We start from the raw sequence: 546977 nt of genomic DNA, 5'->3' as shown, positions 1-546977 counted from the left end.
AGAAAAGCCTGCTGATCCCCTCCAGGGAAAGGGGGAGGAATGAAGTGAAAATATATCCTTGACAGCAGAAATCTCTCCCAATCAATCAGCCAGATTTGCCACTACCTGCTGCAGAAATTCCTCCTTTTTTCATTATGTTTTAAAATAATTAATTCTATTTATCAGAGTAAAATGAGAGGAAACAGTCAGTGAGAACACCTTTGGGCAATTCCATGGGGAAGGAGAGATATGGGAGTGAGAAAGTGCAGTTGTTCCTTCAGAAGCGAGCCTTTGAACAGCACATTAGCAGGGATTAGGGAAAGCTCTGGAGGGGATTAAGGGTTTCACTAAAAGGCTCCTTCTCACCAGTCTTCAAAGCACCTTTTTCTCCGGAGTCTGGGAAGGCCGGATCTGCATCCCCCATGGGTACCAAAGAGCAGACCCAGCTGCATTCACCTCCCAGCTCTCTCGCAGTGATCCCGGCCTCGCTGTGTCCCGACCCTCCCAACTCTCCTTTGCAGTACAGCAAAGCCCCTGGAGCAGTGTGGAATGGGCAGCTCTGCCAGACTGCTGGGGCCGGGAGGTGGCATCAGATGGACACAAGAGGCTGCAGGCTGCCCCGTGTCTCTATTTTAGCATCTTGGCTGGTGGGCTGGCAGCAGGGGAGGAATGATCCCAAAGTGGCACAAGAGCAGATGCTACGATGTGAAGAGACAAGAGAAATGTGTTTTCCCACTTAAACAAGCAAGAGACACCAAGGACTGGACGACCTGTGAGAGTTTTGTGGCCTTGCAGGAGTTAAAGGGAACTTGTGAAAATAATGGACAGTCTTTTTATATGGACAGATACTGATGACTCAAGGGGAAATGGTTTTAAACCAGAGGAGGGAAGACTTATGCTGGATATTGGGAAGAAATTCTTCCCTGTGAGGGTGGTAAAGCCCTGGCCCAGATAAGCTGTGGCTACCCTGGATATGTTAAAGGCCAGGTTGGACAAGGCTTGCAGCAACCTGGGATAGTGGAAAGTATCCCTGTCCATGGCAGAGGGTTGGAATGAGGTGAACTATGAGGTCACTTCCCACCCAAATCATTCTGGGATACTCAAATTCCTGTGGACTCTCCTCAGTGGTTCACAGCCATCTGCACACACTGCAGCAAGGTTCTTCCACCATGCAGGGATTTATTTCCAGCCAGCTTTGGAGACACCAAACTGCTCCGTTCTTCCAAGTCCCTGTTCCTACACAGATCCTCTCACACACACAGATCCCTTGCACTGTGGTGACTGACACCACCATGTCACACCTTGCTGACACACTGAGGGGGTGGAAGGACAATTTCTGCCTGGCCAGAAAGAGTGGTGGGACTAATTTTGCTCCTCAGAGGTTCAAACTCACCATGGGAGTATATCCCCACTCCCTGTGACCCTGTGCACCACCTCTGCACCCTCCCTTCCCTGCTTGCACCATCCATCCTCCCACAAGCACATTCCTTACAAGAGCTGGCTTGTGCAGGGATGCAGACTTTAGCGCTGTCAAGGGACACTGAAGAGATTCCCGAGCCTCACAGGTCTTTTTAGGAGCCCATTCTGAGCTGCAAAGGGGCCAATCAGTAACATTTAGGAAGAGCTCTGACCCTGCCAGGGCCAATCAGGACCTCCAGTCCCATCCTTACACAGCTCTGTGCAAGCTTCACACACTGGAGGAGAGGTTGCACAAAGCAGTCCCCATGTTTGTGCACAGCCTCCAGAAGAGGTTAAAGCTGCTTTCTAAATCCTCCTCCAAGGGACTGCAGTCTCATTAGGATGCACACACAGCGGCAGGAGTGTTTCCAGCCCCATGTTTTCCCCAGCAGCACCACCTACACTCTCAGCAACACGAACACCCATCGATCCCCACTTCCAGCTATGGAGCCAGCTGGGTGCAGCTGGTTTTACAGGTATGCAGCAAACCTCCTGTTCCCTCTCTGCCCAATCCTCCCACACCGAAAGAAACTTAAAACCATCACATAACACTGACTCCCAGCTCTCAACAGTTCCAACAGCTGCTAATTGACAATTCTAATTCAAAGGAAGCTTCCACACCGACACTTTAGGACCAACATTCCTGAAGTGTCAAAGGTTTCCTGGCCATGAAGGCAGGCAGCCCAGCCAGGTGGGGAGGGAGCCCAACACCCCCAAGCCTGCCTTGAGCACCGGGAACAGGATAAGACAGATTAATCCCAAGTAACTGGGAACTGGCCCAGCTGAGCCAAGGCAGGCAAGGATGAGACAGGGATGCAGGGAGACAGATGGTTGTGCGCATTTATTCTCCTTTGATAAAAATGGTGTATGCAAATTACACAGCCATGGAGGCTCCTGGGAAATACCACTCTGCTGGTCCTGGGGAGTCTCCTGGACAGTCAGAACATTCAAACACACCAGAATGGAAGGGGGGGTGGAGGATGGATCTGAACTGGGAAGAACACGAACTTCAACATTTTCCAGTGAAGCAAAAAGACCGTTAGCTTATTTTTCCATTTCCTTTTTAGTTTTCACACTTCTAGAAATGAGCCCAGTGAGCATAGAAGTCAATGCCCCTGGACGCCTCTGACCAGGAACCACATGACTTGGGCAGAAACACACCTTCTGAACACCTTCCTCTGCACAGCACCATCAACTCAAGCTTAAGAACTGCACACCTGGTCGCTGCACACCCCTGGGCTCCGTTACACCACCCCCAGAGTGTAAAGAGGCCACACTTCAAATGCAGGTTTTGCACCCATTAACCCTCTACCAGGAGACTGGAGGCACCTGTGAGGGACACGAGCTTGGTTCATCCCAGGAAACATTAAGACAAATGACATCAGAAATTCTCAGATAATTTCAATTTTTCTTTTGATCCATTCCCAATAAGATGCTGAGAGAAATAACCAATCCCCAAACTTGGCTCAATTTTTTAAATATTTGCCTGAAAGGAGGGCTAGGGGAGGAATCATGTACAGTTAAAATCAAGCTACTCAAAACACAATCATTCAGGTAAGTAACTAGAAGTATCGCCTCTACCATCTAGAGAGAGAGAGATAAGAGTGTCTGAGACAGGGCATATTTAGGAAAAAATACACATCTGAAGTCTCTGTGGCCACGATGAGAACTGGAATCCACATACAAGCCAGTTAAAGAGCATTTCAACATGAAATCTTAACTTAGTAGGAAGGTCAGGGGTTAAGCTGTATCTTTTTGTTTTAAATACATGGACAGCTGTCAGATATGAAAATGATGGCGGGCTTTCCGGAAAGATCCCCTGTGCATGTGTATGGATGCATGTGCTGACGTCTGTGGGGCAGCAGGACAGAGTTTAGGAAGGCTGGGAGCCCAGCAGTCTCTCGATAGCTGCGTTGATGTCCCCACCGGTGGCGATGAGCGCCTGGAGATTGGCCTCACGGTTGATGAAGCCCATGGCATTCAGCTGCTCCAGTTGCTGTTGGAATCGCACTTCGGGACTCTGCGCCTGTGAGGGAAAGGACAGAGAACCTGGAGACAGAGAGCACAGGCAGCATTCCAGCACGGGCAGTGCCAGCAGCCTTGGCTGTGCAGGAACTCCGAGCTCAGCTTCAGGCTCGTGTGGGGACAGTCTCCATGTCCCCTTGGGCTGTGACACAGCAGCCACACCAGAGTCCTGGTTTGGTACTGACAGTGGCAGCAGTGCAAGGAGAAGGATCCCCAGCACACTGAGCTTAAACCTCTCAAAGGATTCAACACCCCAAAGAGTCAGCCAGACCCCAACACCAAACCTGGCCTAGAGTAGCACAGCCACAAGAGACTGCTGGGGGACCACATCCCCTGAGTGGGGTGAGGTGGGGAAACCCCTGGAGACCTCCCTGCCCATGCCAGCACCCACTGGGTGTTACGTACTTGAGAGCTTCCTCCGGCCAGCAGCTGAATCATCTGCTGCATGAGCTGCTGTTGAGGGTTACCACCCCCAGCTGGAGAGGCACTGGCCGGCGTCGAAGCAGAGGGAACGGGGTTCTCCGGGATTGTGCTTCCTCCTGTGGAGGACGGGGGCATCCGGGGCATGCCGAAGGAGCCGAGGCTGCAGAGAAAGGCAGGGCGTGCTCAGGGTGACACTGGCACTCTGGGAACCCCACCAGAGTGGGCCAGCAGGGCAACCAGCACGTGAAACCAGGCTGGCCCTCACTGAAGGCCCTGCTACAGGGCAGCTGTGAAAATTGAACAGGCTGCATCCATGTTCTGGTCACACATGGCACTGGGAGTGAGCAGAGCTAACAGAAGCCTGCAGAGAACTGCTGTGATGGAGCATGACTCCCGGTTACAGTGAGCAGAGAGCTCAGGGCTGCCAGTAGATCAGCCTGCCCCAGCACACCCACCCAGCCTTGTGTTTGTCCATCTCATACTGTTCTCCAGAGATAAAATTCTTGAGTTCAGTCCACACCAAATGCAGCAAACAAAGGATGGGGGAAGGAACAAGTGCATTCCAAACATCTTCTCCAAAAAGAAAGGGTCAAGGACTTCCAGTGAAGCACAAGCAAGCATCAAGTGCTAATTAGCTCACTCAGAGAGGCCAGCAGGCACACACACCCACACAAGTCCCAGTGACAGAGCACCCTAAGCAGATCTCCCAGATGAATCCACAGGCAGATGAATTCTGCCTGCTGGTACTGGGCATGGCAGTTCTGCCTGCACGGCCCCACTCTGAAGTGTCTGTACCTTGGCACTAGTCCGGGGGCCTCCGTCTGCAGCGTCTGGAGTCCCTGCTGGATCTGGAGCAGGGCCTGCATGGCGCGGGGGTTGGTGAGGATGGACAGGGAGTCCGGGTTCTGCATCTGGGGACCAAGGCAGAGAGACACCACGGTACCAACCAGTGAGAGCTCAGGCAGCCAGAGCTCCACCACTGTCACACCTGAGCCAGCGCCAAGCTGCGCCTCTTGCCTGTGGCCAATGCTGGCCTTCGTGTCTGGATCCTCCTCCAAGGCTCCAGACTGCAGGGCTCACCTGCAGGAATACTCACAGAGCTCACAACAGGTTTCCTGAATGAACTGGGTGAATCAGATTAGAACTGGGGACACATGCCTTTGGGCTCTGATTTACCTGAGAACCAGCTGCTTTAGCACAATTAGCTGTGTATTTTTTGTAAACTCAACACAGCGAGAGATGGTCTACACAGGGGTGCCAAGCAGCTTAACAGGCCTAATCTGGAGTCCACCTTTCAGTAATTCAGATGAGTTAATCCAGACTACCTTGTCTAACCAAGTTCTTCCTCTGTGTCTCCCCTGTGCAACCCCTTTCCTTCCTCAGCCCAGCCCCCCGAGCCCACATGCTTCCTAGTGCACTCAGTCAAGCAGCTGAGATCCTGACTGTCCCACAGTGCGGGGAGAAGCTCTGGAGCCAGGGGCTGAGGGCAGCACAGGGCCAGCCAGAGGCCTTTACCTGCTGCAAGAAGACAGGGAGCTGAAGGCGGAGCTGTTCTTGAAGCTGTGGATTCCCAGCAAAGAGGGGGACATTTACCATGATCTAGCAAGAGACAGCACATGTAGGTAGGATCAGAGGGTTGCTGCCACTTGCTGTTAAACCCTATGCAACTAAGCCATGAAGAACAGGTCAGTCATGGGGCCCCTGACTCCCTCCCTGGGCTTTCAACATCCTCCCCTGCTAAGGGGTATCGAAACAGGACAGCTCAATTCCTGACAACAGTGTTGAACAGGGGCCACTTGGCCACGGGCAAAGAAGCACATTCCCATGTCCCTCTGGGAGCCACCTCTTGTGTTAGGGGCTCTGCAAACACACAGGGCTCAGAGCTGGGGCTGCCTTCAGGCTGTCGAGAAATACAACTAAACTGTGTATTCACTCTGCTCCAGTGTCTGCAAGAGGAACCAGTCCGACCCCAGCAGCAGGCTGACCTCACACTGAGCTCATGGCCTGCCTGGCAACAGCTGACAACTGTAACACTTTTACCTGCGCTGCAAAGTCCGGGTTCTGGGCAAGAGTTTGCATCATGCTCCGCATGTATGGGGCAGAGATCATATTCTGCATCAGCTGAGGGTTTTCGGAAATCTGCTGCAGGAGTCCTTGCATCTCTGGGCTGTTGAACATGCCTGCGAGGGGAAAGGAAGACAAAGGAAGATCCCTGATGAGCCTGAGCACCACTGCATTGCCTGAAACACAATGGGATAGGTGACAGCATTGGCTGAACTCCACCCCCTGGCCAGCAGTGAACACGTGGATTCTCTCTTGAGAGCTTCAGGGACAGCAGAGTTCCCAAAGGAGCCATCCAACAAGTGTATCACAATAATTCATCTATCTCCAAGTAGGCTAGACCCATTCCTCTGGATAGCAGCAGCAGAGGACAGGGCCCAAATTCCAGAGGAACTGGCCCTCCAAGGAAGCTTGGGTGACCTGCTCAGCCAGCAGCACCCTCTGGTTCTTCCGTTACGTACCAGCGCCGATGCTGGCAGCATTCAGCCCAAAGGGGTTGGATACAGTCGGGGTGCCCTGGGTGGTTGCCGAGCCTGTGCTCCCTTCACTGCTGGGTGCCTGACTCTGGGAAGCAGGGGGTGTGGGACTCCAGGGGTTTGGCAGTGGCTCTCTGTTCTCTGTCCGCAAAGGCTGAGAGCTCGAGCTGTCAGAATTCCCCGTCAAGGAAGAGAAAGGATTGTTGCCAAACTAGGGAGAAAAAAAGGAAGAAACAGATGGAATCAGTTAGTCCCAGCAGACCAACCCCAGCACTGAGCGAGCCAGGGAACAGCCGATCATATTCAGCCAAGTCCAGAATTTGCTAAACACGTGCCATGATCTGCCTCCTGAGAAATCTGCAATCCACAACACACCTCACTGAGAAAAGACCAGGCTCAGGAGCGGCCACAGCCCCAGATTCAGCTCCCAAATGCAGGGCTTCAAAATGTCCCTGTAAAGCCACCCCCCAGACATAGCAGTAGGTAATGCTGGACTGGAATATGCCTGCAGAGCCCTCTGCAGCCAGACCTGTGCTCTCTTCTCCTGCACTACCAGCCAACTGGATCTGAGCCAGCTCCGTTCCGAAGGCATCGAGCTCCAGCTAATCCAGTGAGCAGAGGGCTGTGTTAACAGTGACAGGGCCTGCCTATGGTCAGGGCTGGCATCCAGCCTGCTGGGGGACTGGAGGAGCCAGAGCAGGCCTCTCCAACACCTCAACCCCTGTCATGAGAGGCACTGCACCATGTTCTCTGGCCAGTGCCTGCACTGGAGCGGAGGAATGAAGAGCTACACTCTAGGATAACTGTCCCATCAGCACAGGGGACAGGTCAAGACCCTTTTCCCACACTACACCCCACTCACAGGAACGCAGCCAATACCTGCTCCCTGGCAGCACTAAACATGGGCTCCTGGATGTCCGTGTACATCCGGCGCAGGGCATTGTATCCTCCTGGAATGCTCTCGAGGTTACTCAAAGCACGGTCCTGATTCCGCATCATCTCCTGCATCATGGCAGGGTTACGAGCCAATTCCATCGTCTGGGAGAAGGAGGAAAAAGTGGAAAGCTCAGGCCCACATGCACCATTGAAGGGCCAGAGTGGATCAAGAGCCTGGTCAGCAGCAAAGCCTTGAAAGAGTTAAATTTTAGCTCCCAGGAGAGATAGGATAATTAAACCCTATTCACAGGCAGAGAGCAGAGAGATCATTTATCCAAGCAAAGAGAGCCCAGGGATCCAGGCTCCTCCCCAGCCTTGCTCAGCTCTCCTCCTTCTCAGCCTTGGTTCAGCTCAATGAAACTGTTCTGTTCCTAAGCAGTATCAGGATATCCAAACATCCAACACCTATATGCTCCCACACAGACTGGATGGACTACATACAACAAGCAGGAAGGTGGGTTCTTCCACCCTCTCCAGACTTTTGATGGCTCTCCCCTGCACAAAGAATATCCAGGTCTCATTTGAGGAACCTCTTAAGTACAGATTATTCATAATTTAGTCCTGCAGCTCTGGAATTTCATGTATGGTTGACACAGCTGAAAGCAGAATAACTGAGAAGCAGATGGAAACTAGGCCCATTCAGCACTATCCTCTTGACAAGCCTTCCCAGGAAACAGCAGAGTCCTGTAAATGGCTGTTAACACCCAGATTCTCGCTGATCCCTAAGGATTCCCTCTGATGAACCTCTGGTCTTCCAGACAGCCAGCCCTCTTGGACTCAGATCCTCTCTGTTCTGGGAAAAATGAGAGCCCTCTGGGATCCCAGCCTCCACTAGTGCTCCCCACTGACGCAGGTAGTGAAACACTCACTGTACAGCTCTGGAGTCTCTATGTAATCCATCAAGAGAACTAGAGAGAAACAAAGAGCTTTTATGGTAGCTTCACTTCTCCAGCACTGTTTTTACTCCCATTCCTGAATCACAACACAGTAGCCTTGTGGTCAGCATATTAGGAAAATTCCAGCATCCCTTTTTTCCCCAATACACCATGGATTCAATAGCTCTGAAAGGGAGGTAAGAGTTGCAAGGATGTGGGTTGAGTAATCAGTATTCACATAACTCAAGACCATGATCTGTTTGTTGGGAGCTCACAACAGGAACAAAGAGATTTCCAAAACCACTGCTCTGGCATCCCCACTCCTCCTCTGCAGCACAGACACTGATGTTGGTCCACAAAGACTCTTCTCAACACTTTTTACTGAGCCCTGGTGTGACTCACCTGCCTCATGAGCTCAGGGTTATTGAGCATGTGGCTTATCTCTGGATTTCGCTCCATGAGCTGCTGCATCTGGGGATTGGCCATGATCATCTGCCTCATGAGGTCAGGGTTAGACATCATGTTCTGCACCAAGGGATTCTCCATGATCTGGGAAAGCATCTCTGGGTTGGACATCAGCTGCCGCTGCATCTGCTGCTGGAGCTCCATGAAGTTGGCAGAGCCCATCCCAAGGTTGCCCAGCCCAGTGATGCCACCGAAGCCAGCTGGAGAGGGAACAACACATGGGAAGAAAGGTGTGAGTCGGTAACTGTCAGCAACTGCAAAAAAGGACAGGCCCATTAGCTGAACTGCATCCCCACAAATCCAGGGGCATCCTGTATTTCTATGGCAGCCAGATCTGAGTAAGGACATCCCTACACACACACACACACCACTGAGTGGCATTTCCTTGAGCAGGGACACAGAGGTGTGCCATGGGAGTGATTCACGCAAAGCCCACGACAAGCAGAGACAACAACAGGGGTCAAGAACCCCAACTCTTTGGTCTAATCCCAGAAAATCCTTCCTTCTCACAGCCCCCACTTACACAGGATGGACGCAGCACTGTTGGGGCTTCCGTCTCCAGGACCTCCCAGGGTCCCCGACCCGCTGCTCCGTCTGCTGCCACTCCCTGCGTCCGGACCAGCACTGCTGGATGTAGAGGGCTGAGATGGGGCAGCAGGAGAAGAAGGGGTTGCAGTCGGGGCAGAAGCAGCACTGGGGGCAGAAGCAGCAGATGTTGAATCCTGGACCCTGCAAAGTATAAAAAGTATTAAACTCCTGGTACCAAGGAAGTGCATGGGGAGTCCTCTGCAGGGACACAGGATGCACACCCCATGATAACTGGGCTCCCAGCACACCAGTCATCCCCACAGCAGCCAGCCCCAGCTTCCATCCCATCTCTGCCTGCACTGATCCACAGCTGTGCTCCCAGATGTCTTCTGTCTGCTGGAATCTGCCTCCCATCCTGATGCACTGCAGCCCCTGACATGCTGTCTTGGCCCACGCAGAGCGGCTGGACGGGTCTTACCCTGAGTTGTATCCAGCTCTTCCTTGAAAGCCACTGAACTATTTACTGCAGCCATATCCTTGAGCAATGAGTGTGCTCCAAACAGGAAAATCCTTCTGCTGCTCCCACAGAAACCACAGGAGGTTACAGCAGGGCTAGTGCATGGGGTAAACAACAATGTTCACTTCTGAATATTCCTATTAGTGCTTCTGGGGCAAAAAGAAGCATCAGCATTACTGTACAAAGAGGGAAACTGAGGCATGAGGCAGCCCACACCTGTCTCACAAAGCCACAGAACATTTCATTGGCTCCAAATTCCCAGCTCTGCCACTGGCTGCACCTTGATGCAAGGTTCCTGCTCCAACACAAGTTGTCTGGAGCTTCTTTTAACACACCCACACAGGCACTGTGCTGTAAGCCACCATGCAGCAGGCAGTGGACATCATCTTTGCTGAATACACCATTCCAGGTTAATACCTTGTTACCACAGTTACTCCTCAAGCGTTACAGGAATTTCAAAGAGAACATTTGAAGATTTTCTGAAGCCTCTGCAGTCATAACAGTGAGTCTTGGACTAGTGTTGAAGAGCTTTCATTAAATTAGACCACAAAATTCACTTTACTCACCTCAATAATGCTATTATACCTCTGACAATACGAACAATTTCATGATTATTTTTTTTCCCAAACCAAGAATTATTCCTTTCCTTTATCTCCCTTTCCTTTTTCACTCTTCTAGAACTTGAAAAATCAACCTTGAAGGTCCCTGTCCACTGTCCAGACTAACCTGACTGCTGCTGAAAACCAGTGGCCTGACAGAGGCAAAGATTGGGGAAACAAAGCAAATGGGAAGCTGAACAAGAAAGGAAGAAGGAAGCTAGAGAAAGGCACTTGGCTTCTCTCAGCCTCTTGTCACAGGAAGAGGCTGTAATGTCTTCAGTAAGCACTTATCTAGGACTATTAGCAGGAGCAAAATGAGCAGCCCAGTACAGCTCTAATTCATCCTTTGGAAATGGTTCACCAATACCACATTTATAGTGGAAACAGCATCAGGCTCTCAGGCTACCTGGAGAGGCAAAATCCAAGGAGAGGCTGCAAACTTGGCAGTATACTTCCTTGTGTTTATAAAAAACAGGTGGAAAAAAAAACAAAACAGGGGAAAAAAAAAATCTTGATTAATGCAGCTCTCCCAGGGGACAGCAGAACTGCACAGAGACATAGCCCTGGAGCTCCCCAGGAGCTGAAACACACTGTGGCTGGAGCCTGAGGCACGGCTGTGAAGATCAATGAAATGTGGCTGCAACTAAAGCAAAGAAGCTATTCCCAAAATCCTCCCATGCCCACCACCCCTCTGGGAAGTACTGGGAAGAGCTAAACCTGCAGGACCCTGAGGTCAGCCCTGTGTCCTGTTCTCAGCCTGAGGCCTGTGGTGCACATGAGCCACATCCCCACTGGAAACTGCCCCAGGTGCACCCATAGCACCACATGAGCAAACCCCCACACTGCCCCATGTCTGTTGCACAGCCCGAGCCTCTGCACACTCCTGACGTGGAGCATCCCCTGTCTGCACCAGCCTGTGCAGCTGTGCCTCCAGGGGCCACACAGGTGCCCCACAGGGCTCCGCATGCCGTGTGTCGCTTGTGGCGCCTCAGAGAGCCTGAGCACAGGCTCCGAGCTGAGTATGTAGCAGGTGACAGAAAACCCAGGTACTGGCTTCTACAGCAACAATTCACTGGGAAAGTAATTTCTTTTGTCAGAAACTTTTTCTACAACTTTTGCTGGTTTGCTAGAACCAGTATCCATTTCTGATGGGCTCTTCCAAGACACACACACAAGTAATGTTAAAGGACCAGCCCCTCCAGGTATCTGCCATACACCATCACAGCCGTGTTATCCATGACACCAAGTGACAAACCCCATTGCTGTGTGGCACAGCTGGGGCAGGGAAAGCTCACCAGGATCATCACAATCAGTTATTCCCATTTGACCCCAGCCCCCCCAAGACCAAACTCTTACTTCTGCGGAGTCTTAATGACCAAGTGAACAGTGAGCCCATCTTTGATCCCATGCTGATTCAATGTGTCTCCATCCTTCAGGATCTTCCCAGCAAAGATCAGAACCAGCTGATCCTGTTTGGCTTTAAACCGTCTAGAAATCTCTTCTTTGAACTGAAAAACAAACAGAGCATTTTTCAGATAAAGGACTGGTACCAGTAACATAAAGCTCCAGGGATCACATCTACTCTGGGAACACCACAAGAAACTGACAAGCCCTCAGAGCCCATGAAGGTACCACAAAGTCACCAGCTGCTGATAATGTCTGAGGTATTAATGAAAACCAAAACAAAGCAAAGACAAGCTCTGAAATCACAAACTATGCAGTAAATCTCAGAAAAAGCAGAGCCGTTCCCTCAGAATAGCTGAAGGCTTCCAAAGCCAGACCAGTTGTGCTTCAGACCTAACCCAAACACACCATTTATCCTGAATGACTGGTTTCGTCTGCTCATGTGAGATTTTTTCCTAAGGAAAGCCGAACTCTGATTTAATACAGGACAGAGCTCTATGGAAAAGGGAATAATCCCTTATCAGCCAATGGAAATAAACTAGGTCTTCTCCAATTCCTATTTCTGCAACTGAATTCCCTGTGAGCGTGCCACAGAGCATGGGCACCTCTTCTTTACTGTGTGCTGTGCTGAGATTTACACCTGCAAGCAAGACTCTCACTGCTGGCCCTGCCAGGGCTTTCCCAGATTGATTCGGAGGAAATAAAGCCTTGCACTTGGAAAACACAAACTGTAGGGGACTCAGAGGGGAAGGCCAGGATGGAGAGTGAAACACATGCCAGAGCTCTCAGCATTCGCACCAGAACTCTAAAAACAAGGGTGGGCACACCACAGCCCTGGTCCCAGATCACCATGTCTGTGTCTCTCCCCACACAGCCCTATGCCCTGCCCTCACAAAGCCCTCACTCTACACTCCCTGTACCAATGGGCTCTCCGGACAGAAAGGATCAGGAGGGCCACACGTGCACAGCCCCTGCCCACGCCATGGGCTGCTGCCCAGAGATCCCTGCCAGGCCCTTCACACGCCAACCAAAGCACGCAGCCAGCCCAGCGCAGAGCCCATGACACCTTGTCCCAGTGGGCATCGCCACTTCCTCAATGCCAGGGCCAGCCCTAGACCCAGCCCCTGCCAATCCCAGCCTCTGCTAACCTCAGCTCTTACCAATCCCAGCCTGCTCTCGCTCCCTAGCAGGTGCAGAGCCCCCCGCCAGCGCACCCGCGAAAGAGCCGATGTTTCCTTTCCTCCACCTCATCCAACGTTGGTCCCAAACACCTGCCCGGCTCGTCTCCCCTCACCCGGGGAATCTGCCTCCAGAGAAGTCCAGACCTACGCCAGGACCCCCAGCTGCACCCCCGGCAGCCCCCCACGCACTCATACGGCTCTGCCCACAATCCCAACACCTCTCCCACACCTCCGCTCGCGGAACACTCTCCCACGCAGCCCAGCCCACGGGCCAAGCCCCCAGACCCCACCCCGGTCCTTCATACCCCTCCCACTGCCACCACCCCCAAAGCCGCTCTCCGAGTCCCTCAACTATTGTGGTTTCGACACCCACGACCCCTCCCACAGATGAGCCCCCCAGATCACCTCCCGCCCTCGGGACTGTTTCTCCTCCAAAGCCTTCCAGCACCTGCCCTCCTTCAGATCTCCCCGCTCCCTCCCACCGTGGCTCCGGTAAGGCCCAAAGGTCCGGGGTGCCCCGAAAGGCCAGGGTTGACCCCGAAGCCAGTCCCAGCCCTGATCCGGGTCTCCAGGAGGCCCCCTGGACCCTCTGAGTGCCCCCCCAGCCCAGAGCCCCCTTCCCCCGCTCCTCAAGCCCGCCCGAAATTCTTCCCCGCCCCAAACTCAGGCCCCTTCCCAAAAACCCTTCACCCCACTCCTCGATCCCTCAGCCCCCCAGACCAGCCGCCCCCGCCCCTCAACACCCGCGACAGCCCCCCCCCAGGCCTCTCCGCCCCCCCGACCTGTCCCCGCCCCCACCTCGCGCACGGAGGCGCCGTCCGCGATGACGATCTCCTCCTTGTCCTTGGGGGTCTTCACGGTGACGCGGATGAGCGCCCCGCCGGGCCCCGCCTGGCCGTCCCCGCCGGGCCCGGGGCCGGGGCCGCCGCCGCCCCCGCCACTCGGCTCCGCCATCTTCACCGCCCGCCGCCAGCCCGGGCCACCGCCACCACAGAGAGCCGGGAGCGGCGCCACAGCAGCTCCTCGGCCCACGACAGCTCCCCCCGGCGGCCCGGAGGGACAGCGGCAGCGCGGGGGCGAGGGGGGACAGAGCGGGGCGGGGGAGGCACAACGGGAGCGGAAAGAGGGGGCCAGAGGCAGGGGAGGGCAGAGCGGGGAGGGGATGCTGCCCGAAGGGCCCCACCGGTGCCCCCAACGACCTCCCCTTTAACCGGCCACATCCCCGATCGCCTCGGTCACCGAGGACCCACGCCTGCCCCGTGCTCCCTTTTGCTGCCGAGGCCCCTGTCGAGTCCCGGCGCCCCCGGACGCCCTCCCACGGGGACACCGGCAGGGCTCGGGCGGGACTACAACCCCCGGGATGCTCCGGGCCCGGCGCGGCCCCGTGACGGCGGCGCGCGCCCCAGCCCCACCCCCGGCGCGCGGTCCCGGCGGCGGCCATGCTGCGGCCCAAGGCCCTGACGCAGGTGCTCAGCCAGGCCAACACCGGCGGCGTCCAGAGCACGCTGTGAGTGCGGGGGGCCGGGCGGGGGGCGGCTTTCCCCGAGCGGGCCCTGATGCGAGGTGACGCCGCTGCGGGGACGTGCTTTCCCTGCCCAGGGATGTTTCCCTTGTACCTATCCCGGTAGATGCTGCCTATCGTTCCCCTGCCCTTGCTTACAGCCCTTGCTTCTGCCCCAGACCCCGTCCCTGCTCCTGCCTATGCCCCTGCACCTTCCTCGGGCATGCTTCCTTCGTCCCTGCCCCAGCGATGCTGCCTGCCCCTGTCCCTGCATCGGGGGATGCTCCTTGCTCCTGTCCTGAGAATGCTGCCCCAGCCCAAAGACGCTGCCTGCCTTTCCCCTGCCCCCAGCCCCTGCTTCTGCCCCTGCCTGGAGAAGCTTCTTGCTCCTGTCCTGATCCTGCCCAGGGATGCTCCCTGTCCCTGCCTGGGGAAGACTAGGCCCCTTCCAGAGGCAGGCATGGGATTGAGACCTCACCCCCTGCATGGTGCTGGGCTATAGATGGTGATGGGGCCGTGCACAGTGTGTGGGGCCGAGGCCTCGCACCGTTCCTGATGTCTGGTGCTGGGATGCCTCCTGCACAGTGCAAGGGTGATGCACAGAGCTAGGGCTGTGCACAGTGTTTGTCTCACAGGTTCATGCCCAGCCTGTGGCAGGCCCCACTGCTTCAACAGACAGAGCCACCACAGCCCTGCACTGCCCTGCTTGGGCCTGGGGCCACTGCAGAGCCTTCTGGCTGTGAAGCCCCCCCACCCCCTGCCAGACCCCTGCAGAGTGGGGGTGTCTTGGGAGTGGGTGGGGGGTTTGCTGTACCCCTGGTACTGAAAGGGGGTCTGGTGTTAGAGGCATTAGTTTGTCCTACCGTGTCCTTTCCAGGCTGCTGAACAACGAGGGATCCTTGCTTGCCTACTCGGGTTATGGTGACACTGATGCCAGGGTCACCGCAGCCATTGCCAGCAACATCTGGGTGGCCTATGACAAGAATGGGCACCAGGCATTCAATGAGGACAACCTCAAATTTATCCTCATGGACTGTATGGTACGTGGGGCTGGGGCCTGCCCCGCCCTCCCTGGGGGCCTGGCTGTGGTGCCAGGACCATGCTGGGGGTCCAGGCCAAGCTGGGGTGCAACAGGTGCTGTTTCTCCCTGGGCAGGAGGGGCGAGTGGCTATCACACGGGTGGCAAACCTGCTGCTCTGCATGTACGCCAAGGAGACGGTCGGATTTGGGATGCTGAAAGCCAAGGTAACGCTGATGGGGAGGTGGCTGGAGGGTCAGCAGGGCTGCAGACTTAGAGTTGCAAAACCCACCTGGGTGTGGCTGATGCCATTCTCTGCTTGCAGGCACAGGCGCTGGTCCAGTACCTGGAGGAGCCGCTCACACAGGTGGCTGCATCGTGAGGGGGCAGTGGAGGGCTCTGAGGTGCCACTGGGCTCTGACACCGTCACTGGCATGACCTGGGCGTGAGTGGCCCCATGAGCATCCCGGAGCTCTAGGGTGGTCTTAAAAAAAAAGAATGGCAGGAATACAAAAGCTGGGGTAATAAAAGTGTTTGATGCTTGTGTCCATCGTGTCTCTTGTCGGGGAGCTGAGGGGTAACAAAACCTGGCTGCCTGGGCAGTGTTTGGGAATTGCCCTGGGGAAAGACAAGAATTTGCAACGGGCTGTTATCAAAGAAGAAAGGTTACAACAGCCGAGCCCCTGCACAACCCTGCTGGTCACACTGGATAGCTGGAGGTGGTGGGGGCTCCTTCCCGTCCCAATTTCCCTGGCTTTCACACGATGGCAGCAGAGGCGAGGGAACATTCACAGCGGCGGGAGCCGGGCTGAGCGAGGGTTCTGCTCCTGGCACAGCTGCCCTCGCTGCCATCCTGCTCTGCCCATGCTGCCCCGGTCTGCTTTGCTGCCATCGCAGCCCTTTGTCCCCGCCCGTGCCACCTTCACCGCGCACGCTGCCCGTGTCGCCCCCGCTGTCCTGTGCACGCTCCCCCCGCCTGCCCACGCTGCCCTCGCACCCCTCCCTGCCCGTGTTGCCCACACAGTTCTCGCTGCCTCAGCTTGCCCCGCACTCAGGATCAGGCCCTGGCTCCTCCTCCAGCCCCGTGACGGTCCCAGAGGTGACACTACCTGCCCAACCTGTGCTGCGACACCCAGTCCCACCCCTTGAGTCAAGCGGCCGCGCTGTCGCCAGCTTGGCTTCTGTCGCTGCTGCTGTCCCAGACCCTCCGCGCTCCCCTGGACCCCCTTGGCTCCCGCTCGCTCCTCGACAGAAAGGAACCTCTGCTCGCTCCGTGTCCTCCCTCGGCGCCTCCGGGAGCCCGGCCCGCCGCCTGCTCGAGGCTCGGCAGCGGGAAGGAGGAAACCCAAGGCGGCCCTGCGAGGGCAGGCGGCAGCCGGGCGACATGGGCAGCGCCGAGGAGGACTATAACTTCGTCTTCAAGGGTGAGTCCTGCGCTCGGTGCGACCCCCTCCTTCCCCAAAAGGGGTGGAGCAGAAAGGCAGGAACTGCGGGGAGGGAACAAGGGTGCCCCTTCCCTAGAGTGGCTGTGTCCCGACCTGGGACGGTGCTGACTCCCCCCGCGGCTGGGATGGGCACCAGGGTCAGGGTCAGCACTAGGAGGCTCAGGGGACAAGGGAGCAGGCACCGACCACTGACAGAAGTGAGGCCAGGGCTGGTGAGCAGCGCCAAGGTCCACAGAGAGCCGGGGAGATCCACACTCACCCCAAGGCTGCAGGTGTGCTGTGCCAGGCAAATTGCTGTTGTGGGATGGGGGGGTGTGTGAAATCTGGGGCTAACTGTGTGAGACAAAAATGCCATGAAAGCCTGTAACCCCCGAGAGCAGTGGGCATTGAAGAGTCATTTGCTGCAGGTCATTTGCTGCAGTGACCTGAGCAGTGGCATGTGCAAAGAACACGGGGGTCAAACCTGAGCTGGAGAAATGTGGGCACAGGCTCACACAACCCATGCTGAGCTCCTTGGGCCCACCTGGTCTCTGCCAGGTGCTATTGGCTGGGCTCTGCTGGAGCTTAGTGCTCCCTCTGGGCAAGTGGAGACCGACAGGCTCTGGTGTGCCACCCATCCTGAGTGCCCACTGCAGCAGGGTGGCTCAGGGCTCACCAACATCCTTGCCCTGCTCCTGCTGCCCAGAGCCCAGTAGCCATGACCCCACTGAGCAGCTCTGGGGCCACACCAGCACTAGGGAGCACAGCTAGGCTCCCACAGGGACCCCTGTTTGCTGAAGGAGCAACCCCACCAGGGGTTAAACCCGCACATCTGCCCAGCCTCTGCGACTGGACAGCAAGCAATGCCCATGCAACCAGTGCTGGTAGCTGAGGCAGTTCAGTGGGATTTCTGCTTCCTTCCACAGTCGTCCTGATTGGGGAGTCTGGGGTGGGAAAAACAAACCTGCTCTCTCGTTTTACCCGCAACGAGTTCAACCATGACAGCCGCACCACCATCGGCGTGGAGTTCTCCACGCGCACAATCCTGGTGGGAGACGCCGTGGTGAAGGCTCAGATCTGGGACACTGCTGGACTGGAACGCTACCGTGCCATCACCTCAGCGTAAGGATGGGGGGCCTGAAATCCGTGCTTCTCCTGGGATTTGGGTTCAGCCCCATGGCTGAGGATGCTGGGGGTGGATCTGGAGCATGGAATGATGATGGGGTTCTGTAATAGGTATTACCGGGGGGCTGTGGGTGCCCTGGTCGTGTTTGATATCACCAAGCACCAGACATACGATGTGGTGGACCGCTGGCTGAAGGAGCTGTACGACCATGCCGAGGCCAGCATCATTGTCATGCTGGTGGGAAACAAGACCGACCTTGCACAGGCTCGAGAGGTGCCCATGGAAGAGGCGAAAATGTTTGCAGGTACAGGCTGGCACCCCACCACAGGGCTGGGGGCTTGAGAACCTCCCCAACAGCTTGGAGCTGCACCAGTGCAGGCATCTGAACATCAATAAAGGTGCTCCAGATTGGAGCCATGTCCTCACTGGGGTCTGCATCATCTCAGGGGGCTCCTCTCCTTGCAGACAACAACGGGCTGCTGTTTGTTGAGACCTCGGCGCTGGACTCCACCAATGTTGAGGAAGCATTTGAGACCATCCTGAAGGGTACAGGCACTGGTGCCGTGATGCAGCAGAGTCCCAGGGCATTGTGGGGTCCCTTTCCCAGGGATGCAGGGCTGGACAGATGATGTGCAGCACTTCTCTCCCTGCTCCACTTGAGCTATTTGGGGTTAGCTTCCTTTGGGAACTTTGGGGTTAGTAACCGTTTGGGGTTAGCTTCATGAGGTCTTTTGGTGTTGTCTTTCTGGCTGCTTTGGTTTTCAGCCTTTGGTGCTGGGTGTTTCACTTCCCATACCTGAAGCTTTGTTCTCATGTCCCCTGGGCATCCCTGAAGCCCCAGGAGCTGCTTCTCCCCCATAATCTCCAGTCTCCTTCCTGTTGTCCTGGGCTCATGAGTTGGTGTCTCCAGCATCCTGCCAAACCGGCTGTGGGGACCTGGGGGGCCAGGGATGGAGTCCAAGAGCAGCTCTCCAGGAATGGCAGCCAGCAGCATCCGGGCAGTGAGCTGTGCCATGCCGTGCTGAGCCATGCCAAGCCATGCGGTGCTATTCCATGCCATGCTGTGCCATGCAGTGCTGTGCTGAGCCAGCCTGGCCCAGTGAGCTGCCAGCCCCAGAACAGGGTGAAGCACTAATCCCAGGTTGGGCAAGAGGAAATTGCCCAAGCACAGGGTGTTCCCCAAGTGCTGCAGGGATGCAACTTGTGGAAGCTGTTCCCTTGTCACCCCTCAAGTCACCCCTCTGCTGCGTAGAGGGGAAAGAGAGCCACCGGTGTGCCGAGCTGTGGGCGCGCAGTGGGGGCTGCAGGCTTGAAGCTGTCCCTGCATCCCCAGGGGGCCTTGGCTGACACACTTTTTCTTTGGCAGAAATCTTCTACAAAGTGCAGAAGCAGAAGCAGAGGAGCAGCCAAAGCAACACGGTGTCACTTGCCAGTGAGAACCCTGCAAGCATGGCCCCAGCACAGGCGGAAAGGCGCCCGTGCTGTGTGGCCCTCTGAGCCACTGGGCAACCCGGGAACTCTCCACAGGCGCCCGTGCTGTGTGGCCCTCTGAGCCACTGGGCAACCCGGGACCCCCACAGCCCCAGGACACACCAGTGGCCACCAACACAGGCTAGTGTCACCCTGTCTGCAGTGCCACTCCTGTCCTGGTGCAGTGGGGACCAGCAGCCTGGGCAGGGGCCAAATTCTGCCATAAACAGTGAGAAGTGCCAGTTCCATGAGCTCTTCTCTCTCTGTTTCATTTTTGCTGAGCCCTGATTAGCATCGCCACTGTCACGCATTGTTTCAGCCCTTCTGGACCTCCGGGGAAGGGGACCAGGACACCCCCAAGGCACCTCTGGGGAAGAAGCCAGGAGGTTCTGGGAAGATGATGCCAGCTACTGGAGCTTCTCTGATTGCCTCTGGCCCTGGGCTTGCTCCTGTAGGGCCACCCTGTGCTGTGCACTGAGGATGTGGCTGACCAACAGGTGTCTGTCCCACCAGGGACTGCTCTGGAGTCGAGCCAAGCCCTGGGGTGTGAAGTGGCAGCACTCAGCCCTTGAGCCTGTCTCATCCCTAGACATCTGTCCCATCCCTAGACACGGGGCACGTGTGGCAGCAGGACCAAACAAAGGTGCCTGCTTGGCACCCCTCTGCATGGTAGGACAGGGCTCAGCACAGGGCCCAGTGCCATGGGGCCGGGAGCAGCTCCGTGTCCAGCACGGGCGTGACACAATCATTAAAGGACTTGTGAAATGCAGATTTACTCAGCTGGAATTCCTGCGTGTTTGTGGTCGACGCCCCGGGTCCCCACCTTCATAATGTGCTGAAGATCATGGCCTCCAAAGCAGCCCAGCTGGATGCCACGGCTCCCCTGTGCCATCTCCTACCCCGATGCCCCCCTTGCACTCCCTCCTGCCCTGAAGCCATGCTCTCCCTGTGCTCCCTCCCCACGCAGCCTTTCCCAGTTTAGGTCCCCTGTTTGAACTTTATCAGTTCAAACGATGACGCAGCCTCTGCCAGTTATCCGAAACCCCTCGGAAACCGTGTCATTCCTGCTGGATCCTCCGTGTCTTCGCTCATTTTCCCTTTGCACCACGCCAGCCGTGCCAGCCCAGCTCCACATCACACCCACGGTTCTGCGTGGAGCCCGTGGTCATCGCTGTCCCCACCAGGAGCGCTCACAGGTGGTGGCTGTCCCTGCCCCCTTACCTGGCCCAGGTGAGCACACCTGGGTGCTGACGGGCAGCCCCGGCCGCCAATGGGTGCGGAGCAGGAGAGGCTGTGGCCACCAATGGGTGGCGGGGGACAGCCCCTGCCAGGGCTGGATAAGGTCCGGAAATCCCAGTTAGCCCAGTGGGAGCGGGCTTGCGGTGCTGGGCGAGATGCGGGGCAAGGACGATGAGTACGATTATCTCTTCAAAGGTGGGTCTGTGTCCGGGCTCAGCCCGCTGCCCTCCGGGCTGGCTCCCCGCAGCACCCTCGGCTGGGACTGGGACTGGGAGCTGGGGCTCGTACTGGGATGTAACTCCCAATTCTCGGCAGCGGCGCTTCTTGTGGTGCGGTGCTGGGAAGGAGGGCGGATACTGGTGAGGCTGGGGCTGAAGTGCTGCCGTGGTCGGGGGGTTTGCTAGAGGCGCTCTGATGGTTTGTTACTTACTTGCTGCTCATTACAGCAGCCCCTCACTGCTGCGGGAGGAGGCTGCAGCCCCGGCCCGAGTGCGCAGAGCCCTGGAGGGGTGGCTGTGGCCACGGCAGCTGCTGCTGGTGGGGAAGGCTGGGCCGTGGGACTCTGTGGGTGCCGTGCCGGCCCCTGAGCACCCCTGGGCGCTCTGCTCTGCGGCACTGGGTGAGGGGAGCACGTCTGGGAGCTGAGCAATCGAGCCTAGCAGAGAAAGCCGTGCTGCTCCCCAGCTGCAGTAGAGGATCCAGAGATCCAGGCTTGTCCTTCCTGGTGCTGGTCGTGCTCTGACCTCACTGCTGTGCACGGGGAGGGTGGGGGACAGGGACTGGCTCTAGGAGACACAACGTTGGTGTTTCAGCCTGTGGAAGCCCAGCATCCCCATGAAGTACCCCCATCCCTGTGCATGCCAGGCTTCCCTGCGGTCTCCTGTGGCCAAAACAGGTGCTGAGGGAGCAAAGGGACATCTTGGCAATGCCACAGCCTCCTGAGCCATAAAATCCAGGGTGTGAGCTCACCAGTGGGTGGCTGTGAGTCAGCCTACCCACACAGGCCTGCCTGCAAGGCCCCAAGTAATTCTAGCCACCGACACAACGTAATTCCAGCCAGCAGCGTCCCGGTAGCCCCTGGCTCCTTGCACACCTCCCCTGGCTGCTGCCCAGGAAAATCCTCCTCCCTGGAGCTAGTCTGGGACCTGGTGTGAGGGAAACTCTGAATGTGGGTTGTGCTTTGAGTACGATGCCCAGGCAAGAGCTCTCCCAGCTGCATGGCTTTGGATCCCTGGAAGTGTTCTAGGCCAAGTTGGATGGGGCTTGGAGCAACCTGGTCTAGTGAACCAAGAGGTGGAACAACATGGGCTTTACGGTCTCATCCACCCAAACCTTTCTGTGATGCTGTGGAGGAGCTGCCATTCCCTCATTCGCTGCCTGTCCTGACACAGCGATTGCCAGCAGTGTTCCGGTGCCTTCCAGCTTCCCTCAGGGATCCCAGAGAGCTGTCCCACTTCCTGATGGGCTTCCTGGTGCCAGGCTGTTTGCTGGCTGCCCTGCACTGAGGGTTTTGTCAAGGGGGTGGCTGCACTCTTGGAGGCTTTGCACAGGCAGGGGAGCCGTGTGTACAAGCTGGAGCTGGTGGGGAGGGGTTATCCAGGACACGGAGCAGCATCCTTGCAGGAAGGCAGCTGCGGAGCCTTGACTGAGTGTGGCTGTGCTTTGCTGAGGCTCCTGCAGTGTGTGCCATCCCAGTGGCCCTCTGCTAGTGCTGCTGTTCCTGTGTTCTCCCCACCGTGGTCACTGGATGGCTGTGACCTGAGCCCTGCTGTTGTCCAGCCCTGGGGAGATGCGTCCCACCAGCGGGTGAAGTGTTTGAGTACACCTGGGGAATGAACAGCATCAGCAGTGAGGGAATTAAAACTAACTTAAAAAATAAAACCAAAAACCTGTTGAGTCATTAACTCAACAAACTTGACTGGGGAGGTGTGTGATAAAGCACCCCAGAGCCTGTTTCACCAGGTTTTACAGGAACCAGCCAGATCTGGGACAGGCAGAAAATGCATTTAACCCACACCCAGGGACTTCCTGGACCAGCAGCAGAGGAGGATGCTTCCTTTCAAACCGTGTCTTTAAGCCTTCCAGTGTGCCCTCACAGTTGGAAGGCACACAGGGTTGGCAAGAGGAGCCCCAGCTGTGTCTGGCCTCTGGCCTGGCTCTCCCTGCACAGGTCCTGACCCTGGTTTTCTGCCCATTTTGGGCACATCAGTGCTTATGGTGCCTTCTCATCCCCAGGGACAGAAACTTCTGGCAACTTCCCAGCAATGGCAGAAATTTTCTCAGGGGGTATTTATAGGCAGCAGTGATACTGCTGGGAGGGGTGGAGGCAGCTGGTCCTGCTCTGCTTCACCCCTCACCTGCCAGTTCCTCCTGGATAAGATGAAGGTGGGGTCTGGATGGGGGGGCAGATGAGGAGATTCCCATCCCTGCCTGGCTGTGGGATGGGTGCCTTTCCTGGGTGGCTGGGAGAGCTGACACTGTGTTTGTGCCCCCCAGTTGTGCTCATCGGGGACTCAGGGGTGGGAAAGAGCAACCTGCTCTCGCGCTTCACCCGCAATGAGTTCAACCTGGAGAGCAAGAGTACCATCGGGGTGGAGTTTGCCACGAGGAGCATCCAGGTGGACAACAAGACAGTGAAGGCTCAGATCTGGGACACGGCCGGGCAGGAGCGATACCGGGCCATCACCTCAGCGTGAGTTTTCTCGGTCCCAACCTGTGGCCCTTGCCTGGGACCCTGCTGTGACGCTGTCCCCTCACTGTCCCTCAGGTACTACCGGGGGGCAGTGGGAGCTCTGCTTGTCTATGACATTGCCAAGTACTTGACATATGAGAATGCAGAGCGCTGGCTCAAGGAGCTGCAGGACCACGCTGACGCCAACATTGTCATCATGCTGGTGGGCAACAAGAGCGACCTGCGGCACCTGCGGGCAGTGCCCACCGATGAGGCCAGGAGCTTCGCAGGTATCTTCTCCCATCCTGTCCGGTCCCATCCCATCTGGCTGGGGCTCATGGCACCCACCTGAGCTCACACTGTTCTTGCAGAGAAGAATGGGCTGTCCTTCCTTGAGACATCTGCTCTGGATTCCACCAATGTGGAGACAGCTTTCCACAACATCCTCTCAGGTAAGGGGCAGCCAGGAAAGGGCGGGACAGGAATAGAGATGGCTTTGGACATTGTGTCCTTTCAGGACACCCCTGGGGGCCTGGCTGTACTGGGTGGGATCTGGGTTGGAATCCTGCTCCTTTGGCTGTGGAGAGGTGGGCAGTTGCACCCCTGGAGCTGTGTGTTTGTGGGAATGCTTACCTAAAGAATTTTTTCACTTCCTCTTTCTCTGCTGGCAGAGATCTACCGCATCGTGTCCCAGAGACAGATCACAGGGCAGCCGGAGTCAGAGTTTGGTCCCTCTACCACCATCGAGCCCATCCAGGTGCTGCCCACGCATCAGGAGGGCCGGCAAACGCCCTGCTGCCAGAATATCTGAGCCCCTGGGCTGCCCCCACCTTGACCCCCCACCACCCAACACACTGTGGCATCGTGTGTCTCACCCTCTACCTGTGCCCACCGCAGCTCCCTGAGCAGTGCAGGCTGGTGGCTGCTTTTGTGTGCACCATCATCCTGCCCATACGCTGCCCCACCTGTGTTTGTGTAGGACCAACAAAAACGGGAGGAGGCAAAGCACTGGGGTGTCTTCCCCTCACTCCCCAAGGCTGGGGGCATGCCATCCTCTGTGTCCCTGCTCCCTTTAGCCCTGCAGGCACAGTGGCTGGGTGGCACTGAGCAAGCCCAAACATGGTGAGTCCCGGTTTGGTGATGCCCTGTGTGTGGCCCCGTGGGATGGGTGTGGAGGGGGACACCGGGTGCATCCTTCTCCTGCCTGGTGAAACCAGAAGTGATGCGGCCAGTTGTGCCCAGCCCTGTCCCAGCAGCACCAAGAGCTGGGAGTGCCTCTGGGTGCTGCTGGAGCCATCCAGGGTTGTGGGGGTGACGCTGTTTTTGTGTTGTGACCCCCACCCTTGGCATGACCCCAGCAAAGGGAAGAGCTGTGACTCTTCCATGGAAAGAGATGGGAGCAGGGGCTGGGGGCCGTGGCCTTTGGGAAGCCCCGAGGAGGGGACAGGGATTTTGGGGCTGAGGGTGAGGGCAGGGATGAGGTGCTGAGGGTAGGCACATGGTCCCTCTGCACAGCTGCCTGTGTGGGAGCCAGTGTCAGCACTGGGGACCCCTCAGCTCCAGCTGCAAGGACCCCCTGGCTTGGCTTGGCCCTTCCCTGCTCGAGTGTTTGGCCCCTGTGGCTGGTGGCTGAATGGCCCAGCCTGGGGACACGGCACCACTGGATGGAGTGTCTGATACATCAGTGGGATGACAGTGGCCTTGTGCCCTGCCTGGGGGACAGTGGCCACCCCCAGGGTGTGCATCACCCAGGATGCTGGGACAGACTGTGCTGAGCCCTGTGCAGCTGGCAGGGGTGTTTGGCAGGTGTCAGTTAAGAAGGGTGCAGGTGGGAAAGCCTGCCCCATTGCCCCAGTACTGGGACTGTGGCTCCTGTCACTGTGTGGGGTTTTGGGGGATCTCTCTTTCTCTCCACAGCTGCCCCCAGTCTCTGCATCTCACTTGGCTGTGCCAGTAGGATCTGGGCCAGGGTTCCCCCTTGGGGCATGATTTGTTGATGGAACAGAAATTGAGGCAAAATCCCCAAATAAAGCTGCTGTTGAAGCCTTTTCTCTCTCTGCCAGGTCTTTCCTTGAGGCAAGAGCAGTGCCAGCCCCACATGGGGCAGCTGGGAAGCACAGGCAATGAAGGGTGAGGAGGAGGAGGGTTGGGAGGAAGGTAGGACTGGGCAAGGGGGTGGTGTCTTGCTGGGAGACCAGAGGGGAGAGCTTGAAATTCAGGATTAGAAAAACAGGTAGGATCCTGCTGCCAGCACAGGGGCAGTGAGGGGGGGTGCACCATGTGGGTGCCCCTTCTTATCCAGCCGCTGTGCAGCCACCCCAGCCCTGGCAGCACCTTAACCTTGGCTCCAGCTCCCTGGCACTGTCCCCCTACGCCACAGCACAGCCCCCTCCAGAGGCAGCCTCATCCCTGAGCCAGCCAGACACATCCTCTGTCATACCCTGGGGCTGACTACACTGGGGGCTGTCCCACTGTGCTTTACCCCATGCCCACCTCAGCTGGCAAAGCCCTGGCAGCATGCAGAGCAGCTGGAGCTGCCAAGCACCCCCTCCTCCCACACCATCTGCCCACGGCAGAACACGGTGCCAGGAGTGATGTCAGCCCCACCGGCTGGAGAGGTGGGGAATGGATGCTGCTCCACAAAGGGACAGGGCTGAGCCAAGTGTCCCTTGGGCCTCACTGCCACTGGACATGCCACCAGCCAGACACTGGCATGGACACAGGTGATGATGAGTTCATTTATACTCATGGAGACACTTTTGGGCTGGGCAACTCAGTTTTGTTCCAGGCTTTCCAGTTTTCAGGTGTTTTCTGCTGCAATGAAGAAGTGGGAAGGGTGAAATGTGGCACAGGGTGGCTCACAGCTGTGGGACCTGCTAGCACCAGCATTGGGAGAAGCAGCTGCCTCAGGAGGCTCATCATCTCACAAGTGCTTTAATGAACCCCAGGAATTGTTGCCAAAAGCATGGGACTGGTGGGAGATGCAGGAGGGGTGGCAGAGGGAGGTCCAGCCCCACTGCCCTGGAACTCAGCCCAGCAGGGCCTTGTTCCCGACCACAGCTCCTGGCCCTTCCTCAAGTGCGAACAGACACAAACCAAGAACAGATACCAAGTTTCTTAAGTAATAATACTTTAATAAAATTAAGTTCTTAATGTAATTTAGCACATTTAATACATTAACCCTTTCCCTTCTTTGTTTTCTACAAGTTGTGCAACATCATTATTTTAATTTTATTTTATTTTAATTTTTTTCCTTCTCCCATTATACTATATGCCTCAAAACTCAGACAACAAGCCTAACTCTACTTCTATGTTCGGTTATATCTCTCTCTTAGGCCTTTAATTTTGCGTAACGCCAGAGAGATGAAAATACCTGGATGGAACATGTGATCGGTTTCTAATAGTAACAATTCCAACTACAGGTTTCCTATGATGTTAAAGAAAAGAGGAAAAAACAAAAAACAAACAAACAAAAAAAAAACAACCACAAAGTAATAGGGAATGGACTTTGACTGGAAGGGCCACACAGATGGCATGGCCAGCAGTGGCCAGCTGGCTCAGCACAAGGTGGGAGCACTGTGGAGCAGGACTGCAGCAGCGCCCAGGCCCAAGGGAAAGCGGATACACACGATCCCATACGTTAAGTCTGAAGCAAGGATGAGAGGAAGCCAAGGTGATGCTGTGCAAGCAAAGCCATGAAGGGCTGGGGAGGGCTGTGCTACCCTGGGTGAGTATCGGTGAGATCAGCTGCTGCTGCTGCTGCGGGGACCCTGTGGCTTGGGTTTTGTTTTAGCACATCTTATGTGGGAAATCCCACTGGAGCTGCTCTGCCAGAGTCTCAAAGGCAGCAAGCTGGAGCCTGGATCTCTTTGATACCAGGGCAGAGCCAGAGGAAGTCCTCTGCAGCCCCACAGGCTCCCAGCTTTGCAGTCGGATGCCTGGGGGCTGCTCTGGGCATCCCTGGGGATTTCTGTGGCTTGCCTGGGGCTGGGATCAGAGTTGGTTCTGCAGCAGCTGCCAAACCTGCCAGTCTGGGATCCACCAGCCCTCGTGCCCATTGCCTTTCATGTTTGCTTAACACTGCTTTCTAACTCAGGAGCAAATCCCATACTGCAAAACAGGATCCAGCCCCCGGTCTTTTATTTTTCCCTTTTTTTTTTTTTTTTTATGATTATCTTGAATAGAATTCATAAAAAAAAAAAAAAGAAAAAAGGAATGCTGATGGTTTCACAGATAAGCAAAACAGTCTGTGACCACGTCTTGTGTCCCAGCTCCCAGGAGACAAGAGCAGATCTCAATGGCCACACAACACTGCTACATCTCACTGCTCTGTGTCTCTGCAAGTTGTTTCAAAAGCATCATCGTAAGCCCAGAAAGCACATCCTGCTGTCAGCAACCCAGTGCCACCATTGGAGGGGGACTTCATTTTCAGACAGTAGTGGAACTACTCCAGATTTTACATTAGTGTCACTTTACAGGGGGTGACTTTCAATTTGCTCCATTTGCAGCCCTGGATGATGCTGGAGCAGATCCAGTGGGGATGCCTCAGAGTAACCCACTGGAACAGGGGAGTCCTAAGGGAGGGAGGCAGGAGCTGCCCAACCTCTGCTGTCTCCTGCTGGCACAGCACAGGCAAACCAAAGTCTGCCTAGCACAATTCCAGCTGAATTTTTCACTGGGTCAACTGACAGCAGAACATGACTTCAAGTTTCTACAGGATGTGAAAATCCACACTAAAAGACAGAGATTGCTCCCTAACATCCTAGAAAGGGTTTTGGAAGAACCAGCCCATGCTGGCTCTGCTGCCACTAAGGACACCTTGCTGGGATTCGGCAGAGGTGGGATGGGACCCACTGTCCGTACACAAGTGACGATAAAGTGCATCCACTTTCCAGTCCAGGGCACCACTGTACAATGTCCATCACTGATGCTTCTTCAAGTATCAAATAAAAAAAATGAGGTAAAACAAAACTGAAAGAGCTAACAGGCTGCCTCGCCGCCCCGGCAGGGAAGGACCAGGCGCACGAATCCCCCGGGAAGCGCAGGAGACATTGTGCCCTGCTTCCCGAAATGCCCCAGCGTGCCAGGAGGGTCCCGGGGAGGGATCTCAGATTCACAGTGCTATTTATACACAGAAACCGAATGAGAACTGTCTTCATTCCTGTCCTGAACTATTGCATGGCTTTGCTGAGTGATGAATGCTGGTAAAGGCTACCCCAGCCCCCTGAAGCAGGCACCTTCAGGGAGCAAGGGGCGGCCACCGCGTTTCTCGAAGGCATCTGTGTGGATGCTCCCAAGCTGCAGGAGATCCGTGGGTTTGCTACAGCTGAGCCACAACACAGAGGAGAGGAGCAAAGGCTAAACCCAGAGGGAACCAACTTCCAAGGGTGTTTTCCTTGCAGCACTCGGCTTTGCTAATGACAATGTTGCCTCTTGGATGTTTCTTTCTGAGTTCTCTCCTTTAAGCAGAGATTTTGGTGCAGTGAAAAGCATCAGCAGTACTCCAGAGAGAAGTGCTGGCCTGTCTCTGGAATGAATGAAGCAGATGGCAGGGGCACAGGCCACGTCCTGCCCCAGTGCCCTGCAGTGCTCAGAGCGGGTCTGCCATCACAGCACCCCCGTGTGCTGCTGGCTCCAGGAGCCCTTGCTCCCGCTCTCGGCACTGCAGGGACTCAGGGTCCATCCAGAGCAAAACACGCTGTGCTGGCTAGGAACAGCCTTCAGCCTCCTCTGTGCTCCTGCAGCCAAAACCAGGCACGTGCCACGAGTGTCGGCCCCATCAGCAGGACAGCTTTGGGGCAGCTGTTGGGAAGCAAAGCTGTGGGATCAGGATGTCATGGCCCATCACAGCTGTGAAAAGGCCCTCTCAGGCCAGCAAGGACTTTTCCAAACATCTCATCCACAGCTCCAATGCTCAAAGCTGATGTTTGGAGGTCAAGCAAAGAAACACCCAACAAACCAAAACTCCTGGAAGATGCCACATGCTAAGCAAGCGAGCTCATCCCGAGGTGCATGGCGTCTCCTGGTGCAACGCAGCCGGGGTGAGAGAGAACCAAGAAAAAGAAAGAAAACAAACAAAGAGGGAACAAACCAACCTTAATGCCCTGACACTGCCCAGTGCAAGGGCAGAGCCTCTGCCTGGCACCTCGCTGCCTTCGAGCTCTGTCTGTCACCTTACAGAGGGGAGATCTCCCAATCTTCCTGTCCTTCTCCTTCCCACCTGGGATGGTCCCACCTGCCCATCCTGGGATCTTCCCACACCTTTGGTGCTTGGAGAAGTTCAAAAACCAAGAACAGCCCAAGGAAAGTAACAGCAACTTTGAACATTTTTCTGCAATTTCCTGCTCCAAGCCCAATGCTTGAAGTCAGAATAAGGCAAAAATTAATGGCCTAAAACTTCCTTATTTTGTTCCATGACTAGCCAAATCTGTCTATTTTTTATTAAAAAAGCAACATAAACCCACAAACGTATCTTTTTAAAAAAATACATATTATTAGATCCCTTTTTTTTTTTTGTCTTTTTTTTCCCCTCTATAAAAATAACTTCAGGACTTTGATTGACAGAAGGTACCAGTTGGTGGTCGTTATTTTGTTAGGCTTTCAGTCATTTATTTGTTTGCTTCAGAAAAATAGTACCAAAAAAGATGGAATTCCTGGGGAAGTTAACAATGATCATGTTCACAAGTTTATTTTACATTCTGCTCTGTCTGGGATCACTTGGATCTACTATAGATTAAACAATATGGATAGCATCTACTATTTGAACTAGTTAATTTTTTTTTTTAATCTTTACTCTAGGATTATATGAAATAAATTTGAGTGTTTATTATTATTAACATTTTTTAATACCCATCAACGCAAACCTTTTTTTTTCTTCTCATTTTTGGTTAAAAACAAACAAACAAACAGAAAAAAAAATCTTATTTTAAAATGCTTCTTTGAAAGGCAACAGAGCAGAAGCATCACCCCATCTTTGGGAGGGGGAGCTGGATTCGGGGTGTGACGGGGACAGGCTTCCCCCACTCCCCAGCCCACACAGAGGTCGTGGCTGCTCATCCCATCCCTAAAGCAGCCCCTGGGACAAGATCCTGTGAAACACTTCAGGCTGTGCTGGAGCCAAGCACATGCTGAAGTACTTTCCTGGATTCAAGGAAGCTCAGAACCCAGCCGGGAGCACTCCCACTGTCCCTGCAATTGGTGTCTTGCAGGAGATGTGCCCACACTGGCTTTGGGAGCAGTCAGGGTGACCTGTTCCCTTCTAGGATGGGCTGGAGCTGGCTGGGAGCTCTGTGTAAGCTCAGCCCCGCTTGGTCGAAGCACCACGACAAGCCCACGACTCGAGTCTGGCACGAGCTCCAGAGGAATGACCATGGATGTTCTCAAGATCGTACCTGGCCTGAACACTGGGACCAAACCCTCCTGTCCCTGCAACCTGCCCAGCACAGGAAGAGACGGAGCCAAAGCCTAACAGGAGACAGCAGCCAGTGACCACCCAGCAGCTCTCCAGAGCCCCTCATGAGCGTGTCCAGCCAGGTGTCTGCACCAGCAGTGGCTGTCAGTCCTGCCCAGCAAGGAAAGGACCATAAATCCTCACCCTACACTGGACTCTCTGCAACCAGACCAAGGACAACACTCCTGTGGCTCCCCAGGATGCGATCAGGCTGGCAGTGCTGGCAACGAGGAGGAGGAGGGCAGGGAAGGGAGTAGTGCCAGCTCTGCCTTCCGAGCACCCAGCTTTCCACAAGGCCCAGTCCCAGGGAACCCTGGCAGGAGCAAACTCTGCTCCCCAGTGGAACTTGGGGTGCTGAGGGTGCCCAGGAGGGGCTGTGCCACAGCAGGGCCAGGCCTTGCCAGGGCCAGCATGGGGCGATGCTGCCCAAAGACTGCTCCAGAGCCAGCCCCAAGCCAAAGCCCACCCAAACCTCGAGCCTTTCCAAGGGGATTCCCATATGAGGCAGGCACAGGATGGGGGCACAGGCTTGGCTTTATAGTGGTTTTTTCTTTTCTACTTCTCTGCTTTTAATTACCTTCTTACTCTTTTTTTTTTTCCTTTTTTTTTGTTGTTGTTGGTTTTTTTGTTTTGTTTTTGTTTTTGTTTAAATACATCCAACTGTGTTAATTTCTTATTTGTGGAAAGGGCTATCTGCACCATAACTATCACCTTTACATACACACACGCACACACGAAAAAGGAAACATATATTAAAAACACTTTTTAAGCAATACTCTGGATACAAATGTATTTTTTAGCCTACATATATTCTAAACCTTCTAAACTTTTAAGGATCACTTTATCATAAAATAAAATATCCTTTTTTCTTATAATAAATTACCTAATAAAAAGTATTTTTATTAGCCCAGTTCCTTGCTACATTTACATGTAATAAATGCATTTATTAAAATAGAATATTAAATTATAAAGAAATGTTCTAATTTTAAAATCTTAATCTTTTTTTCCCTCCTCTCTCTCTCTTTAAAAAACACCAGGAAATGCATCAAAATAAACCCTTCAAACACCAAACAAAACAGGTTGGAGTATTTTGATTTCAGAGGTTAACAATATTAACAGTCTGAGCCTTTGTATGTATGAAGATTATTATTTTTTTAAGAAAGAAAGAAAAGAGAAAAAAATAATAGATATCCCTCCAGCTGAAAAATACTTTTGCAAATGGGAGCTAGGACAAGATATTTTTATAGTATCTCCTCATTAACTATAAATCCAATTTTGGTTCTTTTTTCCTTCTTTTGTTATGCATTATAATACATACTATTCTCTATATAATTTATGTCGATGAGAATGACATCACAGCATGATATTACTTTATCCCTCCGTTTCCCTTTGTTAGGTTTTGTCACCCGCTCCCCCGCACCGTCCCTTGGCCAGGAGTCGCTGTCCCCGCTGCGGCAGCTCGCGAACACCGCCCCAAGGTGCAGTTTTGGGGGACGCGGTCACCGGGGAGCCCTCGCTGCCACAGCCCTGACACGGCTCGGAGCTCACATCTGCAAGGAAAGGTCACAGGATGAGCCCAAGCCTCCTGTCCTTGTTCACAGCCAGTGCCAAAGTTTGGCAAAGCCAAGCGTAGAAATGGCAGCGCTGAACTGGCCAGGCACTACACACAGCCCCTCAGTCCTGGTGTACTCTACACACAGCCCCTCAGTCCTGGTGTGTGCTACACACAGCTCTCCTCTGTCCTGGTGTACACTACACACAGCCCCTCAGTCCTGGTGTACACTACACACAGCCCCTCAGTCCTGGTGTACACTACACACAGCTCTCCTCTGTCCTGGTGTACACTACACACAGCCCCTCAGTCCTGGTGTACACTACACACAGCTCTCCTCTGTCCTGGTGTGCACTACACACAGCTCTCCTCTGTCCTGGTGTGTGCTACACACAGCCCCTCAGTCCTGGTGTACACTACACACAGCTCTCCTCTGTCCTGGTGTACACTACACACAGCTCTCCTCAGTCCTGGTGTACACTACACACAGCTCTCCTCAGTCCTGGTGTACACTACACACAGCTCTCCTCTGTCCTGGTGTACACTACACACAGCTCTCCTCTGTCCTGGTGTGCACTACACACAGCTCTCCTCTGTCCTGGTGTACACTACACACAGCTCTCCTCTGTCCTGGTGTGCACTACACACAGCTCTCCTCTGTCCTGGTGTGCACTACACACAGCTCTCCTCTGTCCTGGTGTACTCTATACACAGCCCCTCTGTCCTGGTGTACACTACACACAGCTCTCCTCAGTCCTGGTGTACTCTACACACAGCTCTCCTCTGTCCTGGTGTGCACTACACACAGCCCCTCTGTCCTGGTGTGCACTACACACAGCTCTCCTCTGTCCTGGTGTACACTACACACAGCTCTCCTCAGTCCTGGTGTACACTACACACAGCTCTCCTCAGTCCTGGTGTGCACTACACACAGCTCTCCTCAGTCCTGGTGTACACTACACACAGCTCTCCTCTGTCCTGGTGTACACTACACACAGCTCTCCTCAGTCCTGGTGTGCACTACACACAGCCCCTCTGTCCTGGTGTGCACTACACACAGCTCTCCTCTGTCCTGGTGTGCACTACACACAGCTCTCCTCAGTCCTGGTGTACACTACACACAGCCCCTCAGTCCTGGTGTACTCTACACACAGCTCTCCTCAGTCCTGGTGTGCACTACACACAGCCCCTCTGTCCTGGTGTACACTACACACAGCTCTCCTCAGTCCTGGTGTACACTACACACAGCCCCTCTGTCCTGGTGTACACTACACACAGCTCTCCTCAGTCCTGGTGTACACTACACACAGCTCTCCTCTGTCCTGGTGTGCACTACACACAGCCCCTCTGTCCTGGTGTACACTACACACAGCTCTCCTCAGTCCTGGTGTACACTACACACAGCTCTCCTCATTCCTGGTGTACACTACACACAGCTCTCCTCTGTCCTGGTGTGCACTACACACAGCTCTCCTCTGTCCTGGTGTACACTACACACAGCTCTCCTCTGTCCTGGTGTACACTACACACAGCTCTCCTCTGTCCTGGTGTGCCCGGAGCCGGGCACATCCTGCCAGCAGCTCCGCACCTTCCAGCAGAGCTCTGCTCTCGCTGCTCCCAGACCCGGGTTTTGGGCACCTGCCCTTGGTGCCACTGCTTGTGCCCTCGTGTCGCTGCCTCGCCAAGGACCACCACCACCACCGGCATTCACACGGCACGGCACGGCACGGTACGGCACGGGTCACCTCGGTCCCCACCCTGCTCCACCGGCCCCAGGGGCTGATGCAAACCCCCGGGAACTCCCCACTCCCCAGCCGGGCCGAGGGGAAAGCAGCGGCGCCCGTGTCCTGTCATCACTCCCGGGAACCCACCCCGCTTCGGCGGGACGTGCTTTTGTAGGATGGAGGTCTCACGGACCAGGCTTCCCACAAGGCTCTTGTGGCTCCTAATCCAAAGGGAGGAAGACCCGGCTTGGTGTGACGGGTCCCAGTTCCACCTGCTTCCCTCCAGGTGCAAGTGGGGTGTCCCCATCACTTCAGTACCACGAGGGGTTTATCCCAAAAGCCCAGGAAGGACCGTGGGGACAGCTGAAGCCAGCGAGGTTCAGTCCAGCTGGTTCACACTGCAAGAAGGGGTCACAAGGGCATCCTCGTGGTGGGAGGGAAGGGGAGAAGTGCAAGGACCCGACTCGGTGGGTGCTGTAGAAATGGGATGGGTGCAGGAGGAGGGGGCTGTCTTTAGTTATCGTTATTGCTGGTGAATTAGACCAACAAGCCATTTTTAGTCACCTATCAAGGAAGATACAAGTCAGAGCAAATAGTTAAGGTCATGGGCATTTTTCTTGTTTTTTGTTTTTATTTTTTTTTTAAAGATTTTTATATATATACATATATTTAAAAAGAGAGAAAAAAAAAATTACGCAAATTTGTTGTTTAAGCCCCGCAACCGGGCTCCCCATGGATGCCAACAGGCAGGGCCCGGGCTGCCCCTCTCTGGGTGCCCCATGGGGCCAGGGAGAGGCCTGAGCCCCCCGAGTTCCCTGCAGCCCCCGCTCGAGGCAGAGGTAGCTCTCGGTGCATTTACAGCGCCTGTTTTTTTCTTCCGAAGTTGCTACATCAAAATATGGAGTCGGTGGGGGGTACAGCGGGAAGCAGGGGGCAGGGAAAAATCAAAATAAAACAGGGGCCGAAATACTTCTATTCATTTTAAACTAGAACTGCTACATCAAGCTTTTTTTAATATATATGTATATGTATATATATATGTGTATATATATATATATATATATAAAGGTTATTGGAACTGAAGATTTTATTAAAGGCCAACTTGGAGACTTGAGTAGGAACCTCATCTGCAGAGAGGGGCAAACCCCCCAGGACAGCCCCACTCTGGTTCCCAACAGCAAGCATTGGACGTTTGTTTGGGTCATGATTCTTTTTTTTTCCCTTCTTTTTTTTTTAAAAAAAAGAAAGGGGTTTTGTTTTTTTCTCTAACATTTTTCAGCATGCAGGAGGCTTTTACATCGTTTTTGCTTGTTAAAGTGAGGGAGGAGGTACAAGGAGCAGAGGTGAGCCCCCTGTACCTTCCCCATTCCCCACACCCTACAGTCAGTGCTAGAACAGGTCCCCCCCCCCAGGTCCCCAACACAGGGGTCTCCTTCCCCCCTCCCCACTCCCACCCACCTCTTCACAACCTGGCATCAAATAAAGACATTGATCAAGAACTTGCTCACATTACCACGAACAGACTCCACTCAGCCAAGAACGACTACTCACTCACTAACACAGCGGCGCGGGGCTGCGGCCACCACCGCGTCCAGCTCAGCCCCTCCAGCACCAACACAAACATTTCTGAATGCCCCTCTCAAGGATGGTTGATCCCCCCACCCGCCCCCCGCCCCCCAGCTCGTGCTCCAACCACTCTCTCTACATCAGCGGGAGAATTTTGCGCAGTGAACGGATAAAATACAACCCTGGGGTGGGGAGGGCAGGACAGGATGGAGAAGGTGGCACTGGGGAGGGGACAAGTTCCCAGTGAATAGGAATACCCCCCTCTCTCCTCCTTTCCCTTAAGTGGGACCAAACTGAGGCCAGCTTTTGAATGAGAACTGGGTCAGTTTTAGGAAGGATGTGGCCAAGGCTGGCCAGGGCTCCAAAGCGTTTGCCAAGGCCACGCTGTCACGGGGAGGGACGGCTGTGCCCCAGGACAACGCCGGGACATGGGGGCTCTGGGAGTTCATCCACAGCACCCCAGCCCTCCATCACCCTCCAGCCCCCACACCGGTGGGTCCAAAACCACGGCTCCTTCCCCCAGGAAGTGCTCGCATCCCAAGCCGGTGCTGGTGTGAACGGCTGTGCCACAGGGCCGGGACAGCCACACGGCCAGGAGTCTCTTAGAGCTTTGGGGAGGAGGGGAGTACCAATTCTGCCTGACAGTGTCCCGTTAGCATGGCATTGTTACTTTTGTCCACTTCTTCCAAAATATCAGCATCTACTACAGCCTGGGAACATTGTCCACCCCTCCAATCTACCTCTTGCCCCTACGGAATATATTACTGTTGGTGCAAAACAGTGGAGGTATCCCGTCATCCCACTGTCATTTCAAACCCTCCAACTGCTATCTGAAGATCAAAAGTGGATATTTATCAGCACAGCACCAGCACCACCTGCCCCAGCACAGTGAGCTCAGCCCCTTCAGGGACTGTGGCCACTGACCATGGCTGGCCTGAGCCCACTGTGCCAGGGCACAGACAGCAGCTGGGAGCAAGTGGCAGCAAACTGAGCAGAAGAGAGGATGTTCCCAGGAACATTATTACGATGAAAATAAAGTCTCCTGTAACTGAAGGGAATAAAAAAAATCTCAGGCGATTTTTTTGTTTGGTTTTTTGTTGTTTTTTTTGCTGTTAGAACTATCTCTGCCAAGTTGTGAAACTTGTTGGTTCAGTTCTAAATCAGGGTCCAGGATCTGTGAGCAGAAGTTGAGGGGTAGGAAATGGGGAATCAGTGGCAGTGGGAGAAAAATTATATATATGGGTTTATATACACACATATATATATATATAGGTGCTTGATTAATTAAGTGCCTATATATATATATACACACATATATTTATAGCTGGGTGTACTGGTATTCAATAGGTCAATCCAACACATTTTTACCATCACAGCATTTTGGCATCCACAGACCAGCTGAACAAACCTGATGGAGTGAAGGTGCTGGCCTGCACCTTACATGCATTGGCATGGGAGCCAGATCTGAAGCCCATCCTCTCCCACTTCCAAATGGTTTTAAAGTATCTCATTTAACAAAACCAGGAGTCTTGAAATGATTAAAGGATGTTCAACAAGGCAATTTTTTTTCTGTTTTGTTTCGTTCTGAAAAAAATATAATATATAAAAGTGGCCAACCTCAGGAAGATCCAGGAAAAGGACAGCTGAAGAGGTTTTGGTCCATAAAGAAATACTTTTTCTTCTTTTTTGTTTTTTTTCCCCCCACTTGGTTTGGGTAACAAAAGTTTTGGTCCAGTTTAAAAATGACGACAACAAAATTATCTCTATAAACTCGGGGTTTTTTTGCTCTCTGTTGGGATGCATGTTGGTTTCATATGGGCTCATTGCCTGTATTGCATGATCGTCTCTCTTAGGTTTTGGTGCAATAGGTATATTTTTTTAAGAAAAGAAAAGCACAATGTTCTCTGTGTGTGTGTGTGTGTGTGTGTGTGTGCGTGTAGCTGCAGCTGGCATCACTTGGAGAAAAGAATGAAGAGTGACCTACAGAAACGTGGAAGTCGATGCACTCCCCCCATAGATGGGAACTCGGGACTGCTTTGGAAATACCCTGTTAGTGACTCCTGATTGGACTGATGAACAAATCCCTGCTTGGATAAGGAAAAAAGAACAAAGTTCCAGACTCCACGGTGGCTCAGAATAACAAAATAAATGCTCGTCGCCTGATGTGATCCCAATAGGTTCTTCTAAACCTTCTTCAGTTTCACTGGCGTCGTTTTTATTTCTTCACCTTCTCTTTTTGATTTTCTTTTTTTTTGTTTTTTGTTTGTTTTTTTTTTTAGAAAAAAAGGAAAACAATAAAAGTTCTTTAGCTGTGATTTTTTTGTTTAAATCTTTGAGGTAATACAGTTGTGCCCTCGTTCTAACAGGTTCCCAGAGGTTGATGGTTTCTTTTTCGTTCTTCTAAATCCCTGTCATCCGTTTTCCTTTCTTTCTGTTGTTTCTTTCTGAGCTCTCAGTTGGGCCGACAACCCTGGGGGGAGGAGAGTGGGGGCTTCAGGCCAAGACAAAGGTTGAAGGTGGCTGGAGAAAGGCTGGCAGGGCCCTCCCTGCATCCCTGCTCCCTCCCCAGTCGATCCAGGTGGCCTGGCTTGGTCATTGCCAAGAAGTCCCAATCTCACCACCAAAAAAAACTGAACTAAACCGCTTTGCTTGTGAGATCCGAGTGTGCGTTCTGAGTACTTGGTTTACAAAAGACATTGCAGGCTGGAGCATTGTTCGCCCTTCAAAATTTCTGGCTTTGCTATTCATTTTAATTTTATTATTCACTTATTTTTTTTTTAAAAAATAACATACATTGCTTGTAAAATAATTTCTTTTTTTGTCTTCTTCTTCTTCTTCTTTAAATTAATTTATTCTTTCATTAATTTTTTTGTTCTTCAGATGTCATTATTATTATTATTATTATTATTATTATTATCATTATTATTATCATCATCATTTTTCTCTCGTGGATTCCCCCCCCACTGTCCCTTCCTACCCCAACCCCCCCAACGCCCTGCTCTGTCTCTTTAGGAAAATATTCTAATGGCCTGAGTGGCTGCCGCGTGGCAAACGGGGCACTCGGGATCAGTCCTCTCGCAGATCCTCACGGCACACTCCATGCAGAAGAGGTTGTGGCCACACGGCACCAGCGCGGCCGTGACCTCGCTCTCAAAGCACACCATGCACTCGCGGCTGCTGGCGACGGAGGTCCGGGCGGCGGCGGGCGTTCCCAGCTTGGAAAAGCCCTGGAGTGGCTCCCCCTGCGACCGCCTGGGCAGCCCAGAGAGGCTGGGCTCCGGGATGGAGGAGGATGGGGAGCGGTGGGAGTTGGGATGGATGGTGCCGGTGCTGCTGGAGCGCTGCTGCTTGGAGAAGAGCACTGAGACAGGGTTGGTGTTCTCCTGCCCAGCCCACATCGGGGCCCCTGACTCTGGCACCCCGTAGTACAGATCCTGCTTGTTCACACCGTAGTTGGGGAAGAGGTAACCGTAATTGAAGTCGTTTTGGTCGTTCAGCCGGGGGGTCTCATAGACAGGGTCAACAGAGCAGTCGCCGATGCAGCCCAGGCTGTTTTGCCGGAAGGTGGAGAGGGGCTTGCAGCCCGGCGCCGGCGTGTGGACCCGCCAAGCCTCTGAGTAGCGGTTCTCCATGCCGGAGTCAGGGCTGCTGGAGAGGAAGTCATTCTCGTTGTTGTACTCCAGAATCTTGCCTGTCCTCACTGCAATGTGTGTCTCGATCTCCTCCCGGGCACGCTCCACATTGCCCGGCGCACCGGTGATCTCGAAGACGGGGTCCCGGTCTCGGCTTGGCGTGATGATGTAGGTGTTGGTCTGCTGCTGGATCCGCTTGATGGTGGCTCCCTTGGGGCCCACCACCAGCCCCACCACACGGTAGGGCACACGCACCCGGATGGTGACCTGCCCCGGCAGGGTGGGCGCGCTGCCGAAGGTGGTGCCCGCCTTGTTGCGGGAGGCCCTGATCATGGAGAAGTGCTCGGCTGCTGAGATGATCTCCCGCCGGGCCATGGCCACGTCCTCCCGCCGCCCCGTCACCATGAAGACCGGCTCTTCACCCCGCACCGGGGTCTTGATGTAGGTGTTGGTCTTAGCCCGCAGGGCTTTGATCTTGCAGCCTTGGGAAGAGAGAGAAGAAGGCACGGCAGTTAACGAGGCTGTCCCACCGCTCCCCGCTCTGCAGGACATTGGGCTGAGGGCCATAATCTCCTGTGCCACCTGGAGCCACCGCGCACAACACGGAACAAGGGAAGGGCCCAATCCCCCAAACCCTGAGGGAGGTCTGCCCACACCACTCCCAGAGACTGCCTCCCTCAGGAGAGCCATGCTCCCTCATCCCCCAAAATAGGGGTCACCCTTTTGTGTGCTGCACCCCACTACACCACCTCCCCGACTGCCTCACCTCAGCAGTCATCCCCAAAATCTCCCTTCCACACACCCCAACACCAGAGCAATGGGGGATGCACTCCCAGGTGTCAGCGATCTCTGCGACGAGGCCCGTCCCCAGAGCCCCAGGGTGACACCCCCAGAGACAATGGTCATCATCTTCGGGCTCTGGGGACAGGGCTTATGCATGGGGCAGCTTGGAGGTCACAGGAGAACAGGGTCCCACAGCCTGGATGGCCGATGTGGAACCCCTTGGCCGCCCTGTGCCAGCTCCCAAGGGCAGTCGCCTGCCACAACTCCAGAGAGCCAGAGGATTTTGGTACTACTGAGGAGGTTTTGGGGTGAATGCGGTGAACTTCAGGGGGACAAGTTTGGAGGGGAGTTTCAAAGACACAGCAGTGTGGGCGTCCCCACTGCAGATATGGCAGGACTGCTAACACCAGCAGAGCTGGATGGCCAGGGGTAGCAGGAGGCTGGGATTTGCTTTGGGGCTGGAACAGCAAGAAATGGGGCAGGTGTGAGCACCACAGTAGGCTGTGCAAAGACTCCTGCTGCAGGTGCTCAGACCCTCTGCCAAAACACTGGCCAAATGGTGCTTTTGTGTACCAGCATCCATGTCCCAGAGCACATTGAGCCTATTCCCCAACTCCTAGAACCCACCAAGCCCACTCCCTAGCTCCTCACATCTCAGAAAACAGCCTTCTGCTTTCCCAAAAAGGGCAAAAGACTTTCCAGTGTGTTTTGGCTTCCAAGTGATCTTTTGGAGGGTGTCTTGATCCAGCTGTTTGGCTTAAGGTGACACCTTCAATGACACCAGGATGCCATCAAGCAACTAAGTGTTTTTACAGATGTGCCACAGTTCTCTAAACTACTCCTGGACCCCTCTTTGCTGCTGTCCTGCCCCTCAGACCCCTCTCTGGGAAAGCTTCACTTGGCACCCCAAGGCATTTCTGAAGCCTGGCACCGAGCTCCCGTGCAGGCTGGGGGTTCCTCAGCAGGAGGTATGCTCTGAACTCAGATCTCAAATAAAAGTTAAAACCTGTGATTCTCCAGTGCAGATGAAGTAAGGTGAGCACTTTGCTGCGGCTTCCTGAGGATTTGGGTGTCTGATTTGGGTGGCAGGCAGAAACAGATGATGAGGACACAGCATTGGGACCTCTGTGAGATCCCCCAGCATCTCCTAGTCCACTTTCCCTCCCCAGAAAAGACCTTCTCATATACTTCCTCTGTCTACCTGGCACCAGCAGGTTTTCCTCCACACACTCCACTGACATCACACTTCAACACATGAGGACCTGCAAACGATGCCTCTGCAACCACAAAATGCAGATTCCTCAGCTCCTGGGCTGGAACATTATTATTTATACAGACCCTAATAAATAACAGCATTTCCCAGGCTGGGAGCTCAGGGCTGCCACTCATCCACAGCTCCTCTCACGAGACACAGGCTGGTGACATCAGGGCGTTCCCTGGAATGCAGCGATCCCACCACCCCGTATCGCTGGTAAGAATTGAAGCCCGCACCTGTGGCGAGGGAAACAGCCTCGTGCTGCCACAGCTGACAGGAACGACTTCCTGGGCTGGCAGGCGCCGCAGCAGCCGCTGCATCCAGCAGTGCCCAGCGTGGAGCACGCTCAGCCCAGCCAGCTGCACTCGGCACAGCACCGGGCACAGCACCGGGCACAGCACCGGGCACGGCACCGGGCACAGCACCGGGCACAGCACTGGGTACAGCACTGGGCACAACACCGGGCACAGCACCGGGCACAGCACCGGGCACAACACTGGGCACAGCACCGGGCACAACACCGGGCACAGCACCGGGCACAGCACTGGGTACAGCACTGGGCACAACACCGGGCACAGCACCGGGCACAGCACCGGGCACAACACTGGGCACAGCACCGGGCACAACACCGGGCACAGCACCGGGCACAGCACCGGGTACAGCACCGGGCACAGCACCGGGCACAGCACCGGGTACAGCACCGGGCACAGCACTGGGCACAGCACTGGGCACAACACCGGGCACAGCACCGGGCACAACACCGGGCACAGCACCGGGCACAGCACCGGGTACAGCACCGGGCACAACACCGGGCACAGCACTGGGTACAGCACCGGGCACAGCACCGGGCACAGCACCGGGTACAGCACCGGGCACAGCACCGGGCACGGCACCGGGCACGGCACCGGGCACGGCACCGGGAATGGCCCTGGCCAGGCGGGCACACACGGCCCCCGGCACAGCCGAGAGCCCACCGCCCCTCAGGGGGTCCTGGCAGCAGCGTGGGACACGTGCCGGTAAATCAGAACTTCACTGTCGACTCGCGGTGTGACTTTTAACTCCTCAGAGTTACTTCAGCTCCCGGAGCCTCATTTCCCATTTCTGGAGCAGGAATAGCTGTCTCCTGCCTTGCGCTCCCGCAAAATTTCCTCTTAACGCTCCACATCGCAGCGCTGCTGCACTAAACCCAGCTCTGAAACAGGAATTCCATGTTCCAGGGGAATGGAAATGCCAGATGTGGCACAAAGAAGGATCTGGGAAAATCCCTAAATCCAAACCAAATGCACCCCCTGCCAAATCCAGTGCGGCTCATGGGTTATTCCCCAGATTTTGCACCATGAGGTACATTTGTGATGTTTTGTTGAGTAAAGTTTCCAAAGAGATCATGTGGACCAATGGTCACCCAGTGGTGTGCTATTTGTTCCCAGGAAACTCAAAGGACAGAACCTCATGGAGCCAGGCACAACTCAACTGTAGGATAAACCCACACAGGCAAAATCCATAATAAAGGTTCATCCCCAGGAGAGCTGGATAAAACCGTGGGAGGTCACCTATACCCTCTGGCACCCCTGGGCAGGGTGGGCTGTCCCTGGACCACCACTGGCAGACATTTCCCTGCCCCACTCCTGTGCCGCTCACTCCAAAGAGGGAGATTCCATCTTAGGAAGATTAACCGAGATGCCTCCATTTCCCCAGGGATATCACCAGAGCATCACATGGAAAGACAGGGGTGTTCACAGCAAGCATCAAGCTGAAAATGCCTCCCCGTGCATCACCCCGGGCTGCAGGAGCTCCGTCGGATTCCGCAGTGACCCGAGCTCTGCCTCTGGAGCACAAGGCTCGCTCTCCTGCGCGGAAAGGACCTCAGGCAGGCGTGTGGCACGGCTGGGATTGGGCTCCGCGCTGCTCTGAGCTGTGGGACAATGACGGCGTGTGGGGGAGAGGGATCTGAGCCCGGCACAACAGGAAACAAGCACGGAGCCGACAGGGAGGGTCAGGCAGGCAGAGCGGTGACAAAGAACGGGGGCTCCGTGCTGGGGACAGATGGAGGGGAACAGTGACAAGGAATACACACGAAGGACGGCAAATGTAGGCACGTTACACGAGCTGGAGGAGTGGGAGGGAGTTAGGGATGGAGCAAAGGTGATGGAAATTGAGAGAAAAGCACACCCTGATCCCTCGAAGGGAGGAGGAGAATGAGGTGTGTGGAGGCAAAGCCAAGACACCCCAAAACGGCAAAAGAAAGATGGGCAAGGAGAGAGCACGGCGAGAGAGAGGGGAAGGAGAATCTGGAACGGACAAAAGGACGCGTGGTGCAATCGGTGGTGTGAGAAGGGGGGGAGGAGGGAGGGTCTCTGTGCGGGCCTGCAGACAGGAAAGCCAGCTTTGTGGAGACAGACAGATGGGGATCCTGTGCTTAAAAAAAGGAGAAAATCACCTCCTAGGAAATTAGACCAACTCCAGCAGCCCAGTGGGCTCAGTGGCCCCAATCTCCAGAAGCTCTAAACTGGCACAGACAATGGCCAAACCATCAGCAGCCCAAACCCAGAGAATTCCACAACTTCTAGGGGTGCTGCCCTGGTTTACATCAGCTAAAACCAGGCTGGGCTTAAACACGATTTACTCACTTAGTGCCAAGGCTCCGGGCCCATCTCAGCCCCATCCCTGACTTTGCTTTGCACACTAAAAAGGGGCTGAGCCTCCTTTGAGATCACCCTGCTTCTCATGGAGGACAGCTGAATCAGGATGTGGCCTGTGACATCCCAGCCGGATGGGCAGCACACCCCGATGTGCTCATTCCAAATAAAATTTGTCCTGCATGGGGTGTTTTTTTGACACTTTCTCTTCATGCATAACTGAAACTTGAAAACACCATGCAACAAAGCATTTTACTCAGGGGATTACTCAAAGAGGAGGGAAATGGAAGGGAGGGAATTGCCTAGCATGTGGTGTCAAAATGAAGCTAAGGGAAGAAAAGGACCCGTGAAAGCTGTACTAATACATAACTTGGTGTATGTTCTCCTCGTTATGGCAGTGCACAGACATCAGTGTGTCAATCCCTGGCAGACCCCTGCCACTTAGATTTTTATATTAAACAGAGAATTAAGCCCTTTCTCACTGTGTTTCCACAGCCTACCTTCTATTATCCTGGTTTTTGTCAATAATGCAGATTCCAAAGCATTTCATGAAGGAGGCTGTAAGCCCAGTTCCTCCTCTCACCCTTTTTTCTCTTGAATTTCACTGATTACCAATTGACTCAAAGTAAACGTGTTAGCAAATTACCTGAGTACATCACAAACATTCCCAGGACCAAACCCTGGAGGAGCAGAGAACCTCTGGTGCCCAGACCAGTCAGCTAACTGGAATTAATCCACAGAGCAGCCATCTCTGGCTGAAAACATATAAATAAATTGAGACTAGACATTGCCAAGATGGGTGGCAGGGGTCAGAGGGAGATCTGGATGCACAGCCACCTTCTCGTCTCTGCCTACCCCTGCATCAGTGCAACGAATCCATCAGAATTAACAGAAAAGGCTCTAGGAGCTTGGTTCACCTCTCCAGCAAAGGCAGCTGGCTCACAAAGGACACGAGGGTGCTGGATGCATCTGATCTAACTGTTGTTTCCTTGGCATGAACCCATCCCAAATGTTCTCACACTGAGCAGCCCCAAACCAACATGTTTCCACAGGACCCCAGCAGGGTTTACACCAAGGCTCCCAGCAGGCAGAGGATGGATCAGTGCATGGAATGGATGTGGCCAGCACACCACCACGGTAACAATGCCATCAGGACGGTGCCATGGCACACGCAGTCGTGCCTGTGGAGCAGATCCCTCAAGGAATTTCACTTTGGTGTAAATTCAGAGTTAGATCTGATAATGACCTTCTCCTCCATGCTGCCACAAGGCCAGATCCTGCACAGGTATATTCTGCTACTGATGCAGTCTAGAGACTCCCACCTGGCACCAACTGGCATCTCCAGCCCAGAAGAATGACCCTGACCCTGGAAGCAACAGCAGAGCTGTACCAGCCACAGCAAAGAGCTCCAGAGCCAACCCCGAGGTGGATCTTTTTGTTTCATTGACCATGTTGTGGTTTTATTTTGGAAAACACACCCCACAAATCACTCCAGGTTGTTTTCATCAGATACAAAATAACCTCTACAGACAAAAGATTTTTAGCCCTCTTCTCATTTATCCCAAGGCACCGTTACACTGCACAGATACAAATTACACCTGTAAATACCCCACGCAGTCCGTTCTGGCTGTGCTAGTGGGGTGCAAGAGGGTCTAAGGACAAATTAGGACTTGGTCTTTTTTTCTATTGTAGTCATAAAATTGAAGAGGATCATAAAATTAACAATTATCAGCTACCTCGGGTAAGGTGGGGCATTCTTTTCCCCGTTAACATGAAAGCCTTGTTGAAAGACAAGCACACAAAGAACCTCACAAATAAACCCTCCTGACGGCCTGTGGGGTAAGGTTTTGCTGCATTGGAAACCTGATGAAAGTGGTGTCAAAAAACACAAATGCACACAAAAGGACCACAACCAACCAAATCTCTTTGCACCGAGAGGGTTTATTGTCCTGATGATGCAAGTTGTGTTTACCAGAAGGGGAGAAACACCACCCAACATACCATGTCAGGAAAATCGGCAACTGCCTCGTTCCAGCGCAGCGATTTTACGCTTTTCCACATTGTGATGAAAGTTGTTTATGAAAAAAAAGAAAGAAAAGGGGGGGAAAAAGCCCACCGAAACACCCACCAGAAAGAGCCCCAGCGCCACAGACAATCAGCGCCTTGTGCAAGGGAGGAAAGTTGGGAAGGGGAAGCCCCCAGCCCCGGCTTGGCTGCATGGCGTGCGGTGGGTGTGCCCGCACGGCGCGATCCTGCCGCGGCCGGCCAGCCGCGCTGGGGCCGAGCCGGAGCCGGGCAGCGCCGGGGGAAGCGGGGCATGGCGAGGGGGACGCGGGGAGGGGGCTGCCAGACAAAGGCGGGGGCCCCCACCCAATGACAGCACGCTTTCCCACTGCCCTAGATTCCGGGAGGCTGCGCTGCGGTTCACTCGGTCAGCGCGGCATCCAGCCGCCCGATCCCAGGCGCGGGGGAGCGTGTGCGCCTCCCGAGAAAATTCCCTTTGTCTCTCTCCCAGACCCATTTTCTCCTCCCACCTCCAGCTCAAACGGCACAAAGTCGATCCCGTTCCGCACTTTTCCCTTGTGTAAATTCAGACCGATTCTCATTAACACTTTAGAACAACCCGACGCCGGCTGCAGTATCTCTCTCCCTTTAAGGCCCATCCCGAGCTGCCAGAGCAGCGTACCGAGGTTGTCTTCAGACCCCACCAGATCGGGTGGCTCTCGCTCCAAGGTTTCAGTGAAGCAAAGAGACAAGATCTGCCCCCCTTGCTGCTCCTCGGCTGCTGTACATACATCCACCTCCACTGGGTGGGTGGGGGAGCTGCCATCATCAGACTTCCTCAATGGAAAAGGCTTCCTTGGACTATTTTTAAATACTGAAAGCACTGGAGCATGTTTGGAGCTACACAAAGAGCCCGATCACCTGGGTTTAGTGGGGCCCCTTGTTATTTGACTGCACCTTGCCAAGAAAGGGCAATTTATGTTAAGATCCTCTCTCACAATCTCCATTCCTGGTGACAACAGGCTGGGAGATGCTGCATCAAAGGGTGCCCGTGAGTCCAGGTGACAATGGATGCTATTGCTGTGATGAGACCAAGAACCTTTAGAAGGACCAAAAATCCTCAGAGCCCCAAAACCCTTTCCCTTATGGAGGGAAAGTCTCATCTGGGAGTGGATGCAGCACGAAGCCAAACCAACCACACACCTTCTCCTGACACCTGCACACACCAGACACACAAGGAACCAGCACCATGTCTCCCTAACCACAACATCTGGCCTTAAATGTGCCCTGCAGCCTCTTCCCTGACTCCACTGACAGCAGCCCAGTTTGTCTGTGGGAGCAGGCAGAAAAGTTGGATACAAATCTTGGTTTGGTTGATCCACACCCACCTCGGGTCGCTTCTAGGGAAGAATCCAGACACTGCAGTGACTGAGGATTTCTGCCCCTTTCTAATTTCACAGTCTGCACAACCAAAATATGATGCCCTTCAGACGCTCTCCACTCCTCCCAGCACCTCTCCCATCTCAGTCCACATCCCTCGAAGTCCCATCATCTCCTCAAAAACCTACTGCAAACCCCTCCAGTGCTTTGTCTTTCCAGGTTCATCAGCATGGCCGTGAGAGAGCCAGCACAGTCATGGACAGGCTATTGCAGCAGGACACCCACAATGCGAGCTGGCAGGAGGAATACAAGAGCCACCAAGCACCCTGATGTGCCACACAGGCCTGGACTGGCTCCAGAACCAGGGAGCACTGTCTGTGCCATGGCACATGCCAGGAGGTTTGGTCACCCGGCTCAGCACAGCTGGAGCTCACACACATGCCAGGGGAAGGGGGGATGATCTGCAGGAGCCCTGACTCAGGCAGAGACTCGCCCCTCACCCTCACAGCAACAGGAGGACAGGCATGGAGGTCATGGCTCCAGCTCCAGCCAGGGAAGGGGTGCCACTACCAACCATGGCCAGGGGTCATAGCACCAGTCAAAGGGATTCTTGTGACTTCATCCCCTCATTCTTCCTTTTCCAGTTTCCTGTCCTCCAGTTTGCAAAGCAGCCCTTAGCACATCCCGCCAGCCGCCCAGCTCTTTGCCATGGATCCTGGGGCACCAGGTGCTGGAGCCTGTCTGGCCAGTTCCCACCAATCCCCCTTTCCACAGCCCAGCACCTCATCCCAGCCAGTCCCCCATCCCAGCTGGCTCGTGGCCGCGCTGCTGGAGATGCGCTGCTCAAATTCAGCGCACAAACCAGCCCCAGCACAAACCCGAGCAGGGTTTCCAGCAGGCGATTGGCTCCACGAGGGCACGTTCACAGCTCCTGGGGAAAGCAGGAGCTGCCAAGCCCAGGTTGAGCTCCTGCAGCATCTCTTGCTTGGAGTGGAGCCACCCCCTCTGCCACAATTACACCTCTTCACAAACCACCCTTACAGACATTCCAATAAAAATACATCGGGCTTGAGCCTTATTTACACTTAAGTGCCTTTTCACTCCTTTGGCAAAGTGAGAGGCTGCCTGATGGCAGGTGGAATTCCCATGGCCAAGTGTGTGCACTAGTGTCCCTATGCCCAGATGCAGGCCTCTCATATCCACGCCTGCCTGTGAGGAACAATTTCATAGATGGTTGATATTATAAAATCATCTGAAGGGACAGTGTGTTTCTTCAGAAAATAGTAAACTGAAGAAAAAGCTAAACCCTGTTACCAAGTAAAGCAGTGAAATAATTTTTATTTCATTAATATTTTTTTCCCCCTCTCTTTTTCAGGATGTTCATCACTCTGTTCACAGGAACCCATAAAATAATTGCTTTCCTAGAAAACCATCTGCCACAGGAGCAGTACTACCAAGGGGTGACAATCTGCAGTTTCTGGGATTCCTGGTCAGACATCCATGAGAGTCCAGGATTTGATCCCCCTGGGAGCCCCACACCCAGATCCAGACCCTCTTAACCAAGCCTTCTACACAAAAACAAGGCACAGGAGACAGTGAAGACATTCCTACAGGCCTTTAGAAACAAGTGTGGGCCATGATCTCTGCTGGAGTGAAGAGCTGTAGCTACAGGGACTGTGCTGAAGGAATCCCCAGTCCGGGATCCATCCTGCCCACCTCCCCCATGGGGCACAGGCCACACCATCTGCCCCACCAGCCAAAGGAGCACAGCCATAGCCTCATCCCCACAGCTCCAGCACTGACATTTCAGTTTCCCAGATGAGGGAAAATCCTCACACGCACAAAAAATGGTGGAAAAAATCCAGATCTCCACGTTCCTCTCCATCGCTCTGGACACAACAGGCACGTGCTGCGCTCTGAACACATCAGAACACACCCCCTTCTCAGGAGTCTGGGGCAGCAGTGAGATCCTGGAAGGAAACAGCCCTGGCACATTTCCCCTCGGTTCCGCCTGCCGAATCTCCTGTCCCAACTTTATTAAACAAAGGGGGCCTGATTCTCTAGAGCCTCACACCCACCAGTGCAGAGTTGGTGCTGAGCCCGACCGTGTCTGCCCGCGCTCCACTCCCGGCAACATAAAGGCAGCACAGGGAGGATCGGGATCAAGGCCAGTGGGATCTCCTGGGCCAGACCTTCACCCCTTTCCTGCCCGTCTCCCCGGGTCCCCAGTCAGGGGCTCCCATCCCAGTGTGGACGCCAGAGCACGAGCTGTTCCCTCGGCTGCTACGCCCCAAGTTTTGGGGAGGTCAGCACTCCCCGGACTCCTGCCCACTCTCCATCCCGGCGTGGGAACCGGACCCTTGCTCTACGGGTGGGAACAAGCGGAGCCTCCGCAGGCCCCATTGTTCCAACTGCATGCCCTAGCGTCAGAGATGCCCAGCAAGGAGCCATTTGTGTCACTCTCCCCGTGGCTTCCCCTCGCCCACCTCAGCCCTTCTCGGGGCACTGGGGGTCATCACCTCCCGGGTCCCACCACAAACCCCCTGCTCAGGGGCCTTCGATCCCAGCCCACAGGGGAGCATCTGCCCATGGAGCCGCAGGCTCTGCCCATCGCACTTCCAGAGAGTCAAGTTACTTGTTCAGAGAAAGAAAGAAAGAAAGAAAAAAAAGCCCAACACTTAGCCGCACTATTATTATTTTTTTTCCTCTGTAGCGATACAAAACTTCTCTCGGCAGCGCCGTGCCCCGGTTCCTGCAGTGCCCACGGGCGGCGCGGGGCCCCGCACCGCACACCCGGGAGTGGTGGGGGTGGGCGAGGGGTGACTTAAGAGTGGGTGTGGTATGGATATATATATATTTATATATATATATATATTTATATATATATTTATATATATATATATATGTAATTTTTTTTAAAGCCCTCCTCCATTCCACCTCGCTCAGAACGGAGCCGTGAGGAGAACAAAAGCATCACTGTGGCGGCGCGCGGGCAGCGGCTGCGGGGGGCCCACGCGGGACGGCGGGTCCCGCTCCAGGGTCCCCCCGCTCCAGGGTCCCCCCGCTCCGGGGTCCCCCCGCTCCGGGGTCCCCCCGCTCCGGGGTTCCCCCGCTAAGGGGTCGCTCCGCTCCGGGGTTCCCCCGCTAAGGGGTCGCTCCGCTCCAGGGGCGGCGGGAGGAGCTCCGCTCCCAGCCGCTCACCGGCCGCTCGGACCGAGCCCGGCACCACCACACCCCCTTCGCCCGGCCAACAAAGGGGGACTCCGAGGCGCGGGGCCGGGCTCAGCCTGCACCCCCCGCCCTTCCCCCGCCCTATTCCCAGTTTTTTTTATTCTTAAGGAGAGCGCGGTCGAGATCGGCTCCTTGGCAGAACCGGGTAGCGGCGCGCGGGGCTCTCCGGTGCCGGCAGCCGGACAAGCCCCCGCAGCATTCCCACAGAGCCCCCATCCCACCCTTCCCAAAAACCCCCCGTGCCGGGAGCGCAGCCGCCCGCCCACAGCTCGGCAGCCCTGGGCTTTGTCCCCGGCGGGGCCGAGCGGCCCCGGCCCCGAACAATGGGCGGGAGGGAGCGGCGGGGGCGGTGGCGGGGCCCCCCGGCGGCGGGGGAGTGTCCCGAGGCCAGCGACCGGCGACACCGGGGGGGATCGGGGGTACCGGGGGCCCGGCGCTCACCTTGCCGTCCCACGATCTCGGCCACGTGCTCGGAGCTGGGCACCGGGACGCACTCGGTGGTGTTGGAGCTGCTCTTGAGCCGCAGCTCGGCCTCCTTGTAGAGCGCGCACAACTTGGGCTCCGCCGCCCCGGCGCTGGGCGCCGCCGAGCCCTTCGGGGCCGCCGGGGGCGGCGGCGGCGGCGGCGGCGGCGGCTGCTGCGGCGGTGGCGGCGGCGGCGGGGGCTGCTGCGGCGGCGGCGGCGGCGGGTTATTGTTGTTGTTGTTGCTGTCCTCCACCAGCACCACGGCCGAGGAGGAGGAGGAGGAGGAAGGCTCGCCTAGCCCCAGCAGGCAGAGCTGGTCCAGGGCGAGCTGCAGCGCCCGGTCATCCTCAAGCAGCGCTCTGTCTTTGCCGCTCCCACCGAAACAGCCTAAATCGCCGAAACCCCCGTTCCTTTCCATTATCCCTGGGACTACCAGGCTAGGCATGGCTAACAAAGGCTTGGGAGGGGGCTGGGGGCTGGGGGGGGGGGGGCGAGAGGAGGGGAGGGGGGGGGACACAAAGAGCTCGGGAGGGAGAAGGGAAAAAAAAAGGCAGAGGGAGAGAACGAGAGAGAGAAAAGGACCCTCCGCCCCCCGCCCCCCCCCTGGCCAAGCCCCTTTCCCGTGTAACCCGAGCCCCGCGCCCGCCGCCTTCACCGCGGTCCCCCCGCCGACGCCCCCGCCCCCGGCCGCCGCCGCCGGGAGGTGCGGGGGGTGCGGGGGGCGCGGAGCGGAGCGCGGCCCCGCGGGGGGAAACTCTTTTGTTTGAAGGCGGCTGGGCGCTGCGGGAGCGGCCCGGCCCGCGGGCTGATGGGGGATGTAGTCCGTCCACGGCACACCCCCGCCCGCGGCGGCGGGGACCGGGGCTGCGGGACCGGGGCGGCGGCACCGGGGCGGCGAGGGCCGGAGGTCGCGGGGCCAGGCGATGTGGGGAAGGGGACCCGCTGTGACATGGGGAGGGGGATGTGGGCACCCACGGGCACACGGGTGGATGTGGGTTGTGGGGAAACCGGCTGTGACACGGTGAGGGGGCTACAGGGGACCTACCGTGACACGAGTGGAGAGGATGCACCGGCACCCACGGTGACACGGGTGGAGTGTGATGTGGGGACACGGAGAGGGGGTTGCTGTGGGGAGACACATTGTGCATTGGGTGGAGGGGCTGTAGGGGCACGCTGCCTTACGGGTGGAGGGGCTGGAGGGGGAGCACGCGGTGTCACCGGTGGAGGGGCTGCAGAGGGACATGCCATGGCATGGGGGTGGGGGTACGTGCTGTGACACGGGTTAGGGAGGTGCGAGGGGACCAGCCATGCAATGAACAGGTGGATGGGACAGCGTGGGAAGCCGCTGTGACACAGCTGGGAAATGATGCAGGGGATCAGCCATGCCATGGGTGGAAGGGACCGTGGTGGGACCCACTATGCAATGGGTGGAGCAGGATAACCTGTGCCAATGTGGAGGGGGCTCCTTGGGGACCCACCCTGCAATGTGGAGGGACTTGCATGGGGACCCACTGGGACACAGGTGTAGGGGCTGCATGGGGACCCACTCTGTGTTCCATGAGTGACTCACTGTGCACACCCCTGGCATAGAGGGGTCACAGGAAATAGGGGTCTGTGAGGGGACCCACTGGGTGCACCCAGCATGGAGAGGTCATGAGTGGAAGGGGTCTATGTGGGGACCCACCATGTGCCCCCCACTGTGGAGGGGTCATGGGTGAAGGAGGGTTTGTGTGGGGACCTGTTGCTGCCCACTCATGAGGGGTGCTGCAGAGGTGTCCAGGGTTGGGATCTACACAGAGGCCCTCAGGGACAACAGGGATCCCTGGGAGGAGTGGTGGCTCAGCAGGGACACCTCAGCCTGGAACTGCTTGAGTACAGTCTAGCAGGGCACCAGGGTCAGCCAGGTGAATGGTGGGACAATGGGGCAGGAACCCCCCTCCCATGTACAAGGAGCTCACTGCTTTGTCCTTGTGAAAGAGGATATAGCCTTCCAAAAGGGTTGCCCACAAACATGAGGACTTCAGTCTCGTGATGGGAAGATGCCCGACACAGCCACAAGCATTTGAGGGACAATACTGCATGGCCACGAGGCCTGGGGTTTATGGAAAACAAGAAGGGGGAGCACCCCAGCCCCCCAAGGCTTGGTGAGGCTGCAAGGGCTCAGCTTCCCACCCTTGGCTCCGTGCCCCAGCAAAGCCCCCTTCTGCAGACTGGGAATGCTGGGCGGGAGGCGTGGGACAGCCCTGCTCCCTGGGCTGGCCTTTCTCATTGAAATGAGGAGGATTCAGCATGGAGGGAAGCATTGACAATCGCTCCCCAGCTCCCAGCCAGCCGGGCTGGGCGGTGAGCGTGCGAGCGCGCCGTTCTCCCTTCGCCCCTTTCTTCCCTTTGAATCAAACCAGATGTCTCCCATGAAATGAGATTGCTGGAGCTCACACTGGAGAGGGACAATGCGGAGGGATGCGAGGCTCCCGCGGAGCCACATCGCGCTGCAGCTCTGGCGAAGGCAACGGCTGCGGCGAGGGCTGGGGGTGGTGGCACTGGTGCCTTGTCACCGGGGCTGGACCTTTCTACCCCCCGCTGTATCCTGTATGATTTACTCTCTCTGTCTCTGGGATCCTTACTGGAAGGTTTTTCTTTCACCCCCCACTCTCCCCTTTCTGGGTCTACCAGCAGAAGATCTCAGCTGCGGCTAAACTCGGCAGATGGGGCACCCAGCACAAGGAGATGGCTCATCCACTGACTCAGCCGGTAAGGTGCTGCTGGAGCTTTCCCTGTGAGTTTGCCCAGGCACTTTGGGAAGGGGAATTTTTGCTTTCAGTTTGGCTTTGGCATCCAGGTTTCCTGATGTGTAGTACAAACTCGGAGACGCTGGGGCACGAGCCAGAGGGGCTGCTGCTGGCAGGTCCCCTCTGCAGCAGGACATGGCGTGGAGTGGCTGAGGGTTAGAGCTTGATTGTGCACAAAAAAGAGGGAAAAAAGTAAAGCTAGGGGCAGGAGAACCCCCCACTTCTGTGTTTCATGCAGCTCATTTTGGTCATGGTTGTAGAACAATGTCCTGAATTAAGCTTTTCTTTTTTCACCTTTGTGTGATGATGGGACTCCTGAGAGTGGCAGTTTGGGATGTTTTCCTTTGTGGCAGTTTGGGATATTCCTTCTTCTAAGAGGTGTTGTCTGTGTGTATTGGGATGTGATGGATGGTGGCTCCATACACATCACAAGGCAAGTTTTAACACAGGCACTCTGCTGGGTGTGCCCCATTAAATGGCCAAAAATGTGCATTTGATGCACATGGATGATCACACATACACTGCTGGCTCCCTTGCACACACCTGCTGGCTGAGGCTCACTCCACGCTTACAACCAGGTGAAACTCTTGTGTGTGTGTCTGTGTGGGCACGTGTTACAGGTGCAAGCACATAGAATTATGTACACTGAAATGTGTCCATAAACCACACAAGTTTGTGTACGAGGTGTTTGTGTGCACACACGTCTCCGTGCAGGGGTGTTCCCAGTGTGGGCGAGGATTGTGTGCGTGCCCACGTGCTGGAACACATGTGGTGGTGGTGGGAACTATTGTGTTCTGCCCTGTAAATTATGGACTTTTCACTTGTCCATGCGTGAGGCTGGTAGCACTGCCTGCTCTGGAGGCAGCACGTCATTTTAGGGACATGGTTTTGCTTCCACCTCCATTTTAAGTTCTGCCATGGAGGTCTCCGGAGAAGAAAGTGCCCCTGGAAATAAGAAAGTGAAAGGAAAAAAGGGAAAAACTGTGGAGCTCCAGCTATGAGCATTCCAGCTGCATGAGCCAGGCCCAGAAATCACCAAACTGACTAAAAAGTTTGTGTGACTCCAAAAAATTGAGTTTCTTTTCATTTGTCTTCTCCTGGGGCTGTCAGATTTCACTCTGGTTACATCACCTTGCTTTTCTGCACAGCCACAAGGTCTAGAAACTTACTTTAAAAAAACAAAAATTCATACTTGCGCAGATTCACATGACTCACAGAGCTGGGAATTTAAGGCAACCAGAAACACTTGTAGAAAAATCACAGGAATTGGCAACACGGGCAGTGACTAATCCTGATGGGTCCCTGATAGCAGCATCTCTCAGTTCATACAATATTTTGGGGGCGTAGCTGGGCTACAACCAAGACTTTGATCCTCTTCCCAGTGATAGCAGCTGCTTGGGAATGATCTTACCTCCCGTCTGGCATCACTGCCTCTGGGGAAGCTGGATTTCAGGAGTAATTCAGGTTAAAGTTAGCTCTGCCAGGTGGCTTGAACCAGCTCGATGAGCTGGAGTAGGTCACAGGGGCTCGTGTCGCGCGGCTGTTGGGGGCTGGATCGTTCCCAGCTCCCTGGATAGAAGGGTAAAAGGTTATTTTTGGGGGGCAGGTAGTGCTGGATTCTGAGTGAGGATTTCACTATGGGTGTAGTCCCTGCACAGCTACATCCACTCAGCGAACACCCCTGCCAAGGTTTTGGCAGAAACACAGTGTTTCTAGTTTAAAAGCAGGTATTTCTGAATGTTTTTAAATCCACATCCCCGAATTACTGTCGGGGTGGAAAAAAAGTATTAATTAAGGCCAGGGACAGCGGCGGAGTTCTCCGAATGGAGAGGTCGGGATCAGGCAGCAGCATCACGTGCCCCTTCCCAAGGCAGGAGGCTGCAGAACGATCAAAGGAAAAGGAGAAACTGCAAACTGCAGCTGCTGCTGGTGCCAGAGCTGTCGGGGAGGGGTGGCCAGGCACCACGGCTGGTGACAGAAAGTTCTGTGGGAGGCAGGAATAAAGCTGACATTCACTGAGGAGGTGCCAGCAGCCTGTCCTTAGGCAAAACAGCAACTTAGAGTCACCATCAAGAGCTAACGCAGAGAGAAACTTTCTGGATGAATTTGTGTCATCAATGTGAAGCTGAATTTGGCACTTCCCAGTGCTGCATCCCTCTGCCCACCGACATGATCCAAGTCTGGGGGAAAGGTGGCAGCTGCTAGGAAAGGTTTAATGCTTTGGAAGCGTCCCACGACCCATAGACTGAGGTGATGAGTTGATGGTGGGGAGGACGGGGAGCAAACACCTGCTTGGAACCAGGACACCTTTTTTAGGATTTTCTTCATTTTCATCTTGCACAGAATCATAGAATATCCCGAGTTAGAAGGCTCAAGCTGGGATACCATCGCCATGAGTGCTTTGAGACATCATAGCCCTGTCCCTGGACAGCTCATTTCAAGAACTGCTTGGCTGTATGTGAAACAGAAGTATCCCAAATGCTGGAAAGCTGTAAGGGCTCCCTTCCACTCTGAGCCCACAGCCGTACGTGCTGGCTGTTCCCTGAAGCACACGGTTCAGGGGGACTGCGCTCCGTGGTGGATCCACCTGGGATGTCCCTCCATCCCCGCCACTCTCCATACAATTCACCTGCCTGCCTGTTAATGTTAAACCTCTTTGCTTTGTCAATGGGACTTGCAGCAAGAGGAGTCTCACTCTCCATGGAAGGATCCTAAAGTGCTTTTCAAACATTTGTTAATTAAGCTGCTCTATGAGATAAGTAAATTAGCGCAAAGCCTGATCCAAAGCTCCTTGAAGTCCATTGGTTTTGGTGAGCCCAGGTCCATGGGATCAGGCCCAGGAGATCAGATTTTAAAACCCCTCAATTTTGTTAAGAGCTCAGCATATTGGCTGCAGATGGGTGCTAAGCTACAGGGACAATCTGGTGCTGGGATCGCGGGTGCCGCACCCTTGGCAGACTTGGCTACGTTCATAACATGGAGGGTTTGGACTTCTAGTCACAAGGGGTTCTTTTTTAAAAACTGCACTAAGGTTGCTGGAGAAACTTTTGCTGGAATCTGGGTAATTTTAGGTCTGGGATCAAAAGGGGGTGTTCAATTTCAAGGTCACACTCTCCCCTTATTCCTGCTGCTTAAACATGTAGTTCATTTTCCAAGCAACACCTTTTCCTCCCGTTGGAATCCCATCTTCTGCAAGCAGATAATTCCCGATTTCAACTTCTAGAACATCAGAATTACCACGTGTTTCCTTGGGTAGGTCCTCTTCTGAATTTTGTCCAGGGGCATGTCGGGGTTTTGGCACTTGTGTCTGAATCTCCATCAGCCCAGAAATGCCGGCGCAGCCGCAGATCAGCTCCGTGAGCATCGCACCCATCTCCACCATGGTGCCAGTGGGGCCAATTTCCTGCGTGTGCTCCCACTGCCTGCCTGGTGCATCCATAATCAGTCAGATGCTTCCTGGACCTGTCAAGCCCGAGGCCCATGTGTTGGCCAGATGGTTCCATGTGTGCCCAGCAAATCCAACACATCCAGGATGTTGGATTCGCTGCACGTTCATTCTCAAGCTGTGCAGCGCATGTGCACATATTTCTGTCCAGGAAATCTTGATGGGAAATATGGAAGCTTCATCCGAGGGACTTACCTGTCTCTTGTTATCCTGACCAACGAGCCCTGTCTGTAAGGGTCCACCTGAGAGATGGAGATGGGCCGAGGACAAAGGGAAACGGTTTCAAACCAAAAAAGAGGGGAGATTTACATTAGATATTAGGAGGAAATTCTTCCCTGTGAGGGAGGTGAAGCACCGGGACAAGTTGTCCAGAGAAGCTGTGTATGCTCCATCCCTGGAAGTGTCCAAGGCCAGGTTGGGTGGGGCTTGAAGCAACCTGGGATAGTGGAAGGTGTCCCTATCCATGGCAGGGGGATGGAACTTGATGAGCTTTAAGGTCCTGGCCAACACTAATTATCCCATGATTCTATGATTCTACTATTTCCAGTTTCAAAACAAGAATGTGAGTCATGGAGTCAAACCAACTTGCAGTAGGTGCAACAGAAGTGGCACTGGCATTTCTATGAGCTACACATGAGCTCCCTCAGCACAGTCACATCTTCCCACTTGGAGGCTCAGTGCACCTACTTTTAATGCTCTTTCTAGTTATGAATTATTTTAAATGAAAACAGGGCAGGTTTATAGGAGGGGTGATGCCAAATGAAATCCCATTCTTTCAGGAACATGGATGTGGGTGATGTTGGCTATTTTTAGCCAAAGAAGGCCAACAAAGAGTTTTGAAGCATGGATTTGGTGCTGGAGAAGAGTGGCACTGATTATTCACACTCACAACATATACAGTTAAATACATATAAAAGAGATTTTTTACCTTTTATCTGGTGTTTTCTTGCTGTTTATAAATCTCAGGTGGAGTTGGCATGCACGATCCTTAAGTCTTTTGTGTCTTTCTAAGCAATTTAGTTGAAGTCATGCAGTCGGTCCAGGGTGTAGTCCAGAGAGACAGCACCCTGTTTTTCTCCTCTGGACAAGTGCTATCACTCCAATTTCGTGCAGAGGCACCCTGCCTGCACCTCAATGCCTCATTTTTCCCCATCATATTCCACAACAGTTCTTGCACATTTTGACAGAGATGAGGAAAGTCATTACGTTGCAGGTGATGCCTCCTTTCCAGGGAGGCTCTAATCATCCTGTCGTGCTCCAGAGCTCTTCCTGTCGGTGCTAATTTTAGTCTGATGCTGGAAGTTGCTGCCGGGTGCTCGGGATGGGATGGAGCCTGAGCCATGCAGGTGTGTTGCAATCCTAATGCTGCTCTGGCATCCTGGACATCAGACCTTGTTGGGAGAAGTCTAAGGAACACATCTCAGCACTTTTTTAGCTGTTTTGCACTTGCTTATGCCAGTCCAGGGATGGCTGATGCCTCTCCAGAGGCACAACAGAGACAGTGGGGACCTGCTTTTCCAAATAGTTAAGTCTCCTGCAGGCACCTAAAACAGGGCCAGGTTTTCCCTGGCGTTCACCTCCCGGCTCTGCCTGTCTGGGCAGGCTCCTGCGGGAAGAATGAGCGATTCTGAGAGAGCAGGTCCTTGATCTGTCGTGCAGAGAAGACCTTGTCAGCACAGGGACTTTGGGCACAACAAGCGGGTGACACTGTCAGGTCTTTGCATTTATTTTCTCTCTGCAATTCCAGATCCTTTTGGAAGCATCTCACAGCTTGGAAAGAGGGTGTTTTATCATGGCTCTGGGCTCAGCCTTGCACTGCTCTGCTCTGGACACTGCTTTTGGTGGTGTAGGTTGATGAGTGGGACACAAGGACCTGATGTGTGAGAGACAGAGCAGAGGGAACCAGAGAAGCTGTGGCTGCCCCATCCCCTTGGCTGCAACTAAGTTCCAAGTTAAAGCTCATCCAGTCCCAGACCCTGCCATGGGCAGGGACATCTTCCACTATCCCAGGTTGCTCCAAGCCCCATCTAACCTGGCCTTGAACACCCCCAGGGGTGGGGCATACACAGCTTCTGTGGGCACCCTGTGCCAGGGCCTCACCACCCTCACAGGGAAAAATTTCCTCCCAATATCCCATTTAACCCTGCCCTGTTGCAGTGGGAAGCCATTCCCCCTTTTCCTGTCTTTTCAGACCCTTGTCCAAAGTCCCTCTCCAGCTCCGTTGGAGCCCCTTTAGGCACTGGAAGCAGCTCTAAGGTCTCCCCAGAGCCTTCTCTTCTCCAGGCTGAATTTGAGCACATTAAAAGTTTCTTAGAGTTCTCTTCACCTCTGCCTCCCAGGGGTTAACAGTCCTGGAAGTACTCTGATTTCTGTGTTTAAAAACTGGGAGGAACAAGGTCTTTGTCTAGCCTGCTGTAGACTCAACCCACCTCAGTTTTGCCCGGGCACCACAGCGTGCTGCTGCACCAAGCACACAGCAAGGCAGAATCAGGCCCTGAGCCAATTTACCCCTTCTTCTTATCAGTCTAGACATCCTCATTATCCAGATAAAAGTCTGATCCCTCACTGAATCCCACTAAGCTCCTGCCTGTACGGTACTGAAGGCAGAGGGCACTCGCCCTCGCCCAGGATGCCCCTGTGGGTGGGAGATGCCGCCCCCAGCTCCAGTTCCTGCGCTGGGAGCAGGTCGCGGGGTGAGTGTATATTATTCCAAGTGCTTTACCAATTACAAGTCATTACTAATGCTTTTATTACCATTATTTAATAGATCGTGTTAATTATTATTATTAATTTGCTTTAAAAGCAGTGTTTCCATAGCAACAGGGAGACGTGTGCTGCTTTTCAGGCACGTCAAGTGGACGCGTTCCCATCTTTTCCTCAATGGGCTGGCAACCCACCGCAGGGCTGGGTGATGGAGGGGGCTGTGCTTTGGTCCCTGAGGGGATGGTACCAGCAGGGCCATGCAGGAAAGATGAGAGCACCATCTCTGTCACTGGGGAGTCTCTTGTGCCATTAAAAAGTTCCTTCGGGATGCAGACTTTGTGCCCAAATGCTGCAGATGCCCCAAGAGAGCAGAGCAGGTGCGGTAATGTTTGTACCTCTGCGTGACCCAGGAGTGAAGGCACGACTGTTAATTCCCACACTGCTGATTCCCTGGACTCCACTGCTCCCTCAGAATATGCCTTGTCTCCTTTTATGTTTTCCAGCCAGCTGCAGAAGGACCAGGACTTGGAAGCCTGGTAGGAAGGCTGAAGTCCAGCAGACCTGGATGGTTTTGCATCTCCTGCAGGATGCCAAATCCCAAAGAGGTCTGCAGTGGCCTGGGGACTGCTGCTGGCATGCAGGGAAGCTCTGGGCCTCGGCAGGTGCCTCAGTACTTCCAGGGATGAGGGACCAACAGGGATGCTCAGGTGCCACTTTCCAGTCTCAGGCTGTCGACAGGCTCTGGTACAGGTATCCCTGTGGTGAGAGGGAAATGCAGGGATTGGTGCCAGCTCCTCTGGGGTGTGTTGAAGGCTTTGCCAAGGCTGGGAAGGTAAGGCATGCGTGCTGCTTTGTGGATTTACACACTAAAAAGGTTTAAACACCGAACCCATGTTTAAAGTTGGCCTCTGACCCATCATATCCCTCTGATGCTGTGTGCAGCTGACCTTCACCCCACACTGCCACAGTCACTCCTCCCAGGAGGGATGTGCCTCATACACAGCTTCTGGGGGGGCTAAGGGGCTGGGGGTGGCATTTGCTGGGGACCTCGTACCCCGTCGTGGTGGAGGTACCTGCAGGTTGGGCTGTGTTCTTGCGAGAGAAGTTTACAGCAGAGGACATGCAAGAGGCCAAGGTCAGGCTCAGCCAGAGGTGGTCTGTCAGGGCATGTTCTGAGCCCCAGCACTGCTCAGGGAGAGCCCGTACCCAGCAGTCACTCCAAAACAAGCTGCAACACTAATTGCTGGCAGCCGGAACACAGGGGCCAGCCTAGAGAGCCCATGGGGACCACAGCTCCATCTGCCCAAGCTAAAGGAGTCCCCGGAGGGCTGGAGCCAGACATGCTGTCACCTTATCCCTGCTGGTCCAGGTGGCCCCAAGGGCTGCATCAGGAGCAGACACACATCTCCACACCGGCTGGGTGCCCTGCCTCTGCCTCCTGCCGGCAGGTCATCACCAATTCGTTTGCCCACTGCTTTCTGTGTTGTCAGAGCAGTGGAAACCCATCGTCCTCATGAAAGTTCCAGCCAAAGTCTCGATCCAGCAGCTCCTCAACGGGGGTTCGGGAGCTGCGGCCTTAAGGAACACCAGCAGTGACACCCGGGCAAGCAGCAGCACTTAAGGCACTTGCTGTAAAGCTAAAAGCACTTGCTGCACAGCAGCCCATCCCACGTCATTCCAGTTCACCCTGCTGTCCTGGGACGGTGGGTTCTGTGGGGCTGCGAGAGGGGATTACCCTGCTCAGCCCTGCATGTCCCCGGCGAGAGCAGCTCCCGGCAGCGTTTCGGCTTCTTGGGGTCAAAACTGGGGGTGGCAGGTGTCTGGAACAAAGCCTCAGGTGGCTGTCGCCCCCCGTGCCAGCTGTGGCGTTCCCAGGGCTCGGGGGGTTCTGGCTGCCCTGCCGTGGGTAGGTGCGGTGCAGGTATGTCCCGATGGGACCCACCGGGAGCGCGGAGGCACCGCGGTCCTGTGGGGACACCCGTGCAGCCGGCTCCGAGCTGCACAAAAGCTGCCGAACGCGGCCGCGCCTCCCCCTGCTCCTCGAGAAGTGGAGAAACACAAAAGAGAGAGGCAGGAGGGCTGGGAGCGGTGGGAGAGAGGGAGGGAGGGAGAATCCCCCATGCCCGGAGCTAATCCCAGCTCCTCTAGGAGAGGGATCTCGAATAACAGCCGTCCGTGGTCGAGGCCAGATGGATTTGATTTAATAACAAAGCAGGGGGGCTTGGGATCATTTCGGAGCCTTCCAAAGGGCCGGATCCTCGGCAAGCAGCAAAGGGCTTTCCAAGCGGTGTAAATCCCAACGTGAGCTGCAGACTGCTTGAGTGCTTCCCAAAATGCCGGGATTGCCTCGGCTATGGGAACATCTTCTGCTTCCCGGGAGCTCCCTGAGCCCCGGCCACCCGTGGGACACAGAACAGCACCAAATGCAAGGGGCTCTGGGCTTTTCACGGGGACACAGCCAGGAGGGAAAGGGGATCGGGAGGCAATTCCTGAGGCTTCCACAGCTGTGGTGCCTCACCACTTAGCACTTTAGGGAGCACAGGGTTGTCCTGCTTTTGCAAATCCAGGAGACTCCCACTGCACCCCACAGTGGCTGAAACTTCTCTCTCCTTAGTTTCAGCATCTCGGAGGCAGGGAGGCAGCTCAGGACAGTGTCGCCCTGGCCCTGTGCCATGCCAAAGGAGCAGGCTGTGGGTTAGGAGAGGGGGCAGCACCCAGGGCAGCCATGCAGGTTTCACCCTGCTCCTGCCTCTAATTCCACTTTGGGTTTGCCTTGGAGAGGGTGGATGAGCAGGGAGCTGTTTCCTGCACGTGGCAAGAATTCAGCATTTGGGCAAAGGCCCCCCCCCACTGCTGTCTGAGGCCCCTCCCACCCTCCCAGGACACATGGGGCCTGCTCCTGATCCCGTTGTCAGGAGATGCAGTGGGCACCTTGGGCCATGCCCGGCCTGTTCCTTTCCTTGGAGCATCCACAGAGCCAGTACCAGCAGGCGGATGCTAGGGACTGACTGGCTGAAGCAACATCAAAATCCCCCTATTCATTCCTGTCCCCCGTGGTCCTCTGGGATGCTTAAAAGGCGACGGTCCTGTGGCAGGCAGGTCTCGGTGCAGCAGAGCAGCACCTCGCTGCCGGGCCGTCCCCACTACCCTGCTTGCCACGTCTGCCAGTTGGTGCTTGGGCCAGCAGCCTCCCTGGAGATCTTGTTTCTGGAAACCGGAGCGGCCTTGGCGCTGCCCCGCCAGCTCCCCAAGCACTGGGAGGTGCTGCCGTCAGCGCAACACCTGCAGCTCAGCTCCCGTCCGGATCGCCTGGCGCTCTGCCGTGGGAGCAATGAGATCCCGGCGCCAGTGATGTGCCGGCAACAGCAAGAGGGGTTTGCTGCTCGGGAGAGGATGACAGGGCTGTGCAGCTGGGCTGGAAGGACACAGGGAGGCAGGAAGAACTGCGGGTCCATCCCAGAAGTAGGGAGCCAGGAGCCTGGCTGTGTGTCTGGCACGTTGTGTGCAGAGAGGCTGGGAATGCAGGAGCTATCATCCCACGTCTCCAATGGAGTGTCTTGCTCCAGCTGTGTCCTGCTCACCGTGCTCATCTCCATTCCTGTCCCACCCGCTCTTCAGCGTCACCACGGTGGCTATTCCCTGCAGCTGGTTTCTGATTCCCGTTTGTGCCCGGCACTGCTGCTGGCAGCATATCCCGTCTCCTGGCTCCCTCTTCGGGACTATCTGCTGTCGGGGAACCTTTTCCCCCTCTCTTTGCTGTTGGCAAAAAGCCTGGAGGGAGAGCCGGGTCAGCGTGGGGTGGCTGAGGGAGGCATAGACTGTGCTGCCCCTGCTAACCCACTGCTGGGTCAGGACACGGCTGTTCCTCCCCATGCCAGAGTCGGGGGATGTTCCCCCTACGCTGGGTGTTCAGTGCCTCGGGGACAAGCGCTGCCGGCAGTGCAGACCCCGGCGAGCGATGGCTTCTCTCCTCAACCCCTTGGGAAGACGCCAGCCTGGTATGGGAGCTCGGGACCATTTACTCGCAGCTCTGCTTCCCTAATGAGAAGCAGTCTCTCAGCTTGGCCCCGTGCCTGTAAAAATGAATCTGTGCTCGTGCTTTCGGTGCCACGCGCTCTGCGGCCAGAGCAGGGGGTCTGTGGAGAGGGGTGACACGGGACAGCGAGGGGTGGCATCCCCCGAGCGCTCCTGGGCTGCTGGCAGCCCGAGGGCTCTGGATGGCAGCCCGAGGGCTCTGGATGGCAGCCGGACGATCCCCGCTCCGCTCCGGGTCTCCAGGCTGGGACGTCGCAGAGCCGAGTGACACCTCTGTCCCGAATACCATTCAGCAGCCACAGGGTGAGGCTGGCAGTGGGTTAGGGCAGCCCCCCGAGCCCACCCGCCGGGACGCGGGGCGAGGAGCCGCCGTGGCCAGCGCTGTCCCGGGGCTGGGCTCCCCGCTCTGTACTGCGGGCGTCTGACACGAGATGGAGCTGCCGATCCCTCCTATGCCCTGCTGGGGACTCGGGCTGTGCTCAGCTGAGCCTCGGCCCCCGGCCGGCCGCATCACCCAGCTGCAGGGCACGGGAGCGACCTTGGCATCACCTCCGGGGGCTGGAGGCTCCCCTTGGCCGCGCCTCGGGGCGGGCAGGCGGGGACAGGGCCTGGGGGTGCGAGTTCCGCGGGTGAGAGGGTTTGGTGCTGTGTCTGCTGATGCAGAGTCCCATGGGGACTGTGCTTGGGCTGGCCTCTCACTGCCCAGGGGAAGGGAACCAGGATGGGTCCAACCCCGTGCCACAGTAAAACCACACAGCCGGTCAGACCTTAGGGGTTACAGAATCACAGAGTTGGGACTGGAAGAGACTTTAAAGCCTATCTTCCACCATGCTGCCATGGGCAGGGACACCTTCCATGATCCCAGGTTACTCCAAGCCCCGTCCAACCAGGCCTTGAACAATTCCAGGGATAGGCCATCCACAGTTTCTCTGGGCAGCCTGTGCCAGGGCCTCACCACCCTCCTCCCTTTATCCTTTGACAGAGCAGAGGGTTGTGCAGAGCCTGCAGTGTGGATGATGCTGTATAATCATTAATAATACATGGCTTTATTTGCATTATGGTAATTTCCTCATATGCATGAGCATCCTCATATGAGAGCAGGGCTTGGCTTTGCAAGGGGCCATGTATGGAAATCCTGCCAGAGAGGATATATCATGAGACCTGTTGCTCACCAACACAAGTGAGCTCTTCAGGGACATCAAGATGGGAGGCAGGCTGGACTGCAGTGACCGTGCACCAGTGGAGTTCACAGCCCTGAGAGATGTGAGACAGGCAAAGATTCAAGTTAGGATTGGACCCTGAATTTTAGGAAAGCAAACTGCAAGCTGTTCAAGAGGACAATGGGATCCCTAAGAAACTGTCCTTAGGGACAAAGAGGCAGAACAGAGTTAGCAGATCTTTAAGGACTCTTTCCATAGACTGCAGGAACTCTCAATCCACACGAGTAAGAAATCAGGAAAGGAAGACGAGACTGGCATGGCTGAGTGGAGACCTGCCAGTCAGCTGGAAGGGCAAGAAGGAAATGGACAGAACAGTGAGAACAGGAATCATGGAAAGAGGACAAATGGCAACAGCTTTAAACTTTAAAAGAGTAGGTTTAGATTAGATATTAGGAAGAACGTCTTCCTCATGAGGGTTTGTGAGGCACCAGCACAGGCTGCCCAGAGTGGCTGTGGCTGCTCCATCCCTGGAAGTGTTCAAGGTTGAACAGGGCTTGGAGCAACCTGGTCCAGTGGAAGGAGTCACTGCCCACCGCAGAGGGGTAGAAGGAGATGGGCTTTAAGGTTCCTTCTACCCCAATCAGTCTGTGGTTCTGAGATTCTATATGCTTGAAGAGACCACCTCTATGCAGACAAACCCCCAGGTGTTAAGACAGTAATGGAAGAATGGAAAAATGTGCTGAACCCAGCCTGACAAATGGAGAAACCAAGGCGTGGACCTCTGCATCGTTGTCAGATGAGCTTTGAAGACCCCATACCTCACTGGAGGGTGGAGGGGCTGTTCTAGCACTTGGGCTGAGCACTGCAGACCAGGCAGATCTGAGCAGCCGGTGCGTAGGGACAGGCTTTGCACAGAGAAGGGCAGAAGGTAGAAATGGAGGCAGTGGAAAGAGGAGCTCACCTTCAGCATGGAACAGGAGTGCTGAAGTTTGGTGCTCTCTGTCTTTGTCGTTGGATCCAAGGGTGTTTTCTGATTGTTCATGAGTCATTCCCAGTGGGATGTGTCCTCCATCCCCCCTTGTGTGGTGGTTCCTGGGGCTGGGGTGTGTCACATCACCCTCTGCTTCTGCTGCCACTGGCCCCCACAGCCTCCATCCTACTGCTCTCTGCAGCAATTGGAGTCTCCAGCAAGCACAGTCCACTTTCCTGGAGGAAAGTGCTCCATCCTGCCCAGTCCAACCCCACCCTGTGGTCTCAGCTCTGCCCTCAGACCACAGCAGGGATCCCCCAGCTTCCCCATCCCAAACCCTATTGAAAGAGTGGCTGAACCACAGGGCTCATAGATCCCAACCAGCAGCCGTGGGGCCCTTGGCAACAGGCAAACAAACAGCTGGCTTTGTCACCAGCGTGATTCATGGTGAGGCTGGGAGTGCCTGTTTGGCCACTTGGCCTCTCCTGCCTGGGACAAACCAGGATGAAGCACTTTTTAATCATATTTTTCCTTTGATGTGAATCTGCATTTGTTCATCTCCAGCCTCTACGGCCTTTTACGTCCAAACCCCATTAAGAAAACTCGCACTGCTCATCCGCCCTCGGGCCCAGGGATGCTGCAGGAGCAGTTCCAACAGGCAGCACAGGTGAGCCTCAGCCATGGAGCTGCTCTGGCTTTGTCCCGTGCTGCCAGCCCCAGATTCCCCCTGCAAACAACAACTCAGGGTCTCCCTGGGGACATTTTGGCTCTTCCTTGGAGCCAGCATCCAGAGCTTTCCCCACAGGGCAGATTTGTTCACCCTGCTTTGGGAAAAGACTTCTACTTCCCAGCTTGGATGAGAGCAGTCTCAGGGCTGTTCTACCTGTGCAGGGGTGATAGTGAGTCCCACACCCCTCTCTGCACCGTGCTCTGACTCCAGCTTTGTACAATGTCCTGCTCTAATTTCTACAAATGAACCCATTTTCATTTTCTCCTTTAATCTGAGGGACTCTCCCAGCACTTAGGTTTTGTACTATTTTGAGTGCAATTTTTTTTTTTTTCATATTTCTTTTTGGATTTCTAAATGTGGTGAAGCCAACCAGCTGCATCATGCTGCCCTCCACCCCAGTGGCACCACTGAGGGGGCCAGGAGGGAGGAGTGTAGTGAATAACAGGGAAACAGCCCTGTTGCAGAAAGCACTGTGGGTGGAAATGAATGGAAGTGGCTGTGGACACACCTGTCAGGACTGGCAGAGTTTGTCCCGTGCAGCTTTTTCTGCTGATGGAATACGGGCAGCGATGGTTCATCTCTGGGAAATACAGAGTGTGGAGAGGCAGAAAGGTGCTCAGCAGCCCCCACAGCCCATGCCCTGGGCTGGTGTCCATCAGTGCCTGGCAGTGCAGGTTCCCTCCCCAGAGGCTGCAGCCCCAGCACTGAGATCTGACTGCTCTGAGCAGCTCTTCTGCTGCAGAGGAGCCAGGGGATGCTCAACATGCTGAGTGCATAGGGAGCATGAGCCTTGGGGGAGGGAGAGAATTCCCCAAGGGAACGGCTGGAGCTGAGCCAGGGGAGGGTCAGGCTGGATACCAGGAAAAGGTTCTTTCACCCAAGGGGGCTCAGGCATTGCCCAAGCTCACCAGGGAATGGTCAGAACATTTGGACAGTGCTTCCAAGCACAGGATGGAATTGTTGGGGTGTCTGTGCAGGGCCATGATCCTTGTGGGTCCCTTCCAATTCAGGATATTCCATAATTCTACAGTTTTTCCCATGGAATCCCACTCTCTAAGCTTGTTAATATTGCTTGGAGTTGCCTCCACGGTAGCAAAGGTGGCAAATTTGGAAGGAAAGAATGGAAGAATGGAGATTTCTATGTCCCTGTCATTCTGAGCTGAAATAAGCTAAAACCATATTTTATATGAGAAAATGTCTGGGATGTTTCTGGCAGGATGTGCTGACACTGAGGTGTTCACTGCTGTCAGACCCAGCGTGGCCAAAGGACAAACAGGGATAAGATGCTGAGTTTGGAGGAGCAGTGAGTTTATAAAACATCTGTGGCATAAGAAAACCTCAAGATTCTAATAGCTGGATTTGCTGGGGCTTGATTTCCCTCTGCCAGTGTGGAATGGTCCATCTGCTCTGCTCCCAGCTGGTCACGGATGTGTGGACACGGCCCCTTCCCTCAGGAGCTGCCAAGGACAGAGGAAGTGGCACTACCTGAGGAGCTGGCACAGCATGGAGGACTGCTGGGGAGATGGGATGCTGTTTGGAAACATGGAGTGTGTCTGCTCTGTCCCCTCTGCACCAAGGATCCCAGGAGGGATGAGGCCTCTCCCCCTTTCTGCCTTTTAAAGGCAGTGGAAAGAGATGTGAATATCTGCACAGCCAAGGGGGGACTCCAGGTGTTTGTCCCAGCTCACGTGCCTTGTCCCTGTCCCCATCCCTTTCCCAGGGCAGCAGGAATGAGGGAGCCAGGCCTGGGGGCTGCTCTCTGCTGCAGCCCCCAGTCGAAGGTGAGCTTTAATCCCTGCAGCTGGAGCAGAGGGGCAGAGCTGGACATTGTGCACATGGGCAAAGTGAGAGGAGGAAGAAGAGGAAGATGTCACTCTAGAGGTGGGAATAGTTCATCCTAAAGCTGTTCCTAGAGATTATTTTTCTTGTGGGATCCTTAATGCCCCAAGCAGTGGAGACCCTTGGGCATGAGGGTGTTTTACTGCAGGAGCAGCAGCAGCCCCAGGCTGCAGTTTCTTACATCAGAAAACGCCCATCCCAGGGCTTCCCCGGGGTAGAGTGAAGGTGCTGGGAACACTGCCAACCCAGAGACTTGGGCCCTCAGGCCAGATTTGGGGCTGGGCTGGCATTCTGGAGGATGCTGGGCAAGTTCGGCAGGACTGTGGTGAACCCTGGAGGCAGGATGGATTTTATCCACCTTCAGTGTGGCACTGGGGAGGGCTAAGCCCTGCCAATGGTCTGGATCCTCTCCAGCTCTATTCTGCACGAACATCCCCTTGGCACCTCCACTGCCCTGCAAGGAAACTGGTGAGCTGCTGCCCCACTGGCAGCCGGGGATTCCTCTGAGCTGGGATGAGGGCAGGCAGATCCACATCCTGTCCATGGTGCTGGCTGCCAGACCTGCTGGGGCTCAGCAGCTCCGGTGTTCTGCATGCCAGGCTGAGTTGGCACAGACAGTGGGAGGAAAACCTCCACTGCCCTGCAAACCACATCCCTGTCCTGGCATCCCTGGCCGTGTCACAAGCTGGAGAGGCAATGCCACAGGACTGGCTGGGGGGATCCAGAGGGGTTCCCAGCCTCTGCATTGACCAGCTCAGCTGGGAGTGTCCCAAGGGACATCCCATCCCTGGCAATCTCCCACGGGACATCCCTGCTTTGGACCTTTTCTGGCACAAACGGTGAGAGAGGGCAGGAATCGCCACAGGCAGCTCTGCTGGTTTATTTGTGATACCCCCAGTCCCTGCCCTGCCTTGAGGCACCATGTGCCCACGGAGAGCACCAGCTGCAGATCCCCAGCTCTCTCCATGGCTGAGATGCAGTGTGGGAGGCAAAGACTAATTTCCAGCTATGCTGAGATTCCTCTAATTTGGCCCAGGTGCTTGGGCAAAGCATAAAGGGATTTTTTAACTCCTTTGAGTTGCCCCTCAGGATTGATGGGGGTGAGCCAAGGTCCCACCAGTCACTGTGGGTTTGGGGGCTGTTCCGAGGTGGCATTTAACGGGGCACATCCCAGGCTGGTGTCTGTGTGTGTGAGCCCCCATCCCTCTGCCCCACTCTGGCCTGGTCTCGTGCCAGCCCATTGTCTTTTGGCTTTTCCTGCAGGCGCCAAGCTCACTGCATTGGGAAAACTGGTCATGAGAATGTGAGTGTGACCCTGCAGCACTGGGAGCTATGGGGAGCAGGAAACTGGCTTGTTTGGGATCTTATATTCAGAAACACTTCTTTCAGTAAAATGGGGTATTTTGGGCAGATGTTTGTGTGGTCTACTAACTTAATGGAAAATAGGCTGATCCTGCTCAATGGAAGGATCAGCAAAGCTGGAAAAGGGGTAGGAGGACTCAGCATCTCATTGCTGATCCCACACATACTTAACCCATGAACTGAATAACAGCAACCGGCACCAGAACAGCTTTTCCTTTAAAGCCCTCCCCTTGGAAGGGCTCCTGGGAAGCCATGAGATGCATTTCTCATTGGGTGGCCACTTGCCACTTGGCAGTTTGACTGCAGCACCCGTGCTCAGGGTTTGCAAGGGTCTGGGAGAGCTTGGAGCAAGCTGCACACCTCTGAGAACATTCCCCTCTGTGTGGGTGGGCTTCCATCTCTGCTACTGCACCCACAGGTCCCTGCACCCTGCTATCCCCTAAAGAGAGATTCAGACACTGGATTATGGCGATGGTTTTTCTCCTGGAAGTGAGGCATGGGAATGTGAGGGGACATGGGCATCTCCACAGCCACTGCTGTGAGCAGACATCTGCCCCAGCACATGCAGACAGAGCTGTTCCCATCTCAGGATCTCTAGCAGAGCAGAGGTGAGTTGTTCCAGTGTCCCTCACATGTCAGGGACACTGTGAGCCTGAGCCTGCACCTACAGAGCCTCATATTCCCATTTGGCCTGGCTGTCCATCTGCTCTGCTTGGCTGCTGCTTGTGGGGCGGTTTGCTGGTGCTGGTGGCTCTCAGATTGTCCTGTATGGAGGGGCAGGATCCATGCCAGAGAGGCTTGGTGGCTGCTCTCCTTCCCACTGTTGGGTATCAGAGCAGAACCACCAGCGCTGCTCTGGCTGCTGCACACTGCCAGTCGCAGCTCCTCAATAAATACAACTGGTAAATCTATTAATTTTACAGCTCTAATTGACATATTGCTGTAATTACCTTTTATAACAAGGCAATTAAACCCTATTAAAGATTATTAGCTAATTGAAACTCCTCTGTGCACACACCCCCAACCCCATTATGTGCACAGATTGTTGGATGGGGGAACTGGCAGCCAACTGCAACTGGGTCTTGAGGTCAGCATGATGCACGGCATGATGTGGTGGGTCAGGATGCTGGATGGGGAGATCATGGAATCACAGGCTCATTTGGAGTGAAAGGGACCTTAAAGCTCATTTAATTCCACCCCCTGCCATGGGCAGGGACACCTTCCACTATCCTGGGTTGTTCCAAGCCCTCTCCAACCTGGCTTTGGACAATTCCATGGGGCAGCCACAGCTTCTCTGGGCAGCCTGTGCTGAGGCCTCACCCCACTCAGAGAGAAAAATTTCTTTCCAATATCTCCTCTAAACCTTCTCTTTTTCAGTTTAAAGCCATTCATCCTTCTCCATGTCCCATTCCTGCCTGTACCACCATCTGTCTCTTCATACTTGGGCATGTCACTTAGCCAGGGCTATAAGGGATCGGGACAGCTGTGTGCATCCAGCACAGCAATTTTCAGCTTTCTGCAATTGGATGGGAAAAAAGAACTGAGGCTGGGATCCTCTCCTCCTGGTAGTGAGGTGGATGGGGGTGTAGGGCGAAGGATGGGCCCTTGGTCAGAAGAATAAGTTTAAAGGGGAAAAGCCCCACTTGGAGATGGGGTGTGTCTGCCCTGGAAAGGAGAAATGGCCCTGTGCGGGGAGCAGGATTGAGGGGAGTACATTGGCTGGGGAGAGAACCTGGAAGGTGTCTGGGACACAGGGGTGGCTCAGCCCTGGGTTGCTCTGCACCTGCAAAAGCGGGTGCCAAAACATGTGCAATCTAGGAAGTGAACCCCAGGGTTCCTGCAAAGAGCCTAAAAGACCTGAAAAACTATCAAAAAAACAGCTCACAGGGGTCCCCCCAGGGACACTGCCTGACCCTGTGGCTCATCCCCTTCCTGCACCTCTCCACATGGAGCAGCCAGGGAGTGGGGGTCCCTGGAGCTGCAGCTCCTCTTGTTGCTTCCAAGCCCAGCTTCATCACTGCCCACATGTCGCTTGGATCATGAAATTGTATCAATTACAGGCCCCAAAACTGGGATTTTTCTGGAGGCTAAAGAGCTGGAAGTGCATTGAAATTCCAGGGATGTGGCTGCTTTCTGTCTTCTGAGTCACGCAAGCAAGATCCAGCCTCTGCTGAGCCTCTCCTGAAGCCCCAGCCTCCCGCCTGTGCCTTGTCTCACCTGTCCATCACTCTCTGCCAGCGTTTTGCACCCAGTTTTGCACCCCGAGTTCCCTCAGTGCCCACAGAACCTGGAGAAATCCATGCTGGGGGGTCGAGGCACAGCACCGTGCCTGTGCCAGAGCTGTGGAGTGCAGCCAGTCCTCCTGGCTCATCTGGTTTGAGTTAAGCCCTCCCATCTTGCACAAGTGCCAAGCGCCTCTTTGCCAGCCCCAGCTCAGTGCTGCGCTAGCCGTGGGTTCCCCATCCCCGTGTTGGCTTGGGATGCTCCTGGCCCTGGGGGCTGGTGGAGAAGAGGAGCAGCACGGGGCTGTCCTTGTCCAGGAGAAGGAGGTTTGCAGAGGAGCAGTGTGGGGATAGCATTGTCCACCCCATCCCGGGGGAGCTGTGTGTGGAGCAACTACCGCAAAGAAACTGAAGTCTGACCCTCCCTGAGGGCTTTTCACTGCAGGCTGCCAACAGCCCCCGTGTCACATGCGGGCTCCAGAGCAAGCAGGCTCCCCCTGTCTCGTCCTGCTCGCCCAGCCCGAGGGAGCCCCCAGGTTTGATCCCGCAGGCAGCGAAGCGTGGGACGCTGAGCCGGGGTCCCGTTCACAGCAGGAACTTTGCGGGAAGCATCAGGAGCCAAGAGGTGCCAGGAGCGCCATACCAGCGACAGGCTGTGCCAGTGACCCTTAGCTGTGATTTCCAGTTGTTGCCCAAGCTGGTCCCTCCCTGCCTTAACCCTCGATACTGTTTCCCACATTCCCATTAAGGCAAGGAAGCTTTAGCTTTAGCCAGCTTTCACCCTGGAAATGCTGCGGCCCGTGCTCCCGCGGATGCCCTGGACCCTGCCAGGCACCTCCTGCTGGGGGAGCACCCTCGGGCGGAGCGGCTTTTCGCTTTCCCTCCCGCCCGAGGGTTGCTGTTTGAAACTAAACAAGACGGAGGCGCGCCCGACCCGCCCTCTGCCGCCGGCCTTCGGGGGCCCGTGGCCACCAGCCCTGGCTGCTCCTCGCCACCAGCCCTGGCTGCTCTGCCTGCCTGGCTGTGGGACCCGCGGGGGCTCCCAGGGCTGCGGTGCCGCCCCAGCAGGGAAGGGGCGCATGGGAGGAGGAAGGAAAGGTGTGGGGAAGGAAAGACAGCCCGGGACATGCAAGGAGGCAGGGAAGGAGGAATTTGTGCAAATTAACAAAGGGGGTGAAGGAGCGCAGACCCCACTGGAGACGCAGCGGGACCAGCGCTGGGTGGGTGGTGGCACAGTAATCCCCTGCCTACAGCACTCACGGAGGGGTTCTCCGGGCAGAGGGGGTTACCCTGCGAGCCAGGGTGGGGAAGGGGGTGTAGCATGGCCGGTGGTGGGGTGGGAGGTGGGAGGAAGGGGGAATCCCAGCTCCTCAGCGTGACAGTGCCAGGAGTGCTGTGCCCGGCTGACACCCTCCTCAACCCCCTCCCTTTTCTCCCGCTTTCCCCTCCCGTCTTTGACGTGGAGCTGAGGCAGATTCCCGGCAACGAACTGTTGCTTTTTGAAAGTTTGACCCTAGGTTGTTGCCGGGGCTCCTTCTCTCCCCCGCTACCGTGCACCGGCAGCCGGGGCTGAGCGGCTGCCAGAGGGTTAATCATTGACGGAGAGGGCGCACACGCGTGTGTCGTGTGTGTGCTGTGCGTGTTTGTTGCTCCGTTGCTGTGTGAGTCATCCTCAGCCTGCCTGGGTTTCTGCTGCGCTGCCTGAGAAGCGAATTGAGCTTGGATTGCAGCACGGACAGGAGGAGCCGGGCGGCCGTGGCTCGGGAGGCCGCTCCGGTTGGCTGTGCCCTTGACCGTGGAGCCCTCTGTTCGCAGGGAATGGTTGGGGTTGTGCTTTAGGGTGCTCCGGCTCTCGCCAGGGTCCCCAGCTGCGAGGTGCAGCTGCCTTCCAGCTTTCCTTGCCGCAGAGCCCAACTTTCCAAGCAGGAGCTCACAAGGAGGAAGCAGGACGCCCGCCCACCCCTCATTTCCAGGGTGTAAAAGTGTTGCTTTTCCATTCCCATTGTCATTTTATTCCCATTTCTCACACACGGGAGGGTTGGCTTCACGGCACAACGCAGGGAGGGGATGAAGTCCAAGGAGGGCACACCCTCTCTGTGGCAGCGCTGGGAGTGTCTGGAAGCATTTGGCAGATCTGGAAATCACGAGCTGCCCGAGTGTCCGCAGCGCTTCGAGGGAGAAAGACCACCCTGCTCCCTCCGGGAGAACTGGGAATCAGCGCTGCTGGAAAGGTGCTCGAGTGGGACTGCAGAGGGTTGGAAGTGGGGGGCAAGAGAACAGGAATTGTGCAAGGAATTGGGACGGGGGTTCAGCTGGTGCTCAGAAACTGGGGAGTTACAAACTGGTGCAGCGGGCACCGAGGAGAGCTGGGAAATGGGGACAACCAGTGCTGAGAGAACTGGGCAAAACCAGTGCAGGGAAGTGAGTGGGTGGGGGCATTTTTTGGTGCTCCTGAGCTCTTTGTGTGGGATACCTCAGGATTCAGGGGAACCCAGACGAGGGTGTTTTGGGTGAGCTGGGACTGTATTTGGGTCTCTGGACCCCACAGTTTCAGGTACCGCAGGGTCCCGTGCAGCCTGTGTCTCCTGCACTCAGGGTGTGCCAGGACCCCCCACACCCTGGGGCCGGCTGCTGAGATGCTGCCTGCCCTGTCCTGTGGGACAGCAATGTCCTGGAGGGGCTCAGCCCAAGGCTGCTAGGGGTGCCTGGCTGCACCCCCTCACTGCAGCCCCTCTCAGGATGCCCTTTTCCCTGGCCGAGTCCCTGCAGTCTGCAGTCCAGCCTCTGTAGGGGGAAGAGCCCTAGAAAAGGGTGTGGAAGAGGGTTACCCCGGACTGTGTCTCCAGAGACCCCCTCCCAAGGCCCCTTTACCCAGAGATATTTTCCCAGCCTTTCCTAAGGAAGGGCTGGCACTGATGCGAGTTGTCTCCACCCAGGTTTTGGATAACTCCACCCGCCGCCGCCTCGCAGCTCCTCCTCCCAGTGAACAGCCCAGCTGGGATATAAGCAAGTCACTCAGAGCCCGGGAGCTGCCGCGACAGCTGGGCGGGTGGCGTGGGACTGTCGCGTTGTGACCTGAGCCGTGCCCTTCGCCTCGACGCCGGACCCCATGGCGACGCCTTCGCAGAAAAGGAGCACCCGCAGCGGGGCTTCGGGGACCCCCTTGTCCCCCACACGCATCACCCGCCTGCAGGAGAAGGAGGACCTGCAGGAGCTCAATGACCGCTTGGCCGTCTACATCGACAAGGTGCGCTCGCTGGAGCTGGAGAACGCCGGCCTGCGGCTCCGCATCACCGAGTCCGAGGAGGTGGTGAGCCGCGAGGTCTCGGGCATCAAGGCTGCCTACGAGTCGGAGCTGGCGGATGCCCGCAAGACCTTGGATTCGGTGGCCAAGGAGAGAGCTCGGCTGCAGCTGGAGCTCAGTAAAGTCCGGGAGGAGCACAAGGAGCTGAAGGCCCGGTGAGTGCCCTGGGGATGGGGGGGACTGCAGCGGGACGGGTGCTGGCGTCATGCTTGGCAGGGAGCCGGGAGGGAGGAAGGAGGGACCTGGAGGAGGCAGGGAGAGAGAGGAAAAATCCGTGGCCTGGCCGGGGCTGGAGTGCCTGTGGTAGGGACCGAAAGAAGAGAGAAGCTCTCTCGTCATTCTTGCTCTCCTTCCAAGCGCCATCTTTGGCCGGGATGCCCTTGGAGCGGGGATTTGGGAGCAGAGCTGGGGACGCTTGGGGCTGGGGCTGAGCAGACATGCCCTGGGCCCCCGGCAGGGTCCGTGCTATGCGGGCCGCAAGCGCCGGGCTGGCGGCCCCTCTGCCTTCGTCATGCTGGAGCTATTCCTAAACACGCTCCGGCACAGCCCGGGAAGCCGTGCCAGCCAGCTGGCTCTGTCCTGCCTACGGATTTCGCCTGCTCGTCCTATTTTCCTTTGCTGTCTTTGGCACCGGTTAAAGAACCTGCTCCAGGTTTTGTTTGCTTTAACCCTCCCTGTGCCAAGCTGCTCCCACGCTGTGGGGTCCCTCGGCTGTCCCAGCTGTCACTGGATGATGTGCTCCCAGTCCGCGCTGAGCCGCTTCCCATCCGGGTTCGTTTATTTTCCTCGCTGCCGTCAGAAATGCCCCCCCTCGTGGACCCCTCCCTGCTGCCCCAGGGTACCTCTGCCCTCCTCAGGGCTGTCACCGGTTACCGGCACAGGTCCCCTGAGGACACAGGGCTCCTTGTCCACTGTCACTACTGGCCAAGCAGGGGCTGGCACTGGGCTTTCCCCGGGCTCTGCCAGCCCGTGCGGTGTCGGGACGTGTCCCTGTAGCGCCCAGTTCCCCGAATCCTGCTCCAGGGAAGGAGCGAGCGGATCCCTTTCCGTCATCAGCTTTGGCTCACAGCCGGATCCGGGCTGGGCAGTGGCGGGACAGCCCCCTCTTACTCCATTTGATCTTTTGCCTCTTATTCTGGACGCCTCGTTTTGAGCCTGTACCAAAAGAGGCTAAAATTAACTTCCTTAGTAGATGCCATAAATATTCCACCTGGGAGGGAGGGACTGTGCTGCCTGTTACTGCCGTCTCTGAGAGCCATGCCGAGTTATATTTAGCTTTCTATTTCCCGTGCGCTGCTGCAGCTTCGTCCTCGGATAAGGTGGTTTGCTGCTCGCCAGATCCCTGCTCTCGGATCCCAGGGATCCGAGTGCTGGTGAGAGGAGGAGCTGAGCTGTTTAAAGCCTTTTTCTGCCTTATGCAAACCCAGAACTATCTTGGCCACGATCTTTCGAGGGCTGGAAAAAATGCCAGGCCCGCAGCCGTGGCTGGAGGGGAGCTGGGCGCTGGCTGCGCTGTGGAGCCGGCCGTGGGGAAAACGGATGTGGAATTTTTTCCTGCAACGGGCTTCGCTCCGGGAGCTTCTGTGCTTATTCCCGAGCGCTGCCAAATCCCCTGAGAAAATAGTGTGGCTCGCGGGGGTTCCCATAGAGCAGCTTGTGCTTGAGAGATGGGTTTCGGTGGCTTTTGGAGAGCAGTTGGTGCGCGGGGCTCTGGGGGGTAGGGGTGTTTTCCGTGTTGAGTCATTTCTGAGTCACCGTCGGTGAGATGGAAGAGCGGAGATGCGGGGGAAGCCGATGCTGTTCATTCCTGCCTCTGGTTTGTCCCTTCTTCCTAGGGCGCGGCATGAGAGCTGCTCTCCAACTCCCAAAACCCTCGCAAGGAGGCTGCAGCTTATCTTGTGTCCCTGGGGACCTGCTCGATGTGACGGGGCTGCTCAGAGAGCAGCACAATCGTCTGCCGTGCTGCGATGCTGCTCCTTGGGCTCAGCTTGTCTGGGGTGTCCCGAATCTTTGGGGCATGAGGGATTGGGGCAGCCACGAGCCCAACCCTGCGGAGGGCTCACAACTGTGGGGGGGATCGGGAGGGCTCTGTTCAGATATTGTTCTGCTCCCCGCCATCCATTTGGGCAGGGATGTGCCTGTTCTGCCCGCTGTCCCTGCCCACCCTAAGCCCTTGGGTCAGCGCCTGATCTGGGGCCACTTCACTGTCCTTGGCACAGTGAGACTTTGGCTAATGAGTAACTGGCAGCCCTCTGCCCCCCTCGCTGTGCCCGTCAGCCCTGGGGAAGCGCCGGGTATCTCCTGCAGGGCAGGCGCCCGGGCCCGCCTTATCAGCACCCACAGCATCACCGCTGCCCGAGGCAGGGGTTGTCTCCCCAGCACAGAGGGAGGGTGGGGGGCCGGGATGCCAGGGCATGACGTGTCTGGACGTAACACGGTCCCGGCTGCTCTGTCTGGGTGGGGAGAGAGGTGCTGACAGGAGGGGGAGAAGGTGTGCAAACAGGAGACCAGTCTAACCAGTACCAATGCATGAGTGCAAGAGCTGCATGGGTAGAGGAGGGTCTGAGAAGAGCTGGGCTGCCCGCCCTCTGCCTCCTGGCACCCCTCTGTTCCTGGCCAACCGCTCTTCTCTTGGGGAAGTTCCCAGTGGGATCTTCCCCCTGCCTGTTTGGCTGCTCCCCGTGGTGATCCAGGAGGGGTTTCCCAAAGTGCCCACCTGGCTCTTTGCACAGGGACCCTCAGCCCTGTGCAGCCTGATACTGGTTGTGCCCTAGGATAAGGGACCCCTCTGGGCAATCCTGCCTGTCCTGGTGCCACACGTGTCCCCAACTCTGGATGGCCTCTGCCTATGCTGTAGCCACACTTCAGGCAAAGCAGAGGGTGCAATGGGGGTGGCTGGTTACTGAGGGGTGTTGGCAGCAGCAGCGTCATCCCTTCCCAGGCCATGGGTAGAGATAGGACTAGTCTGAAATGCCCCTGTCCCTGGTGTCCTCAAGCTTCTGTCCCGCTCCTTGGAGGACACCTGGATTCCAGCATGGCACCAGAGGATGGAGAGATGCTCTGTGCTTGCTCCTGCTCACTGCCTCCTCTCCTTAAGATGGTTTCTGACTCTCAGGGTGAACAGAGCCATGGCCCTTGCCTTGCTCCGTCAGAGTTCATCCCATCCCACAAGTGGGGGACGTTTGTCAGTGCAAGCAGGGGTGTAGAATATGTATAATATAGGAGAGGCCCCCTGAGGAATTCACTCCATAGGCGAGGAATGGCCATGTGGTGGCCACAGTGACCAACTCCCTTCTCCAAGGCAGGAACCAGCCCTTGTTAGTGCTGTGGCTGATGAGCAATGCCTTCCTGAATTGCAGCCCCTAACCTGATTAGGCCAGTGCCCTGGCAGTGCCTCTTCCTCCCAGGGCCCAGATCTCATCCCTGGTCCTAATGAGGACAAATCTCCTGTTCCCCAAACATTGTTGTGGAGGGAGGAAGCTCATCCAAGGGCAGAGCAAGGGAGGCAGCAGTGGGGTGCCAGGAGGTGAACTTCACAGCCCTTCCCCAGCCCAAGGGGGTTTTGTCCCATGCTTTGTTCAGCAAGGACCCTCTGGGCAGGAACAGGTAAACAAAACCTGTTTAGTTGAAAAAAAGGGAGGAAAAAGAATTAAGGCTCAGTGCTGCCGGGGGGGACCACGTGCTTCCTTCAGCGGCGATGAGCTTGTGCTGGAACATTTTGCGTGGGGTGAAACCTCAGGCTCCTGGGTTTCTCCCCCGTCTGCCTCACGGAATCCCTGCCAGGGAGGGAATGCTTTGGCTGGGAGGAGGCTTTGCCCTTTCGGAGCAAACAAAGAGCAACTTGTGCAGCTGGGGATATTCTGGGGGAGTTGTCAACGCAGAGCTGGGCTGATCCAGACCTCCGTGGCTCTCTGGGACCCTCTTAAACATGCCACTCTGGATCTCCAGCCCTGTGGACACATTGGTTGTCCCTTGACATCTGCAGCCAGCAGCTCAGGATGGCTGGGCATGCTGGCCCTCCTGCTACACTGCAGGGCTGGAGGGCTCTGTGGCAAAACGTTTCTTCAAGGAGAAGGTTTTCATTAGCTGTTCCCAGTGGAGAGGAATTCTCACCTCTGCAAACATCCAGCCCCTCTTTCTCCAAGAAAAATTGTGGCAGAAAAATGTTCTCCAGCACTTTTGGTTTGTGACCTCACTCCCGTGCCGTGTGTTTCCCAGTGTCTTCCAGCCATGGCTCATCCTCTCACTTTTCTGAGGGATGAAGGGAGTGAGTGGAAATCCTGTTGCCTTACATATATTTAGGATGATAGGATCCACTCTGGCAAATGAAGGACTTTATCCTTGGAGCTGGGGATTAAAGAGAAACAATTGCAAAGAGAATCAGGGCTGCATTTTGCTGTAGGGAGGGATCCATCCCTGACAGCCCGTCCCAGCCTGCCCTGGTCCTACATGCTGCCACAAGTGTTTTTCAGCCTTGCATGTGTCACTTCACTTGTCTAAATCCCATCAACACTCAAACTCTGGAGCCCAGAGGACAGGGAGTTGTTCCCAGTGTGGTGCTCAAGGATGCAGACAGAGAGAGTGGCCCAGCCAGGGTGGGACATGTGGGGCAGCTGCCAGCTCCATATTCTACTGAATCTGTGCCCTTTGGGAGGTGTAGTTTCCTTTTGTACTTTTGCTGGCAACCAGGAAAGGAGGAAGTCACCAGAGTTCTCCCTCTGGTCCTGGGGTTGTCATGGAGGATTCCCCAGGAAGAGGGGAAGTCAGCCCAGTGGGTTCAGTATGAGCTGGGAATCACCTTCCACTGTCCCACCACTGGCTGCATTACCTGTTTTGCCATCCTGCTCTTTGTGAGGTTGTTTGCTGAGCCTGTTCCTTTGTGACCAGCTCAGCATGTTCCCAAACAGCTGAGGCCAGTGCCATGTAAAACCTGCCTCTGTGGACAGCTGCCATCAGACAGCACGGTGTCAGGGCTGGGTGCCCACCTGCCTCTGCTCCCTTCCCCTCCCTGCCAAGGGTTGAATATCCCCAGTGTGAAGCTGAACAGCTGTGGGGGCTGGCATAGTCCCCCAGCCCCACCTGGTGCAGTGGCAGCTGCAACCCTGACTGCAGAGACATCTGGGTGACAGCCAGGCTCTTGGCCACCCAGGAGAAGCCCTCTCCTTCCAGGGATGGGGCAGCCACAGCTTCTCTAAGCAAGTGATGCCAGGGCCTCACCGTCCTCACAGGGAAGTGTTTCTTCCTAATACCTTGTCTAAATCTGCCCTTTCACTTTTAAAGCCATTCTGCTTTTCCCAGTCACTCCACGTCCTTGGTAAGAGTATAATTAAATATAGGCATTTTTCCTTGTTCCTGTGTATGAGGGGTGGCGCAGCATGCCCATAAACCATGGTGTGATCCAGGGCTGTGGGTGTTGGTTAATGAAGTGCATTGAACTCAGCCCACAGAGATACCACAAAACCCAGCTGGGGCTGGGACACCTCTGTTCTTGGTGAGGCTGAGTCAACATTTCACGTTCTCTGCCATAAACCAATTACCTTTTCCCAATGAAGGTGAAGGTGCCTTTGGCTTGGGGTTTCCCCCAAGCTACAGCCAATGCTCTAGTTCTGCTTTCCATGGTTAGTAGAGCTAGGAATTGCAACAGCAGCAGGGACAAAGTTCCCCAGCACACAGGGTGCAAGGTGGGTGCTGCCCTGCCCTGCCTGTGCTGTACTTTCCTTAATTACGGGGTTGCACATTGCAGGCGTTGGCGCCGTGTCTCTGTGGAGAGGTGGCGGAGCCGGGGTAGAAACAAACGTGGGCTCTCCTGAAGCTGTTGAATTTTTGTGTCGGGGCTGTGAGTGGCTCAGAAGCACCTCTGTAGGAGCAAGGTTCTGATAGCAGAGGTCTCTCCTCCCTCTTGCACAAAAGCCAGCTCCAGCCACTTGCTCTGGCTGCTGCTTTCCCCGCACATGTCCTCCTGCCATCCTGGCCGGGCAGAGCCTGGTGTCTCTACGCTGCAGTGCTCAACTGGAGCTAAGAACTTTGCTGGGGTTTTTATTTATTAACAGCTTAAGGACGGACACAGTTTCTCCTTAAAACCCCATCTGAGTCACGTGAGCCCGAACATCCAAGCTCTTGGTGTGGATGTGTAATGCAGGCTTCAGAAGGGGTGGGAGCCCAAAGGAAACTCGGCCCCATGGGCACTGAGTGGGCCAGCTGCCCCACTGCAGCTCGCAGTCCCCAGTGGAAGGAGCCTCGTGCCCCCCTCTCTGTGCAGTGCAGTGGGTGTGCCATGGCTGTGGAAGGGCTCTGGATCAGCCCTGGCAGAGCAGGGAGATGAGTCACGCTCAGCCATGTGTCTCTGGGCTGCAGCAGGGTGCGGCACCGTGGGGCTGTGCTTTGGGGGCCCCCGCCAGCCCGGCAGTCACGCTCTGTCCCTTCCTTCCTGGCCCGATGGCAGCGAGCAGCAGCCGTGGGGTGCAGGGATGCTCCCCCGTGGGCCATGGGGCTGCACTGGGAGAAACCGGGGAAGTTTTCCAAGTTGAGCCTCCATAACTCGGGCTTTAGCGGGGAAGGGGAGCACTGAGGAGAGCAGCCTCACCCCTGGGCATCGCGCTTTGCTGCTTGAGTGGCTGCCAGGCCCCCCTTTCAGGGCAGAGATGCTGTTTTGTGCAACCCAGCCTCAGCTCTGCAGCTGCACAAAGCCAGCGGACTGGGGTTTGCTGGTGGTGAGTGTGTTGTGGGCATGTGAGGCTGAGCAGGAGGGAGGTGGTGGGGAGGCTGGAGCGTCTCATGGTGGTCCTGTTCACAGGCAGTTCTGTGCAAGCAGCAATTGGGGCTAAATTGTGCTTTCTAGGGATGCCACATCTGCAGTCCTCGCTCTGGGGAAGTGCTTATTTCCTGCCCACGTGCCAGGCAAGTCTGAGCTCCATCCCGGCACAGCGCAGACTGGCAGGGAAAGTGGGCAGAGCTGTGTGTGCTGGCAGCTCTGCACATAGCACAGCAAAACACAGGCATTCACCTTGGTGACTGCTCATCCCTGTGCTGAGCTGCACTTTCCCCGTGGCATCCTATCCATCCCCATCCCCACAGCCACCCCAACAGCAGCTGGAGCTCCCGATGCCGGCAGTGACTCAACATCGGCAGCCCCAGCGCTGCCACCGCCACACACAAACAGACCTTGTGGCAATGTAAACACCTTGTCTGTCTTTATCTGCTGGAGCTGGGACAGCAAACCCTTTTGTTCCCAGGAATATATGTGCCTTCTGAATCCAACAAACCCCTGCTTTGTTTCTTAAGCAAATGTTGTTGGCCGGAAGCTTTGCATACCCAATTTATGAAAAACAGGGTGAGCTACTGCTGCCTCTGAAGAGAAGGAGGAGGTGTTGAACTCGTCCCCTATTTTGCCTCTCTTGGCTCTTTTCTGCCTTGTCCTGCCTTGCGCAGGGACCTGGTTTCCATTGTGGATCAGGATGCAGCAGGTACAGAGTGACCTCCTCGTCCCTTCCCATCACCCCTGTAGGCTCAGGAACTGCGTGAGTGAGCAGAGGAAAGGGGAGTTACAGCCACATCTGCCCAGTGGCAGCAGTTTCCTTGCTCCTGGGGCTGGCATTGCATTCCTGCTCCACATCCTGGCTGTGTCGCCAGCTCCCAGCAAAACACGACCTTACGGCCATTGTCCCACAGCGCTCTTGGTCCTGAAGACATGACTAACAGAAGTGACTCAACTCTCTGTTTTTATCTCCCTTTGTAAGGCTCCTGCCATGCCCAATCTCTCAGGGAAACACCGGGAATCTCTGCTTTGTCTTCATCCTTTGGGATAGTGCTTTATGGGCCTAGCATTTCTCACTCATCCGGAGAAGGATGTATTGAAGTGGAATGGGGTTTCCATGGAGGGACAACACTCAGAGCTGTTCTGTGCAGAAAAAAAAACAAACCCCACAACTTTCCCATTAAGTTTTAGCCCAATTATTCAAAAACTGGCTTTGGCTGTGTTGGAGCAAGATAAGATAGTCAAGACTGGGTGAAAATCCTTAAACTCCATCCAGACCAAAGCTTAGTTGTTACTTTGTCATTACTTAACATATAATTTAACTATATTAATGATACAAAACTGACCTGTTAAAACGTTGAGCGTCCAGAGTGGTGCCATGAAGACTTGGAATTTCCTTCTTCCCTCTTCCCAAAGGCTTTGGCTTCAGTCAGCAGTAGACAATGCAAACTGTTAGCAAATTCTGGATTGGGAAAACAAGCTGACAACGCCCTCAAGCACATGGTGGGATTTTTGGGGCTGTCATGTGCAGGAGTTGAAATCGATGATCCTTGTGGGTCCCTTCCAACTCAGGATATTCCATGATCTCAAAGCTTTTCTCTCATGTCTTTCCTACTGAAATCTTGCTCTCAGAAGATGGAAATGAGCAATGTGGAAGGTGCTCTATTTCCATATTTGAGTTGTGTCTAAAAAAAATTCTTTCCAGCTCAATTCCAAGCATTTTTTAGCAAGCTTCTTTTTCTTGATAAAGGGTATTATTGCTTTAATCTATATTTAGGATGGTTCAATTCCAGGCCATCAAGTGTCTTCTAGATAACCCAATTCAAGATTTCATGGGAAGCTAGGAAAAGGCAGGCTGGCGTTTTGGGATCGATGGGTTTGGGTTGTGTCCAGCCTGGGCTGTGAGTGGGGTTGACCAGTGTTTGATTGTGGTGTTCTGAGCAGTTGAGATGTTCAGGTTTATAAAGAGATAGAATCACGTAATAGTTCAGGTTGGAAAAACCCTCCAAGACCATCAAGTTCCCCCAGCCCTGCCAAGGCCACCACTAAACTGTGTCCCCAAATGCCACATCTACATATCTGTTAAATCTCTCCAAGAAGGGGGCAACTCCACCACTGCCCTGGGCAGCCTGTTCAAGTGTTTGGTGACTTTTTTTCAGTGGAAAATGCAGTTTTTTCAAGCAAGGAACTGGCCTCCCTCTGGAAACCCTGGTCTTAGTCCATCCCCTCAGAATCTGCACAGACACTGGCAAGGTTTTCCCAGTGCCATGCAGATTCCCAAGCTCTTCAGGACCAGCTCTGGTAACAGACCTGGGATTGGGGGGCTAGGTTTGCAAAATCAAGTTTCAGCTGGTAGCCCTTTGCATGTCACCCCAGCCTGAAGGCTTGTTCCAGGTAAGCCAGGGTTTGGTGGTAGACATTCCCCAGAGGGAATTCCTGCCCTGATTTTGCTGGGCTCTGTGTGCTTCCAGCACTGGGGACTCCAGTGGCTAATCCTCCTTGCACTGTGCATCATCTTTGCTTCTGTCTCCTGGGGCTTGCTGCACCCTGGCAGAGCTTTTCCAGGCAGCTGGGAAGAGGAGTTCCGTGGGTAGCAGGGGTTCCTACAGGCAGCAGATGGAGTCCCACAGGTGGCAGGAGGTCTCCCAGGCACTGGCAGACCTGCTGGGGTGTTGTGATGCATACTCCAGACCTGTCCATGCAGGGCAAGTCCTGCCCTTTGTCTGTGCAGGCACACAGATTTATGCCCGATACAAACCTCCCCCAAAAACACAATGTGGGCTGTGGAAAACCAAGTCCTTCCCATCCCCCTGATGACTCCCACATGGCAAAAGGGCGAAACCCCCTTTTCCAGCTCTGAAACCCCTCTGGTAATGCCATCCACCCTCCAAAACCACCGACTGTCCTGTTACTATGGGGGACTCAGCCCAAACAGCAGTTGGTGACTCGGGATTTCCATTCCGAGCTGCTGGTGGAGGCTGGGGTGAGTCACTAGCTGGCGTGACAGCCTGGACAGGGAGTGAGCAACACTGGGGCTCCCCAGCCTGCACTGAGCTGCAACATTGTTCATTCTAGAAAATTAATGCACTATCTATGCTCAGAAATGTGCTTTTTTAAATGAGCTCTTCAGCTCGTGGCTGTTGGTTGTGGTGCTGCTGAAGCTGAAGTGCGAGAGGGGAGGCTGAGTGGTGACAGGTCTTTGCTCTGGTGCAGCCAGGAGGAGAAGAGCTCCTTCAGACCTTCAGAGGGGATGTGTGGCTGGTTCCTAGCAGTATCAGTACGGTCAGGTTCCGTCACACTCGAGTTTGTGTGCACCCACAGCTCCCAGCAATGTTCCTGGTGATGGGAGCTGTGGAGGGACAGGAACATCTTGGATTTGGGCAATCCTAGACAGGGCAGTCTGTTTGCCTCCCCACCGTGAAAGGATTTTTCCTGGTTCCCAGCGAACCAGCAGTTTTGGTTCATTTTAAGAGTGCAAGGAAAGGCCAGATCCTAATTCCAGGAGGGGAAGCCCAGCTCTTGGGAGATGCCAGTGAGCTGTTGTTGCTCCACTGGGGCCAGGTGGAGGGGCTGGACAAGCCCCTCAGCCCCATGGATGGGCATGTGGCCATGAGTGTATCAGGGGCTGATATCAGGCACTGAACCTGGCATCATGAAGGGTCTTTGGCACCACTGATGCCAGAGGTGGAAGCTGTTTCCATGCAGCTGTGAACAGCTGGCATCCCCAGCTGCCTCTGGCAGGGCTCTGGTGCCCAGCAGGATGCCGGCTCCATGTAGACGTTGTCCTCGCTATACATCAGGCTGGCTATTTCCAGCTCCCCTGCTAGGAGACAGGCCTGTGTTTATCCTGGTGATTTGGCACAGGCACTGCGGCACAGATGAGTCAGAAGCTGGGAGAAGCTGCTTTGCCACATTCCCATTGCCCCACTGCAGAGGTTTTCCAGGTCCGCCTTTCCTCCTGCTGTCCCTGCCGCTTGTCCTGTGGGGCCCTGGTCCCTGGGATGGGGGAACAATCCTTGATGGAGAAACAATCCTTGGGGCTGGAAAACAATCCCTGCAATGGGGTGATGATCCCTGGGATGGGGGAGCGATCCCGGGGGTACGTGTGGTGATCCTGGGACGGATCCCTGGCACTGGAGGCAGCGCCATGGAGAGCAGCCTGCCCAAGGTGGGGCAAAATGGGTTCCCTGAGTCCTCCCAGCAATCAGAGACTTCCATGGGCACACACTGCCGCTCCTGCCTCGGGTTCCAAGCTGCAAGCATGAGAGCAACAGCCTTTTCTGGGATAGTGTTCTCAGTCTGCATAGCCAGGAGCAGGCAGCTGTGGCCCCTGGCAGCCAGGTGAGACCTGCAGTCCTGGGGAATTTGCAGATGTCCTAAAGATTTATGGATGGGGCAGGAGCCAGCTAGTTCCCTGAGCTGGCACCTTTTCCAGGGTGGGGCAGCTGCAATTTGGAGGCAGGGAAGGAGGGAAATGCCTGCGCCTCTATGAGCTCCATCCCACTCATTGGTCCTCTTCCAGTGTATGAAGCCCAGGGTTGCCCAGGCTTCAGGAACACTTGTGGGGATTAATAGTGGAGAGGGAAACCAGAGTGTTTCCTAAAAATGCATTGGGTGGGCTCTGGCACCTCTGAGAGTGTTGGCATCTTTCCAGCAGCCTGGTGGGCTCATGCCTGGAGCTGTTCCAACAAGCTCTGGTGACTCTGGCTAGGATTTTGGGGCAGAGTGGAGGGGGAGCAGTAGCAGATGCTGCTCTGTGGGGCTCTCCCTGAGCCCTCTCTGAATCCATCACATCGACTTCGCAGCCTCGTGCCTGTCTGTGCTGAGCACAGCCAGAGCAGATCCAACTTTCCATTAACATTTGGATTTCCTGGCAGCTCAGCTGCAATTTTCAATCTTTTTTTTTTTCTTCTTCTTCCTGCTTTTAAAAGCTAAAAATAAAATATCTTGAGGCCCCCTTTCCCTCCATCTTTTCTCTTGAGACATTTGTTTCTTGAGTATTTGATGCCTCTGTTGTTTTTTCTCCTCTTGGATTGTTTTTACCCATGGCTCTCGCAGCACAGGGAATCAAATCCTGTGGGATTTGGAGGCACCCGGACCTCCAGAATGAGTCTCTGCTTCCCTTTTCATTAGGGAATTTGTGATCTTGTCAGATCTAGCAGGAAGAATGGAGAGGCCAGTGAAACCCTCTGGGGAGGAGGAGGAAGGTCTGTCTTCATCCTCCTCTCCAGGGAAGTGGGAGTGACACAGCTGCCATGGAAGTTTTTATTTTTAGCCCAGTGCCAGCTGGAGCCTGTGAGGCTTCCCAGGAATAAAAGCAGGACCTGAGGGCAGGAGAAGGGAGAACTCAAACCTTGGCTGGGCTGGAGCAGGATCAACAGTGCTGGCAGGAAGGGCTTACAGGGCTGGGGCTCCCCAAGGCCAGAGAGGACTCACCTGTGTGCTGATCCCTTATCCAGAGGCTGCTGCCATGTTCGGGGTCAGGGTGTGTTTGGAAGGAATATGGGGGGAGATGCTCAAGTCCCAGAGAGCCAAATTCTGCCAACCACTGGACCCCCAGAGCAAGGGGACAGGAGAGGATTTGTCTCATCCCTCTCCCTCTGGCAGAAGTACTCCCAGCTCAGCCCCATGGCTGGTGAGCTCCAGGCTTCTGGCTCTGCTCCTCACAGTGGAATCCAGAGCTGAGCACAGAAGGCTTCTAAGGAAAAGAGATTTGTCCTTGAGTCATCTGGGATTTACTATGGGGCTTTCCAGGCACTGATGCCCAGAACCCTGGATACTTCTGGTCCCTGGAGAGGGCGAATCTGCTGCAGACACAAGTGTAATCATCATCACTTTCCCCTCCGTTTGTCACTTATCAATGGCACTGCTGTCCCTTGAAAGAGTCGTATCCCGAAGAGCTGGTGTCTTCCAGCTGTACCCAAACCTCCACAGCCAGCACAGCAAGCAATGAGCAGCAACAGAACACCAGGGATGAGCTCTTCCTGAAGTCACATGGCAGCTCACTCCACCAGGAATGACAGGACTGGACCCTGCTGGCGGTGCTGGGGTGGCCACGCTGGCTGCAGGGATGAGGCAGGGCCAGATGGGAAAACTCGGCCTCAAATGCTGGCTGCAGTGAGCCTTGGAGCCTCAGATCCGCTCCCAGTTGGCATTCTTGTCCTGTGAGTCACTGGCACAAAAGGAGTGGGTTGAACAGGAAGGACCCAGCACAGAGCTCCAGCAGCAGCTCCAGCAAGCGAGACTGTGGTTGCCTGAAGAGGAGGACCAGCAGAACTTCTTAGTCAGTTATTCCACTGTGGGCTAAATTCCAAATTCTCTAGGCTGCTTAAATGCTATCTAGACATAAAAGAAGCTGTTTTATGGAATTTATGGACTATGAAATCATACTCTTTGCATATCGTTGAGACCCTCTTACCTGAGAGCCCCAAACATTAAAATGTGAAAATCCAACCACAGAAATATTCTAGAATTTGTTACAGATCCAAGGTGTCATACTGAGCCCTTTACACCAAAATAAAGTGTTCTGGGCTGGGAAAGGAGCTTTCAGTAATTGAAAAAAAGGCAGAAGATAGATCTTCACTCACTTCCAAGAAAAAGTCTGCGAGCTGCTCCTGGATTCCCAGAGGCTCTTGGGCTCTGCTTTTCCTGACAGTAGCACTTTAAGTGATTCTGAATTTTGTTACTGTACTTGCAGGAATTGTTATTTTTTTAAACTGTCCTTAAGGAGGAATTCCTGCTCTTTTAACATGTAATATCCTGGGATTTGAAGTGAGGGTTGAGCCTGGGATTTTGAAACCTTTGCTTTAGTCTGCAGAATAACAGAATAACTTCTCCATGCTGGCTTGGGTCAGGAAACATAAAGAAATGCAGGAAAATCTGCTGCTGGCCAGTCCAGGAGCTTCTGACATCCCGCATCTTCGAGTCTGGGTGCACCATCCCTGCTGGTCCTGGCTCCCATTCCCGGTTGTGTGGATCCTGCCCTGGGATGGGCCGAGTGCCGGCGGTGCTGCAGGCGCTCCCGGCTGTTGGTGACCCCTTGGCTCAGGAACGCGCCGCGCTGCCGGCGTGCAGCCGCTGCTCGCCCACGGCCGAGGGGCTCCCCCCGTTCCTCGGGCACATTCCACCCCCGCCAGTCCCACACCTCATTTTGAGGGAGGTGGGGTGACAATCCCACCCTGGGCTTAGCGGCTGCTGGGGGCCCGTTGGGTCTTTTTATAGGACCTACCGAAATAGCTCCAGTCCGTGTTTTGGTGGCGCAGCCAGATCAGATTCCCTGGTCACACGGAGGGTCTGTAAGGAAAGGCTTTGACCTACTATCAGAGGGCTGGAAAAGGGAGGGGGAAGTGGGGGCCAGGATGGTGCAGGGGTGTGTGGATGGTGATGCCAGAGGTCAGGCTGGGGGGCTGAGGCATCGCAGCTCTGCATCCGCTGGGCAGCAGCTGAGCTCATGGCGAGGCACAGCCGTGGCAGTGCAGCCCCCGCTCGTCGCCTGGTGCTCCCTGTCCATTCCAGGAGAGGCATCAACCCCTTGGCGCTGGCAGGGTGCCACAGATTCCTCTGCCTGGCCACCTCAGGTGGGCAGCACTGGCTGTGGGGCAGTTTCAGCTCCTCCACCATCCAGCCCCATGTCACACGATGCCACACCACGCTACAGCACATCTGACTGTATCATGCCGTGGTGGGGTCTGCCACACCTCACAGTGCATCCATGCCATGCTGCACCACTTTGTGCCACTGCACAACACACTGCAGTGTCCCACCGTGCTGTCCTGTGTCCCACAGTGCCTCAGCCCCATCAGCACTGGTCTGTTGTGATGCAGCCATGCCGTGGGTGTGCATATTGCACATGGATGAGACTCTTCCTGCTCTGCCAGTCATTCCCAGCTCTTCCTGCTTTCCAGTATCCAAACTAGGGCTGGGTGTTGGGTGGCTGGGACATGCTGGTCCCCTTGGTGGGTGGTGGTTAGGGACAGTGGTGCAGCCTTTTTGGGAGTGATCAGAGGGGGGCAGGCGTGACACTCTGTGCTTGGGGCACAGTGCACAGGCTTTTCTGAGAACAGCCTTGTGGAGAAGAACTTGGATGTTTAGGTGGATGAGAAGCTGGACAAGACCTTAAAGTCCCTTCCAGTACTTAGAGGGATGCCAAAATTTTGAGAGAGACTTATTACAAGGATCTGGAGTGACAGGACAAGGGGTAATGTCTTCCCCCTGCCAGAGGGCAGGGTTAGATGGGATATTGGGAAGAAATTCTCCCTTGTGAGGCCCTGCCACAGGGTGCCCAGAGAAGCTGTGGCTGCCCCTGGATCCCTGGAAGTGTCCAAGGCCAGTTTGGATGGGACTTGGGGCAACCTGGGATAGTGGAAGATGTCCCTGCCCATTGCAGGGGGTGGAACTAGATGTGCTTTAAGGTCCCTTTGAACCAAAACAATTCCATCATTTCCTGATGGCTGTAATTATTATTGCTGTGCCACTCACCTGTGCCACCCTTTGCCCTACAGGAATGCCAAGAAGGAAGGGGACCTGCTGACTGCCCAGGCACGCCTTAAGGATGTGGAGGCTTTGCTTAATTCCAAAGAGGCTGCACTCTCCACCGCCCTGGGTGAGAAGAGGAATCTGGAAACTGAAGTGCGGGACCTGAGGGGACAGGTGGCCAAGGTGAGCAGTGGCAGCTCTGTCTCCAGCTGACCCAGGGATCCCTTTTTACCCCCCTGCCTGGGGGCTGCCAGGTCCCTGCTATGCCAGGGGCTGTGGGGCTGATGCAGTTGGGTGGTGAGACCCCAGCCATGCCAGGTGCAGTGCCCAGAGCCCACTGTGATGGTGTTTCTCAATTCCCTGCCAGCTGGAAAGTGCCTTGAACGAAGCCAAGAAGCAGCTGCAGGATGAGATGCTGCGCCGTGTGGATGCTGAGAACCGTCTGCAGACCCTGAAGGAAGAGCTGGAATTCCAGAAGAACATTTACAGCGAGGTGAGCTGTGATGTGCCGCGATGGGGCTGGGATCACTTGCTGTAACCCCCACTGTTCTGTCCCCTCCCTGAGGTGACACAGTGTCCCCTGACCTGTCCTCAGGAGCTGCGGGAGACCAAGCGGCGCCACGAAACCCGGCTGGTGGAGATCGACAATGGGCGGCAGCGGGAGTTCGAGAGCAAACTCTCTGAGGCCCTGCAGGAGCTGCGGAGCCAGCATGAAGCCCAGATCAGGCTCTACAAGGAGGAACTGGAGAAAACCTACGGGGCAAAGGTGAGTAGCCTCCTCATGCCACTCTCCTTTCCCTCCAGCCCCACAGAGCATGGGTGGGCTGTGGGTGCTGAGCTGCTGATCCCCCTGTCCTGTCCCCCAGCTGGAGAATGCCAAGCAGTCGGCTGAAAGGAACAGCAACATGGTGGGTGCTGCCCATGAGGAGCTGCAGCAGACCCGGATCCGCATTGACAACCTCTCCTCAGAAGTCAGCCAACTGCAGAAGCAGGTGAGTTGAGACCAGAGGGTTCCTTGGGATGTCTGCCCTGGGGATGGATGGTCCCCTTCTGGACATGGTCCCGGGTGGAGTGGCCCACCCTCACCTTCCCTTCCCACAGCTGGCTGCCAAGGAAGCGAAGCTGCACGATCTGGAGGATATTCTGGCCAGGGAACGCGAGACCAACCGGCGCCTGCTTTCCGACAAGGAGCGGGAGATGGCTGAGATGCGGGCACGCATGCAGCAGCAGCTGGATGAGTACCAGGAGCTGCTGGACATCAAGCTGGCTCTGGATATGGAGATCAATGCCTACCGCAAGCTGCTGGAGGGCGAGGAGGAGCGGTGAGCGCGGGGTGCTGTGCCCAGCTTTGGGCTACGTGGGTCCCAGCCCTTGTGTCCTCACTGGCTTCATCTCCTCTTCTCCCCCTGCCAGGCTGAGGCTGTCCCCCAGCCCTTCATCCCACAAAGGTGCATCCCGAAGCCACCTGTCCACCCCGGGCTCCTCCAAGAAGCGGAAGCTGGAGGACAGTGAGAGCCGGACCAGCTTCTCCCACCATGCCCGGACCAGTGGCCGGGTTGGCGTGGAGGAGGTGGACTTGGAGGGCAAATTCGTCCGTCTCAGGAACAAGTCCAACGAGGTTAGACATCTTTTGGGGAGATCTGTAGAGTCCCTGGGGTGAGGTTCAGCCCTGCTTCACCCTATGGGCAGGATGTGAATGGGACAAGTTGGAGAGGAACCAGGGTTCTGAGGGTCGCTGCTCTTTCTCACAGGACCAGGCGATGGGGAACTGGCAGATCAAGCGGCAAAATGGGGACGATCCCCCCATTACCTACCGCTTCCCCCCGAAGTTCACCCTGAAGGCTGGCCAGGTGGTCACGGTGAGTCACTGCCTGCTGGAGGATCAAGGCAAGATCCCAAACCTTGCCAGGCCTCTGGTTACATGGAGTGGTTGGTGTGTGGTGGCTTTTTGTGGTGATAGACCCCTGTCCCCAGGCTGTGGAGTCTGCAGACCTGAGAAGTCACTTTTCTCCTGCTTTTCTCCCTAGATCTGGGCCTCAGGAGCTGGAGCAACCCACAGCCCCCCCAGTAATGTGGTGTGGAAAGCCCAGAGCAGCTGGGGCTCTGGGGACAGCCTGCGCACTGCCCTCATCAACTCCAACGGGGAGGTGAGAGCCGATGGCAGCTCTGGCACGGGGGGTGGCAGCTCTGGCACGGGGGTGGCAGCTCTGGCACGGGGGTGGCAGCTCTGGCACGGGGGTGGCAGCTCTGGCACGGGGGGTGGCAGCTCTGGCACGGGGGTGGCAGCTCTGGCACGGGGGGTGGCAGGCACTGAACCTCCCAACTCACCTCCTGTCCCCTGCAGGAGGTGGCCATGCGGAAACTGGTCCGCACCGTGATCATCAATGACGATGAGGATGAGGATGAAGATGAAATGAGCATCCACCACCGCCATCACCATGTGAGTAGGGTGCTGGGGATGCTGCTGGTTCCAAGGGCTCCAAGGGAGTGCAGCTTCAGTCAGGGTGGGAGGGAGCTCAGCATCACACAGGGTCAGGCATACAGGAGAAGGCAGTGAGGAGACTACTGTGAAAACAACTGCATGAGAGAAGCCAACAGACCTCTGTCATCTGGAGGAAATTGCTGCTCAGTAAACAAAAGCTTTGAAGACTTTGCTGGAAGTTGTCTCCAACCCTAAGGATGACATGCCATGAAAAGGGCCAGAAGGGTCAGAGGGAGGCTGAGCTGGTACCCTCCATTGCTTGGAGGATAAGATGGTGGGAAGTTGATGGACAACTCTTCTTGTCAGCAGCTGCTCTGTCCTCTGTGCTTCATGAGGGTGCTGGAACAAATCCAGAGGTGGCTTTGTCCTTCCTCTCAGCCCATCTTTCCCCATACAGAGCTGAAATATGCACCAGAGCAGGCAGTGGGCAGAGAGCAGGCAGCCTGCCAGGACCAGAGCTGCAGCCACTTCACCCAAAGAAACATCGCTGGCTGCAGCCCAGCATCCTCCACCAGCCCATCCTGCAGGGTGTGTGTGTCCTGCACACAAGATGCCCACAGGAATCACGTGCAGAGAGGTGCCATCGTGGCCAAGCCGTGTCTTAACGATGGTGAAAGATCTGGATGCCGCTTCCAGAGCTCTGCAGGAGTAAAATGGGGCATCCATCACCCACTTCCCTTTGAGTTCTCCAGATCTGAAGAGCTGTGCCAAGACTGATACCAGCATGTTGAGCTAGTGGATTGTCTCTACTCTGCCCTTGTGAGACCCACCTGAAGTGCAGGGTCCAGTTCTTGGGCCCCAAGAACAAGAAGGACACAGAATTGCTGGAGCAAGTCCAGAAATAGCCATGAGGATGCTCTGAGGGCTGGAGTCTCTCTGCTCTGGAGACAGGCTGTATGAGTTGGGGGCAGTCTGGAGAAAAGAAGACTTCAGAGAGACCTTAGAATTCTTTCCAGGGTCTAAAGGGGCTCCAAGACAGCTGGAGAGGGACTTTGGATAAGGGCCTGGAGTGACAGGACAAGGGAGAATGGCTTCCCACTGACAGTTAGAGGGCAGAGTTAGATGGGATATTGGGAAGGAAATTGTTCCCTATGAGGGAGGTGAGCCACTGGCACAGGTTAGCCAGCAAAGCTGTGGCTGCCCCATCCCTGGAAGTGTTCAAGGCCAGATTGGACAGGGCTTAGAGCAACCTTGTTTAGCAGATGTCCTACCCATGGTAGGAAGCTGGAATGAGATGAGCTTTCAAGTCCGTTCCAACCCAAACCATTCCATGATTCTGTGATTCATTTTTATATTGACAGAGGAGCCAAGCTCCTGCAGCCAGTGCTGCCCATTCATCTGGAGGCTGAATCTTTTCCAAGAGCAAATTTCCCATCGGAAAGCTGCCAGAGGATGTTTTCAGGAGTTCAGGTGTCTCCCATGTGCTGAGAGCTCAGGGTGCAAAGTCAGGGCAGCAAGGCAGGTCACCCACTGGCAGTGTGCTGGCCCCAGTCACTTGGGATTAGAAACACAATAATAAGGATTCTATTTTATTATTTTTAAACCACGTGATGGAGAGGACAGGTGAGTCAGCCTCTCTTCAAGGTCTAATGTGAAGAGCTCTCCAGAATCACACCGGTGCTGCCACCATCCTCAGGGCAAGGGCTCAGGGCAGAGGAGGCTCTGGCAGGAGCTTGAGGTCATTTTCTCTGTCCTTCTCAATGTCTAGGGCTGCAGTGGCTCTGGGGACCCTGGTGAATACAACCTGCGCTCCCGCACGGTCGTGTGCGGCACGTGTGGTCAGCCGGCCGACAAGTCGGGCACCCAGAACGCCGGCATCAACACCATGTCCTCGGGCTCGTCCACCTCCAGCGTGACCGTCACCCGCAGCTACCGCAGCATGGGTGACTCTGGCATCGGCCTCGGGGACAGCCTGGTGTCCAGGAACTACCTCCTGGGGAGCTCCAGCCCCCGCAGGCAGGTCAGTTCCCAAACCCTGGCTCCAGTCCCTGGCGCTGGAGCACCGGCTGTCCCGGTGATGCTGGGGCTCCACCCGGTCCTGGCATCGTCCTTCCCAACAGGACAATGCTGCGGGGGTTCTGTCCCCTCCCACCTCTCCTTCCACCTGCTCTTCCTCTTCCTTTTTGGGCTCTCACAAGCCTCTTCATAAGGGATGGGAGATTCTGAGATGGATTGGAAAGGGATGTGGCCAGTGCAGCTTCCCATGCTATTCCATCTTGCACTTGGCCCCCTTGGCACCCCAGAGCATTCCACATGCTCCACATCATTCATTCCAAGTGTTCGTGCTGGTAACGTGAATATTTCAGCACTTTAATATATACTGTATGTATATATATATATGTATATATATTAGATTATAACATATCCTGTATTGATACTCTTAGTCAATATTATAATCTTCATATATCACCTGCCACTGATCTCAAATTTTGGAGCTATGAACATCCCAGCTTGGGAGGATTTATTTATCACACCCCAAGGGCCAGGATGGATGAGAGTGTGGGGGCACTGTGGGCATCCAAAGGATCCCAGTAGACACTTTGCAGTCAGAGCAGATGGATGGTGACACTGGGGTCTTCTTAACTCTCTTCTTTTTCTTTCTCCCTCCCAGGCTCAGGCTGTGCAGAACTGCAGCATCATGTAATTCCATGGCGCATTCCTGTGGCTCCTGCCCGTCTCCAGCTAGGTTTTGGTTTTTTTTCCCAAAGCAACAAATTTTTTCCCTCAAAAAAACAAGATATCAAAAACCAAGGTTTTTTTTTTTTGTTTGTTTGTTTTCTAATATCAAAAACCAAGGGTTTTTTTTTGTTTGTTTGTTTTCTATAGCAGGAATTTTATATATATATATATATTAAAAGTGCTAAAAGATGCTTTGATTTTTTTTTTGTAAAGAAAAGATCTATTTCTATATAAAAAAAACCAAACCAAAAAATAGCTTTTCAGCTTCAGATATTTTTTAGAACTTCAGCCAAAGACCGCAAAGAACTGTGTTTACAGAGCAGCCACGCAGGAGAAGTTCATAGTTGAAATGCTCCTTAGATTGTGCCTTTTTTGCCAAAGCTTTTTATATAGGACAGGGAGAAGCGCAGCCATACCCACTGGAGCTGTGTGCCACAGGGGCTGCTGTCCTGTCTCAAGCGGAACACAGTGCCTTTACAACCCTTTTTCTTGGGATCTGAAGCCAAAATTCCCTTTTTTTTCTCTTTTTTTGAATTGTGATTCCTGGCGGTGCTGGCGCGGGGGCTCCTGGCAGCTCACGGGTGATGCCCAAGTCTCTCTGTGGCCATTGCCCCCTCCCCAGCCCCCTGCCCGCCTGCACTCCTGGCACTCTGTGTACTGTAGTCCCCATATTCCCCATCCCAGGCACCTCTTGCCTTTTGGGTTCCCTTTTTCTTAATCAGCCGAGTTGTGCCTTAGCTGAGGTGGGGACCGGGCTGGGAACCCCACTGGATCTCTCCCGCCTGGCATCGAGTGGAGATGGAGTAGGGGAAGTGAAAACACACAGAGCTGCGTTCTGGGACCAGATGGATTTGACAGCTGGGGTGATGGACCTTGGTCCCACAAGCTCAGCCCCAGTGGGGCTCCCCCAGGCCCTTTTTTCTGGGGCCACTGCATCCAGCAGGGTTCACCCCAGCTTTTCTCGGCTGTGGTTATTCAGGCTCATCTCTGGTGGCTGGAGCTCAGGAGCTGTTTCAGGGATTAAGTGAAAGATGTTTGGTCCAGGCCAGAGCTCGTTTGCCAGGAAAGCACCTAGGAAGGTTTTTTGTTCGAGTGAGACAGATTTTGGGATCTGGTAGGTGCAGCTTCCCCCTTGGCAAGAACCACTGACAGATATCTTGGCTTTTGCCTTTATTGAGGAACACCCGCAGCCCCCCCTGCCGACCTCAAGTGCAGCGGGGTAGGGCTGGAGAAGGTGCCAGGACAAGCCCCCCACTCCAGTGGGTTTTGGGAGGTCGTGTATGTATCCACGCTTGCAAAGCTTCTGTATTACTGCCTCTATTTTCTTCCAGAGTCAAAATACAGCTGAACCCTTCCCATGCTGTGTGCTGTCGTCATTGCTGTTCAGGGGGATTTGGGGGTGCTGTGCTGCACCCCAGCAGCAAAGGGACCCTCCCAGGGATCTCTTTCCACCCCACAGCTGGGGCTGGGGTTCAGCACCCACCATGGATGGGGGGAAGTGGGGTGGCCCCTCACACCCTGGCTCACCTGAGGGTGGGTTGCTAAGAACTGGGCCAGCTGGGCAAGGAGCCCCCCATAGAGGGGCTGGACAGGGGATGGAATTTGAAGTAAGGACTCAGAGATTCGTTTTGGGGACCAGATGTTCCCCAGGATGGGATGGACTGGGGGGGTGCAGAACCTGAGTGAACCCCTGAGTGAAGGTTTGCTCCTACCACAGGGATGACCCCCAGACTCTGCCAAGGGGACCCCCTGTGCCCCCAGGCCGTGCCAGGCACTGGAGTGAGGCAGGAGGGGACGCTGGGGAGAAGGAGAGCCGTAAAGCCGATGCATAATCGGCTTTACCAGGCACAGCGCTGCGGAGCCGCGATGTGAGGGGACGCAGGCGGGCGCCCGGGGCGCAGGCACAGCCAGGTAGGTTCCCGGGATGCCTGGTCTGGGGGTACCCCCTGCCCCAGTGCTTGGATGCCTGGGTTCCCCCATGCTGTGTGGGGCCACATCACCCCGGGTTTGGGTGCAGCAGGGCTGAGGCTCAGCAGGGCGGGGGGTGCCAGGGGGTCAAGGGCATCGCTGCCACCTCCCAGCTCCACGTGAGCCTGTGGATACCCAGCAAGGTGCCATCTTCCCTCCCAGGGGAGGGAGGCAGGGAGGTGTCAGGCAGGTGCTCACAGCATGAGAGGGGACACACTGGCCCCCTCGCTGTCCCCTGTTTGCCTCCCATTTCTGCCAGCTCAAGGATACCCATGCCACAACGCTGGGGCAGCCACCCACACAATGCTGCAGCCTGTCCCTTCTCATGGGGATCCAACCCTACTCCAGGCCTGGCACTGCCATCCCACAGAAGTCGAGGTTGTGCCTGAAATAGCGGGTTCCGAAATGATGGGGGGAAGTCACCCATGGTGCTGGCGTCTCGTGCTGCTGCCTGGACATGTTCTTGGGAGGAGGTGGGGCAAGAGACACGGGAACTGTCATGGGGAGCTGCCATGGAGAAATGCAACAGGGAAATAATGCCCTGGATTCTACCAATGTCCCCCACAAAGCCTCAGTGTCCTGGCACTCCTGGGCTGGGTCGCACCGGGGAAAGGCTGAGCTGGAGACCCGTGGGGTCTCTGCACAGCCCCCAGGGACATTGCAGAGCCTTGTAAGGACAATACAGACAAGAATGGGGTCCTTACAGAGCCCATACACTCCCCACTGGGACCCTTCACACCCCAGTGTGGACCTTGCATAACCCCGTGGGGACCTTTCCCATCCCTGTGGAGCCATGGGGACTTTGCACAGCCCAGAGGGGAGCTACAGCCCACAGGGACCTCACACACCCCTAAGGGGACTTGGCAGAAGAGCCTGTGAAAAAGCTCCAGCCCCTCTCCAGCCAAAGCACTGACTCAAGGTCAGGTTTCTCCCACTCCTTCTGCTGTCCCCCGGATCTGAGCCCTGCTTCAGGTCTGACAGGAAGGAGATGGGATCCCAGAGCAGGGGCCATACAGCCTGCAGTCTGGCCTTCCTCACTTGTGTGCTGAATGTTGGGGTCTTTTCAGGGGTGCCCTGGGTGGGCAGGAATTTGGGCACATGTTGAGGACCACCAGTTTTTTGGGGGAAAGTCTAGCACAGGAAGCCTTGGAACAATGACTGACTCCAGTGTCTGGCAAGCCACCAGGGTTTACCAGCCAGGGCATGGCTGAGTGGGTGCTGGGGGCCCCACCAGCCCCTCCGGGCCTCTGCGTGCCCAGGGAGATTAAGGTCAAGCCACCCCGCTAATCCCAAGGGGGGGGTTAAGATGTGAGCTCATGGCCACTGTTACCCCCATAGCTGAACCCCAAGGTGCTGCAGGTTATAGGAGCCCCACAGGGCACTCTGGGGGTGTCCAGGCAGGGCTGAGGGGCCACAGCTCAGCCTTGGGGTGGAAGGAGTCTCCACAGCAGGCTCCAGCTAAGCTTCCAGTGCTGGTGGGCACTAGGCACAAGCTCCTTACAGATCCCGGCGAAAGGCTCCAGCCTCCTGAAGCCTGTGGGAACTGCAGAGGCACTTGGCTCTGCTCTCCAGCCCTGGCAGAGCAAGTCCCCCAGGCAATGGGCCTGCTGCAGGCTTGTGGGGGCGCTGATACTGCACCCCAGCTGGTGCAGAGGCTGGAACCTTGCCAGTGCCTGGGCTGAGGGTGTGCAAGACTGAGGTCATACGGGGAAGGTGGCTGCAGAGGGGGAAGTGGTGGCTGGGGATCCTGTTTTGGGGCTCATGGCACTGTGCTCTCACACAGCTGGGAAGGCAAAGGGGGAAAGTTCCACAGGAGGAGCGGGGTCTGCAAGCACCAGCAGGGCCAGGCTTTCTGGCAAGGGAAATTTCAAGGGGGGAAATGTCATAAACCAAAATTTGCAGATGCTGTGTGGGGAGAACATGTGCAGCCTGGTGCCACAGCTGCACCCCAGGCCTCCTCCTGGAACCCCCCAAATCCACGTAGCGTGGGAAGCCAGAGCCAGCAGCACTCACCTGGGATGGGTCAGGTGGGAGGGCTGAGACAGGAATGGGGATGCAGGGTTGGGGTGTGGGGATGAGATGCAGGGATAGGGTCTGGATCTGGACGTGTTGACATGGGGGTGCAGGGACTTGTTGCCAAAAGCTGAGAACAAAACTGGGGCGAAGGGCCCCGGTGTAGTCATGGGAACACAGGAATGTGTCAGGACAGGAGTTGGATGTATCACGTGTGGGGGTAGAGGGGCGTCCCTGCACCTCCTGGGGCTGGGGGTGTCGGTGGGGTGTGTGGGGTAGGGGAGGTACTGCCCACTCGTGCGTCCACCCTCCATGCGCGGGGCCGTGTCCCGGTGCGGGGCGTCTCGGGGTCCGCAGCCCCGTGTCCATCCGTCAGGGTCTGTCGGTGCGGGGGGGCCGCGGACAGCGAGGTTCAGCCGTAGCCATGGCGACGTGAGCCGGATGCGGGGCCGGGGGATGCTGCTCCCGCCCGCTCGCCGCAGGTCGGTACCGCCGCACCGCGACCCGAGGGGGGCCTGGGAGGGGCGGGGGAGGCTCCTCGTGGGCGGGAGGTCGAGCAGGAAGGGGGAAGTCGCCATAGTGGGGTTGGGCTTGGGGGACCCCCAGCGCTGATACTGCCAGACAGCAACAAAGAGGCTGAGGTCCCGGCCCTGGGGAGACCCTCCCCGCCGGCACCCCCCTGGCAGCCCCCCCGCACTCCCTGCGTTCACATTCCTCCCAACCCCCCCTTTCCCCTGTCTCCTGGGCACCCCTCCACATCTCCTCCACCCCTCAACACCCCCTGCACATCCTTCTCTCTCTTACCTGCAACCCCCCAGCTCTCCCCACCTTTGTATGGAACACCCCCATTGACACAATCGTCTCCCATTTCCTCTTGTGTACACCCCCCAAATTCCTCCCCTTCATCCTCCCATGTCCTTATCCACACCCCCCCCCCCCCACCCTTGCCTTCCATCTCACACACACACACCCTGCTCCGGACCCAGGGGGATTGAAGGAGCTTCCTCCAGGCTGAGCTGTCCCAGCCCTTCTTGGGTGGGATCCTCCCAGCATCCCAGGAGCATTCCCGCACCCCCCACACCACAGGGATGCTCCTGGGACTGGATCCTGGGCAGGGGATTGCAGTCCAGCTGCAGAGAAGGACCAAACTCTGCTATGGGAAATTGAGGCACGAGGAATGTCTGAGCAGCTGGAGATCGATGCCACCAGCTTCACACCTGCTCTGCATCCATCACAACTCACCTTGCTGAGTGCAAGGGCTGGGCCTGGCTCCATCCCGTGGCAGGTGATGTGCTCTTTGCAGGGAGTGTGGGTGTTCACCGACAGCACAATATTCACTGGCTTAGAGGGAATCCTCCAGGTGAAGATCCAAGCAGGAGCAAGACCCATGAAGTCACAGCTGTGGTCAACCTGAAAGTACCAGGGGAAACTAAACGACCCCAGTGTTGAGAGACTCCTGGTGGCACTTGCTCCCCTGTGCCAAATCCTATATAGGGAGGCTGTAAATTACATCCCCCACCATGCCTCCAGACCACTGTGACCAGGGGACCCAAATAAGAGGAGAGACAGGGCTGAGAAGGGATTCCAGCTTCCCACACTGCTGGAGCAGCCTCAAGGCTGCTGTCGCCTAACATCCTGTATCAGCCCTGGCTCATGCTGGGGAACACTCTGGCGCTTTTCCCCAGCCCCACCACAGCCCCAGTCAAGCCTTCAGCCTCGCCAAGGAGCCTCTGCTCCCATTCCCATCCCTCCTCCCCCTCCGCAGCCTCTGTGGCTCTGGCCCAGGGCAGAACAATGTGGCCGGTCCAAGGCTCTGTGCGGCCCCGTCCCTCAGCCAGCCCTTCGCCAAGTGGGAAATCCGGGGCAGAGTAACCTACTTTCTGTGCTCACAAGGAGCTTCTGTCCCAGCCAAGCAAGGTGGTGAGGACAGAGCTGCCCTCCCAGGGCTCCATGTCCTGGTGGGCTGCTGTGGGCACGGGAGAGGCAGGTAAGGAAGCTCCAACAGGGCAGGATGCTCCCCAGCCTTGTCCAGAGGGATATTGGGGTACTTCAGGTATGGCTGTGATGTTGAGGAATTCCAGGGCTTTGGCTTTGGGGGATTTGTTGCCTACAGCCATCCCAGAGCTGCCTGGGGTTAAGGATGGAATCTCCAGGGAGGCAGGCTCCTGGAACATTTGCGGGAGCTTTGCGTGATGCTCTGCCCCGTGGGGCTGTTTGTGGGGAGCAGCGCTTAGCCCTGGGGGGCTGGTTTTCTGGGTGTTGCTTGTCCCCATGGGGCTGGTTTTGGGGCTGATGCTCAGGCCCACTGTTGGTCCGCACAATCCACAGGAAAAAAGCCATCGTTTTCCTCACCCTAAAGATTTCCCCAGCGAACAAACTCAGGCATCTGAGCACATCTTTCATCCACGTCACCCCCCGGGCACTCAGCCGGAGGAGCAGAGCTCCCTGGTTCCTTTCCCAGCTGCCTCCACCAGGCTTCGCTGCTGTCCCTGCGGGGGTGCGAGGCAGGGAAGGCGGGCGCAGGCGCCCACTGCCCCAACCTGCCGAGGCTCGTCCTCTTCCAGCAGGACTTTCAGGTTCCCGCAGTCCCGGCGGAGCCACGCAGGGCTGGGTTGGGCTGGGCCGGGCTGCAGCGAGCCCAGCACGAGCCGGGCTGGGAGCTTCAGCTGGATCCAGGGCATGGGCCCACGGGAGCCCGGTGGCCACAGCCCCCAGGGCTCAGGCCCCTGCCTGGTGCCCGTGCTGCAGGGGTGGAGGTGAGCGGCTCTGTCCTCGCCCGCCACAGAGGTAATGCCGCTCGCTGGGTACATGGTGGCCATCAGCAAAGGGGTCCTGGGGACCGCGAGGTTCTTGAGCCGTAGCTCTTTCCCCAGTGCTTCTGGCATGAGCTGCAGAAAGAACTGCAAGAAGGGGGTTCCTGTGTGTGTGTTCCACCCCGTTTTGCGGACGCTCTGATAACTGATGGAGCCAGGCAGAGGAATCCCTGATGGGAATGGGCTCTGAGGCTCCGGGAGCAAAGGCATCTGGACACGCCTGTGCCGGGGCCCCCATGCAGGAGCCGCGGAGGGTGAGGGGATATCTCTGACAGTGGCATAGATTTTGGTGCAGGAGCCCCGCTGGTTGAGGGGACATCTCTGACTGCCGGTGTAGCAGTGGGAAGTTCGTGCCCAAACTGGGGGACCACGTGCGGCTGGAGGCGCTGAGGGCACCCCCATCCCCCGCCTCTCTGTCGGGTGCTCCTTCCCCGTCTTGTTTCCGCCGGGTGAAGCGACACGCAGCCCAGCAGCGTGTGCCCTCACCCTTGCCCTCCCCGCAGGGATGGTGGTGGGATCCTCGTGGGGCGCGTCTCCGCCGCCCCCCGCCATGCCCGCCGCCCTTCGCCTGCTCTGTGGGGTGGTGGTGCCGGCTGCCATGCTCTGCGCAGAGCCCCTGCCCCGCGTCACCTTCCCCAGCGGTGAGTACGGCACCGGGAAGAGCTGGGACAGCTGGGGAGGGGGACACACAGCGTGGGAGAGTGTCCATCCGCAGGACTGAGCATCCAGCACCAGGAACCTTGGGCTGCCCCCCATCATAGCCCCCCCTGCCCCATCACTGACCCTCATGTGGGGCTGGAGACAGTGCCAGTGGCCGCAGGTGATGCAGTGGGGGATGAGAGTAGATGGGGCTGCTTGGTACCCAATGGGCCAGATCTAACAGCGATTTTGTCCCCCACCTGGCACCCAGGGTCTGCTCAGGGTCGCCCTGCGGGGAGGAAAGGCTGCTTCTGGAAGGGACAGGGCATGGCAATGTCCAGCTGAAGGGCAGGCAGGTGGCAAAGCAGGAGTTTGGGGGGCTGCGATGTAGTAATTGGGCTGCAAGAGGGTCTGTGCCCCATGGCAGGGTCGTGCCATTCCAGCCCTGACTGCAGTGTCACTTCCCTTTCCCCATGAAGCCATGCCCAGAATTGCAAAAGTCCCCCAGTTTCAGTGCCTGGTAGGGATTAACGAGAATCTGCAGTCCCTGGCTGTGCCCGAGGGCACCCTGGCGGCTGATGACCCCCGTAGTCTGGCACCTTGGGGGCTTGTAATCCCTCCAGGGTGGCACCCTGGGGCAGTGCATCCCCCAAACAGAGCACTGCCCTTGGCCATGGCCCCAAAGCATCACAGACACAGCTTGGGGGAAAATGCACCCCATTTCTGGGGTTCTGCAGCTCGGGGATGTTCAGGTCTTGCAGTAGGACCTGGAGGGGACAGGGGGAGGTGGGGACCTGGAGGGTGAAGGGGTGATGGTGGTGTGGGAGCTGAAAAGGAAGAAGTGCACCACATTTCCTGTGTGAGATGTAACGTGAGCTGCAATGGCAACTGCTGCCACATCCGCACACACAGATGGTGGTGGTGGTGTGTGTGTGACCCCTTGGGTCCTGTCACCTCCTTTGCTCCTGCCAGGGGACCCCCGGCGGACCCTCACCCACTTCAGCCAGGATAACGTCTCCCATTACAACATCTTCCTCCTGGATGAGAGCAAGGACGAGCTGTATGTGGGGGCACGCGACTGGGTGCTGGCCCTCACTGTTGGCACCCCTGGCAGCATCCGTGCCAAAGCCTCGGTGAGCAGCCACCACTTTTGGAGAGGTGGGAGGGGGAGGCGCCTCCGCCTGTTTCAGTTTCCCGGCGGGGCTGCGCTCAACAGCCCAGGAACATCTTCATTCCCTTTGCAGATAATGTGGGGACCCACAGCCAAGAAAACCTCCGAATGTGCTTTTAAGAAGAAGAGCCAAGAGGTGAGATGGCCCTGTGGAAGCTCAGGGGTCCCACAAGGCTACTGGGGTGCTCAGCACCCAACTCTGCGATTTCTCCCTCAGACTGAGTGCTTCAACTTCATCCGAGTCCTGGTGGCCCTCAACCAGACCCACCTCTACGTCTGTGGCACCTACGCCTTCAGCCCTGCATGCACCTACATTGTGAGTGTCCTCCCCAGGAGAGGGTGCAGGGGGTCTCTGGGCAGGCTGCAGTGTTGCTGTGAGGACCCACAAAATATGGTCCCAGAAGTGAATTGCATCATGAGGTGTCCCCAGGATGGAGGTGCTGTGTGTCCTCCTCGAGGGACATCTTTGTGTCCCATCTGCTAAAGGAGCCCTTGGTGATTCTCACTCAGCTGCCAGCAACTCGTCCGCTGGCAGGGAAGCCCCAGTTTTGGGTCCCCTCAGGTGACTCTCTGTCCCTGCTTCAGTTTCCTCTGTGCTGAGTACGTGGTGGGGACTGCCACTCCCCAAAATGAAAATGAGGGAAGGTGACAGGAGCCGGGTACCCCCAGCATCCTCTGTCATCACCCCTTGTCATCATCCCTGCACCCACCTTGGAGACACAGGCCACCCCAAGTCTGCAAGGTATTCCACAGTCATTCCCTACAGATTTGGAGTTGTTTTCACTCCTTTGTCTGATTTTTCTCCCCTTTTCCACAGCACCTGGAAAACTTCACACTGGTGTCCAGTGGCAGAGGACAACCCTTCCTGGATGGGAAGGGCCAGTGCCCCTTTGATCCCCAGCACACCTACACAGCCCTGCTGGTGGGTGAGTATGGGGCCAGTGGCCTCACAGATGGGCACCCATCCCTGGGACGGAGTGGAGGGTGAGGGTGGGGGGTCCTCACTGTGACTCACCCCCCACTCTGTCCCTGGGCAGATGGAGAGCTCTATGCTGGCACCATGAACAACTTCCAGGGCAACGAGCCCATCATCACCCGCTCACTGGGCACCCGCACCCTGCTCAAGACAGATGCCTTCCTCCGCTGGCTCTCAGGTGAGCAGAGGGACGGTCCTGGGGAGGATTCCTGGCAAGGTGCCTGCAGCCCCCCCAGCTCCAGCTCCTCACCCACCTGCCCTGGCTGTGCCTGTAGCCGATGCCGCCTTCGTGGCCTCCTTCAGCATACCTGGGGACGACAAGGTCTACTTCTTCTTCGAGGAGACAGCGGACGAGTTCGACTTCTTTGAGCGGCTCCTGGTGCCGCGGGTGGCCCGCGTCTGCAAGGTGTGTGCAGGGCTGACAGCAGGGAATGATGGTGGGCTGCAGTGGGTGTACAGTAATGGGGGATGAGGACAATGTGGGACAATGACAGGAGATGATAATAGGGAATATAGTTATACTGTGATAGGCAATGATGATGGGGACAATGACATGGGATGATGACACTGTGGGGATGACAGCGATGTCAGGATGTCCCCTGACAATGACAGAGGACAAAGGGAGTAACCGGGTCTTGTCACCTTGGTAATGAGCACCCTCTGGCTCCCACAGAGCGATGTAGGGGGGGACAAGGTTCTGCAGAAGAAATGGACAACTTTCCTGAAGGCACAGCTGGTGTGCTCCCAGGCTGGCCACTTCCCCTTCAACGTCATCCACCACGCCTTTGCCCTGCCCCACCACAACGGCCGCTCTGACTTCTACGCCGTCTTCACATCACAGTGGTGAGTGCCCAGGGGTGTGGAGGAAATCCGGGGGCCTGTGCCCTGCCTCTGCCCACCTGGCTGTCCCTCCCTGTAGGCAGGCAGGCAGGGCGGGCAGCGCCGCCGTCTGTGCCTACAGCCAGGAGGATCTGGAGAAAGTCTTCGAGGGCAAGTACAAGGAGCTGAACAAGGAGAGCTCTCGCTGGACCGTCTACAGTGGCCCTGACATGAGTCCCCGGCCTGGCAGCGTGAGTCCTGCCCACTTTGGGGGACTGGACTTTCCAGGGGACAATGTTGGTCCCCAAAAGATGGGGTCTGTCTATCCCAGTTTGCCCTGTGAGCTCACACTGCAAGTGGGATGAGAAAGGAGAAGGGTCCCTCTGCACCCCACTGATGCTGGCACAGGGCAGTGCAGTGATGCAGCACATCCTCCCCTCCCTGTGCCTCAGTTTCCCACACCAGCACAGACCCCTCTCTCCCTCCACAGTGCTCCATGGGTCCCTCCTCCGACAAAGCCCTCACCTTCATGAAGGACCATTTCCTAATGGATGGAAAGGTGTCACCCATCCAGGGGCAGCCTCTCCTGGTGAGTTCGAATGTCATCTACACGCGCATCGCAGTAGATGAGACTCGTGGCGTCTTGGGGACCATGTATCGTGTCATGTTCCTGGCCACAGGTGGGTTTATATGGGGGTGTACATGGGGTCACCCCTCCAACCCTTCCCTTGGCTCCAAAGCCCTGGTGATGTCCCCTGTGCCCCACAGCCGAAGGTCTCCTGCACAAGGCAGTGGAGCTGCCTGAGGGACCCCACATTGTGGAGAGCATCCAGCTCTTTGCAGTGCCAGAGCCAGTGAAGAACCTGCTGCTGGCCCCAGGGAAGGTAGGGCAGATGTGATCACCCAGACCACCCAACAGCCATCCAACACTGCCACTGGAGGCTCAGGGCAGAGGCTCAGCCCTGCACCTCTCCCTCCCCAGGGCTTCCTCTATGTGGGCTACTCCAGAGGCGTCCTGCAGATCCCACTGGCCAACTGCAGCCTGCACCGGAGCTGTGCCGAGTGCGTGCTGGCACGGGATCCTTACTGTGCCTGGCACAGCCCCAGGGGTTCCTGCCGGCCCTCCCGCTTGGCCACCGAGGACACGTGAGCAGCGGGACCAGAATGGGAAGGGGGTGTGGAGGTCGTTGGGATGCTGACCCCGTTCTCCCGGCCACAGGAGTGCATGGCTGCAGGACGTTGAGAGAGGGAACCCGGTCACCACGTGCCACCGTGGGAGGAGTGCAGCCGTGCCCCGATCCTGGGGGCCCCTAGAGGATGCTGCCATACAGGGTTGAGTATGGGAACACAGTGGGACGGGGCACATGGGGTTGGACAGGGCACATGGGGTGCACCACGTCACCCTGTTCTCTGCACCCACAGGGCTCAGCCCCCAGCTGAACACCGTGGTCCATCTGCTGTGCCCTCGCCACTCTGCACTGGCCACCTACAGCTGGCAGCAGCCCAGCAGTGCCTGGGGGCACACGGTGCTGCTGCCTGACCACACGCTGGTGGTCATCATGCAGCAGGGAATGGCCGGCACCTACAAGTGCCAGGCCACAGAGAACGGCTACACCTGGACCGTGGCTCACTACCAGCTCAGGGACTCTGGCAGGGGGGCACTGGGGGATGGGCTGGATGAGGAGTTGGCCTGGGGGTCCTCGGGCCCTGGCAGTCCCCGGTCATACTGGCCACAGTTTGTCACGGTGACAGTGCTGCTGGCGCTGACACTGACTGTGGCTGCCTGCCTGGCCCTCCTCGCCTACCGTGACCAGCTCAAAGCTCGAAGCAAGGTGCGGGGCTGCAGCACACCCCACAGCCCCCCATCCCGCCACCGGGAGAAGGTGCCCCTCAATGGGGGCCCCAGAGAGCCCCCAGCACCTGGAGCTGCCACCGAGGAGGAGGAGGAGGAGGATGTCGGCTCCCATGCTTGCTGCCTCCAGCTTGATGGGGACATCGATGTTGACAATAACCGACTCCATGTGCCAGCAGGGGACACGGCGTGACACTGCCAGCGGGTCAGGGAGACCCTGGGGAGGGGTGTGAATGTGAAAGGGTTTTTGTTTTATTTAATACACCTGTTTTAACCTAAGGTTCACATTCTGGGGCAGCGGGTGGAACGGGCCCTGGGAGCAGCGGGGATGGGATGGGGCAAGGGAGTGGGATGGGGAGAGAGTGGAGGGCGAAAGAAGGTCATGGGGACAGGCAAATGATATGTCACAGAGGAGAAATGTGGCTGTAGGGTAAGGATGTAGGGTGAGGATGGCTGGAAATGGTAGATGCTGACACTGGTATTAAAGTCATGAAAAAATCCCAGGTTTCATGAAAGCCTCAACATGGGGCAAGCTGTGCTCAATGAGCTCCACAAGCCAACTCCAGGGGCACTCACCCTGCACTGTCACCGCCCCTCAACGCTGCATGACCCCGACCCTTGGGTCCCCGGGGTGGCAGAGCCCCCCACTTCTCCCTAGCTGTCCCCCCACCCCCCATCCGATTTCCGATGTCTTTGATCTGCCTTTTGAAAGTCAAACCAGCTGTAAATTTTCCTGCTCTTTGCTTTTTTATTAAAAAAAGGAAAACTCAATGCCTCACGTTGCTGGGTCCATGGAGTAGCCCCGGGGGGCTTTTGGGCAATGTGCATGGGGGCGTGCAAGGCCGGGGCCAGGGAAACACGTGTGCGCACGCGTGGGTGTGCAGGGACACTCGTTCCAGCGTGCACCACGTGCAGCGAGGGGCAGGGAGAGTGGAGAGTGGGGGACACACGCGCCCATCACTCCTTTCCCCTGAGTGCATCCGTGCTGTTTTCCGCTCCTCGCCGCGCCCCGGCCGCTCCAGCACGCAGCACACGGGCCCCGCAGGCGGCCGCTGACGGCTGCTGGCCCTTTAAGAGCCGTAATTCGGCGCGGTTCCTTTAAGGCGTCCGCCCCTTCCCTGCCGTCCTGTTTACTGCGGGCCGGAAGCGCGTGACCACTTCCGGTGCAGCCTCTGCCCGTTCCCAAGATGGCGGCAGCGCTCGGGTGCTGACGCCGCCGGTCACTTCCGGCCGGGGAGCGGCCATGGGGAGGTGCGGCCGGGCCGGCCGGGGGGTCGTCGGGGGTCCCTCCCGCCGGCGTGAGGTGAGGGGGTGCCGGGGCCGGGGCCGGGCCTGCGGCGGGCCGGGGAGAGGCCTGGCCTGGGCCAGCAGCGGCGCGGCAGGGCCTAACGGTGTTGGCCCGGCCCGGCCCGGCGCCGGTGCGGGCGGCGGAGACTGAGCGGGGGCCTGGGCAGGTGTGGAGGCTGCGCTGCTGGACGGGAGGGCAGCAGGTGGGGGAGAGGGGGCGGCTGGCGAGGGGTGCACGTAAGCCGGGATGGAGGAGGGGGTTGGTTTGAGACCTACTTGGCCTTGAAAGACCCCGGGAGAAGGGGCCGGAGGGTCCCGGGGCAGACTGGGAAGGGCTCGGCGAGGCCTCCCGGGACAGACAGGGCTTGAACGGCTGCCGGGAAAGGAGCTGGAGGATCCAGGGATCCTCAGCAGGGCAGAGGCCGAAGTTCCCTCCGGAGTGAACGGCGAAGTGGCCAGAGCCCCCCGGGGCTGCAGGGGTGAAGCTGGCTTGGGGACAGTGGGGACACCTCCGCGACACGGAGCCGCGGTGCTGGGGACGCGTCTGGCCCGGCAGTGACCTTGAGCGGATCCCGGATCGAGCTCTGCCGCTGTTCACGGCCTCAGAGCACGGCCGAGCTTTTGCGGTGCAGGGATCAGAGTTGGTGGCTTCGCTCAGGAGGTAGGAGGGTGTGGGGGCTCAGCCCGCGGGGCTGAGGGCGCTGGGGAGAGAAGTGCTGTCCTCAGAGTGCCGCTGCCACATCGGTTCCAGAGCGACAGCTGCTCCGGAGAGCTGCGGGTTGTCTGCGGGGCTGGGGTAATGGCCAGGACTCCCTCGCGGGTCTGTATCCGCTCCCCCCGGGGTGAATTTAAGGAATGAACAGTCGATTAGCTTAGCTCGGTGAATTACGTATGGTGCTAATAACACCAAGGTCAAGGTTCGATCCCCCAATGGGCCGTTCACTCAAGAGTTGGACTCGATGGCCCTTCTGGGTCCTGTCCAACTGAGACTATTCTGTGATTCTTTGCTGAAGGAGGTGCCAGGCATCAGCGCTGACTGGACGGTTCCCAGGCGGGTGCTGAGGCATTAGCATGCTGGGCAGGACACATCCCTGGCCAGTGCACACAAAGGCCCTGTCTGTGTTTGCCAGAGAATCATCTTTAGTTCCAGCTGCAGCAAAGAGCAGTTTGGGGATCAGACTGACATGGTGGCATTAAAAAGACAAACTGGGGGGTATTTATACTAAGTTGAGTTCTGTATATAGGGAACTGAGGCTGTGCCCAGACGAGAGAGCAAGAGCAGGGACACCCTGCTTGGTATCCCCTGCTTGGGTTTCCAGGCAGGAGTTCAAGAAATGCTGTTTTGTGCATGGTGGGAAGGAACCACCGAGGGATGGTTTTGGCACGGAAGCTGCTCACAGATCTGTGAGCTGTGGTGTTCTTGTACCTTGTTTTGAAGGGCAGGTCAATTCTTAGGAGATGTAGCCATTACTTTTGTATCAGTCTCTCTAAAATTACTTGGAAGATAATCAAAGAGTTGCTTAATGAGTGTGATGGGATCTTTGCCCTGATCAAGGCCTTGGTCTAAATTTCTGGAAGATTAAATGCTCTGAGCAGAACTCTTTATGTTGACAAAGTAAGAACTGTGGCCATGCTGGTCATCCCTGGAGCTGCCAGGATCCCTTCCTTCTTCCACACAGGAGGGACTTTGAGGCACTCAAAGTCCATGGGGTTAAAGTGACTTTGTCTAACTCAGATCCCGAATGAGAGGAGTTATTGGTGAGAGTCCAGAGGAAGTACAGCTGTTTCCTCAAGAAGTTGTGGCTGAAATTCTAAACCCAAAGCCCTAGTGCACATAAAACTAAAGCTCGAGAATACTTCATTACTATTATTATTAGTAGTAGTATTAGTATTATTTTGTTTTTCATATTGCAGTAATGAGAATGGTTTTTGCAGGCAGCCCTTTCATTTATGGGGAGCTCAATTCCATCCCTGGATGGCAGAGGAATTTGGAGTATGGACTAAACCCTCAGGCTTCGTGAGGGAATCATATTGGCTGGACTCTATTTTTTTTTTTTTTAATGAAATATTAAGCTAGTGGGACTTCTAACAAGAACCAAATCATGTTTTCATAGGTGCTGTGTGTACATAATTCCTGTGCAGGAAGCTTTGTGTGTCAAATCATGTCAATATTAGCAAACCCAGTAAGGCTGTAATTGTAACTAAAGCAATCCAAGCTTTGTTTAGCCAAGCTGTGGTGTTTGTTGTGCCTTAACTGCCAAGGCAACTGCCTGGAAGGGCGAAGTGTCACTCTTTACAATGGTAAAGATGTTGGACCCAGGTGCCCTTGGGTGTTTTTAACTCCTCTGCCCGTCTGCAGGAGCTGTGGTAGCCTGTAATGCTGTTTGCTCCTGTTCAGCAAATATTTTGTTGGCCAACGGGCAATGAAATGTTCATGTAATGGGACACCTGCCCCTGATCTGCCACAGTTTCAAAACTGTAATTTCTTCTCTGTGCCAGAGGTAAACAACTTCCAGTTGTTTTGTTACTGTGTTTCTAACAGAACGTCTCTGGCCTGTGTGAGTTCATGAATTCTGAAGTGTTGAGACATTTCCCCAGGAATCACAGACTGGTTTGGGTGGGAAGGGGTCTTAAAGCCCGTACCATCCCACCCCCTGCAGTGGGCAGGGACACCTTCCACTATCCCAGGTTGTTCCAAGCCCTGTCCAGTCTGGCCTTGGACGCTGCCAGGGATGGAGCAGCCACAGCTTCTCTGGGCAGCCTGTGCCAGGGCCTTACCATGTTGACAGGGAACAATTTCTTCCCAATATCTCATCAGGTCAGCCATTCTGCCTGTCTCATCACTCCAGGCCCTTGTCCCAAGTCCCCCTCCCTTGGAGCTCCTTTTAGGCACTGATGTTGTGGCTTGGAAATATAAAGTGCCCCCAAATCGGTGTGTGGTCGTGACTGCCCATCCCTTTGAGTTCTCACTTGGAGAATCTGTTTTCCAAACTCAGGTTTTGGCTGCCTTGTTCCTGTACCTGCTTCTTGCTCTAGCTCTTCTCTTCAGCAGTTCAGCTCGTGCCTGGCCACACGCTTCCAGTACCCATTTGCCAGCACCTGGAATACAAGTTATGATCCAGCTGTAGTCAAGCCTTCAAGCCTTTCCCAAAAGTTCAGCCACCCAAAGAGCCCAGGGTTTTTATTAATTTGATGCAGAAATTAAGTCCTTACAGGCAGTAAAGTGGTCCATGTTGTGTTGGGCGATTCTCTGAGCTGCCCTTCTCTTGTTGCCTGGCCCTGTGCATAGGTTCCCTTAAGCCAAGCTTGGTTAATCATACAGCAAGTTAATTTACTAATTACAGCAGCTGAAAGTACCAGGAGCCTGGTTGTGGAGAAGCAGTTGGTGCCTGCTGGGACATGGTGATGAGCAATGGGGCTGGGGGAGGCTAAACCAGCCCCTCCCTCCTCATCCTCCCCATTCCTGGTGCTCTGAGCACAGCCAGCAGTGGAAGTGGGGTTATCAGACCAGAAGCAGCAATGGAGTGTTGGAAGGGAGGGTGAACTTTGCTCATGTAGCTGACAAGCAGCTCAACAGAGACATCCTGGGCTGTGATTTAACCCTTTCTTTTCAGGGTCTTGGTCATCAATGTGGAGACTCTCCCTGGCTGTTTTGCCTTGTTTTCCCATTGTTGTTCCTCTTTTCACCTTCTCATCACCCTCCATCTTTAGGAAGATAGGAATGGAAGTGCCCAAAGAAATGTGTCTAATTCATGCAGGGAATCTAGGAACACAAAAGGACTTGTCACTTTCTCCTTTGTACAGATCCGGGAACTGAAAAGTGATGTCTTGACAGCTGGGAGCATCACAGACCTGGAATGACTGGGGAGAAGCTGCTTTGGTTGGCCATCCCTGACCTTGCGTGTCCATTAAAAGGTGTGTGTGCTGCGGGAGTGGTGCTCATCTGCTGGCTCTCAGCCTGCTTCCCAAAGTGTGGGAGCTTTCCTTTCCCACAGAGCAGTCTGGGCTGTGGTGAGAGCTGCCACGTGTGCCAGCTGCTGCTGGAGCTCAGAAAACAGCCATGGTGACATCAGGTGTCACCATCAGCCACATGGTAGGGCCCTGCCTCTGGAGGTCACAGTCCCTCTGCTCAGCTGGCACAATGTTGTGCAAGGGCTGAGTCTCAGCAAAGTCTGAGGTGATGTGGGTGGTTGTAGCGAACGGGGCTTTGTCCTCTACCCAAGGGGTCTCTCATTTCAGGTGCCAGCACTTGCAGTCTAGTTGGTCAAGGCTGGAAGGCTGGGTCTGGATCTGCCCCGTACCTTTGAGTTCTGGACCTCTCCTGCCTGACCCCAAGGAGCCATGGAGGACAAACGCAACATCCCCATCATTGAGTGGGAGCACCTGGACAAAAGGAAATTCTATGTGTTTGGGATTTGCATGACTATGATGATCCGGGTGAGCGTTTACCCCTTCACGCTCATCCGGACGCGGTTGCAGGTCCAGAAGGGCAAGAGCCTGTACAATGGGACTTTCGATGCCTTTGTGAAAATCCTGCGGACAGAAGGGGCGGCTGGGCTCTACCGTGGCTTTTTGGTCAACACCTTCACCCTGATCTCGGGACAGTGCTACGTGACAACATATGAGCTCACTCGGAAGTACGTGTCACGGTACAACAACAACAACGCTGTGAAGTCCCTGGTGGCTGGCGGCTCAGCCTCCCTGGTGGCCCAGAGCATCACGGTGCCCATCGATGTCATCTCCCAGCACCTCATGATGCAGAGGAAGGGGGAAAGCATGGGCAGGTTCAAGGTGCAAAACCAAGATGGCAAGCGTCTGCTGGTCTTTGGCCAAACCAAGGACATCATTGTACAGATTTTCAAGGCTGACGGTTTTAGAGGCTTCTACAGGGGTTATGTGGCCTCACTGCTCACTTATATTCCCAACAGTGCGGTCTGGTGGCCCTTCTACCACTTCTATGCTGGTAAGTGAAAGGAGGCTTGAAATGTATCTTATCCCAGGAGACCCAGAAGCCCCTTGGATCAACTCTTGACACTGGATTCAGCATGATTTGCTTGCTTTCTGGGGGTGGGAGCAGAATCTGTCCTAAGGAGCTGTATCTGGTTGGAATTCTGCAGGTGTTGGGTGGAAATTTAACAGGGCAGCAGTGTTTCAATGCAGAACAAGGGGTCCAAGTGCTTTAGGACTGCAAACTGGATGGTTCTAGGCAAGTGTGGCTTTATGCATTTACTTTAACTTTCTCTTCCACTAATCCCAAATAATGCCTTCTCCACGGGAGTGAGGAAGGCTCTTGTGTTGGACAGAGTTTTGGAACCACTGTGTAAGTGTAGTTCATCTTTCAGTTCATGTGGACTCAGGAATCTCATATATGGCAAAGGGACTTTGACAGCCTCAAATCTCATGGCAAAACCAAACAGGCAGAGGCAAGGGCCAAATCTTCCCTGGGTTTCTGTCAGGTGTTACTTCAGTTTTGTCAACTTTAAAATTGGCACTGAGTCTTGTGATTAAAAACTGCACTCAGTAGAATGTTCTTTCTAGCTCATGTTCTCGTACTCCTTAGGCTGTTTCCAAAGGCTAAAGGTATTGGCCAGCTACGGTTTATTTCCACCTCTGATGGTCCTTTAGATTTCTGCTGTGCAGCTTTGCACATGGCTTTTAGGCATCTAGTTACCTAACTTCTGCCAAAAGGTGGTAGTAATGAGCAGTTTGGGTTTTGCTGCACTGGGCCTAAAGTACATCTTGGAGGTCACCTGTCCTTCAAAATCCAGATGTCTCAAAGGTTCTGTTTGCTTTCCAGTGTTCTAGTAGCTAGAGAAAGCATTGGTTCTGCATCTGGGCTGCATTTAAATGGCAGTGGCAGCTTGGCATGTTGGTCTGTATTTTGTAGGAGTGTTCCCATCAGTCTCCATGTCAACAGTTTATAAGACCAAAACCCACTGTACTAACTGTAAGTTTTTCATGCCAAAAGGGCTCAAAGGAGGGCATGTAAGAACAAGGCAGTTGATACGGAGAGATCAGAGCTCTCAGCTTCCAGGTGTTTGTTCTTTCCCTGTCTTCTCCATGGAAATCAAGATGATGGGAAACATAAGCCCCAGCTGTCAATGAATGTCTCTGCTTTGGCTGCATTTCCCAATCCCTGGAGCAGCAGCAGGGGGTCACTGAACCCTCCTCGGGTTCAAAGGACACTGCTGACCCTGATTCCAGTCAATGTTTGAGGTCTCGAACAGAGCCACTTCCTTCCCTCCCACCAGACAGGCTTCCACATTGTCCAAAAAAAAATGGGGCTTTTGAACAGTCTTCTCTTCAACTGCAACCAATAAGAGTGTGGGAGATTCAAATCCTATTGGCTAGGCAGCAGAAGCAGAGTGAGGAAATCTGGCACTACATGGTGGTTTTTTCCTTAGGGATCCACAGTGGGATACCAGGGTATCTCCTGGGCAGCGTGCCCTGTAGTGACAGCTTTCTGTGCAAATCTCTGCAGACACCTTCCAATAAAATCTTCTCTTAAGGCTTCCACCACCTTTTAAAGAGGGTGGGTATTTTCATGGCCTGTTTGGAAGACATGGGAGCTCGTTGTGTCCAGTTTGCCCCACAGGCCTGAGAGCAAGTGTGGCGGCTGATGGGAGGCTGTGGGACAAAGCATGGGGAGTATCCTGGAGCCACCAGTGTGATGAGTCTTGCTCCTTGTGCTGTGCCAGTTTTCTGATTGGTGTAGGAACCACCACTTGCAGATTCTGTGGGAGGAGCTGGCAGGCTGTAAATCGGGGATTCCGCCCACTGCAAATCAGTTGGAGTTAGGGGGTGGAGTTAAGGAAATTATAAGCGGCCGCTGAAAGTCTGAAGCTTTCCTCTTTCTCCTTTTCCCAGAACAGCTTTCGAGTTTGACTCCTAAAGACTGTCCCCACCTCCTTCTGCAAGCAATATCAGGGCCACTTGCGGCTGCAACAGCTTCCACACTCACCAACCCCATGGATGTGGTGAGGGCGCGGGTCCAGGTAAGAGCTCAGTGTGCTTGGCACAGTGCAGGGTGGGGTTCAGCCTCGGTTCTCTGATCTCTGTGGTTTCAGGTGAGCTGCTTCCCTGCTCTCCCTGGGCCTTTCATCCTGGATAATAGCTGCTTAATTAGCCCTCAGCACTAACAAGAGGAGCCCAAGGGAGCAAGGCTGGCAGTGCTGGCCTGGCCTGCTCAGGCAGGCTTTCTTTCCAGAAAGGGAGAGGTGCTTCCTGCTGCTTCCTTGGAACTTTGTGCTTTTTTTGCTCCCCTCCTCAGGGAGTTTTGGAGACCAGATCAAGGCTGTTGGACTGGCTGATCTGTTGTCTCCAGAGTGTTCAGTTGCAGCAGAGACCCAGAGCACCTCAGTATGGAGTCTGGCAGCTCAGTCAATGTTTGTTCTGGTATTGCAGGTGGAAGGCAAGAGCTCCATCATTCTCACCTTCAAACAGCTTATTGCAGAAGAAGGTCCCTGGGGGCTGACTAAAGGCCTCTCTGCCCGAATCATTTCGGCCACTCCTTCCACCATTGTCATCGTGGTGGGGTACGAAACGCTGAAGAAGCTGAGCCTGCGCCCAGAGCTGGTGGACTCAAGGCACTGGTAGAGGCTGCTGGTGGAGGAGAACCTTCCTATGAATCCTCTGAGTCTGGACTGTTGCAGGGGAGAGCCTGGGATGCGACACAGCTGCTGTGCCTTTGTCTTTGGCTGGTTTCACAGCACAAGGCAGATGCAAAAGCAACTGTACTTCACCTCTTTAGATTTGTGTGTCATACAATGGTCTGCTGCTGGTTTTGCTTAAACTGTGACCTTTGGCAGTGCTGTTTGCCTGGGACAGTCCATTCCAGGTGTGTGACCGCATCCTGGCAAGTTATTAATTTTTTTTTTTTTTTAATTAAAGACTTACTGGCTTAAGCAAAAAGCCAGTTTATTCTCTTTAAATTATTTTCATCTTTGCCAAACTTCCAAGGAGAGGAATCTCACAGCCTGCAGCAGGACCCTCTGGTGGGATGTCTCTAGTGGCAGTTGTGCTGTGGGGAAGCTGGAAGCAGAAAATAGACAAGTGACTTTCCAATTACCTGCATTTATTTCTAGAAGATGTGAGACAAGAATAACCTGGGACCCCTTCAGACCTGATTTACTGTGTTTTGAATAGATCTACATACTTGTTTTGTATATTCCTGGAAAATGTTCCCTGTCTCTCATCCTCCAAACAGCAAGCTGGCTGATAGCAAGTCAGGAGCTGGGCTGGCTGTTTGGAATTAGCTGACGGCGGTTTTGACACCTAGCCTGTGTTTTTAATCTATTGTAATTTATTTTTTTTTTTTTATTTTAGGGAAGCTTATTCTGATTTCTGGGGAACTGAATGGTTGTCCTGTGGCCTTGTTCAGTATGTCAATCCTGCATGTTCAAAGTGGCTGCTGCCACTTCCCACCTTAGTTAGTTTTAGCCCAGAAATGCCATTTGAAAGTGTCTGATTGTGGTGCTGCTGGCAGCTGGATGATAACTGAATGGGGTTTGAGCTACAATTAGATAGGAGGTGGGGAAGGAAAAACCTTGTGCTGGCCTTTGATCCGGTTCAAACCTGACAGGCATGTTCATATTGAATAAGAAGTGATGGTTCGCTTCATGAGCTTAAATTCTGCTCATCCAGTTTGGGAAGGGCAAGAATAATGTTTTGCACAATTGCTGGATCAGAAGCCTGAGCTATGGTCTGTATTTTACCAGGTGAAAACTTCAGGGGGATGAAACAAGAGGCTGCTTTTTGGGGAGGGGCAGGGAAGGGATTGTTTGACTGTACTCTGCTGTTCTTGGTGGTTGAGATTTGCCTTTCATGCTGCCAGCCCACACATGGTGCTTGTCTCTGTTAGCCACATCTGGGGGGGTTCAGGATGCACCTCCAGAAAACAGAGTGCACCACTGCCATTCCCCATCTGCCAAAACCAGGAATTTTGGTTGAGGTGTTGATCCTGCTGACCTGTGGCTGTTGCTGGGCTGTCTATTCCCGAGGGGACTCACCAAGTGTGTCTCTGCCCTTCATCCCAGTATTGTCCCTGCCCAGCAGGCACTGGACATACCACAGACATATCTGCTGGAGATGGAGAGTGCTGAAGCTGCTGCTGAGGTGGGAGAGGCTTCTCTGCTAAGGGCAGAGCTTGATTCTATGGTGCAGTGCTGTGATGGGGCTGTGGGTGAATCATCAAAGCCCTCTTCATCCCAGTTTTGTTTCTTGCAGTGCTCAGAAAGGCAGTGGATGCTGGAGCCTCTGGTGGAGTTGTAGCAGCACCTTCCGCACCTGCTCTGGTCACCTGTTCATTGTTTAAAAGTTGACACCAGTCAGCTCTTGCTCTAATAACAGATTCTGCTCTGAGAAGCAGAACAGCAGCACCCCAAATTGCAAGGCAGCAGTAACACTAATATTAACAGGAACAATAACAATCGACCTCTGCCAAGTGCAGCAGGGCCAGTCCCTGGGCATGGAGGGGCGGCAGCACCAGTGTGGGGAGACACTGTCAAACTTAATGTTCCTCTCGTAACCAGCAACATTCTTGACAACTAATAAACTAGAGAGACCTTCAGTTTGGTGCCTGCTTTTAAAAGCACAAGACTGTCCACGCCAGGGGAGGCTTCTGCTTTTTGTCATGTCACAGAAAGGGATTCACCCTTTGCTTTTGGACTAGGAGAGAGATGTGAGCTGCCTGAGAACGCAGTGACGAGAGGCTGCTCAGTGGCTGAAGGAGCCAGGGAAAGCCGGCTGGAGCACGTGGAAGCAGCTATGAGCCAGAGCCGCCCAGAGGACGCGGGCTGGCTTCTGCTTGGCTGCTACATGGGAAATGTCTCTTTTTTTGTTCTCTAACCGAGCTGAACTTTGCTTCTTCTTTCCTCGTTAAATTCGTCAGGCTTTATTATTTTATTTCAGTAGACGATCGAGAGCCCCAGTCGCTGGGGGGCAGGGGGGGCATTTCTACGGGGACTGGGGAGAGGAGGATGGTTTTGTCACGCTGCTTCGCTCCAGGGCCGGGCGCAGCCCCGCGCCGGGAGGCGGCAGATTCTTCTCGCGGCGGTTGTTGTGGGTTGTTTTGGGTTGGAAGCGGGAGCGGTCGGGTCGGGGGGGCCCCGCCGAGCGGCACCGGCCCCGCCCGGGCCGCGCTCTCTCGCTTCCCGCGCTCTCTCGCTTCCCGCGCTCTCTCGCTTCCCGCGCTCTCTCGCTTCCCGCGCTCTCTCGCTTCCCGCGCTCTCTCGCTTCCCGCGCTCTCTCGCTTCCCGCGCTCTCTCGCTTCCCGCGCTCTCTCGCTTCCCGCGCTCTCTCGCTTCCCGCGCTCTCTCGCTTCCCGCGCTCTCTCGCTTCCCGCGCTCTCTCGCTTCCCGCGCTCTCTCGCTTCCCGCGCTCTCTCGCTTCCCGCGCTGGCGGCCGGTGGGGGCGGGGCCTGGCGCCCCGGCCAATGGGCAGCGGCGGCCGCGCGCGCGCGCTGCGCCATGGCGGCGGGCGGCGATGGCGGCGCGGAGCTGGCGGAGCGCGGGGCAGCCGAAGGCGGAGACGGCCCGGCCCCGGCGGCGGTCCCGGGTCGTGCCCAGGTGTTCGCGACCGTGGTGGACACATTCCTGGAGAAGCTGGTGGCCGCCGGGAGGTGAGGCGGAAGCGGGGTCGCGCGGAGCGGGGAGGGACCCCTGACCCCGGTCCCAACCCTGCCGTGACCCTAGGCCCACACGGATCACCAGGAATTGCTCTGGGCCTGGTCCTGACCCCGGCTCCATCGTTAACTAACCCTGACTTCAACCCCACCGTGACCCCAGTCCTGATCCTGCCCTCCTTCCCCCCAATCGGTTTTGCAGCTACCAGAGGTTTGTCAACTGCTACCGCTGCTTCTACAAGCTGCAGCCCCAGCTGACCAGGAGCATTTACGATCAGTTCATCTCCCAGCTACAGGCGTCCATAAAGGTGAACGGGGGAGTGACACGGGTGCCTGGGGGGCTGTGGAGGGGCTTGGAGTGTCGAAAAGGGGTTTCAGAGCCCTGTGAAAAAGTGCTGAACAGGTTGATATTAAGGGCAGCAAATACTTTTCCTAAATGGTAAAAGCAGAAAGCTGAGGCTGCTGTCCAGAGCTCTGTCTTCCCCAGAAAAAGCTGTAGGATCATTCAGGTTGGAAAATACCACTAGGACTGTCGAGTCCAAGCATTTCCCCAGCACTGCCAAGACCACCAATACACCACGTCCCTAAGTGCCACATCCACACATCTGTTAAATACCCCCAGGGATGGTGATTCCCAGGCTGTAGGCCCTTCATCCAGTACAAAGCTGGAAGGACTCTGGATAAGGGATGGAGGGATAGGACAAGGGGAAATGACTTCCCACTGCCAGAGGGCAGGGTTAGGTGGAATATTGGGAAGAAATTCTTCCCCAAGAGGGTGGGGAGGCCCTGGCACAGGTTGTCCAGAGAAGCTGTGGCTGCCCCATCCCTGAAGGAGTTTAAGGCCTGGTTGAACAGGGCTTGGAGCAACCTGGGATAGTGGAAGGTGGAATGAGATGTGCTCTAAGGTCCCTTTGAACCCAAACAATTCCCCGATTCTATGACCGGTGAAGGCTCACAAGCAGAGTGGTGCCTGTGTTTATTCACTTTGTGTCCTTCCTTCACAGGAAGAGGTCCAGGAGGTGAAAAATGAAGGGAATCTGGAGGGACTCTTTAGTTCACTGGATAAGATCGTGGAGGAGGCAAAGGACCGGGAAGAGCCTGCATGGTATGGATGGCCAGGGGTGGGGGTCATATTCCTACAAGGGCAGCAGGTGGTTTCTGGGTGATTTTTGGGTACCCTGTTGACCTCATGCTGCAAGGGAGGGTCTAAAGGCTGCTCTGTCTTTACCACTGTATCTTTACACCAGGCCTGAAACACACAAAAATCAGTTTAATCTGTGCTTCTCTGGGAGTTCCCTCCAGTGGGGCTCCACACTGGGTCCCTGCTCTGGCTGTCCTCGATTCCCTGTGCCAGAGGAAACTATGGGAGCTGATCCCACCTGTTCAGCATCCAGCTGGGCTGTGTGGGACTAATCGCTGCACTCTGGCTGCCTCACGTGCTCCTGTGTGCCCAGGCGGCCCAGCGGGATCCCGGAGGAGGACATCCGCAGCACCATGGTGCCCTACCTCCTGAAGCACCGCTCCCACCTGTGCAGAGTTCTCAGGGAGAAGGAGGAAGAGAACAGGAAGGTGGCTGAGTCTGTGTTAATGGGGAGGAACAGGATTGCAGAGTTGCAGCAGCTGATCCAGGCTCGCCAACAGGCCTGGCAGGTAAAAAAAACTGCCAACATCCTCATAGCACCTGCTGGAGAGGGGCTCAGTGGGGCCTGGAATGACTTTCAGACCTTCCACTTCTCCAAGACCTCTCCAGCAGCCAAGTTCTGCTGAAACTTTAGTTGTGGACATTTTCTCTGGAGGTTTCAGGTGCTTTTCCTTGTGCGGTGGGTGGGATGTGGGGTGGTTCTGAGGGAGATGAGGGGGTTCTGCACACGCATGGGACAGCAGTGTATGACACACTCAGCCTACATTCTGCCCTGAGTGTGGCAGGGTGGGAGAAGCATCATGCTGAGGTCTGTGGGTCGTGTTCCTTCCAGGCAATCAGTAAGGAGCAACAAGAACTCATCATGACATTCCAGGAGCCCCAGTGAGGCTGCATGATGTCCCACAGGCTCTGCTGAGACAGTTCATCATCCCAAAGCACTGATGGGACAAGGTGCACGCAAAACCCAAACTGAGAATCGCCCCATCAGGCCACTGGAGACTGCAGAGTGACTTAAATGGCTGCTGGATTGGCACGGTTTGATCAGATTTGGTGCAGAAAAAATACCATTGGGCTTTCTGGAAATGGATGGCAATTCCCTATTTCCTACTCATTTAGACAGAGAAGAGTGTCACAAAGTGTGTCTGTGCTCTCATCTGCTCCACTCAGTGCTGTGGTACTGAACCAGGCCTGGTTCCAGTTTCCAAAGCTACATTTGGGGTTTTGTAGCTGTTTTAGTTTTGTGTTAGACAAAATTTAGTGCCTTGAGCCCCAGACCAGGAGCCCACAAGCCCCTCAGCAGTCACAGGGTGGGTCACAGGCAATGCTCCTGCTGGTGCTTGCAGGTTCATTCAGTCTCCGTGTGTTCAAACCACTGCCCATTGCAGATGTGGCAGCAGCTGCTGCACCCAGCTTGTTACCATTCATTCTGTTCTTCAAATTATTTTCTATCCCTGGTCCTCTCCCAGCAGCCTGAGGTATCTTGGGGGTCTGTGAAGAGGTTGGAACAGCCCTGCCTGCACTTTGTGAGTTTTTGTGGCACAGGGGTTTAATGTTTTTCTCTGGAACTTTCTAGAACCAGACTGGTTTTCCCTACCCAGAGTTGTCTGTTACTGCCTCAGCGGAGGTTTGTGGGCTGGGGAAGCAAGGGCTCCCAGGATCTCCCGGGCAGGGCCCCAGGAATGACGTGTGCCTCCAGCATGAACAGGTTGTTCCTTGGGGCGAGGCAGGGAATGAGGAGAGTCCCCCCTGCACCTGATGAGGACGGAGAGGTTCTGAGTCCAGCAGCCACTGAGGTCAGGTCTCCAAGGAGAGGCCATGCCCTGTGACAAACGGGGGAGCAGCAGTGGCCGCTTGCACCACATCCCAACCTCTGTTTACAATTAAAGGCTGCGTCAGAATGGCTGCAACAGTTTCCCCTCTGCTGTGTTGGAATCTCTATGAATTTGGGCTGTTGTTCCCAGCTTGGCTCCTGCTGCGTTCTTGGCCCACATACTCTGTACTTTATGGGTTTGTCTTACAAAGGCTCTGGTTCAGCAGTTCTGTCCGCCCTCTGCTCCAAAGCCTCCAGTTCCGCTTTTCGAGACAGGGCTGGGATTTATAGGATCAGAAAGTGGTCAGGATCTGAAAGAAGAATGTTATTCAGGGGCTCTGACTGCCCTGGCCACGCAGCATCTGCCCATGGCATGTGGCAGGGAGGAGCTGTGTGGAGACCAAGGGATAGGCACCTGCTCACCCTCCTCCAGGGACACAGTGTGACTGCCACGAAAGCAGCATGTACTGGTCCCCCAAAAAGGGGCCGGCAAGTTCCCACTGGCCCTGCACACGGAGGAAAACCCCACAGGTTTTGGCAGGAAAGTCTCCCCATGTTGCAGAAGACAATTCTGGGATCCAGCGGTGGGAGCCGGGACAGGGCAATGTGTGATGGGGGAGTGCAGTGAGGAGACCCCATCACCCGTGCCAGTGGGGCCTATGTGCTGCCAGGCTGGCAGGGCTGGGCCCACCGACAAATCTCCCCTGGCCTGGGGCCATTTCCCCCCCTCCCTTTGTGGGCTCTGGCTGGGCATAGGGGGACCAAGTTCATCCCAAACCACAATTGCCACCTCTGCCGGCGGATGTGCTGGAAATAACCTTGGTGGGGCCATGCCCCCCCTTGCCAAGGCCACAAGACCCTATAAAGACAGCCAGGGCTTCACTCAGCACAGCACAGGAAGGCACCATGAAGTCCCTCATCCTGCTCACCCTCTTGGCCCTGCTCACTCTTGGCCTCTGCCGCAGAGGTATGGGGGGTTCCAGGGCTTACGGGGACAGTGGGGGTGATTCTGTGTCCTGGGAAGGGCTTGGAGGAAGAGAAGGGACTGAGAAAAAGGTGGAAAGATTTGCTGAGCCTTGGGGTGGGGGGCACAGGGATGCAACAGGGAGATAGGGAGCAAGATATCCTTCAGCAGATTGGGGGTTTCAGTGAGGGATCCGAGCTCCAAAAGAAGTGGGGTGAGAGCAGAGCCCACCTGGGGCCTCTGTGAGCCCACCTGGGTATCCCTTTGTGTCACTTGCAGCTGCTGATGGCTCTGCCAGCATCAATGACTCACCCAGCTCCAAAGGTGAGTGACCACGGCTGCTCAGCCCCACTACCCTGGGGAGAGGGGGACATGGCCCCCCCCCGACCCACCACACTGTCCCTGCAGCCTTTGTCTCCAGGCGTGCCAGCGCTGAGGTGGTGCAGAGACAGAAGCGGAATTATGCCTATGACAGGTAGGGATTGGTCCTGGCTCAGGGATCACGGCCCCCAGATGAGGGGAGGCTTGCTGGATCAACTCCTCTCCAGGAGCCTCCAGCTCCCATGGGACCCCCCAACAGCCCCTGGGTTCCCCATTTGTCCCCAGTGGTGTCTATGGAGCCCCACGGGACCCACTGGAGGCCAAGCGTGAGGTGTGTGAGCTCAACCCTGATTGTGATGAGCTGGCCGACCAGATTGGAATCCAGGAGGCCTATCGGCGCTACTATGGCCTGGTGTAGCCCCAGCCACCACCTTGTGTTGTGGGGTGGGGGCTGAGCTCCTATAAACCCACCTCAGCCCCACCCCCATCTTCATCCTCTCACCCTTTCTGTCAGCCCTGGAAAGAAATAAATGCAAACGGTGGAGCCTGTTCCTTCCCAAGCTTTGGGGCATGGGTGGGTGGGAGGCTGCAGTGGATGTGCCCCATGGCACCCCACCCCACACAGCTGAGGACTCCTGATTTCCCTCCCTGTGTCCCCCCAGGCTCCGAGGAGGAGCGGTGCTATCGCCCCCAAATCCTGCTTCCAGCAGTGAGGAGCCCAGAGCTGCACCATCATCATCATTCCAGTTTAATTTAAAGCTGTTTCTCCCAAGCATGAGGTTTTGGGGAACAGCAGAGCTGCTCCATGCACCCCAGGACCCTGTGGACTGCCCAGGAATTTCATCACAAACCACCTTAATTACTTACTAACCTTGACACACACATGCACACTTACACTGCAGGGTCCCTGCATAGGATGACGTATTGTCCCTGCCCCAAATTCATGGAATCGCTACTGGTTTGCATTGGAAGAACTAAGGCACAGACTGGGTGCAGAGGGTGTTGGGAGAGGGACACTGCAAGACACCCCATAGCAGGGCCCAGCACAAAGAGGATGCTGCGTTCTCGCAGGCTCTGCAGCCCAGCCCCTCACACACAGTGTAAAGGGTCCCTCCAGTGCCCACCCCAGTGGGGACACCTGGGGTGCAGCTGGAGCCACTGGGGCTCTGGGGCAAGGCCACAGTCAGAGCACTGATGATGGGAGTGTTGCCCACAAGGGCCAGCCTGGCAGTGCCAAAGGTGCTTGGGATCCTGGTGGGGCTTAGGTGGCCCCACAGCCAAACCTGCAGACATCAGAGGATGTCCTCCAGCTGCGAGGAAGTGCCCAGCACAGAACAGATGTGGAAAAGCTGGCAGCTGTGTCCTGCCAGGCTGAGAGGCCATCACTCATGGCTGCTGGGGCTCCTTGTACAGCTCCTGCTGCAAGGGGCTGCTCTGGGGGTGGGGGCAGAAGCTGCAGCAGTGGGGAACACTGGGGGTTGCTGCTCACTGATGCAGTCAGCAGCACAAGGCACTCAGGTGGGATGTGAAGAGGAAGCTGGTGAGCAGTGCAAAGAGGAGTTGGATGGTACCTGACCTCAGCTTCATTCCAGGCACAGTCACACCAGTGGCAGGGGCGGATGGTGAGAAGCAGCAGGGAACCCTCTGGAAGCACCCTGGGTCCTGACTTGCCCTGGGCCACCCTGACTCACTGGGTAGAAGAGCAGAAATTCAGGGCATGAATAGTGATTTATTTTCTCTCCCTACCTCCCAGCTACCCTTGGCACCAGGGCATGGTGGGACCCTTGCACAGCCCAATCACCAGTCTTGCAGGCCCCAGCCCACCCTCTCCCAGAGCCTTAAATGGACATTGGAAAGTCACTATTTTTAAAATTTACACTTTCCCTATCTCCCGCTTCTCCACCCCCTTACTCCTGTTAAAAGTGAGCTGCAAAGGCCCCGATGAGCTACTCCAGGTCCTCATGCAGGGTCAGGGTGCTCCTGTGACAGCAGCATGCAGAGTTCTAGCAAGAGGATGAAGTCATCCCAAATGGCAGAGGCAGCAAGGGAAATGCAACTCCCATCACAGGGATAAGGAAGGACCCACCTGCACTTCTTTACTGAAAGGTTTGGTCAAAAGCATATGCTTGAGGGTGGATTTACAGATGGAAAATGCACTCAGCCCCAGGGCTGCACTGGAAAGGTGGGATGGGCTGGGAACGACTACAGGACACAAAGTACAAACATCTGATATTTTATTAAGCCAGTTGCTGTGTTCAGACCATGGTCAGACATATGCTGGGAGCCCCAGCCCCTCCTTGCCCAGCTGGGCCCCACGTCCCCTCATCCCTCAATGAGAGCGATCCTCCCTGGCTCTGCAAGCCTGTGTGCCACACGAGGGCTGAGGAGAGGTGATTGTCCCTCGCCTCAAACCTCCCCTCACTGCAAGTGGCAAGGCTGGCAACACGGCCCCGGTGCCAGCCTGCTTTGTCCCCAGCCTGGCCAGTGCTGCTGCACACCAAGAAGGAAAAGAGCCCTAAATTTGAGATGTGAGACAAATACTGAGGCATTGCAGGTGGCCTCAAGCCAAACAAGGATGGGAGCAGAGGAGCCACTTGGAACAGCCCATGAAACCATGGAGCAGAAGCCCAACAAGCACCAGTGACTGTCTACCATGGTTTTAGGGACAGCCCAGCCAGCCTCAGCCACCACAGACCTGTGTTCTCCCAGCATGGGGTCATCCCAAAAACCCCCAACAGCTCAACAGGGTGGTAATGAAGAGAAAAACCAAACCCAAGAAACACACCAGAACACATAAGAACTCTTGTTTTCAGCCCACAAGATGGTTTTTGTTTGCTTTCCTTCCCAGCACAGTGGGCACTACTTGCAGCGGACTGGCTTGCAGCTGCTCTGGGGCGAGCCTGGAGTTTGTGCGGGATCAGAGCTCCACGGAAGGGCTGTGGCCAGAGCCTGCACAGTCTCCATCCTGCCTGATGCTCTCCTGATGAGGCAGCTCACAGTTCTGGCATGGACCAGGATGCACAGGGTGGGGGGCTCTCAGGGAGCCCCTGCTGCAGCACCAAGGCAGCCACAGGCCGCACAGAGCCTCCCACAGACCATCCCGTTCCACACCGAGACCCACTTTGTATCAGCAACCACCATGCCAGGGGAGAAATGCAGTGGCCCTTGGACAGAGCAGATCTGTTCAAGGAGGAAACTCCAGCTCATCCTGAGTGCTGGGATGGGGGCAGAGAAGTGCCTTCCTTTACCCCAATCCTGAGGATGACACATTTGAGTCCCCTCAGAAGGCCACACTTGCTGGAGGACACTACATGCCATCTCCCCAAGGCTGCTCTGCAGCCACACTACTCCCACACTGCAGATCCTGCCAGTTTTTCAGCTCCAGGTATCTCTGACTGGGCATGCAAATCTAAAAACCATCCACCAGGTCCTCAAGCAGAGCTGCGTGCTCTGGAGAGGAAGAGGGTAGCATAGGGACCCTTTTCAGGTGTCCTTTTTAAAGGTCACAATCCCTCCCCATCCAGCCCAGAATGGAAAATGCCAGGGGGGCAGACAGGATTCCCCACTGCATGGTGAGGGGTTCTTTCTCTCCTCCAGGTATGCAAAACCTTGGAATATTAAACCAATTCCTCAGGGTTCCAGAGCAGAGACTAAGTGATAGCTGTGAGCAGCCCCTGCTGTCATCATATGGCCCCACATGGGCTCACAGCAGCTCCACTCATTGCCTCTGGTTACAGAAATTTAAACTGGATCCTGTGCCCACACAAAGCCTCAGTGACTCAGAACACAGCTCCTCCTCACCCTGCCCAACTTCACAGCACTTGGCCCCCAGCTCCCTGCACAGCTGTGTGAGCTGCAAGAACTGAAAACGCTTGCCACCAACTGAAACACTTGCCATCAGTGAGACAGGAATTCCCTCTGGGCTGCTGCTTTACCTGTACTGCTCTTCTCTCCCCTCAAGATCCAGCCAGGATCTAAGGAATGATCTACCCAGAGTGAAGCTGAAGACTGCCCCCAGCTCCTCACTGCTTTGACCACTGCCCAGCAATGCTTCTCTTCACCAACCCCAAGTGCAGCTGCAAGGGTGACTCTGAGGCTCTTGGGACACACACATTGGGCTCAGCCCGCAGTGACCTCCAGACTCCTCTGCTGTGCTTGACAGCCAGGACAAGGCAGGGGTTTCTTCAGCAGCAGGAAAAAGCAGAGCACACAAACTCTGTGCCCTGCCACCAGACAAGGAGAGTTTCACCTCAAGAACAGTCCCACAAGATGATTCCCTTCTCTTTTTCCACCCCATTGAACAGAAATAATGAGCTACACAAACAAATGGCTTCAAATAAAACCACTGGAGGAAAGTGACTGGGAGCTTTACAGCCCATCTCAGATCTCCAAGAATCTGCAAGGTGTGCTGAAGTCTCTGACCTGCTGTCCTGAATATGACCTTTTCTTGGCTTAGCCAAGCAAAGCACTGTGAGTTTCAGGAGAAGCTGTAAGAGAAGATCCTGCAGGGAAACTTCTGTCCCTCACAACCAGCCTATCAGCCTCCAGGGATGGACCAGCTGTACCATGGAGGTTGGCATTTCCTTCTGCTGTGCTGTAAAGGAGCTGGAACTGGAATAGAAATGAATCCTCTGGTACTTGTGGTGGTATTTTTAGTTTATACCTGAAAACAAGGAACATCCTGCCCCTGCAATAGAACACACCATGGTCTGAGCCTGCACAGTGTGGAGTACATGACTCAGCTTCTCATGTTACTCTCTGGCTGTAGCGGCTTCTGGCTGGCCCATGTGACAACACAGACAGATAGAAGACTCCAGTGGTTTGTACTTGCATAGCTGCTGCTGGTTCATGTGGATGGAGACGTCTGTTCCACGGGCACACAGAGACAAGAGGGAGCATGAAGAGACTGCCCAGTCCCTCTGCTGCTGCTCTGCGAGCAACCTGCAGCTTCATATCCAAACAGCAGCCAAGTGACAGCGTGTCAGACACAGGTTGCATGAGATGCTCAGGATGGAGGTCTGCAGGATCCTTCACAGGTCACCTGGGGAACCAGCTATTCCAGCATCCGTCCAGGCAGCATCAGCCCTCCTGTTTGGGATGCGAAAAGCACGGAACAGTCCGTGAGCTCGGTGCTCCTGGGCAGCAGCGGTCATGGCACTGCCTCTGCCAGCCCAGAAGGACACGAGAAAAGGGGACACAAACACTCCAGCTCTGTCACCATCTCTAGCACAGCATTGCAGCAGTGGTGCATTGAACCAGCAGAAGATAATGGCTTTGAGATTCTCCTTCCTCCTCCATAGCCTACTGAAAGATTTAGTGGGGAAAAAAAGAAAATATGAAAAAGAGGCTTTGGGTCCTTTGGAGACATCTGCTCCATCCCAGTGTTGCAGTGCTCAAGCCAGGCATTTGAGCCTTAATGGTGTATAAATCCCACCCGGCTCTTCTCTCTCTTTTTGCAGTTCTGCCAGATTCCTCCTTTTCTCCAAGGTCTAATGCAAAGTGGGAGAAACTGGGGATGGAGTTACAGAGTCCTGTGGCCTCCCTGGAGCAGCGCAGTTGAACTCACGTTGCTCATGAAGCATGCAGCTCCCAGGGAGAGTAGAGTGCAACATGGGGCTGCTCCCTCCTCACAGGCCAACATCCCTTTGCATTGAGCCCACTCCATGGGGGCCTGGGAAAGGAAATAAATATGCTTGTTCTAAGACAAAAAAAATTATATTAAGAGCTTTCCCCCCCCTTTTAAATACAGTGTTTCCTTTTCTTTCTGACGTTGGAAGAGTATCCAAAACCCCAAAGGAACTCCTCTTTTTTCTTTTTTTTTTTTTAATATTATTCATATATATAAAAACTAAAAGTTAAAAGGAAAAAACCTTGAAAATAATTAATTCAAAAGCGGGGAGGGGGGGTGGGGGTGGAAATACTATCCATTTTCCTGTCCCCAGATTGCTGAACAAGAGCAAACACTCTTTGGATCTTCTTTCCCAAGGCGGAGGGTTCTGTTTCTGCCACACTGGTTTGATTTTGCTGAAGTTAAGTCTATGCTTTGAACCACCAGCCTGCTTCTGCTGGCCAAGCAAGCTTTGGGAGGAAGGAGGGGGATGAAGGACTGCCCGTCTCTCGCCCATCTCTGCCGACTGGGAGAAGGGCAGAGCTCTGCCCCGGCCATACCGAGGAGCCTCTCTCAGAGCAGTTGGCGCCATCAGAGCTGCACAGCCGTCTGGTCAGGATGCAGGTGGAGGGTGTCAGTGTGCGTGCCCACATTAGATTTTTTTTTAATTCGTTTGGGTAGGTATTTTTGTTGCTGTTGCTGCTGCTGCTTCTTCGTGTCTTAAGTGTCACCCAGATTGTTGTTTCCTTCGTTCAGACGCTGCACGTTGCGAGAGGGGGAGAGAAAGGTTCACCAACCCGATGCCTTTCTGACCATCAGCCCATCTCTTTCCACTGCTTGTAGAACTCCAGAACATTTTTTATCTCTATGTTGGCATTCGTGGCTGCCTGGATGGCAGACTGCAAGCAGACACAGATAAAACAGGTGGTTAATTTTTAACTTGCCCCATCAAGACAGCTGCCATTTCCAGCCTGGTGACTCTTTGGCAGCCTGGCGCAGCTGGAAGGCCAAATCCTCCCAATTCTCGTTGTTCTGGTCCAAGAGGACTGCACAAACACAAAATTAAGTTCTCTCACCTGTCCCAAAATACTCTATGTGACAAAATCAAGAAGTCTTGAGGGAATAAGGAATTCATATATAAACATATACTCAACATATAAAGTAACTTTGAGGAAACCAGGCCAGTTATTAAAGAAACATCTCTTGCCAGTCATTATTATATCCTTGCTAGGAAGCAGAATGGCTCAACTTGGCCAGACTAGAGCTACTGACCTGCATGGGCACCGAGAATGAGCTCGGGTCCTCCAGCTGAAAGCCTGTGATGATGGTGACCATTCCTGTGGTGTCATCCTCTCCACTGCCCTGGGACACTGTCAGTTGTTTGCAGCTGTCCAGTATTTTATAGAGATTCCTGACAGAAAAGAGAAACAGGGGAAGGTCAGCAGGAAGACCACATCTGCTCAGGACAGTAAGTGGGAAGCAGGGCTGCTTTCCTGTTCCCATTAAGGACTCTTCTGAGACCGTTTTGAGCATAGAGTGCTTTGTGTAACATGCACAGGTGGCTGTCCTTATCTCCAAGGAATTTCATCATTACTCACATAGAACAAGCTCTGCAACGGGTCCCAGTGCTAACACCTCTCCCCAAAGCCACCTGCCTGCTTCAAACCAGGCTCAGATACCTTCAGATGCTGAAAACTTACCAGGCATCTAAATCTTGTCTCTTCAATTTATGCCTCTCAAAGCTCTTCCCAACATCTTTCTGGCAACGTATGTACCTATGGAGAAAGCAGTCTGAGCTCATATGGAGACTGTCACAGGCTAAAGTCAGTGCTCCACAGCAGCTCCTCTGGGTGCTACAGGCCTTCCACCAACCCAAATTTAACACCCAAAGGTCCATGCAAGGAATCCTCTGTGAACCCCTTCAATCACATCCCTGCCTCACCACCATTCCCACATGCTGCTCAGGGTACTGCATGTATTAAGCCCTGCAGTGTGTCCTCTCAGTTGTGTTTCTGCAGAGCACTCATGCACAATCCAGCTCTTCCAGCACTCCCTGTGCAGTGGCAAAGGTCACTGCTCCAGTTTATACAGCAACAGGGATGCAACTCCACCATTGCTCAAAAGCAGCTGCACTTCACAGCTGAGCAGCAATTACCAGCACATTTGAAGAATCAGCTCCTTCACCACCTTTCCCTTCCTCAAGTCTGGCTTTTCCTTGGCCCACTCCTCGTTCTGCTCCAAGGGATCTGCAGCCTGCTCCCACCCAAAGCCCACCCATTCCAAAACCAAGGGAAAATCCCACCCCTCTCCTGCTCTCACCTGTTTCCCTTTTTAAATTCTGCCTCCAGATACCGAATGCTGTCCCTAGCACCGGCATTCTCCTTTTTCAGGAAGTCTAGGCCATCGATAACTAACAGAAAAAAAAAAACAAAAAACCAAAACCATCTTGTTTACAGTTCTACCTCTGCAAACTAATCCAGAGGAGTCAAGTACTCCCCATTCTACAGAACACTGTCCAATACATAGCTGCCATAGGCGAGGCAGAGGCAGAACAGGACCTCTCTCCTCTCAGCTCTTCTGACACACTCTGTCAAAATCCCAAGCATGGGCCACACATAGAACAGGCTCCAAAAGCAACACATCAAAGGGGTGTTGCAACTGGTTCCAGATGAAGTCAAGGATAAGAGCAGGAAGAGGGAAAGCCACCACCCAGGCCCCTGGGGCCTGCTCCTAGCATGGAAGGGACAGGGGCAGGCAGCCACTGCCAGTTACCTGCTGTGGAGTCCCCATACCTGTTCGAGGGATGATGATTATGAACCTCCCACTAGTGGCCAACTGCTTTACAAGAGCCAGGTGCTGGCAGAGGGCCTGGGTGTCCGGAACAAGGTAAGGAGACATGGCTGACTGCGCCTTGGGCTGCTGGAGACTTCCCTCCAGCTGAGACACTTCCAGCTGAAAACACACATGCAAAGACACTCACTTCACATTTATGCTGAAACAGACCATCAAACAGGGCAAGACTTGCCCTGCAAAGCTCCACCAGGCCTTTCCAACCTCCAAGCACACAGAACAGGGGGGTGGATGCAGCCGAGGGTCAGCAAGAGGAGACAGTCCCACTCTGCACTGCCCAGTGCAGCCCCAGTTGAGTACTGTGAACAGTTTGGGGCACCTTGATAAAAGGGGCATCAAAATACTAGAGTCCAGAGTAGGATGACCAGGATGGTGAAAGGCCTCAGGTGGTTGAGGTCACTCAGTTTGCTCAGCTTGGGGCAGAGAAAGCTGAGGGTGACCACCTCATCACAGCCTACACCTTCCTCGAGGGGGTCAGTGCTGAGGTGCTGACCGAGGTGCTGACTTCCTCTCTCCAATGACTAGCAATAGGACATGAGGAAACGGTACATTCCATTTTTAGCTTCATTGCTGCATCAGGGCAGGTTCAGGCTGAACATCAGGAAAAAGTTCTTCCCCCAGTGGGTTGCTGGTACCTCCCCAGGAAAGTGGTTCTTACACCAACCCTGCCAGAGCTCAAAGAGTGCCTGAACAACACTTTCAGGCATTCAGTTTAAAGTAGCCCTGGGAGGAGCAAGGACCTGGACTCCATGATCCTTATGGGATCCCTTCCAACTTGAGATATTCTACAGTTCGATCTATGCAGAATGGACTTACTGCCTTTGTGTGGGACAGGAGCAGAGACTCCTTCCCTTCCCCTTCCCCTTCCCCTTCCCCTTCCCCTTCCCCTTCCCCTTCCCCTTCCCCCTCCCCTTCCCCTTCCCTTGACTTTCCAGCCATTACCCTGCTGGTTTTCAGGCTGGAACTGCCATCTCATACCTGCAGTCGAAGCTGAGCCATGTCTCTCATGAGCCTGTTCCGACGAGCTTCTTCTGCAGCCTAGTTGCAAAACAAAACTTCTGTATCAGCTAGCAGGAAACACACCAGCTGACACTAGCATACACTTCCAGAAACACTTCCAGAGTGAAAAGGGGACACTGGAATAGCTTTAAAGAACAGAACTTTCATCTCCTCCCAGAGGTCTGTGATTACAGTTACAACCTAATAGTAACCTACAGGAAACTCAGCCAAGTACAAGAGAATTCATTCACCTCCACCAACTCACCATGTGAAACTGGGCCTGGGCCTGGTGCAGCAAGTTGTCTTGCTCTGACTGTGCTATGCTGATGAAGATCCCAAGCTCTGAGTTGAACTGCAGGATGCCACTTTGCAAGTGGGTAATGAAGTGGCCAAAGCTCCGGATGCAGCAGATCCGCACAACAGACTGTGAAGAAGCAGAAGGCACCACAATCATGCTGCTGGTGGCTGCGGCCTGAGGCAGCGCTGACCTGCAGCTCACACTTTTGAAAAAGGCAGGAACTGATATTAAATGCCCAGTTCTGATGGATGTTTCTGACCTCTTCTAAAGTCAAGAGACTCCAGGAGGGGGCTGCAGGAAAGGCTACAGCTGGCCAGAAGGTTCAGGAGTGCCAGCAATCTGGGCTTCCTCAACCCAAGAACATCTTAGGAAACATCAGCAGCATCCTGCCACACCTGCTCTATAAACCTCTGCTCAGGCCTTCAGCTAGGAAAAGGAACCACATAACACAACAATTTGGGTCTGATTTTTTTCATGATTTACCCCAACTCACCTCCTCAACTGCTGAGAAAATGGGCCGGTCCTGCTCAAAGTTAAATCTCTTGTGTGCATTTTTCAGAGGGGGGAGATTGCGCAGGGCCACATCTTCAGGGAGCAGCAGGTTGGCCTTCAGGTCTGGGAGCTCAGCATCACTCAGGATATCTTTGACTTCATCACACAGGGCCAGCCCTGGAGAGGAAGCACAAGGAGAGCAAAACGACTGATGAGGGTGTTAAGAGAACTGCTTTAAGGCACGTGATCTGTAACAGTCATGGGCAGAGGTGTTAATGACATGTTCTGTGAGCACCTGCTTAAGGAGGAACCACAGGACCACCCACAATATAAAGAGCAACTCCCCCAAACAATCTGCCAAGGGACTCTGGGAAATCCCCTGCTTGGAGGGATAGCTTTCCCACCTATTCCAGCTGATGAGCAACCCTGTTTAAACTCTGCTTCTCATGAACCATTGGGAACTTCAGGCTCAGCCCTGAAGAGGCAGAGGTTGGAGCAGCTGGAGCTCTGAAACTATTTTCCAGGATTACCATGGCAAAATCACGGTCTTACTCCTGCTACTGGCAGTGACTTTCACTCCTGTTGGCCACACATGGATGACACTGGTGTCAGTGTTTCAGTATGCTGCCAGCCATATTAATACATTAATATAGCATTTTTGCATGTGATTTTTGGAGTTGTCCTGTCAGGCCCAGGAGTTCAACTCAATCCTGGAGCCAGGGGGAAGGGTCTCTTCTGACTCAGGATGTTCTATATGATTCTAAAGACTATGGGACAGTATTTAACTGGAATGGTGTTTAAACAAAACAACATATGCATGTATTACTTTCTATTGTGCTTATAAAAGCTGCTACTAGGAAATCTCCCTCCCCGGGCTCTCACACACCCTGGGAATCACTGATGACTAAGCCTGGTGAAACATGACATTGCCACTTCTTTCTCCAGTACCTGATTCCTGCAGGTCTGCAGCAGAAGGCAGAAGATTCAGGAGCACAGACAGCCTGTTCCACAGGCTCTGAGAGCTCTGCAGGAACAGAACACAAAAGGCCATAGAAAATGTCAAGACAGACATATACAACTAGGGAGCTTAGGCCTTCTAGCATCTCACAACCCTCATAATGCTTTATGAAGAGTAAACCTCACCATCCTTCTTAGGTCCAGATTATCTTAATGCAGCTGGTGGGGGACATAACATCACCCTCTGCCCAGGACTGGAGCCATGGCTGCAACCCACCCAGGGTTAGATACAACCTTGTAGAGAGCCCCAACACCATCCCCACCTGAGCACACATAATGATGAGGTCTGTGTTTGTCCTCAGCCAGTCCAGGAACACCTTGACAGTAAGCAGCAGCCCTTCATTGGTCACGATCTCCAACTTCTCCTGAAGGGATCGCTCATTTCTGCAGGATTTGTTACTTGAAATGCTTTCTTCAGAGTCAGACACATCATCTGGAAAACAAAGGCAAGCACAAGATGGCAGCATGTTAAACCCCAAGATGCCAAACTCTGCTGATATCAGAACAGCACTGGGCTGGTTATAGTGGAGTTGAAATACTCGGTGCCTTCACATATCTTTACAAAAACAGTCCCTGTCCCCTGTGCTGTTACTAGAGTGTATCAGCCCTGCATTTCCTTCCTTCTTGGGATAAGAGGGTTAAAGTCTCCCTATGAAGGTTTGACCAATGCCTAAACTCTGCAGCAGCCTGCAAGAGGCTTGCTGACACAGTGCACATGCCAGCACAAGGACCAGAGCAGTTCCTGCAGGGAACAGAGCCGTGAGGACAGCATGCTCCCAGCTTGAGCCAGGCATGAGAAGGAAGTGGCAAGGGCAGTCCAATGAGTCAGAGAATTTTAAATATTGAACATATTCTTTGCGCTCCTCTAATTCTCCAGACATGAGGATCTCAAAGCCATTGCCAGTGGAATCACATGTGACGTTAGTGACCTGAGGTTAAGGTGGGAATCAACCACGCATTTTGCTACAGCCCTAATTTATTTCAAGTGCTACCATTACTTCCTATTAGCACAGCTATGGGCATTCCATAAACCCTTGGAATCACAAGAAAGGAGGTGATTTATTCAGAACACACCACTGACAAGTGTTACACCATGAAACAGCAGTTTGGATACAGCACAGATGAGGAGAGTTCAAAGCTAAAAAACACACAGTGAACTCATATCATCTCTCATTTTCTACACCTGTAAAGGTATTGTGGCCACACATTCCTGGAGCTGCAACAGCAAGATATCTACTGAGGGAAAGAGTTAAACAGACCAAAGACCATTTGTTTCTTCCCTTACACCCCATCTCTTTCATGTGGCCATGGAGCAGTGCCAGGAGCCAGTCAACACTAACATGATCTAATACTGTGCCTTCAAATGCTGGCCCAAGCAAAGTCTGAATCTTGCCAGTGCTGTAGGCCAGCTGGATTTGGCAGCAGGATGTAGAATGCTTCCTTGTTCCAGGGAAGCTGGGAGGAATGAAAAACAAGACTGAACAGGTCCATGTAGTTTTTTGTTAAATATAAACAATTCCCTATACTTTATCAGATCTCTCTTTCCAGCTGTTTTTGCCCAGAGCATCACTCATTTGTATTATCTGAGTGGTAATGGAGACATGGCAGCTCCACCATGCTGTGCATCCCCCAGGGGTTCAGCATGGAACAATCAGTGAGGCACATTCGGGGGGTCACAGAGAGGCCCTCAACAGCTCTCACATGCACTTGGGTCACATCTTCCACACAAACTTCTACATCAGCTTTGGGCTGAAGATCTGTCATCTCATGAAGAACTTCTTGTCCTCTATCTGCCCTGTCTGTCACCAGAAGCAATAATAAGTATCTGATTAGATATTTCACAAAGGGAAAAGGGAAGATGCAATATTTAATACCTGCTGGAATTATCCTCTGGAGCCAAAATGGCTTCACTATAGTAAATCGTGCCTGAAAAATTCATTTGCCTTCTACAGTGGGGTTACAGCAGTGGAGGATAAGGGAAGAGCAACTAACCTCATCTACCTGGGTTTGACACTGTCCTGCACAATATCCTTGTCTCTTAACCGGAGAGACATGGATTTGATGGATAGACCTCTTAGTGGACAATGACTTGGGCTGGATAGACATAGTTAAAGAGCTGCAGCCAACAGCTCAATGTCCAAGTGGACAGCAGTGATGAGGGGCATCCTCAGGGGTTGGGACCAGCACTTTGTAGCATCTTTGCTGGTGTCACAAACAGTAAGATCAAGTGCACCCTCAGCCAGTTTGCTGATAACACTGAGCTGTGTGGTGGGGTCACACGCTGGAGGGCAGTGATGGCACTGGAGGAACCTGGACAGGCAGGAAAGGTGTGTCTGTGCCAACCCCAGAAGGAATAGCAAGGGCAAGGAGAAAAGTTGCACCTGTATTGGGGCAACCCCAAGCACAAACACAGGCTGGAGGAGCAGGATGGAGAGCAGCTCTGAGAAGAATTTGGGGGGATGGGTTGACAAGCTCACCATGCTGTGGCAATGTGTACTGGGGGACCTGAAACCAAACACTGTTCTGGGCACATCCCCAACAGTGTGGGCAGCATGTGAAGGGGGGGATTCTGCCCTGAGAGCTGAGACCCCCCCTACAGAGATGCCTACAGCTCTGGGGTCCCCAGCACAGAAGGGATGTGGAGCTGCTGGAGTGAGTCCAGAGAAGGCCATGGAAATAATCCAGGCGCTGCAGCCCCTTTACTCAGGCTTGGGAGAGCTGAGGGTGTTCAGCCTAGAGAAGTAAAGGCTCCAGGGAGATCTCAGAGCTCCTTCCACTGCCTAAAGGGGTTCCAAGAGAGCTGGTGAGGGACTTTGACAAGGTCCTGGATGGGACAAGGGGGAATGGCTTTAAACTGAAGGAAGGTAAATTTAGATGTGGTATCAGGTAGAAATGGTTCCCTGTGAGGGTTGTGAAGCTCTGGCACAGGTTGCCAAGAGAAGCTGTGGCTGCTCGATCCCTGAAGAGTTCAAGGACAGGTTGGATGCAGTTTGGAGCAATTTAGCAAAAGAAGGATGAAATGACGTGGGCTTTAAAGTCAGTTCCAAACAAACCAGCCTGTGATTAGCACAGCTGCTCAGAATTCAGTCTGCAGAACAGTAGTTGTTCTGGTAACCCTGGCTGGCCACAGGTGTTTCCTTCGCTCAGAGCACATATTCCTGCATTATGGGCAGTAAAAGTAAAGCTCCTCTGTCAGGAAATGTCCAAACCAAGGCCTGCCCACTACTTGGACAACCTGGTCATCCAAACCTAGCCAAAGGAGAGCTTGCACCATGGCAAATGGAGAATTTAGTGGAGACTGCTGTAGTTTGCAGGTTTCTACACATAACTGCAATAACAAGGCCCTTACCTTGCTCTGCCAAGCTGGGCTTCTCCAGATCTCCATTGACACATGGCTTGCCCTCTACCCCGTCCTTCAAGGCAGGTGGTTCACTGTGGGGTTTCAGGAGGATGTTGCTGAACGTGGGAGCCAAGCGAAAGCAGCGTTTGGTCTGGAACAGCTGGGTGGACATGGCCTGGAGATTACTGGCTATGCTTGCATCAGTGCTCAGGGAAGCTGGCCCATTGACTGCTGGATCCACAGCCTCAGTTTTAGAGATGCTTGGGTTCTTGGAGTCCCCCAGCCCACTGCCATCCACACAATTTTTTAAGGCCTCTTTGGGCCCACTTTTGCCTTGGCTGCTTCCCTCCTCACCCGGTTCATCCTCCATGTCCTCCAAGTCAGACCGAGATTCTTGGCTGTTCATGTCAGAATCTGTCTCCACATCAAAAGCAGCTTCTGCTTCCTCATCACTCTTCTCTGAACCACTCTCTGAGCCATCACTGCCCTTGATGGAGCTCTGGCTGGAGTCAGAGTCAAAGCCCTCACTCAGGTCGCTCTCATCCACCTTCTGGGGGTGGCGGCGGCGGCGCAGACAGGAGAGACGAGAGTATTTTTTGCTTTTCTTGCAGTCATTCTTCCGCTGTTCCTCACTGGGCTGATGATTGGCCAACTCAGCTTCAGCTTCCTTCTCAATTGAGTTCACAGGTTCCCGTGGCTCCTGGTCATCTGCATTTACAGGAAGAATATAAGTTAAAGTCACCGTGTATTCTACAGGCTGCTGCTCGCCAGCCCTGGACCCAGGGAACCAGGGCTGCAAACTTCAGCCATCACTTCCATCAGTGTCTTCCATCGCAGAAGAAGCAATCCCATAAGAAAGATTCACTTTCTAAAAGCACCTGGGGAAGCTGGGATTCTTGCTGACCAAGCTGGGACAGTCTCTTACCAGATAGCCTCAGTGCTCAAGGCTGCAAAACCAGCACAGAACACAGCTGAATTCTAACTCTCTGCCCCAACTTTCTACAGTCAAAGAGCCAAGTGACCCACCAAGCAGGGCAGGGACATGTGCTCTGTAACTACACTGACCTGACCCAATCCCTGTCTCGACCAACATGCATGGAGCCTTTCTAGCAGCCCTGGATCACCGTGACAGCTTCAAAACCTGCAGAGGAGGGGCCATTCATTGTTGCTTTTACCAGAAACTCCCTCACCCTGCCTTCAGCGAGCTACTGCAAATGGACTGTTTGTGGGGGGAAAGGTTTAGCAGTTTTATTCACTGCTTAATAAAAATTCCCCAGAAATCCAAGAGCCACCCTTGCCTGAGAAGAATTGAGGTATGCTTAGAGGGCTTGTCTCCTTCAGCCCCACTTAGTCTCCTTCTGCCTCCCTCAGCCCATGTGTTTTACTCCAGATCATCTCCTCAGTGGAGGAGGAAAGCAGCCAGTAAACAACAGCAAACAGAGACAGAGAATAAAGTCTCAGATTGGGATAAACAGATGATGAATGAGCTGACAAGACATACAGAAAGCAAACTCCTTATAAGGAAAGCAACATTTCCATCCTGCAGTGATTCAGGTACTCAGAAAAAGCATCCAAGTGGAAACAAGTCAGTACATGAACCATCTTCGGGGATTCCAGACCAAAAGTAAAAGATCAATGCACCTGTGCACTACAAAACCCATGCCCAGGGAGAAAGGGGAAAGACAGCCCTGTATGCAGGCAACCTGGGAGACCCAGGTGCTGCCATCTCTGTTCTCTTACCTGTGCCATCACTCTGAAAGGCTGGGACAGGATTTTCCCCTTCTTCTAGCTCAGCCTGGAGGCGAATATTGACGTGATTTATCAGATGAGAGAAGAGGGCCAGTGTGAAGGCAATGGCTGCACTGTACTGCTTGGAACCTGCAACCAGACAGCACCATGAGATGGAGGAGGTGAGCACTACACCACAACATGAACACCAGTTCAGAGAGCATCTCCAGCCTAACACCTACTGCATGTTCACCATGAAATTTCCAAACAAAGCACTGGTTACCTGCCCTCTTGAGGCTGTGAACACTCATAAGGCAGATGATCACCATGCGAAAGATCAGGAGATCAGGAAGGAAGGAGTAGCCATTCTCATACTCTTCTTCATCTTCAGTAGTTGAGCTCAGGTTAGGAGGAGAGGGCAGGTAGAACAAGCATAGGTTGAAATCCTCCAGCACAGACTGGCAGAGAGATGTCAGCTCAGAATCCAAAGAGCTTAAAAAGAGTGAAAAAATAAATAAGAATTATTAACTCAAGACTCATGCTCCTAGCATGTCTGCCCAGAAACTGAACCATAACTGGCAGTAGGCTGTCCTTTAGCACTAGGCAGGATGAAGCGCCAAGGAATAGACTGCAGGTAACAAGAGCTATGGGAAGTAAGTGACATTAATCAGATTATGTTTTCCTCTTTAAAGCTGCTAAACTAAAGACAAACAATACATTGAGATGGATCACCAAAAACCAGATGAAATTTTCCCCAGGGAACTCAGCAGTGGCCATTAAGATACACAAGACACTTAAATGCTAAAGGGAGCAAAAGTTCTAGATGCACTGCTTAGTGCAAAGTATTACACTGCCACACACATGGGACTCAGTTTTTCCTCCTCCCATGTCTCTCCTGCAGCCCAGAATATTCCAAAATCCTCCACAGCTATTCAGTCCTTCACAGGAAGCATCCATGAGATCAATACAATGGGCTGTGGGAGACTCCTAGTTACAAAACAGACCTGCCTGTGAAACTTTCACCAAAGCCTTTTTAGGGGAAAGTGTGCTTGGGAAATTGAAGTAATTCCCAAATTTCCTAAGTGCTAAATACATGTTGAGTGGATATTAGAGGAGCCTTGTAGTTCCACCTCAGTATAAGGCAGTACTGGAAAGCCAATCCCATACTGGGATGCATGAGGTTGAGGATATGTTCTCCCTCTCCATTTAGCAGTCACAAGGTGGCATCTGGAGCACTGTATCTGGTCTTCGGGTTCACAGGACAAAAAAAGCACCAAACAAAAACACACTAACAAACTGGATTTAACTCAGCAGAGGAACAGAAAACATCATGTATGAGAAGAGGCAAAGAGAATCAAGTTTGTTCAGCGTGAAACACTGATGGCATGTGGGGGTGTCTTCTGTTTCCAGATGCCAAACAGGTGATTACAGAGGACCAAATAAGACTCTTCTTAGTAGTGCACAGCAAAAAGAAGAGAAATTATGGGTACATGCTATAGAAAAGAAAAATGAGAGTAGATGCAAGGAAAAAAAACATTCTATGGTGAAGGTGATCAAACACTGGAAAGGAGACAAAAAAGGTATAGGATTTCTGTCCCTGGATCCAGTCAAAACTCAGTGTGATGAGGCTCTGAGGCTCTCATCCAATTTCACATATGCATCTACTTTCACAGTAAACACTACTTTGGGGAAGTACTGGACCCCAAGAAGGTCTCTTCCAACCTAGACCATTCCATGACAAATTTAACTGCAGCTTGCATCTAAGCCCTTTAAAACACCTATTCTGTTTCAAGCAGTAGGTGTATTTAAAATCACCTGAAAAACTCCCAGCAGAGACAGAAAAAATCCAGTAAAAAAATCTAAAAGCCCAAATCACACAGCTATACAGAGCTTCCCATTTATTCTAACCCAAACAGGTTTTGGTGTTTCTTTGAAGGTGTTTGGTTACAGACTTCCAAGTGCAGTGAACAGCCCCACATGTGTGGACAACAAATTTTTGCTGTCCCATCAGCCTGAATACAGGGCTTACCAGGAAAAAGCATCTGATGACTGCACAGGGTAAGCAAACAGCAAAGGCACAAAGACAGCACAGAGACAGCTGCAAGGCTCAGGAGCTCAACACGCACTCACAGGCTGGCTTGATTTAGACAAGTCACAAAGTATTTAGCCCTTCGTATTTCAGCCTCCCCTGGAAACACAATCTTCATGCTCCATGCACATAGTCCAGTCTTGGGGCTTTTGGCAGAAAGCCTTAGCACAAGCACTGTCATCCTACAGAAAACCATCCCTTCCAACTCCGAGTGCCTGCTACTGTGAGTTATCAATAGAAGATATAATCTACCATAACCTTACCTGCTCTTTGGCTGCAAAAGACTCTGCAGGTACATGAAGCTCACCAGCAACCTCTTAATGTCTTTTCCTCTAAAAAGATGGAGGAGAAAACACTGTAAAGCAGGTGCCCCATCACAGAGATGGGCTGGGCTGACAGACTTCTATTAACAGGTAAATCAGGTCTCAACTGAAAAGCCCATTCTGATGAAATTGGAAAGAAGACAGTTTATACACTGCCAACTTTCACTAATGTGCCCCAACCCTCATTAACAGTGCCTGACTCCAGGGAAGAGTGAGAAAATCTCTCAATGCAAACTCTACGCTTGGCCAGCATTTAGCTTTTCTCCTGAAATTAGGACCCAAGAGAGCAAGAATGGGGTCTAGAGTGGGGCTCTCAAAATTCTGGGAACAGTCACCATGCTGAATGGCCCATCTACCAGCTCCATTTCCACAAAGACACTACTCTCAAATCAGAGCATACACTAGTGGCACTGCAAACTCTCAGCCTGCATCTCTCCTTTTCTTTCCCTTCTTACCGTTTCTTGCTTGGAGACAACTTCCTGGTTTCACATTTCTTCAGCTGATGATACATCTTGGCTGCTTTGTCATATAGCCGCTTCAGGTTCCCATAGGCACCTTCGAAAGACACCTCAGACTGGATGCTAAAGCACCAAAACAGGACACACTGAAAGTTACTTCTCCACAAGGCCACTCACATTTTATGGCTTTAACTCACTAGCAAGCTATTCAGGCACCAAGGTATGAGGATGGTATCCAGTGCTGCTGTCCAAACATGCTGGGCAACTAAACTCCCACCAATGGCTGCACACTGCACTTCAGTTGCCTCACAGCTTCCACCTGCCCGGCTTACACAAACCAGCACCTTCAAGCCAGGAATTCCACCCAGCTCACACCACAGGGTGCCTCCCTCAGCACCTCCAACCCATTTCCAGCCTGGCTCTGCAGCTCACACAAGGACTTGGGCAAAGCCCTCCAGGTGCAGCTCTGCACAGGTGATTAGTAACCAGTACAATGGTTTGGTTTGACGGAGGCTTGCTCTCATTACTACCAGTCCAACACAAGGGCAAACCGAACTCATCTCCTTCCCTTGCCCTGAAATTAATTTGCTAAAAGCAAATTTGCTAAAAGCAGTGCCAAGTTCAAAGTAAGGAGAAGAAGATTTGGCACCCACAGCAGCAGGGCGTGGTTTCCGATGCCCAGGACATCCGTATCTGCAGGAACTCACCAGCGTAAGTAGCAGTAGGTCGCTTCCACATTGTAGTATTTGCTCCCTGCCAATGTCCCCAGTTGGTTGAAGGGCATTCCTGTCAGGAAGGGCAATGGAATTCACTCAGAATTCTACAATGGTCCTGGCTAGAAAGTAGATCCTTTCCCTTTCACTACATTTCCACAAAGGAGGGAAGCCAGGAGACACAAAGAGTAGTAAAGCTGCAGTACAAAGGCCTGGACTACTCAATCCTTCCACCATCCAGGGTTTGTTTTCCATTTTACAGAGCTTTTAGATCCTCCCCACCTTGTGCCAGTTATCTGTGTAAGAAAGAAGAACAAACAATGCCTCCTCCTTTGTATTAGAAGTGGTGTGGACTTGACTCCATACTCCCTGATGGAGACATCATCTTATCAGCATCTGAGAGCTGTATTCCAGCTCCTGTGGTGCATAAACTTTTGCCACTTTTATTTGGGAATAGCCTCTCAAACAGTTCAGTGAGAACTCTGCAAAGACAGTGTATCGAGAACATTGGGCTGGAACCACGCTAAGGTATGACAGGCCCTCTCCTCCAGCAGTGATATGTTCCCAGAAGGCACTTCCAAAGGAGAAAGCAGCACATGAGATTTTTTTCATGGGTAAAAGGGGAAGGTGACTGATAATGCCCTGCTCCTGGCAATGGAGAGCTGATCTGCCCTTAGCCCACAGGTACATCACCACAGCAAGGGAAGTCTGAGCCTCTCAGATGAGTATGGTGAGGTCACTGGCAAAGAGCACCTGGCTTTAACTCCTCTGTTTGGCTTGCCAGCAAGAGAAGTTCTCAAAGGAAGCAACTTTAACCAGAGGATAAAACCAGTCCTCTCTCAGCTGCAGAATATAAATCTAACCAGTGTAGTACTACATTGTCTTTATGTTGCAGCAACATGATTTTAACAACTATAAACTCATGGTAAGTCACTCACCAATTTGTGGTGCAACAGAAAGGGCCTGATAGTAAAATCGCTCAGCCAGCAGCTCCGTGTCCACACCTGCCAGCTCATTCTGATAGCGAGCTGAAAGGAAACCACACACCATGCATCAGAAACCCAAAGGCAGCGTCTGTTGCAGAGTTTTAATAGTTTCCCTATTAAAAATACCGCAAAACTTGAAATACTTGGCCAAGTCAACAAATCCACCAAAGAACTGCTCTTGGCAAACACTGCAACACACAGGGTTTGCCAGGGCTGTCTGAAACACTTTTCTTTCACCTGCTCACACCACACATGACAACTCCTGCCCTTTCCAGCCAAGGGCAGACAGAGTCTGCCACACTTGCAACATCACATGAACAAAAGGAAAATGTTCTGCTCTATGTGTTAAGTGCTGATTCATCTGTCCTTGAAGTAACTCAGTTGTGTTCCATTTTCCTGTACCTCAGACTATATTCTAGTACAGCAGGGTGTGAAATCTAAATCAAGTCAGCTGATTTAATAAAATGCCTGACTGTGGCCAGACTGAACTTCATTTATTTTCTCTCTTTTTTTTTGGTTTTTTTTGACAAATGTAGGCATTTTGGATACCTTAGGTGACAGCACTGTGAAAAGCTGAGCACATTTCTCTCCCACCACTCAGGTAAGTCATTCCTACTACCCCCACAAGACATTTATTTGGAATGCCATTCTTTGGCTGATTCATATGCAACACTAATGGCAAACAGCTTTCACCAGCTTGGAGGATGCAGTGTCAGACACATGTACCTGCGCCACACTTCAAAAAGCTGCTTTCCACACAGCCACGTTTTCTCCCTGCCTTTTACTCCCACATGTTTACAATCAAGAAGCTGACACACTTAGCACACACCCCTTCAGGAGGTCGTGACTGTGGGAGAGTCATGCCTGCTATAAAAAGGATGCCACACAGCCAGGCACAATGACAAAAACCTGAGGCTTTGCAGTGGCAAAGCTCTGGACTAATGCACAATATTGCCTAAATCTGATTTTCAGTCCCGCTGGTGCTGATGGAAGTCGCTTTGTAAATCACAACAAAGCAGTATGAACCGAACTCTCTTTGATCCCTCATACTGTCGAAACAATGTAAATAAGAGCAAAGGCCTCCACCCTCAGAGCTATGGCTACAGCTACTTATCAGTAACAAACTCCTCAATCTACCTGACCAAATAAAAAGCTCCTGCAGCTTGTCGCAGTTCAGCCACAAGGATTTCAGCTTAAACCAGTCTGTGACAAAGGTGTCAGAGGGAAAAAGAATCTGCAAGTAACTTTGGCTAGTGCACAACAGCAACAGTACAGGCTGCTGTACAGTACTCACACAGTACAGGCAGCATCTTTTCCCATTTTAAAGGCTACCCTGAGATGCAATGCTGTCCTTACCTAGATCTCCCAGATAAACCAGACATCGGTGACAGGCCATCTGTGCCCACTCCATCTCCTTCTCTGACGCAGACACAGGTTTCTTGCAGCCTATGAGCAAACACAGAATCACTCAGACCACTGTGTGGAGGCTGCTGGTAAGACACTCAAGCCACCCTTGCCTCTGCCCAAGACACCCAAATCAAATCCCCCACAGTCAGACCTCACTGCCAGCTGCGCCATCTTGTAGAGCAGCACTGGGTCACTCTTGTCAAAATGTAGAAAATAAATGCAGAAAAATACTTCCAGACTCTGCTGTTCACCCACTCCCCTGGATTCCCTTGTGATGGGGGCAGTGTGTGTCACCACACCACCAACAATCACTGAAATAAATGACTGTCATCATGTCTCTAAGGTCTCCTACAGAGACCTGGCTTCATCTGCCCTCATGTGAGAGAACAAAGGTCAATTATTGTATATATGATCGTGTGATCACACTAACACAGCACTGAACACAAGTAATAAGGCTGATTTCATTAGCATGGCTAATGAGGCCTTTATGGGAGCAGGCACACATTCCTAGAAGTCAGAAAAAACTCTGAGCACTGGCACTGGCAAGCAACACACAGTGGGGACAGAGCCTCTCCAACACTGTAGATGGAAACAAACTCATTGTCTCAGGACCAAGATGTAGACTTAGGACTGATCAGCCAAAAAGGGAAGAAGTTAAACAAGCAAAAACTAGGACAGAAATCTGTGCTGTAGGCAGGGCAGCAGGACTTAGGGAGAACTGTCTCTGGACAACATTGCCTTTGCAGTGGGTTCAGAACAGCAACCAAGCTGGTGACAGGTCTAGAAGGCACAGCCTGGGACAGGAGAGGCCACAGGCTTCAGGTCTGTCTAAGTTGGAGGAGGCTGGAGAATACCTCATTGCTCTCTGTAGCTTCCTGAGGAGCGGAAGGTACCAGTCTCTTCTTGGCATACAGTGATAGGACACATGGACATGGTTCAATTTAGATGATGAATGATGCATCAAAAGAGGTTTAGACAGGACATGAGGAAGCCACTCCTTACCAGAGGGTGGTCAAACCCTGGAATGGGTTTCTAGAGAGCTGGTCAATGCCCCAGGCCTGTCAGTTTTTAAGAGGCATTTGGACAATGTCCTTGACAACATGTTTTAACTCCTGGTCAGCCCTGAGATGCTCAAGCAGTTGGATTAGATAATTGTAGATCCTTTCTGACCAAAACAGTCTTATCCATTCTATACTAAACTTAAAACAATTCAGGCAGTAGAAAGTGTCAAGAGCAACAGAGGAAGGCTGTAGCCAGCTGATCTGAACTAACTGAAGTCATCAAACGTGACTCAGTTCCTGGGAAGACCACATCCCACCTCCTCCTCAGCCAGCAGGGCCACAGTTCAGCCAGAGACCAGGAGGCAAAGGCATACTCCCTCCAGGGAGCGTTCGCTGCTGCTGGGCCACCAGCATCATGGACTCAGGCTGGCTTCAGTCTTCCTACTGCCAAAGACTCACACCTTCTGGAGGAGAAAGTTCCCTCAAGCAGGAATCCCAAAGAAGATTTTGAAGACCAACCCAGTCTGCACTCTGCTTCCCTCCTGGCTGAGGCTAAAAGGGTGGACATGAAATCTAGAGGCTGCAGTGACCAGTGAGTAGCTGTTCCCACTTACCAATAGGCATTGTACAAGCCACATTGTACCAATAAACAGCCTTAAATCCTCTTGCTCCCATTCATATAACCATCAATCTGTGTCCACCCCCATCTTATATGAGATCCTTTCAGATCCATCTTTCTGGATAGGCAGAAGTTACATCTCTACTCTCCAGTTACATGCTCACCTGCAGCATCCTTTTAAATGAAAAGCCTTTCATATGCAATCACCCCTCAGGGTATAAACCCACCTGGAATGTACATGTTGATAATTCTGCAATACTGAGATACATTTCCAAAAGCAACAGTTGCCAAGAACATCTGCCTTTTAAAGCCAACGTTTTGAAACCAACAGTGATACCATAATTTCTCAGAACTAAGAGTAGGATCCCAGCAAGTAAAACCTTCTTTTGCTAAAGGCACACTAACTTCCCTTAGCCAGGTGTGGTTGTCCCGTCCCCTGCCAGCTTTAAGCACACCAGTTAAACCCTTGCTAATACAGCTCACAAAACAGAGGCTCCATTTCTCACCTGGACACCCCCGACAACACAAACATGTTGGCCACTGAGTACAACCCTAGGCAAATGAGTACAGACAAGACAATCTAGGATGTGAATGCACAGGCAGTCTGTTTCAGGCACTGTAAATACTCTTATTTTCCTCCCCTAACAGGTACAGTACCTCAGATTTCCCTGCACCTAAGGCATGCAGAAGTCACACAGGCCAGCTAACATGAACTACAGAGCCTTCCTGTGCTCTCAGTCCAGGATTCAAAATCCGTTTTAAATCATGCAGTGAAGAGAGCACAGATAGAAGAGGCACCAAAAACAGTGTCTTACATCTAGTGAAAAGGATGTACAGACAGAAATCTGTTGGTTTCAAGAACCTATTCCCCGTCTGCTTTAACTAAGCTTTTAAAAACATTCTATACAGCCAGCAGTGCTCTTCCATCACCAAACACTTTTACTAAAGAATTTTCTCACATTGTTTTCTTCCTATTAAAAACTCTTCTTTCTTCCCTAATTTAGCATTATTAAAAAATAAAAAATAATATAAAAAAAATCAGGAAAAAAAAATTCCCTTGAATGCTGAAACAAAGACAGACTAGTACAAGGGGAAGTCACCTGTGGGGGATTCAGCCTTGCCCGTGAACCAAACACCTTGTGCACAAACCTATGAGTGGGTCCGTTACGTGTGTCCAGTCGATGCAACACTGCAACTCCAGCTGATAGTGAGACTGGATGTAGAGCAGAAGGTGCTGGTAAAATCCTATGCCAGCCACCAGGTGAGTGCGGTATGCGCACTCCAGGGTGCTGCGGCTGTGGATGTGCTGGGAGAAGGAAAAGGAGCACGTTAATGCAGCATGGGACACAGTTTAGGCTGGGTACCCAAGCTGTACTGAGTGTGAAGCGAGACCGTGGTAGCTCTGCTGTTAGTTTTGCACAGCTCTGTTCCTCCTCCTGCTCAACAGTGTTCCTTCTAGTGGTATTTCCTAAGAGTCAACATCAAGGAGAAATACTTGCAAAAAACAAATAAATAAAATCAAAGTATATGGTTAGAGCACCTTAAATGCACCCAGACCCCTGGAAAGCCAGGAGAGCTCATGGCATCAGAGAGCACTGAGGACCTTCAAGTGATCAGCTCTTATAAAAACAATCAGCATTGATAAAGCCTCTTAAAGCAATCACTCTACCTGGAGAGATCTGTCTTATGAAGAGGGGAACACAAAAAATAAGCAAATTTTGTTGAAATGCCTTCTGCAATGGCAGGTCTCTCAACAGCATCTTTAGTACTTACCTGCCCACTGCCAGACAAAGGCACAGGGTAGCTGCATAGGAATTTGAGAATGCCCAGCTTCCCACCCTGGGCTCAGACCACAGCTTCTCCAAGCAAATGAAGCTTTAAACTTTGCCTCATCCACTGCACAGCTAGAGGCCTTCTCATACCAGAACCATAGATACCTGCCTTTTTATTTGTTTTAATGAGCTGGATAACTTCATAGTAAACCTTTCTCCAGAGCAGTTCTTCTGCTTTTCTTCCATAATCCACTGGATGCAGGAACATCAGCTTCACACACAGCTCCCGCAGCCTGGAACAGAGAGCAAAGCATTCTCTGTGAGCTGCTGCAGCCTCCAACACAGCTGCCACTAAAGCACAGAGGAGGAAAATCTGAATTCATTACAATGGCTGAGCCAGGCCATCTGGTGATGGCACAGCCTGGATCACACCCATGAAAGACCACCAGGAAAAGCCACACACTTAAACCAGTGCCCTCTGGGCTCAGCTGGCCATCAGTGACTTCCTGAAGTGCAGTAATGACAAGAATTGGCTTCACAGCTTAAAAAACTAGTTAAGAATAATAATCCTTGCTCAGCAATCCCAAAACCTGATAAGAGATTTACACACTTGTAAGAAATTTCTGCCCCACAATTTTCCCTACAAGGAAGGAACTGGCCAACACAAAGACAATTTATTTGTATCAGTGACATCCAGGAAAGCCTCCAGAAATTGACTGTGCTGCTCAAATACAGGCCTCAAATTCAGCCTCTGCTTCCAAAACCTGGAAGGATCCCAGGTCAACAGGTGCACTACAAACCAAATAAACATTAAAACTGCAGATTCAAAAGCTCCACGTGTTGCTTCACATGGATTTTCCCCAGCCAAACAAACCAAAGCACAAACATGCTGCCCAACTTACTTGTTCCTCAAGCTGATGTTCTCTGGCTTGAACACGTCCTGATAAGCTGCCTTATTGCCAAGGATGAGATCCAGCCGGTGCACAGCCTCAACCACTGCCCTGCATGAGAACACAGAACCAAGAGTTTCAGGATAGCAGGTCACCTTGGACCACTGAAGATCAGAGGTGTCTGCAAAGAATCACACTGGCCTATTTAGTTCCACTGTCAGCACACTGCCCTGTACCACTACACCAGTCACTGATCTCCTTTTTGCACTCTATTTGAAGAAGGTTATGGAATGCAGAAAAAAGCAGAGTCACACACATTATAGGCATTTTTATGCAGAACAGTGGTTTAATCATCACTTACCACTGCCTGTCTGATCAAATATGTCTATTATTTCTACAGTCACAAAATCAGAAATGTCTCTGGACACACTGGCAACCTCAGCAATTAAACCTGCTATACCTACACTCAGATTAATTTAAATGTCTTAAATGCTGTTATTTAAAAAATGGATTGAATTCTAACAGCTACTGTTTTGATGGAGTAAGTTTTAATGCTGTAAGAATCAAACCTCCACCAATTCCGGTTTCCTTACCAACCTGCCTACGAAAGAAGGCAACACAAGTCTCTCATTTGCCAAAACTTCCCATCTTTACGACAGAGATTCACTGGTTAAACTCCTGAAGTTCCCTCAGTGACGGATAACAGATATTCAAACCCAGACTGAAAGAGGAAATTTTTTCCAAGGTTTCCTCCCCTGAAAGCCACCCAAAAGACAGAGCAAGTGACCTCCAAACCTCTGAGCTATGCAAAAAAGTACTTGGTGAATCATTGCCCAAGACCCTCCTCCTGGAGGAAGGATCCCAACACTGTGTGTAAATTTCAAGCACTCAAAAGTGTGTAGCTGTGAACAAATCACACCACAATTCTGAACGCTGCAGTGAAACCAACCCAGGGACTTTCAGCATCATTAGTGCTGAACCTCATCAATAGCTCAGGGACAGCTCGATAAAGCACAATAACCATCAACCATAACGCTGATACCATGGGATCACAGTTTAGAGCTGGGACTGTGACACTCATGCATCTGTGACTCAAAGGTGCCTGCCACTTAGTGTGACAGTCATGAGTTCTCAGAGACCACAGTCACCACACAACAGGCTGCTTGGAGGGCACTTCATGCAACCCCACTTCAGGCTGAAACAGAGAACTGACAGGAGACTGTTAAGGTGGGAACTTGTCAATGCCAAGTGACTTCAGAGAACTATCAGCTACAGAGATGGAAATCTACGGCCACTGCAGGTACTATAAATCCCATGCTAAAATCACAATGCTTTCTCCCAGATAAAGAAGAGCTGTCCCTGCAGGAGGGGGGTGGTTCTTTTTCTGCTGTAAAAATGCTCTAGAGCAATCACATGCCTTATTCAAATATACATATATATACATATTATACATAATATATATATTATATAATAATATATAATATACATATTATATACAAATTCAAACAGAAAACAACCCCTCCTTTGCCAGGATGACAATCCCTCATCTGGCCACGGGCCGTTCTCTTGCTGGCTGCAGCAGAATGTGAGGTTCCACTTGACAGATGAGCTGAGCACCAGGAAAACAAAGCAGAAGAGGTCTTGAACCATGACAAGGATGGTTTCAATGAAACATGTTCTGGTTTGCAGGCAGAAGCACAGTCATCCTGCACGTCCTCTCCAGCACTGTCCCGCACTCCTTAGGTAGGCACAGCACTCTGCTGCTCCAGCACAGCCTGCAGCTGACATGGTTAAGATCACTGCAGGTGTCTCAGCATGGCAGCAGACACAGAGCTCCACAGCCCGAGGTGCTCCAGGTAGGACCATGCAGCCCATACCTCCAGCACATCAAGCCACTGAGTCTCACTTCTGACCTCGCACCAAGAAAAGCAATCCCCTGAATCTCCAAAGTGCAGGAACATGCTTGCACCAAGCACATTATGGAAACAAAGAAATAACCACCACCCAAACCTGCAGTTACTGGTGGGGATTCCTGGGGACAGATCCTGCCAGTGGCCCAAGCAGGAGGCAAAGCCCTGCCCTGCTGTAGAGGAGGGCAGTGAGGTCCCACGAGGTGAAAGAACACAGCCACTGTCACCAAGACAAAGAGAAATGGACTCCCATGTAAAATTAATCTCTTGTCTCCATCACTTTGCTCATGTTTGAGACCCAGAGCTTCTGCTGAAACTCCTGTGGATCTGTTGCACTGACAGGGAACCTGAGCCAGAAACAAACAATTTCTGGACTGTCCTCACAAAACAAGTCATGAGCGGAGCAGAGGGAGCCTGAGATCACCAAGGGCAGCAGGAGCGCCCCAGTCCTGTTCTCTGATGCCATTTCCAATGTATGGTGTGGAAATGTAGGACCAGAGTCCCAAGGAGTGCTTAACTGGAAAGATCTGCAGCTGGAGCTGTCCTGACCTCCACATAACAGCAAAGTGCCCCGGCTCACATTCCTGCTCATCACATCCTCTTCTCCAGCACTTCTCATGTAATCCCTGCCTACTGCCAAAGCCAGGGACACACTCTCCTAACCCACTATACCTGGACGACCCCACATCTCACCCTTATCCCATTGTATCCCAACAACCCCTTTCCGCTCAGCCTCCATCATCATTCCTGAATCCCACAGAACTCCTATTTCCATCTCCCATGTCCTTACTCATCACCATGGGTGTCCCCTTACCCCTGACCCTCTTCTTACTCTCACACCTATCTCCTTCCTCCGTCTCTCCATTCTCCCATCTTGCTTGGATCTCCCACAGCTCCTTCCCCCACCATCCCTTGGTCTGATTTATCTGCCCTGGAGCCACCAGATTCCTTTTCCCCAATGCTACCCCTCTATGTGTCGCTTATCCCCTCTGGATTTCATACAACTCCCTTTTCCACATTCCCTTTTCCCGCTCTTCCCTAAACCTCTTCCTTGTCCTCTCCCTTTGCACTGCATCCTTTCCCTGGATTCCTCCACAACTTCTTCCCTTCAATCTTCCCAAAATTCCATCATCTCCTTTCCCCATCTTCTATGAACATCCCTCCGACCCCCTTTGCCCTCGTTCCCCCAGTCTCCCCTGGATTCAAGAGGGGACCCCCCCCCCCACCCCGTTAATCCTTATTACCTCGATTCCGCCATCTCCTTCCCCAGTCCCCCGAATCCTTCCCTGACAGCTCCCCCATCTCCTTTCCCTCTATCTTCCCTATACCCCGGCAACCCCTTCACCCTGGTCCTCTCCAATCTCGCCCAACCTCCCTCGCCCCAATCCCCTTCCCTCCCAACACCCCCAGTCCCCGCCGGACCCTGCCCAGCCCCATTCTCCCTCTTCTCTCCTCGGGCACCCCCTGTTACCCTCCCTCCGCAGACTTTTCCCCGTGGCCCTGAGTAACCTCCCGGCCCCCTCCGCGCTGGCCCTCCCCAGCCTCATCTGGAGCCGCCCCGGCCCCTTGCCGACACCGGCTCCCTCCGGTGTTCCCTAGCCCCCTCCCCTTCTCGGCCACTCCGTCCCCTCTGCTCACCGGTACAGCCGCTTGGTGTGCAGCACCTTGGCCTCCGGCTCGCCGCTCTCGCCGGCGGCCCCGCCACTCTGGCTCATGGCGCCCGTGGCGGGCCCGGCCGGCCCCGCGGCCCCTCAGCACCGCCCGCGCCGCCGCCGCCGCCGCCCCCGGGCCCGCTCGGCCGCCATGGCTGGCCCCTGTCCCTCGCTGCTCTCGCGAGATTTCCCGCGGCTGCGCCGCGCCGGGCGGGTAGAGCGACGGCGGGGGCGACCTCGCCTCGCGAGAGCCAAGCCGCGCGACAGGCCCGCAGTTAGTGCTGGCAACATGGCGGCGGCGGCGGCGTCCATCGGCCGGAGCCGAGTCCCAGTGCGGGCCCGGCGGGAGCGGCCGACCCGGCGGCCCGGAGTCCTTCTGCCTGGATCGAGGGCTCGACCAGAGTCCCGCCGTGGCTGTGGAAGCGGGGGGAACGGCGCAGAAATCCCTCCTCGCTCTGAGATCCCGCCGTGCCGGGGGTCCCGATGGACCGGCCAGACATCCTGGCCGGTCCTGTGGGGCCCCGGCTCCCCCAGTGGTGTCTTCAAGCTGAATTATTTTCTTCAGGCTGAATTTTCTCACCTTTTGTAAACATAACTATGCCGTCACATAACTTCTGTAATAAAAGTTGCTCAAATAAAAAGATTTATTTCAAAAGGTTATGCGACATAAATATTCATTAGGTGGGCGGGGAATATGTATTAGACGGATTTATGTACATTTTACTGAAAAAAACATGTAATTTCATGTTACCCTTGGTGCGCTTGATTTGTGGAAATCTCCACCTCGCACCCTCGCCGAACAAACAAGGACTAACTTGTCTGTCTCCTGTCTAAACTGAGTGTGTGTTTAGAGAGCTCTTTAAGTCAGCACACCCAGAAGGACTCGGACAGGGACCCCGAGAGTCCCTGCCTGCCCTGGGACGCAGCTCCGGGGCTCGCCGTGTCCCCCCCGCCAGCCCTGCCCACCAAGGGACCCCGCGGGCCCACGGCCCGGGCTGGGAGGGGCGCAGGGTCCGCCCCTCTGCCCGCCCCACCTGAGCTGGTTCGGCAGGTTTGAGGCGGAGAGGCGGCCGGGAGGGCGCCGGAATCCCGCAGGGTGCCGGCAGAGCTGTCCCGTGGCCCCCATGTTCCCCCGCCTGTGCCCGAGTGAGTGCTGCAGCGAGGGGAGCTGGTGCCGCGGGGGAAGCGGGGCTGCGGGCTGGTAGCGGGACTGGGGTCCGGGAGCCGGGCGTTGGAGGTGCGGGAGGCCTGGGAAGCTCTTTCAGCCCTACTTCCGTGTGTGTATCTCGGAGGAAGCCCTCAGCGGCTCCGTGCCTCAGTTTCCCCACACCTGTGACCAGGCTAAGGCTCCCTGTGAGAGTGCAGAGATGAATGTGGTGAGAAGAGTGAAGGAGCGATGTTCATTGCAGGAGACAGGCGAAACACCCAGAATGGGCCAAGAGACAGGGTTCCCCTAAAGGGTAACAACGCGGGAGCTCTGCCTGTACCTCCTGCTCCCCATGGAAGGGCACTCAGCAGCCCCTTTTGCCAAGTGACAAGAGGCAGCAAACCTGGCCCATGCCAGCTGTAGCCAGGGCTCCCAGAAGCAGCTAGGTCACCTCTCCCCAGGGCTTGGCTGGTCTTGGCCCAGGAGAAAGCTGTAGAGGAGCCAGTTGTATCATCCAGGCTATGCCCAGCCAGAACCCCCACGATGTTTGTTCAGTGGGGGGAAGCAGTTCCCAGGCTGCCCCATTTTGCAGCCAGACCTGTACCTCCAGAGTTCACCCTGCCCAGGACAGTATCTGACCCTGTCGCCAGGGGCCACAGCACAGGGACACTAGTCACTGCTTTCCTCTCTTAGTGCAAGGACAGGTGGGTGGTGAGGGCTCCAGGGGTGCCAGTTTGCTCCCACTGTATCACTGGGGCTGTGCTCATGACCCCAGACCTCTAATTTCTTATGTAAATTTATCTGTCTTCTTTCTCCTGGTCCAGGGTGAAAGCAGAAAGGACAGAAAGTGCACCACAAGTGCAGGCAGGAGTGTTACCAGCCCCTAGCCGCATCCCCAGCAGTGTGGAACTGGATGCTCTCATGGCTGCTGCAGACCCTGTCCTGCCCCCTGAGGAGGTGGCTCTGCTGGAGCTGGGGAAGATGGCCCTGGACAAGGTGCCACCAGCCCCAGACAAACACCTGGAGAACCCTGATGCCACCCTGCCATGGGACCGGTGTCAGCACAGTGCCCAGGGCCAGCCAGAGTTTGTGGAGGTGAAGAGGCGCTCGAGTCCTGAGGGGGGCCATGAAGACCCAAAGGAAGCTGTTCCTACCTGCCCCACAGTTGAGGCCGAAGATGAGGAAGTCCCCCAGGTGCCTGTGATGGCAGCCCATATCTTTGTGCCCATCGACCCGCAGTGCATCGAGCGGAGCCCCTTCAAGCAGAAACAGCAACCCACCCCATGGCCTCAGGAGGAGGGCAGGGGAGACCATGTTCCCCCCAGTGACAGACCCAGCACTCTCCACCACAAGCAGGTCTTCCTCCCCCTCAGCCCCTCACGCTACCGGGATCCACTTAGCTTTGAGGGGCGCATGGCCAAGCCCCCAGCTGAGGGGCTGCAGTGCCCATACGCCAGGGATTGTGGCACTGATAATCTCAAGGCCGTGGCATCAGTGGCAGGGGCCCTGCTCCTCTGCCCTTGCCTCATCTATGGAGCCTACATCTTCTTGCCCTTCGACGCCCCACTGCTGCCCACCGTCAGTGCCCGTCTGGTCTACACATTGCGTTGTGCCGCCTTTGCCACCTTCCCCATCGTGCTGGGTGAGCCATGGGCTTGGGGTATGAGCATTTTGCTCCTTCTCTGGGCTGCACTAGCCCTGGGGCTGCAAGAGCAGAGCTTGCTCTGGCTCTGTTGCTCCCACCAGGAGCAGCAGATGGTGTTTTTCTCTCCTCCTGGTGCTCCCCAAACCCCACCGTGGCTCCTCTGGGCACCCACTTGGTCCCTCTCTCTGTCCCTCAGGAATGATCGTCAGCGGCATCTCCCGCCTCTGCTCCTCCGCCCTGGAGCCCTTTGGAGAGCTCCACCGGGAGGTGGAGATCCACCGCACTTACGTCTCTCAGTCCGTCCACCTCTTCATCCTCTACTTCTTCAACATGGCTGTGCTGGCCACCTACCTCCAACAGGAGCTCCTCAAGCTCATCCCACTGCTCACAGGGCTCTTCGCCATCTCCCGGTAAGTGGCTCCTTCACCCCAGGGTGCTGTTGGGCTCTGTCAGTGCCAGCAAACACCATCCCATGGAGTTTGCTGCCACTCTGGCAGCACTTCACCAGAGCCAGGAAGGGCTCCTCTTCCTACACCAGCCATACCTGGGAAATCCTCGCTGCTCAGAACCACTGAGTGCCAGCCCCATAGCATCACCCTTGGCTGAGCCCGCACCCTCTGCCTTCTCCAGGTTGATTTTCTGGATGTCCTACACCATTGGCCGCTCCTTCCGTGCCTTTGGCTTCAGCATGACCTTCCTGCCACTCCTGGCCATGCTGCTCTGGAACCTGTATGGCATGTTTGTCCTGGAGCCCGAGAACCTCCTGTCTGTGGCAGCACCAACACCCGAGGGCCACTCCAAGGAGAGCCGAGCCAAACTCAGGCACTGGGGGTGAGGGAGGCCAGGAGATGGGGCAGCTGGATCTGAAGAGCTTGGAGCCCTGCTTAATGCCCTGCCTCAAGAGTCTTGACAGCACAGAGATGCTGGCAGATCCAGCTGGGCTCCTGCTCCCTGCCTGGACACAGTGAGGTTTTGCTGGGCCCACAGAACCAGGCTGCAAACCCTCTGCACCAGGAGACTCCTGCTGGAAGGTGAACAAGGTCCAGAGCAAGACACAGCAAGCCCTGTTCCCTAGGAATGGGGTGGGATTTGTTTCCCCTCCTGCTGGAGCCAACTTTGCTCAATAAAGCCCTTACCAAGCAGCTCTGTGGCTGGTTTGCAGAGGGTGAGTTAAATTCTCCACAGAATGACTCAGAGCTTCGCCTACAGGATGCAATCATCCAGCCTCAAAATTATCTTTCCAAGAGGGGAAAAGATGTTTCCCCCAGACTGTCCCTCTCCCAACCCTGCATCCCGCTCCCGGGTCCCTACATAGCCAGTCTCACCCTGTTTGTCCCTTGTCTTCCTCCTGGTGGAGGTTCAGCACCCAGTTCACAAACCAGTTGGATGGACAGGAGGGAGAAAGCCCTCCTGGGGAGGGATGCAGGGAGAAGCCGGGTTGGGTGATACAGCACCAGGTTTGCCACTGCCCGGGGCTAATGATGGCCAATCCTCCCCAGGATGGGTGCTGAGCCCCTCATTCTGCAGGTATGAACAGACCCCTGGGAGTCGCATGTCTGATGGCCTCAGTTCTCAATCATAACCCAAAGCAGTTAAAAATCCACCCAATCTAGGAAAAGCCACTCCAGCTTCAGATCTGCCAGGTGTCCCATCCTGCCATGCTGTATCAAAAGAACAGCCCACCCAAACCAGAGAATGGGAGCCAAGGACTTGAGGGACTGGAATGAAGGTGTCTTGGGAAAGTGTCTGCCAAGGTGTGTCAGGGAAGGTGTCTTGGTTTGAAAGACAGGTGTCTGCCAGGGAAGGCAGGAACCTCCCCTGGAATGGAAAACGTGACCTCTCCAAATAATTATAACTCTGAAATGAAAGGGCTTTCAGGTAAAGATATGGGAAAAGGAGTAGCACTTCTTTACTAGCGTGTGTGTATGTATAACAATGCAAACAAACAACAACAACGGCAGCAGCAGCAAGGAAAACCCGAAATCCCGACGGAATCTTCCCGCCCTTGAAGCGCTTCCCGTTCCGGGCGGTTCCGGGCGGTTCCGGGCGCGGCCGGCAGGGGGCGCTGTGGCGCGGTCTCGGACTCCTCCGTGTGGTAATGGCGGCCGGGCCGGGCTGGGGGCTCACGGGCCGCGTGAGCCTGATGGAAAAGGGGTGAAATCTTTCCCAAAATCTTTCCCAGATGAAAGCTGATAGATTCGGATTGTACAGAAATCTTCCAGCATTTTTAATGTGGGGCTGAAAAGTTCTGGGGTGTTACAGGAGGCCCTGGTCACACTGGGCATCCTGACCCCCTTCATCCCAGCCAGGCGCCAATTTCACGCCACTTTCCGTTGTTGCCTCCCTCCAAACCGGGAAAACCACAGCTGCCCTAATGCTTCCTGCGTTGTTCTGGGCTGACTTGGTGGCCGAGTGGGCAGCTCAGGCAACACAGGGAGCCGTCAGACCCCCTGTGCCACTGACCTCTCTCCCAGTGCCCCCCCAGCATTCCTGAGGAGAAGTCCCCGGTCTGTGCAGGGAACCAGGGCATGGAGGTTTTTAGGTCAGTTCATCACCAAGATTTTCTTCTGCTGCTCTGGGAGAGGAGTCCTTCCCCTGTGAGATTGTGGGGTCCCTCCCACGGGAGACAGTTCTCCAGGAACTTCTCTGGCATGAGTCCACTCTCACAAGCAGCAGCCATACCATACCTGCTGCAGTGTGAATTCCTCCCATGGGCAGACAGTCCTCCCAAAACCACTGTGAGCTGGGTCTTTCCACGGGGTGCAGTCCTCCACGGACAGGCTGCTCCAGCCTGGAAGCAAGGGACTTCTCTCCTCCAGGTCTTCCACTGGATCACTGCCTCCTACGAGCATCCACCTGCTCTGGCATGGGCACCTCTGCCACGGGCTGCGGGTGGATCTCTGCATTCCCCATGGATCCCCACAGGCTGTGCACGGATCTCTGCATCCCCTGTGGATCCCCGTGGGCTGCAGGGGCAGAGCTGCTTCACCATGGTCTTCACCATGGCCCTCAGAGGAATCTCAGCTTCATTTTCAGAAGCTGTGAAAACAGGCCTCAGAAAAGAAAAAGTAGAGAACTTAGAGCTGACTGCAGCTGCAAAGCCTGAAAATAAGGAAGATACAATAATACAATATGCAGGACATGAAACAATAGTTGAGTTTTTAGGCTTGGCTAAGATAGACTTTAAGACTGCAGAAAAATATGCTTACCAAGATAGTAGAAGGTTTTAAGCTTAATAACAGAGTATTGTGTATTGTTAATAGACAGCAAACAAGCATTGTTTGAAGGTGTACATGTGTTTCTAGTGATTGGATGGAACAATTGTCTGTAAGCTCAGCCATATGCTATTGGCTGAAAAACTTATAAAATGTTCTGTAACAAAGAAATCTTTCGCTGCTTGTGGGGACATGAGCTTGTGCTATCTCCTGTGTCTGTAGCTGAGACTGGTGCCCAAAATAAAAGTATGTGATGTGTCACCCAGCAGTCCTGTCCCATTTGTGAGAATCTCCAACAGAGTACCTCCTCCCCCTCCTTCTCCACTCACCTTGGTGTTGCCATATTGCTTTCCCTCAAATGTTCTCTCCTCCTCCTTCTCTCTAAGAGAAAAAAATCTGTGACTTTGTTTTTACTTCTTAAATATGTCACCACAGATGCGTTACCAACCTCTTTCATTGGTCCAGTTTGGCCAGCCGCATTGTCCATCTTCAGAGCCATCAGCCATTGGCTCTGCCAGACATGGTGGAAGCTTCCAGCAGCTTCTCCTAGAAGCCCCCTCTGTGGACCCCCTCCTGCCAAAAACCAGGTTGGCAAAACCAATACAAGGATATTGGGGAAAAATTTTTCCTTGTGAGACTGGTGAGGCCCTGGCACAGATGGCCCAGAGCAGTTGTGACTACCCCATCCCTGGGAGTGTTCAAGGGCAGGTTGGATGGGGCAGCCTATGACAGGGCTGGACCCCTTCCTGTGAAGAAATTTTCTCTAATATCCAATATAAACCTTCCCTGGCACAACCTGAGACCATTTCCTCTTGTCCTGTCCCTTGTTCCCTGGGAGTAGAGAGAGCCTACCCCCTCCTGGCTGCACCCTCCTGTCAGGGAGTTGTGGAGAGTGAAAAAGTCCCCTTGAGCCTCCTTTTCTCCAGGCTGAGCCCACTCCAGCTCCCTCAATTGCTCCTGGTGCTCCAGCCCCTTCCCCAGCTCTGTTCTTTTCTCTGGATGCACTCCAGCCCCTCAAGGTCTTTCTTGTCATGAGGGGGCCCATAACTGACCCTGGGGTTTGCAACTCCTCAGCAGTGCCCAGCACAGGGGACGGGCACTGCCCTGATCCCACCACCACACCATGGCTGGTACAGGCCAGGTGTCCTTGGCCTCTTCCCCCCTGGGCACCCACTGTGGGTGCTTATGCGGGCTTATGTGCAGCTGCTGTCAACCATCACTCCCAGGTTGTTTTCCAGCTCTCCAGCCACTTTTCCCCAAGCATGGAGCACTGCAGCAGGTTATGGTGACCCAAAGACCCTGGCACTTGGCCTTGTTGACTGTTACACCACTGGCTTTGGCCCATGGATCCAGATCCCTCTGCAGAGCCTTCCTGCCCTCCAGCAGGTGAACAATTCCACCCAACTCAGTGTCATCTCCAAACTGACTGAGGAACTCATCACAACAGTCCTGCTTTGCACTCCTGCCCTGGGAAGTGCTACTTACCCTATGCCTGGTCATAGGTTGGGCACATACACCATCCCCACGCTCATCCCCCACAAGCCTGCACAGTAAAGCTCTGCAGCCAGCAGCCATGTGGAGGGATCAGTTTTTATTTCAAAAGACAGTAACACAATTTTTCAATTTAGTATCAAAACACTGGATAGGGTTTTTGTCTCCAGATTGGCCCCAAAAACTGCTACAACCAAGCAGCATGCTCAAACCACAAGCTACACACTGCAAGTGTGACATTGCCACACTCACACCTCACAACCACAACACATCAGCAATGCACAGCAAGATGGCTCGTACTCAATTAAGACAGTAAGAGCAGTCCTGGGCAGGAGGGAAGGCTTGGCTCCATCCCTCCAGGTAGGCAAAACCACTTCTCCAAGAACACAAGGCTGTTGTACTTAAGCAGTTAAGTGTAACCCAGTGATGAGCAGTGAAGCTTGGTGCATCAGCACTTAGTGAAGGCAAAGTCAGCCTCAGGGTAGCAATGGGTTACAGGGACAGTGGCTTCTCTAAGCCCTTCAGGTGTGGAGGGGAAGGGACACAATCCCTGTGAGGGTTCAATTGTTCAGATGACTGGCTTGGCTTAAAAAAAAAAAAAAAAAAAAAAAGATGCTTTCACCCAAGTTGTTCCTTCCCAACACAGAGTTACCTTAAAGCTGAAAAACTGAACTGTGCTTTTAGCAAACAGCTCCTGGAAAGGAAGTTTTCCCAACAGGCTTTCATCCCTAGCTTGGATACTCTAACTCACAGCCAGAACCATCATATCCGTTTCTTGCCCTGCCAAAGCAGGGTGGCCCAGAGCCAATTAACAGAAGGTTAATACCAAATTTTAAAGCCAAGAGCTCTGAAGTGTAGCTCACCAGCTCACACGTTATTTGGAATGTTTATAATGGCTGCTACAAAAAAAGGTAGTTACAAAATGTGTACATCTCAAACATGCTCTCCAAACATTATTGCATTGCTTATTTCCCTTAATGATGCTGTTTGAAGCTCTGCCCAACCTGGTGGCCTTTAACCCAGGAGCAAAGGAGATTTGTGTTTGGTCAAATTGGCAACAGAAAGTAAACTCTGGTCTCAGGGTTAGAGGGCAGCAGCAGCTGAGCAGGCATTGCATGGCAGAGGCAGTGGCAGGGATCCATTACATCTCGTTCAGGTCTAGCAGGGTCTGGTCCAGCATTCTTTGCGTGCAGAGATGCTCCTCTTTGGTGGATTTCAGTTTATCTGGCAGGAAGCAAGAGTTGAGAATTACAAATCAGCATGAAACAATGGAGAATCCTTTGCCAAAAAAAGCTTGTGCCAGCCCCTTCCCCACACACTGCCGCAGTGATCCTTGGACCGGAGTGCCTGGCTGGGTGCAGCTGGAAGCTCTGAGGTTACCTGGCTTGTGTGTAGCCCTCACCTCTCACACTGCCAGTGCTCCCAGTCAGTATGGCCATGGTGCACCTTTAGCCAGAGCTCTAGGCAGTGTTTCACATGCAGGTGTCTCTGACTGCAGCCAGCTCTTCCCAGGGCTTCCACACCTCCACGGCTGACACACGTGGCCCAGCAAGGCACCCAAGAGCAACACACACTTGGAAACCACCCCCTGGAACTACAGCTGGCTGTGCCCCCCGTCCCCTCAGCACAGGGCAGGGATGCCAAGCCCAGCAGCAGGGAGCAGACCACCAGCCTGGAGGGCAGCAGGGCAGGAGCTGGGCCAGTGATAGGCAGAGAGTGAGGAGTGAGGGAGCTGTACCCTGCCCGACACTACAGGCAGCTACGCAGTCAATTCTCACATGTTCCTTAAGCCAGGAGGAGAGCAGATCAGCAGCTAGTGCTCTAAGTAGGCTTCACTCCAAAGGTGAGCCCACCCATATCACTGGAGACATCCACACGCTGGGACACTGGACAGACAGGCTGTAGAAAAACGTCCTTTAGGTACAGGCAGACTCCCAAAGCCACTCCCAACCTCCCCAGGGCCAGAAACTCTGCACAGAGAACAGCCTTCCTCGAGCATGAGCAACAGCAGCATTTAAATATCCCCTGCAGGAACTCAGGACACAGCTTCAGGCTGTGTATTTCGGCATTTGCTGTCAAGATGTCTGTGAGCTTTCCCAACCCATTTCAGGGCTCTGCAGCTGCACTGGGGTCAGGCCTGGGAAATTACTTCTGCCCCCAAACCTTCTCAATTAGGACTCCCCTAGATAGGAATACAGGTGTGCAGTGTCTCACAGACCACAAGGTCAGTCATTTATTGGTAGAAGCCATCATTCCATGCACCAGGAAATCCTACAGTCATTCAGCTAATAGTAAATTAAGTTGTAGCACTTGACAGGCAGCTTCAAGCAGACATAAGTCTAACTTCACCCCACCCTTCATTTAGGGGGTGCAGCTATACTGGTTCCATGGAGGAGCCAGGCAGGACCCCCTGGACAAGCAACCAAGACTGCTCAAAAACCAGCCAAGTCTGAGGGGTGACTTCACCAAGAACAGAGGTTACCTTTATATATTAAAAAAATGCTTAAATAAATTACAGGTTATATCCAAGTGCCTCATTAAAAAGCAGCAATTGCATAAAATTCGCAAGTCTGCCAGTCTTAATGATCAGATTTCACTGTGGTCCACAGCACTGGTGGTCGCAATAAGCTTGTTTAATGGGATTAGTGGGCCCCTTCTCAGTCACACAGATCATGCAGCGTTAACTTCAGCTCATTAGAGAGCAGGCGGTTTTTCTCAAGCTGGCTGTACAGGCACTCTGCAGCAGTGACAGGATAAGGGAAACAAGAGGAAGAGAGAAAAAGAGAGAAAGGGAAGGTTAGTAGAGCACCAAGATGAGCACATCAAAAATGCTGTCTCCATAACATGTGCTTCTGAGGACAGCCTGGGTTATTCCCAAAGGTTTGTCTTTCTCTAACTTGTGCTTCAGTTCAGGAAGATCACAGAGGAAACCAAGTGTGGGCAGAAGTGAAAGTGCTGTCAAAGATGTGCAAAGGCAAAGAAAGGAAGAGGAGACACCAGAAGAGGAGCCTGCAGGCAGGGCTGGGCTGGACCCCAGAAAGGACAGAGATCTGGGATGTGCTTTAAACCTGTGGAGCACATTGCAGAAACGAGTCCTGCCACAGCTGCACCAGAAATAGCTTCCAGAGGGAGCCACACCACACTGCAGTGGGATTTACAGGGTTTGAACAGCAGGACAGGCACACCAGAAGAACTGAGAATGACAACATCTCAATGCAGGCCTGGAGGATCTTCCTCTGAGAACACACCTGGTGCCACACTCACAACCCAGACAGGACTGAAAGCAGCAACTGCTTCAGGTACAGGACAGAGGGACTTTTGGAGCACAGGGTCCTCTTTTTACATCTGCCCCAGAACAACTCCATGAGCAGAGCACAAGCTGCCACTGCCTCTGCAGCCGTGGCCTCTCCAGTCCCTGTCCTTATAGCCCCATAGAGGTCTAGCTGCCACATGCATCCTCAAGGCTTATGCCAAGCACTCATGGTCATCAGCATGTTTGGTCCCTTTCCAGGATCTGTCAGGGCTCAGTGGCCCATGTCCTGCCACACAGCCTGTCAGCCACAACCAGCCACCACAGAGATTCAGCATCTCTCCCTGCTCATTTGCATGGGCAGAGTCCTCCCAGCCTGACAGCTCCAATTCCTGCACTTAGGAGAATTCAGGCAGTGAAAAAACCTTATGCATCATCTTCCAGCCTGGCAGAACCTACCAGCACCACCTGCAGCGACACACAGTGTGATGCCTCTGCTGGAGGAGTGAGCCTAAAGCACAGCCTTGGTTTGGGCTTCCCCTCTAATGCTTCTACTATGAGGTCCTAGGATTCTCAGGCACCCTCTGAAGGGGAGCTACACCATTCCTCATTGCTTTCAATCTCAGAATATTTTGCTCTTCAACAAGACCTAGCTGGGTAAAATTCCAGAAAGTCAAGTGGTTTACATGGAGCAACCAAAGCATGTTGCCCTCCCCAGAGTCTCAGGTCAGTCCCTCCAATGTAACACCTGCACACAGAGGGGGAAGCTCAACTTCAGCTTCACCCTCAGCTTCTCTCAGTCCTCAGGACCTGATCTCACTGCATCTCACTCTGCAGGAGAGGGCAGTAATGCTGATTGTTGTCCCTTCTTTAAAGCCACTAAGGGACTGAGGCACAGGCAGACAAGCCAATGATTTTTGTCCTACCACAATCTGGAAGTTGTGGGTACGTGGCATCCTGGCCCATGCCTTGCACAACAGCTACTACTGCTGTGAGGGACTGGCTCCATGCTGGCTCTGAGCAACCCCAATGCCAGTCCCCAGATCTAAGTGATTCAGGCTGGTCCTGAGTGGCAGAGGATGAGAGTGAACTGTGCTCACAGGACTTGGTGCAACAGCTCACAGCTTTCAAGCAAACATTCCTGTTTGTGTACAGGGACCCGATGATTCACCCACACAAGGTAGCAGACTGGAGTGTTTAGCATGACTGAACTTCCCAGACTTCAGGAACAGCTTCTCCATATAGAGCACCTGCCCAGATCTGCAGCAGCCATGTTTGGCCTGCTCCCTTCTACGCCCAACCCCAGGGCAGCCTCACCAGCTATCCCTGCCACTCAGGGAGCCCCAGGACATGGGGAGCCCCAGGATCTCGCTCTCCTGGTCAGTTAACCTATGTTTGCAGCACTCCCACATCACAGCACAGCTCACACTAACCAGCCTGCACAAGCCCAGCAATCCAGTCAGACCAGATGCCTCCAAAACCTCCCAGGGTAAACACTGCATCACCCACCCACATACCCATCCACCACCCAGAGTGGATTCCTTCCGGATGAGTGGGAAAAGGGCCTGCCACAGCCCAGCCTTAGATAACAATCCCAGGAACATCACTGTGCAGAGAAGAGCCACCAGCTCCCCACAGCAAGTCAGGATGCAACTAGACCTCCCTGTGAGGAGAGAGGCACTTCCCAAGGGCAGGCTACCACCTCCCACCCACTAACTATCACAGAAGGGGTGAAGTTGAAAAGGTTATCTGTGGGTCCAACCTCTCTGCTTAAGCAGAGTCATCCCAGAGCACATCACACAGGATTATATCCAGATCATTCTGGAATATCTCTTGTGAGAGAGACTTCACACCATTTCTGGGCAATCTGCTCAATGCTCAGTTACCAACACAGGAAAGAAAATCTTCCCCATGTTCAGGTGGAACTTCCTGAGCATCAGTTTCTGTGTGTTGCCTGTTCTACTACTGGGCACTACCAAGCAGAACCTGGTCCATCCTCTGACACCCTCCCTTCAGATATTGACAGACAATGATGGTGTCCCTGTTGTCATAAGAGCTGACAATGGAACACTAGCCTGGAAGCCTTCATATTTACAGAAGCCTTGCCTGTCCCACAGGATCCAGATCCTCAACTCCAGCTGCAGTTGGGTTACTGAAGACTTCTGGGTTCTTGCTTTGTGCTTACAGGGCACAGCTATTGCCCCACATCCCCGGAGAGTCAGACCACACTTTGAAATTCCTTGAATGCTCCCTCCCTTCCCCATCCAGACTGGTCACCAAAGACAGGGTGGGACAGGCTGGGGCATGTGGGTGTGCCTAGATTATCCTGACTGCCAGTGCTGTCATGTGGAGACCAGAAGGGCACAAACCTGAGAAAGCCACGGGAAGCGTCCCATGTCATCAGAATGCTGCTCACGAAGGGCTCTTCGGGCACTGTGGCAGACGAACCAATCCAGAAAGGAAAAAGTATTTGACTAACCACCATGAGGCAGCACATACCATTTTGAGAGGATGACCAGTGTTTATCATACCAGATCAACTAGCAACAGCGCCAGTGGTGACACACGCCAGGCATTCACAGCCCACTGCCAGTGGCAGTGCTCAGTGGGAAGCTCCATGACACGCTCCTAGAAGGATCCTGCAGCCCTCAGCCCCTGCATGGGGAGGGCTCTGCAAAAGATTCCCTGGCTCAAATGCTCACAGCCCTGCTGCAGTGCCTTCTCATTCCTGAAGCAGGAGGCCACACATCCCTCCCCCTGGCACAGGCAGCACCTCACACCCAACCAGTTCTGCCCCAGTGGAGACCAGCCAGAGCACACACAATATTTATTGACTTCCATACCCTGGCTAACGACTATCAGGTGTGTGACCTCCCACTGCAAGCTAGCATTTGGCAACCAGTGCTGGTGAACACTCCAAAGCAGGCAGGAATGAGGAGTGTCTTCAGTCAGGCACAGCTCCAGGGCCTCCTGATGCAACCCCCAGCCTCCCATTTGACCCCACTGGCCCTGTCTGCAGAGTTGCCATCACATCTGGGAGCCAGTACCACACCTCAAAGGAAAATCCAGCATGCTAGTGAGGTCTGTGTTCCACCAAGGGTGACACCAGTTTGAAGGCAATGCTGAAACAGTTATTCTAAAGCAGCAAGTGGTCACTAGAAACCCATTTCTCAAAAGCAATGGCCATTTATGCAAGAATTGTTTTCCTTAAAAAAGGTGACATCATGCTTGAGCAAAAGGCAAGAGAAATACAAAAAGAGCTTTATGGCTCCACACAAGATATGCAGATGAGAACAACATCCTCCCAACTCCCCCGACACGGAAAGGGCAGCCCCTCAGAGCAGGCTGTGTCTGGCACATCAGGTCACACAGAGGGAGCTTTGTTTGGGAGCAAGTGCAGCAGAACTGGGGGGCTGCTGCTGCTGCTTCCGTGTCTTTAGAGCACCAATTCCCAGGGATGCCCTGTGCACAGTAACTGGAAAAAGGTACTGGAATTCAGAGTCAGATGAAGAGAGCATGAATGACGGGTGCAGATGCAGAACAAGCCACCAAGCAGAGAGACAAATCCAAAGCGGAGTTTGGAATCACAAGACTTATCTGTGTGAGACAGAAGGAGACACTAATTTTAAGAGAAGCTTCAGTGTTTGTGCACAGCAAGCTGCTTAGGGAACTTTGGGACACTCGTGTTAAGGCTCTTCTTTGTGGGGTGAGGACCTGGCCTCTCCTGGGTTAGCGCAAGGACCAGGTGGAGAAGTTGTTAGCAGCACCCACTGCAGATCTGAACACCAAAGCTGAGGAGCGAAGTTGCAGAAACACACAAGTTCAGCTACTTCCACAGATCAGTTCATGATCTGGCCCATCTCAAGCCTATTGTGGCAATTCCTAAGGAATCCACCTAAGCACTATCCACAGCCTCTTCCAGAAGGAATCCTGAGACCATGGCCCAGTGGCTCCAGCAGGTAACAAAGCCACATTTCCTGAGAAAGCCTTTCCCAGTAAGAATGGGAATTGCACTCAAATTTAAGTCAGAACCCTTTCAGGCCAGCACAGCACTTGGTTACACATGCAGATCACAAGGACCTAGAGTTAGAGGAAGGCATGCTGGGGCAACTTGGGCAGATCTGTAGAAGTAACCTGGGTGGCACAGTGCCGTCAATTCTCCAACTACAGAAACCACAGCAAACCAAGCAAGCACTGGCAGTCCAGCCTGCTGAAGCGAGAGGCGAACTCCAGCCAGCTCATATTTACATGGAAGTCATGTCATTCAGGGCGTGGTCCAGTTCCTCACTAATTGCTTTGTACTTCAGTTTCTGGGCATAGAGCTCATCTAGAAGACGTTTAGGAGGAGAACAAAAGGAAAACAATGAGGGAAGGCAAAGGAGTTCTTCCAACACTCTGGGGCAGGAAAAGCAGGAGTGGATTCACGAACAGAAGAAAATGAAGTTAGATGTGGAGCCATCACAACTCCATGTTCATCCCCATCAATGAACAGAAGGGTTCCAGCAGCATGAGGACTGACTGACCCACAAGTGCCTTTCAGGATTACAATCCAGCTCCAACGGCCAAGCACACAAATCACATCACCTTGTAAAAACAAGCTGTCCAGCTAGGTCAGCAGGAACCAGTGTCAGGAGGAGCAGCAGGGAAAGGCAACTCCATCCACTTAGGGAGAAGCTTGTTACACCTAAGGAGAGCACTGATAATTGAGGTGTTTTGCTCTCACCCATGTCTCAATGCAAAGACTGGCTTGGGAGAAGTCAGTCATGTAATAGAGCTGGGCATCAGAGGAAATTCCAATCCTGTAAGGATGCAGTGAGGAGGGGGAGCAGACTGGCCACACCAGTGTTCTCCATCAGATAATGGAGCAGACAGGCAGCTCTCCGCCTCCAGGGAGGGGTGGGCCTGGAACTGTGCTGTCACATCCCTGAGCCCTGCAGAGCTGGCACAGGCTGCTCCAGCTCTCGCTGCCTGGGCTATAGTACAGTTAACAGCCTCACAGAGCCTAGGGAACTTTGTCAGTTGTCATAAACTAGGTCACTCCAGCAGCAAGGCTGTAGACCAGAGCCAATTCTCAATCAACAGGTTTCAAGGGGAGCATGCAGGGATTTGGAGGACCTTTTGCAGTTCCAAATAAAAGCTTGTCCTGGATCATGAGGTGGCTCAGATTGCTGCTTGGCTGCAGCTCTGGAAGAGCTCAGCTGACACCATTGCTATTTCTAGATAATAAGAGTGACTCCAGACTGTAGGATGGTGCTTTGTATCTCCAAGACCTGGCACTGAAAGACCAGAAAGGTCCACCTGCGGTCAAAGTAGGAGACCTGTAAGGGCTTTGGTTTACCAGCACCACTGCTCCAGCCACAGCAATCCACAGAAGAATCTGGCCACAGTCCCAGATTTAAGGGAGGCAGCTGAAACCTTCTCCCTCTGTGGCTTGGGGCCAGGTTCTGCGGTGGCTGCCTCAGGAGTGTTCCTGAAGAACTGTGTGAAGGAATGGGAGGAGGAAAGGAACACACCCTTGGCACAGGCTGACTACCCCATGGACTGAACTGCTGGCGATTTAACCTTGATTCAGGACTCACACTGGGGAGTCTGAGTGTTCACGGGGGCTGTTTCAAGACTCACTGACTCCTGTGGTTGACTTGCAAGACACCATTTGCAATAGCCAGCACATGCATGACGTTCTGCACGCACAGATGTTATTGTGACCAATTCTTACAAGTTCAGGTGTTTCTTTCCTATGCCACTCCTAAATTAATTCGATTAAGCTGGAGCACGGGGATTTAGTTACATTCCTAAGGACATCACTACCATAATACACCAATTATCTAGATAAGGCCAGGTGTCTGGATCAAGAGTTTGAGACCTGCTGCAGAACAGCCAGGGAACAGCTTTCAGAGCAGAGGCACAGGACAGGGCTCTTGCCAAGCCTCACCTTGGAGGTAAATTGGGTTATGCTCCAAGTAATGAGGAGCACAGCAGCCTCTCTGCTCTCCAGCTACCTGAGAGATAGCCCTCCTTAACTTCTCACTAAACACACATTCTTTGGTTTCCTGTCCCCGGAATGTACCTTCCAGATCATCAATGGTCTTCTCCAGCTTGGCTACAGAGCGTTCAGCAAATTCAGCACGGGTCTCCGCCTGCCAGACAGAAATAAGCCAGTTAGTGCAACAGCTCTACAGCAAAGGGCATCGGTCTGAGGACATGGAGTCTCCCACCCTTCACATCTCTTCCCAGTCAAGCTGAGGCCAGCTCACCCAGCTGGGCCATCCTGACATAGTCACTCACCTCTTTGAGTTTATCAGTCAGAATCTTGATCTCTTCTTCATATTTATCCTCTTTTTGAGAGTACTGTGGAAAAGCAGTCAGCAGTCAGCAGCCCCAGATACCTCCCTCTCCAGAGAGCCCACAACTAGAGAGGCTGACGTAAACTCATCACTGCAGCACACATGCCAACAGAACCTTCCAACTGGGAGTTGTTCACATCCTTACCCAAGTCCAACAGGACTGGATCAGGCAGCAAGCCTCACATAACACATGGAACACAAACTTGGATGCAGAAAAATTCTCATCTTAACATTTCAGCAGCTTAAACATCCTGGCTGATTAAGTCTGTCCCAAGGCAGGGAAAGGCAGCTGGGCTTCCCACACCCCAGCTTCCATAGCCCTCCAATGACTTATGTTAGCCCTCCCAGCAGAGTAAGCACAGCACTCCTGGCTTGCTTAAGACTGCAGCTGAATCATTTCCACCCCAGTGGGTGCTCTGCTGTTTACACACCCATCTAGCACAACAGCAATGTTTCTGGCCCTGGGACAGGTAGCCCTACCTTCTCAGCCTGAGCCTCAAGAGACTTGAGATTGTTGGTGACATTCTTCAGCTCCTCCTCCAGCTCGGAACATTTACTGTGGGGTTTTGTAAGGAAAGGGGAGAGAAAAAAAGGGAAAGAAGAAGTGGGAGGGAAAGACAGGAAACAAGAAGTGAATCCACGTGCAGGGAAGACCAGGAAGTTTTTTAGGAGACTGTCTGAAATGAGACTGGATAGGACCCTGCTTTGAGTCCTATCAAAGGCACCTGTGCAGAAAGCAAGTTCTCATTTGCTTCCAAACTCATGCTTGAAGTATTCTGCCAGCACATGCACGGGGCACAGAGCTGAGCAGTGAGATGTGGACACAGGTTTCTGCCAGACTTGGGAGTCTCCAAGGAGAAGCTTCACGTTTAGTGTGCTGTATGGAGGGAAGTTGTCCTGATGGACAGAAGGACAGCCACCACCACTCAGACAGGGATATTTATGGGCAGAGAAGACAGTATGTTCCATGAGAGAGAGAAAGAGACACAGTTAAGCTGAGGGGAGGAGCATAGTGAGGAGACCACATGAGTTCTGGTTTAATGGTTCAAGAAGGGAAAAGTTAGTACCTTTTCTTCGGCAACAGACAGACACTTCAAGTTCTGGTCCATCACTCTGATCTGCTCCTGCAGCTCCCGGCAATGACTGTTAGTGACGGTCACACAAGGGCACAAGCCAGGTGGGGGCAAGGTCAAAAGGAGCACCAAAACCACACCACCACAGAGCAAAAAAGGGGGTGGGGGGAAACACAAAAAAGTCATGGTCACAACATGCACGTCTGGGCGGGAAGCACAGTGCTGCTGCTGCTGTTGTGTACACACCAACTGTGTTAGACAAGGCCCAGAGCAGGGAAAGGCCCTGACCAGCTCCTCAAGGATCAGCTAAAGCATCCAGACATATGAAAGGATGGGGCACCAGGATTTGTGTCTCTGCTCTGAGCAGAGGAAGCCAAGATTTCTGCTCAGCAGTGCAGAAGCCAGTAGTGGTTACTGCAAGTACTTGGAGAGGCCCAGAGACCAGCCTCAGCCACAGCTCTGCCCTTGGCCACCCCATATGTCACTTCAGCCACTGGCTCAGGAAGCCTCTGCCACTTCAGGACAAGCACTGTGCTCTGTAGCAATATGAACGATCTTGTGACTGCACACACAAAGCAGTGCTGGTGAATACTGAGGAGAGAAAGACTCTCCAGCATCCATGACTAGGGAGTGCCTCCATGCAAACGGGCAGAGCATATCCACCCAAGGCAAATGGCTTCACAAACTCAATGTCCTAGGTGGAGTTAATCCTGTTTCAAGGAGGGAAGTGCTTTCATCCGTTTCCTTCATGGACCTAAACCCACCCTGTGCTTCAGGCCTTGTGTAACAAATTTAGCAATGCAGTGTTAGTTTCCATGCAGAGGCAGACCTGCCAGGTACATGCAAGCGGACTACTCACGACTCTGCAAGCTCAGCTCTCTCTTCAGTACGCTCCAGATCTCCTTCAATGATCACCAGTTTCCGAGCAACCTGGAAAGGAGAATCAGAGTAAAGAGGAAGGATAGCCTTGTGCTTGTAGGGTCTGCATAGCAGTGAATGGAAGGAATGCCTGCAGGAGCCACTGGAGCTTTTGGCCAAGCAGAGGCAAGTCTGCTGAGAGCCAGGCTCTGCCCCTAGGTTTGCTATCAGCAGGAAGAGGACTCAACTCTACTGGCCCAGGTCAATCATACTACAGCAAGAGTCTCACCTCCTCATACTTTCTGTCTGCCTCCTCTGCAATGTGCTTGGCTTCCTTGAGCTGGATCTCCTGCAGTTCCATCTTCTCCTCATCTTTCAGAGCTCTGTTTTCAATGACTTTCATGCCTCTGCCCAAAAGCAAGCACAGGGAGGGAAGATGTTTAAAACAATCTTGGACAAGCCAGCAGTGCAGTGAGTTTCAGAGCATTAACAGCACTGCCTGGAAGCACAGGCTTGATAAGCCATGACTCCTCTGAAAGAAGAAGGTGACACAGGAAGGCAGAGGCTGCTGGGCTGAATACAGCAACCTCAATTGCTTGGAATTAACTGCTCCTTGGACCATTCCTCCATCAGATCACCGGGTTCCGAGACCAAGGGAAGTGCAATGCTGCTGAGAACAAACCCAGCTGTCTTAGGGAATCAGCACAACCATGTCAAGCACTTTCTATTTCAAATGCAGGAAGAGCCAAGTCTGTCTCTATGCCAGGCCATCAGCTGGGTCAGGCTGCTCACGGTGTGTGCCTGAGGAAACACATTAGACAGCTGGAAGTGGACCCCTCCCCTTTGAATCACAGGCCAGGTCAGGGGACATCTGCCACGATGGAGCATGCTGGCAGAGGCAGATGGAAGACAGGCTGCCCCACCAGCAGCCACCTTTACAAGGCAATGGTGTCCATGAACCCATCTATTTCTCCTCCTTTGGAGTCGGAGATGCATGGTGGCACATGGCACTTCCTTGATCCCAAGCCTCAGGTTCCAGGACACTCAAGGCCATCAGCAGCCTCAGGTTCATCAGCATTGTTTTAGCTGCTCTGCATAAGCAGGCACTGACTCCCACATCCAGCCTTGATGTGGGATCTCCTCCCCCACTCTAAGAAGCCCAAAAAGTTGATGGCACCGGACACTCAGTGTTTGACAGAGTGCAAGCAGGAGTCCTTGCTCACCTTTCGCTCTCATCTGCTGCCTTCTCTGCCTCTTCCAGCTTCTGCAGAGCTGTGGCAAGGCGCTCCTGAGCTCGGTCCAACTCCTCCTCTACCAGCTGGATACGGCGATTCAAAGATGCCACTTCTGCCTCAGCCTGCAGGGAGCAGAGGAGGGTACTCAGCCTGTGCAGGTTTAGCAGCTTGGGTAGGGCAGGTGAGATCTGCCTTGGGGTCAGCAGCAGCACACAGGAGCCCAAAGCAAACCCAGGATGCTTTAGCACTTCTCGCACTTATCTTGGCAACACATCCTGCATGCTTTTTCCGCACAGCAGCCTTCCTGCAGGTTGATCACTGTCAGCCTGTGCTGCTCTGACAGTTTAAGCCATAAACACTGAGGAGACGACTTACACCAAGGGCTGCCTCTGCAGCTGCCAGGATCCTGCCAGGCCATTCATCACAGCCCTGTTTATCCACAATGCCAGAGCATGGTGACAGCTGCCACTTAGCAGAGAGTCAGTTTACTGGTGTGATCTGGACATAAGTGTTGCTTGAGGCAAACCCTCTCATCAGCAAGGTGAGAAGGATTAACATGTTCAAGGATGTGCCAAGTTGTATTGGGTGCTGGCAGGCTGGGCTGATCACAGGTGCTGCCCAGCCTCAGGGCTTGTTGCTGCAGTGCCCACAGCCCCAGCGGAGAGCCTGCAGTACTTGAGGCTTCCTTCCTCCCAACGACTCACTAACAATTCAGAGAAGGTGCAAAACCCCTCTCCAGTTTTGAGACAGGTCTAGGAGGCTGTTCCCCAGCAATAGCTGCCTTGGTTCAGTCATACACATTGGGAGCTGATGAAACTGCTGACAGCCTGCAGACATTTGCCAGAAATGTGACTGAGGTTTTAAGGAGCTGGCATATATCAGAGGCCATCCCACCCCACAAACACTGCAATCCATGTCCTAGTCAGCCTTCAAAGAGGCTACAAGCCAGCCCCCACGGCATTGCACTGGCAATAGAGATGGTGGGGAACACAGACCATGCAGCTTTGTGCTCAGTTCATCACTTGTGTGGCAGAGCTACTTGCTTGTTCTCGGTAAGGCAATACAGCACTGCCATCACTCTGTAGCTTGCTCCAGTGTTGAGTCAGAACACAGCAAGGGTAGATATAGAGGACAGGAATTGCCCTTCGGTGCTGCTGAAAACAAAGCACCTCAAGGCCAAGGATGAAAATCCCTTCAGTGGCACTCCTCTTCTGGATCAGACCCAGACTAAACAGTCAACTTGAGACTTGCTGCAATCTTTTTGGGACCCTGGGGGAATGACCTGTTTGGCCACGAGGCCTCTGCTTACAGCCGTATTTATTAACTGCAGCCAAAGCCCAGGGCAACCCAGATGCTTTCGGGACTCTGACACCCCACCAGGGCACCCTTGGAGAGTCCAGAATCCTGCTCCCCAAAAGGACTACAAAGGCAGGCAGGAGTGCAGCCATTCCAGGGCAGCACTGTGATCTTCTGCAAAGACCTGGGCACAGGCACATGCCAAACAAACACAAAGTACCTCAGCTGCACATAACAAAGCATCCTTCCAAGAAGAACTGCTCCTCACTAGGCCTGAAGAGGGAGGAGCAGAATGATGAAAGGCGCCAGTGTTAGACTGGGGCCCAACACCAATTGCGTCCAGCTCCCAGAGGGGCTGTCTGAGCTCTCCCCCCTCACTGGCACTGAGGCACCCCTGGCAGTTCCAAGACCAGGCTGGGAGAGCACAGAGGAACTCCCATGCAGGTACAGCTGGCTCTGGAGAAGCCCACATCCCTTTGGTGCCCAGAGCCAACACACACCCCACTGAAAGGGGAAGTGGTCTGCCTGAAGAGGAACGGAACAATACCTTAAACAGAACAGGAAGGAGACTGACTGACACGCATCTTTTCCCTGTTAAAGGGGCTACCAGATGTTGAGGTGGAGGACCTCCTCCTTCCTTCTCCCAGGCAATGAAGACACATCAGTACAGCGGGCCTCCACTTCCTGACCCTCTGAACTTGAACCCTTACTTGGTGCAGGCAAGTTCAACCCACCCAAAAACCACCCTTATTTTTGAGGAAGTGCTTCTCCCCTGCTGCAGAAGAGCCCTGACACCTCCTGTTCTGTTGCTTCTCCCTAGATACAGATGAAACTGTCAGGCTTTCCCAGAACATGGGATGACACTTCCAGGTGACTCTTTCAGGCACCCCTGCTACAAGTGGCACATTTCTGTTATTCCATGTTTCCTTCATGAAGGCAGCCCTGAACCAGGTAACACCTGGAGTCCAGAAAATCAAGTGAGAAGCTCATCCAGGCCTTTGGGACTCCCCATTGCTGCCCCAAGAGATTCATGAGGATACCCCATGACCCATGGCCAGGCAAGCCCTGGGCACCACACTGGGAGCCCTGGTTCTCTCCCCTGAAGGAAGTTCAGGGAGCTGCTCTTGAGTGCGTTCATAACAGCTGGGAAAAACACGCCTGTACCCGTGACAATGCTGCTATTGCAAGGAGAATTCCATATGTGGCTGCAAAGAAAGAGCCAGCTGAGGCATGGGAGTGGCAGGAGCTTCTGCCATGGGCCTGGGCAGCAGAGCCCAATCCATCCCCGGCAGTGCCACAGCGTTGTCACGGGCACAGGCTCGAGCACTCAGAGGGCAGGGCTCAGCTTCACACTTCGAATGCAACGAAATCACTGCAAATTCAACGATAGTCATGCTTAGATTCGAGCAAGGACCTCCCGTGTCACCCCTGTACCTGTACCCAAAACGCCACCAGCCTTGCCTGTGTCCCAGGCCCAAGGGAGCCGGCCACCTCGAGGTCCTGCCCGTGTCACCTCATCCCTGTCCCAGCCTTTCCGGTGTTCCCAGCCCGGTGGCGAGCGCGAGCGCTGCCAGCTCAGATCCTGCTCCTTCCTCCCTTTCAGCCAGTCCCACCCCAGCCCTTCTCTTTCCTCGGGACTGCCGGTCCCAAGGGCGGCGGAGAGCCCCGCTCGCCGGGATCCGGGCAGAATGCGGTGTCTGAGAGCGCTTCAGAGGGCTCCTGCGCTGGCCACATCCCGAGGGAGCCCGCTCATTCCTTCCATCTTACCCGCGCAGCTCCGGGCTCGGGGCCGCACAAGATGGCCGGGGCCTCCCCCGCCCCCCGGCCGGGTCCCTCCCTGCTGCTGTCCGTCCCGGGACACCGGTAACAGCGGAACAACGACAGGCCGATCCTCCCGGCCTCCGTGTCTGCTCAGCACCACGGGCGGGTCCCAGGGACCCAGAGAGAGCCACGGACATAGAGCGAGAGCCCCGGTCCCAGCTGACGCTTCGGCCCGGGTCAGCATCCCGCGAGCACTCCCGCGGCTCGGAATGACCCCCGGCCCCGGGCGCGCCGCCCGTCCGGCTCCGTCCCCGCCGCACGGTCCCGGCGGTACCTGTTCGCGGTTGCGGCGCTCGGCTTCCACCTCCCGCTGCAGCCGCTCCGCCCGCTCCTCCGCATCGTCCGCCTGCTGCTGCAGCACCTGGATCTTGCGCTTCACCGCCTCGATAGTGGTGGCCCCGGCCATGCTCGGTCTCTCCGCTCCAGCCCCGCCACCCCCAGACACCGGGACCGCGCCCGGAACGGCCGGTCGGAAGTGACGTCACTTCCGACCCACCCCGCGGGCGCGTTACCGGGGAGATGAGGAGCGGTCGTCGCGCTCGGGGCGTGGCGGGGCCACCGAGACCGGGACCAGCGGGAATGGGGGCACCGCGTGGGGGACATGTGTCGGGACCTGGCGGGAACGGGGCACCGGCACCGGGCGGGGGACTCACACCATGACAGGCCCCAGTGGGAACGGGACACCGGCACCGGGGGGAGGACCGGGGTCTGCCCCGCGAGCACCTGGGTTCACCGGAACCCGCCCCATATGGGCGTGGAGGCACCGGGACTGGCCTCATGTGTGGCAGGGCCCGGAGAATCCACCCGGCCCCAAACGAGCCGCCCCGCTCCGTGGCCGGACGCCCCTCAGCCCAGCGGGCTGCATTTGGGCACGGCCCCCCCGAGAGTTGGGCACTGCCACCCCTGGAGAACCCCCAGACTTTGCCGGGGCCATGAGCCCACGGCCCTGGAGCAGATCCTGCTCCTTCCTTCCACCCAGGGGTAGGGCTGTGGCCACCAGGCTCCCAGTCCACTTCCATGTGTGAAGTCCCAGTGGGGAAACGGCCTGAGCCGAGGCTAAAATCCTCCTGTCTCAGGGCAGGCAACGCTGCGAAGATCAGCATTCTTCAGAGCTGGGAGCTGTGTTCCTCAGTGTCATGAGGGTCATGGAGCCGCCCAAGAGCTCAATAAACACATCACTGAGCCCTGTCACTGAGTCCTGTTAAATGCTCTCATTCCCCACAAAGCCTATTCGGCAGTGCTTCAAGCATGTGGATAGAAGGGAAAGTCTCCAGGCTGCTGGCCTGAAACCCTCAGCAGCCAGGCAGATAGATGCTTCAGGAGCATTTGCCTGGGATGGCACGTATGGTATAGCATTTTTCCAGGGATGAGGTGGGAATCAAAAGGGTTCTGTTGGGCTGGAAGCAACTGGGAGGCAGCTCTGCCCTTTCAATGCTCCAGGGTGCAAAATCCCTCCACTTCCCAGAGCCAGGGGCAAACTGGGGGACCCCCATGGGCCACCCTGGGAGGCAGCAGCCAGGAAAAGGGGCTCCAGCTGCACAGAGAGGGATCCACAAAGAAGAAAGTGGGGATGTGGTGACAGCAGGGAAAATGCCAACAAGGAGCAGAGGGAGGCAAGAAGGGTGTGAGGGAGGAAACGGGCTCCCAAGAGCTCTGCAGTGCTGCAACACAAGCCGATTCCAGTGCAGGGCTGGTAACAGGGATCTGCAAGCAAAGCTGCAGGGTGACATGTCCCAGGGCTCTGAAGGTCCCAGTGAGAGGGGCCCAGGTGCTGTGCAGGGCTCAGGTGCTTCCCCACGAGCACAGCGGGAGAGGACGGCTCCTGCCTTCTCTGCATCACAGCTGGGCTGCATCACTCTGACACTGGACCCTGAGATATCCCAGCCCCACGAGGACTGCCAGGTCCTGACAGGTGATGAGCGGGGCCTCATGCCTCGTGATGGCAGGAGAGCAGCCACTGGGTGAAACCCTGCACCGCTCGCACCATTGTTTTCCTGGAAACAGCGGACAACAATAGCTGGGCTGTGCAATGCTCACCCTGGCCGTGAGCCCCCGCCCTCAGGGGGATGAGGGCTCCCCCCTCCTCCTCTCTCGGAGCTCGGCTCCTCCACCCCCAGCCGTGACTCAGAGCTTCCTGGGGACACGTGGACCCCATATCCCGCACTTGATGGGCTGCTCGCTGCCTGGCTCTGCCCCCCGGATACGTCCTTCACAAGGCCATTCTCTGCTCCTGGACACCTACACAGCTTTATCGGGAGCACACTGAGCCGGGCAGGGACTTAACTGTGTCCCCAAGGCATAAGGAAGGCTGCAGCCCCCCCAGGAAGGGGGGCAAGGCAGTGCTCAGCTTCCACCCTGCACCCCATACGCACATCCGCCGCCTTCTTCTCTGCCAGCTCCAGCTTCTCCTGGGCGTCTTTCAGGGCCTCAGAGTACTTGTCCAGTTCATCCTCTGTCCCCTTTAGCTTCTTCTGCATAGCAGCTAGCTCATCCTCCAGCTGGAAGGACAGTGTCGTCACCACAGGTGGACATCACTCTTAACCCCCACACCCCAAGAGAGTCCTGCCTGCCTCATCCCAGGCTCAGCTCTGCCCCATGGCATCCCTCCCACCCCATCTTTGGGACCAGCTCTGCCCCACAGTGCCCATCTGTTTCCCACATCCCACCAGCTGGCAGGGACTGAGCCTCGGCTAGCCCTCGGGGTGCCCTTGAGCTGTGGCATAATGGCAGCTGTCACACTCTCAATACCCCAGGCAGAGTCTCTTTCGGGTCTGGGCTCAGCGTCACCCAGCAGAGGCAGAAGCCACCCCCCAACATCCCTGGGCTGGGGGCTGTGGCTGTCTGCCCTACCTGCTTGCTCCGTTCCTCCGCCTGCTTCTGCTCAGCCTCTGCCTGCTCTGCCCGGTCCAGGGCATTCTCCTTGTCCAGCTTCAGCATCTGCATCTTCTTCTTGATGGCCTCCATCCTTGGTGGGACACAGGCAGTGGTGGGCAGTGGGATGCAGGACAGATAACGGGTGGGTAGGGCAGCTGTGTTGCCTGTGCCCCACTGACCGTTTATCAGCTCTGCCCAGCACAGGGGCTTTGCCTTTCTTGGGCTGACCCGCCTCCCCACCTTCCCAAAAAGTCTGTGCTCAGGACCCATTATGTGTCCCGGGGGCTCTGGGTGGTCACAGCCTTATTTGGGCTCCCGAGGACAGCTGGGGTGTTATAAAAAGCAGCAGTGGGTCTGCAAGAGGGGGTCCTGCATTGTCCCAGGTACCCCCTCCCCCCATGCAACCGGACACCCTGGCTGGTGCCCGGAGCACTTCCTCAGGATGCTGAACTGGGTCTGTTTAGCGCTGGCATGAAGTCCTCGCTCCCCATTTGCCTTCCTGGAGGGACTTAGGATGTTTTGGTGGCCCTGGGCTGACACTTACCCCTGCCTGGGGGTGGCATGGAAAAGGGCAAGATCATCCTGGTGCTATTTCGGGAGCAAGGGCTTGGCCAAGAGTGTTTGGCTCTGCAGGGAGTAGCAGGGGAAACTGCACCCAGCACCAGGGGCAGAGTCCCCCAGGAGCCCGCTGAGCCTCAAGGCCAGCTCCAGCCATGCTGGTGCTTTGTGCTGAGGTAGAGGATGCTGTTGGCAGCTGGAGGAGCAGATTCCCCAGGCACAGGGAGGAATTCTCAGGGCAAGTGGTGGCACTTTGTCCACAGCCGAGAGGTTTCTAACCTCCTCTTTCTGGCCCAGAGATCCCAATGGTCCCATAAATCAAGTTACGATCTCCCATGGAAGACCCTACCCCTACTGCTCCTACCCAGGGACAGATGTAGAGGGCTAAAGGGGCCAGAACCTGGGGGCCTGGGGGACAGAGACAGAAACCTGGTGGTAGCTCTGGGCACCCTGGGCAGGGCACTGGGGGGGACAGCCCCACCAAGGGCCCTGAGCAGTGGCTGCACCTCCATAAATAACGCCCCCCTCCCCATGCCAGGGCAGTGGAGGCAGTGCTGGGCACAGGGCCACGGGCCTTTGTATTGTCATCATCCCTGGCGTGAGCAGGGGGACAGGTGGCGAGCGTTGACCCTGCTACCATCCCAAACCTCCACCAACCCCCGGACAGCCTCTGGGCTCCCCCTCTCAAGTCCCATGGAGATGGGCAGACAGGTTTTATTGCAGCAGTGAGGACTAGCAGACGGTGCAGGACAGGGTGCAGAGGGCCCCCCTGTCTGAGGCAGGGCACAGGCAGCATCTGGCCAAGTCAGTGCTGGGCGTCCCTGGCGCTGTAAGAATATGTTTGATATTTAGTTGGTTTTCCAATAAAACAACCTAATATCAAACATATCAGACAGAGACAGGGGCAGATGGAGGTGGGAGGACCTGGAGCACAGCTGCCTGTAAGAGAAAGAAAAGAATACGCTGAGAGCTGGGGCAGGAGTGGTATCCAGGTATAATCCCCAAGGCACTGCAGAGGCAGCACCCAGCCATACCTCAATGCCTGGAGCCTGCTGGGCAACTGTGCCGGTACTGGGGTGCTCGGGATGCAGTGCTGGAGCAGGAGGCGTCCTGTGGCTGGGATGAAGCTGGAGCAGGGCAGTGCAGGCTTGGTCTCCTGGCATGGCACATCGGGGCATGCCATGACATGCACTGGCATGGAGTAGCATGCTATGGCAGGTAGCACTGGGGCCAAAGGGAACCCACATCCATCACCATCTTACCTGGGCTGGCTTGGGGGCCTCTTCTGCGCTCTGGCTTGGAGATCGTCTGGCTGCCGTTTATAACCGCACTCGACTGCACCAAGCAGAGGGACGTGGCCAGCAACAGCCCTGGCCCTGCACACGTGGCCTCGTTCCCATTAATTACCACCCATTGACGTCCCCCTGCCCCCTCCACGGACCCCCGCACCCTTGTTGCCCAGCACTGCCGGTCGATGCGGTCGATGGCCCTGCACTGCTTGCTCCTGCCCCTGGTCACACTCCCTGTCATTAGCGGGGCTGTCAATACTGGGGGGGCCAGCCCTGGCCTGCGGGCCCTGTGCCACCAAGGGGCTACACATGACCCTGCCCAAGGACGAGCCCCATTGACACAGGGGAGTTGTGCCTCACATCCCCTTGCTTTGGAGGAGCTGCTGGAACTCACAGGAGTTTCTCTTCCAAGGAGCAGCTGGAGGGGCTGCCTGTCACCCTGCTGCATCCATATTGAGGATGTGGCCCCACTCATGCTGGGTGACAGAGGCAGGACCCCAACCCACACTGAAGTAGCTGTTGGGGCCAGGGTGGTGGTGTCCAGCAACAAGGGCACATGGGATACCATGGAGTGCTGGAAGCACAGCCTCCCCACACCACAGCAGTGTTTTGCTGCAGTGGGAAGTACCAGCCTTGTGAATGGCACCGGGGGCTTTGTGGGGGGCTCAGGCTTTGGGGCACCAATGGGACAGGACATGGGGCAGCCAAAATCCTGAGTGCCACGGGAAGGACTGGGACACAGCCTGGCCTTGGGGGTCAGGGGCTTCAGCCTCCTGAGGTGGCCCACGATGAGGTGGGAGTGGGGACAGCAGGGACACACGTAGCAGCAGCAGTGCCAGAGCCAGGGCCGTGTATGTGGCAGTGGGTGATGTGATGCAGCCCGACAGCTGAGCTAATGAAGGGCCGGGGGCGGGGGGTGCTGGCCGAGCAGCCCCCAGCCCTGTCAATAAGCAGAGCCAGAGCAGGCACTGATGGGCCCTGGGGCTGGGAGACACCAAGGTCGGACACAGGCAGAAGGGATGGGAGGTGGGGAACAGGGCCCTCCCAGCTGGGGAGCAGACAGGGATCCTGGGGTGCCTGAATGGCAAGCGGGGACAGGGAGAATTGCACCCAGCCCAGCCAGGCTCCTCTCCCTGCTGCTGCAGGGCTGTGCCACATGGCCAGGAGCACTGTGGCACACAGCAGGTCCTGTGCTAGGACAGGAATCCAGTGTGCAGCACCCACTCACCTCTGGTGAGGCATACTGGCCCTGCTGCCACCTCCTGGCGCAACCATGGGTGAGATGAAGAGTGCAGGATCCAGAGCACCCAGGGTTGCAGGCAACATATCTGGATCCCAGCCACAGGAATTGTACTGAGCTGTGTCTTCCCCCCACTGCTGCCCTGGACTGTCCCATGCTTCATATGCAGCAAAGACAGCCTGTCTTGCTCAACATGTTTTATTCTTAGTCACGAGTTGGGCGATTCCAGGCCAGAGCCACACACTGGGCTGAGCACTCAGAGCCGCTCCACATAGAAGGCTTTCCCCTGCTGGCGCAGCTCCTGCTGGTGCTGTAGGTGCTCATCCAGGACAAGATGGGACAGGGCATCTCGGCGGATCTGACAGGTACAGAGGTTGTGCTGAACTCCCATATCCCCTGGCTCATCAGTGCTGGGAAACATTGTTCTCCAGGATGTAGTGGAGCAGGACAAGGGTGGCACTCACCCCTGTCAGCAGAGGGCTGGGGAACCCAAGCTGAACCCAACCAATGCCCAGCCTCACCACTGCCTGCTCCCTTCCTGCAAGGTGCAGCTCCAACTCCACACACTTCTTCAGCCGCGACTCCATGATCCACTGCAGCACCTCAAGGGACGATACCCAGCACTTTGGGTGCTCCCTGGCCTCCTGCCCACAGCTTTTGAGGCACAGGGTGGGCAGGTCAGGGATGCAGAGATGTTCCCCTCAGCCTGCCCTGTGCTAGACTCCTCATCGCCCACAGATCCCCAGGGGATCAAAGCCCCCAGGGTGCTTTGCCAGCTCTACCTCTCCAAGAGCCTTGCACCAGCATTCCCATTTGCCTGGACCTGCAAACAAAGAGCAATGTTTGTGTGGCCTGGGGTTTAACCTGCACCAGGGCACACTAAAGCCCACTGTCCCTGCCTGCTCCCAGGACAGCTTCCATCTTCCCAACCCCTGCCCTGTCTGACCTCCTCCTGCTGCAGTGAGGAGCTCTGGCTGTTTGGTACTGCCATGGCCAGTGCCACAGAGACCCTGCAACGGCTCCCCTGCAACAGCCACGGAGTTAATGGAATACCTTGGCATCCTGGTTACAGTAACAGCCTCCCAGTTACTGTAATGGTGGCATTCTGGTTACCATAACTGCATGCCAGTTCGTGTCATGGTATTGCAGTTACCATAGCAGTAATGGCAGCACCCTGGCTACCATTAATGGCATCTCAGTTATTTTGTAGCAGCTTCAGCAGGGGATGAAGCCTGGGATCAGGTAGGGATGGGGCCCTGTAGTCAGAGGCCAGTGGCACACATCCTACTTGAGCTAAACTGCCATTTTATTAAACAGTAATTAAAAAGTGCCAAGGTCTGTACTCTCTACTCTGTGTCGCCCATGCCACAGTGATGGATGAGCTGCCAGTGCTGTCCTCAGCCTGACAGAATGCAGACTCAAGGTGCGGGCCACGAGCTTTCAGCCTCAGGAGCTCGGCAGATGCTGGCATGTGAGGCGCTGGTGAAAGTGGGAGCAAACACCCCCTTGGCAGAACAGATGGGACATTTAACAGTTTTGTCCACTCAAGACGTCCCCAAATGCCCAGTTGCAGGAGAATGAGTAGAAACCTCAGCCCAGAGCGGTAGCTTAGCCACGGTGCTAAGAACAGGCACCAAACTATTTCTACCTCATCCAGGTGCGCAGGCAGGCTGGCCACAAAGGGCTGACAGCAGGAACAATGATGTCATGGGGAAAAGTGTTCACCCTTTGGAAAAAAACAGACAAGTGGCTCCAGTGCCCAAGACCTACACGGACAGGATGGACAAACATCAGTTCCCACTAGCTGTTGCAGGGATGGGTGGACAGAGGAGAGTGCTGGCTGGGATCCATCTCTTTATAAATAAGCTCAAGCTCATGAGTTTATTCACAGGGTCCAAGACAGTGCAGGACTCAGAGATTGGAGTGTCATAAGCCTGTGGCAGAGAAGGCCATGGGGCTGATCCCCATAGGCTCAGCAGCTCCAGAATGGGCTCCTGGTGAGGGCCAAACTCCAGCAGCTGGAATGGAGCCCCCACCAAGCGATGACCTCCCACGTGGTATGAGAGGGAGATCTGAAAGTGCAGCTGGTTCCTCTCAGTGCTACCTGCACTGCAGCCCAGACCTGCCCAGCATACCCACTGCACCAGGCCCCTGCACGCTCACAGGGTGCTCTCCAGCGTGTTGTAGTTGTCCTTGAAACTCTTCAGCTCCAGGAAGTGTTTGGCACGTTTGCTCTTCTGGCTGGAAGGAAGGTAGGTGACCTGGATGGTGGTGGGATTGGAGACTTCAGGGGACAGGGTGAGGTCTTTCACTGCTGACTGGTGCTGCCGCTGGCTGCTGCCACCCCGGGTCTTGGTCCTGCGGGCAGAGAAGAGGCACCATCACTGCTGCTGTCACCCCAGAGGAGCCGCTCAGCCTGTGTATCTGTCTGTCCAACATGAAACAAATCTGCTTTCATGGTGATAGCACTCACTGATGTCTTGACATCTAAGGCCACTGGTTCTGTGCAAGTCCCTGACTCAAAGTGGCTGGGGACAAGCAGGAATGTCAACTGTGACTATGGAACAAACCCAGACCTGCAGTAACAGATGAACTGCAAGGAAGGAGTGAACCCAGAGGGACAGAGGGGCACAGACAGCCCCTGTCTCAGATGATGGCTATGTCCCAAAACCCATCTCTGTTCATACCTTCCCAAGGGCTGCTGGGGCCCAGGAACATACCACTGCATCTGGGCAGCAGCACTTACATGTTTGCCAGTTCGTTCAGAGCTTCTTCATACTTCAGATATTCCATTTTCCCAAAGACCTGGATACAAACAGAAAAGACCATGGAACATCCAGCTGAAGTTATGGTGTGGTCTCAGTCCCAGCAGCAGGGCAGAGCACAGAAGTGCCCTGCAGGGTGGGCAGTGCCCCACCAGCACTCACCCCAGTGCCATAGCGGGCACTCTCATAGCCATCCAGCAAGGTGTCAATCAAGGCTTTGCGGATGCCTTTGAAGGACGTGCTGGAATTCCGCAGTTCCAGCAAATAGGCACAGAAGTTCTTCCCGATTAAAGACTTTGGGTACCGGCCCTCTGCTTGAAATGGGATTTCTGGAAAAAGGCACAACAGCTGAAGCGCAGGTAAAAATGTTTGTGCTCATCCCTATGGTCAGGAATCAGTGGCTGGATAAATTTCCATCCGTGCCCACTGCCTCCATTTGCCAACTACCCCAGCCTACCCTCAGGCCACCAGTGGGAGAAGTGATTGAGTGACTGCTACTCCCCAGTGAGCACTTGGAGCTTCCCCATGAGGCTGCTGGCACCCTCATTCAGGGTCTCTCTGCATCCTTATGCTCCCACTCTTACTCTGGGTTCCCTTACCTGATGTCCTGATTGCATCTAGTGCCTTCATCCTGTACAGGTAGTTGTAGCAGCCTGGTAAAGAGAAAGCACAAACTGAGATCTCTGCAAACTTTGGAGGGAAGTGGGAAAGGGAAAACAAGAGAAGAGATGCCATCTCATGTGACAGGACACCAACATGAGCAGTCAAAGGTGTGACTTGGCTCCAGGGGAATAAGCGCAAAATGGTACTGTACCTGGTGTCTCCAGCTGCAGGAGCCGGCCGTCATCCTCGGCCAGCAGCTGTGGCTCATACTTGATGTCCTGCACCCTTGACAGTCGAATGTCAATCTCTTCCTTTAAATCCTGTACAGCAGGAAAAAAACATTTACAGACCACTCACTTTGTAGGACCAAAAGGATAAGAACAGGTCCTAGATAAACCGTACCCTCCCCACTGCCTATCACCACTCTGAGGCAGCAGCTCTGATGCTGGAGCAGCTCCTGCCTGTCCCTTCCGGCATGAATGGGCTGGTGGGTGTAGGGAATGGAGAATACCCACCTTGGGTGCGTGCTGTCCCACAGGCACGTGGGGGCCACGGCGGGATTTCATGGCAAAGCGCATGATCTGGCGTTTCACGAAGATGAACAGCAGCACGAAGACCTGTGGAGCCACAGCGGGGTGGGGGTCAAGCATGTGCCGGACGGGAGGTCTCACAGCCAGCCTGTGCCCAGCCCTTCAACCCCTGCGAGCAGAGGTCCCTGTTCTGCCCACTAGGAGCCCCACGGACACTCAGGTCAGCTCCACACCTTCCCAATCTCTACAGAGGCTGCCACTCACGTCTTCTCCCCGACCCCACGAGTCTCCAGCCCAGCCCCATGAGGGCCTCGAACCCGACACCGAGGGGTTCCCCAGACAGTCTGGGACATGTCTCTCGGGAACTCTATCGACTCCTCGGGCCCGGACGCACGGGAGCTCCATAGACGCGCCAGGATCAGCCTCGCGGGGGCTCCACGGACTCGCGTGGTCCGGCTCCGCGGACACTCCAGGCCGCACAGACATGCCAGGCCACCCCACCCTGTCGCGCCGGCCCTCACCAGACTGCCGTAAGCCATGACCAGCACCACGTTGACCCCCGAAAGCCAGTTACTGCCGGCCCCCGCCATGCCCGGCCCGGCCCGGGGCCGCACAACATGGCGGCCACAAAGCCGCCCTTCGCCCACACCACGTGACCAGAATAGCTCAAATCACGTGATCCGTACGGGGCCGCCGCAGCGCCCCGCGTACGTCACGTGTCCGGCGCGGGCAGCCCCGCCCCGCCCGGTCACGTGCTGGGGGCGGGGTCGGGGGGGGTGTCAGGGCGGGCGGACCCGGGTAAAGTTGGGGCGGCGGCGCCGGCGGCTCCGGTCCCGCGCGGCCCCCGACCCCGCCCCCCCCGGCTCCTGCCGCCGCCCCCTACCTGCCCGGCCTCGCCGCCTCCCGCTCACCCGGCCCCGCCTCGTCCGGCGCCCCGGGGGCGGCCCTGAGCCCTGCCGCCGCCGCCGCTGGGCCCCGCGCGGCCTAGTGGGCCGGGCCGTAGCCGGGGGCTGGCGTGGCGCGCGGCCGCCGCAGGTGAGGGGGGCGGGCGGGCCGGGTGCGGGCGGGGGGGGTGAAATGGCGGCCGCGGCCATGAGGGCGGAAGCGGCCCGAACTCGCCCGCCTCTCCGTTGCAGGCCCGGCCTGGCGCTGCCGTGGGGGTTCCCGCCCGGCCCCGCCAGCGCCCTCCAGTTCAGTCCGGTCCGTCGCTTCATTGTGTGCCGTGGACTGAGCTGTGGGGTCGGGCAGCTCCGACCCTGCCGCTCTCTCGGGGCCCGCCCGTCCCCGCCGCTGCCGGCGGTAACAATGGGAGCCGTGCTCCCGCCCTACCAGGCTCCTTGCGGGCCGCCAGGCCCGCCGCTGCCACTGCTCCTCGGCGGCGCCCCGGGGCCCTGGCAGGGGTGGTTTCGCTGCTCACCTGAAATTCCCTGGCAACAGCGATTCGGGGGTCCTGGAGGAGCCCCGGCCCGCGAGTGCCGCCCTTCTTCATGTCCCTCCATCCCGGTCTGGGGGCTCTGCTTGCGCCCTCCGGCCCGGAGTCTTCCCAGCAAAGCGCTGCCCGTCGATACCAAGTCGGGATCTCTGATGGCATATCCGGGAGCATCTCCCTAAAAGCTCGTGCTTTGCATACACCGAATGACTCGGTTTATGGCCACCATGTCTTTGCTCTGGGGAAAAACTTGCATTGATAGCCCTTTTTGGGTCCTCATTCTGCCCCACGTTGTGGGAAAAGTTTTGCCTTCTCTGTCCCTTTCCTTTGGGGCTTTGGAGTTTTTTTGCACATGTTAATTAAGCTTTGTTGGAATGGGATGAAAATACCTTTTTTCTGTATTAACACATCAGGGAAACTGAAACTGGGATGTGCCAGGGTGAGTGGCTGCCAGCAGGTCTGACGCAGCCAAGGGACCTACAGATACTGGTTCTGAAACTGTAACTTATCTGACGTTTCTAATAAAATGAACAGTTTGTTACATTTTTGTATCCCCTCATTTTCTGGAGACTCCGCACTTCATTTGTGTAGTTGAGACTCTCCTCTTTAGGCCTGGTGGGAAGGCAGTGGTGTGGTCTGAGAAGGAAAGGGGGTAACAGCAAATCTCTCATTTGATGCAGTGTCTTTGACCATAGGGTGTTGTAACCTGTAACTGTGAAACTTCTTGTTTTCCCTAAGCCCTGTCTGAGTGCGGCACTGTTGGCCTCAGATGTTAGTGCTGCTCCCTTTAATCCTAGTGCTCCAATGTGGACTGGTCACCACGTGCTTTGGCTGGAGCTGCTCTTTCACCTCCTGGTGCAATGTGTGCAGGTTTGCTCTCTGAAGAGAAGAGGTGAAATACTTTTGATGAGAACAGCTTTGACCTGGGAAACTTGCATGCAGCTGTGGGGCCAGCGCAGGCATTGGGGTAACCACGTTCTGCGGTTCAATGCTGCCAGTGAGCTGATCTCAAGTTCATTGACAACACTGAGGAATAAGTTACCAGTAGCCAAGTCCTCTTTCCTCAAGGCTGCTGTGGGGTCTGCATGGGGACACCCCCTCACCTGACAGTCTCAGCAGAGTCAGGGCCTGGCTGAGGTTTTTATCGTAGATATTTTTCTTACGGGATTTTTGCACATTAAAGGACAAATACTTGCGTTACTGGTGGCAGCGATGCAGCTGGGCAGGGCGGAGCTGCTGGACAATGCCTGGGTGCTGCACAAGGTTTGGGCTCAGTCTGCTGGAGCTGTGGCCCAGGGATGTTGTAGGTTGGGTTCCTGTGGATGCGTGGAATCACTTCCCTCTGGGCCTGTGGTTCTGCTGTCAGGTTGGTTTAATGCAACAAATTGTGCGTGAAACTTGTAACTGGAAGAAAGCAAAAATAAATGTATAACGTGAGAATGGAGCCTGCACAGAGGGGATGGCTGTGGGTAGAAGGCTTTTTCTGCTCTGCCTTAGCAGAAGTGCAGGCTTGGTGCTCTTCCCCCATACCTCAGGGGCTCCTGGTAACTGTACAGGGAGCTTGGATTGTTTCCTGATCAGGGGTCTTGGCATTGTAGAGCTGTAAAACTGTGGTATTAAGTTGCCATGAGGCATGGGTGGCTGTGAAGGGGGGAGTTCGAAGGTTTTGTGGGGAGCTGCAGGAGCAATTGCACAGAAGCTTGCCTACAGAGAAAAGCCAGGCACTGGTAGGAGCAGGTGTGGGGAATGTGGGTCTAGTGCAGAGGCAATGTTAGGGCCTCTCTGCTCTCAGGAGGGATTTCTCACCCAGTTGAGTACTTGGAAACTTCAACAGGAGATTCCCCAGTTTTTCCCGTGCTATTTGCTAACGCTGCTTCTGAGCTTCTCTACTTGGCACACCGTGTTTCTCTCTGTGCTGCCCTGCTCATGTATAGCAGTGTTTTGGATCGGATCCTGCAGGTCTGATTGTCTTGCTAAGCTTTTCTCCCTGCTTCTGTGTTTTGTCTGTGGCTCCTTCCCATGTCCCATGTCTGCCTGGGGCACAGCAGCAGGTCCTGCTGCTTTGTGGGAAGGCTTTGCAGTCTTAGTAATGAAATACAAAAATGTGAATTCTGTGATTATTGAAATTTCAGGGGCTCAGAAGCTGTAAGTCCTGACAAGTGCTGTGGGATGTTTCTCACATCCTTTGTGTCTGGAAGGCACTAGAGAGGGTAAAACCTCAGTGCTAATCCCTTCCAACACCCCCTGCCCTGAGGCCCAGTGTGAGGTTAGAAAACACTGCTTGCTTTGGACACTCAAACTCTTCTTGGGATTTTTTGTCTCAAGCAGTGTTATCTAACAGTGTTACTGGCTGTTATTCCTTGTAGACATCTTGTTCACTTTTTTGGTATGTTTTTAATCAAGAATACTAAGAAAAACTTGGTATTTCCAGTTTAAGGGAATAATTTAAGTAAGCAGAAATAGGCACTTCTGCAAGGGCAGGTTTTTGTTAGAACAAAAATTCCACAGACCTGTAGCACCACTTATTGCTGGAGCATTTTTGCTTCCCTTGCCCTGCTTTAAAGGCAGGAAAGGAGAAGGGGAAGTAGCTGATGTGTCGGAGGTTCTGAGATGCTCTGTCCTTCAAGTGAAGTTTCTATGAAGCTTCTTTCTAGCTGTCCTGCTCCATTTGAAGGCCATGGCCTCAGCTTGGGCTCATGGCAGATTTGTGCCCACTCATGTGTTTCAGCAAGAAGTTGTTAAACTTCGCCTCAAGTCCAGGTGATGGCTTCAAGCTGAAGGAGGGTCAGTCTAGATTTCCTGAGAAGGAGGTTTTTAACAGTCAGGGTGGTGAGGCTCTGGCACAGCTTGCCCAGAGAAGCTGCGGCTTCCCCACCTCTGGAAGTGTTCAAGGCCAGAGCTCCCTGGGCCCATGGCAGAGGAGTGAACTGGATGAGCTTCAAGGTCCCCTCCAACCTAAACCAGTCTGTGAGTCTATGATTTTCCTTTGACTTTATGGTGCCTGATTCCTCCCATCTGGATGCAGGTGATATTCCATTTGGAGCAGTTTTCCATGGTATCCAGAGAGAAACCTCAAGAAGTACAAGTGGCCATTTTGTGTTGGGAGCATGTTGGTGATGGCAGCCTGGCCTGCTGTGGTTTTAGGGAAGTGGTGAGGAGGGTGGTGATCTACAGCAGCCATTATGGTTGTGTTGACCTTGTGATTGTTCAGTTTTGGTGCTGCCTTTTGTTTTTCGTATCTAACAGTCCGTTCTCTCTTCTCCCCTGACCCACCACAGAGTTCAACCTTGTAAATACTGTTATTTGTATATACTGTAAATGATGACATCGGTGGGCACTAACCGAGCCCGGGGGAACTGGGAGCAGACACAGACACAGAGCCAGACGCAGCACAAGCAGCGACCGCAGGTAAGGGCAGTGTCCATAGAAACCGGGTAGCTTATAGGTGGAGACCTGGCACTCCTGTCTGGTCTGGTGCTAACGGCTGGGCTCGCCTAACAAACTCCCCATGTGCCACAAGGTGCTGCTGCCAGAGCCAGGTTAATTGGGCAGCTGCTGACCTTGGGGTTTCCATCTTTGTGTCTCCAAGTGAGAGCTGCTGCTGAGATTTGGTTTTACTTCCGTTTGTCTATTCCTCACACACTTTAATGAATGCAAGTGGCTGAGAAGGCACCTGCAGTGGGTCTTGGCGATCTGGTGGTGATGAGGTCTGCCCCAAAACAGATGTGGTTTGGGTGGCTGCTGCTCATCTGGTGCCATGAGGCCATTCAACAGTGTATCCCTTTCTTCAATACTCTTCTTCTTGCTCCTTTTTCATCTCACTTTCTCCCTGGAGTTTTCTTTCTCTGACCCTTGCCTTATGCCTTCTCTTTGCTATACTGATTCCTTTCCAGAGTTTACAGAGAACTTGGGGTAGCAGAAAGGCCCTTTGGAGGATGGTTCGGAAATGCACCACTCTGACAATGCACTCTGTCTCTCTCTGATTTCTTTAGGCTACTGCGGAACAGATTCGACTTGCACAGATGATTTCGGACCACAATGATGCTGACTTTGAGGAGAAGGTGAAACAAGTGAGTGTATAAAATGAAGGTGAACTCTGACAGGAAGGCGAGATCAGTATTTGGAGTACTGTGAAATCTATGGGGTTGGAGGGACGCACCTGGCTGCTCCTTGAATTTCCTTAGACTGGCTTCATAAAGTTGTATCATAGCATGGTTTGCATCAGTAGGGATGTTAAAGGGTATTCAGTTCCCTGTGCTATGGTGATATATTCCACTATCCCAAGTTTTTCCAAGCTTTGTCCAACCTGGCCTTGAACACTTCCAGGTATGGGGCAGTCACAGCTTCTCTAGGCAATCTGTACCAGGGCCTCATTACCCTTGCAGCCAAGAATTCCTTCTCAGTAGCCTAAATAACCCTGCCCTCTGGCAATGGAAAACCATTATCCTGTCCTGTGCCTCCAGGCCCTTGTCCAAAGACCCTTTCCACCTCTCTTGGAGCCTCTTCAGGCACTGGAAGGGACTCTGAGGTCCCCCTGGAACTTTTACTTCTGCAAGCTCAACACCCCCAGTTCTCCCAGTCTGTCTTCAGAGCAGAGGGGCTTCAGCCTTCAAAGGCTCCTCTGGACTTGCTCCAGCAGCTCCTTGTCCTTCCTGTGCTGGGGCCCCAGAACTGGAGGCAGCACTGCAGGGGGGGTCTCAGCAGGGCAGAATTCCCCCTTCAAATGCTGTCCACACTGCTGTGGATGAGTCTAGGACAGGATTGGCTTTCTGGGCTCCCAGTGCACTTGGCCCGGTCATGTTAACTCACACCCCCAAGTCCTTCTCCTCAGGGCCATTCTCCCCCAGCCTCTGTTTGTGTTTGACATTGCCTTGTTGCAGGTTCAGCAAGTCTTGTCTTGCTGAACTTTTAGTTTGTTTCTGCAGGTAACAGTGTTATCCTGAGAAAAGGAGGTTGTAGTGAAAGGAGGGTCATGATGAGACAATGGTAACTCAAAAATTCATACTCTGTCACCTCTTGTTGAGGAATACAGTTAAGCTGAGAAGGCTGGGGAGATTCCCTAGCCCTTCAGTTTTTCGTTTCAGCCCTTCAATTTTGAAGGGTTTCTGGTTTAGGCTTCAACTCACTTGTCTTCTGAGAGACCCATAGAGATTTTGGTGCCATGTTGGTTTGGAACATGCTGACCATGGTGTTGTCTTCTCTACAGCTGATTGACATCACAGGCAAGAACCAGGACGAGTGTGTGATTGCTCTGCATGACTGCAATGGAGATGTCAACAGAGCCATCAATGTGCTGCTGGAGGGCAATCCAGACACGGTAGGGTTAGGTCCTGTAAATCTGGTGAGGCCTAGTTGAGTGTAACTGCATATTTGGAGGCGAGGCATCCAGTAATGTTAAGAGAAGGAGAGCCACTATTTCTGACTAGTTCTACAAGAGCATGCACAGTGTGACTGTGACCTGGATGCTGAATGCTGCTCTCTGTGGGCTTGCATAGGCCATGAGAATGGCCCTAGGCTTGAAGGAATAGAGGAGAAAATGCCATAAGTAATTTCCTTCCTATTACTTTTGAATCTAAGCAGTTCAACAATAGGTCAGTGGCATCTGTATGTGCTTTCACACCAGTGAGTGTGAAGGAATTTACTTTTCCCCATCAGGGCTGAGTGACCTGCATTGAAAAGCGGGTGTGTGTCAGCTGGGGTTCCTTTCTGTCAGAGCAACGTGGTTTTTGTGTCTCTGGCCCTAAATGACTTCTTTAGTCATTTCTTAGTGATGCACTGACTGGTTTCTGTGCTGCCTATGCCATGGTTTTGAGGGCCTTTTTGCTGTTTGTTGTTGTGGAGTTGGGCTTGGTTGCTGTTTGTCATGCAGGTGCTTGTCTCAGGCAAGCTGAGGTCAGCCCCAAGAACAAGAGTGCTTGCTTAGGAGGAGCCTTCTGCCTGCATGCAGGGTGTCATTTCTTTTGTGATAAAGACAGCAGAGATGCAACTACTGTTACAGCCCAAGAAAAAGCCTGTGAATGTGAGATCCTTCCAAACCACTGCTGAAATCACATATCTTCCTGGTACCCTGGTTTGGTTGGAGCCAACTCAACTCTGAGTTGAGAGTCTAAATATCATTTTAGAATATTATGCTTTAGCTCATTTTTTTTGCCTGTGATAAACTCTGGGGGTATGTGGATGAGCTGGACACCTCAGACTATATTTTGTGTATTGTAGCTGCTCCCCAGTGTCTGGTTCTCTGCTTGCTTTGGATTCAGACAAGTTCTGTACAACACACGTATGCGTTCCTCCTTGTCTTTAGAAAGCCCTTTCCATTGACAACTGAATGAAATAGCTTTTGGAAAATCCTTTTAGAAATAGGAATGATAGGGATGTGCATTGCTGGGGCATAGCTCTACCACAACTGTGTTCTCTTCCCCATCTCTTGCAATCAGTGACTTCTAGTCAGAGAACAACCCCTATCACAGCAGTTTAATTGCCTAGAGAAACACATTGCTCATGAGAGTAGCATCCAGGACAGTGTGCAGCACACGGTGCTCTGTAGCAGCACCTCCTTTATTGGATGTGCAGCACAAGGCCCTGCAGGGTAGGGCCATGGAGAGGCAGGCAAGGGAGCTGGTGGAGGAGGTGCTCGGCTGCCACTGATCCAACCTGGTGGCATTGTGGTCGCAGCATCACTGAACACAGGCAGCCCTGGCTCTGCCATTGGTCAAGTACCTTGGAGCTGCTTCTGGCCTGGATCCAGTTTGTGCAGCAGTCCCAGAAAGGGAATTTTCTTACAAGAAACAGACCTGTTAATTGCTTGGGTGCTCTGGTGCTGAAGACAGCTTATCTGGTGAGCTAGTTACTGGTAATGCACTGTATTTCAAACAGAAAAGGAGCAGGTACTATCTTAGCATTAGATTAGATTTGGTTAAAAAAAACATTTGCTTGAAACATGTTTACCTGGAATACAGTAATTTTAAAGTTTATTTCTGAGCCAGATACCTATGGAGAAAGACTTTGGAAGCCTTGGGTTTGATGGCAGTTTGTGCCACTATGTTGTTAGGTTTTTTGAATGGCGTGCTGCTGTTCAAACCCAGCTGTCTGCCAATTATGTTTTTAGGTGATTGTCAATGACTTAAGACTATGTTCAATTGTTCTAATAGTGTGCAGCATCAGTTTAAGAGTATGAAACCACTGCAACTTTAAGAAAATACATGGGTGCAGGCCCGTGGTAGTGAGCTGGAGGCAGACTTAATGTTTTGCAATTGAACTTGCCTGTTGGTTAAATTCTGTGATGATTCTCTCCATCTGAGATGATATTTAGGGGAGAGGTTTTGTTAATAACTTTGCATCTGCAGAAAGAACTTACCCCAAATGTTGACTGCAGATCACTATGAAGCATTTATCTGGGTTATTCTGATAGCTCCGGGTGACCTGTGTGAAATGACAGGCTTTTTTTCCCCCTAAGCAAGATCCATGCTTAGAATTGTAGAAGTATCTATCATGCCCCCTCTATTGAAGAATTTTAGTAGATCTTTGCAGAAATAGAATAACTCATCTCCTGTTACCTCAGACTGCATGCCAGTCAGCTGTAAGAAGGCTTGGCTTGAACAAAGATGATATGCTGTATGTACACTGATAGGCTCCCTTAAAAAATGGATCCAGAAATTATTTTTGCAGAGATCCCTGCTATGTCCTCTGTAGCATGTTTAAATCTTTGTGGATTTGCACCTTTCATTGATCTAACTGTGATTAATTTCTTTCTCCTCTCCAAACCTTCAGCATTCCTGGGAAATGGTTGGGAAGAAGAAAGGTGTCTCAGGACAGAAGGAGAGTGGACAGACAGAACCCAGTGAAGAAAGCAAAGAAAACCGGGATCGGGAGCGGGATTTCAGCAGACGACGTGGCGGGCTGCCGAGGCGAGGGCGAGGTGCCACCCGTGGAAGAGAGTGTATGGACCTGCCCTTTAATAACCCCAAAACCCTCACACTGAAGTACTCTGTGCTGTGTAGCAGCTGTCAGTAAAGCCTTTTGGGCAGACACATCTGTGAGGAAAACCACCCGTGTGTGTGGATCTGTTTAATGCTCCCCTGTCTGAAAAAATAATAATAATAATAGTATCTTTGTGTGATGCCTTCACTTACCATTGCTTATATCAAAAGTTCAGGGAGCATGTGGTGATGGGATCCCCTACACAGCTGCTGCATTTTGGGGTTTGAGATCTGGTCTGGTATCTCCACTAAAGCAGGATGTGTCTTGAAATTGTCATTGCATTGTTCTGTCTTTCAGTTCGGGGCCAGGAGAATGGACTAGATGGTGGTAAGAGTGGAGGATCTTCTGGAAGAGGCACGGAAAGAGGGAGGCGGGGACGTGGCCGAGGTCGAGGTACACATGGGATGTGAAGTCACCAGGGGGTGGGAGGAGAAGAATTACAGCAATGTATCTATCTCTCATGAGGTTCCAAAACCTCTTTTATGGGAGGAGTTGCCAAACTGAAAATATGCGCTTGATTTTTTTGTTCCCATGCTTACTTTTAGTGCCTATATGTTGCTTCCCATCTTAAAGATGATAGAAACAGCAACTAGTTCTTGCATCACATCCATGGAGTTAAAAAAAAAAAGTGCTTTATTACTGAGGTGGGAGGTTAAAAAACCCAAGGTTTACTATTTTAGCAGGCAGGCCAATGGCTTGTTAGCAACAGAACCTCCATCTTGCAAATGTATCTGAACACCACCACTGGCTTGGACTTTAAGTACTTGGGGCAGAAATGAGTTTTACCCCAAAATCTGCTGCTTAGGAATTGTTGCTGAGGTCACATACTGCAGAAGTCAGAACCTGGGGTCCTGGGGTACTTATGGTTTGTGCCAGCTGGAAACCTCATTTGAGCCTGGAATGATGCATTGCTAATCATGCTGCCAGCCAGCTGAGGTCACTCTCATACATCAAAAGATGTTGCTGGCAATCCCATCAGCCTGCGAAGATCCTCTCCACTTTCATATTCTGGGCATCAGAACTCTGTGTGTTGTTCAAGTGTTTCTTTTCCTGGTGATGTAGAGCCAAGGGACAACAGTGCACGTGTGTGTATTTACAGGTGGCTCTGGACGGCGAGGGGGAAGGTTTTCTGCCCAAGGCATGGGGTGAGTTTCATTGACACCAACCACAGCAAAAATAAAAGATGGTGCATGAATGGTACTGTTTGTGTCAGTAATTTCTGTTCCCATTTTCCTTTTTACTTTTTTTTTTGTTAATAAGGCCCAAACTGTATCATGGTAACTTAAATTTGGGATGGCTGGTGTAGCTGAAGCATCTCTCTGCTGAGAGAACTGCCTTGTGATGTGTTATGATCTGAATAAAATCAATTGCTTTCAAAATGCTTTGGCAGAGTGAACATTTCCATCCTCATATTTTTTACAGAACTTTCAACCCAGCTGACTATGCCGAGCCAGCCAGCACGGATGAGAACTACGGGAATAGCAACAACAACACATGGAACAACACTGGGAGCTTTGAGCCAGATGATGGCACAAGTAAGTGCCTTAACATGCATGTGTGCTGGTTTGTATTGAGAGCATTTTGCATCCATCCAGTTGCAATGAGGACATTCTAGGCAGGTGTAAGGCTCAGGGATGGAGGAACAAGGGATGTTGGTTCAGAGATAGATTTCAGTGACCCTGATACTTTGCACCCTTTGCACATTAGAAACTGCAAGCTGGATGATTGCTCTGGGGTGAGCTTGTGGGTGCTGTTGCCCGACAGAGGCACAGGAACACTCACCTCTATTTGTTTTACTGTAGAAACCATGCTACTGCTTGGAAGGGTGTTTTTTATAAATTGTAGTGTGATAAGCAGATCCAGGATCTCCTAGTGTTTGGTTTATCCTCCAGAGAATTACTCTGAGTCAGTTGTATTGTGCTTCATTTTGATACTGGGAGCCTTCTTTCTTTCATGGTCATCTGGCTCAAACCATGGTGGGATAGGACTTCCTTGCAGAAAGGAGCTGAAAGCAATTTTGTTTCCTTGGCTCTTTGAAGCAAAGGTGCTTGCTGGGTGATTCTGAACACCCAGCTGCCTCTGCACATTCTCCTGCACTGGAAAACTGGTGCTCTGGGTTTTGTTTCACATACGCACAATATTGAGACACAGGTGAACTCAGATTTTGCAGTGTGAGAATGGGACAGGCACAGTCCTTGACTGTAAGTAGCCTTTGGTGGTGGGGGGGGCAGGGCTCGTTGGTGGTTTTGTTGTCTTTTTTATGGAGCAGTCTTGCACCACTGCAAAGTCAAACTGTTTTTCTACAATTACTGAGTATTTAAGTAAATACTATGTCTTGGGTATAGGAAGCATCCACACCTGTGTTAACAGTGCTTTAGGTCACTTCCGTGCTTCTTGGTTTTGCTGAAAAACTGATAGGTTTGGAAAGAGAGAATTCAAGTCCCATTAACTGGCATACCTTTTACTGCATACTGTTGTGGCGGGGAGAGGGGTGGGAGTGGTTTGTTTGTGTTTCCATGGGTTTTGTTTGGGTTTTGTTCAGTTTTTTCCTTCAGAAGATGGCTGTTGTGGAAGGAGGGTGTTTCTGTGAAACACCAGCAGACAGAGTGATCATCTTCTTGGCAGCTGAGAAGGGGTTTTAAATACCAGAGGGAATGGTGTGAAATTGTGTTTGGGGCGGTTGGTGTCCTTGTCTCCGCAGAAAATGGATGGCAGTGGACAAGCTCTGTGTGCTAGAAGTTTGTCTGTCTAGTGGCAACAGGCTTCTGTGTGAATGGTTTTCTTTTTCCTGTATTGGTGTTTTGTGGAATGAAGTGGGTTAGAGTGGGGTTAGGGGGAGCTGAAGATTTTTCTGACGAACCACTCAGATATGCTCTAGTACTACAACACAGCTGTAAAGTTTATTGTGCAACACCATTGGTCACCTGTGTTGTGTGTGGTTTTTTTGTTTCCAATTTAGTAGCCACAGGCATCTCTTTAATAGTATCCACAGGTACGATGTGACTGGTGTATATGGGGGCAATGAAACTCACCTACACTTCTTTAAGTCAAAATTTCACCCGTTGTCTTTCTTTTCTTTTTTTTTGTTTCAGGACTTGATTTCATTGGGGGTGAGGGGTCAAATTATCCCCGAAAATTTGACACTGCTCCTGGTACGATACATCCAGGTGCACTAACTGCCCCGGATACCTTTACTTTATAGCTTTTTTTTAAAAAAAAAATCTGAAATATCTGTGGATATGTCATTCTACTCTCTTAATTTGTTCATTTTAATTAGTATTTGACATTTGTTCTGACTGTGCTTTTACTAACACTGACACCTTGAATGTAAATTGGGAGAGGGTAACACCAATTCCTGTGGATTATGCAAATTTTAACTTCAGCCATTGCTTTTCAATGCCCAGAGCAGCTCTGTGTCCACAGCGCTGGTGACAGAGTATCCCACCCCAGGGCAGGAAGTGTGAGGCAGCTCAGTCAGATTCCCTTTGTCTCATATCCTGAAAGCTGTGACTTGCTGTTGTCCCTGTGCCATTCCACTGGCCTCCTTGCTGTTCCTGCTTAGGGTCACAACGCTGCTGCAAGGGCAGTTGGTCTGGCTGAGCTCTCTCTGTGCTTTGCCTCTACTTATGGCTGCTTCTGGGTGAGCAGTGCCCAATGGCTGCTCTGGCATGCTCAGGCTGCCTGGCTGCTTTTCACCACCCTGCAGTTGAAGATGATGGTGGATTTTGAGATGACAGTGATGCTTGATGGCAAAGCTGCTCTGTGCCTGGCCGCTTTATTTCCTGCTCTTATACCGTTATCTTTGTGAGGCCAAGAGATGCACGTGAGATGATGCAGTTTGCCTTACCTCTACAGAATTCTATTGGTGTCTGTAGTAAGGCAGACATCCTGTTTGACTGTCTCATCTATCTAACCTGTGGTTTTGAAGTTGAGGCTAAGGGACCTTCCAGAAGACTTTGCCACTTGACTCTTGAGAGTCAGGGCAGGAGGAGAAGTGTTGAGGCCAAGGAGTCTCTCATGCAAGGGCCCAGAAGCAGGCAGACATACTTGGAGTGCTTCTGCTGTGTTGGAGCATTTCTTCATTCTCACCTTAGGGTTAATCCTTAACTTCCACAGGCAGCACAAGGCCATCTGCTCCAGCACTGCCATTGTGATTTTGCTGCCCTTTGGCTTTGTTTGGATTAACATTCCTTCGAGGTGCAGTGGGAGCCTTTGGGTCTGTTGCCTTTCTAGTGCCGGGTGGCAAGATTGGATCCAGTCTTTGAGAGGCAGCTGACTTCCTGCTGGGCTGTAGGAAGAGCAAGCTGGGTGTTTATCTCCCAGTTTAAAATGAGGAGAGAGTGTATTTGGGGAGGGATTTGAAAAACTTGGAGACACAATGGGATTTTTTTTTTCCTTCACCACATTTGTATTTGCCATGTTGTTGGCTTCATTTTATTTTTTTTCCTTGTTTTCTTGGTTTGTGGAGCTTAAAGACCAGCAGCTTTTTGAAGGCCTTTCTGAAAGCAGAGAGGAAGGCTTGCTGTTCAGGCCACCCTTCTAAATGGTTAGGTATTGCCTCTGTTGCACCTCTCCCCTTCAGAAGAGCTTGATGGAGAGTGATACAGTTGGTTTCTTTAAAAAAACTTCCCATGATGTGCTAGTTGGGAGCTTTCTGGAGTATTCCTGGTGAATACCCGATGATACGTCACAGGTCTTTGATTCTCCATCTGCCCCTTTGTGTGTGTGGAGCTCGAGCTATGCTGAATCAGTGTCCGGTATTTGTGGAGTAGACTTTCTGGGAAAGCCCTGTAAGTGGCTGTTCTTCATCTGCAGGGTTTCCTTCTGCTTTTAGTGCTGCTTTTATTTTATTCTTATTATCCCCAAACAAATAAGACTTAAGAGCCCCATGCTATGTTCCGGCATGCACAAACTCTTTGGGGGCAACTCTCCTGTCTTCCTGCTCTCTGGGCCAGCTGCAGGTACATCCAGCTCCCATTTCACTTCTTGTGTAAGGCTTGGGCTAAAATGATCGTTCTGATCCATGAAAATTTGGAAATCAGCCTTCCTGCTACTGCTGTGAGGGCACCAAAAATCTGAGGATTTTTAAGGGAATTTAGGTTTCTAAGCTTCGGATGTGTTTTGCATTGTATGTGTTGATGGTTCTGGCTGTAGAGGAAGGGGTAGTGTGCCTTAAGACTCCTGGCACTCTGGCAAGTGTTGCTGTATTAATATCTGTATTTCATACTTGAATAAAGTAAATCCTCGGAGGCTTCTTGAATTAGCTCAACTCATCAAGCGAGACAAAAAAGCAATGAAAAATAATAATTCACTGATACTTATTTCATACACTAAATCCCCCAAGTCTAGACAAGTGGTTGTTTAAATACACAAGTGAAGTGTATATGGGAAGATCTGTGTCCTGCAGAAGAGCTCAGAATGTTCTCCTTCCCCACGTGCTTTGTTTTATGCAGCAAAGGGCTGATGCCAACTTGTTCCATCCAGTGAGTGTCTTCAGGATTAACCCTGCTGGTGCTCTCAGATTTTCTTGATCTGGTTTGTATAGACTGAAAACAAGCTGCACAAAATGGGACTGGCTTTATACTCTGAGGCTTTTGGGAATGTGAAAGCTTCACTCTCTTCCCGAACCAAATTTTAGTTGTTAAATTGAGTCTGAAACTGCTACATAATATTCAGAGAGGTTAAACTGTAATGGAAGTGAGGATTGGAACAAGTTGAAAATGCAGCTATACAAAACTCTTACTTTCTGGTAAGTTTTTGCTCGCTTAAATTGCGCTGTGTTGGATTGCAGCTGAGGTTTCCTGCTTTTCTCCCTGATACTTCAAGCTGCATGCTTTGAAACTATCTCTGAAACCAGTCACAGAAAATGCAGGAATTGCTTGGTCCCATAAATTTTCTTTTCTGAATCCCATTTGCCTGAGCACAGGAGGTTCTGGAGCACTGGGATTTCAAGACTTTTTTTCTTTTCTGGGGTGGAAGATGAATCGTGGGAATGGCTCAGTTATCCTTAAGTTTTATAGAAACTTGAGGTTTACTTGGATGGTGAGATCCTGTGCCAGAACTGGCAGGAAGCCTATGAGGGAGGTGCTCTGTCTGAGCTGCTGGAGTAACACTGACTGCTTGCGGGTGCACAAACCTACAGCTCCTGTAGTACAACAGGAAGCCAGGGAAATGGCACAAGGAGGCTGGGGATGATGCTGGGGCTTCCTTGCAGAGCTCAGCTCCCATTTTGGGTGTTGGGAGGGTGTGCATTGCCCTATCTGCCAGCCTGGCAGTGCCTCTTTTTCATCCCAGCCTGTATCAGCAAGGCAGAGACAATCCCATCACAGTACCTTGACCGTAAAGCGTGGGTTGAGGTTGACTGCTTTAATTTGTCTGATTGGCAAATAGAAATCCTCGTGGCTGCCTGCAAAGCTCCCCAGTGCTCCCCCAGCTGTTGGAGATGGAGCTTTGATGCATGCATAACTTCTGTACCTTTTGTTGTCCTTATGTAGGTGCATGGAGGGCAGCGACGGAAGAATGGGGCACGGAGGACTGGAATGAAGATGTAGGTATTTTCTGAACCCATCTCCTCTGTGCATCTGCCAGCTGGCTGCTATCCTGTCTGTACACACAGAGCTGCCAGGGGAGCTCAAAGCCTATCCTCCCTAAACTGTGGACAGAACCCCAGGCAGGCTCCCAGCTCCGGGACCTATCATGAATAAGTAATTGTTGCATCTTCTACAGGGTATGTATTATAGAGCTTGTCATAGGGCCCCAAGACAGGAAGAGATCTCCTGGGCCATTGAGGCTGGTCCTCTCATTTCCTGTAACTGCAAGATGGAATTCTTCCAAAAACTGCCCTGACTCCACAGAAGACTCTCCACTCCTCTGGTGGAGTGACAGTTGGGGAAGGTTTGCTTTTGATCACACCAGCAGCAGTTTCATGGTTTCATGCGCATAATGTGCCTCTGCTCGTCCTTGTGATTTGGATGGAAAAGAAGCTCTTGACTTTACCTTCTGATGTGCTCTTTGGTTTGTCTCACTATCTTTTGTTCTCTACCTGATGTCTCCTTCAGGAGAGAATGAACGTTGTTAGCACCTTCTGTTAATACCTATCTATAAGTTTCTTCTGAAATGGGCTTCAGTCCCTCTCCAAATCAAGGAAGGACTTCTGTTCTTGCAGATGGGAGCAAGGTTCAGTATTTTAGTATGATTGTTGGTTTTGCGTGCTCATTTTGGCTTAGCCAACAGAATGGGCAAGCACACGAAGTATTATTTGTTTTCAGGCACCAGCTGAGGGAAACATTACTGGTGTGTTTGGAGATATGCACAGCTTTTCTTTGTTCAGTCAGGTGTCTGTTAGAAAGGAGCTTCTGAGAGCCTTTCTTACCTTCAGTGTGTATGAGATGCTGCCAGGAGTTCTGGATTTACTTTTTAAACTCTGGCAGTTCAGTTTGTAGTAGCTCCTCAGTCTGGAATAGAAGCTGTTCGTGTTCAGATATGTTTCAGGCTATATCACAGGTCATCACTAACCCTCCACCAGTTGTTGAGCAACGTTATTTTCCCTTCTGTAGTTGAGGTAGATCTGTTGGTCAGATCATCCAAGTGATGAACTCAGATCATTGGAAGTTTAGCTATGGATACAGAGTTTCTCTTTGGTTTCGCTACCAGTGCTTGCACCTACCTGTGCAGAGGCTTTTGCCGGTCTGTGCTGCATGCCATTGGTTCACAGAAACAGCCCAAGGTCCTAGAGCAGCCCTAGAGGATTTGTGGACTATGGGAAATTTGTAGAAGGATTTGAGAGGTTTTCTTTTTCCACTGGCAAGTGATTTGTGTGCTTGCCTGAGAAGAAACAAATAAAATAGAAGCTGATTCTGATGGGAGCCAAATGCTAGAGAAGTTTCAGTCTAAGCACTTGAATTTCTCAAGTTTTTCTGTGACTCTTTGTCTCAAACATTCATGTGCTTTGCATCACAGGGACTGTTATGAGATGCTGTTTTCACTTTTGGATTATTTTTTCCTTTTTAATCTTTCAGCTGTCAGAGACAAAGATCTTCACAGCCTCCAATGTGTCTTCAGTGCCTCTGCCTGCTGAGAATGTGACAATCACAGCTGGACAAAGGTGAGAGCCCATGGTGATGATCTTTACCTGGAGCAATTTGCCATCTTCAACTAAACCTAACTAGCTACCTAAAATGCAGCAGCTCTGGATGAGATGAGGTGCATTTAAATGGAAGAATTGACTTAGGAGTTTTTTGGTCCTAATCCTAGATTAGAATTTTCTAGGCTTTCATAGGATTTGTTGCTGGTTCTTCAGGTTTGGGGGCATTTTGCTGTGTTAAATTAATGTGAAGCATGATTTAAAATCAAAGGCCATGCAGGGTCTTGCTTGGTCAGTTTGTCTTTTTGAGGTTGCTACTGGCAGTTGTGAGTTAACATTCTGCAGATTCCTTCAATTTGTAAAGTAAAAGCTGTGAGGCTGGAGGGGGAATACTGTTCTAATGGTAGTGGGAGCTTCTGGTAACCTCAGTGTGTCTTTGTCTACCCAGAATTGATCTTGCAGTCCTGCTAGGAAAGACACCCTCTTCTATGGAGAGTGAGTCAACAAACCTGGAGTCATCCCAGACTCCTTCCCTGGCCCAGCCACTTGTGTTCAGCAATTCTAAGCAGAGTGCTCTATCCCAGCCTGCCTCTGGAAACTCCTTCTCTCACCACAGCATGGTAAGGAAATGCTGGTCTCTGCCAATGGGTGTTTGGCTGAGGTTGCTTATCCCATTTTTCTGTCTCTTTGGATAATAATAGGAAGTACAGTCCTGATGCTTGCTGCTTGGGGTTGGTATAGCCAAATAATTTGCTAGTCAGCTTTAAAAGCAGTGGCGTGAAGTTCATAGCTCAGTTTGAAATAATTACGATAATTCCTCCCCTACTGCCCTTGTCAGATTTGCAACACATGCTTCATTCCTGCTTAAAGGAAAAGCTCTTTTGGTCCAGGGCTTGCAATTCCAACAGTCTGAGAAACAGAACTGGTTGGGAACTGGTGTGGGATGGAATGCTGACATCCATTCACAGGAGAAGGAAGGAGACACTGAGTCAGAGTCAGGGATATGCATAGACCTAGGTAGATGCTGCTTTGTGTAACTTCAGAAGAAAGAAAAATTGTTTACTTAATAGTGAGATAGTTGAGGAAAGATTTTCAAAACCACATTAACTATAAAGCCAAGATCTCCTGGTGTTTCTCTTTCAGTGCAACTCAGTGCATGAGAATAATTTAGTACATTTTTTAAGATCCTGTCTGTTAACTTCCTTTGTAACCCCCTGTGACACTGTACCATGGCATGGGTTGGGCAAGAGATGAGTGTACCTGTGTTCACACACAATGGAGTCTGGGAAAGAAAGGCCCTTCCTGCCAGCAGTTTGAGTGCGTTTGGAGCTCAAGAGTGTTGAGCTGAGGCACACAGTGAGAAGCAGCAGTGCATTTGAGCTTATGTTCAGAGATGTACCTGTCCTCTGAGCCCAATTCCAAGCCATGGGAGACGTTGACTTTACCTCCTTGCTGAAATTGCAGGTGAGCATGCTGGGGAAAGGGTTTGGAGATGTCGGGGAGGCCAAAGGCAGCAGTACTACAGGGTCGCAGTTCCTGGAGCAGTTCAAGACAGCCCAGGCACTGGCTCAGCTGGCAGCTCAGCACACCCAGCCTGCTGGGAGCACCACTGCTGCTTCCTGGGACATGGGATCCACCACACAGACGTCATCTCTGGTGCAGTATGGTAAGGAAAAGCAGCGCGGCTCCCCAGGGGGAGGGAACATGTTCCCCCAGAACTGCAGAGACACACTGTGAGCAGCAGTGGGAGGGATTCAGCAGAGGATCTGTTCTCAAGTTCACAACCAATTTAGCTGAGCTGGAAGAATTAAGAGAGCTGTGGGTGAAACTGAAATGTAATAGTGTGTGTGTGTCTCTCCCTGTTCCTTTTATACTTGGAACAGTTGAATCTGTCATTCCAGACAGTTTCAAGGCCAGGGATCTGGCATTCCTGAGCCTCTCAGAGTGTGCAGAACTACTTCCCAATGTAAAGCCAGAAAAAGATCTCAAAGGGCACCTCTGGAGAATAGCTCCCAAATACTAAGTCTTGTCAGCCTCCTCTTCCTGATGAACTCTTATTATCTTTTAAGGGAATTTTAAGGGGATTTGCTCTTGGGAGGTGCCAAGAAGTAACTCTGTCTCTGGGCATGAGGGAATAAACAGGGATTGAGATGCTCTTTTCAGATGAGAAGCTGAGTTTTGCTGTGGTTGAGTGCTAGTGTAATTTCTTTCAGCTTGTGCTTGTTATAGGGAAATGGCTCTGGTTCAGATCTAAACTGAAGAAAAATTGAGCCCTGTCTAATGACAGTGAGTGTTGGCAGCTTCTGATCTTCTCAGACAAGAAGCCTTAGAGGAGAGTCACAGAGAATAGGAGTCGATTTTGAATAAACTGTGGAAAGACTTAGAGGAGGAAGGTGGTGCAAAGACCTGAGGGTAGGCAGCCCCAAGCAATGATGGTGGAGATACCTAGTCCCTGCGGGGGAAGGAGGCGGCAAGGGAATGCAGTAATATTAACAGAGAGGGGAAGAAGTGGCCTGCATGACTCTGACATGCAGTGTCACCACACGAGGGACTCTGGAGTCCAGCTTTTCTTGGAGAATTAAGAACTTTTGCCATGCAAGCTGGCTTTGTCCTATAGGGATGGTGGAAGCAACTGAGGGAAGGACTTAGAGACGCTTGGCATTGATGGTCGTGAGAGTCTGAAGCTGGGAGCATAGATGCTTAAGTTCTTTGCTCTCTAACAGGCTTCAGGATGAAATACAGAGGAAAAGGATTTATTTTTCTTGATAAGTGTCAGTATTTGATTTATTTTTATGGAAACAAACCCTGCTAACTCACCTCTGTCTTGTCCCATAGATCTCAAGAACCCAACAGACTCTTCCGTGCATAGTCCCTTCACCAAACGTCAGGGCTTCACATCAACTTCAACCATGATAGAAGTGTTCATGCAGGAGAAACAGCCTGTGGTGACTGCCTCCACAACCACGCCAGCACCCCCGTCCTCACCACTGCCCAGCAAAACCAATCCGGTTCCCCAGATGTCCCCAGGGTCCTCAGACAACCAGTCCTCCAGTCCCCAGCCAGCACAGCAGAAGCTCAAGCAGCAAAAGAAAAAGGCATCGTTAACATCAAAGGTGCAGCCCAGTGGTGGGGAAGGAGGCATTGAGTAGTGCTAGAGCTGCAGAAACAGCCATTTGGGCTGCTGAGGGAAGGTTTGGGATTTGCCTTCCTACTGCTGAGTGTTTGTAGTGATGATGGAATTGTCTGCCTGCCTGGGTTGAACAGTGTAATTCAGGGGCTGCAAGCCTGTAACTGCCATTGTGTGCTGGGAAACATGGGTATTGAAGTCATTCTCTGGGCTAATCACCAGGAATCGTTGACCTGTTCTGTTGTTCCTCCCTTGCAGATTCCTGCACTTGCAGTGGAAATGCCTGGCTCGTCTGATATCTCAGGGCTAAACCTGCAGTTTGGAGCATTGCAGTTTGGTTCAGAGCCTGTTCTTGCTGAGTATGAATCAACGCCCACAACCAGTGCTGCTGTTAGCCAGTCTCAGAGCAGCCTCTACACCAGCTCGGCCAGGTGAGGACCAGGAATCTATCAATCCAAACAGGCAGCTTTGGAAGTTCGTTGGTCCTGTGGACTTGAGTTGTCATGCATACTAGTAGACCCTTTCTGACTGCTTTGGTCACAAAGGGGGGATAGCGTATGCAACAGCAAAGCACAAGTTGCCAGCAGACTCTTTGGGCAGATCTGTGGCTCTTTGGCCTGTGGTACTTGCACAGAAAGTAGTTTTCCTGCTGCCCTTAAACTGTGTTGTTGAAAACACAGGAGGGGAATCCCCAGCACAGCTGCTCTGTGTTTCTGGTGAAGAGATTCTGAGTGCTTTCTCCTTTGTTTTTGCCTGTCAGTCTGGGACACAGTGGGGTGTCCTAGTGTGTATCTACGGTGATGGTGCATTTGTCTTCTGTTGGGCTGACCCTTAGTAACTGGCCAGTCCCTTGGGTACTGGGACCCGAGTGGTGGCAGCTCATGAAATGTTGCCTAAGGCACAGCAGTGTGTGAGGCAAGGCTGCAGCTGGATATCTATGGCTGGGCTAGCCCTACTCTCTGGGCATGTTTCATTGTTCAGCTGCTTCATGTGGTGCCTTTATACTGATGCTTGGTGCTTTTATCTTGAATATTTGAAGTGAAGAGCCCAGTCTGGGTCAGCAGCTTACAGCAGGGCTGTTTTGGAGGAAAATGGAGGAACACTTTTTTATTTCCTTTTGTAGCGAATCTTCATCCACAATATCGTCCAATCAAAGCCAGGAGTCTGGTTACCAGAGTGGCACAATACAGACAGCAACATTTACCTCCCAGAACAGTGCTCAGGGACCACTGTATGAACAGAGATCCACCCAGACGAGGCGATACCCAAATTCTATCTCCTCCTCGCCCCAGAAAGATCTGACCCAGGCTAAGGTAAGAGAACAGCTTTGCTCACCCGTTGTGCTGAGTGAGCCTCATGTGTGAAGTGTCTCAGGGGAAGCTGAATGGCTTATCAAATGGTTCTGTGATCCTCCAGCCTCACTGTGTGGCTTGTGGGCTCTAATGAGAGCTCTCTTCTGGCTGCTGTGTTTTGTGCCTGGGCCTGGGCCACTGAGGTTAACAGCAGTTAAGTTGATTGCAGGGGCATGTGTTATGTCATGTACAGTTACCCTGCTAGAAAGGGGCATGCAGACAAAAATTTTGTTTTGTGTTAATGATTTTGTTCTTGTATGCTGCACACCAGTTTAGTCACATCAGGTTTGGTTAATGAACTTGGATTGAGAATGTTGAGGCAGTCTAATCACCAGCAGCAGAGAAACTTCTTGCACTTGTTTCTCTAATATACAGTTGGGGGCCATGCTGGCATGGGGCTAGACCTTGGGACTGACCCAAACACAGTCTGGTGTCACATGTTAGCAGGACCTTTTCATAACTGTGGAAGGGAGTGTGTGAGAGAGGTGACACTAGCTCTGCCTCTGGAAATGCACAGCTATAATGCCCAGTTCTCCTTTTTTCTCTTCTTCCTCAGAATGGTTTCAGTTCTGTACAACCCACGCCATTACAAACTACACAAGCTGTTGAAGGTAAGAGTCTTGCCAGTACAGCAGGTGTCCTGCATCTCTCGTGCTCATGTTCTCTCCTTTGAATGAGAAGCTTTATCTGTGCTGATAGCAAGTCCTTTCCCTGCTGGACTAATTGCTGCCATTCAGATTATTTGCTTGCCTCAAAACATTCAGCTTTCTGCTGATGGATCTTTGAGATCCTTGAAGGGTCACCTATGACAATAATTTACTTCATGTGTGGAAGGTACTTCATCTGTAGGTCTTGAAGCTCTTTACAGAGCCAATGGTAATGTTGGGGTAAAGTGAGACGTAGAAGACAATCATAAGTGTATAACTGTTCAGCAGCACTGAGGGAAGCCCCAGATCTCCTGGCTCCTGTAGATGAGCACATGCTGATCCTTGCCTTTGTGTTACCCTCTGGAAGTTGCCAGTAGCTGCCCTTAACCCAAAGCTTTTGTTCTTAGGTGCTACAGGCCCTGCAGTGAAATCTGACTCCCCCTCTGCTCCCAGTATTGCACCTCTCAACGATGGGGTTTCTGCGTCGTCCTTGCTGACAACAGCCAGCCAACACTCAACAGCTCTGAGCAGCCTGAGCCACAGCGAGGAGCTTCCCAGTACAACCACTGCCCAGCTCAGCAGGTAAGAAAAGGGAGGGGGGTGGATTTCTGAGGAAGCAGAACTAGAAGCAGGAATCTATAGCAGCCATCAGAGTCTATTTCATGTAATGAGGAAGACTAAGATGACTCATCCCATTTGAGCAGATGGGAAATGGGATGGTGCTACCAGTGTTGACTCTCTCACCTTGATCTGACAACGTTTTATTTCTCCTCTGTCAGTGCATTACCCACCCAGCAGAACAGTCTGTCCTCATCCACATCCTCTGGGCGAACATCAACTTCAACTCTTCTGGTGAGTCTGGGTATGCTCTTGCACTGTGTACCCCATTTCTGCTCAGCTTGGCAGGCTCTGCTGGGATGCCTGACCTTGGGGCTGCGAGGCGTGACAGGAGCAGCCAGGCTGCTGGCTGTCCTGCTGGAGTTCAGATGCTGTGTGGAGAAAGACGACAGGGAGTTATGTCAGAACACCATGCACCTGTGGTTCTAGGCTGTTGACACCCTGCCTGTTTCTGACTGAGCAGCGCCCTCTTTTGAGCCTGTAATAGATAGCCCTTGAAGGTGCTGCAGAATTACAGCCACATGTCAGAGCAAACTGGTAGCTGATGCAGTGGAACCAACTATTTCTACTGCTGCAGCTCTTGCAGTACAGTTCCTGGGTATCTGCTTCTGCGTCAGAATAAATCATCCTGCTGCAAATGTGGTGTCAATTCTTGCTCTGCTTGTCAGACAGCTGTGTTGGTATGTAACCATGAGAGAGGTTTGTAAGCATTAGGGATTGGCTGCTGTCAGGACTTTGGACTTAAGCCAGGCTTACTGCAGAAACATCCAGATGCAGACAGAGGTGCATAGTGTTCTGCATAGAGAATGTCCTGTGGTACCTGTGCACTTGGTTTTATCTGCCTGATCCCCTGACTCTCCTCCCTTCCTTCCCTAGCACACAAGTGTGGAGAGTGAAGCAAGTCTCCATTCTTCTGCTAGTACTTTCTCCACCTCCTCCAGCACGGTGTCAGCTGCCCCACCAGTTGTCAGCGTTTCATCCAGCCTCAGCAGTGTCAGCAGCCTGGGCCTGAGCCTCAGCAGCAACTCCACAGTGACAGCCTCAACTCGCAGCTCTGTTGCAACCACATCAGGTACTTTCCTGGGTACTGCTGTACCAGTGAAGGGTATGAGAGCTAAGAGAGTGAGCTTCTGCTGTTTGCTTTACTGTGGAACTTCTCCTTTCTCTTCCTTTTTCAGGAAAAGCCCCTCCCAATCTCCCTCCTGGAGTCCCACCGTTGTTGCCTAATCCATACATCATGGCTCCAGGGTTGCTACATGCCTATCCGGTGAGTGGAACTTTGCAGTGGTGTCATGCAACCAGGTACCTCCCAGCTCCCTCTGCAGCAGGAAGGGGATGTAGTGGGGAAGCTAAAAACTGTGACATAACCCAGCAGGGCTGCCTTGGACAGGCAGAGTTTGGACCTACTGTTTTTTCCATGATTTCTACGTGCCTGTGGAGGTAAATGTGTGTTGTGATCACCTCAGAGCAGAATCTACATGCCCATTCTCTGCAGCCTGTCCAGCCTCTGAAGAGCCCAGAGCACAGAGTGTGGAAGCATAGAGCTGTGTTAGAAACATGATGTGACAAAGGGCAAAGAGTCAGGGCAAGGGTAGCAATGGCCACAGAGTCTAGGGGTGTGTGTCACACCCTGTCCTAAAGGTGAGGACAGATTTCAGTTTTGGGATGATTTCCGGAGAAAAACTGTTGAGTTGCTTTATGGTCTGGATCACTTTCCTTTGAGCAACTCACAGAAACTTCTGGCAGCATCAACCTGTGTAGAGGCTGTGGCTGCCTGCACGTGGTGGCTCATGTGGCTGCTGACTGGTTACTTCTGGCTTTCTCTCAAGTCTGTCTAAATGTTTAATCTAAAATTGGGTGTCCTTATGTAGTCCATGTCCCTAATGTCATCTCTGGCTCTTCTTCTAGCCACAGGTGTATGGATATGACGACTTGCAAATGCTCCAGACGAGATTCCCATTGGTGAGTACTGCAGAATGACAAGGACACACCACTTCCACTGGTGCTGCTTGGATAGAGACAGCTCAGCTGTGGGCAGTCCTGAAGAGCTGTCAAAATGGGGTGCTGAGTGGATGCACCTCTCTGTAGCAGCATTGAGGAGTTAATCAATTGCTACTTGGCATGTGGGAAGTTGGCAGCATGAGTTACTCATACAGCAGTATTCCATGTGGAGACAGGGAGCATGAGTTACAACAGTAGGGCTGTTACAGAGATTCACCTCTGATCCGTGACACAGCCAGTGACTAAATACCTGATGAGAATGGCTTTTATTTAGCGATAGGATATGTCCATTTTCTTTTAAAGCAGAGGGGAAAGTCCAGGCAGGTTAAGAACTGCATACCAGTAGACCTTATCTGGTTCTTCTAATAGCCAGATGAGGGGGATGGTACATGCTACAAAAACCTGGGGCTGCTGTAGATCATGATCAGCCTGGATGTGGCTGGTTGAACTGCAGTACTCAGACATATTTTGCACTACAGTACATAAATTCCTCTCTCCTGAAAGATACTGCTTTGCACTTTGGACAGAGCTGATAAAATGTCTTTTCCTTTCGTTTTTACTCATCAGGATTACTACAGCATCCCATTCCCTACACCCACCACACCACTGACTGGAAGAGATGGCAGCTTGAGCAGCAATCCATACTCTGGTAGGGAAAAAGACTGCTCTGATTCCCATCCCATCAGGGTTTGTGCTGCTTCTACTGGTGTCCCATATCTTTGTCTACTGGAGCTACATCTGCACCTGCACTGTGCCTCCTGCACTGCTTTTGGTTTGGAGCATGCTTCTCACAGCTAAATTCTTGCCTTCCCTTTGAGTATCTGGTTGTGTCAAGGTCTGATACTGGGAAGAGGTGGACAAAGTAGGAGTTAATGGGGCAGTTGGAAAGGGAGTAAGGAAGGGCAGAAAGATTCTGCAAGGCCTACAATGGGGGGACTGCTTTCCAGGTGGTTGTGAGGCAGGTGGTAAGCAGTGCTTCTCAAGCACTGTGAGTAAAAACAGAAAGAAACACAAAATACGGAGAAATTACTTTTTTTTTCCGATGGGTCAATCTCATGGAGAAAGCAAGTGAGAAATTTGGGACATGTCAAACTGAACCCAAGCACCCAGTGGGTGTATGACCTCTCACTGACCTTGGTAAGTGCATGAATGCACTAACAATCCTCACGGGGAAGTGACTGTGCTGAGCTTTCACATGCTTTTTAGGAATTGTTGCACTTGGAAAATCACTCTTCTCCCAGCACCACTTCTCCTCAGCTTTGACAGGAGGTGGTTTGTGTGGAAGTGCTTTTGCCCAGCTGAGGCTGAAATGCCAAGCTCAGAGCATGGCACTATGCGAGCTCTGAGTAGGAGGGTGTTTGCGTGGAAGAGCCAAGCCAGGTGCTCATCAAGATCAGCACAGGGAGCTTTCCCCAGCACTGCAGCCAAGCCCTGTACAGCCCAGGCAAGCATCTGGATTGTGTTCAGTCCTGCTGGTGGTGCATAGAGAAAGATGAGGATCAGCTCTAGCATCAGGCTCTGCTAGCAGGTTTATCCAGTGCCAGATTGTGGGCTTAGCTACTGTGGCTTCCCTTTGCCTCTGTAGTCCTGTTAGGGCCAAGGAGCAATTAACAGCCTCCCCTTATCAGTGTGCAAAGGTCTGAGGGGCACATTCTTTGGCACTGGCAGGAGGTGGGGGTGGAGAGGTGATTAAAGTCACTGTTTATTGAAAGAATGGATCACCTTTGGGCTTGAGTTGGAATGGGCCAGGATCTGTTCTTCACTCTTGCCTCCTGTATTTCAGGTGACTTAACAAAATTTGGCCGTGGTGATGCTTCTTCCCCTGCTCCTGCAACAACTCTGGCACAGCCCCAGCAGAGCCAGACCCAAACTCACCACACCACGCAGCAGACGTTCCTGAACCCGGCGCTGCCTCCTGGCTACAGTTACACCAGTCTGCCATACTACACAGGGGTACCAGGGCTCCCCAGCACCTTCCAGTATGGGCCCGCCGTGTTCCCTGTAAGTTTCCCAGAGGCAAGGTGTGGGATTTGGACAGAAGGGTGGCACAGAAAAGCCTCTTCTCACTCTGTTCCTCTCTGTTCTCTAGGTTGCTCCTACCTCTTCCAAGCAGCATGGTGTGAATGTCAGCGTCAATGCATCAGCAACCCCTTTCCAGCAGCCCAGTGGCTATGGCTCTCATGGGTACAGCACTGGTAAGAGACCCACAAGAGCATTTTCCACAGCAGCAGGGCTTGCTCCTAATCTTACTGGCTGTGATAGGGACTACTGTTTTACAGCAGTAATAGAGAAAAATGCCAGGGTGCTGCTCCCAAGTAGTTTGATTATCCTTAGAAAAGGCCCAGGACTGTTCTGGGTTTGGGGGTTATAGATCACTTCACACTCTCCTCTGTGCCCTGCAGTCAGCTGTGTTGGCCCTTGGACCACTATCAGGAGCTAAAGATGCTGAATTGTTTGGTTTGTTGGTTTTTTAACTGCTTATATGTGATTAACAGAATTTTTCTGGATTTGAACTTGTTTCCCACCAGCGTTTGGCAGGCACTTTCTAGGGAAGTCCTTAATTCAAAGATGCAGGAAGGTCATGAACCTGCCATCTGTCTTGGTACTTGGTTGGTGTCTGGCTGACTTATGCAGGGCTTTCCGTCTTCTTTTAAGCTCTTCCAGTCTTCAAATTCCTTTTGTCACTGTTTTCACTGCATTAGAGCCCTTAAAGATAGTGTTTTCTCTTTGTGAAGATATTTCAGCTTTGTACCAGGTGACCTGGTGCTGAGTCCTTCAAACAGCTTTGGTTTCAGCACTTTTTCCAGGCATTAAATGATGGCTGAGGTGTCCTCTGGGCCACCATCTTTTATGGACAGCCAGTATCCCATGGGCCTTGTGTTGTCGATCACTGTACCAGCCATCCCAGCCCACAGCTGACTTGCTTTTCATGCAATTGCCTGTTTTACACTTGAGGAGCTTTAGGGCTGTTCTTACTGCTGTGCCACATGCTGTGAGTTTGTTGCCCTGTCTGTCCATTGCGTTCCCCAGCTCTCCTCAGACCTGCTATTTTCCACGTGTTTCTCTGGGTGGCAGCCAGCCCTTCAGCTGGTTTCTGGAAGCATTTTGAAACAGTGTGTGTCCAGAGCAAAATAACTTATATGGATGCTTTGTATGTAGTCATGCCAGGGCCTTGCTGCCCAGGCCAGTCTGTCTGCAGATCTCTGACCACTGGAGCTCACCACCAGGTGCTGCTGGTGTTAGCAGCAAGCAGCTACTGTTGACCTACTGGCTGCTGCCTAACACCCACCTCTCCATTCTCCCCAGGTGTATCTGTGACATCCAGTAATACAGGTGTGCCAGACATCTCGGGCTCTGTGTACTCCAAAACTCAGGTTAGTGTCTGTGAGTTCTTCCTGTATTGCTGGGGAGGAGAAGCCAAGCTCTGAGACAGCCTCCCTGGGCAATGAATTCTCCTCCCCTTAGATCAGTTGGCCAGGGAGAAGGGAAATGCGTGACCTTTCCCAGCTTACAGGAATTCCAAGCCCAGAAAGAGCCATAGGAAGAGACTCTTATCTGTTCCCTGTACCACATGCTGACTCTGGGCCTGTGATGTGTAGAGATGGGGAGGGGCAAACTGCCAGCTTGTGCCCCAGCCCTTATTTTGCTGTTGGTATCTCCTTCTTAGCAATCCTTTGAGAAGCAGGGATTTCACACTGGAACCCCAGCAGCCTCCTTCAACCTGCCTTCAGCACTGGGCAGCGGCGGCCCCATCAACCCTGCAACAGCAGCGGCATACCCCCCCACCCCTTTCATGCACATCCTGACCCCGCATCAGCAGCCTCACTCGCAGATCCTCCACCACCACCTGCAGCAGGATGGGCAGGTAAGCAATACCCCTGGCACCTCAGCCCCTTGCTGGGGTATCTCCTAGGGCTCTTGCTCCCCTTTTACTTCCCTGGTCCCTCTCTCCCTCCCTGCCTCCCTCCCTCATGCTCTGCAGCAGACACACGCAGTGACATGCACATGCTCACACCTGCACATACACACAGGGCTGGTAAGAGGATAAGGTGAGAAGGAAGGCCTGGGGTGCGCTCTGCCAGGGTGGGTACTCAGCACAACCCCCCTGCTGCCGGGCTGCACCTGGATATATCCAGGTAGTCCCTGACACAGACGCATCTGGGGCACCCCAACCTCCCCCATCCTCAGAGGGGCAGCTCCACAGGCCAGCTTCCAAAGGGGTTACTTGCCATAGCCACAACCCTGCAGGAGCTTTCAGGTCTAACGGTGGATTTCTATTGTCATAGTTTGTCCCTTTATTTTACATATCCTGGTACTGCAACAGCTTCCATATTTGCAGATGATACTGTGCTACCAACGCCAGCAGGAAGATCAGGTAATGAACTCTCTGAAAATGCATTGCACTTGCCCTGGGCTCTGCTCCCGCCCCTAAGGCTCCCCAGGATCACATAGCCCCTTCCTTCTCCCCCATGGCCCTGCAAGGTGAGAAGAGAGGCCCTCAGTCAGTATGTGCATAGACACACACATGCACACCTGCGCGCAGACACAACCCACACTGACCCTTCCCCGTCTCCCCTCTCCCTGCTGCCCATGGCCCTGTGTGCTGCTGGCCTGGAGCAAGGTGTGGAGCTGAGGGAGGGTGCTGGGGCATAGGTGGCGCAGCTGCGAGGTGCTGGAGGCAGCCTCAGTACCAGGGAACTCAACTGGGCTGAGGCAGATCGGCAGCTGCCGAGGAGCTGTCTCCCAGAGTACCTGGCCAGGGCCGTCTTCTGGGACCAAGGCATGCCAATGTTGCCCTGTGGAGTAGGCTGGGGGTGGTTCCCCTCTACTCACCACCCACTTCTTCTTCTCCCGTTTCCCACAGAGCGGCTCCGGGCAGCGCAGCCAAGGCAGCTCCATCCCCCAGAAATCCCAGGCCAACAAGTCTGCCTACAACAGCTACAGCTGGGGTGCCAACTGAGGCTGGGCCCTCTCGCCACCACTTGCTTCCAGAAGAGAATCCCAGTGACCCCGATGATAAGGAAGGATCCCAGGGAGGAGAGAGCCCTGTGGCGGGGAGCACCCGGGCCCCAGCCCTGGCAGGGCCCCGCAGGGCAGGCCGCAGGCACCTCTGCGTTGTCTGTCTTCAGCCACTTTCCTGTTGTATGTAATATAGAATTTGTATTTTTTTCTTTTCTTTTTCCTTTTTTTTTTTTTTTTTCCTCTCTCTCCGCATTCAGATCTGAACCGTTTGCCGTAGGGGCCTTTTTTGGTTTTTACTCCTTTCTATCCCCTCTCCCATCCAGCTGCCCCAGAATCTCTCAGATCCAAAGGAGTGGAAGCTGCGAGTCGCCTACAGCAAACCCCCTTATTATTAGGATTAAGACCAGTAATTGATATGAGCAGCATTGTAAGATTAATTAGTTGAAGTGGTTTTTTTGTACCGTGTTCTAAATTTAATGGATAAATGTGTCTTGTATATAAAAACAAAAACCCCATGCTGTCCTCTAGTTCTCTCATTTCTCCCCCACCCCACCAAGGGGTCCCCCCTGGTATTTTATGTTCTCCATCTGCGTCCCTCCATCCTCATGGGCCCAGAGTGCAGGTCCTGCCCTGCTTGCACGCTGTAAGTATCTTCTGCTTTTGGGTTGGGGATTTTTTATTTTGGTTTTGTTTTTTCCTTTTTTGTTTTGTTTTGTGGGGTTTGGTTTGGTTTTTTGGGGTTTTTTTTTGTTTGTTTTTTTTCTATGCAGTCCAGATCTTGTATTTTTCAGTTCCACCTGATCCCTTCAGCTGCAGCCCCGAGCGGGGATTTACTGAAGAGAATAAAGATCACAAAGTGATGTGTGTATTTTTTCCACCTTCTCAGCCTTGTTCCCTATTTTTGGTGTAGGGGGTGGGCAGTCCTGGGCAGTGGGGGCAGTGCTTCCCCCACCCTTCCCCAACTTCTTGCTGGTGTTTTTATCCCCTCCTTTTGTGGATTTTTCTTTTTCCCAGCTGCAGCACTGGGCAGCAGGATGCCAGCACAGGGATAATCCTACCCCTCCCTTCTCTGAGACCCTCACCTTTCATTTCTGCCTCCTACTGTGCTCTGCCTTATGTCCTTACTGCTCTGGTGCTACTGGTCCTCCTTTTGGAGGTTGAGGGGTGCTCTCCCCAGCCTCCTCCTCCCCACAAGGTCATTGGGACAGTCACGGGAGGGTGGTCGCAGGTGCAGGGGGGGGCACTGAGACCACTGCTGCGGAGGAAGCAGTGGCTGTCCCTGGAGCCACTGAGCTGCCCTTGGCCCTGTGCTCCCTCTCAGCCTCCTCGCTGCAAGGTAAGGGGCTGGTGCTCTGGGGGCAAAGTTGGAGCCCTCCTGTGCCGTGTGGGCCTGGTGGGGGAGCGGCAGGGCTGAGATGGGCTCACGGAGCTCAGCTGGGGGCACAGAGGAGGGCTCGATGGAGCCCTCGCCCGCCGGTTCCAGCAGCACTTGCCCCCACGGGAGGCCCCGACACGCACTCCCCGGGGCAGCTCGTGCGGCCGGGCCTGGGCTGAGCAGACGGGAGGACTCCGGCCCACGGCGGTCTCGCAGGGCCCCGGCACGGGACGGGCCCCGCTGCCGCGGCGCCTCGCGACACCCGGCGGCGCTCTACGGCTGCGGCGCTTTACGGCCGCGCGGCCCGGTCGCAGCGGCAGGACGGAGGAGCGGGACGCGGAGGGACCCGGAGCGGGATGAGCTTCTTCGACGTGTTTCGCGGCTTTTTCGGGTTCCCGGGACGGTGCAGGTAGCCGTGACCCGGGCCCTGCCTACACAAACCCTGCCCCTCTCAACCCCCAGTTGTCCCACCGGCCCCGGCCCTCCCCGCTTGCTCCGGGCTGTCCGGGTGTCTCACTGTCGCGGTCCCGCAGACCCCGGGACCCGCTGTTCGGCGGCGCGGTGTGGGACGAGGAGGAGGAGGATGGCGGCCCGTCCATGTCGCAGCCCCCCCAGGACTTCGGCTTCGGATTCAGCCCTGGTTCGTCCCGCGGCGGCTTCGAGGAGCTATTCCGGGACATGGGCGAGCTCCTAGGGGTCCTGGGGGGCTTCTGGCCCGAGCCCCAGCAGCCTTTCGGTGGGTACGGGAAGGGCTGAGCGTGACTCTTGGGGCCGCTCAGAGCCCCTCGGCCTGACCAACGCCCTTCTGCTGCCCAGAGCCCGCCGTGCCCGGCCCCGGTGAAGGCAGCGCAAGGCGACCACTGCGGGACTCGATGCTGAAGCAGCCGGACAGTCCCCCTTCCCGCGCAGCCCCGGGGAGCTCCGGGGATGCCGGCGATCTGGCCCAGCCATGGAGACCCTTCTTAGGGGTGAGTGAGGGGTCTGGAGTCTGCCTCCTGTAGGCTCAACAACGGTAGCCAGCTCTGCTGTTGCAGTGTTGCCCCAGTGTCGTGTTTTGCCTTCCGTCACTGGCATCAGTGGTACATGGCTTTGTCTTGCAGCTGGGAGATGCTCACCAGGCTCCTCCTGGCCTCAAGGAAGACCAAGGTGGGTGCCGGGGACAAGGGCTTGAGGGCCTCTGCCCTCACTGCTCCACCTGCCTGTGTTGCCACAGCCTCTGGGGCTTGTCCCCATGCTGTGGCCACCATCTTACATCTCCCCACAGACCTGGACTCACAGGTCTCCTCCGTGGGGCTGGGGACCATCCTGAGACCAAATGAGCCCAAGTCCCACTCTTACTTCCAGAGCGTCTCTGTTACCAAAGTGACTCTTCCTGATGGGGTAAGTGTCCCTCCCTGCAGGTGCAGCAGGGCTGTAGGAGACCTGAGATGCAGTCCCTGTGCTTGGGGAGTCTCTCAGGGCTCGGCACTCTGCACAGGCAGTAGAGGAGCACCGCACTGTGCAGGACAGCCAGGGCCGCTGGGAGACAACAGTCACCCGCCGGAGGGGGGACCAGGCCTTCATCACCACCACCAAGGAGGATGGGCAGAAGAAGGACTACCGGGAGGAGGTGGTCAACATGGATGACCGTGAGTGAGGTTCTGGGGAGGATGCAAGGAGTGGACAGGGGCCCCACTGACAGAGTTCTCCCTACCCTCCCAGGGGAGCTGGCGCAGTTCGCTGTCACGTGGCCGCAGCAAGATGAGCTTCATGCTGCCAACCTGAGCGACCCCTCATCTGCGCTGGGCAGCTTCTTCCGACGCTGGTTCTCGAGCTGGTAGCTGTGGCCAGTCCTGACTGAGCAGCCCGTATGTCTGACAGCTGCAGGCTCGGGGGACCCTGGGCTTGCTAGGCCTGTCAGAGCAGGCAGTGGGTAGCAGCCTCTTCTCACCACCTGTTTTTGTTGTAGATGGGTCAGATCTTGCTGGGAAGATCTTGCTGGGAAGTGGTGCCTGGGCTGGAGGCTGCCCACCTTCTGCAGTGCTGCAGAGCCACAGGGACCCCTGTAGGGGCCAGGTGTATGTGTGTACAGAGCAATAAAGTCTATTTATGCTAAATGGTGACCTTCCGTGCTCCTTCAGACTGGAATCTCCCGCATTTGGAGGCAGATTGCCCCTGTCCACCAGGATGACTCTAAGGGGCTCCCTCTAGGGGTGCTGGTGGTTGCCAGGCTCCTGTGCCTGCACTGCTCCCTTGTTACCTCCCTCTCCCATTTCCCTGCCCAATGCTGTGCTAATGCCTCACCTGGGCCACTCTTGAGGGCCTGGCCCAGCCCAGAGGCCTTTCCAGGACCTCTTTATTAGTGTTGACTGCATCTGTGGCTTGGGCAGGGATGTGGCAGGGCCAAAGGGGGTTCCTGGCCGGGAAATACCTGTGCCTGCTCATCTTGGGAGGGAGGTCTTGGATCCCCACAGCCAACTGAGCATCAGACTGCTCCCACCCAGCCAGGCCCTACTGGGGTGCAGCATTGTCACAAGGTGATCCTGGCCCCACACAGGACTCTGGTCCCCACCAGACATTTCCCTTGGTGCAGCCATGATTGGTTTAAAGTCTGCGCATTATCATCCACCTGGCTCTGGGGCTCGTAAAACCTGCTTATGAATGTGAGTGAGACATCTACTCCACTCAGTGCTGCCACTGCAGCCAGTCCTGTCATTGCTGCCCCTGCCTGGTCAGCACTATGGGCACCACGTCTTTCTTGACAAGGGCCCGGGGTCTGCTCCGCATCCGAAATCAGCTGGTGCGGGAATGCCTGGCTGAGCTGCTGGCCACCTTCGTGATGATGGTAAGCAGGGCCTGCAGGTGGGCTGGGGCTGTGGCTGGGGGGAGAGGGTCATGTGGGTGGGACAGGGCTGATGGTGGGGTGGTCCACGTACCAGGTCTTCCAGGGTTCTGCTGTGTTGCAATCCTCTCTCGGAGACCCCTCTGTCCCACCCCCTGTGGTGAGAGCCCCGCTGGTCTCAGGACAGGGGCGGCGGAGGGGGTCCTGGAGTGGATACAACACGGACTCAAAGTATCTAGACACAGGAGGCTCAAATTTGCTGGAATAATCCCGGGTTTATTGTCTGTCGTCCATCCGGGGCAAGAAAGAGACCGAAATGTCCTGGGTCTTATCTCTTATACCAGGGGGCGGGGGTGATCGGGGGATACAGGGAAGTCACAACCAATGGGAAGGGGGAAGGGAAAAAGGTTCTCAGGTAGGAACTCACATTACACAAACCGGAGGTGAGTTTTACTCTTGGGAGATACCAGGATTTTCAGATGCACTACAACACTGCTGCGCTGCTGCTTGCCCCTTGGTATTGGAGGGATTTGGGGCTGTGCCACACTCAAATGTGTAACTCAGCACTGCCTGTTCTCCCACTTGGACCCTGTTCTCACAGCATGGTCCTCCCTGTGATATATGGCTCTGGTGCAATCAGGGTGTGGTGCTGGGCAGTGTGTGCCTCAGTACCTCCTGCCTCAGCGCAGGCAAAGGTTGGGGTTCTGGTGCTATTCTCAGCATTTGGGCTGCATCCCACAATGGCAAGTGGTGTCCCTGGGCCTGTGATGTGGCACCTCTTCCCCAAGACCTCCCCACAGAAAGCAGTTTACTTAATTGCTTGTTATTTGGTTATTTTGCCATCAAAACTACAAGTGAGGGCAGTAAACCACCTCCCTGTCAGTCCCTGTCAGATGTCCAAATATTGGGGAACAAAACCCAGGGGTGTCAGCACCAGTGTAGCCTTCGCCTTGCTGCCCTGCAGCATCAGCAGTGGGAGGGTCTCAGCACAAGGACACCAGGGCTGAGGTGGGGCTACATCCCTCTTCTCCAGACAATCACACTGAGCAGCGCTGCACAGAAGACTACCTTCTTTGAGACGAAGGGGAACCTCCTCACCAGCTACCTGGGAAGTGCCCTGGGTGTCATGGCAGGCATCTACGTAGCAGGGGGAATCTCTGGTGAGACAGAAGAAGGGGTCCCAGCTCTTGCTATCCCTGGCTCTGAGTCCCCCAGGACCCACCAGACCCAGCCCTTCTCACTACTCTATTGCAGGGGCCCACATGAACCCAGCATTCTCCTTAGCCATGTGCCTGATCGAGCAGTTTCCCTGGTGGAAGTTTCCCATCTTTGTGGTTGTGCAGACCTTGGGATCTTTCATATCTGCTGGAGCTGTTTATATCCTCTACTATGGTATGGGGGAGCAGCACTGGGCAAGGTAACTGGGCAAGGTGATGCTGGGGTGGCCAGGCTTATGACATGCTCTGCTCCCAGATGCCATCTGGCACTACAGCAATGGGACCCTTACTGCCTTTGGCCCCCGAGAAACTGCCTCCATCTTTGTCACCTACCCAGCTGACTATGTCTCCGTCGCCAATGGCTTCTTGGACCAGGTGGGTGCCACTGTCAGATCCCCCAGCCCTCTCAGTCCCCACAGTGCTGAGCTGCTGCGCTGTCCTTGCAGGTGATTGGCACAGGGGTGCTGATATTGGTTGTCATGGGCCTCATGGACACCCGCAACAAGGCTGTCCCCAAGGGCCTTGAACCAGTGGTTGTGGCTCTCTTGGTGCTCTCCATTGAGTGCTCCATGGGGGCCAACTGTGGCTGCCCCCTGAACCCTGCGCGGGACATCGGGCCCCGGCTTTTCATCTGTCTGGCAGGTTGGGGCCTGGAGGTCTTCAGGTGGGTAGAGGGAAGGGGGTGAGGTGGGGATGGCAGGGGTGATCCCCAGCCCACCCTGTCCCATCCTCAGCAGGGGCAATGGATGGTGGTGGGTGCCACTGGTAGCACCGCTGCTGGGGGCCGCCGTGGGCACATCCCTGTACCAGCTCTTTGTGGCTTTCCACTACCCGGAGGAGGATAGCGAAGTCCTGGCAGAGCAGGGCTCCATCGTTCTAGTCAACACCACCATCGAGCCAGACATTGGGATGTCACCCAAGGAGAAGGACACTGAGGAGACAGTGCCTGCCGGGTATCCTCCTCCACCGTGCGTGTGAGAAATGAAGCTCACTCCTCTATTTAAGACTTTAATGAAAGATAATGAGAGACAACTATTATAGCAAAAGCTACAGTGCTGGGTGCTGGCAATGCCAGAGACACACCCACTTTGTCAGCCATCAGTCCTTTATACTATTACAGTTGCACTACTTTCTCAAATGACTTTGCAGGTTTTTGGAGTCCCTTTATCACAACCCCACCTCACATTGCTACAGCATTTCACATGGCCACAGTTACAATGTCTGAGAGTCTGTCACATTCATCATATAGGCAGTTTAGGATGGTCTTCTGGTGGTCTTCTGATGCCACTTTAGACTTGATATTTTCCTTTTATGGTATTCTGTTCTCTGCCTGTGCTATCTTGGATATACATTTTGCAATAGCAGCTATATCTTGTGATATGCCTTTCACAAGCATGCTTGCTTCTTATAATAGCCTCGCTTTATGCATTTCCCCTCCCCATTTTTTTTTTTTGCACAGAAGTGATTGTTAGAAACCTAGGCACAAAGAATTTCAGGCTTTCTGTGCTAACAGGCATTGACCTGCAAGAGAACACTATGTTTGACCTGAAGCTGTAAAAAATGCTTCCAAAATTGAGTAATGGAACCGAGATTGTTAATGTGTAGTTTGAATAGAAATGTGCTATATCACATGGTGGAAAATATAGAGTTTAAGGTTTTAGGATATAGTAATATGTATGTAGCAAAATTGAAGTTTTAAAGCATAGGCTTGCCTTGCTTTTTCACCTTCTTCATCATGGGTTTGGGTGATGATATGTGACTGGGTGGAAAAGTCTTCAGTGTGAAACACAGGTGTTTGGTTATTAGGTTAAAAGTAAATATAAATTAGTTGGCATTTTATAATTGGGTAGTTTACACTTAAAAGGCCTGGTAGAGAGAAATCTAAGGCTCCATTTTTAGTTTGTTAGCTTAGTGTGCTGAAGAACTCACAGTCTGTGAGAATGTAACATAGATAAGAAACTAAATAAACATCTCTGAGTCCGAACAAGAATACTATCTCTTGCTTATTAATCCCAACCCTGAGGAAAAGAATCACGAGACATTTTACAGGCAATTACAAATTTTACTATTCCTGAAGAGCAGTTGAAACTTACAACAATTGTTTGCAAGCAATTACAATTTTTAATAAAAGTGAATAAATCGTAGCAAAAGCCAACTGTTACATAGCTGTTTATAACTAACCTCCCTTTGCTTTTTCTTACTATATTTGGCTTGAGTTATAATTTTCAGCTTTTATGTCCTTTGTATACTTGTATCTTTCATAAATCATGAGTGCTTCTTCTAGATTTTTAATATTATTCTTCTTTAGCATCATAGCCTTTTTGGGGTTAGTGGGCATTGTTACAACCTGCATACTTTGAACTACATGAGTAATTAGGCAAATAAGACACGGAAGAAAAATTAAACTTGTTATATCACAAAGCATTATGAATATTTTTTTTTTCCACCAGGATGTCCCAAAGAAGCCTTCCCACCATCCTTTATCAATTATAGATTCCCACTGTTTGATTGGTACATGAGCTATTTTCCAAATGTCTTTTGCTATATCCAAAACTGTATCCCAGTTATCATTAATTTGCAGGCAACAATCAGATAAGTTAAATTTTCCACAATTTTCCTCCCTCTTCTGCCAACAAATAGTCTAAAGCAAATCAATTTTATATACTGTAGCTCTGGTTTGTCTTTGTTTACTGATTATTAATTCCAGGCCTTGGGCTGTTTATTCACTATAATCTCTACAACTGCTTGGAGTCTTATAATAAAGTTTAATATATAAATTGGGGTTTGATATCCCTAGCTTCCATCATGGGCCCTGGTGGCTGGTCCATATGTTTGTATTATTCATTCAGGAAGCCATTCATCTTTACCCCAGTAAAGATGGGGTGTCCTCCCAGTCTCTTCAGTTAGTTTTGTTCCCTTTTGTTTCTTTTTAAAGCATCATAGCTAGGTACTCCTAGGTTATTTCCATCCCAGCTTGGTAAAAGGAAAAATCCTGGCTGTATAATTCCTAGAGTGCAACCTCCTTTCCACTGGGGAGGGAGTTTTGGATAAGCCCTTTTCCCACATATCCAGAATAGGCCATCTGGTGCTTTCCAATAATCATGGCTTTGATGATTTATGTTTTTCCAGAATTTTGATAATTCAGAAATCCCTGAATAGGGATTCTTCTTAGTATCATTGCACAAGAAAAGTTCAATTTCTTTATTATATCTACAGTTCTTTTTTCTCTCTTGAGCTCAACACTGTGTGAGTCCTTCAGGGATCTACTACACAGAAGTTCCATTAAAAATTTTGTATCTTTTACAGGAAGTTTGTCCTACTCTTTTTAGGAATCTTTTCCCGATATGTCAGAGGCATTCATCTCCTACTACTTTGGAACTCAAAATCCACCCTTCGGGCCTGCTTTCTTCTTTTATGTTAGCTCAGTTCCATTTGAGAAGTTCAAGCATGCCTAGGCTATTACCTTTCCATGGCCATTCCTCTGTCATCAGAGCTCCCCCACACACCCAACAATTGGTAACATTTAGTCCTTTACTGATTCTCTCCCATAAATTTACAAACATGTTTTTCCTAACCTCAAGATTCCTATATAATTTTTCAATTGTTGTTTGAGTCCTTGGTTCCCAAAAAAGCCCCCTAGTAACTCTATAGTAAAGTCTCAGACTTTTTCCTCATATTTTTTCCTAAGAGAAGTAAATCATCAACATATGGGTTAAGTTTTACCTCTGGCACACTAGGGAAATGTTGCAGTACCTCTTCCAAGGCTTGTCTAAATAACTTAGAGGATTTGATAAATCTTTGGGATAATTCGGTGAAAACAAATATGTCTTTACTTTCTTCTGTTAGGGGACAAGCCCAAAAGGCATCTTTGAGGTCTATTATACTAAACTACTGATGCAATAGAGGGATTTTATTTATTTTAATAGAGGGATTAGGTACTACTGGGTATCAATGTATATTTATTTTATTTACTTCTGTCAGCTCTTGGACAAACCAGTAGGTTCCATCCAATTTCTTTGCTGGTAATATAGGTGTATTGTGAAGAGACATGCATGGTTCTGAAGTCCCATCCTTAAGTAATTCTTGAATTACCGTATACAATCCTTTTCTCTCCTTTAAAGAAAGTGGGTATTGTTGTACTTGAACTGGGCAGTCTTTGTCAGCTATTTTTACAACTAAGAGCAGTTGAAACTTACAAGTGTTTGTAAGCAATTACAATTTTTATTAAAAGCGAATAAATTGTAGCGAATTCCAACTGTTACATAGCTGTTTATAGAAATGCACCAGCAGCACAGTCTCCCCCACAATCCCTGGCACACCACTGGAAGTCCTGAGGGCACAGGGTGTCTTGTCTATGGACATGGGGGTGCAAGGATGTGGTGGAGGCCGTGGCCCCCAGCCCCAGGCCTGCCTGCAGGGGGACCCCAGCCTGGGAGACATGTGCTGCTAGCGTGGGGATTACTCCACTGGGATGTGGGGCTGTCCCCGGGATCCCCGGCACTGCCCCATGGCAACCCGTGGGGCTTTCTCTGGCCCCCGGGACCCGCTGGAGCCGCCCCGCCGGCCAGGACGCCCCCGGGGCTGCGGTCTGGGCCGCCCCCCGCGGCCGCGCTCCGTCGCTTCCCCGCGCCCCCACCTCACTTCCGCCGCCGACCGGCGCCGCCGCGGCCATGGGGAGCTGAGGCGGCGGCAGAGGCAGCGGCCCCGGCCCGGCCCGCCCGCCCGCCCGCTCCCCATGGGCTGCGGGACATGGAGTGGTGCGCGGCCCGCCGAGCCCCGGGTAAGCGGGGCCGCGGTGGGCCCGGGAGAGGCCCGGGGGAGGCCCGGGCGGGTCCCGGTCGGGCCCCAGCGCGGCCGTTGCCCCAGTAACGCGGCGGGGCGGGGCCGGGCCGGGCCGGCAGCGGCATCTGGGGCCGGGTACGGGGCCGGGGCCGTGCCCCGGGACATGTCTGAGAAGTGACCCCCGTCCCCGTGACCGCCGTGACCCCCCCGGGCGGGTGGATGCGGGGTGGGCACGGCGGTGGGGAAATGGGGGCTGGGGGATGCAGAGATGGGGGTGCAGGGCTGGAAGGGTCTGGTGACATCGGGGTGCTGAGCTGGGGGAGCAGATAAGCCAGACGGGATGAAGAATCTGAGGCTCTGGGAGTACAGGTAAGTAGAGCTGAGGGTCTGGCATTGCAGGCTTGGGGGAATCTGGAGATGCAGAATTTGGGGGTGGAGGTACAGTTAAGCAAGGCTGGGGTTCCAGGTGTGCAGGGGTACAGGTGGCATGGGGCCACATGACACAGGTGGGGAGACTCCCTGTTCTCTGCATTGTGGGATTCTGGGACTAGCTTGGCTCTCAGGATGGAGAGGAGATTGGGGTGTCAGGGTTCAGGGTCTTGGAGCTGCCCGACTGCAGATGTAGAGAGTGTCGGGGTGCATCGGGGTCACAGAGCGCTGTGTTGCAGAGGAAGAACGTCGAGTGCGAGCCAATGCACGGGAGTACAACGAGAAGTTCCAGTACGCAGTGAGTAAGGGGGAGCTGAACCCCTTCCCGGGGGTCCTTGGGCAGGTTTGAGGGGCTGGGGTCTGAATCACCCACACCTCAATTGGGGGGTGGGGGGAGGTATTATGACTACAAAATAGAGGTTTGTCCCTGAGAAAATGGTGCTGATAACGTTAATGCCAATATAGTTGTGGGGCTGGCCGGGCACAGTCCACTCTATGTGGAGGATTCAGCCCCCCCATCCCTGGCCGAGGCCCAGAACCCTCTGGCTCTGCCCAGATCCCAGCCTGGTCCCACATTCCAATGTGGATCATGGGTCAGCTTCTGAAGTTGCCAGGGGAGGGCAGTGCTCACCTTGACCTCCCCCCATGTTGGAGGTTGCTCCTGGCTGCTCCAGAGCTAGCTGCAGAGAGGGGAGAAGGGGTTTGTGTTGGGGTCACCCTTGCAGGGGCCAGGTGCTGCTACTGGAAGAGGCTGGTCTCATGGCACCAGCTGGTGACTGAGACTGAGGAATTGGCTTCCCAGGGAAGCTGCCAGAGGTAGCACAGGAGCAGGAGCTTAATCCCCCCAAAAGAGCATGATGAGCTGCAGCCCCTGCCCTCCAGAGTGATCTGATCTTGGGGGGGTTATGGGGCCTTGGCAGCCTGTAGACCCCCTTCTTGCCCTATCCGTCCCCAGAGCAACTGCATTAAGACCTCCAAGTACAACATTGTCACCTTCCTGCCTGTCAGCCTCTTTGAGCAGTTCCAGGAAGTGGCCAACACTTATTTCCTCTTCCTCCTCATCCTGCAGGTGAGTGCAGTCCTTCCCTGCCTGGCCATACAGGAGGGCTCCAAGTAGTCCCATAGTTTGGAAGCAGGGAGATTTGGCATCCTTGAGCAGGGGCAGCATCGGCCTGGAGCTGGCTGGTTCTCCAGCCAATGTAATTCTTGCTCCCTGTCCCCAGCTGATTCCTCAGATCTCTTCGCTCTCCTGGTTTACCACCATTGTGCCTTTGGTTCTTGTCTTAACCATCACAGCTGTCAAAGATGCCACTGATGACTATGTGAGTGGTTCCCCCTGCACCCCTCTGTCGACTGGGCAGGGGATTGGGACGCTGTTCCAGGGTGCGGTGTCCAGGGCCATGGCATTTGACATGGTGGGGGAACTCAGGACCCCATCCCCAAGAGGATGACACTGCTGTCTCTTTCTCCTGCTCCCAGTTCCGCCATAAAAGTGACAACCAGGTGAACAACCGGCAGTCTCAGGTCCTGATCAGTGGAGTGTGAGTGTCATGGGCACAGAGCAGTGGAGAGGGAGCCAGGGACTCTGTGGGATGTGGCACAGGGCAGTGGGCAGGTCAGGGCTCCTGCCTGACAGTTTGCCATCTCTCTACAGCCTTCAGCAGGAGCAATGGATGAATGTCCGTGTTGGAGACATCATCAAGTTGGAGAACAACCAGTTTGTGGCGGTGAGCGCAGCCCTGAGACAAATATGGTTCCAGCAGGGTGGGTGGCACACAAGGACCATGGAAGGGTGTCGTGCCACTCCTGCTTTGCTTTTGTTCTCCTCCATCACTTCCCAGGGTGGGAACATTAGTGGCTTCCAACCTGGAAGTTGCATTTAGGTTGTAGAGTTGAAGGCATGGTGGAGCCATGTTTTGAACTCTGAGGATATGGGCACTTGGAGCAATGGTGTCTAGGCTTGGTTGCAAAGGACACATGGGGTTAGGGGTGGCCTTTTCAGATGCTCCAGGGAATTCCAAGGACATCCAAGGGCCAGGAGCTTCCCTAGGGAAGGCATCGGGGAGCTCCAGTGTTGGCACAACATTTCACAAGTCTCTCCCAGCAGGCTGACCTCCTCCTCCTCTCCAGCAGTGAACCCCATGGGTTATGCTACATAGAGACTGCAGAGCTGGATGGGTAGGTGCCCCCACTTGCCTTGGGGGGCCAGGAAAGGCAGGAGATGGGAGTGAGAGTGGGCTGCAGACAGGGCAGAGCTGCTGGGCAGCACCTGTGAAGGCCCTCCCTGCCAGGCTGTCTCTAACCTTCATGTGGTGCCTTCCTGCCTGCAGAGAGACCAACATGAAGGTGCGTCAGGCCATCCCCGTCACCGCAGAGCTGGGGGACACCAGCCAGCTGGCTTGCTTTGATGGTGAGTGCCTGTGACCAGCCCTCTTGCCATGGGGCAGCCCCCACGTTCCTTCCTCCATCACCCTGGGTAGACAAGGACCAGCCATGTGGCACTGTCATTCTGCGGCTCGAAGCGGATCTCTGGGGAGCCAGGGATGGTGCTGGGAGCACTGGGATGGAGCTGGCCATATGGAGAAGGCAAGTCCCAGCTGAGCCATACTGTGCACCCAGGTGAGGTGATCTGTGAACCCCCCAACAACAAGCTGGACAAGTTTGGTGGGACACTGTACTGGAAGGAGAACAAGTACCCCCTGAGCAACCAGAACATGCTGCTGCGGGGCTGCGTCCTCCGCAACACTGAGTGGTGCTTTGGCCTCGTCATCTTTGCAGGTGGGCTGAAGCAGCAGCTGCTACTGTGCTGCACAGAGGGGAGGGAAAGACACCCCCTGATGCGTTCCTGCTTCCCAGGACCTGACACAAAACTGATGCAGAACAGTGGCCGGACCAAATTTAAGCGGACAAGCATTGACCGGCTGATGAACACGCTGGTGCTCTGGGTATGCAGAAGGGAGAGCCTGAGAGCCCTGGCTCTTCCCCAGTCAGAGCTCTGATGTACTGTCCTGTCCCCAGATCTTTGGGTTCCTGGTGTGCATGGGAGTGATCCTGGCCATTGGCAATGCCATCTGGGAGCACGAGGTGGGCGTCTGCTTCCAGATCTACTTGCCCTGGGACGAGGGGGTACACAGTGCCTTCTTCTCTGGCTTCCTCTCCTTCTGGTCCTACATCATCATCCTCAACACTGTGGTGCCCATCTCGCTCTATGTGAGGTAGGGCAGGGGGCAGAGGGGCAGGGAAGGGGGTGTATGAGAAATTAGGGGTGCCCTCTGGGGAGGGGAGACAGGGATGGAGATCCACAGGCAGAATGATGTGTTTCGTGGGTGGGTGTGGGCTACTCTCGGTGACAGGCTGTGTCTGCCTTCAGGGACACCCCAAGGCCTGAGGACCCCACAGGTCACTCAGGGCCCCCCAGCTGTGTCTGTCTGGCTGCTCATCTCTCCCTGCCCTGGCTGCACGCTGACTATTTTGCTCTGCCCTCCTACAACTCCCAGGCTCCTGCACTGTCCCCTTCTCTCTCTCTTTTAATTTCTCTCTCTTTTCGTTCCCCAGCATGGGTTCTGTCACCCTTAGCCCCGAGGTAAGAATGTGTCACCCCCACCCCTCCCACTAGCTCATTGCTGTCTGCCCTGGGGGCTGGGGAGGGTTTCAGGGTTCATAGGTGTGTGAGATGCCTGGGGAGCCCCATGGGCTGCCCCTTGGGTGCTTTGTCTTGGTCCCCAGCCCTGGCTTAGCGGCTGTCAGCAGGATTGGGTTGCAGGCCAGCCCCCCGGGAAGGGTGTGGGAGCTAGCAAGCAGTGGGGGGCACCCAGCGTGCTGTAGTGCCCAGGGCTCTGAGGGTTGGGGGTGGGCATGGCTCAGGAGAGTGTGCTGCCCTGCCCCAGTGACACCCAGCCATCCTCCCTGCAGCGTTGAGGTGATCCGGCTTGGGCACAGCTACTTCATCAACTGGGACAAGAAGATGTACTGTGCCAAGCGCCGGACGCCAGCTGAAGCCCGCACCACCACCCTCAACGAGGAGCTGGGGCAGGTGGAGTACATATTCTCTGACAAGACTGGCACCCTCACCCAGAATATCATGGTCTTCAGCAAGTGCTCTGTGAATGGGCACAGCTATGGTGAGCGCCAGCTGCCAGAGCCAGGCTGGGGCTGCCCACAGAGTGGGTGTGCGCTGGCTCCCCACCTCTGTTTGGGGCAGTCAAGGGACAAGGGGGGGCTTAGCTGTTGTGGGGCAGCAGCAGCTGCCATGGTGTTGAGTCTCTGTCATTATGGTTAACTCCATACCCTGTTTTGCAGGTGATGTGCAGGACATGCTGGGCCACAAGGCAGAGCTGGGAGAGGTAAGGGTGCTGTCACTTTGGTGCCTGCCCACGCTAAGTGCCACAGTGGGGTAACCCCAACTTTGCCCCTGCCAGAGGCCGGAACCCGTAGACTTCTCCTTCAATCCCCTGGCGGACCCACGGTTCCAGTTCTGGGATCCCAGCCTACTGGAAGCTGTCAAGCTGGGAGACCTCCACGTGCATGAGTTCTTCCGTCTACTCTCGCTTTGTCACACTGTCATGTCTGAGGAAAAGAGTGAAGGTAGGTGTGGGGCAGGATCTATCCCTGTGGGTCACAAGACACTGTCACTGACCCCCATGCTGTCCACAGGGGAGTTGTTGTACAAGGCACAGTCCCCAGATGAGGGAGCGCTGGTCACAGCTGCCAGAAACTTTGGCTTTGTGTTCCGGTCGCGCACGCCCAAGACCATCACAGTGCATGAGCTGGGTCAAGCCATCACCTATCAGCTGCTGGCCATCCTGGACTTCAACAACATCCGCAAGCGCATGTCCGTCATCGGTAAAGTCCTGGGCATGGCACAGGGGCTGTGGGGCTAGGAAGGCCTTGTGGGGCTGCAGCGTGGGGCTCCTTGTGGTGTGTTGGGGGACCAGTCCACTGCTGATGGGGATGTGACTGTGGAGGCATTGTCAGGTTGATAGCTGGGGGTCAGAGTGTGACCTGCTTCTTCACCCCTGAGCCAGGCATCTTGTCCCCTCCTCCCCGCAGTCCGGAGCCCTGAGGGCAGGATCCGGCTGTACTGCAAAGGTGCTGACACCATCCTGCTGGAGCGGCTGCATCGCATCAACCAGGACCTGACCAGCACTACCACTGACCACCTCAATGTGCGTGGGACAGGGTCCTGCAGGCAGGGTGGGGAGGAAAGAATGGCTGCCCAGGAGCCTGAGCTGGCCTTGTGCCCTGCCCTAGGAACACCACTGGGGTCTGGGGGACACCATCAGGGTCTGCCAGCACACCCAGCTCTGACCACTTGCAGGAGTATGCTGGCGAGGGCCTGCGGACACTGGTGCTGGCCTACAAAGACCTGGAGGAGAGCTATTACAAGGACTGGTCCGAGCGGCTGCACCGAGCTGGCAGTGCCTCTGAGGCCCGTGAGGATCACCTGGCTCGGCTCTACGATGAGGTGGAGCATGATATGATGGTAGGTGGGCTGGAGGCTGAGGCTGGTGGTGGCTGGGGGCAGCCCCTGCTGACCTCCCGCCTGTTTGCGTCCCCAAGCTGCTTGGAGCCACAGCCATTGAGGACAAACTGCAGCAGGGGGTCCCTGAAACCATTGCCATCCTGACACTGGCCAACATCAAGATCTGGGTGCTGACAGGGGACAAGCAGGGTGAGGCATGGCTGAGGTGCTGGCTGGAGATGAGGATGTTTGTGGGCTGGATTCCACCTGCCTGGGATCCCTACTGCTCTCTCCTACTGGCTCAGCCCAGAGACCAGCTCTGGTTTCCTGTCCTCAGAAACAGCTGTGAATATTGGCTACTCCTGCAAGATGCTGACAGATGACATGGCAGAGGTGTTTGTGGTCACAGGCCACACTGTGCTGGAGGTGCGAGAGGAGCTCAGGTGAGTGTTGGGGGGCAGAGGACACAGAACAGTGCCAGTATGGGGCACAGCTATGACTGGGGGAGCTAGAGATATGGAAGGGCCCTGAGATGGAACCCCGTGCTCCCTCTCTCCTCAGGAAGGCCCGGGAGAAGATGATGGATGCATCACGTTCTGTGTGCAATGGCTTCTACCAGGAGAAGCTCTCCTCCAAGCTTACCTCTGTGTTGGAAGCTATTGCGGGCGAATACGCCCTGGTCATCAACGGTCACAGCCTGGTAGGGCCCTGGGAGTGCCAGGTAGGACAAGGCCCCGTGCCTGGCTGTGTACTGTGACCCCAGCTGTCCCTTACTCTCCTTGCAGGCCCATGCACTGGAGGCAGACATGGAGGTGGAATTCCTGGAGACAGCGTGTGCCTGCAAGGCTGTTATCTGTTGCCGTGTCACACCCCTGCAGAAAGCCCAGGTGGTGGAGCTGGTGAAGAAGTACAAGAAGGCTGTCACTTTGGCCATTGGGGATGGGGCCAACGATGTCAGCATGATCAAGAGTAAGGCCTGAGATCTGGGGGACCACAGGAGAGACAGGTCACCCCCCTGGCACCATTCTGGGGCCCATGGGAGCCTCTGTGCTCACCCTCTGTGCCCCACAGGAGCGAAGTGCTTGTGCTGGGGGTGCTGCTCTCATCCCCTGTGCTTCTGGGAGCCCTCTCTTTACCCATCTCTCCTTCCTTCCACAGCTGCCCACATTGGGGTGGGCATCAGTGGGCAGGAAGGCATCCAGGCCGTGCTGGCCTCCGACTACTCCTTCTCCCAGTTCAAGTTCCTACAGCGCCTGCTCCTGGTGCATGGGCGCTGGTCCTACCTGCGCATGTGCAAGTTTCTTTGCTACTTCTTCTACAAGAATTTTGCCTTCACCATGGTCCACTTCTGGTTTGGCTTCTTCTGTGGCTTCTCAGCACAGGTAGGTTGGTGGCTTTTCTCACTGAGAGCTGGGGAGGGTTTTCCTGCTTGACGCTGAAGCATGTTCTGGTCCATGGACTCCCTGTGGGGACTCATCCTGAGCCTGGAGGCACAGCCTGGCATCCAGCGTGCAGTGTGTTAGGGGCTTGTGGTCAGGGAGGGCAGTCCTGGGGGCCTGGAGACAGCTATCTTGTCCCTGCAGCTGTGGGTACAGAGACTTGGGAGCTGGCTGGGGCACAGGGCGGGCAGGACTTGTGCCCCGCTGAGTGCTCTATTCCATACAGACAGTGTATGACCAGTACTTCATCACTCTGTACAACATTGTCTACACATCGCTGCCTGTGCTCGCTATGGGTGTCTTTGACCAGGTATGGCGGGGGTATTGAGAGGTCCCTGGGTGTGTAAGGAGTCTGTACCACTTCCCTTCATGCCCATCCTGTGGGAAGAAAGGCTGCCTGGGTGCCTGAGTTGGGCTCTCCTTGTAATTCTGTGGGCTGTGGTGGAGGCTGCTCTTGCCCATGGCTATCGGGAGGTGTCCATGCCCCCAGGATGTGCCAGAGCAGCGGAGCATGGAGTATCCCAAACTCTATGAGCCTGGGCAGCTGAACCTGCTCTTCAACAAGCGGGAGTTCTTCATCTGCATTGCCCAGGGCATCTACACCTCCATCCTCATGTTCTTCATCCCCTACGGAGTCTTTGCTGATGCCACCCGTGATGATGGTGCCCAGCTGGCTGACTACCAGTCCTTTGCCGTCACTGTCGCCACCTCCCTTGTGATTGTTGTCAGTGTGCAGGTAGGGACGTGGCTACTCAGCCCCAGACCCTTGGGGCACCTAAGGCATCCCCTGAGCCCTGTCTCCTCTTGCATCCCCCCACTAGATCGGGTTAGACACAGGATTCTGGACAGCTATCAACCACTTCTTCATCTGGGGCAGCCTGGCCGCCTACTTCACCATCCTGTTCACCATGCACAGTGACAGCCTCTTCCGAATGTTCCCCAACCAGTTCCGCTTTGTGGGTGAGTCCCTGTGGTGCCCTATGTGCCCCACCCCAGCAGAGTCCTGCCTCGGCCTAGCCCTCAGTGGATTCATTCTCTCCCCCCAGGTAATGCACAGAACACACTGGCCCAGCCCACGGTCTGGCTGACCATCGCCCTCACCACCGTAGTTTGCATCATGCCCGTTGTGGCCTTTCGCTTTCTTAAGCTGGACCTGAAACCAGAACTCTCGGATACGGTGAGAGTGCATGGCTGTAGGAGCAGTCATGGGGTCCTAGCCCTGAGGAGAGGTGGTTCCACAGGTCCCTGACCCTGGCCCTGTGTCTCCAGGTGCGCTACACTCAGCTGGTACGGAAGAAGCAGAAGACACAGCACCGGTGCATGCGGCATGCAGGGCGTGTGGGCTCACGCCGCTCTGGCTACGCCTTCTCACATCAGGAGGGTTTCGGGGAGCTCATCATGTCTGGCAAGAACATGCGGCTCAGCTCCTTGGCACTCTCCAGCTTTGCCCCCCGCCCCAATACCAGCTGGATTGAGACCCTCCGGAAGAAGAAGGGCTGCGAGGGCAGCAGTGCTGGCAGCCCCAGTGGCGCAGCTGACAAGACTCTCAAGGTCTGAGGCTGGAGGGGATCACGTCCCCTCCAGTGCAGCTGGGGGCTCCTGGCCCTGGGCATGGCAAAACCCCTTGTCAGCAGGGTCCCATAATAGGAGCAGAGGTGATGTGGGGGCTGAGGTTTGGAGGAATCTGGACTGTCGCCTTCTAGCCAAAAAATATAGTCTTTCCCTTCCTGGTACGGACGGACGGACGGACGGACGGATGGATGGATGTTATCACCATCAGCCCGCCTCCCTCCACCCCTCACCCCTGTTTGCTCCTCCATCAGTATTCAATTCCACTGAGTACAAATGCCCCATCATACATGAATGTATCATGCCAGAGGTGCAGGGCTCTGGGAGGACTCTGGCCTCTCCGTGCCCTACACCCATGTGTCTTTTTTTTAATATAAACAAAAAAAGTCAAAAAAGACCCCCCCACCCCAAAAAAATAGCAACCAAAACAAAACCAAAACAAAACAAAAAGTGAGGAAAACCCCACTGAGTTTACAGAGCGACTCATTTCTTGGCTGGGTACAGGGAGAAGGGGGGAGGAAGGTCACCCTCCTTGTCCCCCCTGCCGCAGAGTTCGCTGGGACTGTGGGTGCTGGGTGGGAAAGGGGAAGTGTTCTGTGCCACAGGGAGGCTGGGTGTTGGCGGCTGCCGTGATTCACTCCCACGCCTGGTCTTGCGCAACCCTCGGCCTCTGCTTCCTCCTTCATCCTCCTCCTCTCAAGCTTTTGCGGGACTGAGTGATCTTGGGGTGTGGGTGGGCAATGGGGGACCCCCGGGGAGTCTCTGGGGCTGTTGGGGCCCTAGGGACGCGATACCAAAGAGGAGCTTGTTCAGACGGGTGTTGGCGAGGCCTGGAGAGGATTTGGGGGTTTTTTGGGGTTATTTCGGTGGGGGGGACGCGGATTGGGATGAATAATTTAAGACGCGTTTCTGTCTGGCAAAATAGTATAATTTTATGGTTCCTGAGGAAAAAAAAAACAAAACACACAAACCAGATTTTTTTTTCTTTTTCTTTTTTTTTTTTTTTGTTTTGGTTTAAAAAAAGAAAATAATGTTCTGAGCAGATTCCGCCGTGTCCTGTATCCGGGGGAGACGGGGGGAGGGTACGAAAGAGGGCCCGGGGAGTAGGGCGGTGTCGGTTCGGCCGGCCCCCGGGCGCACGTGCCGCCCCGCCGCTCCGCCCGCTTTCACAACCGCTGATGTTTGTCTTACCGGGACGGGGCGCATGGCGCGGCCGCCGGGGCCGCTTCTCCTTCTCTTCTTCCTCCTCTGCCTTCTCCTCTACCTCGCCGCCGCCGGGCGGCCCTGCGTCCCCGCCGGTGAGTGCGACCGGCACCGGGCAGGGTGGGAGACGGGGGGTAGCCCTGAGTCTCTCCCCGTACCCGGGCCTCGTGGATCTGGGCACGGGGAGGGGACAAATGCGGTTCCCTGCCTGCCCCGAAGGAGCTCAGCGGGGCCCGGGGAGACGGGCAGATGGTGGTACGGGGCACCCCTGGGAGTACTGGGGTTGGGGTGCTGTGTCCGGGGTGCTGGCTGGGTATTGGGTGCTGTGTCCGGGGTGCTGGCTGGGCGCTGGGTGCGTTCCCAGCAGCAGGAGCCAAAGGGAACAGCAGGTTCACACTGGCTGTTGACCTTTGGAGGGAGCTGGGAGCGCTGCCCAAGCCTGACCCGGGCCACCAGCCAGAGCGGTTGCTTAACCCCTCTGGCACTGGACCCCCACCCAGAGACTCCTGGGACTACCAGTCCCAGTCTGCCACCTTCCCTGCGCTGTGCTCCCCACCACCAAACCCCTCAATACGCAGCCTGCCGAGTGCTGTGGTGCCCACCCCTACTGCAGTGCCAGGGGTCTGGTATTCCACTATGTGAAGAATCACTGCTGCTCTCCTGCTCAGTGCCCTGATCCCCAGCAGTCACTGGACATGGAAGTCCATGCATGATGGGGTGCCTTCCGTCTCCGGAGACACCCACTGGGCCTGGAGTCTCATCTTCATCTATTGGTCCCCTCTTGTCCCTCCAGGACTGTCGCAGGACACGATACTGGGCCGCCTGGGAGCCAATATCACGTTGACCTGCCAGGATGAGGTGCCTGCAAATGCCACGGTGTTGTGGCAGGTGGAAGAGCAGGGTCCAGCAGGGGCCTGGGGACGGCAGCTGGCGGAGGGTAACACGCTGCTCCTGCGGCAGCTGCGCTACAAGGATTCTGGGCACTACAGCTGCTCTGTAGGGAGCCACATGCTGCGCTCCCTGCGGCTGCTGGTGGCAGGTGGGTCCACGCTAGGGTGGGAATGTCCTTGGCAGCATTGCCTGTGATGGCCTCTGTACCCCAGCACCTCCCTGCTTTGCAGAGCCCCCTGAAACTCCCCAGGTCTCCTGCTACCGCCGGAGCCATGACAAGGATGTCCTGTGTGAGTGGCCACAGCAGAAGAAACCATCACCAGGGACACGGGCAATGCTCTGGGTGAAGCGGAGGTGAGTGCTGTCACTGCATCCACCATGGGCTGGGCCCTGTTGGAGTCAGAACATGTCCCTCTCCATGGTCCCTTTCCCTGGTGCAATCCAGGACCCCATGGCTCGGGATGCTTGCCTCCCTGCAGACCCTTTCCCCAGTAGCTACTGTTAGCTGGGAGTCCACAGCACAGGATGTGTTTCTTCCCCATGGCCCCATTCCCCAATGCTGCCTGGGACCTCATGGCACAGAATGAATCCCTCCCCAGACACTTTTCCTGACACTGCTGGGGACCCCACAGCATAGGACATGTCCCCCACAGCTGCCCTGTGCCTAGAGCATTCTGCAGTCCCCCCTGAGCTATGACCTCACAGGTTTGTGGCTGAGAATGCCACAGAGCAGCAGTGCCGCTACTTCTCCAAGGCACGGAAGTTCGTTTGCCAGGTGATGGTGCCACCAGGCACTGATGAGACCAAACACCTTGTGGTGTCCACGTGCGTCAGCAACAGTGCTGGTGGCTCAGCTGGCAGAGACAAGATCATCACCCTCAGCAGTGTCCGTGAGTGCTGCCCCCGTTGCTGGGAGCTGGGGTGGCTGAGGAAGCAGTGTGAGGCTCTAAGCCCCCCCTTTCCCAGCAGTGAAGCCAGACCCCCCAGTCAATGTGACGGTGGAGGCACTGGAGAAGGCGCCGCAGCGGCTGCAGGTGAACTGGTCCTACCCCTCATCCTGGGACCCCCGTTTCTACTGGCTCCACTTCCAGGTCCGCTACCGCCCTGAGCCTGCCCCAACCTTCGTGGAGGTGAGACCCTGCTTGCTGGCATGTTTTCTCTGGTCAGACTGTCCCCGGCCAGACTGTCCCCAGCCATGTGTCCCCTCCAGGTGGATCAGGTGACAACAACTTGGCTTGACATTCGTGACGCATGGCGTGGGATGAGGCATGTGGTGCAGGTGAGGGCAAAGGATGAGTTCGGCCATGGCACATGGAGCGAGTGGAGCCAGGAGGCTGTGGGTACCCCCTGGACAGGTAGGAGAAAAACATGGGGCCCTGAGGCTGGGGGCTCAGCATGGGATCTCCCAGTCTCATACTCCCCCCTCACTGTGCAGACCCTTTGGACCTCACCTCTGAAACGGAGCCTTTCAGCTCACAGGTAACAATGGTCTCAGCCCTGGGAAGCATCACACACTCCTGAATGGGTCTTCTGTCCCCATGTGGGACAAGGGGACACCAGGGCATGAGGGCTAACCTGTCCCATTGCCCCCCGCCCCTTTTGCAGGTCCCCATGGAAGATGGCACCTATGGGGTGACACTGCCCCCCATGCTCTTCGGGGAGGATGATACTAATGGTGCTGGTGGTGAGGAAGGGTTTCTGGACTGGGGGTGGGTGGCAGCGACACCCAGGTCCCTTATCCTCACAGTGAGCCCATCCATTCTCTCTGTCAGGGTCTGTTATGGAATCCAGCGTCCATCCTGTGGCATCCCCCTATGCCTTCCTGGTCACTGGGGGGAGTCTGCTCCTTGGCATTGCCCTGTTTGTTGGCATCGTGGTGAGGTGAGTGCAAAGGGGGCTGGTCCAGGGGGCTCTGCCTGCCTCCCCCCCTGAACTGGAGCCATTCTTCTCCCCTGCAGGTACAGGCAGATGTGGTGGACAAGTGGGCAGGAGATGACCAAAGCAGAGAGCGAGGGGCAGCACATGCTGGTCCCTCTAGGCCTTCCTCCGCCCACACTCAGTGATACCCCTCTGCTCTCACAGCCTGCCCCCTCAGCCCCTGGAATGCTCCACATGACTCACAAAGATTATTCCTCCTCAGGGCAGTAGCCAGGGACTGAATATGCTGGTGGATGCCTGGGAGTTGGATGGAGGGGTCCCAGGGCTGCCATGTGGCTCTGGGAGCAGTTCCCCCCCACTATCCAGTGGCTCTGTGGCTGGGATGAGCCTCTGAGGAGGAGAATCAGTGCCACCCCCCATGGAGAAGCATCTGGGAAGGGCTCCAAATTGGGTCCTGGATGGCACCTTCAGCACCATAGCCAAGCTGGCATGGGCCAGGAGTGACAGCCCGGGAAGCATGGCTGCACCAGAGCATGGGAGCTGGCCCAGGACTGGGTTTGGGGGTCCTGCAGGGAAGGGCCTGGTCTCTACAGTGCCATGGGGGCTGGGGAGGGAGGGCCTGGCTGGATCAGCTCCATACCTCTGCTTCAACCCCCTCGGTGCTCCTTTTTAAAGCACATGTTGGGGCTCAATGTGGCTCAAATAAATGCTTTAGATTTATATTGGAATGGCTGCTAGGAGCAGGGTAACAGAGGGGCCACTGCAGCCCACCCATTGCCTGGGAGTGGCTCCAGTGAGATTGCACCCCTAATTCCTTCACCCCTCCCTTGCTGTGCCCCATAACTATGCCCCCCCATGCTGTGCTCTCTGTTTCACTGGTGCCTCCCAGGCTGTACCCCATGTGCTGTGCACACCTTCATAACACAAACCCCCTGCCCAGCACCCCCAGGCCATGCCTCCTCTGTCACGCATTGCCCACCCCATGCTGGTTGTGCAACACCCTGGGGAGCTGCAGCTGCACCCAGGCAGGAAACCACAGGACGAGGACAGAAGGTGCTCAGGCACCCTGGGGACAGTGCTCCCCTTCCATTCCACTGGTCCCCCGCTATAAAAAGCGTGGCAGGATGCAGATGTGCTGTTGGGGGAGCCCCAGTACCCCTGGGCCCCAAAACTGTGGTGACTTCTGCCAGCACAAGGCCCATCCCAGGCTCCCTCTCAGCCAACAAGTTTATTTTACTATATCATTACACATCCCGGTCTCACTGCGTGCCCCCACCTCGGGCACGTGGGCAGCCCTGTGACAAGTTGGTTCTGGGACAGGGTGGTCAGGATTTGTCCCAGCAAAAGGGGGACAGCCCTGCTGGAGTCCAGAAGTGGGGTCCCTTCAAGGACTGGAGACCTGACAAAGGGGTTCTCACTGGACCCTTCCTGTGGTACATGCCCATCGCTGTAGCTGCACCCTCATGCCCCAGGGGTGGGGGTTGCAGACCGCTCGGGGACGGCATCAGCAGATGCTAATGCAGCTTGCAGTGGACGGGGTGCAGCAGGGCCATGTGCTCAGCCCCCTTGAAGGGCAGCTTCTCAGTGGAGTAGTAGTGCACAACTTCAGGGATGCTGGCGAAGACACCGCTGGCCTGGCTGAGTGTGTACTTGTTGTCCTTGGTCTGGGCCACGATGATGTGGACGCAGCCCTGGCTGGTCCTGGGCGACCAGCAGGCATCAGTGTTGCCGCCAGCCCCCCGGCGCCCGCCTGCCCCGCGGCTGTATCCACCCCTGTTTGTTCCCATCCCGCTCTGATTGTTTCGGCTCCAGGGGCTGCACTTCCTCAGGAAGGAAACGCCACTGGCGCTCCCGACAATGTGCCGGGGAGGGGGACACACCGTAACACCCCCTCCGCCCCAGCTCCACACCAGTATGCCTGGATCCCCCCGTGCATCGTGGGGTGCCATCCCTGGGGATCCGAGCGCTTCCTCCCCACCAGGGCTTTGATGTGAACAACCAGGGGAACTCCTGCTGCAGCATCGCCCCAGGGCGGGGATTCGCGCCATCTCCCCAGGGTGGGAACCCCCGAGCCCGGCACCCCTCTATTCTGCGGCCACCCCGACACTCACTTGAGCGCGATGGAGTACTTGCCGCTGCCGGTCTCGCTGGTGCGAACCAGGTAGCCGGCCTCCCGGCATGTCTGCAGCCGGCTCTCTGCCTCGGCCCGCGTGATGGCCCCGTGGTACCAGCTGTGGGGGGACACAGGGAGGGGACGCTAAGCCGTGGAAAAACATTGAGTATTTCATCCCTCCTCGCCCCATTTCCTACGCGTGGATCAGCCTCGCAACTCACGGCTGTTTCTCCAGTGCCAGGGCAGGGTCCACCCGCTCCCCCTCACTGTGCTCAGTGCCCGCCGGCTTCAGCATCTTGGGGGTCCAGCTCTTCTGCCGTAGATGCTGTCGCAGTGTCTCCTCCTTAGGACGCTCCGAGCCCTCAAACTGGACTGGGAGGGACAAGATGTGAGCCCGCAAAGCCCCACCTTCACTTTCAATCCCCATCCCTAGCTCCATCCCTTTCCCCAGCCCCAGCAACTTCCCCATTGCCAGTCCTAGCCTAACCCCTTCTCCAACCATGTGCCTGTCCGCATCTGGTCCAACACCCCCCCATGCAAAGGGACATCTTCAGTTGTTCAGAGCCCCATCCAATTTGACCTGGCAGCCATCATCTCTCCAGTGCCTTGCCACCCTCAGCCCAAGAAAATTCTTGTATCTAAAGTGCCCCTTTATAGTTAAAAACCATTGCATCTCGTCATCTTGTGACAAGCCCTGCTAGAAAGTCTGTCCCCATCCTTGTCCCTGTTGCCATCCCCACTCCCATCCCATGCCTATCCCTTCCCCCCCATCCATATTTCCATCCTGTCCCTGTCCCCTACCTGACAATGCTTTGACAATCTGCTCCTTCTTCCACTCCCAGGGTTGCTCATATTCCCCCGCCGGGCGCTCGTCATTCTCAGGCAGGCGCCCATCACCAGCCCTCACCCTGCGCTCTGGGGTCCCCCCGCCCACCCCCTCCCCAGGCTCATAAGGGGTGTCATAGAGCTGTGGCCCCTTCCCTGCCACCTCCTTGCCCCCCAGCCGCTTGGCAAGATCCAATTTGGCACCCCCCTCCCCAGGCTCTCCAGGACCGTCCAGCAGCAGAATGGCTTTGACCAGGGGGTCCTTGGAGCCACGCCGGCGGATTTCTGTGGGGAAGAGGGATGATGGGTCAGGGATGAGTCCGTGTGTCCCCTGAGACCCCCCACTCCCACTACCAGCCCTCAGTGAGGGATGTGCGCTGGGGACCCCATGCCAGCAACGCCCCATTGGGAGCCAGTTTGGGAGGAGCTGGAGCAGGAAAGGGCCCATCCTCATGGCGCCTGGTCTGCTGTCCAGACCTGGGGCTGCTGGCGCCACAGGCACAGACCCACGCCAGTGGGGCCAGCTGGGCTCCATGGCAGCAGGATGCTACACCCCAAGCTAGAGCTCAGCTGTGCGGGAGGCCACCCCAGGGGCTTGCCTCTCCCAGCCCCCTGCTTCTCTCCACGGCGCCAGTCTTTGCCTAACAGCCTGGGCTGCCCCGCACGGAAAAAAAACATCAGCAGCAAATCTTTTATTTCCAGCTTCCGGCCCAGTCAGTTCCTGTTGTTGTGGCCAGCTGGACAGTCGCCACGCCAGCCGGGGTGTCGCTGGCTGCGGGGCACGGCCACTGGGAACTCTTGGGGGGTGGTACCCTGGGATGACTGGGGGCATTGAGGGCTTTGCACTGGCCACATGTGCCCGTTGGATGATGGCAGCAGGTCATGGCAATGGTTGAGGGACCGGCCAGCCACAGGTCAGTGTCCGGCCTTGCTCCCACTCCTTATCTGGCCCTGCGCAGCCGCAGGAAGCGGCAAGCAGCTTTCCTGTTCCTAGAGCCTCCTGCACCGGGTGGCTCCAAGGGCAGCCACAGACTCCTGGCTGGGGAGTGATGCCAGCTGTAGTGTTGTTGCATGGCTCTCAACATGGGACATACCTGTGATCATCTGCTGGGCATCGTAGGGCTCCATGTACCCGTCATTCTCCCCTAGGCGCTCCGCATCCCGCTGCCCTTTGGTCCGTTTGGCATCATAAGGGTCTGCGTAATCCTCCAGGATGATGACCTGAGCAAAGAATAGTCATTGCTAGCTTCAGGGGGCTGCAGGGATTCCACCAGGGGTGTCAGAGATGTCACCAGCACAGAGCAAGGCAGGAAAGAGATACACTGGGGTCCCCAGGGAAGGATGGTGGTTTATTTGGGGTAAATGGAGCTGTGCCACAACCCCAGAGGATGCACCCAGTGGCACCTTTAGGTGGAGGCAGTCCAGACCATTCCTATGCACCTCAGTGATGGTGAGGGAGCCTGGGGGGAGCTCTGGGACCCTTTTGGGTGACAGCAACCCCCCCCGACTGGCTCTCAGTCCTCCCAAGAACTGGGAAAGACTGCAGGGGTGAAAAACCTGCTTCCCAGAAAAGCTTTACATCAGCCTTTGTTTAACCAGCAGCTGAGCTGTGGGGTCAGGCTGGCATGGGACATGTGGACCATGATGAGGATGCCTGACAAACCCCCCCACCCCCACACGGGTGATGAAGGGCAGTTGGGATGAAGGCAGCTTTGAAGGAATTTAAAGGCAGTGGAGCTGGGCAGGATAAAAGGACTAAGTCAGCCAAGCTAATGAGTTGGAGACCAAAGCAGTTAAAGCTGCCAGTGCTTCGTGCTCCCCACATCTCCCCCTCTTGCCCATGGCTCCCAGTCCCTGCCTTACCGTCTCTGTCTTGGGAGGCTTCCCCTTGTCCTGCTCGGGGGCAGGCAGGCCGGCAGGCAGGGGTCCAGGGTGCCCCTTCCCATTCTTCTCGGAAGCCTCCACCTTGATAAGGCGGTTGATGTAGGTTTTGGAGGGTCCCTCCGGTGTGCCTCCCTCCACCCGGGAATTCTTCCGCATCTTCCCAGTGGCGGCCTGGAGTAGACCCTGCAAGTTGTCCCGTGACAGCCGGCTTCCCCCTTCCTTGCCACCCCCAGCAGCCCGGTAGCCCCCCAGCTCGGCAGTTGAATTCTTGCGGCTCTTCCCAAGGCTACCGCTTCCCGGCCGAGCCCTCTCTGAAACCGTCTTCAGGTTGGATGGGAACTCCTTGAACCACTTGGCCGCCATGGAGCTGGGGAGACGCGGGTGCCGCAGCCCCCCCGGGGCTCCTCGACACCCCACGGCTGCCCCGCCGGCTCAGGGTCGGCTCAGCCGGGGGGCCCTGGGCAGCCCGGCTGCCCCCAGCCCTGGAAACGGGATCCTCTGCGGACTGGGGCCAGCCCGGGAGCGGGGATGTGGGCCGGGGGACCGGGGCCTTCTTGGGGGGCTCCAGGCGTCCTTCGCCCCGGCGGGGACAGCTGGTGGGTCCCCAGGGGTGCCGGTTCCTGGGGCCCGGGGAGGGAACCGCGTGCCCTCGGAGGTCCCTTGCCCCGGGGGAGGGTCTCGGAGAGGGTCGGGGTATCTCCTCCAGCAATGGGTTGAGTCGGGGGTTCTCGCCGGCTATCGGAGGAGTCCGGCCGGGGCAGTCCCGAGGAAGTTCCAGGGGTCCTCTGCTCCTGGGGACGGGGTCCGGGGTGGTCTCTCCGAGCTCCGGAGGGCCCGGCCGGGAACGGGCAGCCGGGGGGTCCCGTCGCGGCTCCTCGGCGGGGCCCGTCTCTGGGGGCAGAGGGGTTTCGGCTAGGGGTCAGGCCGGCCCGGGGGGCCCCATGCGGACGCGACGGGATGGGCCGGGGCCGGGCCGGGCCGGGGCCGGAGGGGGCGGCAGGGCCGGCGCTCCCCGCCCAGATCCGGAGAGGGCGGCCCCGGGGAACGGCGCGGCACCAGCCGGGCAGGCGGTCGCGGCCCCGGCGGGCGCGTGGGAAGACGTGGGAGCTCCAGCTGGGGTCCCGTCCTGGTGCGGATGAGAGACGTCGTGACTCTGCCTGGCTGATGGGACCACCGTGCACATGAATCCCGCGGATGGACTGTACGAGTCCCCGGGCAGAGACTCCAAGGACATCACAGACCTACGTGCGTGGGCCCCCTCCATAGACACTGGGCATGGACCCCAAGGACTGAGCCTGGGCAGGGACTCTATGCTTCCCTATGGATGGAGACTGCGCAGCCCTGCTAGCCTCCTGTGCACAGACACCTTTACAAGGACCTCGTGCATAGCACCCTGTGCACAGCCTGACAGGACAGAAGCACTGTGGGCAGCCAGTGCACTCTCTGCTGCCACAGCCGTGGTTCACACCACAACAGCCAAGTTTTATGTCTGGCCCTGCTGTCACATTGCTGGAAAAGCAGAGCCCAGTGGTTTGGCTGCCTGTCAGGCTGCAGTGCTGGGGGCCCCTTACAACAACTCCCCTTTGCAACTGCACAGAAAGAGGAGAGGGTTTTGTGGCAAAATTACTCCCAGCACTCAGGTGCTGGTCCCTTTTCTTTCCTTCAGAAGGCAGACTTCAGTCCCCTCAATTTTTATGGGGCCTCAATAGGACAGACATGCAGGCAGCACTGTCTCAGTCACATTGTGTTGTAGTGGCGTTCGAGCAAATGTGCCACATGTCCCCTTTGGACAGTCTTCCCGTCCTTGTTCTCTGCCAGCTCCCACAGTGGGCTTTGGGAGTGCCTTTGGCAGTGGTGACAGATGGCACTGCACATCTGCTTCCCTGAGAAGACAGGCTTCCCTGAGCTAGCCTGCTGCCAATGAAGGCCTAGCCCAGCTCAGAGTGGGATGGGTCTTCTTTGGGCAGGTGTGAACAGACAGGACTGGCAGATGGCCTGCTAGACACCTGCTCCTGCTTTTCTTTCAGCCTCGACGGTTGTCAGGTTAGCATTCAAGTGACAGATTCTGCTCATCCCAGCCTGTAGAGCTGCCATGACTTTGGAGTGTGTGCCATGAACTCTGCCAACCTAGTGTCCCCAGTCCCAACACAACCCCATTGCTGGGTTCAGCAGAGCAGCCTCTACTTCACCAAAGAGAATGCTCCACAAGTGTTTCAAACCTTCATTAAACTGATTAAACCTGCTACCTAGACATTCCTGAGCTAAAGGTGGGAGCTGAGTACAGCTGCCTCTGTCCCCCCTCAGCCCCAGGTACCAGGAACAAGGGTTGGAGAGGACCCAGAACCCCGAGAGGTGCTGGTCTGGGCCAGAGGACACAGGGCAGAGCTGCTCAGCTTCATCAACCCTCTGGTCCTTCAGCAAAGCACTTAAAAATAGCCTCCAAGCTGAGGCCAAAGCCACTCCTGCAGTCATCAGTAATCCCTCTCCTAACAGCATCTTTTTATTCTAAGGCTCTGAGCAGGACAGGGAAGCAGCTGCTGAAGTAGATAATGGAGTTCTGAGGCTCTTTGATTTTCTAATGACTTTTATTCAAACACAGTGAATTAATATGCATGGTTCCATCTTTGACACTAGTGCGTCAGTTCTGTCCTCCAGACGAGGACAATGGCCCAAGTTAGAAGAGCTCCAACAGCTAAATCTCCTTCCAGCAGACTCAAAACGAGGCCATGGGGATTCAAGACAACAGGCCACAACTGCAGCAACCCCATCCATGAAGGGCTGGAGTACAAAGGTGAGCAGGAAAGTAGCTTAAGGAAAGTAAAATAAAACCCCATAGAACGGGGTGTTCACTGCTGGAACAGGTCCTGGTCAGGAATGGGAGCAGTGGTAGGACAGAGCAGTGCCCACGCTCCACTCCCTGCAGCAGCTTGCAGCCACAGCACAGCAGGGATGGGGACAAGGGGCTCAGCCTCCATGCATGGCTAGTGGGGAGAAACAGGACAAAGCTTAGGCCTCAGCTCATCTTACTGCTTGGCAAACAGACAGGGAGAAGTGTGGGGTGGGAGCTGGCAGTGCTGGCACACACCCACAAAACCTTCCTCCACTGCAGGGGAGAGGACAACCTCACAGATTTTCCCCTGTGCTTTGAGTTGTAAGTCTGCAGTTTATAGAGAAAAGCTGGGCTTGCCCAGGGAAGATGGAGCAGAAACACTGCTCTCTTACTGTCAAAAAAGAAAAGGGCTTTTCTTCTTCCAAGGTAGTTGCGCCAAGTCTTCCCGCAGGGCTTGGGCACACCACAGCTCCAATGACCGCCCCACCCTGCGACCAGGGCTGCAGCAGGGTTTGCAGGGCACAAACCACCCAGCAGGAGCTTGGAAAAGAAATAGTTAGACCAGCATTCTCAAATTAACAAACTGTAATTTTTCTCCAAAGATACATTTTTCCATACACATCCATCATACACCGTAACAAAAAAAAGCAGTGTACATGAAATAAGAAAATAAATTAAATCCATAGCATAGGTAAGGAGGATGCTCTAGACTGGAGTAAAATCAAAAGTTTCCAGCAATACAAGAGGCTCAAGAGTTTGTTTTAACAAGAATGCCTGCTAGCATGGGCCCAGCAAGTGTTCTGGGTCAGTCCAACTCCTTAAACAGTTATTTAGAGTTTTGAACAGCCAGTATTGTCCTGCAACAGGCAGAGCTATTACATCCTGGGAGAAAGCCAAGAGGCATCACTAAGATCCAAGCAGAGCATCCAGAAGATATTCAGATTGGTCCTGCAGCATCCACACTAGCCATCCTCCTTGGGTGGTGTATACCAGCCTGAAACAAGGAGAGATCTGTGAGGGAGGAAACTGCATGGGCAACGAGAGTCTGCACCCAGAAAAGCTGCTGAAAGCAGCCAAGTTCCACTTCCAAAGGGCCAGATATCCCCAATTACTGGGATGCTTTCCCTCTGGCTTACTTCCCAACACCACACCGGCAAACACAGAATCATTTAGGTTGGAAAAGGCCTCTCAGATCATCAAGTCCATGCAATCACTGAGATGCTGCCTCTAGTTACAGCCACCAGAGCCCAGCACTAGGCAGCAGAGAGGGCAGCAGTACTCTGCAGGCACTCTGCGTTACAGCAGCTGCCACTGCTGCTGTCACCTCCACACTCGAGGAAGAAGAGAACTTGAATGGATTGTCTGGGGAGCCCAAACAAACGAAGGAAAATACAGGCCCTCTCCCTCAGCCCTTACCATTCTTCTCATGGATCTGAACCAGGGACTTGTAGGACTGCTGTGCTCTTGTCAGGCTGTACTGGTTCTGCAAGGAAAGCAAGGAGACCATCAGTCCAGCAGGAACCCTGGGGAAACCATCCATCACACCTTCCCTGTATGGCCAGAGCTGGCTGTGCCCCCATCTGCCACCCCACTTCCACCCCCCATTATCCTACACTGTCCAGGCCCTACCTTGTTGGCTCCAAATTGTACTCGCGCTTTCCCTTTCACCAGCGTTGCACTGATCTGCATGATCACTGACTCGATGGAGTAGGCACTACTCCAGCCCTGAGGGATGAAACACATGGTGAGGCCAGACTCACCCCAGAGACTGTGCTCCCAGTGCAACCAAAGGGCCTTCCCCAGCTCTGTCAGGCAGTGGTATGGCTGGAACTGTCAGGAATACAGAGTGTGGTAGGCAGAACAGCTCCCCCACTTCCCACAGGGGCCAGCACCCACCCACCTGTTTCGTAAGCAGCTCCATGCAGATGGCACCGCCACCCAAAACATACCTAGGAAGGAATCAGACAAAGTTATTGCACAGATAGATGTGATCATACCCACCCACTGCTCCAGAGGTGAAACATCTTCTCTGATGTAAAAAGTATGCTAAAAACTCCACCATCGGTGTCCGCTTCCCAATGGCAAATCCATGCCAAGGAAGTCACAGGATTGCACAGCACCAGATAAACCCAGTGAGAACTGCTGCAGAAAGCAGCACTGCAGAGCAGAGAGCGACAGATAGTTACTCACCCCCCTGACAGCACCGGGGATACAACCCTTACAAATGGTGGATCAAAAGGAAAGTTATCCTGGAATGAGAAGGGAAGCAGAGCCACTGAGAAAGGTGTTCTCTGATGCCTCGCCGAGTCAGGCATCTCTCTAGGAGGGCGAGCCTTACTTTAAAAGAGAAGTTGAGGAGGATGAAATCTGTTCCTTCTTTCTCTTTGAGGATTTGGAGATCGTTGTGCAAAGCGCTGTCCTCATCAACCCTGTGACAGGAAAACCCCGGAAGATCAGTCAGGGCCATGCACCTCATGTCAGCTGTGCTCACTGCCACCACACTCCAGAGCTGCCATACCTGCACAGCTGGGCAGTCACATGGGCCCTCAGGCTCTCGCTGAGGGCAGCGACAGCATGGGCTGCCAGCATTCTGCTTCCGGTTTGCAGAGGAGACCATCACACCCCTTTTCCATGCTGCCAGCTTAAAAATAAAGGCTGCCTGGCCCAAGGAAAAGGCAGCACTGGTGTCTGGAGGGTGTGCAAGCTCGGGGTTTGCCTGCTGCACCTCTCACCGGACTCTAGGAACAGCAGAGACTTGCAGAGTCCTCCGATTACCTCATCTTGTCTGGAGATATCATCTCCTCTTTGTTGCGGAGACAGCAAGCCAGCTGCCTGAGAGAGGCTAACTCAAGGTCTGCTTGGTGCTCCCCTGCCATGCTAATGTCCTCTCTGCTCACAGGGACTTTCTGGTCCCATCACCAAAACCCACCACAAATGCATGATCCCAAGCTGGGGCTACCTACTTCAGGAGTTTGACGTTCCAATCGTACAGGCTGTCATTCACTAGTTCAACTGCATAGTATCCTGCAAGGAGAACAGAGGAGGGGGGGGGGGTCATGGTAAGGGAACACTGGGAGGGGGTTGAGCCATCACCCAGATTTCCAATCCCCTGGGTCCTGCAGCACAACTTTACTTGGGCACTGTCCCTCCAAGATAAGCAGTGCTTATCCACAACAGTCATGAAGACAGCAGTTTCTTTCTCTGAGTCCCTGGGCTAAGGAAAGGAGTAGGAACACCATTCCCCTCAAGTCAGGTAATTCTCTGACACATAGCATGCTCTTCACTTCCACCCAGCAGTGGCAGGGAACAGAGAGGGTAAGGTGGTTTTGTTCACTCTTGACAGAGCCACAGCCATCAAATGCTGGAGATCCTCCCCCTCAGCTTAGCGGCACAGCTCCAAGGCCCACTGCATACCCCACAGAACAAGAAATAATCTTCCTCCATGGAGCTCCTGGCAGCACTCACCGCCCTTGAAACTTGGTGATCGGTAAATATCCCTGAGCTCCTTCATTAGCCGGTCAGTGGCCTGAACAGACCCAGACACTGCACCCTGCAAGGAACAGGGAGGGGGAAAGTTGTATTGTTATGCTGCACCCAACCATGGCTATTGCTCTATGAGGTCAACACCTGAGCTACAACTCAGAACAGCCTCCATACCAGACCATATCCTGCATATCACCTTTCAATCTGTCCCTTGCCTCAAATAGTCACCTCCAGGCAGCACAGCTGCAGCAGAAACACCTCTGCATCCTCTCCACTGACTTAAGAATCTCAGCCCAGGGGTACAAAAGCACAACCCACCTCCACAGCCTCAGGTGATCACAGCTCCTGGGGCAGAAGGGAGCCCCAGATCTTGCTGCAGGAGGACTGTCCCATAAGGCACCAATACCCTGGGGGCACTCCCTGAGCTGCAGAGGCAGTTCACAGACTTCTCTGCTTCAGCCCCATCAGCCCTAGAGAACTGGTACTGCTGTACCTTTGGCTGGGGACAGCCCCTCTGATTCAGGGCTGGAGGGCTGGCAAGGGCCTCCATCACTCCTGCCCTTGAGTCCCTCTGCTTCCCCAGCCCACCTGCCCACTGGGCGACACGTACATTTAAGTAATCTTGCCTCTGGTTCTTTTTTATTTTCTCTAAAATGGCCAGGTTTTCTTTCCCAATGCCTTCATCCTCTGTCTTTCTCCCATCTGCCGGCTCCTCCTCTTTCATCTCATAGTGGTCCAAGTCCTCAGTGTCCTGGAAAGGGAAGAGGAAAGCTCAAAGAGATGTGCCTTTGCTCCTCCCTGCTCTGAGCTGCCCTGACCCAGGAAGAATTCCTGGTGCAACCCTTTCATCCCAGGAAGCCCCAGCTCCTGATCTGAGGTACAAGTGGAGTGGAAGACACAAGGTCTGGGCATTCAATTAGGCTCATGTGAGCTCTTTGTTAGCTGGATTCTCCCCTGCCACGTCCCATGCCTGTTTATAATGAACCATTAATCTCTCACTCCTCAACATGCCCCATGGATTTTGGCACACCTGTGGCTTCAGCAGTTTGTGCCACGCTGCTGGATGGCTGGAACAAAGCACAGCCCCTTGACACAGTGCTGCCAGGCCACCTGGGCCTCTTCGCTAGCCAAACCCCAACAGGGACACAGGTCACCGGCACCTCAAGAACAGACCGTTGCACCCAAATCCAGCTGCATGGGATGTTATTCCCTCAACAAGAGCAGGTATTTCACAGCATGTCTCTCTGTAGATCATCTCAGCACACTCCAAGTGTAGTACCTGACCCCAGAAGAGCCTTTGCCCCTCACTATTTCCCACAGTAACATGTGGCAATGCAAGACCCTGATGGGAAAAAACAGTTGCAGCTGTCTGGGCCTACTACAGAAATCTCTCCCCATGCACACAAGGTTCAGCTGACTGGAAATGGTTGTGGGTATGCACAGCTCCAGTTCCAGCTCCACAAATCCTCTGAACAAGCGTTTACTACAGCCTCTCTGTGCTGGTCATGGCTATTGAGCAGCAGTTGTGGAAGCGCTTTGACATTTTTAGATTCACACAGGAAAAAAGATGCTCCTAGAAAATCCTTCGAGTAGATTAACCTGCATAATGAATCTCTGTGCCAGGGCACAGTTCTGCTGCTCCACTCCTCCACACAGCTGAACAAATCCCACCGCTCAGCACAAAACCTTTGCTCTACATGAGAGTGTTGTCCCTCCAAAACACATGGTGTTAGCAAAAAGCACATGGGGGAATGCTCAGCTCCTGGGGATTTATTTTCCAGCCCACAGGAATAGAGGCCTTGCACACACTGATTTGCTATGAAGCAGCAGATTTGCAGATTCACAAGGTTGTGCTGGTGCCAGTTTAACCCTCACCCTTTTCCCTGTGGACCCTGGCAATGCTCAGCCTTAATTTAGCAAGCAATTAACTTCGCTAAAACTCCCCAGCTGTTGGGTTGCTGCTGCTCAGTGACCTGCCCCCAGGCTCCGTGGCACACTGCTGACTCAGTGCCCGTGCTGCTCTCGTGTGTGAGGCATTGCTAAACGTCACCATGGAGATTCAAGATTATTCCACCCACTTCCACAGATCTCTAAACTGCAAACCAAACAACCAGAGCCTGTGGGTTCTGCAGCAAGGTGCCCTCAGACTGCAGTGAAGTGTGGCTGTCTCCACCACTCCTGGCAATTAGCTCACTTGCACACTCAGTCACCTGACCTCATCCTCTCTGTGGGAGTCGGGTGCAACAGTGACTTCCCCCCCAGCAACAGCAACCCAGAAATCCATCTCTTTTGCAGAAATTTCAGGCTTTAGAGAACAGCATATATTGTCCAAGCAGCTCTGCTCATAGCTCATCCACATGACTTTGGAGGCCATGGCTATGCTGCTCAGCCTCTATGCTCTCCTGGGGTTTGTGAATATGTGGCACTCAGCTGTGCCTCAGAATCCTTGGCATCAAAATGTATCCAGTCTTTGACCCAAACTTCCCTGTCTGGAGGCCACAAGCTTCTCCCAGGCAAGACCCCTGTACCCTTGCACCTTTCAGCACCTTCTCTCCTGTGCTCAGCTCTCTGGCATATTTTCTCACACACTGAGGTGGCACTTACCTCTGGCATCTCTTCATCTTCCTCTTCAGAGGACACCTCTTCCTGGGTGCTCTGTGGAAAGAGAAAGATTGGGATGGAGATTGTGTGGTCAGCATCCTGGGAAAATGCTCTCCTGCCTTCCCAGATGGTTAGGTGAGGTCAAACAGGGATATAAAAGCAGAATCAAATTAAAAGCAAAGAGTAGCTGAAAGCCTTTATAGAAAACAGCACCGAGGCTCAACGGAGCAGGCTGGCATCACCCAGGACAGGAATCCAACCACTCACCGTGTTCCTCCTCTGGTAACCTCTAGAAGCCTCCAGAGCAAATATAGAGAACTTGTTTTCTGAGCTTTGTGAGCCTTCTCCTGAGCTGCTCACCTGTTCTGCTGGCAGAGGCTGGTCCAGCATTTCAACATCTGGATGTTGGGGGAGGTTGTAGAGTTTGCACAGGTCAGAGATTATTCGCTTCAGATGCTGCAAAAGCTGTCCGGAGAACAGAAGGTCAGTGAAGTGTGGGGACCTCCATGCTGAGCTGAGCCTTGGCACTGTAGCCAGGAAGCAGAGGCCCCAGCGCTGCTCCTTCCTGCTCCAAGCAGCAGTAGACACGGGTGCAAAATCCCACCCAACCATCAAACAACGTCAGAGAGGCTCATCCCAAATATATGGAACATTTATGAGACCAGAGGCAATCCCCACTTCAGGCAGCTGAGGACATGCAAGCAGGGAGTTACCCTGCCAAAGCTGCCAGCCCTCCCCTCTCTCAGGCAGTGGAGCAAATCTCACCAACGTATTTCCTTTCCTGACTTCCACCAGCCTCTCCAGGATAGCTGCCAGGTTGGGATCGTCTGACTCCACAGACCATATTGGGGGAACAGCTGGATAAGACTCCTGGAGAGGGGGAGAAGGTGGTGTTGGTGGGATGGAGGCTGTTGCAGTGCACAGAGCAGCAAGCCAACACATGGTAGGGGCTGAAGCCCTGTGTCTTCTGCAAACAGATCCCTCTGAACCACAGAGATCAGGCCACAAGTGACTGATCCACCCTCCAGCATAAACCTGGGGCTAAGTGCAATACAAACCCCTACTCAGACCATGCTGGGCTGGCCGTGTTGTGTCCCCTGGGCCCAGGGTTGAACATGGAGGGAGGATAGTGGTATTCTGGCCACCCCTCTGGCCATGGGGCCATTGGGGGTGGGAGGCCATAGAGACAGGACACTGAGGGTGTCCCACATTGCCCATGGGCTGCTGCAGTTCCAGCAGTTGCAAAAGAATCTGGCAGCACCCATGCAGGGCAGAAGCCAAGCAGGCCTCTGGCAGCACTCCCAACATGCCCCTCCAGAAAGTCCTGGTTATTAGTCCCATTCAGAATCTGCATCAGGGGCTATCCAAGCTAACCCTCCTTGCCTGGGAAACCCTCCAAAACAAAACCGGAGGAAGCCGGGAAAACGAGGGCAGTCTCGTACATGGGGCAGTCAGAGGGGCTCCATGACTGGGGATGAGCAGCTGGAGAGGACTGGGGGTTCCAAACAGCATGGGAAATAGCCAGTTCTCGTACACACTCGACGGCGGGAGTGCTGCCGGTCTCTGTCCCCTGGTTTTTCTCTGCATGAGTCCCTGCTCCGAGGAGCTCGTGGTGGCTCGTATGGCGCTCCCGCAGCCCCCACGGAAGAAGGGGACGGGGGCAGCTATCCCCCGCACCCCAGAGCCGGCGCCAGGGACGTTGGGGCCCAGGCCCAGCTCACCCTGAGCCCCAACGGCGGCGGCCCCGTACGCGCGAAGGAGGAGCCACTCGGTCCCAGGACCGCCTTCGGTGCCCCCGCAGAGCCTGGGCCCGCCGCACCCCCTGGGCCTCACCGTGATGTTGCAGTGAATACGGACGGGTCCCGGCGGCGGCCCCCGGGAGGCGGGGGCGCCGGCGCGGGCCCCGGCCCCTGGGACGAACTCGCAGCTGATCTCGTCCGGACAGGCGCTGCCGATGCGGAACCTCTCGTGGCCGCGGTGAAAGATGGACTCGAGCAGCCGCAGCTCCCGCCTCAGGAGCCGCCCGGCGGGGGCCGCCGCCACCTCGGCCCCGCTCCGCCCGGGTCCCCCCGCCGCCGCCTGCGCCCTCGCCGCCTCCTCCGGCCCCGCCCGCTGCATCTTCCCATGGAGGGACCCGCTCCGCCGCCGCCGCCGCCGCCGCAGCCCCGGAGCCCGCCCAAGATGGCGGCGGGACGGCCCCGCTCCCGGAAGTGCCGTCGCCGGAATGGGCGGGGCCGCGCTGCCGGAAGCGTCTCGCGATATGCCGGAAGTGACGCTCCGTAAGCTCCCGGGAAGCAGGGCGGGGCCAGCGGCGGGGGCGGCGGGGGAGCCCCGCCCCTGCCGGGAGGGGTCACGGGGGTTCACCGGGCACGGCTGGAACCTGGCGGGAACGGGGCTCCCTAAGACCCGGCAGTGCCGGCTCTGAGACCCCCCTACTGGTGTACGGCGGAGCCGCGGGGGCTCCGGTCGTGGGTTCCACCCTCGAACTCTCCCACGGTTCAGCCTTCCCGCTCTGATCCCCGCCCAGGGCTCCGTCGCCCCGCTGGCACCGTGCAGGGACCCCGCTGGAGCAGCGAACTGGGGGAGCTCAGATCCCTCCGCCGTGTCCCCGGACCGGGGCGGAGGCGGGGGCGGCCCCGGGGCCGCTGGCGGCGGCGGTGACGGCGACGGAGCACGGGGCGGCCCCGGCGCAACGCCCGGCCCCGCCTCCCGCCCGGGGCCGCCCCGCCCGGGCCGCCGCCGGCTCCAGAACTTCGGACAGCGCCCGGCCAGAACCGCGGACAGCGCCGGGTACCGGTGGCGGCACCGGGCCGCCCCCATGGCGCTGCTCCGCGTCCTCTGCCTTCTCGCTGCCCTCAGACGTAAGTGTCGGGGGCTGTGGGGGATGACACCGGCACAGGCGGGGAGGGGACCGGACCGGACCGGGCCCGGGGGCTGCGCCTGTTGCACGAGATAGATCCGGCGTGGAGCCGGTACCGGCCCCTATGCGGTGCCACTGCCACTGGCGCTTCCGGTGCTCCTCGACCACCCCCGGGGCTGTGCGGCCGCCGTGGGCTCCGGCTCTCCGAGGCGGTGCCAGGGGTGGGCAGGGACCGACAGGAACAGGGGAGGGGGTGTCATGAATGGGTAGGGAATCGCGGGGACAGGCAAGGGAGGGCAGAGAGGAACCCCCCGTCCTGTCCAGCTGCTTGTCCCCAGTCATGGAGCCCCTCAGACTGCCCATTCTCCCCCCGGCCCTCCCTGCTCCGTGCCCGGCTATGACAGCCACACCCCATCACCACGCACCCCATCATTTCTGCTCTTGGGCTGTCAGGCACAGAGCCCCAGGCCATGTACAGGCTCTGTCCTGGGGGGGTCCCCAGACGCTCATGGGAGGCACTGCCCTCCTCCATGGGACTCAGACTCTGCCATGCCCCAGGGAGCCTGGGCACGGACACAGAGGAGCGACTGGTTGAGTATCTGCTGGACCCTGCACGCTATAACAAGCTGATCCGGCCAGCGACCAATGGCTCTGAGCTGGTGACCGTGCAGCTGATGGTGTCGCTGGCGCAGCTCATCAGCGTGGTGAGTTGGCCAGGACTCTACTCCCCAACCTACCACCAAGCAGGCAAGGGGGCCTCAGCACCCTGAGTGACTGCTCCTTCTCTCTCTGCAGCATGAGCGGGAGCAGATCATGACCACGAATGTCTGGCTGACCCAGGTGGGCACCCTGGACTCTGACGTGGCCCTGAGACCCCTATGTCCACCCTGCCTCAGGATGCCCCAGCCCCTGCCTTGAGACCCATCCTTACCATAGGGACTCCCCATACACCCTGTGTGGGACCCTAATGTGTACCCTGCCCCGACGCAGCCCCCCATAAAGCCTGTGTCAACCCCTGTGTCACCCCTGTCCTGACCCACCCCCTTGCCCCAGGCCCCCGTCCTATGGCTGGGCTGATCCCACCTATCCTCAGGAGTGGGAGGACTATCGCCTCACATGGAAGCCTGAGGACTTTGACAACATGAAGAAGGTCCGCCTGCCCTCCAAGCACATCTGGCTGCCTGATGTGGTGCTCTACAACAAGTAGGTCATTTTTGGGGGGGGCTCTGTGTTCCCCAATCCCACCTAGGGCAGGGGACCATGTTGTACTGCTGGGGCTGACAACACTAGGACTGACAGCACCTCTCTTCACTCCAGCGCCGATGGGATGTATGAGGTCTCCTTTTACTCCAACGCGGTGATCTCCTATGATGGCAGCATCTTCTGGCTTCCACCTGCCATCTACAAAAGTGCATGCAAGATTGAGGTGAAGCACTTCCCCTTCGACCAGCAGAACTGCACCATGAAGTTCCGTTCCTGGACCTACGACCGCACTGAGATTGATCTGGTGCTGAAGAGTGAGGTGGCCAGCCTGGATGACTTCACACCCAGTGGCGAGTGGGACATCGTGGCGCTGCCAGGGCGGCGCAACGAGAACCCTGATGACTCCACCTATGTGGACATCACATATGACTTCATCATTCGGCGTAAGCCGCTCTTCTACACCATCAACCTCATCATCCCCTGCATCCTCATTACCTCCCTGGCCATCCTTGTATTTTACCTCCCGTCTGACTGTGGTGAGAAGATGACGCTCTGCATCTCTGTCCTGCTCGCCCTCACTGTCTTTCTCCTGCTCATCTCTAAAATCGTGCCACCCACCTCACTGGATGTACCACTGGTGGGCAAGTATCTTATGTTCACCATGGTGCTGGTGACCTTCTCCATCGTCACCAGCGTCTGTGTCCTCAATGTGCACCACCGCTCGCCCACCACGCACACCATGCCACCCTGGGTCCGCACCCTCTTCCTCCACAAGCTCCCAGCACTGCTCTTCATGAAGCAGCCGCGGCAGAACTGCGCACGCCAGCGTCTACGCCAGCGCCGGCAGACCCAGGAACGTGCTGCCGCCACCACTCTTTTTGTTCAGGCTGGTGCCCACACCTGCACCTGCTATGCCAACCCTGGTGCTGCCAAGGCTGAGGGGCTCAACGGCTATCGGGAGCAGCAGGGGCAGGCACCGGCCCCTGCAGCTGGCTGCAGCTGCGGGCTGGAGGAAGCGGTGGATGGTGTGCGCTTCATTGCTGACCACATGCGCAGTGAGGATGATGATCAGAGCGTAAGTTGGGGTGGGCGGTGTGCATCTGGGAGTGAGTAGTGCTCAGGGGAGGCCAGAGCTGGGGGGTGCAGAGCATGTCATGGCTCATGGCTACACCACAGGGTGTGATGTGCACAAGCACCAAGGGGTTCCCTGCCTAGCCCCATGCCCAGTGAGGTCCTGCAGCTCCTGCCTGGGTAGGGGGTCCAGCACGGATCCCACAGCCCGAGGCTGAAGCAGTGGCTCTGGAAACTCAGGAGGCTCCCAGGAGGCTTGGCCCTGCACAGCATTGTCAGGCTGCAGATTTTGTAGAGCCCCTCAGCTCTACTCACTGGGGAAACATTTCCTGGACTCAGCAGTGCAGGTGACAGCAGGAGGAGTGAGCCCCATGGGGCCCAGAGCAGGCTGGCAGGCAGCCCCAGGAGCTGCAGTGCTGAGGGAGCAGATTCAAAGCACTGAGGATACGCCAAATTCCCAACTGGGGCAGTGTCAGGCAATACCTAAGGCCCCAGCCTGACCCAGCATTTTTCCTGGCCCCATGCAGGTGAGCGAGGACTGGAAGTACGTGGCCATGGTCATCGACCGCCTCTTCTTGTGGATCTTCGTCTTTGTCTGTGTCTTTGGCACCATTGGCATGTTCCTGCAGCCCCTCTTCCAGAACTACACCACCAACTCCCTACTGCAGCTTGGCCAGGGCACTCCCACCTCCAAATAGCATGGGGAATGGCCAGTCCAAGGGCCAGAGAGCTGGATACTGGGCTCAAGCAGCCCCTGCAAACCAATAAATACTCACAACAGGACCAGATTGGTTCCATATGGTGTCATTTCATCCTACACTGTGCTCTGCAGGCCTGAAAGAGCAGGATGCAGCCAGGGCTGGGGGGACTCCAGCTGCCTGTGACCAAGGTAAGAGGCTAGAAGGCATCAGCTCTGCAAGAGGAAAATCCCAGCTGCTGAGGGAAAGAACATAGGATCATGAAACCTGATCCATGGGGATATGTCCAGCTCCTTCCTCCTCTGCTCCTGGGAGCACCAGTCACTCACTGCATCTCCTCTCAGGCCATGTGGGGCCAGAATCCTAGCCTCAGTGGGCAGCCCCTGGCTCCAGCCTGGTGATGCCAACCCCTGTGCCAGTTCTGGAGCTCCCAGGAGATGAAAGAGCAGGAGCAGAGGCATGAGGAGGCTAGGGCTGCTCAGCTCTGGCTGCGAGGCGAACACATGGACCAAGCAGGAGGAAGCTATTTTTAGGTCGTACCTGCAGGCAGGGCCAGGGCAGCAAGTGCCAGGGGCTGCTCCAGCTCCATTGTCTTCTTTTCCACTCCAGGCTCTGTGCTGGAGCAAAGAGCAGGCTCAAGATGAGTTGCACAAGGAAAAGGAAAACACAATTAATTGACCCAAGCTAGGAGCTGCTGGCAACTGGGCCCCACCATGGGTCACTGGGCTGACAGACATGGCTGGCAGCACTTCCTGCATTCCCTTGGCCAGCAGGAATTGGCCTCATTGGGGAAAACTGAAATGGAGCGTTTGCTATAAATACCACTAATCCCCAGGGCTGGGGGGGAGTGGTGTTGGCGGGGCCTGGCAACACACAGGGCCAGGGGAAGCTGCATGCTAGAAATTAATTTAAATCCCAGCATTTCACCCAGCCAGAGAAATCCCAGCTGCTGAGATTTCAGGGGCTGCTGCTCCTGGAGCTCCTGCTCTCAGGAGTGCACCCCAATACCTAAACGTTAAGAGCTTTTCTCCTAAAGCAGCCCCATGCAAGGGGCTTGTCCCAGTTCATCCCAGTGTCTCCTCTGCTGTTGGTCCAACCTTGAGTGAGTGCAGGATGGGGGGGGGCTCTGTTGTACCCAGTAGAGAGTGGAGATCTGTGAGTATTGGGAGGGTGTAGGGAGCACAACAGGAGCCCTCACAGCCTCAGGCACAGCTCCCTGAGTAGTCGCAGAGATGCCCCCCAGCCCTGCTCTTGGCTAGCTGCCAAGGCTGTTCCTACCCCTCACAGTTCTATGTGGCAGTGGATGTCCATGGGCAGGGTGAACCTGTAACAGCTGTACTTTCAGCACGTGGTAACCCTGCTTGGCCCCAGCCTGACTGCCTCTGGCTCCTGGCCTTAGGACTAAGCCTCACTTTGGGCTGTGCTTCCATGCTAAGAGGTCTTTGGTCTCTGTCTCATATTAGACAGGGAGCTCTAATCCCAGGCAAAGCCAGCACTTGCCTTGTACAGGGAAAGGGGCTGCTCCAACACCACCCAATGAACTTGCTGTTGGATAGCAACAGCATTGCTACTTCTCACCTTCCACTAGCATCTCTGGAATGTGTTTCAGCTCAAACACAAACAGAGACAGGCCAGGGCCAGCAGCCACCACTGGTGTCCTAAGACCGGAGAAAAGACACCCCATCTTAGAGTTGACAGTGAGGGAAGGAGCTGGTTGCCCCAGCACCTCAGAGTCAGTCCAAGCCCTCATGGGGTTAGCTCTGCCCAGTGAGCCCTGTGCTTGAGGCAAGAGGCTCAATTCCAAACTCTACCTGTCTCCATTATTTAGCAAATACTAATTCATCTCTCCCTCTCCAAACCCCACCAAGGGCCCCTCTTCAGCAGGAATTAATACACCCATGGCAAACAATACAGAAACTTTCTTTTTTTGTTATTAATGCAGAATGTTATGCTGGTCCTATGGCTGCAGAGGTCAGTCCCATGTATCAGCTTGGCTGGACTGCCAGTCATCTTCCAACAGAGACACAGAAAACCAGTCAAACAGCCTGATTTTTTGTTTTTAATCTTGAAGGAGAAAATTTACCTCAAAACCTGCCGGAGGGATTTGGAGTACATGGTCCAAAGGTTTCACGCTCATAGGCCTGAAAATTCCTCTGGTTTCTCATGCCTTCTTTAAAAAACAAAAATCGGGGACAAAACTATAAAAAAGCAAATGGGGACTGAGCCTGCCCTCGCTTAAAAAAAAGGGGAATCATTTACATGCACATTTTAAAAACACACGGTCTGAGTGACAGGGACAAGGCAGCTGGGCCTATGAGGAAACTGCTGCACAGTCCCTGATTCCACTCCAAAAATATGGTGAAAGAAGGATGAGCACAGCCATGCATATGCCTGTGCACATTCACCCTTCACGCCTTGCAGTGTTTCCTTACACATCAAGGACAGAGAAATTTTCTTCCTCCTGGGGTTTGCGGATCCAGCTGCCATAGCCCAGCTCCTCCAGTGAGCTGAAGAAGCACTGCTTGGCTGCCTGGTATGCTGTGGCTGCCTCCTTGGCATCTGAGTACACAGAGAAGCTCAGCAAGTCTTTGCAGTTGCTCTTTGCACATAGCTGCCGGAACAGGATGAACATTTTCCTCTTGGACACACGAGACACCTCTAGCTTCAGACTGAGAAGGAAGACAATGGCAGCAGTGAGGGACGGGACACTGAGAAGAGCCAAGAGAAGCAGAGGACTCAGGTAAAATCTCATGATGGAGGAACTCTGGGCTTGGCAGGGCTCTGTGTAGGGTCCAGGCTGGGGAACATTTTGTTTTCCTTCAGGAGTGCTTGTTTATGTCTACTTGAAATTCCTCTGTCCAACCCTCCCCATGTGCAGGATGCTGTAAGAGTGCAGAGTATACTCTCCACCTCAGAACTGTCCCCTTCCCCCAGACAGTTTTAGGAAAAAGCAGTGTCAGGAAAGGCTCTTCTTACCCATCTACTTTCCCTTTGGTGCCATCCAAGACTTCAACTTCGCTTTCATCAGCAAGACACCAATTCACCGATGACTCCTTCGTCTTGCCTGTCTGCCTTGCAGAGTCATACACGCTGACTCGCCCAACCTGCACAAGAGGGTTCCTTAACCTGGTCCTGCTCCCTCTCATCCCTCACAGTTTTAGATCATCCCAAACTTTCCAGAGCCACAAGGATAAGGTTCTTACTGAGTTGAAAGCTAGAGAGGCAACTTTAGTGTCCTTTTTTTTTCCAAACTTAAGACACAGCCAGTAACCCCTGAACTGTGGGGTGACACAAAGAGGGCAAGTTCTTGGACTTGTCCTGTGTAGGGCCAGGAGTTAGACCTGATGAGACATTGTGGGTCCCTTCCAACACAGAATATCCTTTGATTGTATGATTCTGTGTTTCTGGTTACTAATTCTTGCCCCTGGTTGGAGGGCTGCTGTACAATGACCCTCCCTGCAGACACCCCCAATTTCACAGGCAAAGGAATGGGGGACAGAAAGATTAAGAGGTGCTACAGCTGCAGTACCTCAGGATGGTTAATGTGATACGGAGCCTGCAGCTTTCCCTTCAGTGTGTTCCCATCCCTCTCCATGCGGCAGCAGATGGCACGGGTCAAGTGACCCTGACTGTATAAGTAACCTGTGGAGACAGAGGTAAAGGTGTTAGGAAACATGATAGCACAGGTGATGGTCTGGTCAAACCCCAAGAACTGTGGCACTGCTCATAGGCTCCCAAAAGCCCACAGCATGTGGATGAGCATAGCTACATGTATCTTGGGTGTATAAGACAATGGTCTACAGACTGCAGCATTTCTCACTGAAAACATAACCATGCAGTTTTTGTCTCACTCTCCTAGATCACATGTGCCTCCTAAAAATCTAGAACTTTGGAGACACACCAACTCTACCCTCAGCCTAAAATCCATAGACGGCCTTTGCATTTTCAAACAGCTCTGCCAAGAAAGACATTTCAGTCTTTTACTCCTACACCCTTGTGGTGTTTTTTTTAACACTAGCTTCACAAACAAACTTTGCCATCACACTGAGGAGTGAGATGAGTTATCACTGCAGCCTAGTTTTACCCCAAAAGGACAGAGGGTTTCGCACCGAGTGTAACAGACTGGAGATAAACTGGCTCTAGGAAGTGTGAGAGCAATGCCCCTTGCAAGCCAAGTATATTCCAGCGTAAGATTTTGTCACTGCAGGACATGGTTCGTAACCGTTCCCCATGCTGGATCCCGTCCCATGTGGGCACAATGTCACTTGATTCCACAGGAATGGTACCTTCTCCTGCACAAGAGAAGAAGAAAGCTTTTCTATATAGTGTCAGATATTCAATAAATCAAAACCATTAACAATTAACATAAAACAATTAATCAAAAACATAATCAACTGCACAAGAAACTTCTGGATACCCAGAGTGAACTCAGGAATCCAAACTTCACTGACACCTGGTTCAGGGAACAATCTGGCATTCAGTATTGGGTACTGATGAGCAATTTTCAACATGTTCGAAGCAGAATAGAACTTCGCTTAAAAGGGAGGACACAGACCTAGATTTGAGCTTTGCATCAAACTTCAGCTGCACACTTCACAAGTGTGGCAGTGGAACTGGCAGAGGTGGGAAGGGGAAGGGATTGTCTTTAAAACTTTCCATCTACCTCTTTTGGTTCCTGGATGCTCCAAATCCCACAACAGCACACAGAGAGGGTAAGGAAGCTCTGGAGCACCAGAAAGACTCAGAGGAGAGGACTGAAGCCACCCCATTGTGCAGGGAGTGAGTGCACTCACCATTCTCCACCTTGGTCCGCAGCTTGCCTTGCTTGGGGTTCTCAAAGAGAGGCTGGTGTTGGGCTTGTCCCATCTCGTTTGCCTGATCACTGCAGGATTTATCAAAGAGTGCTCCATCTCCACATGGTGCTGTGCTAGAAAACAAACCTCCCTGGTTAGCATTGACCATAAAGGAAACAGCCAGGGCCAGGGGTGTGACAGTGCTGCTGACACCAGTCATTCAAACAATTCAAACACCACCCCCCACAAACCTGACGTAGAGGTGAAAGGTAACGCTGCTCTTTATTTTGAGTTTCTTTCCTTCTGCTTGCTCAAAAATGCTCTCTTCTGCAGAGGAAGGATTAGACGGGTCATACTTCATCAGCTCACTGTAAAGAAACCTGAAAATAACACCATCCTGTCAAAAGGCTTCTCTGCTTCTCAGACAAGGAGTGCTTCAATTGACAGGCAGGGTCCCACATCACCCACCACCCAGCAGATTTTCTGCCACGCAGAGGACAAGCAGTAGAAAAGCAGTATCCTGTACAGGAAGCAAGAGCAAAGCACTGGCAGGAGAAAAGAAGGAGCCTGGCTGTGTGCTGTTCACATACATCTGATCCCAGCATGAAGAAGACTTCAAGGTTGTTAACCAGCACCTTTAGTCAGCAGCAAGTTTGCATTAAAAGTAAACAACCTTGCAGGCAGCTGAATTCAAGTCATATTAGAATGAGCCTATGATCAGCTTACACTGATGGGGTCTTTTATGGCTGCTCCTGGCCAGAGAAAACCCTGAGGTCTCCAAGATCATGCAAAGGACTAAAGAAAAACTGCAGCCTCCCAGACAGTCCTTGAGCAGAGCCTGTGCAGGGACTGATTTTGCAAAGAGAGGCAGAGTTCACTCTGCTGTGCCAGAGAAGCCACTGCTGTCAAGATTAACAGCTGAAACAGACAGTAAGCAAGATGCAATTCTGATTCATCCCTTCCCAGGGACCTGCCCTCAACACTTTCCCTTGCTGAGGAATGCAGAGCACAGTGGCAGCACGCAAAGGCTTGAAGGAAGCAGCTGATTTTTTTGTTCATAACTGAAGGACAGATGTTAATCAAGAAGTACAGCTTCATCTCAGAGTTTCAAAAACTAAAATGTGCCACAATGAATGTGAGGAGAGGAAGAGGTGAATTGTGCAGCTTAGTTGGGAAAACCCTTTCCAGCCTCTGAAAAAGGACTGCTGACCTATCAAAGCAAACATAGGCAGTATGTTTTCCTGATTCCTTCTACACTCACATCCAGAAAGGCCAGGAGACTAAGCATGCAGTGGCTTGGCATGGCTGGAGCTGTGCTCAGGCTGGAGCGCCCTGCACATCACACCAGTAGCTTCAGCAGGATGCTTAATATTAAGTACATCAGATGCAGCCCTTGGGCAAGTCTCCCACTCAATACTTATTTGGACATCATTCAGGCACGTTCCCTTATCAGAAATAACTTCCTTCTATTCAACAACACAAGTAAACAGTATCTGAGGATCAAAGCATCTCTCAGCACAGCAAAGAACTAGGGGTGTGTTTCAGCTACACCCCTCCAGAATGGGAGAGCAGCTTCTGGCAGGCCCCTCTCCTTTTCCTTTTGGGTTTCCCCTTTTCTCACCTCACAAAGCCTCTTCGAGAAATTATTTCTGCATGACAGTCATTTACTGTCTCCCCCTTCAAGCTTAGCTCTTCTCCTTTCACACAGCGATTACCTGAAATAAACAAATAAAGAATTAAATAATAGGGCAGGTATCAAAGTCAAGATGGCTTCAGAGACAGAGGGAGAAAGTCTTATTTCTTTGGGCTCTTGAGCAGCAGCACCAGCAGAAGCGCCCTGCCTATGAAATCACTATCACAAGCAGTTAAGAAAATAAAGGACACCACTTTAGAGACAGACAAACTGAAATTGCCATGAGTTTTGGGGGACTGTACCTTCCCGAGGGCTTTTCAGCCCATCAATCCTGGTAGCAGCCTGGCAGCAAAGTAGGGAGGGAGATAAGGTATGTGCAGCTGTGAGAAACTGGGGGACTGTGTGCCGTAGCACATAAGGAACCCGTGCTCTGATGCACAGAGTAGGACACAGCAACTCAGGCAAAGATTAAGAGCAAGATAGCTGCAGGCACGTTTGCTTTTTTCTCTCTCTCTCTAAACAGATCACTTGTGACACCATGTGAGCCCTGCGAACATTTTGTACGCTCTCTGAAGAAGCCTACAGCAAGAACCATTTCTGAGCCATGGCTGACAAGGAAATCTAGCATGGAAGGGAGAGTTCAGAGCGTGCTGGAAGAAGATGCTCAAACCTGTTCCGATGCTGACCACCACTCCCAAGCCCTTATTTCCTTTCCGCATGATGATGGCAGCCAGGATCTTGCGCCCGAGCAGGCTGTGCTGGATATGAGCAGTGAGGGTGTTGAAGCGCTGGTGGCTCAGCATGGCCATCTGATCGTGCAGGGTGCTGCCACTCACAGGGAGCTGGGATGGGGACACAACAGCACAGGTTGTGAGCAGGTCACATGACACAGCTCAAGAATGAGCTGACCTGAAGCACAGCTTTCCAAGCAGAAGGCAGAACACAGAAAACTCTGAGCTTTGGGCAGTGTTGTGTCAACGGGTGAATGAAGTTCTTTTAGATATTTCTGGGAAAACCTCTTCCAAGGCTTTGAGTTCTGCTTTAGCCACATCAGAGACAGCAGCAAGCTGTCTTCTTGGCAGCAAGTGACATGGTCTGAGGAATGGCCTCCTGAGAATGCCAGGGAAAACCCCAAGCAAGAAGGAACAAAACTGACCAGCCTATTTCCAGAGACTCAGCCAAGGAAATCTGTTCCTGGCTTTGGAGGAATTCCTCCTCTGCCTGCCTGCGAGGAGAGTGCAGTCATTCCCAGTGCAGACCAACTCACCTCCTCCAACACTGTTGATTGACAAATCCTCCCTGATGGCTTTGCTATTTAGAGCCTCAGCTACTGTGCCCAGTTGTGCTGCCTGGAATGAGGCTTTTCAGAGATCACAACACCCTAAGTGTGATTTAAATCAACCCAAGTTTGGGACAGCCAGGGCTTTGCATTGATCTGAGGCATGAATTTTTTGAGCTGACACACAATTTTTAATGCAGCACAAAGAAATTTGGAAGAAATAATTAAAAGAGCCACGTAATTAAAAATAAGCATGTTCCTACTCTACCGCAGGAACACATTTCAGTAGCTTGTGGAATAATCTGAGAATAATTTAGCCCTAAAGCAGAGGCCCATAGGACAGAAGGAAATACCTGTGCCCTGAGGAAACATCTAACTCACTTCAGGAAAACCGTATCAGGTTATCAATAGCTGCAGACAACAGAGAGATCACCGCTGATTTTGAAAGCATTTTCTGCTGGACTGAAAGGAGGTGGATAGACAGGACTACAAACATAACCCCAGCTCTGACAGAAGTTTTACCTCAGTGATGCTCATCCCTTCCATGCGCTCAGTCTTCTCTGATTCCCCAATCAGGACTCGGAGTGCTGCATCGGCTGCCTCCTGCTTGGCCAGCTTTTTGTTGTGTGCAGTTACAGCTGGGAACCAGCGGCCTCCAACCTTCGCCTGATAGACAAACCTACAAAGAAACCAAGAAACCTGTGGATTTCAGTTTGGTTTTTACATTCTCCAAGTGGAGAGAGGAGCGAATCAGAGCGACAAGATTTGGCAGAGGCAGCAACTAGCCCTGTTGCCGTCTCAAAAGGCATCAGCAGTTTTGAGCTTTCTGCCATTTTCCTAGGAAAACAGCAGAAGTGCAAAATTTCCTTCTGCCAGACGTCACTACTTACTTGGGGTCATGGGGAGGTCCTGACTGGTCTATGAGTTTGAACTCTGCAGCAAACCCATTGGAACGGGCATATTCCAGCAGGCCACTGACAGCATTGACGTTAAGGTATTTGATGAGTTTCCCAACACCCTTTGTTTTCACCACCTTGGATTCATCTGGAGTGGCAATACTGAGCATGGACTGCGCGCTGTGGGGCTTCACAACAGGCTAGAGCAGAGTTAGATAGAAGAAGGCTGTTAAACACTGAGTGGCTGCATTTAGTGCAGGCCAAGAACAGCAGCAAACCTCTGCCCCCCATGAACCTGTGACGTGAAATCCAGCAGAACAGGAAATAAAAGGGGGGGGGAGAAACACCCAATTCAAAACACTTATAAGGTCTTATAAAGAAGCTGTTTATACCTGTTCGGGCAAGACATCAGGTACAGACTCTCCAGAAAGAATCTTCACAGCAACTTCTGCTGCCATTTGCTTTGCTCCCTTCTTGCTGTTTCCTACCACAGCAGGGAAAATTTGGTCACCCATTTTCACACAGTAGCTGAACCTGACAGGATATTATAGTACATGAAAAGTGTTAACCATAGGTGTCTCGATCTGGTTATTATCCCTGTCTCCCACTTCCAGGTAAATTCTTCTGGGTTATCTCCAATTTATTGGCAATTGAAATCTACTGTGATGGCCCTAAATACTTGCAGTAGAACACCTCCAAGTAGAGTACAGGACTGGAACCCACTCCTGCTCTGGTAGAAGAAACAGCATCCTTTCTCTGAGAAAGGGCATCACTTTGGGTCTCTTTCTGGAACTAGATGTCTTGGACGAGCCATGCCCAGAATCCTTGGCTAAGGGGAACACTCAGCTAGGTCAGTGACAAGTCCAGGAATGTGGGCAGCATGCTGAAGGGGAAGGACAGTGAAGAAAGAGTTTCCACCGTCCCTCAAAGCTGACAGGAATATACCATACCTAGGATCATGAGGTGGGCCTTCCTGAGAGAGCAGCTGGAATTCAATTATGTTCCCTGATTTTTGACCATACTCCATTAATATGCTGATAGGGTGCTTCCCAGGAAGCAGGCTGAGGTGAGTTGCTGCAGATGACGGCTCTGGCTCCAGCTGCAAAGGCTCCAGCAAGAAGATGGAGGAAATCAGTGTCAGACTCAACACTGTTTGAGCAGCCTCACAAAGTAAAGAAAACATGACTCACCAGTTCCGGTTCCGAGCTGTTGGAGGGAACCGGCTCTTCACATTTAATTCCACTGTGCCTTCTGTTCTCCAATTCAGACATCAGGACCTTCATAGCATTAGCTGCTGCCTCTTGCTTAGCCAATTTTTTGCTCCCTGCTTCTGCTGGTGGGAATTGGCGCCCATTAATCACTGCCTGGAATTTAAACCTTTGAAAGAAAAAAACAAAGGGGCATATTAAGAAGCAGAAGTGTGGTCTTCTCAGAGCAAGCAAGGCTGCTCCTGGAATTTAAAGAAGAAACAGCCAGCTCCCAGCTGGGAGAGTAAATCCAGGCTGCCACATGCAGAAGACAAAAATGCCAAGGGTACCCGAGAAGCACTGCATCTGGGCTTTGTTTCATTGCATTTCCAGAGCTGCTCAAAACAGAGGAGCAGCTTCACATTTTGTTCTGAAGGAACAGGATGAATTGCCTTGTTCCACCACAGGTGCCAGAAACAGGTAATGGCTGTATGCAGGCAGCAGCTCTGCTGTGGCTCCTGCCCAGGAACAAGAAAGCTCAAAAGCAGCCTATTTGCACCTAGTCATTTGGGGGGTAAATCCTCCCTCTGGCATCCTCCATGGCTATCCAGGGCATCCATCTTAGAAAGGCACGGCCTCACATAAACCTCTTGCCTTTGACATTTCTGCCTCCTCTGTTCCTGTGAACTCTAACAAACAAGTTGATCTTCCATCCTCCAGCCCTTTCATCCTCCAGGAGAGAGGATCAAACCAGATCTGGAGACAGATTATGGTGCTGAATCCATTCATACTCCTTCTTAAAAAAAAACAAAATAACAAGACTGTGGGATTCCATCTTTAGAAATTAGGCCAATTTTCCTGTCTAGTGGATCTTTTGACATATTCCAGTGTGGCACATATGGAGATTTTCACAGTCTCACTGGTGCTCAGTAACAGCCATGATTCTGCATGGGGAAGCAAGACTCCAGACACTGACTTGGCCAACTGCAGTGTCATGCCACATGTTCAGCTCAGAGAATCTCCTCTGACCTGCTACAACACAGAAATGTCCCAAGTGGAGCCACCTTGTTTAACTTCAGACACCTGCACCCAAACACTTTGTTCTGGACTCCCTTTACACCATTTCCAGGGTGAGAGCGTCTTGACAGGCAGCTTAGAAATACCAGTTTCCCCCTATATGATTGAGCTGAAGGCAAGTAATTGAGATGAGATCTAGTAAAGAAATTAATCCCATCTTTGCTGCCCAGAATGAGGAATGCCAAAACTGGGCTAGGACTTCACCTAGGATTAAATTTTAACCCTGCTTTATTTTTTAAGATGATGCAAGGAACTAGGCTAATGCTTATGAAATGAAAGAATGTGCTGGTTTTGCATTAATTGATATTTGGTGTAGAGAGAAGAAGCCACCCACAGAAATTATTTTTCTGAGAGAAGCTGCTAAGAGCTTCCTCTGTGCCTGGCAGAAACTAATAGCTGGCTAGCTCTGAGAACTGACAACCTATTAAACCATTTAGAAGCTAGGCCTGCCTCTGTGAGATTCACATTTTAAAGACAGGCAGGCCCGGGAAATCACTCTCTTGGCTTCTGGCTTTTAAACAGGTAACTGGCTGAGGTAGTCCCACGCAGGGTCCTACGCAGCCCAGCTGAGATTTTCTGCCCTCTGAGGAGCAGTGAGTGGGTTGCCGAGCCCCTCACCATGGAGTCCACTGGGCCCCATCCTGGTGGGTGGCTGAAACCCCTTCCCCAGCAGAGCCCACCGGTCCTTTTTTCCAGCGGCACTGCTGGGCCATGATGTCTAGAGGCTCTATTAGCACTGGGAGCAGCCGGGAGTGGCCGCCAGCCCGGTCTGGGAGTGGCCACATAGCCGGGACTGTGGGGCCGAAAAATCAGCACGACTGAGGCAACGGCACATGGCTGCCTCAGCATGGCTTGCGATGAACTTTAGTTTGTTTATTTAGCCGTTTGTAGCCAACGATGCTGTGGAGAGGACAAAAATGGCAGCAGTAGCTCTTGTTTTCAGCACTCCAGATGAAGAAAAGTGCTGAATGGAGCTGGCAGCCAGCACGGCTCGCATGGTGTCAGCGGAGACTACGTGAGCAGCAGCAAGACGTACAGTGAGCGATCTCCCCCATACACAGCCTAGATGAGATCAACTTTTCAGCACTGAAGTACGCTATAAAAACTTCAAGTTTCAATTGATAAAGCTTGTTAACAAATGAACCTATGAACACCAATTCTCTCCCAAATCAGGGAAAGGAAAGGCTGAAGACATGTAAGGAAAACAGTATGGGACACTGAGGTCAGTAATGAAGGAGTCAAATTCTAGTTAGGAGGGGATTAAGGAGATGCCTTGGTCTTGGGCTGAAATTCTCTTTATAAGGCTATGGTGAAGATATATTTTTGATATATTAGACTTTGTTTTTTCCCCTGTAATTCATGAAGTGCATACGGGGATGCAGCATTCACCCACAGCCCATGAGAAAAGGGTACTCGTGCTGGAGCGTGTGGATGCTGAAAAGCTGTAATCCAGTGAGAAGGTTGAACAGAGAGAGATGAGAAACTTTGCCCCAGGGATAGAAGAAGAAAAGCCTCTGTCCCCAGAGATAAGAGAACTTTTAGTTTTTTATGCTAGAACAGTTCATTCTTAAAATAGTACCCCATAAGTTGACACAACCCAGGAAAGCAGCTTTGGGAAAGCTGCAAGGCATGGGAGGGACTTTCACACTGTGAATAAATTTTTCATTTCTCGGGCAGCTGATTCACTGTGACACTGAAGCCACAAGAGAACTGTTTCTTATGAAGAAGTTGCCATGGCATGATGAGAGAAACTCCTCTCTTTACAAGAACTAATGAAAGACTATTATAACTGATTAAAAAATCCCAGGTTTTGTCTCTGTTGTCAGAGGGAAAGAAAAGAAGTTGTGGGGAGGGGAGGAAAAGTGTTCTGAAGGTTTTATTCTGATTTTTATTATTCTTTTAGTTCTGTTAATAAAGTTTTCTTTATGCCTTTTAAGTTTTGAGCCTGCTCCTAATTCATATCTCACAGCAGGAAATGAATAGATACTTCCAGTAGGTGCACTAATGATTTTAGCCAGCACTAAACCCACTACAAAGAAACATTAATAGCAAGCCCCTTCAGGACAGTTGAGTGGGTGAACTTAGTTAAAGTCAAATCATTTTATGGAAAAAGAGCTCAGAAAAGGTAGGACATTTTCTTACCGTGGCTCATGAGAGGGTCCATTCTGCTCCAGCATGATGAAATCACAGTGTTGGTATGTATACTGGGAATATTCAGTAAGGCCACTTACTGGGTTCTTCTCCTGACAAGCTATCAGTTTCTCTACACATGGGAAAGCAGTTTTGAACGGGGCAGCATAACTCGGGGAAGACTGAGAATTCATTATGTGTTCTGACTTATCAGGCTGCTTGCTGATAGCATTCAGATTATCTGGGATATCATCTGTGGTCCACTTGCTGTTTTCTGAGTTATCATAATTACTCAAACTGGAGAATTCAGGCTTAGTGTCCTCCGATGCATCTGCTTCTGTGCCACCAACGTTGCCCCGACCAGCATGCCCCAAAGGCTGCTGCCCATTTTCGACACTTTCTTCTTCTGATGCCATAACTGCTGGTGAAGCTGAAGTCATCTCCGGGGGACATGAAGGGACAAAGGAAGACGGAAGACCTGACTCAGGAGATGTGGGATCTGCCATCTGCATTACTGTGCTGGCCTTCAGCCTCATCTGCATCCTCTCGCGTTTCCTATTTGTCAGGGACCATCGTGGTGGAGTTGCATTCTGCTTGTGGACATCTCCCAGCTTTTCCAGAGCGGTAAGAAACGCATTAACATCCTTGGCTCTTGAAAACCCAATGTTTTTGGCAAGATTGAGTGCTGTTGTTTCCACCACACTGAATAAGTAGTTGCAGATTTTCTCCTTTGTCTCAGCCATCTCTGTGTCTCCTGAGCTAAGTGTGTTCCACTCTCCTCCTCTGCTCTCACAAGCTGGATCTGTGCAACTAGCACGGTGGTCAGTAGGGCTTCTTTCTCTCCCTGAGCTACAGCTGGCAATTCTCCACAGTGGTGGTGTCTCTCCCTCTTTGCGCAACTTGCCTTCTCTGAGGAGTTTATACAAAACACGGTTGACCTCTTTCTTTGGAGTTTTAAGTTTACGTGCCAGATCATTAGCCGTGCAAGTCCTCCCCTCCCCAAGCTGCCTGAAAACACTTAGAATTTCTTGTCCATAGTCTTGCCCAGCAAGAGACAGTCTTTGGAAATTCAGTCTCACAGTGTCAGAATCTCTCCTTGAGTTCTGATGATGGTACTGTGGAGGGCAATACCGAGACAAAGTCTCACCACGCGGATGCTGGCTGGAGAACCTATGCCCTCCAGTCCTGCCAGAACTGGGCTGACATCTGTCTGCAGGAGCCGGTGCCACAGCTCGCCTGCCTCTGGTGCGCGACTCCTTGTGTGATCCCTGTTCCTGCAACACAGAGACTTCAGTGTCCTGCTCTGTTAGGAACTGCTGGCATAAAAAGGTTTCCTGATTAGTTTCTTGTGGGGTACAAGGGTGGTTCAAAAGACCTCGGTTAGTGCTTGGGCAGTTACGTCTTGACTGGGTAAGATATGAGCCTCTGCCTCGCCCAGTGCCTCTGATCATAGCGCAGTCCTGGGACACACGTGGGAACCAGGCTGCTGATGAGCCAGGAGAGGAGCTGTGACTCACTCCACACTCTCCTGCCCTGAAGAGAAAAAACACAGAACTCAGAATGTCTTTACCCAACTACAAGATTCCAGAAATGCAGTTTAAACAGCTTCCCAGCTACTGAGGCATTCCAAACATCTTCTCCCTTGTGATTTTTTTTTCAACTTTCCTAGGAGTCTAAATTAGCCCTGTAAATACAAACAGCAAACTCTGGCTGCCCAGCACAGAACCAGCACCCCCAAATTGCAGGTGAAGTCAAACACAAGAAGCAGCTTTGACACAAACAGCCCTCTGCTCCTCTTAGGCTTGATTCCAGCACAGGGCTGGGTGGCTTATTCAGGATGCACTCCTCAAACACAGCAACTCCACTCCCCTGCCCTGAGGGAGAGAATCTCAGACCTACTTTGCAACCTGAGAAATGGGGGCATGAGGAGGTAAAGGAGCGCAAGAAAGTGACCTGGAGCAGCACAAGGAGCTGGAGCAGCTTGCATGGTCACACAGAACAGGGCTGCAACAGGCTTGCAATTATTTTCACATTCATGGCCAAAACAGTCTGAAAAGCCAGGTGTCTTTTCCTCCCTGGTCACTATGTGATCTGTAGAGGTAAAACATCACACGACAGGGGAATGAAAGCTATAACATGCAGAGAAATTGGATAGGTGTGCAGCTGGCAATAATATAACAAGGTTTTTTTCAATTATAGCCCAAATTTTAATTTATCACCCAAAGTCGTGCTGCCCCCCCCGGGCAGCATATTATATGCTTTTTAAAAGTCCAGTCCAGCCCAGTACATTCCAATTTTTTGATAACACTTGCTGCGAAACTGAGAGGATAGACAGGGAACATGATACACACTGCCGGGTCCCCATTCTGTCTGCTCCTCTGTGACCTCCTTAAGGCACCTATCGTCACAAAGGTAGTTTTTCCGATCCAAGTCTGATCTTTATAAACTTCCCCATCTTCACCAAATACCTTAAGAGCAACTTAAATTTCACTTTCATTAAACAACCGCACTCGGCTGCCATCACCGGGACTTATTTTTACAATAAACATGGGGAGGCTGAGTGCGGCGCGACAGGTTCCCACTTTTCCCCAGCTACGAGGGAGTCCCATTGCTGCCCCCTGCTCAGTGACCCCGTTTTACAAGGGCTCCCTTGAGCCAAGGGCAGGGCAGAAACAGGAAGAGGGGTTTGAAGAAAACCGCTTACCTCAGTCTCATCCGCACGCCAAATTATTTTATGAGAAAATAACAGGGAAAAAAGAAAAGCGGACCCGCAGAATGAGTCCCGGCGGAGCGGTATCGAGCAGCTGCCAAAGATGGCTGCGAGCACCGTTTCAGTTTCGTTTCCCGCAGCAGCCGCTCCGCCACGCCCAAGGAGCTCGCAGCGGGGCTGTCGGATTTCGGGCTTTCCCAGACAGGCTCTCGGCTTTGGGAGCAATAATTAGGCTCCTTACCAGCGGCGGAACCTGGGGAGGGAAAGCGAACCCAGTAGGGTAGCTCCTTCCCCCGGTTGTGGTGATGCTCACGAGTTGCCGCCGGGACGGGGTCCTGGTCCGCACGAGAAGAGTGGCTGCTCTCCCGGCTTAGGGAGCGGCTGCGGGAACACCTGTCACCTTCAGCTACACCCCCAAAGGAGACCTAGGGACCACGGCAGGAGTGACGGGGCACCGCGAGCACGAGGGGCTCGGCCGGACTAGGCCCCGAACCCGGAGGGCACTGTACGGGAGGACGGGCTGGGATACAGTGCGGCAAGCACCGAAAGCCAGGAGTCGAGGCTTTTATTCTACGCGTTCCGCCCTATGGAACCCAGCCCCGACAGGGACCTTGGGGAACCAGGACGCGGCCACGCCGCATTCCGTAGGCCCACGGGGTTGCCCGTGCTGGGGGCCGCACCACGACCTATGCGGCCTGGGCCCGCCGTGTCACCAGGTCCGGCGGCCGCTGCAGCAGACGCGGGCCTGGAGGGACCCACGAAGAGCCGTGGAAGCGCGAACCCAGGCCGCCCCCTCCTTGCGCCCCTTTACCTTGCCGCTGCCGGCGCAGGCTGATGACGCATACGAACCCTCATGCGCATGCGCAGCGAGCTGTGCGGCAGCCATCTTTCCTCAGGGCAAAGCGCGGCGGCCATGTTTGGTACGGGCAGTGAATGGCCCCGCGGACCCGGCGGGGTTCGGCTCCCCCTCTGCGCTGTGGGAGAGGCGACATAACCGCCCAATCACCTGGCTGAAAGGTAGCGCCACTTCATTGTGTCCCGGGGCATCACCCGACTCACCGGGAGAGGTCGCCTGAGGCGGCGGCGCGCATAGGCGCTACTGCCCATGCGTCTCAGAGAGCGTTTCCCCCAGCCTCCTGGGGCCGCTCGTGCGCCCTTGCTCGTCGCCTCATGTCCCCCCCCAGGGCCCCGCCGTGCCACGGTGTCCTCAGGACTAGGGAGCTTCTCCCCTACTCCTTGGGCCCCCCATGACCCGTGGGACACCCATTTCCTATGGGCTGTGTATATATGGTGGGGCTCAGCTGTGTCCTCTGGAGCCCCCCTTCTCCCCTGGAGGGCCCCCTAATGCCCCTCACCATTGTCTCCCCCAGCGGGGCTCCTCTTTTTCCAAAGGCTTCCCACTTCCTTTGTGACTCCCCTCACCCCCGTTTTAATACATTATTTCAGTGCCAGAGGTGCAGCAAGTCACATCCTACCCTGTCAGAGATTCTTCCCAGGCAAATGGAGATGTTCTTTCCCGAATCCCAGACCAGCCACAGCCCCTGCTGCCGGTGGATCCCCCCTTTCCCGGGCAAACACCATCCAGATTGTGTGAGTTATAAAACTACTGTCAGAGAACAGATTGTTCATGACTGCCGCTCCACTGAGCACGTCAGTAGCCGTATGTCATTTACCGTCTGGCACAGGGATCTGAGCAGGTGCCGGGTTCGTACGGCTCGGAGGCTGCCAGCGGCTTGGAACACCTGTTGGGCAGTGGGCACTGTGGTATTTATACTTGTGGGTATGGATCATAACCAAAAGACTTGGGAGCCGAGCTATTAGATGCCTGTATGGACCAGCCATGGGGGTCGGGTTCTTGCTCCAGGCATCAAATGAGGAAGTGGCCTCAGGTTGCACAAGGGCAGGTTTAGATTGGATGTTAGGGGACTTTTCTTCATGGAAGGGGTGATCAGGCACTGGAAGAGGCTGCCCATGGCATTGGTGAAGTCATCATCCCTGGAAGTATCCAAAAATGGACTGGATGTGACACTTGAGGATATGCATTAACGGCCTTGGCAGTGATGCAGAATCAATAGCTGGAATCAGTGATTTTAGAGGACTTTTCCAATCTCAACAAATATGCAATTCTCTAATTCTGCTGCTCTGGTACAACCGGTGAGCAATTGCATGCAGGACCATCATCTGGGAGTTGCCCAGACCTCCTTCTGCCAGAGTGGTGGATGTGGACGGAGCCAGGAGGGACAGGCATGGGTTCTGGATGAAATTTTGGGGTCCATCTGCCTACATTCATCCATGAATGGGCAAAACATAAAACAACAAGCTCCTCAGAGCACCCTGTCACCAGCAGGTCTGTGTCTCCCAGTGGATTGGTAGCTGTAGGGATCATATTCCTTCTGTGGCTCTTCTTTCCAAAGGCATTTCAATGAACCTGGAGTACTGGCAGGGTGCAGAAATGGTCAGTCAGAACCCAGAATTGCCAGGCTCAACTGCTGCTCATGTTCAGTGAAGGTTGTGGATTCTTCAGGGTTTGGTTGTTTTTTTTCCCAAATGATTTCTGGATTTAGAGATTTTGGGGCTTGTGTGTCATAGTGTAATTTTGGTGTGGTTTTTTTTTCTGTAATGGAGAAACTCCTTGCCTAAAAAAGAACCCTGCACACTCACTGAAGTTCCATCTTTGCTCCTAGGAGGGTCTAGGAGCACAATGACTCCTGTCTGGGATGAGGCTCATAGCAGACCATCAAACATGAAGGTCATGTAAGCAGTGTCTCCCATCCACTTCACTGAACAACAAATGATTGCACAACACACAGAGTACACAACTCTTGACTCCTTGATCTGTTATTTTTCTCTTTTTTCTACTCTGTTTTAATTGCTGGTGATCACTACCAAACTTTTCTCCTGGCTCAGTGGATGTGATTCATCTTGGCTGCTGTCAAGATGGAATGGGAAGGTTCTGCACTACTGTCTGCCACCTTGATGTGACATGGGCTGCTCATGAAATCATGTGTTGCTGGCATTGTTGGGTCATGTATCCTTAAGAATTGCAACACTCTAAACCTGACAAACAGGCACTTCATCCATCCATACAAGCTCATTCTCCTTTCTCTTTCTTTATGGAAAATTGGCAGACTCCCAACCTGTTTCCATAGGAACGGGCTGGGAGACTGGGAAACCTCCAGCTGGTGAAGTCCCAGCATTAACACAGCCATGGCATCTGCTTGGCAATGAGAGAAGCTCCTGCAGCTTCTGGAGATTGAAGTCACGGGAAAACGAGTCAATTTTTGGTCAAGATAAGGAGCTGATAACCAGCTTACCTGAGGCTGCCTGGCTGATTATGGTGGAGGGTGGAGAAAGCTCCATTACTTGCTCTTGGATGCTGGGCCTCATCCTGCTCACCTGCTTCTTTGGGGGCTGCACCAAATCTCCCACTTTCCCCAGGCTGAGCAGAGGCTTCCCCACAGGATGGCAGCATTCACTAAACCTCCCGTGTCAGCTGGAGATGCCTCAGGTGTTTTGATTTGCTTCTTATGAAATGAAAAGAGAGGAGATAAATTGTGGCACAGCTCCCCCACCTGACTTTCTGCTTGGATGCCAGTTCTTAGCTCAGACTATTGTTCTGCAGAGTTTCATTTTAAACTCCTTTATTAGACACTCTAAAATATCACTTCTTGCTCTTGCAGACAGCCTGTTCCTACACGAGAGATTTGTACTTCTTAGTCAGCTGATGGTGGTTTCTAAGGGAAGACAGCCCTGGGGGTGGTGGTTTATCACCTGGTGTGCTGATGTTTGATCCCCTCTGCCTCAGGGCCAAGCTGTGCTCTCACTCTGCTGGTAAGAGGTGCAGTTAGGGTTTGGCCTCCTTGCAGAAGCACCCATCAAACACTCCAGGCTCATCATATGTGAAGTGAGGAACTGGGCTGAGCTGGTTCCCATGTCCTTCCAAGTGTTGCACTTTCTCCAGTCTGACTGCAGATGTACAGCTGGGAACTGACACAGAAAATCTTTCTAACTCCCGACCATCAGTTCCCCTAGAAGGGAAAAGATGCGTTATTTTCTGCCAATGGATTTTTATGGTAGCTATAAACATGGAGCAGGTAATGCATGGGGGATGCTGTCGCATTCTGAGCCTGCAGCCTTGGTATGGGCGCCAGAGCTGCTTCCCAGAAAGGGACTTCTCCTCCTGCTTTGCTCTCTATTGCTCCCAGCAGACAGGTTCCCAGCTGAGGAAGCAGCAGAGCTATCTAGGGAATTGCACAAACTTTTGCCTTGCTGCTCAGCGAAGGAGTGAACCTGAGCTTTGGTACAGCCCCAGCAGCTGCCATATCTGTGGTCTCAAGACATCAAGCAGGGATTACTCATCCTGAGAGCTCTCAGTGAGGATCAGAGGGGAAGGGAGACTCCTGACACCTCTGTCTATGTGATACTCATGCTCCTCAGGCATCAGTCTACTCCTGGAATGGACAGTATGGTGCCATGGCTCAAAGCTGCAGTGGAGCCCAGCAATGAAAGACACATCTGCAGCAGAAGGAGGCAGCACACTGACTCCCACGGCAGCTGCAGTGGTGGGAAGCAGCATGGTTTTATTCTGTCTGGTACAAAAAGTATCCTTGAAAAAAGGCAGAAGGCAGACTGTGGCTCAGCCACCTTATAGCTGAACATGCTATGTAAGCACGGCCTTCACTTTGAATTCTTGGATGCTCAGGGGTTCTTTTCATGTGGTTTTAGAGCCATCAGAGCATATGTGGCCAAATCTCCCCTGGAGTGGGCTCCTTGGGCTCCTCCCTCCCAGTGTCATGATGGCCAGGGGCTCCTTCAGCTTGGAAAGGAGCTGTGGGAAGACTGGCCGCTCAAATCATGCTTCAGATGTTGGTCTCTCTTTGGCATGGCTCCAGACTTGTCTCCCATACCAAGGTGTTGACTTAGGTGGTGGCCAAAGCATTGCTGCAGGAGGTCAGATAGGGACCCTACACAGACTGTGAGCCACTCAGCTTGTTCTTGGAGGGGGACTAGTGAGGTTCCTTTCCACTGCTCTTAGCACATCTAACTGGTTTCCAGAGAGTCAATCAGCTGAATTAATGAATCGTTCCTAAAGCCAGAATTCAAAGATCTTCCTGGTACACGTCAGTTGACATGGCATTAATACTCCCTTCTGTGACCTTTACATCACCATCCAGGCCCAGGCTCCCCTTTTTGCCCTTTCATATTTAATATTAAATCTGATTTATCTGTAAGAGGGCTTTATCATGTGCTCAGACAAATCAAAAGGATTTCACAATCCATCCCTGAGGCAGAGCCATGGGTGATAAAAGCATTGACCTGAGGATAAAATCATCACATGCACCCTGGACAGAGGTCTCCACCACTACTCCCTTGCCACTTATCACCACTCCAGTGCCTGATTTTTACCTGTGTTGCTTGAGGTACCTGCTGACCCCACCTTTTTCTTGAAGCTTAGTGCTCAACAAACTCCAGTGGCTGCCCAAGGCAGCAGCCACTGCTCTCTGCTCCTCTTGATTTATGTGCTATTGAGCACAGATAGATTCTAATGGGCCATCTCACAGGGAAAAGCCTGGCACAGCTGCATCTCTGAAGGACTTCCTTGCATGTAGGGCTCCTTTGTGCCTCCCATGAGATCCCATTACACTCTTTCACTGCTTTTTCTTTAATTGCTGCAGATCATTTTTTTTCATGCAGCACAAACTGACTGCTGACAGAGTCAGTGCCATGTGCTGATGGAGACACAGGAGGGTTGGCTGGAGGGAGTAATGGATGGCAGAGGAGATGCCGGTTGCAGATCACAGGGACATGTACAGCCCTGTAATTGGCTGGCTTGCACAGATTTCCTCCCAAACAGCATTTTTTAATCTAAAGGAAAGCAAGGAACTGGAACATGTCTTGCTTCATTCATGGCTTCCCTGGAAGCAGCAGCAGCATGTTAAGGAAAAAGAGAAGGAGGAGGAAAAAATAGTCAGAAGCACCAGGTGGCTGAATATCTTGCAGCCTAATTGATTCCTCTTTAATTAGAACAAAACCTGTTGCACTTAGCCAGCATTCAGTGCCAGTTTTAGAGAAAGCAGCATCTTCCCTGGCCCTGTACCAGCACAGCTTGGCATGGAGGGAGGAGAAGAACCTCAGGAAACCATGCAAAACTGACAGTGCCTCTACCACACCTGGGAATCGTGGCAAACTCCAGCTCCTACAACATTCTTCAAGGCAGCAAGAGCAAGATGAAGGAGAGCCAACCATGTCAGTGTCTGTTGCACACTAAGCTGCAGCAAGAGACTTGTCTGGTATTAACTGGGGTAACTGACACTTCACAGGGATTTCTGTGCTTGTGCCTGACCTCACTTGGGAGCTGCTCACTGCTTCTCTCACAAATCCCGTTATTTTTAAAATGAGAAAGAGCTCAGCTTCATTTTGCAGTGAAATGGCTTCTTGGCTTTTTGCCTCTTCAGTTTTGAATGGATGTCCTAAACCTTGAATGGGTTGGGGACCCCCCACCTGCAGGGCTGTGCCTAGCTCTGGGGCCCCAACATAAGGACATGGAGCTGCTGGAGAGATTCCAGAAGAAGCCAAAAAGATAATTCCATGGCTGAAGCACCTCTGCACTAGAGATGGGCTGCAAGTTCAGCCTGGAAAATAGAAGGTTCCAAGGAGACCTTAGAGTCCTCTCCAGTGCCTAAAGGAGCTCTAGGAGAGTTGGAAAGGGACTTCGGTCAAAGGTCTGGAGGTATAGGACAAGGGGGAATGGCTTCCCACTGCCAGAGGGCAGAGTTAGAGTGGATATTGGGAGGGAATTCTGCCCTGTGAGGGTGCAGAGGCCCTGGCACAGGGTGCCCAGAGAAGCTGTGGCTGCCCCTGGATCCCTGGAAGTGTTCAAGGCCAGATTAGACAGGGCTTGGAGCAACCTGGGATAATGGAAGGTGTCCCTACCATGGCAGGGGGTGGGACAAGATGAGTTTTAAGGTCCCTTCCAGCTCAAACCAGTCTGTGATTCCATGAAAACAGGCTCTGCACTGACTGATACAGGTTAGGTGGCAATGTCAAACCTCATCCCCTGCAGCATCTGGTCACATCTCAAGTGTTTTTTGACAATGCCACCTTATGGTTTTAATTTTTGGTCCTTGTGACATGTGCAAGGGCTTCCCCTGGTGCAGGGTGGCTGTGGGGGCTCTCCTGTCCCCTCACAGCTTCTCCCCAGCAGACTCAGGAGTTTGACCCCACTCCTGGCCCTGTGTTGTTTCTTCTGTTGAAATATCATAATGAATGAAGTGACAACTTGTCTGCAGGTTTTGTAGCAAAGTCCCCACCACCAACTGGCTTGTGATGGCTGCTGTTGTTCCAACACAGTGACTGCTCCCCAGAAGAAAACCCCAAAATAATCAGTTAAGTAGCAAAGTGTCATTTTCTAGCCCATCCCTGCTGAAAAACCTTTCTTATGGTGTGAGCACCAGGCCAGCAGTCTCTGGGAAACTGAGATAACTTCTTCCATCCATTTAACATGTAAAGGGACAGAAATGCTATTAACACTAGCCTGAGCTCTCATCAGGCAGCTCCATCCTTTGTGGGTGTCCCCAGGCATTACAGGGAGAGAAGAGGAAGCTGATATGCAAATGCTGTGGCTGAGCAGGAAGCTCAGGATGTAAAAAGCATCCTGCCAGGCCTTGCATGCAGCCCCAGCCCTGCTCTCTGGACCAGGCAGGGGACCTTGCAAAAGTGGCACTGTCACAGGCTCCAGTGGTTGACTAATCCCATTGGAATGGGCTGTAGCAAGAGATGGAGCATCCGTCTCTGGGCTTATGAGGGCTCAGGAGCTGTTTTCGTGGTGCCAAGCTGTTTGGCTGATATTACCTACACTGCTTGGAAGGTGTGATCTGGACTGCAGACCTCACACTATGTGCTGATAATTAACAGTAATGAATGAGCCCATTGGTGCCAGGAGTATCAGGGCTGGGTAGATGAATTAGTAGCTTCAATTTTACCTTGGAAAAGGAGCACATCCAAGATGGAAATAGCTACAGGACAGGTTCCCACCTCATTTTATCTCTGCAGGAAGTGCAGGAGATGGTTTCTTGGACATTTTTCTTACTGGGTTCAAGAGCTGCAGACCAGATCTGGGTTGCCCATCTGGAAGTCACCTCTCCTCACTCACACCCACCCCATCCCCTTTGGAAGCAAAAGCTTTTCTGCAGGGAGTGAGATTCCCAGCTCCTGACTGGGGAAATGCGAGCATTTAGAGGCTGTAGCTCAGTGCCAGAGCAGTTGCCTGCCTGCAAAGGCAAAGCCTGATCCAAAGCCCCTATTCCCTGCCTGCCCCTCTCTTGCCCCCAGGAGCTGCCTCCCACATCCTGCTCACTCCCAACAGGCAGATGCTTATTCAAACCTGTTCCCTGTGGAGCTGTTTGCTTGGGGTTTTCCTCTAATTTGTGGAAGGCCAGTAGCTCCCCACTGTTTATAAAAGTTCTATCTGTAAGGAACTGTTTAGCAAAACAATAGCTGCCTCCTTTCTTTCTTTCTTTCTTTCTTTCTTTCTTTCTTTCTTTCTTTCTTTCTTTCTTTCTTTCTTTCTTTCTTTCTTTCTTTCTTTCTTTCCCTCTTTCTTTCTTTCTTTCTCTCTTTCTCTCTTTCTCTCTCTTTCTCTCTTTCTCTCTTTCTCTCTTTCTCTCTTTCTCTCTTTCTCTCTTTCTCTCTTTCTCTCTTTCTCTCTTTCTCTCTTTCTCTCTTTCTCTCTTTCTCTCTTTCTCCTTCTCTCTCTTTCTCTCTCTTTCTCTCTTTCTCTCTCTCTTTCTCTCTCTCTTTCTCTCTCTCTCTCTTTCTCTCTTTCTCTCTTTCTCTCTTTCTCTCTTTCTCTCTTTCTCTCTTTCTTTTTTCCCCCCTTTTTTCCCCCCCTTTTTTTTTTCTTCCTCTTTTCTTCGGAAGTGCACTTTCCCTCCTGTCACTGCATATTCCAGTGCTGATGCAGGCACATTGCACTGGGCTGGTTAAAGATGCCCAGACCTTTGCACCAATGGCATCCTCCTCCTCCTCCCTCTCACTTCTGGGACTGGGAAAGCAAAGGGCAGACACGGGGAGATGGAGATCCATGCTGTGGTCATTATTACGTTTCTCTTTGGTGAAACTTTAATCCTGAGCATTAATAAAAACAGATTTCACATAAAGGTTAACACATTTTGCCTTGCCTTCATGGGCAGTATCAGAACTACAGCTGCCTTTGTACAGCAGGGTTCTGCTGCACTAAGCCATTAATCCTGAGGAAATGATGGAAATGAAGCTCCAAGGGTTTAATCACCTATCAGAGAGCCCCCTGGACTGCTGGAGGTATTTTTAGGATTTAGAGGTATTAGCTCAAAGCTGAAAAAGCCCAATCTATCAATTCATCACAATTCAACTACTGCACATAATTTTCTTCTTCCTCATTCTCTGCTGGCTCCACAACAACATGTTTAGCTAGGGGTGTTGGCATACTCCTAGCCCGCATATAAGGATGGAATTTGGGGTGACAGTCCCTCACGCTGCCATCTTCAGTGTGAGCTGAAGCCAGCAGTGCTCCATTGCCAGGCTTTGAGCAAGGCTCAGAGTGATGCTCATTGCGAAAGGATCCAGCTTCCTCTTATCTCAACCAATGCATTAACTTTGGGAAAGTTATTTGTGTGCCCTTTGCACCCCAGACAACTTTTATCCTGTTTTTTTAAGAGGTGAAGTATGAACTGGAGGGAGCGGCCCAGCTCTGATGTTTGGGCAGAGTTGGGTGAGCATGAACAGCCTCAGTGCAGAACCAGAGGAAAGAGCATCTGCCATGCCATCAACCTCCTACACTCCTTTCTTGAGCTACAGCCCAAGAACATGGGAACCAAAAATCCTTTTTGGGAGCAGGTGTCTGGAAAATCCCTCATTGCTCCCAGAAAACAAGGCATCTGGGGGCTCCCCCTGGTTTTACAAAGTTCCCAGCAGCTCCTGGCATGGGGGGTCCAGAGATGTGACCACAGCCTCAGCTTCCCTCTGCACAAGGGAGCAGGGATGTATCCCCTTCACTGGGGTCTTCCCAAACTGCACAGATGGACCCTGAGAAGCACAAAGCTGCTTCCTGGGGATGAACAGGACAGCTCAGCACTGTTGAGGGGTATCACAGCACCCAGTACAACCCTCATGGCACAAAGTTTCACTTCTGCAAGGGGTCCCTGTGTCAGGAGTGCCTCCAACATCACTCCACTGCTGGCCCCAGTGGCAGAAAGAGCTCTCATGGCTTGCAGAACAGAGGGTCTGAGGCACTGATAGCTGTACGTATAGATCATATATTTGTGTGTGTAACTCTGCTGCATCCTTACACAAAGAGCTGCATCCTTACACACCCGCACAGGTAAATACTTCTAGATACTGACCTCTTCAGATTAAAGTCCAAGGCACTTTTTACAGTGAACAGGTTAAAGCCGTAGTTTAAAACATGCCTGTTTCTGGGTACAGCTTGGGTTTATGGCAATGTTGTGGGGACAGGCTGTTGTCCCCAGTCCTGTCCTTCAGCTGAGAGGCTGGCCCTGAAGGAGGAATGTAAGCCCGGGACTGGATCCTGACCACAGAGACATGCAAGCAGCTCCCACTGACAGGTGCATTGGTAATGCCAAGACCCCAGAAGGGGGAAGAACACTTTGGGCGGAAGAAAGAGCAGAGCTGGGTGCACAACCTACAGCACCCAGAGCACCAGGGCCGCCAGCCAAGAGCACCCACTGGGCAGGTGGTTCTGGAGCCCTGCCTGGTGTCTCATGGGGCTCTGAGGTGCCTCATCCCATAGGGAAATAGTTAATGCCACAGAGAAGCTTTTTCTCTCTCCTGCAAAAGCTCTTCTTTACAACCTTGAACCCTTTGGATTCCTTTTTAGGAGGGAGCTTGGAGATAGGTGAGAAAAAGCTCAGACCAGTACAGAGCCTGGTAGCAGAATCTTCCGGAACTGCTGAGCAATCACCACCATTGCCCTCCACCAAACATACTTGGTGGCCATGGCACAGGGCTCTTAGCTTCCTGGAAATGCTGGGCAGGAGAAGCCCAAGGGAGAGTGGTACAGAGGACCAGGAATCCCCTGGCAGCCCCAGACCTAGCTGGCAGTAGCAGAGGCTCAGCCCTGGCCTCTCAGAAGAACCAGCCTCTTTTCTCCATCAGAGCTGGTTTCTGCAGGGAGATTTCAGGTCTGGGGTCCAGCAGGGAGCATCCAGATCTCATGGCAGCTCATTGCTGCTAGGGCTCTACTGGGTTGGACTGGCCTGGAAGGATGAGACCAGCACAGCTCTGACAGTGGTAACAGTGATAGCATGGCAGTGACAGCTCTGATTAGGAAGGGCCAGTGTAGGGACTTTTAGACTTTCTCTGGACAAAAGCAGCAGAAATTGGTCCCATAGGTGCTGCTCATTCCTGGACACGTCATGCTCTGTGAAGACTGGCCAGGACAAAGTGTGGCTGCCAAAGAGCAGTTTAAGACTTATGATCCAGTGGGGATCAGGTCCGGCAGCTCAGGGGTTGGAGGTAAGGAAGTGATGCTCTCTGAGGCTCAAGGAGCCCATAGAATCAGAGAATCATGGAATCGCAGAATAGTTTGGGTTGGAAGGGACTTAAAGCTCATCTGATTCCACCCTATGCCATGGGACATCTTCCACTACACCAGGTTGCTCCAAGCCCCATCTAACATGGCCTTGAACACTTCCAGGGATGGGGCAGACACAAGTCTGGGCAGCCTGTTCCCAGCTGGAAGGCTGAGACGAAGCAGTCCCTGCAACCTTGTCTCATTTCTCTTTCATGTTCAGGGTTTTCTCCTCCTATGCCATCATGCCCTGAGGTTGAGCAAAAGCTGCAGCTCCCCAGGGCAGGGTGTGAAATGTGAACTGTAAATGTCCCAGTCTCTTCTCCCAGGTCAAAGGACAAGAGAAAATGCCTGCAAGTTGTGCCAGAGGAGGTTTAGGTTGGATATTGGGAAAATTTCTTGTGTGTAAGTGTGGTCAGGCTCTGGCACAAGTTTCCCAGGGCAGTAGTGGAGTCCCCATCCCTGGAGGAGCTTAGAAGATTTGTGTATGTGGCACTTGGGCACATGGGTTAGCAGTAGATTTGGCGGTGCTGGGTTAACAGTAAGACTTGATGTTCTTAGAGGACTTTTCCAACCTTAATGATTCCATAATTCTATAAAAATGTGATCCACAACTCTGCTTTCTTAAGAGCCTTCATCCTGGTGGAAAAGGAAAAGTTTGACTCTTGCAGAGCTTGTGCCCAGGGAACAGAGATTCTCCTCTGCTGGAGGATACAACCTGGGGAGAATAGCTTTCCAGACCCTGGGAAAAAAGGGGAGTCTGACCTTTTTCTAGGGAGAAGCAAAGCTCTGCTGCTATTGGGCTACACACAGATGCAGACCTGCTTCTGGTCAGCTTCCAAGTAATGGGAACAAATACAAGGAAGATAAAGGATAATGACTTGGGTTCTGCACCTCTCCCTCCCTCCCTGTCCCCCATCCTCACTGACAGTAGTAGCTGTACTCAGAAACAGACATTTTTGGCAGCAGCCTGGTGTTGCTGCCTGCTAACAACCATGTTGGGTACAAAACCATAATTGAAAGTTACCATAACCATCATAATATAGCAATATATTTCATAGTTAAAATAAACTATTATGCTTTCCCCTATCATTAAAAAAGAAGCGAGCAGTACATAGGCAAGATGCAAACCCAGGTCAAAGCTCCTTAAGTCTGAACAGAAACTTCCATGAGTTTGCAGAGATACCATGGAATTTTTCTTGTATTTCTAGGATAGTTCCTTGCAGGCAGCGCAGGAAAGAGGGTCATGGAGCAAAAAAAGCCCCCATAAATGTGCCAAAAATGGGACTGGCTGGGTTAGGTGGGTCCTGGAGGGGCATTGGGGATTGGCCCCATTGGACTGTGGGATCGATCAGATGCTTCCCAGCTGCAGGTCGGCATCTCTATGATTTTCCTCTTGTGCTGTTTCTTCACCTTGGTTGCTGATCTCAGCTCTTCTCTCTGTTTGTCCCGATGTCCCTTAGTGTATCCAAAGTGATCATCTCAGGTGTGTGGACAGGATCGGCTGGGGAGCATTTACTGGAGCTCTTTACTGGGGCTGTGCCAGCTGAGGCTGCTGATGACCAAGAGCTGCCGTCAGGGAGCAGAGCAGCAGCTCTGGGTGGGCACGCTGGGCTGGACAGCACTGGGGGCTCCCCACCATGCCTGCCCTCACTGTGGCTTCAGGTTGGCTTCCTGGCAGCGGGACTGGGGCGGGGTTAGTCTCGGTGCTGGCCATGGTGGAGTCCGGTGCTGGGTGTAATGGATCAGGACTACTGGCACCAGTGTTAAAGGACTGGCAGGGATGGGATAGGGGCTTTGAGGATTGGCATGGGAATTCAGGGATGTGGAATGGGGGGTGCAGGGGTGGGATAGGGGTGTGGGGGATGCAGGGTGCAAGGTGCAGGGCATAGGGTGCAGACCCTGGGCTGCCAGGTCTCAGGCAGAAGGGTTGTTGCAGTGCAGGTTATGCTGAGGTGAGGCCAGGGGAGGGAGGCTGTGAGGTGCGCAAGGATCCACTGCAGCAGCAGCTGCTCTCCCCCAGAACAAGGCGGGGCTCTAGTTGCAATCCCAACAGTCTTACTGTGGTCCTTACCACTCCAGCCTTGGGGCCTGCGAGCTGACAGCACCTGCTCTTGTCTCACTTGGTTGGATTTCCTAAACTTGATTATGAACCTGGCAGGGCGGTTCCTGGGTTCCTGCTGGCAATATTGATCTTCAAGAATCAATACTTCCTCTGGCTCTCTGATGCCCCATGCCATTCCATGGGCAGTTTGCTCCTATCTGAGGCCCAGAAAGCATTTTTCTCCACTAGCTGACTACAGGGCAGGGAAAATGCTGCACTTCAGGCTCTTTCTCAGAATTTTTAAAATATTCTCCATTGCAATGCTGGGAACCTCCTGACAGGTGAACAGGAGCTTCTGCTGGGCAAGATGGACAGGTAGGCATCCAGATGCATATGGGGAGCAGCAGCTGGGGTGAGAATAGATCATGGGGGGCTTCCAGGGCAGCAGTGAATTCTCAGCCATCCATGGGATATCAATGATACTAATTACAAGAGCTTGGAAGAGCAGCTTATTCCCAGAAGCTACATATCTCCCACTGGCCAAGGACCAGTAGCAATGGGCACGTGCCTACCTGAAGGCAACAGGGTCCTGTGTTTGGTCCCCTGCTACCAACACTGCTGTAGCAGGGATCTCATTTTGCAGTACTCCTGCTGTTGCCTTACAGCCTTCCTCCTCCTCCTCTTCCTTCTCCTCCTAGGGCCAGTGTGGGGGCAGTACTCACTATCTACTGCTTATTTTCTCCAGCTGCAGGGCACAAGGAGTGAAACCACCTCACACCACTGGCGGCAAAGAAACTCTTCGACATTGGGGGTGTAGGGATGGTGGTGCAGGAGGGTGGTGTGTCTCTGCCCCTACATACACACAAAATCCAGCATTATTTATGGAAAGGAAAAAGTTACAAAGGGGAGCATTACAGGCTGAGTATACCTGGAATAACACAGTGACTGATTACAATTACTGACACTGCTGAGGTGTAATTAATATTGCAGAGTAATAGTTACTTCATCTGTTTAAAAATATATAAATATTCTCTGCTGAGTTTTCATGGAAAGCAGCAAACACCTGCCCCAAACTTGGAGCCTGGTGCAGCTCCATGCAAGGATCCAGGAAAGCCAGAACATGACACTGGGGAAGAACTGAGGAGGAAAAAGGGAGAAATGGTGAAAGCAAAACAGAAAGTGGCTGGTTCCAGAAGCAGCCAAGTGATGCCAAGGGTACCTCAGGAAGCTGAACACCAGCAAAAATATAATGGAGTCTGAGGTGCTGCACTTTGGCAGGCATGGGCAGCAGTACCATTTCCGAGATGGTGCCAGAGTGCTGCTGCCCTCCACCAAACCCAACAGAAGTGGCATGAAGGTGATGGGCTTTGTTTTAAACAGATGAAGCACCTGCCCCTGCTAACACATCACTTGCCAGTGAGCTCCTGCTTGATCCTGGTGGATTTGACACTGCCAACTGGGTTCAAGCATGGATTTTCCCAGCAGAAGTGGAGACAGTTGGAGCTGATGGGGTGTTCATCCAGCACTTCTGAGACTGCTGCAAAGAGCCCACTGGCTTTGAAAAATGCTGGGAAGCTCCCAGCAGGAAGTGATGTGAGCACCTGGAGGCCCCCTCAGCACCCAGGCTGGCCTGCGAGCTCCATCACAGGCCACCAACACATCGGCTGGGGGCAGCCTTTCATGGCCCTGCACACTGTAGGCACTGCTTTCCTGGCTCTGGCATGCATCTCCAGGCAGGATATGACACTAAAGGACCAGAAAGACAAAGTGTCCATTGTTATTCTCTGGGTAGAAAACACTCACAGCTCCAGAGAACTCTCCAGGAAGGTTACAGCCAGATATTGTCACCCAGCTGTCAATGTGAGGGGGCTGTCCTGTGAGTCCTGGCAAGGAGATGGATGGAGCATAGGCAGCGTCAGCCAGAGCCTGCATAACGAGCCCCCGACATTGGCATCTGCCTGGTGAAGTTGGCAATCATGAGAGGGGCAGGGGGCAAGGGGAGTGCCCCAGGGAGAAGAACTCTCCCTCCGGTGTCTCCGTTGCTTCAGTGCTTCTGACTTGGTGTTTTGTTTTGTTTTGTTTTCAAATGTGAAGACCTGAGATTGAGCGTGGGTTTTCCGTCTGCCACTGGACGCCATGGCAAAGGCTGGCCCAAGGCATCACCTTCTGTCCCCTTCCTTCACCACGTGTTGAGGCACCTGAACAGGGATGCAATTCCCGATACCAAGGCGTTGGCAAAGCTCCGAGCATTGCTCGGCACTGCTGGTCCCATTGGCTTCAGCTGAAGGGTCCTGCAGTGGTTCAAGGACCAGAAGAAAGTTCACAGAGACCTCGTGATCTGTGTGGAAATGCTTCCCCTGTCCACGGTGGGGCTGAGGGACTGCATTTTAGCAGCTGCTTGAGCTCGTGTAAGGGGTGGGGAAGGAGGTGGAGCTGACCCCAATGGGGCTCTCAGAGAGAGGTGTTTGGGGGGTGCTCACTGGCACACCAACCCCCCGGGCCTCCAGGACAGCGGTGAGCAGGCGCTGCTGCTGCTGGCGCAGCATGTCAGCCATCAGCAGGGGCAGGGAGTTGAAGCTGGCACTGAGCTGCTCCAGCTTAGATTCCAGGCCACTGATCTGCTTTTCCAGGTCCTCACTGCGGTCATTTAGCTCTGTGATGAGGTCGTACATCACATTCTGCATCTGGGGAGGGGACACAGGGGACAGTGGCGGGGTTAGTACCATGGCTGGAGGGGTTAGTGCCACTGCCGCTAGCAGAGCTCACCCCTTTATCCCTTTCTGCCCTGAAAACTGACCCATCTCAGCCCACCCCAGGTTTTTCCAAGGGTTCTGTGGCTGCAGTTTGGCTCATCCCTGGCCATCAAAGCAAGGAAACTCTGCTGGCCCTGTGCTGCTGAGCAGTGGTATCCCTTACAAAAAGGGTTGCAGGGAACCCCTGGCTCATGTATGTTTTTCCTCCTGCTTTGCAAGGGCAGCCATCCCACAGCAGCTATTCCTTGCTGACATTTACTGAGTCGGAGCATTTTGCGGTCAGCCAAGTCTGCTTTAGTTTTTCTGAGTGAAGAAAAACACTCAGTCTGGCCAAGCCACAGGGTCCCTGTGGGACTTGCCTTTGAGAGGTCAACAAGGGTGTTGGCTTGGTCACTCAGCTTCCTCTGCTCCATCTTCACGCTCCGTAACCTGGGGAGAAGGAAAGAGCACATGGCTGTACTCCCTCTCCTCTTTCAAACTGCATCTGGAGACCTGCCTGCATCCCAGGCAATGGAAAACTGTCCCCACTCCCCTGCCAGGGACAGGATCCTGGTTTATCTGGAGCTCAGTCTGCCCCCAGCCCACTGCATAGCCTCTTACTGGTGGATGGCTTGTAGGAACTTCCTCTGGTGCTTTCTGACTTTAGCATGGTCGATCTTCTTCAGCAGCTTGGTGTGCTTGTAGATAAGCCATGTTTCCCGCAGGACATTGGCTGCTGCATTCTTGATCTGAAAAGGAAGAGTGGCTGCAGGTCACCAGCCATGTGGGATTTCACAGAGACACTGGTCTTGCTCTGCCATGAACCAATGCTGCAAGAGCACTCAACCCCAGCTGGAGTGAGGCACTTGGCTTTGTACCTGCACAGTCTCCTGCACTGTTGCAAGTCAAACAGCATTAGGGTTAGGGTTAGGGGTTAGGGTTTGGGGTTAAGGGTTAGGGGTTAAGGGTTAGCGTTAGGGACTGTTGCTACAGTTCAAGCAGGAGTAAGAGAAGGCAGAGCTATTGGCCCCTGGTGCACCCACATCCCACTCCTACTCTGCACTCATTCTCCAGCACTTGGCTCTTTGCCTACACACAAAGTTGTACCATAAGCCTCAAGAAAAAAATCCCAAAGGTTTTCTTGATTCCTGCACCCATCTGCCAATCTTGGCAAGTCCCACTTGTGCTGCCAGCACTGGGACATGACTTCTGCAGACTCTCCAGCTAAACCACAGCTCAGCGGCTTGTTCCAGGAGGAATTGTCTGCCGTCTGCCTGGCATGGAGCCTGCAGATCTCTATCAGTGGCCAGTGGAGCAGGGCTGACCAGCTGTTTTGCTTTTCCAGCCTGGTCACACCAAGGCCCTGACTATTTCTGGGGTGTCAGGGCTTTGTCTGGGACTCTGCTCTCTGGGATGAAGTAGGTGCCCTGTTTGCATCCCACAGCTAGTTGCCTTTCCAAGGCCTGCACTGATATTCATTTTGCCACCATCCCCTCTAAAACATATTGTAGTGTGCAGAGCCCATTATATAACATGATGCTTTGCCATGATGAGGCTGCCAGGACCAGTGACCTCCTGCTGCTCCTGCATGCTATCAGGGATGTAACACCAGACCCTGGTATGACAGTAACCCCATGAACGCAGGCTCTGGGTCCCTCCTCAGGGGAACCTTACGGTGTGGTTCTTATCTGTGGTGGGCACTGAATCACCAAAATCCAGTTGTTTTCCTGACACCAAGAGAAGTGAGATCATACTGTGGAAGAGGAGGGGGTATGTTCCCAGAGGGAGCATCACCTGAATCCCTGAAACAGAGCTGGTGCTCTTTGTCTCAGTGTAACACTTGTGCCTGTGCTATATCCACAGCACTTGGACAACTTCCTCAGCAGTGGTACCTTCAGGACCCACATCCAAAGATGCCAACACCTTCCTCTCCTGTTGTAGCCTCACTCAGAGATGATGCTAACACCTTCTTCCATAGTGGTACCCACAGGATCCAGGGGTGCTGACATCTTCCTCCTGCCATGGTAGCCCAAATCCCCAAATCCTGGCACACAACAATTCCCCTACTCCTGCTGTCCCCCATGGCACCTTACCCGCTTTGTCAGTTGTGTGTCCATCATGAAGTTGTGGACATGCTTCTCAGCTTTGGTGAGCTCCAACTTCCTGGCCACCACAGCCACCACCAGTGCTGTACATCCAGCACCCTGAACAAGGATCAATTGGGGAAAGAGTTTGTCACCTTCTTGTAACACCAGCACTCCCACCCTCATCCTTGCAATCCGCTAATTAACTAAAGCTACACATCCTCCTCATTATCCTAACAAAATATACTACAGACGCTGGGTGTCCTTGAATGGCTGATGGTGAGCTGCGTAACTAATGGGAGAGGCCAGGGCTATTAACAAGGTCAGCAGTGGTCAGTGGTGAGCCTGTGCCATTGCAGGCCACAGATCTGCCCCATGCCAGTGCCCTCCACTCCCAAGAGAGGTCTGGGCTGGGAGAGCAACGAGGGAGCACCAGGCAAAAGGGATAAGAGAAGAGAAGGGGCCCCAAATCAGGACCCCTCAAGTTGCCATGTGTCCCAACTGCACCAGCTGGGAACTCACTTATCCTGTCAACTGTGGCCAGATCTGTGTGGCAGCTATTGTCTCCAGTGCACATCTGTGCCAAGGTGTTCTTTCCAGAGCCTCCCTGCTGTGCTCCTGTGCTCCTGAGCTCTGCCTGCTGCTGTTCATACCAGCTGTTCATACCAGGTTGCTTCCCCCTAGAGCTCTGGCAGAGTGCACTCAGCCTGGCACGCTCTCCTTAAAGAGTCATTAATTAACCTGATACCCTGAATCCTTCAGCATCCTCAAAGGTCCTGCTGCACACTCTCAACTCCCACCACCTCTGTCTTCCTGGTGGAGCTACTACCCCTGGTACTGACTGGGGAAACCCAGCAAAGCCTCCGAGCCCAGTGGGCAGGAGGTCTCCATTCCCAGGGGTGGGGGGGCTGTGCTGGGTGTGGGGGGACACTTTTACAGATGGTGTCTCACTTCAAAGTAACCACTGGTTGGAGAAGAGCTTTGGGAGCCTGCAGCACAGGAATCCCCTTGGCTGAACCAGCAGCTTCTCCTCTGCTGGCAATTGCTGCATCCATAGGGATTTTCTCCCTTGCTTGGCTCCCACCAATAATACCAGCCTTGCTGCGCCTGACCTCATCCAAGACAGATCAAAGACTTCTAGATAATACAGAATTAATACCTCTTGGTGGAGCCTCCCCAGCTGATGGTACTCATGGGGTAAGTTTGGTCTGCCCTAGCTGGGAGGAGGGAAAGCTTCATCCCCAGGGCCTGGAGCTGAGGTGGGCAGAGTCAGGGTGCTCATGGCTGGGGTGGATCTGTGGAGGAGCCATGACCACAGATCCCCCAGCTGCTCCTTCAGCAGCCCTGGCTGGAAAGTCCCACAAGACAGGAGATCTCGTGGTGGGCTCCTTGGGGCAGGTATTCTGGAGGGCCTGGAGAATGGTGACCTTTTGACCAGAGGGAAAGGAATCCATGGCAGATGAGCAATGGAAGCCAGATGGTGTGGACGAGGATGGCCAAGGGATGCTCAGGTGCCCTTCTGCTCCCTGGGGCCATCACTGACTCCACCAAGAGCCCTCCACCGTTACTGAATATAGGTCTAAATCCACCCCAAATTCATCATCTGAGATAACTCCATCAACTTCCAGGCTGTGACACCTCAGAGCTGAAGTCTTTAGGCCTTGTACATGGACAAAACAGCTAAGAAACCGGTCCCCACAAAATCCAGTGGCCCTGCCTCTGCAATGGAGAGAGGCAGAGCCCACAGAATGGATAAACAGCTTGGCATGGCCCTTACCATGATGCCAGTGAGCAGGCAGACTCCCTTCCCACAGTAGGTGTGTGGGACCATGTCACCATAGCCGATGGAGAGAAAGGTGATGGAGATGAGCCACATGGCACCCAGGAAGTTGCTGGTTACATCCTGCTGGTCATGGTACCTGCCAAGGAGACACGGACATCAGTGTCACAGCAGGGAACAGGGACGGATGTGGAAGAAATGGGGGTACCTGGGCACAGTGGCTCACCTGGCATGACCTGTGCTGGGGTAGAGAATTAACAACACAGTCGGATGTGCCATAGTAGCAGTGGTTGCACAATTTCTGGCACTGGAAAACCCACATGGACAAAATGAGAGCAAAAACTCAGTGGAAAGGGCTTCTGTTTTCAGTCAGACCTGTCACCACATCCCAGTCCTGTTGTGTGTCCCCAGTGTCATGTGGTGCTTCAGCAAGAAATGGCTGATGGGAGAAAGAGCTGTGGCTCTGCAAAGCCCCTGATCACAGCAGCTCAACATTGGCATCCTCCTCTGCATCCTACTGGTGATGCAGCCTGAACTGTGCTGTCCCAGAAGACAGTGCAGTCCCAGCAGAATTGCTGGGCATGGGCCCCATCAAGCCTCTGGCATGAGCTTAGCTTTGAGAATCAGAGGAACAGCTCACACACTCAAGACACAGCACACGTTGAGTGGCTGCAGCTTTGGGAATGCTGCAAATTTTCTATGTCCCTGCTGAAATGTGAGGTCAGTGACCACTCTGGCTGTCCCAGACATTGGCTCGTCCAGCAAACACGCAATCAGGGGCCCCAGCTGCCTCCAGCTCCTCAGAGCTGGCACAAGCACAGCCAAGCCATGCAGGTATGTTTCCCGAGGGACACAGTGCTGACTTCTGGCAGCAGAGCAGGGCCTGGCCCAGTCTGCAACGGGTCTCAACCCTAAGTCAGCAGGGGCAGGCAGTGCCTTTACCCCACTATGAACAAGATGGTTGTTCTCCTGCCTCCCCAGCAGACTTCTCCTAGCCTCCTCACAGAATCCAGAGAGGGAAAACAGATGGAGCTTTTGGCAATCCCAACTCCAAGATCATAACTTGCAGAGCAGTTGGGTTTTCTCCTCTTCTGAAATGTTTTTCCCTCAGCTGGAGACTCAAATGAGGTCCTGGTGCAGGAGAAAGCACCCTCAGCCATGGTGAGACTCACTCTGGGCAGGGTTGGCCAGGGGAGCTAGAGCACATAACCACAGTGGCGCTCTCCAAAATTCCAGTGCCAGCCTGTCCAGTGTATTCTCCTGAGGAGAGCTGAGCCTACCTCATCCCACAGGATGGGATGTCTTGAGGGGACAACCCCAAGAGCATCATGCTGGACAAGGGGGTTACAGGCCTACTGGACAGAGGTACATTTTCTCTTCTGAAGAGGACTTTGAGCAAGAATTGATAAAACAGAGGGGCTGGCACATACCACGGCTGGTGTGGGCAGAAAGAGGGGCCACCTGCTCACGCCAAGAGATGCCGCAATCAGACAGACACCAGCAACCGCTTTCTGCTGTCCCCTGGTCTGCCAGTCCCCAGAAAGGCCACAGCCACCCTCACCACTGTGGCAGCTGTGAGCATCACCATATTGCCGTGCCATGCCACTGTGGCAGCACCATCTCGGCTGAGCCGACCCCATCGCGCTGGGCAGTCCCAGCTGGTGCTCTAGGCTGGCTGCTCCAGGAGCGGGCAGGCGGCACGAACAAGCCCACGTGTGAGCACACGTGCGGGCCGTCGCGGGCAGCCCCGGCAGCGCTGGCGGCACCGCAGGCACTGCAGGCGGTGCGCGGTGGCCGGGCGAGCAGGCGAGGTTGCTAAGCGACTCGCTGCCTTCGGAGAGGTGCGGCCCCGCGGCGCGCACGGGAGGATGCTGCGCCCACAGACGCTGGAGACCACAGCTCAGTGCGAAGGAGACGTGCCATGGCCGTGCCACCCCAGCCTGAGAACCATGTCTTGGAGACGCACAGCTGCCTCTAAACTGCCCGGCCCCAGTGGCTGTTGGTTGGGAATGGTCCTGCAAACCGCAGCAAATTGGTTTCCACTGACAGTGACATCAGTGTGGACAGGGGGACACATTCTGGGTAGGCTTTGTGGGAGCTGTGTGACCCCCAGGGCTGGTGCATGCACAAGGGATCTTGCATTGCTCACACATGGAACATGTCCCAGGGGTTCTGCATTCCCTCAGTCCTGCATCCCCCAGGACTGACGCATCTCCAGCCCACCTGGGTTCACTTCTGCCTCTCCGTACATACACGGAGGTGATGGCAACTGCAGTGCCAATGATCTGCAGTGCCTTTGCATAATTTCTGAGGCTTTTTGTTCCTAATAATTCTTCATTGCATCTTCCAGCCTAAGCCTCACCTGGTGTGGGATTACCCTCCTGTGTGTGTCCTGGATGCCTGTCTGCCTGCTCCCTGTTTAGGAGGCATAAACCACGGTTTCTCAAACACAATTAGGTGGTGCCTGAACATAATAACCACATCCAGCTCATAAGGAGAGCATCATTAAGGGAGGCAGGAAGGCAAAGGTAGCCAGTAAAAGCTCATAAAATCTGTGTGCTGTCCCACGCCACTGCCACAGCACTTGCCCCTTTGCATTATGACCTGAGCAATGGGTCCCACCCTGGGGAAGAGTTGGGGGGTGGCCTTCGTCTCACTTTGCAAACAATCTAGAAGCAATCTGGGTGTCCCAGGTAACCCTGGGGTGCCAGTTGGTATGAGTGATCCTTTGCACCTTAGTTCCAAGGGTGACACAAAGCTGCCACAATAGGACAGCTTCTGGATGACCTGCCCTCCCTTCCCCAGGTGCTGCTAGCACCCTGCACCGTGGCTGTGGAGAAAACCTTCTGGCTGGGGTGCCACCACCACAGCCCCCTGGTTCCCTCAGCAGACAAATAGTGGTGGCAGGTCCCTGAGAGATGGAGGTGCAGTGATACCCACCAGGCTGGTCGCCACAGCAACCCTGGTGCTGAGCACGCTGATGCTGGCATGATGCCATCAGGCTGTGGGTTTGTCACCACAGTGTTGTCATGACAGTTGCAGTGATGCTAGAGCCTGAGCCAGGCCCTGTCACCATCAGCACCTCTGGCCTCTCCCCATCCACAGCCCCCAGCTCCCACCATTCTCCATGTCCCTCACCCATGTTCCTGGGGCTTCTGGCACCACACATTGTCCTCTTGCACAAGAACCCTGCCTGGCCTAGGTACTGCACTGTGAGGACAGGGCTGACCTTGCTCTGCTTCCTGCCTGTGTAAGACAATTTATCATCTGCTAGCAACAGTGCTCAGTCGAGGGAACCTGTGGCTGCTGAGGCTCTGGAGCCCTGCATCCCTCCTACAGGGTGTTGGGACATCACATCTCCATTGAGAATGCCAAACCACAAACTGCTGAGCATCCAGAACTACTGCACGTCCTGAACCATGGAGCATCCCAAACCTCTGCACATCCAGAACTGCTGCTCATTATGCTTGAGTCCTGAACTATTGAGCATTCCAAGACACCATGCATCCCAAACCTCCACCTATGTGCATCCTGAACAGTTGAGCATCCCAAACCAGTAGGCATTCCGAAGTGTTGAGCATCCTGAACTGACACATACCCCAAACCACTGCCCATTCCAAACCACTGTGAATCCCAAAGCACCGTGCATCCCAGACCACTCTCACCTCTCGCACACACGGACTGTCCATGCAGCAATGATCCAGAGGGAAATGCTGAAGACCAGCAGCACTGTCCCAGGGCAGATGGTCATGAGTGTCTTCATGACAAAGCGGGTGTTGAAGTTAATCTTGTTGAGTGCCCCAATGCTGCGTGAGGAGGCATCAGTGAAGAGCTTGCTGTGCAGCAGCATCACCCGAGCAATCAGGTAGAGGCGCAGGAACATGGGGATAGACAGGATGATGTCCACATCAGCTTCTGCCCGAGAAGGTGTGTAGGAGAAAGCCAGGCGAGCTGTCCAGAAAAATTTGTACTCCCCAGGAATGGGGTGTATGGCACAAACCAGCATCTCCAGACTGATGTAGAGGATGCGCTCATACGTCATCGCTATCCGCCAGTCGTCAGCTCCATTGTCGATCACAAAGAGCTACCATGATGCAAAACCACGCAGTTACTAGTGACCCCACACAACTTGCCCACTGGCATCCCTCCCTCCACAGGCAGTAGGGGTCATACACCAGAGCTAAGAGGAGCTGGGTGTGGCTCAGCCAGAAGCTCTGGGGATGGACAGAGAAGAAAAACATGGGAATGAGTCACCACCAACCTCTCTGCTGCCCTGCTAGTGTGTGTCAGGGATGGTCACGTTGCAGGGGACACCAAAAGCATTAAGGTGTCCAGGCACATCATGGCACAGCACCCAGGCACAGCCTGGGGACAGGTCACTCAAAATCTACCTAGCAGAAGCCCACCTCCCGGAATGTCCCCCTCATCTAGGCCACAGAGATGGGCAAGCCGTGGTGCCACAGAGCACCAGCATGAGCCACCCCAGTCCCTCTGCTCCTGGTGCTGCACTGATTTCACCGACAGTCATCACACCCTGAGTTCTGGGGCAATATCTGGGCAATGAACGCCACAGTCAGAGCATCCAGCTGCTGGCGGAGATGGGATTCAGTTGTCATGGCAACTGATGGTTCATCCAGCTCCTCTGCCATCATCAGTGATGGAGCTGGGGGTCTCTACAGGAACTGAGGAGAGCTCACTCAAAATCTGGCATCTCTGGGATGCCACCAGAGCCCTGGGAGTCACCCACCCTGTCCTGCCTCAGCAGGGCTGTCCTGAGGCTGCTATCAGCTTCTCCCTGATGTGACAGGGACACCGGTATCACCCACAGCAGCAGGGGCATGCTCAGGGCCTCTCTGCAAGCAGCACTTGGCAAAGAAGCCACCAGGAAGGGATCCAAGGGGATGTGGCAGCTGGTGCTACTGTCCACGTCCTCAGTCCTGCAAGGATTGCAACAATGCTGGCTTGCTCACAGATCCAGGGCTGCACACAGCCAGGGCAGCAGATGAGAGGTGGGTGGGGAGCATGGCCTCAGCTGGTGCTGAGCCCAGGAACAACCCTCCTGCCCTGCCAGAGGCCCCAGTACACCTGTGCCAGCCACCTCACTAGCACAGCATAGCACTTGGGGCTCTCCCTGGGGATGGCAGGAGCCACTGGGACTGACTCATGGAGTGGCTGCCCCAGCCACCTCCCTTTCTGTAGGGAAAACTCTGCTCCTTTTAGCTTCTTTGTTTGAGAAATTGTTTACAAAAATGCTCCAAGCTGTCAAGGGAGATCCTCAGACATTTAGCAAGCTGACAGCCTATTCCTTCCTGGAAAAGGGTGTTAAAATAAACAAATTAGCAAGCGGAAAAAGGCAGGAGCCTTTTGACTGCATGATGGGGGGTTGCCATAGGCCAGGGAAGGGAAGGAGCAAGAGAGGATTTGGGCAGGATACCCCTGAGCCAGCCCCCCTGCTCTTAGTTCTGTACCTGTGAAACATCAATGTGGGTTCCCATGGAAACCTAGTGTAGTTTGGTGGTACCCAAGGGGGCATTCCCCAACATATCCAGCATCACTGGCTCCAGCAGGGGAAGGAACAAGAATGCTGGCCACCACATCTCCAGAAAAACAAAGCACAAGGAAAGCTACCAAGACACCTCATGGGGACTAAAGTTTCACCAAAAGCATAAACAGCCCTAGGCACTCCAAGCACAGGGAACAAGGGGTCTCTTCCCCCACAAAACACCTTAGTGGGAGCTGGCAGCATTGCCAACACTGCTCTCCTTCATGTGTTGTGATGATAATGTGGTGCTGGCAGAGGATGGCATGTTCTGCCCTAGGCACCAGAGGCATCATTGGGGTGCCAAGTGGCGCCTCAGCCCCAGAGAAACTGAGGCAAGTGAAGACCTTCAAGCATTCCAAAAGGACTAAACACAATTAGTAGGATGATAAAATCACAGACTGGTTTGGGTTGAACAGGACCTTAAAGCTCATCTCATTCCACCCACTTTCACGGGTAGGGACACCTTCCACTGGACCAGGTTGCTCCAAGCTCCATTCAACCTGGCCTTGAACACTTCTAGTGATAAGGCAGCCACAGCTTCTCTGGGCAAGAGAGGAAGAGGGAATCCTGAGGGAAGAAGCTGAAATAATTTCTTCCCAGAGGCTGGTAGGTCTGAAAGGTGCCATGGCCAGGTGAGCACAGTCCCAAATTTTGGCCAAGAGGTACAAGAAATTGAGGATTTACAGCTCTGGCAGCCCCATTCCATTTTGGTTGGATTATCAGCAATTCCTTTTTAACACTATAACACACAGGGCAATGAGCAGCCAGCACAACTTTGGAGCAGAACAAGTCAAACTCATCTAATTCCCTGTCCTGACAGTGTAACTGGCCTGGGAGAGTAGCTGGGACCATGGTGAGGTTCAGTCCCCATTTGCAGAAGGACAGCAGTGGGACTTTGGCTCTGGTCAAGGCAGGAGAGGTTTGCACAACCCACTGCCAGAAACAACAAACAGAGGAAACAGTTAGCACTGGGGGCACGGCTCACCCGGCTGACCCCAACCACGGTCATCCTAGGGTAAATATTATTCCAGCAAGAACCAGAGCTCTCAAATATTTGCCTTGGGTAACTCATCCCCAGGCTTGGTCCCCATATGGGCAGGCTGAGCTGGAGTGGGGACTGCCAGGACAGAGGCAGGCAGGGAGTGGGATGCTGCTGCCAGCCCCCTATGATGGCAAAGCCCCTCTGTCCACCAGCCCCAGGAGGGACAAGGTGGGATTATGGTGCACTCAGGGCCAGGGGCTTTGACATCCCTTCCCAGGATGCTCCTTCTCCTGACTGGTGATTCATTCCTCCCATGCCCAAAACAGGCTGGCATTGTGCCGAAGCTAAGGTTGCACAGGGAAGCACAGCCTTCCTGGAACAAACTAGGAGTCCTTTAACTTCCCAGGGAGGAAGAGAGTGTGCAGCACTGATTAGGAAAAGATTTTGCGGCTTTCCTTGGCACTTTGACTGGCCTGAGCTCTTCCTGTCTATAGTCTCCCCCATTCACCAGCATATCTGCCAGGTACCTGAGGCTCAGACAGACCCCTTGGTGCCTGCCCCCAAAGAACCCTCACTGCCCCCCAAGACACTTACAAAGAGGAAGGAGGCTCCAGAATGGAGCAGGGAGTGAGCTCAAGTACTTTGCCACTCAGGTGGTTGGCAAACCCCACAGCCCACCCCAGCAGCCCCTCACTAAGCACTGATGATGCCAGGACCTACCTGCACCTCCCGTGTGTGATAGGCGATGATGAGGCCCAGCAGGATGACAGTGGAGAGGCTTATAAGGCATTTCAGGGCCAGGGAAAACATGGAGTCCTGCAGGGTGAAAGCAGGGGAGGCGTTAAGGGGTACAGAGCTGTGGGATTCTGCTGGCACTGGACTCCACACCCCAAAGAAAATACTTCCCCCCAACACCTGCTATCCCCATCCTCAATGGGACTTCTGCTGCTTCAGCTTCCCCCCTAAGCAGTTTGACATAGTAGTAAGGGCACCATCAGTACCATCAGCATCACTGGCACCACTAGTACCACTAGCACCATGTGCCCTCTCTCCAAAACTCTTTTTAAATTTTATTCTGCTGAATGTAGTTCCCAGCCTCCCCTCTGAGATGTGCAATGCCAGTGCCCTGGCCCCATCTAGCCTAAGCCCAGTATTATGGTATCCCAACAGATGATCTAACTAGACCCTCCAGCTAATTAGTCTCATATAAATTAAACCAGTCCCTGATTCACTGATGGCTGAACTGGTGGGTCCCCAGGAGAAAAGCAGGATTCACCGTTCCCTTCGGATACTGGTAAACTTAGGTGGTGCCAGCCACAGTCTAGCCCCCACTGATGCAAAAGCATTGGCAGCCCTTCACCAAGATGTTATTCCCAAACCAACCCTCCTTACTACTGCACCTGTCCCACACCTCCATGCCATCACCAACATGCCCAGCGCCAGCATGGTGAGGCCTGGCACACTCATGGTGTGCTAATGACATACTATCCTTGGCTCCCCAATGTGCTGGGGTGGCTTTGGCCCTCTCCCCAGTGTTCCTCATCTCCGCAGGGTGTTTGCACGCAGAGAAGGGACTATTTGCTGTGGAGGCGGCACTGCATTGTTAACAACTTGGCTCTGGCTGTGCAATTGTGTGGATATAATGGCTGGTACTAAGAAAAGTGCTGGGACTAAACACTGCTATTAACAGGCAAACTCCAGAACAGCATTGTGCCCAGCTGGCTCTGACAAGACCCTTCCCAGGGGCACAAACCCTGCATGGACACTCACTGCCCCACCTGGCAAGTGTTACATAAACAATACAACAATAACAAATGTTACACGGCATTTACCAATGCCTCCTGCCTGAAGACAGACAGGTCTGTCAGGAAGAGCCATTCCTGGATCCCATGCTTGCAGCAAACAATATGGGATCTTGGCCGAAGTGGGGAAAGACCTTGGCCTCCCTGGCACATGTCGGGCTCCACCACGTGGATGGCAGGATGCTTCACTCTGATGGTGCTGCACAGGTGGAGGGAAACAGCAATACTGTCCTGTGGGCAGGAGAGACCCTATCTTGCCCACAGATGATTGACAGGCAGGGAGCAGGCAAACCCTGGCCAGTGTGTTCTTGCTTCCCAGCTCAGCCTTGGCATCCTCTGGCTGGGAGCATGTGGTGGCATGGCTGAGGCCATGGGGCAGAGTTGGAGCTGTGCTGACATTCCCAAATGTACAGTGGCAGCCAGCCCTGATCACATGCACTCCTACACTCATGGTCATGTCCCTGCCTGTGAGTTCTGGTTTCTCACCAGGCAAGTTTCAGGGGATTTATACACAGCTACTGAAAATCTGGCCAAGGGCCTGCAGAGGCCGGAGCCAGGGACTCTCCTGAACCCTGTGGTTGTCAGCACTACTGTTTGTGTCACAGTGGGGCAGGGGCGCAGCAGCGTGTCACAGCTACTGCATGGCAGCAGTGCTGACTCACAGGGTCTTCCCCAGCTGACACAGCAGCTCAGCGTGGTGGGGCCAGTGATCATGGCAGCGGTGCTGCTGGCAGTTTGGTAAGGGTGGACAGTCCCCCGGTGCCAGGCATGCAGGCACATGGAGACTGTGTGGGTGGCTGCAACTCAACAGGTAGCAGATGCAGGTGGGGGATGGTGGTTTGGCTCCTGCTAAAGGGGAGTGGGAACCACCAGAAAAAGGCTCTGGCATTGAAGCATCTTTCTTTCTCGGCAAGGATGCCAGGGATGCCAGCTTGGCACCAAGGCATGCCCGTGCCTCAAACAGAGCAGTGGAACTGCTGCCCGCAGCTGCTACACACCCACTGACCCTGGCAGCCATGGAAAGATGGGGCCCAGGAACCCCCCCACCAGGCATCTCGGTGGGAAGGCAGCAGGGTCCCCCAAACCACAGGACCCCCAGTGACATGCCTCCCTCCTTCCACCTCCTCTGCTCACACTGCCCTCCCCACTGCTCGTGCTGGATAATGGCAGGAAGTGGTGAGCAGCCCCTTCCCACCCTGCTTCTTCCCCTCCACTGGCAGCACCATGGCGCAGGGACCCCTACTGGCTGCACCCCAGCCCCCTCAGCAGTGCCGTCCCGCTGACGCCCATGGGTGCTGGTGGGGGTGCTGATGCCTTCCCCTCTCTGGATAGGTATAAATAACATGACAGATGTCTATACAAAGAGTTATTCATATCGCTGCCAACCAGCGCAGCCCAAGAGCAGGAGCTGGAAGGGACGTGGGGGGGAGAATTATAAATAAAAGACACTGTCCTGCAAAAAAAAAGGAAAAAAAAAAATGGCAGGAAGGGGTGTGGAGGAGGAGGCGGAGGAGGGAGGGGGTGCTTCGCTGCACCGCCGGGGGCACAGTGCTTTTGAGGAGTGTACTGACATGCCAGCAACAGGCACCACAGACCTCAGTGGGTCGGTGACTACTGCTGCAAGTGCATGGGGCAGACAAAGCACCCACCAACACATAGCCCCCTCACCTCCGGTCAGGTGGTCACCCTGTCCAACACCTGTGGCTACGGCATCCACTAAACCTCTGGGAACATCCTGTCAGTCACCAGCCAGCCTGTCTGACCCTGTTCTGCTCCAAATGGGCCAAGCAGCTCCATATTTATCCCATGAGATAGATGGGGCAAATGGCTCCATGCCCACCCCACCAGGCACCATCTGGTGCCACCAGACCCACACACACCCCCCTGGTCCCGTTGGTACCTTGGAGTAGAGCCCCCAGGAGAGCTCGGTCTCAATGACCATGACGACAATGCCAAACATGCCGAAGATGAGCGCGTAGTCGCTGAGGCGCTTCCTCTTCTCGAACAGTGCCCGGCGGTGCCCAAGCCGGTAGCCAATGTTCTGCGCCTTGCGCTTGGGCCCCTTGGCAAAGGTGGTGGGGGCCGGCCGGGCAGGCGGGCGGGTGGGACGGTGGGTGGCGGGCGCATGGTTGTCCTCGCGTGAGACAACAATTTCAGGGGGTTCACCGGCACCAAAGAGCTGCAGGGGTTGTGCCTCCGGCTCGGCCTCGATGAGGTTCCGTCGGGATGCGCTGAGTCGGCTGAGGGGCTTCATCACCCCCCCGCTGTACTTGCAGGAGCTCATGGCAATCTCGGTGAAGGGGTTGCTGTCCCGCCGATGAACCAAGGGGCTGGGCTGCCGGTGTTTGCTGCTAACCACCCCAGAGCCCGCTGGGTGGTCGCCGAGGTTGAGCTGGCTGCCGTGGCGGGAGGAAGGGTGGAGGGCGGCGGGGGCGGTGGGAGGAGGAGGAGGGGCCCGTAGCGACCCGGGCGAGGAGTGCAACAGGCTGTGCTGAAGCGGCGGCAGCGCGGAGGGCGGCGGCGGTGACCGTTCATCCCCCGGTAACGGGCAGGGACACCGACCATCCTCCTCCAAGTCCCCCACGCCCGAATCGTGGAGATGCCCCGATGTCTCCATGACGGCGGTACCGGCGCCGCTTTACAGGGCACCGGTTCCGCTTTACCTGCCACCGGCCCCGTTCGCTGGATCATGAATGGGCTCCGTGCTCTCGCCGCTATCGCCGCCGCCACCGCCCCCGCCGCTGCCGCTGGCCCGGCCCCGCAGCGCCATTGGCCACGCTGGGGCTCCCCGCAGGCTGACATCATCCCCGCCCGCTCCCCGCTTTGTATCTCCCCCCCATCACACCCCCGGTTCCTGCATCTCTGCGGGGTCGTTCGGGACTTGTAGTGCACCGGGTTGCACCAGGCACCAGTACCCGTACGCCCCGACGGACAAGTCCCGAACGACCCATCTGTTTAACCCATTTGGTTCCCCCACGGGCATCCCCCCTCCTTTTATATAATCCCCTTAATCCGTTTATAGAGGCTGAAGATTACAAGCAGCGGCCAGAGCAGGTGTTCCCATCCTGGGAGTGGGTCACCCCATGGATGGGGGGCATGGTGTGTGTTTCATGATGTCCCCAAGGTCCAGGGTCAGGGTAATGGTAGACCCAGAGTATGGGACATGTACATATAGCTGTATCTAGGGCCATAATACCCCCTCAAAATGCCCAGCCCAACCAGGAACCACCACCCCCACCCCATGCCATGCACAGCTGTTGCAGGAGAGGAGCAGATGAGAGTGTATGAGTTTGGGAAGCAAATAGGGAATTGGCTGCTAGAAACCTTATTAAAAGACACCATGAAATATCCAACTGGTGACCCCCTGCTTGGAAAGAAGGTATTGAACTGCACTTCTGCCTCCCAAAAGCTGAGAAACCCATGGTGGGGGTGGAGCAGGATCACCTGTGTGTCCCTTCCCCAGAAATGAGACAGACCCAGCGTGGCAGCGGTTCTCAGCGTCAGAGCTTTATTCCAGAACAGGAAGCATGCTAAAGGAGGTGGAGGGGGAGATGCTGAGGGGCTGGGGGGAAGGGGAGGATGATGCAGTCCCCAAGCCCCAGTGGAGAGACATGGAGCTATAGGCTCCTGTGGAGTGACTGCACCAGCATCTCCAGCTGCTCACCCAGGGCCACCTTATCTCCGTCATTGGTGATCACCCAATCAAAGGCCACTCCCTGGTCCAGGCCACATTCAGAATCAGTGTCATCCACCCCTGGTAGCACAGAACCCAAGGATGGTCAGGATCTGTCTATCTGTACCCCCTACCATGGCCTCACCCCCCAGAGCTGGGGGCTTCGATCCAAAGCCTCTTGCTCCCACTGCCAAGGAACAGCAGTGGAAGCAGCAGACCTGTGCCCATTGGGCAACCCCAGTTTTGGTGTCACACTAGGTGAAGCTGCCCCACACTTGCTCACCATTGACAAAGACCCAGTTCCTCCTCTTCCTTGTCTCCTCAGTAGCCACCACCCGCACAGTCTGCACCACATCCCCATAGGCGTCCCGGAACCACTCCACATCTGAGAGGCGCCGTGTGTCACTCACCACCTGCGCAGGGGCTCCATCAGCACCTGTCCTCCGCCCCCAGTGCCCCCATGTACTCCCCAAAACTTACCCACACTGGCTGCAGCGCCCCCTCCACTGCTGCCCGGCAGAAGAAGCCAGGGTCACTGTGGCGCTTCTCTTCGCCCCAGCGGATCATGTCCTGACGAAACATCTCCTTGTAGGCGCTGGCATCCAGGAGTCGCTGAAAGTTGAGACCATGCTCCTGTGGGGAAGGGGGTTCAGTGGGCATGGTCTGGGCCAACGAGCATGGCATGGCACAGCCACAGATGTTGTGACATGCCATGCCTCAGCACAGCATGATGGAATGGGATGGCTCAGTACAGCACAGCATGCAACAGCTTGGCACGAAATGGCACAGCATGATCGTGGGATGGCATAACTTGGCACAGCATGTCCTGACATGGCTTGGTGTAGTGCAGCATGGCACAGCTCAGCACAGCATGGCAAAGTATCAGACGGCACAGCACAGCATGGCAGGGCAGGCACAGCTCAGCACTGTGTGGTGTGGTGTAGCATGACGTGAGCATGGGACAGCACAGAACAGCAAAGCACACGCCCTGGCACAACTTAGTGTGGCACAGCAAGGCTCGGTGTGGCACAGTAAGAGCACGGTTCGGCACAGCATGTGGTAGAACATGGCACTGTCCGGCACAGCTCAGGATGGTGTGGCACTGTATGTCATGGTGTGGTACGGTATGAGGGTGGGACGGCACAGCACGGCACAATGTCCCGGCACAGCTCGGCGGGGTGTGACACGGCTCGGCGCGACCGCGGTACCTTGGCGTACTGCTCCTTGAGGGGCCCAGAGAGGCGCAGAATGGTGCAGACGTCGGGACCCAGCCTGTGGGAGAGGGGTAAGGGGGACGGGCACTGGCACCGGCTCCACTCGGCCAAGTCCCGGCCTCCCTGTCCTCTGGTACCATCTCCGCACCCCGCGCCTTCCCTGCCGTCACCCCTTGCCCCAGTCCCGCCCCGCCCGGTACCGGCTCCGCAGCTCCTCGGCCACGAAATCCTTCCCCGATTTTCTCTTCCCGCTCAGCAGCAGCACGGCGCGCGGCGCCGCCATAGGCGCCTCGTCCCCGCCCCGGCTCGCTGGCTCCGCCCCCCGGCAGGACGTGGGTGTCACGGCGCCCCCTCCCGGGCAAAGCCAGCGCCGCACCAAGGGTGCCCGCGAATGCCCGCGGGGTATGGCGGGTTCGTTCCCCCCAGGATCCTGTACCCCTAGCAGCCTTCTGCCTCCCTGCCCTCCCCTCCCCCAGCGCCCCCGCTTCCTTCTCACACCGTCCATTCTCCTCTGAAGCTCCCTTTCCCCAGCACCCTGCTCCTCCCAACATTTCCTTTCCTCCCAGCATCTGCATTCCCTCAGCACTCTTCCCCCAACCCTTATTCCTCTTCCGCACCTCGCTTTCTCCCAGCATCCATTTCTCCCAGTACCCCCTTTTATCTCCGAGCTCCGTTCCTCCTCAACATCCCTATGCCATCTCCGCACCCCACTTTTTCAAATGCCCCTCATTTCTTCCAGCACTCCTCTTTCCTCTTCTTCTCCCCCAGCAACCCCCTTCCCCTCCAACACACCATATTCCCCTCTGCCCTCCATTTTCATCTGCACCCCCTCTCCCCCAGCAGCCCTTCCTCCTCCCTTTTCTCTCACAGCACCTTCTTTGCCCACAGCACTCCAGTCCCTACTGCTCTCCCCTTAACACACCCTATTCCTCCTCTGAACCCCCATTTCCCCAGCTCTCTTCCCTCAGCACCCTTCCTTCCCCACCCCCAGCACCCCCATTTTCCCCACATCCACACAGCTATGCCCAGCAGTGACTTTATTCATGATGCAGCATCACACAGTGCATTTGGTTGGGGATGTGGCCCTACTTGACCCTACAGGGTGCAATGGTAGCCCCAAGACGCCCATAAACAGCACGTGGGGAGCCCTTGTGTGGGGGTGCTGGCACACTACAACACTGGCCCCCTGGCTCTACCCTTGCTTGCCATGCTGCCTTGGGGCTCTCTGGCTCCACACGTTCCTGGAGGTGCTGCAAGAGAAGGGGACGTGTGATGGGGTGCAGGAGGGAGGAATCCCTGGGGACCCCTGGCACCACCCACCCCAGCTCACCCACTGTAGTGCTGCAGCATGTACTCCTCGAAGTCATCAACCGCCTCCTTGTCGCCCAACTCCTGCCACGCTATCTCCTCAAGCATCTCCTCCACATCATCCACAAAATCGACAAACCGCAGGCGGTCATGGGCAAAGACACCGTCAGCCCTAAAGGCCCCATCAAGCCGCGATGCCAGCCTCCTATATTGTCCCCCCAAGCCCAACTGCCCCATGAAGGTCTCCAGCAGTTGCAGGAACTGCACCTTTTGCACTGGCTCCAGTGCAGCCCCAAGAACTTCCTGGCCCTCCTTCTGGGCACAGTCAGTCACCCCAGAACAGCCCTGTGGTGCCCGGTACTGCCTGAGCCGGGGCACCTCATGGGAACTATGCTGGGGGTGTCTGTGAGACACCTTCCCACAGGCTTTGCCTGGCTTGTGTTCACAGGCGGTTTGGGGATCCTTCTTGTGGGGTTTGCCATGCTCTCTCCTCTCCTGCTTGTGGGGGGACCCCTTAACGCCATGCTGTTTGTGCCACCTGCTCTCCTTCTCCACCTTGAATGGCTTCTTCCAGGGTGTGGAGAAGGACCCCAACCCCTCTGCCTCCAGCACCTGGGCCAGGTGCTGATCCAGGGTGCTTAGTTCCTCCACAAGCCCCTTGAAATCCTCAGAGCCCTGTATACGGTCCAGGGTGTCTGCTAGCTCCTGCCGCAATGAATTCAGACTGCCATGCCACCGTGCTGCGGCCTTGCTGTGCACTGGCGCACCTGTGGCATGTGGCTGCTCTGCTGTTGGCTCCCTGGTGCTGCCTGGTGCCCCTGTGGCCTGCAAGTGCCACAGCTCAGCCCGGGCCTCCCGCAGTGCGATGACTTCCCGCTCCAGTGCCGCACGAAGCTGCGCATTTTCTGCAGCCAGACTCTGCTGCTGTGCTTCGGCTGCTGCCACCCCACGCTCACTCTTGTGCAGCAGTGCCCGCAGATCTTCTTTGTGGGCCTGGGGCAGGAGTGGGGGGGCTGTGAAAGAGGTGGCAGCAGGAGAGCAGCACCAGGACGCGGCACTGAGACATGGCACTGGGCACCAACCTGTAATTCTGCCTGCATGAGCCGGATCTCCTGGTTCTCTTTGGCCAGCTTGTCCAGGAGTTGGTTCATAGACTGCATGCTCTGTGGGCCCCCAGCATCTGGCAGAGGGGGCTTCTGCTGCGAGTCCTGGAGGACAGAAAGGTTGGGAGCCCTGAGAGCATTGAGGACACCCTCTGCCCTCACTGAGCCCTGCTTGAGACCCCTCCTTACATTGCTGTCTATAGACAACAGCGACTCCTGCTCCCCAGCAGCCAAGTCCCAGCTCTCCACACTCTCCACAGGGCCTGCAGAGGACATGGGTCCGAATGTCCAGGCTGCTGCAAGGTGTCCCACTGTCTGGCTGGGCTAGTTGCCTGTACTCACCATCTGCCATGTCATAGATACCACCTGGGGAGGAGGGGACAATCAGGAGGATATCTGGACCCCACCCTGTCCCTGGGTCCTTGGCTACTGGGAACCCCACTTACCAGTGATGATGAGCAGCCCCACAGCAACCAACGCCAAGACACCAAGCAGGTACTTGCTCATACTGAGCCCGTCATCACTGGTGTCTGCTGTCCCCCGGTGTGGGGCAGGCATGACAGTGGGGTGCCCAGGATGTGGCTTGTGGCCCTGCCGCCACCGCAGCCCCTCCATGCTATTGTCACTGCTGGTGCGGCACATGTCCTCCATTGCTGGCTCTAGGGGGAAACGGGGGGGGCCTCCAGGGAGGGTCTACACCTAAACACTGCCAGCACAGATTCCCTCAGGCCAGTCCCCTGTGAGACCCTGACCTGCTTGGGGGGTGTCAGGGAAGGGTTGTGGCTCAGCCTCAGCATTCAGCTCCTCCTGCTCATCGCCCTCCAATGTCCTGGGCTCTGCAGAGCCATCCAAGGCAGGCATTGCCCATGTGCTGAAGTCCTCACACTCCTCTGGGCTCTGCAGACACAGGCACTGGCACATGAGGTGTCCCAGTGTGGGGAACAGCACCAGTTCCAACTCAGCCCCAGCCCCCCCCAGTTCTGACTCACCCCCTGCTTGCTACCCTCAAGGCACAAGGTCTGGCTGGAGAAGGTAGTCACACCGTTGGTGGCCATGGCTGGGGAGAGGCAGAGCATGGGGATGAGACAGTGGCACAAGAAGGTGACACCAGGCTTGCCTCATACCCACGGTGTCTGCCTGCCTGTGACTGTGTCCTGGGTGCCTTCATCCTCCTCCTGCGGTTCCTCATTGTCAGACCTGTGGGAGGTCGAGTCCTGCTCTGGACCCACTGTCTCAACGGGCAGACCCTAGGGGAAGTGGGACATGGGGAGACACCTTTAGCCCTGACCTTCATGTGCCCCACTCTGCCTGGAGCCTGAGGTAGGCTCTGGGGGGGGGGGGGGGCGGGGTGTGCCCGGGGGTGTCCACCTCTTGGGGGGTTGCCCTAAGGGCCCCAAGGCGTGGGGTCCCCGGTTCCGGGATGTTGCCCTGGAGATCTCAAGCACTAAGGGTCTGCTCTGATGGTTGTCAGCCCTCACCTCACTGCCCGCCAGCACCCAGCTGCTCTCTGAATCTCGGGGATCCAACTTCTCCGCCATAGGGACAGTCCAGTGCTACCTGCAAGGGGACAGACCAGCGAACTCACGGACAGCGGGACACGACCCAGCTCCCAGCACCAGCGGGATGTGACCGCGAGAGCCATGGTCCCGGTGCCAGCCAGTCCCTCCAACCTGTAGCTGGGGGACTGAGGGAGCCGTCCCGATGCACCGGCTCTGCGGCTCCACCTCCACTGACACCAGCTGCCGCCGCGGGGTATTTTTAGCCGGTGACACCACCCAGCAGGTGGACAGGAGACGCGGGGCCCGGCGTGGGGAAACCAGAGGCCCCGATCGGGATCCCACCGCCCCACAGCAAAGCGGCAGCACTGGAAGGGGTCTCGAGCAGCCCCTGCCCCTTCTCTTCCCCCCACCCGCCCGGGATCCAGAACCGGCCTGGGGATGACGGCCCCGCCAACAACCCCCTCCTCTCCGCTTTCCACAGCCTCATCCAAGCTGCGCCCGCGTCCCTCGGCCCCGTCCCGATGCCGGTTCCGGCCTGGCAGGGGCACCGCCTCTCCACAGCCCCGGCGGTACCTGCACCCGCCGCGTCCCGCCGGGAACTTTCCCTAGGGCCGCCACCGCCCCCGAGGTGGGGCGCGCACGTGACACCAGCAGCCAATCGCAGCCTGCGGCGCAGCGTCGCGCTGAGACGGGCGGGGAGCGGGAACAGCGGGCGCGGCCCCGCCGTTACCGAACACCCCACCCCACGGCGCCCACCCGCCCGGTACCAGACAGACACCGACATCCCCAGACACCTTCCTCGGACAGACAGCAACACGCGCGTTTTAGAGTTTTATAACGACGGTACAAAAATTTCCATTAACGATTGGCTAAAATGGACGCATCTGGGGCGGGGAGCGGGTACCGGGACCGTCCCGAGCATCGGAGAAGAGTGCACCGGGACTGCCCCGTGAATGTCGAAGGGGGCACCAGGACCGCTGCACAGCCCAGGAGGTGCCCCCTGCAAGGCAGTGACCTAAATGGGGGCAGCACTGTGGAGCACCAGAAAACCTCAAGCCCTCACGAAGCCGGTGCACTGAGGCCAGAGCCTTGCCCACAGCAAAGGGCTTACAACGGCATGGCCAGCACCGTCCCAGATCCCCTAGTGGGTCCCGGTGGCAGGCAGTGCCTAGCGAGCAGCCACAGCCAGCGCATGGCACTGCCTCTCCGGCTGGCAGGGGGGGTGACATTTACAAAAAATGGGGGGTTGGTCCTAAATCAGTGGGGGAAAGATGTACATGGCGGCTGAATGGTAGCTCAGCCATCGTTGGCGGTCACCAGCTGTCCCATGCCCTCACGGATGTAGACCGACTGGATCTCCTTCGTCTTGAGGCAGAAGTCACAGGCCCAGACAGCAGAGGCCTCAGTGGTGAGCAGCCCATAGGCATTCTCAGTCATCCCTGTGCACTCTCGGTGGAACCACTTCTGGCAGGAGGCCTCACACAGGATGGCATCCTGGTCATCATTCACCTCGTTGCGACAGGCCCCACAGGGGTACACAAGCCCTGGTGGCGGCTGGTGCCCTGAGGTGCTGGTGGCCTTGCCGGGGGTTGGCAACGGGAGGCTGTTGGTCTCAGGAGTGCTGGCATTGCGGGCAGCACTGTTGGGGGCGAAGCCAGGCTGTGCCCCATTGACGGTGGCGGGGGAGCCCGAGTGCTGCTCCTGGGTGAAGGTGCTGGGAGGAGGGTTCTTGGCTCCCTCTTCACTGCTAGTAGGGAAGCCGGGATCTGCCCCAGGGAAGGGACTGGCCGTGGGGGGCAGGGGTGGCATGTTCTGCCCCGGGCGCTGCATGGGTGATTGTCCAAAGAGGTTGCTGGGCTGGCTGAAGCGCTGAGCCACTGCTGGCCCCCCGGGGGGATTGAGGGCTGGCCCGGGACCCATGTCCCCACGCGGGGGCTGCCCCATAGTAGGGGACATCATGGGCCCGAAGCCTGCAACAGGCCCCTGCATGAGCTGCCCCATAGAGGGGCTGAAGTTCTGTCCGAGGGGCTGGCTGAAGGGCTGCCCAGCAAAGGTCAAGGCCCCCGGCTGCACGTAGTTTGGATTCTGGGTGGGCATGCTAAAGGCCGGGCCCATCTGCCCGGGGGCGAAAGGGGGGGGCTGCCTCCGCAGGGGTTGGGGACCCCCGCCGTAACCAGGTGGAACCTGCGGCGACATCCCCCCCTGCACGCGGAAACCGCCGAAGGGAACGGGGCTGCCCAGGAAAGGGGCAGGGGCCGCCCCCAACTTGGGAGCCCCGAAATCATCCTCGAAGGGATTGGAGGCCACAAGGTGGTCCACCATGGGAGTGGGCGGCGGGGCGAACTCCGAGAGGTGCGAATAGGCAGGGCCCTGAGGGAACAAGGTGGCGGTCAGGGTTGCAGCGGCCCGCCCCCGGCCCCCACGCCGCCCCGAACCCGGCCCTACCTGCGTGTTGGACTTGCGCCGCTTCTTTTCGGGGCTCTTCATCTGCAGCCCTGCGGGGACAAACGAGGCCGCGTCAGCGGGGCCAGAGCGACCCCCACCCACCCCGATCCCTATCCACCCGCGCTCACCTGCCTTCCCCTGCTTCCGGCCGGGCCCGCCGGCGGCAGCGCTGCCCGCGGGGTGCGGGGGCCCCGGCGGGGGCGGGGGGGCCGGGCCCGCTCCCTCCAGCTTCTCTGAGTGTGGGGCCGCCATAGCCCTCACAGCGCGCGCGTCGCCGCCATGGCCCGACCGGAACCGGAACCGGCGCGGGGCCAATCACACCGCGCGGGGGGCAGGGCGAAGTGCGCGAGATGTGGCAATCACCACAGACTCCCACCCCATTCCTCGGTCGGACCAAACCAAGTCCAGCGAGATGGAAAGGGGGAGCACGGTTAAGGGAACAGACGGGACAAACCACATACGAGGTCCCGGGGGGGGGGAAGGGAAGGAACAAGGACGAACTGTAGCGCCCGTAGGGGAGCACAGGGCGGAACCACCCGCCCACAGCTCACACCAGCCAGGACCTAGAGAAATACCAACTTTAATACAACCGCCAGTTCCTTTGGTATAGCGGGGCCAGGGGGCCTGCGAGGGGCGGGGCTGCGCTTTGGCTTGGGGGGAGTTACACTGTGCATGCAGGGGAGGTCCCTCCCGCCAACACCCCAGGGCTGCCAGAGTTGCCCGTGCCCGGCCGAGACGGGCAGGGAGGAAAGGGACGTGGTGGTGGATGTCCTGGAGCACAAGCATGTCACGGATGGGGTACAGGGTGGTCGGAGCATGGGGGAGGCTCTGTAACCAGCCCCTGCTTTTGCATAAGAGTGTGGGACCTGCGGGGTCAAGGCACAGAGTTAACACGTAATGTGATCTGGGTACAGTCGAGGGCCTCGTGCTTGGAGGAGCAGAGCCCCCCATGGGCCCCTTTCTTGGCCCAGGGGCCAGAGATAAAGACAGGCTGCCTCTGGCTCAAGGGGGCTCAGCCCTGCCAGTCCTGAGCCCATGCTGGCAAGCACAAGAATGGCTGTGGCACAACAGCAGGACTGGGTTTTGGTAGGAGCAAAGGCTGGAGCTGGAGGGGCAGGGGCTTCACAAGAACAGTTCCCCACCCTGCAGGCACTCACAGCCTGAGCCTCCCATGGCCACCAGCTCCATGTGGTGGAAGGAGAGCCCTGTTCTCAGCCAAGTCCATGTTCAGGATGGTGCACCTAGGTGGAGCACCTAGAAGAGTCTGAGTGCTCCCTGGAGCATATAACATGGCCAGAGGGCTGTGCATTGGGGGTGCTGTGCACTGGGGTCCCCAGACGCTCACAGTCTCCTCTCCACTGGCTGCTGCAGGCACATCTCACTGCCGGCCGAGATGATGGGTAGGTGATTGTCCATGTGGTAGCTGATGAGGTGGCTGACGCTCTCAAAGCGATGATCTTTTGTCCGCACCTGGGGAGCCAGAAAAGGGGCACTCAGGAGGCTGTCAGTGGCCCACACAAGCCCAGAGCCACCACCCGCCATGGCATGGGCTAGGCACAGAGCTGTAGCTGCAGTCTCAAACCCATGCTCCACCAGGCCCTCTCCATCTCCAAAGCCAGCCCAGAGTTGTTCCCTGACAAGTAGTGCAGAACCCCAATGTTCTGGTGGCTCTTGTAACTCCTAGGACTGCCCCTGCTGTCCCAAGCTCCATCCCCAGGCCCCTACATGGACTCACCACTCCCTCAGGATCGACGAGCAGCAAATGCTTGGGCTGCCCACCCTGCAAGCCAGTCAGCACGTACTGGCCTGGGGTGGTGGTGCTCTCCCGCACCAGAAAGTCTCCATTCACCTTCAGCAGCTTCTCAGCCTCCTTGCGGCTCATTTTCCCATGGTACCAGTGCTCCCGTCTCAGCTGCTCCTCCATGGAGGCCACCACCTGGGCGGGGGGCAGCCCTACAGGCACAGATGGGGGTACACGCAGGGCATCTTCAAAGGGCTCTGCAAGGAGAGAAGAGCAGGGAACCACAACTAAGCCCACAGCCAACTATCTACTGCCCTGGCTGCAGCCACTGTTCCACTCACTCATGTCGAAAAGGTCCCTCTGTGTGCTGCCATTGGCTGTGGCTGGGGTGCCAGCAGCTGAAGCTTGACGTGTCTTGTCTATGTTCTGCACGTTGACGTAAGATGGGTCATCAAACAGGTCCATGCGGCCAGATGTGCCTGCCGGAGCTGGGTATTTCTCTCTCCCTGCTACCAGGAGCACTGTGGTCAGCAGGGCTTCAGCCTATCTAGGGCCCCCACCAGTGCCCACCATCAGAGCACTTCGGGTCCCTGAAAGAGGATGGAGACTGGCCGAACCCATCACATTACCTTGGGCAGGAGCATGCTGCTTCTGGGGGTCATAGTCCCCACTGGATGACTGGCCGACAGGCTGCAGGGAGAGGCAGTGATGAGCCCCCTCCCCCTTTCCTGCTCATTCCCCTTCCTGCTCCCCACACCCCAGGCTGACAGAGACACTGGGGAGACATAAGTAACCTTCAGCAGAACGCATGGCCCAGTGAGGGTCCCTACATCTCCCTTTTAAGATAGTGTCTTCCCAAGAGGACATGCCCAGAGCCTCACCAGTGTGGCACCCAAGTGATTTGGGGTCTGAGCAGCCCCATCCTGCAGCCGCATGTCCAAGACCCCCCCAATGGGAGGTTCCTTGCCAGGGAAGTCGTTGTAGTACTGGTGATCTGGGGCTGGTTCCTCCTCTTCTTCGTCCCAGGCAGAGCCATCAAACCCTGCCATCCTGGGAGAGCACAGTACAGATAAGCCCATGACAGCAGCCACAGCTGCATCCCCTCTCCAAAACCACCTTCCTTCTTGCCACACAATCCTGCTCTGACCTGTCGTGGGGCGTCACCAGCTTTGGAGGGTTCTTCAGGTACTGCTTGAAGCGCAGCTCAAAGGCCTGCCCTATGGTGCTGATCACATCCTGTGCCAAGCCTTCAGGACACTCCAGGATATGGCAGGCTGGGTAGAAAATGGTGGGATGGGATTGTGGAACTCCAGCACTAAGGTTCTTCACCCCTGAGCCTGGCCTGTACACTCCAGAGCTTTCTTATGGGTCATCCAGTTCTGCCCCCGCCCCCCCCCACCTTGAACTGATCCTAAACACCTCCAAAATGTGGCTTTGGCATTGAGAACCTTTGCAGCACCCTCACCTCTCTGATTGACGGGGTCTTTGGCAACATAGGCAACATACTCAGCTGTGTCCTGTGGGTGAGACAGCAGCAGTGAGACAGGGCTGCTGGGGAACACTGGGCCTAAGACCTAAGACCTCAGGAGAGGCCCCTACACAGGGCACGGATGGGGGCCCTGTGTACTCACCGGGTCTCCCCCTGATGCGAAGGATATAGACTGCATGTGGTGGTTGGCGATGATCTGCAAGGTGGAGAGCTTGTTGGACACAGCCAGGAATTTCTTATATCTCACCCACAGGCTCCTCCCAGGGTTGACCTGCCACGGGGGCTCAAAATCCTCCAGAGCCCTGGTTGTGAGCCACAGACCACGAGGAAAAGGACTGGGACATCACCGGGAGTGGGGTCAAAACCAGGAGATCTGGCCCCAGTCAAGGGGACTTGGGTCTCACCATCTCCAGGAGAGATCCCGCAAAGCACATGGCATATTCCTTCCCCCTCTTCAGCCCCAGGGACTGAGGGGAGGTGGGCACTCATCACACAGCTCATTCAGACATTCCCTGAGGAGGCTGGGGGCATGCCCTGCCCCAGCAAGACCTGGGGTGAGGTACACGAGGATTCCTAATTGTCCAAAGCCAACTCAACCCCTCCCCATTCTCACCTGCTTGCAGTCTGAGGCCATGAGGTTGAGGCTGCTGGTGGAGATGGTCAGGGTGATGGGCATGCCTGCAAACTTCAGGTTGCTCTTGCCCAGGATGGAGTTCAGGGAGCGGCTGCAGGGCTAGGGGCAAATGGTAGTGTAGAGAAGGGGCTCCCCAGACCAGACAGCAGACAGCCCAGAGGCAGGAGGACAGGGCACATCCCTCTGCTTTCACAGTAGAGATGGGCACCTTGTCCTCACCACTGGCCCTGGCCCAAGCCTCAGTTCGAAGATCAGACCCCTGGGCTGACCAGCACAGCACTGCCAGCTGGGCTGGGATCTGGTCCTTGGCCCTGTGCCTGAACCAGCCATGCACGCTCCCCCAGCAGCTTCCCAGCCAGGCCTCACCTTCCTTCTCCTCATGGCTCCCTTGGCACCAGGCACAGCCTCACATACCAGCCCAATGGCCTCCCTGCAGGGAGTAGAGTGAGATGTCAGTCTCCACAGTGCCTGCCTTTCCCCAAGACCCCCCAACCATGGGACTGAGGACACAGGGATCAGCACAAGAGAGACAGGGTGACAAAGTGAAAGCTCTCAGGCAGTGCCAGCTGGGGCTGTTTGGGTGGGCAAAGTGCACTGGAATTAGTACTGGATGGGCTCCAGCAGCCCCTGGACCCCACTGAAAGCCCCACATGATACCAGGGGCTTGCCTAGGACTCAGACAACTTCCTCACCCCTCTCCAAAAGAAGCAGCCCCTGGGGGGAGGCAGAGCTCACCTGGTCACCTGTGTCCTGGTGCTGAAATCCAGAGCCCGCATGGACTGGAGCACTTCCACACAGCCCATGTACTATGCAAGAGAGCAAAGTGAGATTGGCCAGCCATGAAGTTTGTCCCCCATGCAGCCCAGGAGGGGGCTGGGGCCTCAAACACCCCTCAAGCTCTGTAACAGCAGTAACTTCCCTGGGAATCTCACTGCCCATTGCCCTGTCCCCCACCCCTCCCGCAAAGACCATGGTGCATCCTACCACCAGGAGGTCTCCAAATCCCCACAGTGACCCTTCCCACTCTCCCCTACTCCCCAGCACTCACCCGGACGTGGTAGGAGACCCCAGAGCCCATGACCTTGTCATCGGGATGCAGCCAGCCACGGGTGGGCTTATTGACAAAGCTGCCATGGCGGGTCCATTCATCACCCCCCAGCTGGCCACCTTCCACCCGCGTCTTCTTCCCACAGCTCAATTTGTTCATATCCTGGGAACAGACAGTGACAGGTCTCACTGAGCTGGGGCTGGCAGCAACCCCTGGCACCAGTGCTGGCATCCCAGGGGGACCAGGTTCCCCTGAGTTGCTGCCGGCTGAAGAGCCCCGCAAGCTGAGCAAGTTGACAGGATTGGAGAGCTTCAGGTTGGCCATTTTGGGGAAGAAGGAGCAGAGGGTGGTAGGGCTCTCCTCCAACTCAGGTGAGTGCTCCCTGAGAGGTGCAGCATGGCTGAGGGAGGAGGAGGACAGGGAACCAGGCAGAGAATGCATGCTTGCAAAGGACTCCATTGGGGAGGGCGGGACTCCCAGGCCCGCCATGGCCTCCTCTGGAGGGGAGACAGACTCGTTCCGCAGGTGGCTGTATTTGCTCTTTTGCAGGAGATCCATGCTGGAGACAGGTGAGAAGGGCCACAGCCGCCCTGTCCAGAGTGGCAGTAGGGTGGATGCAGCCAGCTGGGCCTCACAGAGGCCCCACAGAGAATCCGAGTGCCTGCAGCTGCCGGGAAGCTGCCCCCGAGCAGAAGCCTTGGCTGAGCTCTGCACTAGGTCCACGCCAGCCCAGCATGGCTGGCAGGGAGAGCTGGGCCTGGGACGCTGGGCAGCAGGTCCAGGGGCTGCCTGGCACTGTGCAGGCACAGCCGATCAATCGTGATCGGTGTCAGCAAGGATGTGCAGATCCGTTCAGATTGAGAGCAATGCACCACAGCAGGTAGGAAATGGGGCTGCAGCGACACGCCAGGGAGCCGCTGGTACAGGGAGGGGAGCTCAGAATGCTCTGTTCCCCAGCCTGGAAGTCCTCAAGACCCTTGCCACTCCAACACTGGGCCAGGAACAAATCCCATTGTCTTCATCCAGGACCAGATCCAGCTCCCTCTGCCCTGCTGCTGGGTTCAGCACGGCCACTCTCCACCCCACAACTCACTCCAGCCCCCGTGCCGCTGCCCGCTAAGAGGAGATCAAAAGCATGAATATTTAAAGCCCGGAGACAAGGCAGACAAAGAATGCATCCAAGCCCATCCCAGCCCTGCTCCAAGCACTGTCCAGGAGGGAACAAGGTCCTTCTGTGGCAGCCCGTGCCACGCAACCCACGTGCCGGTGGTGAGCAGCTGCAGTTGGCTTGCCAGGCTCTGCCGGGGGAAGCAGCAATGCTGAGATGACACCGGTGCTCACAGCTTCCTGGAATACAGGGACATGCAGTCCTATGAGAGCACAGATCTTGCCTGGAGGGCTGGTGGGAGAAAGAGGAGGATGGCCAGGAGCAGGATACAGGTAGGCTGTGCCCTGGGCAAAGCAGGGCTTAGCACAAACCCCCAGCCATGGTGGGGAGCCTACGGGAGAGGCTGCAGCTAATTGCTGCTGCTTCCCGCATCCCAGCTGTTCCTCCCGGGAGAAGAGATGAAGGGGCTGTGGCTGATCGGAAGAGCTGTGCTGACTCACAGGCGGCAGGGCAGGCTCTGCCCGAGACGCGGGCTGTGCTGGGGCTGGGGCGCAGCGCAGGAGGGGCTCCCGGCGAGGGGTGGGGACGCAGCGCTTATCTGGAGCAGAAAAATCAAGGTCACAGGCGGGGCTAGCGGTAGCGGGCAGCAAGAATGTGCCGGGGGCAAAAGTTGGCACCTTCAACCTCGGGGAGCTGGGCAAAACTCCCACCTGCGGATCAGGGGGCTCAGGGACAGGTCTGCCCTGTTCCCCTATCCTTGATGCACTGGCATGCAGCAGGAACTTGGGCCAGCTCGACTGTGCTGCCCTCCACAGCCTTGGCCCCACTGAGGGACAAGAGCTTTCCTCCCTCCACCACCTATGGGCTGAGGCAAGGAGTTCAGGCAGAATCCAACCCCTGACACACCACAAGCCAGACCCTTACCAACCACCAGGTGCTCTGGCCACCAAACCAAAACTGCGTAAATCCAGACCAAGGAAAAGGCTCTCTGCTTGGAGCCTTTGCCCAGCACTGCTTGGCACTGGCAGCTGCCTGTCCCACTTCACAAAGCCTGTTACACTGCCATGGGGACAGGGAAAGGAAAGTCAGAACAGGGCTGGAAATTGCCACCTATGTGATGCAAGGGGCTGTGGCACATGACAGCGGGCCCATCACTGAAGCATCTCCTTGGCCATGCACACTAGCTCTGTGAACACCAGCCCCCCCCACCAGCCATGGTGGTCCCACAGGCACAGAGAGCCTGTGCTGGCTGTTCCACAAAGTGCTTGTCCCCTCCAGGGGCCCCCAGCTCTTCAGCACTGTGACCTTCCTGTGGCTGTAGCAACACTCCTCTAAAGAAAAGCAGGAAGCCCGGAGCCAGGAAGTTGCTGGCCTGGTGAGGGGCCAGTGCAGCCCTGCTGCCAGGGTAGATTGGCTGGGCAGCATCAAGTGGCCGCAGGGCACTGGGGCTTGCCCATGACAGACTGGCCACTGGCTGATGTGGGTGTGGGTGGGCCTGTCCTGGCATGGCAGCTCTGTGAGCCCTGATACTTCCCCAGGATAAGAGCAGGAGGGAATTGCAAGGGGGCAGAAGTGACTCCTTCGCCCCTTCCCACCACCCGAGAGCGGCCATCACCTCCAGGAAGCAAAGAGCTAATGAGCCTCCCTGCTGAAGCCCCTGCTCAGACGCATGTCTGCTTTTATAAGCTAGAGTAATTCCTGATTTTCTCAGAACCTTCGAGGCCAGTCTGCCCACATCACTCAACAGCCTGTGACAAGATGCATCGCAGCTTCCAGCCCTTGGAGACCAGAGCTGCCACCATTACAGCTCTGCAAGCCCCAGGGCATCAGACCTCCCTCTTAGTGGGCTCTGAGTGCAGAAGGCAAACCTGGAGATGTGCAAAGGCGAAGAATGCTGGCCCTGCCTGAACAGGCAGTCCCAAGCCACAGGCTGCAGTCCTCCCCCTTGCCAGGAGCTCCTGCCCCTGCAGCAGAGTATGAGCAGAGCAGCTGGAACGACTGCCCCCAAGGAGCTCTGGGGACATGTCCTGGCTCAGCTGCTCCATGTGCCTTGCCACCACAGAAAGACAATGGATCATGAGAAACAGAGGGATGTGGGCTGCTTTCAGGCACCTAAGACTGGGACTTCACATACCACCTGGGGCAAGGAAGAGAAGCAGAGTGGGGATGCTCAGGGCTCCACTATCAACATACTCTCTGGAAAAAAACTGGGAGCTGAGTCAGAGGCTTGGAACATCCCAGTGGTTTGGCAAGAAATCGCAGCAAGGTGTGGGCGGTCACACAAACCTTGCCCTGGGCAGGAAACCCCCCTCTGTCCAACTGTAGCCAATGCTAAACTGCTGAGGCAGGGGTGAAGCAAAGGAGAACACTCATATCCAGCCAATAGCTGATTTTTTTCCCCCACGCATCACAGCAGCATCAAACAACATTTATGCATTCCTGCACACAACCTCTCCTTCATTCTGAAGAGGAGGTTAGGAGATGCCAGTGGAGATCTGGGCAAGAGGCTGGAGACCTCCCAGAGGGCAGAGGAGGCAGGCAGGATCCACCACCAAAGCCACTTAGCCCTCCACCGAAGTCCTTACCACATACTCCATCGCCGGCGGAGGGCAGGGCAGGCCCCGGGCAGGGAGCAGAGACACACAGCCCCTCTTGTCTGGCACTCTGACCTGCGGTTCGGGGACAAACAGGGAATTAGCCAGCCCTGTCCCAGCCTGCTGAGGTGGGGGCCATGGTGCCAAGAGGCAGACCCTGCTCCTCCATGCTGTCCACAGGTAGATGGGGCTGTGGCTACTGTGCAACATGCTGCTGAGACAAGAAGGTGAGAGAAACCTGGAAGCCACCTTTTTCTCACTGGAGAGAGGATGGAGATGAGATGCGCTGGGAAAGGAACACGAGGCTAAGCCTAGCACTGCTTAGGCCCTGCCCAAACTGGCAAATGGTATCAGGAGCTGAGATTCACTCTGTGACCCCAGACAAATGTTGGAGCTGATCCCTACCTAGCACAAAAACCAGTATTGGAAAGCCACACGCAAGGAGGGAGAGTGAAGGCAACCCAGGGGGGCAGAGGTCCCCCCTCCTCTACCTCCTCAGCTGGCATTCTGATGCAAAATTATACACAGAGCCGCCAGGGCTGTGTCCCTTCCTCCCAGGAGACCAGTGAAGAAAGGAGTCACGGAAAGAGTCTACAAGGGGTAAGGGGTGAGCTGGCAGAGGCAGGAAGCTCTGTGAGGGGAAAACAAGGCAAGCAAAGCTCTTCTCATTCCCACTCCCACTGCCCAGCCAAGGCAGTCAAGGCCTGGCCAGTGGAGCAGTGCAGGGCAGCAGATGATTTACTGCTTGGCAGCAATTGTACCTTTATCTGCAGCCTGTGCCAGCTGTCATCATTAGCTTGGAAGGTGGCAAGATAAGGAGAGCTATGCTTTGCAATGGCAGTGGAGATCGACCCCTGCAGCACCACGCCACTGCCAAGCAGAGGTGGAGACCAGGCCATTTGGACACCGGCACTGAGGCTGGCGGCAGGGAAGGAGCATCTGGACCTGGAGCAAGAGTGCTCAGCCCATTTGTGTCCCTCCCAAGGAAGGTACGCTGCTTTGCACAGCTCCAGAGGTGGCCCAGCCAAGGCATTTCACCACCAAAGGGCAGTGGGTGGATCTTCATGCCCTACTTGGCTGAGAAGAGATGGCATCTTCAGTCCTTCTGTTACAGGCTGAGACCAAGACAACCCTGGCAAGCACCGACAAGTGCCCTTTGCCCACAAACTTCTGCAGTGCCAACGTGGCAAGCAGGGCCCAGGTCACGTTTCCCTGGAACGACCCTGTCCATGGTTGATAACCTGTGTGGGTGACCCCATTTAAGAAATTCAACGGGAGAAGCAAGAACATCTGCTGGAGAACAGATATAGATCTGCAAGGGGAAACAGCTACCCACGTACACAACAGCTGGGTAGGCTCCAGGTACTCTCTGCTGCCTTACTCTGAAGCACAAAAGGCAGGAGGGCAAACCCCAGCACCGCAAAGGGTGAGGAACGCTCCAAACCCAGCCGATGCCCCGTCCCTGCTGGAGATCATGCTAGTCTTGGGGCTCGGGGTTCTTCCCAGACCCTGGAGCACCTCTACAGCAGGTGTCCTTCCGTGTATCGCACCAGTACGGGGTGGGGCATGCAAGCCTGAGCTCGAGGCACACACAACCAGCCGCCACGTCGGGTGGGTCACCCCAAGATCTTAGCACAGCACGGCACCGGCTTCTCCAGCCGCCGTCGGGCCGCATATCGGAGGGTCCGGGCCTGCCCCACGGCTAGGCTCCCTCACGCTGGGCAAACGAGACAGCTGGGAAGGGCGGCTCGGCCCTCACAGCCCAGGGAGCGGCTGGGGCAGAACCCCCACTCGTTCCGCGGAAGGTGGCGGCGAGCGATGCGGCCTCAGTCTGGCGACACTGCGGCCGCGGGGGCGCCGCTGGGCCTGGCCTTGGATCCCGGGCCCCGCGCGGACCCCCCCTCCTCCATCCGCGCGCGCCCTCACCACCCCAGCCAGCGCGCGCTCACCGGGCACCATCGGTCACGCGCGGGTCTCACGCCGCTCTTCGCCGTCCCCGCGCTCGCGCGCCCCCTCGCCTCCCTTCCCCCCCCCCCCGCCGCCGCACTCGCCGCCACTCACTTCCGGCCCGCGCCCCTCCGGCGAGGCCCCGCTGCGCACATGTCACGTGACCCACAAACCAATCGCGGGCTGCGCCCGGCCCGCGGGAAGCGGCGCCATGGCCTCGCCGCGTCGCGCGAGCCTCAACCAATGGGCAACCGCCCCGCCCCGTCCCCGCTGCGGTGCCACCCAATGAGCGCGTGGGGCGGCGGTGTTTGAAAGCGCCGCGGGGGGCGGAGGCGCCAACGGCCGCCGAGGGAGGGCACCGCGGGCCTATCATGGCGCACAAACAGATCTACTACTCGGACAAGTACGATGATGAGGAGTTTGAGTACCGGTACGGAGCGGGAAGGGGTCCCGGTAACATCTGCTTGATAAGGATGCAGAGATCTAGGTTAAAGTTTCCCGGGACGAGGGAGGAAAATGCCTCGATAAAGTAAAACGGTCGGGTGGAGAGGCTATTAACGGCTCGCTAGTGGGAGGGGAGTGCTGGGTTAGTCATGGCTTCCTAGTGCAGCAAGAGGGGTTTTATCCTGGTAATACGGGGGATCCCGGTAAAGGTTCTGTATTGGGTTATAGTACTGGTCCCGTTAACAGCTCCCCGGTAGGGAATCTCCGTCCTGGGGAATGAGAGGTTGTCGGGTGTGCCCTGGTGTTGACTGAAATGCGGGGCCGCAGGCACGTGATGCTGCCCAAGGACATCGCCAAGCTGGTGCCCAAGACCCACCTGCTATCGGAGTCGGAGTGGCGGAACCTGGGGGTGCAGCAGAGCCAGGGCTGGGTCCACTACATGATCCACGAGCCAGGTGAGCCCCGCGGGGGAGCGGGTGGTGCCCAGGGAGCCTGGCCTGACCCCCTCTTTTGCCCCGCAGAGCCCCACATCCTGCTCTTCCGACGGCCATTGCCCAAGAAGCCAGAAAAGTGAGTGGCCCCTGGTGTGCCGAAGCTCCCGGTCCTTACACGCTGAGAAAGCACCTTCCTCCTTCTCTCCTCGGGATTTCTTGGGGGCTTCACCCCCTGACCCTCGATGCTGCCTGGGCACCGTTTTGGCGACTTGGCCCTGGTTCCGGGGGCTCTTTCCGTTGCGATGCCTCCAAAGCTTCAATAAAGTCATGTTTGGGAGCTGTCTGTCTGCAGTGCCTGGGGGAGGTGGGGCGGGGTGGAGGGCGAAGTGGTCCCGGTACCGCGGAGCCTATCCTGTTCCCAAGGAGGGCTTCCTGGGGTCGGGGGCGGCCTCCCGGTGCCCACCGGAGAGGGGGTCGCACGTGCTCCGGCCTGCCGGGCACGGTCATGGACGTGAAGCTGCTCCGACACCCTCCTTCCCTCCGCGATGGTTCTATCCCCACAGGTCCCGCCTCTCGGCCAATGGGTGCTGGCGAGGTCGCGTGACGGACGTGTGGACCGGCCTGTGAGCGTGCGGGGTGGTGTCGCGGTGTGCGGGGGTGGGCGGGCGGCTCCATGTTGGGGGTGCTGCGGGCTGCGCTGCGGGCTACGGGGCGAGCGGGCTGGCCCGCTGCCCCCTGTCGCCCCATGGCTGCTTCGGGCCCGGCGGCAGAGGCCCGGGGATCCGCCAACACCGCCGGCATCATCATCATCGGCGACGAGATTCTCAAGGTGCGGCCGGGGATGGGCCTGGGTGGCGGGGGTGGGGCGGGCTGAGGCCTGCGCCTGGGGTCGGGGCACCCCGTCATGGGCGTCTCCGTTCCCCTCAGGGCTACACGCAGGATACAAACTCCTTCTTCATGTGCCGGCGACTTCGTGCTCTTGGCGTGAGTGTCGCCCGGATCTCGGTGGTGCCCGATGATGTGGAGGCCATCGCCAGTGAGGTGGCTGCCTTTGCTGCCCGCTTCACCTTCGTGCTGACTTCCGGGGGCATCGGCCCCACGCACGATGATGTGACCTTCGAGGCTGTGGCTAAGGCCTTTGGGGAGAGCGTTATCCTCCATCCCGAGCTGGTGGCCCTGGTGCACAAGTTCTTTGGCAAGACGGAGGTGCAGTGCCCTGAGATGAAGCTGGCTCGTGTCCCCGAGTCCTCCTGCCTCAACTATGGCACAGACCAGCACACTGGCAACACCTTCAAGTACCCACTAGTCAGTGTGCGTAATGTCTACATCTTCCCTGGCATCCCGGCACTGATGGAGCGTGCCCTAGATGGCCTTGCTCACCTCTTTCAAAGCAAACAGATCCACTTCCACTCCCGCACCATCTATGTGGCGTCCGATGAGATGTTTATCACGCCTGTGCTGGACTGGGCTGATGCCACCTTCCGGGGCCGTGTCAGCTTGGGCTCCTACCCAGACTGGACCAGCAACTACTACCGTGTGAAGCTGACCCTGGATTCAGAGTCGGAGCAGGACCTGGAGGAAGCGTACTGCTTCTTGATGAGGGAGCTGCCACCAGGCATTGCTGTACCATTGGTGACAGACTGTGTCTCTCCAGCAGCTGTGGAGGTTTATGGCCTGGCTGAGTCAGGTACCAGGAAGAGGTGCTGCAGCTCTGTGCCTCCATGCTTCTCCTGTATAGCCTAGCAAGGCTGGGGCAGTGGGAACACCAGCCTGGGAGCAGAGCTTGCCTGTTGTGGTGTGCTGGGAGTCTTGAGGGGTGCTGCAGCTGCAGTGGGCTTCATCCCACACAGGTGGGAATGGAACCTGTAACCTCAGTTAGGGCTGGTGGTGGCAGGGTCTGAGAGCGCAGTGTGCAGCAGAAGCATCAGTGCCACAGTTCCCCACTGCCTTCATGATCCCTGTCACGTTGTGGCCCAGATCTCTGGGTTGAACAAGCTCTTGGCTATGGTGCCGGCCACGGCTCTGCTACGAGTCTGGATATGAGATGTATCCAGAGGGTGAAGTGCCATAGGCCCTGGCGCCATGCTGATGGAACATGAGCTGGGCAGGCACCAACTCTCCTGTCCTGGCAGGCTCAGCCCTGGGGCAGAAGGTGGCAGCAGCTCTGCGAACCATCGAGGAGGCTTTGGACCGGTACAGCCTGGTCCAGCTCTGCGTGGGCTTCAACGGGGGCAAGGACTGCACAGCCCTGCTGCACCTTGTCCATGCTGCTGTGCAGAGGTACTCACACATGGGGCTCCAGGCTGGGGCAAGGCTGAGGGGTCCTGCAGACTCTGGCCAGGGCTCTGGGGCTCTTGCTTGCTCTGCCCTGGGGGAATAAGTGGATTCCTGGGATCTAGCTGGTGGGTACTGGATGCTGCAGTTGCCATTGGTCAGAGTCCAGCTGCACCGGGTCTCTCTGCAGGCAGTTCCCAGCAAGGCAGGAGAGGCTGCAGGTGCTCTACATTCGCACTGTGTCCCCATTTCCTGAAATGGAGCAGTTCATTCAGGCAACAGTCCAGAGGTAGGAGGCAGAGTGGAGTGGGCTGCTGTGCAGAGGGTGTGCAGCGTTGCTTGCAGCCCACAGACAACTGCCCATCCTGCCTGCACAGGTATGGGGTTCAGCTCTGCACTGTGGAGGGCTCCATCCGGGAGGCGCTGGCCCACTTGAAGGAGCAGCAGCCACAGCTGGAGGCTGTCCTGATGGGAACACGGCGGACGGACCCTTACTCACGCACCCTGACCCCCATGTGTGTGACAGACCCTGACTGGCCCCCTTACATGCGGGTGAACCCCTTGCTGGTATGGGCCAGGCCTCCACCTGCTTTGGGGCTGGGACTGTTGCCACAGGGCCTGGTAGGGGGATCTGATGGGGCTGGGGACCAGCAGTAATCCACTCCCATCCTAGACAGCTTCTCTCACTCGCTTTCACAGAGTATGTGCTGCCCTGCTGTGCAGCCATGGGTGCCCCTTGCTGCAGCTGGGAGCTGTTGGGCAGGGTTCATTCTTGCCTGCTGGGTGGTTTCCCTGTGTTTGGGGAAGTGCTGGGGGGGACAGTGGTGCTCTGATGACCATCTGGTTCTCCCAGGAAAGTCTGGCTTGCTTCCCTGGAAGGCAGGGGAGCAGCCTTTTGCCTCTGCCTCAATCCGTGCCCAATTCTGCCTGCAGGACTGGACCTACCGGGACATCTGGGAGTTCCTGCGCAAGCTCTTTGTCCCCTACTGTATCCTCTATGACAAGGGGTGAGTGCCCTGTGCTGCCCTTCTCACATGCACAGCCAGTGCCGCTGGGTGCAGTTTTGCAGCTGCTTCTTCCCTCTGCAGCTACACGTCCCTGGGGAGCATGGCCAACACACGGAAGAACCCAGCACTACGCTATACTGATGCTCAGGGCCGGGAGAGCTACCGGCCTGCCTATGAGCTGGAAAATGAGGAAGAAGAGCGCACCTCCCGCCAGTGAAAGCTGCACTCTGGGAGGCTCCACTGGAATGCTTCTGGGAGTGACATTGAATAAAGTTGCTGCCTGTCAGCACTAAATAAAACCGCTGCAGTCTAGACTGCACTGGCATGTGGCCTTGTTGAGCCCTGAGGGCTCCATGGGGCAGGAGTGGGAGGAACAAAAGGGTCCCCAGGTTGTGCCCCCTCCCTGCATGTACCATTGTGGAAGCTTTAGAAATGCGGCGAATGTGGCAGGTTCCAGTGCTTGCCAGGGCCCCTAGCCAGGGCCCTGCATGTCGGCACTGCAGCCTCTCCCACCATGTCAGAGCCTGCTGATTCCTCATAGGCCATGCACCTCTTCTGGACCATGGCAGCCTGTCTGCAAGGTGCTCCTCAGCAAGTGGCATTGGTACAGGCACTGGCACTGTCATCACCCACTGCCACCTCCCTGGGGCTGTGCCTGGGCTCGTGGTTGCTGCGGCTTCTGCAGGAATGCATCTACCTCCTTCTCTGCAGCTGGTGCATCCGTGAGCTGCTGGACTAGGGAAGGGCCTCTGCGGTGTCACAGGACCACACCAGCCCCTGCCTGTCCTGGTGCTGTGGGTGAGTGACCTGCCTGCAGCTTGACTTGACATGGTGCTTGGAACATCACAGGGGCCTGGCTGTGGTGTTTGGGGGTGATGGAGCCCAACCATGGTGCTCCTGGAGTGAAAAGGGCCTGGCCATGGTGTTTGAGGGGAGACAGAGAGCCTGGCTGTGTCTGGGGGGTTGAGAGGGTGTGACCTTGGTACTGCTCAGTGGGTCCTTACCCCCTGTGCCTCTCTCCTGTCCCCAGGACTGTGCTTGTTACCCTATGCTGATGGAGTTGATGGACCTCTGGCACTGAGACTCTGCTCCAGCTTGTGTTCTGCCTGATCAGAGACCCTAGTAAACCTGAGCAGTGCCTGACTGGCTGCATCTGTTTCGCCAAAGCTCTGGGAGTGTGTTTGTGTGTGTCCCCAAACCTTCCAGTCCTAGCCCTAGGTAGCACTAAGGCACTCCAGCACACCCCTTGCCCCTGTCCAAGACTGAGGGTCCCCATGTCTCCCAGGGCTAAGGGGAAAGTGTGGGGAGCTGGTGTTCTGCCTGCATCTCCTGCCTGCCCTGCCCCCCCACTTCTGGACATTTCCTGTTTCAGTCTGTGGGAAGCGGCTAGAGCAAAATACCTCCAATGGGCCCAGCCTGGCTAGGAACTGTGGCAAAGACCATGGCTGTTGGCACCAGAGTGTGGTTTTGGGGATGGCTGTGGGTCTGTGAGCCCACCCTGCCCCAGTGCTGCCTGTGCTGGTGCCTGACCTCAGCACAGGGGAAGCTCTGCACGTCCTCGGCAGCAGCACTGGCGCCAGTGTGGCCTCCCTTATCTCGGCGGGAAGTCAGGAGCAGGAAGCCTGGCCTGGCGTGGGATAAGGGTCCCATTTACATTAGCTCCTTTGTTGTGGAGCAGGCTCCCACCCTCACCCACTGTCTGCAGGGAGACGCCTGGCCGGGTCAAGAACTGAGGGGCAGCGGGAACCTCTGCCCAAGATGCCATGAGAGGTTTAGGTGGTCCTTGCAATAGTCCCCTTGTGGACACGAGTAGGGATGGGGTCTGCCACAATGGTGCCCTGCCACTGTGCCTCATGTCTTCCCCCTGCCCAGATCGGCTACTCAGCTGGACCCTGCCATGTGGTTGTGCACTGGTGTCTGTGGTGCTGTTTGGGCTCCTGGCTGTGCTTGGCTGCCTTGGTAGAGTGGTGCTGGGCATCCCTGACCACTGAAGCCCATGCATTGGTGCCTGCCACATCCTGCTGTGGTAGCCCTGATGTGGTGGCCCTGGTGGTGGCTCAGCCCCAGGGCTGGCTGGGATGAGGGAAATCAATTAATTCCTCAAATGGGAAGGTCTGGGGGAGGGGAGAGTGTCCCAGCACAGGAAAAAGTCCAGGCAGTGACGCGTGGCAGGCAGAGCAGCGCCGGCCGCCCTGAGAGCACAGCCCCATGCAGTGCCCTGGAGCCTCTCACCCACCTCCACCACCCACAGTGAGTGAGACCCCCTTCTGCAGGGAGCCCTTGCCCAGCCCCCTGATAGGGGGATGAGAGGGGAGTGGGCAGGTGCTGTGGGCAGGAGCATATGGACCCCTGCCCTCACTGTCTCAGCACAGGCAGGTTCCCCAGCAGTGGGGGTTGTTTTTGGGATCATGTTTGATGTGATCTTGGGGATGCCAGTAACCCTTGAAGCGGCACCATGCCCTCATAATGGGGATGGCAGCAGCAAACCCAGGCAAAGCAGCCTTGCCAGGGATCTGGGAGGACACAGGAGGATGCAGCAGGGTCCCCATTGGGAGCCCCTGTAGCCACAGCCCTCTCAGGGCATGGGGGATGATGCCTGTTTCCATCCTGCAGGTGGTCCCCACGACCACCCCATGTTCCGTTCACGCCGTGCTGGACTGGTGCGGAGGCTGTGGCGGCAGCGCTGTGCAGCAGCCAGCCCTGAGGATGCCCCCAGTACCCTCAAACCAGCAGTGCATGCCCTCTTCAAGAAGCTGAAGGATGAGGAGCTGGAGCTGTTGGTGCAGGTGGTGGAAAGCCAGGGTGCCTGGGATTCTGGCTGCATTTTAGCACCATGGGGAGACGCACGAGGGGTCAAGCAGGGAGTCCCCCCTCAAGTCCTGCTCTGTCGCCTCTTCCGCTGGCCTGACCTCCACCAATCTCATGAGCTCAAGCACCTCTGCTACTGTGCTGGGGGCCAGGGGGTCTGTGGGGACTTGGCTGTGCTGTGCTGCAACCCCCATCATTTCAGTCGCCTGGCTGAATCTGGTGAGTGCTGGTGGCAACACTGGAGGCTGCCTTGCCCACCCAGGCTCTGACCCCTGCTCTCTGGGGCTGGCTCAAGGCTCCAGTTGGCTCCAGGGGGGCAGGATGTACTCCCAGGCTCTCATTTCCTTCTCTCTCCCCTGCAGAAATCCCGCCACCCCCCTACTTGAAGGCATCCTGTGGTCCCTCCTGGCCAGATGAGCCCCAACACCCCAGTACTCAGCTCCTGGAGTTCAGCTACGATGCTGGGGACTGGTGCGGTAAGACGGGCCCACCGCACTCCACAGCCCTCTGACACACCCAGCAGGCAGGAGGGCACTTGGTAGGGCTGAACCCCTGAGTCAGAGGCAAAGATTGGAGGGGCGAGAACATGAAAATCAGGGAATGGAGCCAGCAGTTACTCCCAGCAGGAGGAAAAGACTTTGACACAGGATGAGGAGTTCCTGCGGGGGGAGCAGCCTGGGCCCAGACAACCACCCCCACCCCACCCCCGCCCGACACTGAAGCTACTGTTATTTTTGGCAGCAGCAGGCTCCCTGCTGGAGGAAGCACTGCCTATGGGGGCACACACAATGTGCCTTGACGCACGCAGCTCCCACTCCTGCCTGTCTGCTGGCCACCAAGGCCACCAGCTGCCACTGCCTCACCTTCCCCTGCACTCATGGACCAACCCCTCTGTCCTAGGGTGACTTTATGATACTGGTATCATATTATTATCAAAATTAATATATATATATTTTAACTCTACAACACCCTCTCACAGCCTTCCCCCACCCCTTCCTTCACCATGGTACTTGGGGACTGGGAACAGCTCCAGAGACTCACACCTAGTGCAGGACCCTGTGTTGAGGCATCCCTGGTGTGCCATGCCTCTGTGCCCACTTCCCTTGGCCCATCCAGCTGCTTGGTTCAGTCATGTCCTGGTGGTGACAGCTCTGCTCTCCCCTGCCAGACACCAGCCTCTCATGGAGCACCGTCAAGGATGGCTGTTGGTGCAAGCTGGCTTACTGGGAGTACCGGACACGCGTGGGTCGCCTCTACGCCGTGCATGAGGCATCAGTGAATGTCTTCTTCGAGCTGCCATGGGGCAGCGGGTTCTGCCTGGCCCAGTTGCCAGCTGCCTACCGCAGCTGTGCTGTCCGGCGGGCACGTGGCAAGATTGGCCGGGGGCTGCTGCTGAGTCGGGAGCCAGGTGGCATCTGGGCATACAACCGCAGCGAGCACCCCATCTTCGTCAGTTCACCCACCCTGAGCCCCCCTGGTCCCTGTGGGCTCACTGTCCTTAAGGTGCTGCCTGGCTACTCAGCAAAGGTGTTTGATTGGGCAGGGGACAGAGCAGGCTGGCAGCTACCTGGGGAGGGACCCTGTGACCCCCACAGTATCCGCATCAGCTTTACCAAGGGCTGGGGACCCTGCTACTCCCGGCAGTTCATCACCTCCTGCCCATGCTGGCTTGAGGTTCTGCTGAACCAGCCACACTGAGGCTGGAGCTGGTGGGGGGTGACAGGGAGCTCCCCCAAAGCAGGTTCACAAGCTGGGGACCCTTCCACTTTTCCCCAGCCTGTGTCTTCCAGGGCTGTGTTGCAGCAGGATCGTCCTTGCTATGGGGACTCCCTGCCTGAGTGTTGACTGGATGCAGTGCCCCCCTTGGGCACTCATCACTCATCACTTTCAGCCACGGGGCTCTCAGTGACACAGGGCCCTGTTTAGTATATGTTATAATTTTAATGTTCAAGTTTATAATAATTTATCTATTTTTGTAAAAAAACCAAAGCATGAGGCAGGAGTCCCCATTGTCAGGGCCAGGCTGGGGCGTGGCAGCCATTGCTGGTGGGGACAGGGAAAGCAGAAGAGAAGGGAGGAGGGAGGGAGTGGGGAGGAGAGGGGAGCTGTGGGCCTAAATGTCACTGCAGACAAGGGGAATGGGAGGGAACTGGCACGACTGGGGGGCGTGGGACAGGTGAGCACAGCTGGAGTGTCGGGCAGGTTAGAACATCTGGATGGGTGTTGGGCAGGTGGAATGGGGGTCGAGGTAGGTGAGCACCCCTGGGGTGGGGGCCGGTTCGGCGTTACCCAAGCTGGGTACCAGGCCCGAGGGGTCCGGGTCCTTCAACCGTTTTCGCAGCATGGGGGAGCCCCGAGTAAGTGCGGCGGAGGGGACCCCGGATTGCCCGAGTCGTGTCTGCTGTTTTTAACCCAAATAAACGGTGCCACCGGCACCTAGAGATCCCCGTGTCCCTACACGTATGGGTGCCGCCCACGGGACTCGGCTCCGGGAGCCAGCAGTGCCCTCTGCAGGCAGCTGCCGCGGGCCGCGATGACCACCCGGTCCTTCCTGCCACGCCGCCGGCCCGGCTGAGCCCGCGGCCCCCGCCCGGCCCCGGTCTTGGCCCCGCCGCGAGAGGTGAGCGCGACCGCACCGTCGGCGTCGCCTCGGGGCAAGCAGGGAGACAGAGACGCCGGGAGCACAGCCACAGGCAGTGGCAGAGCGCAGCGGCTATGTCGAACCGTGGCCCGAGGGGACGGGCGGGGAGCGATGGAGTCGGGGGTCGGTGGCAGCGGCGCGGAGGGTCCGCTGCGGTCGTTCTGCGGATTCCCCCCTTCGCTCCGCGGAAGCCCGGAGCCTGGCGGGCCAGGCCGGTACCCTCGACGGGGATGCAGGTGTACGGTCAGAGGGAGGGAGCTGGGGTGAGCGAAGCGGGCGGCTGGGAGAGGTGCGGTGGCAGGTGCCCCGTACCAGGACCTGGCGAAGGGGTGGGGGTCCTGTTCTCGTCCCCGGCGCGGCCCCCCCACCCACTGACATAACGTCTGCTCGGGGCCGTGTTTGCCTTGGCAGCCCGGAACGGCGGTGGCTTCTCACACTTTCCGCTAGCGCCGGGCAGTGGCCGCGCTCTGAGCCAGGCGCGGGGGGGCCGGGGTGAGCCGAGGTGAGCCCCGGGGCCGTCGCTGCCTCCCTGAGCCGGCAGTGGCCAAACAGGTTGTGCGGGGCCCGCGCCCAGGCACCTGCGAAGGAGCTACCCCGCTGGGGGCCGCCGCACCCCGCTCCAGCGCCGCCGAGAACAGGGGACTGCTCCCCGCGCCTCGCCCCTCCGCGCCCTCGCCTGCCCGGCGCCCGGCACCTCGCCGTGCCACGTTCTCCGTGTCCAGCTCTCCATCCTCCCGTGCCCGGCACTCCAGTACCCCGGTGCCCGCTTCTCGGCCCCGGCTCTCCATCCCCCTACCTCACCCTATGCACGGTTTCCCGTGCCTGGCACTCGAAACTCTCCCTCGGTGCACACTTCTCGATTCTTATTCCCCCCATGCCCGCTTCCCCGCCCCCCGTGTCCGCGGGGCGGAGCGGGCAGTGCCGTGCCGGCCCCGGCACTCGGCGGCCGCAGCGGGCGGGGCGCGCTCGGCGCCTGGCACCGCACTCGGCGCCCGTGGGGCCGCACCGGGGCCGTCTCGTGCTCTCCTCCCCAGGCCGGGGGCCGACCCCCGCCCAATCCCGTTACCCGCCTCTGACTCAGCTGCCCCCCACCCGCGCACCCCGGTCACAGGGGCCCGCAAGACCCCCGCCCTCCCGAGGGGGGGTGTGGCGGAGATGATGGGCGGGGCATCCCACCAATCAGACGCGGACCGCCGGCGCACTGCCCAATGAACAGGCGGGGGCGGGCGCCTCCTGGAGCCCCGGCGGCGGCGGGGGCGGCGGCGGCAGTGGCAGTGGCCGGGGGGCGGGCGGGGCACGGCGGCGGCAGGTGAAGGCGGAGGCGGGGCTGTGGCTCCGGGACCGGTCTGTGGCTCGGGCGGGGCGCGCAGGTGAGCGGCGGTGGGTGGGAGCGGACAGACCCATCGGCGGGGGTTGAGCGGAGGTACCGACCCACCAGCAGCGGGATCGGGACGTGGACCGGTGTGGCAACCGCTTTTGCCGCCCGGTTGCGGTGAGTCGCGTTGATTTGGGATGCTGCGGGCAGCGGGTGGATAGGGTTGGCACGCAGATCACTGCACAGCACCTCTGTCCCCGCCCGCCACCGGAGCCGGTGGGTACGTCGCCCGTGGGGCGGGGGGTGTCACTCGTGGGCTGTTCCTGGTCCCTGCGCGCACGGGGCTGCGGGAAATCTGTGACATCGGTAGGTCCCCGTTGCGTGCCGGGGCGGCTGCCAAGGTTCCGCTGTGGTCCTGTTGCGGTGCTGCTCCATCCAGCCGGGGTCCCCGCAGGTCTCTCTCTCACGGGTGACTAGGTGCTGCCACCCCCCCCTTCCTAACCTGGTGAGCAGCTTGGCGGCATGCCTGGTGCACCGGGTAGGGACGGCACCGTTAGGGGAAGAAGGCAACTCAGGGAACCCCTTCTGCACCAGTATTGGTAGAGTTGGAGGGTATCCCAGTGTCCCAGAAGGCTCTGCCACGCTGGTGAGCCCCGGACCTGGCACACTGGCAGCAGCAGTGGGTGCTTCACTGCTTGGCTGTGCAGTGGTCCCCACTGGGATCGGTGTCGTGGTAGCACCTGCCAAGCACCGGTGGACTCTGCCCTGTGCGCCCAGCCCTGCCGTACCTGTCCTCGTCCCCCTGGCTGGCTGCCCCCGGCCGCTGTTTGCCCGGGGCGGGGTGCGGTATTTACCCTCCTGCCGGAGCAGATCCACTTCTTGGGCCACAGCCGCCCTCGATCCGTGGCTGCGTTCGCTTGGCGAGGGGACACAGTGCCAGTTTTGTCTTGGGGTGAGTCGCACCGTACCTCGCTTTCCCCCACCACACCTGGGCTAGTAGGAATGGGGAGCAGGATTGGATCCAACCGGCACTACCGGAGGCACACCGCAACTGCAGCGACTCAAGGCTTCAGTGGTGATGCTGGTGCTGGGTGCGGAGGGAGGGACTGAGCTCGGTGACTTAAAGTGGGCGCAATGGAGAAGGGCAAACTCTGGCATAGCGGAGAGTGTGGGGCAGCAGGGCTGGGAGTCCCCATGCCGGGGGCGGGTGCAGAGGTGAGCATAGGGAGGTGACAGGTGTGTGTGGGTGTGGGTGTGGGTGTGTGTGTGTGGCATATCAGCGTTGGGTCGTGGATACCGTCCAAGACCCCCTGCCTGGGCGCAGGCTGCCCTCAGCGCTGCGGTGCTGAGCCCGAGGCTGTGGCAGCACGGCTCTGCCAGCTGGTGCCGTGCACCCTCAGTGCACACGTGGCACGAGCGCGACAGGCCTGAGCACATGGGGGCGGAGAGTGGGCACAGCAGGGCGTGCGGGACCAGCGCAGCCCCTGCTGCACCCCAGCCCTCGGAGGGTGGCTGCTGCCCCATGCGTGGAGCAGAACTTCTCCTTCAGGGCAGGCAGCGGATGATGAAACCAGGAAGAAATCTCTCCTGGCAGCGTGTGGGCTGCTGGCGGGAGCCCCTGGGAGCCTGCGCTCCCCCTGCGCCACCACCACTGCCTTCCCATGGTAACTCCACGGCGGGAGCCGGCAGGGTGCCGGTGGGAGCGGCCGCCCCGTCTGGAGGATTGGCGCCCGCCTGACTCCCCGTGGCAACACTGGCGTCCCTGACATGCCCTGAGAGCTGCATGTCCACACCCCAGCAAGCCCCAGGGCGGTCAGAGGACCAGGTGAGGGGCTGGGCTGAGCTGAGACCCGTCAAACTCGCTCCGTGCCAGGAAGATGGTTCTTGGGTAGCCATGCAGGCGGGGGGGTGGGGGTGCCAAGGCTGTGGCCAGTGACCTTCAGTGCACCCGGCTGTGCCCAGGGCTGGGGAGGTCAATTGACATGCAGGATGATGCAGTGGGAGCTGTGGTGCCTGGGTGGCTTGTACCCCAGAGTTGGTGGCATGACTTGATGGAGCCATGGGCAGGCAGGGGGACCAGCCAGGGTGAGGGAAAATGAAAGCAGGTGATGCGGAAAGAGAAGTAGGTCAGGCGAGCTCTGGCCTCTCCTGGCAGCCTTGGCTGCACTGCGTGCTCCACTCTGCCCAGCTGTCTCTGTCATGTCCCCAGGCCCCATAGGCTGCAGCTGGAGTGGGTAGGGGGTGAGGGGGTCCTGCCACAAGGCACTGGCTCCCGGGCAGGATGGGTGCCAGGCACTGCCTACACTGAACACCAGCAGGGTGGAGAGTGTGGCTGTGTTGGCTGACATTTGTTGGGTACAGTGGCACCCCACCAACTTTGCTCGGATTCCCCTCTCATGGGCAACTGTCAGGGCACAGAGCTTGGAGCCATAGCAAGGGTGGACAGGAGGATCGTCAGCCCCACTGCAGGGCCAGGGAAGAGAAGGAAAGGGACTCCTGTGTCCTGCTTGGGTGTCACAAGGCAGCTGGTGTGGTGCAGACATCATGGTGGGCCTTGGGGATAGCCCATGTCCCACAGAGGGGTTCCACAGAGGCTTCCCATGCCTGCTCCACTGTGGAGCCATGGGGCCATTGCCCTCCCCTTAGTGCAGGGCTGTCTGGGGTCTCATCAGTGGCGCTATGTGGAGTGATTGTGGCAGGCATGGCCTCACTGTGGGCTCCGGGGCGGGGGGGGGGGGATTAGAATCGCCTGCCCCCCTTCCCTCACTGGGATCAGCTGTGGGCAGCGGGGAGCTGGCAGCAGGCAGCTGCTGTGGGGGCGGAAGCTGGGCTATTTTGGAGGGTGTGGAGGGGGGGCTGTGGGCTGGCACTGTCCTTGCCAGGTGACTCCACCAGGACCAGCACCACCCTGATGCCAGGATGGAGCACTGGGCCCCAGCCTGTGCCACTGGCGATGCTCAGTCCTCGAGGTGCTGGTGAGGACATGAACCCTGCAGATTGAGTAGGAGGTGCCACCAGCTGGGGGGGCCCCTTGGGGCCGTGCAGCACAGTAGGACCCAGGGGGTCTGGCTGCCCTCCAAGGGGTTCCCGTGACTGTCCTGCAGGGCCAGCAACTGCAGAGACAGCTCATCCTGGGGCCAGTGAACAAACCCAATTGTAGGTGAGCCTGTCTGTCCTCCCAGGCTGGTGGCTGGCGGAGTTCCTTCCTTCCTTCCTTCCTTCCTTCCTTCCTTCCTTCCTTCCTTCCTTCCTTCCTTCCTTCCTTCCTTCCTTCCTTCCTTCTTTCCTTCCTTCCTTCCTTCCTTCCTTCCTTCCTTCCTTCCTTCCTTCCTTCCTTCCTTCCTTCCTTCCTTCCTGCCTTCCTGCCTTCCTGCCTTCCTGCCTTCCTGCCTTCCTGCCTTCCTGCCTGCCTTCCTGCCTCCCTGCCTGCCTCCCTGCCTGCCTTCTTGCCTGCCTCCCTGCCTGCCTTCCTGCCTTCCTGCCTCCCTCCCTCCCTCCAACACAGAGGCCACATGCCTCTGCCCAAAGCTGTCCTGGGCAAGCATGTAGCCATGGCACGCCATGCCCCAGCAGGTCAGGGTGCTGCTCTGTGTCAGGAGGTGATGCAGGAGATGGGGTTGCCCATCCTGCTATTGGAAGAGGAGCTGGGATGAGGCCATGTCCCATCACTGGTGACACTAGTCAGGGTGCCACTGGCCAAGGCAAGGGTGGAGCTTGGAGGAGGATGGATGGATGGATGGATGGATGGATGGATGGATGGATGGATGGATGGAGGTTAGCCCATCTTCCTCGAAGGCCAGTACCTCGCCACCTGGCCCCCAGGTAGGCAGCCCAATGCCCCCCAGCCAGGGCGAGCAGCAGTTTGTGGCCAGCGCCTGGGTGGTTGCAACACCCCCAGGGTGGGGGGGCCACAGTGACTCACCCCATCCTGGCCACCAGTAGGAACCCTGACTCAGGGCTGCATGCCCATGCCGTGCCAGGCCCCTCCCTGCCCGCCTCACCCACCTTATCTCCCGCCCTTAGCACCTGGCACACCTGGGCCAGGGGGGACTGGCGCCATTCCCCTTCTTTATGGGGAACAAAGGGCAGGGGAAGGGTTGGCAGCAGGTGCCACAACCCTCCTCCTTCTCTCCCGTCCTCCTTCCTTCCCACTCACAGATGCTGTCCAGGGCTCTGCCCTCATTTATGCCCCCCACTGGGGCAGCTGGTCAGCCTCGAGCATCGTGTCAGTGTGGTGGGCAACGCTGCCCACAGTTCTGCTGCCACTGGTTGTGCACTGCCTGCACTCTGGGCACTGGGCGACTTGTGGTCCCATAGCTGGCTCCTGCCTAGCACATGGTCCACAGTGATGGGAGAGGTGGGATACCATGGAGGGCACACTGTCAGTGCCCCTCTGCCCACCTGCTGTCTCCGGTGCCTGCCTATGGGCTCTTGCACAACCCAGGTCTTTCCGTCAGCATTGCTGGGGCTGGGCCAGAGGCCCTTTGCTGTCCAGCTGGTATAGGGCTCTTCCCCTTTCTGCCTGGCCTCCTACTACAGACGGCACCAACATGGTGTCTGGAGCCTATCTGGGGCCATGTCAGGGTGCTGCAGTGCAGGTGCCCCTGACCGGTCTGGCGTGGGTGGCCTGGGCGGGTGCTGGTACTGGTGGTGGGGTGTGGGGCGCGCTCTCTGGGCTGCTAATTGCTGTTTAGCTGGGGACATGGAGGGTGTAATTATGGGGGGATTGCGTGAATCTGCAGCCTGGCCAGGGAGCCCATGAGTGCCCCTGCCCAGGGAGTGGAGGGGATCAGGCAGCACAGTCCAGCTGGGCTGTCACTGCTTCCCACATTCCCCATGGCACCTGAGGAACCCTCTCCAAGGGTAGAACAGGACAGGAATCCATAGGACCAGGGGGTGGTTCCAGGGCTGGCTGGGCAGGCTGCAGCATGCTGCACCGAGTCCTGCCCTGCTTCCACCAAGCGCAGGCGCCCTCCCAGCTCAGCCAGGCTGGCCATGGCCAGTGGCGAGCACCCAGCGCCCTGCCTTGGGGCAGAGGAGAAGGTGAGGGCCTGTATGATGCCTCGGCATGGGGGGTGGGGGCAGACGGCTTGGAGACAATGCTAGTGGTAGGAAAGACATACTTATGGTGTGAGGTGCCTGTCCTGGCTGTACTGAGAATTTTCTTTTGTGGGACTGGGCCAGGGGATGCCCCTGCGTGGTTCCGGGTTGGCGCCCCACGGTGCAGTACCAACCGTAAAGAGTTAATGGTGTGTGTGTTCTGGGAAGCGGGGCTGGGAGGTGCGTGACCCGGGGTGTGGGCGTCAACTCCTTTTGAGGTGGGATCCTGAGCTCAAGTGCAGCGGGGAGCGGGGCCAAGTTCACACAGCACCCTGCCTTCCCCTCCCTGCCACTCGCGGGCCGCCAGCCTGGCCGCGACGCAGCGCTGAGCCACTCCAGGACACGGGGCAGGTGAGCTACACACCCACCCTGCCATAACTGGCTGGTACGGTGAAGGAAGTTGCTAGGGTGGTGGGGACCCAGTGTGGTACCACTGGGCACTTGGAGGTCTGGGCCAGCTGCTTTGGCACCAGCAAGCTGTGGGATGTTCGTGTTGCCTGAGCCCTACACCACCCTTGCTACTGGTGGGATGGGACGGGACAGGATGGGACGGGATGGGATGGGATAGGATGGGATGGGAAGGGACGAGTGGCAAGATCTGGGTCACTTTGGTTTAGCAGAGCAGGGCCTACACCCTATAGTGGTAATGCCAGGCAGCTGGATGTGACAGTGGGGTAGGTTTTGGCAACAGGAGGAGCCAGGATGCCAGCACAGTGCGAACAGGTTGGATGGGTGGCATGGGGACTTTGCTTCTTGTCCCTGACACGGATGCCAGGAGTGGCTCTGGCAACATCGCTAGTCCTGCTCCACCGTAACAGGGATGCCCCGTGCCCAGCCTCCATGGCAGCTATCATGCTGGGCTGGCACTGGGCCCCAGGTGCAGTGCTGGCTCGGCGCTGAGGCAGCCTTGGTCCACAGCACTCCAACCCCTTCTCAGTGCCAGTGGCTAATGTCCCATGATTGCACAGCACACAGCTCTGCCTGGGAACTCTGTGGGTGAGCTGACCAGTATCAGGGAGCCAGGGGGCTCACTCTCAGTGCTGTGGGGTGGGGGACTGTTTATCCTCTTTCAGGTCCAAACCATTTCCTTTTGTCTCAACGCGTTCTTTTCTTCTTTCAAAGAGCAGTGCTGCTTTCCCCGCTTCCTCCAGCAATGGGACCCCTGGCATGTGCTTGCTATAGGGTTACCAGCTGAGCTAGACCCCAGCCACCACCTTCCCTGCCGGGCAGACAGAGCAGCTGCACAGCCCCTGCCCTACAGCCACACCACCCTCCACACTGTGGCCATTGGCACAAGGGCCACTGCTGCTCCCAGCTGGCTTCAGACAGGGCATTAGCAGGGAGGGGGACTTGCACAGCCCAGACTCCTGGGTTCATGTCCTGGTTTCCAAAGGGTGAGGGACCCCCATGGGGTGAGTAGCCAGGGTGACTCTGCACTGTGCTCCCCTTCCTGGGTGACTCATTCTCCCCAGTGGGGCTGTGAAGTCCCTTGACAGGGACTCTTGTGACCAAAAGCAGGAGCACTTGGCAGCAGCCCAGGATGAGGACTGTCCTCCCCAGGACCTCTGCCCTCCTTCCCCATGGGGGAACAGGTTGGGAGATCCCCCCTAGACATCCCTTTCCACCTCACAACTCCTACCGTCCCCAAGCCATGGCCCAGTGCTCAGTGCAGGCTGACATTGTGCCCTCATGCACTGTGCCATCCCAGCTTGGTGGCATGGGACACAGCCTATCCTCATGCAGGATGGGTGCTGCAGGGGCCTCACCCCACTGTCCATGGCTCTGCCTGGGTGGCTAGACCCCTAGAATGAAGGGAGCTGGCAGGTGGGTGGAGCCTGGCCACGGTTGTTCCAGGCAGCATGGGCTGGTAGAGGGATGTCAGGGTGACCCGGGCAGACATTGTTCCTGCTGCCACCTGTCCTGCATGGGAACCAGCTCAACGTGGGGAGCAACTCCCCCTTTCCTCAGTCCAGTTCAGCTGCTGCAGCCGAAATGGGCCCAGCCACAGCATTGATGTAACTGAGAAAGCTCTGGCATGGCGAAGACATGGGCATCACCGCCTGCTCCCTCCCAGGCATCATGTCCAGAACCAGCCAGGGAATGCTGGGGGCCCGGGGGCGGCTCCAGTCCCCTCACACCTCGTCCTCTGCTATTTCCTTATCACTGCAGTGATCTCCTCGACGGCAGCACCCGCTCAGCATGTGACTTCACTCCAGTGAGGAGGATGTGCGGGGGGTGGGGGTGTCAGCAAAGGAGCCGTAACGGGCGGTTTGGTGCGATGGAAAATCCCCCTCCTGTCACCTCCTGTACCTCACCCCTACCCTGCCCCAGCCCTGCAGCTATGTCTGCTTGCATCGAGTCCTGTGGCTGCTCACAGGGGTTCCAACTCCCTTAGAGGTCCCTACCAGACCTCTGCTGGCGGTTTCTGTGGCATTGGCAGCACTGAGGCTATGTCCATTTGCACTGTGAGATGGTGAGGCTGGTGCCTGTGCCCATCCCTCAGAGCACCCTGCCACCTTCTCGGATATGACAGGGTCTCAGCTGCTGCCCTGCACCCAGACACCCCCACAGGTACATGCCAAATGGGCACCATCAGTCTTTGTGAGTGTCCTGTTTCCATGTCTTGTGAGGCTGGAGGTGCTGTGGGGATCAAGGCAGAAGGGAGGCTGTGTTGGAGGACACAGTGCCACTCTACCCTGTGACCATTGCCTGTGACAGTTCTGGGGGTCTGTGGGGCTCTGGGCCACCCTTGGCAGGTGCCCCATCCCTGTCATCCCTCTCCAGCTGCCCAAGCTGTGGCATGGGGTACTTGCCCCCCTGCTTAATCCTGCCCCTGTAGCTAATCCTGCCTAATCCCACTGGGGGTTGTCACTGCCTGTTGGCTCCCAGGGCACTGATGGTTTAATCACCCCTAATCCGATCACCCCCACCTCAGCAGGCAGAGGGGACTTCAACCAGTGGTGGGATGGGCTTCTGCCAAGGAGGGGGGCTTGGCCATGGGTGCTGGCGCCAGCATCCCAGGCGGTCGGCACTGCTTGGCTCCCAGTTTCAGGGGCGGTTGCCGCCTGCCATGCCGGTCGGGCCTGCTTAGCAGCGGCTGGGGCGGCTCCGCAGCCGGTTGCTCCGGGGCCGTTCCCAGCTGCCTGCCGAGGCAGCCCCAGCTGGCAGCCACCCAAGTGCAGGGAGCGGCTGGCTTGGGGATGGGCCCCTGTGCCGGGGGCTGTCAGCCGCGCCGCCCCTCCATGGGCAAGAGGGGGCACGTCCCCCACGCCCGCCTGCCGACGGCACAGTGTGGCTTGGCACGGCATGGTGGGTTTGGGATGGATGGGCCTGGCATAGCTCAGTGTTGCCTGGCATGGTTTGGCGATGGCCAGTGCCACATGCCACTGTCCACCATGGCTTGGCTTGGCCTAGCACAACTCTGGCAGCACCAAGAGCCACAGTCCAGAGGTGGTACCCACCCCTGCCTCCGCCAGGCTGCAGTTGCTCAACTCCCATCCTATTGTCACCCAGCGGTGCTAGTGTCACCCAGCAGCCTGGCTGGCTGCAAGTGCCATAGCTGGGCATGGTGTCACAGGACGGGTTGCAGCCCTGGAGCTGCTACTACTGCCTGCACCCTGCCTGCAAGTTGTGAGGGTCATGGACTCCTCCTTCCCACCTGTGCTGGCTGCACAGGAACATTGAATCTCTGGTGGTGCACCATGGGGACCACAGTAGGAGTGTGAGCAGTGCTGGGTGTAGGGCTGAGGCCAAGCTCTGCCAGCCGCAGCGTGGGAAAGGCCTGACTGGCGCAGGCTGGGCTTGGCTGGGCGAGGAGTGGCCCCGGGCTGGGGCACGGGAGGAGGGAGGGGGCCCAGTCCCGACCAGGAGCGGGGGCAGGAACCGGTGGCACGGGTGCTGATCTAATCTGCAATGGCAGGAAGTGTGGCCCCTGTTCCCAGCCCAGCTGGGCTCTATGGGGTGGCCCCCAAGGTGCTCTTCCCAGCATTCACCCGCCCACCCGTGCCTGCCAGTGAGGCCCACGTTCCCAGGATGGGGTGGCTGGGAGCCAGTGGCTGCACCTGGCCATGACAGTGGGCTGGGGGGATTGTGGGTGGGCTGGTACAGGAAGTGCTGCACCTTGGTGCTGTTCAAAGGCACCATGCTGAGATTTCCCCCTTTGCTGTGGTGATGCAGGCGGCTGGGTGCTAGTGGTAGTGGAGGAAGCGTGGGGGCCTGTGGTGGGGGGCCTGTGCCCGCCAACCTTTACATAGCATGGAGGGAACTGAGGGCAGACCGCAGGCCCCAAGCCTGCCCCAGTTTAGTGTCCCACTGAAACCCCAGTGCCACCCAGCATGTACATGGAAGGTTCCTGGTGCCCTGGCTTCATGACAGTGATGCTCCGGCTTCAATGTTTCTTCCAAGTGCTTTCTCCCAGATTGTTCTCCTATCAGTCAGGCAGCATCCTATCCTTCCTGCAGGTGAGGACAATGGCCAGCCCAGAAGATGACCTCATTGGCATCCCCTTCCCTGAGCACAGCAGTGAGCTGCTGAGCTGCCTGAACGAGCAACGACAGCTGGGGCTGCTCTGCGATGTCACCATCAAGACGCAGGGGCTGGAGTACCGCACCCACCGTGCTGTCCTGGCTGCCTCCAGCCGCTATTTCAAGAAGCTCTTTGCAGGGCCAGGGCCAGGGCAGGAGGTCTGTGAGCTGGACTTTGTGGGGCCAGAGGCACTGGGTGCACTGTTGGAATTTGCTTACACAGCCACGCTGACCATAAGCAGTGCCAATATGGGCGAGGTGCTGCGTGCTGCCCGGCTACTGGAGATTCCCTGTGTCATTGCTGCCTGTGTGGAGATCCTGCAGGGCAGTGGGCTGGAGGCACCTGGCCCCGATGATGGCGACTGTGAACGTGCCCGCCGCTACCTGGAGGCTTTCTCCACCGTCCCTGAGAGTGAGGTGCCTGCCCCACCACCCCCCCGCCCCGCCCCCCGCCGCAGCAAGAAGACCCGCAAGTTCCTGCAAGCCCGTGGTGCCCGGCTCAACAACCATGCCGAGGAGCCACCCACTGAGGCTGAGGGCTCTGGCAGCCCCCCACCGCCCTCCCAGCTGCCCTCACCCCCTCTGCCTGAGGAGCTGCCCCTGCCCTATGACAGCTTTGAGCTGCCTGAAGAGGAGGAGCTGCCCCCACACTCCTTCCCCTTCCCCTACCAGCCCCCCCTGTCCCCTGAGGAGGCTGCTTCTGACGATGATGCTATCGACCCCGACCTGATGGCATATCTGAGCTCGCTGCACCATGAGTCGCTGGCACCTGGGCTGGATAGCCCTGACAAGCTGGTGCGCAAGCGCCGCTCACAGATGCCCCAGGAGTGCCCTGTCTGCCACAAGGTCATCCATGGTGCTGGCAAACTGCCTCGCCACATGCGCACACACACGGGCGAGAAGCCCTTTGCCTGCCAGGTCTGCGGAGTCCGATTCACACGGTGAGTGCTACTGGATGGACTCTCCCCTCCTGACATGTACCAAATGACATCCCCTATGGCACTCCCCCTGCCAGTTCTACTGGAGCCTGGACACAGGCCTGGCATGGTTCATGGGGTCTTCTGCATCCCGAGTGCTGCCAGACCAAACTGGGGTACCTGATGGCATGCTGCACAGCACCCCTCTGCCAGTCCTGCCAGTGTGGTGCAGATTCAGAGGGTCTCCTGTACCCTGTGAGTGCTCTGCACCAATACAGGTTACCCGATGGCATCCTCTGTGGCATCCCCTGCAAGTTCTGTTGTGGTGCTGTGGGGTTATTGGGGTCTTCTGCACCTCATGAATGCTGCTGGACTGACCTAAGGTACCCAGTAGCATCTGTTGTGGTGCCCCTCTGCCACACCTGCTAGTGAAGCCAGGTCAATGGGGTGTTCTGTACTCTGTGAGTGCTGCCAGATCAACCAAGGCCTGATACCTGATGGCACCCAGAACACCTCATCTGACAGCCCAAACATGGTTGTGGTGCAGATCCAGGGGAGTCTTCCACACTATGTAAGTGCTGTCAGACCAGCCTGGGGTACCCAGCAACGTCCCCCCTGCCAGCTGCATCTCAGCCATGCAGCCATACAATAGTCCCCTGTCCTGTCAAGCATTCAGACCCCTGTGCCCTGCAGAGCATCCCTGCTGTTGGGCTTTCAGCACCATTGCCCTCCCTGCTGTGGTTGGATGGCGTGTCGTCTACTCAGTGCCAATATCTCCCTGTGTGTCCCAACTCCAGGAATGACAAACTGAAGATCCATATGCGGAAGCACACAGGTGAGCGGCCCTACTCCTGCCAGCACTGCAGTGCCCGCTTCCTGCACAGCTATGACCTGAAGAACCACATGCACCTGCACACAGGCGCCCGGCCCTATGAGTGCTACCTCTGCCACAAGGCCTTCGCCAAGGACGACCACCTCCAGCGGCACCTCAAGGGCCAGAACTGCCTGGAGGTGCGGACCCGCCGCCGCCGCCGTGATGAGCCACCTCCACCACCTGCTGGGCCCCCTAGCCTCGACCTCTCCAATGGGCGGCTGGAGGGGCTGCGCCTCTCCATTGCCCGCTACTGGCCTCCAGGGCAGCCCGAGGAGGAAGAAGAGGAGCCGGAGGGTGAGGAAGGGCCACAGCCAGATGACACCGTGCCGGTGGAGACGGCATAGGGCTGATACAACAGCAGGTGTCATGCTGTTCCATGCTGAGCTGTGCTGTGCCCACTGGGGTTTCTGTTCCTGTTTTTCCCGTCACGGTTCATTCCTAGTTATGCAAAGGGGGAAACTCCCCTCGGCCGATTTGCACAAGGAGGTGGGGGGCCCCTACCACCCCCCACCGTTCCCAGGCCCACCTGGTCATGTCCAGGTGGGTGATGGGGGATTGGGACATGGATGTCCCCTCACCAAACCCCTCATGGATGCCAGGATCGGGCAGGGGCACCCATGGACCAAGGCCTCCCCCCAGGTGGGGAGAGCCCCGCATGCTCTCCCTAGTGGCGGGGGGGCACTGCCCTGCGCTGTGCATAGCTTGTCCCCACCTCCCCACTCCGAGCAGCCCTCCCCGGCGAGCTCCCCTCGCCCCTGCACTCCTGGCTGCTTTCTCTTGGTTGCACTATTCGGGTGAGCCCACCCGGGTGCGGGGCAGCCCCGGCCCCCCCCCGGACCTTTCCCTCTTCCGAAATCCCCTGGCCCTGTGGGATCCCCCTTCCGAAATCCCCTGGCCCTGTGGGATCCCCCTTCCATGGGGTGACCGGGCCCCCACGGTCACCCCTCTGTCCTTTGCACATGCCCCCTGCAGGGCTCAGCCTCCCCGGGGGTGTAGGGGACCGGCACTATTTGTCTACAATAAGAGTTTTATCTATATTTAAAAAGATGATGTAATATATTCCCCCCCACAGCCCCTCTGCTGCCAACCACCAGCGCTGCCCAGCCTCCACATCTGCCATGGGGTGCTGGGAGGGGTGATGGGGCCAGGGGGGCTCTGCTCCTGTCATGGCTTTAAAGTGCCTTATGGTGAACTTGAACCTTTTCGGCTACTTGAACCTCTCTGGTGTCAGGAACCAAACAAACCATGGGCAGGCGGCCCCCACCCCTCCGGGCCGCCTCTGCCTGTCTGTATGTCTGTTTGTTTTGTTTTTTTTTTTTTAAACGAAGGCTGCTTGGTAATAAACGGAGAAGCAGGGACTTCCCCTGTGTCCAGCTGTCTGTCCATTCTGCACCCCCACCCTGGAGCAGCATCGAACTGGGGGCACTGTGGGGCTGGGGACAGGGACATTGAGAGTCTGGGGCACTGCAGGGGTGGAGAGAGGGTGCCATGTGTGGGGAGAGGGACATCGAGGGGTGGGGGTCTGCACGGGGCTGGGGGCACCACAGGGATGGGAATGGGGACGCCATAAAGGCTGGGGACAGGGATTTGTAGGGGCTAGAGGCACAGTGGGCATGGAGATGGTGGCACCAAGGTGCTGGAGATGGGGGCTGGGGGCATTGAGAGGCAGGGGTCGCAGCAGGGATGGAGCCAGGGGCAGCTTGGAACTGGGGTATCATAAGGTCAGGATCAGCATGGAATGGTGGATGCCGGCTCAGAGTACCAGGACTGGTGCCTTGAGGACCAGGTGATTTATTCACTAACCCTTCCCCACCCAGTGTCTCTCAACTTCTGCCACACTGGTGAGGCTCCAGCCACATCCCAGCACCTGGACCCATGTTTTTGCTGCCACATGGCACTATCCTGCTGTCACTGGGCCTTTGCCCTCCCTTTTACTGTTATTGGCCTGCTGCTGGTAGTTGAAGTCCTGCTGGGAGAGAGGAGCACAGTCTTTGCAACCAGTATCCCCAGTGCTGGGGAGGACAGGGGACGTTGCTACCCCTACAGCCGGCCCCCACCTGCAGAGCAATCTGTTCTTGTTGGCCACCTCACTGCTGCCCATGTCACTCTCCTTGCTCTTTTCCTCTTCCCTCCAGCTGGACTCACAGCTGGGCAGGCATTCTGGAGGGGAGTCTCTGGCCCTTTATCATGTCCTTGATGCGCTGCAGCAGCTGCCGCCCTCGCTCCTGGCCCCGCAGCGCCCGCACAGCACCCAGCCACAGCTCTGGTGTCTCCTCATCACTGGAGTCCCTGCAGGGGCAGAGAGGGCAAGGGTGAACTGCAGCCCCCCAGGCTTGGCTGGGCTCCCAGCACCCCTCTGCTCACATCTCCTCATCCCCAGAGTCCGGGTAGCTCAGGGGGGCCATGCAGACAGAGCAGGTGTTGTTCAGGGCTCTGTAGCACTCACTGCAATACAACCCTGTGGAAAATGGGCCTGTCAGGGCAAACGTGGGATCCTCTGGGGAGGGGTCCCCAAGCCATGTGGGCTCCTACCTTTGCAGCCAGGCGTGATGCACGTGCTGAAACCTGGCTGCTCTGCAGGTCAGGCAGCTGGATGCCCAAGAAGCAAGTGAGGCAGGTGGAGGGCAGGAGACTTGTGGGCATGGGGTGGTGCTCTATGGGTCAATGCCATCCTGGGGGTCCTTGACACAGACCCTCAGGGATACCACTGATCTCTTCCATCCCACCAGAGGTAATTTACCTGTATTCACAAATCTGCTGCCATCAACATAAAGTTTTTGCCTGGTTCCTCTAAAGGTTCTTAAGTCTTGGCATCTTGACTGCTACAAGGTGTGCAGCCAGTCATATTGAAAAGGTCCTTGCTTTTCAATAGAAAGTAGAGAGCAAAATGGCTTCATTTAAAGCTGATATCAGACACATGATTACTTCTCTCCCTGGTCCATTAGCACAGCTTGGTGTTTTGCCAGTCTGAGATTCAGGGTGTGGCTTCATCCCTCCTTAACCCAAGTCAGGGTCTTCCAGAATACAGTTATGTGGGTGGCAATGGAGCTGTGTGATCTCCTGTTCTGGCCTGAAAACCATCACATACTGACCAGTAGCAGCAAGACAAGTGCTTACTGGGGAGGAATGAAACATTTCCTGAAAGTGCTCTTGCTTCACAGAAAAAGAGCTGAGGTTCTAAGAGCCAGGACGGGTGTTGTATCAGTGTTTCAGTCTGTCCTGGCTGCAGCAAACCATGCAGAGAGGTGGGATGGGGTGGGAGAGAGAATAGTTAAGTGGCCAATGGCCAAAAGGGATTGGACCTCTGTCTTGCTTTTGTCTGCAGCTTGGAGAACTTCTGCCTGAGGCAGCAGGGAAAGAAGAAAGTGGCTGTAGGAAGAAGTGTTGGCATAGGCTGGCAGTGGGGATCCCTAATGAAAGGCCTTGAGGCAGCACAGGCACCCAGTGGGAGGGCCCAGGATTGGTGCATATGGGCTGTTCATCTGTGTATGTGTAAGTGGCAAAATGTGTACAGGAGAGGGTCCCGTGGCCCTTTCCCCACCAGAGGCAGCTGCCTGAGGAACAAGGGCACAGGGAAGCTCTCAAGGCTTCCGGCAGTACAGGAAATGCCAGCAGGTTTGTTTTGTTACTGACATTGCACCAGGGAGGTCAGGACCATTTCCTGACGCACTGTCAGCACAAAGCTGGAGGCGGTCTAGGAGAGGGGGATGTGGTTGGGTGTACTTGAGCAGAGCAGCTTGTCGTGCCGAGACACACGTCCTGCTCTTCTCCAGAGCCCTATTACAGCCCCGGCCCAGCAGGACGCGCCACCCCGCCACCACTTCCACCCGCTCCCCCGCAGTCCGCCAGCAGCGGGCGATGGGGCAGCGCAGGAAGCGTGCCCCGCGCAGGTGCGGAGTCCCTGCGTGCGCACGGGCTTACACTCCATTTCCCAGCGAGCGTAAGGCCTCCCTGAGGCGCGGTTCACGTGCGCCATTTCCGCCGCGCCTGCGCTGACTCGTCTTTGCGGCGTTGGCGGCGGGAGAGACGGTGAGGGGCGAGAGGCCCGGTGCAGCTCGAGGCTGTGTCCTCGGGCTTCTGGACGGACTGGGGGGCGCTGGGGAAGGGTCTGTAGGAGAGGATCGGTCGTCGGCTCAGGGCGGCCAGGAAGGACCGGCCGATTTCTGGCGCTGGAGCGTCAGAGTCGGCATCCTCCGCGGCCAGCGGTGGGTGAAACCGGGTGGTTTCCTGTTGAGAAGTGTCCCTGAGCCACTCTGGGCCCCTGGGCTTCTTTTGGGGGGGCAGGAGCAGCCTGGGCTGCATGCGCTGGTGTGCGGCTGCAGCAGGGCAGGACTGGGGGGAAGGAAGGGGCTTCTGGTACCTGCACTTGGACGGGCTGGGCAGGCGGGTCCATGCCAAGCCCACGAGGTTCAGCAAGACCAAGGGCAGGTGCTGCACCGAAACAGAGACAGGGGAAGAATGGATGGAGAGCAGCCCTGAGAAGGATTTGGGGGAATGGGTTGACAAGAAGCTCACCATGCTGCCACAACGTACACTGAGGGCCCAGAAACCACACATTGTCCTGGGCACATCCCCAACAGCGTGGGCAGCATGTGAAGGGAGGGGAATTCTGCCCCTCTGCTCTGTTCTGGAGACACGCCCTTGCAGAGCTGCCTCCACCTCTGGGGTTCCCAGCACAGAAGGGATGTGGAGCTACTGGAGTGAGTCCAGAGGAGGCCATGGAAATAATTCAGGGGCTGCAGCCCCTTTACTCTGGAGACAGGCTGGGAGAGCTGGGGGTGTTGAGCCTGGAGAAGAGAGACCCAGAGCCCCTTCAGGGGCCTAAAGAGGTTCCAGGAGAGCTGGAGAGGGACTTTGGACAAGGGCCAGGAGTGATAGAACAACGCCTCCCACTGCCAGAGGGCATATTGGGAAGGAATTGGTCCCTGTGAGGGAGGTGAGTCACTAGCACAGGTTATCCAGCGAAGCTGTGGCTGCCCCATCCCTAGAAGTGTTGAAGGACGGGGCTTGGAGCAACCTGGTCTACTGGAAGGCATCCTTGCCCATGACAAGGAGGGTGCAATTGGATAGTCTTTACAGTCCTGTCCAACCCCTACCACCCTGTGACTGTGGAGGGCAGAGGCCATGTTACTGAAGCAGTTTTTGCATTTAAAAGCCCCATCAAGTGTCCTCACATCTGTAGCGTTCCTGTTGTCTCCTTGTCCTCTCAACAGAGTGGCTTTAGAGGTGCTGTGTTTGGACAAGTCAAGACATGCAGCCTGAAGCAGGGACTCATGCAGGGGATCATAAAAGCCACTGGAGGGAGTTGGTGGTTTCTTGGTGGCTGGAAATAGGAAAGAATAAATGTTGGAAGTGCTTTCTGAGAAGATCTAACTCTGTTGTGTAAGACAGTGTTGGAAAGTTGCCAGGCTTTGCAAGGACAGTTAACTGTTAGTTGCTAAAACTGATGAAATTGTTAATTGCCAAAGCTTTTGCTCTGGAAGTTATTTGAAGAGGCTTAGTGATCTGAAAGCTTTGCCCATTACTGAGATGTGCAGGCCCAGGCGTTGGACTCAATGATCCTTGCAGGTTCCTTTCAACTTGGGATGTTCCACGATTCTGTAAAGGAGAGTGAGTGATACTGGCCAGGGCTTTGAAGGGGGAGAATACCATCAACTTTTCTTCCATGGCTGCAGATCTGGGACACTCCTGTGCCAGTTCTTACATGCTCACAGGCAAGTGTTCAGAGATGTCAAGTGATCAGTGACATTCCATTTCCTTGTGTTTCTAGATGAAGGTCCCACTTCTTGCCGTGTTTGCCCTGGTGTCTGTGGCTCACTGTGAGGATGGCGCCAGGCTCCTGGCCTCCAAATCCTTGTTAAACAGATACGCAGTGGAGGGCAAGGACTTGACTTTGCAGTACAACATCTACAATGTTGGCTCCAGGTAAGCCCTGTCCAGGTTCAATACTGACCATGAGCAAATGTTCTCTGTGTGGCTGCAGGGTACAAGGCAATTTCTGAGCTGCGTGATGTGCTGCTGCTTTTGCTCCCTCTAACTCTGAGCTTTCCAGCAGTGCCTGAAAGATTGACCCTGAAATTTGCCTTTTCCTTCCTCTTCCCTTGTCCCTGCTTTCACCTTGTGGCTGCTCAAGCTGTCAGTCCAGCATGGTATAGTTCCTGTGGTGTCCTGTGACACTTCTCCCCATGCATGCAGCTCCCTTTCTTGGCTTTGTGAGCTCTTTTTCATGTTTATTCAATGAAAATTCCTTTTTGCTATCAGGACTTAACTAAGGACCTGACAAAGATAAAACAGAATTTCCATGATGCTGGTAAAAAGCTTCATTTGCAGAATGAAAAGCTGATTGGATAAAATGGGGGACACTATTAAAGTGCTTTGGGGTTTTGATTTTTAGGTTTTTTTTTTTTAAGGCAGAATAATGCATGCTGACTTCAGTACTGCTAAGAGAAGTATATATGGTGCTGTAATGTTGGATTCATACAACTTTAATGAGATACTGTAATTTTATATGTGGGATTTGGTTATTATTTAGGCCAACGTATGAATCCATGGGATGATATCTGAAGTTCAGTAAATTGCCAAAGCCTGTTGTGGAAGAAGTGGTGTTTTTCCTGTCCTTATGGTTGTTTCTCTCAACTTTGCCTTCCTTTCTCTGCAGTCTCCTCATAAGACACCTCAGCTCTCTTCCCCATCTTCTACTGATGACATTTCATCTTTCAAAAATCAGTTCTTCCATTTGGTCAGGGTGGAACTGTCAGTGCACCTTGTTGCAGAGCCTGTGAGCATATGGCAAATCTCATTCCTGTCTCACCCCTCTCTTTGTTACGTTTAGCGCTGCCCTAGATGTGGAGCTGTCGGATGATTCCTTTCCCCCAGAAGATTTTGGCATTGTCTCTGGCATGCTCAACGTCAAGTGGGACAGGATTGCTCCGTATCTTTTTCTGTTTTGAAATTTCTCCCAACTCTCTTTCTTGTCCCTGAGCATCCTGCAGCTTTTGTTCTATCTTCATCTGCTGTCTCTGAAATTCTTCCCAGAGCCTGGACAGGGTACCAGTGCAAACCCCTGTTCTTTTGGATGATGCAGTGTGAAAATAAAGTTCCTTGCAGATAGGACCAGGTCCTGGGGTAGTTCCTTTGCCTGGGGAGGAGCAGCTGGGTGAGCCTTGGGTGGGTCTGGCTGGCTGTGACCATGAGCACTCAGATCTGTCAGCAGCACTGTCTTCTGCACCTGGCTTCAGGCTGCTCTTTCCCATCTCCTCACTTTTCTTCCTGTGATGAAATACAACAGTTTTCCTTAACGTCCAGCTCCCAGTGCGAGTAACGTGTCTCACACTGTGGTTCTACGGCCTCTCAAAGCTGGGTACTTCAACTTCACCTCTGCCACCATCACATACCTGGCACAGGAGGGTGCACAGGTCATGGTAAGTGGATGGTTTACGGGCAGATACACCTGACTGCGCTCCTGGAGCTGTGTGGTCAGGGATGACATGCGTCTGTGTGCTCACACCCTGCCCAGTTCTGGAGCGAGGAGGAAAAGTGACAAAGCCTGTCTTTTCCCTGCCTTTTCCAGGTTGGCTTCACTAGTGCTCCCGGGCAGGGAGGAATCCTGGCTCAGCGTGACTTTGACAGGAGGTTCTCCCCTCACTTTGTAAGTACCTTTCAATTGATAATGGAAAAGCGTGCCATGGCAGCTGCAGCCCAGTGCGGTGGCTTCCTGTTTGAACATGGTGTGCGTGGCTTGCCTCACCTGGCGAGTTCCAGTGGGAGCTGGAGTTAATTCCTGTCAGTTCTCCAGAGGACTATCACAGAAGCGGCCAAGTTTCTATCTCAGTTCCCTCTGTGAAGGAGCTGCACCGTGGAATTTGAGCCAGAAAATCTGGGAGTAGAATCTTAGAACCTCCTAGGCTGGAAGGGACCCACAAGGATCGTGCAGTCCAACTCCTGGCCCTGCAGAGGACAATCCCAGGAATGCCAACCATGCACCTGTTGGCCCCTGAGCTCCTGTCAAGCTCGGTGCTGTGACCACTTTCCTAGGGAGACTCTTCCAGTGCCTGGGAGACCATCCTCTGGGAGAAGAGCCTTTTCTTAATATCCAGCCTAAACCTGCCCTGACACAGCTGTGGGTGCTCCCTCTGGTCCTGTCACTAGTCACTAAGGGCAGAGGTCAGCGCCTGCCTCTCCGCTTCCCTGCGTGAGGAAGCTGCAGACAGTGTGAAGGTCTCCCCTCTCTCTCCTCTGACCTCATTGCTGTAAGACTCCTCTGGCCTGGATTGTTTTGACTTTTCTAACGATTTCTCCCTCTAGCTGGACTGGGCGGCATTTGGCGTGATGACCCTGCCCTCCATCGGGATCCCCCTACTGCTCTGGTACTCAAGCAAGAGGAAGTACGACACCCCCAAGACCAAAAAGAACTGAGCAGAGTCAAATGCCACCAGCACCCCAGAGCTCGGGAAAGGACAACCCTGAACCCCCAAGAACAGTGGCTGGGTTGGGATGGCAGCATCCCCTGCGAGGTGCTGCCTGGGCTGTGCTTCAGCCCTCTGGGCAAAGGATTTGGGGGCTGCAGCAGCAGCTATGAGGTGTTCTCTGTGTTCTAAAGGAGAAACAAGCAAACAGAAAAAAGAACAACCAAGAGTCCCAAACTGCCTTGTCAGCCCCTTTGGAGGCAGAACCCTTCTCTTCTCTGCAGCTGCAACAATACAAGCAGTGTGTTAGTACCCAGAGGGGCCTGTCTGTGGGGCTCTGCCCCCTGTGCTGCCTCCAGCTCCCATTTGCCTGCTGCAGTTTTCTGCAGGGTGTCGTATCTCAAGGCCCCCTCCAGGTGCTGCCTGCCCTGTGGGATGGAACTGACACCACAGACCTGATTGGATGGAGGGTGTCAGAGCTGCTGATTTGCCCTGTTGATGCTGTTCTCTCATACTAGCCTGCCCAGGTCCATGGTGGGCTTGTAAAGCAATGAGGGTGGAGCACAGGGTGGAGAATCAGGGTTAAATTCCTCAAGAATCAGGTGCAGGGGCTGGGAATCTCTCCCATCCTGCACTGGGGAATGCTCTGCTTAACTACGCCCACCCACATTCCACTCTCCTAGACAGCCTCCAGCTTTCTGCTGACAGCGAACAGGCCATGTGCTCTGACATCAGTTGTTTCCCCGTGCCGTTTTCTCTCCCTCTGGGTGACACTAAACTGCCGGGGACGTAAAATGACCGCTGGTGGCTGAGCAGGGCTAAGGGCCCTGCTCGGAGGGAACACCAGAGCCCGGGGCACGGGCTTAGTTCGTTCCAGCAGCAGCTGCTGCTCTGGGACCGGGGCACGGCCTGCGCTCTCGATCAGGCGGTGCCGCCGCAAGATCCGTCTTCTTCCTGGGGTTCTGCACTGCACGCTGGGCGAGACCACCGCGCTGACCGAGGGGGTGGGCATTGAGGTGTGCCTTTCGGAACCGAGGTCGCCCGTGGCATCTCGGACCCGGTGCCTTCCGGATGCAACAGCGAGGCGGCAGCGAAATGTCCACTCTGCGCCCGCTCCTTGAGGACTGCCGCCTCTTCTCTGGGTCTGTGCAGGGCTCCTCCCCTCTCCACGGGCGCGGCGGGCACCGCGCTCGTGCGGAGCCCCGGGCGGTCCCGCCCCTTGCGAGCAGCGTCACTTCCCAGCCGGAACTCGCCGGGTGTTTGCTCTCATTGGCCGCAGCACTCACGCGCGATTGACCGCGGAGGTGGGAGGCGGTGCACGGCGTCGCGGCTTTGCGAAGCGACAGTTCCGGGCTCCAGAAGGTTCCGCTGCTCGAGCCGCCGCGATGATGGGCCCGCGCCCCGTCCTGGTTCTCAGTAAGTTCTGCCGGCCCGGCCCGGCTCGGCCTCCCGGGGCGGAGGGCCAGGGGATGGCCGGTTCGGACCCCCGCCCTACTTTGCCGCTCGCCTGACTCGCCGCCATGTTGGGTCTCCTCATGGCCAGGCGCTCTTTCACAGCCCATTCCGGCCGGGGTCTCCTCTCCTGCGAGGGATTCACTGGGTATCGCTGCCGCCCCCGTCGCGGCTAGAGCTCCCCCTCGCAGCTCCCTACCCACACAGCTTCTGCCGCGCCCTGTCCGGGAGATCTCGGAGCCTCGCGGCGGTCAGACCTTCCGCGCTCTCAGCTGTTTTCTCGTCTTTCTCAGCGTGTTGCTTTGTGCTGACCCGTTTGAATCCCATGTGAACACCAATTCTTGGGTGTCTGGTATGCGAAGGACATGGAGCTGCTGGACCGAGTCCAGAGAAGCCCACGGAAATGCTCCGAGGGCCGAAGCCTCTCTGCTCTGGAGACAAGCTGAGAGAGCTGGGGGTGTTGAGCCTGGGGAAGTAAAAGCTCCAGGGGGACCTTTGAGCTTCTCCCAGTGCTGAAAGGGGATCCAAGAGAGCTGGAGAGGGATTTTGGACAGGAGCCTGTAGTAATAGGATAGGAAGGGATGGTTTCCCACTGCCAGAGAGCAGAGTTAGGTTGGATAGTGGGATGAAATTCTTCCTTGTGAGAGTGGTGAGGCCTTGACACACGTTGCTCAGAGAAGCTGTGACTTCCCCATCCCTGGAAGTGTCCAAGGTCAGGCTGGACAAAGCTCGGAGCTCCACTCCAATAGAAGGTGTCCCTGCCCATGAAAGAGTTTTGGAATGAAATAGTCTTTAAGATCCACTCCAATGCAAACCATTCTATGATTTTCTCACCATCCACCAACATGAGGTATTCTCAGGGTTGGTTTTTTTTTTTTTAATGTTTGGGTATCCCATTATCTTTTCTCCATCCACTGTAGCCCATGGCCCTTTTTCTATAAGCCTGCTTGCCTGAGACTTGGTTCTGCTCTTACTGTTGTTTCCTTTTGTTCTGTCTTACACCTCCCTTTGTGCATGCATCTGCTCCTGAGTAAATCTGAGCATCCTCGGGCCAGGCTTGTAATAGCAGAAAAGCACCCCTGAGCCCAAATATGCTCTATGGCCGAGTTTGGTGAGAGCTGGTTTCCAGCTGTGGTTGTGAGTCAGTTGGTACCGCAGCTACTGATCACCCTCATGTGCCAGAGCAACATTGATTGATTAGCTTTATGTTTGCTCAGTTCTGCTTACCGTACATGAGCCTCCGTAACTTTTTTTTGACTGGACTCTACTGTACAATAGCAGCTCCTTGGCAAATCTTAGTGAGTCACTGCAGTTTGATTTTCTAGGGTAATAGGTCCTGTTTCAGGGTTGCAAAACTTTGTCTCAGGATGCTAACGAGGAGTTCTATTATAATAGGGAATGTTGTTTTTCACTGACACTGTTTCTATCAAGGTATTTCTCATTGTGACTGTAGTATTTGTATTGTAAACTCTGAATTTTAAATTGGTCACATGTTAAATGTGTGACTGAGAGGTGACTGCATCCTTGTTGTTTTGTACTTGATTGTACTTAATTAATTTTATTTTTTCTGTGTGCTTTAGGTCAGAATACAAAACGGGAGTCTGGAAGAAAAGTCCAGACGGGAAACATCACTGCTGCAAAGGTACCAAATTCTCAGGCTGTTCTGATATTTTTTTATTATTATTATTTTTTGTGTGTGTATTTATATATTGCAGAGGGAAAACTGGATGTGAAGTGTATTTTCTATTTTATGTGACTATAGAGTAGAAGAAGCAACATGGAAAATAATCTTCTTCGTTAGCAGAAAATTTTTTTACTATTACATAAAAATTCTATATAAAAATAAAATATCTGCATTGTTCATATAATGAGTTCCCTATAAATAATCATGAAGGGATTTAACCAACCAAACTCCCTTTTTCTGCAAAGTCTGAAAATGTCTCAGTTTTGACATCTGATTGAGATAATAATTTAGCATGGTTCCAGTGTCTTGATAATCCCCATGTTCTCATTTCCAACACAATTCTTAACCTTGGCTGCATCTCAACCACAGCAGAATTATTGTATCACTTAAATTTTGCAGGGGTTGCTGATTTCACTATGGGTTTTTTAAAGACTTTTTGGTGCTCTTCTGAATTACCTAATTTCTCTGATTCCATCTAGACTATTGCTGACATTATCCGAACATGTTTAGGACCAAGAGCAATGATGAAGGTAAGAATTTGTGCTGCAGCGCCTGTGCTGCAGCTGACTAGAACTGAGACACACATGGAACAGAGCAGTCAAGTGTTGGTTCTCTTGTGGTTGCAGATGCTTTTGGACCCCATGGGTGGGATTGTGATGACCAACGATGGCAATGCTATTCTTAGAGAGGTAAGTTTCTTCTAAAGGCTTGTCTTGCTTAACACTAGGTCAATATGTGCCTGAATCTTGAATGATAGTGGAGCTGTGTGATCTCCTCAGCCGTCCTGAGAGCCAGCAAGTGCTAACCAGCTGCACCAAGAAAGGTTCTGACTGGGGAGAAATGAAACATATCCAGCAAGTGTTCTTGCTCTACAGAAATGTGGCTTTGATCATAGAGTGTGGGAAGTTTTCATGAAGTGTTTACAAGACTGATGCAAATTCTTTGGTAATTAGAGCTATTATCAACTGAATTGAGACCTTTTGAGTAGATGGTTGTGTTCACAATGCCACATGATGAGACCTAGAAATCATTACCATGAAAGAGCTGTTAAAAGAACATCCTAAAATCTGTAATGCCTGAAAAACAGTGAAGAGACACAATACTGTCAAATACAAGGGCTTGCTTTTGGTCTCAAAAAGGAAAAAAAAAGACTTACTGTGATTGGACAGAATGCTTTTGACTGTATTAAAGGTGTGGTGTTTGTTCCATTGAGTGATGTGAGATGTTTCTGCTTTAATACTCTGGGACAAATCCATACCCCTTGCTCCTACCTAGATTCAAGTCCAGCATCCAGCCGCAAAATCAATGATAGAGATCAGCCGCACTCAGGATGAAGAAGTTGGAGATGGGACCACATCTGTCATTATCCTTGGTAAGGAGACTGACTCAGACACTTTTCATAAGGGCTGCAGTTCACTATTTTTCTAAGCAGAGCTCATGATGAGACACATCTTAGTTATTTAGTAACCTTGAGATGGAGAGGGGTTTTTTACAGTTTGAGAGCGTGCTAGGTTCATGAGACCATAACGCGATCAGCTCCACACTTTAGGAAGTTGTTCTTTCCCCATGACAACCACAGTTAAGTGTGAAGAAAGGTATAGGTGATGTTAGCACTCTCTGCATGCATAGAGAATATCTTTTTTTTTGGTATGTGCTCTCCTTTCTTGACTCATGATTATCCTTCTAACTCACTTGGGGGATTTTGATTTATTTTTAATTTTTTTTAGCTGGAGAGATGCTCTCTGTTGCCGAACACTTTCTTGAACAGCAGATGCACCCAACTGTGATCATCTGGGCTTATCGTAAGGCTCTTGATGACATGATCAGTATTCTAAAGAAAATTGGGTAAGTATGGGCTGGCAGAAGTTAGAGTGGAGGGATGTGGACTTTCTCTACTGCTTCAAGCTGCTCCTTTGGGCAGCTGTGTTAGTTGAATACAACAGCAAAATTGGAGAGGGAGTCAGAAGGGTTAGATTGTTGCTTGGAATTAACGCTCAGTTTGCTGTTTGGTTTTTCCTTTATCTCAGCACTCCAGTGGACGTGAACAATAAAGAGATGATGCTTAAAATAATTAAGAGTGCGATAAACACCAAGGCAATAAACCGCTGGTCTGACTTGGCTTGTAGCATTGCCCTTGATGCTGTTAAGACTGTGGAGTTTGAAGAAAATGGCAGAAAGGAAATTGATATTAAAAAATATGCAAAAGTAGAGAAGGTGAGTTTGTCCTGAAGTGTTTCTTATCCTTGTGTTCCTTTCTTGTTGTGAACTAGTTTATTGTAGGGTGCATTGAGAAGAATTTTGTGTTACTTCTCTGCAGACATAATCCTTGAAGATATTTTAGTCAGTGGTGTCAGCCACGCTCATTTACAGTGCCAACAGTGACTGCTATTTCAACTCTAAAAAGGGTACCTGTCAAAAAGATAATTTCAGTTGGATATAGAAGATGGAAAAGAAACATGTTGCTAGACGATAGGATGTTAAAAGTTTCTTAAGTTCTTTCCTGGCTTCCCACTTTAAGTCCGTGTGCTTAAAATTAAACTTGTATAGTGATCTGGATGCAGGTTACCTGGGAGATGTTTTTCCTTTTCTGTATGTGGGACAAATTCAAGAGATACTTTCGGATACACAAGTTTTTGTAGATTACCGACTCTGTTTTTGTAGACAACTGACTCACCTCATCTTCTCCCTTCCTCATGTCCCTCAGATTCCAGGTGGTTTTAGCGAAGACTCATGCGTTTTGCGTGGAATCATGGTGAATAAAGATGTAACCCATCCCAGAATGCGTCGCCTTATTAAGAATCCACGCATTGTCCTTCTGGATTGTTCATTGGAATACAAGAAAGGAGAGAGCCAGGTAAAGTGAGTCCTGTTGGAGACATCGGCAAGTCTGGATTTAGGATGAGTAAAACAAACAAATGCAGATGACTTGTTAAAAGTGCAAGTGGTGAAAGGCTTTCTGTGTTCAACCTTTCAGAGGCCTGTTGAATGTGGGGGTTAATTCTGTTGTGGGAAAAATAGGAGTGAGGCTGCAGCATTTTGACTCATTGAATCAGCTACAGTGATTTGTGTATCTAAGTGCTGCTGGTCATAGCAAAAGAAATATTTCTGAGCTTGAGCTAAGGTTAATGCTCTGCTGACACAGTGTTGCAGTTTATTTGATCAGTGGTTTTCATTCCTGATTCTTTCCCTGGTTATTATGGAGGAGTTGAGCTGCTTGAAGCTGGGTGAGGTGTATCTAATACAGTGAAGGTTGGAATGAACACCCTAAGCTGTTTATACCTCTTTTGTACAGACTGACATTGAAATTACTCGGGAGGAAGACTTTGCCCGTATCCTGCAGATGGAGGAAGAGTACATTCAGCAGATGTGTGAGGATCTGATAAGAGTCAAACCAGATCTAGTCATCACAGAAAAAGGAGTTTCTGGTAATAGCACATGTGATCCTTTGTGTTGAATTCGTCTCAGTGAGGTTCATGGTGTTGAATGCACTGCTCAGGAACTTAGAGAAAACCCAACCAAAACCCACAACAGCAAACTAATACAACGCCTCTGAAACCTGGTGCTGAATCTGGTTTGGGATTTATTTTAGCTTTCTAGCAAATAGGTGTACTCTGCAGGCATTGAAGTTCATCCTTGATGTTGCTTTGTGAAAGTAGACTCTTACAATAATATTTTGCTTTTACAACATTTGGGAAAGATACCAAAATACAAGTGAAGCTGAGTCTTAACCCCTGGAGAGCTGTGCTACCATTTTGTCTTGTGGCCTGGTTTAAAAAGCTACATTTAGGTGCCTTTTCATGTAATCCCTTTTGCTTCAAAGACTGGAATTAAAATAGCTGGATTGATAACTGATAAACAGATAAAGTTAGACATGATACTGCTGATTCACTACTGAAATTGCACAAACCTGGTTTCAGACCTGGCCCAGCACTACCTGATGAGAGCCAACATCACCGCCATCCGCAGGGTGCGGAAGACTGACAACAACCGGATTGCCAGGTAGGTGTTGGCTCCTGTCTGAAGCCCATTCCTACTTTGCATGACAGGGAATTGTTCTGATCTCACTCGTTATCAATTCTGATTTGTGAGTGTCTAATGTCATGCTTTTAATGTGTGCTAGGGCCTGTGGAGCTCGCATTGTCAGTCGCACAGATGAGCTCCGGGAGGAGGATGTGGGAACCGGTGCTAGGCTCTTTGAAGTGAAAAAAATAGGAGATGAGTATTTTGCTTTCATCACTGATTGCAAAGATCCTAAGGCTTGCACCATCATCCTGCGGGGAGCCAGCAAGGAAATCCTAGCGGTAAGCAAGTGCATAGGCAGCTTCATCTCCTGTGCCAGCCTCCTTTGTGATGAGTCATCACCAGCAGACTGTGACCTGGGCTTTCAGCTGGTGTGGTGCTCCAGTTAATAATGAGAAGGGCATTGGAAGGGTCTGGAGCACAAGGAGCATCTGAGGGAGCTGGGGGCGGGGCTCAGTGAGGACGTTGTTGCTCCCTATTTAGTAGTGACAGAAGGGTCTAGCCCACTGGGGGTCAGGCTCTAATAACAAGTCATAGGGCAAGAGGAAGTGGCCTCAAGTTGCACATGGGGAGGTTTGGATTGGATGTTAGGGGAAATTTTTTCATGGAAAGTGTGGTTAAGCACTGGCACAGGGTAGCCAGGGCAGTAGTGGAGTCACCATCCTTGGGGGGATTTAGCAAATGTATGGATGTGGCACCTTGGAACTTGGCAGTGCTGGGGGAATGTTTGGACTTGATATTAGAGGGCTTTCCAACCTCAAAAATTTTGTGATTCTGTACCTGCTGCAGGAGGTGGAGCGCAACCTGCAGGATGCCATGCAGGTGTGCCGCAATGTCCTCATGGACCCACAGCTGGTGCCAGGCGGGGGAGCCACTGAAATGGCCGTTTCCCATGCGCTGACGGAGAGGTCCAAGGGCATGACAGGTGTGGAGCAGTGGCCCTACCGTGCAGTGGCCCAGGCTCTGGAAGTCATTCCCCGGACACTGATCCAGAACTGTGGTGCCAGTACAATCCGTGTTCTGACTTCACTCAGGGTAAGGCATTTGGCAGGGGCACCAGGAGAGAGTCAGCCTTTTCCTGCTTCACCCAGCTCCTCGGATTCCTCCCACTGTTCAGAACAGTAGCATGTTCTTGTATAAACTCCAAAATGGAGAATATTCTAATTACCTGTTACAGTTTCCTGAGCTCGTAGTCAGTTTGAGACTCCAGAGAGGAATTTTCCATTTCACCCCATTGTGGGTGACCTGTCTTTCTGCTTCCAGGCCAAGCACACTCAGGAAGGCAGCCAGACATGGGGGGTGAATGGGGAGTCTGGAGCCCTGGTTGACATGAAGGAGCTGGGGATTTGGGAGCCCTTGGCTGTCAAACTTCAGACCTACAAAACAGCCGTGGAGGTAAGGAGAGTCTGGGGGTATTTTTTGGGAGAGGAGGACATCCTTCCTTGTATGCTGGGGTGGTTGGAAGGGCATTGTACACCCAGTGCTGGGCATGTCTGAGCTTCTTGTTGCTGGAGGTGGGATAATGAGGGATGTGGGAGCCCAAACTCAGTCTTTCCCAGGGTTTTTGATCCTGTGGCTAAATTTTATCATGTTTCATCCCACCTTTTCCTGCAAATGGTGCAGAGTGCTCTCACTGCTTCCAATGCCAGACAGAGCTGTGCCTGAGCAATCCTGTGCCAGCAACATGCTGAAATCATCAGTGGTTGTGGGAGTTTTATCCCTTTGGCTGGCTGGGGCTGCCATGTCTCAGCTACCCTTCTGGTTACAGATCCTGCCATTTCCTTGCTGGTGTTGTATCAAAGGCTGTTCCTCCAAGGGATACTGTGTCCTTTCTATGTCAGTCAACCAGAAAAAATGGGTGTCCTTGTTTCCATGGTGGTCGGAAAGCAGCCCATTGCTGCTCCCGTGAGCATGTGAGACACCGTTCCCGTCTCCTGTGCTGAAAGAAGCATTTCACCCCAGGCTGATGGTTGTGTGGTGTGAAATCTGGGCACGCTGGGTTTTGTCTTTTGTGATAAGCCCCAGATGAGCCCTGGCTGTGGGGTTTCTCTGCAGACTGCAGTTCTCCTCCTCCGTATTGATGACATCGTTTCGGGGCACAAAAAGAAGGGTGACAACCAAAGCAAACAGTCCGCAGCACCGGATGCAGCCCAGGAGTGAGTGGCTGAGTCTCTGCAGGGGAGAACCAGCGGCCTTGACCTTGACATGGGGAAGAGCTCAATGCAGTGGCCTGATCTCGAGGCTGAACCTGGAAAAGTTTGTTTAAGGTCTGGGAGGGATGGAAAATACTCTGGACATGGGGAAGAGGCAGTGGCTGTTGGTGTCTCTGCCCTGGGGGACGCTGCTGCTGGGCTGAGGGTTCCAGACTGAAAATTCTGATTGCCTCAAAATAAATACATTGTTTCAGGCTCTTTCTGTGTTTAGTGCCCCGGAGTAGGGGGGTGTGATGGAAAAGCTCTGCCGAGGGGCTGGGCAAGGTCTCGGGGCAAAATCCCAGTGTGGGGGTGGACTGGAGTGACCTGCCAGGCTGCTGCCATCAGCTTCTCTCTGCCCCCAGAATCCCTCCAAAGGTTAGGATCTCCTTTGGGCAGCGGTGGATGAAACTGGGTGGTTTCCTGTTGAGAGGTGTCCCTTAGCCACTCTGGGCTTCGTTTGGGGGGGCAGGAGCAGCCTGGGCTGCATGCGCTGGTGTGCGGCTGCAGCAGGGCAGGACTGGGGGGAAGGAAGGGGCTTCTGGTACCTGCACTTGGACGGGCTGGGCAGGCGGGTCCATGCCAAGCCCACGAGGTTCAGCAAGACCAAGGGCAGGTGCTGCACCGAAACAGAGACAGGGGAAGAATGGATGGAGAGCAGCCCTGAGAAGGATTTGGGGGAATGGGTTGACAAGAAGCTCACCATGCTGCCACAACGTACACTGAGGGCCCAGAAACCACACATTGTCCTGGGCACATCCCCAACAGCATGGGCAGCATGTGAAGGGAGGGGAATTCTGCCCCTCTGCTCTGTTCTGGAGACACGCCCTTGCAGAGCTGCCTCCATTTCTAGCGTATTCCCCCTCAGTAGTCTCCTGTAGTGAAATGAGTCCTGAAATGCCAGTGATGCTGGGATATTGCCAGGGTCTGGGATAGCCACTGTAGGGCTGGGAAATTGTGTATGGTACTGGGATTTTGAGTGAAAATGGGAAAAAACTAGAGTTGAGAAAAAGTTGGTTGGATTGAGGAAATGATGGCTGTGGCCAGCATAGTGTCTATTGGGCTGGGAAGGGGACTGAAGTCCTGGAGCTGAAAGCACTGTGGGGTGGGCTTAGAGATAGGGCAGCAGCTGAAATGTAGAGCTGGAGCGAACAGCAAGATCCTGCCTTTTGAACCTGGAGGGGTTTCATCTGGGAGAGCTGGAGAAATGCACATCTGGAGCTGGAAGAACAGTGCTGGCAGTGAAATAAAGCTTGTGGCTCAAGAGCTGAAATCACTGGTGCAGGGAAGGGGACTCTTGGGCTGGAGCTGAAATCATTGTGAGACTGGCATGTTGACTCTGGGGTACGCTCAGAGACCATAGGGTGGGTGCTGAATTGTTGCAGAGCTGGAGCCAAGAGGAAGATCCTGCTCCTTGAACCTGCAGAAGTTTCAGCCAGGGGAGGTGGAGAAATGCATCTGGAGCTGCAAGAAGAGAGCTTGCAGTGAAATAAAGCTTGTGGCCCAGGAGCTGAAATGACCGGGCCAGGGAAGGGGTCTCTAGGGCTGGGGCTATAATCTCTGTAGGGCTGGGATAGAGACTGATAATGGGATTGACATTGCTGGGTGAGATATGTACTGCAGGATTCATGTGCTGAAATCACTGTAGGTTGGTGATATTGATGTTGGGGCAGGATGAAAGATTAAGGGTCATAGGTCCAAGGGCTGAGGTCAAGGACAAAAGCTCAGAGATCAGGGGTCAATGGTTAAAGTTGAAAGTCAGGGATTCAGACTTCAAGGGTCAAATGTGAATCAATGTTCAAAGATCAATGTTATGGGTTAATTTTTCAAGGTTATGTGATCAAAGGTCAATTATCAGGGAATCAAACTTCAAAGGGCAGAAGTGAAGAGTCAAAGGTCAAAATTCAGAGGTTAAGAGTAAAAGGTCAATGGTCAGGACCAAAGGTGAAGAGTCCAAGGTTAGAGGTCAATGCCAGGGAGTTGCAGGGAAGAGGTGTATTTATAAACTTTATCCATATTTCCCTGTAATTCTGGGTGTTTGGATTTCATTTGTGCTTTTCAGGATAAGCCATATACAAACCTCTGAAATCTGCATCGATGTGTCAAACAATTCCACAGAAAAGCAAGTCAGCAGTGATTCTAGAGGAAAATTTAGAGGTGATGGCTTATGATCCATGGGGAATTACAGTGGGAATTATGAAACTCAAACACATGGAATTGTGGTGGTGGAATTCCATTTTCAGCCTTGGGCACCGGGAGGGGGAGAGGTGTCCTCATCCATAGCGAGGAAAGCCTGGTGCCCCAGTGTGTCAGGTGCAGACAATGAGCTGTCCAGGGAATTAGCAACAAGTTCCTTCTGCCCCTGCCCTCGCTCTTAGAGTGGCAACAACACAAACTGAGCTGTGAGGATGAGGGCTCAGAGCAGCCCCAGGTGTGAGCAGTGAGGATGATCAGGGGACAGAGCAGACCCAGGTGTGAGCAGTTATGATGAGGAGGGGATAGGACATCCCTATGTGTGAAGTGATGATGAGGAGGGGGTGGGTCCTGCCTGGGGCTGTTTTAGGGGGAGGGTTTCCCTCAAATCACTTGGGCATGGAGCAGCTGGAGGAGTGGGGTTTATGGTGGGCTTCCCGGGGGTGTCTCATGGAACGATACTGAGAGCATCTCATAGGGTCCGGGAGAACGGTTGGATGCACTTGGATGTGGAGCACTGTGTAAAGGAGGTGCCGAGGGACAAACCTTTGCTCCTAGAAGCAGCATCTGAGCAGGTGAGCCAGTGTGGATTTGCAGGGAGGGCTTTTCTCCTTTTCCCTTTTGATTTCATCGTGCTATTCCCTCCCCTGTCCCCCCCCCGCCAGGAGAAAAAAAATACGGGTTATGAGGACAAAAGGAGTTAAAACTGAGGGAAGAAACTCCTCCTCCATTATTGTCTGTGCTTAAACTGGGGGGAATCCCCTTTCACCTGTGATTTTGAGGGTACTGATAGGAGGAAAACCTGCCTTTTTCCAAGGTGTTAGTCATCAGTTGACAGGGAATCCCTGTGTTCGATTTTAACTGGAAGGGGAAAAATATTGTTGCAATGTTAAGGGCTTCATTTGAGGGTTCTTCCCCCATTTTCATCATCCTGAGGTTTAAATTGAGGGGGAAACCCTGTTGTCTGCGCTTTGTAAGGATTTGAATTGAGGTAAAAACCCCCCTTTTCTCATCATTTGAGCTATTTAATTTGAGGGGGAAACCCCCTTCTTTTCTGCTGTTGTAGGGGATTAAATTGAAGGGTGGCGCACACATTTATTTGCCATTGCATTGGTTTAAGATGGCACGAACACGCCCTGTTGCCTCAGTTTCCGGGGTTCAATTGACGGGAACACCGGCTTTTCCAGCATTTGGCGGGGTCACACGGGGCCGTGCCGCTGCATTTGAGGGCGCTTCTGCCCCCTGGCACCAAATGTCTTGCAGGGGAGCGCTCCTGGCATTCCCTAGGGAATTGCTGAGGTGCAACGGCAATTTGGCGGCTGGACAGCCGCCAGGGAGCGACAGAGCCGCGCCGGAGCGAGCCGTGCGGAGGCGAGGCGAGCTCTGCCGGGCCGGCAGGCGGGAGGCGCGGCGCGGAGCTGTGTCCGTCCCGGCCGCTCTGTCAGCTCCGGGCGCGGGGCTCGGGCACCGCCGGGGCCCCTTCGGGTCGGTCCCGGTGCCTCCCCCGCCTTTCAGAGATGCCGCTTTCCTGCCAGGAGCGCGGGGCCGCCCCCGGGTGCCGAGTGCCGTCGCTGCCGGGGCTCGCGTGGCTCCCCCGGTCCCCCCGCACCTGGAGCGGCATCAGCCCGGGAGGGAGTCCCGGCGAGGGCCGCTGGGGGACACTTGTGGTTTGTCAGCTTCAGAGTGCGCTTCCAGAAGCCGCTGAAAGGAGGGGAGGGGAAAAAATCCAACCCCGACCCCCCAGGCTTTTTGTCTGGGGGCTTTGTTGGTATTGTTCTTTAGCCGAGCCGCGCCTTTAAATAACGATGTGGCGCCTTCTAGAAACTGTGTCCAATACCTTTTGCACCCTCACATGAGGGCTTTGTGAGAAATGAACTTGTAAAAATTCGTAAAAATCTAAATAAATGTATATAACAATACTATAAAATATAAAGTACAGTATGACACACAAGCCCTTCCCAGATCTAGCCACGAATTCCCACTCAAAGGATAACGATCCTAGCCGGCGCCCATCAACAAAAGAATAGACAGGACGCGGCCCATCAAGCTGACAGGAAAAAAAACTCCTCAAACTGACAAGGACAGGCTCGGTGACCATCAGCGGGGAAAAATAGGCAGGACACGAAACATCAAGCCAAAACGGAGAAGCACCGACGAGATATTCATCACCGGACCCGAACACCTCGCCTTGCGGGCTACCGTTGGGGAAAGCCATCAAGTAAACAAAAGGAAAAATCCAACCGAAATATTCATCGGCTCCAACCCGGATCCAGCCATCCCATCCGGATGGCCTGAACCACAAGAGCCACTCAGAATTTCTTTACATATGAGGAGACTCGGTCCGGACGTCCATTCGACTCTATTCTCCAATGCCAGGAAATCAATTCATACGACAATCAAGGACTGTTGATGAATGGTGCCTGCCTGGAATTTGGCCTCAAGGCTAAAAATCCCTATAAAAACCCCGGACAGTTTACCCTCCTTCGTGGATTTGGGAACACCTATACCTTTGGGTATAGACCCCTGTCCACCCAGCGCTGCGCTGTTTGTTTTATTGTGGTTTTCCCTCATTGTTTATTTTTTTATAAAAATTGTTTTATAATAAATTGTTTTTATTTAACCCAAATCTGCCTTTGCATTTATAACAGATTGGTGCCGCGACTCGGATCGGAGAAACTGCGGGGAATCTCGCTGCCCGGGACGGGTACCCCCGCTGAATTTGGCGGCCTGGTGAGTGAAGAACCCCCGTAGTTCGTTCCGATATCCGAACCAAATTTAGGCGGAGGTAAAAACCACAATAAAAAGGATAAATCCGGATCGGAGAGCTCGGAAGGCACGGAGCCTTCGGGAGCCGCGGCTTACTTTGCTCGTAAAACGTCTAGTGCGCACAAGGGACACCCACGCAGGAAAATAGCTGTAAGTACTGCTGGTTGAGCGGGCGATCGGGCGAGTGTGTGAGATGTGATCTGATCACGAAGCGAGTGCGGACTTCAAGGTCGCGTTTCCATCCTCCCGCGAGGGAATTGGCCGGCCGCGAAGGAAGCGATACAGAGTGAAAGTTTTTTTTTCCCTCGACACACACTGGTAAAACCTGAGACCAAAGGGTGTCTCGGGAACTGATCGCAAGGTACTAAGAGGGGAAGGGACGTCTTGTCGAGCTCGAGGCTGGTAAACCCTCTTAGTAACGGACCCAGAGAGAGGTCCAGGGAAGAATCAAAAGTTCCGATTACAAGAGACCTCAGCTCAGCTCGCTGAAAGGTGAGTATCGGCAAATTTTGATTCCTAAGTACACAACGCAGAAACTGATATCGACTCACGGAGAAGTCGAAGAAAGGTAAGAATATATTTGCGAAGTATGGGGCAGAAAAAGAGTAGGCTTCAAGGAAGAAGCACAGGAAAAGATTCCTCCAATCAGGGGGAGGAATCACCAGACATCCCACTGGAAAGTCCCTTGGGGTGGATGCTAAAACACTGGGAAGATTGTCCCCAAAGGAAGGGGAAATCAAAGGAGAAATTAATACATTACTGTATGGAGGTTTGGGGAGGACAGGAGTTGAGAAGTCACCTCACTTGGCCAGTGTTAGGCACATTTGAAAAATGGACGTGTAACAAGTTGTTCTCCTATGTGGAGGACAAAGTCCCCTCAGATCCTGAGGAGAAGGAATACGCTAAGCTCTGGGTAAATGCCAGAGTAGGGCTATTTCCAATAAAGCAAAAAGAAAAACGTGAGTCGAAAACTGAGTCCTGGGAACCCCTCGATCACTTACCACCCCCGTATCGAGGACCAGCGGGACCTTCCTCTGCCGATCAGGTGGTGCCTTCAGCACCCTTGGGCCCCCGAGACCAACCCACTGAGATACGTGTGTCTCAAGCGGGAGACTCAGGGCCAGCAGCAATGCCGGCAGCCCTTCCCCTTTCCCCGCCTGTAAACACCGTAACCACAGCAACCTCCTCGGAGGTTTTTTCTGCGCAAGGCTGGGGATCACCCTATCCGCCCCTGCCGATCCAGCCGCCACAACCGGGACCCTCCCATACAACGGAGGGGGCTCCTCCCTTCAACCGGGTGGCGGCAGAAATTCCACAATTAATAACAGGGAGGCAATACACAATCACCAATTCCCCTCCCGCAAGTAGAACCCGTTTAAAAGCAAGAATGATAGATAATGAATGGGGAGAGAGTGAAGAGGGGCACCGGTTGCTCCCTCTTAGGGAAGTACCGACGGCCCCGGGAGTGATCGGTTTTGTGAATGTCCCCCTTAACTCTGGAGATGTAAGAGCATTTAAAAAAGAGATGGGGCGGTTGTTAGATGACCCTCTCGGAGTGGCTGAGAGGTTAGATGAATTTTTAGGAAGTAGCATTTATACCTTTGACGATCTTATGGCAATCCTGAGATCACTGTTTAATCCGGAGGAAAGGGAAATGATTAAACAAGCCGGGATCAGAGACTGGGACAGACGCAACCCACAGGGGACGCCAGGTAACCAGAAATGGCCTAGCGTAAGCCCGAGCTGGAATGCACAGACGGAGGAAGGCAGAAGGAACATGATGGATTTAAGGAGCATGATTATACAAGGTATAAGAGAAGCGGTCCCTAGGGGCCAGAACATTAGCAAAGTTTTCAAAGAATGTCAAGGAAAGGAGGAACCACCCACTGAGTGGATTGAGAGGTTACGGCGAAGTTTACAGATTTATTCTGGGACTGACCCGAACTCTCCTATGGGGGAGGTTCTGTTAAAAACACAATTTGTTGCTAAATCTTGGGAAGATATTAGGAGGAAATTAGAAAAGATTGAGGGGTGGCAAGATAAAAGTCTTCAAGAGCTCCTAAGGGAAGCTCAAAAAGTGTACATGAGAAGAGAAGATGAGAAGCAGAAATCGCAAGCTAGAATTTTAGTAACAGCGGTAAAAGAAGTCCAGAAACAAGAACAGATGCAGGGTAAGTTTAAATCAATACCCGGGAAAGGTCGAGATTCTCACCGGGCAGCCCCGGCCCCATGGAAAGAACCCCCTGAATGCTACTACTGTAAAAAGGTAGGACACATTCAGCGAAAATGTAAACAAAAATTAAAAGATGAGAAAATTTTTCAGGAAGACTAGGGGTGTCAGGGGCTCTTTAATTTGGGGACCAGAACATCCAAGGAGCCCTTGATAAAGTTAAAAGTGGGACCCCAACGACAGGTGGTAAGTTTTCTTGTAGATACTGGGGCAGAAAGAAGTACTCTGCAAAAATTACCATACGGATGTGTGGCAAGCAGAGAAAAAGTTTTTGTAATCGGTGCAAAGGGAGACCCCTTTGAAGTACCTATAATAAAAGATGTGGAAATAGAATCTGAAAATAAAATTTGCTTAGGGAATTTGCTATTAGTAGAGGAAGCAGATTACAATTTACTGGGTAGGGACATGATTGTTGCTTTAAGAATAAATATCTTGATTAAAAACTCTGAATTGGTGGTGAAAATATTTAGGTTGACTCCTAAAGATGAAGAGAGAATTAACCCTAAAGTATGGCATTCAAAAGGAGAGGTAGGTAAGCTAGATATAAAACCTATCAAAATAAAAATCGAGAACTCCGAGGACCCTATAAGAATCAAACAATATCCCATCCCGATGGAAGGGAGAAGGGGGTTAAAACAAATAATTGATGACCTCATAAAAGGAGGAACTTTGGAGCCTTGCATGTCCCAACACAACACCCCCATACTGGCTGTAAGGAAAACGGATGGCAGCTTCCGATTGGTCCAGGACCTACGAGCGGTAAACGCTAGGACCCGGACTAGATTCCCGGTGGTGGCCAACCCCTATACTTTACTAAATAGACTCTCACCAGAAGATGTGTGGTATAGTGTGATTGATTTAAAAGATGCCTTCTGGACTTGCCCTCTGGATGAGAGGAGCAGAGATTATTTTGCATTTCAGTGGGAGGACCCAGAAACAAACCGCAAACAACAGTTAAGGTGGACGGTCCTCCCCCAGGGGTTTGTGGAGTCCCCGAACCTGTTTGGACAAGCTTTAGAACAAATATTAACCCAATTTACTTTAGAGGGCGATACAAAGCTTTTGCAATATGTAGATGATTTGCTAATAGCTGGACCAACTGAAGAAAGCGTTAGAAAAAACACGATTGCCTTGTTAAACTTCCTAGGAAAGAAAGGTTTGAAAGTATCAAAATCCAAGCTGCAATTCACAGAGCCTGAAATAAAATATCTCGGACATTGGATATCCCAAGGGAAGAAAAAATTAGACCCGGAGAGGGTAGCAGGCATCCTCGCATTGCCTGCACCAAAAACAAAAAGGCAAATTAGACAAATCCTGGGGCTCCTGGGATACTGCAGGCAGTGGATTGAGGGTTACAGTGAAAAGGTGAAGTTTTTATATGAAAGATTAAACACTGATAGACTAAAGTGGACTGAACAGGACGATTCCAATTTTCAGAAATTAAAAATTGTCCTTATGACTGCCCCGGTACTAACCCTACCAGATACAAATAAAGAATTCCAGTTGTTTGTGGATGTGAGTGGACAAACAGCGCAGGGAGTCCTGACTCAGGAATGGGCAGATAAAAAGAAGCCTATAGGGTTTCTTTCAAAGATCTTAGATCCGGTTAGTCGAGGTTGGCCTACGTGTTTACAAGCAATTGTAGCAGTAGCTCTGTTAGTAGGAGAAGCAAAGAAAATAACTTTTGGGGCTCCTCTGGTAGTCTACACTCCCCATGATGTGAGAAACATATTGCAGCAAAAAGCAGAAAAGTGGCTGACTGATTCCAGGCTCCTGAAATATGAAGCCATCTTAATCAGTTCACCCGGTTTAGAATTAAAAACTACCTCTGCACAAAATCCTGCTCAGTTTTTATTCGGTGAACCTTTAGAGAAATTAGTTCATAACTGTTCAGAAATCGTGGAGCTGCAGACCAGAATAAGACCGGACTTAGAAGATCAGGAGTTAGAAGGGGGAGAAAGGTGGTTTGTAGATGGATCCTCGAGAATTATTGAGGGAAAAAGAAAATCAGGATATGCGATAATAAATGGTGCATCTGGGGAAGTTGTGGAATCTGGACCTTTGAAAGCAAGTTGGTCTGCACAAGCTTGCGAGCTCTATGCTCTCCTAAGAGCCCTCCGGAGGTTGAAAGGAAGGAGAGGGACCATATACACAGACTCACGGTATGCTTTCGGTGTGGTACATACTTTTGGAAAAATTTGGGAAGAGAGGGGTCTAATAAATACCAAAGGAAAAGATCTAATTCATGGGGAAATAATCAGACAGATTCTAGAGGCGGTCCGGGGGCCAAGAGAAATATCAATTGTCCATGTAAAAGGACACCAGACGGGGTTGCAGTTTCAAACCCGAGGTAACAACTTAGCCGATAAAGAGGCAAAACGAGCAGCCCTGCTTACCGTAAGTATTCCCGAGGTGACTCCGGAGGAATCCCCTGAAATCCCCATGCTCCCTTCAGAGAAAGAGATTGAAGAATTCAAAAAAATAGGAGGAGTCATGAAACAGGGAAAATGGTGGTTACCTGATGGGAGGGAACTGATCCCGAGGGGAGTGGCAAGGAGAGTGTTACAAAGGCTACACAAACAGACCCATTGGGGAACTCGGGCGCTGGCAGATCAGTTCCTGAAATTTTTTGGATGCAAGGGGATTTTTGAAATTGCCAAACAAGAGGTACAGGGGTGTGTGGTTTGCCAAAAAGTAAATAAATCCAACTCCAAACAAACCGTTTGGGGAGGGCGGCCTCTCTCATACCGACCATTTGAGAGAATCCAGGTGGACTTCACCGAATTGCCAAAAATCGGGAGATATAAATTCTTATTAGTAATAGTTGATAAACTTACGCACTGGGTAGAAGCCTTCCCTAGGGCAAGGGCTACGGCTCAAACAGTATCAAAAATTTTATTGGAAGAAATCATCCCTAGGTATGGGATAGTGGACTGTATTGATTCGGATCAAGGAACTCATTTCACTTCAAAAATTATAAAACAAACTTCAGAAGCTCTGGGTATCAGATGGCAATACCACACTCCCTGGCATCCTCAGAGTTCAGGACAGGTGGAAAGAATGAATCAGACACTTAAATCCCAACTGTCTAAACTCATGATAGAGACAAAAATGTCATGGATTAAGTGCCTCCCTCTTGCTTTACTAAATATAAGAACAATGCCTCATTCTGAAACGGGTCTGTCCCCTTTTGAAATGTTATACGGAATGCCATACAAACATGGAATGCCGGTGGGACACCCCCAAGTGGAGGATGTACAAATACAACCATATCTCATTGCTATCAACAAAAATTTACAGGAACTACGAAAAAAAGGACTGATTCCCCAAAGCACCTCACTGGGATTTGCAATACACCAGATACAGCCCGGGGATAAAGTCCTCGTCAAAGCGTGGAAGGAGCTTCCCCTCAGCCCCCATTGGGAAGGACCTTTCCTGGTTCTCCTGACCACCGACACAGCTGTCCGGACCGCAGAAAAAGGTTGGACCCACTCGTCTCGGGTAAAGAAAGTGAAGGAATACGACACCTCCAAGTGGAAAGTCACCACCCCTCCGGGAGAACTAAAGATCAGAATACAGCGTAACCACAAATGAACAGTAACGATCAGATAAGTTGTATACACCCTGAATGTAATTGTTTTCCGTTTATCCATTTCAAGTGCGCCTATTGTGATCAGATTTGGGTAACCCACTGTTTGGGAGGGTACAAACCTAAAGGATTGTGCACAAAGTGTCTAGAAAAAGAACAGGATTTGACTAGCCGTCTCTTAATACTTGCCACCAGGGCGGGATTGTTGGAACTCGACTCTCCTGAGTGGTTCCTACTTTTTCAAAAGGGGATAAGAGGGAAATTAGACTCCAAGGCAGAGGCTTTGGAAATTGAGTGCCGAAAGACAGTAAAAGTACCGTGCAGGACAGACACGATTAAGTCGTCTCGGTGGGCTACCTTTAAAAGGAGATACGCCATAAGAACTACAAGGGCCCCTGAAGAATATCCCTGCTGCCGGGAAGATGGTAATCCCCGCCGTATATTTTTATACGGGCGAAGGGCAAGGCAGAGGGATACACCGGTGGGGAATCCTGATGTTCCTGAATCTAGCCATGTGCTTGACCAAGGGAATGAGCCCCGAGGTGCCTCTGGGGGATCCTCCCCTAGAGAAGTGTAAACGGTGCCAGACCAACACAGATGCCGGACGAATAATCGATTGTCCTCCAGAACAACAAAGGGGGTTTTGTATTTCCAATGGCACTCAGTATAATCTATGTGAACTAAAAGGGGAGGTCTGGTGTTATCACCCAGCGGCAAGTCTTAAGGACGGGCAGTCTAAAACTCCTATAAAAAGAAAGACTGAAACTTCCCATTTCAGGTATAGGAGAGAAGTGGGAGTGATTTCCCCAATTCCAATTTGCAGTCAATGTAACAAAACGGTCTGGATAGGGGGGAAAAGACAATCCACCTTTTTGGCATATTATACGGTTAATCCTTTATGTTACAATAAAGCGAATTTGAAAATGTGTACCATGGGAGGGAAGGTATATTGGGAAGGAAGAAATTTAAAACATGAAGAAAAAGCTTTTTTTTAATAATGAACCGATAATCCTTGATTTGTTAAAAAATAATGATGACCGGGTATGTTTGCAATTCGACCCAGTATTCTGCTTCTCCCGGGATGAGGAAGGGGTGGACCCTGAAAACAAAATGAAACAATTAACCCTAGAGTTAAGGAGGCGAGAAGCGGAGGCTCGGAAAAAGAGGCTAGAACAGGAAAGGCTTAATTCTCTTAGTGAACATTATGAGCAATTAGAGAAACAATACAGCAATTGGGGGTTGCCAAACCCCAACCAGAATCTTTTTATAGATCTAATGCAAGAAATAGCCACAGAATTAGGTCTATCTAACTGTTGGATCTGTGGTGGGTTAAAATCAGCTGAAAGATGGCCTTGGAAGGGAGAGGGACTTACCCCAGAGCAACTCCTAAAATGGGAAGGCTCTAAAATATCAAAAACAAAACAAAGACCAGAAGGATGGGTTATAGACCAAAGAATAATCGGTACTGTCTGCATTAGCAGAGAGGGAAAAGAATACACTGATTTAGTAGGCTATACCCCGTGTGTAAGCACACTCACGGTGAATTCGGAAAGCAAGACTAAAACCTGGCAACCTGAACCACCCGCGGGCTATTGGAGTCGCTCCCGGGGGAATAACTGTGAATGGATGGAAATAATTGGACTTTGCTGGTACAAAAACTCTGGGGCCAATCCCTTCCATGAGCTAATAGGATTAAAGGAATATTGGGATGATCCGGCAAAGTTGAACAAGGGTTGGGAAGCTCCTGATGGTATATATTGGATATGTGGGAAAAAAAGCTTATAGCGAGCTACCCAGAAAATGGAAAGGATCCTGCACACTTGGAATAATTCGGCCCTTTTTCTTTACTCTACCTAAAACAGAGAGTAAATCATTGGGAGCCCCTCTCTTTGAGACATTAAACAGACAAAGGAGGGAATTAAAACGGGAACTACCAATAGCGGGAGGCAACCAAAAGTGGAAAGAGGAAGAATGGCCTGCCGAAAGGATCATTCAATATTACGGGCCCGCTACTTGGGCAAACGATGGCAGCTGGGGGTACAGAACCCCCATTTATCTCCTCAACAGACTTATCAGATTACAAGCGGTGGTAGAGATAGTTTCTAACCACACTTCAGAAGCCCTAGAACTCCTAGCCAAACAACATTCACAAATGAGAGCTTTTGTGTACCAAAACAGACTAGCTCTCGATTATTTGCTAGCCGAGGAGGGAGGAGTGTGTGGCAGATACAACGAATCCGAGTGTTGTATGGAAATAGACGATTACGGGGAAACAATAAAAGGATTGGCTGCTGAAATTAAAAAGGTAGCTCATGTGCCAGTCCAAAAATGGAATTCAATCCTACAAGCCTCCTGGTGGGACCAGATATTCGGGCAAGGGGCTTGGTGGAAGAAGCTAGTATTTTTCATCACTTGTTCAGTTGCCGGAATCATTTTCCTTCCCTGCTTAATTCCTTGCTTCATCAGACTAATTCACTCTGTTGTGCAAGGAATGCAGATTGCCACACTTCCAATTGATCCTGAGAAAGCGCAAGGGAGACCTACTCCTCTCTCTAAACTAATGAAATTAGAGGAGGAAAAAGAAAACGAAAATGTGATTAAAGCCTTAAAGAAGTTTGAAAATAAATATAACCTGGCACAAGCATATAGTGAGAATTCGTTAACAGACTGGGAAGAAGATGAATGTGAGTAAAAAAAATTATAGTCCTCCCCTGCAGAATTGGATGAAATAACACGAATTTTTAATGTAATGAATTATTAGGCGGGGGACTGTGAGAAATGAACTTGTAAAAATTCGTAAAAATCTAAATAAATGTATATAACAATACTATAAAATATAAAGTACAGTATGACACACAAGCCCTTCCCAGATCTAGCCACGAATTCCCACTCAAAGGATAACGATCCTAGCCGGCGCCCATCAACAAAAGAATAGACAGGACGCGGCCCATCAAGCTGACAGGAAAAAAAACTCCTCAAACTGACAAGGACAGGCTCGGTGACCATCAGCGGGGAAAAATAGGCAGGACACGAAACATCAAGCCAAAACGGAGAAGCACCGACGAGATATTCATCACCGGACCCGAACACCTCGCCTTGCGGGCTACCGTTGGGGAAAGCCATCAAGTAAACAAAAGGAAAAATCCAACCGAAATATTCATCGGCTCCAACCCGGATCCAGCCATCCCATCCGGATGGCCTGAACCACAAGAGCCACTCAGAATTTCTTTACATATGAGGAGACTCGGTCCGGACGTCCATTCGACTCTATTCTCCAATGCCAGGAAATCAATTCATACGACAATCAAGGACTGTTGATGAATGGTGCCTGCCTGGAATTTGGCCTCAAGGCTAAAAATCCCTATAAAAACCCCGGACAGTTTACCCTCCTTCGTGGATTTGGGAACACCTATACCTTTGGGTATAGACCCCTGTCCACCCAGCGCTGCGCTGTTTGTTTTATTGTGGTTTTCCCTCATTGTTTATTTTTTTATAAAAATTGTTTTATAATAAATTGTTTTTATTTAACCCAAATCTGCCTTTGCATTTATAACAGCTTCGAGCTCAGGATTTTCCATTGCTGTGTTAATTACAGGTCCAAGCTGTCAGCTTCCCGTGCATCTGGTGTGCATGGATCTGTTTGTGATGTTCATTTCCTCATGATGTTCTCATCCTTGTGGATGGTGAGCTGGGCTTTTTGGGCAGTCCGTATTTCTCAAACCTCGAGGCTTGTTTAAGCCTTGCACACGATTTTCTGGAGACGCGGGCCGGGGGAAAACTTTGTCTTGCTGCTGTACTAGGGAATGGAATGCAGGGGGTCCCCGCAATATCCCTGTGGAAGCTGGAATGTCTGAGGAAATGGATGTGACAATTCTCGGGGCTGAACCTGGCTCCCAGCGCTCTGCAGCGTATAATGCGAGAGAACAGGGCCGAGGGACAGCGGGGTAGGAACGGCGAGGTGCTTCGTGCTCTGGGTTTGGTGTTGCTGATGCTTCCAGAGCCAGAGCAGGTTGATTTGGTTCTGGTGCACTGGAACGGGATCCAAACCTTAGAAAAGTTTGAGATGAATTGTGAGAAAATGTTTTAAAATGAATGTGCTTCTTAATAGAAGTCAGGTTTCAGTCAGTTTTTTAATTGATTTTAAAGGAAATTTTTTTGAGGGAAAAGTGAAAAAAATGTTTATTTTAATAAGTAGAGTGTAGGAAAAAAGGATGAATAACGTTAGATAATTTATTTGTTGTGGAGTAAAGATCAGTAGATTTAGAGGGCTTTTTTTTTTGCACATGTGGTTGGGATGTGGCATGGGTCTTTGTGAGCTGTGGGGTGTTTTGGTGGTAGCTTGGGTTTTTGGATTGGAGTAAAGTTGAATAGTTTTAGAAGTTGTTACGGTTTTGGCAATTATTTTGTATTCCCTAATCAATGAGAAGTCATTTTAAAAAAGTAAAAAATGGATTTTTTGTTGTCTGTGTTAGACAATAGAGTTGAGAGAGAATTTGGGTGAGGCTGTATTAGTATTGTATATAGATTGTATGTTCAAAGAATTTTTTTCTTTTTTAGTTTTGGAGTTACAGAATTTATGTTTGGGCTTAAAGCAGATGATAGGGGATATAATATAATGTAATTTTAGGACATTTTTTATTGTATATCTTTGGCTTAATGGTCAAATTAATGTTTTTTAATTTTAGATATACTTTTATACAGATACAGGTAAATATAAATAGTGGTAGTAATATTTAGTAAGTAGAGGTATTTATATGTGGTTTTTATTCAATATTAGATTTTTTTGGTGGTACGTAGTGTGCTGTTTTATTTTTTTGTGATGTATACTATGTGCAAGTTGGTTTTTGAATGAAAATGATTTTATGCTTTTATGATATGATTTTATGAATGGGTTTGTTTGTATTTTAGGTAGAATCAATTAAAATAGATTTTGATATGTATTATTGGGTTTTGTTTATTGTATTTAGGGGTTCAGACTGGGTAGGGTTTGTTTGGTTAGCTGAGTTTTGGGTGTTAATTAGGTGGCTTTTGTTAGATGCAGTTTTCAATTTTTAAAAGTTTTTTATTGAGTGGTTTTAAGGTGATCTTTAGTAATTGATGGTATAATTTTATTTTGTTTGTAGGTCGTGTATAATAATGTATATGTTCTACTTATTTAATGTTATGTTTTTTAGTTTAGGTGTTGATCTTAAAAACGAGATTCACTTAATAAATTATAAAAAGAATTTAATATAAATAAAAGACAATTAGGAGACATAAGAAATAAAGCAAAGGGTTAAAACGGCCGGGTGCCCTGGCGCCTTGCCAGGAACACACCTGGTATCTCAGGGATACCCTTTTTATCCCCTCCTTGCTGTGAGGGGTTAATGCATATTCAAGCATGTCCCCTCCCTGGTTCCGCCTTCTTGGATCATGCTCTTCACAGTTTTATTTTCTTCTGGTCAACATATATTTTTTGCTGGTCATCATTATTCTTGCTGGTCAGCATTATTCTGGAGTTTGGTTTCCTTTCTTTTTGCAAATGGTCAGGGCAGATAACAGTCCGGGGCTGTCATCCTTCCCCTGAGGACAGCTGGGTTTCATATCTTTCGCTGATAACAGTTTGGCCTCTATTGTTCTCTTGATAAGAGCTTGGGCCCCACTGTCCTTGCCCTCTGGGGTTTCCTTGCCTTGTACCTAGGAAATTCTTTTAAGCTTAAGACTTGTTAGCAAGAAAAAAAAGTCCATACATAGCTAAAAAGTATTTAACATATAATATTCATCTGCGAAAGCCAATATCACAATACAAATTTATAACAAACCCCTCCTCTTCTTTTTTTTATAAATCATTTGGCTTGAGCAATACTTCTTGTTTTCTAGCTTCTAGCACTCGTTTATTTATTCACAAATCAATTTATCTTCTTCCAACAGATTTTTCACATTATTTTGTTTTCTTAATACCATGATTTTTTTTTTTTGTTTTTTTCTATTCCAGATGTAGCTAATTTCAGGTCTATAGGCATTTGCTATGCTTTGAACTATATTGGTGATCAGCCAAATTAAACAGGGGATTAAACAAAGAAGAACTATTAAACCAGCTGTAGCACTGCTACAAGGGGAAGAAGCTTAGCTTCTTCTACTGCTCTATCCCCAGTACATTATCCCACCAATTAGTGGTCATTACTGATTTTCATTTTTGGACCGGCACATGGGCCATTTTTCTGATATCCTTGGCAATATCAAGAATGGCATTTTTATTGTCATTGAAAACAACAATCTTATGTATTAATTTTTTTCACAGAACACCCCTTATTTTAGCTAATAAATAGTCTAAAGCCAGCTTACTCTGATATATTGCAGCTCTGGCTTTTCATCTCTGACTGGCTATTAGTTCCATAGCCCCAGCTGTTTTATTGGTTATGATTTCTACAACAGCTTGGAGTTTCATAATGCAAAAATTGGGGTTCGATATCCCCAACTTCCATCTTGTGCCCAAGAATGTTTCCAATATGCGTTCAGGGGCCATTTCTCATCTCCCCATTTTTGAGGTGCTCAAAACCATTCTCTTTTATTTCTTTTTAGGACTTCCAAAACTAACACCCCCAACTGATTTCTGTCTCGTCAGAGTGTTGCCATTTGGTTCAATAAACTGTATTAGTTAGCATTAGTTTGACATTAGTAGTAGTTATGCTAAGGCTTGGTAGGCCACATGTAACCTGCAGATGAACTATACGGCAGATATTGCAATGTAAGCAGTGTAACTAGGAGATAATCTAGGAATGTACTTTTGGCAAAATTTAAATGTCAGAGAGATAATCGTACCAGGTAGTGAGAGAGAATTAAGAAATTATGATGATGAAGAAATCGTGTAGAAAACATATAAAAACCCTGTGATTTTTCTGTGAAATGGGGCTCTGTCTTTGGACGCTAGTCCACAGGCTCCCAGGCCCTCAATAAAGCACCGCATAAACGACTTCGGTTGTTTGTGTTTTCTTTGGATCGGGCAACAGTTTTCTGGCGACCGCGGCAGGACTCTGAAGGTGCCTGGGGCGGTTTGCGTTCTGATCCACTCCACGCCGGCACCGAGTGATTCTCGGGGAGTCATCGGTTCGTGCCCGACCCCCGCACCTGACGGACAACTGCAAAAGGTAAGCCCGAAGGTGCTTTATTTTTTTTTCTGGTTTGGGTGCCTGCTCATAAGACGAGGCGGCAATCCTCGCAGGGTTGGGCTAAGACGTCTGGTTGGTCTGGGAAGCCTAGGCGCCGGCGAAAGCTGCGCAGGTCCGGCACTTGCCCCTCGCGGCGTCGAGAAGCGGCAAGTTGGATTGGTCTGGTATTTATTTGGTATTTAGTCCTTTTTGTTTGTTTGTTTTGGATATAATTGTTGGTTGAATTTGTTGCTGCTAAAAAGGAAACTACCTCAGTATTGAAGTGATTGTTGTGTGAGTGTGTGGTATGATTGATTTTGTTGGACTGTTAATATTGATTGTGGTTTTATTGTTTTATATATTGCTGCATATTGGTTGTTGCTATTGGTTACCGAGTTTTTGGTACGGCTGTGAGTAAGGTTTAAAATGCCATTTAAGACACTTAAGTTTATGGTTCAGTCTAATAAAGGTATCCCAGAAAATACCCCGCTGGGATGTTTACTGAAGAGGTGGAAAAGTGAAAGGTTTTTCCAGGAGATGAGTAAGGACAAAATGATTGACTATTGTAATCATTGGTGGCCCGAATATCGGCGAGAAGGGCCGTCATGGCCAGAGAATGGTACTGTGGATTTTGACACCATAAATTCGTTAATGCGCTATCTGGAGGAAAATGAAAAATAGGATGAAATACAGTATTTAGACCTGTTCCATTTACTGCACCGTAAAAAGGAATGGCAGACTGAGTGTGGAATAATGGTATTAAAGATGAAAGAATTTAAGTGCGGGGGTTGTAAAGAAGGATCTAAATGTGTTCAGTGCTTAGCCTTAACCTCTCGACCAGAGGAGGATTTGTCTTTTATGGTGTCACCCGGTGCGCTTCCTGCTTCACCCCCCCCCCCCTCCTGCTGTCTCAACCCCTCCTGCTGTCTCAACCCCTCCTGCTGTCTCAACCCCTCCTGCTGTCTCAACCCCTCCTGCTGTCTCAACCCCTCCTGCTGTCTCAACCCCTCCTGCTGTCTCAACCCCTCCTGCTGTCTCAACCCCTCCTGCTGTCTCAACCCCTCCTGCTGTCTCAACCCCTCCTGCTGTCTCAACCCCTCCTGCTGTCTCAACCCCTCCTGCTGTCTCAACCCCTCCTGCTGTCTCAACCCCTCCTGCTGTCTCAACCCCTCCTGCTGTCTCAACCCCTCCTGCTGTCTCAACCCCTCCTGCTGTCTCAACCCCTCCTGCTGTCTCAACCCCTCCTGCTGTCTCAACCCCTCCTGCTGTCTCAACCCCTCCTGCTGTCTCAACCCCTCCTGCTGTCTCGCCTCTTCCCTCTGTCTCACCCCATTCCTCTTTGTATCCACCGTTACCAGAAACCAGCACTGAGGATGAGGATGAGGAGGAAGAGGTGGCAAATTTAACGGCAGTACCGGGGAATGTTAAGAAAGTTGTTATCCGACCTAAAACCCCTTCCCCTGTCTCTCCCCAGAATCGGCGAAATACTCCGCTTCCGGCACGAACTAGACAGGGACGTAAAAATTACGGGGAATCCCAGCTTATTGCCCCTTTAAGGGAAGCTATGGGACCCCAAGGAGAGAAAGTGCTTGTGAAAGTGCCTTTCTCCCCAGGAGATCTGGTGATTTGGAAGCAGTCAGCAGGCTGTTACCGGGAGAATCCGGAGAAGTTGGCCCAGGTGGTCAAAATGATAATTAAAACCCAGAATCCAGATTGAAATGACATGCAGGTTTTGTTAGACACTTTGATGGATTTTACCGAAAAGGAGATGGTGTTACAGGCAATGAAAGAGCATGCTCGAGAGGTAATTAGGCTGCGTTGTACAGTAAAAACAGTAAATTACTTAGTTCCGAGCGATGATCCGGGGTGGGATCCAAACAGGGTCGGAGAAATGGAATCTATCAAGGTGTACCAGGAGTTGTTAGTAGAGGGAATCAGGACTGAGATGCCTAAGACGATAAATTGGTCAAAACTGTATTCTGTCAAGCAGGATAAAAATGAATCTCCCTTGGCATTTTTAGAAAGACTTAAAGAAACTGCTAGACGCTTCACTGATTTGGAGATCGACAGTGAAACAGGAAAATTGCAGCTTGCTTTAAACTTTTTGGGTCAGACACAGGAAGATATCCGCAAAAAAAAAAAACAACAACAACAACAACAAAAAAAAAAACCTGCAGAAATTAGAAGGACAAGATACTCGTGATCTGGATAAAATGCTAGAGGTGGCTTGGAAAGTTTATAATAACAGAGAAAAAGAAACGGCCAAGAAACAGCAGGCGAACATACTAGCTATAATGCAGCAAGCCAGTGAAAGGGGGGGGAGGCAGAGGTGGTTTTGGGCGCGGTCGTGGTTCTGGACGTGGCAGGGCAGGATTCCAGAATGTTAAATTTGGAGGACGGGGAATGGCCCCTCCTAGTCCCCAGCAAGGAGGGATTGCTCCCAATCAATGCGTGTTCTGTCGTCAGTTAGGACACTGGAAGAATGAGTGCCCAGTGAAAGCTGGATTGGGAAGAATGCCAGTAAATGGACCAACAGGTTACCCCGTGAATCCAGTAGGTAGCGCCCAAGCATTTGTATTGAGAAATTATCAGAATCAAAGCTGACTAGAACAGGACTTGAGGGTCAGGATTGATATTGATGGAAAAGAACAAGAGTTTATCGTGGATACGGGGGCAACGCATTCAGTTTTAAACAAAAGGTTAAGACCTATCAGCGATACTACCATACAGGTAGTGGGGGCAACAAGACAATTAGAAGAAAGACCCTTTTTTTTTTACAACCATTAAATTTGAGATTTGGAGGAAAAGAATTAGATCATCAGTTTTTGTACATGCCTAATTGCCCCAAGCCATTGCTTGGCAGAGATTTGTTGTCATCATTAAATGTCAGAATCATATTCGAGAATGAGAGGGTGAAATTAGAGGTTCCGGGAGAGGAAATTGCTAAATTGTTTGTAATAAAAGAAATTGATCCCTCTCCTATTCCTATTGAAGTAGATCAAGCTGTAGTACCTTGGGTATGGGAGACTGGGAATCCAGGAAAATCAAAAGCTGCTCAGCCAGTGGTAGTAGAATTAAAAGAAGGAGCTCAGCCAGTGAGAATAAAACAATACCCAATCAAGTTAGAAGCTAAACAGGGTGTCGCTCCTTTGATAACTCAGTTTTTAGCACAAGGAATTTTGCAGGAATGTGAATCAGACTTTAACACTCCTATTTTTCCAGTTAGAAAATCCAATGGTAAGTATCGGCTAGTGCAAGATTTAAGGGCAATTAATAACATTACTAAAGACATTCACCCAGTGGTTGCCAATCCGTATACTTTATTAACATCTGTGTCAGAAACATTTAAATGGTTTTCTGTTATTGATTTGAAAGATGCTTTCTTCTGCATCCCTCTGGCATTGGAAAGCAGGAAATATTTTGCCTTTGAATGGGAGAGTCCTGATACTGGAAGAAAGAGACAGCTCACCTGGTCTCGACTGCCGCAAGGATTCAAAAACAGCCCTACCATATTTGGAAATCAACTGGCGAAGGAATTGGAAGAATGGAAGACTGCTGAGGTAAGAGCGTTACCTTCCTCTTATGTCATTCTTCAGTACGTGGATGACATCTTTTTAGCGACAGCAGAAAAAGGAATGTGTCTGAAATTGACTATTGCTCTGTTGAATATGCTGGGCCAAGCTGGCTACTGAGTGTCAAAAGAAAAAGCACAGCTGATAAAAGAAAGTGTAATATATTTGGGATGTGAAATCACCCAAGGCCAGAGACGGTTGGGAGTCAATCGAGTGGAAGCTATTTGTGCTATTCCCCTTCCCAGGAACTATCAAGAACTAAGGTCCTTTCTAGGAATGGTAGGGTGGTGCAGGCTGTAGATTCTGAATTTTGGACTTCTAGCTAAACCATTATATGAAGCGTTGAAAGAACCGCAGTTGAGCTGGAATCGACAGAGGAAAAAGGCCTTTGAAGACTTGAAACAGGCATTGAAAGAAGCTCCGGCATTAGGCCTTCCAGATTTAAACAAGGACTTTCAGTTGTATGTGAATGAGAGACAGAAATTGGCACTGGGAGTGCTAGCTCAGAGACTTGGTTCCTGGAAACGCCCGGTAGGGTATTTCTTGAAGCAACTAGATACAGTAAGTGCTGGTTGGCCGTCATGCTTGCGGGCAGTTACGGCCACAGTGATCCTCATCCAGGAAGCCAGGAAATTGACTTTGGGAAGGAAAATAGAGGTATTTGTGCCTCACATGGTACTGGCAGTCTTGGAACAAAAGGGGGGTCACTGGCTTTCATCCAGCAGAATGCTGCAATACCAAGCAATTCTGAGAGAACAGGATGATGTAGATCTAAAAATGACTAATCATGTTAACCCAGCAGAATTTCTCCGCAGTGGGCAGGAAGAAGGAGAATTAGCACATGACTGCATGGAGGTGATTGAACAAGTGTATGCCAGCTGAATGGATTTGAAAGATGTTCCAATGGAAGATCCGGATTGGGAACTGTTCACCGACGGGTCCAGCTTTGTAGAAAACGGTACCAGGTATGCGGGATATGCAGTGGTAACAGTTACCACTGTAGTGGAAGCAAAAGCTTTGGCTCCTGGAACATCAGCTCAGCGAGCTGAGATCATTGGACTCACTAGAGCCCTAATGTTAAGTTCCGGAAAGAAAGTGAATATATGGACTGATTCTAAATATGCTTTTGGGGTTGTGCACATTCATGGCGCCTTGTGGAAAGAACGAGGGTTATTAAACTCCCAAGGAACTACTATCAAATATAGAACTGAAATTCTAGCCTTGCTAGATGCAGTACACCAACCTAAAAAGGTTGCAATAATGCATGTGAGAGGTCACCAGAAGGAGGAAGGAAAAATATATCGAGGAAACAAATTAGCTGATGTCACAGCATGAGAAGCGGCCAGAGAAGTGTGGACTCAAATGGCCCTGATACCCACTAAGGTGAGTCCTGTAACTCCACATTTAATTCAGGAACCGAAGTATTCCCCGGATGATGAAAAACTAGCATCGCTGCTGAAAGCGCAAAAGAATGCAACTGGATGGTATGTAACAATCATGGGACAAGTTGTAGTTCCCACCCGAATTATGAAAGCCATCTTAGAGACGGAACATAATAAATGCCATTGGGGAGCAGAGGCATTGGTAACATTTCTAAAAAGAGAAGTAATTTCTAACCAGATGTTAACATTGGCAAAATGGGTGAATGCCATGTGTTCAACTTGTTTGAAGAATAACCCAATAGTTAGGAAACAGATTCAGTTAGAGAAATTACAAGTGGGACCAGAACCAGGAGATTACTGGCAAGTAGATTTTTCAGAATTACCGAAAGCACAGAACTTTAAGTATCTTTTAGTGTATGTATGCACTTTTTCAGGATGGCCTGAGGTCTTTCCTTGTCGCACCAATCAGGCAAAGGAAGTGGTCAAAACACTGTTGAAGGAAATTATTCCAAGATTTGGGGTACCGTTAGGACTGTCATCAGATAGAGGCCCACACTTTACAGCAGGAATAGTACAAGAGGTGGCCAGGATGTTAGACATATCTTGGGACTTACACACCCCTTGGCGACCTCAATCGAGTAGTCAGGTGGAGTGGATGAATCAAACAATTAAAGGATTTAAAGACATGAATTTGCAATTACAAGCCACATCCCGAATGACTTTACAGAACAGGATGGCACTAGATATGCTATTGTTAAAAGAGCGTGGTGTGTGTCAATATCTAAAAACGAAAATTGACCATTGCTGCATCCATATTTCAAATGTGACCATTGAAGTAGAAAAAGATATTTCTCAATTAGAAACGATTGAATCCAAAACAAGAGAAATTGAAAAAGAAGCACAACATAATTGGATCGGAGCTATATTTGAGTCCTTAGGACTTCAGGTTTCTGGATGGGTTTTGTCAATAGTACAGTACATTCTGTTATTTGTAGTTTTGTCTTTAATCGTTTGGTTAGACTATAAGTGTGTTCTAGGAGTCATCGAAAAAGAAACAAGACGCACCAGAAGAGTGATAAAAGCCTTGACAAGAACCAATGAGGTACGCCTCAATGAAAGACGCCGACCTCCTCCGAAGTATGAAGATGTCGTTGGGCAGTATAATCCAGCATTTGAAAGAACCAACGATAACTAAGAGTTGAGCATTCTCGCAGAAGATTGAAGAATGCTCAAAAGGGGGGGAATTGTTGCCATTTGGTTCAATAAACTGTATTAGTTAGCATTAGTTTGACATTAGTAGTAGTTATGCTAAGGCTTGGTAGGCCACATGTAACCTGCAGATGAACTATACGGCAGATATTGCAATGTAAGCAGTGTAACTAGGAGATAATCTAGGAATGTACTTTTGGCAAAATTTAAATGTCAGAGAGATAATCGTACCAGGTAGTGAGAGAGAATTAAGAAATTATGATGATGAAGAAATCGTGTAGAAAACATATAAAAACCCTGTGATTTTTCTGTGAAATGGGGCTCTGTCTTTGGACGCTAGTCCACAGGCTCCCGGGCCCTCAATAAAGCACCGCATAAACGACTTCGGTTGTTTGTGTTTTCTTCGGATCGGGCAACAAGAGTACAACTCCCCTTCCATTGCGAAGGGAGCTTTGGGTATGCACTTTTCTCACATATCTCAAAATAAGCCATCTGGTGCTTTCTAATAGTAATTTTTCTGTTGATTTATATTTGGCTATTTCTGGGATTCCAGAGTAAGGATTTTTCTCTGTATTATTACACTGGGAGAATCTGGTTCTATTACCATGTCTCTTACCAAATCTTAGTTATTTTTCTTGGCAACAACTGTGAAGCAAATCCATCTTTTTCTCTTTTTGGGCAGTTGTTTTCTAATCTGTTACTACTTGTTCCTAGATTTTCTGTGGTCTAATATTTTCCCCTTTGTGCATACAGGTACTTCATTTGGATGGGTTATAGCAGTGACTATTGATATTGGTGTGGGTAATAAGAAAGAAACCCCGGTGTCTCTCCATGTAAAGCTTTTAATAGCATTTGTAACATGGCTTTGCTGGTGTCCCAAAAGGGAAAAGGATAAGTGACAGAAGAAGGAATAATAGGGGTCCAGTATGACTTACACCCCCACCAATCCTGCCTATGAGGTTGCAGCTCACAGCAGGTGTTTCATATTCTTCTCGGTGGCGAGTTGTAGTGGTCAGTCTGGTCTTGCCCCCTATTTCCTTGTCACTTCCTCTTTTGTAATTTCCAAGCAAATTTCTTTTAACACCTTTTAACAGCAGTTTCCCACCGTTCCTCAGGTACTTCCCACTCAACACGCACTAGTAATTTCCCATCTGTAAAAAAAAGTTATCATTTAAGTTATTCTTAATAGATTTGGCACCCAACACTTCCTGCAATGAGAGGCTTAACTTTGTGAACCATAATACCTATTATTCTCTAATTTAAACACTTATATTTAATCCAGATAGCATGTCCCGTATTGGGATGATTTAGACAAGGTATATGATGTGGCACTGATGGAAGTTGTGGTTCTCCCCCCCTCCTTTATACAATCACAGGCAAAAGCAAAAATATACAAGGATTTCCCGACCAAAACAGCCCCAGTCCTCCTGTTTGGAGTGGGAGTTTTCCTCCCCAAGGTGGGTATTGAAAGTGTCCCAGAACTTGTCCAGGCAGGACTTGAAACTACTGATACAGGCTTGGTCTTACTTCTCAGTTAGGCATGATTCTTAGCTCATTCCTTGGATCATTTGGATTGTTTCAGTTTATTACTGCCGGCCTCTATCCAAGAGTCCAGTTTGTATCACTCGGTTTGGGTGTTACAGTCCAGTCCTCAGGTCTTTTGATCTTATTGGTGTGAATCCAACTTCACTCTTTGGTTCAGATTGCATCTTCTCTGCCTTAATTATCAGTAGTACCTGAAAACAATTTCTTAATAACACAGGGAGAATGAAAACATCACATCAAAATTTTCCATCAGTATTCTTTAAAATTCTTGGGTTAAGCAAAATTTAACAGTTAACATAGGAGCCAATCTCTTTCTGCGCGTTCAAATTAGTTAAACAAGGAAGGCTAGGTTAGTTTTGACTTCAAATAAATTACATTCATTACCTTTTTACCCTTTGGTTAATATTTACTTGTTTAGCTTCACAAACTTCTTTTATTGGTTTCTTAGAACAAACCCCTTCCTTTTAACAACAAGAGTAAAAGAAAGAAAGGGAAAAAAAATAAGAGAAAAAGAGATCTTATTTCAAGAAATTAAACACTTTGATGAGGTTTTCAGAACCTAACGAGCTAGACTACTTTTGCTTTGGTCTCATCATACACCGGTCTGTTTCTTCGGCCTTTGTTCCGTTCCTTCTTTCCCATTCCCAGCAGGGTTTTTTTTTCAGGCCATCTCTCTCTCCCCCTCCTGCTGCCGCAGCTCTGGGCCAAGCAGGCTGTTTCAGCAGCTCGCTCTGCAGGGAGGGGCTGTCACTTGCGTGCTGACCCTGGGGCAAAGCTTGTGTCTCCTCTTTCCCTGCTGTGCCGTCCCTTCACACACAGGACTGGCATTTTCAAACACACTCAGCTCCCACCACAGCCGAGGGGCAGAGCCCGGAGTCCACAGTGCTCTGGTCTGGGGCTCCTCTGCTGGGCCAGCTTGCTCCTCAGCAGCAAACCTCACCCAGCACCGCTGCCGGGCCGGCGAGCACTCCCGGCACCTCTCACCCCTCGAGACCCCGGCACAGACACGGCGGGTCCCGCTCCAGCAGCGCCCCTCACGAACCGCGCTCTGCCACCCTTCACATCGGGTGGGAGAGGACCGGGAGCCGCCACACCGGGCCCCGCTGTTCGCCACTCACAGGGACCGGGTCCTGCTGCAGCCGCTTTACATAAAAGCAATAAAACAACACTTAAACCTAGCAACTCCTAACCCAGCGCTCCAGATACTCCTAACATCTCCTATTTCGGGCACAATTCTCACCTCTAATCGCGCTTGAAAGTTTTTTTTTTCTCCTCACAAGCCAGTGCACACTCTTTGGAGCCAACAAGACATTTCTCACTCTCTTTCTAAAAATCTTTACAACTCTAATGAAAGGCATCGCAAACCTCTCTCTCTCTCTCTGCCACTATCATCTCGCACTCTTTACACCACATCCCTCCAGAATCTCCACTACACAAATTACTTTGCTTCAGAATCAACTACAAATTCCAACACCTCCTTTTGGGGACCCTCCCCAAAGTCCCAAAGGCTAGACATAGACCAGTCAGCTAGCCAGCTACTTTTACCAACTAAAACAAACCTGCAATTACTATTTCTACTGCCTTGAACAGATCTTCAGTCAAGCTAGAAATGAAGACACAGACATCATTCTTCTCTAAATTTTCTTCTACAGGTACAAAGGAGTCTATCCTCAAACAGCTGCTTAATGTGAATAATCTCTAGTGTAACTTTTCTCGTGACAAGATATGATCAGGTCTTTTATTTTTACAGGAATTCTGATAAATATAACCTTGGATAAAAATTCGTGAAAGAATAAATAAGTATATAACTGTATTTGTAACAATGTAAAAATTATATAAAATATAGTGTGGCCTAAGGATTTCCCCCAAACCCAGCAGTAACTACCCATTCAGGTGGTAACGACCCTAGGCGACGTTCATCAGCCTGAAAGAAAGAGCAGGACACGGACAATCAGGCTAAACAATAAGAGGAGCCCAGCCGAGATACCCTTCGGGAAGCTGCGGCTTGTTTTGCTTGTAAAACGTCTGTTGTGCACAAAGACATCCACGCAGGAAAATGGCTGTAAGTACTGCTGGTTGAGTGGGCGATCGGGCGAGTGTGTGAGACGTGATCTGATCACGGGGCGAGTGTGGACTTCAAGACCGCGTTTCCATCCTCCCGCGAGGGAATTGGCCGGCCGTGAAGGAAGCGATCCAGAGTGAAAGCTTTTTTTCTCGACACACACTTGTAAAAACCTGAGACCAAAGGGTGTCTCGGGGGACTGATCGCAAGGAACTAAAAGGGGAAGGATACGTCCTGTCGAGCTCGGGAACTGGTAAACCCTTTTAGTTAACGGACCCAGGTAGAGGTCCAGAAGAGGATCAAAAGTACCAATTACAAGAGACCTCAGCTCAGCTTGCTGAAGGGTGAGTATCGGCAAAATTTTGATTCCTAGAGTAAGCACACAATGCAGAAACTGATACCGACTCACGGAGAAGTCGAAGACAGGTAAGAAAATTATATATATTTGTGAAGTATGGGGCAGAAAAAGAGTAAGCTTCAAAGAAAAAGCACAGGGAAAAATCTCTCCGATCAGGGGGAGGAATCACCAGACATCCCGCTGGAAAGTCCCTTGGGGTGGATGCTAAAACACTGGGAAGATTGTCCCCAGAGGAAGGGAAAATCAAAGGCAAAATTAATACATTATTGTATGGAGGTTTGAGGAGGACAGGAGTTGAGAAGTCACCTCACTTGGCCAGTGTTAGGCACATTTGAAAAATGGACGTGTAATAAGTTATTCTCCTATGTGGAGAACAAGGTCCCCTCAGATCCTGAGAAGGAATATGCTAAGCTCTGGGTAAACGTCAGAGTAGGGCTATTCCCAATGAAACAAAAAGAAAAACGTGAGTCGAGAGCTGAATCCTGGGAACCCCTTGACCACTTACCACCCCCATATCATGGACCGGCTGGACCTTCCTCTGCAGATCAAGTGGTGCCTTCAGCACCCTTGGGCCCCCGAGACCAACCCACTGAGATGCATGTGTCTCAAGCGGGAGACTCGGTGCCGGCAGCGATGCCGGCAGCCCTTCCCCTTTCCCCGCCTGCAAACACCGTAGCCACAGTAGCCTCTTTGGAGGTTTCTCCTGCACAAGGCTGGGGATCACCCTGTCCGTCCTTGCCGTTCCAGCCGCCACAACCGGGACCCTCCCATATAACGGAGGGGATCCCTCCAGTCAACCGGGTGGCGGCGGAGTTCCCACAATTGATAACGGGGAGGCAACCCACAATCACCAACTCCACTCCCGCAAGTAGAACCCGTTTGAGAGCGAGAATTATGGGTGATGAGTAGAGAGAGAATGAAGAAGGGCACTGGTTGTTCCCTCTTAGGGAAGTACCGACGGCCCCGGGAGTGATCGGTTTTGTGAATGTACCCCTTAACTCTGGAGATGTAAGGGCATTTAAGAAAGAGATGGGGCGGTTGTTAGATGATCCTTTTGGTGTGGCTGAGAGGTTAGACGAATTTTTAGGGAGTAGTATTTATACCTTTGACGATCTTATGGCAATCCTAAGATCATTGTTTAATCAGGAGGAAAGAGAGATGATTAAACAAGCCGGTATCAGAGACTGGGACAGACGCAATCCACAGGGGACGCCAGGTAACCAGAAATGGCCTAGCGTAAGCCCGAGCTGGAATGCACAGACGGAGGAAGGCAGACGGAACATGATGGATTTAAGGAGCATAATTGTCCAAGGTATAAGAGAAGCAGTCCCTAGGGGCCAGAATATTAGCAAAGTTTTTGGAGAGTGTCAAGGGAAAGAGGAATCACCCACTGAATGGATCGAGAGATTACGGCAAAGTTTACAGATTTACTCTGGGACTGACCCGAACTCTCCTGTGGGGGAGGTTCTGTTAAAAACACAATTCGTTGCTAAATCTTGGGAAGACATTAGGAGAAAATTAGAAAAGATCGAGGGGTGGCAAGATAAAAGCCTCCAGGAGCTCCTAAGGGAAGCTCAAAAGGTATACATGAGGAGAGAAGATGAGAAGCAGAAATTGCAAGCTAAGGTTTTAGTAGCTGCAGTGAAAGAGGTCCAGAAACAAGAGCAGATACAGGGTAAGTTTAAAACACTACCCGGAAAAGGTCGAGGTTCTCACCGGGCAGCCCCGGCCCCACGGAGACAACCCCCTGAATGCTACTACTGTAAACAGGTAGGACACGTTCAGCGGAATTGTAGACAAAGAATAAAAGACGAGAAAATTTTTCAGGAGGATTAGGGGTGTCGGGGGCTCTTTAATTTGGGGACCGGAACATCCAAGGAGCCCTTGATAAAATTAAAAGTGGGCCCCCAACGACAGGAGGTAAGGTTTCTTGTGGATACTGGGGAAGAGAGAAGTACCCTGCAGAAATTGCCGTACGGATGTGTGGCTAGCAGAGAAAAGGTTTTTGTAATCGGTGCAAAGGGAGACCCCTTTGAAGTGCCTGTAATAAAAGATGTGGAAATAGAATCTGAAAATAAAATTTGCTTAGAGAATTTACTATTAGTGGAAGAAGCAGATTACAATTTGTTAGGAAGGGACATGATTGTCGCTTTAAGAATTAATATCATCATTAAAAATTCTGAATTGGTGGTGAAAATATTCAAGTTGACTCCTAAAGATGAGGAGAAAATAAACCCTGAAGTATGGCATTCAAAAGGAGAGGTAGGAAAGCTAGATATCAAACCTATCAAAATAGAAATCGAGAACCCTGAGGACCCTATAAGGGTTAAACAATATCCCATCCCGACGGAGGGGAGAAGGGGGTTGAAACAAATAATTGATGACCTCTTAAAAGGAGGTACTTTAGAACCTTGCATGTCTCAACATAACACCCCCATCCTGGCTGTAAGGAAGACGGATGGCAGTTTCCGATTGGTCCAGGACCTAAGAGCAGTAAACGCTAGGACCCGGACTAGATTCCCGGTGGTGGCCAACCCCTATACTTTACTAAATAGACTCTCACCGGAAGATGTGTGGTATAGTGTGATTGATTTGAAAGATGCTTTTTGGACTTGCCCTCTGGATGAAAGGAGTAGAGATTATTTTGCATTTCAGTGGGAGGACCCAGATACAAACCGAAAGCAACAGCTAAGGTGGACAGTCCTCCCCCAGGGGTTTGTGGAGTCTCCAAACCTTTTCGGGCAAGCTTTAGAACAGTTAACCCAATTTGTTCTTGAGGACAGGACAAAGCTTTTGCAGTATGTAGATGACTTGCTAATAGCTGGACCGACTGAGGAGAGTGTGAGGAAAAGCACTATTGCCTTGTTGAACTTTCTAGGAAAGAAGGGTTTGAAAGTCTCAAAATCCAAGCTGCAATTCACAGAGCCCGAAATAAAATACCTCAGACATTGGATATCTCAAGGGAAAAAAAAAATTGGACCCGGAGAGGGTAGCAGGCATCCTTGCATTGCCTGCACCAAGAACAAAAAGGCAAATTAGACAAATTTTAGGGCTCTTGGGATATTTCAGGCAGTGGATTGAGGGTTTCAGTGAAAAAGCGAAGTTTTTGTATGAAAGATTAAACACTGACAGGCTGAAGTGGACTGAACAGGATGAGTCTAATTTCCAGAAATTGAAAACTGTTCTTATGACTGCCCCCGTACTAACTCTACCAGATACGAATAAAGAATTCCAGTTGTTTGTGGATGTGAGTGGACAAAGAGCACAGGGAGTCCTGACTCAGGAATGGGCAGGCAAAAGGAAGCCTATAGGGTTTCTTTCAAAAATCTTAGATCCTGTTAGTCGGGGTTGGCCTACGTGTTTACAGGCAATTGTAGCGGTGGCTCTGTTGGTGGGAGAAGCGAAGAAAATAACTTTTGGGGCTCCCCTGGTAGTTTACACTCCCCACGATGTGAGAAACATATTGCAGCAAAAAGCAGAGAAGTGGCTGACTGATTCCAGGCTTCTAAAATATGAAGCCATCTTAATCAGCTCACCTGGTTTGGAATTGAAAACCACTTCTGCACAAAATCCTGCTCAGTTTCTATTCGGTGAACCTCCAGAGAAATTAGTACATGATTGTTCTGAGATCGTAGAGCTGCAGACCAGATAAGTTACATCAACACAAACTGTGATTGTTTTCCATATATACATTTTAAATGTGCTTATTGTAAACAAATTTGGGTAACCCACGGTTGGGGAGGGTACAGGCCTAAGGGATTGTGTACCGATTGTCTGACTAAAGAACAGGAGCTGACTAGCCGTTTCTTAATACTTGTCACCCGGGCGGGGTTTTTAGAACTTGACTCTCCTGAGTGGTACCTGCTTTTTCAAAAGGGGATTAGAGGTAAACTAGACTCCAAGGCAGAAGCTTTAGAAATCGAGTGCCGAAAGACAGTCAAGGTACCGTGCAGGACAGACACAATTAAGTTGTCTCGGTGGGCTACTTTCAAGAGAAGGTACGCCATTAGGACTACAAGGGCCCCTGAAGAATATCCTTGCTGCCGAGAAGATGGTAATCCCCGCCGTATATTTCTATACGGGCGAAGGGCAAGGCAGAGGGATACACCAGTGGGGAATCCTGACTGTCCTGAGTCTAGCTGTGTGCTTGGCCGAGGGAATGATTCCCGAGGTACCTCCGGGGGAGCGTCTCCTGGGGAAGTGTGAGCAGTGTCGGACTGCCACAGATACTAGACGAATAATTGACTGTCCTCCGGAACGACAAAAGGGGTTTTGTTTGTCTAACGGCACTCAGTATAATCTTTGTGAATTAAAGGGGGAGTTCTGGTGTTACCACTCAGGGGCAGGTTTTAAGGACGGGCAGTCTAAGACTCCTATGAGAAGAAAAGCCAAAGCTACCCACTTCAGGTATAAGAGAGAAGTGGGAATGCTTCCTCCGATTCCAACCTGTAGCCAATGTAATAAAACTGTCTGGATAGGAGGAAAAAGACAATCCACCTTTTTAGCATATTATAAAGTCAACCCTTTGTGTTACAATAAAGCAAACTTAAAAACGTATACCATAGGGGGGAAAGTGTATTGGGAAGGTAAAAATTTAAAACATAAAGAAAAAGCCTCCTTTAGTAATGAACTGATAATTCTTGATTTGTTAAAAAAATGATGATGACTGAGTATGTTTACAATTTGATCAAGTGTTCTGCTTCTCCAGAGATGAGGAAAGGATGGACCCTGAAAGCAAAATAAAAACAACCCTTCTCAGGAATACTGTGGGAATTCACTTACAGACTGGGAAGAGGACGAATATTGTTAAACACGAATTTTTAATGTGATAAATTATTAGGCGGGGGACTGTGATAAATGTAACCTTGGATAAAAATTCATGAAATAATAAATAAGTATATAACTGTATTTGTAACAATGTAAAAATTATATAAAATATAGTGTGGCCTAAGGATTTCCCCCAAACCCAGCAGTAACTACCCATTCAGGTGGTAACGACCCTAAGCAACGTTCATCAGCCTGAAAGAAAGAGCAGGACACGGACAATCAGGCTAAACAATGAGAGGAGCCAGGCCGAGATGCCCATCGACTCCACACCACACCTGGACACTCCACCCTGCAAGCCCCGACTGAAGATGCAATCAGGCCAAACAATAAGAGGAGCCCAGCCGAGATACCCATCGGCTCCACACCGGACCTGGACACTCCACCCTGAGAGTCCAAGCGAAGATACAATCAAGAAGCACTCAGAACCTTTCACATGTGAATGGACTCTGCCCAGTTGTCTATTGATTCAGTTCCACGGTTCCAGAAAATCCATTCAACCAACCATCTAAACTCTTTGTTGAACAGTAACTGCTCGGAGTTTGGCCTCAGGACACAAAATCCCTATAAAAACCCCGGACAGTCTACCCTCCTTGGTGGATTTGGGTAAATCGGTACCTCTAGGTATAGACGTCTCCCTGTCCACCCAGCGCTGCGCTGATTTATTTTATTGTGGTTTTTTCTCTCGTTGTTTGTGATTAAAATTGTTTTATAATAAATCGCTTTTTGTATTAACCTTATTTTGCCATTGCATTTATAACAGGAATTTAGATACATTGACAAGTTTCTGACAATACCTTTATGTTTCAACAGCACTTGCAGCTTATATACTATGAACAATCTATAGCAAGAACCAGTCTTACAATTGTTTTCAAACTCTTCTTTCACAAAATAAGACTCATCTCTAAATTAACACATGTACTTATTAAAATAGCCCAAGTTTAGAGTCTCCACAATTCTCTTCTCAACTTGAAAGACTAACAATTTTAACTCTAATCTTTTAACTGGGTCCACTTCTGTAATAAGCACAGCTGCAAAACAACACAAGCACTCCTAGAGACATGTGCACTTTCTTGGCAAATTCAAAAGAACAAGAAATCATGGCAGTTCTGAGCCTGATCTTCACTTAAACACACCATCACAATAACTCTTTTTAGAAATCATCAGAGAGATGATCAGCATTTCATATTGTGAAAAGAGAGACAAAATAATTTTCAGCAGCAGTAAAAAGATTTACAACAATCCATAGGATTTTGCTTTTAGGCTGGTACCAGGTTCTGCTGTTAAGAACCATGGGCTGTGCCCATCAGCACGGGACACAAACAACATTAGGGTTAACAGCTCTAACACTTATTGACAACCTGATAAGTTTTCACCTTAAGAAGTGACTACTATGCAAATTACTGTAACTTGCCTTTAAAATTAAAATCAACTACAAAATTCTACGATATTCACTAAAGTAAAGAAATTGGAAGGCATACTAAGAAATGGGTTTGTTTCTCTACAAAATAAATATTGCAGTCACTCAAGAAAAAAAAACAAACAGAGCTTACTTCTTTTTCTACTTTCTCCCAGGATGCATTTCTTGGAATTCTTCTAAGCTTCTCTCCAAAACTTCTCTGCTTTTCTTGAAATCTCAAATTTTAATCACTGACACAGCTTACTGCTGCAGAAGCCCACAGGACTATCATACACGGAATTCTCTCAGAACCTGGTAAAACAAAGGCTTGCAACTTGCAGCTCCCTTGGTTTGGAGCTGATACCATACGCCAGTACTGCTCCATATCTCACTCACACATCTGGCTAAGAAAAAGCTCTCTGAAACAGTTTGACACCAGTCCTTACTCTCGGAATCACAGAACTTAATGTGCCCAAGGTCTCATAAGACCCCGGCCTAGAAAACCTGGGTCCCAGAGGGGCTCGCCTGGCTCTCTCACCATTGGGCATGTTCCCGGCCTGTTTCACAGCTTCAGGAGGTTCCAGGAGTCACTGAGAGCTCCTCCGATCCCCCTGTGCCTGGAGCAGGGAACCCGAACCAGCATCTGTGGTTCAATCCAGCCTGCCGGCAGCCACCTAAACACAGCTCTGCGGCTTGAGAGCTCCAGAATAAGTTTAAACAATCCAGGGGCACCAAGACTTAGAAGCCCCCTGCCCTCACTTTACTCAAAAGGGATAGGCTGAACTCATCCCCTCAGGGCACCCTCCGTGCCCTGATCTTATCAGGGTTCGGCCCGACTCACCGCCGGCCGGAGCTCCAGGAGTTCCCTTGCACTCCTGAGGCTGACCCGCCCCTCCGTCCCAATAGCTCTGCAGGGAGTAGCCCTGGGAGCACGATGTCCCAGGAAAACCTTTCACCGCTGCCACAGTGGGGCAAAAAAAACTTCTAAAAAAACCAAAAAACAAACAACTTCAAACGCTGAATCACATACCAGCTCACCAAAGCGATCCCTCCCCCGCAAGCAGCTCTTGTTGCCCGGGGGGGGAAGAAAGGCGTGGAGGGACCATCACCACTAAAGATAACCTTGGCTTTACTCTGAGACCAGACCCACTGAGAACAGATTTGATACAGCACCCCCGCGGCTCCTGGGCTACAAAACCCAGTTCTGGTTTGTCCCCCCCACCCCGGGGCTCCAAGACAGGAGCTCGCAGGGAGGAAGTGAATCACTCCATGTGTCCCCACCGTGATCCAGTCCCTGTGGAAACATCGACCCGTGTTCACTCTTACTCCAGCACAGCACAGGAAACCTTTCCTCTTTAGCAACACAATTCCAAAAAAACCCAAACTTTAATGCAACAATCACACCTATTTACGCATTCTCACATCTGTTCATTCAACTCCACCCAGTCACAGCAAGACAATAAGGTGCTCTTTACTTCCCAGTTACTTGTTAATATACGCCCATGGGCACTGTAATATGTCAAATATCTCAAGTTTCTTGGATTATTCCTGAATTTGGCAGTTTTAAGTCCAAATTTTTTTGATTTAATCTTCAACTTGACAAAGTTTTAGAGAATCCACATTTTACTCTGTTGTCCCAGTGGATTGTGCCAGGAAAACCTTGGGCTCCCTTTCCTGAGGGGCTAACCCCTCCCCTGAGACCCAGTCCCAGTAACCCCGGGGGTATCTTGCAACCCCCGCTTCCCACTCCCCCCAAAGATTACTTACAACCCATCTTCTTCTTTGGGTCTTCGTGCACAAGAATTATGGAGCAAAAATACCGCGGTTTTTAGGGAGCCTTTTCCCCTTTCCTTTGCTTTATTCCTCTCCTTCTTGTCCTCGGGGTTTTGACCTGCAGCCGCTTGGCCCACGCTAGGAGAAACGGAGCGGGGTCTGCTGAACTCAGCAGGGGCGCGCCTGTTTCCCCGTTCTGGATCTCCGGTGGTCCTAGAGGTGAGGTGCTTATCCCGGGCGAGAGCCCCCAAAATTCTTAAAAACGAGATTCACTTAATAAATTATAAAAAGAATTTAATATAAATAAAAGACAATTAGGAGACATAAGAAATAAAGCAAAGGGTTAAAACGGCCGGGTGCCCTGGCGCCTTGCCAGGAACACACCTGGTATCTCAGGGATACCCTTTTTATCCCCTCCTTGCTGTGAGGGGTTAATGCATATTCAAGCATGTCCCCTCCCTGGTTCCGCCTTCTTGGATCATGCTCTTCACAGTTTTATTTTCTTCTGGTCAACATATATTTTTTGCTGGTCATCATTATTCTTGCTGGTCAGCATTATTCTGGAGTTTGGTTTCCTTTCTTTTTGCAAATGGTCAGGGCAGATAACAGTCCGGGGCTGTCATCCTTCCCCTGAGGACAGCTGGGTTTCATATCTTTCGCTGATAACAGTTTGGCCTCTATTGTTCTCTTGATAAGAGCTTGGGCCCCACTGTCCTTGCCCTCTGGGGTTTCCTTGCCTTATACCTAGGAAATTCTTTTAAGCTTAAGACTTGTTAGCAAGAAGAAAAGTCCATACATAGCTAAAAAGTATTTAACATATAATATTCATCTGCGAAAGCCAATATCACAATACAAATTTATAACATTGATGATAATTTTGGATTTCTCTGTTGTGGTGTTTCTTAGTTTCATTTCTGGGGACACAGGCATTTATATGGTGGATTTTTGTAGGTATATTTTTGGGGGTGGTGTTTATTAGCTTTTTAGTGGTTTAGATTTTTTTAATATTTTAATTAGCTATTAAAATTTTTTATAGAGTATTGGTAATTATTTATGTATTACTATAAATGTAGAGCTTTGGGGTTTTTTTACTAATGTTTAGGGTTAGTTGAATGGTTTTGAGTTTAGTGAGTTGGTCTGATTATTTTTTAATAGTTGGTGTGATTTGTTGTGTGGAGCTCAATAGGGTTGCTTTTTATTTATGTTTAACTTTTCTGATGTGACAAGAACTGTTAGTGAAAGTGCATAGCATCTTTTTTTGCTGGTAGTTTGTTGTATGGTGTTGGTTTAGTTTGTGTTACCTGTTTTGGGGCTTTTTTTTTTGTTAGTGAGATTAAAGTTTTCATTTTGGGGTTAATTTGTGATTATTTTTAAGATTTTAGGGCAATTTAGATTTTTGATTCAGGTGTGCTGTGATGTGAGTACTTTATTTATTTTATGTGATACTGGTGTTGTGGATGGGGGAATATTTGTTTTGAAAATTAATTTTATGTGATAAATATAACATTGGATAAAAATTCGTGAAAGAGAATAAAGAATTATATGTTATATTTGTAATACTGTAAAGATGCAAAATGTAAAATAATCCAGAGATACCTTCCTGAGTCGGGCAGTAACGACCGGCAGCAACGCTTATCAACACAAAATAAAAAGCAGGACACAAGCAATCAAACCAGACAATGAGAGTGGCTCTGTCGAGATATCCATCTCCTCCGCACCCAAGCTGGCCACTCCACCCCGGTAGGTGCAATCAGAGAACACTCGGAGCCATTTTGCATGTGAAAAGGACTCTGCTCCGTCGAGATATCCATCTGCTCCTGCACCCAAACTGGACACTCCACCCTGCAAGCCCCACCGAAGATGCAATCAGGCCAAACAATGAGAGGAGCCCAGCCGAGATACCCATCGGCTCCGCACTGACCTGGACACTTCACCCTGAGAGTCCAACTGAAGATACAATCAGGAAGCACTCAGAACCTTTCACATGTGAAAGGACTCTGCCCAGTTGTCTATTGATTCAGTTCCACGGTTCCAGGAAATCCATTCAACCAACCATCTAGACTCTTTATTGAACAGTGACTGCTCGGAGTTTGGCCTCAGGACACAAAATCCCTATAAAAACCCTGGACAGTCAACTCTCCTTCGTGGATTTGGGTAAATCGGTACCTCTGGGTACAGACCCCTGTCCACCCAGCGCTCCGCTGATTTATTTTATTGTGTTTTTTTTCTCTCGTTGCTGGTGCTTGAAATTATTTTATAATAAATCGCTTTTTTATTAACCCTATTTTGCCATTGCATTTATAACATTTTAGTATTGTTAGTTGAAGTGTTAGGATGAGTTGTGTTTCAGTGTTGAATCTTTTTGAGGTGGTTCAGATGTTTTCTAGGTTAAGATTTTTTTTCTCTTGGTTAGTGGAGGTATTGTGATTTTATTGATGATATTGGTGGGAATTTGATGCTGTTTGTTTTTTGGTTATTTTATTTTTAGGAATGGGATTTTTGCAGTAGTCCTGGAAGAATTCACTTTATTTCCAAACATACTAGTTTAATGATGTAAAGGTTCCCATATTAACTCCTCAGTGTTTTAGATTCTTTTTCTCATTTAGTTTTTCCAGAATTTACGGATAATTTAGCAATCAAGCAGGGATGGCACCCCGTTCTTGAAAAGATGGCTATGGAAAAACCTGTGTCTAACAACACGTACCTGACAGAGGGCAACAATTTTGCTGTTATTACAGGGCCAAATATGAGTGGCAAATCAACGTTGGCATGGAATGCTGGAGGAGAGGAGTTTGTGGTGGGCTCCCGGTGGCATCTCATGGAGTGACGGTGAGAGCATCTCATAGGGTCTGGGGGAGCACCTGGATGCACTTGGATGTGGAGCATTGCTCAGAGGAGGTGGTGAGGGACAAAGCTTTTTGCCAGGAAGCAGCAGCTGAACAGGTGAGCCAGTGTGGATTTGCTGGGGTATCTTGGTCCTTTACCCTTTTAATATCATCTTGGCAGTCCCTCCCAGTGCCCTCAACCTGTTGCAACAATTCCAAGAAAAAAAAATGCCTGAGCAAACAGTGCAAATAAGGGGTATAGGTAAGGTAGAATACAGGTGTACCCCACCCCGAACCTAAACCCTAAACAGCAGCCCTAACAACACCCCTGTTTCCCTGAGGCAGCTGCAGGCAGGAACCCTAAAGCAGCAGAGTGCCAGAAGCCCCGAGAGGTGCAGGCAGTACCCCTGGTGCTAGGGCCAGCCAGGAAGAGATAGTGGGGGGACGATCCGCAGGGTTGGGGAAACAGGGGGTTTCCCGCCCCGCCCCACCCTGGGCTCTCTGTCCCTCCGCAGCCGGGGATTGCTCCCACCCCTCCTCGAGGTGGCAGTCGGTAAGGCTTCGTGCCTGGCCTCCGCAAAGAGTTCGGCTCTGTCAGCCTCTGCCCTGTCTCAGGGCCAAACTTAGGTAGGGTAGGGAGCAACTGTGGATTGCCTGGTCCCAGCTAAGGGACATCTCTTGGGGCCTATGGATAAGGAGCATCCCCGGTTGCAAGTGTAGGGTTGCAAGTTTGTAGGGTTCAGTGGGGAAGCTTGGCAGTGACACAGAGAGGCTGAGGGAGGGCTTCAGAGGTAAAGGGCTCAAGGACTGGAGACAAGCAGTGAAAATAAAACGGGTACAGGTTGGGATGTAAGGCAGAGTACAGGTGTACCCCACCCTGAACCCAAACCCTAAACAGCAGCCCTAACAGCACCCCCATTTCTCTGAGGCAGCTGCAGGCAGGAACCCTAAACCAGAAGAGTGCCAGAACCCCCGAGAGGTGCAGGCAGTACCCCTGGTGCTAGGGCCAGCCAGGAAACGATAGTGGGGGGACAGATCCACAGGGCTGGGTATAACTAGGGGTTGCCCACACTGGGCTCTGTTTCTCGCTGACTGGGGAGTCTCCCACCCCTCCTCCATGTTGGGGTCATTTGGCTCCATGCCAATACTGCAACAAAGTATTCAACTCTGCAAGCCTCTGCCTTCCTGTCGGCTGGAGCATGCAGCCCAAGGACCTGGTAATTCTCAGGAGATGGTGACTGCTGGATTTTCACAGATGTCCTGCTAAGGTCTCTCATTAATATTTGGTTTTAGTTATTGTAGCTGACCAAGAGATGACATCCTGGCGATGACAGGAACTTCCTGGATGACAAGGTGGCCTTCCTTGGCTCCCCATGTGGATCCTCCCAGCCAGGCATCCAAGAGCTAAGTCGATGGCTACTACCCGCAGAGGGGATGAGAGCGGGGCGCTGGGTCGGGACTCGTGACCTGGGATTTTTGAGTTAGCTTTGGGGATGGGGAGGTCCAGGCTGTGACCCCTTAGGCCTCATGAAGGGAGAGCCTCACTTTTGCTCACAGTGCTGAGGTGTGCAGGACAGAGCAGTCCCGGGGCATGTCATGCCACTTGTCCATCGTGCCTTCTCTGTCTTTTGTGCCTCTTGTGTCGTACGTGCCTTGCCTTATCCATTCCGGGGGCTTACCGGAAACCCTGGCGTCACTCCTCACATCTCTGATCTCTGGGTTCCTTGGCCTGATGCTGTCAAAGCTTTGGCTCAGGAACTCTCAGAGGCCTTGGAATCGCGTCTCTCTTGAAAAGCATCCGATCGGATGTCTTTTAGAGGTCCTGTTCCGAGCTGTGTTGACAGCTGTGCACCGTGAGGATCCATTGTTGCGGCTCAGGACTTGTATGAAAGATAGGTAGAGGCTTGTGGCGGTCAGATTGTCGGGCATCCGTCTTGGTGGTTCTTGGAGTAAGTTGTTCCATCAGCATCTTCTTCCTCCTGGGTTCTGCGAGCCTCGTCAGCTCGCCATCCTTCTCACCCGGCTCATCTCGTTCCGTGTTCTCTCAGTCCTTGCGGCCGTTCTTCTGGCCCAGAGCTGTGTCTCCCCATTGTGTCCCCTCATCTGTTGTCTTGTGTGTCACGGGTGTCTGGGTGTAGTTGGCCCAGAGCTGCTCTGCCCTGCTGCCCAGCCTGGGTGTAGGTGGAAAAGGTCAAGTCCCAGGCCCCTGTAATTTGAAATTTGTAATGTAGGGTGTAGTTGGAGTCTAGAGGGTATTCCTAGATGGACACAAGATGTCTGGAGCTGTGAAGTTACCCTGCCGCACTGTGACTTTTGTCTTAGCTTTCTTTCAGATGCATATGGATTAAATAAGTGGCGGAGACCCCCACTGCAGACTGCAGGGCTTGGGAGGAACTTCAACCCTTTTGAGGGGGCTACCTCCTTTCGTTGTTGCAATGGATTCATTTTTTGCAGTGATCTACATGTGGAAAGAGCTCTAATAAAGTGGTGTGATTCTGTCTGTGGCAGTTTGACTCATTCTGTGTTTTCTTTGGGGGTGAGCAGAAAAGGCTGAGGGGAGCAGGTGGAGACTGGGGCCTCCGATGTCATTTGGGGCACCCCAAGGTCCTTTGGAGAGGGAGGCACCCTGCAGCTGAGGAGCAGGTGAATGGGGAATGAGGAGAGGACATGCTGGGTGCCCTTCCCCAGAGAGACCCATAGCTGCCAGGAAATTCACAGGGAGGGGTGGATGTAGAATACAAAAAGCTGTTGAGTTTTCCTGTTTTTTTCATAGGTGTGGGCAGAGAACAGGAATTTATCTCCTAATTCCTTTAGAAAGAAACCCTCTTTCTGTCCCCTCTAGTGTTATGATTTTGTTATGTCAGTAACAGAAGTGGATTTTGTTTTCACATGTATTAATTACATGTAAATTGGTGTATAAAATATATATATGTATAAAGTACAGATTAAAGTTCAGAGATTGAAATTTATATGCATAAATTCTATATAGATTAGTGCATACTAGTGTTGACTAAAGCCTTTATGTTTCTGTAATTGATGTGTTAGGTTAATGAATTTATATAGTTTAAAATGTAGTTGAAAGTAGAAACAAATACAAATTTAAAAAAGCATAAAAATAGAAAAATATAAAGAGAAATATATAAAGGTAAGAATAGATGTATATGTAAATAGAAAATATATAAATAACGTAAATAAATATACACATAAAATATAAGTAATATTTAGTGTTATTGTAATACATTATAATCTATATTGCATATAAGTATATATATATAAAATATAAGAAATAAAAACTGTAAGTCTAAATTTAAGAAAACAATTTAAATATAATTTAAAATAAAGGCTTGTTTGTTTTTTATTTGGATAAAGGCAGGGCTTTAGAATTTGCAATATACAAATATATAATAAATATATATTTATATATATATATATTTTTATATATATTTATATATATATCTATGATATAGATATATATATACAGAAAGAAATAAATATAAGTAATATAAATGTATTTTAAATATATTTAATATATTACATGATTAATATCTATATAGATGTTAATATAAATATATTTTAAATATATTATTGTCCTGGGGTGACTTTATTCTGCTTATATCCCCAGTTGATTTGTTTATGTTACATATTAAGTTCTGCACCCTTAAGACTGGCTCTGAGAGCGAAGAGGGGGGAAAGTAGGAGGGCGCAGTTTGTGTTGAGACAGATCCCCTCACTCCTCAGCATCTTGGTCCTGGACTGTTTTTTCTGCAGCTCGGAGAGACAGTGGGACAGAACTCTCCTTTGCTTTCAGTTACTTTTTAGCCAGCTGAGGCAGAGTAGCTTCCTGGACTGTTTTTTTTCCCCTTTTTCTTGGATCTGTTCAAACCTACTCTGGACTGAAAGCCCAGACAAACCCCTGGAGCTCAGGCCTGTGGCCCACCGGCTTTCCAGTGCTGGAGGGACTGATAAGAACCCGAGTGAGCTGGGCTACACCACTTGAAAAAGACTTTTTTCTGGATTTGCCATCTCATAGAACAGCAAGAAGTTTTACTGTTTGATATTATTCAATTTCTGTTAAATAAACAGTTTTTCCCTGGTTTTCTTGAAAAAAAAACTTTTTCCCAAACCAGTCAGAAGAAGAGGTGCTTGAATTTGTTTTCTGAAAGGACCCCATTCAGAAGTTCTCTCCCAAATTTACCCTAAACCAGGATATATTGTGTGTTATATATATTGTGTGTTATATATATATAAAAAAAAATATAAATATATATAGTGTGTTACATATATCAATGTAGTATAAATATATATTTGATAAAATATAAAATATAATATTTTAATATTATATTTAAAATATAATATAAAATATAAATTTGATAAAAATAGACATTTAAAAAATGTTTAATTACCATTTCAGTTAAAGGGGCTGTTTGGTGTTTATTTGGTTAGAGGTAGGGCTTTTAAATAAATAATATAGAAATTAAAATATACAAATCTATAATAAATATATAAAGATGTAGATATAAAAAAAAGAAATATAAGTAATATAAACATAGATACGTAGATTAATATTCAATATAAATAAGATGTATAGATGCTGATATATGTCAACATACTATGTATTATGAATTATATGTGTTTATCAATATAGAATATAAATATGATAAGAACAGATATTAAAAAATATTTAAATACTGTTTAAGTTAAAAGGGCTTTTTGGTTTTTCTTTGGTTAGAGGCAGGGTTTGTAAAGTTTCGGTCGGGGATTTTTTGGGGCATTCTGTTTATAGTTTTTGGAAGGGGATTCTACGCATTGTTTATTTGCCTCCCTTCTATGCCCGTGTCCGAAGTGCGGCGCAGCCCCGGGCCGAGCTCTGGGGCAGTGCTGCCGCCACGTGGGCACAGCGCGGTACTGCAGCCGTGCCCCGAGCCGGCGTCCCGCTCCGAGCCGGTGAGTGACGGGGATGGGGCGGGAGGGCCGCCTGGGGGGGCCGGTTTGGGTGAGCACCGAGGGCAGAGGGCGGGCGAGCGGGGTGGGAACAGGGCTGCCCCTCCGGGCCGGGACCCTGCAGGAGGCAGCTCGGACTCTACGCCACGCTCAAGGTGAGTTTTCTTTTCAAAAAAATGCCGTAAACTGCTCATCATTGTCACAAATCCCTCCTCATTGGCTTCAAAGGCGAAATTTCCATGGGTTTTGAGGCAAAGGACTATGGTAAAATAATTCCTGTCATAAATGTTTTAAGAAAGTGTTAAGGTTCAGACACAAGAAAATGGAACATGATTTGGAGTGCTTGATATATTTAAAATTCCTAAGAGAAGCTGACTCTCATGACATTATAAAACAAATTACATGGACATCGGTGTTGTAAGCATCTGGCTCTTCCCTTGGGGTATGGCATGTTTTCAGAAGTGCACCAAACAGTTGTTTGCTAGCCAGGTGTTGTTCATTGAGAATGACCCCTCAAAGAAAGAAATGCAGCCCAGATACCATATTTGAGTATGACTTGTCCTGTAAAAGGAGACATGAAGTCCACATGCCTCCATAACTGTCGTGGTTTTAAACCAGTAACTAAAAATCACTTATTTCTTGCTGTGAGATATGGATTAGAACAAGAGCAAAACAGGCTTAAAAGGAATAAGGACAGTTTATTAACAAACTACAATAATAAGAACACCAGAATAAACTTCCAGAAAACCCTTTTATCTCTCACTACTTGACCATTTCTTTGTACACATGATAACAGAGACAAAAAAACTTTAGAACTTTGGTGGTCAAAAACAGTCCCAATTCTTGTTAGAGTCTTTTCATCAGTCTTTGTAGAGAAACAGAAGTCTCCTTCTGCCAATCTATGGAGTTTCTCACAAGAAAACTATTTTTGTTATAGTTTTCTATTTCTCTAATGCCAGCTGCCCAGAAATCTGTCATCAGAGTCCACTCCTCCCATTTCACATCACTCTGAGGTGTGTATGGGCCATGAGTCTAGGGATACCATTTTAAGGATGAGTTATTCAAAGGCAGAAGTCCTCTTCATCTGTCTCTGTGAGCCTTCCTGGAAAACAGTTTTCTCTTTGCCCCCCAAGGCTTCAAAATCTCCACTCTACTCATTTCTAGCAACTCACAGTATCACAATTGCTCTCTTTCTCAAAAGTCCACACTTTGAACACTCTATTCCTCCCAATACTTTAGTCATGAATTAAAGGAGTTTTTTTAAACTACTAATGTCTGTCTCCATAGCTTTAACAGAAAGATATTTCAGTTGTAAAGCACCTTCTTATTCTCTCTTTCCCATTTAAACTTAACTCTTCTCTTCACTGTTTTTGGTAGTTTTATGATGTCTTTTTCATGTTGATTGTCTCTCTCGTTCTCTGTCTTTCTGAGAAAAAGGAGTAATCTGTACATTTTATCCAGGTAGTAAAAGAATTAAAAGCTTTAGAAAGCTGCAAGAGTTCATGGTGTCAGGTTTCAGTCCAGCAGCAGAAACTGAAAACCAAACCAGGCTGCCAGCTCTGCTTTCCTTTCCTCCCCCTCCCCCCCCTCCCCCTTCCCTCTTGTCCTCTGCGTCCTTCTCCGGCCGGGGGGGGGGGAGGGGGGGGGTGGAGAATGGAGGAGGCTACTACAGAGCCTTGTTACCTTCTCAAAAGCCAGAAACAAAAGAGGACAAGAGAGCTCTGACTGTACTTCTTAAGGGGGTGTTTACAAGTTGACTTAACTTTTTAATGGTCAAGCTTGCTGTCAATTTTAGAAATGACTGATAATTGGTCAGGAGGAAAAACTCCCATCAGCCACCAGCAGCTTCAACTTCCTTAACTCTCAGAGCTGTCTTAAAGGTAAAGCTACCCCATGACAATAACACACATTTCTTAGCAGTGGCACTTGAAACATTGGCCCAGTGTTTTTGCCTCATGTCCGAACAGAAATTTACTCACTGCAGCTTGGGCCCAGGACCTCTTCTCTTTTTACTATGCTCCTCTGAGAAGCATCTCTCCCTTCTCTGTTTCTTTGCAGACAAGGAGGAAGAAGCTGGGAATTCCTTTTTCTTTTGCCTGTTAATAAAAAAGCCACTTGTGGCTGTGTGCAGTGGCAACTGCATCACAGAATCTTAGAGATGATTATTCACAGGTTAAGGAAGTAATTCCTTTTTCATCACTGCTGAATTTCATCACTCACTGATTTCCATAGGCGTGTCTGTGGCTAGATGCCTAATATATTTAAAGCAGTTCTTATTCTTACAGGTGTTTCAAACACTGCAGTGTCTGCCCAGGTTTTGTTTCCAAAAGTGAGGTATAGTGCTGGGTGTTTAATTTGGTATGTTACATGTTCTGTTGTGTAAGTAACTGCAGTGTCCTCCCTGTGCCTGTGTATTGCAGGGGCAGGCGAGTATGCTGGTTATGAAGGTGGTGATAATTAGAAATAAGCTATTAAAGCTTGGATGAAAGGTTAGAAATCATTGCTTAGAGTACTGCATAGATATACCAGAAGTAACTGCATCCTGGAAGTGCTGTGTGTGTAAAACTGACTGCACCTTCTCATTTTTAGCTCCTTTTTCTGACTCTGACTCTGCTCCTATTCCGACAGACCTGTCTGAGCGTGGCGTTCACTAAACACCTCCCCATGGTGGGAGACGAGTTTAGGAAGAAATACCTTCAATTCACCAGTGAGGCAGACAGGACTCAGTACAAGGAGGACTGGACACAGATGAAGTTAACAGTCTATTTCTTCCCCATAACAAGTACTTCATTAGTTTGTTCCTGGCTGTGTGCTTCAGGGCACGTTGGAAGGTACACGTGAGCGACTCTTCTGCTTGCATTGAGGCGGACACATGTGTTCTTCGTGCACCTTCTCCCTGTGTGAAACAAGCTAACAGAGTCTGCCGAGGGGTGCCTGACTGGTTGTGAGGGACAGATCTTTGTTGCCCTCATTTCAGTGAAGGAAACTCGAATTTCTTCTTGTATTTAGCACCATGCGTGGGTGTAAAGTTCAGCTGCCACGTGCCAGCTGAGGACCGATTTGGTTAAGGAGAGGAATTTGTGCTTAGGAAGATTTGGCATTCCAGTTTCTCTTGCATGGCGGAGGCAACCCAAGATCTAAATGTTGCAACAAGTGTCCCGAGCTATTTCCAGTACGTACTTAAAAATTTGTGTCTGCAACTGAAGTGATTCTATCCGTGCTTTATCCGGAGATGGTGCATTCTGGCTTTTCAGTGTGAACAGTGATGCTCCCAAGTTTTAAAGTTTTGATCTTTCTCTTGTAGGTTAAGATGAGCACAGCTCTAGGTAGCCCATAGCTTGGGGTTCATCTCAGAAGGAAAGACTTCATTTCAGGTCAGAGAGAAGACCTGCCTTCCCTGCAAGGAGCAGGAAAGATAATCCACAGCCTCTGGGGGAGGCTTAAACTTGAGTAAGTTTTTGTAGCCACTGATCCTGTTGAGCAAGGTAGGCAGATGGCAGCCACTTGAAGATTGGTAACTTTTGACAATGAGTGCAGCAGTTGCCACTGGCTCCCCTCCCTGGCTGCAGTGCTGTGGGTTTTGGCAGTTGCATTGTAAAATTTGTTGGTAGATTGTGGTGTCACTTGCTCTCTAACTGTTCACTCAGGGTTCCCTTAAACAAACACGCTGTGTGGCAGCAGTGAGTTGCTCTTCGTAATGTAGAGATAAATTTGTATGCTTCCTTTTTTTAAGTGATTGAATTGCTCAAGAAACTGCTGCCTGAGATGGTCAAGTTCGAGGCCTCTCTGGAGGAGCTGGACCTCTATAAGGATGGGGGCTTGCTGTGATTGACCAGTAGATTTGTGCACTTGCAAGGTAGCAAACTGGACTTTTATTTCAGCCAAAGCTTAATGCCACAGTCACAGAACTGTGTACGAATTTTGGCCCATAGTTGTTTACAAATTGTGTGAGACATATAATCAATTATATAATTGAGATGTGTCTAGTAGATGTATAATGTATTGTGTGTGTCTATATGTGACGGTTTCATTATCATATCATGTCACTGAACAGTCAAGTTCATTGGACTGAAATCCGATTACTTGCACTTTAAAAACTTGCTCCCCCCTCACAAGTCCTTTTTGATTTTTTTTCCCTAAGGTATTTTATAGGGACCTTGGTTTCAACATTTTCCTTCTGAATCCACAAGGAAAGAGAGCTGTTGGGATTTGATCCAAGAACAACTTACAACCGATTTTGTGGTGAAACAGAGAAACACTATATGAGCAGCCAACTCACTGGAAACCTGTATCTTAAACACAAAGAAACACAAAGACTTCAATTTACCAAAATATGGATATGATCTAGTAACAATATCCAACTGAGCTGGACAAAGACTCTTTAACCATTTTAGGGTTAAAAAGTGTATGTTTATTAACAGCTCTGGGCCAGTGCTGGTTCTCCCCTTAATACAGGTGAATACAGGCTTTTTATTTACAGAAATATTGAATACAAATGCATATTCATAACTCAGTTGCCACCCATTCTCTGCTTCTTATGCTAATTAGGTAAAAAGCAATTAAGCATGCGTAGTTTGTTCTTTGAATTGGGTTGGTGGTCTTATGAGGAATGGTCACAAAAGGGAGGAGGGAATATATCTCTTCCTCTTCCTTACCTTTCTGCCGCGGTGGTGTCGATGACAGGGGTGCCACAACTACCCTGAAGAAGCCGTCCTGAAAAGGACTGCCCAGGAGGACAGGCACATCCTCTGCCCAGCGACTGATCTCAGCTCAGCGGCAGCACGCAGGTGACGCGGAGAGAGAGAGACTAGAGAGCTGCATGGCATTCCACTGAGAAATAGCCTTTATTATAGCAGGGCCCTCAGTGAAGGAAGCCAGTGACAGCAGCTCCCCGAACAGGGGAAAAACCAGGGTATTTATAGGGAAGGAGAGGGGTGGGGGAAACTTGGATACATGTATCGGGGTAGATTGATAGGGAGGGAAACCAATGGGGTGTAACAAATTAACATGTTCAACTCTAGGGCCTCTGGGAGTGACACTTTTTCTCTGCATGACATAAAGTATCTTGCCTAGGGAGAAGCTCTCCAGGGGAGAGGCAAGATTTCTGAGCTGGCTGGTTCCCCGGCCTCTACACCTTTCAACCTTTTCAATGCAAAGTGACAAATGAACCCTCGGCCGGGCTCCTAGTTTTGTGTTTTCAATGAGTTTCTGATTTGCAATTGACCTATGTTTTTGAAATTCCTTACCAGATTCTTAGTTTTTCATTATAAGCTCAGCTGAACTAGCATAAAGTTGACAAACAATTAGTTATTAGCCAATGATTAACCTCTGATTTTAGCACAGTCTTTCTATCTACTTCTAATTTTAACAAGGCCCATTTATTTATTTTAATTAAATTTAGCAAGGCCTATTTTTAATTAAGGCCTCAGCTTCTCTAAAACCTTAAATTCTTCTAAGTTTATGTGTCAGTTTCGATGCTGTTAAGAGTTCAAAGTAATAAGGAAAAACGATGGGGGATTAGCTGCCTTGGAACAAAGTATGACCCCATCCTGTACTCTTAGCTCCTGCTCCCCTTCCAGCGTGGCCGTGACCCGGGCTGGCCGTACCGCTCAACGTCTCTGGACCTCACGGCATTTCTACATGGCCGCTGCACCCGGGTCTCCAGTAGGTCCTGCTCTGGCTGCCTTCCCTGAGCAGTCCCACGTGCACCTGTGCATAAACGGTTGCTTGAAAAGCTCAAGCCATCGCTTAAATTCTCTGGTAAAACTACAGAGACTTAAGCCACAGATGGATGCATGAAACAGTTATTACTCCTGAGCTTTCTTGTACCTTCCTTTGAAACACTGGAGACAAGTCTTGTCTAGTCCTAAGCTAATCACCGGGCCTCCCCTGCCAGGAGGGAAGGCTGTCCAAGAGCCCACATCCGAATCTCAACTTACCCCATGTGACCTCAGCTGCAAGCGTCTCACATGAGTAATTTCTTTAGGACATAGTAACAAATATGTGGATATTATTTGTTGGTAAAATTATTGAGGAAATGTGGGTTACTTCTCTGGAGATCTGAGGATTCACTTGTGCTTCTCTTTGGGATACAACAGAGAAGATTTGTGCTACAAATGGTCACAAGTGATCAAACAGGACAGCCAACTTCTCCTTTAGCTCTGTGGAACAGAGTTGGAATCCAGCCTTGTCCTTAGACAGGGAAGCAGTTCCTAGAAATTGGAAACGGGAGGCAAGGAAGATTCAGGCTAAATATGGATTCAAACTGGGCTGGGTGTTAGTGCAGGAGGAGACATTTGTCATCCAGACTGCCAAAATGAAGACCTGTAAAATCCTAGCTCTGCTTCGTGTTTAATGTACTTTTACTTGGTATTTATATTATCAGAAAAAATGAGGAAAGGATAAACACAACAGGTTCCCACTATTGTTGCACAAAGGCTTTTTTTAAAGGCTGCATACTCCCTTTCTCTTTTTCACTCCAGGCTCGGCTTTTCCCCCGACGTCTGCTGCATCGGGCAAGGAGGACCAGGTTCTTCAGTGGGGGGTCTCAGGAGTTGGCACTAATTCTCCTTTTTCTGAGGGTGAAAATACACTATGAAAGTGTGCTATGAAAATAGCTATTTTCTCCACTGAAAAGCTTTCCATCCATAACTACCAAGGCATGTATGTGTTTTAATCATGTAGCTAGATATACTTAGAAGATTATTTTTCAAGGCAACACTTGTAGTAGAATTCTGTTTGGTTTGTGTCTGTGAGAGGTGGGCTGCTGAAGAGGCACTGTTGGGAACAAAGGATGGGGTAAATCTCTGGGGACGTGCGGCAAAGGACCGAGTTGCACGGAAGTGGCCTCTTTCTAAACTGCATTAATATTTCCCTGTAATTCTGGGTGTTTGGATTTAGCCTGGGCTTGTCAGCTAAGTCATAAACAAGCCAACTCGGCTCCTCGGCTCCCAATGAGTGTTTGAAACACGTCCATAGAAGGCCAAGGCAGTAATGACTGCAGAGGAAAAATTCATGATTGAATGATTGCTGGGGAATAATTCCTTGGGAGTCATGAACCTCAGACACATGGAATTCTGAGGGTGAAATTCCAATTTCAGCTTTGGGCACCTGAAGGAGGACAGGAGTCCTTAACCATATAAAGGGAAGCCGAGTGCCCCAGTGTGTCAGGTGCAGACAAGGAGGTGTTCCGGGAACGAGCGGCGAGCCCTTTCCGCCCCTACCCTCACACTTGGACCAGCAACAGTGCTGGGTATCAGACAAACCTCTGTCAAGCAGCAGCAGTCGAGCAGGTGAACCAGCGCATGGATTTGCAGGGGGGATCTTTCTCCTTTTCCCTTTTGATTTCATCTTGCCAGTCCCTCCAAAGTGTCCCTAGAAAAAATGGGGATGATGAGGATGAAAGGAGTTGAAACTGAGGGAAGCAACTCCTCTTCAATTACTCCTTTTCCATTTAGTTTGAAAGGAGTTTAAACTAAAGGAAGCAATTCCTCAGTCTATGTTTGAACTGGGGGGAATCCTCCTTCACCTGTGATTTTAAGGGTGTCGATCAAATGAAAACCTGCCTTTTCCACAGTCTTAGACCCCTAATTCAATAGGGTCAGTCAAGAGGGAATCCCTGAGTTCCATTTTAAACAGAAGGGAAAAAAATATCTATGCCATTTTGTGGATTTGAATTGAGGGTAACTCCCCCATTTTCATCATCCTAAAGTTTAAGCTGAGGGGAAAGCCCGGTTGTCCCTGCTTTTAAAGGATTTTAATTGAGGTAAAAATCTCCATTTTCCCATCATTTGAGGGAAAGCCCTCTTTTTCTGCTCTGTTAGGGGATTCAATTGACGGGGAGAACTTACTTTTTTGCTATTGTATTGGTTTAAATTGAGGTAAACGGCCTCTGTTGTCTCAGGTTCCGGGCTTAAATTGCAGGAAACGCTTCTCCAGCATTTAAAGGGTTTAAAAGGGCCGTGCCACTGCATTCGAGGGCGCTTCTGCTCGTCGCCCAGCACCAAATCTCTTTCAGTGGAGCACTCCCGGCATTCATTCCCCAGGGCATCGCTGAGACGGAACCGGTCCTTGCGCCTGGACAGGAAGAGCCGTGTCCGTCCCTGCCGTTGTGTCCGCGGGGCTCGGGTGACGCCGGGGCTCCCTCGGGTCGGTGCTGCGGGGTGGGCGGGGCTGTTCCGGCGCGGGGCCGCCCCCGCCTGCCGGGAGCCGCGCTCCGTCCGGGACCGGGAGCGCCGAGTGCCGCCGGTGCCGTGGCTTGCGTGGCTCCCCTGGTCTCCCTGCACCTGGACCGGTGCCAGTCTGCGAGCGAGTCCCGGCGAGGGGTGCTGGGGGACACTCGTGGCTTGTCAGCTTCAGCGTTTGCTTGCAAAAGTCACTGAAAGGAAGAGAGGCAAAAAAATCCCAACCCCGACCCTCCAGGCTTCTTGTCTCGGGGCTTTGTTGGTACTGCCCCTTAATTGACCCATACCTTTAAGCAGTGACGCGGGTGCTTCCTAGAAACAGCGTTCAGTATATTTTGCACTCTGTCATGAGACTTTCAAGTTTTTCCTTTGCTCTGTCAAGACAGCGGCAGGGGAGGTGTTAGTCGTAGATCCAAGCTGACAGTGTCCTGTGCATCTGTTGTTCATTGATCTGTTTGTGGTGTTTATTTCACCCTGATACATGTCAATGCTTTAATGGGGATTCAAGGGAATTTTCCAGGTCTTAAAGAGACACAAGCGGTTGATGGTTGCTGGAAAGGTATTTATTGTATAAAAGCATCAGTCTCAAAGTCAAAGAGTTCATAGAGTTAAAGTCTTGGCTAAAAGCTTTTGGCATAAAGTCTCGAATTCTGAGCGGCAGCTTCTCAGCTTGGCATTACGTCAACCCAGGCCGTAAAAGCAGTCCATGACGATGATGGTGCCACTGTTCTTCTTTGGATGTTTTTTTTCCATCCCCAATTCAGGAGATTAAATTCATAATCATCCAATTAGCTAAAAACACACTTCTAAAACAATACTTTGTACACCAATCCAAACTTAATTCTAACATGCGAAAGCAATGTTCTTTTTACTTAAATCTTACGTATAGGGTATTATATGTTTATGTGAACAATCCTATCTGTTTTTATCCAAGAACACAAACTCTGTTTTCATGACATCCAGAGCTAAGCTGAATCTGCAAACGGTATTATCACTGACCTTTAAACTGGGTAATAAGGCTTTTCTCTAGCTAACACAGACTCTTAGGGCACTTAAGCTCTATTTTTACCTACTTAAAACTAAAACGTACACTTTTACTCTATATCCACAGTTTAATAACTTTTGTTTTCTCCCTCTGAGGAGCTCAGAGAGGCTTTTATTTTGGATTCCAAGAGAAGCGGGCTTGGAGAATCATTTCTGAAGGCAGTTATCCAATCCTCCCCCGATTTGAAGTTTCTTGGCTGTGTGCAGACTCTGAGATACTGGTACAGTGTTTTAGAGGTTAACAGTAATTTTATATATATATATATCATATATATATATATATATATGATATATATCACATATGTTATTAATTGATGAGTTCGGCGGGAGAAATGCAGCACTCAATATGAATGATCAGCAAGTCTCATTTATTGGTAACTCTAAAACCACTTATATAGCATCAATAATTAGGCTCATACATAGTGCAAAAGCAAGCTCATTATTGGATATTTTCATTTAAGGTCGACTCCACCTAGTTCCACATTCCTGTGATCGCTCACCTATGCCGAATTCAGATTCTTCTGATCACAGCATCCTGTTCTCAGTTAACAGTTATCACTAAGGTGTTCCTGACCTTGCAACATCTCACACCAACTGTACTCTATTGTCTAATTCTTTCTCAGCTAACTGCTGCATGGGAACATGACCTTTGCTAGCTAGCCATTCCTCTATAATTAATAGTGTTTATTATCTAATTAATATCTAGCTGCATTAAGTTGTTTTGATATTCATATGCATGATAGAAGTATATCTTACTTTGAAAAGCAAAAGGAATTGATGCCCTAAGAACATTCAATTAATATAGTATGTGCATTAGAAATTTAGACCACAATTCATTTTGAATAATGAAATATTTACAACAAAAATTTAGAAAAGATCACTAAGTGTACCACAGCTAAACCTAAATGATTCATGAACATAAAGGGGAGATGTTGCCTCGGAATGAGGTGTAGTGACCCGGTTCATGGGCGACACGACGGCTAAACTTACAGGCCTGTCGGGCTAATCACACGCTGACACCAATGTGGTGGATGGTGAAGAGCGTTTATTTCCGGTGCACAGGTATTTATATAACTGAGGTATGATGACGTAAGCACCGTGACATTATGGGTTATGGAACTTTGGAGAAAGAGGGGCCCTATCTTCCCGTACAACGCGAGATCTTCCGATTGGCATTCCCTATCTGACTGCATCATCTCCCCCCTTCTCCATGAACAGAACTTTACAACTGAACGACTTATGTAATTAACAACAAACCGTGAACTTGTTAGTAATAAACACGAAACGAAACCGCGGTGTGTTAGTACGAACTATCATGCAAACTCAGGTTAACTGTCTCTGTTCTAAATATAAAATGTCTATCTTATCTAAACGGGTTTTTATAAACTGGGCTAACTTATTAAGGAGACAAGGACCAAAAATAAGTACGAACACAACAACAATAACTGGTCCTGCTAACGTGGAAGCAAGGGTAATAATCCATGGGGATTGGTTGAACATTGAACTAAACCAGTTTTGCTGAGAGCGTTGCTGACTATGCTCTTCAAGTCTTTGTTGTAGCTCTGCCATGGACTGCTTGATTGGCCCGGAATAATTGGCATAGAAACAACATTTCTCGTCCAAGGCAGCACACAGACCTCCTTGGTGCATGAGTAAGATGTCTAGTCCTCGTCTGTTCTGCAGCACGACCTCTGCAAGGGAGTTGAGGGATCACTCTAAGTTGGAGATGGATTCTTGGATTCTGTGTAGGTCTTCGTCGACTGTTGTCTGCAGTTGGGCTAGACCTTGGTTCTGAGTCATCAGGGCTGTGACACCTGTCGCTGCGCCTGTTGCTCCTAGACCTAACAGTACTGCAAGACTGACGGCGGTGATTAGTTCTCGTTTGTGGCGTGGGAAACCTCTCTCCTGGTGGTAGGGTAATTCGTCTCCAGGGAAGTAAAGGATCCTAGGGATAATAACCACTTGGACACAGAAATCGTTAGTTTCATCAAAGTGTTTGATGGAAATACATGGGGTGATACCTGTGGAGCTACAGGCCCAAATTCCCGAGGCTGCTGGAATTACCCAGGACTCGGTCTTATCTAGAGTCACAGGAGTGCCACAAATCTCTTCATGGCGTTGCATTGCCTGTCTGTTGCTTATGCAACCGCCTTTGCCCGAAACTTGCTCTAGTGTGATTCCCTTGCGAGGGGTGTTCCACAAGCATCGCTCGGGGTCATTCGCTCTGGAGTAGCTGAACATGGCATTAAGGGCTACCCCTTCGTAAAAGGGCGGGTAGGCATCATAGCAAAGCCAACAAGAACGGGTAAGTTCTGGCTTTTTTGCATTTAGTGATAGAAATGTGGCACTTAACATGCGATGAAAGAGGGCATGAGACATCAGTTCGAGCACACCATGAAGTGCTGATGTGGCACTAGTGAGGCTAGGCGTGGGATTGCTGTTTATGTGATTGTATTGTTGGGCTACAACTCTGTTGGGTCCGAGAGTGGTGTGGTGCGGTGGTGAAGCTCTGATAATTTGAACCATCGTGCTCGGATCTGTATCCCAGCTATGAAGGAATACTGACCACTTTTGTCCTAGCGACCAGTTGGTGTCCTGAGGTTGCAGGACTGTTACATTTAGGTGGGAACAGCTTCCTTTAGCAGTGATCATACCGCTGTTTCCAAACATGGGCCGCTTGCAGCCTTTAGGACAAAAACCCACGTCTAGGAAACTATCTCTCCTAGCTGGTGTCCACTGGTTACTGGTGACGATGGTTTCACAACCCCAATACCCACAAGACCCATATCCAGGATAGGTGCAATAGCTTTTACCGGGGTTGACACTAGGGCACCAGTATGTTCCCCAATTAGTGTAGGAAAAAGGCTTTCCCTGACTAGGATCAATTCCTATTCCATCGGTGTTAAATATATCGCTAATGTGAACGATGAAGCTAGGGGCATTAGACACAGTTTAGGCAATTACTCTACCGTCCAAGGGATTGCGAAGTGTCCAGGTGCATGGCTGGTAAGGATGCACATCCACTTCTCCCTGTCCAATGCGAGGCAGGCTTAGAAACAGGAAAGCACAAAGGCAGACTCTGTCGTGAAACTGCTGATGTCCATGTCAAGGATGAAAAGCGAGGTTGACGTGGAGGATTATAGTGGTAGACCTGTTAAAAGAAACTCTGAGGTTTCATTAGTTAAGTTATACAGCACAGGCTTTATTGATTTTAATGGACACCACTTAATAATGTTATCTTTCTCCACTGCGGCATACCCTCGACCTGTCAGGATCAATTTCCACCCTGATTCCCAATCCAAAGCTCTCCCAGCTGAGCTATTTCGACTGCCTTCCGTCGGACCAGTCTGTCCTGCAGCCCAGCTGTGATGTCCTGCACAACTCCAGCGCGATTCGCGCAGAAGCAGCGCTCTTCCTTCAGGGTGGCACAGAGGTGTTTCCATCGCATGAACCGAAGGCTGAGATTTCACTTCGCCCTGCAAAACAACTTCGGAGAGGAGACTGACCCCTCTAGAAGGGACGTGGATCTCCCAACAAAGTCAGCGGAGGAGCCAAAGCCTTGGGTGTAAATACAAGGGCTTAGTTTACTGCGGTTGCAAACCCGCGCTGTGGGCTCGTCATTTGACCGCCTGCTCTGATCGGTGTCTGGGTCAGTGCCGGAAGTCGACTGACTCGAGGTTTCCGGGCTATGGTGCCTTTTTGTTGGGCTCCGCCCTCTCCCTTTCCCAGGGACGGCTTTCTCCCCTCCCTTTCTCCGCCTTCCTTCCAGCGGGTTCTTTTCCTTACAAGGAGATACTCTAGGGCACGATCCCTGATTGGACCGTGAGCTCTCCTCCCCTTCACTCTCGGCGCTGTCCGCCCACCTCCCGTTAGGCTCCCGATCATGTATGTCCGCGTGAGTTAGACACCCTTCGCTCCGCCCCTTGCTCGTGTCCCCGGTGCCATTTCACGGTGCGTATGGCGGAGGCCTTTCCCCGACATCTCCAGGGCCCGCGGTGTCGGGCGCGCCCTGTGACTCCGCGGCATCGGTACGCCTTGGCGGCAAAGTGTGTTCCGCAGCCAAACCCGCGTTAGAGCCGGGCAGGTGGGACAGCCTGTCATCATTAGATGGCCACATAGAATCGGTGGGGCAATCAGCAAAAGCGGTCTGCGTGGCAGCTCCAACCCCCACCCGCGGTGTAACCTTTAAACAGCTTTGAGCTGCCTTCCAAGTTTTCTGCTCGTGAAGTGCTTTTCGCAGTGCTTCCATAACTCTCGCCCAGCTTTTAAGGTACTTGCTGGACTTAAAGCACAACACGTCATTCGTGAGCGCCTCGGTACACCTAGCCCAGCAATCTGGGTGTAATATATCTACCAGATCATCGACAGCGCTCAGTTCTAACAATCTGACAATCACGCGTTCAAAGTCCCCTGATTTACAATTGATACCCTACTGCTTGTGCAGTTGCAAAACTACCTTGCCGATCGACTGCATGTCGGCGGTATGGGAGCGTCCTCCCCGCTGAAGTCAGTCCTGCCGCTCCAGCCGTCCCTCAGCATCCGGCGAGACTCCTGAACTCGTATCGGGGAGCGGTCCCGGGTTTCGGCCCCGGGTTTCGGCACCACTTGTTGCCTCGGAATGAGGTGTAGTGACCCGGTTCGTGGGCGACACGACGGCTAAACTTACAGGCCTGTTGGGCTAATCACACGCTGACACCAATGTGGTGGACGGTGAAGAGCGTTTATTTCCGGTGCACAGGTATTTATATAACCGAGGTATGATGACTGTAAGCACCGTGACATTATGGGTTATGGAACTTTGGAGAAAGAGGGGCCCTATCTTCCCGTACAACACGAGATCTTCGGATTGGCGTTCCCTATCTGACTGCATCAGGGAGAGATTTTCCACTGTGTGTGGCGAGGAGAACGTGTGCCAGGACAACACATATTTGTGCAGCTTACCCCTGCCACTTAGGCAAACACGGATTTGCAGCACTCTCTTCCACCGTTTGTGTGGCAGGCTTCTGCGCTGTGCAGGGCATTTCTCTGCATCTCGGAGTCTAAGGGAAAGTGCAAGAATTCACGCAGAGAGCAGCAACAGCAGCAGGTAGCAGCACAAGGAAGCCGTGGCTGAACTTTTTCCAGATGACAGCTAGCATCTATTCAGCAGCGGGCGAGCGGCAGCTGCATTCCTCTTGCAGTCTGAAAGCTTCGAGTGCAAGCTGCCTGCTAAGCACCTGCCTTACTCGCCTTCCTGCAGCACTCGTGCTTTCCAGCGCCTGGACACCAACTGGCATCTTCTCACACACATCATTCGTTGGCCCATCACAGAGGGGATGAAACTGGGGCTGTCACTGCTGGAATGTCACAGAGTCAGTAATACTGGGCCAGTCACTGCTGTAGTGTTACAGATAGGTGTAAATTGGGGTTGTTCCATCTGTGGTGTCACAGAAAGGGTGAAATTGGGTCTGTCACTGCTGTGATGTCATAAAGGGGGGAAACTGGGTCTGTCACTGCTGTTGTGTCACAGGCAGGCTAAATTTGGGTTCCCACTGCTGTGGTGTCACACAAAGGCGAAAATTGGGGTTATCACAGCTGTGGAGTCTCCGAGGAAGTAACACAGGTGCTATGACTTGTCTGGTGCTACAAAGGGGATGTAATTGGGGTTTTCATGGCTGTGGTATTCACAGAGAGCCTTGAATTGGTTCTGACTCTGATGTGATGTCATGGAGAGGGGAATAATGGGTCTGTCACCGCTGTGGTGTCACAGAGAAGCGTAAATTGAAGTTGTCACTGCAGTGATGTCAGAGAGGGGAAACTGGGTCACTCCCTAGTGTGCTGTCACAGAGAGGGGAACTGTGCATCTCTCAGTGCTGTGGTGTCACAGAGAGGCGTAAATTGAGTCTGTCACTGTTGTGATGTCAGAGAGAGGGGAAAACTGGGTCTGTCACTGCTGTGGTGTCACATAGAAGAGTAAATTGGGTTGTCATGGCTGTGGAGTCACAGAGAGGTGTAAATTGAGTCTGTCATGGATGTGATGTCACAGGGGGGATGCAATTGAGGCTGTCACTGCTGGGATGTCACAGAGTCGGTAATACTGGGCCAGTCACTGCTGTAGTGTTACAGATAGGTGTAAATTGGGGTTGTTCCATCTGTGGTGTCACAGAAAAGGTGAAATTTGGTCTGTTACTGCTGTGATGTCATAGGCAGGCGTAAAACAGGGTTTCCACAACAGTGGTGTCACATGCAAAAATTGGGGTTATCACAGCTGTGGAGTCACAGAGAAAGTAACAGCAGCTATGACATCTCTGTTGCCACAGAGGGGATGAAATTGGGGTTGTCATGGCTGTGGTATCACAGAGAGGCTTAAATTGGTTCTGTCTCTGATGTGATGTCACAGAGAGGGGAATAATGGGTCTGTCAGCGCTGTGGTGTAACAGAGAGGCGTAAATTGGGCCTGTCACTGCTGTGGTGTCACAGAGGGGAAAACACAGGATGTCACTGCTGTGGTTTCACAGCGATTGGAATATTGGGTATGTCACTGCTGTGGTGTCACATGGAATCGTAAATTGGGTTGTCATGGCTGTGGAGTCACAGAGAGGCGTAAATTGACTCTGTCACTGATGTGTGTTGCAGCGTGGGGTTGATGGTATGGTGCTGCAACCTTCCCAGAAGCGTCTCTGGGAAAGCCGCTTTGGTCAGCGCCACACCCCCACACAGACACTCATGCAGCTGGACAGATATTGTTGGAGTCAGCTGCAAGGAGTAGAGAGGGGCCTTTGTATGGGTTCCACGAGGAGAGTTTATTCTCCCTAGCTCGTGAAGGGTTCAGGAACAAAGAGCCCAGAGCAGGGCTGTGCAACATCGTTTGTATTAGGGGTGGAGAGCAACTGGGACCAATGAACTTAGGGCCGGAGGGTGGTACAGAGGAGGGTCCAGGGTGCCAGAGCTAACCAGTCTGAGGTAGGGGAGGTATTAGAGAACTCGGGTTAATAGGGGACTAAGGACGAGGGAAGGTTCTAGGGATAAGGGAGGGTCTGAGGAAAGGATGCAGGGAAGGAACTGCCCAGGGGGAAGGAAAAGGGGCTGGCCAAAAGGCCAGGGGAAAGGGTAGAACTGGGGTACAGGCACCATCAACAGGGATGGACCATAGGGGACGCCTTAACCCTTAAATTATAGTGGCATCCCTCCAAGGGGATTTACCACTCTCTGGGGCAGGGGTATCACAAATCCCCACAGATGTGATGTCAGAAAGAGGAAAAAACTGAGTCTGGCACTGCTGTCATGTCACAGAAAGATGGAAATTGGCCTGTCACTGGTGTGATACCACAGAGATGATGGAATTGTGGCTGTCATTTCTGGGATGTCACAGAGTCGGTAATAGCGGGCCAGTTACTGCTGTAGTGTTACAGATAGGTGTAAATTGGGGTTGTTCCATCTGTGGTGTCACAGAAAGGGTGAAATTTGGTCTGTCACTGCTGTTGTGTCACAGGCAGGTGTAAAATGGGGTTCCCACTGTTGTGATGTCACAGAGAGGGGAAAACTGAGGCTGTCACTGCTGTGGAGTCTCTGAGAAAGTAACACAGCTGCTCTGACATGTATGTTGCCACAAAGGGGAGGAAATTGAAGTTGTCATGGCTGTGGTATCACAGAGAGGTTTAAATTGGTTCTGTCTCAGATGTGATGTCACAGAGAGGGGAATAATGGGTCTGTCAGCGCTGTGGTGTCACAGAGAGGCGTAAATTTGGCTTATCACTGCTGTGGTTTCCCAGAGAGTGGATTATTGGGTATGTCACTACTGTGGTGTCACATAGAAGTGTAAATTAAGATGTCACAGCTGTGGAGTCACAGAGAAGCGTAAAATGCCTCTGTTACTGATGTGATGTCACAGAGGGGATGAAATTGAGGCTGTCAGTGCTGGGATGTCACAGAGTTTGTAAAACTGGGCCATTCACTGCTGTAGTGTTACAGATAGGTGTAAATTGGGGTTGTTCCATCTGTGGTGTCAGAGAAAGGCTGAAATTTGTTCTGTCACTGCTGTGGGATTCGTGATGTGGTTCTTTTAGTCGGTCTTAGAGTACAAAAGATTATCAGTAAACCAAGGACTCAAACAGCAAAACTCACTTTATTGAGTTCTCATCAGCACTAATATCTGACAGAGAGAAAAGAGGAGAAAGCAAAGCATAAAGAAAAGAGAGTAAGGGGATTATCGCTACCAACGTCGAAGTCCACTCAGCCGTCCAGCGATGCAGAGTCTTCTGTCCGTTGGGGAGATCTCAAAGGAAGGTAAGTTTGGGGTATTATTTTATAGTCTTTTGCAAAGCGAGGGGCGCAGGGCCAAAAACAGATGAGACTGATGATCATTGTGAGGAATTCCAATGCGTGGGGAGCAGGTGTAGGGTACAGAGCGATCCATGTCTTGCAAGTCTTTGCTTACCAGCAGGAAAGAGGGCAATGTGTCGTGGAAAACCCATTGCACAGGGTACCACGCACAAGCCTCTGCTCACCAGCAGGAACGAAAGCAGTGTACCATGCAACCACCTGCAAACAATCACTTAGCAAACATCCATCTCAGCTAGGCCCAAACCACCAAACCAAGTCCCTTGTGATATTCAGGGTCTCAGTCTCTGTCCTTGAGACAGTTGTGAAACAGATGAGGGAATCTTTGGACCATCTCTTACACCACCCCGTGGCTCACAATCGTCGAGGTCTTTCTGCACAATGTTGTAGTGCTGCTGCAAAATTCTTCTTTGAAGTCTTCATCACTTGTTACAGTTGGTACTATATCCCGGAAGAAACAGAGACAGGTAGTAGGGAAAAGATAAGGGACAGAAAAAGGAAAAAGAGAAAACAAAACCAACAAAAATCAATATATTGATTTCAAAGAAAAACTAATCCATATATATAATTTCAACTAAGGCTTACATATTGGTTTCTTATCTTAAATAATCAATTTCATTCTAAAATACAACATGATAAAATGATTAACCTCATAGTCACAATGGCAAATTATTTCTTGTAGTGCCTGCATAATTCATCAAGTATCAATAACCTTAGGGGTATCAACAACATGTAAAGTACTTTTTCCAAAACATGATGTATTTCTTTCACATTGTGATGAACCATAACTAAGGTCTTTTTTCCATCCTTTTTGATCTTTTCCAAAATTCAAATGAAACAACAATTGCCTCACCAGAGTAAAGTTCATTCCAATTGGAGCAGGCACTAAATGATGAATCAAAGTGTAATTATACTGCAAAAAATAATATGAAGTAACTGGAGCTAAATAAGAAAAGTCACATCCTACAATCTCAGTAAAATTGCATACACAAAAATTTGAATGATTCTTAGTATCCACTACTATGTTTTCTACAAGCATACTCTCACAAGCAGTTCTCAAGCATACACATCCATTGCCTACATACACAAGCACTGTTTCAGAAGTCTCATTAGGATAGATTTCAAAGTGACAGATATTCTGTCCTGTGTCTAAACAAATGTCTTGAGCTTTGATTGCATTACTTTCACAGATAAACCCTGGTTGTTCCCGGACAATACAATTTTCTAAACCAACGGTTTGCCATTTCCCACCAATCTGACGGGCCCATTCCCTCTGCTCTAAAGGATAGAGAACAACTCCATCATGATTCAGCCCCAATGCAATGATAGGAAAGATTGAATGTACTGAAGCACAATATTGAATGTATTGTCAGCACAAAAGCTGTGGCTGTGTTTGTGGTGAGATTGTAGGTAAAATTCACCAAATTCCACCAAGATTGAAATTCTTTTTCAAAATCATTGGCATTGTCCCAGACTATTTTCCAAATTTCAGTGGGAAAGGTGCCTTCTTCACCCTCTCTGATAATTGATGCAGCAACTGACTGCATCCACAACTGGGCTTGAACACAGCTAAGAGCCAGAGAAACGTTGTTTTGGGTAGCACTGAGTGCATCAATTATTAATTTGTGATCATTTACATTTACCATTTCCCAATCTGGTAATATGTTTGATGGTAACCACTGTTGGGTTCCCAAAGCAGTTAAAGATGACCTCGGTGGTTGTTGTATTTTGGTCAAATCTTTAGTTGCAACAGCCAATTTATTCATTAATACTTCTGAATCAATACTATTCAAAATTTCTAGTCCTGATCCCACAACACCAGTTATATCTCTTGTGAAAAGAATTGTGCTTTCGCAACCAGGTTGTCCACCACTCAAAGGAAGTTTGCAAAAAAGGTGGAACAAGCTGGCTGAATCTCTGTCATGGGGTGGCTTTACCTTTAATATAGCTTTGGGAGCTAAGGAAAGTTGAAGCTGCTGGTGGCTGATGGGAGTCTTTCCTCCTGACCAATTATCAGTCATTTCTAAGAACTGACAGCAGTTTTGACCATTAAAAAGTTAAGTCAACCTGTGAACACCTCCTTAAGATGTAAGGTCAGAACACTCTTGTTCTCTTTGTTTCCTGGCTGTGAAAGGTAACAGAGCTCCGGCTGGCCTCCCGTTCCCTGCCCAGGCCATGTGGCCGGGCGGGGGCTGGGCTGGGCCCAGCGGCTCCCAACCGGGAGATGGGGCCTGCGGGGCTTGCCCCGGGCTCTGGCCGGGCCAGGCCGGTCCCTGGCTCGGCTGCAGTTTTTGCCGTGATGGAATTCACTAGAGACTGCCTAGTAAAGAAAGGAAAAAAAAAAGCTCTTGACCTGCAGCGGGCTGAGACAGTGACCACACTCTCCAGAGCAGCCATGAAGAATCTCCCATCGCAGACAGCTCCAGCTCCTGCTCCGGCAGAGATCACAGAACCATCTACAAAAGCCTGGGCAAGATTTTAACCCTTTCATTACCCAGATGAGACTTGCAGATTAATCCTTTTATCCAGAGAGAGAAAAAGAGAGTAATCAGCATGTAAAGAGACTTTATAAACTATCAGAGACAGTAAAGAATTAAGCTTCAGAAAAGGTAGAGAATAAGGAGATGCTTTATAAGCTGAAATATTTTTCTGTTAAAGCTATGGAGATGGACAATAAGGTCTTGAAAAAACTCCTTTAATTCATGACAGAGTATATAGGGAGGAATAGAGTGTTCAAAGTGTGGATTTTGAGTAAAAAGTAGAGTAATTGTGATGCAGTGAAGTGCTGGAACAGAGTGAAGCGAAAATTTGAAGCCTTGAGGGGCAATGAGAAAACTGTTTTCCAGTGGAGCTCACAGAGACAGATGAAGAGAACTTTTGCCTTCGAATAACTCATCTTTAACATCCCTAGACTCATTGACCCATAACACACCTCAGAGTGATGTGAAATGGGAGGAGTGAACTGATGACAAGATTTCTGGGCAGCTGACATCAGAAAAATGGAAAACTATAACAAACATAGTTTTCTTGTGAGAAACTCCATAGATTAGCAGAAGAAGACTTCTGTTTCTCTACAAAGACTGGTGAAAAGACTCTAGCAGGAATTGAGACTGTTTTAAACACCAAAGTTCCAAAGTTTTTGTCTCTATGTTGTCATGTGAACAAAGGAATGGTGGGTAGTAGGGGATAAAAAGGGTTTTCTGGAAGTTTATTCTGGTGTTCTTTTTCTTGTAGTTTGTTAATAAACTTTCTTTATTCCTTTTTAAGTTTTAAGCCTGTTTTGCTCTTGCTCTAATCCATATCTCACAGCAGGAAATAAGTAATTTTTTAGTTACTGCTTTAAAACCACGACAATCTCTGAGACATTGTTTTGTATTAGTAATTTGACTTGTTTGACAGACCATGCTGGATTAAATAGCATTTGTTGTTGGCCAGTTTTCCTGATTATATAGGGTCCAATTTAAAAAAAATTTTGGGTTTAGCATAACCAGTGGTTGGGTGGTGATAGGTATAGGTGTTGCAATATTAACATCAAGTTCTCCCCAGTATTTTGGTATTGCTTTACCATACACAACTTTAGAGGACAATTGTACAGCCATTAAATTCAGCCAACAATCTTGATTCCAAGTTTCACAAGATATAACCTGGCCATGAGATCCGGTGACTTGACTGTGTACAGGCTCAGTGTGGGATCTGGTACTTGGTCTGCAGCGTGTTGAAACATCATCACCTTGGGCTAACATAAAAGAAGGGAAAACATTAGCTTTGTCATTTAGCACAAAAAGGGGTGTTCACACCATGTTATGTGATTATTACACTAAATATAGGCCTTGCTACAGCATTTATTTTAAATCTCTAAGTTCATGGTTTATCTGATCTTCATGTCCCTCGGTGTTCTTCTGTAGAAAATAAACAAAACAGAGTCTGCCACATAGGGGCAGGAGATTAAAATGATGGAATTATCCAGTGGGTGTTTATCCAATGCTCTTTCCCCAAGGCATCGGAGGCTACCCATGCATATTCTCCTGTAGTTCTTTTAAAAGCTTCAGTTTGGACTAACCAAGATGTAATCCCCACTCTTACCAGTAGAAAGCGTAGAATTTCTTGCCACTTTTCCTTTTGCCATACTAGAATTCTGTTTACTTCCCAATCCTTTTGTTGCCAAAAAGGAAGCCACTCAGTATATCCCTTGAACATAACATAGGAGTTAGTATAGATACAGACAGGAGAGGTATTCTGTGCCTCATGTTGGAAAATGTTGTAGTTGATAGCCTGAAATGTATCTTTTCCCATCTTTTAGTTGTAATTCCCCCCCAGCTTCTCTTTCTCCTGTTTACCTGGCGTCAAGTTACCATGGTTACTGAAGTTTCTCTCCTCAGCCCCACGGCGAGAGGCCGGATAGAGTAAAGAGAGGACCCCGCTGGCATTTCCAGTTGCTTGAAGTTTCTTTAGCCCAGGAAAGCACGGGGTTGGGAGAAGAGAACTCTTCTTTCCAACACGGAAGTTTGTAACTTTTTCCTGTCCCAGAATGCCTCTAAACTATGGAAGCTGAGAGGGCATGCTTACCTTGCCTTCCCTTTCTTTCCCCCCTGTGTTGCCAGGAAACCAGGCCCCCCCTCTCTCCCCCTCTGCCCCTCTGTATAGAATACTCCCACACCTTTGTGGGCATTTGAAGAAGTTAGTGTCTGTTATTTTTTATCTTGGCGTGTGTAACCTTGATTTGTAGAAAGTTTGTAAGATGTACTAACTGAGAAAAATAATTGGTTCCCTCTCTGATGTTCCCTCCCTCCGAGAAACCCTGTTAAAAGAGACCCCCCCAAACCCCAAATCCTTTGTCTCTCGTCCTTTGGATTCCCCTTCACAGAAATAAACTGTGGAATGCAAACCAGAGAGAGAGTCCCCCCCTGATTTCTTTACTCGCTCTATAGACTTAGATTCTTGAAGAAAATCAGTGAACCCCACAAACATATGCTGGCTCGAAACTCGAGTGAAGAGAAACCTCATCACTGAGCTAGCCGGGCCACACTCGAGAAGATCGAGTCAGATGACGCCCAGAACGTGAGGCTGGCCTGTCCCTCAATAAAGGGGACAGAAGAACCACGGAAGGTGAGATTCTGACCACCGCTGGGACGACATCTACCCCAGAAGCGTCTCTTCGCTGTTCTAAGTGGAAGACGTGTTGGGGAGAAAAGCAAGAACCCCTGTGCACCGAGGGGCTGCTTTTGAGAGCGAGACAACGGCAGGAGCATTCAGAAGACTGAATTCCCCAAAGGGGGGAAGTGGTGAAGAGGGAGTGGGTGAGAGAAGAGTCCCATCCCACATGAAACTTCTGGATGCAGAGCAGTTTGGAGCCGTTGGTGAAATAGCTGCGACAGACAGGTAAGATCACAGAGATGGGTGCAAGACTGTCTGTAGCACAAAGGGGGATTTTTAATCAAGTGATTGGCATTTTGCAAATTGGAGAGAAACCGTTTTCTAAGAAAAAAGTGAAAAAATTAGTGAATTGGGTTTTTTTAAATTTTCCTCAAGTGTCTCCTGCAGATGTAACTTCTGTTTCCTTTTGGAACAGAGTGGGGACAAAATTGACTGAATCTGTGAATGCTGGAGATAGTTCAGCAGAGAAAGTAATCCATTTGTTTGTTTTGATTAGACTAACCCTTATTGAAAAAGAAGAAAAAAGGTTATCCAATCCTAACCCTGCTAACCCTGTTTCTTTACCTCAACCCTGTTACCCTAAGCTGGGGGAGTCCTCTCAGCACCCCTGTTCCAGTAGCTCTGGCCAAGCTGTTGGAAACCTTTCCCTAAAACCCATCCCAGCTCCCTCTCCTACCCCTCTTTACCCTCAATATCCCTCTCCTTTTGTTCCTGGTGGTCTTTTGGGTACACAAAATGGAGGAGACCACATGGTGAGCCTCCCCCAAAGTGTTACACAAAGGGCCCAGGAACTTCAAAATGGTGGCGAGCACATGGTCAACCCCCAGGTTGCTTCTTCTTCCCACAATCCCTTTGTTGCCCCTCCCCCCTTCAACCCTTTCCTCCCTCAAGACCTCCCCCCTCCTGGTCCTCCAGACCCTCCCTCCTCTGCCTCCGCCCCACCCCTCAGGGGTGTCTCCCTCCCAAGGCATCCCGCCTCTGACCCCTCCTACCCCCCCTGCAACCCCGCCTGCCCTCTCTCTGCTGCTGGCTCCCAGGTCACTCCCTCCAGCTCACACAGTGTGGAGAAGGAAGGGAGTGAAGGGACAAACCAGGAACAGAGGCCTGCCTTCTTTGCAGCACCTGTAACTTATGGGAGGGGAGGAACATTACCAGAATGGAATGCAATGTCATTTCGATTGAAAATGGAATTATGCAAAGCAGCAAAAGAGTTTGGAAAGGAAAGCCAATTTTTTAAAAGTCTTTTAAAGGCAACCCTCTCCTCCAACCAATTGGTCCCCCATGATTTGAAGGATTTGTTTTCCTGCCTTCTATCCCCAGGAAAATATTTGCTCTGGGAAGGGGCTTGGAAAAGATCGTTGAAAACCCTTTTGGGAGAATTACTGAGCAGTGATTTTGAAGCTTTAGATGAAAGGGGTAAAATAATTACCATGAATCATTTATGTGGTGAAGGTGATTGGAGCGAACCTATTGACCAAGCCCAAAATTTGCCAAAAGGAGTTAGAGAGAAAATAAAGAAGGCTGCAGAGAAAGCATTTTTCAATATTCCTCTTTCTGAATCTGTTGTTCCCTATGCTCAAGTTAAACAATGTTCTGATGAAAGATTTGTAGATTTTGTGAATAGATTAAAGGTACAGATTGAAAGACAAGTGCAGAATACTACGCTGCACTCTGACTTGCTGTTGGAAATGGCTCGAGTGAATGTGAATGAAGCCTGTAAAGCACTGATTCGGGTGCTGCCGAAGGATCCACCACCGACCTTGACAACTTTGATCGAGATGTGTACGGATGTAATCAGCACTTCAATGCCAAGGACTGAGGATTTCCAAAGAACCCCAGGAAGGATTGCAGCCACAACTGTACCTACTCTGCCATCACCAGCAAAGCCGAAGGGAGCGTTCACCTGTCATCGGTGTGGACAGCCAGGACATTTTGCAAAGTTTTGCCAAGTGCCATATCCTAACAAGCAAGGGCAAAGAAACTTGGAAAAGGGAGGGGGTCCTCAGAACCAAAAAAACTAGATACGCAGCGCGAGTCTATTCCGCGCAGAGACACAAGTAGAATAGAAGTCGCAGGGGGAGGGAAAATTGAATGTGATAACACTCTTAAATGTGACGTTTCTCACAGGTCTGACTTCTGCCACCGAAATAACACCAATGGTTGTGAGGTTTGGAAGCCAAAATTACCTCTCAAATTGTTTACTGTGAAAGATCAATTTTTTAGGTCTCGCCACTGGACGGTTGTTTCCGTTGACCCGCTGAGGGAAAAACTGACCCCCGACTTGAATTGTAAGTTTCTTGTTATTGGGGACACAAAAAACACACCCCCAGAGATTGAAATTTCTCCTGTCACTCTTTCAGCTGACTTGGATGCACTCATCCTTTTGGCACGGTGCATCAACCCACCATTCTACCTAGCACAAGGGCAGGTAATTGCTCAAGCTATTCCCATTCCATCAGGGATCCCAGTAGATGATGTAGCACCTCAGATCTACTGGGCTCAAGCAGTGGGAGAAAACAAACCCATCATCTCATGCCATTTGAAAAAAGGTAGTGAAGGCATGGGAATGACAGGCATGATAGACACAGGAGCAGATGTGACTGTCATCCCTGAAAGGAGATGGCCACCACAATGGGAACTGCAACCGATGGTTAGCCACATCCAAGGTATAGCGGGAGCCCAATTGGCCAAGATATCAAAGGAACCCATTCAGATTAGAGGACCTGATGGGCAAATAGCATCTATTCGCCCCATTGTCACTGATTTCCAGGTTCCCCTGTGGGGAAGAGATGTCATGTCCCAATGGGGAGTCCGCATTGAAATTCTGAAAACACCTCGGGATTTTTGATTGCGGCCACTGAGAAGCGCCAGACCCAAAAACTAGAATGGACCACAGATTCCCCAATTTGGATACCCCAGTGGCCGCTGAGTAAAGAGAAATTAAAGGCGCTAAACGAGTTAGTAGATGAGCAATTGGCCCAAGGCAATATTGAACCTACTTTTAGCCCTTGGAACTCCCCTGTGTTTGTCATTAAAAAGCCAGGGAAAGACAAGTGGAGATTAGTTCATGATCTGCGAGAAATTAACAAAGTCATTGTAGACATGGGACCTCTTCAACCAGGGATGCCATCTCCTGCCATGCTTCCTCAAGATTGGGAATTGGCTGTGATTGACATCAAAGATTGCTTTTTCAAAATTCCTCTAGACCCCATCGATGCCCCCAGGTTTGCTTTTTCTGTGCCTTCCCTCAACAGAGAAGCCCCAATGAGAAGGTTTCATTGGAAATCCCTCCCCCAAGGGATGAAAAATTCACCTGTGATTTGCCAATGGTATGTTGCTGCCTTGTTATCCCCTGTGCGAGCTGAGGTGGGGGAAGCCATTATCCTGCATTATATGGATGATGTGCTAGTGTGTGCCCCCCAGGAAAAATTGCTACAGTCCACACTGGACCGGGTGACCGAAGTTTTAACAACTGCAGGACTCACCCTTCAGGAAGAAAAAGTACAAAAGATGCCTCCTTGGAAATACCTAGGTCTGGAAATCACTGCAAAAACAATTGTTCCTCAAAAATTAGCTTTTAACAGCAATCCCAAAACCTTAGCCGACTTGCACTCTCTGTGTGGAACATTGAATTGGGTTAGGCCTTGGCTAGGCATTGCCACTGATGACCTAGCCCCTCTTTTCAATTTATTGAAAGGGGGAGATGAGCTGAGTGCTCCAAGGACTCTGACTCCAGAAGCCAGGGATGCTTTAGAGAAGGTAAGCAGCATGATGGAGAAGAGACAGGCACATAGATGCCATCCAGAGCTGCCTTTCAAATTTATTGTAATGGGGAAATTGCCACACCTGCAGGGGTTGATTTTTCAGTGGGACAAGGACCAGAAAGACCATTTGATAATCATTGAGTGGGTCTTTCTCAGTCACCATCGGTCCAAAAATATTACAAGGCCACAGGAATTGATGGCCCAGCTGGTTGGAAAGGCCAGGCTGAGAATGAGAGAACTTGCTGGCTGTGATTTTTCATGTATACATTTGCCCCTAAGCCTCTCTGAGGAAGAAACCTCCTCAGTGAAGATGACCAGGGAAATGTTTGAGCACCTCTTGAGGAATCAAGAGACCCTGCAAATTGCTCTGGAGAATTTTACTGGGCAGATTTCAGTTCATGCCCCTGCACACAAATTGTTTAATTCAAAATTTAATTTGGTACCAAAAGATAAGAAGAGTCAGAAGCCCCTTGAAGCTTTGACTGTTTTTACTGATGCTTCTGGAGCATCCCGAAGGTCAGTAATGACCTGGAAGGATCCTCAGACGCAGCAGTGGGAAACAGATGTTGATTATGTAGAAGGATCCCCTCAAATTGCTGAGTTAGCAGCAGTGGTTAGAGCATTTGAGAGGTTTTCAGAACCATTCAATTTGGTCACTGATTCAGCTTATGTAGCAGTAGTTTCCAGAGCAGAAGATGCAGTCCTCAAGGAGATCTCAAACAGAACTTTGTTTGAATTGCTCTCAAAATTAATTTATGCAGTTTCCCATCGAGAACATCCCTATTTTGTTATGCATACCCGGTCGCACATGGAATTACCTGGTTTCATAGCAGAAGGGAATGACAGAGCTGATTCCCTGGCTGCTGCCCCTGTTGGACTGGCCAGACTCCCTGACCTGTTTCAACAGGCAAAATTAAGCCATGAAATGTTTCATCAGAATGTACCAGGTTTGATTCGACAGTTTAATCTGAAACGAGATCAAGCCAAAGCCATTGTGGCCACATGTCCCCACTGTCAGCGCACAGCTCTGCCATCCCTGGGTGCTGGAGTCAATCCAAGGGGACTGAAAAGCTGTGAAGTATGGCAAACTGATGTAACACACATCCCTGAATTTGGACAGGTAAAATACGTACATGTATCTACTGATACCTTCTCGGGAGCAATTTTTGCCTCAGCCCATGCAGGAGAAAAAGGTGTGCATGCCACAAAGCACCTGTTGCAAGCTTTTTCTGTACTAGGAATCCCTAAAGAAATTAAAACAGATAATGGACCAGCATATATTTCCAAAGTGTTTAAGGAATTTTTGCAGGAATGGGGAGTGAGACACAAGACAGGAATCCCCCACTCTCCAACAGGTCAAGCAATAGTAGAGAGAGCACAGCAGTCACTCAAAAGAGTTTTGAAAAATCAGTGGAAAAACAAAGTAAAGTTAACACCACAGGAAAGATTATGCAAAGCCCTGTTCACTCTCAATTTTTTAAACTGTTCTATGGAAGATCAAAACCCCCCAGTGGTTAAGCATTTCTCCCCTCATGGCAAACACAAGCTCAAGGAACATCCACCAGTGCTGATGAGAGACCCTGAGAGTGGAAAAATTGAAGGTCCTTACAAATTAGTGACATGGGGAAGAGGATACGCTTGTGTATCAACACCCCTGGGTTTGCGGTGGGTCCCACAGAGGTGGGTAAAACCGTACATTGAAAAACATCCCACAAGACCCCCCGATATTTCAGTAGCAGAAGTTCAAAGAACAAACAGGTATTTTGGTGGAGAAAGAAATCCAGATTCTCCATTCTACCCTGACTTTCCACTGTTGAATCTGTTTATTGATGAATTTAGCTAATGGTTTTTGTTCTTGTTTACCTGTATTTTAAGAAGAAACCATCCTCAGTATGACAGTTTTGTAGACATTTTTTCAGGATGGGGATTTTCGGGATAGCTGTCTTCTGTTTTCCGTACTGTTTTAGAGTTTTTTGCAATTGTTGTTGTTGTTTTGATTATGTTTTCTGTTTTGCAACGTTGGTGTGTTACCACCACCACCAAGTTAATTTCTCCTGCACCTCAGATAAATGCTGTGGAATTCCCAAATCCCAATACACCCCAAACCCCTTCCCCTTGGTTTGAAGAAGTAAAACCAAGTTCCCTTCCTTCTTTTGGAAAAAATTAGGGGGAGATGTTGTAGTTGATAGCCTGAAATGTATCTTTTCCCATCTTTTAGTTGTAATTCCCCCCCAGCTTCTCTTTCTCCTGTTTACCTGGCGTCAAGTTACCATGGTTACTGAAGTTTCTCTCCTCAGCCCCACGGCGAGAGGCCGGATAGAGTAAAGAGAGGACCCCGCTGGCATTTCCAGTTGCTTGAAGTTTCTTTAGCCCAGGAAAGCACGGGGTTGGGAGAAGAGAACTCTTCTTTCCAACACGGAAGTTTGTAACTTTTTCCTGTCCCAGAATGCCTCTAAACTATGGAAGCTGAGAGGGCATGCTTACCTTGCCTTCCCTTTCTTTCCCCCCTGTGTTGCCAGGAAACCAGGCCCCCCCTCTCTCCCCCTCTGCCCCTCTGTATAGAATACTCCCACACCTTTGTGGGCATTTGAAGAAGTTAGTGTCTGTTATTTTTTATCTTGGCGTGTGTAACCTTGATTTGTAGAAAGTTTGTAAGATGTACTAACTGAGAAAAATAATTGGTTCCCTCTCTGATGTTCCCTCCCTCCGAGAAACCCTGTTAAAAGAGACCCCCCCAAACCCCAAATCCTTTGTCTCTCGTCCTTTGGATTCCCCTTCACAGAAATAAACTGTGGAATGCAAACCAGAGAGAGAGTCCCCCCCTGATTTCTTTACTCGCTCTATAGACTTAGATTCTTGAAGAAAATCAGTGAACCCCACAAACATATGCTGGCTCGAAACTCGAGTGAAGAGAAACCTCATCACTGAGCTAGCCGGGCCACACTCGAGAAGATTGAGTCAGGAAAACACTCCAAACAGCTATCAGCTCTGCAGCCTGAGCGCTGCTTTCTTCCTCAGTAACGATCCGTTCAGCAGAGGAAAGGTGGAGGGCTACTGCCCTGCACCTCTGCACCTCTCCCTCTCGTTTGGCAGAAGTATCAGTGAACCAAGAGTTTGCTGATTGTCTTCGCTCACTGTCCAGAACCTGTGAGTGGTGTTGCTTTGGCCCACTGCCCAGAATCAGTTGAGGGTGAGGTGGAGCGCTTGGTACAATGGGGCTGGAATCCTGCCACTGAGAGACCAATTTACTGAATTTTTCAAGCGGCAGGTTAACCATTAAACCCTTCGGTACCCCTTTCTTCACCCCCAAGTTCCACCAATACTGTAGGCTAGAAATTTGCCTACCCTTTTCTGTTTTTATATTAGGAGGGGTTTCTTTAATTACCAAGTCAGGTTTGTCATGGCTGCTACTTAAGCTCTCAGTTTTTTGTATCACCTGATTTTTTACAGCTCCTTCTGTTATTGAGAAGATGTTAGAGTAATGTTCAATCTGGGCATACCACTTTCTCACTGAGGCCCTCTGGGCCATCCCATCAGGGTGGAGAGTCCCAGTAGTGACTGTCTTAGTAATTTCAAAAGGGCCTTTTAATGCAATTGGTTGTTGTTGTGCAATTTTTTCTACTTCTATGAGAGCTGGATTAACTACAAACAATCCCTTTTCCCAGGTAGTGTACCTCTTTTCAGCATCTTTATTTTTTATTGCTTCTTTTTCATCTCCTTCCACAAGGATATCATCTATGGTTGTTTGGAGGTTTCAGTGATTCTGGAAGATCACAAATTAAAGGGGTCATAATTTCAGCTTTCACAGGTAACAACGTTGGTGATTCATAGCCAGCAATTAATTTTCTTTCATGAATCAGTTGCAAATAAGCTGCTTTATAAATATTTTCTAAAATTTGGTCTGGGGAGCCGGTTAGAGCTACAGGATCTCCCCTTTCCAGGGAGTTCAGTCCCCCTGCCCAATATGCAGCTCACTGGGTTAGGGACCATGGGTTGCGTTTATCTCCTGTTGTTAAGAAAACACCATGTCCCCAGTAACCACTTGCTTCTTGTTCAGATAATCAAATTTGATCTCCCCCTGTGAGAGACACTCGAAATACGTATTCTGTCTCTGACTCATGAGAGAGACGCCCATACTCCTTTTTCAACTTAGCCAATTCAGTAGCAGTGTATGGGATTTCTTTAGTGGTTATTTGTGGATCAAGATCTTCATCATTGATATAGTTATATTCTGTTTTAATCAAAGGTCTTATTTGGGAGCAACAGTTTTCACCACAATTTTTTACCAAATGTAATTCTGCTTGAGAATATATGTGATTTATCTGAGGAGTTTCTTTTTCCAGCGGCTCCTTAAAGGAATCAGCAGACTGATTTTTGGCACACTCCTCACTCAGAGCAGTTCGTAAGAAATGAATTTCATTTTGCAAACTTTCAACTAAATTTTGTAAGGATTGTATAATTGCATTTTCTTCCTGCCTTCGTCTTGTGCAAGCCTCTACAGCTGACATAAGGCAAGCTCCCAATACAGAACAAATTATGGTTTTATTATGGCCAAATTTGAACTTTGCCTCATGTTGCAGGGAGCAAATTCTATCAGTTACATTTTCCAGGTTGAACCAATTATTTTGAGCCCATTCTTCCCCGGCTGGGGAGGGCTTAGCATTGTGCTTTGCTAACAAAGCAATGAATGCAGTTTTATCTTTTATACTAGAGTTTTCAGAGTGTTCACTCATCTTTGTGTGTGAAGGGTCCAGTACCACTACAGGGAGGTAAGACTTAAGTTATGCACAGACGCAGCCTTTGCCACGTCACCCTTCGCGTCCCTGTATGGATGAAGAGACCAAATCTGCTTGGGAGGCACCCCTTTATCTTAAAATTCAGGTTGTCTCTGCTACACCAAGCAGTCAGCATATAGAAAATCAGTGGGCGTGTGCAGTTTGCGAGAAATTTGAGTCGCCTCCCTTGCTTTCTAGACACTGCTCACCAGTGTGGCAGGCTAGGGGCGGCTGAAGAGAAACGTCCTTCCCCTGATACAGACTCCACAACGAACCTGCACCTGAACCTGTTTTGTCTCTGATGTGATGTCACAGAGAGGGGAATAATGGGGCTGTCAACGCTATAGTATCACAATGCAACCCCTTCTGTCTTTCAGAATCCTGTCCGTGACAGCAATTTATGTCATGATCCGCAAGGTGGGATTCGTGATGTGGTACCATGGGGTTGCATGGGGTTGTTCCATCTGTGGTGTCACAGAAAGGGTGAAATTTGGTCTGTCATTGCTGAGATGTCAAAAAGGGGGAAAACTGGGGCTGTCACAGCTGTGGAGTCTCCGAGAAAATAACACAGGTGCTCTGACATGTCTGTTGCCACAAAGGGGATGAAATTTGGCTTGTCATGGCTGTGGTATCACAGAGAGGTTTAAATTGGTTTTGTCTCTGATGTGATGTCACAGAGAGGGGAATAATGGGGCTGTCAACGCTATAGTATCACAGAGAGGCATAAATTGATCCTGTCACTTCTGTGGTCTCACAGAGAGTGGAATATTGGGTATGTCATTACTGTGGTGTCAATTAGAAGCATAAATCAAGTTGTCACGGCTCTGGAGTCACAGTGAGGCGTAAATTGACGCTGTCACTGATGTGATGCCAGAGAGGGGATGAAATTGAGGCTGTCATTGCTGGGATGTCACAGAGTTTCTAATACTGGGCCAGTCACTGCTGTGGTGTCACAGAAAGGGTGTAATTTGGTCTGTCACTGCTGTGATGTCAAAAAGGGGGGAAACTGGGTCTGTCACTGCTCTTGTGTCACAGGCAGGCATAAAATGGGGTTCCCACTGCTGTGAGGGCACAGAGAGGGGAAAACTGGGGCTGTCACTGCTGTGGTTTCACAGAGAGTGGAATATTGGGGCTCTCACTGCTGGGATGCCACAGAGTGGAAAACTAAGGCTGTCACAGCTGTGGAGTCTCTGAGAAAGTAACACAGCTGCTCTGACATGTATGTTGCCACAAAGGGGAGGAAATTGGGCTTGTCATGGCTGTGGTATCACAGAGAGGTTTAAATTGGTTCTGTCTCAGATGTGATGTCACACATCTGAGGGGAATAAGGGGTCTGTCAGCGCTGTGGTGTCACAGAGAGGCGTAAATTTGGCTTATCACGGCTGTGGTTTCACAGAGAGTGGAATATTGGGTATGTCACTACTGTGGTGTCACATAGAAGCGTAAATTAAGATGTCACAGCTGTGGAGTCACAGAGAAGCGTAAAATGCCTCTGTTACTGATGTGATGTCACAGAGGGGATGAAATTGAGGCTGTCAGTGCTGGGATGTCACAGAGTTTGTAAAACTGGGCCATTCACTGCTGTAGTGTTACAGATAGGTGTAAATTGGGGTTGTTCCATCTGTGGTGTCAGAGAAAGGATGAAATTTGGTCTGTCACTGCTGTGATGTCACAGAGAGGGGAAAACTGAGGCTGTCACAGCTGTGGAGTCTCCGAGAAAGTAACACAGCTGCTCTGACATGTCTGTTGCCACAAAGGGGATGAAATTTGGCTTGTCATGGCTGTGGTATCACAGAGAGGTTTAAAGTGGTTCTGTCTCTGATGTGATGTCATCGGAGCTGCTGATACACCTCAGCCACCAGCCCAGGATCTCAGCTCATCCCTGCTGTTCCAGCCGACAGTTCCTCAGAGCCCCGCAGGAGCACCACGACTGACTGCCCGAGGGGGTTTGTGAAGCAAAGCCTCTCCTCCATCCCTTCCCGTCTCAGCCGAGAAGGCTGTCACGGGGCCCCTGGTTCTGTTTTCTTACTAATGCTGTCATTATTGTTTGTTTGCCTGGTTATACCAGTAAAGGACTGTTTTTCTTATCCCCAGATCTCTGCCTGAAAACCCCTTGGTTTCAGAATTATAATAATTCAGATGGAGGGGGTCTACATTCTTTCATTCCAAGGGAGGCTCCTGCCCTCCCTAGCAGACACCTGTCTTCTAAAACCGAGACAACAACATAAAAACCACAGACTGTACACAGTGTACCATTTGAAGCTAGTTCAAACTATGTTTGTTTTAGCATTTTGTCTATATTCATACAGAAGGATACCAGCATTTAATAAATACTCTCCAAAACACTGCATAAACTCAAATGTTTATTCCTGTCACCATTACAGAGCTCACAAGTTTTCATCTAACAGCAAGAAATATCCAAGTCACTCTGTTACAGGCCAAGTCCATTTGGAATTTGGGGTTTCAGAGGTTAAGCAAATTCCCAGGACACCCTAAATAGAAAGCTCAGAAATGGCATCTGATAACAAAGACAGTAACTTCCACTTTACTTAGCACATAGGCTTTCTAAAACTTTAGGAAACATATAACCTAGAAACATTTACTCACTTTAAATGCTCTGAAGCAAAACAAACACTTAATAAATTATTTTAGAAAATAAAGCAACAACTAAGGATTTATCAGTTTTGAAGTTACAAAGATCAGATGCCAAAGTGATGATATAGGAGAACTTTTCAGCAAGTAAAGCTGACACCAGTTTGTAACTCAGAAACATATTACCACCCATCCACTCTGCTTATATTCAATATTCAATAAATAATATATTCAATAAAGGATACTTAAAACACTGCCATGCAGCTCTTTGTATTGTTTCAGAGGGAAGGTGAGCCAAAGTATTCAAAAATACTGCTTCAAATACTCCTCAGTAAAGGAGATTATTATTATCTCCACTATATTTTATCCCCTTCCTCTCTCTGAAAGCATTTTACAACAGCAAACTGAAGAAATAGTGAGGAATAGATCCCTAAAAACTAAGTCAATTTATTTGTATCAACAGAATTACACTATCAGTCAGAAGTTTCAGAAGGAAATCATCTACGTGAGTAGTGCAATAATAAGGTCCATAAACTGTTTATGGAATTATAAGCGTGTTAAGAATGTGAAACAGTCCTTCCTGTACAACTCTCCCAAGTTATTTCATAGCTAACACTTGTTAGAGTACACCTTTTCTTTTAGAGGTTTTTCTTATACGAGATACATCTTATCTTGAATTCCCATAGATTTATCTTCTATAGCTACATGGAGTTTAGTGTTTAACGCCCTTCTATTCCTAATGCAAACAGTATTGCTAAGATTACTGCGTTTCTCTCCTCTCTCTCTTTTATTCCCTCTGCCTTTATTTTGAAGACTGGGAGAAGTGTCATTTCTCTCTACCTATTGGAAGGCATCAAATCACATCTCATGTGTCATTAAAATCTATATTTATAGGCTACATCAAGATTTCTTAAACAAAACAATAGCCTTGCTGTGGTAACAATTATAACAAATACCTGCAAAGGATGATGAAGAATTTCACAAGTAAAAGTGACAGAGTCTGCTGCTGCTCTTCCAGGCCATATGACATCTTCTGGACACACTGTAGCAACTGGAGCCTGAGGACCCGAAGAATGTTATCAGGAAGCAGCGATATTCCTGGCGGAATGTCATCCACCCTAATGAAAAAAACCAGACACAAAATTGTTAATCATACAAATGCCAAGCTGCCAATCCATCTTCATGTACTCATGTAGTGTTCCAGTGAAGTTCTGTGGGAAAGGTCACCCAACTGACACATCACAAACACTTTCTAATGAACCACAAGGAAATGTCTGGTGACAATAAGCCACTTTGAGCTTTCTTTTCCCCAACAATGAACTACATTAAAAAAAAAAAAAAAAAAATAAAAAAATAAAGGTGTTAAAATGCATTAAGTGGCTTCCTAAATCGTCCTCCTTGCAATGACCCGCCTTAGTTGCCACAAAGAAACTGCATGATCTTCATCAGGTAAACAAATGGCCTGGGAAATCTCCAGGAACAGCCACAGTGGAAAGAGAACAAAACGCATTTGGAAGAACATTTTCAACTTTCTACTGAAGATTAAAAGTGTCCAAATAAATGAGATGCCAACTATTACATAGTTATTGAAGCCCAATTGGTATTCATCCACAGTGAACCTCGTATTGTTCTTATATAAATTTCAAAAAGTCATACAAAATTATCTTGCCTATTGTTTTCTGCAAACTAAAACATTTTTAGAAACACACCAGGGAGAAGCAAGACATGAAGAAAAGAATGGGTTTATTTGTGGTTTCATTTTTTTTCCCAGTGACCCAAAACCAAATAAGAAAATGACCCAGGAACAACCATAAGGAAACCCCTTTCAGTAACAGTATAGAAATCTACAGATCTGTAAGAACATTTTTCAGGAAGAAAACTCTTCATCCAGTGTTGCACATGTTAAAAACAGTTAGCCTTTAGCAGCAGCTATTTACCCAGACAAATCTTCTATTAACTGTATGCAGAAAAGGAAGACAAGCAGGAGCCTCACAGCTTACAAAAGCCTTCAACACAGCCAAAGCCAGAGGAAAGTTACAACAAAAATACTCAGCAAGCTCAAAACCTCACTGATACGACTGCTGTGTATGTTGCATCTATGCGAGAAAAACCACAAAAAAGATGTGTAGAAATGCAGTGAGTAACCCTATACAATGTGATGGCTATTGTTTGAGGAAAATGGGGAACAATCCATTGTTTAGCCTCTAATGTTGAAAAGGAAGCTTTTATAGGAGGGAAAATCAGATTACTAAAACACCTAGACTGGTGTAAGTGACAGAAAGCTCCCATATTCTAGAAAACATATGTTACCTATACTTATACATACAACCACCTAAGATTCATTCCCTAGCCTCTTCACACAGTTGTGCAATTTGCTTTTCACATTGTGGAATTCGAATCTTGAGGGATTCAGAGAGTTGTAACACACATTTTACAGGCTAAGATCTAAACTGATAGCAACACTAAGTACAAAACTGGGAGCAGCTGTTTTTTTTCTAACACAAATGCCAAGAAGAAAATTTTAATTTCTGTGATAGCAACTTCACTTCTCAAGATGCTGGCAGATCCATGCTCTCTGGAACTACAAGCATGGTTTCTCATAATCTAATAATTCAGATTCCGATAATTTCCTCTCAGTATTAGGAAAACTGTAATTTTTGACAGCTGAAGTAATATCTCCAGAAGTTAATTCCCTAAAATGACCAACAAGTCTTTTTCAGTAAGATCATGAAATGCTTTGCAAGAGAACAAACAGCATAATCTTCATGCCTCATGTAATGAATCCACTCAAGAGAGTGATACGATTCAATCAAAGAGAATTTTATTAATTGTAGCAAGCAAGCAATAAGCAAAAAATCAGCGCTGGGCGACAGTGGAGTCTCTGCTCCATCGGCTGCCGCGCTTCCGATTTCCGTGTTCTCCCTTTTAAGTGGTCCGACTTCCGGGTTACGTGTCCTTTCTCGGGTGTCTCTGCGCATGTGCCGCCAGTCGCTGGGGGTCGTTTTCTGCCTTCTGGTGGTCGCAGGATGAAGATCAGGAGTCTTCCTCTTTTGACCTTTCCTCTCTGTTTTCCTTTTAAGGCTTATCTGGGTGGCTTAGCTCTCTGAAATTAAAGAGAACTTGCAAGGCTGTTTTAATGATTATGCGAGCGTCAGCAGTAGCCTTCAACCTCATCCCTATTACACAAAGCATAGTTTTGCAAAGCATCGTATCTATATGTTTAGTCGAACAAAAGGGTCTCTAATTACCACACCTCACATCCCAAAGAATGTCTTCTTTGCAGAAGCTGCCTGTGTGTTGCACAAGCCATGAGAATTTGGGAGAGATGTTTGAGAACGGCATGAGAAATCCTAATTCACATTACACAAAATTAATACACTGGAGTATACAAATAAATATAAACATTTATAAGTAATCAAGCTTGTTTTCACCCCAGACCAAATTACTACTACACCACTGTTATAAATGCAATGGCAAAATAGGGTTAATATAAAAAGCGATTTATTATAAAACAATTTCAATCACAAACGACGAGAGAAAAAAACCACAATAAGTCAGCGCAGCGCTGGGTGGACAGAGAGACGTCTATACCCAGAGGTACAGATTTACCCAAATCCACAAAGGAGGGTAGACTGTCCGGGGTTTTTATAGGGATTTTGTGTCCTGAGGCCAAAACTCCGAGCAGTTACTGTTCAACAAAGAGTTTAGATGGCTGGTTGAATGAATTTCCTGGAACCGTGGAACTGATTCAATAGACGACTGGGCAGAGTCCGCTCGCATGTGAAAGGTTCTGAGTGCTTCTTGATTGTATCTTCGCTTGGACTCTCAGGGTGAAGTGTCCAGGTCCGGTGTGGAGCCGATGGGTATCTCGGCTGGGCTCTTCTTATTGTTTGGTCTGATTGTATCTTCAGTCGGGGTTTGCAGGGAGGGGTGCCCAGGTGCGGTGTGGAGTCGATGGGCATCTCGGCCTGGCTCCTTTCTTTGTTTAGCTTAATCATTCGTGTCCTGCTTTTTCTTTCAGGCTGATGAACGTCGCCTAGGGTCGTTACCACCTGAATGGGTAGTTACTGCTGGGTTTGGGGGAAATCCTTAGGCCACACTATATTTTATATAATTTTTACATTGTTACAAATACAGTATATACTTATTTATTCTTTCATGAATTTTTATCCACGGTTACATTTATCACGCCACCAAAAAAACCTTTGATTTAAAACAAAGATTTACATTTGTTGGCATGTAGTACCAATTTTTCCCAGGCAGACTTGCTGTTTAAAGTAAGAACTCCAAAAGGAAGGAAAAAAATGAATATGAAAAAAACATACCCTATCGTTATTTTACTGCTGGTATGCTATCTCAAAAATATGTCAAAGAACTTGACACATTTGGGTTCTTTTTATTTATAATTTCCTTCATTACATTAACATGGCTATGCAGCCACACAAACTATGTCAGGTGTCTGAAAGAGAACTGAATCACCTCCACATTGTATGCACCTATTCCAGCTCAAACACACACTGGGAACTCTCCTCTAACAGTGGTAAACACTTGGGAAGAAACTGCTGTAGCAAACCAGGTTTTATTTTTCCACAAACATGTAATCAGCATTCCTATAATGATTTCTGCATCATTTTTATGTGGATTTGAAGTCAGAAAGTTAATAAAATATGGTTTCTGTGATTCTTTGCATGAGCTTCCTTTAAGCTCCTTTCCTCAAGATCACGCAAACCAAAAGCTGAAAAAAAGTATGACAACACTCTGGAGGCCTTTGTTATTTTTAAAAGTATTGAATCAAATGACAATTCTTCTGCAGCGAGGAGAAAAAAGTCCTCCAACCAGCTGGTAAAGCTTTTATCCTTTTTACGGTAAATATATATGACAAGGATACATGTTTTGAGGGAAATAACATACAGGTCTGCTGGTCTTTTGTGCTCAATGATCCAACCATTAGCATAGCTATATTCACCTTTTCAGCAAAGTCATTAGTAACATCATCAATGGGCCATTTCATACAGAGTAGAGGCACAAAGATGGAGTAGAACTGAAGCTGTGTAAGGCTATAAGCTGTGTAACTGTATAAGCTCTACTTACACTGTCAAATCACACTGGGTATACTCACATACTATATTTAGAGGTTTCCTAATTCTGTACTGCTTAGCATCTTCACATTTCCAAAGCAGACTTCAGGAAATTAGATATTCTAATTTATAGAAAAAAAATTTCTTACGAGTTAAATCATCAAGTGACAGTGCCAATTAAAAGTCCTTCTTTCAGGAAGGAAAAAACCCAAAGCCAAACCTGTAATAGAATCTTTACATTTCTTAACTGGTATTTTCTTGGATGATAAAAACCCCAACATATGTTTTTGACACAAAATTTCATGCCTCTCTTCCAAAAGGTTAGTGTGTCCAGCAATCTGTACAAGCCTTCTCCCTAAAGAGTTTCTCATTATTTCCTGGCATCAAGGTCTTTCAGGCATTTAGCTGTAAAGCATACCAAGATTTATAGAAGGAAAAAAAAAAGAAAAAAAAAATCAGTCGGTTTCTCATTTTAGCTAGCATCATACTTGAAGAGCAAAAGATAGAATTAGCTGTCTAATAAGGAATCCAGTTTAAAAAATAAATAAAGTGAGTCCACAGGGTCCTGTGGCCCCTGGAGTCACTGGAAATCAGCATTCGGTGGTTCCACACTGACCTACTTTTCTTTTTCATGCACCCAGTGTTGCTGTTTTCACAATGGAACGGCCTGTAATACAAATTGACAAAGCCCAAACAGATAATACTTTTCACTTTTCAATGCCTGATTATATCACAAATGCAAATATGGCCAGAAACTGCAATTCTTTATTAATTCTAGTATCTGATTGCCATAGGTTTGTTTGTTTGCTTGTTTGTTTGCTTGTTTGTTTGTTTTTAATGCAGACATAAAAGCATAGGAATGATCTGCCTTCATCCCTATGTTGTTTTGATGCTTTTTCTTTACATCTGTTACACAAATGAGTCTAAATCCACATGCTGATATTCTTCCAGACTAAATCACTAATCCTGTCATTAAGCTCAGAAAAACATTATTTTTACACTCACTAAAGGCACCATTTATCACAATGAAGATGCTGGTACTGCTCTGCATAACTAAGCTTTATGTTGTTGAAAAAAACCCCAACATGAAAAATCATGAACACATATACTAAAAAACACTTAAACTCAGAGTACATATAAATTAAAAAAACTTAAAATCAAAGTTCCAAGACATTCTTTTCTTCCAGCGTTTGTATTTCAATACCAAAGAGTATGCTAAAGATAACCTGTGTCAAAGGACAAACTTTTTTCCTTAACTAAACATCGTAAGATGCATTTTTGATACTACAAAGGAATAAATACTCAGAAAGAGCACAGAATTAACTTGAAGGTCTTGGTTATTGGTAATTGCACTATGTATTTTGCACTCATATAGGCATTATGAGAAAAATTTTAATAAAAAGAGATGGGAAGTCCAGGTTTTATCTGCTGAGGTCCAGTTGCAGCAGTCTTCATTTCCTTGTAACAGTCAAGGCTATCACTTGCACTTCAAACAGGATCTGATCCAAAACCCATTAAAGAATTTCCATTGATTTCAACAAGGCTTGGAATGCAGCCATCATGCAAGGAGCACCATTCTTTGCTTTCAAACAGCATTAGTTGTATCAGCTATAATACTGACACCAGTTCTCATGAAATCAGAATCCTTTACCATTTGTTTTTCCTTAAAATCCCTAGTTCATCCAAGCATCTCAAAAGCAAGAGAAAACATCCAACGCCTAAATTTTCACGCCTCATTTTCAAAGTTAGACATGAAAACACAATCATGATAACACAGCATACAAATTTAAAATACTGAATATGAAACTCTGAAGTCAGGCTCCAACAGACCCTCATGATTGTAAGTGGGAGCTTTTGGTCAGCAACATGAGAGATGTCAGCAATAACCCTACCCTGAAGTCTTTTTGGATGAAAGGAGATCACTCTCAAGTCTATACCTGGTGCATATTTTAATTTTGAAATGTTTTCAGCTAAGATATCCAAATCTTTTATTGAGTAAACTCTTTACCTATATCTTGCTTCTCTTCTGTCACTGCTGATGCAGATAGTAAACACTATTTCATATGGAACAATTAAGAAATACTTATTAAAAAAAATATGAGGAACACAAGGAATAACAATTATATTTCTATGAGCAAGAACAAGAAGCACTCATGCCAATTTCCTAATATAATGCAAATACCAGTATTTGTCTAGTTTCATCATTCCCAGCCCAACTTGACCTTAAAATGAATGGGAGTGCCACTTAACAACAAAAAAACTTTCTTTTGTTTAAAGGCAGCACTGCCATTGAACAAGACTGGGCTCCCAGCCAGGTGTGTTTCAGATATCAGGGGAAGATGAACAGGACTGTAATTCTACGTACCTTGCTGGCAGCTTCTCAAAGTCCACATCCAGAAACTGTTCATAGCTAGACACAAAACTATCCAACCAGAGCTTCAGGTAATCTGGATATTTCTGTAGAAAGGAAGAGAGCATTAGGCAATATTGCACTCAAGGTCATCTATCAACAACTCTGCAGTACTGCCTTAAATAAAAAGCTACTGTTTAATGCATTTCAACTGGGAGAAAGGGAGGAATACACATTTTTTAGAACCAAAAGACAAAACAACCACCTGTGTACTTTGAAATTTTCAGCCACATTGTGCTGATGGGACATTTTTGCTCTATTCATTAATTTATGCATCTCCTCTTCTTGCACCAGTGTCAATCAAACCATTTTAGCTTTTCCCCTCACGAACAATCTTAACTTATTCTCCAGAGTCATCCATACCATCTTCACAAACTTACTAGAATGTGTTCTGGTCTTGATACCATAGGCACTAGTACACAACACTCCTTAAGGTTCATAAAACTAAGTAAGAACCCTAACAGCAATCCTAATCACAAAATAACTTTTGCTTTGATCATGGGTCAATATGGCAAACAACAGCAGATTAGAGACAGATGGTGTTCAGAAAGACAATGCAGAAACTGTGACCTGCATACTAGATAGCTATAAAACCGATAGAAAATTATATTGAAGCTTCCTAGCTGTTCCTAGTAGAGCACAAAGACTGTGTTTGTGACCAGCAGTCACTCAGGGCTGGACACTGTCCCAGGAAATAGGACAGATATTAGACCACTGCAAACCACACAGGGAAGTTCTACCAAAATATGCATTTGAGGTAGTCTTACTTTAGAAGTCAAGCTGCTTAATTTTCAAAAACAAGTCGCCAGCCCATAGCTAACATATTTCTCTGCCAGGACTGTTCAGTCCTGTCCATTAATGCACACAGTCCCACACTCTATGCTACAAATATTTTTCAAAACATTTCAAAACATTTTTGCCTGAAGTATTTGAGATTACAAATGATTTCTGAATCCACTCCATAATTTAAAAGATTTTGCAGAAGTTGAAAACATTTTTCATCATCCTTTTCCCTCTTCTCTACCTCCTCCCTTTTGTTTCTTGCCTTTATATTACCACAGATGTTCCCAAATAAGATAATGTTTTCCTGCAAAATTAAGGTCAAAGAGCAAACAGTGCTGCTATATTTTATATATTAATAAAGGCCTGTCTGCACAAACCAGTCTTTGAAATGTCATGATATTAAAGGCTAAAGTCCTTGAAACCTTCCTGCAGAAGAGAGAGTAAAGCAAAACAATATCCTTGTGTAAAAGTGAAAAAATGTAAACCTGTGTGTGTTAGCCCATAGTAACTTGCTTAGCCTGCAGACCCTGCAGAACCCTATAAAAGGTGTGCTAAATATAGAAATAAACAGCATTCACGTTTACTTCTGTGAAAGGTTGTGAATAGCTGGCGGTCTCTCAATAAGTGAGTATCTCTAACACACATACTCTTCTGCAGCAATATCAGTGTAAAAGAAAGAGTCACCAAGAAAGACTGACAGAGTCCTTGTCAATGCAAAACAGCAATTTACAAAAGAGCCCTCCACAGGGGAAAATCACCAAACAAAACAAAGTTAAACAAACACCACACAAACAAAACAATCTCAGAATACAATAAACACATAAATCCAGAACCTCAAGTGGTGCAAAGCTCTTCTCAGACCATCTTTCCACAGCAAGTACAGGAGCTATAAAGCATGGGAACCCCCTTTAGTAATTTTAGTAATTACAATACAGCTCAGGCTACAAAGGACAAAACAACCACAGGGAAGTAATGAACAGAAATGTTGCCATATCCATGTGTCCGTGCCTCTGACGACAATGGCCACATACATGTGCAAAAACTGAACTTATGTGACTTCTTCCCTGTTGAACAAACTGCTTCTTCCTTGGCATGAGAAACTTCTCCTTGAAATCCAACAAGAAATACTAGATTGATTCCATTCATACTCTAAAATTATAATTGTTTGTTGACACAGCTCAGGCTTATTTCTAATTGCTAACAGCAAACTTGTGTAAAAAACCTGTTTTTCTTGGTCACCATGAAAGAAGATGTGCAAATACAACATAATCTGACTTTAAATTGCTTTAACAGATGTCAAGGATGACAAAAGGGGAAGGGTAGGACAAAAGACAGAATTATACTAAATGCCTGCTTGTTCCTTTTTAATGCTATAGCCTAAATCAGTTTCAAGCTTCTTTAACTTTGAACTACAATGCCTTTGCCAAGCTATCCAGACTAGGGATAAGAGAACACTGGCAGACAAAATATGCAAGAAATAGCACTTACACAGATGGCAAGAGTAAACCACATGTCATGAAACAGCCAAATGTTTTTGCCTACCTGTAGAGCACATACTGCTCAATCTACTTTGCCTCTAGAACTCCTCCCAGTGCTGGTAAAAACCAAGAACTGCAGTACTGTTTGGTCATTCCCTGCAGCACACTATTCAACCCAGCTCCCTTCTATCTCAGTCCCCTGCCATTCAACTAATAATGTAATATTCCAAGTTATTCAAATAATCAGATTTGATATCAAAATATCAGGTAGCACTACTGGTATGTGTCAGCAGAAAATGGTTTATGCAAGAATTGACTCAGAGTCAAATCTAGAGATTTCCATCCAAGCAACAGCACTAACTCAAAACCACTTGGAAAAAAAAAATAAAAATAATGAAGGCAAAAAAGCAAACAAGATCACTTGGCAACATGAGAAACACCAAGAAATACATCTCCATTATACATGAGCTAACAGAGGCATGCCTCCTTTCCAGAAATGAACAAAAATGAAACCTTGTGAGGTAGAAGTGCATTCCAGGAAAAAGTGACAAAATATTTAGCAGATGGGCTACAATTACAATATGTAAAGGATTTCAAAAATGTTAGAAACAGAAGTTATAAACAGCTTTCAAGCTTCAGATCTGGCCCGGGTTTTCTTTGCCTTTATTAGCAGCAATCATTGCAGATCCTAGGCATCAGTGTCCTGTTGAAAGCTGCAAGAAATTTACATTTTACTGAGGCAGTTTTAAGAAAGGAAACTGAAAATGGTAAATGTTACACTTGACAAAGTACATATAAATGTCCTAAAACACAGCTGTCATGGGGTGACTTTACCTTTTAGATAGCTTTGAGAGCTAAGGAAGTTGAAGCTGCTAGTGGCTGATGGGAGTCTTTTCTCCTGACCAATTATCGGTCATTTGTAAGAATTGACAGCAGTTTTAACCATTGAAAAGTGAGATTAACTTGTGAACACCGCCTTAAGATGTAAACCCAGAGCTCTCTTGTTCTCTTTGTGTTTCCGGCTTCTGAGAAGGTAACAAGGCTCTGTCTTGGCCTCCTCCCCCACTCCAGGCCGGACAAGGCCGCAGAGGGCGGGGGGGCGGGGCGGGGATGGGCGGGGAAGAGAAACGGAGCCGGCCAGCTTGGCTTAGTTTGTAGTTTCTGCTGCTGGACTGAAACCTGACACCATGAACATCTGCAGCTTTTCCAAGACTTTAATTCTTTTACTACCTGGATAAAACGTACAGATTACTTTTTTTTCCCCAGAGAGACAGAGAGAGAGAGACAATCAACATTAAGAAGACAGTGAAGAAAAGAGTTAAGTTTTTGAAAGGGAAGAGAGAATAAGAAGATGTTTATAAGCGGAAATATTTTTCTGTTAAAGCTATGGAGATGGACAATAGTGTTCTGAAAAAAACTCCTTTAATTCATGACAGAGTATATTGGGAGGAATGGAGTGCTCAAAGGGTGGATTTTGAGCAAAAAGTAGAGTAATTGTGATACAGTGAGGTGCTGGAACAGAGTGAAGTGAAGATTTGAGGCCTTGAGGGCAATGAGAAAACTGTTTTCCAGTGAAGCTCACAGAGACAGATGAAGAGGACTTTTGCCTTTGAATAACTCATCCTTAAAAAATGACATCCCTAGACTCATGGCCCATAACACACCTCAGAGTGATGTGAAATGGGAGGAGTGAACTGATGACAAGATTTCCGGGCAGCTGGCATCAGAGAAATAGAAAACTATAACAGAAATAGTTTTCTTGTGAGAAACTCCATAAATTAGCAGAAGAACACTTCTGTTTCTCTACAAAGACTGATGAAAAGACTCTAGCAGGAATTGGGACTGTTTCAAACACCAAAGTTCCAAAGATTTTTGTCTCTATGTTGTCACGTGTACAAGAGAATGGTTGGGTAGTGGGCGATAAAAGGGTTTTCTGGAGGTTTATTCTGGTGTTCTTATTCCTGTAGTTTTGTTAATAAACTTTCTTTATTCCTTTTAAGTTTTAAGCCTGTTTTGCTCTTGTTCTAATCCATATCTCACAGCAAGAAATAAGTAAGTTTTCTAGTAATTTTTTTAGTTACTGCTTTAAAACCACAACAACAGCTCAATACATACAGCCTTTCTGAAGACCTGCTTATGTGAGTCAGATACATCTTACATTCTTCCAAACCAAAGGCATTATGGTTTAGGAGAAACAGAGGCTTCTTACAGTGGTTTAAAATTCCAAATTCATAGTAAAACCAGGCAGTAATAACAGTTATCAGCTGGTTTGTTTACACTGTGATTTTATGTACAATGCAATTATCTTACCTAGCATCTTTATCTTGAACTGAACTTTTTCTTGAGGTCAGTTGCTCCCACTTAATCTGGAGTTTAAATTGGTTGAATCAAAAATGAAAAAGAATGTATTTCTGTTAAGTTCTCCCCCTACTTACCTTTTCAACTATCCTCTATTTTTCCCACAACAGAAGTGGTAAACCATATTAACAGCAGAACACGAATGAACCTTACTTTAACATTAATTCATTTGTGTTCTCCAGTGCCAGATCAACTTTCCAAACTAGAACATGTTGCAATACGACCAATATCTGTGTTATTAGGAGTCAGAAGAGAGCATCCCGTGGGATCCATGCTGCTACTGAGGGCAACAAATCACTGAACTGCAACCTCAGCTCCACCTGGTTCATTATAAATTGTGAGCTACTACATTACATCTGTGCTCCTCCTAAGGAAGCAGCAGAACACCAGAATAAAGCATCATAAATACTCAGAAGCCTTGCTACCAGAGAAGCAGCAAAAACTATGGAATGTATTTCCTCTCTTTGAAAATTACCCTTTTGTAATCACTGTGCAGAAAGGTAGCTGGAGGCTGTATGTCAGAAAACAGCTTCAATTTGTTTTTGTGCTGCTGGTTGAAGATGCACTTTTAAAGCACAGTTTACAAAGCAGCGTATGCTTTGGTAATACACCACAAGGCTGAACTGTGATAAACCAGTGTGAGGATTGGTATTCTTCTCCAGCACCACCACACACACTCTGCAGACATGTCCTATGAGATCAGCAGGAAATCAAGAAAAACATTTTTCATTTGTACAGCAGCAGTAAAAGCAGGAAGAAGCTTGTAAGTGGTAATAAAATGCCATTCACATTTCAGTTACAGCTTTCCAATTACTACAAGATAAGAAATGCTGTTTTCTGAAAACTTAAAGCTTTCTAAGTTACAAGCCTAACTAAGCTTTCCATTTATTAATCTGAAACTTGCCTATCTTCTGTGCAGGACAAATTTATAAAACCAACTTGATTTCCAATTCACATATAGAAACTGCATGCCTTAAAACTTCTGGAAGATATTTTCCCCACTGTTGCAGTGTGTTTCTTATTAATTGTATGGTCTGTTATTACCTAAGTTGATGGTTTGGTCCAAATGAGACCCTCCCACCCCACGTTGTCAGTCTGCCCTGAGTTTCCTGTCAATCTGTCTTAGGCCCACCTCATGCTTGGAATTCCTCTTCAGAAATCCCCTAAACTTTGACGCTTGATTAGTCCATGTGACCCAACTTCCCCCCCTACCTCCCTCATTGGATGATGATTTTGTGAACCCTGCCTTTTACCCTCCCCAGGATATCTCTCATTAGCTGATGCTTTGTACCCTCCCTTTGAACAGACTCCCTATTTTAGCTGTTGCACGCTTGCACTTTCTGTCTTTTGCCCCCAGTATTCCCCAGAGCAAAAAATCCTCTGTTATCCCACGCAAAAGACCTCCCTTTCGTTCTTGTCTCCTCAGAGGGCAAACTGGCAGCCAAAAAGCCACAGAGCAAGTGCTCTAGTCACACCTGGGGTCATCCTGCTCCTGGGGTGTGACTCACTCCTGTTGCAGGCCGAAGTGATAGAGCCAGATAAGCTCCGGTGAGAAGCGATAGCTGGCACCCATTGTGCAGGGCCCTGTGAACGGACCCCACGGACGAACTGTGGATTTAATCCAAAAAGTTCTGGCCGTCAGCTGCCTCCGAGTGCAGCAGACCGGTTTTTCTCCAGTGGCTCTTGGGGGGAGGAAGTGATAACCTTCTAGCATCCAGAGGAGCACTTCCCTGAGGAGGACTTCTCTGCAGTCCCTGTGCAGTGGACCAAAGGAGGGTGAGTATACCCCTAGTTAGGCTGAGGGTGCTCACAAGCTGTGGGAAGGGTGCATTGCTCCCCAGGGATTTTGGGGGGGGGACACGAACCTACAGGCCACAATAGTTGGCTGTGGAAAGCACCCTGTCCCTGAGAATGGCCCTGGAACTTTTATCTTTAGTTTGTTAAGTTGTTCCTTTTGCTGCAGGGGAGGGTGGATTTTTGCTGTGCCCGCAGCTTAACATCAAGGAAAACGGGTGCAAAAGTGTCAGCACAGCAGAGAGGGATTTATTTTCAAATTTTGAGTACCTTGGAGGGTGGGTCTTCAAAAGGGTTAAAAAAGTTTGTTCAATGGCTTTTCTTCCACTTTCCAAGGGTATCCCCAGCAGAAATATCAACCATCCCCTTCTGGGATGTAGTTGGAAGCAGATTAATAGCTTTGACAAATAAGGGTGATGCTATGGTTGCTAAATTTTTTTCATTGTTTGTGCCAATTTGATCAGTGATAGCTGAAGAAAAGAAAGTGGCGGAAAAGCTTCAACTAATGCCCCCGCCTCCCCTGTCCCCTGATCCAAAATCCTATCCCTTGCATCAGGAAGTCTTGTGCCAGGCAAACCGCGATGAAGCGCAGGAGAGCTACCAACTCCCTGGCCTCCCGCAGACTTCTCGGTACCCTTGCCATGAGAGCGATGGTCACACTGTCAAGAACCCTTTCCTAAACCCCTCTTTCCCAGCTGTTAATCCTTTAGTTCAAGTGAATGCCCCTAAAGGAGATTCCCAAGTTTTCCCTGAGTCCTCCCCTGCTCTTCAGAATGATCCCCGAGAGACACAAGATGGTGGAGCCACATGGCTTGGGCCCCACCTTGTGCCTCTTCTTCCCACAATCCCTTTCACCCTGTTCCTTCCAACCCCTTCCTATCCCCTGCCCCCACCCCTACCCATGCCCCTCCTTCTCCTCCCCTCTCCCCAAACTCCACCCCTTTTCTGGGTAACCCCCCCTTCCTTTCCACTGGCTCCGCCTCCCATTCAAATCAATTCATCTGTTCCCATGATGTCACCTGTGAACAGCAACTCCCATTCCAATTGCTGTCCCACCCTTGTTCCCTCCTCCTTCTCTGGCAGCTTTCATCCTCTTCCAGCTTCAACTTTCCATGATGGCATGGGAACTGGAAGCCATGAGACTAAAAAGCAGAACCTGGAACAGAAGATCATCCCCTCGCTGCACCTGTTACCTATACCCGAGCAAGAGGAACCCCTAGGTGGCAACCTTTTGATTATCAGCATAAAAAGGAGCTTTGCAAGGCTCAGAATAAGTTTGGGAGAAAAAGTGAATATTTTAAATGTCTTTTAAAAGCCACCTTTTCCTCAAACACACTAGTTCCTGACAATATCAGCGATTTGTTTGCATGTCTCCTAACCCAAACAGAATATCTGTTGTGGGAGAGGACATGAAAGAAATTATTATGGGAACTCCTTCCTGAGCTCTTGCAAAGCCCTGACTGTGCCATTGATGCAGATAACAATATCTCAATGGGCCACTTTTGTGGTAAAGGGGATTGGTCACAAGCTAGGATGCAGGCTGAAAATATACCACAGCCTGTGTTGGAACAAGTAAAGAGAGCTGCAGAGAAGGCCTTTATCCTTATGCGCACTAAAGAACCTAAGCAAAGTTATGTGAATATTAAACAGTTTCCCTTTGAGCCTTTCATAGATTTTGTTGAAAGGCTCCAAGTTGAAGTGGAGAGGCAGGTTGAGAGTCGGCAACTACAGGAACAGATAATGGAAGTAGCTCACGTAAATGCTAATTACATCTGCGAGAAGATCATCCTAGGCCTGCCCTCTGAACCACCACCGACCCTTGACTTGATCATCGAAGCCCACACAAAGAGGACCATCATCCCAGAGCCTCGAGGAAAAGGAGACAGAATGGGGAAAACAGCTGCTGCTGCTACTCCAAAAATACACCAACAGCCTTTCTGATGTTTTAACTGTGGGCAGGAGGGACATGTAGCAAAGGTTTGCCCAAAGAGGCAGCTTCTGCAAAATAAACCAATAAGTTCTCAGGGGGGAGGGGGACAACCGCTTCCAAAAAACTAGATGAGAAGCGCGGGCCTGCGTCGCATGTAGACAAAAATGAAGCAGGTCAGAATAGGGACCCAGAGAAGGTTTTGAAGCCACAAACTCCCTTTAAGCTAGTTGTGACACAAAACAGATTCTTTAATATAGACAACTGGCAGGTTGTGTCAGTTGACCCACTTGACAAAAACTTATTTGCTAGACTGGACTGTAAGTATGTTGTTATTGGGGACAACAAGCACACACCCCAGGAGATTGAAATCTCTCCAGCAATTATAACATCAGAGCTGGAGGCACTCATTCTCATGGCACATTTTGTCCACCCACCCTTCTTTATGCCACAGGGCCAAATCTTCGCCCAGGTGATTCCAATGCCACATGAGATGCCAGTGGACAATTCTTCACCAGACTTCTACAGGGCAGAAATCATTGGAGAAAACAAGCCTTGGATGAGGTGTGGACTCCGGCGAGGTGAAGATTACCTTCATCATGATGGAGTGTTGGACACAGGGGCAGATGTGACAATCATCCCAACCACCGGATGGCTATCACATTGGGAATTGCAACCCGTGGTAGGTAAAGTACAGGGCATTGGGGGTGCCCAATTCGCCAAACAATTGAAGAGCATCGTCCAAATTGAAGGGCCAGATGGGCAATTGGCCAGCTTACGCCCATTCCTTTTAGACTATAAATTTCCCCTGTGGGGGAGAGACGCCATGTCCCAATGGGGAGTGAAAATTGAAATACCAAAAGCCCCTTGGGATTTCTCATAGCGGCTGCTGATGAGTGCCCTGCCCAGAAGCTGAACTGGAAAAGAGAACACCCAGTATGGGTAGATCAGTGGCTGCTGAATAAACAAAGATTGAAGGCGCTCAATGAATTGGTAGAAGAGCAGTTAGCCAAAGGCAACATTGTGCCAACCACCAGCCCTTGGAAATCCCCTGTCTTTGTTATCAAGAAGCTGGGAAAGGACAAGTGGCGACTCATCCAGGACCTTAGAGGAATTTACAAAGTCATTGAAGACATGGGGTCTCTTCAACCAGAAATGCCCTCCCCGTCGATGCTCCCCCAAAATTGGAATTTGTCAGTTATTGATATAAAAGACTGCTTTTTCCAGATTCCCCTTGACCCTGCTGATGCCCCACAGTTTGCCTTCTCAGTTCCCTCCATCAATCGAGAAGCTCCAATGAAGTGCTACCATTGGCAAACCTTGCCTCAAGACATGAAAAACAGTCCCAGTATCTGCCAGTGGTACGTTGCTTCATTGCTGTCCCCAGTGCGTGCCAAAGCGAGAGAAACCATCATCCTGCACTATATGGATGATGTGCTGGTTTGTGCCTCCGATGATGATATACTACAGCACGCACTTGACCTAGTTGTCAATATTTTGATTGCTGCAGGATTTGAACTCCAAAAGGACAAAGTTCAACGGGTGCCCCTTGGAGGTATCTGGGGCTCCAAATTAGCAAGAGGACCATTACTCCTCAAAAACTGATGATCAGAAACAACCCAAAAACCTTAGCTGATCTCCACCAGCTGTGTGGGTCCTTAAATTGGGTAAGACCCTGGCTGGGCTTAACAACAGAAGACCTAGCCCCCCTTTTCAATTTATTGAAAGGGGGAGAGGAGCTGAGTTCTCCTAGGGTCCTAACCCAAGAGGTCAAGCTAGCTCCGGAGAAAGCTCAAGAGGCGATGGCAACAAAACAAGCTCATCGCTGCCTGCCAGACTTGCCATTTAAGTTTATTGTTTTGGAAAGACTGCCACACCTCCATGGCTTGATTTTGCAGTGGGATCAAGGTCAGAGGGATCCACTCTTGATCATAGAGTGGGTATTCCTCAGTCACCAGCAGTCCAAAAGTATCACCAGGCCACAAAAGTTAATGGCTCAATTGATCTGGAAGGCCAGGGCAAGAATGCGAGAAGTGGCGGGGTGTGACTTTGCATGCATCCATCTACCACTTACCCTAACATCAGGTAAGTTAACAAAAGTGGTTCTGGAGCAGTTACTTAGGGAAATGAGACACTCCAATTTGCTCTAGATAGCTACCTAGGACAAATTTCAATTCATAATCCTGGACATAAATTATTTAATTCAGCATTTAAATTAGTGCCCAAGGAAAAACAAAGTTGGAGGCCACTCAATGCTGTGACAGTTTTCACAGATGCATCTGGAGCATCCCACAAGTCAGTGATGACTTGGAAAGATCGTCAGACTCAGAAATGGGAGACAGATGTAAAATAGGTTGAGGGCTCCCCTCAAATTATTCAGTTAGATGCAGTCATCAGAGCCTTCGAGAGGTTTTCTGAACCTTTTAATCTAGTCACTGATTCAGCCTATGTTGCAGGAGTAGTATCTAGAGCCGAAAATGCTGTTTTAAAGGAGGTCTCTAACCCTAGCCTGTTTAAGTTACTCTCAAAATTAGTTTGTTTCCCACCGAGAGCAACCTTTCTATGTGATGCATGTCAGGTCACACACTGATGTTCCAGGTTTCATTGCAGAAGGGAACAGAAGAGCAGATGCCCTGGCTGCCCCTGCTGAGATGGTCAACCTGCTAGACATCTTTCAGAAGGCAAAGCTGAGCCATCAACAGTTCCATCAAAATGTGCCTGGCCTGGTACGCCAATTCCATCTAAAGTGGGACCAGGCCAAAGCCATCGTAGCTACATGTCCCAGTTGCCAAAGGTACGCAGTACCAACCTTGAGTGCTGGTGTAAATCCAAGAGGCCTCAACAGCTGTGAGGTGTGGCAAATGGATGTGACTCATGTCGCTCAATTCAGCAGGCTGAGGTATGATCACGTTTCAGTGGATACTTTCTCCGGAGCAGTCTATGCTTCTGCCCACACAGGGGAGAAAACCACAGATGCACAAAAACACTTAGTGCAGGCCTTCTCTTTGTTGGGGATCCCTAAAGAGATTAAAACAGATAATGGTCCCACATATACTTCCAAGGCCTTCCAGGAGTTCCTGCAGAAATGGGGAGTAAACCATAAAACAGGCATCCCTTACTCCCCCACAGGTCAAGCAATCATTGAGCGAACACATCAGTTGCTCAAGAGAGTCCTAGAGCAGCAGCAGAGCAATACCACCAGTGATTCACCACAGATTAAACTCTGTAAAGCACTGTTTACCATAAATTTTCTAAACTGCTCATTTGAACATCTGAACCCGCCTGTTGTTAGGCATTTCAGCAGTAACACACAGTTGAAATTGAGAGAACACCCCCCAGTTTTAATAAAGAGTCCTGAGACAGCAAAAGTAGAGGGCCCATTTGAGTTAATCACTTGGGGTCAGGGATACGCTTGCATTTCCACACCCTCAAAAGTGGGTCAAACCGCACATCCCCAAGCCCGTACCATGATCAGGTCAGTCCACCAAAGATGTAACTGTGGCTTCCCTCCGGAGGCGCCGGTGCCAAGAAACTGGAAAACCCGATCCACTAATTGATTGTGTCAGATTATCCCTGACTGTTCTTTTTCCCAATGATATGTCAGAAGTTTTTAATTAATGTTTACCATGTTAAAATCAATCATGTAGAAATATCCACACAGCAGTACTGGTGGAGAAATGTGTTCTCCCGATCAGAATCTATTCCTCAATGCCAAAACTCTCCTCCTTAAACAGAAAACGGGGAGATGTTGCAGTGTGTTTCTTGTTAATGGTATGTTCGGTTATTACCTAAGTTGATGGTTTGGTCCAAATGAGACCCTCCCACCCCATGTTGTCAGTCTGCCCTGAGTCTCCTGTCAATCTGTCTTAGGCCCACCTCATGCTTGGAATTCCTCTTCCGAAATCCCCTAAACTTTGACGCTTGATTAGTCCATGTGACCCAACTTCCCCCCCTACCTCCCTCATTGGATGATGATTTTGTGAACCCTGCCTTTTACCCTCCCTAGGATATCTCTCATTAGCTGATGCTTTGTACCCTCCCTTTGAACAGACTCCCTATTTTAGCTGTTGCACGCTTGCACTTTCTGTCTTTTGCCCCCAGTATTCCCCAGAGCAAAAAATCCTCTGTTATCCCACGCAAAAGACCTCCCTCTCGTTCTTGTCTCCTCAGAGGGCAGACTGGCAGCCAAAAAGCCACAGAGCAAGTGCTCTAGTCACACCTGGGGTCATCCTGCTCCTGGGTTGTGACTCACTCCTGTTGCAGGCCGAAGTGATAGAGCCAGATAAGCTCTGGTGAGATGCAATAACTTTCTTTTAAAAAAGATATTTTTAAGGCATTTCCACTGCTGTTGTTTCATATCACAAATGCCAGATGACCAGTATCATAAAAGCATAGGTTTAAAAATGTTGTATTAGACTAGCTTGCACCTTCAACTGTTATACTGACTGTCTTAGATTTGGCTTTGTAATAACCAACAATAAATACCAGTCAAAAACTGTCACTGGGAGAAGTGCTTTAGATTCCACACCCAAGTAGTGGTTAAGCCAGAAACAGCAAAAGACACAGTTTTGATCATAAACCACAAGGACTGCATACCTGAGTTTGACACTAGTCTAAAAAGAAGCTTTCCACAGAGAACAAAAGAATTTCTCCACAGATTTCCTCAGCAGAATGAGTGTACTGACAAACAGCCTCATAGTATTCTGCAGTGCCTCTGTAGAACTACTATATGTCCATATGCCACCTCATGATGGGACATGCTTGAAGCTTTAAAAGAAAAGGACCAAAATTTTGAAAGATTATACATATCTCTATTTTCCCATTAGAATAACTATGTTTTCACTATTCTCAACTGTACCAGATTTTATAGAAGAATAAACATGAGTATAGCCCTGCTATATAGAAACCAACCTTATAACTGGCTGCCTTGAAAAAGAGTTTCTAAATGATTATACCCTGTTATCATGACATATCTGACATACACGGATGCAAAAGTTATCTTGACTGGAAACTTAGACTCCTTTATTGGTTTCCACCACAAATTCAGTGATTATCAACTTTCTGCCAAACACTTTTGGAGTGTTTCTACATAAATATTACTTTCCTAGAGGTTGTCATCAGTTACCTGACTGTTACCTAAAAACTTTGATATATATAGAAAAACCATGAATCCACCTATTTCCATGAAATAGATGTCTGTGCCAAACTGTTACGAGATGCAATATACAATCAGACCCTTATATAAAAAAAAAATTTTTCTAAGCAGAACATGCAACATGCTTTCTCAGCCATCTAAAATGAATTTTTAATCAATAGAACCTCTCCTGTGGAAAAATGCCACACAAACATAGTATTAGGAAGTAAATAATTTGTTGTCACTATCTGTCTATTGAATTTTTAGAACATCATTACACATTTATAGTCTATAACAGAAAAAAGATCCTACTTTGGAAAAGAAACATCTTTCTAGAAAAATCTTCTCCCATCCATCTACCCTGGTGTTCGAACAGCCCTCTAGCCTTGCTGAGCTTGTCAGTAGAAGCAAATGGTGTGCAATACCAAATATGCTTAATGAGTAAAGAGTGTCCCTGAGCATGAAATGAAAAACTTGCCAAGACATCTCTAAAGTAAATAATCCTTGCAACAGACCTATTAAATGTCTCTGTATTCTATACCAACATTTCCAGGATTGTAATATATTACAAATGTTTTCATGGTAACTTTGCAAGTGAAACTGAGCCACTGGTATGCTCCAGATTGAATGGTACAGGAAGTCTTCAGAGAACCTAAAATTACTCAGGTAAACATTTCTAATAAAATAATCATTCTGTAATCTCTCAGTATTGATTCTACAGGGAAACTCACAAAAGTATCTTTAGAAGGTAAGAATAAAGATTCAAATCAGTAATTCTACTATAATTTTGGAAAAGTAATTCTACTATAAACATGCTGTTGTTGACATTATAATCTTTCTTAACTTCTATATGCTTTAGAGGCTATAACCTACCTGTTTTGGTGTCTCTCCTAAGTAGTACCTTCTCTTTTCCCCCTTTGTCTGCTCTCCTAAAATGTCCTCTTCTCCAAAGTTTTTACTATTCTTATAAAGATAGTACAAGTGATACCTTGGTAGGTCTACTCACCTCATATTTCTCTTCAAAAGCTGTTGCATTTTTTCAGACCACTCACCTACATTATTTCCTATCAACATGCCCATTATTCTTATTTTTTCATGTTCTGTTTTGCTATGTTTTACAGGAATGGACTTAGTTGTAGTTCAGACATCTTTTTTAAGACTATGTATTTACTATTGGCAAATTTATTTGAGTCCACTACATTATCTTGGCATTTTGTCACCACAAATCTTTCCATCCCCCATTCCAGTTTGTTTTCGTTTGTGAATTTGATGTATGAGAGCCTGAGGGTTGAGCTCAGTAACTGAAACATTGTCTCTTTCTCTAGAGGTTCAGTTATGTGATTATTGTGACAGGTTTGAAGTGCTGGTGTTCCTTCCCTTAGAATTTTCACTAAGTTAACTGTTTGTGAGCCATGCCATGCCCTAGATAATTCAGCCCTAGACATTCATTAACATATGCAGAAGCAATGATGTGGTTCTTTGTGTAGCTGGTATTTTTTGTGTAGCTGGTATTTCTGCTGACTTAGGTTTACCCAAATTCCACTTGTAAGGATGCCTTGTGTTGCTGTGTGCTGCTGGAACATCACATGGACCAGCCCTCCTTTCCTCCTCACTTGTTTCCTACAGTATCCATATGCTTGTTTATGATAGATACTTTCTACTGTAATCTAGTTTTACAGTTGTATGAAAGGTTGTATTCCAAACTTACTAGATGATTCAATATATCAATTTGGTAATTTCTGTACCTTTACTTCTCTGGAGAAATTATCTTTTAGTCAGACACCAACACCTCCACATAAGTATAGCTTTATTTTTATTGTAGTACTGAAAGTAAGTTCAAGCTGAACTGATTGTGATGAATTAGTGCCCTCCATATCATTACACACTGAAATACTGTTGAACCTCAAAACCTCAATTTTTCCAGATGGAAACTGAGGCACGGGAAAAATTCCCTCATGACCATTCCCAGATCTGGGGAAAAAAACAAAAAAAACCCCACCCATCCCTCTGTTTCCCTCTGGAAAATCCCTCCCGTTTTCCAGGACCAGGATGGATTTCGATGGAAAAATCCCATTTTTCCCAAATCTGGGAGTGGTCGGGAGGGAATTTTCCCAAATTGGGATTTTAATGGGAAAACTACCTCAATCCCAGAAAACGGGAGGGATTTTTCCTGAGGGAAACTGAGGTACGGGAGTGCTATTATTACTTTGTCCCCAGCCTCTCCACTTCCCCTGACCCTACCATATCTTCCTCCTCTTTCTAAAAAAGAAAGGGGGAGATGTTGTAGTATGCTTATTCAGTTCTGTTAAAATTGTTAGTGTTTCGTCTGTTTGGTATGTTCCTGGTTCTCCCCCATTTATTGCTTTGGTTGGTTCCATTTGTCTGTTATGTAAACCTCTCCCAGTTTTCCTGAATGTTCCCGTCAATCACCTTTACCCTGCCCCATCTCCCCATCCATCACTGTAAACCCCACCTCTCCTTACACCTCCCTCCATGTATATTATCCCTTCCTCAAAACACTATTGGTTGTTATGTTGTATTCCCGCCTCCTTTGTATCCCCATTGGTCCCTGACATTGTAACCTCCTCCCCTTACCCCCCCCTCCATGAGCATTGGACCCTGGACTGTGCCTGCCCCTGAGATAAAACCCAGTGCACAGAGGTGCTCTGGGCTCTCTTTGGTCCTGATTTCTCCCAGCTGAGACCCTCGTGCTCATCCCCTCCCCCGAATAAACCTGTTCCTGGGAAGTACAGCTGAGTGAGTCTCCTCCTTCCTTTTGCCATCGCCCACAACGCCTGATTTGGCAGAGCCCAGCAGGATTCAGTGCCCTGAAGGTTCTGCAATGGGATCACCTTTCCCCTGCAGTTCCTCACTCCTGGTGACTGCCTGTGCTGGAGTGGCACCGTAGAGCTAGCCCGGAGCTCTGGTGCGGCCAAGAGCAGCGTCACAAAAGCAGTAGCTATTTCGGTGGTAGGGTTATAAGTAAAATTTACCAGTCCACCAAGACTGAAGTTTTCTTTCTAAATTGTTTGCATTGTCCCAGAAAATTTTCTGAATTTCAATTGGAAAAGCACCTTCACTTCCTTCCCTTATTACTGAAGCGACTATTGATTGTATCCGTAATTGTGCCTGTATGCAGCTGAGGGCTAATGATACATTATTTTGGGCTAAATTTAGTGCTTTTATTATTAGCTTGTGGTCTTGGTCCCCAGCCTCCTTCCACCTTGGTAATATTTGAGAAACTTCCCATTGGTTAGTTCCTAGAGCTAATAAAGAGGATTGTAGGGGTTGTTTTAGTTTTGTCAAATCACTTGTGGCAGTGGCTAATTTATTCATTAATATTTCTGAATTAATTCCATTTAATACCCCCAACCCTGTTCCTAATATTCCAGTTAAGTTTCTTCTCATTCTGTCCCTGAAGTGTACTTGCTTTTGTAACCATGTTGCCCAGCCCTCAGATGATGTCTTTAGGAAAGAGGAGCAGGCTGGCTGAATCTCAGAGATGTTAGTTTGCATTAGTAATTCAATACACTTAAGAGACCACTCTGGGTTAAATAACAGTTATTGTCCCGTATTCCTTATTACATATGGGCCAACTTCATAAATTTTAGGTTCAATCTTAGGTTTAATTTTAGGTGGTGTAGTCTGAGCTCGGGTTGCAGTTGATTTGGTTGTTGAAATAGGCTAGGCTTTCAATCTAAATTTGAATGTCAGCTCTTTATCACCACGACCCCAAAGGCAGACCACATCCACTGTTTGTACTAATGTAAAATTATACCAACAATCCAATTTACTTAAACGATCACAAACTTCCCTTTTCATAGTTAGTCCCATTAATCATCCAGCATCCTACCCTGATTACTTTTCCGATACGCCCTTGAAGGGTCCATAACCTTTGTCTTTGCCATTCTCGCTTTTCATATACCCAGTTTTCATGCATAACCACAGTTGATAGGTTTAAATTCCTTATATCAGAGTATTTTCCCATGAATCCAGTGGACTGAATGAAAGCTTGGGACCAAGGCCATTCAGCATTTTTCTGGCTAGAGGTGCTTTCCAATTCTTGAATTACACTTGTGGCTACAAGTAAAACAAACAGAATGATTCTACTGACTAGTTTTTTGCAAACTAGATCATGGAATACTCCCAACTGCAATGTACTCATTTTGCTTCAGTAAGTTTTAGTTTCAGTTCATTGTCACCCAGTGTTACTTTCCAAGGGGCTTCTGGAGCCTTCTTCACTCGAGAATGGTGAATCCAGGCGCTCTGTTCCTTGATCTTAACTGCAGTGAAGGTGGTGAGGATCACCTGGAATGGTCCTCCCCACTGTGGCTCCAAAGTTTTTTCTGTAAGAGACTTAACATACACATAATCTCCAGGCTGTATGTCATGCACTGGCCCATCCAGCCCTCTGCTCTAGGTTCCAGCCACAAGTTTCTCAATTGCTCTGAGCTGCTTGCCTAAGGCTATCATATAGGCAGTCAGCCTCTCCTCCCCCACTTGGGTAGACAATCCCTTTTGCACACTATATGGTCTCCCATAAAGCATTTCAAAGGGACTTAGTTTTTCTTTGGCTCTAGGCTTAATTCGGATCCGCATCAATGCCAGTGGGAGAGATTGAGGCCAAGGTAAATTAGCTTCTTGTCCCAGCCTAACGATTTGCTGTTTAATTAATTTAATTAATTTAATTCATTTTTTCTACTTTGCCACTTGACTGGGGGTGATAAGGGGTATGGAGCTCCCAATCTATCCCCAGATGTTGACTGATATGTTGTACTATTTTTGAGATAAAATGCGGCCCCCTGTCTGAAGATATTGTGGCTGGAACCCCGAAGCGTGGTATTACTTCTTGTAACAATACTTTGGTTACCTCCCGGGCTTTGGCAGTTCTGGTGAGAAAAGCCTCTGGCCACACTGAAAAGGTATCTGTTAAAACCAACAAATATCGATACCCCCCTTTTCTTGGGAGTTCTGAAAAGTCAATTTTCCACTGTTGTCCAGGCCCATGGCCTTTCCCAATTTGACCAAGTTTTTGTTTGGGAGTATTCTTAGGTTTAGTCTGGAGGCAAATGTCACACTGCCAGGTTACCTGAATGACAGTAGAGTATAAATTTCTGGCAGTAATCTTTTCAATAAGATAGCTATACAGGGCATCTATATCCCAGTGTGTTTTCTGGTGCTCTTCTCTTACTAGTGACTATAACAAATGAGAAGGGATGACTATTGTCCCTTCTGCAGTAGTAGCCCATCCCTCTTGGTTATATTTTCCTCCTTGATCTTGAATTTGTTTTCTATCTTTTCTAGTATATACTGGCTTACCTTCAAGGCTGACCTGTCCATCAGGAATTAAGGCTCCCTCAATTGTTATCTCACCTTTTTCTGCTTCTTTTGCCTCTCTGTCCACCAGCTTGTTCCCTTCCTCCAATTCTGAGCTCACCTTCTGGTGTGCCTTAATGTGCATAATTGCTACCTGCTCAGGTAGCTGGACTGCTTCCAGTACCTGCAATATCTCCTGCATGTGTTTGATGTTTTTCCCTTGTGAATTTAACAGTCCTCTTTCTTTCCAGATGGCTCCATGTGCATGTACAACCCCAAATGCATATCTTGAGTCTGTATAGATGTCTATTTTTCTTCCCTTTGCAATCTCCAAGTGTTGCCGCCTGTTTGCTCAAGTCTATTAAGTTCAAGTTGGTATATCCCAGTTACTCCCCGGTTGTCCCGAAAATGGTTTGTCCCCAATTATCAGTCATTGTGAACCCCTCCCCTTTTTCCAGAGAGTTCCTTATCCATCACCCTTATCCTGCTCCCTATCCCTGTCTGTCCGTGCAAACCCAACCCTTTGCTCTAGATCCTTCCCTGCCCATCACCCCTTCCTCAACGCCCCATTGATTGTATAGCTGCCGTCCCTCCCCTGCGCCCTTACCATTGGCCCATAATATTTTAATCCACTCCCCCGACTCCTCCTTCGCGGCATTCCCATTGGTTCATGGTCTGACCGCCCCTTGTCCTTAAAACCCGAGGCACAGAGGTGCTCGGGGAGTCTCGGCTCAGCTCCCTTCTTGTTGTCCCAGCCCTCACCCTCGTTCCAGCTCCCTTTTATCCTACATTAAACCTGTTCCTGGGAAATCAAAGAGACTGAGTCCTCTCTGATCCTTCCGTCGTGACCTCTGACACCCTGAGATTCACAGAGCCCGGGTGCGTGGAGCTCTGGAGGTTCCGTGCTGGGAGATATTGTCCCCACACGGTTCCCCACTCTTGGCACTGCCATCGGCCAAGAACCTAAGAGCTAGCTGGAACACCAGTGGGCCGAAGAGCGGGCAGTGTCACTCCAGGGCAGGGGTTAGAGCGATGACCTCTGCCTTTTGTGCAGAGGTGTCCTGGGGTGACTTTATGATACTGGTATACCTAATCTCCTGCTTTATATATATGTTAAATTCTGCACTTTTAATATTAGCTTTGAGAGCTAGAGAAGTTGAAACTGCTGGAGGATGATGGGATTTTTTTCTCTTGATCAATGACTGGCCATTTCTGAGAACTGGTGGCAGTTTTAACCATTGAGAAGTGAGATTCACCTGTGAACACCTACCTTAAGATGTAAGGATGGGAATTTCTTGCTCTTTTTGGTTTCTGGCTTCTGAAAAGGTAACAGGCTTCAGCTTGGCCTCCTTTCCCCGCCCCGCCCCCCACCAGGCCAGACAAAGCCAAGGAGGGGTGGGGGGGGAAAGGCGAGCGGGCCCAGGCCGGGTCAGGCCAGTTCCCCCGGCTCAGCTGCAGTTTCTGCCACTGCTGAGTTTCACCAGAGACTGCCGAGTAAGGACAAGCCATCACAAACAGCTCCAGCCGCCACTCTGGCAGAGATAACAAAACCAGCTACAAGGCCTGGGCAAGATTTTAACCCTTTCATTACCCAGATGAGACTTGCAGATTAATCCTTTTTTCCAGAGAGAGAAAGAAAGAGTAAGCAACATGCAAAGAGACCCTATAAACTATCAAAGACAGTGAAGAAAGGAATTAAGCTTCAGAGGAGGTAGAGAAAGAAGGAGATGCTTTAATAAGTGGAAATATTTTTCTGTTAAAGCTGTGGAGATGGACAGTAATGTTCTGAAAAAAACTCCTTTAATTCATGACAGAGTATTGGAAGAAATGGAGTGTTTCAAAGGGTGAATTTTGAGCAAATGGTGAAGTAGTTGTGATACTGTGAGATGCGGGAACAGAGGTGTGGGTGCAGAGGAGCCTGCTGAGCCTGAGATCCTGACTCTCCCCTAGAGACAAGATACTTCTCTGTAAGAGAGACACAATGTATTGCTCCCAGGGGTCTTTGAGTTAGATATGTTAAACTGTTGTGCCCCATTGGTGTTTCCCCCTGCTGTCCCACCCCAATACATGTATCTCGGGCTCCCCCCGCCCCTCTCCTCTCCTATAAATATCCTGGGTTTTCCGCTGTTTGAGAGATTCGCTGTTGCTGGCACCCTTCGCCAAAGCTCTGCCTGAATAAAGGTTTGTGCTTAGCGGAACACTGGACCAGCTTTCTCGTCCGTGCTTCCCGTGTCGCCTGCCCGCCACCACCGAGCTGAGCTGGAATCACTCGCCTGCCCGAAGCCACACACACGCGCTTCGGCCCAGCCCTCTTAAGGGCTGTTTCTCTAGAGAAGTTGCGGTGCTCCGGGCTTTCGGTAGCCGCGCCAACTGGTGTCTCAACATGAGGCCTTCGAAGGAGCCCTGAAGAAGCGTCCGCCTGCAGCTTTAACCGCGAGGCACGCCGCTGTTCGAGCCGCCGCCCCTCAAGGAAGCTTGCTTGCGTTTTAGCAAGAGGCGATCCAAGAGGCTACGTCCGGGACCCTCAGCTGACCATCTGGGGCAAGGAAGAGGAGCCCTTGAGGACCGGCCGCCCAGGTGACCACCTGCCCAGCAGCTTTTTGTTCGCCCACCTGCATCTGCCAAAGAGAAATTGTAAGTCGATCCCGTGAAGGGTTTTTTGGGGCTTTTTTCTTTTTCTTTGCTGTTTTACTGCTGGGTGGGGAGTGAAAAAGGATGGGAAATCAGTCCTCCGCATGGAGGCTGACCCCACCTGAGAGGGACTTTTATATCCAAGTTGTAAGCACCCTAAAAGCGGGAAATTTTAAGTTTTCTAAAGGGGATTTAAAGAGATTTATTCATTGGGTTTTAAAACATTTTAAGATTAATTCGGATTCTGCTAAATCAGGAATTTTTTGGGATAATGTGGGAAGAAAGTTATATACAGTTCAAGCAAAGGGAGATTTTTCTGTCGCAAAATTTTTTCCTCTGTTTCAAAATATTATTTTCTCATTGGAAAAAGAAGAAAAAAAAGGAGAGGGAGTTTTGGGTCCCCAGTTGAACCCTCCAACCCCGTCAACCTCTCCAAGTGCCCCCAAACCCTCTTCCTTATCTGAGAGCCAGTCGGCGGGTGGACATTGCCCCTGGGCACAGGGCTGCTGCTGTCTCCCTGACACCGTCCTATAGAGAGTTTTTTAGCAGATGGAGGGCATGATATATTAGTAAAAGCCTGTCTGCACAAACCAGCCTCTGGGTTAAGTCGTAATATTAAGGGCTAAAATCCTTGAAACTTGCCTGTAGAAAGTAAAACAATATTCTTGTGTACAAGGATAAGAATGTAAACTTGTGTGTACTAGCCAATAGTAGCTTGCTCTGCCTGCAAACCCTGTAGAACCCTATAAAAGGTGTGTTAATAATAGAAATAAACAGCGTTCACAATTACTTCTGTGAAGACTGGTGAATAGCTGGGGGGTCCTTCAACACCCTCCTACCGTCTCTCTACCTGTACCAGGGCTGCACTGGCCATGCCGCTCTGTGTCTTTCCTCTAACCTCTCCCCTATGCCCTCACACCTGGTTGTGTCCCCCCCAGTTCCTAGCATTAGCACAGATGGCGCCAGCAGTGTGGCCAGCCCCGCCATTTTGTCCCACTCCCACCCCGGTTTTCCCGCCCTTGATGCCCAAAATGGCCATTTTCCCACCTTCACCCCTTCTCTTCCCGCCGCATCCTGTTCCTCCTCCCCCCCCACTGCGTTGTTGGGTGTAACCGTGTCGGGCCCCGCCCCATCCATCGGGAAACCCCTCCCCATCGCGGACCCCGGTTCCTCCCCTTTGCGCCAGGGCCCCGCCCCCAGCGGCATGCCCGCTCCAGGGTCCCAGTGCCCCGGAGGTCAGGACTGCTCCGGCCGGAGCGGGGCCATCTCGGCTTCCCCACCCGGCCAGCTCTAGGCACCCGAGCCAGCCCCGCGCTGCCAGCAAGTGCCCCCTATCTCCACTAGGAGATGAGAGCAGTGAATCTTCTTATTCAGATTCCGAGTATGAAGACCACTGGGCTGAGGTGCAGAGGGAAGCCACACAAGCGGGGAACTCAGCTCTGTCCCAGAAAATACTTGCCTTTCCTGTAATAATGAGGAGAGACAGGGCAGGGGCACAAGTTGCCACATGGGAATCCCTTCACTATAGGAAACTGCAGGAACTTTGTAAAGCTGCCGAGGAACGTGGCAGGGGTTCACATTTTTTTAAACACTTGCTGGAAGCCTCCTTCTCTGCCCACGTCATGGTCCCGCATGACATCAAGAATATTATGAACTGCCTTCTCTCCCCAGCAGAGTACATGTTGTGGGAGAGGCAGTAGAAAAAAAATTTAAAGCAATTGGCAGATGTTTATGCTAAAGATGCTAACAGACCTAATTTTACTTTAGAGCAATTAGCAGGAGAAGGAGATTTCCAAAAGCCCCGAGATCAGGCCCGGGATCTGCCTGAAGCAGCCTTACAGGATATAGCTAATGCTGCTACCATCCCTGATGATAAAGTGCCAACACAGTGCTTCACCAATATTAAGCAAGGGACAACTGAGTCTTTTATTAAGTATATTGATAAGTTAAAAATGGCCATTGAAAAGCAGATAGAGAGCCCTCAAGCACAAAAAGAATTATTAGTAAAAATAGCAATGGCCAATGCTAATCAGGAGTGCAAAGCAGTTTTGCGAGCCCTCCCACTGGACCCCGAACCAACCATAGATCAGATGGTTGAAGCCTGCACCGAACACTCCTCTGCCTCAAGTGAGAATACAGTGGCACTTGCAGTGGCTAAAGGAGTGGCAGAGGGGCTATCTGGAGCTTATGCTGCAGACCCCAACACAAATCGTTGTTTTAATTGTGGTGAGCCTGGACATTTTTTCAAAGACTGTCCAGAGAGACATTCTATAGAACTGCCAGCCCACCAACGGTTCCCCAGACAGAACTGGCATTCGGGAAACTTCAAGCAGAGCACGGAACGGACCCGCGCTTTGACATCAAATCAAATGCCGCACCGCTCTACCCCTCCTGCCAAACCCACCATCCTGCCTTCACGGGGGCCCCGATATCAAGCCCAGCAGGTGGAGCGCTTCAGATGGGAACCTGGTGTCAACTGGTAACTAGACTCTCTTTACATATGAAGGGTGACTGTATTTACAAAATCTCCACAGGGGAACGTGGACCACCAGGCGGTCCATCCAACATCTTAATACTTGGGGATCCTACCAACTGTCCAGGACAAATTCATACTGTTCCTGAAGTTCAAACTATATACCCTGGAGATGAAATTTCCATCTCTCTGACCTGCATAGACCCTCCTTATTATTTAAAGGAACAGACTCCCATGGCACAGGCCTTTTTACTTCCTAGTGACTGCCCAGATCATGTTCCCCTCAACCCCAGTGCTATGTGGACTCAGGTTGTGGGCTCCTGCAAACCCGTCATGGACTGCAGCGAACCCTGTTTGAGAGATTCGCTGTTGCTGGCTCCCTTCGCCAAAGCTCTGCCTGAATAAAGGTTTGTGCTTAGCAGAACACTGGACCAGCTTTCTCGTCCCTGCTTCCCGTGTCGCCTGCCCGCTGCCACTGAGCTGAGCTGGAATCACTCGCCCGCCCGAAGCCACACACACGCGCTTCAGCCCAGCCCTCTTAAGGGCTGTTTCTCCAGAGAAGTTGCGGTGCTCTGGGCTTTCGGTTGCCGCGGCACAGAGGGGGAGAAGTAATAGTTGAAGATTTGTGGCCTTTAAGGAGCAAAGAGAAAACTTCTGTTTCCAAAGAGGCTCACAAAACAGATGAAGAGAACTTTTGCCTTTGAAGAACTCATCCTTACAAACGACATCCCTAGACTCATTTGACCTATAACACACCTCAGAGTGATGTGAAATGGGAGGAGTGAACTGATGACAGAATTTCCGAGCAGCTGCCATCAGAGAAATAGAAAGCTATGAAGAGAAATAATTTTCTTGTGAAAAACTCCATAGATGAGCAGAAGACTTCTGTTTCTCTACAAAGACTGATGAAAGGATTATAGAAAAAATTGAGACTGTTTTAACCACCAAAGGTTTTTGTCTCTATGTTGTCATGTGAACAAGAGAATTGTTGAGTAGTGGGAAAGAAAAGGGTTGTTCTGGAAGTTTTATTCTGGTTTCTTATTCTTGTAGTTTTTGTTAATAAATTTTCTTTGTTCCTTTTAAGTTTTAAGCCTGTTTTGCTCTTGTTCTAATCCGTATCTCACAGCGAGAAATAAGTAAGTTTTCTAATTTTTTTAGTTACTGCTTTAAAACCACAACAAGAGGTATCTGCTGGCAAGGGTCCAGATTCTATTACCTCTCTGCTGGTGTTAACTGCATACGCGGCATACCCGCTTTCCACTGATGATGTAGCTGCTCCCATCAGTGAACCAGGTTTCTGCATCATCCAGCGGGGTGTCTTTCAGGTCTGGGAGGCTGGAGTAGGAGGCTTCTATAGTCTCCAGGCAGTCGTGGTGCACCAGCTCCCCTTGATTTCCACTAAGAAAAGAAGCTGGATTGAAAATGTTAGTTACAACTATCTCTACATCATCTTGTTTGACCATGATGGCTTGGTATTTCAGGAACCTTTGCGGGGAAAGCCAGTGCCCGCCCTTTACTTCTAGGACTGCAGACACTGTGTGAGACACCAATACAGTCATCTTCTGGCCCAGGGTGAATTTGCATGCTTCCTGAATATTCAGCACCACTGCTGCAACGGCTCTTTGGTACGGACCCAAGTCCTGGGCCAGTATCCCCAGGGCAATTCCCTGCTTCTCATGGGAAAACAGGAGGAATGGTTTACTTATATTTGAGAGCCCAATCGCTGGGGCTGACATTAGAGCATTCTTTAGCTGGTGGAAGGCTTGTGTGTCCTCTTTTGTCTACTGGAGGTCTCTGTTCCTGCTTGTAATGAGAGCATACAGAGGTTTCACAAGCAACCTGTAGCTGTGTATCTATAGTCTGCACCATCCTGTCACGCCTAAGAATGTTCGCAGCTCCTTCCCTATTTGAGGTTTCGGGGTTTGGCATATCACTGCTTTGTGATCTTGCCCTAGAGTCCATTGTACAGCACTGATTTCATAATCCAGATAAATTACCTTTTGCTTCACTACCTGGGCCTTTTTCTTTGATACCCTGTATCCCTGAAGTCCCAGAAAGTTTAGCAGTCTTACAGTCCAGGCTATGCATGCCTCTTTTGTCTGGGTGGCTATGAGGATGTCATCCACGTACTGCAGTATCTTTCCTTCTTCTGGGAGAGTCTCCCAGGATTCCAGATCCTTGGCAAGTTGCTCCCCAAACAGAGTAGGAGAGTTTTTAAATCCTTGAAGCAACACAGTCCAATCCCGTGAGCTGGGATTTGCACCCACTTTGCATTCAAATGCAAAAATTTTCTGGCTGTCCTCATGGATAGGGAGGCAAAAGAAGGCATCTTTCAAGTCTAAACCAGTAAGCCAAGTTAGCTCGGGTGTCAGGCACATTAGCAGAGTGTATGGATTTGCGACTACTGGATAGAGATCCTCAGTTACTTTGTTAACAGCCCTTAGATCTTGTACTATCCGGTATGACCCATCAGGTTTTCGGACTGGCAAAATGGGAGTATTGAACTCAGATGGGCACTCTTTTAACAAGACTAACTGCAAAAAAGTTTTCAATTATGGGACTAATTCCTTCCCTATCTTCCCTCTTCACGGGGTACTGTTTAATTCTAACTGGTTGTCTTCCTTCCTTGAGTTTGATTAATATTGGAAGTGCATTTTTCTCTCTCCCTGGTACATTGGAGGCCCACACTCCAGGAAATACTTGATTTATTATTTCTTCACTGATTTCACCCTCTGTTTGGATGGTTGTCAACATTAAACTCAATGCCTCTATGTACTGTTCATCATTTACCTCCAAAATGACCTCTCCATTTTTAAATTTAATAGTTACTTGTAATTCATCCAACAAGTCTCTACACAAAAGGTGTCTCAGGGAGCTGGGCAGATATAGGAATTTATGAATTCCCCATTGCTTTCCAAGCTTATACTTTAATGGCTTGCAAAAATATGCTTTTTCAGGTTGACCAGTTGCTCCTATTACTGTAACATAATCCTTCCCCACAGGTCCTAAAGTCTTATTCAAGGCTGAATATGTTGCCCCCATGTCAACCAGAAATTCCACCTCTTTCCCTTTGTCCCCCAATTTCAGTTTTATAACCAGTGGATCTTCTGGGGTGAGATCTACTGGTCCTCTTCAATCTTCTTTCACATATGCAATAATTTTTCCTTTATCCTGGTCTCCCTTTTCCTGGTCTCCCTTTTCCTGGAAGCCACCCTATCTCCACTCTTGGCACTGATTTTTCCAGTGACCATATTTCTTACAGATTGCACACTGGTCTCTGCCCAGCCGGGAAGGGCCTTGTCTATGTGATCCCTATCCACGTTTTCCTCCCTTTCCCTCACTTACAACAGCTACAAACTTCCTCATTCCTTGTTTGTATCCTTCTTCCCAGTTACTAAAAACTCTCCACTCCTCATCCAACGAAGTCTCTAAGTTCCTCCCATCTGTCCCCCGAAGCTTTTGAAGTTTACGTCTTATGTCACCCGTAGACTGCCCCAGGAATAAATTAACTAACTGCTGTATCCCTACTTCAGACCCAGGGTCCAGTGATGTGTGATGGCGCATGGCATCTCTTAACTTTTTTAGGAATTCAGATGGCAACTCAGATGTCCCCTGCTTGATTGCGTATAAGGCTGACCAATTTATAGTTTTTGGGATGGCTCTTTCCATCCCCTTTGCAATCCACTCCTGATAGCTTTCTAGTTTTTTCAATTCTACTAATCTGTTTGGGTCCCACTGTGGGTTTTGGAGTGGGAAATAATCTTTCACATGCAATCGTTGGGTTTTCTAATCTTCTGCCAGATCTTCTGCCAGATCCCCTGTCGTTTTTATAATTAGTTGTTTCTCTGTCTCGGTCAGTGCATCCAATAATAATTGCATATCACTCCAATCCAGATTGTGTTGTTTTATTATATATCACAGATGTTTAGCTATGTTAACTGAATCATTGCAGTAATTTTTAGCAGCTTTTTCCCATGCCTCTAAATCAATTGTGAAGAAGGGAATTTTAACCAGTACCACTCTTCCCTCTGGTGCCACTGTCTCACACAGAGGTGCTTGTAATATGTGTGTCTGTTGTCTAGTCTGGTGTGCAATCGGAGGGGTATCTACATCCCCTGAGTCCACATCCACATCCTCATCCTCATCCCTTGCTGATCTTATATGGGGAGGCTTAAGCAAATCGTCTGCTAAATCTTGTTCCTGGGCCACAGTCTGATAAACCTTATCTGATTTTGTGCATCTTTGCCCTATGCTACTCGCTGAACAACACTGCTTAAGCCTTCCCCTCTTAGTCTTATTTTCCTTCTTCAGGGCCAATACCAGAAGGTCAGAGGGAGTCCTGATCCCACAGTCCCTCTGCCATTTGGGGTGATTTCGAAGGGAGAAAAACATATCAGCATATGATACCTTTGTCCACTTCCCTTCCCTCCTGAGAAAAAGCACGAGTTGTAATAGCATGTTATAGTCCAAAGTTCCACTAGGTGGCCACCTCGCTCCCTCATCCAATTTATATAGCCACCACCAGTTTTTACAGAATCTGATTAAATTCCTCTTGTTCTCAGTTTCCCCATGTCCAGCAATATCTTTCCAATGTGCAAGAATACAACCTAGCAGACTCACTTTAGGGATTTCTTTACTTTGTCCAGTGCCCATTATTTACTCCTTGTCCTGTCCCGTTTCCACCCAAACTTTTCCTCACACAATTCCACTGTCTCTTCCCAATACTCTTCTCACACACAATTGCAATCTGTGGGCACCCAATGTGACTTTCCACACACAAACCTCAGAGTTTTCACTTTGCACGTGGAGCACATGCCCTGCTGGTTATTAAAGCAACACCAGTGTCTACCCATGGTTAAAACAAATATTAACCACTTCACACTCAAGCACAACACTCCTCATTTTACACTTGGGTTTGCTCCACACTGACTCCAGTCACTTTGCTTTTCTCTGGCCGCCTCAGCCGCCCGAGGTTGGAACCGTGGATAGAGCTCCACACTCGCTCTGAACCTCTGGTGTGTCTCACTCGCTCATTCACACCACCAAACACACTCAGTGACTCAATGTGTCCAGACTTAGCATTCACACAAAACAAGGGTTCGCTTGACTCACCCCCAGAGTCGCTAGCAGGCTGCCCTATCAGCTCAGCGAGAACCCCCCTCAGTCGGCTGCGCCAGAATCAATCCCTTTCTCTCTGTTTCCGGCTCCTTCTGGCCAGCTGCTTGCAAGCCCACCGGGACTATGCTGTACGACAGACGTCTCTGCTCACTTTACCAGCAGCCTTTCCCTTGATATTCAATTCATACCTTTGTCTGCAGGCCGGCAGGTTGTTGTCTGTCCCTGCAGTGAGCGAACCAAGGTTCGGGTCCCTCCTGGAAAAGTCCTGGGGACCCGCCAGGGAATCTGTTCCTCAGCCGCTCCCACAGCCAGACAGAGATTCTCCTGGCTGGCTCACCAAAAATGATTTGCAGATAGAAAGAACTCTATAACTTGCAGAGTAGTTATAAGAGTAGGTATGAATTTATCCAGCACTGAGGTGCATGTGGGATATCTCCTCCAAAGGCATGCACCCTTGGAGACTTGTTTCTCCCTTTTTATTCTCTACAAAGTAAGATTACAGAGTACACCTAATACATATTCATTTGCTAACCCCGCCTGTCCCTGCTTAGTATTAGAATTAGTTCTACGCTTATTTGCAGCTGCACACTGCTCCTTGTTGGTCACTCTGGTGGTCTTCTAGGGGTCTTTGGGGCTGAAGTCAGCATTTTTCCTTCAGCTGAACTTTTTACTTTGTCTCCTCGCACCTGCTCCCTTTAGTTCTTTTGACGCCCCCTCTTTCCATTTCCTCTGGCTTAGGGGTCCAAAAGAATCCAAGGAAACCCCTCATCCTATGGCACATTTAGGCTTGTATCTTGTTTACATATTCCAGCTCCTTACCTTATCCTATAGTCTTTATTCTCTTCTTGCTATTATGGGAACAGTCAGCATTTCACACGGGTTTTGTAGCCCCTTCTTTTACGCAAAGCAATTTTATAAATGATTCCTAATTCTGAATTTCTCTGTTTCAAAGGGAGGAAACTGGAGTTCCACCTAGTGTCATTTGTAGTATCAACCACTGTAAAGGCAGAAAGGTCAGAGTGAGGAAGAGTGGTTCTCTATGGATGCTAACTCTGAAGCAGGCAGCATAGTGCCTGTGAAATTACAGGCCACATAATTTTCTCAGTCTTGCCTGGGAAAGTGGCTTGGGAATCATAAGGAGGAATTAAAACAATCCTCAGAGATAGAGAACAGCCTTGCAGGTGCTGTTTGTCTGTTCCTTGTTTTCTTGCAAGAGAAAGTCGAGAGGTGGTGAACCCCACTGACCAATGATGGTGATGTGTTAGTTTACTAACCAATAAAAGTTTTCTTTTCTGTACTTTTCACGTATCGGTCTATAAAAAAGACCTGAGGTGATAAACAGAGAGAAAATTCTCCAGTTCAACTCCACAAGAGAGTCTGTGTCGTTCTTCTCGCCGCTCCCAATAGAGTGACAGTTTTCCTTCATCTTTTGACAACCACTCCTCACTAAAAATGACCATCTCCTCAATTCAGGGAACCAATCATGCAGGCATAATGATCTTTTAAACTCATTACTGTGTGTTGTGGTGAGGGTTCAGTTTGCTAGCTAAGTTAAAGGTTTTTGTGTTTGCTTTTCCCTTTCGGGGTCCTGCTGCCGCCTGCGGCCCAGGGCTTCTGCTTCCGCAACTGAAGCTTCCACTGGGTTCACCACCTCCCCGCCCGCGCCACTGCGGGGGACCCGCTTCTTTGTCTCCGGCCTCCGGCCCACCGGCACCAGCCCACTGGCCCTGGCCCACCCCACCACACTGTGCTGCCCTGCCGCCCGGCACTGCCTCCCGCTGCTCCTGCCAGCCCTGCACTGCTCCCGGAGGGACTGGAAGAATGAAAAAGCACCACCAGGGTGCCTCCGCCATTTCAGGCCGTGCATTTATGCTTTGCCTGTGTCCCAGCCAAAGCAGTTCGGGCGGCTCGGTCTCGCCCCCTCCCCCACCACCGCTCCACCGTGCTTTTCCCCACCGTTGGAAATTCCATAATCCTCAGAAGTTTATTACAGAATTCACATGTTTGCTACTGCTTATCTTAACCTGTCTGTACCTGATTTGTAGAAAGTTTATATGCCCACCGGCTCTTTTTCCTGATTGGTTCTCTCGACTTCCAGTCCCCAGAGGCGTTAACCCTTTAAAAAGAGACAGTCAGAACCCCGAGCTTTGTCCTTTCTTCCGGCTTTACCCTTGCAGAATAAATCTGTGAATTGCAAAACCGGAGAAAAGTCCCCCCTGCTTCTTTGCCTGATCCATGGACTCGTGTTCAAAGTAGGGCTGGAAACTCTAATCCTAGTCAGGACTCAAACAGAAGTCCTGGCCCAGACCCCTCCTGCCCCACGCTGGAGATGAGAAGAAAAACTATCTGAGCTAGTCCAGAAATCTCTGGCTCGGGTCAACTATGTATTTTAATACGAAGCAGAGAATGGGAGGTGTTAGCATTTTGAATATGTATTAGTATTTTGGATATTCAAGACTTTTGTAAATAGACGCTGGAATCTTTTGTGAACTTGCAGTGTGTATTAAGGAGACTATCCCAGCACTAGCCCAGTGCCGAATAAAAATACATTCTCTAACTTTAAAGCGTTAGGGGGTCTTTTGTCCATCAACAGATTGATATTGATACTAGATCGATATTGATATTGGTAAATAATTTGGCGAGCCAGCCAGGAGATCTGCTCTGTCTGACCAAGGAGCCATTGGGGTTGTGGATCCCTCCAGGGCACCCCCCCGAATTTTCCTGGGGATAGGGCTCCACTGCCCCCAACTGACCACCTGGGGATAGACCAGGACTTGCCGAAAAATTGAAACAGGTACCTCTGAAGGAGTTGTAAGGTGTACGCAGAATCAGAAGGCGGTCGAGAGAGTCCTCAGAAACATCTTATGCACAACAGATGCCTGTGTGGTTTTGTTTGTAAGTTTCCATGGAAATCTGGTATCAGGAATCTGTGCTCTAAGTTGAGAGTGGTAGAAGCAGCTAACAGTGGTGTCAGCCACCAGTGATCTGTGTTCCAAGCTGAGACGGGGCTCAGCAGAGTGATCTGTGTCCTGAGCCAAGAAGGGCTTGGGCGACTGCCAGTAGTCTGTGTTCCAAGCCAGGAAAGGGCTTGAGCAGTGGGGCCCGCAGCCATAGGTTCTGTTTGTGGTTCAGCTATGTGGCAGTGGCAGCTGTGGACTTTTTTAGTAGTTTGGCTGCATCCCGAGTTGCGGAGGTTCAGTGACCAATAGCAGCAGCTGCTGCTCACATGCACTCGGGCTGTGTATGTGTATTGGTGGATGGATCTTTGTTTTGGTGTGTGCTTAAAGATGATGTGCGGATTAGTGATGTGTTGTGTGTATTTTGTTTTTTAAGTGCTTGAGCTGTGTGGTGATAGTTTTCTGTGTTTTCTTGGATCGCATGTTTTTAAGGCTTGTTGGTGGTGTATTGAGTGTGTTTTGGCTTGTGTGTATTTGGACTATGGGAAAGAATTGTAAAATACGCATTTAGACCACCGGAGAGATCTGCAGTGCACCTCGGCCATAGACCGCTGGATTCTCAGCTCAGCTTTGGAGGGCCCTTGACTGGGTGCTTGTTCTGAATTGTGGGATGGCCTGCAGCTGTTCTGTGCAGCTCTGGGATTGCTAGCACTTGGGGTTGCGTCCTGGTGAAACTGAAGGTTGCTCCTTGCTACATGAAGGGAGTTGGTGGCCCAGGGCTTACGTTCAGTGCCAGTGGAGGGATCCAACCCGTGGCCCTGGAACACACCGCAGATACAGTCCACAGGGCACTCCGCACGATTCTAGACCAGGTAGCAGTGGTGGTTTGTGTAGTTTGGGGAAGCAAAATTTTGCTTTATTATTTTGTGTGAGTGTCCTGCGTGGCGAGCAAAAGTACACGTTTGAGACATGCTGTTAGCATGAAGTGAGTGTGGTAGTCCAGATTCCATGGTTCCACTCCAGGTGACCACGAGTGGCTAAATGTGGACCTGATTTTCTCTGAGCCTGAGAGAATTACAGCCTGTCAGTGGCTGATCTGTTCCCAAGGGAAAGTTTCTTGGGAGATCTTGCACTCAAGGACAACATTTGTAAATCATCTTGCTTTCTCAAAACAGTTCTACATAACTGTAGATAGCGTGTTTTTCACTTGTCCCACCAATGGGACAAGAGGTGGTGTTCCCTTGACCAATCATGTTAACCCTGTAGCGTAAGACCCTATAAAAGCTAAAAAGTTGAGAGAATAAAGGCCCTTTTTCCTAGCAACTCGTTCTGGTGTGTGCTGTGAACCCACACTTCTACATCGTGTCCACAGCGACAGTTGGAGAAGGACAAAATATTTGGGGGTGGTTTTGGTTCTTTGCATGCAGCCCTTATAGATTTGAATAAAAAAGAGGCTTCCCCTCCCAGTGGTGTGGTGTGGTGAGGAACACTGCCATCTTGTGTCAAAAGCTATTATTGTACATATCTCAGTTTAGTTTACTGTTAACCATTTCTTCCTTTTAGTTAGCTATTTTTAAGCTATTAGGCTATTTGTCTTTTCTTTCTATTGGTAAGCTTACATGCCTAGGAATAGGAGACAGAGAGAATATGGTCTGAAGGAAGTTCCTTGTCCAAGGGAAGGGTGCCCTTGTAACCCTTGGATAGTATTTCACTGTGTAGCCTACCAAGACCTGTGGGTCCGACGAGTATTTGGATGGAAAATACCCAAGTCAGCTTGTCACCTCCATCATTCAGAGGAAGACAAGTCCACTCAGGCAGCTATATGGATTTTAGTGGAGACTGGTCAGGAGACGCATGGGAGCAATAGGCAGTTTGAGTTATTGTAGAATGGAATTTCAGGTACTCTAAAGAAGCCAGTAGAAATTCTTAAGGTTGGGTCTGCTTGATATACTTTTGTACCGGAGTATTACCTTGTAAAACTCTGGAGTTGGGACAAAATTAAAAAGCGTTGAGAGAAGAAAAAATTTCATCATGGGGACAAGTGAGAGCAAAGAAATTCCTAAAGGGATGTAGCTTGGGATGTATCTTTACACATTGGAAAGAGCTGGTGTGTTATGATGGCACAGAAAGTAAAAGGGAGCTTGTTAAGTTTTGTACACAATGGTAGCCACTCTATAGACTAGAAGACCACCAGACTAGACTTCTACCAGCCAGAACCCTAAATTATAAGACCCTATTACAGCTAATGTTCTTTCTTAGGAGAGAACAGAAATGGCAGGAAATGACTTGTGCTGATATATTCTTCACTCTTCGGAATCATCCCAAGTGGCAAAGAGATTATGGGATTAGGGCACTCTCTGACCCCTTGGTATTGGCTCTTGAAAAAGAAAATAAAGTTAGCAGGGGAAAACCCAAGCAGTGTTGCAGTGCATGCTCAATTAATCAGAGATGCACACATCCTGGTGCACACGATATACCAAACAGAGGTCCTGGAACAAGAACTGATAGATTTACTTAGACCACCCCCTAAAAGGCAGGAAGGGGGAGGAGTGGTAGAAGAACTAAGTTCAGAATTGACATCAACTCCAGCCTCAACCCCCACTTCACCCCCTGCTTCATCCCCTTTAGGGAGAACAGTAATTGAAACAGGGGCCTCCACACCAACTCCCAATCTGTGAGAGCCATCTAAACAGTAACCATCATTACCTAGCAGTGACAGTGAAGAGGGGGGACCCTCCCCACAAGGCCCTATAGCATCTAGAACTCAGAAACAAACTAGGGAAGTTATACAGGCACCTCTGAGGCAAGCAGTAAGCCCAACCAGAACGTTAGTTAAAGTTCCCTTTTCTACAATGGATTTAGAGGCTTGTGAAAAGATTGGTAAGAACTATCAGAGTGATCTCATAGGAGTTGCTAAGAAATTGAGGTTTATGATTAAACAACATCGACCTGACTGGGCAGATATCCAGTTATTGCTTGATGCTTTAACAGAAACAGAAAAGCAGCAAGTTTTGAAAACAACAGGAGATTTGGCAGAAACCTTCCATAAAATAAGACAAGAGTATATTAAGGATTTTTTTTCTCTCCAGGACCAACTATGGGATCCAAATGAAGAGGAGGAGATGGAAAAATCAGAGAACTATCAAGAATTTATAATAAAAGGAATGGAAAGATCAATCCCTAGAGCCATAAATTGGCTTGCCCTATATGCAGTAAAACAAAATCCTTCTGAATACCCTTCGGAATTCTTAGACCATTTGCGAGATGCAATGCACAGTCATACATCTTTAGATCCTGAATCTGAGGAAAGGATACAGCAGTTAATAAACTTATTTTTTGGGACAGTCCACAGGAGAAATTAGATGTACACTTCAGAAAATTTGGGGGCAATGGGGCAAGATTTAGAGACTTTGCTAGATGAAGCATGGAGTGACATGGTGCTGGATTTTCCCTAGCCAGCTCCTGGCACTGAGCCAAGAGTGGGCTCCTCCTGGAAAGCAGGGCAGCTTAGGGCTTACGCTTCTACGGAACTGGCTTTCCAGCATCGAGGGCAGCAGCAAGGATGAGGGAGAGGTCTTCCATGTGGCTTCCAAAAGGGTTTTATTCTCTTGAAGGTTCCAGGGATGAAAGACAAAAGATACAGGGCTACAGCAACTTATATATGAGGGAGGAGCAAGGGGAGAGTACAAATAATAAACCAGTGGGGAAGACTTAGGGGAGGAGCACAAGGCTGGGTTACATAATACATAAACCGATGGGCAACACAAGGGGAGGAGAGTGGGCCACATGGTCCAATGGGCCTTGAAGGAATAGGGGAATTCCAAAGGGGGTGGTCCAGGCAGGGCGTTGGCACATGGGAGGATTGACAACTCAATGGGAGGGGGAACAGGGAACATTGGTATTGAGAGACCACCAGCTTATTCACAAGTCTTCACAAAAGTAAAAGTGAAAGCCATTTATTTCTATCTTTAGCACACTTCTATAGGGTTTTACAGGGTCCGCGGGCAGAGCAAGTTACTATTGGCTAATACACACAGGTTTACATTTTTTCTCCTGTACACAAGGATATTGTTTTGCTTTATTCTCTCTTCTGCAGGAAAGTTCCAAGGACTTTAGCCTTTAATATCAGGACTTATTTCAAAGACTGGTTTGTGCAGACAGGCCTTTACTAATATATAAAAGAGTCACCACAATTCCCCCTTTCTCTTTATGCACAAACCAGGCTTTGGATGCGACTCATTCTACACTTTTACACACAACTTAAAACTATCATCCCAATTGACACTATAATTAAAATCCATCCCCCTTCTAGCACAAGAGATCTTAACCAGCCAGTGATACCCCAGCTGGCGAACCAACTTCTAATGGGGTCACTATCTTCTTTCAGGGCATGTAACCCATCCTGTAGCTGTTGTAGTTGCTTATGGATGGAAACTGAATGATCAGTAAGATTCAAATAGCACATGCCTTCAAACTCCTCACAACCATGTCCTTGTGCTAAGAGCAAAAAGTCAATTGCAGCTCAATTTTGTAATACTGCATGACGTACACTGCTTACATCGGCTGAAAGTTCACTTAACATGGTTGATGTTAAGTTTAATTCTTTTCTAGTCCAGCAAGCAAGCCTTTTTAGAGTTGCTAAGCCTTAATTCATTCAGGCTTCACTTTGACTGTTTGATGTTTTTCATTTTATCAGCTACATTCAGCAATTGGTGTAAGCTTGGATGGAACAAAGTAAGTTTTCCGAGATAACAGAGTCCTCCATGTGAGCTAGCAGGAACTCCATTCCATGCTCTATCTCCACAGATTAGGAATATGGAACTAGGTAATTGCTTTGGTAATCATCCTGTGAAATTGCACCACAAATAAAAAGCTTTACTTTCAGTGTGAGTAACGAGATCAACTGTAGGGTTGACTGTTGCCCAGTGCTGCATTACTTTGTTAGAATGGCTTTTTGTCGGGGGTTCAAACATTATCCATCCACCTGAGGTATTGGTGGAACTTAACAAATCTAAATCTTCTGTGGGCTCTATGATAACATTAAGAACTTTGATAATTTTTGCTTGCCAACAGGCTTCAAGTTGCCTTGATGTGAGGCCAATAGCGCGATTGCACTCTTGCAACATTGCCAGTCGATTCAGTTGAGTCTCGTTACTAATTAAACCTTTAAATGCTTGAGGATCCCATTCAGGGACTCCCATGAGACAGGTGCAAAAAGGATCTCCAGGTGTGGCTAGGCTTAGACACATTGATTTTTGGCCTGTCAAGTGTGCTAGAGTGACCCATATGTTCTGTCGCTTTTGGAAGTTAATTAGCAGACAGTTGACTGGGTTTATACACAACACAATTACCATAAGCAGTTTGTTCCATGCAAATGACACCATGCTTGCAGAATTGCAGGTAAGGCTTTAACGTTAAATGAACTTTCAAATATGCTTACATTAACTCTCGAAGGGGGAATACTTTATACTAATATAACAATTACTACACAAGCTAAACTCTTTATCTTAAACTATTATCTAACTACTTTTAACACACATGCTCTGGTATTCATGCAGTCTAAGTGTGAAAGCAATTTGCTGAAAGGGTAAACACACAACTGCAATTTGTTTTTTATACAGTTAGATGGGGTTTCTACACTCTTTTGATCTTCCATTAAATTCTTTTTTACACAATGATTTTTTTAAACAATGATTTAACACAATTCAGTCTTGGAACGTTCACTGCTCCCATGATGTCAGCTGGCAGCCGATTGGTGACTGAGGGCTTCGATGTTCAGGTTGTTCTTCACATCCTTTTAAATCTTAAACCAGAAAATAACTGAAAAAAATTGTTAGAGACACAACATCATAATAACAACATAAAATTTCTGTTGGTAAACTGTCTGTGTAGTTTTCAGACAACTGTGTCTTGACAGGTCCACTTCGGATCCATGTCTGGAGTATCAAGGTTGTGTGGTGACGTCTCCATTCACTGGATCTCATGTGTTCAGAGGCACACAGTCTGGTCAGATGAACAGGTGACCTTTTTGAACCCGCCAACAAAACACAGACACTTCTCCCCTTGAAGTTAATGAATTACATTAATCAAATGCTTTTAGGGCATCAATTCCCCCTGTTTTTAAAAAAAAAAATAAAAAAAGAGATGTACTTCTGTCATACACAGCAATATTAACACAAAACCATATACACAATGAATAAGAACCTATAGCAGTTCAAAATCAATGAAATCATAAACATTACTAATGACATATATAAATATAAAACTACTATTAACCACTAAAACACTGTACCAGCATCTCATAGTCTGCAAACAAACAAAAAAAAATCAGTGAAGGATTGGATAACCACCTCTGGAAATTATTCTCCAAGCCCACTTCAAAATTGATTCAGCTGTCATATTCATAGGGTCAAATTGCTGAGTCAAAAGGTGACTCAAATACTGATTTGGTGCAAAACCATCTGGATCTGTTGGCAAACATTCTGTCCAGGTAAAGTCAAGGCTTGGCCAGGTGTCATGGGGTGACTTTGCCTTTAAGATAGTTTTGAGAGCTAAGGAAGTTGAAGCTGCTGGTGGCTGATGGGAGTCTTTTCTCCTGACCAATTATCAGTCATTTCTAAGAACTGACAGCAGTTTTAACCATTGAAAAGTGAAATCAACTTGTGAACACCCCCTTAAGATGTAAAGTCAAAGCTCTCTTGTCCTCTTTGTGTTTCCGGCTTCTGAGAAGTTAACAAGGCTCTGTCTTGGCCTCCTCCCCCCACTCCAGGCCGGACAAGGTATATAAAAACATTTTAAAAAAACAATAAATCATTACTTTTTGACAAACTGGGTACTATCCTGGTGCTTTTCTTGGGGGGGGGCGGGGGGGACGACTGCCCGCTCTGCTGCTGCTGCAGCTCTGCTGATATCTTTCTTCATCATCCCCCACATACTCTCGCAGAGAGGAAAAACGGAGGGAAAGAAAAAAAACCTCACAAAGTTAACTTTAACAAATGCACTTCTTTCTCTCAATATTCTGTCTCCGGCCCAAAGCCAGGAGGGATCTTGACCAGAGCTGCTGTCCGGGTTTAGTTCAGGATTTGAGCAGACCAATTCCCTCTGAGCACAAGTCTATTAACCAAGTGAAAAAGCCAAAAGGGCAGACTCTTCTGAGTTATATTTCACAGTTTATTCTTGCAAAGGGAAACGCCAGGAAGAGACAAAGGTTGGGGGTCTGGGGCTGCTTCTTTTAACAGGACTTCTTCAGAGAGTGGGTATTTCAGAAAGAACCAATTATTTTTCACAGCTAGCAAACTTACAAACTTTCTACAAATCAAGGTTAAACACGCTAAGAAATAACAGACACAGACTCCTTCGAATGCCCACAAAGGTGTAGGAGTAAACTCACAGGGAGGGGGACTTGGGTATGCAGGGGGGGGTGGGGGTGGGGGGGGGTGGAGGGTAGTCACTCAACCTCCTTTAGATGGGACACAGGAGACGGAAATGCCCCGGGGACCACCGGCGGTAATACTTCATTATAAACTAAAAGGCTGAGTCCCTTGCATGTTCCCGCGCTGGGGCCAGAGAAACACGGAGCGGCCCTGACTGCTGTAAATTATAGCGGCTCTTTCTTTCCACCCCCTTGGGCTCCCCGCTGCATCCCTGCAGTGGGGAAGAGGGGGAGGGGAGTCAGCACGGCCCCCGGCGGCGGCAAGGACTCAGAGGGGTCTGGAAGAGGAAAACTCCGACAACAACAGTAAACCCACCCCCCTGCAGGGAGGTTGCGGGGGCAAAGAAAAAAAGCCTTAACCTCTGGCACTACCCCCGTTGGTGGGGCGGGGGGGGAGTGGGCACTCCCCAAGCTGACAGCCAGAGAGGAATGACACAACAAGCTGGCAGAGCTGGGAAGGAGGTTCAGGGGCTCAGAGTCAAGGAAAGGAGGATGCAGGGACTGGGAGAGCTGGGATGAGGTGTCCAGGGAATCCTGTGCCCAGGAAAGGAGATGTCAGGGCTCCTCAGTGTGAGGAAGGGAGGGGCTGGGGGCTGGCAAATGCAGGAATGGGGGCGCAGGGGTCCCAGGGTCAGGGAAAAGGGTGGGGCTGGGAGAGGTGGGGTGGCCGGAAAAGGCTGAGTCGGTGCCGGATAAGGGGGTGCAGGCGAGTTTCAGTGCTGGGAAAAGGGGTAAAAGTGCATCTCGGTTCTCAGGAATGGGGGGGTTCCATGGGGTCTCTGAGTCAAGGAAATGGGGGGCAGGGACTTGGAGAGGTAGAAGGGGGTCCTGGTGCCCAGGAAAGGGGAGTCCAGGCTTTTCCAGAAAAGGGGGTAACAGACTGGGGACACACGGGATGATCGGGAAGGCAGAATTCAGGGTGTCTCTGGTTTTGAAGAAAGGTGGGGCTGGGGGCTGGCAGAAGCAGGAATGGGGGTCCAAGGCATCCAGAGTGTCCCCAGGTCAAGCACACAGGAAGTCTGGAGTCTGGAAGCCATGGGATGGCTGGGAAAAGGGGAGCAGGGGGGTCCTGATGCCCAGAAATAGAGGATCCAGTGGGGTCGCTGTGCAGGATAAGAGGAAAAGGGGGGTCCTGGTGTCAAGAATGGCAGTTCAGGGTCCCAGTGCCTGGGGTCTTATTCCCCCGTCACCCCCCAGGAGCACCACTAGCCCCAGCGCTGGAGCCATTGAGCTGCTCTGGGCAGATCCTGGTGGTGCAGGTTGGGAGATGCGACAGTGCCTGAGGGAGGGCTGGGGGGGAACAGAGGGATCATTTCCAGTTGTCCCCAGTGAAGGCTCTGTAAATACCAGTTTATCTCGATCACCCCCAGTGTGTTCCCAGTCACCCCAGTATGCTTACAAACACGCTCAGTATATCCCAGTTGCCATCAGCATGTCTGTAGTCATTGCCAGGCACTCCCAGTTACCTCAGCATTGTTCAGTTGCCCCCAGTTTTATCTCAGTCACTCCTAGTACATCCCAGTTGTCACCAGCATGCATCCTATCATTCCCAGTTGCTTCCAGTTCCTCCCAGTGTGTGTGCAGTTGGCTGCCAGCATGGGCCTGGTAGCTCCCAGTAACCTCCAGTCAGAGTACATTTACACCCAATATGATCCCAGTATGATTGTAGCCACTCCCAGTATGATCCCAGTCCCTCCCAGTATGATGGCAGTGCCCCCCAGTGTGCTCCCAGTTGCTCCCTGTCAATGCCAGCATGACCCCAGTAGCTTCCAGGATGATCCCTGTGACTCCCTGTCTCATCCAGTATATCCCTGTCACGCCTGTCATGCTCCCAGTCACTCCCACCTCCTCCCAGTTGCTTTCAGCATGATTCCAGTTGCTCACAGCCACTCCCAGTCAATCCCAGTATGATTCCAGTCACTCTCAGTGTGATTCCAATCTCCCCCAGCATGGGCCCAGCTGTTTGCAGTCACCCCAGTATGTTTACAGACACTCCCAGTATATCCCAGTTGCCCTCAGCATGTCCATAGGCATTCCCAGACACTCCCAGTGGCCCCAGTAAGGTCTTAGTGATCCCAGTATGATCCCAGTCATGCTCAGAATATCCCAGTTGCCTCCAGCATGCATCCAGTCATTCCCAGTTACTCCAATTTGCTTGCAGCATCATCCCAGTTTCTCTCAGGTACACCCAGTAGCTCAAAGCATGATCACAGTTGCTCCCTTTCAAGATCAATATGATCCCAGTAACTTCCAGTATAATCTAGTCACATGCCAGCACTCTCAGGATGGTCCCAGTATCATCCCAGTTGCTTCCAATCACTCCCAGCATGGTCCCAGTTGCCTCCAGCATGGTTCCAGTTGCTTCCTAAATCAACTCAGTCCCAGTATGATGCAATCTGCTCCCAGCATGCTCCAGTTGCTCTCAGTTACCCCCAGTATGGAGGATGATGTGCATGGTATGTTCTCAGTCATTCTCAGGTACTCCCAGTATGAGTCCAGTCACTCTTGTGGGGGCCAAAGAATCAGCCAGCAAGAGGACTGTGGCGCTCCCATGGAGAGCTTCTCCATAGGCAAGGCACTTTCTCTCATAGTGTCACTCACAGAGACCCTTGCAAGTTTTATGTTGATTTATTGTATCCCATTGGTTTTCTTCCCTGTCACTCCAACCTGTTGCTTGTATCCAAGTTCCCCCCACCCCTCTCCTTCCCTATATAAACCCTGTTTTTTTCTGCAGTTGAGTGTAGCTTCTGTGCTAGCCCCCTTTGCAGAGGGCCCTGCACCAATAAAGGCTGATTTCTCTGTGGAATCACTAGCTAGAGCTCTAGTCCTTTTATTCCCTGTGTCGCCTGGGAGAGAGCTGCTGCTGAGCTGGACACCGCTTGCCAGGCCAGGAGAGGGACGTGCCTGTGCCACTGAGAGCCGTCCTTCTCAGGACGCTTTTTCAGGAAGGTCGTGGCACCTTTGACATCCACCCCACTGTGGCAACTCTCAATATGATCCAAATTTGACCGCAGTGTGGTCCCAGCCACTGCCTGTATGAACCAGTTGCACCCAACATGGTTCCAGTTGCTCCCTTTCACCCTCACTTTTGTTCCAGGCAGTCCCACTCTCTCCCAGTGTACCCCAGTTCCCTCCAGCATATTCCCAGTCACCCCCAGTTCCATTCCCTGAGCATGATCCCATTTGCTCACAACCACTCCCAGTCAGCCTCAGTGTAGTCACACTCACTGCCAGTATGATCCCACTCACCTCCAGGATGACCCCAGTTCATCCCAGTATAAGCCCAGTTGCTCCCAGTCACCCTCTGCATGATTCCAGTCACTCCCAGTTCCTGCCAGTTGCTCCTAGCATGATCCCAGTTGCCCACAGCTGTTCCTAGTAACCCTCAGAATGATCCCAGACACTCCCAGTATATCCCATTTGCCCCCAACATGGTCTCAATTGCCCCCTGTAGGCTCCTATTCACTCCCAGTATGATCCCAGTATAAGTTAGTCCCTCCCAGTGATGCCACTCCTGGGATCCCCAGCTCCCTCTGCGTTCACCCCTCCTGGATCTCCCCAGAGGAGCCCCAAGGTATGGGAGTCCCCAGCCAGGGTCCCCAGCCAGCCCCAATTTGGATCTGCAGCCCCCAATTTTCACAGTTTCCCTTTCCTTTTCCCCAGGTAGGGTTCCCCCCACCCCCACTGGGTGGGAGCAGCCAAGAGCCTCGCGCTGCCCATCCCAACCTGTCCTGGAGGGATGAAGAGGAGGGATGAAGAAGCTCGATAAATGATGGAAGTAGGAGAAGGAGGTGGGATTAGGGACTGTGGGAAACAGTAAAAATAAGAAGACTCTCAGAAGCTGTGAAAATAGGCCTTAGAAAAGAAAAAGCAGAGAACTTAGACCTAGCTGCAGCTGCAAAGCCTGAAACTAAAGAAGATAGAAAAATACAACATGCAAGGAAACAATAGTTGAGATTTTAGGCTTGGCTAAGATAGATTTTAAGACTGCAGAAAAAATAGGTTTACTAAGATAGTAGAAGGTTTTAAGCTTAATAACAGAGTATTATGTACTGTTAAGAAAGCAAACAAGCAAGGATTGTTTGAAGCAGGTGTATGTGTGCTTTTAGTGATTGGTTAGAACAACTGTCCGTAAGTTTTAGCAATTTGCTATTGGCTGAAAAACTTATAAAATATTCTTTAACAAAGATATCTGAAGCTGCTGTGGGAGATGTAAGCTTGTGCCACCTCCTGTAGATGTAGCTGAGACTGGTGCCTGAATAAAGCTCATGACACGTCACCCGGTGGTCCTGTCCCCTTTGTAAAAAATTAACACCAACAAGGGAGGAGAAGGGATGGAAGAGGAAGAGTGGGAAGAAGAGGAGGGACAAAGAAAGATCAAGAAAAGGAGAAGGAAGAAGGAAGTTGAGAGCTCCCTGAATTCACAGTTCCCCCACCTGTGGGATCATTGCCCCTCCCATCTCGCAGGTGACGGGGGATGAAGAGCTTGGCCCAGATATCCTGGGGGGCCCATGGGCTGAGTTTTTTTTTTTTGAGGGGGGGTGTGATTTGAGATGAAGAGCTCCAAAGCTGAGCAGAAAATGGCTCTTGGAGGGACATTGGGGGGTCCCAGTGGCAGCTGCCAGCAGAGGCAGCCTGAAGGAGCAGAGCCCTGTGTTCCCCAGGACTCCAAAGTGGGGAGTCCAGAGTGGGACAGTGTCGTGATTCGCAGGATCCTCAACAGCCTGGAGAGAGGCAGGAGGGGACTCCTTTGACCCCCTGCACCCTGAAGCAGAGAATAAGGGGAGAAGGGACCCCAGGACCCCAAAAATCCCCAGCATCCCTAAGTGGAGAGACCAGAGGAGGGGGCTTTTTTGATTCCTGGGACTCCCAGCAGCCTGGGAAGTGACTAGACTGGGACTGAGTACATGGGGGACCCCAAGTACAAGCAGCAGCAAGCTGGGACAGGGGGGAACCCCTGAACACCAAAGGGGAGAGACCAGAAACAGGGAACACCTGGGAGGCATTTTCAAGGCTGAATCTTGGTGTTTAGGAGGTTTTTTTGGACCCCAGGTGCCCAGTGAATTCTAGAGATGGACTTGGGCAGAAGGACCTTCAAACTCAACGTGCTCATCCCTTGTTTTCCCCCCTAAACCAGGATTTCCCACTCCCAAGCCTTGGCCAGGTGGAGGAGGAGGCTGTGAGGAAGAGGAAGATGTTCCAGGAGCCCCAGGCAGGTGAGGAGGAAGCCACTACCCATTTCCCCCTCTCTCCTGCTTCGTCTCCAAGCCCAGCATGGCCCCCGGCTGCAGGACAATCCCGTTGCTGACGCCATCCTGCCGGGGATGCATTGGGGGGGATCTCCTTCCCCTTCCCTCTGGCATGGAGGCAAATCCCATCCTCTCCTTGTCCTTCCTCCCCCAGACAAGGAGCTGAGGATGGAGACCAGGGAGGTCAAATGCACGTGGCAGAATCTTGTGGAAGAGGCCATTTTGAGCAGCTCCATGGCACAAGAATCCAACAGAGATCCAGGGATTGCAGACATGACGAGGGTCTGCAAATGCAGTTCACAGGGCTCTAAGGAGGAAAGACCCACCCTGGACCACAGATGCAACCAGAGCTCAGAGATGGGGTCCATGAGCAACTTCACCATGGGGAGAAGCCCCAGAATTGCTCAAAATGTGGGACAAGCTCCCACATCATTCACCACATGACAATCCACACAGGGGGTTGGACCAATGAGTGTGGAGAGAACTTCAGGTCGAGCTCTGACTTGATTGTCCACCTGAGGAGCCAGACTGGGGAGAGACCTTGTGAGTGTCCCGAGTGTGAGAAGAACTTCTCACAGAGCTCAGCCTTGACCAAACACCAATGGAGGCACCCAAAAGGGAAGCCCTGCCAGTGCCCTGAGTGCAGGAAGAGTTTTGTGCGCTGCTCCATCTCCATCCCCCATCGGGGAATCTGTGCTGGATGATCCCCAGTGACACCTGGTGGGCAGAGCCCCAGTGATCCATGTTGGGAAGACACCTGGCTGGGGGGCTCCACATCCTCCTGGCTCCCCCTGGGCACATCCAGAGACCAATGTCAGAAATCCATCATGGAGAGCAGATTTGTCGACTTCTGACCCCAGAAAAATATCACTTTTTGCTTCTTCTGATGGCATCAAGCAACACTGGTTTGCTTTGGAGGTCTTCTCCAACATAAATCCATCCTTTTAATTCTCTCAGGCCCATGGGCATCTTTCATAGCCAATTGGGAACAGATTGTGGCAAAACCCTCAATTTTGGAAACACTGGGGTTGAAATCCCTCCAAAATAGTTCTTCCCACCCACCCAAGCACTTGGTTGTTCATCTGGCAGGGACACATAAATCCATTTGTTTTGGTCTTTGTTTTCTTCTTGTTTCTGTTCATTGTTGCTGTGGGCGAGGATGCCACAACCTTCCCAGGGAAGCATCTGTAATGGAACACCCCTTGGGCACACAGGCATGTGTGCCTTGCCCCAGTGATTTCAGCTCTAGACTTGAAAAGGGCTATTTGGTGGCCACAGGTCCTCAGGGACTCTGAAGAAAGGGGCAGGAGTCCTTGGATGGGGTTCCACAAGAAGCCTTTATTCTCTTCCTCACAAAGGGGTCCAAGGACAAAGACTGACCCTGGGCTCTGGGAGAGCCAGGATTATATAGGGATGCTAGGGGGCAGGGTAGAACAACAGGGCCAATGGTCTGAGGGCACAGGGGTGGAGCAAGGGGGAAGGGCAAATAAGATACAAATTATATGCATACAGGGGAAAGGCACATTGGGGGAAACTTAACAACTCACCATGACAAAAAAGCTCTCAACCAAGAGCCTCCCCCTGGGGGGCGTGTGGCTAACTCAAGCCTATGGGCTCTCTTTCCAGGGCAGAGTGGCTACACTATTAGTCGCCTTGCTGGCCTCCACAGTTTATCCCTTCAAAATCTCTGCAATTGGGGTAAAAATAAAGATTTTCAACTAAGGTTTAAATGAGAACATGTGGGAGACAATGACATAGGTATGGACATGGAAATAAATAGGGATGTGGCCATGGATGGGGACCTGGGGGGAAACGGATATGGGTAGAATACGGACATGGGGGGATGTGAAAATGGATAGGGGCTTTGGGGGGACAGTGACATGAGTAGGGAGGGACATGGACATGGATGGGGTCACAAACTGGGGCAGCATCAATGCCATCACCTGCGCCACCACAAGTGCCACCAGCACCTTCATCTCAGCAATAGCAAGCACTGCCTGATGCAGTTCCTGCTACCATATCCCCACTGTCACCACCGCGGTGTCCCAGCTGAATGCCACCACTCACCAGGGCGAGACGGGGAACTTGTTCAGCTGATGACAAGTGTCCCAGAAGTGAGTGACAGCCACCAGGGTGTGCCAGGGCCACTGAGCTCAGGGGACCCCAACCACCCATGGGGACAGGGCAAGAGTCAGTGTCACACGCAAGGTCACATGGCCTGGTGGCAGCATCCCCATAGGTATGGCAACATTGTCCCCTGATGTGTGTCCTGGTGGCATCATGTTCCCTCCCCTCCCTGTGTCTCCCTGTCCTCCCCCTGTGTCTGTGTCCCTCCTCCTACGTCCCTGTACCCCGCCCCCAGTGGGGCCAAAGTCCCAGGCCATGTCCTGCAGGAGGTCCCCCTGCTCCACAGTGTGTCTCTGTGTCCCACAGCGTGTCTCTGTGTCCTTCAAGGTGTCCCCGTGTCCCTCAGGATGTTCCTGTGGCTACTCCTGGCACTGAGTGTCTGCGCTGGCCCCGGCACAGGTAGGGACATGCCACGACACCCTGGGACACCCCATGACGATGCACAACACCCTTTGTCCTCTGATTTTGGGTCCTTTTCCCCCTGTATTAGGTCCCTTCTCCCCATTTTGGGTCCTTTCCCATCTTTTGGATTTCTTCTCCCTATTTTGTGTCTTCCCCTCCCTATTCTGGGTCCTTTCCCCTCTGGTTTTGGATCCTTTCCCCCTATTCTGAGTCCCTTCTACCCTATTTTGGATTCTTTTCCCCCTCTTTTGGGTCTTCCCCCCACTTATTTTGATTCCTTTCCCCTTATTTTGGGTCGTTTTCCCCCTCGTTTGAACCCTTTCCCCCTATTTTGGGTCCCTTCCCCCTCTTTTGGATCTTTTCCCCACTTTTCCATCCTTTCCCCCAATTTTGGATGCCCTCCTCTTGCTTTTGGCACATTTTTGGGTGCCTTCCCTTCTTCCAACTCCCTCTTCACCCCTTAACCCTCCTCACTTCCCACCCCCCGTGCCCCAGCTGTGTCCCCAGCTGTTCCCCCGCGCCACATGGACTCGGTACTCGCCATCCTGGACGTCCTCGAGTCCCCAGCCCAGGGGGGTTCCCCTGGCACTGCCACGGCCTTGGGGAGGCAGCTGGGAGTCTGCAGCACCCCGGGGTGCCGGGCAGTGCTGGGCGAGCCCGCCGGGACTCCCGAACGCCCTCCGGCTCTCACCCCGGGCCAGTGGCAGCTCCTGACCGAGCTCCTCCACCAAGACCCGGCGACTCCGGAGCTGGGGGCGGTGCTGGCCCCTGACGGTTCTACGGTGGCCCTCGGTCCCCTCCTGGCCGGCATCGAGGCGGGGCTGAGATCTGGCGGCTTTGGGCGACCCCTCCCCACCCTCAACCCACCCACCGACCCCCTCTTGGCTGTCACCATCGCTGAGGCTTTGGGGACATCCTTCCTGCTGGCACAGGGGGGTGACAACAACAGCATCACGTTGGGACCCGATGGCTGCTGGGACGACGTGGAGAACCCCCAAAATTACACCTTGAGGGGTCCCCTGTCCCCTGTCCCCGACCCCGTGGCCATCGGGGCCATGGATGGGGTACTCCTGGGGGCGCGGCTGGCCCAGGGACCCCTCCCACTGGCTGAGCTGCTCCAGGGCTACTATGGGACCGGGAATGGCTCAGAAGAGGGGAGACCCCCCAGCAGTTACCGGCGCCGGGATTTTGGAGCTCTAGCGGGACAGGGACGGCTGGAGAAGGAGGTGGCGGCAATTTTGGGGGTGCTGAGGACCCTGTCGCCCAGCCTGGAGCTCCTGAGGGACGTGGGGACAAAGGAGGTGGCAGCTGTGGCTCGTCGGGCAGCACAGGAGTTCATCGAGCGCTACGTGGGTACGGGCAGGGTGGCACCTCCTAAATGGGGGTGTCACCCCTCAAATTAGGGTTGTCACCTCCCAAATGGTGGTTGTTAAACCTAAACAGGGCTAAATGGTCACCTCCCATACAGGGATTGTCACCCCTTAAGCGGAGGTGTAACCACCTAAACAGGGTGGTCACCCCCTAAACAGGGATTGTCACCATGCAAATGGGCATTGTTGCGCCCCAGAGTTGTCACCCCCTAAACAGGGTTTGTCACCCACCAGACAGGGATTGTCACTCCCTATGTGCCCACAAGGCCTCTACCATGTCCCCATCAAGCTTCATTTCCCCAGATGGCTTCTGCCATGTCCGCAGTGCCTCAGGAGACATATCCAGCCATATCCCCACATGGTCACCACCACATCCCCAACGTGCCCCTTGTCCCCATGTGAACTCTACCATGTCCCCATCAAGCCCCATGTCCCCACGTGGCCTCTACCATATCCCCAAGGGCTTGTCAAGTCCCTCATCCCCTCTACCATGTCCCCAAGGAGCTCCTTGTCCCCATATGGTCTCTGCCACGTCCCCAAGGGCCCATCAAGCTCCTTGTCCCCATGCAGACTCTACTGTATCCCCATCAAGTTCCTTGTCCCCTGGTGGACTCTACCATGTCACCAAGGAGTCCCATGTCCCCATGTGATCACCACCATTTCCCCCAAGGGCCCATCAAGCCCCTTGTCCCCATGTGGGCATGTGTCTGCCATGCCCCCATCAAGCCCCATGTCCCTTTCACACAAGGCTTTTCCCATGTCTCCAAGATCTCAGCACCTCCACCCTGTTGTCCCTGCAGAGTGCCCAGCCATCATGCCCCGCTGCCTGTGGGATGCCCGTCCCTACCGGGGCACCCCAGCCCTGCTGCAGCCCCCGTTGGGCTTGGTGTTCCTGCACCACACCCTGGAGCCAGCACAGCCCTGCCGGACCTTCAGCGCTTGCGCCCGCGCCATGAGGGACATGCAGCGCTTCCACCAGGACATTCGTGGCTGGGACGACATCGGCTACAGGTCACTGTTACCCCTCTGGGGCAATGGCACCCACCACAGACTCTGTCAGCCCTTGTGGGGTGGTCACTGTACCCCTTTGGGGTCTGTCACCCCCACTGGTTCCTGTCACTGCCTATAGGCCACGTCATCCCCTGTGGTTCCCATCATCTCCTTCAGCCCCTGTCAGCCACCACAGTCCCTGTCACCTCCATGGGCCCTGACATTGTACCCCTGTGGGCACTGCCACCCCCCCAGTTCCTGTCACCCCCCATGAGGTCTGTCATTGTCTCCTCATGGTCCCTATCAACCCCCATGGTCCCCATCACTGTGCCCTTGTGGTCTCCACCACTGTTCCCCCATGGCCCCCACCATTGTCCCCCTGTAGTCCCCACTATTGTCCCCTCACAGATCCCACCACTGTCCTCTCATGGTCCCCATCACTGTCCCCACCATGGTCCTCACCAGTCCCCTTGCTGTCCCCATCACTGTCCCCCTGCAGTCCCCATCCCTGTCCCCCCCCACAATCCCCATCCCTGTCCCTACACTGTCTTCATAACCGCTCACAGTCCCCATCCCATTCCTGCCCCCCCACTTTCCCAATCCCTGTTCCCCTTCTCCCCACCTAAGCCCGCACAGCACCCACCACTGTCCCCACATTGTCCCCACCGCTGTCCCCCTTCAATCCCCATCCCTGTCTCTTTGCAGTTCCCATCACTGTGCCCTCACTGTCCCCATTGTGTCCTCACAGCCTCGTGGTGGGCTCGGACGGGTACTTGTATGAGGGCCGGGGGTGGCACTGGGTGGGTGCCCACACCAAGGGCTACAATACCCAAGGCTTTGGAGTTGGCATCATTGGGGACTTCACGGCCACCCTGCCGGACACTGACACACTCACCCTGGTGCGAGATGAGCTCCTGCCTTGTGCCGTCCGCTCTGGCCACATCCGGCCGGACTTTACCCTGCATGGCCACCGCCAGCTCGGCCACACCGACTGCCCCGGCAATGCCCTCTTCCAGGAGATCCAGAGCTGGCCTGGCTTCCAGGGGACACCGGTGGCACTGGGGCTCAGGGTGGGTGGTCTGATGGGGTTGCTGGGAGGGCATTTGGGGTCATCTTGGGACTGACTATGGGTCTTGTCCACTCTGCAGTGAGGAGTGGCCCTGGCTGGAGAGCCTGGGCTGGACAGGGGCAGGAGAAGTTGGACACTGGTCCAGATGGACACCAGACCATGGATCCCACTCTGGATGGACACTGGTCCAGATGGACATTAGAGCCATGGATCCCAGCTGTACTCTGGTCTGGATGGCCCCTGGCCCTGCAGCCCACCAGCTTGGCCAGCCCCAGACCAGATGACCACCAACCTGGACATACCATGGCCCATCCTACTGGCCCACCAGCCCATCCCAGTAGCCCCCACCCCAAAATAAACCTAATTGCAGAACATTGGCTACAGAGTGAGGGAAATTGAGGAAGGGGCTGGGGGGGGTGATTTTGCAGTGATGGGAGGGGACTTCAGGACCCATCCTGGAGACCCCAAAGCCTGCGTGCCTCCCCCCCCCCACAAAGGAGAATCCACTCCCCATATTGTTCCCGCAGCATCCTCGGTCCCCCAGCTGTCATTTTGGAGGGACTCCAGGAGCCACTGTGATCCCCCCAGTCTCTTCAAGGGGTGACCCATGGTGTCCCTCTGGTGTCACTGGTGCATCCCCAGTGGAATTACCTCCTGGGGCATAGGTGGGGGAGGAGGTAAGGGTGGTGGGGGGAACCCAAAAATGTTGTCACCACCCCCCTCCTGTAAGATGTGGGCCATCCCCTGCTTTGGGGAGCTGGTGACAAACTGGTGGGTGGTGGTGTCAAAAAGCGCAGGTGTCACCTCAGGAACATCACAGAGAAGGGGTCCTGTGGTGCCACCAAGCCCCCCCTCTGAGCAGGTGTCAAAGGGAGGGTGAATTGGGGTCCCAGGGTGCAGGCAGGGTGTAGGGGAAGTTTGGACGGAAATGCCTCCAGTCCTGCCTACGCCCGGGGCACTTGTCCCCCTGTCCCCTTGTTCCCAGCAGGGGTCGGGGCTGTGAGGGCACACACTGGATGAGGACCCCTGGGTGGGCAGAACCCAAAAAACTGGGACCCCTGGGTGGCCAAGGACACCTCAGGGATTTGGGACCTCACATATTGGGACCCTTCAAAGTGGGGATGCCAGGTTGTGGGTGCCCCTCCACCTCCAAATCCAGTCCCTGGACCCCCACAAATTATTCTCCTCATCCCATCATTCCCAAATTCAGCCTCCAAAATGCCTCTCCTGTCCCACCAACCCCAAATCCAGCCCAAAATGCTTCTCCCCATCCCATCACCCCCAAATCCAGCCCTGGAGCCCCCAAAATTATTCTCCCCATCTGATCAGTCACAAATTCAACCCCCAAAATGATTCTCCCAATCCTACCAACCCCAAATCTAGCCCATGGACTACCCAAAGTGACTCTCCTCATCCCACCACCCCCCAAATCCAACTCCCAAAATTACTCCCCCCCAAATTAACTGCCCTCAAACCCATGGATCCCCCCAAATGATTCTCCCCTTCCCACCACCCTCTAAATCCGCCCTCTGAAGCCCCTAAAACTGACTCTCCCCCACCACACATGGAGCCCAGCCACCCCCGAGCTCCCCACCCTACTGAAGACCTACAAGTGGTGCACCGGAGGGGACCCCAAAAGGAGCGGGGTGTCCCCAGGGAGCCAGTGCTGGACATGGCTGCAGGGCTGGTAACGCTCCAACAGCCACCCCGACACCGATGGCGACAAGGGTGGTGACAGAGGTGTCCCCAAGGCCAGTGAGCACTGGTCGCTGTTCCAGATGGTGTTTTCTGCCCCCTCCAAGGTGCCCAAGGAGCTGTAGGGACCCAAGGGGACATGAGGCCACCCCTGCAGCAGTACCTGCACCACTGGGCAGGAGGAGGGGACATGGCGACAGCAGAGCCAGGGCAGAGCTGGGGATGCAGGAAGGGGCAGGTGAGTGGGGCATGGAGTGGGGGGTGAGTGGTTATGGGGTGGGGTGTGGATTTTGGGGTGATTATGGGCGGGGGAGTGATGACATTTGGGGTGATGATGGTGGGGGGTTCTGGGGATGGTTAAGGGGTTGATGGGTTATGGGGTGATAGGTGCAGGTGATGAAGATGGGTGGGGGGTGGTGAATTCTGGGGTGATTATGATGGGTTGGGGGATTATGGGGACAGTTTGTAGGGTGATGGGTGGGAGCTGATGAATTTTGGGGTGACAATGATGATGGGGGATGATATGTTATGGGGTGATGGGTGGGCAGTGATGAACTTTGGGGTTATGATGATGGGTGGAAGGTGATGGGGATGGTTTGGGGGCTGATGAGTTATACGGTGAATTTTAAATTACGAAAATGTTAAAAGTTGTATCATTTCCAACAGGGAGACCCCCCCCACACCCCCAGCCCCATTCCTCCTCCGGTTGGGCACAGAGCTGCTAAGACACAGGGGGGGTGGGGGAATGGTCTTGATGCCTCCCTCCACCCCACGCAAAAGTTATGGGGCAGTTTGAAGCCGTTTTAGGGGTAAACATGGGCTGGTTTGGGAAGGGCAGAGGGACAATTTGGGGGGCTTTTTGGGGTGTTGCTGTGTCCCCCCTTGTCCCAAATTTCCCCTTCCTTTGGCAATCCCAAGGAGATGCTTTAATATTCTGTGGTCTGAGAAGATGGTGCTTGGATCTGGAGCTTGCTCCTCACACTCCAGGTCTGGTCCCGGTATGGAAGTGACTGTAGGAATGGAGCACCCCACCATGGGACATTTGTGGGTCAACTCCAGACACAAAGAGTGGTAAACTGAAGGCACTGCTATGCAGGCAGTGCCACCTTTCAGAACATAGAAACCCAAAATGTTTTCATGGGGATCTCAAGCTGCAAAGCAGGCAGCTGGTGTCTGCTTCTCTCCCAGGAGCCAGGAACTGCCCTTCGTGGTTTAGCACATGGCACTTCCCCCAGTGGTTTTCAGTGACTAATGAACTGGAAGGATGCACAAGGATCATCAAGTCCATCTGCTGGCTCTGCACAGGACACCCCAACAATCCCAGGATTGTTTGTTTCAGGAACAGTCTGTTCCTGAAAGCACTGTCCAAATGCTCCTGGAGCTCTGGCAGTCTTGGGGCAATGACCGTTCCCATGGGAGCCACTCAGTGCCCAATCACTCTCTGGGCAAAGAATCTTCCTGATCTCCAGCCTGACTCTGCCCTGGCACAGCTTCAAGCCATCCACTCAGGTCTTGTCATGGGTCAGCAGAGCTCAGAGATTGGTGCCTGCCCTACCACTGCCCCTCAGGAGGAAGCTGAAGGCTGCTATGAGGTGTCCTGCAAGTTCCTTCAGCCGTCTTAAACTTCCTATGGTTGATGATTGCCCATCTCTTGGATTTGTTAAGGTCTCTGCCCTTGAGGGAGTCAGCACCTCCTTCCAATTTAGCGTTGCCTGCAAACTCTACTTACTGTTCCTTCAAGTCCAGTATGTGCAGCCCCTCCTCATGCAGGATCTCCCGGGCTTTTCCTCCCCGCTGGATTCCTGAGCTGTGGAGCTGCTCAAAATGGCCTCTTCCACGAGGTTCTGCTGCAAGGATTTGTCCTCCCTGTTCTCTGTCCTCAGCTCCTTGTCTGGGGAAGGAAGGACAAGGACAGGATGCGATTTGCCTCCGTGCCAGAGGGAAGGGGAAGGAGATCCCCGCAGTGCATCCCTGTCACCCTGAAAACTCAGCTTCTGAGCTTGCTAACATAGTTTTCTAAAGACTTTCCCAGAACAGTAATTGTAAACATAGAGATGTGTACATTCCTTCTGTTACGTGTCTTGTGATGGACATCTCTCACAGCCAGTGCAATTGGGAAAGTGTTATCCTGACCATCCAATCCCTAGCCATGTATCAGAAACCTATAAATCCTGGGAGAAGAAATAAACTCTCTCTTCCTTTCACCACACCTCGAGCTGTGTCCATTTGACCTATTCATCTCCAGCAGCAATACATCCCCAGCAGGACAGTGTTGGCAGCAGGGTTGTCCTGCAGCCGGAGACCATGCTGGGCTGGGAGATGGAGCAGGAGAGAGGGGGAAAGGGGCAGTGGCTTCCTCCTCACCTGTCTCAGTGTCCTGGGCATCTTCCTCTTCCTCGTAGCCTCCTCCTCCATCTGGCTAAACTTTGGGAACTGGAATTCCTGTTTTGGGGGAAAAACAAGGTGTGAGCATGTTGGCTTGGATATTCCTCCTGCCCAGTCCACCTCTGGAAGTCACCAGCTGTCTGGTGTCCATAAAAACCTCCAGACCAACAAGATTCAGCCACCCTCAAAAAAACCCAAACCACCTGTCACATATAGATAAAACCTTATAAAAGAAAGGCCTTGTAAAATCATGGTTCAGGCCTTGTTACTTCAGCTGAGTGTAGCTAGCAGCTAGCCTGATAAGTTCCCTTGCAAAAACATCTTGAGAATGAAAAGTTGGTTAACATAACAAACTATTATTGGGGATAGAAACAAGTGCACCTGTAACAACAAGGGGTCTGTTCCATGAGAATCAGTAGAAAAAGTATGTAAACACTGTTAGAGAGAAAAGTTTTGATTGACATGTACACTCATCATTACCAACCAGTGAACTGAGTTCCTAACCAACTGGAACTGAACACAGTGCCTTCTGATAACCATATAAATATAAGATGTGTGCAATAAAGATTGGAAGAAGAAACAGGTGTCATTGTCTGTCTCTACTACAAGAACCACCAAGTTTCTGCAAAAACCATCCACCCAGTGAAACAAGGGGGTTTAGGAGTTAAAAGCAAACCTGGTTAAAAGTTAGCTGACAAGACATTAAGGAATGCTGAAAATTTTCTGTGTGTGCAGAGACAGGATGAGAGCACAGCTGTACTAAGACAGGAGCCAGGGCTCGAAAACAAGATGAGAGAACAAGGCTACTTGCATTAAGAGACCCCTGACCCAGCAAGGACTAATCTCGAGGTCTGGAATGTGACCAAGGGACTAAGGCGTATGCTCCGGAGACAAAGGTGAAAAGTTCAGATGCGAGGAGGAGTTTGAAAATCTTCATCAGGGACCACCGAAGACCCCCGAATTGAGGAGCAGCAGGCGTAGAGAAGCCTGGAGCTCATTAGCATACGAAGCGAGTCTAGGCGGGGCTAAGGAATGAATATGTGTTAGGCGCATTGTGTAATCCTAGACCGTATGAATAAAAGAAAGCCGATCCTTACTCCCGGGCCATATGCCTTTGGAAATAATTACGCCTATGTCCACCGGCTAAAATACGTATCTACTTTCAGACGAGCTGTGGAATCTTTTCCGCTCTTCACCAGAAGATCCCCCTCTCTGGCCTCTCCACTTTGGGGCTCAGGGGGTCCCTCTTATCTGGGCTTCTGCAGCTCCAGTGTGTAGTGGTATCCCCTCTCTCTGGGCTGCTGGGGCTCCTGGGAATCCCAGAGGCTCCCCTTCTCTGGGTGTCAGAGGGGCTTCAGGGGTACTGCCTGTCCGGCGTCCCCGTTTCAGGGCTCCGGGGCACCCATGGCTCTCTCTCTTGTCCATGGTCCCAACATCTCCAGGCTGCTGGCGTTCCCCCTATCCGGGCTCCACGTTCCAGGGTGCCGGGGGTCCCCCTTATCGGGACGCCTGCCCCCCACAGGCTGTAGAGGGTCCCCCAGCTCCGGTACCGCCCTTCTCCGCCCTCCCAATCCCCACCCCGCCGGTGCCGGGTGATTGCCACGTGGCTCTGTCCTGACAATGCAGCGCCTGAGTCGGGCAGCCCAACCCCCACCGCGGGAGGGTCCCACGCATCCTCCGGCCCGGCGCTGGGGCTCTGCTGGTAGCCAGCACCGGAACTCCCCAAAATTCTGCCGTCTCGGAGCCTCCGGACGGGAGCTCGGCCCTTGGCCCCGAGCACAGAGCTCTGCCCTGAGGCTCGTGAGGAGAGACGGCGACGCTCGGCAACCACGGGAATTGCCCCTCATTGGGACAAAATCCGGCTCCAAAGGAGCTATTTGGAACGCCCGCCTCCGGCTCCTCCCTGCCCCAAATATGCCGGCAGCTGCCCCGCTGTCACGCGCGGGATTTTGGAGCAGGGAGGCTCTGCGGGCCCCCTCGGGCAGTGCCCCCTCCCTCCGAGTTCGTGCCCGCCCCAATGCTGATGTTTAGCCCGGCTCTCTCGCTCTTCCCGGCTCCCGCCCGGCGCCGCAGGGCCCCGAGCCCCTGCTCAGCAAAGGGTCAGTGTCCATTGCCAGCCCCTTGCCGGGGGCTCCGGCCATTACCCCACCCCTCATCTCATGGAGTACTTTCATATTAGGTAACTGCTCTTATTTTTCATATCAGGGCACTACTCTTGTTTTTAGCTTGGGTTTTGGATTTACTTGTGTTTTAAAAACTTATTTTCATAATTTTAGGGACTTCGAAAGTTTATTGAATTCCTGATACAGATCAGGTGGGGTAATGTTACCAGTTCATCCCTTTTACCAGATCCTGCTAGTGTCATGATCACATAGATGTATATGGTTACAATTACTGCTGTTAGTGGGGCTAGTTGTGGTAGTAAAACTATGTGTATTTGTATGTGTACTTAAAAGATCATGGTCTAATTGGTTTCATATGTTAGTGTAATCTAGATTGCACTGTGCTGGAATGCAGCTCCCACTACTGCTCCCTCCAGCCAGCCACTGCGGGTTGCGCAACGAGGCAGAATATTAATTTCATTGAATCCTTGTTATTTCTGCTCAGATGTGCAAAACCAGCTGCTGCTGAGACAATCCCATCTCAGACTGAAGCGGTCCCACCCAAAATCCTACATTCAGTTCTGACACACCATTAAGAAATCTAACAGCAAAGCAGAAAGCCGATTACAGAATCTTGCAAAATCAAATATTCACAAATATTAAGAGAAACTGAGAAAGTCAACAATGTTAGATGTTGGAGTCTGAGATACAGAGTGTGTGCCCTTGTTTCTAATACTTAGTTCTAGGATCCAGAAAAAACACTGAATTTCATGTAACAGGAAATTCATGAGCATGTTTTCATGGTGAGACATGAAAACAAATGTTAGATAGAAAAAGCTAGAAGTGTAAGTGTGTAGATCAGAAAGTTTTTTTAAATCACTGGGTGAAAAAGTTATTTTAGAGAACAGGAGACAAGATGGAGGATTTAGATTGTTGTCTCTTCTTCATGTTCTTCATGGAGTTTTTGGGTGGTACTAAGTGATTGGATAAAAGATGTCAGAGTGCAGCACACAGGTGTTGGGTGATTGGGTCACTAAGAAAAATAATTTAGTTGGCATCTGTTAATTGGGTAAATGGGTAAAAGACCTTGAAAAGAATCTTTGTTAGCCATTTTACCCCTTTCTATCATAGTGCACATGGCTCCTTGTACCTTGTAATGTTGATAAGAAAATAATAAACTACTGAGACCAAACAAGAGAAAATAGCCTCCCTCTCATCAATCTCCAGTTCAAGGGGAAAAAGAACCTAACCCAAAAGTCCTTAACGAGACAACTAGAGAACAAGCTTCCAACACGGAGACTAGAAGAGCAAAGGCAGTGCATTTGATTGGAATAAGCCCTCTCTGTCTGACATGTAAGCAATGCCATCAAATTTCCCAAACCAGGGAAATATGGAGCCCTGGCAGCAGTGGCTTCACATACAGCAATGATACAGAACAGGGCAGGGCAAGAGGCTGATAAAATTAAAATTTCTACTTGCAATCAAGAACTTTTCAGTTCTACTATAGCCACTATTGAGTCAAAAAGACTAAAACTACTAGTAATAACTGTAATATTACTAACAAAAATAGAAGTAATACCTATAATAGTAATAATCAATAATTGTAATAAAAAACCTACCATACTTATTCTAGGTTTCCCTTGCCAGGTTTTGGTAAAGGGGGACTCTAGGAGCACCTTCAGTGACAGGCTGCTTGAAGCAGCTGCTCCTCCATGTCCTTCTGAGTCAACGCCAGCCGGCTTCAAGACAGACCAGCCACTGGCCAAGGCTGGGCCAGTTAGAAATGGTGGTAATGCCTTTGGGATAACAGATTTCGGCGTATCAGTTATTGTGGAGTTGTAACTATGATCAGGGAAGAGCAGGGTGAGAACATGTGAGAGGAATAATTCTGCACACACCCAGGGCAGGGCAGGAGAAGGGGCAGGAGCTGCTCCAGGTGCTACAGCTGATTGCCCTGAGATTCCATAGTGCAGTCTGTGGTGAGGCAGCTGGGCCCCTGCAGCCCATGAAGGGCACAGCGTGCAGAGATGCACCTGCAGCGCCTGGAGGATGTTGTGCCAAAGCACGGGGATGCCTGAGCTGAGGCTGTGACCCCATGAGAAATCTGGGCTGGAGCAGGAACCTGACAGTGACCTACAAACCTGTGGAGAGAGGGGCCCACCCTGGAGAAGGGTTCTGGTAGGACGTGTGAGCCCATGGAGGAGTAACCCAGGTTGCAGCAGGTTGGGAAGAACTGCTGTCCATGAGATGAACTCACCTTGGAGAAGTTCATGGAGAACCATCTCCAAGAGGGACCCCTGGCACAACAGGGGAACAACTCCTATCCCCGAGCTGCAGGAGAAACAACGTGTGATGAACTGACCAGAACCCCTATTCCCTGTGTTCCTGCACCCACTGGGGCAGGAGGCAGAGCTGGGAAGGAGGGAGGGATGAGCAGAAGGTGTTTTTAAAGCTTTATTTAACTTCTCATTATCCTGCTTTGATTTTGATAGCAATAAATTCAATTAATATCACTAATTTCAAACCTGTTTTTCCTATGATGGCATTTGCTGAGTGATCTGTCCCAGTCCTTATCTCAACCCATGAAGCCCTCATTCTATTTCCTCTCTCCTGTCCATCTCTGGAGGGGAGTGAGAGAGCAGATTTGGTGGGTGCCCGGCATCCAGCCAGGGTCAACTGACAACGCATCCTTTCTTTCATTCTTTCCAAAGTTCACAGTGAAGAGACTGAGTGGGACTTTGATGGATGGAGTGAAGGAGGTCAGGAGTAGTGGGGACAGGAGCCACAGGGATCTGGGACAGGCATCAGAGGGGTCCAGGCAGCTGGCATGGGGTACGGCCTGTCCCCATGGCCTAGCAGCAGCTGCATGCCCTGCCGAAGGTGTTCCCACCAGGGGCTGTGCCCCAGAGACAGGGGGAGACCCCAGTCCTGGGGGCAGCGTTTCTGCCCTGACCCACATCCAGCCCAGCCTCTTCCATGTGCACAGTGACTGCTGGTATGGGCTGCACTGGACAGCGTGACCTGCTGGGGACATTGAGAGCTGCCCCCGGTGTGACACTGCCCTTGGGATTTCATAGGCACCAAAAAAATCACAGCCAGCCCTGCTCCTTGTGATGTCACCGGCCCTTTGAGTGTCTCAAGGATGGGAAGAGCTTCACCCAGAGGTCAGCCTTGAGCAAACACCAATTGAGGCACCACTAAGGGAAGCCCTGTGAGTGCCCTCAGTGGATAGGGGGCTCCACATCCTCCTGGCTCCCCGTGGCCTGGATTTTCTTTTCATTTCTCTTTGTCTTTTCGAAACACCCAAAACCAGGGTAAAAATAAAGATGTTGAACTAAAACATGGGACGATCGTCCAAGGGATCTGGGAGATGCGGGGTTCAGCGGTGTTGAGGGTTCCTGGGAGGGACTTGGGGGTTGCTCAGGGCTTTGGGGACCCCAAGCTGAGTGACTCCGGCTACGCTTGGGAGACCCTGGTGGAGGTTCTGGGGCAGCTGATCAAGGACCTCCTGCCCTGGAACTGTTCCCATGTCCCCCCATTCCGACCCCTTGTGTCCCCTGTAGCGGACGCCCCTCTCCCCGCTGTCACGCCCCCGGCCCCGCCCGTTTCCGTGTCCCCCCTACCCCCGTCCCGTCCTGCTCCCATCCCAGTCCGGACTCCATTCCTGGTTCCATTCCCGTATTCCCGGTTCCTGTCTCGGTCCCCATTCCCCATCCCATTCCCGGTCCCTGCCCCCTCTCACCGGACGCCGCCGCCATCGCTCCAACTCCCCCCGCCCTCACGTGACCAGGGAAACACCGCGCTCCGCCTGCCCACCAATCACAGCGCGCGATCGCTCCTGACCACGCCCTTTTGTTTAGCCCCGCCCACCGCCGGTGTAGCTGTGTCCCGGCGCTGTTTCCTCCCAGTTCCCTCCAGTGCTCCCAGTAAGAGCCGTACTGGGAGGGAAAGCGCTCCCAGTTCCTCCCCGGTGCTCCCAGTATCGTTCCCAGTGCCGCGCGAGGCGGGGCCGCATTGGGAGACACCCCAGGGCAAAGCGCGGCTGCTTTTGGGTGTCGGCACCTGCCCGGCCCGGGCTGGGAGCGGAGGAGGAGCGGAGGAAGAGGAGGAACAGGAAGAGGAGGAAGAGAAGGAACAGAAGGAAGAGAAGCAGCGGGAGGAGGAGGAGCAGCAGAACCGCGCGGTTTCCCCGCCCGGCCGCTCAGGCCGCAGCTCCCCCGGCTCCAGCAGCATCACCTAATCCCCACCCCCGGAACCCACAGGTGAGCGGGGAGGGGGAGCTCGCCCCAAATCCATCGTGGGAGTCTCCGGGAGGGTTTTTTTTTACGGGACAGGGCATGTTTGAATCTTGCAGGACCCCAAAGCTGAGCCGCAAATGCCCTGGAGGGATCTTGGGGGGGTCCCACGTGGCGATCGCCTGGTACCGGTGGGCAGAGGGGCGATACCGAGTTTGGGGGTCCCCGGGAGAGCCGGGGAGGAACGCGAGAGCCCCGGAGAGGGGAGGGCACAGAGGGGCGATCCTGGATCCGGGGGACCCCTGGCAGCATGGAGAGGGGTGGGGAGGCTGGAGATGAGTGGGGTCTGGTCCCCGCGAGGCTGAAAGGGACGGTGACTTTTCGAGCTGCACTTTGGTAGCGGCACCATCAAACACAACGTTTTCAGCCCTTGTTTTCCCCCTCAAACCAGGATTTCCCATTCCCAAACCTTGACCGGATATAGGAAGAGGACAATGCAAGGAAGATGGCCCAGGAGTCCCTGGCAGGTGAGGAGGAAGTCTGTGCCCTTTTCCCCCTTTCTCCTGCTCCATGTCCCAGCCCAGCACAGCCCCTGGCTGCAGGACAACTCCGCTGCTGACGCCATCCTGCCAGGGATGCACTGGGGGGATCTCCTTCCCCTTCCCTTTGGCACAGAGGCAAATCCCGTCTTCTCCTTGTCCTTCCTCCCCCAGACAAGGAGCAGTGGACAGAGACCAGTGGGGACAGATCTTTGCAGCAGAACCTCGTGGAAGAGGCTGTTTTGAGTGGCGCCACAGCTCAGGAATTCAATGGGGAGGAAAAGCCACGGAGATCGCGCACAAAGACGGGCTGCAAACGCAGATCACAGGGATCCAAGGAAGAAAGACCCACCCTGGGCCGAGGAGGCGGCCAGAGTTTGGAACTGAGGGTCCATGAGCAGGTCCACAGTGGGGACAAGCTCTATAGATGTGGGGAATGTGGGAAGAGCTTCAGCCGGAGCTCAACCCTGATCCACCACCGGAGGATACACACTGGAGAAAGGCCCTATGAGTGTGGGGAGTGTGGGAAGAGCTATAGAAACAGCTTTGACCTGATCAACCACCAGAGGAGCCACACTGGAGAAAGGCCCTATGAGTGTGGGGAATGTGGGAAGAGCTTTCAGAGAAGCTCCAGTCTCCTGAAGCATCAGTGGACGCACACAGGCGAGAGGCCCTATGAGTGTCCTGAGTGTGGGAAGAGGTTTCAGAGCAGCTCCAGGCTCCTCAGGCATGAGCGGATTCACACAGATGAGAGGCCCTTCCGCTGCCCTGACTGCGGGAAGGGCTTCAAAAATAACCCTGATCTCATCACCCACCGGCGCATTCACACCGGGGAGAGGCCCTATGAGTGTCCTGAGTGTGGGAAGAGATTCACCCAGAGGTCAAACCTCATTGTCCACAAGAGGACCCACACCGGCGAGAGGCCCTATGAATGTGGGGAATGTGGTAAGAGGTTCAGCCAGAGCTCAGAACTGATGCATCACAGGAGGATGCACTCTGGGGAGCGGCCTTACAAGTGTGGTGAGTGTGGGAAGAGCTTCAGTCGGAGCTCCAACCTCATCATCCACCAGAGGAGCCACACAGGGGAACGGCCCTACGAGTGTGAGGAGTGCCGGAAGAAGTTTCAGACCAGCTCAGATCTCCTCGTACATCAGCGGATTCACACAGATGAGAGGCCCTTCCGCTGCCCCGACTGTGGGAAGGGCTTCAAACTCAACTCCACCCTCATCACCCACCGGCGCATCCACACTGGGGAGAGGCCTTTTGAGTGTCCCCAGTGTGGGAAGGGGTTCAAACAGAGGTCAGCCTTGAACCAACACCAACGGAGCAACCACTAAGGGAAGCCCTGCCAGTACCCTGAGTGCAGGAAGAGCTTTGTGTGCTGCTCCAGCTCCATCGCCCTTGGGAGGATCCACACTGGATGATCCGTGTTGGAAAGGCATCTGGCTGGGGGCTCTGCATCCTCCTGGCTCCCTGTGGGGACCTGGTCACATCTACAAACCAACATCAGAAATCCATTGTGGACAGCAGATTTGTTGACTCCTGACCCCAGAAAAATCTCACTTTTTGCATCTTCTGGTGGCATCAAGAAACACTGGATGTCCTTGGAGGTTTTCTCTAACATAAATCCATTGTTTTAATTCTCTCTGGCCCTTTGGCATCTTCCACATCCAAAATGGGATGGATTGGGGCAAAACCCATGATTCTGGAGACAGTGAGGTGGAAACGCCTCCAAAAATGTTTTTTCCCACCCACCCAAGCATGAGGATGCTCTGCCAGCAGGGACACATAAATCCTTTTTTTGGCTTTGAAATGAAAAGGTTTCTGTTCATCCCTTTGAAACCCCTGAAACAGGGGTAAAAATAAAGACGTTGAACTAAGGCATGGATGGGGACATCTTGGGGACAGTGACATGGGTGGGGCCATGGTGGGACATGGGGGACATGACCATGGATGGAGACATGGCCATGGATGGGGACATGAGGGGACTTGGATGGGGACATGGACATAGATGGAGACACGGCCATGGATGGGAACATGGTAGGACATGCACATGTGAGGACACAGCCCTGGGTGGGGACATGAGGGGACATGAACATGGATGGCGATATGAACTGGGACAGCATCAGTGCCACCAACACCTTCATCTCAGCCATGGCAAAGCACTGCCTGATGCAGTTCCGACCACCACATCAACACTTTCACCACCAGTGTCCCAGCCAAATGTCATGCCCCACCAGGGCAGGATGGGGAACTTGTTCAGTTGGTGACAAGTAGGCCAGACATGAGTGACAGCCACCAGCGAGCTCAGGGGACCCTAACTGCCCCTGGGGACAGGGCAAGGGTCAGTGTCACCCCTGGGGTCATGTGGCCCCCTCCTGGGTGTCACTGGAGGTGTCCTGATGGCAGCATCCCCACAGTTGTGGCGACATTGTCACCAGATGGGTGTCCTGGTGGCATCGTGTCCCCTCCTCTCCATATCTCCCCATCCCCCACCATGGCTCCCTGTCATCCTTCTGTGTGTTCCTGTCTGTCGCCCTGAAAACAGCCTCCTGATCTTGTTCTCATAGTTTTAGCTACTTTCCCAGGAAAGTAACTATGAACTATAAACATAAACACATTCCTTCTAAGAAACTTCTTTGATGGACGTTTCGCATGACCAGTGTGATTGGGAAGGTGGTAACTTAATTATCCAATCCCTGGTCATCATCAAAGATCTATAAATACTGGAGTCAAAAAATAAAGTTTTTTCTTTTTCTTGTCATACCACTGAGACGTGTTCATGTGAATCATTCTGAGTCCTTTAGCGACATCTGTCCTGCCCCATGTCTCTCTGTCCCCGTTGTGAGTCCCTGTCCCCTCCTCCTGTGTCTCTGTCCCCCACCCCCGGCAGGGCCAAAGTCCCCAAGGTCCCAGGGCCGTGTCCTGCAGGGTGTCCCTGTATCCTGCAGGATGTTATCGTGGCTGCTCCTGGATGAGCATCTGTGCCTGCGCCAGCACAGGTGGGGACACGTCAAAACACCCTGTGACACCCCACGACATCCCATGACACCTTTTGTCCTCTGATTTTGGGTCCTTCCCCCCCCCATTTTGGGTCCTTACCCCGTCTTTTGGATTCTTTTCCCCTATTTTTGTCCTTTCTTCCTATTTTATGTCTTTCCCCCCTATTTTGGGTCCATTGCCCCCTATTTTGGATCCTTTCCCCCTATTTTGGATCCTTTCCCTCTTTTCCATTCTTTCCCCCAGTTTTGTCTGCCCTCCCCTTGCTTTTGGCATATTTTTGGGTCCATCCCCACCCTCCAATGCCCTCCCCACCCCTTAGCCCCATTTGCCCCTCCTGCCCTGTCACCCCAGGCTATGTCCCCAGCTGTGTCCCCAACTGCTCCCCTGTGCCACATGGACTATCTTGAGAATGAAAAGTTTGTTAACACAACAAACTATTCCTGGGTGAAAAACAAGTGCTCACCTGTGTGAGCACAGTGGGTCTGTCCCATGAGAATCAGTGAAGAAGATATGTAAACATCTGAGTGTCAGCACATACACACAAAACACCTTCTAACCAATTAATTGAATATCATGGAAACTACTAACCAATGGGAGTTCAACATGAGGTCTGTAAAAATGTACAAAAATGCATTCTGTGAATAAAGAATTGGCTTTTTCTGCATGACGAAATGGAGTTCTGGTTGATTTATTACAACAAGACCACCCCTGCTTTGCGGCACTGATGACAAATTGGCAGGTGGTGATGACAAAAAGTGCAGGTGCCACCTCAGGGATGGTGCAGAGAGGGGTCCTGTGGTGCCATCATGCCCCCACGCTGAGTGAATGACAAAGGGGGGATCAGGGGAGTCCTCAGGGTGCCGGGAAGGAAGTGCAACAGGGGAAATGCGTCCGGTCCCACACCTGGGACACGGGTGGCAGGGCGCTTGTCTCCCTGTCCCCCTGGCACCCTATCCCCGGTCCATTGTGTGGGGACTGCCTGGGTGGGCAGGAGAACCCAAAGAATTGGGACTCCTGGGGTGGGCAGCCAAAAAATTGGGACACGTGAATGGGCAGATTTGGGACTCCAAATATTGGGGACCCCTCAAAGTGGGAATGCCAGGTTGGGGATGTCCACCCCACCACGCCCAAGTCCAGTCCCTGGACTCCCCAAAGTGACTCCTCCCATTTCACCCCCACCCCCCACGCCCATGCAGAGACCCTCAAAATGCCTCCCCCAACCCCAGAACCCCAAATCCAGCCCCAAAAATTTCTCGTCCCATCCTACTACTCTCAAAGCCAGCCCCTGGACCTCCCAAAATGGCCTCTCCCCATCCCACCACTCCCTAAATCCAGCCCCTGAGCCCCCCAAGCTCAACTCTCCCACACCACACATGGAGGTGGAAGCCAGGCCCGGCCACCCCCGGGCCCCCACCCTACTGAAGACCTACAAGTGGAGCACCACGATCACTGCCACCCCCAGAGGGGACCCCAAAAGGAGCGGGGGGGTCCCCAGGGAGCTGTCGCTGGGCATGGCTGCAGGGCTTGAAACACTCCTAGAGCCACCCCAACACTGACAGCGACAGGGGTGGTGACAGAGGTGTCCCCAAGGCCAGTGAGCACTGGTCACTGTTCCAGACAGTGTTTTCCACCCCCTCCAAGGTGTCCAAGGAGCCACGGGGACCCGAGGGGACATGAGGCCACCCCTGCAGCAGTACCTGCACCACTAGGCAGGAGGAGGGGACATGGCGACAGCAGAGCCAGGGCAGAGCTGGGGACATAGGATGGGGCAGGTGAGGGGGCTACAGGGGTGGGAGAGTAGGGGGTGAGGGGTGGGGGTAATTTTGGGGTGATGGGTGGGGGGTGATGGATTTTGGAATGATTATGATGGGTGAGGGATGATGATGGGTGGGTGGTGATGGGAATGATTTTGGGGGTAATGGGTGGGGGGTTATGGGTTGTAGGGTGGGGGCAATTTTGGGGTGATGGGTGTGGGGTGATGACTTTTGGGGTGATGATGATGATGGGGTGATGGGTTATGGGGTGTGGGGTGGGAGGTGCTGTCCTGGCACAGCCACTCCCACAGGGGTGCCCTATCCCCACTGTCCCCAGGGGCTGTTCCCATGCGTCCCCATGGTGGGGCTGGCACTGACAGTGGCACTGGGACCTGGCCAAACCTGCTTGGCACGGGCGAAACCACCCATGCGTATGTATGGAGCCAGCCTGGCCTGGCCCCACACGTGGTCTGTCACTGTCACTGCCACCAGCATTGCCACCCCATGGATATTGAGAAACCGCCAGCTTATTCACCAGTCTTCACAGAAGTAATCATGAACACCGTTTATTTCTATCTTTAGCACACCTTTTATAGGGTTCTACAGGGTCTGCGGGCAGAGCAAACTACTATTGGCTAACACAGTTTACATTTTTTCTCCTACACACAGGGATATTGTTTTGCTTTACTCTCTCTTCTGCATGAAGGTTTCAAGGACTTTAGCCTTTAATATCATGACTTATTTCAAAGGCTGGTTTGTGCAGACAGGCCTTTACTAATATATAAAATATATCAACACATGGACAAGTGTCCCCTGGCACTGCCACGCTCGTGCTGGCATCTCCATGAGCATCCCAGCACTGGCAGCAGCACCTCCACGACCACATGTCCTGTGGTGTCATCACACCCATGAGGGCACTTCCATGGCCACCTTTCCCCCATCCTGGCACCCCTGGTGGCATGGCCAGGCCACATGTCTCCCATGATTGCCACACCCCCATGGGTGCACCCACGGGAGCACCCACACACTGTCCTCTCCCCTCCGATGTCTGGGGATGGTCACGGCCCCTGCTGAGCTGCCCTGTAAATGGCCCCTCTAATAGCAGCCAGTAAGGAAGGGCATGAAATTGTTACAGTGACACCTGCATGCAGTTTATTTCTTTAATCCAAAGAAGTTAAGAAATATTGTAGGCGATGTACTTAGGAGGAGTGAAATGTTTGTGTTCACCAGGCTGGCACAGCTTTTTTCTGGAGTGAAAGCTGAGTGCTGGGTGCTGAAGTAATTTCAGAGAAACTCAGAATGTGCTGAGTTGGAAGAGACCCATCAGGATCATTGAGTCCAACTCTTGCCCTGCACAGAACACTACAATTCCACCATGGGCCTGAGAGCATTGTCCAAGTGTTTCTTGTCCCAAGACAGACTTGGGGTTGGGACCACTTCCCTGGGGACCCTGTTCCAGTGCACAACCCAGCTCCAGGTGAAAAAGTTTTTCCTGATATTCAACCTAACCCTCCCTGGACTCAGCTCCAGCCGTTTCCTCAAGTCCTGTCACTGATCATGAGAGTGAAGAGATTGGTATTGGCCCCTGCATTCAGGAAGATGTTGAGAGCTCCGTGATGTCTGACCTGAGTCTTCTCCAGCTGAACAAACTAAGTGTCCTCAGCTGTTCCTCACAGAGCCCCTCCAGACCCTTCCCCATCCTTGTGACCTCCTCTGGACACTCTGCAATGGCTTTATGTCTTTTCTATATTGTGGTGTCACTCAAGGTGAGGCCACCCCAGTGCAGAGCAGAGTGTGACAGTGCCCTCCCTGGCCCGGCTGCTGATGTTGGGCCTGGTGCCCCAGGACATGGTGGCACTTCAGACTGCCAGGGTATTGCTGACTCATGTTCAACTTGCCCTTGGCCGGGACCCCCAGGTCTCTCCCCACAGCTGCTCTCCAGCCTCTCCTTCCCCAGTCCATACACCAAGCCAGCAGTGCCCCATCCCAGGGGCAGAATCTGACCCTTCCCTTGTTAAATTCTACACAGCTGGTGACTGCCCATCTCTGTGAGTTCTCTCTGCAGAGCCTCTCTGGCCTCCAGGCAGTTGACAGCTCCTCCCAATAAATTTACTGATTATCCCTTCAAGTCCTGTGTTCAGGTTGTTAACGAAGATGTTGAAGAGCAGGGGCTGACAATGGGGCCCTGCAGAACCCACTGGTGACCACTGCCAGCGTAGTGTCACCCCAGCCACTGTCACCTTTGGTGCCTGACCCATGAGCCAGTTGCTTACCCATCACACAATGTGTTTATCCACCTATGTGGTGGACACTTTGTCCAGAAGCATTCAGGTAGACACAGTACCAAAAGCTTTGCTGAAATCCAGAAAGATTCCATCTTGGAATCTCATAATCCATGACTTTCCCAGATCAACCAAGTGGGTTACCCTGCCACAGAAGAAACTCAGATTTCACAAGCAGGACTTTCCCCTCATAAAGCCATGCTGACTCTGATTCCTGTATTGTTCTCCAAGTGTTTTCAATACTATCCAGAATAAACTTTTCCTTGATTTTATTGGGTATTGAAGTGAAACTGACAGGCCTGTAATTTCTGGGGTCCTCCTTGCCCTTCCTGAAAATCAGGACAACATTTGCCAGTTTCCAGTCAGCTGGGACCTCTCAAATCCAGATCTGAATTCTGTCTTTGCTCTGATTTCTCCAGGGGAAGCAGCCTGCTCACACCCAAATGTTTGAGTTTCTATTCTCCTCAGGCAAACCCACTCTGAGGGCAGCAACAGTTAGAATAATTAAAAATACTTCCTGATTATAGGCACAAAGTCATTGAAGATTAAACAATCTCTTCAAAAGCTTTTTAAGGTGGGACTCTCTCTTGAACTGCAATGCAAGATGTAATCAAAAGTATGTATTCTTTTAGCATCTGTTAAAACCAGGTGGGGCATCGCTCTTTATCTCTTCCACCACCCATCCTCCTTCCAGGGAGATATTTTCTGTTAATGGGCCACTGAGTCTCACTGCATGACTGATAAAATTACATCATTCCATTGTGAGATGCTCCACCCAGGGGGAAGAGCCAAGCATTCCCAGCTGGATGTAATCACAGAATCAGAACACCAGAGGCAGCCTTTCTCCACTGGATTCTGAGAGGAGATTCCGGTCCTATCTACACCACTGGAACTTCAAAGGAAGACTACACCCTTCTATAGTGTTGTGTTGTTAATTTGGCTCCCCATGGTGTTACGTTAATGGTTTGTTCCCCTCTCCCCTCTGTTTTGTTGCTAGTTTAGCCCAAGTTGTACTCTCCTACCTCAGTTGTCCATCCACCCGGGTACCTGCCCCTTGTTTCTAAATGTTCCCTGTTCCTCCCCTCTGGATTGTCTGTTGATGCAGTGCCAGAGCTGGCTAGCTCTCCCTCTGCCCTGCGTCAGGAGTGGGACGCACCTCGGGAGCAGGATGACCTGAGGTGCAGCTTAGAGCAAAGCTCTATGGCTCTCTTGGCTTGTCAGGAGCAGTGTGGAGGCAAGAATGAGGGGAGGCCTTTTGTGTGGGTTTTGAAGATGGGCTTAACATCCAAAGGAGCCAGGGACAAAAGACAGAAGTTGTATGCTATGCAACATCTTATATATGGGAGAGGAGTAAGGGGTGGACACAAATCATGAACCAATAGGGAAGCCTTAGGGGAGGAGTTTAAGGCAGAGCTTACAATACATAAACCAATGGGAAAGCTTGGGGGGCAGGAACAGTTAACAAAATCCAATGGAACGTCAAATACAATATGATTGACAGGGAGGATTCTAGAACAAAGGGTTGGTGCTAAATAAGAATGACAGGGAGGGATCTGGATAAAGAGGTAGGGTCACAATAACTGACAGGGAAGGCGCTGGAAAAAGGGGTTGGGGTACAATGATTGATGGCAGTAGGGAGGAGGGTAGAACTTGGAAGAAACCAACATCAGAAGGGGAAAACAGAACAAACCATTTATGCAACAAATCTCAAACTTATTAAAAACACACCACCACAGTCTGTCACTCAACTACTCCTCCCAGCTTCTAGAAAGCTCGGGGAACACCGTTGAGTGATAGGGCAGAGACAGAGGAAGTCCTGCCCTGGTTCTCCCCAATGTCCTTTTGATCCTATCACAGTCCCCCCTTGTTACCCATTGGTTTGCAGTCTGTCCGCACCGCCCCCCCCCCCCCCACCCCTTGTTCCTCCCCATATTTAAGATACTGTCATGCCTGCTTCAGGGGTGAGCAGGTGACCCTGTCTCATCTGTTGGTAGCTATGACCCCCCATTTTTTCTCTCTTTTCACTTTGCCTCTTTATCCCCCTCTCTCTCTCTCTCTCTCTCTCTCTCCCTCTCATCTATTGCATAACCCATGTTGCTGGCACTAAAATAAAGGTGCATTATTGCTGCTGTGATTTAAACTGCAATCCCTTTGTGTCCTTTTTGCACTCTGAGATAAAACTAACCTCTCATGACTCCCACGTGTATTAGCGGATTGTGAGTTTGTTATTTAGGAAACACGCTCAGGCTCTTCCATTCTTTCCTTACAAACAGGAAAACTTCTCCTAGGCCTGTGAAAACTCCTCAGTTAGAGCCCTGAGGAGAGCAGGTGGGATGCGGGGCAATGGGCTGGGACATGGAGCTGCAGAGCTCAGAGGACAAGGCTGTGATGCAAGGCACAAGGATGTCAGTCCCAGGTGGGCCATGTCATATATGTGGAAGTTGGGAGTGAGGATCAGGTTGTCTAAATAGGGTCAGCCCTCAAGGGGCTCATTCTTCTCTATGCCCAGACATCCTAAGGAGGCATTCAGCATCAAGATCACCTGGGGAATGCTTCTATCAGTTCTGCTCTGAACTGAAAAATAAAAAAATATTCCCTTGATTAAAGAGAGAAAGCAATGAGGTGCACTTTGACATCTTCCTCCTTAACAGAACTCCAAACTGACTCCAATCAGCTGCACAAGCCCTGGAGACTTGAATTAACCGAAGGAAGAGAAAGAGTTTCTGAAGCTTTCTGTACTCTAACAAGCCCCCCTGTGGATTTGGGGCTGAGTCCAGGACCCTCAGACACTGAGAGAAATTTGAAGAAGCTGCTCAAAGAGTCAGAAGCAAAACTCCAAGTCTCTTGGAGCATCAATGGGCCCCACTGAAGGCAGGGACTGCCAAAAGGCTCCCAAGGGACTGATGAGAGCAGATCCTGGAGGCCAGGACTGCAGGGAAACAAAGGCTCTGACTGAGCAGGAACTGAAATGCTGAGCAAGCCCTGGCTAGGTTGGAGGAAGCAGAAAGGCCAAGCCCTGAGCCCAGGCCTGGCACAGCTGGGTCTGTCCCTTATGGGTGGCTTGGGACTGTTTGTAGGCCAGTGGGATGTGAGGGGCAGCAAGGACAAATGCCATAAACCTGTGTGACACTCCAGATCCTTATGGAACCAAGGGGCCAGTGGGATACCATGGGAAGTTGTGGAACCAAGGGGATCATTGTGGTACTCTTGGGCCCATGGTACCAAAGGGCCAGACACTGTGGGGCCTCATGGAAACAAGAGGCCACTGTGAGCCTGCAGGGCTGTAACACCCCAGAATACTTAAATGCTGGTGGTAACCAAAGATTCCTTTCCTTGAGTTTGGTGCACAGGAGAAACACCAACCAGATATTCTCAACTTGGACAGATGCAAAGAATATTCTTGGTAGGAAAGGACAAACAAAGATCATCAAGTCCAGCCCTTAAGTGAATGGCCCACAAAGGGATTGAACCCACAGCCTGAGTGGCGCTGGCACCATGCCCTAACTGATAGTAAAAGATTTTAAAATCATAGAAAATTTGGGGAGTTAGAAAGAAAATTTGGCTTGGCAAACCCTGGGAAAAATGTTAAAGGTAGGCCCTGGGAAATGCTAAGCCTTGTGCTTGCTAAGATCATGTGAAACTGCACCTGTGTAGTCAGTATATGATAAATGATATAATTGTTAGATGTGATTAGATATAATTATTGTTTAAAGAATCATGAGAAATTATGTTAGGGGGTTTGTAGGGATCACGAAAAATCCATGTTTGGGTAAAATCAATACAATAGAACAATAGCATACAGTAGAACAATGTAAGTTTAATAATTAATACGTAAGTTATATAACAATAGAATATATGTTCAGCTCAAAACCAAGTTGGGTCAAATTTGGGTATGTGTACCCCTGACACCCAGAGCTCTTTAATAAAGCACCTTCATATAATCATTCTGTGATTATGTGCTCCTGAATGCTAACATAACCAACTGAGTTAAGAGGTCAAAATGACACAAAATTCTACTGGCAAAATATAGATAATCAAGGAACTTTGGCAAAGGGTTTAATACAACATCCAATTCAACGTAAAATTCTTATCATAGCATTAACTTCACTACCTTAGCTCATTTAACCTTAAATCCTTTAACCGTTGACATGTTAAGTTACCCAAAAATGTTCCAGGTATGTAGGATTAGAAGGAGAAGAAATAGAGAACAACAAAAATACAGAAGATCTATAGAAAGACATGCATATAGGTACTAACTGCTTGGGTTCCAGCATCACTAACACAGGAAGCTCAGGAGAAGGCAGGACCCAGGTCACAGGCTGATCTCGGGCTCCATCTTTTTAGCCCCTGGGCCTTCATGGACCCGCCCCTTGGGTGGGATTTCCAGTTGCTTGGCCAATCAGAGTCAAGGTGCAACACCTTCTAGTATGTGATTGATTGACAGCTCAGCCAATCACAGCTGGGTTAGCACCCCTCCCCCCCCCCATGTGATTGACAGCTTTTCCAGGGTTGGGGGCAGGGCTCTGTCCCATCACACACCAAGACCTGACTCACCTCTAACCCCACATGGGCATACCGAGCATCCCGAGGTGTCTAGGGACATCGATCACATCCAGCCTCTGACAGCGACCATGGTGACACTACAGAACCTCATAGAACCCTGGGTCAGTTGTGACAATGTAGGTCCAAGGACACCATGGTGACACTATGGAACCTCATGGAACCATGTGGCCATTGTGACACTGTGGTGCCTCATGGAATCGAGGAGACCATTGTGAAACTTGGGGGCCCCAAGAAACCAAGGTGACTTTGTGGGGCCTGTAGTGTCATGGAGGAGTCATTGTGACACAACAAGGGCACACAGAGCCAAGGGGCTATTGTGACACATGTAGGCAGCTAGGGTCCAGCGGCTGGAAGAAATCGCACTGTACGGAAAGATAAGACCCCTCTTCTGATAGCCAATAGTGTTTAGATAGTGATGTAAGCAGACGGAAGTGATGTTGTAAACCCGGACTATATAGTGTCATATCTTTCTCTAATAAATGCCATTTGCCATCCACCACATTGGTGTCTGTGAACTGATGGACCGAGCCACCTGGGGTTGGTTGCCGTGCCGTTCCTGAACCAGGTCAACACGCTCACGAAGGCAACAGACACATCAGGGTTTTGTGGAACTACAGAGCCATGTGACAGTGCAAGGCCTCAAGGGAGCACAGGGCCATTGTGACACTGCAGAAGTAAGGGGAACACTGTGACAATCCAGGACCTCATTGAACCAAGGAGACTATTGTGACACTGTGAGGTCCCACAAAACCAAGGGAACATGGAACAGCTCTGGCTGGCTGGACCCCCTTGGTTACCACCTGACAGGTCCAGCTGACCTTGGCATGTCGAGGGTTGCTTCTCATCTGCCCCTGAAGCACCGGGGCTCTGGGCTTTCCTTCCTATGGGAGAGAACTGTCCTTCTCTTCCAGGGGCCCATGGCCAAAATTGGGATTTCTCCTTCATATTTCCTTATATGCAAAGATTGTTCCCAGATGAAATCTGCCAGGAGAGACAGGTCTGGCTGCCTTGGTCACCCTGGGACCACCTGTCATCTGCCTTTGAAACACTGGGACCATGTGCTAAAAGGACTGAGAAGTCTGGTTGGCCTTGGCTTCCAGAGGGCTGATGTGACACAGCCCCCTCTGGGACATCCCACAACTCCTGCCAGTGCTGAGCCGTGTGCCTCTGTCCCTGCAGGCTGTTGTCATCCCTCGGCTGCCCCAGCTCGCTGGCCCCTTCCATTGTAACATCTGTGGGTTCCACTGCTGCACCATCAGACTCTCCCTCTTCGAGGCAGGGGGAGAGTTTCCCAACAGCTGAGGAAATGCACTCTAGCTTCTGGCCTATCTCACCCATCTCCCTCACCAGAACCCCCACCCACTCTGGGTGGCTCATTTCTGAGGTGGGTTGTGGGACAGGGTCAGGCTCTGGGGCAGCTTTTGTCTGGGAGCTATCCTTGAATATAGGGAATTCTGGAGGCAGATTCCCAATTTTGGCCATGGATGCCTGGTCAAGATGGAAGGTTTTTTCCCATAAGAAAGAAAAGCACATGAAAGTGGAAGAACAGCGAGCACCAATTGCCACCTTGACGGTGCACCGCCTGCAGTATTGGACAAATCAAGATGCTGTGATCCCCATCCACAAGATGATCCGAGAACTAGAGAGTCAAGGGGTGGTCAGCAAAACCCACTCACCCTTCAATAGCCACATTTGGCCTGTGTGTAAATCTGAAGGAGAATGGAGATTGACTGTGGACTGTCATGCATTGAATGAAGTGACTCCACCACTGAGTGCTGCCGTGCCAGACATGCTGGAACTCCATTACGAGCTGGAGTCCAAGGCAGTGAAGTGGTACGCCACTATTGACATTGCCAATGCATTTTTCTCCATTCCCCTGGCAGCAGAATGCAGGCCTCAGTTTGCCTTCATGTGGAGGGGAGTGCAGTACACCTGGAACCGACTGCCCCAGGGGTGGAAGCACAGCCCCACCATCTGCCATGGACTGATCTGGGCTGCCTTGGAAAAGGGTGAGGCTCCAGAACATCTGCAGTACATTGATGACATCATTGTGTGGGGGAACATGGCAGTGGAAGTATTTGAGAAAGGAGAAAAGATCATCCGGATTCTGCTAGAAGCCGGCTTCGCCATCAAGAAGAGCAAAGTCAAAGGACCTGCTCAAGAGATCCAGTTCCTGGGAGTAAAGTGGCAAGACGGATGGTGTCAGATTCCCACTGAGGTCATCAATAAGATCACTGCAATGTCTCCACTGACCAGCAAGAAGGAAACGCAAACTTTCCTAGGCGCCATAGGTTTTTGGAGGATGCACATTCAGATGCACAGCCAGATTGTAAGCCCTCTCTACCTAGTTATCTGAAAAAAGAATGATTTCCACTGGGTCCCTGAACAGCAACAAGCCTTTGCCCAAACCAAGCAGGAGATTGCTCATGCAGTAGCCTTTGGCCCAGTCAGGACAGGACCAGATGTGAAGAATGTGCTCTACTCTGCAGCCAGGAACAATGGCTTATCCTAGTGCCTTTGGCAAAAAGTGCCTAGGAAGACTTGAGGCCAACCACTGGGATTCTGGTGCTGAAGCTACCATGGCACCATGGCACCCCTGGGCACAACTGGGCAGAGCTGGGCTCCACTGAGCACTGCTGGGTATACCTGGGCATACCCATCCACACCTGGGCACTCCTGGGCACACCTGGGACCATCTTGGCACCTCTGGGCAAATCTGAGCACATCTGGGCCCACATGGGCTCACTTGGGCACACCCAAGCACACCTGGGCACACCTGGGAACTCCTGGGCACACCTGAGACCACCTTGGCAACCCTGGGCATATCTTGGCACATCTGGGCTCCACTGGGCACTCCCTGGAACACTTGGGCACACCCACGCACACCTGGTCACCTCTGAGCATACGTAGGCTCATCTGAGCACCTCTAGGCACACCTGGCCACACCTGGGCACTCCTGGGCTCTCTTGGGCTCACCTGGGCACCTCTGGGCACACCCATGCACACCTGGGCTCCTCTTGGCACACGTAGACTTTTCTGGGCACCATGTGGAACACCTGGGCACACCTGAGCCTTTCTGGACACCTCTGGGTATACATCGACTCACCTGGACACAACCGGACTCATCTGGTCTCTCGTGGGCACCTCTTGGCAAACCTGAGCACACCTGGACCAACTTGAGTACACCTAAGCACATCTCAGCACATCTGGGCCTACTTGGGCACTCCTGAGCAATCCTAGGCACACCTGGGCACACCTAGGCACATCTGGGCCCACATGGGCTCACCTGGGTAGACCCAAGCTCACCTGGGCACCCCTGGGCAAACCTGGGCACAACTGGAACCACCATGGTATCCCTGGACACATCTGGGCACAGCTGAAGTCCACTGGGCACTCCTGGGCACACCTGGCTACATGTACTCACACTTGGGAACACCTGGGCACACTTGGGACCACCATGGCACCCCTGGGTCAATCTGAGCACATCTGGACTCCACTGGGCATACCCACTCACACCTGGGCATACCCACGAACACCTGGGCACACCTGAGATCACCTTGGCCCCCCTGGGAAAATCTGAGTACATCTTGACTCCATTGAGCATACCCATGCACACCTGGGGGCACCCACGCACACGTGGGCCCCTCTGGGCACACATAGGTTCACCTGGGCACAACTGGAAACTCCTGGGTACATGTGGTCTCACCTGGGAATACCTGGCCACACCTGACCACTTCTAGGTGTACCTGGACACCTCTGGGTACATGTGGGCTCACCTGGGCACATCTGGGTACACCCAAGTACACCTGGACACATCTGGGCACCCCCAAGTACACCTGGGCACACCCAAGCACACCTGAGCACACATAGGCCCATCTGGGCATACCTGGGCTCTCCTGGGCACATCTGGGCATACCTGAGAAAACCATTACACACCTGGGCACCCCTGGGTACATCTGGCTACTCCTGGGCACACACTAGGACACCTGGGCACACCATTACACACCTGGGCACACCTAGACACATATTGGCCAACCTGGGCACACCTGGGGATACCAGGGCACACATGGACACATCTGGGCACTCCTGAGCACATCTGAAACTACCAGGGTAGTGTTCAGTCACCTGAACACTATCAGGTGCACCTGGGCACATCCCAGGACACCTGGCCACAGCTGGTCACTTCTGGGCTCTCCTGGGCACCTCTGGCCACACCTGAGCACACCTGGGCCCACCTGGGCACCCCTGGGCACATGTAGGCCAACATGGACTCACTTGGGCAGACCCAAGCACACCTGGGCATACCTGGGACCACCTGGGCACTCCTGAGCACATCTGAGCACAACTGAGCTCCACTGGGCACTCCCAGCCACAACTGGGCACACCCACCCACACCTGGGCTCCTCTCAGCACATGTAGACTTTTCTGGGCACCACTGGGAACACCTGGGCACACCAGAACCCCTCTGGACACCTCTGTGTAAACATCAACTCACCTGGGGACAACTGGACTCATCTGGGCTCTACTGGGCACCTCTGGGCACACCTGAGCATACCTGGACCAACCTGAGCACATCTGAACACATCTCAGCGCATCTGGGCCCACTTAGGCACACCTGAGCAATCCTAGGCACACCTAGGCACTCTTAGGCACATCTGGGTGCATCTAGATCCACATGGGCCCACCTGGGCAGACCGAAGCACACCTGGGCACACCTGGGAACTCTTGGTCACACCTTGGAACCACCATGGCAACCCTGGACACAGGTGGGCACAGCTGACATCCACTGGGCACTTCCAAGCACCCCTGGGCACATCCACTCACACCTGCACACACCTGGGCACACCTAGGACCACCATGGCACCCCTGGGCACATCTGAGCTCAGCTGGGCTCCACTGAATACTCCTGGACACACCTGGGCACACCCATGCACATCTGGGCACCTCTGGGCACACGTAGGTTCATCTGGGCCCACCTGGCCTCACCTGAGCACTTCTAGGTGTACCTGGACTCCACTGGGTACATGTGGGCTCACATGGGCCCATCTGGGACCACGTGGGCACACCTGAGCTCACTTCAGCACACCTGAGGAATCATTGGCACACCTGGGCTCAGCTAGGCACTCCTGGCCCCTCCTGAGCACCCCTGGGCACCTGTGGGAAAACCTGGGTACACCTGGGCAAACCTGGGCACACCTGAGCACACCTGTGCACATCTGGGCCCACATGGGCTCACCTGGGCACACCCAAGCACACCTGGGCACACCTGGACACTCCTGGGCCCACCTTGGCACCCCTGGGCACATCTTGGCACAGTTAGGCACACTGGGCACTCCCAGGCACACCTGGGCACACAAAGGCACACCTGGCCACACTTGGCCACACCTGAGCACTTGTAGGTGCACCTGGACACCCCTGGGTACATGTGGACTCACCTGGGAACACCAGGCCACACCTGGGCCCATCTGGGCACATCTGGGCCCACTTTGGCACACCCTGGCAAACCCAAGCACACCTGAGCACAAATAGGATCACCTGGGAACACCTGAGCTCTCCTGGGCACATCTGAGCACAGCTGGGACCACCTGGGTACCCCTGGGCATACCTGGACACTTCTGGGTACATGTAGGCTCACCTGGGCACCTCTGGGAACACCTGGGCACACCTGGGTACTCACAGGCACACCTGGGCACACCCACCCACACCTTGGCATCTTTGGGCACACTTAGAATCTTTTAAGCACCACTGAGTACACTGAAACACCGCTGGACACACATGGGCTCTCCTGGGCACAACTGGGCTCATCTGGGTACTTCTGGGCACTCCTGGGTTCTCCTGGGCACCCCATGGCACATCTGAGCCCACCTGAGCACATCTGGGCCCACTAGGGCACACTTCGGCACACCCAAGCACACCTGAGCAAACCTACTCACACTTGGGCACAGCTGAGCACAGCTGGGCCCAACCTGGCACCCTTGGGCACATCTAGGCACACCAGCACACCTCCGGGTACACGTGGGCAAACCTGGGCACACCTGGGCCCACCTTGGCACCATTGGGCACATCTAGGCACACCAGAACACTTCTGGGCACACCTGAGCCAACCTGGACACACCTGAGCACATCTCAGCACATCTGGCCCCGCTTGGGAACACCTGAGCAATCCTAGGCACACCTGGGCACACCTAGGCACATCTGGGCACATCTGGGCTTACATGGGCTCACCTGGGCAGACCCAAGCTCACCTGGAAACACATGGAAACTCCTGGGCACACCTAGGACCACCAAGGCAACCCTGGACACATCTGGACACAGCTGAGGTCCACTGGGCCCTCCTGGGCACACCTGGGCACACACACTCACACCTGGGCACTCCTACGCACACCTGGACACACCTGGGTACATGTGGGCTCACCTGAAAATACCTGGCCACACCTGAGCCCACCTAGGCACACCTGGGCCCACCTAGGCACACCTGGGCACACCTGGACCCACTTTGGCACACCCTGGCACACCCAAGCACTCCTGAGCCCACATAGGATCACCTGGGCACATCTGGGGTCTCCTGTGCACCTATAGGCACACATGGGATCACCTGGGCACACCTGGACTCATCTGGGCACACCTGGGACCACCATGGCACCCATGGGCATATCTGGGCACATCTGGGCTCCACTGGGCACTCCTGGGCACACCCTCATACATCTGGGCACCTCTGAGCATACATAGGCTCATCTAGCACTACTGGGCACACCTGGCAACACCTGGGCACTCTTGAGCTCACCTGGGCACCTCCAGGCACATCTGAGCACACCTGAGACCACCTTGGCACCCCTGGGCACATCTGAGCACAGCTGAGCTCCAGTGGGCCCACCTGGGCACACCTGGGCATACCAACGCACACCTGGGCACACCTGGATTCACCTTGGCCCACTGGGCCCCTCTAAGCACAGCTGGGCTCCACTAGGCACTCCTGGGCACACCTGGGCTCATGCACTAATGCTTGGGCACACCTGGGCACTCCTGGGCAATCCTAGTCCCACCTGCGTGCACCTAAGCAAACCTGGGCACACCAACGTGCACCTGGGCACATCTGGACACACATGGGTTCACCTGGGCACACCTGTGTGCTCTAGGGCACGCCAGAGACCACCTTGGCACCCCTGAGCGCATCTGGGCACAGCTGCACTCCACTGGGCACTCCTGGGTACATCTGGACACATCCACACACACCTGAGCACCTCTGAACACATGAAGGCTCAACTGGGCACCACTGGGCACAACTAGCCATTCCTGGGCTTTCTTGGGCTCACCTGGGAACCTCTGGGCACATCTGGGCACACCTGTGGACACACCTCAGCACACCTGGGCACCCCCAGCCCCTCCAGTGACACCCACTTCCCTCAAGAAGCTACAGAGCCAGGGCAAGGTGAAGAAGAATCTGGGGCGACCCCCAAAGCTCCCCGGCCCCTGCAAGGCGAAAGGGAAACCCTGTCCCCGCCCCTTTTTTGCAAGCCCCGCCCTTCCTCCCATAGCCACGCCTCCCTGAGCAGCGCTTGGGGCCGGCAAAGCCCTAATGCCCTTAATATAAGTGCCCTGAGTCAGGGTGCAGCTACCGTAATGATCCTACCAGCCCTGCCAGGACCGGATATTGGGGTTCAACGCAATCAAGCCCCGCTCATATTGGGCTTCAGGCACCCCAAAATCCCTCCCAGCAGGGGTCGGTTACCCTTGTTCTCCTAAGAACTGCGCCAGGAGTAATCGAGGGGTGCAAGTACCGTAATGCCTCTAATAGCTGCTCCTCCCGAAATATCCGCCTTGGGCGCAACCCGTTGCTGCTGCTGCCTACCGTAATGCTCCTAAGAGCGGTGCACTACCATAACCCTCCTAGTAGCAGCACTCTCCAGGAATGATCTTAATACAAGTGTACTACCGTAACCATTCTAATAAAAGCGCACTTGCAGAGCCCTCCGAAGAGCTTACACACTGTATCCTGAGCACATCTGGGCACACCTCAGCACACCTGGGCACATCTGGGCACACCTGAGGACACACCTGGGCACACCTTGGCACCCCAGCCCCCCCCAGTGACACCCCTCCTCTTGTCCAGAAGCCACAGACCAAGGGCAAGGAGAAGAAGAAGCCGGGGTGACCTCCAAAGCTCCCCTGCCCCTGCAAGGTGAGAGACAAGCCCAGGACCTGCCCCTTTTTCTAAGCCCCGCCCACCCACCCATAGCTAAGCCCATCCCGAAGCAGCGCTTGGGGCTGGCGAAGCCATAATGCCCTTAAAATATAAGGGCACTGAATTGGGGTGCAGCTACCGGAATGATCCCACCAGCATTTAAAGGGATAGATACTGGGGTTCAACGCATTCAAGCCCCACCAATATTGGGGTTCAGGCACCCCAAAACCCCTTCCAGCTTGTGTCGGTTTCCGTTGTTCTCCTAAGAACTGTGCCCGGAGCAACAGAGGGGTGCAAGTACCGTATTGCCTTTAATAGCTGCTCCTCCCACAATAGCCGCCTTTGGCGTAACCCGTTGCTGCTGCATACATGAGCATATCTGGGCACATCTCAGCACACCTGGGCACACCTGGGCACCCCCAGACCCCCAGCGACAACCCCCCTCCCTTCCAGAAGCCACAGACACAGGGCAAGGAGCAGAAAAAGCGGAGGGGACGCCCGAAACTCACCTACGCCTGCAAGGTGAGTGACAAGACCTTGGCCCCGCCCCTTTCTCTTAGTCCCTCCCCTCCAGACATAACCACGCCTCTTGCGGAGCAGCTCTTGGGGCCGCCTAAGCCCTAATGCCCTTCAGATAAGGGCACTGAATCGTGGTGCAGCTACCGGAATGATCCTATCAGCCATTCCAAGACCAGATATTGGGATTCAACGCATTCAATATTGGGCTTCAGGCACCCCAAAATGCCTCCCAGCAGGGGTCGGTTACCATTGTTCTCCTAAGAACTGCACCAGGAGTAATAGAAGGGTGCAAGTACCGTAATGCCTCTAATAGCTGCGCCTCCCACAATTGCCGCCTTGGCCGTAACCTGTTGCTGCTGCTGCCTACCGTAATGCTCCTAATAGTGGTGCACTGCTGTAGCACTCCTAGTAGAAGCACACTCCGGCTATGATCAATACCAGCTCAATACTGTAATCCTCCTAACAGCAGCGCACAGCATAACTGAGCACATCTGGGCACACCTGGGCACGCCTGCGGACACACCTGGGCACAAGTGGGGACACACCTCAGCACACCTGGGCACCACCAGCCCTTCCAGTGACATCCCTCCTCTCGTCCAGAAGCCACAGAGCGAGGGCAAGGAGAAGAAGAAGCTGGGGCGACCCCCAAAGCTCCCCGGCATCTGCAAAGTGAGTGACAAACTCTGGCCCTGCCCCTTTCTATAAGCCCCGCCCACGCACCCATAGCCACGACCCTCCCCAAGCAGCTCTTGAGACTGGCGAAGCCCTAATGCCCTCCACTTAAAGGCCCTGAATCGGGGAGCAGCTATGGGAATGATCCTACCAGCCGTTCCAGGACCGGATATTGAGGTTCAACGCATTCAAGACCCATCAATATTTGGCTTCAGGCACCCCAAAACCCCTCCCAGCAGGAGTTGGTTACTGTTGTTCTCCTAAGAGCTGCGCCAGGAGTGATAGAGGGGTGCAAGTACCATAATGCCTCTAATAGCTGCTCCTCCCACAATAGACACCTTTGGTGTAACCCGTTGCTGCTGCTGCCTACCGTAATGCTCCCAATTGTGGTGCACTGCCGTAACCCTCCTAGAACAAGTGCACTCTGCCTATGATCAATATCAGCTCAATACCGTAACCCTCCTAACAGCAGCTCACAGCATAACTGAGCACATCTGGGCACACCTCAACACAACTGGGCACACCTGGGCACACCTCAGCACACCTGGGCCCCCCCAGCATCTCCAGTGACACCCCTCATCTTGTCCAGAAGCCACAGAGCCAGGGCAAGGAGAAGAAGAAGCCGGGGTGACCCCCAAAGCTCTCCGGCTCCTGCAAGGTGAGTGACAAACCCTGGGCCCTCCCCTTTTTCTAAGCCCCGCCCCTCCACCTATAGCCACGCCCCTCCCAGAGTAACTCTTGAGGCCAGCAAAGCCCTAATGCCCTTAATATAAGGTCCCTGAGTTGGGGTGCAGCCGCAGAAGAGCGTGGCAGAGCAAAATCGGCCAGGAAAAAGCATTTGCTTCATGTGCCCTTGTCATCGCCTAGGAACAGGCGACAGCATAAACAACATGCGGCTCAAGTTCTTCCAGGCGACAGCTAACATCAATTGAGCAAGCAGGCTTACCACAGCTACGGTCCTCTGGCATTCTGAAAGCTTTGCACACAAGCCGGATGGTAAGCGCCTTCCTTCGCCTTTTGGCAGTGCTCGTGCATTGCCAGTCCTGGGCGTGAATGGTCGCTATCCCATACACATGGTTTCTTGTACCGGTTGCCAAGCGCTCTGGAGCACTGTTTATGACAAAAGTGGAACGCCTCTTGAGGTTCCATTCTCAGAACTCCTGAGTTAAGCAATCTGCGACTCTTGGTGCGAATGCCAAGAGTCCGGCCGTTCCAGGACTGGAGATTGGGGTTCAACGCATTCAAGGCCATCTAATATTGGGGTGCAGGCACACCAAAACGCCTCCCAGCAGGGGTCGGTTACCATTGTTCTCCGAAGAACTGCACCAGGAATAATCGAGGGATGCAAGTACCGTAATGCCTGTAATAGCTGCGCCTCCCACAATTGCCGCCTTCGGCATAACCCGTTGCTGCTGCTGCCTACCGTAATGCTCCTAATAGTGGTGTACTGCCATAACCCTCCTAGCTGAAGCACACTCCGGCTATGATCAATATCAGCTCAATACCGTAACCCTCCTAACAGCAGCGCACAGCATAACTGAGCACATCTGGGCTGACCTCAACACACCTGGGAATACCTGGGCACAACTGGGGACACACCTCAGCACACCTGGGTACTCCCAGCCCCTCCAGTGACACCTGACCACTCGTCCAGAAGCCACAGAGCCAGCCCAAGATGAAGAAGAAGGCAGGACGACCCCCAAACCTCACTGGCATCTGCAAGGTGAGAGAAAAGACCTGGCTCCGCCACTTTTGTAAGCCCCTACACCCACTTAAAGCCACGCCCCTCCAGAGGAGCTACAGAGGCCAGTGAGGAGAGAGATAAGCCTTGTCCCCGCCCATTTATCTATGCCCTGCCCACCCAATCATAGCCACGCCCCTTCCAAAGAAGCTCCAGAGGCCGGCGAGGAGAGAGACATGCCCTGGCCCAGCCCCTTTTAGTAAGCCCCGCCCTCACACCCATAGTTATGCGCCGCGCGGAGCTGCTGCTGAGGCAGGTGACGAGAGAGACAAGTTCTGGCCCCGCCCCTTTTTGTAAGCCCCGCCCCTCCACTCATAGCCATGCCCCTCCCTAAGACGCTCCTGAGGCCGTTGAGTGGAGAGACATGCCTTGGTGCTGCCCCTTATTCCTAGCCCTGCCCCCCACACCCAGAGCCACGCCCCTCCCTAAGACGCTCCTGAGGCCGTTGAGTGGAGAGACATGCCTTGGTGCTGCCCCTTATTCCTAGCCCTGCCCCCCACACCCAGAGCCACGCCCCTCCCAAAGCAGCTCTTGAGACGGGCAAAGGCGTCATGCCCTTCACATAAGGGCCCTGAATCGGGCTGAAGGTACGGAAATTATTCTTCCCGCCATTCCAGGACCTGATATTGGGGTCCAACACATTCAAGCCACACTAATATTGGGGTTCAAGCATCCCAAAACCCCTCCCACCGGAAGAGAAACTTCTACACAGAGAAAGTAACACAGGTGCTGTGACTTGTCTGCTGCTACACAGGGAATGGAATTGGGATTGTTAGGGCTGTGGTATCACAGAGAGTCTTAAATTGGTTCTGTCATGACTGTGACGTCACAGAGAGGGGAATAATGGGTCCCTAATTGGTGTGATGTCACAGAGAGGAAAAACCTGAGACTGCCACTGCACTGGTGTCACAGAGAGGTGTAGATTGGGCCTGTCACTGCTGTGATGTCACAGAGAGAAGAAAACTGAAGCTGTCACTGCTGTGACACTGCTGTGGCCTATCAGAGGGGATGAATTCAGACTTGTTTTTGATGTTATGTCACGGAGGGGAGAAAAGTGGCACTGTCAGCGCTGTGGTGTTCCAGAGAGGTATAAATTGGGCTTGTTCCATCTGGGGTGTGACAGCAAGGGTGAAATTTCGTCTGTCAGAGCTGTGACATCATCAAGGGTGGAAACTGGGTCTTTCACTGCTCTGGTGTCACAGAGAGGGGAAAACTGGGGCTATCACAGCTGTGGAGTCTCAGAGAAAGGAACACAGGTGTTATGACTTGTCTGTTGCCACAAAGGGGATGGAATTAGGGTTGTCATGGCTATGGTATCACAGAGAAGTTGGAATTGGTTCTGTCTCTGCTGTGATGTCACAGAGAGTAGAATAAGGGGTCTGTCACTGCTGTGGTGTTCCATCGAAGCTGAAATGAAGGCAGTCATGGCTGTGATGTCAGAGATAGAGGAAAACTGAGTCTGTCACTGCTGTGGTGTCCCAGAGAGTGGAAAACTGGAGTGATCACTGTTGTGCAGCCTCAGAGAAAGTTACACAGGTGCTATGACTTGTCTGCTGCTACACAGGGAATGGAATTGGGCTTGTTAGGGCTGTGGTATCACAGAGAGTCTTCAATTGGTTCTGTCATGACTGTGACGTCACAGAGAGGGGAATAATGGGTCCCTAATTGGTGTGATGTCACAGAGAGGAAAAACCTGAGACTGCCACTGCACTGGTGTCACAGAGAGGTGTAGATTGGGCCTGTCACTGCTGCGATGTCAAAGAGAGGGGAAACCGGGGCTGACACTGCTGCGGTGTTCCAAAGAGGATGAATTTGAGGCTGTCCTGACTGTGATGTCACAGACAGAGGAAACCTGAGTCTGTCACTGCTGTGATGTCACAGATAGAGAAAACCTGAGTCTGTCACCACTGTGGTGTCCCAGAGAGGGGAAAACTGGAGTGATCACAGTTGTGCAGTCCCAGAGAAAGTAACACAGGTGCTATGACTTGTGTGTTGGCACACAGGGAGTGGAATTGGGGTTGTTAGGGCTGTGGTATCACAGAGAGTCTTAAATTGGTTCTGTCATGACTGTGACATCACAGAAAGGGGAATACCGCGTCTGTCACCACTGTGGTGTCACAGAGAGGCGTAAATTGGACTTGTCACTGCAGTGATCTCCCAGAGAGAAGAAAACTGAGGCTGCCACTGCTGTGGCCTATCAGAGGGGATGAATTCAGATTTGTCTTTGATATTATGTCACGGATGCTGGGATTTGCCGGAGCCACGGAAGACAAGCCTCATGCTCTCATGGTCAGCAAGTGTCAGTTTATTGGAGTTTACACTATACAATATATAATGCTCATAATCAGCTCATACATATTGCAAAAGCTAAGCTCATGATTGGTCCACTAACATTGACGCACATTGTTCCTTGTGGTTAGCCTTGAAGTTACTAGTTCCCTATCTTCTATTGCAGATCCACATACTTGGCAGTTTCACATCCTGATAGTTGTTTCAGTTTGTCCTTAAGGACGTTCTGTCCTTGAGGCCTTATACTTTAACTAATCGGACAGCATCATGTCCTTTTGGTCTTAGCCATTCTTCAAACAAACTCTCTACACTTTCCCCGTTCTCTTTTAAGGCCATCATTGCTACTTGGTGTTTTTCAAACATTGACATTACCATTCGTTGCAAACATTGCATTAAATAGGGTAAAATAATCATGATGGCTAGGATTACAAGGAGAATAACTAACCCCATTTGCACCAGATTTTTCAACCACCCAGTAATGCCTAGGGACTGTAACCATCCGTCTATTCCCCATCCTTCTTCTATCCTCAAGTGTGTAGTCAACTCTTGTAACTTCTTGATTTGTGCATGTATGGAAACAGAATGATCTGATAAATTCATACAGCACATCCCTTCAAATTCATCACAACCATGTCCTTGTGCTAATAACAAAAAATCAATAGCAGCTCTATTCTGAAGCGTAGCGTGCCTGATTGAGTCTACATCTAGCAAAAGGTCAGACAAAGCCTGCGATGTGGTGTTAGCTTGTCTAGCAAGCCAACATCCCATTTTCCTCAATGTACTCAAGGCTTGTGCGGTCCCAATGCCGGGGACAAGGGACCCAAAAACTGTTTGCACTGGGCTCCAAAAGTCTGCTTTATCATCACAATCGTTGGCAAAGGCGTGGACAAACCTTTTCTCTCTATGCTTTTGGTATCGGTGCAGGATCATTGATGTGTTAGGTGTTAAGAGAGTTAATCGGCCTAGTGTGCATGGTCCACCTTCCATTCGTGAGGGGATTCCTGCCCAAGCTTGATCTCCACATATTAGGAACACACCGCTTGGCAGCCTAATAGGCGTGTTAGAGGATATGGAGATGTTCACTGTAGTATAGTTACACCATACTGAGTCATTTCTATAGATCGACAGAGATGAGTTAACACTTATGGGTAACGATCTATTGTGTCCCACTCCTCGAAAAACACTCGTCCAATTAAACTTCAAACAATCATCTGCTAATATAGATCCTAAAATCTCAAGCTCTTGCGGCTCAATAGCTAGTGGAGGAAAATGGGGCATAATTTGATCCCACTGATCTACATTATTCTGGGGATTAGTAGAGTTACAAAGGTGTGCTGCTAATGGACAAGGCCAATTATCTAGCGGAAGGCCTACAAGGCAGGTGGAAAAGGGGTTGCCTGGCGAGTTAAGAGCTAAACATATTGCTTCTTGACCAGTTTTGTTAGCTAGCGTAACCCAAACATTTTCTTTGGGTTGTGCTGGTACATAAACACAACTGGTCAACGGTAGCATCACAAGCACGAGTAAAAGCCATATCATAATGCTCTGTTGTTTAAGGGATTGCCTCATTTGATCAGCGGCAGTTTTGATGGGGCCCGCAACGTCGAGCGAAACGACGGCAGGTATGTTCCCAGCGATCTGGAGACACTTGCCAATTTCTCGGAATTCGGACATCTTTTCCACAAACAGTATCAAGTATTACGGAATTACTATCTGCGATGATACGATCTACTGTGTGCCTCACTCTCCAAACTAACTCCCTGAGATGTAGATCCTCCCTGTTCTCAATTCTTTGAACTGCGGTGCCAAATGGTTCTCCCACTAAATCAACTAATGCTCTCTGAGGGGAAGCCCTCTGCCACTCAAAAGAGCAAACAAGGCACCAATACCCTCGTCCAAGCGCACGCTGTGACAACCAAAGGGTCTTCCCACACCCGCCACACTTAAGTTTAACCCACGCACTGTGTTCAACTGAGTAACAATGAAAGCAATGCCTGGGGAGATAGCATAAATAATGATGATTCAAAGCTGGTAGCACAAAGTCCTCTATTTCACGTTCCGACTCAAACAGAATCCGGGTGCCGAATCTTTCCTCAATCCGTAGTAGGAGAGGTGAGATGGCCTTCTGAAGTCGGAGCGACCTTCACTTGTCTGGGCTGCTCACCGGGCGGCTCATCAGATATAGCAGCACGCGTCCACCTTCCGGGTATCCACTGTGGACCTGTAGGGGTGGAAACACACACATAGCCCCGTCCCCAATAAAGGACTTGAGCGGGATTCTGCCAGATGCCAGTCTTGGGGTCCCTATATTTGACAAATATAGGGGGCGAGGGCAATGGATCTCTTTGAAAGTGTACAGTAACGGGGGGTACGTCTCTATCCCCAAACAGACATAAATGGTTTAAAACAAACAGACTTCTTAGCAGTCTCTCCGCGGGGCTTTTGATGTCTGTGTATTTTTCTAAATAGCGCTTCAAGGTTCCATTGGCCCTTTCTATGACTGCTTGCCCTGTAGAGACATGTGGAATGCCTTTGGTGTGTTTGATACTCCAAAAGTCCATCAACTTTCTAAATCTCTGACTACAATATGCTGATCCATTATCTGTCTTTATGTTTCTGGGAATGCCCATTATAGCAATACAACTATTTAGATGTTTCTCAACATGCTTAGCTTGCTCTCCGGGCTGAGCCGTAGCCCAAATATAATGACTATAGGTGTCAACAGTAACATGAACATATTTTAGCTTGCCGAATGATGGTGCATGAGTAACGTCCATCTGCCACAGTTCATTGGGCAGCAATCCCTTTGGATTGACTCCCACGCTAAGTCCCATTCCTTGATTATGGTGACTGCAAACAGGGCAAGTCTTCACAATGGCTCGTGCTTCGCTGAGTGGTAACTGGAACTCACGGGCCAGTCCTTTTGCATTTTGATGGAAAATGTTATGACTTTCTTTTGCTGCTATGGTGCGTGGAAGAATGTTTTGCTGCTGCACCATTACTAATCTATCGGCTCTGGCATTCCCTTCTCCAAGACCTTCTTCCCATTTATGGCTACGAACGTGGATGATAGAATAAGGATGCTTTTGGGCTTGTAAAGTTCGTTGCAATTGCATAAACAGTTCAGCCAATAGAGGGTTGGTGACTTCTTTAACACTTGCATCCTCAATTCTTGATGCCACTCCGACGACATACATAGAATCAGAAACTACATTGACAGGCTCTTGGAATGTCTGAAATGCCCATATGACAGCTAAAAGTTCTAGGGTTTGTAAATTATCACGCAAAGTTGCTAGAATGATGTGGTGATACCATTGGCCGCTTCTGTTCCAAGTAACTGCAGCTTTCCTGGAGCGTTTTCCTGCATCTGTGAAAACTGTAACTGCATCTTGGATGGGTTGATTTTCTCTTAATGGTCTGGTAATCCATTGCCACTCTCCAAGCCAATGCAGAACCTTGGGAGCTAAGGGTCCTGTGGTGACACAACTGGGAGCTTGCAAAAGCGCCTCCGTAAGGTCTGCTGAATTAAGGAGAAACCAGTCAAGAGTTGCTTTTTCCATGGGTAACTGAATAATTGCGGGTTCTCTTCCACTCAGTTCAATCGTGCGCAGTCTGCCTTTAATGATTAAGGCCGCAAGCCGTTCAATTTTTTGGGTTATTGTTTTTCTTTGTTGCAACTGAGGACTAAGCCATTCCAAAACCCTTGTCTCCCCCGTTTTCTTTAACTGAGTTATGGCTCCCATGAGGTGATCTTTACTATTCCAGATAGTGAGGCTGACTGGGTAAGCTGGGTCGTAACGGCTAACGAATCCAGTGGAGATACACCACGATATGTCTTGCAGGGCGGCGAGCTGGGATGTCGTTAATGTTACTGGGGCGCAAGGATCCGTGCCCTTTAGCAATGGTCGCAAGGTATCTAATAACGTGTTAGGAATGCCGACAATCGGTTTGAGCCATTGAAGATCACCTAATAACTTCTGCACCTTGTGAAGAGTGGTTGGTACATCTTGGATAGTAAGCTTTTGCGGCCTTACTTGCCTTTCGGTAATAGTCCAGCCTAGGTATTTCCACGGTGGCTGCATCTGAAGTTTTTCCTCGGAGACTTTGAGACCATATTTCTGCAGCAGAGTTATAACAGCACGCACCTGCTCTGTCGTAAATGGAGACTTCTGAGCAAACAGTATATCATCCATGTAATGATAAATGATAGTGTCTGGCATCGCTCATCTAACAGGTTGTAGTGCTGTATCAACATACAACTTACACAAAGTGGGCGAATTTCGCATGCCCTGGGGCAGTGTCGTCCATTTGAATCGCTTGTCTGGTTCTCCTCTATTTAAGGAGGGTAAAGTGAATGCAAATCTTTTCGTATCCTGGGGATGTAATGGTATTGTGAAAAAACAGTCTTTCAAATCTACAATAAGGATGAGCCAATCTTGAGGTAGCATGGCCGGGTTGGGGAGGCCAGGTTGCAAGGCCCCCATGGGTTCCATTTGCTGATTAACCGCACGCAGATCTTGTAGGAGGTGATAATTGCCTGACTTCTTCTTGATGACAAAAACAGGCGTGTTCCAGGGACTTGTGGAAGGTTTGAGATGTTTTAGTTGCAATTGTTCTGCCACTAAGCGATGTGCTTGTTCAAGATTTTCCCTTTTTAAGGGCCATTGCTTAACTACCACAGGTGTATCGGAAATCCATGTCAATGGTAGAGGGAATGTCCAAGCAATGGCCGTCATGATAAAGGGGAGTCTGTGAGTACGTATCCCAATTGCGACAAAACATCTCTTCCAATAATGCAGTCAACCTCCGGTGGGAGCGGGGTAAGTGAAAAAATAGCCGTTGCTTGTTTTCCTTCGATTTCTGCGGTGATCAAAGGGGAACGTTTAGCAAGTCGGATTCCTCCTATACCGGAGACTGTAGTGCTTGCTGATAAAAGAGGCCACATTTTAGGATATTTACCAGTGTCAATGATACAAGTATCTGCTCCGGTATCTAGCAAGGCCTTTTCAAGGGTAACGGTCTGCCCTTGATAACGGAGATGGCATGCTTTCTTTGGTCGCGTGGCAAGGTCAATAACAGGCAGAGCAATGTCCCCTGAGGAACCAAGGCATTTTGTCCGACGTGGTTCAGTAGATCGAGGTGGTATACCAGCGGTCAAGTGTGGTAGAGGTACAAACTGCGCAATTCTTTGTCCTTTTAGAATGGTAAGTGGGGGAAACTGGGTACTAACGATGATAAAGAGTTCTCCTTCAGTATCAGCATCAACTACCCCTGGCTCGATGGAAAGGCCTAAAACGGAACCTGAGGAGCGGCCTAATATCAGTCCTCCAGTTGGTTGTCCATTAACAATCAATGGTCCATAGATACCAGTAGGAATAGTATGTGGACCATTACTGTAGAGTGTGGTGTCTACTGCTGCTGCCAGGTCCAATCCGAGGCTGCCGGAGGTTGCTGGCAGAAGTTGACCGCTTGGCTGTCGGAGGCAGGGGCTACTTGTGTCTCCGCGCGGCCTGTTTTCGCGCTGGCTCTCGAGTTTCCCGGCCCCCGGCGGCAGGCATTGTTGTTATGAGTGCTGGATTGACATTTTCCGCACCAGACTCCCGACGCATTGCATTCGCGGCGGATGTGTCCCGTTCATCCACATCTGAAGCATTTCATTCTTCCTCCTGCACCGGGGCGCTGCTGCAGTGTCGCCGCTTGGAGGGGTGCAAGGGCAGCTAAGACCTGACTCTGGGCTGCTAGAGTTTGTTCTTTAAAGGCCTGTGCCTGGTGCTGCAGTCCTTCTCCTATTTTTTGCAGAGCTTCTACCATAAACACTTGAGTGCCGCTTGGCATGGCTGCAGCCTTATCTAACAAGTCTTGGACATTCCAATTTCCTGGTGCTGTGGCTATTGAAGATCGAGTTGTAGCATTTCCATTCTGTAATATACACTGTTTAACTAACGTGTCTTGCATATGCTCAGCTATACCTGCCTTGGCCAGGGCTTCAATAATTTTGTCCACAAAGGAGCCAAGGGCTTCATCTCTACCTTGCTTAATCCCCATATACATGGGGATACCCCCGGGTGCCCTGATCTTATCCATAGCTCTTTTTGCAACTGCCATAGCTTCTCTCAGTTTCTCTCCCCCCAAGGCCGCCTGTTGCTCTAAACGAATATGGGCTCCATTGCCCATAAGTTCATCTACAGTGAGCCCTGTGAGGGGATCACCAGCGGGGCGAGGAAGTGCAGCACTTGCAGCTGCCTCCTCCCTCCATCAAGTCTCAAACATAAGTCTCTGATGAGGGGTATATATGAGACGAGCCATGCCTCTAATGTCAGCGGGCAGCAGGACGTCTGAATTAAATAGATACTCAATCATCTGTTTCGCAGGCTCACTCGTGACTCCAAATTGTGCCACCATTGATCGTAATTGAGACAAAAGTTTCCAATCGAGCTGTGTAACTTCGGCTCGCTGGCCCCCCCCCTGCAAAGGGTGAAATATCACAGGGAAAGCAAGTGGGGAGGCTATTTGCTCCTGAGCTGCCGCCGCCAATTCCGTATCTCCCTCTTGCAGACCCTGCCATGCCAGCGCCGCCCATGCCTCACGCCTGCCTTGTGCCATAGCCTCCGCGAGGTCTGATAAGGCCCCGGGGAACGGCTCCGTGGCTGCGGCGTTAGATAGTGCACCCGAAAGAATGGGCGGCGGGAGCGGCGGGTGATCCGAGGGGACAGGGGGTACAGAGGGAGTCGCAGACTCCCTAGAATCTGGCGGGGGCAGATCAACAGAAGCAAATATCGGTGGATTCGGAGCTGAAGGGTCGATATAAGCCTTATTGCGATCTTGCGCCACATGGGCATTATCGGCAGCTCACTTTTCTGCCTGACACATGAGTAACTCATTCTGCACAATCTTCCATAATTTGCTCATCTTTTTTGCTACTTTGTCATCTTCTAAAACTAACTCCCAAAGGCGATCACCATACCTACGCCACTCATGTAGTTCATGGACTGAGTGAGGGTTAGTGAAAAACCCATAGGAAACAGCATGGGTCAACAGGAGAGGTAAATCTTTCTCTAAATCTAAACCCTTAATGTCCCGCCTCTTCAAGAAGGCGGTGAAAAGATCATACGCCGCTTGCCTGTCCATACTCACCGGTACCGTCGCAACCCCCCAGGCGTCGGCAGCGCGTAGCGGCAGGGCCCACCGATGTGGCGCTCAGGGCGACAAAGCGCCATCCAAGGGACCCGTCCCCAACGCAGCTCTGAGGAGGAAAGGGAAAGGCTGTTCGGGCGCCAGATGTCGGGATTTGCCGGAGCCGCGGAAGACAAGCCTCATGCTCTCATGGTCAGCAAGTCTCAGTTTATTGGAGTTTACACTATACAATATATAATGCTCATAATCAGCTCATACATATTGCAAAAGCTAAGCTCATGATTGGTCCACTAACATTGACGCACATTGTTCCTTGTAGTTAGCCTTGAAGTTACTAGTTCCCTATCTTCTATTGCAGATCCACATACTTGGCAGTTTCACATCCTGATAGTTGTTTCAGTTTGTCCTTAAGGACGTTCTGTCCTTGAGGCCTTATACTTTAACTAATCGGACAGTATCATGTCCTTTTGGTCTTAGCCATTCTTCAAACAAACTCTCTACACTTAAAAGGAAAAAAAAGAAATTTTATTGACAAACTACAATAAGAACACCAGAATAAACTTCCAGAAAAACCTTTTCATCCCCTGTCTACCCACTATTCCCTTGTTCACATGACAAAAGAGACAAAAACTTTGGAACTTTGATGGTTAAAACAGTCCCAATTCTTGCTACAGTCTTTTCACCAGTCTTTATAGAGAAACAGAAGTTTCTTCCTGTTAATTTATGGAGTTTCTCACAAGAAAAACTATTTTTGTTATAGTTTTCCATTGCTCTAATGTTAGCTGCCCAGAGCTGCTGTTATTAGAGCCCACTCCTCCCATTTTCACATCACTCTCAAGTGTGTATGGGCCATGAGTCTAGGGATGGGACTTTTATGGATAAGTTATTCAAAGGCAAAAAGTCTTCTTCATCTGTTTCTGTGAGCTTCACTAGAAAACAGTTTTCTCATTGCCTCTCAAGGCTTCAAATCTTCCAGCACTTCACTGTACCATAATTACTCTACTTTTTTACTCAAAATTTACACTTTGAACACTCTATTCCTCCCTATTTACTGTCATGAATTAAAGGAGTGTTTTCAAGACCTTATTGTCCATTTCCATAGATTTAACAGAAAGATATTTCAGCTTAATTAAAGCATCTTCTTAATTCTCTACCTTTTCTGAAGCTTCTTTTCTTTCCTGTCACTGGTAGTTTATAAAGTCTCTTTTCATGTTGATCACTCTCTTTTTCTCTGTCTGGATAAAAAGATTAATCTGCAAGTCTCATCTGGGTAATGAAAGAGTTAAAATCTTGCCCAGGCTGTTGTAGGTAGTTCTGTGGCCCCGGCCGGTGCAGGAGCTGGAGCCGTCTGCGATGGAAAGTGCCTCATGGCTGCTCTGGAGAGTGTAGTCGCTGCGCCCAGCTCGCTGCAGGTCCAGAGCCTCTCTCCTCCTTCACTCAGCAGTTTCTAGTGAATATAGTTACAGCAAAAAACCTGC

The 546977-nt window shown here is 52.1% G+C and overlaps 39 protein-coding genes, 3 long non-coding RNA genes and 1 pseudogene across 118 annotated transcripts in view; 23 read left to right on the top strand and 20 right to left on the bottom strand.

Annotated features, from left to right (window-relative positions):
- Positions 1-2259: 2259 nt before the first annotated feature.
- UBQLN4 (ubiquilin 4) lies at positions 2260-13896 on the bottom strand. Of its 2 annotated transcripts, XM_005532290.3 has the most exons (11): positions 13726-13896; positions 11699-11850; positions 9222-9427; positions 8636-8898; positions 7302-7460; positions 6408-6633; positions 5926-6065; positions 5401-5484; positions 4681-4796; positions 3868-4045; positions 2260-3463 (listed from the first exon to the last, which is right to left on the bottom strand). In XM_005532290.3, the coding sequence occupies exons 1-11, from the start codon at positions 13879-13881 to the stop codon at positions 3311-3313; spliced, it is 1833 nt and encodes a 610-aa protein (XP_005532347.1). In that variant the 5' UTR covers positions 13882-13896; the 3' UTR covers positions 2260-3310. The 2 variants fall into 2 exon arrangements, with proteins under 2 accessions (XP_005532347.1, XP_014116378.1); XM_014260903.2 differs by lacking the exon at positions 5401-5484.
- A 433-nt stretch (positions 13897-14329) lies between these two features.
- LAMTOR2 (late endosomal/lysosomal adaptor, MAPK and MTOR activator 2) lies at positions 14330-15992 on the top strand. Its single transcript, XM_005532291.3, has 4 exons — positions 14330-14434; positions 15306-15468; positions 15584-15673; positions 15772-15992. Exons 1-4 carry the CDS (start codon positions 14367-14369, stop codon positions 15826-15828), a joined length of 378 nt encoding a protein of 125 aa, XP_005532348.1. The 5' UTR covers positions 14330-14366; the 3' UTR covers positions 15829-15992.
- Positions 15993-16454: 462 nt separating this feature from the next.
- On the top strand, positions 16455-20235 carry RAB25 (RAB25, member RAS oncogene family). Of its 2 annotated transcripts, none has more exons than XM_005532293.3 (5): positions 16455-16870; positions 17797-17992; positions 18107-18300; positions 18462-18542; positions 19363-20235. In XM_005532293.3, the coding sequence occupies exons 1-5, from the start codon at positions 16831-16833 to the stop codon at positions 19491-19493; spliced, it is 642 nt and encodes a 213-aa protein (XP_005532350.1). In that variant the 5' UTR covers positions 16455-16830; the 3' UTR covers positions 19494-20235. The 2 variants fall into 2 exon arrangements, with proteins under 2 accessions (XP_005532350.1, XP_087924606.1); XM_088068480.1 differs by having other exon boundaries at positions 18462-18554.
- A 567-nt stretch (positions 20236-20802) lies between these two features.
- On the top strand, positions 20803-25425 carry LOC102101626 (ras-related protein Rab-11A-like). The gene is made up of 5 exons (XM_014260844.2): positions 20803-20900; positions 23202-23397; positions 23473-23666; positions 23748-23828; positions 24048-25425. Exons 1-5 carry the CDS (start codon positions 20861-20863, stop codon positions 24185-24187), a joined length of 651 nt encoding a protein of 216 aa, XP_014116319.2. The 5' UTR covers positions 20803-20860; the 3' UTR covers positions 24188-25425.
- Positions 25426-38676: 13251 nt separating this feature from the next.
- Positions 38677-51499, bottom strand: MEX3A (mex-3 RNA binding family member A). The gene is made up of 2 exons (XM_005532294.3): positions 51031-51499; positions 38677-39782 (listed from the first exon to the last, which is right to left on the bottom strand). The coding sequence occupies exons 1-2, from the start codon at positions 51497-51499 to the stop codon at positions 38677-38679; spliced, it is 1575 nt and encodes a 524-aa protein (XP_005532351.1).
- Positions 51500-74432: 22933 nt separating this feature from the next.
- LMNA (lamin A/C) lies at positions 74433-97364 on the top strand. Its single transcript, XM_005532295.3, has 13 exons — positions 74433-74540; positions 75246-75768; positions 90869-91025; positions 91210-91335; positions 91438-91608; positions 91709-91834; positions 91944-92164; positions 92256-92460; positions 92594-92701; positions 92870-92989; positions 93187-93282; positions 95033-95284; positions 95936-97364. The coding sequence occupies exons 2-13, from the start codon at positions 75419-75421 to the stop codon at positions 95966-95968; spliced, it is 1965 nt and encodes a 654-aa protein (XP_005532352.1). The 5' UTR covers positions 74433-74540; positions 75246-75418; the 3' UTR covers positions 95969-97364.
- Positions 97365-97868: 504 nt separating this feature from the next.
- On the top strand, positions 97869-109025 carry SEMA4A (semaphorin 4A). 4 transcript variants are annotated; one of them, XM_014260858.2, is made up of 15 exons: positions 97869-97914; positions 103301-103438; positions 104409-104569; positions 104681-104743; positions 104825-104923; positions 105425-105533; positions 105645-105761; positions 105859-105989; positions 106257-106426; positions 106503-106653; positions 106893-107082; positions 107171-107286; positions 107385-107548; positions 107622-107734; positions 107825-109025. In XM_014260858.2, the coding sequence occupies exons 2-15, from the start codon at positions 103303-103305 to the stop codon at positions 108445-108447; spliced, it is 2343 nt and encodes a 780-aa protein (XP_014116333.1). In that variant the 5' UTR covers positions 97869-97914; positions 103301-103302; the 3' UTR covers positions 108448-109025. The 4 variants fall into 4 exon arrangements, with proteins under 4 accessions (XP_014116333.1, XP_087924790.1, XP_087924789.1 ...); XM_088068664.1 differs by lacking the exon at positions 97869-97914 and adding an exon at positions 100382-100466; XM_088068663.1 differs by lacking the exon at positions 97869-97914 and adding an exon at positions 101883-101971.
- A 397-nt stretch (positions 109026-109422) lies between these two features.
- Positions 109423-119109, top strand: SLC25A44 (solute carrier family 25 member 44). Of its 3 annotated transcripts, XR_015774755.1 has the most exons (6): positions 109423-109557; positions 113346-113456; positions 113781-114504; positions 116409-116536; positions 116946-118655; positions 118767-119109. XR_015774755.1 is itself a non-coding variant. In XM_005532298.3 (5 exons), exons 3-5 carry the CDS (start codon positions 113883-113885, stop codon positions 117135-117137), a joined length of 942 nt encoding a protein of 313 aa, XP_005532355.1. In that variant the 5' UTR covers positions 109423-109557; positions 113346-113456; positions 113781-113882; the 3' UTR covers positions 117138-119109. The 3 variants fall into 3 exon arrangements, 2 of the variants coding, with proteins under 2 accessions (XP_005532355.1, XP_014116381.1); XM_005532298.3 differs by having other exon boundaries at positions 116946-119109; XM_014260906.2 differs by lacking the exon at positions 109423-109557 and adding an exon at positions 109872-110202 and having other exon boundaries at positions 116946-119109.
- An 898-nt stretch (positions 119110-120007) lies between these two features.
- On the top strand, positions 120008-123215 carry PMF1 (polyamine modulated factor 1). The gene is made up of 5 exons (XM_005532375.3): positions 120008-120159; positions 120365-120470; positions 121167-121267; positions 121617-121812; positions 122136-123215. Exons 1-5 carry the CDS (start codon positions 120008-120010, stop codon positions 122187-122189), a joined length of 609 nt encoding a protein of 202 aa, XP_005532432.1. The 3' UTR covers positions 122190-123215.
- A 140-nt stretch (positions 123216-123355) lies between these two features.
- Positions 123356-124942, top strand: BGLAP (bone gamma-carboxyglutamate protein). Of its 2 annotated transcripts, XM_005532376.3 has the most exons (4): positions 123356-124080; positions 124357-124401; positions 124486-124552; positions 124684-124942. In XM_005532376.3, the coding sequence occupies exons 1-4, from the start codon at positions 124020-124022 to the stop codon at positions 124814-124816; spliced, it is 306 nt and encodes a 101-aa protein (XP_005532433.1). In that variant the 5' UTR covers positions 123356-124019; the 3' UTR covers positions 124817-124942. The 2 variants fall into 2 exon arrangements, with proteins under 2 accessions (XP_005532433.1, XP_014116330.1); XM_014260855.2 differs by lacking the exon at positions 124357-124401.
- Positions 124943-126615: 1673 nt separating this feature from the next.
- SMG5 (SMG5 nonsense mediated mRNA decay factor) lies at positions 126616-154659 on the bottom strand. The gene is made up of 22 exons (XM_014260908.2): positions 154537-154659; positions 151001-151099; positions 150268-150391; positions 149476-149632; positions 146656-146745; positions 145252-145341; positions 144308-144386; positions 143598-143723; positions 143083-143151; positions 141014-141222; positions 140743-140880; positions 139012-139710; positions 135926-136095; positions 135594-135669; positions 134647-134822; positions 134121-134279; positions 133835-133894; positions 132799-132958; positions 132326-132416; positions 131707-131781; positions 131279-131417; positions 126616-130905 (listed from the first exon to the last, which is right to left on the bottom strand). The coding sequence occupies exons 1-22, from the start codon at positions 154611-154613 to the stop codon at positions 130822-130824; spliced, it is 3147 nt and encodes a 1048-aa protein (XP_014116383.2). The 5' UTR covers positions 154614-154659; the 3' UTR covers positions 126616-130821.
- A 925-nt stretch (positions 154660-155584) lies between these two features.
- Positions 155585-158484, top strand: TMEM79 (transmembrane protein 79). The gene is made up of 4 exons (XM_005532299.3): positions 155585-155696; positions 156522-157339; positions 157539-157752; positions 157973-158484. Exons 2-4 carry the CDS (start codon positions 156619-156621, stop codon positions 158175-158177), a joined length of 1140 nt encoding a protein of 379 aa, XP_005532356.1. The 5' UTR covers positions 155585-155696; positions 156522-156618; the 3' UTR covers positions 158178-158484.
- Positions 158485-162129: 3645 nt separating this feature from the next.
- Positions 162130-181016, bottom strand: TPM3 (tropomyosin 3). Of its 18 annotated transcripts, XM_088068522.1 has the most exons (12): positions 180775-181009; positions 180297-180422; positions 174796-174929; positions 173862-173979; positions 173574-173644; positions 172122-172197; positions 171583-171645; positions 171365-171434; positions 169546-169624; positions 167668-167731; positions 163827-163947; positions 162130-163272 (listed from the first exon to the last, which is right to left on the bottom strand). In XM_088068522.1, the coding sequence occupies exons 1-11, from the start codon at positions 180886-180888 to the stop codon at positions 163870-163872; spliced, it is 993 nt and encodes a 330-aa protein (XP_087924648.1). In that variant the 5' UTR covers positions 180889-181009; the 3' UTR covers positions 162130-163272; positions 163827-163869. The 18 variants fall into 18 exon arrangements, with proteins under 18 accessions (XP_087924648.1, XP_014116356.1, XP_005532359.1 ...); XM_014260881.2 differs by lacking the exons at positions 163827-163947; positions 167668-167731 and having other exon boundaries at positions 180775-180999; XM_014260882.2 differs by lacking the exons at positions 162130-163272; positions 163827-163947; positions 167668-167731; positions 172122-172197 and adding exons at positions 168108-168894; positions 172709-172784.
- A 3051-nt stretch (positions 181017-184067) lies between these two features.
- On the bottom strand, positions 184068-188460 carry LTAP1 (lipid transport auxiliary protein 1). Its single transcript, XM_005532315.3, has 9 exons — positions 188305-188460; positions 187769-187870; positions 187465-187573; positions 187250-187303; positions 186813-186979; positions 186632-186690; positions 186049-186243; positions 184407-184539; positions 184068-184243 (listed from the first exon to the last, which is right to left on the bottom strand). Exons 1-9 carry the CDS (start codon positions 188371-188373, stop codon positions 184142-184144), a joined length of 990 nt encoding a protein of 329 aa, XP_005532372.2. The 5' UTR covers positions 188374-188460; the 3' UTR covers positions 184068-184141.
- Positions 188461-188718: 258 nt separating this feature from the next.
- On the top strand, positions 188719-218494 carry UBAP2L (ubiquitin associated protein 2 like). 8 transcript variants are annotated; one of them, XM_088068710.1, is made up of 29 exons: positions 188719-188818; positions 192491-192620; positions 193205-193282; positions 194419-194529; positions 196980-197148; positions 197487-197582; positions 198289-198334; positions 198612-198724; positions 200282-200356; positions 203684-203736; positions 205208-205293; positions 205721-205892; positions 206737-206938; positions 208108-208385; positions 208658-208830; positions 209523-209712; positions 210308-210362; positions 210806-210980; positions 211178-211250; positions 211893-212088; positions 212195-212283; positions 212925-212978; positions 213585-213666; positions 214801-215018; positions 215107-215212; positions 216324-216391; positions 216685-216882; positions 217342-217392; positions 217882-218494. In XM_088068710.1, the coding sequence occupies exons 2-29, from the start codon at positions 192531-192533 to the stop codon at positions 217975-217977; spliced, it is 3393 nt and encodes a 1130-aa protein (XP_087924836.1). In that variant the 5' UTR covers positions 188719-188818; positions 192491-192530; the 3' UTR covers positions 217978-218494. The 8 variants fall into 8 exon arrangements, with proteins under 8 accessions (XP_087924836.1, XP_087924840.1, XP_087924839.1 ...); XM_088068714.1 differs by lacking the exon at positions 188719-188818 and having other exon boundaries at positions 189063-192620; positions 197487-197516; XM_088068713.1 differs by lacking the exon at positions 188719-188818 and having other exon boundaries at positions 189064-192620; positions 217357-217392.
- A 1126-nt stretch (positions 218495-219620) lies between these two features.
- HAX1 (HCLS1 associated protein X-1) lies at positions 219621-221450 on the top strand. The gene is made up of 8 exons (XM_014260869.2): positions 219621-219763; positions 219888-220090; positions 220171-220322; positions 220455-220500; positions 220619-220734; positions 220832-220982; positions 221056-221201; positions 221303-221450. The coding sequence occupies exons 1-7, from the start codon at positions 219711-219713 to the stop codon at positions 221172-221174; spliced, it is 840 nt and encodes a 279-aa protein (XP_014116344.1). The 5' UTR covers positions 219621-219710; the 3' UTR covers positions 221175-221201; positions 221303-221450.
- A 623-nt stretch (positions 221451-222073) lies between these two features.
- AQP10 (aquaporin 10) lies at positions 222074-225216 on the top strand. Its single transcript, XM_014260842.2, has 6 exons — positions 222074-222178; positions 223209-223335; positions 223430-223567; positions 223649-223767; positions 223839-224056; positions 224127-225216. The coding sequence occupies exons 1-6, from the start codon at positions 222074-222076 to the stop codon at positions 224368-224370; spliced, it is 951 nt and encodes a 316-aa protein (XP_014116317.2). The 3' UTR covers positions 224371-225216.
- Positions 225217-228052: 2836 nt separating this feature from the next.
- Positions 228053-237923, top strand: ATP8B2 (ATPase phospholipid transporting 8B2). 6 transcript variants are annotated; one of them, XM_014260898.2, is made up of 27 exons: positions 228053-228172; positions 228843-228901; positions 229559-229672; positions 229827-229925; positions 230083-230144; positions 230258-230330; positions 230711-230781; positions 230934-231013; positions 231223-231381; positions 231460-231548; positions 231622-231818; positions 232516-232724; positions 232903-232946; positions 233022-233187; positions 233257-233445; positions 233653-233768; positions 233921-234085; positions 234163-234274; positions 234402-234507; positions 234626-234764; positions 234850-235033; positions 235223-235446; positions 235730-235813; positions 235994-236239; positions 236325-236463; positions 236550-236680; positions 236773-237922. In XM_014260898.2, exons 1-27 carry the CDS (start codon positions 228142-228144, stop codon positions 237058-237060), a joined length of 3576 nt encoding a protein of 1191 aa, XP_014116373.2. In that variant the 5' UTR covers positions 228053-228141; the 3' UTR covers positions 237061-237922. The 6 variants fall into 6 exon arrangements, with proteins under 6 accessions (XP_014116373.2, XP_087924809.1, XP_014116372.2 ...); XM_088068683.1 differs by having other exon boundaries at positions 230708-230781; XM_014260897.2 differs by having other exon boundaries at positions 231223-231548; positions 236773-237923.
- Positions 237924-238220: 297 nt separating this feature from the next.
- IL6R (interleukin 6 receptor) lies at positions 238221-241755 on the top strand. 3 transcript variants are annotated; one of them, XM_088068685.1, is made up of 10 exons: positions 238221-238370; positions 239069-239314; positions 239397-239520; positions 239872-240056; positions 240133-240296; positions 240386-240521; positions 240602-240645; positions 240772-240850; positions 240939-241047; positions 241125-241755. In XM_088068685.1, exons 1-10 carry the CDS (start codon positions 238277-238279, stop codon positions 241312-241314), a joined length of 1371 nt encoding a protein of 456 aa, XP_087924811.1. In that variant the 5' UTR covers positions 238221-238276; the 3' UTR covers positions 241315-241755. The 3 variants fall into 3 exon arrangements, with proteins under 3 accessions (XP_087924811.1, XP_087924810.1, XP_014116334.1); XM_088068684.1 differs by having other exon boundaries at positions 240377-240521; positions 241125-241747; XM_014260859.2 differs by having other exon boundaries at positions 240136-240296; positions 240377-240521; positions 241125-241742.
- Positions 241756-241992: 237 nt separating this feature from the next.
- On the bottom strand, positions 241993-246836 carry SHE (Src homology 2 domain containing E). Its single transcript, XM_005532319.3, has 6 exons — positions 245846-246836; positions 245077-245203; positions 243959-244267; positions 243379-243529; positions 243156-243275; positions 241993-242745 (listed from the first exon to the last, which is right to left on the bottom strand). The coding sequence occupies exons 1-6, from the start codon at positions 246227-246229 to the stop codon at positions 242559-242561; spliced, it is 1278 nt and encodes a 425-aa protein (XP_005532376.1). The 5' UTR covers positions 246230-246836; the 3' UTR covers positions 241993-242558.
- A 1596-nt stretch (positions 246837-248432) lies between these two features.
- UBE2Q1 (ubiquitin conjugating enzyme E2 Q1) lies at positions 248433-256913 on the bottom strand. The gene is made up of 13 exons (XM_005532320.3): positions 256614-256913; positions 255546-255650; positions 255141-255245; positions 254784-254834; positions 252790-252930; positions 252162-252246; positions 251660-251720; positions 251035-251125; positions 250887-250945; positions 250597-250645; positions 250326-250421; positions 250113-250179; positions 248433-249690 (listed from the first exon to the last, which is right to left on the bottom strand). Exons 1-13 carry the CDS (start codon positions 256896-256898, stop codon positions 249659-249661), a joined length of 1227 nt encoding a protein of 408 aa, XP_005532377.2. The 5' UTR covers positions 256899-256913; the 3' UTR covers positions 248433-249658.
- Positions 256914-257496: 583 nt separating this feature from the next.
- CHRNB2 (cholinergic receptor nicotinic beta 2 subunit) lies at positions 257497-260697 on the top strand. Its single transcript, XM_005532321.3, has 6 exons — positions 257497-257641; positions 258199-258344; positions 258436-258480; positions 258734-258843; positions 258958-259918; positions 260442-260697. The coding sequence occupies exons 1-6, from the start codon at positions 257599-257601 to the stop codon at positions 260610-260612; spliced, it is 1476 nt and encodes a 491-aa protein (XP_005532378.1). The 5' UTR covers positions 257497-257598; the 3' UTR covers positions 260613-260697.
- Positions 260698-262648: 1951 nt separating this feature from the next.
- On the bottom strand, positions 262649-277225 carry ADAR (adenosine deaminase RNA specific). Of its 6 annotated transcripts, XM_014260926.2 has the most exons (16): positions 276312-277121; positions 275561-275698; positions 273620-275140; positions 270404-270590; positions 270164-270321; positions 269606-269747; positions 269208-269413; positions 268840-268996; positions 267709-267880; positions 267027-267120; positions 265657-265785; positions 265406-265539; positions 264722-264904; positions 264142-264254; positions 263589-263716; positions 262649-263281 (listed from the first exon to the last, which is right to left on the bottom strand). In XM_014260926.2, exons 3-16 carry the CDS (start codon positions 275056-275058, stop codon positions 263041-263043), a joined length of 3483 nt encoding a protein of 1160 aa, XP_014116401.2. In that variant the 5' UTR covers positions 275059-275140; positions 275561-275698; positions 276312-277121; the 3' UTR covers positions 262649-263040. The 6 variants fall into 6 exon arrangements, with proteins under 6 accessions (XP_014116401.2, XP_087924609.1, XP_087924610.1 ...); XM_088068483.1 differs by lacking the exons at positions 275561-275698; positions 276312-277121 and adding an exon at positions 277129-277225; XM_088068484.1 differs by lacking the exons at positions 275561-275698; positions 276312-277121 and adding an exon at positions 277129-277225 and having other exon boundaries at positions 270164-270312.
- A 9438-nt stretch (positions 277226-286663) lies between these two features.
- Positions 286664-307500, bottom strand: KCNN3 (potassium calcium-activated channel subfamily N member 3). 2 transcript variants are annotated; one of them, XM_005532323.3, is made up of 8 exons: positions 306750-307500; positions 303768-303863; positions 300189-300607; positions 296521-296662; positions 294753-294863; positions 293281-293408; positions 293040-293109; positions 286664-292611 (listed from the first exon to the last, which is right to left on the bottom strand). In XM_005532323.3, exons 1-8 carry the CDS (start codon positions 307464-307466, stop codon positions 292315-292317), a joined length of 1980 nt encoding a protein of 659 aa, XP_005532380.2. In that variant the 5' UTR covers positions 307467-307500; the 3' UTR covers positions 286664-292314. The 2 variants fall into 2 exon arrangements, with proteins under 2 accessions (XP_005532380.2, XP_087924700.1); XM_088068574.1 differs by lacking the exon at positions 293040-293109 and having other exon boundaries at positions 292516-292611.
- An 835-nt stretch (positions 307501-308335) lies between these two features.
- On the bottom strand, positions 308336-310039 carry PMVK (phosphomevalonate kinase). 2 transcript variants are annotated; one of them, XM_005532324.3, is made up of 5 exons: positions 309937-310039; positions 309731-309794; positions 309003-309155; positions 308806-308935; positions 308336-308603 (listed from the first exon to the last, which is right to left on the bottom strand). In XM_005532324.3, exons 1-5 carry the CDS (start codon positions 310017-310019, stop codon positions 308467-308469), a joined length of 567 nt encoding a protein of 188 aa, XP_005532381.1. In that variant the 5' UTR covers positions 310020-310039; the 3' UTR covers positions 308336-308466. The 2 variants fall into 2 exon arrangements, with proteins under 2 accessions (XP_005532381.1, XP_014116343.1); XM_014260868.2 differs by having other exon boundaries at positions 309003-309134.
- A 719-nt stretch (positions 310040-310758) lies between these two features.
- Positions 310759-314440, bottom strand: PBXIP1 (PBX homeobox interacting protein 1). Of its 7 annotated transcripts, none has more exons than XM_088068693.1 (11): positions 314220-314440; positions 313626-313704; positions 313289-313344; positions 313137-313204; positions 312900-313059; positions 312594-312806; positions 312490-312513; positions 312337-312410; positions 312127-312252; positions 311067-312037; positions 310759-310986 (listed from the first exon to the last, which is right to left on the bottom strand). In XM_088068693.1, exons 1-11 carry the CDS (start codon positions 314428-314430, stop codon positions 310929-310931), a joined length of 2040 nt encoding a protein of 679 aa, XP_087924819.1. In that variant the 5' UTR covers positions 314431-314440; the 3' UTR covers positions 310759-310928. The 7 variants fall into 7 exon arrangements, with proteins under 7 accessions (XP_087924819.1, XP_087924817.1, XP_087924818.1 ...); XM_088068691.1 differs by having other exon boundaries at positions 311071-312037; XM_088068692.1 differs by having other exon boundaries at positions 311071-312037; positions 312900-313044.
- A 24-nt stretch (positions 314441-314464) lies between these two features.
- PYGO2 (pygopus family PHD finger 2) lies at positions 314465-316519 on the bottom strand. Of its 2 annotated transcripts, XM_005532381.3 has the most exons (3): positions 316220-316519; positions 316092-316141; positions 314465-316016 (listed from the first exon to the last, which is right to left on the bottom strand). In XM_005532381.3, exons 1-3 carry the CDS (start codon positions 316341-316343, stop codon positions 314943-314945), a joined length of 1248 nt encoding a protein of 415 aa, XP_005532438.3. In that variant the 5' UTR covers positions 316344-316519; the 3' UTR covers positions 314465-314942. The 2 variants fall into 2 exon arrangements, with proteins under 2 accessions (XP_005532438.3, XP_087924823.1); XM_088068697.1 differs by having other exon boundaries at positions 316092-316519.
- A 136-nt stretch (positions 316520-316655) lies between these two features.
- Positions 316656-326829, bottom strand: SHC1 (SHC adaptor protein 1). Of its 6 annotated transcripts, none has more exons than XM_014260905.2 (14): positions 326655-326714; positions 324697-324780; positions 321004-321165; positions 320691-320761; positions 320322-320385; positions 319935-320054; positions 319464-319517; positions 319298-319349; positions 318980-319106; positions 318714-318882; positions 318462-318522; positions 318174-318341; positions 317827-318089; positions 316656-317561 (listed from the first exon to the last, which is right to left on the bottom strand). In XM_014260905.2, the coding sequence occupies exons 2-14, from the start codon at positions 324706-324708 to the stop codon at positions 317433-317435; spliced, it is 1452 nt and encodes a 483-aa protein (XP_014116380.1). In that variant the 5' UTR covers positions 324709-324780; positions 326655-326714; the 3' UTR covers positions 316656-317432. The 6 variants fall into 6 exon arrangements, with proteins under 6 accessions (XP_014116380.1, XP_087924813.1, XP_087924815.1 ...); XM_088068687.1 differs by lacking the exons at positions 324697-324780; positions 326655-326714 and adding exons at positions 322264-322350; positions 322612-322709; XM_088068689.1 differs by lacking the exons at positions 324697-324780; positions 326655-326714 and adding an exon at positions 326767-326829.
- A 97-nt stretch (positions 326830-326926) lies between these two features.
- On the top strand, positions 326927-327867 carry CKS1B (CDC28 protein kinase regulatory subunit 1B). 2 transcript variants are annotated; one of them, XM_005532329.3, is made up of 3 exons: positions 326927-327082; positions 327424-327551; positions 327618-327867. In XM_005532329.3, the coding sequence occupies exons 1-3, from the start codon at positions 327024-327026 to the stop codon at positions 327668-327670; spliced, it is 240 nt and encodes a 79-aa protein (XP_005532386.1). In that variant the 5' UTR covers positions 326927-327023; the 3' UTR covers positions 327671-327867. The 2 variants fall into 2 exon arrangements, with proteins under 2 accessions (XP_005532386.1, XP_005532385.1); XM_005532328.3 differs by having other exon boundaries at positions 327424-327867.
- Positions 327868-328203: 336 nt separating this feature from the next.
- On the top strand, positions 328204-331123 carry FLAD1 (flavin adenine dinucleotide synthetase 1). Of its 3 annotated transcripts, none has more exons than XM_005532382.3 (7): positions 328204-328359; positions 328458-329217; positions 329663-329810; positions 329995-330093; positions 330182-330371; positions 330738-330811; positions 330893-331123. In XM_005532382.3, exons 1-7 carry the CDS (start codon positions 328204-328206, stop codon positions 331026-331028), a joined length of 1563 nt encoding a protein of 520 aa, XP_005532439.2. In that variant the 3' UTR covers positions 331029-331123. The 3 variants fall into 3 exon arrangements, with proteins under 3 accessions (XP_005532439.2, XP_014116338.1, XP_014116339.1); XM_014260863.2 differs by having other exon boundaries at positions 328215-328359; positions 330182-330319; XM_014260864.2 differs by lacking the exons at positions 329995-330093; positions 330182-330371 and having other exon boundaries at positions 328215-328359.
- Positions 331124-332090: 967 nt separating this feature from the next.
- LOC102101806 (SMAD family member 6-like) lies at positions 332091-336064 on the top strand. The gene is made up of 4 exons (XM_005532383.3): positions 332091-333061; positions 333425-333838; positions 333982-334095; positions 334788-336064. The coding sequence occupies exons 2-4, from the start codon at positions 333445-333447 to the stop codon at positions 335315-335317; spliced, it is 1038 nt and encodes a 345-aa protein (XP_005532440.2). The 5' UTR covers positions 332091-333061; positions 333425-333444; the 3' UTR covers positions 335318-336064.
- A 75-nt stretch (positions 336065-336139) lies between these two features.
- On the top strand, positions 336140-350347 carry ZBTB7B (zinc finger and BTB domain containing 7B). Of its 8 annotated transcripts, none has more exons than XM_088068535.1 (3): positions 336140-336239; positions 347136-348139; positions 348913-350347. In XM_088068535.1, exons 2-3 carry the CDS (start codon positions 347145-347147, stop codon positions 349331-349333), a joined length of 1416 nt encoding a protein of 471 aa, XP_087924661.1. In that variant the 5' UTR covers positions 336140-336239; positions 347136-347144; the 3' UTR covers positions 349334-350347. The 8 variants fall into 8 exon arrangements, with proteins under 8 accessions (XP_087924661.1, XP_087924657.1, XP_014116405.2 ...); XM_088068531.1 differs by lacking the exon at positions 336140-336239 and adding an exon at positions 337523-337630; XM_014260930.2 differs by lacking the exon at positions 336140-336239 and adding an exon at positions 337622-337752.
- A 2580-nt stretch (positions 350348-352927) lies between these two features.
- SSR2 (signal sequence receptor subunit 2) lies at positions 352928-357617 on the top strand. 2 transcript variants are annotated; one of them, XM_005532330.3, is made up of 6 exons: positions 352928-353018; positions 354760-354914; positions 355822-355920; positions 356302-356410; positions 356560-356637; positions 357294-357617. In XM_005532330.3, exons 2-6 carry the CDS (start codon positions 354760-354762, stop codon positions 357402-357404), a joined length of 552 nt encoding a protein of 183 aa, XP_005532387.1. In that variant the 5' UTR covers positions 352928-353018; the 3' UTR covers positions 357405-357617. The 2 variants fall into 2 exon arrangements, with proteins under 2 accessions (XP_005532387.1, XP_005532388.1); XM_005532331.2 differs by lacking the exon at positions 352928-353018 and adding an exon at positions 353091-353194.
- Positions 357618-358653: 1036 nt separating this feature from the next.
- Positions 358654-366961, top strand: CCT3 (chaperonin containing TCP1 subunit 3). The gene is made up of 14 exons (XM_005532332.3): positions 358654-358810; positions 360427-360488; positions 361010-361060; positions 361157-361219; positions 361806-361902; positions 362258-362375; positions 362558-362744; positions 363235-363384; positions 363823-363955; positions 364448-364529; positions 364651-364831; positions 365340-365585; positions 365814-365945; positions 366606-366961. Exons 1-14 carry the CDS (start codon positions 358780-358782, stop codon positions 366708-366710), a joined length of 1638 nt encoding a protein of 545 aa, XP_005532389.1. The 5' UTR covers positions 358654-358779; the 3' UTR covers positions 366711-366961.
- Positions 366962-416911: 49950 nt separating this feature from the next.
- On the bottom strand, positions 416912-418642 carry LOC106629024 (uncharacterized). Its single transcript, XR_015774767.1, has 3 exons — positions 418388-418642; positions 417803-417911; positions 416912-417112 (listed from the first exon to the last, which is right to left on the bottom strand). It is a non-coding gene; the product is annotated as an uncharacterized LOC106629024 (long non-coding RNA).
- A 9207-nt stretch (positions 418643-427849) lies between these two features.
- On the bottom strand, positions 427850-432648 carry LOC148182399 (uncharacterized). Its single transcript, XR_015774753.1, has 2 exons — positions 430437-432648; positions 427850-428524 (listed from the first exon to the last, which is right to left on the bottom strand). It is a non-coding gene; the product is annotated as an uncharacterized LOC148182399 (long non-coding RNA).
- Positions 432649-440665: 8017 nt separating this feature from the next.
- LOC106628903 (neurobeachin-like protein 1) lies at positions 440666-483835 on the bottom strand. Of its 3 annotated transcripts, none has more exons than XM_088068589.1 (5): positions 483667-483835; positions 476967-477148; positions 451812-451903; positions 445325-445486; positions 440666-440764 (listed from the first exon to the last, which is right to left on the bottom strand). In XM_088068589.1, the coding sequence occupies exons 2-5, from the start codon at positions 477054-477056 to the stop codon at positions 440737-440739; spliced, it is 372 nt and encodes a 123-aa protein (XP_087924715.1). In that variant the 5' UTR covers positions 477057-477148; positions 483667-483835; the 3' UTR covers positions 440666-440736. The 3 variants fall into 3 exon arrangements, 2 of the variants coding, with proteins under 2 accessions (XP_087924715.1, XP_087924716.1); XM_088068590.1 differs by lacking the exon at positions 440666-440764 and adding an exon at positions 444127-444268; XR_001332238.2 differs by lacking the exon at positions 476967-477148.
- A 3986-nt stretch (positions 483836-487821) lies between these two features.
- On the bottom strand, positions 487822-512386 carry LOC148182398 (uncharacterized). 3 transcript variants are annotated; one of them, XR_015774749.1, is made up of 4 exons: positions 512329-512386; positions 506464-506541; positions 505829-505990; positions 487822-489879 (listed from the first exon to the last, which is right to left on the bottom strand). It is a non-coding gene; the product is annotated as an uncharacterized LOC148182398 (long non-coding RNA). The 3 variants fall into 3 exon arrangements; XR_015774750.1 differs by lacking the exon at positions 487822-489879 and adding an exon at positions 497874-498133; XR_015774748.1 differs by lacking the exon at positions 487822-489879 and having other exon boundaries at positions 504620-505990.
- On the top strand, positions 498798-502781 carry PGLYRP2 (peptidoglycan recognition protein 2). Of its 4 annotated transcripts, none has more exons than XM_014262600.2 (5): positions 498800-498972; positions 499471-500328; positions 501146-501356; positions 502084-502405; positions 502484-502622. In XM_014262600.2, exons 1-5 carry the CDS (start codon positions 498921-498923, stop codon positions 502484-502486), a joined length of 1446 nt encoding a protein of 481 aa, XP_014118075.1. In that variant the 5' UTR covers positions 498800-498920; the 3' UTR covers positions 502487-502622. The 4 variants fall into 4 exon arrangements, with proteins under 4 accessions (XP_087924674.1, XP_087924673.1, XP_014118075.1 ...); XM_014262601.2 differs by having other exon boundaries at positions 498801-498972; positions 499708-500328; XM_088068548.1 differs by lacking the exon at positions 502484-502622 and having other exon boundaries at positions 498798-498972; positions 502041-502260.
- An 83-nt stretch (positions 512387-512469) lies between the features above and the next one.
- On the top strand, positions 512470-515240 carry LOC102112593 (uncharacterized). Its single transcript, XM_005534119.3, has 3 exons — positions 512470-512848; positions 513273-513348; positions 513535-515240. The coding sequence occupies exons 2-3, from the start codon at positions 513327-513329 to the stop codon at positions 514695-514697; spliced, it is 1185 nt and encodes a 394-aa protein (XP_005534176.2). The 5' UTR covers positions 512470-512848; positions 513273-513326; the 3' UTR covers positions 514698-515240.
- Positions 515241-538374: 23134 nt separating this feature from the next.
- On the bottom strand, positions 538375-545698 carry LOC148182396 (uncharacterized). The gene is made up of 2 exons (XM_088068666.1): positions 545500-545698; positions 538375-540586 (listed from the first exon to the last, which is right to left on the bottom strand). Exon 2 carries the CDS (start codon positions 540037-540039, stop codon positions 538606-538608), a length of 1434 nt encoding a protein of 477 aa, XP_087924792.1. The 5' UTR covers positions 540040-540586; positions 545500-545698; the 3' UTR covers positions 538375-538605.
- On the bottom strand, positions 540585-545485 carry LOC148182397 (endogenous retrovirus group K member 5 Gag polyprotein-like; annotated as a pseudogene).
- Positions 545496-546977, bottom strand: part of POLR3C (RNA polymerase III subunit C) — a 5212-nt gene continuing 3730 nt past the window's right edge. The window contains exon 9 of the mRNA XM_088068468.1: positions 545496-545561. Coding sequence (XP_087924594.1) covers positions 545496-545561 — 66 coding nt within the window. The remainder of the gene's footprint in view (positions 545562-546977) is intronic.

This window comes from Pseudopodoces humilis, chromosome 31, assembly GCF_049639895.1.
Source record: "Pseudopodoces humilis isolate 2021_Gansu_Grassland_sample_001 chromosome 31, ASM4963989v1, whole genome shotgun sequence".
Lineage (NCBI taxonomy): Eukaryota > Metazoa > Chordata > Aves > Passeriformes > Paridae > Pseudopodoces > Pseudopodoces humilis.
The sequence above is the reverse complement of the archived record's forward strand: the minus strand, read 5'-3'. Positions and strand labels throughout refer to the sequence as shown.

Excerpts from the sequence above, each read along its gene's own strand:
- PGLYRP2 (XM_014262600.2), top strand. The coding sequence starts at position 498,921 with ATGTTCCTGTGGCTACTCCTGGCACTGAGTGTCTGCGCTGGCCCCGGC. Across the intron at positions 498,973-499,470 it reads CTGCGCTGGCCCCGGCACAG|CTGTGTCCCCAGCTGTTCCC; the intron begins GTAGGGACATGC and ends CCCGTGCCCCAG. Across the intron at positions 500,329-501,145 it reads GTTCATCGAGCGCTACGTGG|AGTGCCCAGCCATCATGCCC; the intron begins GTACGGGCAGGG and ends TTGTCCCTGCAG.
- PYGO2 (XM_088068697.1), bottom strand. The coding sequence starts at position 316,343 with ATGGCGGCCCCACACTCAGAGAAGCTGGAGGGAGCGGGCCCGGCCCCC. Across the intron at positions 316,017-316,091 it reads GGCGCAAGTCCAACACGCAG|GGCCCTGCCTATTCGCACCT; the intron begins GTAGGGCCGGGT and ends TTGTTCCCTCAG.
- CKS1B (XM_005532328.3), top strand. The coding sequence starts at position 327,024 with ATGGCGCACAAACAGATCTACTACTCGGACAAGTACGATGATGAGGAG. Across the intron at positions 327,083-327,423 it reads GATGAGGAGTTTGAGTACCG|GCACGTGATGCTGCCCAAGG; the intron begins GTACGGAGCGGG and ends GCGGGGCCGCAG.
- PBXIP1 (XM_088068691.1), bottom strand. The coding sequence starts at position 314,430 with ATGTCGGTGTCTGTCTGGTACCGGGCGGGTGGGCGCCGTGGGGTGGGG. Across the intron at positions 312,411-312,489 it reads TATCTATGACATGGCAGATG|GCCCTGTGGAGAGTGTGGAG; the intron begins GTGAGTACAGGC and ends TGTCCTCTGCAG. Across the intron at positions 312,253-312,336 it reads TGTTGTCTATAGACAGCAAT|GACTCGCAGCAGAAGCCCCC; the intron begins GTAAGGAGGGGT and ends TCTGTCCTCCAG.
- ATP8B2 (XM_014260896.2), top strand. The coding sequence starts at position 228,142 with ATGGAGTGGTGCGCGGCCCGCCGAGCCCCGG. Across the intron at positions 234,765-234,849 it reads TCATCAACGGTCACAGCCTG|GCCCATGCACTGGAGGCAGA; the intron begins GTAGGGCCCTGG and ends CTCTCCTTGCAG. Across the intron at positions 236,464-236,549 it reads CAACCAGTTCCGCTTTGTGG|GTAATGCACAGAACACACTG; the intron begins GTGAGTCCCTGT and ends CTCTCCCCCCAG.
- RAB25 (XM_088068480.1), top strand. The coding sequence starts at position 16,831 with ATGGGCAGCGCCGAGGAGGACTATAACTTCGTCTTCAAGG. Across the intron at positions 18,301-18,461 it reads AGAGGCGAAAATGTTTGCAG|ACAACAACGGGCTGCTGTTT; the intron begins GTACAGGCTGGC and ends CTCTCCTTGCAG. Across the intron at positions 18,555-19,362 it reads CCTGAAGGGTACAGGCACTG|AAATCTTCTACAAAGTGCAG; the intron begins GTGCCGTGATGC and ends TTTCTTTGGCAG.
- SMG5 (XM_014260908.2), bottom strand. The coding sequence starts at position 154,613 with ATGAGCCAGAGTGGCGGGGCCGCCGGCGAGAGCGGCGAGCCGGAGGCC. Across the intron at positions 141,223-143,082 it reads CTTTTGCAGCCAAAGAGCAG|CTCTTTGGATTCTGAGCTGA; the intron begins GTAAGGTTATGG and ends ACTCTTTTTAAG. Across the intron at positions 136,096-139,011 it reads GCCCAGCTTGGCAGAGCAAG|ATGATGTGTCTGACTCTGAA; the intron begins GTAAGGGCCTTG and ends TTTGTTTTCCAG.
- SEMA4A (XM_088068663.1), top strand. The coding sequence starts at position 101,935 with ATGTCCTGGTGGGCTGCTGTGGGCACGGGAGAGGCAG. Across the intron at positions 104,744-104,824 it reads TTAAGAAGAAGAGCCAAGAG|ACTGAGTGCTTCAACTTCAT; the intron begins GTGAGATGGCCC and ends TTTCTCCCTCAG. Across the intron at positions 107,735-107,824 it reads AGAGGATGCTGCCATACAGG|GGCTCAGCCCCCAGCTGAAC; the intron begins GTTGAGTATGGG and ends CTGCACCCACAG.
- TMEM79 (XM_005532299.3), top strand. The coding sequence starts at position 156,619 with ATGGCTGCTGCAGACCCTGTCCTGCCCCCTGAGGAGGTGGCTCTGCTG. Across the intron at positions 157,340-157,538 it reads CACCTTCCCCATCGTGCTGG|GAATGATCGTCAGCGGCATC; the intron begins GTGAGCCATGGG and ends TCTGTCCCTCAG. Across the intron at positions 157,753-157,972 it reads GGGCTCTTCGCCATCTCCCG|GTTGATTTTCTGGATGTCCT; the intron begins GTAAGTGGCTCC and ends TGCCTTCTCCAG.
- IL6R (XM_088068684.1), top strand. The coding sequence starts at position 238,277 with ATGGCGCGGCCGCCGGGGCCGCTTCTCCTTCTCTTCTTCCTCCTCTGC. Across the intron at positions 239,315-239,396 it reads CCTGCGGCTGCTGGTGGCAG|AGCCCCCTGAAACTCCCCAG; the intron begins GTGGGTCCACGC and ends CCTGCTTTGCAG. Across the intron at positions 240,057-240,132 it reads CATCACCCTCAGCAGTGTCC|CAGTGAAGCCAGACCCCCCA; the intron begins GTGAGTGCTGCC and ends CCCCTTTCCCAG.
- HAX1 (XM_014260869.2), top strand. The coding sequence starts at position 219,711 with ATGAGCTTCTTCGACGTGTTTCGCGGCTTTTTCGGGTTCCCGGGACGG. Across the intron at positions 220,091-220,170 it reads CGAGCCCCAGCAGCCTTTCG|AGCCCGCCGTGCCCGGCCCC; the intron begins GTGGGTACGGGA and ends TCTGCTGCCCAG. Across the intron at positions 220,735-220,831 it reads AAGTGACTCTTCCTGATGGG|GCAGTAGAGGAGCACCGCAC; the intron begins GTAAGTGTCCCT and ends CACTCTGCACAG.
- FLAD1 (XM_005532382.3), top strand. The coding sequence starts at position 328,204 with ATGTTGGGGGTGCTGCGGGCTGCGCTGCGGGCTACGGGGCGAGCGGGC. Across the intron at positions 329,218-329,662 it reads TTATGGCCTGGCTGAGTCAG|GCTCAGCCCTGGGGCAGAAG; the intron begins GTACCAGGAAGA and ends CTGTCCTGGCAG. Across the intron at positions 330,812-330,892 it reads TGTATCCTCTATGACAAGGG|CTACACGTCCCTGGGGAGCA; the intron begins GTGAGTGCCCTG and ends TTCCCTCTGCAG.
- BGLAP (XM_005532376.3), top strand. The coding sequence starts at position 124,020 with ATGAAGTCCCTCATCCTGCTCACCCTCTTGGCCCTGCTCACTCTTGGC. Across the intron at positions 124,081-124,356 it reads TCTTGGCCTCTGCCGCAGAG|CTGCTGATGGCTCTGCCAGC; the intron begins GTATGGGGGGTT and ends TGTCACTTGCAG. Across the intron at positions 124,553-124,683 it reads CGGAATTATGCCTATGACAG|TGGTGTCTATGGAGCCCCAC; the intron begins GTAGGGATTGGT and ends ATTTGTCCCCAG.
- LOC148182396 (XM_088068666.1), bottom strand. The coding sequence starts at position 540,039 with ATGTCCGAATTCCGAGAAATTGGCAAGTGTCTCCAGATCGCTGGGAAC.
- UBQLN4 (XM_005532290.3), bottom strand. The coding sequence starts at position 13,881 with ATGGCGGAGCCGAGTGGCGGGGGCGGCGGCGGCCCCGGCCCCGGGCCC. Across the intron at positions 9,428-11,698 it reads GTCATTAAGACTCCGCAGAA|GGTCCAGGATTCAACATCTG; the intron begins GTAAGAGTTTGG and ends TATACTTTGCAG. Across the intron at positions 4,797-5,400 it reads TCCCTGTCTTCTTGCAGCAG|ATGCAGAACCCGGACTCCCT; the intron begins GTAAAGGCCTCT and ends CTTGGTCCCCAG.
- LTAP1 (XM_005532315.3), bottom strand. The coding sequence starts at position 188,373 with ATGGCGGGGGCCGGCAGTAACTGGCTTTCGGGGGTCAACGTGGTGCTG. Across the intron at positions 187,574-187,768 it reads TGGGACAGCACGCACCCAAG|GATTTAAAGGAAGAGATTGA; the intron begins GTGGGTATTCTC and ends CCTGCTGTACAG. Across the intron at positions 187,304-187,464 it reads CCTGCAGCTGGAGACACCAG|GCTGCTACAACTACCTGTAC; the intron begins GTACAGTACCAT and ends TCTCTTTACCAG.
- LAMTOR2 (XM_005532291.3), top strand. The coding sequence starts at position 14,367 with ATGCTGCGGCCCAAGGCCCTGACGCAGGTGCTCAGCCAGGCCAACACC. Across the intron at positions 15,469-15,583 it reads TTATCCTCATGGACTGTATG|GAGGGGCGAGTGGCTATCAC; the intron begins GTACGTGGGGCT and ends CTCCCTGGGCAG. Across the intron at positions 15,674-15,771 it reads TTGGGATGCTGAAAGCCAAG|GCACAGGCGCTGGTCCAGTA; the intron begins GTAACGCTGATG and ends CTCTGCTTGCAG.
- SHC1 (XM_014260904.2), bottom strand. The coding sequence starts at position 321,561 with ATGGATCTCCTGCAAAAGAGCAAATACAGCCACCTGCGGAACGAGTCT. Across the intron at positions 320,762-321,003 it reads GGGTCTCCTACCACGTCCGG|TACATGGGCTGTGTGGAAGT; the intron begins GTGAGTGCTGGG and ends TCTCTTGCATAG. Across the intron at positions 318,090-318,173 it reads GAGGGACCTTTTCGACATGA|AGCCCTTTGAAGATGCCCTG; the intron begins GTGAGTGGAACA and ends CTCTCCTTGCAG.
- LOC102101806 (XM_005532383.3), top strand. The coding sequence starts at position 333,445 with ATGTTCCGTTCACGCCGTGCTGGACTGGTGCGGAGGCTGTGGCGGCAG. Across the intron at positions 333,839-333,981 it reads CAGTCGCCTGGCTGAATCTG|AAATCCCGCCACCCCCCTAC; the intron begins GTGAGTGCTGGT and ends TCTCCCCTGCAG. Across the intron at positions 334,096-334,787 it reads CGATGCTGGGGACTGGTGCG|ACACCAGCCTCTCATGGAGC; the intron begins GTAAGACGGGCC and ends CTCCCCTGCCAG.
- KCNN3 (XM_005532323.3), bottom strand. The coding sequence starts at position 307,466 with ATGGAGACATCGGGGCATCTCCACGATTCGGGCGTGGGGGACTTGGAG. Across the intron at positions 303,864-306,749 it reads CCTGGGGGCTCTACTCCAAG|GACTCCATGTTTTCCCTGGC; the intron begins GTACCAACGGGA and ends TTCACCCTGCAG. Across the intron at positions 293,110-293,280 it reads TTCCTACAAGCCATCCACCA|GTTACGGAGCGTGAAGATGG; the intron begins GTAAGAGGCTAT and ends CCTTCTCCCCAG.
- CCT3 (XM_005532332.3), top strand. The coding sequence starts at position 358,780 with ATGATGGGCCCGCGCCCCGTCCTGGTTCTCA. Across the intron at positions 363,385-363,822 it reads ACAAGAAAGGAGAGAGCCAG|ACTGACATTGAAATTACTCG; the intron begins GTAAAGTGAGTC and ends TCTTTTGTACAG. Across the intron at positions 364,832-365,339 it reads CCAGCAAGGAAATCCTAGCG|GAGGTGGAGCGCAACCTGCA; the intron begins GTAAGCAAGTGC and ends TACCTGCTGCAG.
- LOC102112593 (XM_005534119.3), top strand. The coding sequence starts at position 513,327 with ATGGCCCAGGAGTCCCTGGCAG. Across the intron at positions 513,349-513,534 it reads GGCCCAGGAGTCCCTGGCAG|ACAAGGAGCAGTGGACAGAG; the intron begins GTGAGGAGGAAG and ends TTCCTCCCCCAG.
- LOC102101626 (XM_014260844.2), top strand. The coding sequence starts at position 20,861 with ATGCGGGGCAAGGACGATGAGTACGATTATCTCTTCAAAG. Across the intron at positions 20,901-23,201 it reads GTACGATTATCTCTTCAAAG|TTGTGCTCATCGGGGACTCA; the intron begins GTGGGTCTGTGT and ends TGTGCCCCCCAG. Across the intron at positions 23,667-23,747 it reads TGAGGCCAGGAGCTTCGCAG|AGAAGAATGGGCTGTCCTTC; the intron begins GTATCTTCTCCC and ends CTGTTCTTGCAG.
- ADAR (XM_088068483.1), bottom strand. The coding sequence starts at position 277,178 with ATGCGCATGAGGGTTCGTATGCGTCATCAGCCTGCGCCGGCAGCGGCA. Across the intron at positions 265,540-265,656 it reads ACCTTTCACCTCTACGTCAG|CACAGCACCATGTGGAGATG; the intron begins GTTTGTGGGGGG and ends TTTGTTTTCTAG. Across the intron at positions 264,905-265,405 it reads GCGGACCAAGGTGGAGAATG|GAGAAGGTACCATTCCTGTG; the intron begins GTGAGTGCACTC and ends TCTCTTGTGCAG.
- PMVK (XM_005532324.3), bottom strand. The coding sequence starts at position 310,019 with ATGGCGGCGCCGCGCGCCGTGCTGCTGCTGAGCGGGAAGAGAAAATCG. Across the intron at positions 309,795-309,936 it reads GCCGAGGAGCTGCGGAGCCG|GCTGGGTCCCGACGTCTGCA; the intron begins GTACCGGGCGGG and ends CCTCTCCCACAG. Across the intron at positions 309,156-309,730 it reads TCAAGGAGCAGTACGCCAAG|GAGCATGGTCTCAACTTTCA; the intron begins GTACCGCGGTCG and ends CCTTCCCCACAG.
- TPM3 (XM_088068522.1), bottom strand. The coding sequence starts at position 180,888 with ATGGAGGCCATCAAGAAGAAGATGCAGATGCTGAAGCTGGACAAGGAG. Across the intron at positions 180,423-180,774 it reads CGGAGGAACGGAGCAAGCAG|CTGGAGGATGAGCTAGCTGC; the intron begins GTAGGGCAGACA and ends CTGTCCTTCCAG. Across the intron at positions 163,948-167,667 it reads GCTTCCCGTGGCTTTCTCAG|CCTGTCTGTCCAGTGTCCCA; the intron begins GTTTGTGCCCTT and ends GTTTTTCTACAG.
- UBAP2L (XM_088068710.1), top strand. The coding sequence starts at position 192,531 with ATGATGACATCGGTGGGCACTAACCGAGCCCGGGGGAACTGGGAGCAG. Across the intron at positions 208,831-209,522 it reads CTCTACACCAGCTCGGCCAG|CGAATCTTCATCCACAATAT; the intron begins GTGAGGACCAGG and ends TTCCTTTTGTAG. Across the intron at positions 217,393-217,881 it reads AACGCCAGCAGGAAGATCAG|AGCGGCTCCGGGCAGCGCAG; the intron begins GTAATGAACTCT and ends CGTTTCCCACAG.
- LMNA (XM_005532295.3), top strand. The coding sequence starts at position 75,419 with ATGGCGACGCCTTCGCAGAAAAGGAGCACCCGCAGCGGGGCTTCGGGG. Across the intron at positions 75,769-90,868 it reads CACAAGGAGCTGAAGGCCCG|GAATGCCAAGAAGGAAGGGG; the intron begins GTGAGTGCCCTG and ends TTTGCCCTACAG. Across the intron at positions 93,283-95,032 it reads TCCACCACCGCCATCACCAT|GGCTGCAGTGGCTCTGGGGA; the intron begins GTGAGTAGGGTG and ends CTCAATGTCTAG.
- AQP10 (XM_014260842.2), top strand. The coding sequence starts at position 222,074 with ATGGGCACCACGTCTTTCTTGACAAGGGCCCGGGGTCTGCTCCGCATC. Across the intron at positions 223,336-223,429 it reads CGTAGCAGGGGGAATCTCTG|GGGCCCACATGAACCCAGCA; the intron begins GTGAGACAGAAG and ends ACTCTATTGCAG. Across the intron at positions 223,568-223,648 it reads TGTTTATATCCTCTACTATG|ATGCCATCTGGCACTACAGC; the intron begins GTATGGGGGAGC and ends CTCTGCTCCCAG.
- LOC106628903 (XM_088068589.1), bottom strand. The coding sequence starts at position 477,056 with ATGATGCAGAAACCTGGTTCACTGATGGGAGCAGCTACATCATCAGTG. Across the intron at positions 445,487-451,811 it reads TTTGAGAAGCTGCCAGCAAG|GGTGGATGACATTCCGCCAG; the intron begins GTACGTAGAATT and ends TTTTTTCATTAG. Across the intron at positions 440,765-445,324 it reads TTCTTCATCATCCTTTGCAG|AATCACTGAAACCTCCAAAC; the intron begins GTATTTGTTATA and ends GTGATCTTCCAG.
- SHE (XM_005532319.3), bottom strand. The coding sequence starts at position 246,229 with ATGGCGGCCAAGTGGTTCAAGGAGTTCCCATCCAACCTGAAGACGGTT. Across the intron at positions 243,276-243,378 it reads CTGGCACTGGAGAAACAGCC|CTGGTACCACGGGGCCATCA; the intron begins GTGAGTTGCGAG and ends GTCCCCCCACAG. Across the intron at positions 242,746-243,155 it reads AAGTACTCCATCGCGCTCAA|GACCAGCCAGGGCTGCGTCC; the intron begins GTGAGTGTCGGG and ends CTGGTCGCCCAG.
- ZBTB7B (XM_088068530.1), top strand. The coding sequence starts at position 339,359 with ATGTCCACACCCCAGCAAGCCCCAGGGCGGTCAGAGGACCAG. Across the intron at positions 339,401-347,135 it reads CAGGGCGGTCAGAGGACCAG|GTGAGGACAATGGCCAGCCC; the intron begins GTGAGGGGCTGG and ends TCCTTCCTGCAG. Across the intron at positions 348,140-348,912 it reads TGCGGAGTCCGATTCACACG|GAATGACAAACTGAAGATCC; the intron begins GTGAGTGCTACT and ends TCCCAACTCCAG.
- CHRNB2 (XM_005532321.3), top strand. The coding sequence starts at position 257,599 with ATGGCGCTGCTCCGCGTCCTCTGCCTTCTCGCTGCCCTCAGAC. Across the intron at positions 258,345-258,435 it reads TGGCGCAGCTCATCAGCGTG|CATGAGCGGGAGCAGATCAT; the intron begins GTGAGTTGGCCA and ends CTCTCTCTGCAG. Across the intron at positions 259,919-260,441 it reads GTGAGGATGATGATCAGAGC|GTGAGCGAGGACTGGAAGTA; the intron begins GTAAGTTGGGGT and ends GGCCCCATGCAG.
- PMF1 (XM_005532375.3), top strand. The coding sequence starts at position 120,008 with ATGGCGGCGGGCGGCGATGGCGGCGCGGAGCTGGCGGAGCGCGGGGCA. Across the intron at positions 121,268-121,616 it reads GACCGGGAAGAGCCTGCATG|GCGGCCCAGCGGGATCCCGG; the intron begins GTATGGATGGCC and ends CTGTGTGCCCAG. Across the intron at positions 121,813-122,135 it reads CTCGCCAACAGGCCTGGCAG|GCAATCAGTAAGGAGCAACA; the intron begins GTAAAAAAAACT and ends TGTTCCTTCCAG.
- UBE2Q1 (XM_005532320.3), bottom strand. The coding sequence starts at position 256,898 with ATGCAGCGGGCGGGGCCGGAGGAGGCGGCGAGGGCGCAGGCGGCGGCG. Across the intron at positions 252,931-254,783 it reads AAGATGAAGAGATGCCAGAG|GACACTGAGGACTTGGACCA; the intron begins GTAAGTGCCACC and ends TTCCCTTTCCAG. Across the intron at positions 250,946-251,034 it reads TCCTCAACTTCTCTTTTAAA|GATAACTTTCCTTTTGATCC; the intron begins GTAAGGCTCGCC and ends TTCTCATTCCAG.
- SSR2 (XM_005532330.3), top strand. The coding sequence starts at position 354,760 with ATGAAGGTCCCACTTCTTGCCGTGTTTGCCCTGGTGTCTGTGGCTCAC. Across the intron at positions 354,915-355,821 it reads ATCTACAATGTTGGCTCCAG|CGCTGCCCTAGATGTGGAGC; the intron begins GTAAGCCCTGTC and ends TGTTACGTTTAG. Across the intron at positions 356,638-357,293 it reads GGAGGTTCTCCCCTCACTTT|CTGGACTGGGCGGCATTTGG; the intron begins GTAAGTACCTTT and ends TTCTCCCTCTAG.
- MEX3A (XM_005532294.3), bottom strand. The coding sequence starts at position 51,499 with ATGCCTAGCCTGGTAGTCCCAGGGATAATGGAAAGGAACGGGGGTTTC. Across the intron at positions 39,783-51,030 it reads CGAGATCGTGGGACGGCAAG|GCTGCAAGATCAAAGCCCTG; the intron begins GTGAGCGCCGGG and ends TCTCTTCCCAAG.
- SLC25A44 (XM_005532298.3), top strand. The coding sequence starts at position 113,883 with ATGGAGGACAAACGCAACATCCCCATCATTGAGTGGGAGCACCTGGAC. Across the intron at positions 114,505-116,408 it reads CTTCTACCACTTCTATGCTG|AACAGCTTTCGAGTTTGACT; the intron begins GTAAGTGAAAGG and ends TCCTTTTCCCAG. Across the intron at positions 116,537-116,945 it reads TGGTGAGGGCGCGGGTCCAG|GTGGAAGGCAAGAGCTCCAT; the intron begins GTAAGAGCTCAG and ends CTGGTATTGCAG.